At 45.1% G+C, this 576,716-nt stretch overlaps 1 protein-coding gene across 1 annotated transcript; it reads left to right on the top strand.

The window, feature by feature from the left end:
- The first annotated feature begins 55,187 nt into the window (after positions 1-55,187).
- LOC146788717 (vomeronasal type-2 receptor 26-like) lies at positions 55,188-381,983 on the top strand. Its single transcript, XM_085630107.1, has 5 exons — positions 55,188-55,286; positions 55,344-56,162; positions 236,559-236,786; positions 323,698-323,821; positions 381,076-381,983. The coding sequence occupies exons 1-5, from the start codon at positions 55,188-55,190 to the stop codon at positions 381,981-381,983; spliced, it is 2,178 nt and encodes a 725-aa protein (XP_085486233.1).
- The last annotated feature ends 194,733 nt before the right edge of the window (positions 381,984-576,716 follow it).

Here is a 576,716-nt window from a genome sequence, read left to right on the forward strand (position 1 = left end):
TATGATTGCTCTTCCCTGGTCTAATCATAGCGCAATCTATTTTAATATCAAATCTGGATTACCAATACCTCCACTTTGTCGAAAAGCCGGCAAAAGTAAAGATTAGACAATGGTCTAAGGTTTGTGCTGATAGGCTAATTACTGCACTTGGTCATTCTCATCCTGCTCTTAGTAAGGATAATTCGGAGGCGGTTCAGGTCTTCAACGAATGGCTGGCGACAGCAGTCGACGAAGTAGCACCTGAAAAGCTGCTATCCGTTAGGAGATCTAAGCCGTCTGCCCCCTGGTATAGTAGGGAACTTAAGGCCCTAAAGATTGACTGCAGAAGGGCTGAGCGCCTCTGGAGGTTGGACTACAGTGCCGAGAATAAAGCCAGCTATAATTGTGCCCTTTCACCATATAGAAATGCAATAATTGCAGCAAAGAGTCTATTCTATGCAACAAGGATTAGGGAAGCAGGGAATTTAACCAAAGAGCTTTTTAAAACAATAATGGCACTCTCAAAACCACCTCAGGATAAAACATTTGATAAATAGAAGTACGAGTCACCCTGGTCTAAAGAAATTTCCATCAATAATGAGAGAAGAAACTCGTAGACTGATTACCTTAACCAAATCAGGTTCCCCTAAAGACCCCTGCCCCCCTCAATATTGCACCTTGCTGCTGATGCAATCGCAGGTGAACTATAACCTTTAATTAATCAAGTATTGGAGTCTGGTAGCTACCCTTCAAGTTGGAAGATAGCCACGATTAGACCACTATTGAAGAAACTACAATGGATCCCCATGTACCGAGGAACTACCGCCCTATTGCTGCATTACCTATTGCAGCTAAAATTCTAGAGAGAGCAGTTAACAGATCTTTGATGGACTATTTAGACTCTCATAATCTGTTAGACTCTACTCAACAAACAGGACTATGGGTCACTAAGCCCGGGGGAGGGGTTCTTTTTCCGCAATTTTAATGTGTGTTTGTAAATGTGGCTATCAGCCTTTTAAATTGATGTTTTATTGTTCATAAGAGATGGCCAACTTTTTGTAATGGTGTTAAATAACTGCACAATAAACATACTACTTACCTTCCTTACCTCACTAACTATATCAGGCCTGAAACCTATGTTTTTTTCAGTGAATTTCAAAGGTTTTTTAAATGCTAATTCCTAACTATATCAGGTCTGAAACCTATGGTTTTTTCACTGAATTTCAAAGCTTTTTTAAATGCTAATTCCTAACTATATCAGGCCTGAAACCTATGGTTTTTTCAGTGAATTTCAAAGGTTTTGTAAATGACAATTTTTAATGTATTAATTGTTATTCTGATTTTTTGGATACTGATTTACTACATTGTTTAAACAGTTTTTTTAAATACATTATACATTACAATACAAAATATACTTTCTCAGAATGAATTACTTTAGTTTAAATACTTTGCAAATAGGCAATAGACTTTTAAGTACAGTAGTTACAGTTGTTGCAATGGGCAACACATTTTCAAACATAAAGCAACATTGAGCTCAATGTGAATTTCTAGTCAAATGCAATTAGTTACTTTATGGATTACTTTTCTAACCACAGGACTGGATCCTAGATTCAGTCCTTGGAGATCTCCTGTAAACAGTTGAGTAAAAGTGTTTTGGTTACAGTAGTGGTTTTTAAGGATTATTATTGTATTTTAAAAGTTGACACTTAGAACATTTTTCACATAGAATCACCAATGTTATCCTAGGGCAGAAAATTCACTTAGCAGGTAAGTAGTGTTATTGTTACTTTTTCTTACTCAGTGGTGGATCCTGGATCCAGCACAGGTCAATCTCCTGTAAACAGTTGAAAGAATGTGTTTAAGTCATACAGACGATTTTTTAGGAATATTTTTAGTTTGTGAAAATAGACACTTAGAAACTTTTCTGCTTAAAAGCACACAATGGATTCCTATCGAAGGAAATACAAGTTACTGTTAAGTACCTTAGAATTACTTTTCAGGGTCAGCGCTGGTCTAAAAGATGCAGCCCTGGGTTTTCCCCTGATAACAGGTGAGTAATCGGAATTCGTAGTTCGGCTGATTTTAGAGGAATATTTGTACGTTTCAAAAATGGACACAGACACTTTTCTGCTGAAAACCACACAATGGATTTCTATGGAAGGAAATATACGTTACTGGTAAGTACGCTTAGAATTACTGTTCAGGGTCAGTGCTGGTCTAATAGATGCAGCACTGGGTTCTCTCCTGATAACAGGTGAGTAAATCGGAATTCATAGTTCGGCTGATTTTAGAGGAATATTTGTACGTTTAAAAAAGGGACACTTAGAAACTTTTCTGCTGAAAACCACACAATGGATTCCTATGGAAGGAAATACAAGTTACTGGTAAGTACGCTTAGAATTACTTTTCAGGGTCAGTGCTGGTCTAAAAGTTGTAGCACTGGGTTCTCTCCTGATACCAGGTGAGTAAATCAGAATTTGTAGTTTGGCTGATTTTAAAGGAATATTTGTACAATGGTGAAGGAAGGGGGCGGGGCCTGAGGTGACTTGTGCAAACACACCCTGTGGTGTGTTTTAAATTGGGGAATTAATTCCTCTTCAATCCAGAGGTCCCCTGGGGGCCAACTAGCCCACCAGGTACCTCCAGTATGAGCCAGGGAGCTGCGTTGCAGAGAGGTGTTCAGAGGCCACGCCCCTTTTTACAACACTCTGCAACGCAGCTCCGTGGTGCTTACTGGAGGTACCTGGTGGGCTAGTTGGCCCCTAGGGGACCTCTGGATTGAAGAGGAATTTATTCCCCAACTTAAAACGCGCCACAGGCTGTGTTTGCACACTAATCACCTCAGGCCCCGCCCCGACCTTCACCACTGTGCAAACACGCCCCGTGGCATGTTTTAAGTTAGGGGATTAAGTCCCCTTGAATCCTGAGGTCCCCTGGCAGCCAACTAGCCCACCAGGTACCTCCAGTATGCGCCAGGGCGCTGCGTTGCAGAGAGGTGTTCAGAGGCCACGCCCCTTTTCACAACACTTTGCAACGCAGCTCCGTGGTGCTTAGTGGAGGTTTCTGGTGGGCTACTTGGCCCCTAGGGGACCTTTGGATTGAAGAGGGATGAATTCCCCAACTTAAAACACACCACAGGGCGTGTTTGCACAGTATCACCTCAGGCCCCCCCCTACCTTCATGACTGTGCAAACGGGCCCTGTGGCGTGTTTTAAGGTGGGGGATTAAGTCCCCTTGAATCCTGAGGTCCCCTGGTGGCAAACTAGCCCACCAGGTAGCTCCAGTAAGCGCCACGGAGCTGCGTTGCAGAGAGGTGTAAAAAGGGGTGTGGCCTCATTACACCTCTCTGCAACGCAGCCCCCTGGCGCATACTAGAGGTTGCTGGTGGGCTAGTTGGCCCCCACGGACCCCCAGTATTCAAGTGGAATTGGTTCCCCCTCTGCAAACACACCAGGAGGCGCGTTTGCAGAGTGGTGTAAGGAGGGGGCGTGTCCTCCGTCCCGATACGTCTTTTTTTTCCTTTTTGTGTACTGTGTACTGTGTAGCCACCCTTCTTTTTCTTATTTTTTTTCCCTGGGCACCCCATCCCCCAGGGACTGCCCCCAATTTTTATTGATAAAATAAAAAACGGGAAGGGGGCCGCGTGGCCCCCCTCCCGAGGCCATAATTTGCCCCGGGGACCCCATCCCCCGGGGCATGGCCCTTTTTAAAAAATTGTTGATGTTTTTTAAGGAATGGGGCTGCGTAGCCCCCCTTCTCTGGCCACTTATGGCCCTTGGGACCCCATCCCCTGGGGTCTGGCCTCTCGTTGGGGACCGTGGGGGTATCCCCAATCCCCCCACGGTCCGAGCCGGCTCCCCGCATCCTGCGGGAGCCGGCATTGCTTTTCCACATGGGGAGCCGCTAACATGCTGCTCCCCATGTGGAAAAGCAATCAGCTTTGCTTCATTGAAGCGAGAGCAGGTTTCCCTGGTCTCGCTTCAATGCAGCAAAGCAGTTTGAAATGACAGGTATGACCAGTAGGTAATATATATATATATTATCTACTGGTGGTCACCAGTAGATAGTTATAGTTAGGACCGTGTTTCCATAGGAAATCCGCAACATTCTATTTGGAATAACTTTGGCGCCGGTTGATAAATCCTCGAAAAATTTTCAAAATAGGTGGGGCGCTCCGCTCCGCTCATACCCTGAAAGTCTCGGTGGAATTCATAAAGTGGGGGCTGAGAAAAAAGGGGGGTCCCAAAACGCGTTTTCGCCATGCAATTTTCCATAGGAACCTTTAGTCGAAGGTACAGCCCGAATGGCTGAACAGAATTACTTGAAATTTGGCAAAGAGGTAGTCCACAGGTCAGGGATGTGCCTTTTGCATAAATGGAGTCAATCTGTTCAGTAGTTCCTGAGAAAATTGCAGTTAAAAGTACATCAATATCTATAGGCGCGCACGCTGCGCGCACGGTGCGCGCACCCTAACGTGCGCAAGCGTAATTCTGATTGGTGGTTACATGGCAGTCAACGTTCGAATCGGTCGAAATCAGAAAGTGTCGGCCGCCATTTTGTTTGTTTTCAGTGCGAGAGTGAAAAAGGAAGGTGGCGAACGTGAAAAGGGGGCAGGGTAGAGAGTTCCTGACCCCCTAGCCTTTGTCAGGGGGTCCCTGAAGGACCCCGAAGGCAGAAAAAAACATTTAATTATTTTTTTTTTTTTAAATCGCGGAGTGCACGGTGAAAAACCATTAAAAAAAAATGTGTTAAAAAAATATATAAAAAATATAATACATAACTTAGCATTTAAAAAACCGTACAAATTCACTGAAAAAACCATAGGTTTCACACACGTTATAGTTAGGAATTAGCATTTAAAAAACCTTGCAAATTCACTTAAAAAACCATAGGTTTCACACATGTTATAGTTAGATGGACATTTCACTCATAAAAAGCCTATGAAATTCCCCCGTTATAGTTAGTTCAGGTAACTATAACTCGCGCGATCGCAATCCACAATGTGTCATTTCAGATGTCATCATTGATGTCATGAGTGATGTCACTGACCATGTCATGAGTGATGTAATATGTGACGTCATCAGCAGTGCATTGTGGGCGCGCGAGTTATAGGCCATCCCGGGTCGCGAAGATACCCCCCTGCGGGAGAGCGGGTCCTACGCTGCCACGAGTGCGGCGTGAATGGAATGGAGAGCATTTTGGCAGGGAACAAAACAGCAGGAGAAACTACTCCGTGAGTTACACAGTGCTCACATTGAGATTTTAAAGCGAATGAAGGAGTGCATACAGCGGCTTGGGACTCTTAATACCAGAATGCACTAAGCATAGACACGCCTACAGGCGGGACTTTAAATTCAACATCGCAAGAACATCATCTGAGCTGCTGTTACCCCTAGTGAGCCATTCCAGTGAGAAAGGCGAGAGGATGCCTGAAACACGTAGGGAACTGTTGGCAGACTACAACTGTGTCCGCGAAGGTGTTTGAGAATGCTGCCCTGCCAATAAAGAAATTGAACACTCCATGTGTGGAATCTTCAATTTTGGGAGTTAGCGATTGGAATACATATATATATATATATATATATTACCTACTGGCAGTCGCCAGTAGGTAGTTATAGTTAGGACCTATTTTCCATAGGAAATCCGCAACATTCTATTTGAAATAACGTTGGCGCCGATTGACGAATCTTCGCGCAATTCTCCATACTTTTGGCCAGCTCCGATCCGCTCCTATCCTGAAATTTCACGGTGATTCGTCAAGCGGGGGCCGAGAAAAAAGGGGGGTCACAAAACGCATTTTCCCCATGCATTTTCCCATAGGACCTGTTGACGCAGCTACAGCCTGAACTGCTGAACGGAATTACACCAAATTTGGCAAAGAGGTAGTCCTCAGTTCAGACTCGTGCCTTTTGCTTACATGGTGTAAATCCGTTCAGTAGTTCCTGAGAAAATCAAAATCAAAATCACATATATCTGGGCGGAGCCTAACCACACATCTCATCGTGAGATCTGATTAGCTGTCAGTACTTCATCCAAGAAGTGTTGGCAGCCATCTTGGGACCTATATACATGATAGTACCTCATTAAAAAGCATTGCAGTTAATAGAAGTTTTTAAGACTTTAGTTACATTATAAATCATTTGTTGATGGTACCATACTCATTTTAGGAATTGTGTTGTGTTCTTAGGTGATTTTACCATGTGAAAAAGCCTTCTGCTGTGATATCATGAATCATGTTTGACAGAAAACTATATTCTCATGCTTTTCCCACAGAGGTTTGGAAGGTGATCTATAAGCTAAACTGAGAGCATATTTTCTGTAAATTCACATTATCTTTCTTAGTCATGTGAGAATGAAGTCTGACATTCTCAGTAAAACATGTACATCCAACAAGGGCAGAGACTGTCAGTTGATTCCTTTGTGTTCTACTGCAGCTTCCCAGAGTGTTCTAAAGAACAACTAGAGCGCTAACAGTCCTACTTATGACACGCACACCTGAAGCCATCTTGATTGGAATAAAGTGGTAACTCTTAAAACATTTAATATAAAATGGAACAAAATGAGGGGGTTCATTTTGCCATAGAAAGTATGATTAGTGCTGCAGAAAGAAAAATGAGGGCACATTTTGAGTGACTTCTCAAATCCTCTTCTATTTCATTAAAAAATTCTGACATGCAGACTGAATCATGCACTTTCAATACCAGCAGCAGACTTCCCTGGTGAGCAGTAGCTTTACTACAGTGATCTAATAAGCAACTAGAGTGCTAACATTCTGAATTTATGGCAAATGTGTGACACATCTGAATACCTTCATGATGGAATCAAAGTAAAAAACTCAAAGCATTTCCTACTGAGGAGACTTCAGTAAATGAGGAAATTAGGAAACTTCATAACAAATAAATCTCCCGAGATGGCCACCAGAGACAAAAGAGCCCAAATGCAGCACAAATATCACCCAGATGTAGCTCACATGTAGCCCAATGACAGAAGTGTGCAAAACAGTCCCCAACGTTGTATATAGTCCCCGGGGGATGGTGTCCCCGGGAAGAATAGAAATTAGTGATAGGTGCAAATTTTTTTGTTTACGGGCAAATTAGGAGTCTATCCACATTGCTGTGATCAGCGCGGCCCCCTGGTGTGCATGCACTGGATGAGCGACTCCTAATGCATTGAACACATATATGACATCACGCGCAAGCGTGCGTGCATCGCGTACAGTAATACGAACGTGTTGCGTATGCACCTGGAGGCGCGTACTGGTCACATAGCAATCGCACAGGAAAATATGCACCCATCGCATACCCTATGCGTATCCTACACAACAATCCTAAAATGGCGGCTAGGTTCCACGCAGCAATTGAGAAAGGTACACTTTGGGTCCGCGCGATTTATAGTTAGTAGAGCTAACTATAACGGAGAAATTTCAATGGTTTTGTACGAGTGAAATGCCCAGCTATTTATCACACCCTTAAACCTATGGTTTTTTCACTGAATATATAAATATTTATACATACATATACATACATATATACATACATACATATATATCCATATACATATATATATTCACTTACAAAATCATAGGTTTCACACACGTTATAGTTAGGAATTAGCATTTAAAAAACCTTGCAAATTCACTGAAAAAAACATAGGTTTCACAAATGTTATCGTTAGGAATTAGCATCTAAAACCCTTGCAAATTCACTGAAAAAACCATAGGTTTCACACATGTTATAGTTAGTTGGACATTTCACTCGTAAAAAACCATTGATATTCCCCCGTTATAGTTAGTTCAGCTAACTATAACTCGCGCGACCGCAATCCACTGCTGATGACGTCACATATTACATCACTCATGACATGATCAGTGACATCACTCATGACATCACTGATGACATCTCAAATGACATCACCGATGACATCACTGATGACATCATCCTTGTGTAAGAGTAGCAGACCTCCTCTTATCCGAATATAAACTTTGATACACACATTGAAAAATACAATCTAAGGCAAGATGGCGACCAGCACTCTGGCCGACTGAGCTGGTCCTTGGCGTTCTCTCACCCCCGATGGCCTGCTAACCCTGCTCTCTGTGTATAGCACGGGGGAGGATTAACTCGAGATGCTCTGGTGGATTAACTATTATTATCGCAAGTTACGGCAGTAGACCTTGATAACGCGACTTACCTTGACGGCTGGCTCGCTGCCTGCGCTCGGTTCTCACCACCTTGGATTTAACTACATCAACGGCAGCGCTGTGGGGATGCCTCCAAAGTCTAAGAACCCGCCACGGGTCTCGACTAAGTCTGCGACTCCGGCAGTAGCGGCATCAATTGCAGCAGAGGCGTTGTTTGTCCCAGCGCCTTCGGCGGAGCTCCCTAAGCGAGGCAAGGTGGGCAGCAGAGCAGGGAAAACACTGAAACTCACATCACCTACAGTGCCCGCAATGTTCAAAACCCGGGCAGCCGCGTATGTAAACAAAAGCTTACAGGGCTCTGTTTCCATTGAATCCTCCTCTCTTCCTTCTCCTCCCGTGACGCTTGTAAGTACTGCGGGCGGCGCGGTGACGGCGCTCTCTTTGGGGCATACAGCTGAAAGCTCACAGACTGCAAAATCCGCACTGTCTCCGGAGGTGCAGCCAAAAGGAATGCTGGGAGATGTGGTCCCGCCTGGCTTGTCATCTATTGCACAGTCAGCAGAGGCAGTTTATTCTCCTCAAACAAGTATCCTGCAAGTTTGTTTACCTTCTGGGCCTCTGAATAATGATGGTGATATCGACGGAGATAATTTTTTCTCCTTGTCTGACCACATGGGGTCCTCTGCTGATGATGATGGGTTAGACAAGGTTTGGTCCGACGAAGATGACGACAAGAGCAGCGAGGCGGGCGATTGGCGAACCAATGATGTCCTGAATCCATCTGACCCCTCGACTGCCCCCCCTACAGTTCGTAGGGTACCCCAGGATCTTGGAACAGAGGATGGCTCCCTAGCCTGGGACTATTCCTTTTCTGCACAGCCCGGCCTGCACGTCAACTCTAAAGATGAGGCCGTTAAGGTCTTTGACCCCAAGACGGACCCTACTACTGGTCCCATGACATTAGCCATAATCTACCAAACGATAATGGCGCATCGTGAGGAGACACGACAGGAGAGTGCCAGAGCACAGGGAGCATGTCGTAGGGTTCAGAATTTACTTCAAAGAGTGATTAAAACCTGCACAGACATAGCATCTAGAGTCGCAGAAGCTGAGACGTGGATTTCCACTTTGGAAGATGACCTAGGGACTCAAAAGATCACCATAGACGCAATACAATCTCAGCGAGAGGACATTCAATGGAAGCTTGTGGACATGGAAAATCGAGCTAGATGAAATAATCTAAGAATTTTGGGGGTTCCCGAGGGTTTGGAGGGTTCTGATACTAGGCAGTTTTTGGTCGATCTCTTCACTGAGGCATTTCCAGAGGTTAAGGAATGGGACTGGCAGCTGGAAATCCAGCGTGCTCACCGCTTTCCTTTTAAACTTAAACATCGTCCCGATCAAACACCTAATAGACCCCGTGCTATTTTAATTTCTCTGCACAATTTCTTAGCCAGGGAAAGGATCTATGATTTAGCCAGGCCAGATAAGCAACGGTCGTGGAAGGGCTGCCAATTTTTTGTAAGGCCGGACTTCTGTCCAGCTACTGTTGAACGGAGGTGGCTGCTCCGTCAACCTATTGCTCCTTTCCAGTCTAAAGGGGCACAGGTTTTTCTACTCTTCCTTGCCAAGCTTAAAGTTGTTCATCAGGCTCAGACTAAATTCTTTGAGTCCGAAATCTTGGCTAAAACATGTTTGGATTCAATCTAGTAAGTAGATGTATCCTGGATCTAAGTTTCTTTCATTTTTCTCTTTATAATCCCTATTGATAAAAGCTCTTCTGCGGGGGGAATCCCTAATTGTGGGGTCAATGCTCTTTTTAGTTTACTGTGATATGAAAGGTTTACTTTAGCATCTTCCCCTAGGGTATTCTTCAGTTAGCAGTGCCCTCAGGGGGTGGGCGCTTCGGCCATCACCAGCACTTCCATCACCCGGACTTCGGTCCGCATGCCTTGGACGGGGGGTTTGGGCCTGAGTGGGATGGGGTGGGTGAGGTGGGCCTTGGCTCAGGGGAGTCAAGGGTGGGTTGCTTCTTGGGAGGGGTGGGTGGGGGTGGGTAATTGGTGCACTCAAAAAAGGTAAAAAGCTTGATAAATTGAATAGTTTTCATCATGGTGTCGTTGGTATTATAATCATTATGGTCGTCTTGGGTATTGTATTGCTGTGTGAAGCATTTGATGGCAGTGGGTAAAATTCGTATAGCAACATGGAATGTCTGCGGCCTCAATGATGGGAAGAAGAGAGCATTATTCTCGAGGGTTGTTCAGGCTTTACAGTTAGAGATAGTATGTTTGCAGGAGACACACATTCCATGGAACAACCGTGATCAATTGAAAATTCCCGGGTTTGACCTAATTGGCTGCTCTCGGCAGTCTTCTATGATCAGAGGGGTGGCAATTTTGGCAAAGCGGGGGATAGGTTCATGTGTTAGAACTTCTCAAGACAATGGAGGGCGCTGGGTTATCTCTGAGTTTCTAATTACCGGTAGACCTCTGACCATTTGTACTGTATATGGCTCAAATGTTGATGACCCTGCAGTCCTGCATTATCTAAATGTAGAATTAGCTTCCTGGCCCCATCCTATCTGTCTTTGCGGTGATTTTAATATCAATCTTCCCGCGAATTTTAATCTTATGGGAGGCCAAATAAAATATGTGGGCAAGAAACCCAGAGTATTCAGAGCACTGCAAGCATTGGTTCAGGAGCATTCAATGAGTGATCTGTGGTCTTATCATAAGAAACACCTGGATGGCTACACATACTTTTCGGCCCCCCATAAAAAAATGGTCCGTTTGGATTATGTTTTCTTCTCTGATCAATTTGTAGACAATATTTCGATTTCAATTTCGCCTCGTATAATTTCTGATCATAACCCGCTGATCATTGATGTCGTATTGAACTCCTACTCGAAGCCTTTTAGAGCATGAACTTTCGAGAGAAAGCTCTTGTCCGAACAACTCTACTTAGATCATATGAGTCCATGGGTATCCGAGTTTTTAGACCTGAATAGGGGCTCGGCATCGAGCAATATTACCTGGGATACATTCAAGGCAGCAATTCGAGGTGAAACAAAAAGCTTCTCATAGTCCCGGCAGAGGCGAATGCAAGACCAGACTAATGTGCGGGTCGACGCATTAAGGTGCGCAGAGGTTCTTCTTATCGACGCAATAAGGGAGGGCCGCGATATAACGCATTTCCAAACTCAGGTTGCGCTTATCAAGACTTCTCTGCTTGAGTTTTTTGGACAGGACCTGGCTGACAAATATATTCAGTATCGCCAGATGATGTTCGAGTTTGGTGAACAAACTGGCAGGGTCCTTGCCAAACGTCTCCAGCAGCGGGCACACTCCAATCGTATTGTTAAGATCAAAGATACCCACGGCCACATTCAGGATACTCCTGAGGGAGTTTTGGCTGTTTTTTCTGAGTTCTATAGCTCCCTATACACTGAAGAACGTAATGATCATAATGCAGATAATGAGTTTGCCATCTTTGTTAACGATCTTTATACTCCAAAAGTAATAGACAAGCAGAATATTATTTTAGCAGCTCCAATAGAATGGGATGAAGTAGAACTGGCATTGAATTCGCTAGCTAAGGGTAAGGCGGCTGGTCCGGACTCCATTCCTCCGGAGTTTTACTCCACATTTCGCACCGAGATACGGGAGGATTTTTTAACAATCCTCAGAAATGCACAATTGGACTGTATCCCAGACTCTTGGCGTTCTACATCTATTATCCTCTTTAAAAAGAAGAATAAGCCAGAGTTGAATCCTGCATCGTTCGGCCAATATCACTGATTAATACCGATAATAAGATCTTCGCAAAAATCTTAGCTACAAGGTTAGCATCAGTGATATCACCTTTAGTATCTATCCGCCAACATGGTTTCATCCCTGGTAGAGACACGACGGACCATGTTCGCCGTGTTATAGCATTGCTGGACTGGGCGCAAGTCACGGGCTCTCCCCTGGGTGCAATCCTGTTAGACGCGGAAAAAGCGTTTGACAGGGTTGCCTGGGGGTTCCTCTGGCGAGTTCTGCACTGGAAGGGGTTCTGCCTGGAGTTTATCCTTGCCTTGCAGTCATTATATATCAAACCTTTCGCAATCCTATCTATATCAGGGCTAATATCAAGACCATTTGATATTAGCAGGGGCACTAGGCAGGGTTGTCCCTGCTCACCCCTCCTTTTTGCACTCTATATTGATCCGTTCTTATGCAAACTCAAACTTTCTTTAAATATTTCTCCGGTCAGGATCAATACGCATGAGTTTAAAATTTTGGCATATGCCGACGATATCTTGGTATTGACTAGCGATGTCTCCACTGCATTCCCCGCTATCAAGAATTTAGCACAACAGTTTGGCCAGTGCTCCGGCTATAAACTTAATCCCCAGAAAACGCAGGTGGTACAATCCACAGCAATGGCCCCCTCTGATGCTCCAGTGGTTCAAAGTGCTCTGTATTTAGGGATAATAATTACATCATCAGTCGATAAACTATCTGACATGAACATCTTGCCTATTATAGACACTGTTGGCCAGATCCTACAACGATTAGATAATCTACATCTATCAATCTTTGGAAGAAGGAATGTCTTAAAGATGTTAATCTTACCTAAATTTCTTTACTTATTCAGGACTATCCCATTAGAATTTGCTCAGTCTAGTCTCGTCCGTGCGGAGAGATGCTGTAAAATATTTCTGTGGGGATACCGCCACCCTCGTAGGGCAGCTAAATGGATGCAACTACCATTGCATAGGGGTGGGTGGTCTGTTCCTAATTTGTTGTTATATAGCTGGACAGCTTTACTGCAACATCTGGCTGTTCCACTGTTTGGTGATAGAGCAACACTTCCGCTATGGTGTACACCTTCCATATTCGAAATTGGATTAGGAGAGGAGGCCAAGGGAATTCTATTGTCAGTTCTCGAACCTAGCTACTACAGGAAAACTAAATTTAAAGTGATCATCTCAATGTATTCAGTGTGGAGGAAGGTACGGCGCAGATGGTCTATCGCTAATGTTAACTATTTCACCCCTCTGTCGGCGGCTAGACTACTACCCTCTATTTTCCAAGATCAAGTTACATTTCGGTGGAGGCAGCTTGGTATTACTATTTTGGGCGATTTAGCACATGAGGGCACTATGGCATCTTTTCTTTTATTAAAAATAAGTTTAGTTTGGATACGCACACATTTTTTAAGTACTTGCAGCTTCGGACCTATTTAGTTAAACTCTCATACAATACCCCTACTTTGTTTTCTAAGCACAATCTTATGGACATGATTCTGAAGAACTCGAGGATAGGGCCGCTTTATCAAAATTTATTGCTAGGCCTTCCTGATGATCTGTCCCTTTATAATATCAAATGGGGAATTAAGTTAGGTAAGGCTAGTATAGATATTACTCATTCATTAGAGCTGTCTAGTACGGTTTTAATTTCAGGGAGCTTATGCTCCCAAAGCTATATGACCATATTCGACCTTTACTACACCCCAGCTAAAATATCTAAATGGGGTGGTAGGGGTCTGCATAGCTGCCCGAGATGTGGTCTATCATCAGCTAATGATGTACACATGTTCTATACCTGCTCAAAATTGGTTCAGTTTCTCCAAGATGTTCAGATATTTTTGAATACAAGCCTTAAAATTCCTGTGGAGCTATCTCCCGAATTAGTTATATTAGGATGTGAGACAGACTCTTTGGTACCAAGAGCAAGCCATACTACAGCTCTAATATTTATCGCTATGTCTGTCACACGATTGTGTATTACATCGGAATGGGTTAGCTCTACTCCTCCTACCTTTCTGAATTGGAGAGCAAGGATGTTAGCTCTCCATAATTTAGAATTAGCTGTGTTTATGAGGGGTGGTAGGAGGAGACGCGAGAGGGGGGTAAGAATTTGGGCACCTGTAACGCAATGGTTGAATAGCTGAAGGAAATATTCAAGCCCCATTACTGAAGGATTGCATTCTTTTTTTCCCCTTTTTCTTTCCTTTTTCTCTGTCTCTCCCCTTTTTCCTTCTTCTTTTTTTTTCTTTATTTATTTTATCTATTTTACAAAGCAGCTAGCCGTGCCCTGTGATATGTATAATTTTTTTTTAATCTTTATCCACATTAATCGACACCTATGATGTATCAACATATCATGTATTACTGCATTACTTTCAAGCTGATCAATAAAAAAAATAATAAAAAAAAAGAAAAATACAAACTAAAGTTTTGAAAACTATAGAGATACCAATACCAGTTAGAACAACCAATTCAGTAATTCCAAAATCTACATACTCATCCACTCATTCATCAACACTTCTAAATAGTCACTCATAAATGTACTCAGTCATCATATGTACTCATACACCTATACATCCTGTTACACACCTACACTCATACATAGAGTTTCTCACACACATACTCACACATGCAAATAAACATCCATTTACTTGCATATACAGCTATACACACACCACTACACTTACTTCTACAGAAACGTACACATACTTACTCTCTTAAACAATCACTTATAGAAGCACATACTTATTTATACAGGAACTCTTCCAATCTCTCACATATCCTCACTTATATACATCAATACTCACATATACTAGTTCAAAACATATGGACTTACTCATAAAGACACTATTGAGACAGTCATTCACTCTCTTACTCACCCATACACACACTCATCCACCCATACTGTCCTGCTAACATACTGTCTTCAAAACACATACAAACAGTGAGTCACTCATTCATGCATCCATACGCTAAGTAACATCCCCCACTGAACCATACAGACACTCACACCGATATTCTAAAAACGAACTAATAACCCATATACACACTCATGTAGCTACTCACCAACCCATGCAGCCACTTATACACAAAGTGAGACACTGATACAGATATTTAAATATTTAAACATTACTCACTAATACTTGTATTCACTAAGATACTGTGAATAAGTCAGTTATACAATTAATTTTACCAAAAAAACATCAATTTAGACACTTATTTACCCATTTACTCTTCCATTAACCTTTAGATATACATATATAAAAAATATTTAATTTTCAGAAAGACACATATTCACTTGATGATGTCATCAGTGATGTCATTTGAGATGTCATCAGAGATGTCATGAGTGATGTCACTGACCATGTCATGAGTGATGTAATATGTGACGTCATCAGCAGTGGATTGCGGTTGCGCGAGTTATAGTTAGCTGAACTAACTATAACGGGGGAATTTCAATGGTTTTTTACGAGTGAAATGACCAGCTAACTATAACATGTGTGAAACCTATGGTTTTTTCAGTGAATTTGCAAGGTTTTTTAAATGCTCACTTCACTTCTCCAAGAAGAGCTATATTCCTAGCATACTGTGTTGTAATTTTATTGAATTAATGTGTAGTGTATACATGAATGATTGAAATGATTGAAATGACTGAGTGAAGAGGAGGAAAGGACAGACAGAATGAGTGAGAAAACAAAAGTATGATCAGTCATGAAAGGGAAGTGAAAGACTGACTGCAACAAAAGGACTAAGGGTAGAGGATACAGGTAAGAAGAGTGAACGAGTAAGGGAATGGCAGTGAGTAATGGAGAATGATGGAGGGGGAGTGAGAAAAGGGGAGTAAGGGACAATGGTTCAGTACTTGAACTATGCTTCCTTTCTCCTAAGAACACATTACAAAAGTTATTTTTTTTCACTACTCTTTTCCTTTTGCTTTTTGACTTCATTACATTGACTATTTTATCTAATGTACGGATCCTGTTCAAAATTAAAATGAATATTTTTCTTATTAATTACAAAGCCTTTGCAACAATTGATTCAATATGTTTCTTTTTCTTATAAAATATTGCTTTCTTGCTATTTTTTTTCACATCCTTTAGCAAATTGAACACCACTCTTCTCTAAAACATTTTTTTACGAATGTTTTGAAATTCTGTTTTTCTTTTTGAGTCATTCTTTCTTGCTTCTGATTCTACATTAGCATGTAGTATTTCCTTTCTATTGTCTTATTGTTTTCTTCTTGAAACATTTTTTGCAGAGGATATACTTTCTACATTTTTTCTATGTTTGAGGATATTTTAAAAAAAATCCTTAGTCTGCTTACCAGAAGACTTTTTCTTTTTTCCAACATGAGGTTCTTCAACTAATTTTTGTTGTCCAGTTGTCTTCACATATAGATGTTTTTGCTGTTCTTTTCTCTTTCTTGATCTTATGGCATGTTTAATTTATTTCAGTGTTGTTCAGCAATACCTAAAGGAAACAAAAAAAAAATACCTTTATGTAATTTAAATATATTACTATATTTTTTGGACTGCTTTTCAAATCTTATCATATGAGCTGCCCCTTTCCTACGACTGCAAGTCTTACAGAACCAGATCAACACAAATTAAATCTCTGACAACAATTCCTGTGTGCACACAGACTCATGGTGTGATTCTAGGCACAAAACAGTATTCCTGGGTGATACCAGTACACCTTAACTTATGGTGAAGCCATACTCTTACAAGTTCAACGCAGTTAAATACCTTCCAAAACATAAAATGTAAAACACAACTTAAAAAGAAACACATTTCTCTCATTTATATCAAAATACACCACATACATCCCCTCTCAAATTCATAACTCACCTTTAAAAGTAGTTAGTTGAGAAAGAAATGTGCCACTCACACAGCAGATTATCAGAGCCAGAATCTCTGAGCTGTACTCCTCTCACCAGAACCTCTAAATGGCAACATTTCCCTTTCTTTTTTCACACATATACATGTTAACTTCAAATCACATTGCTTCCCACATTTTTTTAAATGGAAACACACATTTCTATTGGTTGCAAATTTCAGCCCTTTCCAAATGATTCCTACCCCCAACATGACTTCTGCCTGCTACCATAGCAACAGATCATGGAACACTGGTGTGAGCAGAGAGGTCAGAAGTTCAGCACACAATGTTTCTAATCCAAAGAGCAAGAGTGCTTGACTTTTCAAACCTAACAGCATATCCAAAGTAATCTTCTGTGGGAACACATTTTTCTGAACCAATACAAAACATGCTTTTAAAAATGTAAACATACAGCCTAGTTTTTAGTGTTGAATGGTCTGAAACAGCCAATGAGTTCTTTTTATTAAAAAAAAAGTATGTAAGCCTCCATTTTACAACTATCTTTCTTTTCATATTGCCATTCTACTGAAAGACACCTTCTGAGTGCATCCAGATCTCTGTGAACGATGTTCACAGTGTGGATTGTAGGTCATATCTATGTCTACTGGAGTGAAAAGTATGCAGAAAAAAGAGGTATTGTGAAAGACCTTGCTTTGCCAAATGTAGACATTAAATGGATTGGTCAGAGAGGGTTAAAGTGGCACCAATTAATGCCTTTGGTGAAATTCTTTCTACATCTCCCACAGCCTGACCTTATAATTGTGCACTGTGGTGGAAATGACCTAGGCACTTTAACTGGGGTAGGTCTGGAAATGCTTGTTAAGGACACCTTTGTGCAATTTATGTCACTTTTTCCACAAACTACCTTTGTATATTCTAATATATGCCAAAGGCAAAAGTGGAACTGGTCCAACCAATATCGTCCGCAGATTGAGAAAGCAAAATAGCACGTCAATAAGTCTGTTTCTGCTTTCCTCAGAGACTATGGTATGGGTTCTATATACCACAACAACTTGCGTTACAACATGCAAGGCATTTATAGAGGAGACAGTGTACATTTCACAGATGAAGGGAACAGAGTCTTCCGCTTGAACTTTAGACTCTGCATCGGTACTTACTTGTAGGTACAGAAAAACACTCAATGAACACAACAGCTCTTTTTAGAGCCAACCAACATCTAAACACTTAAACTTGATTTTTAATTCTATTTTCTTTATGAAATTATTGCCGCCGTGTGCACCCCGCAATATTTATAAAAAAAATTGGGTTTTTTTGGACCTAAGGGGTCTTTCATGGTCCCCCTGAGAAGGCCTAGGGGGTCAGGAACTCTCTACCCTGCCCCCTTTTCACGTTCTCCACCTTTCTTTTTCACTGCCACACACAAAATGGCGTCCGACACTTCCTGATTTTGACCGATTCGAATGTAGACTGACATCTAACCACCAATCAGAATTACGCTCGCGCACGGCACCGTGCGCGCATATAGATATTTATGTACATTTAACTGCAATTTTCTCAGGAACTATTGAAGAGATTGACACCATATATGCAAAAGACACAGGCCTGATCTGAGGACTACCTCTTTGCCAAATTTCAAGTAATTCTGTTCAGCCGTTCGGGCTTTACCTTCGACTAAAGGTCCTACGGGAAAATGCATGGGGAAAACGCGTTTTGGGACCCCCCTTTTTTCTCAGCCCCCGCTTGACTAATCACCCCGAGACTTTCAGGGTAGGAGCTGAGCGGAGCGCCCCATTAGTTTTGAAAATTTCACGAGGGTTCGTCAACTGGCGCCAAAGTTATTCAAAATAGAATTTTCAGATTTCCTGTGGGAACTCGGTCCTAACTATAACTATCTACTGGCGACCGCCAGTAGATAATATCTATATACATATCTATATACAGTATCCCGGTAGTTATAGTTAGGACCTAGTTTCCGTAGGAAAAGCATTTTTTGATGTTCTTATAACTTTGACATCGTTTGACGAATCTTTATGAAATTTTCCCCCCAAAAATATTTTTTCAGATCAGCTCCTATCTTGAAAGTTTGGGGGTGATTCATCAAGGGGGGTGCTGTGAAAAAAAGGGGGGTCCCAAAACGTATTTTCTCCATGCAATTTCCATAGGAAATTTTAGACAAGGCTACAGGTCCAACTGCTGAATTGAATTATGCCAAATTTGGTAGGGAGAAAGGTCTTGGTCCACAAAGCAAGCTGATTTTTAAATGTGGTAAATTGGTTTACTAGTTTTTGAGAAATATCACATTTTATAGATATTGATATTTGAGAATTCTGACATCTGATTGGATGAGGCATTATGAGCACGAGCTTGCGGCACATTGTCTGTGAACGGTTGAAACTAGGAAGTGTTGGCAGCCATTTTGTGACTCAGTTGAAAGGAGTAGGGGGAAAAAAAGAGAAACATTGCATAATAGTGTATAGAATGAACACTGTGGACTTAGTTTAAGCAGCCTGTAGGGTGCAGAGGCAGGGAGTTTGAATGTTGTGTAGGGCATGGAAATCACGTCCGCAGAACAACGGTGCACAGTATTGCGGCAAGGTTGTTTAGGCTCTAGAAAGCCTGTCAGGAAAACAATGCACCGTATTGCGGCAAGCAGTGTGTAGGGTGCACACACAGGTATTGTGAATGTTTCGTAGGCTGTGGAAATCACGTCCGCAAAACAGCGATGGAAATGATATCGGGAAAACAACAAAGCGCCGTATTGCGGCCTTCCTTGAATACAATGCGCATTAATGTTTACTTAAAATGCGGTGTTCAATTTTATCACGGATAGTGTCACTTTGTTAGAGGAAATGTAATATTATGTGGGAGGGCGTGTTCTGTCCCTGTGCGTGGACAAAATTAATGTTTAATTGGCTGAGATATGTGAGAAGTTGGCCTGGTATGTGCTGTCCACTAGTTATAGTGGGCACCCTGTATCAGTCCAAACAACCCCTTATTGTTTATAGGTTAAAGACAACCTTTATTGAAAGCTATCCTAGTGGTAGCTATGGAGAGCAGCTTTCAGGCTAAGTCTTGAAGGAATGTAAAGCAGCATGTTTTACCAGTCTATAATCTCTTGAGTGTCTAAATGAAAGATATCCACACCAGGTATATATATAAAATATATGTATTTATTACTAAACACACCCTTCTAGTCTCTTCATGAGACTAGAGGTCAAAACACATAAGTTACACTTCAATAATCACAGTAAAATGGCACAAATACATGTCAGGCCCCAGGGGTGAGCCAAACCATATACTAAAATAGTGGTATAAGAACATCGACTTATTTAGACACAAGGCCTGGAGCCTGTAGAATTGCTGGGACCACAACGAACCACCCAAGGTGGTGACACAGGGGACCCACGGAGGCCGTGTGCAGTGTGAGAACACAGCCGCGAGCTCCCATTAGCTTCTATGGGGAAAGTCGCAGTTAGATTTTTAAAGATTAGGGACACATTGAAATGAGTCAGGACCAAACCCTTTTGGACTTAGGAAGTTCTAGGGCTAGCATCCACGGGAGCAACAGAGTACTCATGTTACCTCACCCAGGGAAGCCGGGTGCATAGGTGTCTTTTGGTGTTGGGTAGCATCGTTGATTTCAATGAGAGCTGGTAAAGACGTGCTGCTGCCGTGAAGATGCGAAGTGTCTGAAGAGATCCAAGCCTGTTTTACAGATGAGAAGAACCTGAAAGCAGAGGGGACAGAGTCTGGGTCACTAGCCAGTGACCAAGAAGGTGATAGGCTGATGCCCCCGATGATGGGTGATTTCAGGTGAAGGAGGTGAAGCTTAACTCTTCAGCCAGGAGGTGTCAAGGATGACCAGGAAATAGATTTGAGCTGTCACAAAAAGGATGTCAAGTACTGCAGCGTCAGTGTTCAGATTGGACACAACAAGCCTTGGCAACAGCAACCCACGCAGAAAGAGAAGAAATTCTTCGGTGCAGACCAGCAATATCTGAGGGACTCACCGCTTGGTTGGGATTCAGGGCACGTTTGGAGCAACCAGGGAAGCCCAAGGAAAATCAAAGTTACCCCCTCAAAGACCCACCAGTCAACAGACCAGAGATCGGGAAGGGACCTCAAGACAAAACACAAAATGGCTGCCCACGGGTCACTTGGGGTGACTAGGCCAACAATCTTCAGTGGATTCAGTGCTTGAGGTGGGGGCTACAAGTAAGCCCAAGCATGACTTCAAGATATGTTGCGAAGTAAGCCAATGCACTTGCAGAAATGCACGGTGACCAGGAGATCTGGTTCCACACTACTCAAGAGGGCTGCGGGTCTCAGCTTTGCTGGGGACTTTGGTCGGCCTTTGAGATATCTGGAAATCCTCTTCCTGGGCTGCAAATTCTTCAGAGTCCGGCAGGAGCTTTGATAATGTGGACCGGCAAAATGCTATGTTGGTGCCTGCCAATCAGGAGAGTCACTCCTTGACCCCAATGGAGATTTCTTCAGGCCCCTGGTCTTGAACAGAGCATTTAAGGTCCAGGATTCAGCTTCAGAGTTTCATCCAGGGTAATATAAAGTTCTGGTTACAGAGGTTCCTTACTTATACCTAAGGAAGGGGTTGGACTAGCTGTGTGGACCCACCTATGGGAGGGTTTGGAAAGAGGGGTGGCTACACCCATTTCCTTTGTCCAATTTTGTGCCAGAGCAGGGTCTGGAAGCCCCTGAACCGGTTTGACCTGGACTATGCACAGGGACACCTAGTGTGACCCCAGTTCAGGACTTCAAAGCACTCTGAGAGTGCTCCCACCAAGCCCCAATACGCATAAGCCTGTCTGGGAGGTGGTTACACCTCCCTGTGATGGGAAACCTATTGTCCAGGCCTCCCCTGCCGGAGTTCTGGTCATCAGCAGGAGGCCAGACTCATGTCTGTGACTGCAGCATCCCTTTTGTGATGCCAGGGCTCTATTAGGTTTCTACTGGGTAGACCATGACAGTCATGTCTCTCCCTCTAGGAGGGTGGTATCATACTCATACACCAGTTACTGGTGTGGGGGTATGACTCTAAGGTGTTTGACACCAAACACGACATGTTTCCGTGCAGCCAGTACAAAGTTAGCATTTACCGTTTTGTTATAATGCACTTAGAAGTATAAGGTCAGGCAGCACTAAAAACAGCATCAGAGAAGGGTCTGTCGCAGTGCTTAGAGGTCGCTCACTGCTCTGCTAAGAGATCACGCACTCTTTAAGAACATATAGGATAGTAATAGAATATACACTACTATTCCTGTATATTCTATAGGGAGAAGGCGACTAGGAACCACAAAAGAGAAAAAGAGAAATACCAAAATATAATTCAGAAATGTAGGATTTATCAAAGGCATTCAGTAAGAAAGCATCTATGCAAACAATCTTTTTTTAAAGTGCAATTCCAGAACATATTCTCACTGTAAAAATATCGGATCAAGTAAGTTGTAAAAGTCAGTAAGCTGTATTTCAGATGGCTTACTCCTGGTGCCAACAAATCTCCAACTCTTGTTGTCTGAAAAAATGCCAGTGTCACTGATGCCAGACAATAGGAAAAGGAAAATAAAGTCATGAACACAAAACAAGATGAATAACAAAATATTTTCCAGCGGGGAATATGTTCAAAGCTTCTTTTCTCCGGGACTTCAAAATCTTTCATCTTCACGTCGACGGGTCATAAACTCCTCTGAGATCGTAATGACTGTGAATATTACAATATACATACTCAGACTATATGATCTCAGGGGGGAACAGAGTAAGAACCAGGAGCTGCTGATGTCACCAACACGTCTAAGGTCAAGCATAGTATCACTAATATAATATACACTATATGAGCTCAAAGGAGCCAGAAAAGGAACAGTGTTTCCTCTATTCTGTCTGTTTCTGAATACAAGATGCTAATGTTACATATAAATGGCAAAAACAACCAATACCACTTTTTTCTAAATACGAATCTTTAAATATTCACAAATAGCTACGTATTATAAATATCTGTGGCATGATGGCTGCCAAGTAGAAGCTCTTCCCCAGAGCTCCCGACTTGGGTATTACCTATCGTTAGATATCCCCGCAATAGCTGGCCATCCAGCATCAATGATCACTCCCTTACTATAATCAACACACAGCGCACAGAAAGTACGATTTTGCTGCCACTTACCGCAAGAAACGATCTCCCAGGATCCATTGGCGCTCTCAGCAAGATTGGGCCCACGGGATCGACTAAACCTCTCCCCTTGCTGGCCTTACAGATGGAATCCTCCGACGTGCCTGCCTACTCGACTCGCACAGACATTCTCTACCGATGCTGATGAGCACTCTTCCAGCATAAGGAGAGACGGCCCCAGGTTTGTTGAAGCTGACCCTCCTTCCACAGACGCCTCATGCTGCCGTTACTGAATCCCGCCAGATTGGTCTCCCAATAGACCGGGATCCTGGGCAGTAGTCATCAGGGCTCGGGCTGCCTCCATCTTGACTGGACATAATGACTTGGTCTTGACAACATCGGACTGCCGACCATGAGCAAATCTCTGGCCCTCGTCCATAGCACCACACTAACGGAAATCAATAGGGGGTGACTGCTGCCCTTCGGTCCTGCCTCAGCTCCTCGCCCCTCTCCCAACTACCACGAGCCTTACACATTCCAAAATTAGACCGTCTCACATCGCTCAGAGTTAAACTCTGACTTGCTCTACACTGCGGGCTATATCCGCCGGCCGTACCTCCCACGAGTCTACGTCCTGTGCCTTGGCATTTGCTTGACTCCGTACAACTCATTGGTGCTGCTTCTATTTGTGCAGAGTTAATCCCCAACTTTCTCTACACTTTGGGCAATATCCAACGGCCGGACCTCCCATGAGACTTTGTTCTGTGCCTTGGGGATCACTTGTCTTCGAACTACTCATTGTTGCTGCTACGTGGCCACTCCTGCCTTCTTCCCAAGAGCAGATGGCCTCTGGCTCTCCGGGTGTATCTACACCAGTTTACCGCTGCTTGTATCTTCGTCTGTCAACATCTGAGCCTTCCTTCCCCCGTCTCCGACCGACACTGAGAAGGACTTCGACACACGGGCTTTGGCCCCTGCCACTCCTGTCTTCCTCCTGAGCGCGGATGGTCTCTTCTACGCTCCAGGCACCTCTAATCCCGCTCTCCTCATTCAGGCAAATCTCCCTTGGGGTAAGTGCCCAAACCTGGCTGACTACCCGATCCAGCTCCTCTACAAACTAAACACATTCTACATTTGAACTGACTAAAATGGCCGCTCCCATTTGCTGAGGGAGCTAGTACAGAACTACGGGGGTTACTCTATAATTCATATAAGACTAGCTAAGCTGACCAATCTGGTCTGCAGAAGGACTCCTGAATGCTATTGGGCTTACTGTAAGAGCGCGCTTGATGGGCCCCTGATTTCTACTGAGATTACGGTATAAACTGCATATGAATGTCTAAAATTGCAGCTCCGGTTGGCTGTGCGACAACTGATTAGGCTCACTATAAGATCGCGCCTGGCGCTTCAATTGCTCTGATCCCGCTCTAAGCCGAACGACCCAACAATTGAACGTATTGCCTTTTCACCTATAATATGTATATGATTGTCTAAAATTGCCTCTCCAGACTGCGAATCAGAATGACCCAACAGCTGATAGTATCACTCTCCATCAAGCCTATTTTATTTTGTTTGTTTTGTATATGATGTCTAAAATGGCTGCTCTGGACAGTTGATAGGCTCCTGACTGTTATTGAGCCTACTCTATGACCTCGTCTTGCGCATCAACTGCCCTGATCTCGATCTACTCAGTGATCAACTCTCCCTGGGCTACCTATATTAGTGCTAGCCACTTCCACTACCCGGGCTCCTTATAATAGTGCTAGGCACTACCACTACCCTAATCCTCTCCCACACACTAAGCAGATACTACCTAGCATGTTTCTCCTAATGTCGGACTCTGATTTGGCCAAAATTGGCCGCTCCTGATTGCTGATAGGGTTTCCCTTTCTGTCAAACCAGGAGCCTCAAGTGAGCCGCAAGTGAACATCAAGTGGCTTGTCCTCAATTCACTCATATCCGGCAAGACTAACACCCCACACTTTAACACCATATCTTGCAATACTCAACATCACTTTGGATCATACACTTGAAACTTTATTCTCCCACCTCTCATTTACTACTCACGACATATCACTTTCCCAGCATGGCCCCCTCCGCTCAGCTCAGACTTGACTTCAGACTCGAGAAATTAGGTACTAATAGCTACATAATCAATTTCCTGAGCAACCTCTCCAGAAATGCGACTAAGTCTCTAAAACATAGAATACTCAAAGCCAACCCTTATCTCTGACCCCTACTTCTGTCTCAAAAAAGGTGGGATTACTAGCGACCTGATCTTCCATACTAAAAGAAGAGCGCAGTGGAGAATGGCGCTCCATTCTTTACTCAGAATCGCCTCGGCCAAGAAATTTCCTCACGGTATGAGATTATTAGCAGTGTCCTCACCCACTTTTAGAGCAAATGCTATTATTTCCATCTATAACAATGGTACTATACCAATTCAGGCCACAGATTGCAACCTGGCCATCTTTGATGAAAGATTTGACGTCATCAAAAAATCACTAGACCCTAGTGACTCATCTATCCACCTGATGAACAACACTCCACTAACTCCAACTCAGGATCAACTTGATCCGTCTCTTTTGTCCCACAACCACCAGTCAACTGCCCCGGTTACCTCACCCATCTCACCCACTCTACTGTCCCAAAACCACCGATCCACTGCCCTCTAACCTCGATCAACTCTCATATAGCTCTAGCCGCACCATATCTTGGCTCTGCATACCCATCCACCATGCCCGACTACCCATAATGGCACAACTCCACTCATGATTTGTTGAAGAGTTTGCTTTCCATAGCCCCATTCACCTCTCCCACACACACCACTCCCCCTCTCCCCTGAACTCTCTCCTGCCTAACTCCCTTTCCCCACAGCTGACTGACTCACTCTCCACCAGGATAGCAATGCCCCCTAACCCCCCCACGAGCGTCCACTCACCCTGCTCTCCTAGCCTTCTGAGACAGAATTCCTCCACCGTGCCCCGACCACCCATAATGACCCAACTCCACTCACGTTTGGTTGAAGAGTTTGCTTTCCCTAGCCCCGTTCACCCCACCCCCACCCCCACTCCCTGTCTCCTCTGACATTTCTTCTGCCTAACTCCCTTCCCCTCAGCTGACTGGCCCACTCTCCACCATGATAGTAATGCCCCCAAACCCCCTCACTAGCTTCCACTCACGATGCGTTCCTAGCCTTCGGAGACAGAATTCCTCCTCGGAGGCTTTCGCCCTCCCCCTTGTCCACCCTTGGGGATTTCACCTATGCTCCCAACACAGTGAATTTCACCCCTCCTCCCAGCCACGTTAAGAGACAGATTCACTCTTCGGAGGCTTTCTCTCTCCCCCTTGCTCCCTCGCGGTGAACTCTCCTACACCCACAACAGTGAACCTTACCCCTCCTACCAGACATGTTAACCGCGAACAACAGATGGATCCGGCTGCTAAGCTCTTTGAAATAAACCAGGAACTTCTCAATCTCCAAGCTGCCATTCAAAATCTCATTAACACCACCGCCGACTTGGCCCTGGATCTATCTTCCCACAAAATCTTGCAGCACTGCCTGCATATGATCCAGCACCACCATATCCCATCATTCCCTGACACAATGGCACCGTCTGACCCAGGACTGAAACCACCAGGCCAGAACTGGAATACCACCCCCTACCCTAACGCCCCATCTAGACCCGCCCCGCCAGGCCCATGAATTATCTATCCGAATCAGATATCCTCTCCCTCCTCTGAGAGTACAATGCCCCCTCTGGATCTTCTCAAACCAACCCTTTAAACCCCCATGAAACGAAAAACCCCAAATAAGCCAACGTGGAGTCCAAACATTGCATCACACCTAACCCACAAAGAGCCCCCAGACTCAACACCAATACTGTAAATTCAAGCAACCTCATGCAGATCTCTATTACGCAGCCTTCGCTCGGTGAGCACAAAGCTCACCTGAAATGCCTACTACTTAACTGCAGATCAGCGATGAAACATGCCACGGACCTTGCAGATCTCATCCTGGCTCAGGAACTTGACCTTCTCATCCTCACCGAAACTTGGCTCACTGACTCCTCAGGCCCCATCCTTGACATTCTAGTCCCACCCAGCCACAACATCATCAGACTTGATCGTGGTAAGAAAACGGGTGGTGGCATAGCCTGTATCTACCACAGCTCTCTCTCAGCAAAACAATCTAGCTCAGCTAATCTCTCATCCTGTGAATATTTAAGTGAGCCTTGACACTACCAGGTAGGTCGCTCCCCCGCCGCACCGCACTGCCTGTTTGTCCCTGCCCCAGCTGCCGCTGCTGAGGAAGTTCTAGGCCCTCCTCCACCCACAGGCTACCACCTGCGCCTCATCCCTGGTGGCCAGTGGTAGGCCGTAGGTTTGTTCATCTCATTGTTTTCACTGTATTTCCTGTATTGCCGTTGTCTTCATTACAGTGCCTGTGACTGCTGTTCCCCGTCTTTCCCCGCTGCCTGTGCTTGATCTGTGCTGTTTTTCCCTCTGTTCCCCTCGCTGCCCCGTGCCTCTCTGCCCGTTTTTGCCTTCTGCCTCCTAGCTGTCCCTGTATTTCAGTGCCCTCTTGCCTTCTGTTCCACTCGTGTACCCATCGTTTTTTGAGACCTTTTGCCACTCGCTCCCCCTGTATTTCTGTGCCCTTTTGCCTTCTGTAACACCCGTTTTTTGAGACCTTTTGCCTTCTGTACCACTCGTTCCCCTGCATTTCTGTGCCCTTTTGCCTTTTGTAACACCTGTTTTTTTGAGCCCTTTTGCCTTCTGTACCACTCACTTTCCCCTTGTTGCCTGTGCCCTTTGCCTTCTGTAACACCCGTTTTCTCCCTCGTTTTTTGAGCCTTGTTGCCTTCTGTACCACTCACTTCCCTCTTGTTTCCTGTGCCCTTCGCCTTCTGTAACACCCATTTTCCCCCTCGTTTTTTTGAGCCCTTTTCCTTCTGTGCCACTCACTTTCCCCTTGTTTTCTGTGCCCTTTGCCTTCTGTAACACCCGTTTTTACACTTGATCTTGTCCCCTTCCCTCTGTTCCATTCGTCATCCCTCTCCTCCCCCGCCGCTGTGTCCCCTGTGGCCCTGCCCCCTGACTGCCCATTCACTGCCCCCACCTCCCTCCTCCCAGCTACTCCTCCCTCCCACCTCCCCATATATGCCGACTGCTGCGTGGCTGCGCTGCTGGCGCGCCTAACGCGAGCCCATCTGTGCCCGTCTGTGCCTGGACCGTGCCCAACGCCAGAACCCCTGGCCCCCGCTCCCACCACAACGACCGCCGCCACAATGATGCCAGCACACTCCACCCTCTCAACCCTGGACAGAGCCTCACCTGCTTCAAGGCCACCCTGAAAACGCACACACGGTCCCTTCACCTGCTGGAACTGCAGCTACACCAGCCTCAGAGCTGACGAACCACTCGCCAAGAAAGACCGCACCCACCTGTGATGCATACTACTGAACACCCGCTCCGCACGCAAACACACCATCGAGCTCTGGGACTTGCTCGACACAACATCCCCGGACGTCACCTTCCTGGCAGAGACCTGGTTGAACGACTCCTCCACACCCGGCATCGCCATAGCCATCCCAAACGGCTACAGGATCACCTGCAGAGACCGCACCAACGGAGTCAGAGGAAGAATCGCCATCATCCACAAGAACAGCATCAGGGTCGTGACTAGCACCGACGACATGCTCAGCACCGCCGAACACATGTTCTTCCAATTCCACACAGACCCCTACGCCACCCTCAGAGGCACCCTCATCTACCAACCCCCCAGACCCTGCCCCCAGTTCAGCGACTCCATCGCCAACTTCATCAGCAAGCACGCCCTGACCTCCATCGACTACATACTCCTCAGAGACCTGAACTTCCACCTTGAGAACAACAACAACAACAACTCCACAACCTTAATCCATAACCTCGCCATCCTCGGACTGGAGCAACTCGTAACAACGCCCACCCACTCCGCCGGCCACACGCTCGACCCCGTCTTCTCCTCAAGACCGTATGACTCCGTCAGTTACACCACCGAACTCCTCTGGACCGACCACCACTGCATCCATTTCACCTTCCCTCCCACCACACACCACTGCACCCAACAGATCCCCCGCCACTGCTGGAGCAAAATCACCGAAGACCAACTACATACAAACCTCGCTCTCAGCCCACCCACCGAACCCTCCAACACCAACAACGCTGCCCACAGCCTCAAACTCTGGATCGAGGACTGTGCCAACACCCACGCCCTGCTGAAGAAACCCCCCACAGAGACACCAGCAAGAAGGCCAGCTGGTTCACCCCAAAACTCCTAGCCTCCAAGGAAGCCTGCTGGAAACTAGAGAAGAAATGGCACAGCGAGCAAACTCCGGACAACCGCGCAGCACACAAGGACTCCATCCGCAACCACCACCACCTCATCAGGGCTGCCAAGAGAACCTCGGTCAAAGACCACCTCGACAACAACGCACACAATAGCAAGGAGCTCTTCAACATCGTGAAGGAACTCTCCAACCCCAGCTCCAACACAAACGACATCCCAAGCCCTGTGCAACTCCCTTGCCACCTTCTTCCACCGCAAGATAGCATACATCCACGACAGCTTCAACACCCAGACAGCCCCAACAGACAGCAACACAACAGACCCTCCGCACACCATCGACCACGACCCCCTGCTAGCCTGGGCCAGCGTGTGCGTCGATGACACCATCAAGACTATGAGCACAATCCACTCCGGCTCCCTGTCAGATCCCTTCCAGCACCACGTCTTCAACAAAGCAAGCAGCTCCATCGCTCCACACCTGCGCAATGTCATCAATCTCTCCCTCGAGACCGCAACCTTCCCAGAGAGCTGGAAACACGCCGAGATCAACGCCCTACTAAAAAAGACCAAGGCAGCCCCAAGAGAACTCAAGAACTTCTGGCCCATCTCTCTGCTCCCCTTACCGGCCAAGGTCATTGAGAAAATCGTAAATAGACAGCTAACCCTATACCTCGAAGAAAACAGAAACCTGGACCCTTCCCAGTCAGTGTTCCGCAGCAAGCACGACACCGAGACTGCCCTCATCGCCGCCACTGATGACATCAGGACCCAGCTTTACAATGGCGAGACCACAGCACTCATCCTTCTAGACCTCTCCGTCACCTTCGACACCGTCTGCCACCGCACACTACGTGCACGCCTCCACGCCGCAGGGATCCGAGACAAGGCTCTGGAATGGACCACCTCCTTCCTTTCCGGCAGAACCCAGAGCGTCCACCTCCCCCCTTCCGGTCCAAAGCCTCTGAGATCTTCTGCAGGGTACCCCAAGGATCCTTCCTCAGCCCAACACTGTTCAACATTTACATGGTGCCGCTCGCACATGTCGCCCAACAGCACAACCGTAACATAATCTCCTACGCCGACGACACTCAACTGATCCTTTCCCTCACCAAGGACCCTATCACCGCCAAAGCCAACCTCCACAAGGAATGAAGGCCGATGCTGACTGGATGAAGACCAGCCATCTAAAGCTGAACTCGGACATGACGGAGATCCTCGTCCTCGGCACCAACCCTTCAGCCCGGGACGACTCCTGGTGGCCGACGGCATTGGGAGCAACCCCGACACCCACCGACCATGCATGCAACCTGGGAATCATCCTCGACTCAATGCTCTCAATGGCAGTGCAGGTCAACGCCACCTCCTCCTCATGCTTCAACACCCTTCGTATGCTCCCAAAGATCTACAGATGGATCCCGACAGACACAAGAAAGACAGTCACCCAGGCCCTAGTCAGCAGCAGACTCGACTACGGAAACGCTCTCTACACGGGAGCCCCAACCTAGCTCATCAAACGACTACAACGCATCCAAAACGCCTTGGCACAACTGATCCTCGACGTAACACGCCATGGCCACATCACCCCCTCCTGAGGGACCTGCACTGGCTCCCCATCAGCAAGAGGATATCCTTCAAGCTCCTCATCCATGCACACAAGGCACTCCACAAGACCGGCCCAGCCTACCTCAACAGACGGCTCTCCTTCTACATCCCCAATCTCCAGTTGCGCTCCGCCGACCTCTCACTAGCCATCGTCCCACGCATCCGAAGAACAACCACCAGCGGGAAATCCTATTCCCACCTCACCGCCAAGACATGGATCACCCTCCCACTGAGCCTACGACAGACCCAAGACCTGCTGACCTTCAGAAGGATGCTCAAGACCTGGCTGTTCGATCAGTAGCACCCCCCCCAGCACCTTGAGACCCTCCCGGGTATGTAGTGCGCTTTACACATGATTGATTGATTGATTGATTGATTGATTGATTGATTGATTGATTGATGCATCAATATAACTAGCAAGCACAGACCCATATATAGCCTCCACATCTTCTACCACCCCCCGGGAGACAACCTCCAGTTCATTGATCAAACTATGGAATCCATCTCCTCTAACCTGGGTCGACACTCCCCCAGATCTTCCTTGGAGACTTCAACCTCCACTGGAATGATCCGCATGATCAGGCATTTAACACACTCAAAAACTTCCTATCTGACCTCTCCCTGACCCAATTCTGTGACAGTCCCATACACAAACTTGGCTCGACCCTAGAGCTTATCATGGCCAATCCCAACTCCATTCAACTCGACTCTATTCTCCCTTGTGACTAGTCAGACCATCACTATATAACCATCCGTACCTTTGAAAGTTTGAACTCCACAAGATCCCAGCCACAAAAACAAAAACAGTGGAAAAGACTGCTCCATAATACCAATATTAACCCTTTCGCTGCGGCGGGAATTCCGCCGCAGCGCTGGGGGGTGCGGGGGGCAGCGCGGTGGCGCTGTGCTCATGACGGAGCCGCTCCGTCATGAGCCACGGTTGAGCTGTGCTCATGACAGAACGGTTCCGTCATGACTCCGCCCATTTGCGTTGTCCCCCCGCACAGGCGGGGAAACAGCGCCGCGTAGGCGGAGCGGCCGCCAACGGCCGTGACATGACGGAACCGTTCCGTCATGAGCACACGGCAACCGTGGCTCATGACGGAGCGGCTCCATCATGAGCGTGCAAGGGGTTAATGAGCTCATATCTCAGTGCCATATCTCCCTTCTGCCCCCTGCCAACATGGACAACGTTCACGATCTCACTGAGCACTATAACAACACCGTGTTGTCTGCCCTGAATGCAACTGCCCCACTTCAACTAAAAAGCAAATCCATCAAAGACTCGAATCCTTGGTTTAATGACAGCCAAAAGATGGACAAACGCAGCCTTAGATTATCAGAACCTGCTTGGAAATCAGCTCCTTCCACGGATCTACTAAAAACTCTTAGACAAAAAAGGAGCAGATACAATAAACTCATTAGAAAGGCAAAAGCAACCTTTTTGAAAACCCATCTTGACAAAGCCAAAGATCGCCCGAAAAGACTTTTTGAGCTGATTAAGTCATCTACGGCCCTCAGCCGAACTGCGATGCCGTTGCTGACTTCTTCCTCGATAAAGCGAATAAAATCGATGCTGACCTCAACTCTGCTTTCTCCAAACTCCCACCCTATCCTAACTCCTCTCCATTATGCGGAGCTGTCTCTCCCCCAAAAACAACACCTCTTGGAGCCAATTTACGCCCCTCAACGACACTACCGTCCTCAGCATTCTATCGATCCTGAAACTGAGGTTCTGGACTTTTTAAGAGTCCAGAGGTGTCAGGGAAACAACACCCAAAGACCCCTGAGTTCCTTCCTGTCTTGGTGCACAAATAAACAGAGACGCGGGTATCTCGATGGTGGCGTCAGAGACCAAGATTTATTTACTGCAGGGACACAGAAGTCATAGGAACCATACAAAGGCAGGATCTACGAGACTGTTCGAATTGCAAGAAGTGGGTTGCTCCTTAAATACACGAAATATGTCTTTAGGCAACATTACACGAATGTTTCCCATGCCCAACCCGGTATCCCAAACAGACCATAAACAGACATCAAACAATAATTAGTCGTAGGTTTTCGGTATTCGATCAAGTCTCCTTGTCAGTTTTCCATTCTTTGCCCGATCCTCCCCATCATAAAAATCGTAACCTCCCCATTGTAAAAGCCCAGAAGGAGAGGAGCAGAGCCAGGTGCAAGGGATAGAAAAATAGGATAAGAGGTGTTTATGGATCGTAAACGGGCATGGCTACCGTATTCGGCCTCTCAGTCAGGACAATGGACACGAGAACCAGTATAGCAAGATTGGCCTCAGGCAGGGGTGGCAGCTTGATTCTGCCTAGTCACGCAGCATCAGCTTTCTCGGGGCTTGAGCTTACGTGTCCTTAACAAGGTGATTCTGCCGGGGTCATCGCTCGTCCATTGACTATGTGAGGGCAAGAAACAAAATGGATGCCGTATCTAAAATGGATGCCATGATTAGCAACAGAAATGCCCTATTTCTCAGTGAATTCATGCTCGTTGCGCAGCGAAAACACTGTCATGCATATAATGGATCATTTGCGGTTCATTGGTACCAAAATCGTGTCAGTACTATGATACCGAATACACGGGTTCGGATCGCTACAGAACCTCAGACCGTCCTTTTGCCCTTTCATAGGCAATAACTCACTCTATATCAGAGTCCATCTCTATGTTCATCAGGTCACTGACATGTTGCTGGAGCATTATTCTATCTCGTGGCGTATCTCCAAAAGCGGGTGGTCTTCTTACGCATGTTGAAACACAAAGGCCACACAAGGCAGGACCACACTGAACAATGAGACAGCATGAGAATAAAAATACCAATGCAACACCAGTGACTATCAGAACCTTCCATCCCCATGCAGATAACAGACTCCAGAACCATCCCATTAGTGACCAGTTACCTTCCTCTACATGAATAGAGTCAGAGATTTTGTGTAACTTAGAAATAGCCTTATATACCGTTGGCGCATTATCTGGGATAAAAACACAGCAACTCGATTGGATCACCTTACATACCCCACCTCGATGTGCAAGTAATACATCAAGGACCATACGGTTCTGTAACGTCATGAGGCGATCCGCTTGAGGCTCAGCTGTCAGGTTACTAAGGGCACCCGCAGTTTCGGTAATAGTGGATTCAACTACCCGTGTTAGTTGACGTAAGTTTCTACTGTTGGCCATAGGCCCCCAGAACGGAAGGAAACCTTTGAAGAAGTCTCCTGCCTCTTGGCCAGCAGTATCTTCCTTGTTGAAAACACCTCTCACAACTCTAGTTTTGTGATAATCCGGTGCAGCAGTGTATGTCGGAGGCAACAGTTGAGCGATATAACATGAGCCTGAAAAATCAGCAGGCAGCCATGTATATGCTCTGTCTTGGCAGACGAAATAGGTGCCCTTAGCAGCTAAAAATGCAGGGGAAGACTGTGACGTGAAAACGTATGTTTCGGTACAGTCACTCTTCCCTAGTCGAGCTTCCGGATTCCTCCCATTTCCTTGCAAACAGACCTGACCTTGGTGGGGTACGACCCAGATCGGAGTCGAGCTTTTACGTTTGTTCTCACCCAAAGTAATGCCGTATTCCGTAACATTCCAACCCATGTAAACTCACAATTCATCCTTGGGAATAAACGGAGTGTTATTGACATCTCTAACCATGTCAGTAATTCCCTTTACCAAGGCTCTATTAGCGGAGTTATACCTAGTGGAACGCGGAGGTCGTGGGGGATAGGTCTCTAGGGCATAGGCGAACATGGTCTGAAATGCCCAGAATGATCCATTATAACTAAAGGGCAGAACCAGATAAGGGATACCCTTGTCCATGGTATGTGGTATCAAGCCACATACCCAGCAGTTCGTTGTGTTTACCACTAGTTGGTGTTGGTGCAAGAGCTGAATGAAAGTGTTATTTATAAACTCAGAGCGTCGAGCTTGCTCATGTGCAGGAAAAGGATGGAAAGAATGAAAAGAAACAACAGTCGGAGCAACAGAAACATGGGGAGATACTGTAGATGTAACGGGTGCAAAGATCAGTTGAATACCAAAAATAATTCCGCCCACCAGAGTTATTAAAACGATCAGAAGTGTCAGAGCACATTGCATTAGAAAACATTTGCTATACAATATTTCATATAGTTTTGTCTTGCGAGCATTTATGGCGTTAGCCCGTCGTAGTTCAGGAAGCTCCATCTTCTACAACCGTTCGCAACGGATGGTTTGTACCTGTTAAAAATTGCCTCTGTCTACCCTGGGAGTTCCCAAAATAAACAGAAGAAACCGACCTTGTGTCTGGTTCCCTGCAAGTTAAAACAAGGCACACGTTACGACCCTACGGTAACCCAGATGGCAAGGTGAGAGAACAACAAAAACAAAAAGGATAAAAATTATAGAGCAAACTTCCTGAGTGAATGGAATGCGATGAGATCAAAATAGTTTTCAAATAGAAAGGTAATTATGCAATGTCATTAGTTCATAGAATGAGAACGTAGGTTATATCTGTATTTTCCGGGTCTTGTCTGATCTTGAAACAATTGTTCTACAGGTACAGTAATGTTCGAGTCCACAGGTGACGAATCTTCGCCTTGTATGACACTCTGTTCAGGGTTCGAAGGCACAGTTCCTGGTGGGGTATCAGAGTTCTGTGTTTCAGTTCGTTTGTCCGTTATGTACTCTGCATCACTGAAGGGAATGAGCCTAGGAACAGGTTCTGTCTCGGATGCACCAAATCCCTGTCTAACCCAGTTGTCGTAGGGGAGTGGGAGAGGGACACGCTTCGTATGGCTAGCGTGCACCCAATTCTTCCTTCCAGCTAGGCGTACAGCAGTTCTTGTGGCCAGGAGCACCTGGAACGGGCCCACGAATCTTGGCTGGAGGTTCCGGGTTCGTTCAAAATTCCGCACCACAACTTGATCACCGGGTTTCAATGTGTGGCCTGGACTCTCTGGCAGTTTAGGCAAGGATTCGAATACCTGTTGATGAATAAGGCTCAATTTAGCAGTCAGGTCAAAAAGGTAATCAATCAACATTGGATATTCGATCTGTTTGAATTCCTTTGGTCTAGGGACTCCCCAAACATTAGCAGGACGACCGAACACAATCTCATATGGGCTAAGCCCTACTCGAGAGTGTACAGTCGCTCTGGTGGACAGTAAAGCTAAAGGCAGTGCGTCTGGCCAAGATAGACCAGTGGAAGCTTGAATTTTAGCAAGTTTCAGCTTCAAGGTACCATTGTACCCTTCAACCAAACCTGCTGACTGTGGGTGATTCGCACTGTGGAATTTCTGGATGATTCCCAGACACACACTCTTCATAACTTTACCTACAAACTCACTTCCATTGTCCGACCAAACAATCCGTGGCATACCATATCTGGGGAAGTATTCTTTGAGGAGGATTTTGGCAGTGGACATAGCAGTGTTATCCTTTAATGGATATGCCTCAATCCATCTTGAAAAAGCACAGACTACCACTAGGACGTATTTAAGATTGTTACACCTGTCCATGTGGATAAAATCCAACTGAATCACTTCAAAGGGACAAGAAGGGGGAGCAAAGTGACCAACTGGGGTTGGGGTTCCCTTGCCAGGAATATGCATCAGGCATATCATGCAATTTTTCACCACTCTTTCCGCACACTTAGTAATTCCATCGTTCTTCCATACTGGAGCTAACAGTTTACAGATCCCTTTCGAACTAATGTGCGCCACTCCATGCGCCATCGTGATTACCGCAAGCACATACGCATCAGGTAGCATCCAACGTTGATGCTCAGACAAATCAACCCAACATCCACTCGAATCCATTTTACCCGTTTTCTCCCTCCATGCATTCTTCTCATTTTCAGTTGCTTCATTCTGGATTGCCTTCACACTCTCAATCGTATTCTCACACATTCCTGATTCAGCAATCCATCTTGCAGACGTTGCAACGTACATTCGGCTCATCATGTTCTTGGCCGTCTCTTTGGCGACCTCATCAGCAAACGCATTCCCACGGCCAACATCATCCGTAATCTTTCGATGTGCACTGCACTTCACAATCGCAACTTCATTAAGTAGGGTCAGAGATTCCAACAGGTCGTTGACTAACTGTCCATGTTGGATCTTAGTCCCATGGGACGTGAGAAAACCTCTTTCTTTCCACAGACGTCCAAAGCTATGTGCTACGCCAAAGGCGTATTGGCTATCAGTAAACACATTCACTCTCTTTCCCTCAGCTAAAACACACGCTCTTGTTAATGCAATTAACTCTGCAGCTTGGGCAGAATTCTGACTCACTCTTGCGGTCTCCACAATCGTACTCAAAGTCGTAACTGCATACGCGGCCGTCACATCACCATTCTGTAGTTTAAAACATGACCCATCGATGTACAAGGTGCCATCTGGATCTAGTAACGGAGTATCTTTTAAATCAATCCTACCTTTTGTCTCTTCCTCAGTTCTAAAACAACAATCATGAGGCTCTGAATCACTCGACTCTTGAGTAGTCGGCAACAGCGTTGCTGGATTCAATATGTTGCATCGTTTGATCTTAATGTGACTTGCCAAAAGTGTCAGCTCATAGCCTGATAGTCTAGCACTGGTGAGGTGCTGAGTTTTCGTTCGATTCATGAGTGTATCCACAGCATGTGGAACCATGACTACTAACATGTTGTTCATGACCAATCCAGCAGACTGTCGAATAGACACTGCGGCTGCTGCTGTAGCTCTCAAACAACTTGGCAATGCTCTGGCTACCGGATCTAATGTGGATGAGAAATACGCACAAGGTCGCTGTTTGTCACCAAATTGTTGCGTTAATACACTCAATGCACAACCTTCTCTTTCATGGACATATAGTGTAAACGGCTTACTGTAGTCAGGAGTACCCAACACAGGAGCTGAACACAGCGCATCACGTAAGTCGGAGAAGCTCTGTTGACATTCATCAGACCATGGCAAAGGGCTCGGAACACCTTTTCCAGTCAGGGCTACCAATGGTTTTGCCATGAGAGAAAAATTTGGGATCCATTGCCTGCAGTATGACGTAATACCCAAAAACGCACGCACTTCTCTCTGTGTGCTTGGTACAGTCATCTGTGAAATTGCTTTGATTCTCTCTGGGGTCAACCTTCATCCCTCCTTTGACAAAAGATGACCTAAGTAGGTCACTTCTTGGCAACAATATTACAGTTTAGAAGGGGAAACCTTGTGATGTAAGTCTGACAAATGGCATAATAAAGAAATTGTAGCTGTTTTGCAAGTTTCCTTGTCATCGGCGGCCAGTAAAAGATCATCTACGTATTGGATCAGAGCAACACCAGGAGGAAGTACAAGAGCATCTAATTGACTTTTCAATGCTTGGCTGTAAATTGAAGGGCTCTCACAATAACCTTGTGGAGCGCGCTTGAACCTGAAACTGCGACCTCCTAAGGAGAAAAACCAAAAATGTCTCTACTTTCCTCGGCTATCGGAATGCTGAAAAAGGCATTCTTCAAGTCGATCACCGTAAACCATGAGGCTGAGGCAGGAATCAACGTTAATAATGCAGTGATATCTCGTACCACAGGAAACTGCGGAATCACTATTTTGTTAACCTCTCTGAGGTCAATCACAAATCTGTAGATTGGAGGTTTGGAAGGGTCAGTGCGTTTCAAAATCGGTAGAACAAGACTATTGCAGACATTTCCTTTAGTTTCCTCTATCACATCTTTCTGTATTAAGTCTTTCACGATCAGTTAAAGTGCACGTTCACCTTCATTTGAAATCCGATACTGTGGGATTCGTGGGAATCTAACATTCGCTTTCAGACTTACCACATAAGGTGGAATTTCTAAAAGACCTACATCGTTAGGACCAGTCGCCCAAAGAGTATCAGGGAGAGAACGCAGCTCCGGTGGGAGCTTATTCATTGACATGTACATTGGAGAAATGACTCTCTTGCCCAATGTGAGCTGTACTCCCGAAGGAGAACAGTACAGTGTCGCATGCAGGCGTTTCAACAGATCTAAACCAAGCAGATTCTCATTACAACCGGTTGTTAGAATAAGCGGTGCTTCTAGTTCGCATGGCCCAACAGAGATTGACAAAGGACTAGAAACAGGATTGTGAACAGGGGCGCCTGAGAAACCTACTGAAGTGTTTGTTAAGCCAGACAAAGGTGCGCCAGGGAGTTTCGCATGCATAATTGAACTTTTTGCCGCACCAGTATCCAACAGAAACGGTTCGACCACGCCTGATGTAACTACTGCGACATAAGGTCCACTCTGATCAACTGGAACTGATACTACTCCCTCTCTTTGCCTGTGGCTGTCCTAGTAATCACTTCTCTGAATTTCTTCATTATTTTCATAGTAATCCTCAACATGATACTGTGAAGATCTACCTAGTTGCGTAGGTTGTACATTTCGCTGATCGAAATAATTTGATGGGCGATCAACTTGTGGAGTCATTGTACCACGTCCTCTACCTCTAGGAGCTTGCATAAACCCACCATTTCCTCTTTGAGCTGGGACACCACTGGTCTGTGCAGTACTGGACACTCGTTCTTATAATGGCCCTCTTTTTCACAATAGGCACACTGATTCCATGCTAACTGTTGTCGAGGAAATCCATAATTAAATCTTTGGGACGTCCCTTGTTGGAATTGTGGCTGGTGCTGAAACTGGGGTCGCTGCTGTGAATCTGACTGATTCAAGCGAGGCGGATACGCCTGTTGCAATAGTACTTTAGTCTTCAAATCTTTTGTTTTCTTTTCTGACTTTTCCTTCTCTTCTTTCTCTCTATTCTCGTAATACTGAGCAGTTGCGAGTATCTGTGCTGTCGTCGACACTGCCCATGCACTCTCAGAATCCTTTAACTTGTTACTAAGCTCAGGCAGTAAATTAAACACAAACTTGTCGACAAACAACCTCTGACCTCCCTCAGTACTCATATCTTGCCCACTGTGGTCTACGAAGGTCTCTTCAAATCTAGTGAAGAAGTCAGAGACGCTTTCGTCCTTCTTTTGCTTGCATGCTGATAGTTTATCCCAATTGACCCGTAACGCTGGCATCAGAGTTTTCATCAGATTAATTATTCTGCCAGGTAAAGCAGCAATCAGAGGCTCAGGTTTAGCACCGCCAACTTGTTGCGCGTCTGCCGCTATAATAGCTGGCCAATCACCCCCTAGGGCGACTGGGTGGTTCTCTTGCCGAATCTTGGCCCATATAGGTTGTGGCACTACATTGCCAAATAGCATTTCAATGTCTGCCAAATTCATGACACACGCTTGAACTGTCTGCGTTAACTCTTTATAATAACCAGCAGGATTTTTACACGGGTCCGGCAACGCTTGTTTTACTGCTAATACTTCGGCCCGTTTCCAAGGGATGTGTATCCACACTCTATGAAAATGTGCTGGAGCAGCTGCAATACCATTAACCGCATCAGCTTGAACTGCTTTGCGCCATATGGGTGGAACTTCCCTCATCGGATATTGACCTCGTCTTTTCCTAGTAATCGGTGAACCATCAGAGTCCCTTGATGCTCGAAGAGGAGAATCATCCCTATAAGCTAAAATCAGTTCTATCGCTTCTCTTACTTCTGAACCTATCACCATTCCTGCGGCAAACTTTTGCTGAACATTTATCAAATCAGAGGGGACGGAATCTAAGTCATCATCATCCCATTTCTCACGCACGCACAAGAGAACACATCACGTCAAAAACATAACGTTGAGTTGGTTCATTCCATTGCATAAAGGTATCTAACACTCTTCGTGCATCATACTTCGCGGCTTCCGACATCCACCTAAGAGCTGTCGAATCTAACATTTCTTGTTCCTGGGGACCAGGAAGCTGGCTACGTTTCTGTATAGAGTCAGAAACGGGGGTCCCAATTAAAGACCTGTAGAGAGGAGTTAAGATATTAGTTACAGAGTCGGTTATTTTCCGACGAACAGAAAGCGGAGTCAGAATGTTTACAGGGTTCGGGAACAGAGCAGCTGGAGCAGATGAAATGGTAAGGGTGGGAGTAGCAGGTAAAGCAGTTTGCGAAACGACAGGCAAAGGCGGAATAGGTGACCCAGGAAGAGGGGGTGCCGAGGGGACATTAACCACAAGAAGGACAGGAGCTGGAATCAAAGGAAGTGGAGCAACTATTCCAGGCTGACCAGCAGCTGGCTGTACAACAGGTAGTAACTGTGGTGCTGTAATACCCTGTGCATACGGTGGAGGTGATCTCAACAGGTAAGACAACAAAGGATCCTTTTCATGGTCCTCTATCGGCTTAGCAGGACAAGATGGCAATACAGGGTAACATTTATCGATCGCCAAATTATGTTTTCTATTCGCCATCTCCATTGCTTTCTCAGACTCCATTAAAGTCAACCCTTTCTCTTTCTGTTCCTTCTTCGTCTTCCTAATTTCTCTCTGTTTGGCTTCTTTACGCCATACGCGGAAAGAATCAAACATTACCGGCCGGGCTTTCTTTTTAAACAACTTCATTTCTAGATTGTATAGAATTTCTATTTCAAAACTACCATGCGGTGGCCAACTAAGGACACCATCTTTTCTGGTATAACGGACCCATACTTCATTATAAGCAATAGGACCTACACCATGTTTACAATAGAGCTCATATGTAGGAGTTCCAATCGGAGGAACCGAACATGAATCCTCCAACCGGGAATCCCCGTTGCAACTTAACCAGGACAGGAAACAATTACTACTGCTAGTCATTATAAACTAAGGACAAATTCCAACCAAAATGCGCAAAGAACTTAGGCCTACCAAATGAACCAATACCAAGACAAAGATTATTTTAACAAGAGCAACCACTGATAATCTACGAATTCAAAAACAAACGTATCCAGAGAAAAACGAGAGCAACAAAGAACAACCAAACTAAGCGCAACCCACTTAATACTTAACTGAGATGTGGAAGACGTCACCAAGGAGAACCCGTCTACGTCTCGCCGTACTAAGGTCTGCACCTCGGGTCCAAGACAGGGCGACAGTCAGGGCAGCGGTCCTCTGTAGCCGTCTGGGAATGGGAACCCTCGTGGAAGAGATCGTCGGGCCACTTTTACGACATACAGGGATCGATGAAGCGGGGTACCTCCCTCCGGAATCTTCACACGAAGCTCCTCGAACTTTTCAGGCTTTGGACCGGTACCGGATGACGTCGCCCCACGTTGGGTACCAATTTGAGGTTCTGGACTTTTTAAGAGTCCAGAGGTGTCAGGGAAACAACACCCAAAGACCCCTGAGTTCCTTCCTGTCTCGGTGCACAAATAAACAGAGACGCTGGTATCTCGATGGTGGCGTCAGAGACCAAGATTTATTTACTGCAGGGACACAGAAGTCATAGGAACCACACAAAGGCAGGATTTACGAGACTGTTCGAATTGCAAGAAGTGGGTTGCTCCTTAAATACATGAAATATGTCTTTAGGCAACATTACACGAATGTTTCCCATGCCCAACCCGGTATCCCAAACAGACCATAAACAGACATCAAACAATAATTAGTCGTAGGTTTTCGGTATTCGATCAAGTCTCCTTGTTAGTTTTCCATTCTTTGCCCGATCCTCCCCATCATAAAAATCGTAACCTCCCCATTGTAAAAGCCCAGAAGGAGAGGAGCAGAGCCAGGTGCAAGGGATAGAAAAATAGGATAAGAGGTGTTTATGGATCGTAAACGGGCATGGCTACCGTATTCGGCCTCTCAGTCAGGACAATGGACACGAGAACCAGTATAGCAAGATTGGCCTCAGGCAGGGGTGGCAGCTTGATTCTGCCTAGTCACGCAGCATCAGCTTTCTCGGGGCTTGAGCTTACGTGTCCTTAACAAGGTGATTCTGCCGGGGTCATCGCTCGTCCATTGACTATGTGAGGGCAAGAAACAAAATGGATGCCGTATCTAAAATGGATGTCATGATTAGCAACAGAAATGCCCTATTTCTCAGTGAATTCATGCTCGTTGCGCAGCGAAAACACTGTCATGCATATAATGCATCATTTGCGGTTCATTGGTACCAAAATCTTGTCAGTACTATGATACCGAATACACGGGTTCGGATCGCTACAGAACCTCAAAACCCTCAAATCAATTCAATGATCCCCTCCCCCCTACTTCTTTACAGAAGTGATAAGAACATTATTTCCGCTCCGGTCCAAGATCATCAATGCTTTGTTTCTCCTAGGGGAGTTCTCGGATTGCCTGAAGGCCAGCCTAGTTCTCCCTATTCTATAAAAAAACACAGCTGACACTGAAGACTTTAATAAATATCGACCAAATACAAACATCCCTACCCTGGCAAAACTCCTCGACAAGAACAACTGCGCAATCACATTGACCAATTCCTACTCCTCGACCAATTCCAGTCGGGCTTCCGGAGAGCTGAAAACACGCGACATAAACGCCCTTCTCAAGAAACCCAAGGCAGACCCAAACGACCTCAAGAACTTCCAACCCATCTCCCTGCTCCCATTGCTGGTGAAAGTCATCGAGAAGACGGCCAACAGACAATCGACACACTTCCTGGAGGAGAACAACGTTCTGGACCCCTCCCAATCCGGCTTCCACAGCAATCACAGCACCGAAACTGCCCTCATCGCCACCACTGACAACATCAGGACCATACTAGACAACAGCAAAACCGCGGAACTAATCCTCCTGGACCTCTTGGCCAACTTCGACACCATCTACCACCACACCCTGCACACACGCCTCCAGGACACAGGGATCCGAGACAAAGCCCTGTACTGGATGACCTCCTTCCTCATCGGCAGAATCCAGAGAGTCCGCCTTACCCCTTTCAGATCAGAAGCCACCACGATCACCTGCGGCATACCCCAAGTATCATCCCCCAGTCCGACCTTTTTCAACATCTACATGGCACCGCTCGCCCATGTCGCCCGACTACATGACCTCAACATCATCTCCTACGCTAACGACACCCAGCTGACCCTCTCCCTCACCAAGGATCCCCACACCACCAAAACCAACCTCCACGAAAGAATCAAGGCTGTCGCCGACTGGATGAGGAACAGCCGACTGAAGCTGATCTCGGACAAGATGGAGGTCCTCATCTTTGAATCCACCCCCTCTGCCTGGGACGACTCCTGGTGGCCGACTTCACTAGGAAAACCCCCAACACCCACCAACCATGCACACAAGCTAGGAGTCACCCTCGACTCTATCCTCTCCATGACGAAGCAGGTCAATGCCATCTCCCCCTCCTTCTTCAACCCCCTCCGCATATTTCGCAGGATCTTCAAGTGGATCCCCACTGAAACAAGAAGGACGGTCACCCAGGTTCTCATCAGCAGTAGACTGGACTACGGAAACGCACTCTACGTAGGAGCCCCGGCCAAACTCCTGAAACGGCATCAACGCATCCAGAACGCCTCCGCACGACTCATCCTCGACATCCCTCGCCGCAGCCACATCACACCCCACCTGAAAGACCTACACTGGCTCCCGGTCAACAAGAGGATAACCTTCATACTCCTCACCCACGCACAAAGGCACTCCACAACATCGGACCAATGTACCTCAACAGCCGACTCAGCCTCTACACCCCCACCCGCCAGCTCCGCAGACCGTACCCTCGCCACCATCCCTCGCATCCGAGGAGTGACCGCAGGTGGCAGATCATTCTCCCACCTCGCCGCCAAGACATGGAACAACCTCCCCATCCACCTGCGTCAGACCAAAGACCTTCTGACCTTCAGAGGACTTCTCATGACCTGGGTCTTCGAACAGTAGGAGCTTCCCCCATCCCTCCCAGCGCCTTGAGACCCTCGCGGGTATGTGGTGCGCTTTACAAATGCCGTGATTGATTGATTGATTGAATGTTAGCCCTCACTTTATCAGAAAACCTGTAGATTTATGTTTTCACACGTGGGCTATCTCAAGTGTCAATATCATGGGTGCACCATGCAGTGAGCATTGGGGTAAGTGAGAAGAGAGAGGCAAACTGCCCCAAGAACTGGAGGCAGTCTCTCTGTTTATCTAGGGCCAGTGTAGGGCAGAGTCTAACATGGTCCACTGACCCATCCGGCTCTTTGGAAGATAGGAGGTCGGGAAAGTCTCACTTTCCTCTTTCACCCCCTCATCAGTTACCAAGAGCATGTTAACCTGAGACCTCTCGGAGTGGCACTTGAGGCGAATACCATGCAGGCCACTCAAAGGGTTCCTAGGAGTTTGGAGGTCCACCAGGTAGGTGACATCGCTCTTATGAGGCTCTTTCACAGGATGACCGTACAGAAGTGAAAAGTGAGTAAAACCAACCCCTTTTTGCAGTACCTCCATGTATGCAAACAAAAGGCACAGCAGGAGGATGTCCCACTTATGCCTCATGGTGTCTGATAGACCCATAATCATTCCTTTCAGGGTTTGGTTGAACATCTCAACCAACCCTTTGGTTTGAGGGTGCTAAGGAGTGGGGACCTACAACATGAAGTTGGTACCCCCAAACAGATACCACCTCCTTAGGGAAACCCACAGGGGTAAAGATCCCCAATAGTGCACCGGCCAAGACAGATGCAGTCACCATCCTCAGGGGAAAAGCTTCCAGGTACCAGGTGACATGCTCCACCAAGATCAGAATGAATTTGTTGTCCATGACTGTCTTTGGGTCCAGAAGTGCAGTGATGTTGATTCCCACCCTGTCAAAGGGGATGCTAAAAGCATGAAAATGTTGTCAGGCCTTGCACTTACCCCCTGGTCTTGCCACTTGCCTGCCAGGTAGGACAGAACCATCAGTATATATCTGAGGCCTTCCTCATTTGAGGCCAATTTAAGTGGGTGATAAGACTGTCAAAGGTCTTGTCTTGCCCCAAATGACCTGACAGTGTCACATCATGAGCTAGACTTAGTAGGAAAGTCCTGTAATACTAGGAGGCTACCAACGCACATGTTTCACCAGGCTCACAAACTTTAGGCTCACTTTGCAGGAGACCATTCTCCCAGTAAATCAGGTGCTTGCAAGGCCTGGGTGGTGAACTCCGCTCAGTTTGGGGAGTTTGCAGAGTTTTCCGCACTCAGCGCTCCGTGGAGCTCACGGTGTGCAGAATACTCCGCTCCATGTAGAGCAGTGGAGTTTTATCCCCGCTTGCCAATAGTAAATTGGCGAGCTGCCACTCAGGTTGAATTACTACTTAAGTGTCAGGAAAATCAGTGTGAACGGCAGTTCACACTACACTTGCAGAACTCAGAGTTTTATGTCACTTTGTGAAGTTTCGCGTAGCGGAACTCATTGAACTCTACCCAGGCCTAGTGCTTGCCAGAGGTGTCACCAGCTACCTGGGTATTAGCCTGCTACCACAGACCCTCAGGAGAAGGGGATTTCATTTGCGCCCTGCAAAACTCCTCCCTGGTGGGACCTCCTTTTTGCTGCCAATTGGTCATCTCAAGCAGGTTCCCCAGTTCTTCCCTTGTAGGTACTGTGGCTTCCCCCTCAGGTTTTAGCATCCACCTGAGCCATGGGAATTTTAGCAGTGGGGTTCCTGTGCCCCATTATCTCTTACTTTTTGGCAGGTGCCTGGTCAGTTATTCCAGGCTTGCGGGCCTTTTGACCACCCTCTCGGGCTGCCATGGACTGTGTGGTCAGACACACCCACTCATTCAACCCTAACAGCTTGACATGGAAGCTAGACCTCCTTCCAGGCATTATGCTTCAGGTGAAGAATGAATATGGAATCAACCTAGATCTGTGACTGGGGTGACTGGGGTGAGTGTCTGGAAAGGTTCAGTGCTCTATCCATCATTTCCTTGTGTTTTCTTTGTCCGTTCTAAGTTGACAGGGTATGCCCAGACATGGGTCCCTTGCCCACTTTGCCACTGGATTCAAGCTAGCCTGGCTGACGAGGGGTCTTACAAAATTGGTCCCACAATGCTTGTTTCTAGTCCAGGGAATACCTGGCTTGGCATTTCAGGCTGGACTGTTCCCATGAGGAACAGGGTCAAGACTGATTTGCATATGGCTGAGTCTAAACTGGGGTGGCAAAGTGACCTAAAGAACGGTGATGGATTCTACCCAGATCTATGACTGGGGGTGAGTGTCTAAAAAGTTTCAGTGCTACGTCCATCATCTCCTTGTGTTTTCTTTTGTTCGCCCTAATTTGGCAGGGTATGCCCATCATGGGTCCCTTGCTCACCTTGCCACTGGATTCAAGCTAGCCTGGCTGGTGAGGGTTGTTAACTTAAACCCGGTCCCAGGATTCTTGTTTCCAGTCCAGGGAATACCTGGCTTGGCAGTTTTGGCTGTACTGTTCCCATGAGGAACAGAGTCAAGACTGATTTGCATATGGCTGGGTCTCACCTGGGGCAGCAAAATGATCCAAAGAACGATGATGGATTCAACCCGATCTGTGACTGAGGGTGAGTGGCTAAAATGTCTCAACTCTCTGCCCATCATCTCCTTGTGTTTGCTCAGGTCATTACCCAGCAGACAATCCACAGGTCTAGACAGACTGATAGCTATCTTAAGCAGACTTGAGAGCCCCCCATTTAAATGGAACTAGAGCCTCTGGATGGTGGCTCTCACGGTTGTCAGCTGAAATCACTTGAACAAATTAGGAACCACCTGCTCTGAACAGTTGTCATGCTGGCTTCTGTGTCTCACAGAGCCTCCACCCTCTGCCCATTAGTGGTGACCCACTGACTATACTAGGAAACAGCGCTTCCAACGCTGTCTCCACAATGTGCTACCTTTACAACACGGTTGTTACAATGACCGAGTTGTTACCATGCGTACATTATATCTCAAGTTGTTCAAACGACTTGCTGTAGGGAGTGCGCTGGTGTTGGATTTACAACCTAACACCTTCCCTGCTGTTGCACAAACTGAAGTAGGAATAGTAAATAATACTATTCCTAAGCCCAGCGCACCCCCTACAGCAAGTCATTGTAACGACTTGTATGTAATGGTATGCGTGGTAACAACGCAGTCATTTTAACAACCGCGGTGTAAAGACATGCAATGTATTTGCATGCATTGTAAAGAGACATATTCATTATACTTTCTAGTATTGTCAGGCATGTAGGTCTTTCTGTTACCCAGGGACACTAGGGTAACCTCTGCACTATCACCCAGACTATCGGGGACCATCTCCTCCACAAGCTAAACACTAATCAACTCCAGTGACTGCCCACCATTGGGCGGCTTGCCCGCTTGGGACACTTGACATTTCCCTTGAACTACCCTTCCTGCTGACACTCAAAGCACTTCAAGGGTTCCTTCCCTCAGACTTACTATTGGGGAAGCACTTCTTCTTTTAAGTAAGGAAATGAGAACCCTGACAAACATAACTTGTTTGTGGCCCTTTAGTGAACTCCTTGTTTTTGTGTTTGTCCTCCCCCTCCTTCTGGTGAGGACCCTGCCCCCCCTTGCAGTGATCCCCTCAGATACCTTCTTATAGACCCTGTTTCTCTCCCATCACTATGCCTCCTTAGCAAGCTCTGTCGGGTCAGTGAGTTTACCATCCACAAGGTGTTCGCACAGATCTGGGAAACAATGGCTGAACAGATGCGCTTGTGCAATCACATTGTACAACACCTGTTTAACCTTCACATCACTGTCCTTCACCCAAATATCCAGTGCCTTGAAAAGGGAATCCACACAATCCTCCTAGGTCTGTTGTGAACGGTTCTAACTGTCCCTTAATTTCTGTCTGTACTTTTTGTGAGGCCAGGACAAACTTCTTGATTAGGGTATCCTTCATGATGGGAAAACTCATCCTCTCACCCCTCTAGGGCCAGAAGGGTGACCCTCCCCTGACCAGGAAAGAACCTCCAGACACTAGCTCCCCAATTATTCCCAGGGGCCGTGTGCATCTGCAGAGTAATCTCATAGCCCTCAAATCATCTATCTATGTTGCCTCCCACCACAAAATCAGAAACAATATCCTTGGGAATGTGGACCCTTCTCTAAGTAGACACTACAGTATTGGAGCCACAACTGGACTTTAGTCGCTTAGCTTTGAAGTCCAGTTCCTTTAGGCTCCTCTCATGAGTCAATCACTCTAGTATAAGCTTCTCCTCCATGGCCAGTTTGTGCTGCTCCATTGCCAACTTTTTCATTTTCTCGTCCTCCTCCATAGCCAATTGCATTTGCGTTTCCTCTAAATTGAGCTTTGCTTACTCCAACCTGAAATTATTCTCCTCACTCTGTCTTCCAGATCCTCTGGGGCCAGGCCTTTAATATATACACTACCCCCTGCTCTGTGGGAACCTCCACTCCATTGACTCCCTGCCCCACAGGCAGATCCAGATTCACCAGTGAATATATGATGTTATAACACATGCAATTACAACGCATGCTTTACATCACAACTACTGTTACATTTCATGATTTTACAACACATGCCATTACAACACATTTTTTAAATCTACCATTACAACTCATTCCATTACAATGCACACCATTGCAACACATACCATCACAATGCATAATACTTTTAGGCAACAGTAGGGTACGTGTTGGATAGTGTAGGGGTCAAAATTACTATTCCGACTCCAGTGAGTGCAACAGTAGGGTAGGTGTGGGATAGTGTAGGGGTAAAAAATACTATTTCCACTCCAGTGAGTGCAACAGTAGGGAAAGTGTTGGATAGTGTGACGGTAAAAATTACTATGCCCATGTACCCCGAAATCAATACCACCCTAATACTAAAATCTCCATTACTTACCTTATAATGCGTTGTAATGGTATATGTAGTAATGGTATGCATTGTAATGGCATGCATTGTAGTGACATGCGTTGTAATGGCATGCATTTTAATGGCATGCGATGTAAAGGCATTTGTGTTGTAACAGTTTCGTTGTAAAGGTAGGTTGTTGTTGTAATGACTGCGTTGTAATGGATGTTTCCCTTCACCAGTGAATCCAGCTCTATGTCATAATCCTCTGTAACCACATCCTCTTCCTCTGGGGTCACAGAGAAATCCTGGGCCCTCTAAACAAGCCCTCATTGACCTTTCTAGCTCCACCTTCTTGGTGAAGCCCCTCATGGAAACCCTAAACTACTTGCAGAAGGTTTTGAGCTGGGGGGCAGTCTAACTCTCCAACTGGGCCATCTCACACTCCATGATTGCAGGTGCAGATACAGGAACTCGAGTTGGAGACATTATTTTAGGGAAAAAATGCCAATCAGTGAGATTTGAAAAATTAAAAATCAGAAAGAGTAGGGAAAAATTACCAATGATGATCAGAGACTATTGATTCAGATGGTAGTGCGGGACAAATTACTGTAAGAAACTGCATAAAAAGAAGTCCTATCCTCACCGCTGAACATCAATGTTGTAAATTGAATTTCTGGTGGGTAGAAGTATGCAACCTGTCCAAGCAGGTAACACAATCCTAGTCAGGGTAAGTCAGATACACACCCTAAATTAACCTGTGTACACCCCCTGATAGCTTGACACACCCTAAATTAACCTGTGTACACCCCCTGATAGCTTGCCACAGAACATTCAAGCTTAACTTAAGAGGCAATGTGTAAAGTATTTCTGCAACATATCAAACAGTAAAACAGTGTAAGGCCCATAAAAAAAATCCACAGCAGTTTTATAAACATAGAGCTTAATTTGATGAACAAAACAAGACCAAAACAACAAAAATCCAATAAGTGGAACTAAATTTATGAATTTTTTAAAAATATCTTGATTTATAGTACTTAGAGTCATAAAGCGCCAACCGGGGCTGTCTGGTCGCATTGATCCAGGTCAAATCTGAAAACTCAAGCAGACCGCAATGGAGCGCAGGTCAGATACAGGAGCCAATCAGAGCCCTTGCAAACACTACCTTCACGGAGAAAGCGTCAATGTCAAGGAGCAGCTGTGAGGAGTGGTCAGAAGCAATATATTGGTATCAATCCAAAGGATTGTAGGAGATGTGTCAGTTCTGAGTTGCACAGTTTGGGGATGCATCGGTGTCGAACCCCGGGCCATGAAGGTAATGCCTTGTTGTCAAGCTATGCTTTCAGCATTGTAGAGTTCTTGAAGCAGAGATGCGTTAAAGGCAAATTCTTCTGTTCCAACCGGCGCAAAGCAGATGGCACTTGGATACTTGCATAAATATCTAGCAGGTAGCAGGGCAGGCACAGAACTTCCAGCAAGCAAGAGGGCAGGCACAGAAGAAAAGGAGAATTTGAAGTGCACAAGGTCCCTGTCCTTCTTGCTCTGGCTTCAGACTTACTATAGTAGGGCATGCCATTATTTGTGTGTGGACTATTCAGATGCAAGTGTCAGCTCCTCCCTCCATTCTAGATCAGAAAGACCCATCTACCTGATGAAGGGCCAAACGAATGTGAATGACACACCTCAGCTCCCTTTGTGTGTGATTGTCTAGACGGAATGTACAAATCCCAATTGTCACCCACCCTGACATGTATTTAGAGACAGGCAGAGGCACAGAATGGTTAAAGTATAAAAATGGCAACCTTCTAAAAGTAGCACTTTCAGACTAACAAGTTAAATTCCAACTTTATCATAAGTTGTGATTTTAAATTGTCGGTCCAAAGAAACCAAACGCAAAATATCCATCTTGTTCAAATTGGAAACTACACTTATAAGATGTAATGAGGTAATCGCTAATCGCAATGGTAACCTAAGGAAAAGAAAGGCCTTGCAGAAAATGTTAAAAAAATGTAATCGTTTTTCACAACCAGGACATATAAAACTTAGAAGTATATATATCTTAGTTTTTTAAATACACTACACCCTGCCCATGTGGCTGTTTAGGGCCACCCTTAGGGGGGACTTATATGTATCAAAAAAGAAGGTTTAGGCCTGGAATGTGGATTATCTTGCCAGGTCAACATGGCAGTTTAAACTGCACTCCCCGGCTCTGCAACAACAGGCCTTACACATGCTTAAAGGACTACTGAAGTGATTGGTACTATCGGTGCTGCAGGCTCACTAGTAGCATTTAGTTTTCAGACTCAGGGCAAATGTAGTGCACTTTACCAGGGATTTATAAGTAGATTAAATTTGCCAATTGTGGATAAGCCAATGTTACCTTGTTTTAGGAAAACAGCACAAGCAATTTAGCACTAGTCAACAGTGTTAAAGTGCCCAGAATCCTAAAGCCAGCAAAAATGAAGTCAGCAAAACAGGAGGTCAGAAAGCAAAAAAGTCAAGGGAACCCATCGCAAGGGTGCCAGATCAAACAAGTATTTAAACAGAATGATACCAAAACTAATGGTGTTACTTCTGTTTTGCATATGATATTGATATTAGCAAACACCAAATGCAGAGTATGACCAGTCCTATGTGTAGGACCCTGTATGTGTTTATTAAGCCCTATTGTTTCCATAAAATCTAATCAAATCAGATGTTTGTTAAGCGCGGCTACTCACCCGTAAGGGTCTCAAGGTGCTGGGGGATTGTGGGGGTGTTCACAGGTTCCAGTCCATCAAGGAGGGGGTCTGTCGAAGAGCCAGGTTTTGAAGTTTCTTGTGAAGATGGGGAGCGATGTTATCTGTCTGAGGAGGAGCGGAAGGTCGTTCCAAGCTCTGGCCGCATGGAAGGAGAATGAGAGACCTCTGATCTGGTCTTTTTGGTGCGGGGGACCACGGCATAGGAGACTGGGCTGATCATAGGGTCATTTGGGGTGTGTGGAATTTGAGTCAGGTATTCAGGTATGCTGGTCCGGTGTCGTGGAGGGCCTTGTGAGCGTGGGTTAGCATCTTGAAGGTGACTCTAGCTTCGATGGGGAGTCAGTGGAGTGTGCGCAGGTGCTGGGAGATGTGGCAGTGTCTTGGCAGGTTGAGGACCAGTCTTGCGGCCGCGTTTTGAATGTTCTGTAGCTTGCGGTGAGGTTTTTGTTTATTCCGGCAGAGAGTGCATTGCCATAGTCGACCAGGGCGTGAGTGACGGTCTTTCTGTGTTCGACGGGGGCTCCATTTGAAGGTCTTACGTAGGAGGCGGAGGGTGTGGAAGCAGGAGGACGAGACAGAGTTGATCTGGTGATCTATTTTGAGCTCTGAGTCCAGGATGATTCCCAGGTTGCGTGCATGGTCTGTGGGGGTGGGCGGGCTTCCAAGGGCAGGGGGCCACCAGGTGTCATTCCAGGCATCTGGGTTTGGGCCCATGATGAGTGCTTCCGTTCTGTTGGTGTTTAGTTGTAGGCACCTTTTTTTCATCCATTTGGCGACGGCTTCCATGCCTTCTCGAAAGTTGTGTCTGGCGGTGTTGGGTTTGTTGGATAGGAAGAGGATGAGTTGGGTTTCGTCTGCGTATGTCACAATGTTGAGTCCGTAGGTTCTGATGATGGGGGCGAGCGGAGCCATGTAGACATTGATGTATACCACAGAGGTAAGTAATTCAGCTGCTTTTTTGTCATCCCTGTTGTGAACTCTGAAGTTAAAGTTTTCAAGCCCGATCAAATTGGAGTGTGTGATAAGTAGTGGGCTGAGAAAGTTCACTAAGTTGTGATCAAAATTAGAATCAGGTTAGCATGATATCACTAGGATATGTTTATCTAAGCTAAGCTTAGCTGCCGGTCACAACTCTATACACATGTGAGGAGACTCAGAATGGACTTATCAAGGTCCGATTGATTTTATTAGCAACAAAAAGATTGAAGTGGTCCTTGTATCTGTGGGCTACGCACGGTAAAGGATCAAGCAGTTTGCAAGCAGATAAACGTCTTATTACGGAGGCCAATATATACAAAGCAGGTTCGAGAAAAATCGGACCTGACTACTTTTGAATTAGAGCCTTGATAAAGCCCAGGGGGAGAAACGTGCATCGGTTGCTGTTGTTCTGCGTATTTTGAAAAGTGGAAATAAAAATGAACGGAAATACCTGATTCAAGATTGTGCCTGGCTCTCAATTGAAAGGTCATTTGATTATTGGCATAACTGAAATGTTTTGTGTGGGAATTTTTTTTTTCTTTTTCTCTATTCTCCTTTGACTTCTGTGTTGGATTAGAGATATAATGATCGGGTGTGCTCTGGTGTATTGTGGTTCAATATTTTTCTAGGAGTGTGTTTCTAGGAAAGATATACCCTGGTGGGTGGGTATAGTAACATCATATGAGCACCTCAAACAAATACTGTTGAATTGAATTATTTAGACTGATTTTCATCAATAGATGTGCAGATCATCAAGCAAACCCACAAAGCTCTGGAAATAAATTACCTTTATAGCATGTCTGAAGATCGCCACTGTCCCACCTCCTAAACTTCCCTTACTGGGTATCTGTATCCAATATCCCTTGGGGCAAGACTTCCCAAATTCTGGATTTATGTCCGATGAGGCCATTGTTTCCATAATGATTTGAATATCTGTTCCTGTGTCCTTAAGTAGGAATTTAACTTCTATTGTGTCTTTATGGATGGATTTAGACTTAGTGAGTCCATAGTGGAAGACTCCCTTCCCTTAATATATATTGGCGCTATCTATATTGTAGGTTCTGTGGAAATGATCTCATTGGTGGTTTGCCCTCCTGGATCGTGGCATTGTAACTAAGAAAAAGGGGGCCTCAGGGCAAGAAGTTCTCGTGTACCTTCTCCACTTTACCTGAGTGCTAAGGTCATGGAGAGCTCTATGTTCTGAGGGAAAACCAGCATAGGGGCGGACACTGTGTGCGGTTGATGTGCCAACACGTGAGGACAGATCTGCCTTTATGGCACGCCCACTGGGTGCCCTTACATATGTGCCCATATAATCTCCCAATTCATAGGGTGGGATATGCAGTGTGCAAAATAAACTATACCTACCAAGATTGTATCTAGTGGGAGTGCTTCTGGTGGGGGGTAAAATAGGTTGCCCTGTCGCAAAGGCCTCACTTCAGTCAAATGTGCAAAAGCGCGATCAAGCAACAGCGCAACAGTCTATCAGCAGCTGGTTATTCTAAACAGGAATTGATTTTTAAATGAAAGTGGACTTGTTCTGGCTTGTAATTTCCAAGTGCAGATTTTTAGTGCAGAGCGTAAGAATTCCAGCAATTCACTTAGCAGGGAATTTTAAGGCTGTTCCATTAAAACAACTAAAAACAGCATACATCACAATCAAACAAAAATGTTAAAAGGAAACGAAACATAATGTGGCTTAGTTTCTGCAGGGCGTCCACAGCCCATCTCCCATTAAATAGGATGGGACGTGCAGTGTGCAAAATAAACTAGAACTCCTACCAAGATGCCATCTAGCGGGAGTGCTTCTGAAGGGGGGGTAGAAACTCATAGGTTGAGTCCATATAGATTAAAGCAAAGGGTATGAACATATTTGATCCATTTAACTGTGAAGAGGTAGCAGACTTCCTGGAATGAGAAAGCACTTTGGAACTGAAGGGATGTGTTACAGTTAAGCAAACTACAGCACTTCTGTGAAAAACATCTTGAAACACCCATAGCTTTGTAAAGTGTCCAATAGCTCAAGTCCATATCTTTGTGAGGTCAGCTATGGTACCATGGATCCAGTCTTCAATGACAGAAATCAGTTCTCATCCTTTTACCGCACTGTCCCGAATGAGATCCAGATCCACAAGCCACGCACCATCGGCAGTAATGTGTGTTCATGGAGGTTGTTGCAATATGTCTAATAGCTAATATTATGTCTTCCTCAGGTCAGCTATGGTGCCATGGATCCAATGTTCAGTGACAGACATCGCTTCCCATCCTTTTACCGCACTGTCCCCAATGAGATACACGAGGCACGCGCCATCTCCCGGCTGCTCCAGCACTTTGGCTGGACCTGGGTTGGGATCCTTATTTCAGATGATGAGAGCGGAAGGAGGGCTGGTGAGGAGCTGGAGAGAGAGATCACCAGGAGTGGAGGCTGTGTGGCCTTCCTACAAAGAGTCGGCAAGTCCTGGGACATTGAGCAGGATCAGATTTCTAAAACAATCCGTGTTTCTTCTGTCAATGTTTTGATAGTTCACTGTTCATTTGCTTACATGAATTCAGGCCTCCTAGACCACTTGCAAGGTCTGCCTACTATAGTTTGGATCACTTCTGCAGTCACATCACATCTGAAAGATTTTATACATTTCTCCGGAATGAATATTTTCAGTGGTGCACTGGAATTTTCTATTCCTAAGGGACAGATTCCTGGACTGACAGATTTCTTGTACAGTGTGAACCCTTTAAATTTCTCAGACAATAACATGTTTGTGTGGCTTTGGGTGCTAGAATTCTATTGTTCTCCTGATTTACTGGATAGGACTTTTGCCTATGAATCCTACTTCCCTCATTGTACAGGGAAGGAGACAATGAGAGATGTGGACCCCTTTATGTACGATGCTTATAATTTCTACATCACTTACAGTGTTTACACTGCGGTCTACGCAGCTGCTCATGCCTTACACAACATGATCTCATCCAAGGCGCACTCACGACATCCCTCAGAGAGTGAAAGTTTAGAGAAGAACTTCCAACCATGGCAGGTAGGAGAGTCACTTTCTAATTCTAAATATATATGTCAATCAAATATAATATGACACACATAGTGCACATTTAATGTCATTCCCCAAGAGATAAACACATTTTCCAAATTAGGCATTTTGTACAGTGTTGTTTGTCAGTATGAAGTCACTTCTGAGCCCCTGTCCCAACTATTACAGATAAGTTTATAATTTAAAGACAGTTTGCAGCTATTCATCAAGACTTTGATGCAAACAAGTCCAAAGGCTTGATTTGGGATTGTGTTTTTAAATAGTAGTAAAGTAATGAATGCAAGTGCTTTGAGCTACTTTGCGCCTCTTTGTTCGAATGAGGCAGCCCACCAATCCATGGATTTTGATGCAAATCACAATTTTTTTTAGAAAAATAAACAAACCTTTTAACCCAAAATGCATGCCTGCTCGAAGAAGGAATAAAGATTAGGGAAACTTTTCTTTTCATAGATCTCTTTCAACTTTGCACGTGTGATGAACTGTACAAATAGAAACTTCAAAAAGTGTTCAAATTGGCAAAAGCACAGTGTTTTTTACAGGAAGAGTCTCCTTCCAATAAACACTATGCTTAACATTAAGTACACACCCTCACTAGTGCAAGAGTGTTTATATTGGCACAAGGCATCCTAAATTGTGGTACCACATGGGAAGAGAGGAACAGCACCAATCTGTGTGCATTTGGTACAGTTCTGCCCCCTACATTTAGCACAATGCAATGTTGGTTGCTAAGAATACGCCTATAACATTCTATTCCTCAATATTGTTTATATTCTTTATATTATTTTAATAATGTTGATAATTTAGAGTCTTCTTTGGAACAGGAGAAGGGCATTGGTGCAAGCTCAACTCAGACAAGACTTAGGTTGTCATCTTCAGGAACAAGCCATCCCGTGGAGTTACACTTGGCAGTCCACCAAACTCAGCCCTACACCCACCCCCTCCAACCACTCATCCAACCTCTGAATCATCCTAGACACCCAGCTAACCATAAGGCAACACATCACCCAACACCGTCCCCTCCGCTTGTTAACACGCCCTCTGATGGATACCTGTCTCAACCAGGAAGATGGTAATCAAGGCCCTCATCACTAGGCCTGGGCTAAAATTCCATTCCACTCGCGGAAATTGCGATAATTTGACAATGCACTCTACACTGGAACCACCAAACAGCTCCTAAACCACCTACAGACAGGCCAGAACTTGCCAGCATCACCCCCACCTCAGCACCCTCCGCAGGCTGCCCATCCAGAAAAGATGCATCTTCAAACTCTTCACACACATCTACAGCGCCCACCTCAAGTCCAGACCCTCATACATCAAAAACAGCCTGACATGCCACAAACCGACCATAGAGCTCTGATCCTCCTCTCTCGCCTTGGCCCACATACCCCACATCCGTTGGAGATGCTGCGGTTGCTACTCCTTCTCCTATCTCACCACAAAGTCCCTGAACAGCCTCCCACTCCACCTGCAAGCCTCCTCAACTTTGGAGGACTTCAGGAAAAAGCTCAAGACCTGGCTCTTCAAATGCCACCACACTCCAACCAAGGCTCACAGAACCCCAGTGCCTGGAGACCCCCCAGGGTAACAAGACACGCTCTACAAGACCCTCTGATTGATTTTTCGATTGATTGATTGATTGAGGCTCCTGACTCCTAATATGCTTCTGCATGTGGAGAAGTGTGGCTCAATGGTTAGAGCGGCAGACCCTGATGCAGAGGTCTGGCCCGGACCAGGGTTCAATTCCCACCTCAGCGGGTCTTGGGCTCAATTTCCCCGGATCTGATAATTCTCGCCTCGGTGCCTATTCTAATCATGAGTCCCACTCTGCAACTCTGGGCAATAGCTTGCTTAATCTCCACAACGGCCCCAACAGCGCTAGGATGCCTGGCTTTACCTTGGGGGTGCCCAGGAGTGGGCACTTCACAGGAAAGGCCAGGAAGGGTTCCACAGCGGTATGTGCACAGCGCCTGAGAGACCCTTTCGGGGGTGTGCGGAGCGCTATATAAATGCACTATATTTACATTTACATTGCTGGATGAAATGTGACGTTGTGAGCTGTAGATTTGTTTAAAGAAGGAGTAAGATGCTGACCTTGGCAGGTATCCCAGGCCTTTGTTCTAGTAGATAATATAATAAAATATATTATTTTCTGAAATAGATATTTATTCTGCCAATGATTGGCTTTCAAAGCTTCTTTCTTGTGATCTTGGTCCTGAAGGTTCAGGCATTCTAGGAACTTGATTTACACAGTTCTGAGGTTGGTCAATGAGCAGTTTAAATAGACACAGGAGAAAAAACGTTTTCCGAAACATGGATCCTTGCATGTTGACATCTGAGAACACAATGTTGATGTGAGGATGACATGAGCTACAAAGCAGCAATCTGCTTTGTAAGTGCTTCCTAAGCTCTTATCTTTCTGTGACGTCGCAGGTGGAATTCCCATTTAAACATGTGCTATAGATTATATAGAAATAGCCAAACTCACTCATCTATTCACTGCAGTGGACAGCTAAAGGGAGCTTGAGGTTAGCTGAGATGTTGCCTCCACATCCCTAGTGGAGTACCATCTGCCTGATTTGTCAATCCTGCCCACCTACCTGGCTGGTATCTCTAAGCCTACAGTAGAGGGAGCCCATCAGCAGCTTCTTTGTAGGCTCAGTGAATTATTAAACAGGTGCTATCTTGTTTCGGATCCTGCTCAGCATGGCAGTCTATATTAGATAAACAACCCAAAAGTGGGAGTTTGAGTAAAACAAACAATCAACGACTCTAATACAGAGTGAGAATTCTTCCTGCACTTTGGGGTTAGTTGATGGATTTCCTACCTGGGATCATCATGCTTCCCATGGAAACCAGAGGAAAGGAAATCTAATGCTTATAGACTCAACCTAATGAACGGTTCAAGCACATATATGAAAAGTCTAGAGGAGCCAGCTGAAGCTCCTCTAGTAGAAACTCAGATGTTCGCTCACCCCTATTCATGGTACCGAAACAGTGAACTTGACAGATGGGTGAACTGGCAACCTATGGCTATTCATTTGCTTCTCCAAACTTTAAATGGCACCCCTAGCTCACAAATATACTCATCAACGTGTTAGCTCACTCACCAGGCTACTCATTTTACTACCTTCTACCCTTCCACACTGATTCACTCACTCTCATCTTCTCAATCATCTGATCACTCACTCACTTTCTACTCACTGACTCACTTTGCTCACTTGATTTGATACCCACAATATGTCTAGAAATGAACCCTTCAGTGGGATCAAATCAACTTATACTATGCGTGCAGCATTTGAAACTTTGGATGTCTAAAGCAGAGGAGACTTTCAAGCTATATTTCATCAGCATACTAGGAATCTTGATGTTATCTGTGAGAACAGTGCCAAGCTGTTCCACGTAACATTTGAAGATAACATTGGCCTGCATGGTACACCATGTGTGATTGGGATCTTTTAAGAAATGGAGGTACCCATGAGAACAACTCTGTGTTGGGTGGAAAAATAGGAGGAGAACCAATGAAGGATGTTGCTGCTGAATCCCATTCAACATTTCAGGATGTCAAAGGCAGCTAAGAACTCTAACAATATCAGAAGGAAAGGTCATCTTCAACTTATGTTAATAGGGCACTGGCTCAATGTGTAAAGGAGCAGTGTTGGTGCTGCCATGTGATTTGAAACCAGGCTGGCACTCATGGTTGGCAATCCTGCCCTCCCTCTTCTAAGGCTTTTACATAATTCCAGACATTGTCCTTCTGCCTGGTTTCTCCCATTTCTTTTAAACTAATGCTGCTGATTTTTAACACTGCACACTAAGGCAGTTATGTCCAGTCCCCAGTGTATGTGCCATTACCCTTAAAACATGATAAATTGTCTAAATTCTAATTGACATATGTAGCTCCCCAATATACCAATGGCACAGGAAAGGTAAAATATTGTTCGCGGGCTGCAGCACAGTTTGTTCCATACACTAATTTGCACCCTTTAAATATGTAGGTGAATTTGACTGGTGGAAACCTTACTTTTGAAAATTAAATGTCTCTTCTAAGTAGGCCATTTAGCCCACAAGGCAGAGTATCTGGTATTTAAAAGTGCAACAAGCAAGGGCTTAACAATTGCATCTTCCTACACTGAATAGCCCCAAAACCTATTTCCACTATTAGGGCTGTACCTTTCCTATAAGAAAATACCAAAGCTAAAATAAAGGCATAATGCTAATAAGTTCGAATGGGGGGAAGCTACAGAGCTGCTTAAACAGCTATTTTTAATTTTGAATAAATATTTAGGAAATGTGATTTTCAAAATGTTACCTTTAACCTGCCCACATCTTTAGTAGGTTAATTAGCATTACCCTACTGGCAGATGGCTTGCCCATGCCTTCCTTTAATAAGATCTGAAAACAGCTCCCACAGAGCACACAAAAGCTTTGGCTTTGTTGAGAGGATATATTGTGATGAGGAAGGTGACTCAGGTAGTTCAGCCAGAAGGATCTAAGAACTTAATTAATTTGAAATGGTGCAGATCAGCGAGTTTGGCAGATGGGTCAGCCACCAAATGTATGGCTGTTCATTAGCTTTTCCAAACTCTAAATAACCCCCACATCACACACTTAGCAACTTGGTAACTCACTTACCTGACATCTCAAGTATTACCCTCCAGCCTACCTCACTGACTCACCCACCCTCTTATATGCTCAATAATTTGATCACTCATTCACTTTCCACTCACTGACTCAATTTCTTGCTTGATGTTTTACCCTCAACATGTCTTGAAAATTAGCCCTTCAGTTGGATAAAACAAACTCAGTTTTGCACAAAGAGTAGAGTTCAGTGATAATCATCAAAGGAGTTTCCTTCTATCCAGCGCCACGAAGGGATCTTTCAAACCTGCATGGGCAGTGTGTCATAAAGAAAAGTGCTTACAGTATCTTCCATGACATCAGTCCCTGCTCACACTAAGCCCAAGTGGACCTAATGGATGCCAAAGTTGTCAATGTTCTGGCTGGGGGAATTATTTCATACATGGCCTCCATAGTAACTTTATAGACTAGCCCAGAGAAGAGCAGAAACAGGTTAAATAATGGCCACTGCAGATGTCCAACATGTACCCCATTTAGAACATAACTCCCCAGTGTGAGACCAAAATCAAAAAGTATGGCTTAATCAAAAGAGAAAGAGAGAGCAGGAGAAAGAGAGAGAGTACATTGAAGTTGAACAATTGTAGTTGTAATTCTTTCACAACAACCTCTGATTAAAGTAAAATATATCAAGCAACATATTATTTTGCTACTGGGGAGTCATACTAAGGAGTTAGTGATTAATAAATCTTGTCAGCAACTATTACTTTGCTTTCACCAAGAAAAGCACACAGATTGAAGTTAAAATAGTGTCATGGCCCCAGGTGTGCTTCGATCCACCAGAGATTGTGTCAGATGCACTAACCCGAGCTATCCTAAACCCAGCAGGAGCGATGTTTGTAATTATTCTACCACGCCCCTCACTGTTATGTGGACTGCATTTCTGATGGCCTGTGTCACAATGAAGGGAATGGGGGAATGGGACAAAATAATAAAGAAACAAGATCACATCCTTTGGTTCAATGGACACCCTTGTCTGTGGTTACCAAGTAGGCATCGTCCTTGATGTAATAAAAGGTGAGCGATGAGGATGTGGAGTACACTATGATATAAAGTTAAACATAAACAGAATTACCCACAGATCTTCACACCCAATGCAAGCACTCCACTGTGCATCCCAGCCCACTCATTCCAGTATCTGTATCATGTGTTCATGCAACCACATCAACAGGTAGCAGAGGATCTTTGCTCAGGAAGATGACAGTTTGTTGCACTCAGTTAAGTCACTGAATAATCGCATGAAGGAGTGGAGCTCTTCTCCAATCCAAAAGTGCTGTGGGGCAGCTCTCACACGTGTTCCACAATAATGAACTGGCCAGGCCTGGACATTGTAGAAAGCTGGGCATGAGATGCTGAGGGCAGTGTGATATGTGCTAGCAGTTACAGTCCTGTATATACAGGCTTGTTACATTTGCCTAAAACTGCTGCAGCAAGATTCTATTATAAGGCATTAAAGATGCCCCCTTGGGGTTGTGTGACTGGTAGTGTGACTTACTGTACAGTTTTATATGCACCGATTTTCACTACAGGTCCGTTACAAAGGATGACATGCATACATCCACTGCAGACTCGTGAAACAGGATGACGACGTACACTGCAGACTTGAGAAACATAATGATTTGCTAATGTCCTCTGCAGAATCGTGACTCAGTATCAACTATATGCCATTATCATGAAGCTGCTCTGAAGACGCAACCGAGGCTGCACCGATTCCTGATTGCCTAGCATCTTCGTTCTGTCGGGGAATGCCTTTATAGTCCCGGTCCAACTAGGATGGCTGCTCAGTGGGGGACTCATTTTCTAGTTGTATAAACACAAGGCTAATACCATATCATGTTCTCAGTGACTCATTTGCTGATTGTATAGTCATCAGGTCCAGTCTGGTTGACTCATTTCCTGATTGTATAATCACCAGGCTCACTCCATAACTGGTGTCTCATTTCCTGATTGTATAATCATCAGGCACAGTCTGGGTGACTCATTTCCTGATTGTATATTTATCAGACCCAGCCCATAATGCAATGCTGTCACTATAAGAACTACACACAAACTATATGAGGTGAGAGCACATACACAATCCGAAGCATAAGTGGAAAGCCCACAGATACTCGACACAGATGCATATGGGTTATAAATGTGAGTTTATGGAGAGCACAGCCATCAAGATCATACAGCTCCTGTCTAGGGATGCACATCACAATAACAAGCGTCATATTTGGTGGTGTATGTCCCCATGACAGCTTGTCTGCACGATAAGTGTGGTGCTGTTTGTGATAGCTATGTAAATGATGGAGCTGGTTTTCATGAGTAGGTGGGCAGCCAAAGGGTACAGGTGGAGTTTCATCATGATTGGGTGATGTTATCATATTTCTAAAGACCATGGATAAGGCATGATGCATCTTATTGAATGCCCTTACTGGGTGTCAGTGTGGAGTCTAGAAGGTCATGGAGTAGGGCATTACCACTATCAATATGTGAGAGTGTGTGGGCTTGTACAGCAGTTCTGAAGTCACATTCTGGAAGACATGGTTTGACTTACTTTAGAAGAGAGAGCTGGTAGCAGGTCAGGATTCGATGTGTGAGGCATTGGCCCTTCTCTTTGGTTCTTTCAAATGTCTTTGGTAGTGATTGAGGGCTGTCTTGAAGGCGGTCTTGCCAGTCATGCCGTTTCTGGTGTGCCATCTCCTTTCCAGTTGTTTCAGTGTACCAGATAGCCTTCTTGGTGGATCTTCTGTGGTTGTTGTTGCTGATGGGAGAGATGCTGTTGGAGCACTTGGTGATTGATTGTTAAAGTTTCTGACTTTTTGGTCTAGGTTGTTGGAGGAGATGGAATGGGTGGTGTTGAAGGCATTGCTCCATGTGTCCCTTAAGAATTTGCTTCAGCTGTAGTGTGGGGGTGTTAGGTAGACTGGGGCGAAGGTCAGTGAGATGGTGATGCTGAAGTGGATGGTGGAGTAATCGGTCCAAGTGAGTTTCATGGTGTGGTTGTACCTGATGCAGTCACTGATAGTGAAGATGGGGTCTAGCATGGGGTCTGCAGTGTGCATGGAGTCCTGGTTGAGTTCATTACTATCTCCGGGTCCGTATGTATGTGGATGCCAAGGTACCGCACTGAGTCAGATTTCCATAGCAAGGGAAATTCAAATGTCGAAGGACTCGTGGATGGAATAATATTGATTTCTCCCAGATAATGCACAAACCAGAAAGGCCATCAAAAGAGTCTCCTCTCTGAGAACAGGAGTAAGATTCATCTCTGATTTGTGAATATACAACAAAGTGTCTTCCGCATAATCCTATATGATGAGGTGGTAACCAGGAAAATGCAGCCCCCTATGGCCATGATATTCTCTCAAAGCACAGGCCAGTAGCTCTGAAATATTCACATATAGCAAAGGTGATAATGGGCAGCCCTATCGGGTATTTATAGTAATCATAAGGGGTCTGTAACCAAATTACCAAAGCAAACCTGAGCCAAAGGAGCCATATTTAACACATTGACTAATTGCTAAAATACTTCCCTAACTTCAATGTGGCGCAGAACAGTGCTCATAAAGGCCCATTCCACGAAGTCAAATGCCTTTTTGGCGTCTAAAAAACATGATAGCTGCCTTTACCTCAGGGTCAACACGTTGTATTAAAAAGAATAGGGTTCTAAGATTAACCTTTATGCTATGGCCTAGCATGAAGCCTGTTCAGGGCTGACTATAAATGGGACCAATGAAGCTAGTCTATTTGACAAGAATTTAGCAAAAATGTATAGGAGGAACATAGGTTGAATTGCTTACATGGTTCAAAAGAGTGAAAATCAATGCTTCCCGCATTGAAGATGGCATACCGTTAGCATCACCCATCTCCTCGTATAATGTAAATAAGTGGAGTAGGAGCAATTCCTGATATGTCTTGTAAAAAAAGACAGTGAGGCCATCCATACCAGGGGCATCTGCAGCTCGCATGTTCTTTAATACCTCAAGGATCTCAGCAGACTCCGGGGGGGTCATAAGGTGCTCTCTGTTATCTGCGGTGAGCCACGACATGAATATGTGCTCCAAGTAATGAAGTATAGCCTCATAGTTGGCAGTAATTCCTGAAGTGTACAAAGCGGCATAGTATCTGCAAAATCTATCTGCTATTCATAGAGGGACTGTCCAGTTTTGTCTAGTATTTCTGTGATTGTTCCGACGTCTCTCCTAGACCGCATCAGTCCTGCCAGAGTATCTCCAGGTCTTTCACCTTCCCCATACATCCTAGCAGTTGAGTATTACCCATGTGTTTAATTTCACTGTCCACCATGTCATCACTCTCCTTAAGCCGCGTCTGGATGTCATGCAGGGTTTGGGGATCACTGTAACCTTGATGTTTCCTCTCTAACTGTGCATTTTTTACTTCCAATTTCATGAGTCTACCTCTCAAAGACCTGAGAACCCATACGTGCTTTGCAATGGTGACTCCCTGATAGAGACTTTAAATGTCACTCAAACTGTCGCAAACTTGCCTATGTTATTAGAAAGGTCTGCCTTAAAACGGGGTCTAATAAGGAATAGGGCTGGAAGCACCAGGCGAATAGCTCAAATTTTCAAGGAGGAAGTGCTAAATCTAAAATTATTGGTGAGTGGTCATAGTAGGTCCTCAGAAGAGGATCACATTTAATTACTCGGGAAGCTAAGGTTTTGGACACTTACCAAAACTCAATGCGGGTGTAAATGTTGTGTACAGCCAAATAATGTATATACCCAGTGGTTTCTGAGAACTTATGTCTCCATATGTCGAAGTACAGTTGCTCCATTAAAACCAGGATCCCCTTAGCCTTACTATTGCAATCACTGAGAAAAGTAGATGCAATAACCTATTCCTGCACAGCGTCGACTGTGTCCCTCTCCAATGACAGCAGCACCCACCACAATGTTGAAAATGCATGTTGTGCATTACAGTGCCTTAGGTGGCAGGCACCACACGGTGCCTTCCACTTAGTGTACTCAAATGTAGGCGGGTACCCATGCACATAAACCTCCCCCCATTGGGGGCCTGCAATGGGCTGCCGAACAAGATCTCCACCAGCCTTTTCATGACGGTGTCGCCGTCATGGAAAGGCTGGCTCGCAGTCTGCATTATAATATGGTGGACGTGCTTGCTAGGCATCGCCACCATTTTATGCATGCAGACCGCTCGGCCAGGCATTCGGTCCGATTGCCTGTGGTTCCGTGGTGGACGGTCTTTCCGTCCGCCATGGTCGCAGTCTAGATCCCCCACCATCGTAATGTGGCGGGGGAAATTCACGGTCCGATGGCGGAAGGACTGCTTCCGCAAGGCTGGCGGTGGCGGTCCTTCCGCCATCGTAATGAGCCCCTTAGTCTCTGGTCCGGTGTCTGTACCTGAATTTAGTCACTAGTTGTTACTGCCGCCAGACACTCTAGATGATTTTAGCAAACTATTGTGACTTCTGTTGTGCTGTCTAGTAGAGTCAGAGCCCACTCTCTTCTGAAGCAGAGTCCTCAATATGTGTGGCATGTCTTTTATCTCAGCCATCTTCTTATTTTCAAATTGAGGTTTTTACTGTGGAAATTGTTCTTCCTGTTTTATTATGAAGTCAGAAGAGCATTGGGGCTCCTTCATCTGTTTCACATACTCCTCCAATCTGCGCACTGATCGCCCTCCTCTCTCCGAGCATTTTTTGGATGGCTCCTAAAAGGAACGAGAAGGATGTGTATCAGTGGCCTTATACCTTTAAAGGTGTTTAATTGTTTCATGGTTATGGAAATTGTAGCTCATCTCAGAAGACTCCTGTGGAGGAGATTCACCTTGTAATTTAATCTTGTCTTTATTTTTCTTATTATCCCAGCATTCTTTTAAAGACTCTGGTGCCTGTTTTGGAGTTATCCTTTTCAGAATTACACTTAATTTGTGGTTTGTTAGGTCTGGCTCCCAAATTATCCCAACCTCTAGATGTATAGGCTTGAGCAATAATAATTTTTGGCAGTTCTCACTCCTGATTCACTAATGGTATCTGGGTGAGACATTGCTATACCGCCAAATGCTGCTGCTTCCGCTTTAATAAAACTAGAAATAATTCAGGAGACTGTAGCATAATTGATAATAAGTTTCATTCCCTGATCCAGAGCATGGGCTGCCCAGTATCCATTTTGAAATCTGTGTAATCACCCCTAGCAAAACAGCTATTGATTTTGTATAAATAGCAGCAATTACTGTGCCCCACGTGGTGCAGTTTTCTACCGGGGGAACCATCTCCAAAGGAGGGCACGTTGTGAGAATTCTATGTTTATCTTGGGGTCCTGTATGGGGAAACACTGCTTCAAGCTGATTTTATTTGTGCAATCCAGAACGGAATCTGCTCTGGTCTAAGGGGAACCTTACCTATAACTGCATTAACAGTCACTGGACTTATTGTGGGCATCTCCAATTGTGGTTGTGCAGATTGAACAGCCCTTGCTGGGGTTGATGTTATGGCTCTCATAACGAATTGTATTAGTTGTCTGTATAGTGTAATTATAGTTGCATAAAATCTACAAATTTCTGCTGCTGTGAAAACTCCTTTTTGTGGATATGGTCTATACCCGGCTAGGACTGGCCGTGTTACCTCCTCATTACTGAGGTGACCCAGTCTGACATTTTCTATTGCATGTGGTAGGGTACCTTGGATGAATGTGAAGGAATCAAAGGCAACTCAAAATAGTTTTTAAAAAGACATACTTTTACTATGTTTTTTATAATATCAAGGGCTCACAATAACACGAGTGCAGGGTGAATATCATACAAATATTTCAATTATAATTAACCCCTTCGACGCGCATGACGGAGCGGTTCCGTCATGCGCGTCGGTTGCGCTGTGCGCATGACCGAACCGCTCCGTCATGGCCCCGGCCGCGCACAGAACCTTCAGCACGGCGCGGAAATCCGCACCGCGCTGAAGGGGTTAATAAGGTTTTAAAAACACATATTATTCCTTATCATTGTTGTATAAATGCCTTTTGTTGGAACTGGCCCTTTTTGCAGGTTCACCCCTAAACGTTTTGCATTTATCCTGCCCTTATTCCCTATGTAGTGTTAGTAGTTTTAGGCCTCTAGGCCCTTTAGCACTGTATCCCAGTGTAAAGTGTGTGTGCTCTGTGTTACCTTTAGTGAGACTGGCCTGCCCTCCCATAGGAATGCATGGGGGATATGTGTGTCCATGGTAGTTCCTGATGTGAGAAGAGTGCAGGGTCGAGTTTGGTATGTGCGAACTCGTGAGAATAAATGCTGCGCAATGGTGTGCGCAGATTTATTGTGACTGGTGGAGACGTGCCACTTCTAGAAGTTGGCATGTCTGTCTGCTGTGTGATGTGAATTGCCTGTCTGGCTTGTGATTGACAGGAGCTGAGAGGGCTGGGGAATTCCAGGAGCCAGGGTGAGTCTGCCCGGTGGTGAATGGAGAGATCTGCATGTAGATGGGAGGGAGAAGTTGCACCTGGGACCTGAATGGGGCTGGGCCTTCCCTTCACGATGCTGGCTCCACCTCCTGTGGTGCGTCTGATGTCCCTGGCCTGTCCGGTGAATAGAGAGGGGAGCTGAGCAAAACAAAGTGCTCCTAAACCAGTTGTATCTGGTTCTCCCCTTGCCCTACAGTTGCAGAACAAAGGAAAAGGCTGTATAAAAGAAGGGGCTGTGACCCCATGAAAATGTTCTTGTTTTTGACTTGAAACTACCAGGGTCGTGCTGCCATCTGGGGCCCAGGGGAAGGCTTGACTCCCTGGGCCCTACCCAGCGCCTGGATGCCTGGAGGACTTCTTCCTGGGACCCTTCTGCTTTGCCTTTTTTTTTTTATTCCCAGGACCCTACAAAGACTTTGCCTACACTTTGGCGCCCTAGGACTTATTCTGTCTTCCAGGACCCAGGACCTCTTTCTGCCTCCAGCTCCCCGTGAGCGCTTTATTTTTATTTCCCCCATGAAAAGGGGGAATGCATGGGTTCTGGGCAGTGCTGATCTTCCGTCTTTATCCCCAGAGGGACTCCCCAGCGTAGGGATTACCCCATCCTGCCTGTAGTGGGAGCCCACTGCGCTTGTCTTCATCTTTCGGTGCCAGGTGCCCACCCTGCATCTTCATTTTTGTCTTTTGATTAATGCGGGGGCCCACCCTGCTTGTTTGAGGCCCAACACGGGTGCCCACCCCACTTCTATATTTGGTTTCGGTCTCGAGGGAGCCTACCCCTTATTGGCCACTGTTAGAATCACCACGGCGGCCCGAGTCGCGGACCGGGCAGAAGTCAGGCAACGATATCCTTGACGGCAGGCGAGACTTCCGGTTTTGAGACCGAAGTCCCGTGCACGCAGCCGCCGCCGCCGGAGAAGCTGCCCAGGAGGATAAGGATGGTGCCTGCCCATGTGGGCTTCCCGTTGCTGAGGGAGAGCCCCGGGGGCACCAGCCTGTAGGAATGGAAGGCGGAGGGGGCACGAGGCACATTGCCGGTGCCTGCCCCTGCCGCAGGTGAAGAGGAGCGGAGTCCCCCTTGAGCAGCCCAGTAAGTTAAGAAGGGCTGGGGGGCTCCATAGGTGCTTTGTTAGTGCTGACAACGGCACTGTATGGACAGCAGTAGGGCATTGATCTAAGCATGATTCCAGCTCTCCGGGAAGGTCGCTGTTTTGAAGGAGATGTTGATTGCTTTCCAGGGCCATCAAGGGCTCCTGGAGGGGGGCCACGCTTCCCCCTCCCTCCTTTTCATTGCCCCAGGGTCCCGGGGTCTGGGTGTTCACAATGGACCCCTGTATTTAAATATTATCTGCCCCGGGGAGGTGTTGGTCCCCGGAGTAGTATGGGGGTATTCCCCCCACACTCATTTATTTGTTTTTTCCCCAGGGAGGTGGCGGTCCCCGGGGCTGCAGGGGCCCCCATAGGCTCCCGCTTATTAATTTGCAAGTGCCCCCGGGACATGGCCCACCCGGGAGCTTTGTGAAAATGACAGTCCATGCTTCTTTTTAAAAAAAAAATCTCTGCAGGAGTGGCAACCCCAAAGCGACTTCTACCGTTTTTTAGAAAAAATATAAAAACATTTTTTGTCCCTAGGGGTCTGTGTGGGACCCCCTAAGCAGCCCTAGGAGGTCAGGGTGTTTTTACCCTGCCCCCTTTTCTTCGTTTTTCGATTCTACTGAGTCAAAGATGGCTGCCAACCGTTCCTGGTTTAGAGTGATGGCAGCCAATTCGAATGTAGCTCGTGATCAGGAGGGTCCGCAAACCCACTGCTGCCCTAGATATCGATATTTGTTATTTTTCTAATTTCACAGGAATTACTGAACGGAATTGCACCATTTAACAAAAAGGGCTCTTTCTGAACAAAGGGCTTCCTTTTTGCCAAATTTGGTGTAATTCCATTCAGCAGTTCGGGCTGTAGCTTTGTCTAAAGTTTCCTATGGAAAATTACATGGGGAAAATGCATTTTGGGACCCCCCTTTTTTCTCAGCTCCCACTTGACTAATCACCCAGAAACTTTCAAGACAGGACCTGACCGGAGCACCCCACTAGTTTTGAAAATTTGGCAAAGATTCGTCAACCAAGTTATTGGGAAAACAAAAAACGCTTTTCCTATGGAAACTAGGTTCCAACTATAACTACCTACTGGCGACCGCATATAACCTGCTGGCAGTCGCCAGTAGGTGGTTATAGTTACAACCTTGTTTCCATAGAAAAAGCATCTTTTGATTTGCTAATAACTTTGGCGTAGTTTGACGAATCTTTGCAAAATTCTAAAAAAAAAAAAGTCTATCCAATTCAAATTCAGCTGCTTTCCTGAAAGTTTGGGGGTGATTCATCAAGCAGAGGCTGAAAAAAAGGTGGGTCCCAAAACGCGTTTTCCCCATGTTATTTCCATGGGAAATTTTGCTACAGCCGAACTGCTGAACGGAATTTCCCCAAATTTGGCAAAACGTTAGAGCTTGGTTCAGAAAGCGATCGTTTTTTAAATGGTGTAAATCCGTTCAGTTGTTTTTGAGAAATTCAAAAAATAATAGTCAAAAAATCAATTTCCCATAGGAAACTTTGTGCAAAGCTACAGCCGAAACTACTGAACGGAATTACCCCAAATTTGGAAAAAAGGTAGTGCTTGGATCAGAAAGCACCCTTTTTTTTAAATGGTGTAAATCCATTCAGTAGTTGCTGAGAAATTAGAAAAATAAAAGTTTTGATATCTGGGCGGAGCCTAAGTCCCGAGCACGAGCTTCACTGTGATTGGCTGCCAACACTCTGAACCAGGAAGTGTTGGCAGCCATCTTGTGACTCGGTAGAAGCGAGTCACCAGAAAACAGAGAAACAAACTTATAAAACAAGAGAAGGGGGCAGGGTAGAAACACCCTGACCCCCTAGGCCTGCTCAGGGGGTTCCAGAAGGACTCCCAGGGCCAAAGAAAGCATTTTTATAAATAATAAAAAAAATTCAGCGCAATTCGCGCTGGCGTCACAGGTTCCCACATTTTATTTGCTGGGGTCCCCGCAGTCCCGGGGCTTCACTTATGTTGGGAGGGGGGGTTGCTCAGGCCCCCTCCTGGAGCCCTCCATGTGCTTATAACTTTGGGGTTGTTTGATGAATCTTTACGAAATTTTCCAAAAAGTTTCTCTTTTATGATCAGCTCCTATCTTGAAAGTTTAGCGGTGATTGATCAAGGGGCTGAGAAAAAAGGGGAATCTCAAAACATGTTTTCTCAATGTATTTTCCATAGGAAACTTTAGACAAGGCTACAGGTCAAACTGCTGAACGGAATTACACCAAATTTGGCAGGGAAAAAGGTATTGGTTGAGAAAGCGCGTTTTTGTTGAAATGGTGTAAATCCGTTCAGTAGTGTTTGAGATACTAAAGGAACATTTTTTATATATATCTGGACGGTGCCTAACTCCCAAGCACGAGCTTGCCTCTGATTGGCTGCTAACACTTCAAACCACGAAGTATCCTCTGATTGGCTGCTAACACTTAAAACCAGGAAGTGTTAGCAGCCATCTTGTGCCTCTCATCGAGTGAAAATGTAAAAGAAAGGTCCCAGGTTCAATTTAATATACCGAAGCTCTGTCTGTGCGAGATAACCCTTTCACAGCTCTCTACCTTTGTGAGCTAGTATGCTGCTGTGCCTCTACCTCTGTGAGCTACTACGCTGCTGTTCCTTTGGGAGCGGACGGCCCATAGTTTTCCCCCTGAGAGTCGAGCCCACGGGCCGCAGTTGTCCCATTGCGAGCCTGGGTGTGAACTGTTCATAAGTCACACTATATGAGCATTGAAAAGCCATTTTGTGACTCAGTCCTTCAGCTGGCATCTGTCCGAGGCATCTCTTAAAACATACCGGAGCTCTGTCTGTGCTTGATACCCCTTTCAAGCTGCATCTCCCCACATCAGCAGGTAAAGCACCCTCTTCCCACATCACCAGCGTACCCCCAACAACCTTCTTGGGCCCGCAAGTCTCCCTCTGTGAACCACTTGTTGGCTCGCAGCTCTTTGGGTGTGACTTCTCAGGCCCGCAGTTGTATCTGTGAAGCCAAGACTGGAAATATACTTCAGGTCTCTCTCTGCGATATGCACCTTTCCCTATACCAGTCGTCCCGCAGGTGTTTCTCTGTGAGCTGGCCCACAGCTCTCCCTCTGTGAACTAATGGCCCGCGGTTCTCCCTCTATGAGCCAGCCAGTCGGCTCGCAGCTCTTCATCTATGAGCCAGCCCGCTGACTTGTAAGTTTCTGAGAACAGATGCAATGGAGGCAACTATCATGCAGGTCAGACACCCAACACTTCTCCGACATCCCCCAGCAGGAGCTCCTTGTCCACCATCCCCCCTCACCCTCATCCCCCACAAATAAATGTGACAGTCACGTTAGGGAATCTGGAATGTTAAAAATTGGGTAATGTCGTACAATTATTAATAAGAAGACGCTTGTGAGGTTGGACAAATAAGGATCTTAGTCATGTAAGGATTTACATATAAATCATTTTATTAAAACAAAACAACAACAAATAAAACTATGTACAGCCATGGTGTGCAATCGCTGGACCATTTGTGAAGAAAGATAAGATGGTGCGTCATGCGTCCTGCAAAGGACAAAGAGAAAGAGAGAAAGAGTGAGAGAGCAGAAGAGAGAGAGAAAGAGCGAGAGAGAGAGGAAGACAGAGAAGGAGAGACAGAGAAAGAGTGAGATGCATAAAAGAAAGAAAGAGAGAAGCAGTGTGAGAGTAAGGAAGTGAGAGAAAGAAAGAGTGAGAGAGAGGAAGACAGAGAAAGAGTAAAAGAGTGAGAGAGAGAAAGTGTGAGAGAAAAGAAAGACAGAAAGAAGGAAACAGTAAGAGAGAGAGAGAAACAGTGTGAGAGAGAGGAAGAGAGAGAGAAAAAGAGTGAGAGAGAGGAAGAGGAAGAGAGAGAAAGAAAGAATGACAGAGAGAGGAAGAGACAGAGAAAGAGAGAAAGTGTGAGAGAGAGAACGGAAGTAATGGAAAGGGAGTGTTGATACTGGAGAAAATCTTCCAAGCTCACCTTTTTGCCACTGGTGTGTCTCCAACCACGTGCCAGGACATAGTGCACCCTCAAGTTTAGTCATCTAAAAGATAGTATAGAATTAGTCATTGCAGAGTACATACAACTGCACACGCGTAATTCTGTTTCGCCGCTGCGCACTCAGGCTGCTGTACCCCATCCACTCCCACTGCTCGGAGGTGTCTGTGCACTCTTGTGCACTCAGGCTGATGCACACTGTCCACTCTCACACCCCCAGAGGTGACTGCCCGCTGCTGCAGAAAGAAGCCTCTCTGCTCACCTTCCGCCACCGGCGTGTGTGTAAGAGTGTCCACCACATGCTGAAGCAACCTTCTCAGATGTTGCGTACTTGCGGTAAAGCAGAGTGCACAATTCAGAGTGGGTGTTGATTGTCAGGATGGCCACGCATCATCGCAGGATCCACACGCATTAAGCTCTGGTGGCACTGAGTAGCGGGAGTTCCATGTTGGGAGGACGTCAATTCGTGAATCACAGCCTGTTAGATAAAAAGCAAGATAAGATTGTGCATCATGCGTTCATCAAAGGAGAGAGGAAGAGAGAGATAAAGAAAGAGTGAGAAGAAGACGGAGAGAAGAAGAAAGAAAGAGTGAGAGGAAGACAGAGAGAAAGAGAGAAACAGTGAGGGAGACAAAGAGAGAAACAGTGAAAGAGAGGAAGAGAGAGAGAAAGAGACAAAGAATATGAGAAAGAGGAAGAGAGAAAGGAAGGAAGAGTGAAAGAGAGAGAGAAGAGTGAGAGAGGAAGAGAGAGAGAAAGGGAGAAACAGTGTGAGAGAGAGGACGAGAGAGAGAAAAAGAAAGAAAGGGTGAGAATAAGAGAGAGAAAGAGAGAAGCAGTGAGTGTGAGAGGACGAGAGAGAGAAAAAGAAAGAAAGTGAGAGGAAGACAGAGAGAAAGACGAAGAGAGAGAGAAACAATGAGAGAGAGGAAGAGAGAGAGAAATAGCAAAAGAGTGTGAGAAAGAGGAAGAGAGAAACAGAGGAAAAGTAAGAGAGAGATAGTGTGAGAGGAAGAGAGAGAGAAAGAGGAAGAGAAAGGAAGAGAAAGGAAGAGATGAGGAGGGACAGTGAGTTCCCACACTGTGGAAAACACCCTCACAGCTCACCTTCACATCACCGCTGTATCTCCCATGACGTGCCGGGACCTAGTAGAGCCCTCAAGCCCCCACATCTGAAACATTGTACAGAATTATTAATGGCAGAGTATATATGACTGTGTACTCCTAAATCACTGTGTACTCCTAAATCGCTGTGCCGCCTTTGTCCATCCAGGCTGCTGCACCCCATCCACTCCCACCGCCCAGAGGTATTTGCCCACTGCTGTGCATCCAGGCCTCACTGCTTACCTTTTCACGGACATGGCACCCTCCACATCATGCAGCCCCTCTCCGCAATCCAACAAGTCTGACATTTGGTGCTGCGTCTTGATTTTGCCATGGCAGTGGACAAACTAGTGCACCCATCATCATCACAGGTTGAGCACCCACTCAGTCCTTGCAGTGCCACTGACTCAGTGACCAGTGAGACCATGCACGTGGCAGTAGGCCACCGCTGTTCCTTGGCTCAGGCCTACACTGCGGTCCGGCAGGACATCCAAAACATGAGGTGTTCAGACCACCGGGATGGGCCATCACTGTGGCAGTGTGCCTCTGCCGGCCACAGTGCATGCGGTGAGAGCAACTCTAAAATGGCATAGAGTACGTGCGCCCGGTCTTTTTTATTGGTAAGGTTACGTGTCCTGTGACACCTGTGGTGGATGGGTGTGGTGTGGGTGTATACCAGCTATGAGGGAGTGGCTCTGGCATACTGACAACTAGACATGTGACCAGCAGATTAAAACAATGAAATTCTGGGCCATGTAGCATTGTTGTCCTTCCCTGTAAGTGTAAGCGGGGTGGGCTGGCCTGGTATATGCCAGTCCTGCATGAGGCTGTGAATAATGACTCTGGAGCTATGGGTGAGGCTCCGTCATGAGCTGTATGAGGAATCAACTGATGCAGCCTGGTGTCCGTGTTGTAGTGCTGCCGTCACCCGGGTCTGTGAGCCAAGTCCCACAACATGGCCAACATGGAAGGTACGAGGAAACCCTGACCCTACATTCATCCATAGTTCCACACAAGAAAGATTGTGGACATGATACATCTGTGTGGATATGAATTTTAATTGCACATTCACTGGAGTGTTGTAGCTGTAGCAATACAGGGCCATGGAAAGTTCAAGTTTCAGTTTTTGGCACATGGAGGGCAGCCAATTAGAGACAAGCTTGTTTTCGGAATTAGGCTGCTCCAACATGTGTACTTACACAATCACTCCGCCAATCCCCATGCACTTATAAATTCACTATACACTCTCCTTGCAGTACTCTTATCATCCAGTCTCTACGTACGTACTTGTAAAATGACCCATACAAAGTTACATAAGCAAAGTTTTCCCCGCTGTAAAAGGTAAGATGGTTGCATATGCTGTCCAAAACACAATGTAATATGGTAGGGCCCATGGGCAGCATGTTGCATACATAATGAACACATGGATACAGATAGATGGTGGAACGGGATAAGGGCAGGTGTGCTTGACTCCTTTTTATTAACAGGGTCACATGTCCAGTGACGTCTGTGCTGGATGTGTGTGGGGTGAGTGTAAGCCAGCCCTCCGGGAATGGTTGGTGCTGACAACAAGTACAACATTAATCATTGGATCAGACACAGAGATTCAATCAGAAAGGGTCAATGATTTGTGCTGCAGTAAGGTAGGGGCACCAGATGTGAAATAATACACAAAAGATTCTATCTTAAAGGGTCTATGACTTGTGGTACACTGAGGTAGGGGCAGCAGATGTGAAATTATTCACAAAATATTGTATCACAAAGGTCCATGAGTTGTGCTGCACTGAGATAGGGGCATCAGAAGTATTTAGCATCTGCGCAGCCAGCGATGATGTGTGGTGCGGGCGAGCCGCACTGGGAGCAATGTCTGTTGCCTACTGGACTGCGTTATCTGCAATTGCGACTTGATGTGAATTGTGAACCCTGCTATCCACAGTGTGGATCGAAGGCAGTAGTCAGCACAGACATCGTGAAATGATTTTAGCCACTTCCTCTTGACAAACTTTGAGGACATAGAGTACAATTCTCTCTGCAATAAATAAATTAAAACTGAATTATAATTGTGAGCTCTGCTGTCCGCAGTGTAGATGTATGAAACAAAAGATGAAACATTTATGGAATACACTGTCGAAATATGTAGGTTTCAGAGACGTTATAGTTAGTTGCGTACGGGACTCTGAAATTAATGAATGAAGACTGAATTTGAATTGTGAGCCCTGCTGAGCAAAGTGTAGGCCGGAGTCAGTGGTCAGGAAGGGCCCATAGCCTCGTGGCGTTGACTTGAGCTGCATAGAGTTAGTGGTAGGTATGGCGCTCAGCGTATGCGCAGCCAGCAATGATGCAATGTCTCTTGCCTACTGGACTGCGTCATCTGTAATCGCCACTCGATCTGAATTGTGATCCCTGCTGACTGCAGTGTAGGCCGAAGGCAGTGGTCAGGAAGGGCCCACAGCCATGTGGCATTGAGTTAAGCTGTATAGACTTAGTGGTAGGTGTGGCGCTCAGCTTCTGCACAGCCAGCGATGATGCAATGTCTCTTGCCTACTAGACTGTGTCATCTGCAATAGCGACTCAATCTGAATTGTGAGCCCTGCTGTCCATAGTGTAGACTGCCATTCAGTGTTCGTTTAGACTTGCAAGATGATTTTGGTCATTGTAGTAAAGCTATAACTGATATAAAACAAGTTCTTGAAGCAAGGATGCTAAAAGGACATTGTGTAGATTTGAGGGACGTTATACTTAGTTGCCTACTTCACTCTGTAATTAATGAATGAACACTCAATTTTAATTGTGAGCCCTGATGACCGCAGTGTAGGAAGGAGGCTGCAGTCAGCCAGGGCCGACAGCCAAGTGGCGTTGAGTTGAGCTGCATAGCTATTGGCAATTCAGCGTGTGTGCAGCCAGCAATGATAAGTGGTGCACTGAGTTAGTGGCACCTGAAGCACTCAGCGTGTGCGCACCCTGGGATGATGTGTGGTCTGGGCGGGCCGAACTGGGAGCAATGTCTTTTGTCTAATAAATTCTGCCTAAATAAGGACACGTGGTGATGACTTATGGTCAGGTGAGTTAGTGGCACCTGAAGCACTAAGGGAGTGCGCACCCTGCGATGATGCGTGGTCTGGGCGGGCCACACTGGGAGCAATGTCTTTTGCCTACTGAATTATGCCTTATTAAGTGCACGTGGCGATGACTTATGGTGCAGTGAATTAGTGGCACCTGAAGCACTCAGAGTGTGCACACCCTGCGATGATGCGTGGTCAGGGCGGGCCGCACGGGGAGCACTGTCTTTTGTCTAATTAATTCTGCCTTAATAAGGCCACGTGACATTGACTTCTGGTGCACTGAGTTAGTGGTACCTTTGGCGCTCAGCGTGTGCGCAGTCTGCGATGATGCATGGTCCGGGGGGGCACACTGAGAGCAATGTCTCTTGCCTACTGGATCGCATCATCTGCAATCGCCACTCCATCTGAATTGTTTGCCCTGCTGTCCACAGTGTAGATCGAAGGCAGTAGTCTGGACAGACATAAATCTGCGGTGCTGTGCCGCTGGGTTCACAGGGGGCCTCTCACGCATAGTCATTTAGATACTCCAACTCTCACATGCACCGTGTTTTACATATGTATTTACTTGGACATGTAGCACTAAGATATCCATTCACTTACCAACACACCAATACACACACTCACCCACCCATACAGCTGTTTCCACATACACTCTTGAACCCATACACCCAGTGAATGAAGCACTCAAAACTCTATGCACAGTCACACACCTCCCACCCACCCACACACATACTCAGGCACCCATACAAATACTCAGGCAACCAATCAATAACCCATATAGACACTCATGTAGCTACTCACCAACCAATGCAGAAGCGTACACAGCAATAGACAGACTGATACAGACATTCACACAGTTTAGTCACTAACCCATGCATTCAATAAGACACATTTAATCACTCACTTATTCAGTCAATAACGCACCTACTAAATCCTCCATCCAGACACTTATACACCAACTCATTCTTCAATACACCTTGGCCAATATATATTTAATTAATTTTGCATCACCCACTGGAGGGTATTTATTGTTTGGGACTGTGAATGAACTACAGGAACCATAATGCTTGAAGTAAGGTCTACCGTGACGCCCACCAGGGGGCAAACACTTTAAATACAGCAATCAGGTTCTGAGAGTTTTTCCAGCATCTTGGATGTTTCTGGCTTCCCCTTCGATAAAGTTCTGTGTCAGACCGAAATGCATCAGGGACTAAGACTTGCCAGTGCCTTTTAAACAAGTAAATTAATCTGCCTAATTATCGTGTTTGTGTGCGGCTCATTCCTTCTCGTCGAGAGGGGTTTGTCTCATATATATATATATATAAATATATTGTTCATTCGTTTCCCCGTAGGGCTGGGTTCTCGCGCACTCCCGGAAGAAACAGATCGTCACCAATTCATATCGCCAAGTTTCTTTCTTTATTTACAGCATGCCAGTTAGAAAAACTCTACGCGTTTCAGTCCCACCAGAGACCTTGTTCACGAGACTGGTCTTTGCTAAAACTTTTTTTGTTTGTTTTAAATCCACCTCTACAATCAACAGTGACATCACTTCCTTTTCCGGAGCTAGGCATTCTGGTAAATGAAGTCCAAACAATTTTAACTTAAAAGTTTGTGCTGTTCACGGTTAAGTTAAACAAAAACTGGGATTATTACCCTTGAGTAAAGAGGCAAAGTGGTTATAACAATATACACAATGCGACAACCTTCGTAAACAATGCATAGATATACCTGAATTGCTATTCATTTTGCATTGAATATGGCCCTCTGGTGGGTTATCTTTTTTTGATCAAAGTAATACACTCATGGTTAATATTAGGTCCCAATTGAGTGTCGAGTTTGCCCTCTAGTGGGCCCTCATTTGTCAAACAATGTTTTGTGATTAGATTTCCTCCCAGTCTATTTTTCATTTCGATTCTTATTCTCATTAAGATTAATACTATTCTGCCCAGTGCTCCCGAGTCCACCCAAACTGTGATGAAATGAAAAAATATAAGAAAATCAAATTTAAAACAGCTCAATTTGCTGACAGTTACAGAAAATGTCACTCATAATGAAAGATAGTTCTGCAGTTTATAGATGGTAATGGAGTTCCTCGTCTTGATTTAGACCATCGGGGGTCAAAGTTCTAAAATTAAGGATATGCTTCGATTCTTTTTGCCTCATTACTCTTTCACGATCTCCTCCTCTGGGATGTGTCCCCACTGCTTCGATGGCATAGAATTTAAGATCTTTCCAGTTTCCTTTATGTGCCTTCTCCATATGTTTGGCCACCGCATTGCTCCTATCGATGTTGATTGTGGCCCTTACGTGTTCCAAGATGCGTTTTTTCAATTCGCATTTTGCACTCCCCACATATTTCATTGAGCAGGGACATTCAATAATGTAGATTACAAATTGGGTCTTGCAATTGATCAACTGTTGGATTTGCCACATACGTTTGTTTGCCATGGGTACTTCCTTGGTGTTTTGTGCAATTGTACATACTTTGCAACTTGTGCATTTAAAAAATCCTTTGGGTTTGGGCCAAGTGTCTTGTTTCTTAGGATTCCTGAAATGACTGTGAACCAATTGATCTCTTAAGTTTTTTGCCCTTCTGTACGTTATGTTTGGGTGATCCCCCATTATTGCAGCTGTCGTAGCATCCATATGAAGGATTTGCCAATTTTTGCGAAGTATTTGCATCACTTTTGAATTTTCCGTGGAGTGAGTAGTTATAAATCTTATTTTATTTTCTTCGTTTGTTTCTTTGGGTTTTTCTTTCAACAGGTCCTGTCTGTTGATGGTCGTCGTTTTTTGCAATGAGGTTTGAATCGTCTTTGAGCTATAGTTTCTTTGTTTGAATCTAGTTATAGCTTGATTTCGATGTTTTACCCACTCCTCCTCTTTAGAACAAATTCTTTTGATCCTCAGGAATTCGCCGTAAGGAATATTGTCAATTAGACTTTTTTGATGAAAACTCCCAGCGTGAAGAACTGCATTGGTCGCTGTATTTTTGCGGTGCAAGGTAGTGTGGACAGTGTTTTCCAAGATATAGATTTCAGTGTCTAGGAATACCACTCTCTGGTCACTGATGTTATATGTGAATTTTAAATTGAAATATGAGTTGTTCAATATTTCAAAGTAATCCCCAAATTCCTGCTCTGTTCCTTCCCATACAATCAACAAGTTGTCGATATATCTGAACCAGGCTATGGTTTTGTTGACAAAGATATCATTTTCCATGCTCCATGCCCAGGTTTTCTCCCATTGACCCATTGTTAGGCAGGCGTACGATGGACTGAAGGAAAATCCCATAGCTGTACCCTTGCGTTGGCGAAAGATTTCCTCTCCAAACATGAACGAATTCTGTTCCAAGCACATCTGGATCATTTCTAACAACATCTTGTTGTGGTTGGTAAATTGGATGTTTCTCTCCGAAAGGAAGTGTTTGCAAGCGTTGAGTCCAATGTCATTCTGGATGTTAGAGTATAGTGATATGACATCCATAGTTATAAGTTTGTATGTCGAGTGCCATGGGGTGTCTAGTAGGTGTCTCAATAGGTCTCCTGTATCTTGAAGATATGAGGGGAGACCCTTGACAAATGGTAAAAGGAACACATCTAAAAAGTTGGCCATTGGTTCCAATAAGGCATCTTTGGCTGAAATTATTGGTCTACCGGGTGGGTGTTTAGAGTTCTTATGTATTTTCGGCAGAAAATAAATTGTGGCCATTTTGGGATATTCCGTTTTAAGATATTTCACTTCATCCTTATCAAGTAATCTTTGCTTGCTCCATGTGTCCAATTTCATGTCAAGTTCTTCTTTCCATTTCTTAGTAGGATTGGTTTTCAATTTTTCATAATATTCTTCATTTCTGAGTTGTGAGTATGCTTCTTTCATATATGCCTCTTTGTCTAAAACAATGACGTTCCCTCCCTTGTCTGCCATTTTTATTTCGATGGTATCATCATTTTTTAGAACGGACAACGCTTTTCGTTCTTCATGTGTCAAATTATCTCGTTTTTTTGAGTGGTTGAGTTGGTAAAGATCCCGTATCACACATTCATGAAACAAATCAATTTTGTTTCCGTGTGGCAATTGCGGATAGAATTTAGATTGTGATTTCTTCCGGCTGCTTCCTGCTCCCAATTGGTCACAATAAGCTTGTAGGTCCCCTCTCTCTTCTTCCGGATTTTTATCCAATTCCATTAGGGTGATGAAGTGTTCTGCATCTTGTGCAATTAGATCCATGTTCGGTGTTGTGGTAGTTCTGCTGAATTTAGCCATTTTGGGGTTTTCAGTGAACAATTTCGCCAGTTTGATTTTTCTAATAAACTTGTAAAGATCTATTCTTGTTTCCGCTAGGTCCAGGCCACTAGTGGGACAGAAATTTAGGCCACGTTTAAGAAGTTCCATTTCAGTTTCCGTGAGGACTTTCTTTGAGAGGTTGATGACTTGTAGTTCATTTGTGTCTTTTGTGACAGTATTATCCAGATTTTTTAAGTCCATTTCTGTCGCATGCTCCCTGTCATCGTTCCCACTCGGTTTGCGCTGAAACTTTGTTTTGTACTGTCGTTTGCCTCTCCTTGTTGGTTTCGGCGGGCGTTGCCACGTCCCCTGCCTCTTCCTCGATTGCTGGAGGGTAGTCCTCCCGTGGTCTTTTCCCAATTCTTTTGTTGCAGGGCCAGTCTCATTTCCCCTAAAAAAGAACGCTTTGTTCTTGCTTCAGTTGGATCCCCCTCTAGGTCACTTAAATCCGCCACTTAATTGGGACCTAATATTAACCATGAGTGTATTACTTTGATCAAAAAAAGATAACCCACCAGAGGGCCATATTCAATGCAAAATGAATAGCAATTCAGGTATATCTATGCATTGTTTACGAAGGTTGTCGCATTGTGTATATTGTTATAACCACTTTGCCTCTTTACTCAAGGGTAATAATCCCAGTTTTTGTTTAACTTAACCGTGAACAGCACAAACTTTTAAGTTAAAATTGTTTGGACTTCATTTACCAGAATGCCTAGCTCCGGAAAAGGAAGTGATGTCACTGTTGATTGTAGAGGTGGATTTAAAACAAACAAAAAAAGTTTTAGCAAAGACCAGTCTTGTGAACAAGGTCTCTGGTGGGACTGAAACGCGTAGAGTTTTTCTAACTGGCATGCTGTAAATAAAGAAAGAAACTTGGCGATATGAATTGGTGACGATCTGTTTCTTCCGGGAGTGCGCGAGAACCCAGCCCTACGGGGAAACGAATGAACAATTTGACTACGGCCTGACCCTGCCGTCTCTGAACGCACCGCCTGAGAGCGCCCTGTGATTTCCGAAGTGGGTCGCTTTATATATAAATATATATATATATATTCACTGAAAAAAACATAGGTTTCAGGGGTGTTATAGTTAGCTGGACTTTTCACTCGTACAAAACCATTGAAATTCCTCTGTTATAGTTAGTTCAGCTAACTATAACTCGCGCGCCTGCAATGCACTGCTGATGACGTCACATATTACATCACTCATGACCTGGTCAGTGACATCACTCATGACATCCCTGTTGACATCTCAAATGACATCACTGATGACATCATCCAGTGAATGTGTGTTTTTCTGAAAATTAAGTATGTTTTATATATGTATATCTCAAGGTTGATGGAAGAATAAATGGGTATTTAAGTGTCTAAATGGATGATTTGTTTTTGAAAAATTGATTGTATAACTGACTGATTAAGTGTATCTTAGTGAATACATGGCTTAGTGGGTGATGTTTAAATATGTAAATATCTGTATCAGTCTCTCACTTTGTGTATAAGTGACTGCATGGGTTGGTGAGTAGCTACATGAGTGTCTATATAGGCTATTAGTTGGTTTTTTGAGTATCAGTATGAGTGTCTGACTGTCTGTATGGTTCGGTGGGGGGATTATGTAGTGCATAGGTGCATGAATGAGTGACTCACTGTTTGTATGTGTTGAAGACAGCATGTGTGCAGGACTGTATGGGTGGGTGAGTGTGTGTATGGGTGTGTTAGTGAGTGAATGACTGTCTCAATAGTGTCTTTATGAGTAACTACATATGTTTTAAACGAGTATATGTGACTGTTGGAGTATATAAGTGAGTATATGTGAGGGTATATGTGAGAGTGAGAGATTGGAAGGTTTTTTAAATGCTAATTTCTAACTATGCCTACAGAGATAGGACATGTGAAGAAAGAAGAAAAAATGCACAGAAAGAAAAAAAATGCAGAAAGAAGCAACAGAAGTCCTCAAAGACGAAGAAAGTGCAGGAAGAAGGATAACGTGCAGAAAGAACAAATAGAAGAGCAGAAAGAAGTCTTGTTGCAAAATACTCCTGTACCCTCAACTTTTTCAGACGGATACTGGTGGTAACTGAGTCTGACTAACCAGTCCAAGAGCCAGTGCTATGTTAAAAGACACTTAGAATACAGTGAAAACACCTACCTACACTAGGGAATACTATGCGTTAGGGTCCCCCTGTGATTAGCATGACCTCCTCTGTAAGCCCCTAGTATATGATAGGGCACGGGAATAAAACTACCTCTGAAAATGTACCACAGGTCGTGTTTGCACACGTCACCTCAGGCCTCGTCCCCTCCCTTCCCCATAGTGTAAACACGCCCTGTGGCCATTTTAAATTGGGAGATTAAGTCCCCTTGAATTCTGAGGGTCCCTAGGGTCCAACTTGACCACTAGGTACCTCCAGTAAGTGCCACAGAGCTGCGTTGCAGAGAGATATAAAAAGGGGCACGGCCTAGACCACCTGTCTGCAACGCAGCGCAGTGGCACTTACTGGAAGCACCTGGTGGGCTAGTTGGCCCCCAGGGTCCCTCAGGATTGAAGGTGAATTATTTCCCCTACTTAAAACGTGCCACAGGGCGTGTTTGCACATGTTAACTAAGGCCCCATCCCATCCCTTCACCACTGTGGCTGTCTTTACTTGGAAAATTAAGTTTATTTGAATTCTGAGGGGCCCTAGGGTCCAACTAGCCCACTAGGTACCTCCAGTAAGCCCCACAGAGCTGCGTTCCAGAGAGGTGTAAAAAGTGGCACGGCCTCTCAATTGGGTATAACCCTGTTGTTTGCTTGCTATGTTATAACGCACAGCGCTATGCCATACATATTACAAACTGGGATCCATATCTTTGTCACAGTGCATATTCAATGTTACACTCCCCAGCACATATTTTATATTACAACTTTAGAGACTAGTTAGGTTACACAACACTGCTCTGTGCATATTACACTCCAAGGTGCATATCGCATAGCACGCACTAGTGCATGTGATATCTCGCACTCTCCAATGAATCTGTCATTGCGTACAATGTATTGCATATTATATTTCACACCGGTTCATTTTATATCACACTTTTTGGTGCGTAGTTTATACCATACACTATATCTAGTTTTCATTTTCAAACGTGCTCTCAGGACTATGTTCCATATAACACTGCGTTCACCTACCCTTTTCATGGGCATTACATTTTGCGATGGGGGGTGGGGGGCCAGGGGGTGTTACTGCCAAGTGAGCCCGGAGTCACAGTCACAAACATCCTCATCTTCCTGAATAAAAGTGAGATTATGCTTCATACTTGTTCATATTTTAAGTTGTTCGCACAGACACATATTTTAAAAACAATAAAGTTCCTAATACCCACCTTCTCTGAACAGTTACCTTGTTGCCCCATCCCCATCCCCCTCCTCCCTATCCTCTGTTGTCTGAATCCATGGACTAGCCTCCTCCCTCCTGCCATGTATGGTCTGATGTGCTGCCACTGCCCTCAATTTAGTATGATGTACCAGTCCACTCCTCCTGCCCTCCATTGCCCAATTCTATGCCCCCTCATTGACCTCCTGCTTAGCCTCTGTGCTTAGCTTGCTGCACCTATTCTCCTTCCCCCTGCCCTCCCATGTCTTTGTGCATGCCCCTGCTCCATCCTAATTGCCCACCATGTTCCATGGACCTGCCACACCTATCTAGTCTGAGTGTTCTGTTGAGCTGCCACTCCCCTCCCACCTGCCTAACATTGTCAGATGACTGTAACCTGTCCCTGCCACCTTCACCTTGACTGTCCACATGCGATGCCCCTATCCCCTTCCTCCTGTCCTCCATGTCCATTTTACTGCCACACCCTTCTGCCCTCCCTGGTCTGTTGTGCTGCAACTGCTCCTCCTGCCTGCCCCGCGCGGTCTGTTGTGGGGCCTTTCCCCTGAACTCTCTTGTCTGTGCCCAGGTCCTGACCCTCCCTGCTATCCTCCATGGTCCTTTGTGCATGCCCCTGCACCCTCCTTCTTGCCCATCATAGCCATTGTGCTGCCACTAACCCTCCTGCTTGCCATGCATGGTCTTCTGTGTTGCCACAGCCCCTGCCACCTTCCGTGTGTGATCAGCTAGCTGCCCCTGACCCCCTCCCACCTTCCCTCCATGGTCTGTGTGTATGTCATCATAGTCTCACTGTTGCTCTCCATGGTGTGTCTTGCTTCTAGTGCCCATCCTGCCTGACCTCCATGGTCATCTTGCTGCTCCTGCCCTGCCCCCTTGACCCCAGCCCTCTGTTTCCATGTGCAGACCCCTATTCCCTCCCTCCTGGCTTGTCTGTTCCATTGTAATGCCCCTGATCCGTCCCTCCTGCCCTTTATGGTCTATTATGCTGCAGCTTTCTCTCCTGTCTGTCCATTATGGTCAGCTAGCTACCATTGCCTCTTTCACCTTTGTTCTCTGTTGTCCATGTGCCTGATCCTGTCCCCTTCCTATTGCTTTCTATGGATTGTTGTGCAGCTCTCCCGTCCCGCATGCCCTGTGTGGTGTATTGTGCTGCTGCAAACCCTAATGCCTACCCTGCAGGGTCAGTTTGGTGCACCTCTCCATGTTCCTCCTGTCCTCTGTTATCCAAGTCCATGTCCCTACCCCAATTCCTCCTGCCTCCCATGATCCAATGTACCATACTTGCGAACATTTTGAACTTGGTAAGAGGGAAATTTTGAAAAAAACTGGGGTATTGATTTTCCCCTTTGAGTTACATTAAAAAAGAGGAGACTGTAGACAGGAGACAGATCAAATAAAGCCCATTTGAGCTTAAAAACATTTGACGTTTCCTGGCTGAATCGGGTCTGTTGGCATGCATGGTTGTACTACTACTGCCTCTTCCTTCTGTCCACAATGGTCTATTATATTGCCACAGCCTCTCTTGCCAGTCCTGTATTGTTGGTTTGTTGCCCCTGCCCACCTTTCCACTGCCCTCCATAGTCTGTTGTGCTGCCACGGCCCTTCCTGCTGCCCAGTGTGCTCAAATTGTTGCCTCTGCACCCTCCTACCTGCCTTCAATTTTCACAGTCCGTGCCCCTGGCCTCTGCCTCTCAACAGTATCCTAATGAACAACTAGATTGCTAACATTCTATATTTATTACAAAAGTGTGGAACGCCTGACGTCATCTTGATGTAATCAAAACTGTAATACCTAGAGCATTTCCTTTAGAAATTACATATATGAGATGGTCTTATTTGCATCAAAATTATGGTTAGTGCTCTAAAAGACTAAAATGAGAACATATTTTCTAAGTTTTCAAATAGCGACAAAGCCGTTTTAAATTATTTGTTATCTTTATATTTTTTTATCCAGTTGACCAGTTCATTAAATATTGCACTTAGGGGAGAGGATGTGGTGTTACTTCCAGAGCTGCAGACTTTGCAACTGGGGAACCAGGTTAGAGTTTCTGCTTCAGCTCGACAATTCTGTGATTCTGGTCAAATCACTTAATCTCCCCATGCCTACAACCAAAATGAATTTGTTCTTGTGTGATGTAAACAATGCTCATGTAAAGCACTCCAATACCTGACAAGTCTGCACTATATAAAACTGCAAAACCCCCAAAAATAAGTGTTTTGCACACTTCTGTCATTGGGCTATACTTGGGCTATATCTGGGTGATATTGGGTCTACATTTGGGCTCTTATGTCTCTGGTGGCCATCTTGGGAGATTTATTTGTTATGAAGTTTCCTAATTTCCTCATTTACTGCAGCCTCCTCAGTAGGAAATGCTTTCAGTTTTTTCCTTTGATTCCATCAAGAAGGTATTCAGATATGCCACACATTTGCCATAAATTCTGAATGTTAGCACTCTAGTTGCTCATTAGATCATTGTAGTAAAGCTACTGCTCACCACAGAAGTCTGCTGCTGGTATTAAATGGGCATGTTTCAGTCTTCATGTCAGAATGTTTAATGAAATAGAAGATGATTTGAGAAGTCACTCAAAATGTGCCCTAATTTTTCTTTCTTCAGCACTAATCATAATTTCTATGGTAAAATTAACCCCCTCATTTTGTTCCTTTTTAAATTAAATGTTTTAAGTGTTACCAGTTTATTCCAATCAAGATGGCTTCAGGTGTGCCATACTTTTGTCATAAGTAAGACAGTAAACGCTCTAGTTGTTCTTAAGAACTCTCTGGGACATTCTGTCATTGGGCTATACTTGGGCTACATCTGGGTGATATTTGGGCTACATTTGGGCTCTTTTGTCTCTGGTGGCCATCTTGGGAGCCTTATTTGTTATGAAGTTTCCTAATTTCCTCATTTACTGCAGTCTCCTCAGCAGGAAATACTTTCAATTTTTTACTTTAGTTCCATCAAGAAGGCATTCAGATGTGTCACACATTTGCCATAAATTCTGAATGTTAGCACTCTGGTTCCTCATTAGCTCACTGTAGTAAAGCTACTGCTCACCAGGGAAGTCTGCTGCTGGTATTCAAAGTGCATAGTTCAGTCTGCATGTAAGAATTTTTTAATGAAATAGAAGAGGATTTGAGAAGTCAAAATGTGCCCTAATTTGTCTTTCTGCACCACTAATCATAATTTCTATGGCAAAATAAACCCCCTCATTTTGTTCCTTTGCAAATTGCATGTTTTAAGTGTTACCACTTTATTCCAATCAAGATGGCTTCAGGTGTGCCATACTTTTGTCATGGGTAAGACTGTTAGCGCTCTAGTTGTTCTTTAAAACACTCTGGGACATTCAGTCATTGGGCTATACCTGGGCTACATCTGGGTGATATTTGTGCTACATTTGGGCTCTTTTGTCTCTGGTGGCCATCTTGGGAGACGTATTTGTTAAGAAGTTTCCTAATTTCCTCATTTACCACAATCTCCTCAGTAGAAATACTTTCAGTTTTTTACTTTGATTCCATCAAGAAGGCATTCAGACGTATCACACATTTGCCATTAATTCAGTATGTTAGCACTCTAGTTGCTCATTATATCACTGTAGTAAAGCTACTGCTCACCAGGGAAGTCTGCTGCTGGTATTGAAAGTGCATGTTTCAGTGTGCATGTCAGAATGTTTTAATGAAATAGAAGATGATTTGAGAAGTCACTGAAAATGTGCCCTAATTTTTCTTTCTGCAGCACTAATCATACTTTCTATGGAAAAAAGAATCACCTCATTTTGTTCCTTTTTAAATTAAATGTTTTAAGCGTTACCACTTTATTCCAATCAAGATGGCTTCAGGTGTGCCATACGTTTATCATAAGTAGGACTGTTAGCACTCTAGTTGTTCTTTGGAACACTCTGGGAAGCTGCAGTAGAACACAAAGGAATCAACTGACAGTCTCTGCCCTTGTTGGATGTACATGTTTTACTGAGAATGTCAGACTTCATTCTCACATGACTGAGAAAGATAATGTGAATTTACAGAAAATATGCTCTCAGTTTAGCTTATAGATCACCTTCCAAACCTCTGTGGGAAAAGCATGAGAAAATAGTTTTCTTTCAAACATGATTCATGATATCCCAGCAGAAGGCTTTTTCACATGGTAAAATCACCTTAGAACACACCACAATTCCTAAAATGAGTATGGTACCATCAACAAATGATTTATAATGTAACTAAAGTCTTAAAACCTTCTATTAACTGCAATGCTTTTTAATGAGGTGCTATCATGTATATTGGTCCCAAGATGGCTGCCAACACTTCTTGGATGAAGTGCTGACAGCCAATCAGATCTCACGATGAGATGTGTGGTTAGGCTCCGCCCAGATATATATGTGATTTTACTTTTCATTTTCTCAGGAACTACTGAACGGATTTATGCCATTTAAGCAAACTCTGAAACAAGATCTACCTTTCTACCAAATTTGATGTAATTCCGTTCAGCAGTTCGGGCTGTAGCTGCGGCTAAAGGTCCTATGGGAATTGCATCGGGAAAACACGTTTTGGGACCCCCCTTTTTTCTCAGCCGCCACTACACAAATGATCCCGAGACTTTCAGGATAGGAGCGGACCAGAGCTGTCCAAAAGTTTTGAAAATTTCGCGAAGATTCTTCAACAGGCGCCAAAGTTATTCCAAATAGAATGTTGCGGATTTCCTATGGAAAATATATCCTAACTATAACTACCTACTGGCGACCGCCAGTAGGTAATATATATATATACATATATAAATATATATATATATATATGAAAAGACAAAGATTCTCTGCACCTCCACCCAAATGGCGAACAGAGACGTGAACCCAGCGAAATGAGGTCAAAATTGAAGTTTATTGCCTAAACCTCGAACCTGACGCGTTTCGGGCTTCTGGAGCCCTTGCTCACAAGTCAAATTGGAACACATACGTCACCATTTTTAAATGCATTTCAGTGAAAGAAGTGTCGACACCACGTGGTGAATGAACAGAGAAGAAATATTTCAAAAGACTAGTGCTCAGGTAGGTCTGTTTTTCCCAACCACTAACAATGCTTTGTGTGATACAAACCCAACATTAGGACTTAAAAGATGTCTGCTTAAATGCATATGGATTGTCATGTTGACTTGTTACTGTAACCAAACAATGCCAATAATTGAGTGTATTCTAAAAGCATATAAATATACTAATAAATAGAATCATATATAGAAGAATATATAAAACATATTTAAACTTTACAGAAACCCATAGTCAAAGGATGATGTCATTTGAGATGTCATCAGTGATGTCATCAGTGATGTCACTGACCATGTCATGAATGATGTAATATGTGACGTCATCAGCCGTGCATTGCGGGGGCACGAGTTATACTTAGCTGAACTAACTATAGCGCCGGAATTTCTATGGTTTTGTACGAGTGAAATGTCCAACTAACTATAAGGTTCCTGAAACCTATGGTTTTTTCAGGGAATTTTAAAGGTTTTTTAAATGGTAATTTCTAAATATAACTTGTCTGAAACCTATGGTTTTTTCAGTGATATAGATATATATGATTTCCAAGGTGATTTGGGGAAAAAAAGTCAATGAGAAAGGAAAATGAGAGAGGTAATTCCCTCTCTGGCAACTCTGCATTCCAGCAATTCCAAGAGCGTGGTAAACAGAACTATATGCACTTCGCAATTTTTATTTTTATTTTTCACAGTTTGCACTTTGAAAATATGGCATTTACTCTCAGTGACATTTGGTGTTTGAATAACACTATTGAAGCAAGATGAAATATTGCGCCATGCCACTTGCTGAAAGATTCATTGTAGTGCACCCTTGGGACTATAGTCGAGCACTATGGGCCATGTGACCAATTGAAATATAAAGGACACTCACCTGTGACCAAGTTAAAATGCTGAAACGCGTAAGGAGGAATGAGTGTTTTTCCTGTCTGCCACGCATTGAAGAATAAAGTCAGCTGTATTTCAGTCGGTGTTGGGCTCTACTTGTTCTTCGTAGCATCCCTACATCAGCAGGATTCTCCATTCCTGTTCACTGAGCCCACCCTGCAGGGTCGGGCCCCTGGTAAAAGAGAGCTCTTGTGTAAACACTTAATGGAAGGGGGCATGACCCGCTCTTCTGATGAACCAGCCACTGGATTTCCAATGCGATTTGGGGGAAAAAAATTCAGTTAGAAAAGGAGATGAGAGAGGTAATCCTCTCTCTGGCAACTCTGCAGTCCAGCAATTACAAGAGCGTGGTAAACAGAACTATATGCACTTCGCAATTTTCTTTTTTTTTTTCACAGTTTGCAATTTGAAATTATGGCATTTACTCTCAGTGACATTTGGTGTTTGAATTATGCGATTGAAACAAGATGAAACATTGCGCCATGCCACTTGCGGGAAGATTTATTGTAGTGCATCCTGGGGCCTGTAGTCGAGCACTATGGGCCATGTGACCACTTGGAATATAAAGGACACTCACCTGTGACCAAGGCAAAATGCTGAAACGCGTAAGGAGGAATCAGTGTTTTCCCTGTCTGCCATGCATTGACAAATAAAGTCAGCTGTATTTCAGTCGGCGTTGGGCTCTGCTTGTTCTTCATAGCATCCCTACATCAGCAGGATTCTCTATTCCTGTACACTGAGCCCGGCCTGCAGGGTCAGCGCCCTCAGTAAAATGGAGCCCATGTGTAAATATATATGTATATATATATATATATATATATATATATATATATATATATATATATATATATATATATATCCATCTATCTATCTATCTATCTATCTATCTATCTATCTATCTATCTATCTATCTATCTATCTATCTATCTATCTATCTATCTATCTATCTATCTATCTATCTATCTATCTATCTATCTATCTATCTATCTATCTATATATATATGTGTCTATATATATATTCACTGAAAAAACCATAGGTTTCACACACGTTATAGTTAGGAATTAGCATTTAAAAAACCTTGCAAATTCACTGAAAAAACCATAGGTTTCACACATGTTATAGTTAGCTGTACATTTCACTCGTAAAAAACCAATGAAATTCCCCCGTTATAGTTAGTGCAGGCAACTATAACTCACGCGACCGCAATCCTCTGCTGATGCTAATACTGTATTTAGACACTTATTTGCCCATGTCTTCTTCCATTAAATTTTAGCTATACATATATTACAAATAATTTTTTTTCATAAAGACACATATGTCATCAGCAGAAGATTGCGGTCGCGTGAGTTATAGTTGCCTGCACTAACTATAACGGGGGAATTTCATTGGTTTTTTACGAGTGAAATGTGCAGCTAACTATAACATGTGTGAAGCCTATGGTTTTTTCAGTGAATTTGCAAGGTTTTTTAAATGCTAATTCCTAACTATAACGTGTGTGAAACCTATGGTTTTTTCAGTGAATTTGTAGGTTTTTTAAATGCTAAGTTACTTTACGCCATTCGTGGCGTGCGCGCCCAGTTAACGCAGTTCGTTCCGTGCGCGCACTTTACACAGTTAGTGCCGTGCACGCACGATGGTCACGCGGTGCGCTGCGCGCACCGCGTGCCCACGTTATGCGGGATGGGCCATGTACGCACGATGCGCTTTGCGCACCGTGCGCACATGGGGGACATATTATGCGCATCTTTGTGAAATGTATTTTTTGTTAATTTCCAAGTAAATATATGCCATGCACAAATGGTGCCCATCGGGCACCGTTTTCACACGGGGTGGGGAGAATGTGGATAATTTTTTTTTAAAATTTTTTTTACAGTACGCGTACGGTAAGCATAATCAGCGATTTTCCGAAAAAAAAAATATTTTTTTTTTTGGGCTTGGGGGTTGTTTGGGGACCCCTATATCAATGCTGGGTGGTTAGGATCTCAAGAAACTGCCTCTTTACACATTTTTGGCCTTCGTTTTTGCTGCCCAACTCAGAGAGCGAGAGAGAAAATGGCGGCCGCCGCTTCCTGGTTTCGACCGATTCGAATGTTTACTAAGATCTAAGAGCCAATCAAAATCGCGCTCGCGCACGCCACCGTACGCGTACGGTAAGCTTACGGTAAGCGCTTACGGTGCGCTTACCGTAAGCTGCCACAGATATATATATATTGATTTAAAGGCTATTTTCTCTGAATCTACTGAACAGATTTACACCAAACCTGTTCAGCCGTTCGGGCTGTAGCTGTGTCTAAAGGTCCTATGGAAAAATGCATGGGAAAAACGCGTTTTGGGACCCCCCTTTTATCTCAGCCCCCGCTTGACGAATCCCCCCGAGACTTTCAGGGTAGGAGCGGAGCGTAGCGCCCCACCTATTTTGAAAAATTAGCGAGAATTCGTCTACCGGCGCCAAAGTTATTCAAAATAGAATGTTGCGGATTTCCTATGGAAACGTGGTCCTAACTATAACTACCTACTGGCGACCGCCAGTAGGTAATATATATATATATATATATATATATATAAATATATATATACATGTTGCAAACCAATACCTCTTCTGTTGAAGGAGACACGGGGACACAGCGGGGCTTTTCAGGAACCGTTTATTTCAGACACTGGCATGAATCGTTTCGGGGAAGCCTTTCTCAAATGCCAAGGGTGCTACGAGTTCCCTAGTTTCACTCTTGTGGATTTCCTCCTCCTAAAGTAGGGTGAGTCACACCTGCGCCAAATTAATTTAGAGTCCATTCAGTTAATTTAAAATGGTAAAGACTGCAATTCCCAGCATGCAGTTTGTTCTGTATCTGAATGAATGTCTCTCTCAGCCGGATTATCGTTTGCTTTCAAGTAAGCGGCTGATCAAAAATTGGTTCAGGTGGAAAATCGTAGCGCTGTGCAGGGCAATAAACAGTTCCTGTGCTCTCACTCCCAGCCACACATTCTCGCTGATCGCAAGCTCGGAGATGCCAGTTAAGTAACTGCATCACTCCATGCAGTCATGGACTGTCATTCGACAGCAAAGCCTTTGCTTCCTCGAGAAGGATGGCGGTTCCGGCCCGGGTAAATGCCACTGATCCCGTGAACACTTATGGAAGGGTCCCCACTGCGTGTCAACGGCAACACGCCAAACATTGCAAACCAATACCTCTTCTGTTGAAGGAGACGCGGGGACACAGCGGGGCTTTTCAGGAACCGTTTATTTCAGACACTGGCATGACGCGTTTCGGCGAAGCCTTTCTCAAATGCCACGGGTTGTTGTAAATTGGCAGCGATTGGATTAGCATTAGCGGAATCCATCTGGTATTTAGAGGCTATCTTGTCCATGTTGTAGAATCCATTTTGTATTTCTGGCAGCCATTTTGTTTGCCATGTGCTCACCATGTGCTTTGTCCTCCCTTAGTGTTAACTGCTCTTGTAATCTGTCTAGCAACAAACTATATTTAGTATCCTCTACTTCCGCACATGCCCAGTTGAGTTTGCAGCTGCTAGTATCATGTAACTGTCAGGATATGTTTACCAGTGTTAGCAAACTGTCAACTCCTCCCACTTGTCGACTGTGCAGTTTCTGTATGACCCTATCTGTACATAACTCCACTCAAGTATATTTGTACCGTCTTCTTTTAGCCCCTGAGTGGGTATAAAAGGACCATGGCCCTGCTGTTCAGTGTGCTACTTCATTCAATACCGAAGGGTGCTGTCTGAATGTAGTTCCACCTCATGAGGTCTATTAAACTCTGTATTTTCTATTTCAGTTTCTGTGCCAACTTCTTTCCAATAGTCTGAGGACTCTGTGCAGAGAAGGGCGAACCCCTTGCACTGGTAGGCCTAGCTGAGGCCTATTTTCTACAAATTGGTGCCCAACTCGGGGCTCATCGAGAACTCGGATGCCCGTAGGATTGGTTGCGACGAAGGATTGGAATCTCGCTCTGGACATGATCACTGCCCGATAAGACCCGAGTCTTGGCATCCGCAGCGGCTTTTCCTTTCTTTCTGATCTGACCATCCAGGTGGCGCCGGTCCTCGACTGAGATCTCTTCTGTTGATTCGCCGTGCAGTGACCATTTGGTCGATTTTAGAACTTGGCAGGATGAATCTGGACACCAAGTGATTGGTAAGTGCCCTTCTGTGGCGCTTGCTGTTGGCTTTGATGCCTGTGATTGGTAAGGTAGTTTAGTAACGCTTACTGTGGCTTTGAGATTGTATATTTGTGTTGGCCAACTTGGTTTGTTTTGACATATGTGACTTGCAATTCACATAGGCAGGTAATGAGGAGAATTTTCTCTAACTGAATTGATTTGAACGGCACATCGTACTAAAGGTACCTTAAGTGCTACTTTGATTATAATACTGCGTATTCTGCACTATTTTTGGCATGCCTGTCTTTAGCACACTTCGTAGGATGTGTTGCTTTTGTAATGGTACCACTTTGAGTCTTAATGAAGCACAACCAGCCCCCCCGGAGGGGACGCCTAATAGGGATATGTACATTAAGTATGGTCTTTCTTCTATAATGTACAGCACATTATGGAATAAATATACGCGTAAGGATCCTGAATTGCGTTGGCCTATGTATGGGTCATTTGATTTACGAAAGATTGAGTATGTGGAGCAATGTATGTTTAAACGAAAGACTAGGCATGATATGTTTGATTGTGTACGAATGTGGGAGAAAGAAGTGCGTGAACGGATGAAACGTGAGCAAGCCTTGATTGAAAAAGAACAGCAGAAAACCGTTTATGTGAAAGCATTAGAGTTAAAGAACAAAGAAATGAAAGAGTTGAAGGAGAGAGAAGATAGGAAGCGCGCTTTACAGGTAACTGGCCAATACCCTGTTCGAAGGCCCCTTTATCCTATACTTAATAAACCACAAGATGATTCCTTATTATTAGATCGTCCTCCACCTCCGTATACTGTTCCTTCTGCCCCCCATGAGTTAGATGAGGACTCTAGTTTGGAGGAAGATAAGACGCGAGAAACTCGTTCTATGTTAACTGCTGCACGCTCGTCTCAGCTCCGATCTGCTGCTCGTAAAGCAGCTCATGGAACTGCCACCGCCCCTGAAATTCTTGAAAGTATGAGAGGGTGGTATGAAAGGGAGCATCTGTATTTTACTGAGGTGTTTGCCGGTGAGGTCCTTGAGTTGTTTAGGAAATATTCTGAGGAGTTAGAGCCTAAGGATATAACAGATGATTATAAGCAAATGCGTGATGGTCTTTTTGTTTTCTCCCAGGTGGCTGATACAATCAGGCGTTTGGTTAAACTTCGTGTTGATGCAGTCCGCTTGCGAGAGGAGAAAAAGACTGCAGACGGGGCTGTGCAGACCTCTCAGACCGGCATGGCACAAGCTTCTACCTCCGGAACAGATAAGATTATGATAGTCCATGCGAAACCTATGCGGGAGGCCGCGCCCTTGTATGTTCCTCCTAAAGGACAGGGTACAAGCGATGATAAGGCCTCTCTTGATGCAAAGGGTTATTTTATTTATAATTGGGTTTACACTCCTTGGAATAGGACGGATGTTATGGCACTTAAAACTGCATTGCCTGATCCGCGGAAAAATCCAGCCGCTTTTTATGAGGAAGTTGATGGTGCTATTAGCTCTTGCACTATGACTTTGCCTGATATTGATTTATTTTTCGGATTGATATTACCACCTGATATGTGGAGAACTGTTCGTAAAATTGATGATCAGGCAGCTTTTGGGGCATTATGGAAAGACTTAGAACGAATGGATGCCGAAAGGGAACCCACACAGAAGCCATGTCAGTTAATTTTAGATCTCCCTGCAGCTATATTAGTCAAGTTAAAAACGATTATTCCTCCTAAAAAGATAGATTGGACTGTTTTAGCATCTTGTAAGCAAAAGGCAGATGAATCGGTCTCCGATTTCTTTACACGCTTTGAAGAAGCATTCCACGATTTTAGTGGCCAGTCTTTGACAGATGACACAGGCAGACATCTGTTTGTCGATAAATATGTCGCAAACCTGTTGCCAGGAATAGCTAGTCGCCTAAAGGCCAGTGAGAGTTCCTGGACCACGTCTTCCCCGGTCTCCCTTTTGACTATGACCCACTATTATGAGCGCCAGGAATTAGAGGCAAAGGGTAATGAGGACAAAAGGACTAAAGAATTGAAAATGAAGATTATGTTGGCTCAGGCTTATGGTCCATCTTTCAGAGGTAGCGATAGGGGTGGACGTGGGTCTTATGGTTCATCCTTCACTTCTTATACTCGTTCGAATTTGTCTGCTGACCAGTGTGCATACTGTAAGAAATTTGGCCACTGGGCTTCGGATTGCCCAGCACTACGTGCTCCGCAGTATACACGTGGTCGGGGACAAATGAGAACTCGACCAGGATATTCAGGGCCTAGAGGAAACACAGGTGATCGTGCTAGGTTTGATACTAATATACGTGGGCAGGATGGGTTTAACACTTTTGATAGAAGGAACCAATATCAAATGTCTGATTATGTGCCATCTGATTCTCAAGATTCTGCTCATGCATAGGATTGCCTAAGATGGGGTAAGGAATCAGTTGAAGTTCCAGTAGATCAGAGGGGTCCCTATGTTACAGCAAATGTTCTGGGCTCCACTGATCAGTTTCTGGTTGATACAGTAGCTACTCGTAGTGCCTTGTCTAAACAATTGGTCCCAAGGGCTCCCCTGTCTGGCTTAACCATTACATCAATAGGTTTCAATGGAACCCTTCCCTTAGCCCATTGTCGCAACCACTTGCATTCCATGTGGATAAATTTACTGCTCCATGTCCATTTTTGCTTTTCCCGAATACACCAGACAATATTGTGGGTCTTGATATGCTTAAGTATTTCAGGGCTACGATACGCTGTTCTCCAGAAGGTGTCCGTGTTATCTTGAATGACAACCATCCTGTGGCGGAGAGAGCTTGTCTTGTTAAAGAGGATATTGCATTAGCTTCACTCCCTAGTACTTTGTGGGCTACTTCAGATACTGATGTAGGGCAAATGGTTATTCCACCAGTACACATTAGTGTCAAGGAGGGCGCTGTATTGCCACGTTTGCCTCAATACAAAATTTCACAGGAAGGTGAAGAAGCACTCACATGTATTGTCCGTGATCTTATAGCAGTGGGGGTTGTTGAGGAAGTTCCCTACAATATTTGTAACAGTCCGATTCTTCCTATTCTGAAAAAAGATACTGACACTAAGGTCTACAGATTCATTATTGATTTGGGAGAAGTTAACAAGATTGTAGTACCACAATACCCCGTGGTTTCTGACATAACAACACTTCTTACTTTGGTCCCCCCAACTGCGACTACATTTTCTGTGATAGATTTGAAGAATGCTTTCTTTTCGATCCCTATTCATCCTGATAGCCGATATTTGTTCGATTTCACTTTGAATAATCGATCGTATAGATTCTGTAGAGTTCCTCAAGGCTATACTGAGAGTCCTAGTATTTACAGTCAAGCATTGAAAAGACAACTTGATTCTTTTGTTTTGTCTGAAGGAGTGGCTCTCATACAATATGTCGATGACATCTTGTTGGCAGCTGACACCCCTGAACAGTGTGAAAAATGTACTTTGTCCTTGCTGTCCTTTCTTGCTTCCCATCATCACAAAGTATCACGAAAGAAATTGCAATATTGTAGACCGAAGGTAACCTACTTAGGTCACCTTCTGTCTAAGGAGGGACGTGCACTTACACCAGATCGCATTCAAGCCATTTTAGACACACCAGTGCCCCGTACTCAGAAAGATGTCCGTGCATTCATTGGCCTTACTTCTTTTTGTAGGCAATGGATATTAGGATTTTCACATATTGTTAAACCCTTGTTGGCACTTTTAACCAAAGACACCCCAATGCCCCTTCCATGGACAGATGAGTGTGAGACTGCTTTCCGACAGTTACAACAAGCTCTTTGTTCAGCACCAGTGTTAGGAACTCCAGATTATACGAAGTCTTTTTCATTATATGTACACGAGAAAGATGGATGCGCATTGTCAGTTTTAGTGCAGACACACGGCGACAAACAGCGTCCCTGTGCATATTTTTCAGCAGTTCTTGATCCTGTTGCTCGTGCGTTACCTGGGTGTTTCCGTTCAGTTGCAGCAACAGCTGTGTCAATACGTCAGAGTGAAGGACTGGTTTTGTCACATAAGCTGTTGGTGCTAGTACCCCATGCGGTTGATGCCCTTTTAAATCAGACGAAGACGCAACATTTAACTAGCGCTCGTCTGACAGGATATGAATTGACATTGTTGGCCCCTCACATTACACTAAAGAGATGTGCGACATTAAACCCAGCCACTTTGTTGCCATACCCGGTGACTCAGTCTCAGTCACAGGAGTCTCATGATTGTATATTCCTTACTGAGGAACAGACAAAGGGTCGTGTTGATTTACAAGACACGCCCCTTTTAAGTGTCGATGGGGAGCTATGGGTTGATGGGTCCTGTTTGAAGTTACCAGATGGTACAACGTCAGCTGCATATGCAATTACAACACTTCAGACGGTAGTTGGGACAGCTCGTATCCCACAGAAGTCAGCTCAGGCAGCTGAGCTAATAGCATTGACACGAGTGTGTGAACTCAGTACTGACTTATCTGTGAACATTTATACAGACAGTCGCTATGCCTTCGGAGTGGCTCATGATTTTGGGCTACTCTGGAAGGAGAGGGGTTTTCTTACATCCCATGGGGTGCAGATAATGCATGGAGAATTAGTGCATAATCTCTTGACTGCTTTAACATACCCAAAGAGAATAGCGATTGTTAAATGTAGCGCACATAAGAAAATAGTTGATAAGATAGGGCGAGGCAATGCTTTTGCAGACCAAACAGCCCGTGAAACTGCCATGCAGCGAAGCACCTCGTCCATGTATGTAGTAAAGTCACAAGCTGAACGCTGGCATGATACCAGGCAGGAAGTGCTAGATATGCAGAAATCTGCTTCTGCAGAAGAAATTGAGCAATGGACCAAGGAAGGAACATTGGATGATGAGGGCTGTTGGAGGAATAAAGAGATGAGTAAGTGGAGATTGCCGACAGCTTATTTACAACCTATGATTCATATGGCACATGGGCCGGCACATGTTGGAGCCTCCTCGATAACGAAATTGCTTACGCAAGTTTGGGAGCATCCAGAAATTGCCGGCACAGCTAAAAAGATGGTACAGTCCTGTCTGATTTGTCTTCAGCATAACCCTGGAAAAGGGACACAAACTCCAACAGGAGGGTTTGCTACGCCAACTGCACCTTTTGAAGTCTTGCAAATGGATTACATCCAGCTCGAGCGCTGTAATAACTTAAAGTATGTCCTAGTAGTGGTATGCGCCTTCAGTAAGTGGATTGAGGCATACCCTACGAAGGACAATACAGCTCTCACCACTGCAAAGGTGCTTTTGAAGGAATTTTTTCCTAGATTTGGTGTTTGTAAATTTTTATGGAGTGCTAACGGTCCCCATTTCATTTGGCAAGTTGTCGAATATGTCTTGAAGGGGTTAGGAATAAAACAAAAGTTCCACGCCGCCTTTCATCCACAATCAGCAGGGTTAGTGGAGAGGTATAACGCCACACTTAAATTAAAATTGGCGAAAATACTAGCCTCCACATCCCTGAAATGGCCATACGCGTTACCTTTGGCACTGTTGTCCATTAGATCAGTGCCACATTCGCGGTCTGGCCTTACTCTATCACTATCACTATCAAGAAAGCTTTATTCGATTTTCAAAGTGAAATCATAAAAGCATACATTAAAAAACATACATTAAAAAGTACATACATATATATACAGATAAAAATATTAAGAAGATTTTGTTTTTATATAATCAAAGTCAATCAGAACAATCCCCTGTTAATGAAAAATTGCAGAAAATGCATATTAAAATAATTACATAGAGCTCCGAAACTTAACAGCCAGCTTTAAAAAACTTGTTACTGCAATGATAGTACATTCATTTTCCAGCTGTAATAACCTAAACATGGCCAGTCTACAAGTACGGATCCCCCAGGACTTTAAAAGTGGTTTCAAAAAAGCCCCCCTGGGCAGCTGGTAGAATTTACAAAAAAGAACACAATGAATATTAGATTGGGCAGAGGTATCATCACATGGGCATGGTGGGAGTTCATTTGACCAAGAATTGCAGAGAGGGAAAGCAATCATACGAAAAAAAATTCCAAATCTGAGGCGAGTCAGAAGCATTCGGGCATAACAAGTATGCTGAGTTAGCAGGTAATTTTGGAGGCCTTCTTGCATGGTTATTTTTTGGAAGTTGATGACTGTATTTTTTGTTTTTTCCAGGTTCCATCTGTTAGTTGTTAAATGGTTTAAGGCCAACTCTCTTAGGGTGTTCCTGGAAACCATTTCCATGGTAGAAGGCCTTGTGAAGAACTCAGGATGGCCAAGGTCAGTCATCATGTTTCTTACGTAGGTGAGCCATTTGATATTGGTTAATCAATCGAGTTTGAGACAGTCAGTAATCAAGTCTCTATTCAATTGAGTCTCAGGAGTAACGCAAATCTTATGCCACAAGAGTATAGGCGCAATTTTAATAAGATCTGAAATGTACAGCATACCCAGTTCGATATGTATAAAAAAAGTCGATGTTGATTTAGAAACTCCTAAAAGATAACACAAAAACTGATTTTCTGTTTTTTGTAGTAATTGTGAATTTTCAATTCCCCAAAGACCAGCTCCGTAGGTGGCAGTAGAAATGCATTTAGCCTTGTAAAGGACAATCAGCTCTTTCACTGGTCTGCCACCTAGTTTAGCTGAAAACTGTTTAAGGGCGCCAATTGCTCGGACGAAGGCCAAATTTCTGGCATTTACAGCTGTATGCCAATTTCCCCTCCTATCAAAATGTATTCCAAGGTAGGAGAAATGGTCTGTGGTCTCAATCCTCTTGCTATCTAAAAAGATTGAGCAGGGCACTTTCTTTGTTCCACAGGCCATTGTATATGTTTTTGTAATGTTAATTTTTAACCCTCGTTCTTTCATATAAGTTGCAAACTTCAAGACAGCCCTCTGGAGACCTATCTTATTCCGAGACATAATGGCGGCATCATCAGCATAAAGGAGTATTGGGGTCGGAGCTCCCAAAATTTTTGGGTAATCATGCTGTGATTCCATTAAATATTGGCCAATGGAGTTTATGTATAGGGTAAAGAGGAGGGGGGCTAGGATGCACCCCTGACGTACCCCTCTCTTGATAGGAAATTTATCAGAGCACTCGCCTTTATTTCCATAGCGTACTCTAGCACCTGCGTCACTATACAGAGTTTTTATAAATTGTAGAATGTTAAAATCTAAGCCCATTTCAGATAGTATGGACCATAATAACTCATGGCTCACGCAATCAAATGCGGAACTCAGGTCCACAAATGTAACGAAAAGATTTCCCTTTTTTGCCTGCGTGTATTTTGATAAGACTAAGGCCAAATTTAAACTCTGTTCTATAGTCCCTTTTCCTGGGCTAAAACCATACTGCAAGTGAGATAATACATTTTTTCCCTCTGCCCAGAGTTGAATTCTGTTTAAAATTGCCCGTGCTGTTACCTTCATTAGAGCATCTAAGAGTGAAATTGGCCGGTAGCAGGTGGGGTCATTTCTGTCTCCTTTTTTAAAAATAGGGACGACTATGGCTTCAGACCAAGATGGTGGGAGCCCATGCCGATTAAATTTATTTAAAACATTTGTTAACAGGGGAGCCCACAGATCGATTTCTGCTTTGTAGACATCAATCAGGACTCCATCAGGGCCAGGGGCTTTGCCTGAAGGACTGTCTTTGATTGCTTTTGTAATCTCCATACAATTGAAAGAAATGCCTATAGGGAATGTATTTGGTAGAATTATGGATGGTCGGATGGTTACCCCGTCAATCAGGGAGTTACCATAATCGGGGGTTTCTACTTTATCATATAGGTTTTTAAAGTGGTTTGCCCAAGTTTCACCGTTAATAGCCATATCGATAATATCTGTCTGATTTTTCTGTAAATAGGGAGCATTGACCACTTTCCAAAAGGCTAAGTTGTCCTTAGATTTGGAGGCTTCAATTAAGGCCGACCAAGCCTCTTTCTTTAAAGTGTGTTTCCTTGTTTTTATGGCCAATTTGTACAGTTTTCTGGCTTTACTAATCTCAGCAGGTGATTTGATAGTTTCATGCAAAGCCCTTTTTAGAGCTTGAAGAGCTTTAGTGCAGTTTTTATCAAACCAACCGTGGCCAATTTTAGGGTTAGATTGATGCTCTCTAGTTAGTAATTTTTTAAGTTCAAATTGAATTTTTAACAAAGGGGTCAGGAGTACTGATGACTCCTCTTTTTCTGTCAGACAGGCAAGTATGTCAGGTTGGCTGGATCCCATTAGAGTATGTAGAAAAACGGCAGGGTTAACCCTATCCCATTTTATGGAATAGCCGTTTTTTGTAGCTAAATTTATATTAGGATGGTATTTAAGCTTGTCAACGGGGATCTCGTGGGTCTTTCTAATTTTAAGATTAAAGGCTATTGGGTAGTGATCACTGAAAAAAACGTTGAGTGTTTCCCAGGCGATAACTAGTCCTTCATTGGATGGAGATATAAGGGTAAAAACAATGGTCGAGTTGCATCCCCGCCCGTGAAAGGTTGGTTTAAAGGGAATATTTGGGATGCAGAGTTCGTTAATAAAACACAAATTAAAATGAAAAAGCATGTAGTTAAAGGTATCGCCCAGTGTTGAGTGAACAAAATGAGTTGGGTTGTCATCCTTATGTTTACCAAGGCCGCAAATGCCATTGGAAGCATGTGGGCAAATAGTGCAATTAAAGTCGCCCAGCCAGATCAACACCAGCTCGTCTTTTTTCTGGGTCTTGATAGCATTAACACTCGACATAAGATTATAGATTTGGCTTTCTAGATTATTGCTGGGAATATTGTTATAAAAATTTATGAGGGTCAGATATTTTACCTGCCCTAAACTAACATGTAAAATCTGATAGTACTCAGTAAATATATATCTTAGTACCTTTATGCCCTGCGTTATAGAGACGTATATAGCCAAACCTCCTTTATTTCTCCCCTGTGTGCTTATTTGTGCAGGGGCATGGAAGGTCTGATATCCTGGAATATGGAGTTCGTCTGCGGCCCATGTTTCCTGGAGACAGATAATACTATAGGAAGTAACTATATCTAGCCAGGGTTGGTGCGATATTTTGTTTGACAGGCCTGCGACGTTCCATGAGATGATAGTTTCAGCATCCCATATTTCCCTCTTTAAAGGAGCATTTTTATTTTTAGCTCTAGATGTTATGTTATGTTATGTTATGTTATGTTATTCTTCATTTATAAGGCGCACAGATGCCACAGCCAAGCGGCGTCCTGGCGCTACAAAGGACAAGCAACACAACCAACACATGTAACAAGCTAACCAAGATCGCTAGACCAAAGGAAACAAGAATATTTTGACCGCTTTCCGAAAGGGAAGCAAGTCCGGAATGGATCGAACACTGAACGGCAGTGTGTTCCAAAGGCTGGCCGCCAAGACACCAAATGAGCGTCCGCCCATTCTGGCTTTTTTAAAGCGAGGGACTGTGGCCAAAAATTGACCGGTTGAACGAAGTGTTCTAGCCGGTGTGTAGTAGGAGATGGTCTGAGACAGAATAGGAGGGGAGGCCAGTTTCAGAATCTTAAAAACCAGACACAGTACTTTAAATGTTATCCTCTGCCTAACGGGCAGCCAGTGAAGATCTAAAATGGCGCTCCTAACTGAGCAAAATTTAGGCAAGCCTATCAGCAAACGGGCAGCCGCGTTTTGTACGCGCTGAAGGCGTGTGAGTTCTGCTTGATTGGTGCCCAATAAGAGTGCACTGGCATAATCCAGTCTGGAAAGGATCATGGCCTGCACTATAAGTTGCCTGGTAGAGGCGTCAAAAAATTTAAGGATAGGCCTGAGGCTCTGAAGAACGCCATAGCAGGTGCCCGCAACTTTCTTTGTGTGGGGGGTGAATGAAAGATTAGCATCAAGCAGAATTCCAAGATTCTTCACCTGAGTGACTGGTGTGGGAGTTGGGCCGAGCTCTAAAGGCCACCAGTCGTCTCCCCAAAGATGGATTTCCTTGCCAAGCACTAAGACTTCTGTTTTTGTGGCGTTAAGTTGGAGACGATTGTCGGTCATCCAACTTGCCACCTCTCTAAGAGCTTGTTGAAAATTAGAGGAATTCAGCGTGGTAGAGCCATTAAGAGCCACAGCTAGTTGGGTGTCATCGGCGTAAGATACCATAGTGAGACCCCATTTATTGGCAACTTCCGTCAACGGTCTCACGTACAAATTGAACAGGGTCGGACTGAGTGCCGAACCCTGCGGAACTCCTTGGGAAATCGGGCGAGGGGAAGACTCGTAAGGGGGAATACAAACCTTGAACGTACGCTCGGCCAAAAAAGAGCGAAACCAACCCAAGGCAGTGCCATTTATACCCGCTTCTCTCAGTCTCTGGAGCAGGATCGGGTGGGAGACTGTGTCAAAGGCGGCACTGAGATCTAGCAGAATCAGTGCCGCCGTCTGACCAGAGTCTAACATAGTACGAAGATGTTCAACCATAGCCACCAGGGCTGTCTCAGTACTATGACCTGCTCTAAAGCCATTCTGGGAAGGATGAAGGATACCTGTATTTAAAAGATGGCCAGATAGGATGTTATTGACGTGAGCCTCAGCAATCTTGGAGACCCATGGGAGCAAAGAGATGGGCCGGTAGTGCTCTGGCTTCGCAGGATCTAATGTAGCCTTTTTCAGTACCGGCATCACCATAGCTTGCTTCCATTTTACAGGTACCGACCCAGTACTGAGAGATAGCTTAATGAGACTGAGAAGAGACGGAAGGCACAGCACTGGCAGATCCCTGAATTGTGCGGGTCTCAGAGGGTCCATTGGAGAGCCCGACTTGACCCTCATCACCAGGGAGTCAAATTCTTCCTGAGAAGGCGCAGGAAGCACCAGTAGTGGGCTAGAAGAGTCATTCATTGACGTAACAAGGTAGGAAGAAGAAACAGGGGAGGGGAAAGATCTATAAATCGCCTCCACTTTTTCAACAAAAAATGACGCTAGTTCATCACAATGAGCCTGAGAACCGTTACCCAATGTAACAGCTTTTCTGCTAGTTAGCTCTTTAAAAACTTTAAAGATTAACTTAGTTGGATTAGCACTATTCCTGATTTCTAAGGAATAGAAGGAGGCACGTGCTTTGCAGATGGCTCGATGGTATACCTTAATACTGGCTCGATAAACCTGCTTAAGAGTGACGTCATATGCCTTACGCCAAGCTCTTTCAGCCCTTTTACAGGCAACCTTGAGGAGCCTGAGAGATTCGTCGTACCAAGGGCTAGAATGGCCAGGTCTGGTCTTACTCCAGCCCGCTGGAATTAAGGTGTCAAGGGCCTGGATAAGCCAGCTACAAAAATGGTCATATCCAGAGGTGACATCACTGGGAGGGTCAGGTATGTGTTGCAACAGCAACAGCTGAAAAGCCTCCAGGTTCAACTTCCGCCAAGGGCGTCTGAAACAGACAGATGTAGTGTTTCTAGGAGAAGAAGCTGCCAAAGTAATCCGAATGTCAATAAGAAAATGGTCTGTCCAGACAATTGGTTTCGGTGGCAGTGCTTCGACACAATCCAAATTCGTCAGGAAGGGGTCCAAGGTGTGACCCCCGACATGCGTGGGCCCATGGATTAGCTGATGTAGCCTAAGAGCTTCCAGGTCTGTGGGAAAACTACTCACCACCGAGGATAGAGGAGCATCCATGTGAATATTAAGATCTCCAATAACACTGAAATTGGCGGATCTAAGGGCTAAGGCAGAGACCACTTCTAGGAGGGCTGACCGAAAGGCGTCGTCGGGACCAGGGGGTCTATAAATAACCAAGCCCGAAAACGTAAACTGGGGAGTCAGCGAGATAGCGAAGTGGGCACTTTCACAGCCCGCAATGCTCACTGCGTTCCATAAGCAAGGATAGCATGTTCTTACGACCGCTGCGATCCCACCACCTCTCGAGTTACGGTGTAAGGTGTGCATAAAGTAGTCTGCAGGCAAGGCAAGGTTAATAGCCGCCGTGGCATTATCATGCAGCCAGGTCTCTGTTAGAAACATGATATCCGGCTTTTCATCCGTGAGCACAGTAAAAATATCTAGATGATGACAGACTAGGGATCTTACGTTAAGGTGAAGTATTTTGAAGGTGGACGAGCGAGGGGGGACGAGAGGGCGGGTGGCAGAGTTACTAACAGAGACAAGGGGCTCAGGCACCCTAACGGGCATGGGCAAAGGGAGTACAAAACTGCACCCAGGGCACTGGTAAGGGCCCGAAAGGGGGTCCACAGGACCATGCATACAATCACTCACCCTGTTTCTAAGGCTGCGCAGATTAGCAGCCGTAAACATGGTCGTCCCCCTGCGTAGCCTGCCGAGTCCTGCCGAGGGGCGGACGAGCGCAGACGGGCAGGACTCTGGCGCGACTCCGGCGCAGGGAGGGCGCCCACCACTGCGCGTCACCGCTGCGCGTGTGAATGGCTGGTTTAAATGCGCCGCCCTTGCCTGGATAGCCCGCCTACTCCTCCAATATGTCACCCAAGAATGCCCTAGCAGTTCCCAAACCAAAATGGCGTCTGCAGGTCATCCACACTTCCCCAATGACGAGGACCCGCAAAACAGCGGTGAAGGTAACTTTTAGAGTGCAAGTGTGAGGAGCATGATATGATAAAATCAGGGAGAACAAAAATAAGAACCAAAGCAAATACAAAACGGGAGTTTTTAAAAGCGAGTAGCGATTAGCGCTAGCGTTGTTGTCAGGTAGAGGCACAGTCACCCAGTCCAGCTGACGCGAGCGAGTGCCCGGTTTAAATGCGCCGCCCTTGCCTGGATAGCCCGCCTACTCCTCCAATATGTCACCCAAGAATGCCCTAGCAGTTCCCAAACCAAAATGGCGTCTGCAGGTCATCCACACTTCCCCAATGACGAGGACCCGCAAAACAGCGGTGAAGGTAACTTTTAGAGTGCAAGTGTGAGGAGCATGATATGATAAAATCAGGGAGAACAAAAATAAGAACCAAAGCAAATACAAAACGGGAGTTTTTAAAAGCGAGTAGCGATTAGCGCTAGCGTTGTTGTCAGGTAGAGGCACAGTCACCCAGTCCAGCTGACGCGAGCGAGTGCCCGGTTTAAATGCGCCGCCCTTGCCTGGATAGCCCGCCTACTCCTCCAATATGTCACCCAAGAATGCCCTAGCAGTTCCCAAACCAAAATGGCGTCTGCAGGTCATCCACATTTCCCCAGTGACGAGGACCCGCAAAACAGTGGTGAAGGTAACTTTTAGAGTGCAAGTGTGAGGAGCATGATATGATAAAATCAGGGAGAACAAAAATAAGAACCAAAGCAAATACAAAACAGGAGTTTTTAAAAGCGAGTAGCGATTAGCGCTAGCGTTGTTGTCAGGTAGAGGCACAGTCACCCAGTCCAGCTGACGCGAGCGAGTGCCCGGTTTAAATGCGCCGCCCTTGCCTGGATAGCCCGCCTACTCCTAATTAGTACTACTACTAATAGTGTGGTAAAGAGGGGGACTAGGATAGAGTGGGCAATCAGAGTTGGAGGTGGTACCCAGGTATAATTTATCGCTACTAATTTGTGGCTGATCAATAGGTGCCTCGCAATTTAGAGTTCCCTTATTAGAAATATTAACAATATCCGTTCCAGGATAAGAAGTATCAACATGGGTGTTAAGTGGCATAGTAAGCGCTCCACATGGATAAACCTCCAAGCTAGGTTCCATCTGTCAGTCAGGATCTTCTAAGTCTGTCAGTGCCTCAAAACGGTTTGTGACTGGTACAGTCCAAGTTGGGTACTGAGGTAAATGTGCTGGTGTTGATAGAAGTGAGGTCTATCTGGAAGAGGTGAAAAGGAGGGGGAAGCAGTCCAGAGACTGGAATTTCTAGGATGTTGAAGCAAAGGGACAGATTTAATAGATCTTGGGTGTTTGGGCGCTAGGACTGTTCTGGTATTTCTGAGTGGCTTACAGATGGATGTGTTACCATGGGGGGTGAGAAGGGATTGAGGGTAGAAGTAACTCAGAACACGAGTTGATATTCCTTCCACTCCTCTTTCTAAAAACCAATCCGCTATGTAAGTAACTACTTTCTGATCTTTAAAATTTATAGTTACGATATCACCCTCTATGTCTTTAGGCCTACACCCAAGCCAGGTCAGCCTTCGTACGAATAAAATCTCGCCGTTAAGATTTGGGGGCAGAGGTCTATTCTTGCTTAACCAATATATTACTTTATTTTTAAGTTCCACAAACCCCTCTTTCTTCCCTGGGCTTAATTTTGGAACACCCGTAAGTATGGTAACATAGGGGGCAGACTCAGGTGGTAAGTCAATATGCTCATCCATTCTTTGAATAGACTTATGTAAATTTGGCGCCCTGGGGGTGCTACTATTTTGCCCTCCTAGTGTGTTTTGCGGGGCTAATTTTTTCCCGGCTCCTGAAGATGTGGGCACATTTTCAGAATCGGCTAAGATAGCTGGGGGCTGTGTGTTTGCTTTATTAGGCAGTGAGACATCTCTTGTAAGAGTCATATCTGGTGATTTCCTCTGGCCATCGGTAGATTGAGAAATGGCCAGATCTTTCAATAAAGAACTGTTCGAAGAAGATATGGCTGTTATAGTGTCTAGTTGTTCGTTTAGCCTTTTTATTCTCTCAGAGAGAGGTAGTAAAAGCGATTTCACAAGATGTTCGAGTCTCTGGATTAGTCCATCATTAGGATCAGGCACAATGGGCAACGCGTTGTCTTTACATTTTAAGGGGCTGGGGAGTAATCTCGGTGCTTTAGAACGGCTGCCTGTCGCTCCAGCACCGCCCCTCTTTCTTTTCAGGGTTGCCACAGCTCTGGGTTTTTTAGAGGGATTCGTTTTTCTGATAGGCCTTGATTTTGCTTTTGGAGACGTATTTGGTGGAACCCCTTCCAAGGTGGAGTATGGGGAAGGGTCCATGTTAGTATTAATAATGATTAGATCCCTTGAAGAATCTGCTGTTGGCGGCAGATCTTGAAGAAGTAGAGGAATACCCGGGTCCTTGGTTGAAACGGAAGTATTGGCCAAATTATGTGTTCTAGGTGTAGGAGAAGGAATCGTTTGGATAGTGCCCAGAGAGGAGCGTTTATTAGGGGGTAAACCCTGGGACAGACGGCGTTCCGTATCCGCTATTTCGTTATCCAACTTAGAGACAGCTTTGGCCAGAAAATGATCTAGTGTCCCTTTCCGTGAACCTCCCACTAGTGTTGTCTTGCCTTTAGATGGTTGTATAGGCGGTGTTACAGGCATGCTTTAAATATGGGCACAACAAATAAAGGCCACAGATATACGAGTACTATGAACAGATAAAATTACAGGTTGCAATGGTGTTTGCCACACAGTACGTAACAAGTCTTATGGTAGGTCTTACTTGCAGGAACCAAGGGGGGTGGCCCGGCCTCTTCCGGCCCCGGACGGCCACAGACGGCCCGCCCTCTGCCCGGGCTCAGCCCGGCGACGCCCGCGTGCGTCCCGTGACGCGAAGGAAGCGCCGGGTTTTGAAGCGCCTCCTGGCACGGGAAAGGTTGTGGGCGGGTCTCTAGCCGCACAGGCTGCAGGGTAGCGTAGTTTGTCCCCACTCAGCGACCGCTGTTGGTGCTTGCGGCGGCGGGGGACAAGGAGTTCAGCAGGGCAGGGTGCTCGGCGCTCAGGGCACACAGAGTGGAGCAAGCGGCAGGAGTCAGCGATTCGCCCTCAGGTCTGTAAAGGAGCAACCCGCTCTGCCAAGGAAGCGCCGGGTTTTGAAGCGCCTCCTGGCGCGGGAAAGGTTGTGGGCGGGTCTCTAGCCGCACAGGCTGCAGGGTAGCGTAGTTTGTCCCCACTCAGCGACCGCTGTTGGTGCTTGCGGCGGCGGGGGACAAGGAGTTCAGCAGGGCAGGGTGCTCGGCGCTCAGGGCACACAGAGTGGAGCAAGCGGCAGGAGTCAGCGATTCGCCCTCAGGTCTGTAAAGGAGCAACCCGCTCTGCCAAGGAAGCGCCGGGTTTTGAAGCGCCTCCTGGCGCGGGAAAGGTTGTGGGCGGGTCTCTAGCTGCACAGGCTACAGGGTAGCGTAGTTTGTCCCCACTCAGTGACCGCTGTTGGTGCTTGCGGCGGCGGGGGACAAGGAGTTCAGCAGGGCAGGGTGCTCGGCGCTCAGGGCACACAGAGTGGAGCAAGCGGCAGGAGTCAGCGATTCGCCCTCAGGTCTGTAAAGGAGCAACCCGCTCTGCCAAGGAAGCGCCGGGTTTTGAAGCGCCTCCTGGCGCGGGAAAGGTTGTGGGCGGGTCTCTAGCCGCACAGGCTGCAGGGTAGCGTAGTTTGTCCCCACTCAGCGACCGCTGTTGGTGCTTGCGGCGGCGGGGGACAAGGAGTTCAGCAGGGCAGGGTGCTCGGCGCTCAGGGCACACAGAGTGGAGCAAGCGGCAGGAGTCAGCGATTCGCCCTCAGGTCTGTAAAGGAGCAACCACAGACAGCAGTCTGCAAACTCGGGCCTCAGCGAACCTCTCAGCAGACTCTCTAGGCCTTACTCCCTATGAGGTGGTGTTCGGCAGGCCTATGAACATTTGGGGAATTCCTAAGCCACGTCCCCTACACGATATACCGTGTGTATTGATGAGTGACTATTTAGCACAATTGACTGACAGTTTGGTCTCTATTCATCAACAGGTTCGAGAAGCTCTTCCGGACAGGTCTGCAGGTGAAGGCCATGGACTCCGGCCTGGAGATCAGGTGATGATCAAATCGTTCCAGAGGTCGAGCAGCTTGGAACCGAGGTGGCGCGGCCCGGAGCAGGTGCTCCTATCGAAGAGAACTGCGGTTCGAGTAACGAATAGGAGGAATTGGGTGCACTCCACCCACTGCAAGAAAGTGCCGTCTAACTTGGTGGATCCTGTTGCTTTGATCGACCATCGGGACATCTTGGATACAGAGAAAGGCCAGGCCATATCACCTGACGAACCTGAGGAAGTCTTCCCGGACCACACGATTCCTGGAGTATCCCAATACCAACTGAGACCACGGAAAGAGCCTGCATCATCGAAAAAGACTGGTTGAGCAACCTCCCTGGGTTAGTGAAACGGAATGCCGATGTGGCAAGGGGGGGAATCAGTTCTGTGTAGTGTAGCGACACCCGTCTTGACCCTCGGTGAAGAAATCAACGGCTGCCCAGGGATAAGAGCTCCAACGGTTGTTTTGACAAATAAGCTGATTATGTCCACAATGAGATCCACTGTTTCTAAGAGGAAGATCATTTGTACTATGGGGTTTGCTGTTGCTATGGTGGCTGTAGCACTGATAACCTGGTTCGTTGAGAAGGTGGCTCCTGCCCGAGAACTTTTGATTGCCACTACTCCGGTACCAGTTGAACACCACTACTGCACGCTTCCCTATCATGAGCAGAAGCATCGACAATCCTACTTGAATAATACCTTCATTCAGATGTTGCATCATACTCACAATGCCACAAATACTACCAACTGTTGGGTGTGTGGGATGATACCTGCATATCAGAAGAAAGGAGGAACACCTTATATTCCCCTCCCCTTTTCTCATAATGGTTCTTGCCAAGCTTGGTATGCGCTTTTGTTTGCATCTGGGAAACGTACAGTAGGTGGGCTTCTTTTTCGCCTCAATAAAGTATGCTACCAAGACAACGATGGTTATCCTCAAGCCAACGGGAGTAAATGGGAATGGGAAGAGTATCAACCGGACAATATTTCAACGCCATATATTTTCACAAATATGAGAACTTTTCCTAGTAATAAACAATTTGTGATTTCTGTTACTAGAGCTAAAGCAGATTTATGTGTAAGTAGTGTTGGAAGAATTCCAGTGGGGAAAAGTGAATGTACTGTGATTCTGCCTATTGAGGGTACAAATAATAGCACTTTCATAGCCTCACCCAATACTTACTTTATCTGTGGTAGCCACGGATATTAACACCTACCTGTTGGATGGTCAGGCGTATGCTATGTATCTTTTCTATTGCCCCCTGTGTTTCTGGCACCTGCATCCTACCACCGAGACTTTAAGTTATTTACTGATATCTCTAAAAACAGATATAAAAGGACAATAAGTGTTGACGAAGTAGACCAAACAGATACCACTCTACAACAGTATGTTGATTTTAATCTGGGTTTGTTCTTCTTTGTGGGAGCTGCATTAAACAGTAGGAAAATTAGACGATTGACTAGAGTTGTGGAAGCTGTTACCAATCAGACAGCCTTGGCGCTTGGAAATATTACAGAGGAGCTGCAAATTGCAAGGATTGTAGCTCTCCAGAATCGAATGGTTCTAGATGTTGTTCTGGCTGATCGAGGTGGTGCATGTCACATCATTGGTAGCAGCTGTTGTGTATTCATACCGGATCACTCACCTTCAGTATATGACGCAATATCAAAACTACATAAGATTGCTGCAGAAATTCATCCAGAGACTGGTACTTGGATTCTAGCTGGATGGTTCTGGACTCTCGTTTCTGCTTGGGGCTGGAAGCTATTAACTATCTTGTGTATAATTATTACTGTTTTATTTACATGCTGTGTATGCATCCAATGTGGTCTAATGCTTTGCTCCATTTGCATTTCTGCTTGTATACCTGTTAAAAGGAATACTGAAGAGATCAAGGCCCAACAAATGTTGAATAAAGAAGTGGCCGAAATAATGTTAATAGATGTAAGTGATACATTGTGAGGGATTGCGGGACGGCCTCCCGAGAATGACGTCGCGGAAGCGCTCTGGTCGTAACCTCCCGCACATCGTTCCTCTTAAAGAAAAGAGAGACTTACCGGAACTACAATATCCATGCTCCTCTCTGGTTTGTCCACAGATGGGAGCCAAAGACCCGGAAGAGGGCGGGGTTAAACCCGGAAGTACATACCAAACACCAATGAAAAGTGGAGGAGAAGAAACGTCGTCGTCGAGGACCAAACGCGAGAGAGAGGAAGGAACCCGGAATGAACCCCACAGAGAAGACGAAGTCGGAGAAAAGTCAGCGGAAAGAGTGGACCCCGAGGACGACAAGCAGGAAGAAGGCAGAGACGACGCGGAGCTAGAGGACCGCTGGTACGAAGATTGGTGGTGCCCGCCGGAGGACGCTGAGGAGCGGCCGTAACTCTGGAGAGTTACGGCGGGGGTCGGTGAGTGAAACCGTCACCGGGGTCTGAGCTGAGGGAGGCAGCGGGAGGCAGCTAGAGACCTGACGGGGAGATTGGGTAGAGAACGGGGAGGCCTGAGTTACCGTGTATACGTGGTAGCCGCGTTGAAATCGATACGATCTCTATCTTGATAAACTATCTGACCTCGCTACCTCTTCCCATAGCCAAACCTAACTATACTACAAGTCAAAACAAATACTCCCAATACTTAGCCGGACTACGTTTAAAGTGTACTATTTCCCTTCACGTCCCTATTTCCCTTCACGATCCTATGTCTGTTCGGGGTCCTACAACTGTTCCCGAACAACACTCGGTGGTGTGGTGACGGTATTAAGGAAGTGTAACGTATCAACAAATACCACCCTGACAAACCCTTTCTTTTCCCTCCTATGAGCCTCCGGGAAGACAGCCGCGCCACTGCCAAAGAAGTCCCCGATACATCCAACTTGAATCCTACAGATCCATCGGACCAGGGGGAAGAAAACTCTCAGGAGGGAAACCAGAAGAGCCAACATCATCCAGAACTCTATTGTCACAGAAACCCAATAAAATACCTTCCTTGGGCAAATATATACAGCCTCCTCGCCTGTTTATTAAGCCTGCCCTCCCACAAGTGGTGTCAGAAGTGGGATCTCAAGGCGTCATGGAGGCTGCCATAGCGAAAATGACTGAAAATCAGGAACATCTGGGCAAAGTGATGGAACGCTTCCTGACGGTTGTTGAAGAAGACCGAGGCAAGTTGCAACAAGTACTCAGTGGACAGAGCGATACACACGGGGCCGCTATGGATAAACTTACTGAGGCCCTCGGACACCAGAGAGGTCCCACCACGCTTCCATCCGTAGTACTACAACGATATGTACCAGGTGAAGATCCGGATTTCTTTTTTACGAACTTCGAACGGATGGCCGCAGCGGCTTCTTGGCCGGCCGATAAATGGGGCCAATATCTAGGGCCTCTCCTATCAGGAGACTTACAAGCCGTGTACCAGGCTGCTACCATACAGGGCGTAGTTCCGTACGCTGACATAAAACGCTGCATCATGGAAAGGTTGGGGGTAGATGATGAAACCTATCGAAAGCGACTAAGACAAATGAAAGAAGGCATCCAAGAAACCCCCCGAGCTCTCTACTTTAGGGTGAAAGACATGGCGGATCGATGGCTGAAACCCGCTACCACGGATAAGGATGGGATCATGGCAAAAATCTATTTAGAACAATATTTGTCCTCTCTTCATCCCCCTATCCAAAGGTGGGTACGCCAACAGCCTCACCTTACCCTTGAAACAGGAGTGGAAATAGCCAGTGCATACAGTAGGGCCCAAGAGGTCCAAAAGGGGCGTGACGAGTCCACAGCAAAACCCACCAGTTCCAGGTTACATCGTCCAATGAGACCCCCAGGGCCCAAAAGACCAGAGACTATAACCGTTGTCCCAGGAATACAACCTATACGTCCACAGGCAGTAGGTCCACAGTGTTTCCAGTGCGGAGCGATGGGACATATCGCCAGGTTCTGTCCACAGAAAGAAGAACCAATGGAAATAGGAGTGGCTCGTAACTACTATTGTTCACCCACTGAAAAAGAAAAACCACCCTACGGTTGTACTATCTCAGTGAACGGACAACCCATGACTGCCCTTGCCGATACCGGCTGTTTACATAGTGTAATAAGGCCACAAGAACTCGGGAATCGTGTCGGTCCTATCGACGGCACTGTCGCCATCCGGTGTGTACATGGAGATACCAAACCCTATCCCACAACACAAGTACGAATCCAGCACTCTCAAGATCCCGGAACATTCCTCACTGTGGGCCTGATTCCTCGCTTGCCGGAACAAGCCATAATAGGAAACGATTACCCCAAGTTGACTCAGTTGGTACGTGAGGCGGAGACCAAGGAAGGCGACTGGTGGTCTTCCACTCCTTTTTCCCAGGAGAAAGATAAGGAGTGGCCTCCAGCAAAACCAAGGAAAAGCCAGAAACAAAGGAGAGCAGACAAAGTCAGACATCCCGTGGCGCTACCAGTTCTTCTGGATGAAAACCCCTGGGAAACAGATAGGAATTTCCACGCCGCACAGCGAGAGGACCCACTACTACCAGAAGCCTGGTCTCAAGCCCTAGACACTGAAGATCCCCACCACGTATGTCCCTATTTCGTTACAAAGCAGGGTTTACTGTACAGAAAGGGATCCCCCACTCTACGTGCCCAGTTGTTGATCCCAGGCCCCTTCAGAGACAAAGTCCTTTTTCTAGCACATAGCCACTTGTTAGGAGGGCGTGGAGAAAACTGAAAAACAGATCACAGAACGGTTCTATTGGCCAGGGATATACCAACAGATCAAGAGATACTGCAGGGAATGTCTTGTATGTCAAAGGAATAGCAGGTATCAGCCCCCTAGAGCTCCATTAAGGCCTCTTCCCATAATAGACGAACCCTTCCAACATATCGGTATGGATATCATCGGTCCCTTGTTACCGTCCCGTAGCGGGTGTCGGTATGTGCTAGTTATAGTGGACTATGCCACCCGTTTTCCTGAGGCCATACCTTTACGTCGACCAGACGCCTCTAACATCTCCAAGGCTATGATTAACATCTTCTCACGAGTCGGATTTCCGAAGGAAATCCTGACCGAGCAAGGCACTCCTTTCATATCCCGCCTCATGCGACAGGTCTGCTCCCAGTTAGGGGTCAAACAGATTAGGACAGCGGCATACCATCCACAAACGGATGGATTGGTGGAAAGGTACAACGCCACCATTAAAACCACTCTCAAAAAGCTTTTGGCCCTAGAAACCCGGAATGGGGAGGATATCCTACCGCTGGCTTTATTCGCCATTCGATGCAAGGAACAGAAGAGTACTGGTTACTCGCCTTTTGAATTGCTTTATGGGCGTAAACCTCGTACTTTCCTAGACATGGCACAAGAAGGATGGGAAAAAGAACCCGACTTCTCCAAACCGCTAACCGACTATGTGGCCAATTTACGCACCCATCTAAGCCAGATTAGAACCATTATGCGGTCCAACCTGGAGAACGCCCAGACAGCTCAGAAAGGGCAATATGACAGAAGAGCCAAAGAGAGAAGCTTCCAAGTAGGGGATTTAGAACTGCTAATGATGCCTTCATCAGACCAGAAACTATTGGGACAATGGCAGGGACCCTTTTCAATAGTGGAGAAGGTAACTCCCGTGACTTATCGGATAGAAACAGATTCGGCGAGACACACATCCCAGATCTACCACGTAAACCTATTAAAGAAATGGGAGGGCCCTTTTCCTCTCGCAGTAAACATGGTGGATACCCCAGTTCCCTTGTTCGAACAATGTATTTCCTCTGATCTAGGACCCTCTTTTCGGGACAGTCTTTCCCAAATGTTAATCCCTCTGGCTGCCACCTTCTCCACCATTCTTGGTAGAACAACACTTATAGAACATGCTATAAAAACGCCTCCAGGAAAAAGGGTCCGTCAACGGCCGTACCGTATACCCGAAGCACGCCGTCAAGTCATTAAAGAGGAAATAAAAATGATGTTAAAAATGGATGTCATTGAGCCCTCCGTAAGTGAGTGGAACTCGCCGATCGTTCTCGTACCCAAGCCAGATGGATCGGTACGTTTTTGCATTGACTTCCGTGAAGTCAAAAAAATATCGGAATTCGACACCTACCCTCTTCCCAGAGTGGATGAGATGGTGGAAAGAATTGGGAAGGCCAAATACATTAGCACGTTAGATTTGTGTAAGGGTTACTGGCAAGTTCCACTCAGACAACAGGATAGGGAGAAAACAGCGTTTTCCACCCCGGACGGGTTGTATCAGTTCAACGTGTTGCCCTTTGGATTGCATGGAGCACCTGCCACTTTCCAAAGAGCTATGAATGTGTTGCTACAACCCCATGCATCATACGCAGGAGCGTACCTAGATGACATAGTCATCTACAGCAACACCTGGGAACAACACCTTACACATCTGTATCGCGTCATCCAGACCTTAGGCCAACACGGTCTGAAAATCAACCCCGCCAAGAGTCACCTAGCAGCCCAGACGGTACACTATCTCGGGTACTTGCTGGGTGAAGGCCTCATAAGACTCCAAACGTCTAAGCTGACCGCCATCTCACAAATTCCTCTCCCCAAAACCAAAAAAGATCTCAGGGCCTTCCTTGGGCTTCTGGGTTATTACCGCCGGTTTATACCTCTATTCTCCCAGGTGGCTGCTCCCCTAACAGACCTGCTCCAGAAGAATGTTAACACCGAAGAGATACTACGTCACCCTCCCCTTGCGGTCCTGCAAGCCTTCAATACCCTAAAAACAACTCTCACTTCGGACACAGTGTTAGTAAGTCCGGATTACTCCCTCCCCTTTGTCCTTCAAACGGGCGCGTCAGATCAAGGCCTCGGGGCAGTCTTATCCCAGGAAACCCCACAAGGAGAGAAACCGATTTTATATATTAGCCGCAAACTGTTCCCGAGAGAAAAGAACTATGCTACCATTGAAAAAGAAGCCTTGGCCATTAAATGGGCCATTGAGACCCTACGTTACTACCTGGACGGCCGGGAGTTCACCCTTTTTACGGACCATGCCCCATTAGAATGGCTCTCCCGAAACAAAGGACGTAACGAGAGAGTCCTTAGATGGTTCCTGGCCCTACAACCCTACAGGTTCACAACCAAACATAGAAAGGGGAGCGAACAAGGAAATGTGGATTATTTATCTAGATTTCCCCAAGAAGTCGGAGAAAGGTCAGCGGAAAGAGTGGACCCCGAGGACGACAAGCAGGAAGAAGGCAGAGACGACGCGGAGCTAGAGGACCGCTGGTACGAAGATTGGTGGTGCCCGCCGGAGGATGCTGAGGAGCGGCCGTAACTCTGGAGAGTTACGGCGGGGGTCGGTGAGTGAAACCGTCACCGGGGTCTGAGCTGAGGGAGGCAGCGGGAGGCAGCTAGAGACCTGACGGGGAGATTGGGTAGAGAACGGGGAGGCCTGAGTTACCGTGTATACGTGGTAGCCGCGTTGAAATCGATACGATCTCTATCTTGATAAACTATCTGACCTCGCTACCTCTTCCCATAGCCAAACCTAACTATACTACAAGTCAAAACAAATACTCCCAATACTTAGCCGGACTACGTTTAAAGTGTACTATTTCCCTTCACGTCCCTATTTCCCTTCACAATCCTATGTCTGTTCGGGGTCCTACAACTGTTCCCGAACAACACTCGGTGGTGTGGTGACGGTATTAAGGAAGTGTAACGTATCAACAAATACCACCCTGACAAACCCCTTTCTTTTCCCTCCTATGAGCCTCCGGGAAGACGGCCGCGCCACTGCCAAAGAAGTCCCCGATAGATCCAACTTGAATCCTACAGATCCATCGGACCAGGGGGAAGAAAGACTCTCAGGAGGGAAACCAGAAGAGCCAACATCATCCAGAACTCTATTGTCACAGAAACCCAATAAAACACCTTCCTTGGGCAAATATATATACAGCCTCCTCGCCTGTTTATTAAGCCTGCCCTCCCACATACATATTTAGATTACCCTAGAGGAACAGATGTCTTCAGCCGATGCTAAAAGGGTCGTCTGTTGTAAATTGGCAGCGATTGGATTAGCATTAGCGGAATCCATCTGGTATTTAGAGGCTATCTTGTCCATGTTGTAGAATCCATTTCGTATTTCTGGCAGCCATTTTGTTTGCCATGTGCTCACCATGTGCTTGTCCTCCCTTAGTGTTAACTGCTCTTGTAATCTGCCTAGCAACAAACTATATTTAGTATCCTCTACTTCCGCACATGCCCAGTTGAGTTTGCAGCTGCTAGTATCATGTAACTGCCAGGATATGTTTACCAGTGTTAGCAAACTGTCAACTCCTCCCACTTGTCGACTGTGCAGTTTCTGTATGACCATATCTGTGCATAACTCCACTCAAGTATATTTGTACCATCTTCTTTTAGCCCCTGAGTGGGTATAAAAGGACCATGGCCCTGCTGTTCAGTGTGCTACTTCATTCAATATCGAAGGGTGCTGTCTGAATGTAGTTCCACCTCATGAGGTCTATTAAACTCTGTATTTTCTATTTCAGTTTCTGTGCCAACTTCTTTCCAATAGTCTGAGGACTCTGTGCAGAGAAGGGCGAACCCCTTGCACTGGTAGGCCTAGCTGAGGCCTATTTTCTACAGGGTGCTACGAGTTCCCTAGTTTCACTCTTGTGGATTTCCTCCTCCTAAAGTAGGGTGAGTCACACCTGCGCCAAATTAATTTAGAGTCCATTCAGTTAATTCAAAATGGTAAAGACTGCAATTCCCAGCATGCAGTTTGTTCTTTATCTAAATGAATGTCTCCCTCAGCTGGATTATCGTTTGCTTTCAAGTAAGCGGCTGATCAAAAATTGATTCAGGTGGAAAATCGAGATGCCGGTTAAGTAACTGCGTCACTCCATGCAGTCATGGACTGTCATTCGACAGCAAAGCTTTTGCTTCCTCGAGAAGGATGGCGGTTCCGGCCCGGGTAAATGCCACTGATCCCGTGAACACTTATGGAAGGGTCCCCACTGCGTGTCAACGGCAACACGCCAAACATTGCAAACCAATACCTCTTCTGTTGAAGGAGACGCGGGGACACAGAGGGGCTTTTCAGGAACCGTTTATTTCCGACACTGGCATGACGCGTTTCGGCGAAGCCTTTCTCAAATGCCACGGGTGCTACGAGTTCCCTAGTTTCACTCTCGTGGATTTCCTCCTCCTAAAGTAGGGTGAGTCACACCTGCGCCAAATTAATTTAGAGTCCATTCAGTCAATTCAAAATGGTAAAGACTGCAATTCCCAGCATGCAGTTTGTTCTTTATCTGAATGAATGTCTCTCTCAGCCGGATTATCGTTTGCTTTCAAGTAGGCGGCTGATCAAAATTTGGTTCAGGCGGAAAATCACAGCGCTGTGCATGGCAATAAACAGTTCCTGTGCCCTCACTCCCAGCTACACATTCTCGCTGATCGCAAGCTCGGAGATGCCGTTTAAGTAACTGCATCACTCCATGCAGTCATGTATATATACATCCACAAATTGCCCTGAAGCATTGGGAGAGAACACGACCATGCTCCGCCATCCGGCTATACCATGCAACCTGCTTGTTACCTCCGTGTTATATTTATCAGTGCCGATGCATTTCAGAGCTCACACCCCTTCTTCTTGGGCAAACAAAAACCACGCCTGAGACCTGCATCTATCATTCTCCAACTTTATTAAATGCCATCCCCGCTTCCGGTGGGTGTGTTTTCATTGCACTATCCCTCGGTGCATTGTGGGGGATGGAGTTCATGATGCAAGTATAATCCCCTTTAAGTAAGTTCTGGCATGGTTTTCAGATGATGCGAGTTTCAGATGAAGGCCAGAGGTCGGGACGCTGACGAGTGCCTTGTCGGAGCTTTTGGGCACTTTGTTGATTAATATATATATGTTTTTTGCACATGAAGTATATATTTATATATTTATTTAAGTCTAAAGCATTAGCGCATATATTTATGTCAAATCTGTGATTTTTACTGGCAATGTGTAAACACCCAACTAGAAACTAAGTTGTACATTTGTAAAGGGCTTCACATAAGTCGCCATACAAAGCAAGTCTTTTTTCCATGGTAATCATCATGTGACACGGAGTGGTGAAAGTGGGTGGTCTCTAAGCAAACACATAAAAAAAGTAATGGCGATGTGTAAAACCGTATGTGATCAAGGGCTCTGGAAGCTCGAAAAGCGTCGTGCATGGGTTGTTAGTTCGAAGAATAAACATCTTGCCAGAAGTTCTGCGGGGTCTGAGTCTCCTTCTTCGCCGCCATTGTGTGGAGGTTGGAAGTAGCGGGAGTTGGAATCTTCCGATATCGTTATGGAGGTCGGTTGCCTCCGCTACCAGACCCCCTCCCCGGAAGTTGGTGGCCGCCCTCGAGCGAAACAAAGAGTGGATCCGTGGTGGAATTTTGGCGGCCGCCCCCTACTATTGCCGAAGAAAGCAAGCACTGGTTTGAGGACGTGTTCAGCAGGGTCAGAGGACTCGCATGAAAACGTTGTTCGCTGGTGAGTAATATTGGCAAATATTGTAGGTGGGGAGAGACATTACATAAGGCAGTGAAACGACAAGTTGTTAAAAAACTTGGAGAAGAAAATTAAATTGGAGACCACAAAGTGGTGGGAGCATAAGTCACTTTCAAAGTATGCTGAAGTGGGAAGGGTCCCACGGGGGTTGAGAATCCTCCTGGCACCCAGTTTTGACAAACCTAACCCCAACATGCTACGTGAGTGGGGAGAGAGCAACTTGGCTGCTTCTATGAATTTGGTTAACATTTTAATCAAATATGCAAACATCGATCGTCAGGAAATACTACGAGAAATTGACGAAATAAATAAGTAAAATGGAAAAACTGAATTAATTACCAAAACAAACGAGGCCATAAAAGAGAGAGTAAAAAAACATGAGGAAAAAATGTAAATTAGAAAGGCACATAAGTTTGCTCGAGATTTAGCGGACTACGAAAATGGACAAATCTTTACTTTTGCCCGCAAGTTTGATACAGCGAGAAGGCAACAATATAGTGAGAAAATAAAGCGCAATGTAACCAATGTACATACTCATGCGGATATTAATGATGACTCCTCCAGTGCAGAGACTGCATCATTGACAAGTGAATCGAGTGTAGAACTAAATTGATCGAACATAAGTAAACCTAAACTAAGCGTGGGGCAAGAGCTCGATTTTTTAGTGGAGGAAAGACTGCAAACACTGCGGCGGAGGCAGCAAAGGAAGGCAATAGAAAACGCAGAAACAAAAGAAGGAGTGATAGGCGCAAAAGGTGGAAACAAAAGCATGAAAAAGAGAACCCAATGGCAGAGAAAAAGGCGCTAAATGACAATAGCATTATCAATTTGTCCTCAGTGGAGCTAACAAAAGCTCGGGTTGAATTTCTGTACAGGAGAGGGTTTCAATTATGCGCGCACTCACATCGATGTATATTGTTTCATTGTAAAGCTCAAACTCAAGAAATTCTTTGCTTTAAAATCTTGCAAACAACAATCGGATAAGATTTTAGAATGAGAAGAAGAACAAGGTCCGACGTTAGTAGTCTCTGACATTCCAACTTTGCTCACATTGTATGATTTAAATGAACAAACAGATTCTCAAACATCTTATGATGACTCAGACCTGGCAACACAAGATAGACTAAGGACAATTAATCAAATGCAGAAGGGGGCTGGGATCAGTCCCTTTAAACCCAAATCGTGTTTTGTACCATTAATGCCAAAATATGCTATCGATACCTATCATGACATGGTTACTAATGATTTGAAAAAATTGAATTATAATGTCAATAAAACCAGAAAACAGAGAAATATATATTTAAAAAAACAAGAATATGAAAAACTAATGAAAAAGTTAAGTGAAAATCATGATGTTGTGATAAAGAAATCAGACATATGGGGCAACTGAGTATTGTGGCCAAAAAAGGATTATATTCAAGAAGCGCAAAGACAATTAAATGATGAAAGTTGCAATAACAAATATAGCATAAAGGAATGCAACATAGCCAAGGAAGCACTACAAAAACAATTGGCACAATGGAGAAGAGAAGGTCTCATATCCACTGAAGTGTATGAATGTATGTATAACGAGTTCCCAGTGTTACCTGTGTTATATTTAAGTCCCAAAATACATAAAAATGTTATGCCCGTTCCCGGTAGGCCCATTATATCGGCCATTAACAGTGTAGGCAAGAAGGTTGGCCAATATATTGACTACTTTCTACAGAATCTAGTTAAGGAACTACCCAGTTATGTCAGAGACACTGGTGATTTTTTAAAGAAAATTGAGGGTCTAATTTGGACCGATGATCTACATCTAATTACGCTCGATATAGAATCATTATACACCAGTATAGGTCACAACCAGGGACTAGGAGCGGTAAAATATTTTTTAGATACAAGAACTAGTGAATTTTATGAGCACAATAAAGCAATCTTGGAGCTCATCTTATGGTGCCTTAAGAATAACTTTTTTCTTTGTAACAAAGATGTTTTTAAACAACAAAGAGATGAGGTGATGGGGGCCTGTTTCTCCCCCAGCTATGTATGTTTGCATGTTGGCTGGTGGGAGGAACAGGTCCTCAAAAAGACACACCAAGCACCATTTGAATCACATGTAATCACATATCTTAGATACATAGATGATGTCTTCATGTTGTGGAAAGGGAGTGAGTCAGAAGCCCATCAGTTTATTGAAGATATTAATAAAAACTCTATGAATCTAGTTTTTACGTTCAACATCCACAAGACACAAATTGAATTTCTGGACGCTAAGGTGCACATTAAAGAAGGTAAACTTGCAACTACCTTATAGAGAAAGCCAACGTCTGGGAACATCACGCTACATGCAAAAAGTTCACATCCCAGGCATTTAATTGCAAGTATACCACATGGAAAAATCCTTAGACTCAAGCGCATCTGTAGTAATGAGGCAGATTTCAATAGGTGGTTGAATGAAATGTTGGAAAGATTAAAAGCGAGAGGATATAGTGACAAAATAATATGTGAAGCTATCAGAAAAGCTAGCACACGACCCAGACATAGCCTTTTCAAAAGTGATAATATCGGGACAGAACAAGAACCAGTTATTGGATTAAGTAAAGCGGAAACTCCAAGACTAATTACAACCTATTGTAAGGAGGAACGTAAAATTAGAGCCATTATTAAGAAACACTGGCCCATAGTGATGACAGACAGTGTGTTCCGTAATAGATTAGCGTAAACTCCAATGATCATATTCAGAAAAGGTAAAACGATGGGATCTATCCTTGACAAAACCTCCCCAGAGATCAGAAAAGCTGCCACATGGTTGCAACCAGTGAATGGTTTTAGAAAATTTGCCACATGCAGAGAATGTAAATTTGGCTGCAATACGACGCATTATTCAATTCCATTTAGTGATTCACCAATTCCAATTCACTGCAACGATAATTGTAAAACAGAATATGCTGTATATATTCTGATGTGCACCTGTGGCCTTAACTACATTGGGAGTACGAAGCTACAGGTGCATGTCAGAATATTGCAGAATATAAGGGCTATTCTCCACAGCGATCCCGCTTACCCACCCAGTTGCACAACATTTTAAGCAAGCCTATGCGAATGATATTAATTGTCTTACCTATTATGTGATTAATGCTATCCCGAAACCACGGAGGGGTGGTAATAGAGAACGCGAACTCAGACAATTAGAAACCAAAATCATTCTAGAGTTCGACAGCAAGTGGCCTACTGGGCTAAACAACACGGAGGACATGCACAACTTTTTATGAAAATCTATAGTATGAGGTGTTGTTTTGTATCTGTAGTGTGGAGATACTATATGAAATAGGTATAAATGAATATTTGTCATTACCCAAGATGTATACAGCTAATAACTAACAATAATAGTAAAAGGTACACAGATGATGCTTATCAATAATTCAAAATGTGGATTGGAAATGTAACATCGGTCGCCATCTAGAAAGACATTTTTCCAAAATCTAAACCTTTTTTAAGTATAATTAAGTTTTTAGCAAGCAATTTTATAAAATATGCCTTTTAATAGTATTTTTCATGAGTGGAATTTTACTGTTAACAATATTTATAGACCTTTGCATTTTTACTATACTGAAATTGGTCTCTTTTCCTGTATATTATATTGCACTTTATATTTACATATTTTGCACATCTTACACTAATTTGCACATCACCATTCAATTTTTTCTTTTTTGCTTATACACATATGCACTTTACTTCGTTTTTTTCACTGGATTCATCCAGAAATTAGCTCTTTTATCAATGATAATTAAGATTTGCTGCTACAACTTATGTATTGAATGTGGATTTATCCCGCAATGTTTTTTGCACGTGAAGTATATATTTATATATTTATTTAAGTCTAAAGCATTAGCGCATATATTTATGTCAAATCTGTGATTTTTACTGGCAATGTGTAAAACCCAACTAGAAACTAAGTTGTACATTTGTGAAGGGCTTCACATAAGTCACCATACAAAGCGAGTCTTTTTTCCATGGTAATCATCATGTGACACGGAGTGGTGAAAGTGGGTGGTCTCTAAGCAAACACATAAAAAAAGTAATGTCAATGTGTAAAACCGTATGTGATCAAGGGCTCTGGAAGCTCGAAACGTGTCGTGCGTGGGTTGTTGTTCGAAGAATAAGCATCTTGCCAGAAGTTCTGCGGGATTTGAGTCTCCTTCTTCGCCGCCGCCGTGTGGAGGTTGGAAGTAGCGGGAGTTGGAATCTTCCGATATATACATATATATATATATATTATCTACTGGCGGTTGGAGCTGAAGCAGAAACTCCAACCTGGTTCCCCAGTTGCAAAGTCTGCAGCTCTGGAAGTAACACCACATCCTCTCGCCAAGGTGCAACATTTAATCAAGTGGTCAACTGGATAAAAAAACATAAAGATTACAAATAATTTAAAAGTTCTTTGAAAACTTAGAAAATATGTCCTCATTTTATTTTTTTAGAGCACTAACCATAATTTTGATGCAAATAAGACCCTCTCATATATATAATTTCTAAAGGAAATAATCTAGGTATTCCAGTTTTGATTACATCAAGATGACGCCAGGCGTTCCACACTTTTGTAATAAATATAGAATGTTAGCAATCTAGTTGTTCATTGGGATACTGTTGAGAGGCAGAGGCCAGGGGCACGGACTCTGAAAATTGAAGGCAGGTAGGAGAGTGCAGAGGCAACAATTTGACCACACTGGGCAGGCAGGAAGGGCAGTGGCATCACAACAGACTATGGAGGGCAGTGGAAAGGAGGGCAGGGGCAACAAACCAACAATACAGGACTGGCAAGAGAGGCTGTGGCAATATAATAGACCATTGTGGGCAGAAGGAAGAGGCAGTGGTAGTACAACCATACATGCCAACAGACCCGTTTCAGCCAGGAAACGTCCAATGTTTTTAAGCTCAAATGGGCTTTATTTGATCTGTCTCCTGTCTACAATCTCCTCTTTTTCAATGTAACTCAAAGGGGAAAATCAATACCCCAGTTTTTTTTCAAAATCTCCCTCTTACCAAGTTCAAAATGTTTGCAAGTATGGTACATTGAATCATGGAAGGCAGGAGGAATTGGGGTAGGGACATGGACTCGGATAACAGAGGACAGGAGGGACATGGAGAGGTGCACCGAACTGACCCTACAGGGCAGGCATCAGGGTTTGCAGCAGCACAATACACCACACAGCGCATGCGGTACGGGAGTGCAGCACAACAATCCATAGAAAGCAATAGGGAGGGGACAGGACCATGCACATGGACAACAGAGAACAGATGGGAAAGAGGCAATGGTAGCTAGCTGACCATAATGGACAGACAGGAGAGAAAGCTGCAGCATAACAGACCATAAAGGGCAGGAGGGACGGATCAGGGGCATTACAATGGAACAGACAAGCCAGGAGGGAGGGAATAGGGGGTCTGCACATGGAAACAGAGGGCTGGGGGCAAGGTGGCAGGGCAGGAGCAGCAAGATGACCATGGAGGTCAGGCAGGATGGGCACTAGAAACAAGACACACCATGGAGAGCAACAATGAGACTATGGTGGCATACACACAGACCATGGAGGGAAGGTGGGAGGGGGTCAGGGGCAGCTAGCTGACCACACAGGGAAGGTGGGAGGGGCCGTGGCAGCACAGAAGACCATGCGTGGCAAGCAGGAGGGTTAGTGGCAGCACAATGGCTATGATGGGCAAGAAGGAGGGTGCAGGGGCATGCATAAAGGAACATGGAGGATAGAAGGGAGGGTCAGGACCTGGGCACAAACAAGAGAGTTCAGGGGAAGGGGTCTCACAACAGACTGTGCGGGGCAGGCAGGAGGAGCAGTTGCAGCACAACAGATCAGGGAGGGCAGAAGGGTGTGGCAGTAAAATGGACCATGGAGGACAGGAGGAAGGGGATAGGGGCATGGCATGTGGACAGGCAGGGTGGAGGTAGCAGGGACAGGTTACAGTCATCTGACAATGCTAGGCAGGTGGGAGGGGAGTGACAGCTCAACAGAACACTCAGAGTAGATAGGAGTGGCAGGTCCATGGAACATGGTGGGCAAAAAGGATGGAACAGGGGCATGCACAAAGACATCAGAGGGCAGGGGGAAGGAGGATAGGGGCAGCAAGCTAAGCACAGAGGCTGAGCAGGAGGTCAATGATGGGCCATAGAATTGGGCAATGGAGGGCAGGAGGAGTGGACTGGTACATCATGCTAAATGGAGGGCAGTGGCAGCACATCAGACCATGCATGGCAGGAGGGAGGAGGCTAGTCCATGGATTCAGACAACAGAGGTTAGGGAGGAGGTGGATGGGGCAGCAAGCTAACTGTTCAGAGAAGGTGGGTATTAGGAACTTTATTGTTTTTAAAATGTGTGTCTGTGTGAACTACTTAAAATATGAAAAAGTATGCAACATAATCTCACTTTTATTCAGGAAGAAGAGGACGTTTGTGACTGTGACTCCGGGCCTACTTGGCAGAAACACCCCCTGAACCTCCACCCCATCGCAAAATGTAATGCCCATGAAAAGGGTAGGTGGACTCAGTGTTATATAGAACATAGTCCTGAGAGCACGATTGAAAATGAAAACTAGATGTAGTATATGGTATAAACTATGCACCAAAAAGTGTGATATAAGATGAACCGGGCGTGAAATATAATATGCAATACATTGTGCGCAATGACAGATTCATTGGAGAGCGCGAGATAGCATAGGCACTAGCGCGTGCTATGCGATATGCGCCTTGGAGTGTAATATGCACAGGGCAGTGATGTGTAACATAACTAGTCTCTAAAGTTTTAATATAAAATATGTGCTGGGGAGTGTAACGTTGCATATGCACTGTGACAAAGATATGGATCCCAGATTGTAATATGTATGGCATAGCGCTCTTTGTTATAACATACACATCGAGGAAGGCACGTTAGATGGGGCAATATAACCCGTGCGAAGGCAAGTGTGGCATGACATATTCACGGGGTGGTGTTACAGTGCACATGGGCTAGAGAGTGTCATAGCATACGCACTAGCTGGTGGAATACAACACAGAGGTGTGAGGCAATCGGCGGGCACTGGGGGGTGCAACACAGCATTGGGCTCAGCCAGGAGCACGCTGTGACTCTCAAGTGAGGTTCGTCTCCTTTCCAGAGAGTAAAATAAAAAGTATTACACATCCGGCAGTGGATTTGTTTTTTATTAACCGTGAGGGGGGTTTCTTGCATAGTTTGGTCGAATTTTTGTCGAATCCCCCTTGAATGGCTTGGTGTGCATGTATATTAAATGTGCCCGTCAATAGCTACCCATGTTTGTATAAATAAACGACAAGGATGTTGTTGGACCCGGCCTCGTGGCGTGGTCCCGAACCCCCCTACCCGACCCGACGGGGGCAGCCCCCACCCTTCGGGGTCCCGCCAGATTGAACTTTGCCGCCCGCGCCAACCTACGTGACCCGGCTTGCCCTGGCATCAGCTCCAGCGAAGCCCCCGACATCGAGGCACCAAGATCCGGCCAGGGGGTACCAAGTGGCCACTCCACCGATCCCAGAGGAGGGGAGTTTCGATGGGACCCCCAACCGTCCCTCAACTACTGGGTTCAATCGCCCCCGGCCCTCCTGGGTGCTGGCGCCTCTCAAACTGGGTGTCTGGCCTCTCCAATCTCGGCCCCTCCGCCCCCCAGGCGCAAGGGTCCGGACATCAAAGGGGTCCAGACCTATATCTGGGGCAGCCTCCTGCCAGGACGGCAGTTGTATCCTTGAGTCAAGAGCCCTGCTGATCGGATCGCGGCTGACCCTACGGAGAAAGACTCATTACTTGGAACTTGGACCTCCGAGCCCTACTGACTGTGTCGCGGCTCCCCACTCTTGCTGAGAAGAAGACCCTCCCGGACCATCGGAGCCCTGCTGACCTCGTCGCGGCTCGACCTCGCAGGAGTAAAACCATCGGAGCCCTGCTGACCTCGTCGCGGCTCGACCTCGCAGAGAGAAACCATCGGAGCCCTGCTGACCTCGTCGCGGCTCGACCTCGCAGAGAGAAACCATCGGAGCCCTGCTGACTTCGTCGTGGCTCGACCTCACCGCAGCAATCCCCCTGAACCGCACGGAACCCCCCGGCTCGAGGATTGAGAGCTAGGCGCAGGGTGTCCAGTACCAGGCTAAGACTGAGACTGTCCCGCTACCTCATCCCAACCAGACTTTGAGACTCTTTTGGATCTCTCGATCCACCTGTAAATATTGCCACAGAAATCTGCCTTGCTTACCGATAAAAATGTATAAGAAGTGATACCCTGGTTGTGTTCCTTTGTGGTGGTGGGGTTGCTTGGCTGTTACGAACCTAGGAGGAGGACCTCACCCAGGAGGCTTCTCAGCGGCGCTCGGCTACTCGCCTACGGAACGGTGATCCTCGGGGTGGTCAGTCCGATACCCTCGGGCACCCGGAGGGCGCCCTTCTAACAGGTGTCTACTTGGAGAGTACCCACCGGCGGGGGCTCCGGGATTAGGCACGGTAGGGCGTCAGACACGTCAGAGCTTCACTAGCGGTGTAAATACATTCCATGTGGATTCATTCTATGCATAGTCGCCTTTTAATGAATATAACGTAAATCGTCATGGTGATAGGTACATACGGTTTGTCCAGCATGTCCTAGGTGTTTCTATAAATATATATATTTTTAAAATAATAAAAAACAAAGGCCGGCCCCGGGGATGGGGTCCCCGGAGCCATAAGTGGCCTGAGGAGGGGGGCAACGCAGCCCCCTCCTAAAGAATTTAAATTTAAAAAAGGCCATGACCCGGGGGTGGGGGTCCCCGGGGCCGATTAAGGCCTTGGGAGGGCCAAATTTATTTTTTTCAACAAAAAAAATTAGGGTGCAGGCTCTGGGGGATGGGGTCCCCAGGGCCAGTAAATTAGAAAAAGAAGGGGGGCCACACCGCCCTCCTTCTTAAAAAAATAAAATAAATAAAAGAACGGCATCGCGCTGGAGGCCACGCCCCCTCCTTGCAGCACTCTACAAACGTGCCCCCTGGCCAGTTGTAAGTTGGGGAATTAATTCCCCTTCAATACTCAGGGTCCCTGAGGGCCAACTAGCTCAACAGGTATCTCCAGTGTGCGCCAGGGAGCTGCGTTGCAGACAGGTGTTCTGAGGCCACGCCCCTTTTTACACCTCTATGCAACGCAGCTCTGTGGCGCTTACAGGAGGTACCTAGTGGGCTAGTTTGACCCTAGGGACCCTTAGGATTCAAGGGGACTTAATCTCTCAACTTAGAACGGCCACAGGGCGCGTTTACACAGTGGTGAAGGGAGGGGACGGGGCCTGAGGTGACGTGTGCAAACACGCCCTGTGGCGCGTTTCAAGTTGGGGAAATAATTCCCTTTCAATCCTGAGGGACCCTGGGGGCCAACTAGCCCACCAGGTGCTTCCAGTAAGTGCCACTGCTCTGCGTTGCAGAGAGGTGGTGCAGGCCGTGCCCCTTTATACACCTCTCTGCAATGGTGCTTACTGGACGTACCTAGTGGGCTATTTTGCCCCTAGGGATACTCAGGATTCAAGGGGACTTAATCTCCCAACTTAAAAAACGGCCACAGGGCATGTTTACACAGTGGGGAAGGAAGGGGACCGGGCCTGAGGTGACGTGTGCAAACGCGCCCTATGGCGCGTTTTAAGTTGGGGAAATAATTCCCCTTCAATCCTGAGGGCCCCTGGGGGCTAACTAGCCCACCAGGTGGTTCCAGTAAGCGCCACTGAGCTGCGTTGCAGAGAGGTGGTCCTGGCCGTGCCACTTTTTACACCTCTCTGCAACGCAGCTCTGTGGCGCATACTGGAGGTACCTAGTGGGCTAGTTGGACCCTAGGGACCCTCAGGATTCAAAGTAACTTAATCTCCCAACTAAAAACAGCCACAGGGCGTGTTTACACAGTGGTGAAGGGAGGGGACGGCCCTGAGTTAACGTGTGCAAACAAGCCCTGTGGCGCGTTTTAAGTTGGGGAAATAATTCCCCTTCAATCCTGAGGGACCCTGGGGGCCAACTAGCCCACCAGGTGCTTCCAGTAAGCACCACTCTGCTGCGTTGCAGAGAGGTGGTCTAGGCCGTGCCCCTTTTTACATCTCTCTGCAACGCAGCTCTGTGGCGCTTACTGGAGGTACCTAGTGGTCTAGTTGGACCCTAGGGACCCTCAGGATTCAAGGGGACTTAATCTCCCAACTTAAAACGGCCACAGGGCGTGTTTACACAGTGGGGAAGTGAGTGGACGGGGCCTGAGGTGACGTGTGCAAACACGCCCTGTGGCGCGTTTTAAGAGGTAGTTTTAATTAAGGGTGGGCGTAGTGGGCGTAGTGGGGCTACGTGAAGCAGCACGTAGTGTGCCCAAATCTACGCACACTACGCGCTTCGCGTAGCCCCACTACGTGCCACCCACCTCCCGCCCGCCCTCCTTGTAAATAATATCAGCAATGTAAAATAAATTAAAGTAAAGCGACTTACCGTAAGCGCAGCGTCTCCGGGGCTCCCTCTTCTTCGTTTCTAATTTCTTCTGACAAATGCGCATGCGCGGACGCCCGCGCAGGCGCATTTCTCACAAGAAATGCGCATGCGCGGGTGTCCGCGCATGCGCATTTGCCAGAAGAAATTAGAAACGAAGAAGAGGGAGCCCCGGAGACGCCGCGCTTACGGTAAGTCGCTTTACTTTAATTTATTTTACATTGCTGATATTATTAAAAGGAGGGCAGGCGGGAGGTGGGTGGCGGGTGGCAGGCAGCTACGCTTCGCCCTCGGCATGTGCGTAGCGCTGCCCTGCTTCGCCTACTTCGGAAAGTGTGAAGCAGGCAGCGCTACGTACACTACGTGGGCGAAGCGTAGTGCTACGCCCGGGGTTAGTTTTAATCCCCTGCCCTATTATATACTAGGGGCTTACAGAGGAGGTCATGCTGATCACAGGGGGACCCCCAACGCATAGTGTTCCCTAGTGTATGTAGGTGTTTTCACTGTATTCTGAGTGTCTTTTAACATAGCACTGGCTCTAGGACTGGTTAGTCAGACTCAGTTACCACCAGTATCCATCTGGAAAAGTTGAGGGTACAGGATGATTTTGCAACAAGGCTTCTTTCTGCTCTTCTGTTTGTTCTTTCTGCACGTTATCCTTCTTCCTGCACTTTCTTCGTCTTTGAGGACTTCTGTTGCTTCTTTCTGCATTTTTTTTTTCTTTCTGTGCGTTTTTTCTTCTTTCTTCACATGTCCTATCTCTGTAGGCATAGTTAGAAATTAGCATTTAAAAAAACCTTTGCAATTCACTGAAAAAACCATAGGTTTCAGGCACGTTATAGTTAGGAATTAGCATTTAAAAAACCTTAGAAATTCACTGAAAAAACCATAGGTTTCAGGGGCGTTATAGTTAGCTGGACTTTTCACTCGTACAAAACCATTGAAATTCCCCCGTTATAGTTAGTTCAGCTAACTATAACTCGCGCGCCCGCAATGCACTGCTGATGACGTCACATATTACATCACTCATGACATGGTCAGTGACATCACTCATGACATCACTGATGACATCTCAAATGACATCACTAATGACATCACTGATGACATCATCCTTGTGATAGAGTGGCAGACCTCCTCTTCCCCTAATATAACCTTTGATACACACATTCAAAAATAGAAACTACAATGTTCAAAACAATGGACATACCAATACCAGTTACAACAACCTATTCAGTAATTCTAAGATCCACATACACATCCACTCATTCACCAACAGTCCTATACAGTCACTCATACATGTACTCACTCATCATATGTACTCACACACCTATACATCCTGTTACACAACGCCACTCATCCATAGAGTTACTCACACACATAGTCACTCATGCTAATAAAGAATCAAACATCCATTTACTTGCATATACAGTTATACACACACCACCACACTTACTTCTACAGAAACTTACACATACTTAGGGCCCGATTCACAGAACTAACTTAAGACAAAATCCTAAACGTACTACTTTTGGTATTCACAGAAGTTAGGATTGTTTCTTAAGTTTGTCTTAAGCCAAACTTAAGACAGACTTAAGACAGTCTTAAGACAGACTTAAGACAGTCTTAAGACAGACTTAAGACAGTCTTAAGACAGACTTAAGACAGTCTTAAGACAGACTTAAGTTAGGATTTTGTCTTAGTTTGTCTTAAGTCTGCCTTAAGTCTGTCTTCAGTCTGTCTTAAGTCTATCTTAAGTTTGTCTTAAGTCTGTCTTCCTAACTTCTGTGAATACCAAAAGTAGTAAGTTTAGGATTTTGTCTTAAGTTAGTTCTGTGAATTGGCCCCTTAGTCTTTTAAACAATCACTTATAGAAACACATACTTATTCATACAGGAACTCTTTCAATCTCTCACTCTCACATATACTCACTTATATACACCAATAGTCACATATACTAGTTTAAAACATATGTAGTTACTCATAAAGACACTATTGAGACAGTCTATCACTCACTAACACACCCATGCACACACTCATCCACCCATACAGTCCTGCACACATGCTGTCTTCAACACATACAAACAGTGAGTCACTCATTCATGCACCTATGCACTACATAATACCCTCCACCGAACCATACAGCCACTCAGACACTCATACTGATACTCAAAAAAACAACTAATAACCTATATAGACACTCATGTAGCTACTCACCAACCCATGCAGCCACTTATACACAAAGTGAGAGACTGATACAGATATTTACACATTTAAACATAACTGACTAAGCCATGTATTCACTAAGTTACACTTAATCAGTCAGTTATACAATCAATTTTTCAAAAACATATCATCCATTTAGACACTTATATACCCATTTACTCTTCGATCGACCTTGAAGTATACATATATAAAACATATTTAATTTTCAGAAAAACACACATTTACTGGATGATGTCATCATTGATGTCATTTGAGATGTCATCAGTGATGTCATGAGTGATGTCACTGACCATGTCATGAGTGATGTAATATGTGACGTCATCAGCAGTGCATTGCTGGCGCGCAAGTTATAGTTAGCTGAACTAACTATAACGGGGGAATTTCAATGGTTTTGTACGAGTGAAAAGTCCAGCTAACTATAACACCCCTGAAACCTATGTTTTTTTCAGTGAATATATATATATATATATATATATATTACCTACTGGCAGTCGCCAGTAGGAATTTATAGTTAGGACCTAGTTACTATACGAAAATGGCAACATTCTATTTGCAATAACTGTGTCGCCGATTGATGAATCCTCGTGAAATTATCAAAACTAATTCTTTGTTGAGATCCGCTCCTATGTTGAAAGTTTGGGGGCGATTCATCAAGGGGGGGGTAGAGCAAAAAGGGGGTCCCAAAACGTGTTTTTTCAATGTTAATTTCCATAGGAAACTTTAGACAAGGCTGCAGGTCGAACAGGTGAACGGAATTACCCCACATTTGGCAGGGAGAAGGGTCTTGGTCTAGGAAAGCACGCTTTTGTTTATTTGTTGTAAATCCATTCAGTAGTTTTTGCGAAATATCGAAATTTACAGATATCGATATTTGAGAATTCTGCCATCTGATTGGCTGAGGCGTTAGGAGCACAAGCTTGCTGCTGACTGACTGCGAGCGCTGCGAGCGTTTGCAACTAGGAAGTGTTGGTCGCCATTTTGTGATTCCGTTGAAGTGAGTAAGGGGGAAAAAGGCCGAAAAATGTGGGAAAGAGGAGGGTAGGAGCACTGTAACCTTTGAGGGGTGTTTGGGGTGTGCTATAGAGAGGGTGCAAAGTGAACTAATCATACCTACCGGTGTGAAAGTGTTAAGCTACGAAAATCATGTGAGGTATTGCCTAGAGTGTGATGCTGGTAAAGGGAGGGGGTGCGGGACTCGGGGATTAGCGTGTGAGTCTAATTTGTGTGTCTTATGCTGTGAAGTCATGTGTCATGGCCGCTGCAGTACAGCTGTGGAAGTAGTGTCAGCATGTGTTTATAACTACTAGGACGAACTACTGACCCGTACTGGTCTGAAAGTTCTGGGATACGGAAAATATGTGAGGTAGTGTGTAGAGTCTCATGCTGCTAAGCTGCGCTACTGCCAGACTTGGGGATGAAAGCGTAAGCCCAGACTGTGTGTCATATGCTGTGGAGTCATGTGCTCTGGCCGCTGTGCCACATCTGTGCAAGTAGTGTCAGCATGTAGTTATAGCTACTTGGAGGAACTTTTGTTTTGAACATTGTAACTTCTGTTTGGTGCTTAGGGGGTGTTATATAGGGAGTGCAAAGGTTAATTTGTGTGTATGAAATGAATTTGGTATTTGGAAAGTGGAAAGCACTGACTCCTACGGGTCTGATGGCGGTGGGGGTGTAAGGTGAGGTGCTGCTGAAGTTGGGAATAAAGCTGATGAACTACTGACCACTATTATGAACTTTTAACATGCACGTACCGTTGAATGTTAGATAAAATGTTGCAAAAGTATAACATTAGGTTAAAAAAAAAAATTATGAACTTTTAATCTCCAGGTGTCGTAGAAGGTTCCAGAAAGTTTGGAGATAAAATAGGTTGAACGTGTGACCTGTATGTGGCACAGAATAATAAGTAGCTTTTCGGAAGGAAAATTCAAAATTAACCAATGGAGGTATGTTTTGGAATGTCGTTGAAGGAATGAAGTATTCTGATTTGTTCTTCACATTAGGGCTGGGCGTAGTTCGCGAAGTAGCACTTCGCGAAGCTACGCAAAGTGAAGTTCGCACTACGCGAGCTACGTGTAGCACTTCGCGAACTGCGTAGTACCTTGTTCACACTGTGCCAGATGTCGTTTTCAATGATTGCACAGTGCGGACAAGCAACCGGCACTGTGCAATCATTGAAAATGGCATCTTGCACAGTGCGAGCTGTAGTTTTCTGCTGCTCGAGTAGATTTTTACTCGAGCTTCAGCTTTCTCAACGCGAACTGGTAGTTTCTCATCGCGAGCGGTCGCGAGCATACGCGACCACTCGCAATGAGAAACCTGACCTCCTCGCGTTGGGAATCTCGCCGGGAGGTTTATTTTCCATGCTCGCGATCGCCAACTTGAAGTTGCTGATCGCGAAAAAGGAAAAAGTCTCGCCGGGATGACATTTTGCTTGCTCGCGGTCGCCAACTTGACGTTGAGGACCGCGAGCAAGCAAAAAATGACCGCAGCACTACGCAACACTACGCTACGCGTGTTCGCACTGTGCTACGTGCAGTTCGCGTAGTGCGAAGTAGTGCGAACTTCGCAAACTACGCGAGCGTAGCGTAGTGCTTTGCCCAGGCTTAGTATTTATGTTTGGAGTGACAGAGAAATTGTGCCATTCCTGGTTTAATTCATGATGAGGTCGGAGCTTTACATGTACTATGTGAGAAAGAGAGAATTGTATGCATGTGTCATTTGAAATCTGGATAACAACTACAAAGGTGAGTTAGAAATGAACAAGGTGTGTTATGTGTTTCATAGTATTGATTAAGTATTTGAGGTGATGTTTTTAATTTTGAAAGTATTTTTTATTTCAAAGTAATATAGTATTAATAAAGTGTGGTGTTTGATATTGGTTATGAAATATGCATAACATTTGAGCTTTTGTTAAAGAAGTATTTTATATATGTTTAGGAATTTTTCACAGAGAAGAAGTGTAGTTTGTCAACTTTATAGGACTGTATTGTTTTAAAAATGAGGTACAGCGTTAATTTGAGTTTGTAATGTATTTGGGGAGATAAAGAAAATGTCACACGTTTGCAACTGATACTTTCTTTGGGAAATAGTGGAGAGGGGGTGTGGTAGGAGACATATGTGTTATTAAGTTAAAAGCGATAAAACGAAATGCAGAAATGTTATGTGGGCAGGTTGTGGTAATATTTTTGACACTGAGAGGTAGGTTTGAATGTAAGTCAGGGTAGGTTGTTGTACAGTGGGGCTGTGTACAGTGTTTGGAGATTACATGGAGAGGAGATGGAGATAGGAAAAGTGATACGTTCCTTTTATGTGTACGCATAGTTTGAATCATGTGATCATAAGTTGAGATAAATATGAATATCGTTTCTGGTTTGCATTTGGGTATAGTGAATAGTTTTTGTAGTTTCTGACTAGTGAATAATAAAAAGGTAGATATACTAAAATATATGGTAGTAAACATATTAATTATTGTCTGTTTTTATGGAATAGAAGTAGTTGGGGAGTGCTTCTTTAGAAGAGATGTTTAATAAATTTGTGAGAGATAAAAAAATTTAAATGTGCGGTATATTTTCTGTATGACTTTGTTGACATTAGAGAACTACATGTGATTATAAGTGATACTATTTGTCAGGCTGTGTCGCTGTGCCAGATATATGTAGGTGTTGAAGTGGTTTGTGTATCACTGATGGTGAGCTTCACTATCCCTTTTGAGACACTCGTCAATTTATTCATTCCATTTAATATCTTTAATATAGATACAGTAAAGGGACTGTATATAAAAAGTTTGGGAATTAGAACTTTGTTTACTCTCCCCATGCCCTGCTATATAGGGGTGGGCGGAATTTGCGAAAGCGACTTTCACAAATTATCGCGAAAATGTTCAAAATTATCGCAAACAACCGGAAATATCGCGAAAATGCGGAAGTTCTTTTCCTGCCTGTTTGAGGTATTTTCTGCGTGGTCGCGGCTCGCCAACTTACCCATGCGGTTGCTCGCGGCGTGGCCATCTTGTTTTCACTCTTCTCGCGGTGCATGATCGCGAGAAGAAAGACGTGATCGCGCGACTAATTACATTGCTGCGGGCGCGAACTGTCGCGAGACAACGCAAATGGCTACCAACAATCCAACATCTTGTGGAGAACGCGACCGGATCGGGAAAACTTGTCGGCGAACGCGGGGATTCAGGTAAGGCGATCGCGCGCGTGCGAGAATGTATTATTTTACAGCGCGAACAAGAAACATATTATCGCTAAGCTACGGAATGCGGAAATTTTGACATTTTCGCACTCTCCGCGGAACGCGAAAATGTCAAATTATCGCAATTTGCGCGAGCGGAACGGAAATTTAGCCCAGGCCTACCGCTATACACTCTACAGAGTGTTTAAACGACTTTAGTAACATATAGATTTCTAGCTAGTAAAGGTGGTGTAGTTCGACTGGGTCAATTTATAAACCGTGCTATGGGATGGTTTATGTTTTACCCGCCAATTTGCATGTTGAATAATTTCTGCTGATAAGTGTTCCAGCAGACACCTGTTAAAATTAACGTTGTATATGGGTATAGTGGCGCTACTGAGAGTGGTGGGAGTTTCTGTTTGATTTCGTACGGTTAAGCAAGGGCAGAGGTGGGTGGGGGGTAGGTGGTTATGTTGCTGAGTGAAACATAGAATATAGTAACGTGCAGATGTCAAGCCACTAAAGGTGATCTAGTACCACTGGGAGCACTAATAAAGCGCCCTATGGCATTGTATATGTTTTACCCGCAAATTTGCATGTTTTAATACTGTTTTCTGATGAGTTTTTCAGAAGACATCTGTTGAAGTTAAGGCTGTGTATGGCTATAGTGGAGCTTCTACGTTTGCTTGGGCTCTTTCTTTTATTGCGTAAAGTTAAGCAAGGGAGGATGTTGAGGTGGTGTAGTGGTACTGAGACTATTTATAAACCGTCTTATGGTATGGTGTATGTTTGAGTTGCAAAATTGTAAGTTTAAATAGCTTTTGCTGATGAGAGTTCCGTCAGACACCTGTTGACATTAAGTCTATCTATGGCTATAGTGGCGGTAACGGGAGTGCAGGGGCTCGTTGTTTGATTTCGTAAGGTTAAGCATGGGTATGGGTGGGGCTGGGGGATGTGCGTATGTTGCTGATTATAAGACGGACATTTGTAACGTGGGCATGTGTAGTTAGTAAAGGTAATGTAGTTTGAGTGGGCCTATTTATTAACCATGCTATGGTATTGTTTATGTTTTTCCCGCAAATTTGCATGTTTGAATACTTTTTGTTGATAAGTGTTCTGGCACACGCCTGTTAAAATTAAGCCTGTGTATGGGTATAGTGGCGCCACTAGGAATGGTCAGGGTTTCTGCTTGATTTCGTACGGTCAAGGAAGGGCGGGGGTGGATGTCGGGGAGGTGGGTATGTTTCTGATTAAAACACAGAATTTAGCAACATGCATATGTTGAGCTACTGAAGGGGATGTAGTACCACTGGGAGCACTTATAAAGTGCCCTATGGCATGGTACATGTTTTACCCACAAATTTGTATGTTTTAATACGCTTTGCTCATGAGCGTTCCGGTAGACGGTTGTTGAAATTAAGTTCTTGTAATGGTATGGTGTGTTTACTAGGTTTGGTGTGGCTCTTTCTTTAATTTTCTAAAGTTAAGGAAGGATGGGGAAGAGGGTGGTGCAGTGGCAGTGTGCCAATTTATGAATCGCTTTATGGTATGGTATATGTTTTTCTGGCAAATTCCCAAGTTTTAATACTTTTTGGTGATGAGTGTTCCAGCAGACAGGTACAGAAATTACACAACATTTCTGTGGATAAGACATCTTCGTGCTGATAGACACTCTTGTACTGTGGTAGAAGGCTGATAACGTTGATGGGAAATTATGAAACTTGGTGCCATTGTAGATTTTATTGGAAGGTTACACTGTTTGTTTGTTACTATGGTGTAGTTAGGGTTCTAAGTGGGAGAAAAAAGTGGGGGTGCTCTAAAAGGGGGACAAAGCTCTTAAAGGGGTGTGGGCTATGCAAGTTGGGGCGTGTTCTAAATCAAGATAAGTATCATTGTGTGCTTTAGAAAACCCTCTCCAATTATCATAGGTTCGGAAAAAACATTGTTTAAAGGATTTCCCTTTCTTCTACAACATGGGTAACCTAGCGTGATGTCTCCAGTTCTCAGTAGTGAGGAAAGAGAGGGCCGAAAATAGAGCCTGGTAGAGAGTCGTTTGGAGGCAGCCTGAACATAAGTGCCGGTCCCCAGACCCGGCCCATTAAAAGCGCAGTATCCGTGCATCCAAAGCACTGCGCCATTCAACCATCTTTTAATTGATGGATATATTCCTACTTATATATATATTCATAAATCTGTTCATCTGCTTATCTTAAGCATCTATGAGCGCACTCGCCTATTGTAAGCACTGTGCCATTCATGCAGCGATATGCTTATATATGTATAGATATCACATAGAACTCCTCCAAAGAAAGAGAAGAGGCCGCAGTAGGGGAGACCAAAGGGGCTTCTTTTTTCAACAATGTACAGCAAACGGCGAATGCATTTCGGCTGGAATAGCCTTCTTCAGCGCCAACAATGTTCAGGGGGTATGTTTGCCATTGTGTTTTTCTATGTCCTGCTACAAACTGATTGGTTATGAACTGCTCCGCCCCAAAGCAAGTGCCTTTCGCTCACCTGATGCAGCTCACATGGTGCCTGTGAACCACAAATCCCAGAATGCTGTTGCTTGTCCAGGTAGGTATAGGGGGCATGATCCAATGATTCTGCGGAATGCAGGACTCCACGATGTCACCAAAACCAATTTCCTGTTTTTAAAGTACTGGAACTCAGGCGCCCCCTTGGGTCCCCAACCACATCAACCCCCAAAAGTCCAGAAATTCATCCGGCGGGGGCAAGGATGGCAATCCATCCCACCCAGAGTGGAGTAAAAGACTCCACCACCGCCCTGTCTCCTCCCGGACCTGGAGGTGGGCACTGGTTCATCCAATCGCTTGGATATAGATATATCTGTCCCAGAATCGATCCTAAGCATTTATCAGCCCACCCGTCTATCGTTAGTACTGGTCTTTGCATTCATTCATCCTTCCATCCATCCATACATTGATACATTGATCTATGTATCTATCCTTTGATTCATCTGGCAATGCATTCACTCGCCCTTTATTTAACTATACATTGTTATTTCCGTGCATCATTCGCCCCGATCTTAAATACAATGTATTATATTCATCCAGCTACCCTCTTAAGGCACTGAAAAGGCTTGCAAAAAGCATTGACAGGCAGATTTTTTAATAAAGAAAAACAAAGCTTTGAGTTACTCTTTGTGGAGCATACTTCAACACCCTTCTCTGGTGGTGTTTTAAACAAAGGTACATCTAGCGAAAGAAATGTAAAGGAGCTTTTTAGTGTAATACGTTAATTTAGAAACGTTTTGTCGAGTTGTTTATAGGTACACTGTTTGAAAGTGGCCATGACTGACAGATACTGAATACCTGTTCTTATATTTGAGAAAGTATACCAGAGAGCTAATTTGGGGTGGTGGGAACCTTGAGTTCTATATTTCCATGTGAAGTACAGTATAGGAATATAAAAGTAATTGGAAAGCTTTTATGTTCATATTAAAGAGGGGGTGTGAGAACTTGGGGGCATATCAACAACCACCGGCGATAATTATAGCAAAGTGCACTTAGCGCTAGGATAATTATCGCCTGCTAGCGTGGATTTTTATCGCTGAGATAGCGTGCTATCAGCAACGCTTATCTCAGTAGCGATAAAAATCCTCACGCTAACTGGCTGACGTGAGATTATCTCTGGAAACCCAGCGATAATCTCACGTTAGCTTGTTGATAGGGACTCACAAACTTAGCAATGATATCCTCCTTCCATAGGATATCATGGCTAAGTCAGTCCTGAAGCAGGTGTTAGGAAAGTAGCGATAACAGGTGTTATCGCTACTTTTCCTGACGCTATGCTTCATAGCGTGGGGCTTGATGATAGGAGAAATGTCGCTTAGCGACATTTCTCCTATCATGTCAGGTCAGGAACGCCCACTTTGCATCTCATTAGAGATGCAAAGCTGGGCGTTAGAAATCCCCACGCTAAAGCAAGGTTTCACACGTTAGCGTGACCTTGCTAAGATAGCGATAAAATTATCGTCGCTAAAGCGGTGATCATTTTTTATCTCCTCATTGTAAATATGCTCCTTGGGGGCATATCAGCAACACACGGCGATAATTATCGCTCAGCGCTCTTAGCGTGAGGATAATTATCGCTGGGTAACGTGGATTTTTATCGCTGAGACAGCGTGCTATTAGCAACGCTTATCTCCTCAGCGATAAAAATACTCACTCTAACTGCCTAACGTGAGATTATCGCTGGAAACCCAGCGATAATCTCACGCAATGTGGCGTTAGCTTGTTGATAGGGACTCACAAACTTAGCCATGATATCCACCCTCCATAGGATATCATGGCTAAGTCAGTCCTGAAGCAGGCATAAGGAAAGTAGCGATAACAGGGGTTATCGCTACTTTTCCTGATGCTAGGCTTCATAGCGTGGGGCTTCATGATAGGAGAAATGTCGCTTAGCGACATTTCTCCTGTCATGTTAGGTCAGGAACGGCCACTTTGCATCTCATTAGAGATGCAAAGCTGGGCGTAAAGAATCCCCACGCTAAAGCAAGGTTTCACGCGTTAGCGTGGCCTTGCTAATATAGCGATAAAATTATCGCCGCTTTTCGGCAGCAAAAGCGGCAATAATTTTTTATCGCCTGCTTATTAATATGCCCCTTAGTGAGGCAGACAAAGTGTATGTTTACGTAGCGCTAAAACAAGATCATGTGTAAGGTGAGTGCAGTTTCGTGTTAGAGTTCCTTGCTGTGGTCATTTGCAGAGGTGCAACCAGAGTGATATTTCGGGGGAGCCTAATTCTTTCAGCAATAGGCAGTGTGGGCATGTAGGGGTTGTAAAAAGGGGTGAAAAAGAACAGAGTCTCCTTTACAAAAAAATGATGTTTTGAAGACCGGTGAAGTACTGGGGTGCAGCTCTGTGTGTGCACCCGGGAAGCTGTGTCAGAGAGTCCGGGGCAATGGGCTTTGCACACCTGGTGGTCTGTCTTCTAATCACCCCACAATGATTTTGCTGGTGTGTTGCAAAAAGAGAAGGGAAATACTTAGAGAAAATGGCTCTCTTTAAGGGATTTCCCTTCTCCTACAATGCATATCACTTGCCATGATGTCTGAACCTGAAAGTAGTGAGCAATGTGCATGCTCTCACAGTGTCACTGCAGTGCAATAAAGAAAATAATAACGGATTACGTTTGTAAGGTCAGAAAATAGAGCCCTATAAAGACCCGTTTCGAGGCTCCCAAAAATAAAAATAAAGTGCTGGTGGTCACATCCCCACAGACACCCCCTCCAGTTAAATCCCTGGGTGCAGTGTTATGTTTGGTTGATAATATCATTCTAAGTACATAGATTAAAATTTAAAAAATACTATTTATAAAGTTATGTGCAGTGGGTTGCAGAGAAAGTGGTGTGGGGTGGTGGGGTGTGGCGGAGCGGTGAAAAGTATGAGGTAGTGCAGTATGTAAATAATTAAATAAATACTTGCCGTATGTTCTATAGTGGCAGTTTTGCAGTTGTATGTTATTATTTTAACATAGTGAAGAAATGTGAAAAATAATTGAATCTATTTTTTTTTGTTCAGAAAATTATTTTGTTTAGATTGAAATTTGGAAATGCCTACAAGAAGTGAAAAAAAAGAAAAGAGAAGAAAAATATATATTTGACGAAAAGGAAAGATCTTGAAGTAGAAAAAAATGTGAGTAGTAGAGAAAGTGTTTGTTTGAGTAAAAGCAAAAGACAATTTTTGAAAAAAATATTACGAACATTTAGGCGTCGATTCCGATCCGTTAAAAATATTTTGCGTACGACTCGCATCCGTATTTTTTTACGTACGAATCGTACAAGTACCGTACAAATGGCCAAGTACGATTCGTACGTGAAAAATACCTACGAATCGTTTCGGGAAAAGTGTACGAGAGGGCGTCGGAAATTTTAACGTCCGAATATCGTCGGGAAAAGTGTACGAGAGGGAGCCGGACATTTTTACGTGTAAATCGTAAAACAGAAGTCCGAGCGCGCAATTACGATCCGTACCGCCCGTCCGAATACACAATCTCATGTAAAATGCCCAGTACGGAGCCAACGCAGTAGCACACATGTACACGGGTAAACTTGTGCAAGTGTACGAGCCGTACAGCCCCCCCACCCCCCAATTTGCCAGCACCTTACACCCCCCTGTCCGCATTGTACCCCAGCCCGGCAACTGTACGCGCCGTACCCCCCCATGTACGTGCCGTATCCCCGCATGTACATGCCGTACCCCAGGCCCGCACCTGTATGTGCTGTACCCCCCATGTATGCGGAGTACCCCAGGCCCGCACCTGTACGCGCCGTACCCCCCATGTACGCGGCGTACTGTGGTAAATAATTTAATTACCGGGACTTAGTTTGATACGGAAAATTATTAAGAATAACTCAGTGAAATAAGAGGCAGAATCCGTGGTATTAGAGGTTCGGAACGGGCTTTATTCCAATGGCAATTCGAATTGGGGACTTCATATTCCATCACCACGGAGGTTCAGGAAGTGAAGAGCAATACATTATTGACAAGTAATCAGTTTTATAGAAGAAACATTACAGTGAAACAGATGCAGGAGGCGTAACAATTGATAACAGAGATAAAACTATACATGCGTAACTAAAATAGGTGTAACTGGGCGTAACAAAAAACGTCATTAGGTATGATGTCATAATGGGTGGTTCCATGAAAAGAATTTCACAATGTCAGCAGAAATATTTGGCAGAGATGCGCGCGCAGCAGCATGACGTGTAATTGACGTGCAACTAGGGGGTGAAGGGGACTTGACATTTAGCTCTACATGTGGAGACAAAAAGTCTGGGGGGTCAAGTCAACCTAATCCCAAATCATATCTAACATCCTATGTTTAAAGAACTCTGTTATCCAAAAGGAAAGGTTTCTCGAACGGAATCTATTCTATACTGTCTGTGAGTACGTGTACAAGCGTCTAAGTGTCTACATGAGATGCGAAGGGCAGAAATCTTCCATAGGAACAGGGCTATGAATTACTTGCATGAAGACAGCAAGGCCGGGCTCTTTGCTCGGTAGCTGGAAGAATGTTTACTTAAACTACTTAGACAGGAATGCATTGGATGGGGAGCGGAGCAGATAATCTTTGAAGGTGAAATACAGTTTTTGGCAGGCAGACAGGCCGAAGTCAGGCACCGTTAGCCGCGCAGGGAGTAGGACAAAGTTCATGGATACAGATGCGAGCTCAGACTGGAGCTGTCAGAGGAAGAAAACAGGGAAAGGCTTGATGGCAGCATTCAGGGCCTACTCGCCTGAACTGCAAAAATGGAGTAACTGAGCCATATAAAGTCGGTGGCCTTTCATACTTAGGAATAGAATATCCGGCCCATTCATGGCGGATCTGAAAGAGGACATGTTGACGGTGGACGCACATGTGTTTGCGTCTTCATAACTGGAACTGGAGGGAACATACATGTACTTGTAGCTTATACATGGAGCCGTTGGGGTCTAAGATAGGGGACATAACGGATCAGGAAAATTCATATTTCCACATTCCCTCCTTGTCCCCTACTGACCTCAGGAAATATCGATCTTCATCAATCCATCGATCTGTTCATATAGTATCATTTGTTCTTCTTTCTTTATCCGGGATCTTGAATGAAAACTTGAATGTGGGATACACGATGTGGCACACAGACCACAAATCGCTGGCCCACATTGTAGACATAAGCAGCAACTGAATAGTATGAGAAAGCCAATACCTAGGAAGGACAGTATTCTCCATCCCCAGGCTGACAACACGCTCCAAAACCAACTGGACCAAGTCCAGGTGCCTGGGTTCTGGTGTATCTGGCTTACAATCTTATGAAGGCGAGTTATAGCTTTATATACAGATGGCGAATTTTCTGGGATGAATATGCAGCAACTTGATCCGATGACCCTACAAGCTCCGCCCCTATCGGCCAGGATGACGTCAAGGACAAGACGATTTTGAAGAACAACAATCCTCATCGCAGACTGCTCCTCTGTCAAGTTGCCTAAGGCGGAAATAGTTTCATTCACTACGGCTTCAAGGGTCCTGGTTAATCTACGTATCAGTTTACTATTAGTGACTGTACCTATATAGGGAAAGAGACCTTTATTGAAATCTGTATATTTTTCCCATGCCGTCTCAGTGTAATCGACAATTGGGAGATCTCTCCGTTCTCTATTGTGTACTAAATGGATATTCCTATGATAATCAGGAGGGGCTAGGAAAACAGGTGGCAGGAGGAATGCTATGTAACAGGTACCATCCCAATCTAGAGGTAAGCGTATATATGCGGTGTGACCACATATAAAGTAGGAATGACGAGAAGCTCTAAATGTAGATTTGCCTTGATCACTGAATTTTATCACAGTGGCGCATTCACTATGGCCCATGTGTATGGAACCATTCTTTCTTACACATAATTCCCCTTTTACTGGGAATACTGACATGGCGGGCAAGATTGGTGTAGTTTCGGATTCGACGTTCAGGATCATGAGGTTAAGTGTAAAATTACCTAATCCATATACTTCATTTTCTAGATCAGTTCCTGTTCTTTGGGGAAGTCCCTCCTTGTTGGGGTAGCAGACTTTGAGTAAAACTAGGTTCAGGTTTCCCCATACCCAATTGTCTTGATAATTTGAATCTAGGGAATTGATCAAACTGAACCATGCTCCACAGGAGCCATTGTGTGTGAATGGATATGGGAAGAGAGGCAAAACTCCTTTATAATCCTGATAGGGGGGGAGTTGGCCACATATCCAACAATTGGTAGCATTGCTGGTCTGGTGGGAATGGTGTAACATACTAATGAAAGTGTTATTGCGCAGCGCAAATCTGTAGGACAATTCATGCGGTGGTAATTCGCTAAAAGAATGTTCAGCAGTAACCTTGTAAACATGTTTAGAAATAGGATGATATATGTGCAACAATATACTTGCAGTGATTATTATAAGACTTAAGAAAAACAGAATTAATAACGTCACTGTGCAATGACTACGCAGTGATTTACAATACGCATGTCGTTTCAACATTTTTCGGTTTTTTTTTTCTCTATTCAGGTCTAGGGGATACATGTCAGAGACAAATTCAACCGCTTCACCTTGGAGAGGACTTAAACAATCAAATTGTCTGACTTTCTGGACCTTAATTTTAATTTATAGAGTTCGGTTTCAGTCTTTTCAACCAAAGGGAGTTTTGAATCAGTCTGTAAGGGAATGCCGGGCACAATGTCTACATCAGAGGATAGTCCATGAAATTTCTTGATGTGGCTTGAATGTAACCACCCTTTTCTACCCTCGATCTTCACGGCTGTCCTCGTGGTGAGCAGTACTAGTTGCGGCGATTTCCACCTAGGATCCAGCTGAGTCTTCCGGTCAAAGTTCCTCACTAATACCAGATCTCCGGGAATTATGTCATGGGGTTTCACCTCAGTGTTGTCAGGAAAGGCTGCAGCTACCTGTGAACGACAAGATTGTAGTGCAGACATCAAGGAAGCCAGGTAATCTGTCAGCATATTACAGTCAACATCAGTTATTTTGCGAGGTATAGGCGTCCCCCACATATTTGGTGGTCTGCCAAAGATCACCTCATAAGGGGATAGCCCTGTTCGAGAATGCGCTACCATTCTCATGTAAAAGAGTGCAACTGGTAGGGCTACTACCCAATCAACACCTTTCTCTCTACATATTTTTGACAATCTAATTTTCAGAGTTTGATTATGTCGTTCCACGAGACCGGCTGCCTCGGGGTGTCGGACACAGTGAAACTTCCATTGATATCCTAACAAAAGTGAAACGTGTTTCATTAGTTCGGATGAGAACGGCTGGCCGTTATCTGAGTAGACGACACGTGGTAAACCGTACCGTGGGAAGAATTCTCGAACTAACTGTTTGGCAGTAGTCGGGGCAGTGTAATCTGAGACGGGATACGCCTCTGTCCAACGGGAAAGAGCGCATACAACTACGAGAACATATTTAAATCCTCGACAACGTTCCATCTGGATATAATCCATCTGGAGGACTTCAAAAGGGTGATCAGGGGGCTGAAATCCACCCTGCTCTACGGGGATGCTTTTACCTGGATTAAACTGACAACATATCATACAGGTACGGACTTTTTGTTTAGCTGCTGCTCGTAAATGTTTGTTGAACCAAATGTGTTGAATGCTGTCTAGCATAGCTTTCTCTCCTAGGTGCGCTGGACTATGTATTGTATTATTGATAACTTGAACCATTGAATCAGGAAGGAACCATACAGATTTTTCCTTCGTCATCCATCCCTGGTCCGTTTGGATCCCTCCTAATTCAGTCCATTTCTTTATTTCATCTGGTGTAGCATGTGTCTGTATGTCAATTACATCAAGAGCGGGATCCTTAACTGTCATGCAATGTGTTGGTGTCGGAACTATAGTCTTTGTCACGTCAGATGTGTGAATTTGAGCAGTCTGTTTAGCTGTTCTGTCAGCTAGATCATTGCCTTGAGAAATGATATCAGTAACTTTCGTATGAGCTTTGCATTTCATAATCGATATTGCAGTGGGTAGATGAATTGCGTCTAATAGGGCATGAATAAGGGGTCCGTGCTGAATGTGGGCACCGTGAGAAGTTAAATAACCTCTCTCTCGCCACAGCACGCCGAAGTCATGAACGACTCCGAATGCATAACGTGAATCCGTGTATATATTAACTTTCTTATTTGTGGCTTGAATACAGGCTTGTGTCAGAGCGATGAGCTCTGCTGCTTGAGCTGACAAAGTGCTAATACAATGTGTTTCACTAACTTCAGTTTCTGTTGTGACTGCATACGCGGCCACTAACTCTCCTGTACTTGTTCTCATACATGAACCATCTACATACAACGTTAGGTCTGGATCTGACAATGGGACATCTGTCAAGTCTTGTCTAGGTTTCGTCGTGATAGTAATAACATCAATACAATCATGTGCTAGTGGGTCTGTTCCGTTTACTGGCAGAAGTGTGGCAGGATTCAATGTATTACAACGTCTGATCTCTATATGTGGCTGAAACAAAGTTAATTCATAACCGGTAAGTCTTGCTATAGTCAAGTGTTGCGTTTGCGTTCGGTTCAGAAGAACCTCTACTGCATGTGGTACTTGTACTGTCAATTGATGTCCTAATACTATAGAATCGCTTTGTCTGATTGCTAAAGCTGTCGCTGCCACTGATTTCAGGCACGCAGGCAACGCCTGAGCTACGGGATCTAATGTACTGGAAAAATAGGCACATGGTTTGTGTGATCCTGCTTGTTCCTGTGTGAGTACTGATAAGGCAGTACCTTCGCGTTCTGTAACAAAGAGTGTAAAATGTTTACTGTAACATGGTGTTGCTAAAACAGGTGCTTGACATAAAGCTGTCTTTAAGCTTTCAAAAGCTTGTGTGTGTTCCTGGGTCCAAGGGAGGACAGTCGATGTGGCCGCCTCCTGTGCTGTCAGCTGAATGAGTGGTTTTGCTAGAAATGCATATTGAGGGATCCACTGCCTACAGTATGAAGTGAGGCCTATAAAAGCCCGCACCTCCTTTTGTGTCTTGGGTATTGGCATGTTAGCAATTAACTGGATGCGATCAGGTGTAAGCTGCATTCCCTCCTTGGACAGCGAGTGCCCAAGGTAAACAACTCGCTGGACACAGAATTGCAGCTTAGAAGGGGACACCTTGTGCCCCTTGTCGGCCAGAAATTGTAAAACCGTCAGTGATGCTTTTTCACATTCAGGTTCGCTTCGAGCGGTGATCAGCAGATCATCGACATACTGGAGCAGTGCAGTGTTTATTGGCATGTGTATACTGTCAAGTTCTCGTTTCAGTGCTTGGCTATAGATGCTGGGGCTTTCTGTAAATCCTTGAGGTGCGCGTGTGAATTTAAAACTTCGTCCATTTAAACTAAATCCGAACAAGTATTGGCTTTCCGGATCTATTGGGACGCTGAAAAAGGCATTCTTGAGATCAATTACAGTAAAGAACGTTGCTTTGGAGTCAATGGCTGTCAGTAATGAAGAGATATCTGGGACCACGGGGTATTGTGGTACAATGCATTTATTTAATTCGCGCAGATCAATAACTAATCGATATACTGGCGGAGCCTTTGGATCAGTTCGTTTAAGAATCGGAATTATCGGAGAATTACATACATTGGAGTCGGTTTCCACAACCACTCCTTGGGCAATAAGCTCGTCAATGATTTGCAGTAAAGCCACTACAGCATCTGGGGGTAACTTGTATTGTCGCATTCGTGGTAGTACTACTCCTGTCTTTAATGTGACTTGATATGGTGTAATGTTCATGCAACCAACATCAGTAGGGCCTTGTGCCCATAAATGTATAGGTAAATTCTGCAGTCGGGAATCCATGTCTCGAGACACATAGTGTCCTTTGAAATCACGTAAAAACAGTCGTACTCCTTCCGGAGAGCAGCATATTATAGCTCCTAGAGCTTTCAGTGTTTTTATACCTAACAAGTTTTCTGGACATGATTTAGTAAGCAATAAATCTGTAGTTCGTGTCAAGGGACCAATCGTAAGTGGAAGAGGCTGTGATACTTCGTTAATGATAGGTTTTCCTGAAAAACCAAGGGAAATATTCTGTGAGCCTGAGAGGGGTGCCCCTGGAACTTCACTACGTTTTATGGTTGTTCGGCTTGCCCCTGTATCAAGTAAAAATTTTCTATCTTGGCCTAATAGTTCACTGTGTACATAAGGTCCTTCTTGATCTACAGGAACCTCGATAAGGGGTAAGTCAACTTCCCTCTCTAGGCTGTTTCATGAGTATCGTTGATAATCAGGATAGTCATACTGTGCGGTCTGGTACATCTGTCGTGTCGTTGGTTGTGTGGCAGCAATAGGCTGCGGTGGTGTAGCTGGCATAGATTGTTGCGGAGCTGGCATGGATTGTGCATGCTGCGGGGCTCCTTGTTGGTTCTGATCCTGTCTAAGCGGACGTGGTCTTTCCTTTGTTGCACCTGTGGCGATATTGTGTTTTAAGACTGGACAATCGTGTACATAATGACCTGGTTGTTTACAATAGTTGCATGTCCCTTTCACAGGACCTGCTGAATCACTGGACTGTGTCATACCCTTTTTATGACCGTCAGCTGGAACTGTCTGGGAGACTAGCATTTTCATTTTCGTGTCTTTCATTCGTCTTTGTTCATGTTCTTGTTCCTCCCTAATTCTATTGTGATGGTACTGTAACATTTGTAACATTTGTGACGGAGTGTTACCTTGCCAGGTACTCTCAAATTTCAATACTCTATTCTTAACTTGGGGCAGGGAGTTTTCAACTAATTTTGTCACAAACAGATGTGGGTATGATTCGCTATTTGCTTTTATACCACTATTTATACCAAAACATTTTTCGAATCGGGCGTAGAAATCACTAGTGTCTTCATCTTGCTTTTGTTTACAGGCTGAGATTGCACCCCAGTCTTCCTTTTTCGTAGTTAATAAACGTGGCAATACCTGTACTAGTAAACCTGGTAGTGTTTTAGTCTTTGGCCCGAGCCCTGAACCTGGACCTCGGGCTCTTTCTTCGGTTTCTAATGCTGTCCAATCTATCTTTTGGTCTCCCACCTCCCAATCTTTTTCTTTGAGTTTCTCGTAAATGCCAGCTGGCATTAAAACCTTTAATATTTTCATAATGTCGGGATAGGTATACTCTCCCATGAGCAACATGTCTTTAATTTCCCGGTGGAAACCCGCTGGGTCTTTGTCATGACTGGGTACCACCTTCTTCATTTCTAATAATTCTATTTTAGATATGGGTGCGTATACAAATACACGTTTAAACGGATTGTCATCTCCCTTTATTGGGTGCACTTCGCGTAAAGGATTCTGTCTATCCATATGATACGTCATTCTTTCCTTGATGGGCAGTGAGACATGTTCTGGGCATACGAAAAGAATATACTGGTTTCTGAATTCTAATATTTCTCTAATTAAATCTGTACCTGAACCTCTCCATTTATTCGAGAGCAATTCAGTCAATATATCAGGTAAAGGACCAGGGTCGGAGTGTTGGCTTTTATATAATATAAGGAGATGTTGAATCATGTATAAACCAGCTAAACGCTGTTCGTCTGGGGTAAGGTTTAAAAACGTGTGTGCTAGTGTATCATCACTGTATTTTCCGGGACTGTCAGCCCATAGTACTGCTGATCTGGCTAATTCTTGTTCGTCCAATGAATCAAGTATATGATGTCCTCTTCGTTCTCGAAGTAGGTTGTCAGCGGCTTGGAATAAGTGTTCGGGAGATCTTATATTTATTATAGGGGTTTGGTAATGTCTGCTACTTTCTGGACGTGTCGGACGTATCGAATCATTACAGCATCTAGTATTATTAGAAAATCTTCCTCTACCTACATAAGCCACCGTGTCTACGTATCCTGTTGGCGGTCTTGATTCTTCCTCTTCCCTTCTGTCTTGTTCAGGCTCGTCTATCTCTAATCTCTCTTCGTGTATTCGTTCTATTTCTTTGCGGATCTTTCGGTACATAGCTACTATACATAACTGTCTATCATGTCTTCCTTCTGATATATTCTGTCCCCAAGTGACAAGTTTTTGCATCTCTTCCGCGTTTACCCCCGGTCGGTCTTGATTTCGGATTACACAGTTTATAAGGAAACGTAACAGTTGCCCTTGTACCTCTGCTTTCTGGTACTCCATGGCTCTGCTAATACTCTCAGGACCTCGTCCTGACTGGACAAAGTGATATATATTTTCTAAATGTGTAGTCATTCCTGGTAGCTTCGCTAAATATATTGCAGCTCGTCGGATACGTAATGATGACAGCAGCATTTCGTCCCGTTTACCGGGCACAGGATCATATCCACAATCTACTAGAAGTTCCTTAAGCATGTCGGGATTTGCTAGTTTGGGCGTACGTTGGTGTGCTAATTCTCTAAGCGTAAGTTTATTTCCTCTGGGGGGCGTAGAAAAAATGTCTGTCGTACCTCCTGTAGCACCATCTGAGGTGCTGGGCGTGAAAGGATTTGTTGGATGTACGACAGAAACCGTGGATGCGGGAAAAGCGGTAGAAACAGGTGTGCTTGTCGGGACGTGTGTCGGAGTTTGTTGTTGTGGAGGTACAGACGGAGGATCTTGGCGTTGTGTATCATCGGCAAACGGTCTATGTGGTGCAGTGTTAACATACTCGGGAGCTGCGTCATCTAAATAAGAGGAAAGAAAAACATCTTCTGCGGTTTTGGGATGCCCTTTGGGATGTACTTTTATCGGAAACAATGGGGGTGGCAAGTCTTTTGGTATTTCCGGAGTAGCCTTAGGTAACCCTTCGGCCAGAAGTGGATACATACCGTTCATAAGGGCATTTCTTTGTCTATCTACTTGTTCTGACTTTACTCGTGTACCTTCTTCAATTAATAGATTTTCTTGGGCTTTATTTGAATTTTCTTTACTTTTCTCTTCTAGTCTGAGTGCTTTTTCTGTACGTCTATAGGATTCTTTACGCCATAATTCAATGGCATCTTTCTGTGATTGTCTAGCTTTCTTTTTCCATAACTCTTCCTCTACTTTCATGATGCAATCTGCATCCCAGGTCCCAGCTGCGGGCCATCTCTGATTTTCTGGTAATTCCTTGGTATAGTCTACCCATAAATCAAGAAATAATACGGCATCTAGGCCATGTTTATGATACATGAAGTACCCTGGAGTGTCCCTAGGAGGAATGGGAACAGCTTCTTCGAGTACCCCATTTCTAGTTTTGATCTGTCTTAACTTTGAAAAGAGCGGCATGTTGAGAACTGATCTGATACTTAATCTTAAACACACTTAATACAACTAAACAAAATAATGAACAATAATGAACAGTCATTCACCCCACAATATGCAGAACGTATCTAAAACATTTAACATTTAACATTTAACATTTAACGAACAATAATGATGGCCATTAGAGAACTAGTCACTTAGCATACTTGACATACTAGATATACTGCTAAACAGTACAGATACACTGCTGAAACAGTGCAGACCGGATTTGTGTACCCAAACCCGTCTTGACCGGCACAACCTATGTGCACGTCAGAACGCCTCCCCGGCAATGGTACTCACCGGGTAGCTCGGAACGGAAGGCCTCGGAACGGAACTGAACTGAACTGGACCGGACTGGACTCGACTCGGAACTTCGGAACTTCGGGACTTCGGAACCTGGTGGGCCTCTGTATACCTCGGATCTTGCTCTCTCAGCTAGGCTCTGGTCGGGATACTTCGCACTTCTCACCGCCTCGTCTGGGTGTTGATCGCAGCCTCAGTCGCCCCCGCTTGACCGGAGGGAGATACAGGAAATCCTGCTGGTACGCGTTGTTGTCCGTCCAGCTGTGGCAGGAGACCGGGCCTGCAACGCACCTCCGGCGCGTGAGATGAGAAAGTGTCCCTATTCGGGCGCCAATCATGTGGTAAATAATTTAATTACCGGGACTTAGTTTGATACGGAAAATTATTAAGAATAACTCAGTGAAATAAGAGGCAGAATCCGTGGTATTAGAGGTTCGGAACGGGCTTTATTCCAATGGCAATTCGAATTGGGGACTTCATATTCCATCACCACGGAGGTTCAGGAAGTGAAGAGCAATACATTATTGACAAGTAATCAGTTTTATAGAAGAAACATTACAGTGAAACAGATGCAGGAGGCGTAACAATTGATAACAGAGATAAAACTATACATGCGTAACTAAAATAGGTGTAACTGGGCGTAACAAAAAACGTCATTAGGTATGATGTCATAATGGGTGGTTCCATGAAAAGAATTTCACAATGTCAGCAGAAATATTTGGCAGAGATGCGCGCGCAGCAGCATGACGTGTAATTGACGTGCAACTAGGGGGTGAAGGGGACTTGACATTTAGCTCTACATGTGGAGACAAAAAGTCTGGGGGGTCAAGTCAACCTAATCCCAAATCATATCTAACATCCTATGTTTAAAGAACTCTGTTATCCAAAAGGAAAGGTTTCTCGAACGGAATCTATTCTATACTGTCTGTGAGTACGTGTACAAGCGTCTAAGTGTCTACATGAGATGCGAAGGGCAGAAATCTTCCATAGGAACAGGGCTATGAATTACTTGCATGAAGACAGCAAGGCCGGGCTCTTTGCTCGGTAGCTGGAAGAATGTTTACTTAAACTACTTAGACAGGAATGCATTGGATGGGGAGCGAAGCAGATAATCTTTGAAGGTGAAATACAGTTTTTGGCAGGCAGACAGGCCGAAGTCAGGCACCGTTAGCCGCGCAGGGAGTAGGACAAAGTTCATGGATACAGATGCGAGCTCAGACTGGAGCTGTCAGAGGAAGAAAACAGGGAAAGGCTTGATGGCAGCATTCAGGGCCTACTCGCCTGAACTGCAAAAATGGAGTAACTGAGCCATATAAAGTCGGTGGCCTTTCATACTTAGGAATAGAATATCCGGCCCATTCATGGCGGATCTGAAAGAGGACATGTTGACGGTGGACGCACATGTGTTTGCGTCTTCATAACTGGAACTGGAGGGAACATACATGTACTTGTAGCTTATACATGGAGCCGTTGGGGTCTAAGATAGGGGACATAACGGATCAGGAAAATTCATATTTCCACAGTACCCCAGGCCCCCCACACCTGTATGCGCCGTACCCCCATGTAAGCGCCATACCCCCGCATGTACGTGCTGTACCCCAGGCCCACCCCTGTATGCGCCGTACCCCTCCACATGTACGTGACGTACCCCAGGCCCTCACCGGTATGCGCCATATCCCTCCATGTACGTGGCATTCCCCAGGCCCGCAACTGTAAGCGCCATACCCCCCATGTACGCGGCGTAACCCAGGCCCGCTCCTGTACGCGCCGTACCCCCCCGCGCATGTACGCGCCGTACCCCAGGCCCACACCTGTACGCGCCGTACCCCCACCGCATGTACGCGCCGCACCCCAATACCGTACCCCAGCACCCTCACCCAGCATCGCGTATGTATGGACCGTACCTACGCGAAAAAGACTCTTACAGAACCAGGACACTGTAAAACAGCACAAGGAGGGACAATTCAACTCACACAGCACCACAAATGACAAAATACATCTCAATGACTGACCTGGCACATCCAAACAGGCAAACAGAGGCCCAAAATCACAACCACCTCTTATAACACACCCACCAAAATTCAAACACAGCCACACCCAAAAATGGACCAATAAAAAGGGCCCACACACACAACAGACCCACTGCTGACAGATCCCACAGAGAAAAAACTCAACCTTACTTACACCTCAACTACACCTTAACTCACATACCTTCACACAACCTCCTTCACAAACATCCCCCTCTTCACATTCACACACACACCATCACATTCACATTCACATCCACACACCCACAACCATCCACACCCACACCCCACACCATGCCCACAGACAATAATCCAAAGTTCACAAGTGCGGAGCTGGACCTCCTTGTCAACAAAGTCATCAGAGTCGAGCCACAGCTGTTTGGAACATAGGTCAGACAGACCAGCATAGCTGAAAAATCTTCCATGTGGCAAAGGATCGTCGAAAAGGTGAATGCTGTTGCGCCCATCCGAAGGACCAGGCATGAATGCCAAGCCAGGTGGTACGATCTGCGCAGGGCAGTCAAGGGGAAAATGAACGAGGAATACGCCCAGAGTAACATCACTGGAGGTGGGCTGCCCCGCAGACCCGTACACTAACATCCCTGGGAGGAGAAGGTGATGGCCCTGCTACTGCCGGTGGGAGTACACGGAGTCGAAGGAGTCGCAGAGCCTGGTGAGTACACAAACAACTTACGTAACATGGGGGCAATTGGGTCCACACCACAAATACACCAAATGCACGCAAATTCCCCCAAGCACTCACCGCACACAACCACACTAAAAAAACACGCTCATGCCACTAACGTCTCCATGCACCATTCACAAATCAAAGCAATGCCATGTCCCAGGGTACACCAACCACAAACACAATCCTGGATGTCCGGGAGGCTGGGAGGGTGGGCCCCACACAACACATTGTGAAAATGAGACGCAGACACCAATGCCCTCAGCCCATATGGCATAGGTACATACCCATGCACAATGCACAGGGACTGGCAAAGTACTGACAAGGTAGCTGACACTTGGCCCTGCTGTATGCAGCACAAAGCCCTCCTGGGACCACTGTACATTCAAACACCAACTCAACAAGCACAGGTATCTAGCACAGGAACTCACACTCACTGTCATGCCAGCATGCACCATGAGTGGACAGACACATCACCTGGGAGACCAAATGCCATCTCACACTACACACAACAGCAGGCCCGGTCACACACCCCCTCCCTTACACAAGCACACACCCCCGGGGCAGGCAACGGATATACACACTGTCACAATGGACATGTGACACAACAAGACCAATCCATAGCCAAATAAGCATCCTAGCCAACATTCCACATGTCAAACACTCAGGAGAACATCTCAATCTGTCCCCGCAACATACCCATCCCCAAGTGTACATTGAGAGGAATGCTAGGCACATCCAACTACCTGGAGGAACTGTGACAACTTGAATATGTATGAAACATGGATGTCGCATGAAACACCATTAACATTGTCTCTCTCTCACACACAGGGCAACGTCGTGGATCTCCCCCCAACACTGGGGAGGAACGATCACAGTCCTAGTCTCTGTGTGAAGATGATCCCACTGGCAGCGAAGACTCTCACCACTCCGTGGATGACCCCGACCAACCTGGCCCCTCTGGTGCCCAATCCCCTGCAGCACCTGCGTCAGGTACATCTGTGCCAACCACCGCCTCCATTCCTGCCACATCCCAGGGGACACCCAGGAGCCCTGCTCGCACTGAACAGAGCCAGTCTGACCAGGAGGGACAAGGTTCTCCAGGCACCCAGGAGGAGGCAGGCAACCCTGCAAATGCCATCCCTCAGGGGTCCCGTGAACCCGATGTGCCCACAAGGGCAGGCCAGGCTCAAGTGGGCAGGGGTGGTGGGAGTGGAGGCAGGCGGAGGCGCGAACCTGACCAGCCAGCTGAGGGAACCGGTATGTCACACATACGCCACATCCTGGACACATACCGGCGTGACACCAGGGGCATCAGCCAGGTAGTGTCGAGACTCACTGAGATGCAGGGGACCCTCGACGAGATAAAGAACCAGCAGGCCGAGCAACATGCCAGTCAACAACAACACCAAGGACGGATGGAGGCAAGACTGGCTGAGCTCCTGGCGGTGCACACGGACATGAGCCGTTCACTCCGTCGGATCGCCGACAACATGGGCAACCTTCCCTGTGCCACCAGGCGAAGACCACCACCAGCCACAGGGAGGCAGGAGGAGGAGGATTCGTCCGACAGAGCATCACAAGCATCGTCAAGGCCTGCATCTGAGGGTCCTGCGAGGAAGGTGGGTCGTCCACGGAAAAGACCGTGAGAGTCAGCGGACCATCCACATCTCCCAGGTCCCCTGGCCTGGCACCTGGCCCTCTGGCGCAACAGCAGCACCTCATCCAATGACATTCTCTGCCACATGGACTTGCTGGTCACAGTCTGACCAATGATGACCAACACTGTGCTCTGGACTCTGATGACTTCCAATGCCAATGATACCATCTCCCCCTGTGAACTTTGGATTCTATTCCCCCGGTAGAGCACCTAATTTCATCTACCAAAACACGTACCCCACCGCAAATAAAAATATTATTTTGTTCATGAGACGTTGCTGTCATTTTGCATTATTCCACAACATATGTGTGTGTAAATGTCAAACTATGCCTGAGTGTTGAACTAACACCAGCCATCCATACCCTGGGATCTGAGTCTGGTACAGGACACACATGGGTCACAGGGTATTATTCAATGCAGGCATGGAGCACAACACTCACCTGTGATGGCCTCAAGCTGTTGAGGGGGGGCTTGCAATACTGTGCGGACAGACCTATTTGGAAGATTATCATTAAGGCGTAGATGTCATGGATCATGTGGAGGTTCCTGGGGAGGGAGTCCCAGGTATGTGTGGCCAGGTGGGAGAACTATGTCTTGCATGCTGGAGTACGGTGGATGTGATGAATGGTGGCCAGGGCAAGGTCGGATGCACGGAGATGGCCCAACGGGGTTCTCGGATGACAGCCGTACAAGGTTGGTTTTGTGTCAGGGTTGTGGACTGCCTCCTGAGTGTGGGTGGGGAGTGTGGAGGTCATCCTGCAGCAGACAGTGATCCATTGCAGCTATCTATGGTGGACGGTGATGTGGCTGGGGCGCAGGATGTTGAAGCTGAGGTGTGCAGTTGCACCCTGGATGTGGACAAGTTTCCCGGGAGTTTGGATGTACTTGCTCCGTAGAGGGCAGGGCAGTATTTGACACGGATGTTGTCATGGACCTTGGGGATGGTCTGTCTTTCCTTGGAGTGGATCTATCTGGGGATCATGTGCATAATGCAGAGGGCGTAGCAGCATGAGGTACAGATGCTGTGGACTAGCATGGCAAATGTGAGCGAGCAATACATGATACACACCATCTTGTGTGTGTGGCCACTGGGCGCTTGTGCAGGGCCCTTGCGGGTGGGACACAAGCACTTGACCCAGCTGTAAGGGACAATCCTCCGATGATCACCTCAGTCCTGTACAAGTCCAGCCTCAGGTGGCTCATGTTCATCCATTCATCAATGGATCTCAATGCATTCTTGAATAATGGGACAGGCAATGTCTGCGTCTTTGTTGAGGGTGAGGAGCACCTGGCTGTTAATGGCATATGAGCTGATGAGGTGCTGTGCGCATGTCATGGTGGAGAGGGGGGTCCTGGACACATTGTAGATTGACACACTGAGAGATGATACATGTGCCATGTGCCAGACGATGACACCATACTACATGCTGAAGCCGTGAGTCCCACTCCCATGGCCTTGCTGGGGTACTGAGCCGATGGGGAGTAGGAGGGACATGACCTAGTTGGTGTGACAGGGCCTGGAAGGCAGGGCAGCACTGTGTAGGCTGTTTGAGTTGCACACTCAGCATGCAAAGGTGTTGTGTGTGCGCTTAGGGTATGTCTGACAGCAGGCGGTAGATTTGCGGATGGACATTGCTTGGAGTGTGGCTGCTACATCAGACTGTAGTGTGATGTGGGTTATGCAAGGACAGGAGGGTCGTGCAATGTGCACGTTGCATGTGCTGATGGTCCAGCCTTTGCCACCTTGTGGCGGCAACAGTGGCATAGACAAGCTGATGACAGCCAAATGAATGGGTGGAGGGAGGAAGTGAGGAGCATCTTTGAGGCGTGTGTGTTGCCAAATCTGGATACTCTGTGGGCCCTTGCTGCAGGGTCCGCGGCAGCAGGCGGCATGTCCTGGAAAATATGCCACAATTTGCACACAAAGACGAGGATGTCAGAATGACAACTGCAACAGGCGTGTGTAAAGGAAGGAGTGTCCGGTTTTACATGGCACACACAGAGACAATGCATGCACAATCACCAAAGATGAATGACACTGGATCAGGAAACTGAAGGCCGAGCTGCGCACAGGACATACACCCTCAGCAGGTGTTGATGGCCCTTTGTGTGGACCAACATGCCAAAATACATACACAACCATGTACTTCATGTACAATAGGGATCATAATCCATGATGAACTGCATGCATGTTGCTAAACTACACATGGACTCCTATGCACAATCTTTCACAACTATGCCAGAGATGCCGCATGCAAAGTGGCAAGAGACCTGCATGGACAGATATGAGGCACCTTGGAGTGTGAGGAACACCTTTATTACTCAGGCTCACAATACGGGAAATGCATCAATTTGAACAGACTCACAGGTCATTTGTCTGACCATGTGGGACCTACATTGGACACCCCCTTCAACACACAGATGTGTAAAATCCTACTGAGCTGGCACACAAGTGAAGTGGGTGAGCCACACATCCCTTGCTGCACACGGAGAGTCTGCAATTCACCATTGAGACTCTTATGGGGATGTCCCACACTATGTCCACCATTAGCATCCCGTATGTTCCTGAGGGACGTTTTACACACATTGATGCCTTCATCAGAATCCACAAACCATTACAGATGATTGTCAGGAAGGGTGACTATCAATTCATGGGAGCCATGCTACATGTCATGTGCCCCATGGTGAGTCGACATGTATGCATGGTAACACAACATGCACAGGAGCAGTCCCCACATATCACAAACACGTACCACCCACAAAATGCCTTGCTGCACTCCTTACCCAAAAAGACTTTTCACCATGTACATGCATGGAACGCTGATTCAGAACACGTTGCAATACTCATGAGGAATAGCAGGAGGCCAACGATGACACGAGCAGACGACAGGCGCAAGAACCTGTGGATGACAGACACACAACAAGTCAGCGAAGAGCTAGTCATCCGCACACATGGACATGTACTCTACAGGAATGATGTTGTCACCATGCAATTTAAAAAATTAGTGTCCAAGCTAAAATGTGTGGAATGACATCATCACTTGAATGACACATCAGAACACACCTCCAAGTCACTTAGCACACAGTCAGCTGGACACACACATTGCAACACATGCCACACAAGGCTCAAAGTGTGCACACTCAAACACAGGGACTCACCATTATGAGAAGAAGTTGCGGATGAGCTGACTCCGGATGTCCTCCTCCTCCTCCTCCTCCTCACTTTCCTCATGCCCAAGGCCTTCATCCTCCACGGGTGGATGTTCCTGCTCATCCGGATCCAGGATGAGTGGCACTGCCTTCTCCACTGCCATGTTGTGCAGCATGCAGCACACAAGGAAGATTTTAGAGACCTTCACCGGGGCATATGGGAGGAACCCGTCGGTCTTGTGGAGGCACTGGAATCTGCTCTTCAGGAGTCCAAACGTCCTCTCAATCACGCGCCTGGTCTGCCCATGGGAGTCGTTGTAACGGTGTTCTGCGGCTGTTCTGGGGTTGCGGAGAGGCGTCATCAGCCATGGCATTTTGGGATAGCCAGAGTCCCCTACATGGAAACATCATGTGAAGACGTGGGTCAGGAGATGCCGTAAGATACAAAGATACCGCTAAACACAGGACAAACAGAGTATACCCACCAACAAGACATGCTCGTTCGTCGTGCAGCCGCAGCATCATTTTTGGCACCCTGCTATGCCTCATGATGTAGGCATCGTGTGCTGACCCTGGAAAACGGGCACAGACATCGGAAATTAGCATGTTTGGTAGACACACCACAAGGGTATTAATGGAGTGATAGTGTTTTCTGTTCCTATAGGCTACCTCCTGTGCCTGTGGTAGTACGAAAGCCACATGTGTCCCATCAATGGCCCCAATTACATGAGGCATCCCTCCCAGGGTATAGAACTCACCCTTGACACCTGTCAACTGCTCACGAGTGTGAAAATGGATGAATTCATCCAGGTGCTCCAACATGGCTTCTAAAACATCATGCAGGACACGGCTGAACATGCCACCAACATCAGCTATGGTGAATTGGAACGTACCGGTGGCAAAAAAATGTAGGGCTGCCATCACCTTCATCTTGGGGGTCAGAGCAGTAGGATACCTGTGTCGCGGTTGGAGGTGTGGTTCCAGCCGGGCGGTCAAGTTCTGTATCAACTCTTGCGAGAATCGGTATCTTCGGATGCAGTCATGTTCACGCATGGCACACATGTCTGGCATTGGTTGGGGGAGAGGCGGTGCCCTGCAGAGATTTGGAAGGAATAACGAAGAGTGAGTACATCACAACACCAATGTCAATGAACTGAGCACATGTTCAACAGCTAATCCACATCTGTTAAATACAGAGTCTGGCGTGTGCAATACATCCAGGACAGGTATGCCAGCCAGTTGATACTCCTACGAAGAGCCAGCTACAATAGTTGATTGGCAAGGTCGCCGTGACATGCCATTAAACGAGGTGTGGGCCAGTGTAAGTGAACAGCCAGACACATTTCAGGAGTGACAGATATCCACATATCTGAATTTGAAGGATGTCATCTCATACAGACATCTGGCGGGAAGCTAGACACACAGGTCACATGTCATTTAAAAAGGACAGATGACACACATTTCCATGAAGGGGTACATGTCAAAACCTGATAACACAGACATTGAGACAACGCAGATATGTCCTCATGTCGAAATACCATGTTCGATGCATACAGACACATGTTATGTGGGATTCCACATGTGGCATGGTGTGCGTAATTGTGCGCCATGCACACCTACACACAGGCACATGTTGGATGCAGCAACAGCAGATGCAGTTGACGGAACACCAACTGCAGGCTCATGGGAACACATGACACACACATGACATAGTCACATTGTGGCATGGTGGTAGTTACATGTCAGGTGTAATTATCCATGTACCTGGCATCAGGGGACAGTTGCGGGTGTTGGTGACTGTGCCATCCCAGTGATGCAGTGCTTGACACGTTTGTACTACATGCACACATGTGCAAAGTGTGAAGGGTAAATATGCCACGTAGTGCCCCATCACACATGACATGTGTACACAGGTCATCAGACATCCATTGTGCCACAACATGAGGAGACATGTGCCACATCACTGCCTGACACACCTAGGCCCTGCACATGTAGGACTGCACTGACAATGACTTGATGTACAGCCTTGTGCGAGTCTGACACCTCCATTACTTGCCTGTGCGCCTCATATCACCAGTGTAAGCTGTGAAACGCACCGTTTATCACTATATTGGGGTTGTGTAGGAGTACCCGTGTGTGTGCGGACTGTACAGACGTACGTGTACGACCAGTGTGTACACGTATGTGTACACAGTGGTGGTACACGTACGTGTACACACTGGCCGTCCACATACGTGTACACACTGTTCCTATCCCTATAGTGGCGTTGGCGTAGGTGTACGCCATAGTGGTTCGACCCGTACACGCGTGTGTAGGGGTTGTATCCCTATAGTGGTGTTGGCGTAAGTGTACGCCATAGTGGTACGGCCCGATCACGCGTGTGTAGGGGTCGTGTCCCAATAGTGGTGTTGGCGTAGGTGTACGCCATAGTGGTACGACCTGTACACGCGTGTGTACGGGTCGTACCACTATGGCATACACCTACGCCAACACCACTATAGGGATACGACCCGTACACCTGTGTATACGAGTCGTACCACTATGGCGTACACCTACGCCAACACCACTATAGGGATACGACCCCTACACACACGTGTACGGGTCGTACCACTATGGCGTACACTTACACCAACACCACTATAGGGATACGACCCCTACACACGCGTGTACGGGTCGTATCCCTATAGTGGTGTTGGCGTAGGTGTACGCCATAGTGGTACGACCCGTACACACGCGTGTACGGGCCGTATCACTATAGTAGTGGTGCCCTAGGGGTAAGTGTGAAACGCACCGTACCTGTGTGGGGATTAGAAAATTGCTATGGGGACACAGAAGATACAAGTAATATGGCCTAAATGCATGCTGGTTGTCATGGATACCGAGTTTCAAGTTCAAATTTTTCCATCATGTGGTCTGGAAAAAGCAGTTGGCCACATTATACATTGTTGCAAAGTGGTTGTTGACTTGAGATGCTGCTGCAAATTTGAAAGATGCTAATGCTGTCACTGGTGTATGTTTAAAGGGATTGGAGGAAACATAGGATGCAAATGAGTCTGACCAATCACCCTGTACTCCTGTAAATGAAATAGGCCAGCAAGTCAGATATAAGTCAGGCAGAACCCATGAGAGGGCACTTGCCTGCACAACCTCTGATTCGTGAACACTGCTGCTATCATTGCTTTCTCTGGCACCATGTCCAGGTCTGTGGAGAGGGCCCAGCCTTTCACCCAAGAGGAGAATGAGGCGTTGCTGGACGTGATCCTCCCACAGTACCCCAGCCTGTATGCAAGACCAGGGGAGCAGGTGAGTGCTGACTCCACTAACTTTGACTGTGCCCCTTTTTTTGTGACTGTCACTTCTGGCACTGTGTCCAGGTGTGACAGACATGCTATGTTGTTTAGAGTGGGTCCCAGGGGGGGGAATGGCTCATGTCTCTCATGCAGAGCATGATGTAGTTCATGTGTGCACTCCTCACTTGCATTGTGCTTACTGTGACATTCACTGCATGGTGCATGGCACATTCAGCCTGGCTAATCCTCTTGTGCATTCTTGTTCTATAGTCCTGAGGTGAATCAGTGGTCCCCCCTGTGTGACAGGTGACTGTACCCACAGATGTGTGTGAGTTAAGTGGAGCTGTGGTGAGAGTGTCCAAATGATGTGTACGCCCCATGGACATTGATGTGTGTGAATGCTCCTTGTCATGTGGGTGAGTGTCTATGTGGAGTGTTGCACCACAGCTGCATGGAGGAGGCAACAACTCTACCCATCTGATGTGAGAAGTAAGCCGTGCTGTGTGTCTGACTTGCTGAGCTAGCCCCACGCCTGTGACACCCCCCGGTAAAGTGGCACATGTGCAGAGTGAGGTTTGTATCCGCGGTTGCCAATGGCAGGTGATTGGTCTGTGCCTGTGTGTGTCTGTGTACATTGCTGAGGTTGCGTCAGTGGCCTGGGGCATGTGACTGCTTGGAGGTGCTCTCCATCAGCCTTTTGTTGCTTGTGATACACAGTGTGTGCCATGATCAGGGAGTGTTTCGAACCCCTCATGCCACCGGTGTACTTTCAATGCCATGTAGTGCATTGGGGTTTACACAGAGGAGAATGTCACTATGACAAAGGTGCTATTAGTTGGCAGCATACTATGCCCTGTTCACCAAATCAAAGATGTTCAAATGTGTGTCTCTGTGACATGCTGCAGGTGTAGTGATGTAGTCTCACTTTCTCATCCTCACAGGTGATCGCCTCCCAGAAGGAGAAGATTTGGAAGAAGGCCGTCAGGGCCGTGAATACGGTTGAGGGTCACAGTCGGCGCCTGCCACAAGTTAGGAAACGCTGGCAGGACATCCGGTGCTGGACCAGGAGGATCGCCCGGGTCCTGCTGGAGGACTCACCTCCCCAAAAGCACGGCAGGCGCCGGCGACTGACCCACCAAATGAAGCATGTACTGGTGGTGGTCTTCCCTGAGATGGATAGGCGGTTACAGGAGAGACAGCAGCAGGAAGGGGGTAGGTACATGTGTGTTTGGTGTGTGTCAGCAGCTTTTGGAAGTGCTCAGTCGCCTGGATACACTTCCAGGGTTTATTTGTGCAGTGCATATCCTGTTCCCCCAAGTCAACCGGTGCTGTTCTTCCTCCCTTCCCCTCCTTGACATGTGTTCCCTGGTCTGTGTGTAATCACTATTGCATATGGTCATCTAGGCTGCAAGTTAATCAAGGAGCACAATGCTTTCAGCATCATAGGGGGGGGTCTGTGACATGTGTTGGTACCTTGCCTGTGCCCTGTCCTGTTCACTCATGTTGGGGTCCATAATTATTGGCACTGTCCTGAGTCTCAACATAGGAGTGTGAGTGTTCAAATGAACAGACTTGCTGCATGCATGACCGATGTAGTGGCCTCAGACATGATGTGCATGAGTGGGAGATATGCATAGTGCCGGGACGGTTGCTCCTGTTACAGTCAGATCATTCCAGGACCATGGAGCAGTGTGCCCACTACAGTCCCCTGAGACACCTTTTCCTAGGAATCATGTGTGGCATCAAACACTGTGCCCATTCTCTGTGTGTTCAGCATAGGTTGGCCTCTGTGGCATTGTCCCATGGCATCATTTTTATTCACGTAAAGTGTGCTACATGTGTTCACTGTCCAAGGTGACCCCTTTAGGTTTGTGCATCCTCACACTGGGCAGTGCCTGTGTGTCTATGTACAACTATCTATTGATGGTTGTTTGTCATAAATATGTGTGGTCAGCCTCACGAGCTGATGTTGAGTACATATAGGATTTCGTGATGCACATATTGGTGAACCCTGATTAAGAGGTGTAACTACTTGCTCTGTCTCAATCACATTGTCTCAGGTAGGGGGGGTTTGTGAAGGAAAGGCCTACATGTCCAAACCTTATTGTCTCCTTGCCAGGTCTGACCTGTGTGTCATAATTGTCTGGACCGACACTCAACGGGCAGTGACCCAGGCATGTTGTGCAGGGTGTAATGTTTGTGCTTTGCAGCATGTGTCAAAAGTTAAAAGACATGTTTCCTGCTCATCCATTTTTGGCACCCGTGTGTGCTCCTGATGCTACTTAGTTTGGTCTGTATGTACTGACATCTTTGTGGACATTCTTGGTTCCCATGTGGCTTTTTCCTCAGTGCAGGTGCTCCTTATTCCAACACAATTGCAGGGCCATTAGCTAATGCATTGTCCTGTGTCTGGACATGTGTGCCACTCCACATGACAGGTAGTGGGTCAGATGTGTTGCCAACTGTGTCATCGTGGTACGGATGGCCATGTGACAGGTGGCATGATTCAAGTTGTTAGTCAAGATGTCTTGTGCCTTGGCACTCACTACACTTGTCAACATGTCCCAATGTTTTAATGCATGACTTTGATTTTTGGATCTGAAGGATAATAATGTGCCTGCATGACAGATGTCTCCAAAGGAAGTGCACAACAAACCGCCATTACACTGTTGGTGGACACGCAGCCACATTTCACACAAAGGCACAGTTCTGTACATGAAATTGATTTGAGATTATACATATACATGTTCCCACAGTGTGGTTGTATTTGTGTTATTCCTCGGTTGTTGCTGATACCAACTTACGGGTGTCAAGTCATCCAGACCACCATGGTGCCATGTATATGTACTTCCTGATACCACATTTCTTCTTAGTTGAAGAAAACAAGGACCCCCTGAACAGCAAATAGTTCTACTCCTAGGACAGGGTAATATACGTATAGTAAAAATAAACTCCTAGGCAATCTCCATATAATAAAAGACCATCTATCAAATTTTGTTATAGGGAAACGAGAAAAATGCTTAAAACATCAATTCAATACAGGCATAATAAATTTTATTTCTTCATGTTGTTCATTTTTTTAGAAAAAGAAATTTCATATCACATATTACATACAATATAAGTTAAAAGAAATAGATCATCAATAAAAAAAAATATACAATACAATACAATGTAAAATAGGTGGCAGCTTGTAATGAATAATCGTAATCGACGCGCGTTTCGGCGTTCACAACGCCTTCATCAGGAGTAGCCACAAAAGTATCTACAATAGTAAAAGACATATAATCAAAAAACAGACTAATATTTCTATTTATATCAATATCTTCTCTTAATCATTGTTGTAAATGCATTCTCAGGTTCCCTACATAAACAGTAAAATTTGTATTCTGATATAAGTTCTGTGATAATAGAATGCTAGAACAAACTAATTTACACATATTCAGAGCAGTCTTTTTCTCTGTTACGAATTGTGAAATAGAAAAAAGAAAAAAGAGATGAAAAGAAGAAAAATAGAACAAGACAAACTGTATTTGTAGAAATAGACTTACTTAAAATATCAAAAATCGATCATTTTTGGGGAAATCTGCATTACCGATGTTGTCTATCCGGTATAGATAATTGCTGAAAATACAACAATCACAATATGCGACTTGTTATATATAACCGTATATGTATTCACCTAATATTAGCATTGATGAAACCGAATGTTCCATGTTATATTTGAGAATTTAAGTATTATTCTATATTGATTTGATGTGACTTACTTTCAACAAGTCAGAGGATTAGCAAGTTCGTATAAGGAGCAATCCTATTTTTATGTGAATTTTGATACAGAATCTAAAATGAAAACACCATATTTGTATTTCGTATTGATCATAATTATAATGATAATGTAAATCGTTGAAATGCGAGTAGATGAACTACCTTTTATCTCTCTTCTGGTTAGGAGGAAATTACTAGTCCAAACTGAACATTAATCAGCATATTCACGTTGTTTAGTTATCTAAATAGAATTGATTGAAGAACGGATTCTAAAGAAAAACAGAGGAGTTATCCAAAATTGGAAAAATAATAAGCCTTCATGTGAATTACTGTTAAATAGAAGGGAAATTGACTAACCATAGCACACGTAGCTGTAAGGATAAACGTTGTTGTAGCGTTGTCATATAGTTTACGGGTAAGTTCCACAAATGATTTTTCTGGAACCTAAAGCAAACATATATAGAGTATAAAATCAATATACTATCTATACTCAATAGATCTAATATAGAGAATAACTACGAGGGGCTAAATTTACCTTGTTTTGTTCTAGTAGGGCTGAAAATGGCCTCCGGCGTCTCGCGTGCTCACAGAAGAAAACGGGATAGCGAGAGATACAAACTAACGACACTACTAAATACTCGTTGGTCGATCATGTGACGAGTCATGTGACACCTGTTTTTTCCTTTCTCCTTCCCCCTTTATTAGTAACAAAAACATGTGACGGGTCACGTGTGGTTCGTTGCCTTGCTATAATACTAAAAAGCAAGCAAAAACGAAAACGGACTATTCAGCTTGATCTGTCAGTGTTGACCCAACTTTATTGATATATACATATAATGGTAAAGCTCGTAAAGAGCCTTGACCTCAGGGCCAGTTCGATTGAGGAGTCCATCAATGAATTGTCATAATTACGGGAAAAAGTAAAAATAAAACAAGGTATTTGTACCCTGTATTTCAAAATATAAGATAATTGCTGAATCTGTCACACAATAGCATTCTCCCAGGGTATTTCATTGTTTAATCCTTTTTTAAAAGTGTTAAGTGAAAAAATCCAAAAAACCTCACGTTTTCTTCATATTTTCTCACCACCTTTATTGTTGGGGGTTCTGATTTTTTCCAGAATTCTCCATCGGAGATCTTCCGGTTTGTGATTCATTTCAATGAAATGCTTAACTAGAGGTGCAATGAGTTTAGCTGTCCTAATGGCAGAACTATGTTCAGTAATCCTGGTATGAATGGCTCGAGATGTTTCTCCAACATATCCAAGTTGACATGGACAGAGAATAAAATATACAATATTTTGTGTTCTACAATTCCACATTTCTGATGCTTGTATGGTGAACCCATTGTGGGTAAATGTTTCTCCACTTAAAATCGAGTCACAAGATTTGCATGAAGAACATTTAACTGTTCCTTTAATTGGCAAATTACCATCAATAGATTTCTGAATAAACGCAGGGTTTAATGTTTTTTTATCAAACCTAGAATGGACAATAAGGTCTTTGATGTTTTTATTGCGTCTATGAGCAAACAGAGGTTTTACCAATTTTTGCTGTTCAGGATTACTATTAAGAATATGCCAATTAGCATTAATGATTTGTTTTACTTTACAGTCCAGGGTAGAGTGTCTTGTGATACATACCAGTTGTGTTTTTTCAATAGTATCTCTTGATTTGAGGAGATGGTCATGGTCATAAAATCTAGCACGTTTGTAAGAGTCCCTTACTAAACGATGAGGATATCCTCTATCTAGGAATTTTTTTCTCATGTCAGCTGCCTGTCTATCAAAATCATTCAAATTAGTACAGTTTCTACGAACTCGCAGGAACTGCGAAAACTGAATACTTTGCTTTTGGTTTCGAGGATGAAAACTTTTAAAGTGTAGCAAAGTATTTCTTGCTGTTGGTTTTATAAAAAGGTCTACTTCTAACTTACCTTGTGCATGTCTTATTATAATATCCAAAAATTCTACTTTCTCAATACCACATTTCTTCTTAATAGTGGCGAATTTGCATTAGGCTGTCAGCTCATGCAATGACTGTGTAAATGTAGTTATTTGTGCACCTCCTTGTGTGACTTCTGTTATCCAGGTACATGTGTGTTCTGTTCCAAAAGTGGCACATTCACACATTCCAAACATGTCGATTGTGTAAAGTGTTGTAATTCCCAAGGGATCACAATGTATTTGTTTAGGGTTTCAAAAGTGCTCACAGGTCTCTGAGTGTCACCTTCAGCATTGGCGTCTGTTATTTTGCCTTGGGTGCACCAACACTGTTTATTTCCAGTGAAGAAGAGGTGGCATGCCTTCATAGTCTGGCTGTGCTCCACTGTTCACAGACACTAGCTTCTCAGTATAATTGGATCTCGAGTTAGTTGCTGTTGTGTCCTGATGTTAATTTTTTAAGGTGGCATGGTGGGTGGACCAACTGGGGAGTGCAGGGCTTACATATGTGCGCAGTATTCTAGATGTTACTCATGATGCATTTCATGATATTCACTGTGACCTATTTTGTTTGGACTCATGTGTCAGATGTACACAGGTGACTGATTATTTCATGTCTCTTCACCTTGCACACAACATCGTCGGGGGACAGTGAGGGAGACACCGGCACGGACCATAAGGAGGGATCGAGCACCGGTGCCACCACTGCTGAGGAGTCGGCGGAATCAAGTGGCACGGAGGGCGAGGGGAGTCAGGCGAAGGACCTGTCCACTACCAACAGTGACTACTACGCTGACGGGTCAGAAGCTGAGCTCCCTGAGGGGCGGAGGCTGCTCGAACAGCTGGCAGCAGCACTCCAACTGTCACCGCCCCCTCCATTCCCATCCCCGCCCTCCCAGTTGCTCGGGTCCCTTCTGTCCGTGCTAGGCAACAACGTGTCTCCTTCGTGCCAGGCACCGCACCCCCTGCCCCTGTCTCCCCTGCTGCCCTCACTGCCAAGTCTGTGGACATTCAGCGGAAGTTGCAAGTTGGGCAGACATCGATCCTGACTGTCCTCCATGGCCACACCAGACTGCTGACACAGATGGTGTCGTACATGGAGTGCATGTCATCAGCGATGTCTGACCAACGCATGTTGCTGAGGTCCATGGACTCGTCACTGACGGCAGCAGTGAGTCTCCTGCAGCGCTGCGTCCCCCCCACCCCAGCACCATCCACACTTCCCACTCCCATGCCTGTCCCAAGCACACACAGACATTCCCCGGCACGCACCCCACCAGACACAGGCAGCACACCAACAGGGAAGGGCAAGCGCACACCTCCTGTCACCCACACTCCGGGGGAAGAAGGCACACCCACTGGGTCTAGGGCACACAGGCAGACACGCAGGCAGAGTCCAAGTCCGCATGCCTCACTCCCCAGTCCCTCCGATGTGACTCCCCTCGGCTCCCCTGCCCCACAGTCCGAGAAGGGGGCCTACTTGGCTGGGCTGGGCCTCAGCCCCACTGCTTCACCAGCATGCAAACGGGCAAGGCAGTCCACGGGTAGGGGAGTTGAGTCCCCCCCTGTCCACCACCTCCCCCAGTAGCGCTGCAACTCATCCCTCCGACCCCCCCCTCCTTGGGGCCTGTGGTTCCTTCGGGTGCAGGGGAGATGCTTGAGGAACTTGCGGACGTGTGCAGCGCCATGCTGACCTCCACCTTTGGCGCTGCCCCACCCCCTGTGGTGGAATCGTCTGTCCCTGCACCCACAACACCTACCCTTCCCCCTCCTGTCCCTGCGGTGCCTGGTCCTTCCCCACATGATGCCCCCCAGTCACTGAACCAGAGGTGTAGTATGTGCAGGCAAGCTCGGGGAGATGCATTGACATGTGTCCCCCCCCAGGACTACGCATCTGAACTACGCATCTGGACTGGCCTATGGCCATTGTACATATTTTCCTTTTCCAAATCTTCATTTAATGCTGAATAAAGCATTTTGTTTTTCATTTGACCACTATAGTTTTTCAGGTATTGATGTTGGTGCTGATGCTCCATGATTTGGGGTGGTGATCATGTGTTAGGTGTCTGGGAAATGTTGTAGTCTGCTGCTCATGGGGTGGACCCTGGTATCTGCGTGCCATCACAAGGTCTCTGAAAGTAATCTTTGGTCGTGTATGCTCTTGATGTTTGGAGACATTGTCCCAAGGAGTGTTCCTTCCTCTGTGGCACCTAACAACTTCCCTGCAGGGAGTTGCACAATTGTTGTGCTGACCTGTGTCTACATTTCCTTGGTGGGAGACGGATCCCTTCAACTATGGCAATGCCTGCTCATCAATGTCTCCGGCTGCATCGTCTGTGCCATCCTTGGTAGTCACTGTACTTGTGTATAGAGTATGTTGCCATGCCTTCATGTAGAACTTGTCCCTTTTCCACACTATGCATGTGTGTCCTCCCAGCCTAGCACACATATGGTACTTGTTCTGCAGGGTATTTGTTCACCTGACTCACACTTGTGGGCATTGTATCTGTGGGAAGTCCAGCCTATTCCTTCCATGGGAGACAACAACTTTGTGGCTGTTCCAGCTCCTGTACATTCCTATCAGTCCTGGAATATGCGTGACAGCGTGCGTTACCATTGGCTCTCTTAGTTTAGTAGGCTTTAACATAACTATACAGTCTTGTGACTTGATCTCTGTGTGTATTATGCTGCATCCACCTGGGGTGGGTATGCATGTGTCATTTGTCCTCACACCCACATGTGGTGTGTGATGCAGTGGGGGAAAGACATGCATCCTCATGGGAGTGGGACACTGCTGTCAGTGATGTGTTGTTATGGCACTCTCAACATAGTCGCACATTGAGGATGCGTTCATACGCCCATGGAGTTGTGGTCATCTGAGGATGATGTACACACCCCCATGTCTCTGTCCACTGCTGGGAGTGATATGCACCCACCCCTCATATGTCTGGACACTGCTGGGAGTGATATGCACCCACCCCTCATATGTCTGGACACTGCTGGGAGTCCTTTGCACCCACACCTCATATGTCTGGACACTGCTGGGAGTGATATGCACCCACACCTCATATGTCTGGACACTGCTGGGAGTCCTCTGCACCCACACCTCATATGTCTGTCCACTGCTGGGAGTCCTCTGCACCCACACCTCATATGTCTGGACACTGCTGGGAGTCCTCTGCACCCACACCTCATATGTCTGTCCACTGCTGGGAGTCCTCTGCACCCACACCTCATATGTCTGGACACTGCTGGGAGTGATATGCAGCCAGCCCTCATAGGTCTGTCCACTGCTGGGAGAGATATGCAGCCAGCCCTCATAGGTCTGTCCACTGCTGGGAGTGATATGCACCCACCCCTCATAGGTCTGTCCACTGCTGGGAGTGATATGCACCCACACCTCATATGTCTGTCCACTGCTGGGAGTCCTCTGCACCCACACCTCATATGTCTGGACACTGCTGGGAGTGATATGCAGCAAGCCCTCATAGGTCTGTCCACTGCTGGGAGTGATATGCACTCACCCCGCATAGGTCTGTCCACTGCTGGGAGTGATATGCACCCACACCTCATATGTCTGTCCACTGCTGGGAGTGATATACTCCCACACCTCATATGTCTGGACACTGCTGGGAGTCCTCTGCACCCACACCTCATATGTCTGTCCACTGCTGGGAGTCCTCTGCACCCACACCTCATATGTCTGTCCACTGCTGGGAGTGATATGCACTCACACCTCATATGTCTGTCCACTGCTGGAAGTCCTCTCCACCCACACCTCATATGTCTGGACACTGCAGAGAGTCCTCTGCACCCACACCTCATATGTCTGTCCACTGCTGGGAGTGATATGCACCCACACCTCATATGTCTGTCCACTGCTGGGAGTGATATGCACCCACACCTCATATGTCTGGACACTGCTGGGAGTCCTCTGCACCCACACCTCATATGTCTGTCCACTGCTGGGAGTCCTCTGCACCCACACCTCATATGTCTTGACACTGCTGGGAGTGATATGCACCCACACCTCATATGTCTGTCCACTGCTGGGAGTGATATGCGCCCACACCTCATATGTCTGGACACTGCTGGGAGTCCTCTGCACCCACACCTCCAATGTCTGTCCACTGCTGGGAGTCCTCTGCACCCACACCTCATATGTCTGGACACTGCTGGGAGTGATATGCAGCCAGCCCTCACATGTCTGTCCACTGCTGGGAGTCCTCTGCACCCATCCCTCATATGTCTGTCCACTGCTGGGAGTGATATGCACCCACCCCTCATAGGTCTGTCCACTGCTGGGAGTGATATGCACCCACACCTCATATGTCTGTCCACTGCTGGGAGTGATATGCACCCACACCTCATAGGTCTGTCCACTGCTGGGAGTGATATGCACCCACACCTCATATGTCTGTCCACTGCTGGGAGTCATCTGCACCCACACCTCATATGTCTGGACACTGCTGGGAGTGATATGCAGCCACCCACCCACCCCCTTGGTGCAGTACACTGCTCTTCTGGGCATACACCCCCACCCAAATTTACTGCTAATATGCTGGTCCAGGCCGTAGTCAGACATTTGTATCCATAATGTACTGGTGCCGTAGGGGTACGCGTGGTACGGACCGTACCCACGCCCCCAGAGCGTGGGTACGGTCCGTACACGCGTACCCCTACATCACCACTACAATGGTGGTACGGGCCGTACCCACGCCCCCAGAGCGTGGGTACGGTCTGTACCACGCGTACCCCTACGTCAGCACTACAATGGTGGTACGGACCGTACCCACGCTCGGGGGGGCGTGGGTACAGCCCGTAACACCATTGTAGTGGTGATGTTGGGGTACGAGTGTACGGACCGTACCCACGCTCTGAGGGCGTGGGTACAGTCCGTACACGCGTACCCCTACGTCACCACTACAATGGAGGTACGGGCCGTACCCACGCCCCCAGAGCGTGGGTACGGTCCGTACACGTGTACCCCTACATCACCACTACAATGGTGGTACGGGCCGTACCCACGCCCCCCAGAGTGTGGGTACGGTCCATACCACGCGTACCCCTACGTCACCAATACAATGGTGGTACGGACCGTACCCACGCTCGGGGGGGCGTGGGTACGGCCCGTACCACCATTGTAGTGGTGATGTAGGGGTACGCGTGTACGGACCGTACCCATGCTCTGAGGGCATGGGTACGGTCCGTACCACACGTACCCCTACATCACCACTACAATGGTGGTATGGACCGTACCCACGCCCTGAGGGGCGTGGGTACGGGCCGTAACACCATTGTGGTGGTGATGGGTATGCGTCCACGTCCACTTCTGTTGTGGTGGTACGTGGGATTGGTGGACACGCCCCCCGAAGTGACAAGACCATGGAGGTAATTAATGTGCAGGAAATATATGATTTTGGTTGGGTGTGGATTATGTTTCCTGCCCCTCGCCCCCACCCCCTCCTTTGCCCCTGGGGGTTGTTCTGACCTTCTGCAGCGTCTGCGTCGGTTACTGTACACCAGGTCGTAGGCTATGAGGGCCGGGATGACACGTAGGATGGGGTCCATGGCTGTCTGTCGCGTACCGGTGCTCCTTCTTCGCGTCGTCCTCCTTTTCCCGGGAGTTTTTGGCTGCCGTAAAATATGAGCCGTGCGGAGTGACGTAGACACGGATCGTACTTGCTGGTCCGTAAAACGCTGCCTGACTCCGTCAGTACGTCACGTACGCGATGTCCCGGATCGGAATTGTGGGTATTTTTTTGTTGGTCGGTCTTTTGTATGACTCGTACGGAAATAGTATTTCTGTACGAATCGTACTTGCGGGTTTGTAAGGTGTTTTACCCGGTTACGAGTCGGACAGAGAATACGCTCCGTATGACCATTCGTACCCGGGTTTTACCGGATCGGAATTGGCACCTTAATGAGAAAAACCTCACACAAAGCAAAAATAAGAATTTTTCAAGTAAGGTGAAGCAGATTTCAATTTCAAATACGAGGAAAAGGAAAGATGATAAAGAAATAGTATCTGGTATTCGGAGACAAAAACATTTTCAAGAAATTCGTCAGACACTTTTTCGAACTAGAGTGATTCAGAATTGATTGAAAACATGATGCAAATATAAAAGAAGAATATTCCAATTCAAAGAGAAGCAGCATATTGAAAGTATAGTTGATACTGCTTTGAATTTGAAACAGAAGTTGTTCATTTAAAGAGAATAAAAGTATTGGATAAAATAGTGAAAGTATTGAAAGACAAAAGTAGAAAAAAAGACTTGTGAACAGAACCAACTTTTGTAACATCTTTAGTGGACATTGTAGACATATTTCTAGTACTGAGCCTTTATTTAATGAGGAAAGTTACTTCCAGGAAAATAGTTTATCATTTTCAGTTGATACTGGAGGTCGTTGCTACGAAGTTCAGGACAGTGTTCCTCTTCCAAAGGAGGAAATGGTTGGTAAAAGTGCAGAAGAGTTAATAGCTGAAGAAGTGCAAGGGAAATGTCCATGAGCTCCTGTGTATAAGTGGAGTTGTAGTAGCATTTGTAGTATTCAACAGGAATCCTATTGATATAATGCGAAATTTGCTTCGAGAATATACTCAGAAAAGTTTAAAACAGAAAATTAAGTTGTTTCAAGGACTAGATCCATGTAATGTAAGTAAATATACTGAGAAGAATGGGCATTCTCTGGCTTGTCTTTCCAGAAAAGTTTGTAAAAGTGTTTTTCATCATTTGAGGATGTTAGCAGTACACCATTCAGAAATGCAGAACTTTGTAAAGAAACTGTACTATGTAAAAAGTCCTGCATTAAGTTTAAGTGAACTGAATGGAAGTCTTTTATATGGTTCTTTTTCAGATGTTCAAAAAAATGTGATGATATTGAAATGCAATATTTTGGTTCAGAAGAGCAATTCATAGAAAGTGAAAGTTTGACAATTACAGATGTTGGAGGAGATGAGAAAGTGATTAGCACTGATCAGTTTGAAGAAGAAATTGGAAAGTATAATGTAGTGTGCTCTGAAATACCAAACTATGTTTGTGTTTGTTGTTGACGTACTCATTATAAAAGTCAAAGTAGGAATGTTGATTTGTATTTGAAAAGTGAAAAGGAGAGCAATGGTAAGTGGGAAGAATTTGCAACTTACTTGTTTGTTGAAGGTCCATTTGAGTTAGGTACTGATCAACGTATATGGAAATATTTTTACAACAAATTAGAAGAGAACAAAATGCCTGCTAGAGCAGTGCATAATAAGTTCGAGTTAGTAGCTATTCCGCAGGAGCTGGCCGAATTGAATAAATACGAGTCGGTTCTAATTCAATCTGTTCATCCTTTTCAAACTATAATTCAGATGGAGCATAAAACAGTTAAACTGCCACCAACAGACTTGCAAAGAGGGCTGAAAGGAAGAGTGGTGTACTTACCTTTGCATTTTAAGAATAACATTGAAACTATTGCTGGAGAGAAAAAGGAAGATGAGTCGGGTAGGTATTTTAGTAAATGGTGTACCCACAAAGAGTCGGAAAATATGGCAAGAATTTGTGGATGTTAATAAAGTTGAAAAGGCTACCTTATATCTTATAGAGAACAATATGTATTACAAAAATGTAAATGTGGATGAACAGGTAATAGAGAATAGAGAAAGTGGACAAGTCAAGGACTGGAGAGATTTATGAACATTATACAATATGTCCTTTGCATTCAAAAGAAATGATTGGAAGTAGCATTGAGTTATTTCAAATGAAAAAAGCACAGGGAACTCCAATGAGTGTATGGGAGAAAAGCTTGGAAGCTGGTTGTTTTCCACAGTTGTTTCCTACTGGAGAAGTTGGACGATATGATGACCGACCTGTACGGATTCCAGCTTCAGAATATCGGTCAACAAGATTATATTCTGAAGATCCTAGATTTCAACAGTGCATTCCATACATAATTCACCTTTTGTTTGAAAGTGATCTGTCTCCTCTCTTGTATGCAGTGAATCATATACTTAAAACTGGAGTTCATGAATCACTTCTTTCTGCAAAAGAATTTGTGGAGAAAGTTCAAGAAACAGATGAAAATTTAGAAGCACAGTTAATCAATTTTATGGCATGTCAACGTGGAACAAATGAGTATTGGTATCGTCGTCATGGAGAACTCAAGTGTATGTTACCCAACTTAGGTATACCAACATAGTTTGTCACACTTAGCTGTGCAGAGGATGCATGGGAAGTTTTGCTTGAGTTTTTAAGAGAAACAAATTCTAATATAAAAAAAATTGAAATAAAGACTCCTGGTGAACTGTATACGTTTGATCCTGTAAATGTGTTTAGATATTTTAATCATAGGTTTCAAGCTATGATGTCTTTTCTCTGTAATAAAAAGAATCCACCTCTTGGAGAAGTTACTGATTTATTTTGGAGAAAGGAGTATCAAGCAAGAGGTGCAGCTCATATACATATGCTAGTATGGATCAAGGATGCACCTAAATTTCGAAATGATTCTGATGAAACAGTATTGTCTTTCATCGAACAGTATGTGACATTTGAGATTCCAAGAGAAGGAGGAGATAGAAGCCTGAGACAGCAAGTTTTACATTTCCAAAGTCACTATTGTGGAAAGTATTGCAGAAGAAAATACAAGTCTAAAGGAAAATTTTACACCAAATGTCGGTTTGGTTTTCCCCGTCCAGTCATTTGTAAAGGAGGAGTAAATTCTTTTTTTTCTTCTGTGAGGCACACAATAACTCGGAAATCTCCAAAGAATACCTACAACTTAAAAAGAACAGAAGTGTCAAAGTATATCAATGACTACAATCCAGTCATTTTAAAAATGTGGAATACGGACATGGACATCCAGTATGTTGCGGGTAACTCAATTGCTGTTGCACGCTATGTTACATCGTACATAACAAAATCTGAAAAAACAGAGATGAAACAAATGTGGGAAGAAATTGCACAAGAGAATAGTCTTAGCAAAAAATTGTACTGCTTTAGTTTGAAAATGCTTTCCCATCGAGAGATTGGATCGTATGAATGTTCAGACCGCTTGTGTTCTTCAAGTTTATATTCAAAGTCACGAGGAATCATTTGGGTAAGTTTAGGTCTTGCCTGCAAATGAAATAGAGTGTTGAAATCAATGGAAGAAATTGAAAAATTAGCAGCAAATGAGCCAGATAGTACTGACATTCTTAAAACTAATATGTTGGACACATACTATCCGAAAAGGAGTCAACATCTGGAACAGCTAAGTCTGTACAAAGTACTTCAACATTACAGCTTCAAAAGAAATGTTAATGAGAAATTAAAAGAAGGAAAGTTTGCAGTAGTTGGATGTCATGGTTGTTTAGTAAAACATGCAAAGGGTAATCTTATAAACCACAAGAAACTTAATTGTGAAACTCCAGATAAGTGAGAATTTTACTATTTAGCACTTCTGCAGCTGTTTAAACTAGGGGTGGGCGGAATTTGCGAAATTCACTTTCGCAAATTATCGTGAAAATGTTAAAAATCTCCGCAAACACGTGGAAATATCGCGAAGATGCGGAAGTTTTTTTCCCGCCCGTTCGTGGTATTTTCTGCGTGGTCGTGGCTCGCCAATTTACCCATGCGGTTTCTCACGGGCGCGGCCATCTTGTTTTCACTTGTCACGCGATGCATGATCGCGAGAAGAAAGACGTGATCGCACGACAAATGACATTACTGCGGGCATGAACTGTCGTGAGACAGCACAAATGGCTACCAACAATCCAACATCTCGTGGAGAACGCGACCGGATCGGGAAAACTTGTCGGCGAACACGGGGATTCAGGTAAGGCGATCGCGCGCACGCGAGAATGTATTATTTTACAGCGCGAACAAGCAAAAAATTTCCGGTAAAATGCGGATTGCAGAAATTTTGACATTTTCGCGCACTCCGCAGAACGCGAAAATGTCAAATTATCGCAATTTCCGTGAGCGTAACGGAATTTTAGCCCAGGCCTAGTTTAAACCATGGCGTAGCGAAAGTGAATTACTTGGAGAGTTTGACTGCTACGAAGATTCTTTTAATGCTTGTAAAGATAGCATTTGATGTCCAATTTTCCCTACATATTTAAAAATGTTGAATGATGAAGTTGTACAGGAAAAGACTATTATAGCTGAAATAGCTCATAAAAGTTCTCTAGATAGTCAAAGTAGTGGTCCATGTAGTCAAGATCCTCTTGGAAAACCAATGCTGGAAAAGTCGAAATTGCAATGCAACAAGCACACAAGAAGAATATAACATTGGAAAGTTAGAAGAACAAGTAAATGTTGAGCAGAAAGAAATATATGTGCAAGTGAGAGAACGGATAGAACATGGTTTGTTGTATGAAAAAAAGAATGTCTGTGTTCACCTTTTAAACCTCTTCTGATGTACATCAGTGGTCAAGCTGGGACAGGTAAAAGTTTTTTAAGTAAAGTTTTGACCAGTTATCTTCAAAAAACTACTGGTTCACGTTTATGTTGTGTGGTATCAGCTCCAACTGGATTAGCTGCACACAATGTTAAAGGAGTTACTTTGCATAGATTATTGATGTTACCAGTGGACCATGATAATAAAATATAATATCAGAAGTTGTCTGGAGAAGCTTCATATGAAGTGTGAAGAGTGCTGAAGAAAATGAAACTTTTAAATATTGATGAGGTGAGCATGGTTTCAAACTTAATGCTTGCTTTTGTACACTTAAGAATGCAACAGGTATTAAAAACAGATTACGATGTTCTCTTTGGGGGAAAACATTTAATTGTATTTGGAGATCTGTTACAATTAACCCCTGTAAAAGGAGAACCAGTGTTTAAAACTCTTCTACATGAAGACACTAAGAAATCTTTGGGAAGTATTGGAAATGTGAATCTGTGGTTACATTTTGAATATAAAGAACTCACTCAGAATATGCGATAAGCAAGAGATGAAGGTTATGCAAATATTCTAAAAGATGTAAGAATTGGTGTTCTAAGCAAACATGGCAAACAATCTTTTCAAAGTCGTCTACTAAAGAACTTGTTTACAAATGAAAACACACCAGCAGAAGTAATGTACAAGAAAATGAAAAAAAAAAGTCTATAGTTTGCTTAATGACTACAGTGCAAGAGTGTTATAGAGTTAATAGAGAGCTTATGAAATTGGAAAATCAAGAAAAAGTTCACATTGAAGCTATTGATAACATAGAGCATCAAGGAATAACAATTGTTCTTTCAGAAAAAACTACAGACTAAATTGGATTCTTTGGAAAAGTCTGTATCAAAAACTGCTGGCTTAGAAAAAAATGAAGATGTATGTTTAAACTGTTGGGTAATTTTGTAGTGTAATCTTAGATTGCAGAAGTAAGACAGATTGCACGTTCTGCCACACATTTTTGGCTTGTAAAAGACTTGTATGTTCGTAGAAAACAGTTTCTCTTCTGTTTAGCATATGCAATAACTATTCACAAATCACAAGGTTTATGTGTAGATAATGCTTTGGTATATGTTGGAAAAACTGTGTTTAAAGAAGGAATGGTATATGTTGCATTATCTCGAGTTAGAACGTTGTCTGGTTTGTATTTAATTGATTTTGATGAGAACAAGGTTAGTGCTGATGTTAATTGTGTAAGAGAATATAATCATTTGAGAAGGCATTATGCTCCCCATTTAGGTGAATATCGTATTTATGAGAAACGTGCTGTGTGTTCAAAACGCAAATATGTTGAAGAGTGAACTATGGTTGAAAAGCAGAAAGAAAATCAACAGAAAAGAAAAGAAGTAAAGAAGCAGAAAATACAAACAAGTGATGATGTTGTTGGATACAAATTAGAAAAGGCTTCTGGTGTCAAGTGCTATGGTAATGTCATTCTAAATGTTATATTTTATATTGAAGATGTTTGTGGTGAAATTATGGAAAGTCAGGAAAAAAATTTATGTTCTGCACTCTACACTTTATTTTAAGGATTGAGAACTGATAGAAGTAAGATTCATTCTGTTTCTGGTATTCGCCAACTGTTGGATACATGTACTGGATCTTTAACGTTCAGTGCTAATGTACAGCATGATGCAAAAGAATTTCTGATGGTTATGCTTGGAGTACTAGAAGATGAAGGAATTCAGATTGAGAGTTTATTTGGACTCAGTTACAAAAGGGAACATAAATGTGAACAGAGTTTATTATCTTCAAGGACTATAGTTGACAGAGAACGATTTTTATATTTAACAATACCTGTCTGCAAATCTGTACCATTTTCCAAATTAGTAAAAGAAGCTGAACATGAGATGATGTGTTCTCGTTGTAAATCAAGAAAGCTATCTGCATTATGCCTACAAAGATATGGAAAATATTTTATTATAATGCTGCAACGCTGTCGACCAAATGGAAGAAAAGTGGAAACCAAAATTAAAAATGTTGTTGCTAATCAAGTATCTATTTCTGGGAGAACTTTTGCAACAGTTGCTATTTTTTCCATGCTGGAAGCACTACTACAAGTGGACATTCTACAGTTTATTTAAAGTGTAATAATGGTTTGAGTCACTGTAATGATACACACTTGGAAATAAAACCGAGATTGCCTTATGAATTACCCATCTCATGCTTAATTTTTCTGAAACAAAGATTTTAGATACACTATTTGGCTTTAATGGGAAGGTGTATAGATCATTAAGGAATTCATACTGGATGCTTTAAAGCAAAAGTTTTGATACATTATCTGGTGTATTGGGAAAATGTGCAGAGAAAGTACGTAAGATCTTGAAGGAATTCATACTGGATGCTTTCAAAGCGAAATTTTTGATACATTATCTAGCGTATTGGGTAAATTTGCAGACAATCTACAAAGTAAAGGTAAGCTTTCAACATTTGAAGTACTATTGGATGTGTTATTTGTGTTGATTTTGTATTATATTCGAGAGAATTAGCGTTTTGTTTTTTTAACAATGTAGTTCATTGTTTTTTTCCCCTGCTGTTTATGATGAAACTACACTGGCATCACTGTGAATAGTGAAGTTAAGTAGTAGCTGATGACAGCAAAAAAAGGGAGAAAATTTTTCATCTGAATGTTAAATAGCTTTGTATTATTTAAAAACTCATTGTAATTTGTGAAATGTAAAAAGTTACATAGTACTTTTGTAGTTTATTTTATGTAGTTGAAAAGTTAGAAAAAATAGTATTAATGACAAATATACAATATTAATTCGATATTCAAAAAACCTCTGAAATTCACTGAAAAAACCATAGGTTTTACAGACGTTATAGTTAGGAATTAGCATTTAAAAAACCTTAGAACTTCACTGACAAAAACCATAGGTTTCAGGGACGTTATAGTTAGTTGGACATTTGACTCATATAAAACCAGAGAAATTTGCCTGCTATAGTTAATTGATCTAACTATAACTCTCGTGCCCGCAATGCACTGCTGATGATGTCACATATTACATCATTCATGAGATGGTCAGTGACATCACTGATGACATCACTGATGACATCATCCATGTGATAATACGATGCATCTCCTGATACTCTAATATAACCTTTGATATACCCACTGTAAAATACAGACTATCATTCTCAAAACCATCGACACATCAATCAAAGGTTATTAGATACGCACTCACTGATTCCTAGGTCTACACTCACATCCACTCATTCACCCATACAATCATTCTTACATGTAGTCACTCATCAATACAACACTATCATAAGCACTCATACGCCTACACAAACACTCACACACAACCACTCATCCAGAGTTACTCACACACCTAGTCAGTCATGCAAAGAATCAATCACACTTCCATTTACTGACCTATACAGTTATACACACACCACATCACTTATTCAAACAGAAACAAATGCATACTTAATCTCTTCTACAATCACTGATACAAATACACACTCATCCATACAGCCACTCTCACAATGACTGACTCTTATGTATAGTCATTTATATACTTCAACTTTAACATACACTGCCTTTTATGGAGTTTCTTGGAGATGTACAATTGAGACATCCATTCACTCACCAACACACCCATACACAATCACCCATGCATACAGCTGTTTCCACATGCACTCATGAACCCATAAACTCAGTGAATCAACCACTCAAACATGTATGTACAGAGTGACACACTTCCCACACAGCATCACACACACTCAGGCACCCATAGAAATACTCTGGCAACCAATCAATAACCAAATAGACACTCATGTAGTTACTGACCAACACATGCAATAGCTTATACAAAAGCAAAGAGACTGATACAGACATTCACATAGTTTAGTCACTAACCAATGCATTCAATAAGACACATGAAATAACTCACACACTTAATAAATCCACAATCCAGACACTTATACACACGCTCATTCTTCAATACACCTTGCTATATATATAATACATATTTAAAATTTACGGAAAAACACATTCACTGGGTGATGTCATCAGTGTTGTCATCAGTGATGTTATTTGAGATGTCATCAGTGATGTCATCAGTGATGTCACTGACCATGTCATGAATGATGTAATATGTGGTGTCATCAGCAGTGCATTGCGAGGGTGCGCGTTATAGTTAGCTGAACTAACTATAACGGGGGAATTTCTATGGTTTTGAATGACTGGATATATATTATCTACTGGCGGTAGATAGTTATAGATAGGACCTATTTTCCATAGGAAATCCGCAACATTCTATTGGGAATATCTTTGGCGCCGATAGAAGAATCTTTGCAAAATTCTCCAAACTTTTGGCCAGCTCCGCTCCGCTCCTACCCTGAAAGTTTTGCAGTGATCCGTGAAGCGGGGGCCGAGAAAAAAGGGGGGTCCCAAAACACGTTTTCCCCATGCAATTTCTCATAGGATCTGTTGTCGCAGCTACAGCCCGAACCGCTGAACGGAATGACCCCAAATTTGGCAAAGAGGTAGTCCTCAGTTCGGACTCGTGCCTTTTGCATATTTGGTGTGAATCTGTTCAGTGTTTCCTGAGAAAATTAGGGTAAAAATGTTAGTGATATCTATGGCCGCGGAGGATCCGCAGACCGTACCCGCACCGTAAGCGCACCCTCTCCAAACGGAGCGCGCACCCTCCCGACCGCACGCTGAATGCTAATTGGCTGTCGAGCGTCTCTCTACATTCAAAACCAGGAACTGTTGGCGGCCATTTTCTGCCTCGGTAGAAGCGAGGCTGAAGATGGAAGGGGAATAAGTGTGTAAAAGATATAAAGGGGGCAGAGTGGAAATACTCTGACCCTCTAGATCTGCTTAGGGGGTCCCAGAAGGACCCTATGTGGCGCCCCCTTTTTTTTTTTAAAAAAGCGGCGAAATGCACGCACGGTGAGCGCATCCTATCGCGTTGGATGCACGGATTCTCTCGCGGTGGGTGCGCAGATCCACGGCAACGTTTTTTGAAAAACGACAAAAAATCATTGGTTGTATAACAACTTTCTACACTGAAAGGTAGGGTGTATATTTTTGTTTTTTAAAGGTATGATTGTTATTGGTTAACAAAAACAGATTGTAAGGAACATTATATATGATAAGCTGATATGTTGAAAAGTCAAGCACACTTCCTGTCTTGTGTAGGAACATTGTGTGCTGAACTTGTGACCTGTGAGCTCAGTGCAGTGTTCCATGACCTGTTTCTATGGTAACAGGCAGAAGGCAGATTGGGGGAAGGGTTGAAATGTATTTCAGTTGGAAAGGGTTGAAATGTTTAACCAACAGAAATGTGTGTTTGCTTTTGAGTTTATGTGCGAAGGATTGTGATTTGATGTTTACATGTATATGTGTGGAAAATGAAAGGGAAACTTTTCCATTTTTTGCTTATGCTTAGAGGTGCACAGTGCAGAGATTCTGTAAAAGAAAATATGGTGAGTGATTGATATACTCCCTAATCTACAAAAGAACTTGAAAGATGAGTTATTTAATTGTGAGGGGATGTATGTAGACTATTTGGATTTTAATCAGACTAATGTATTTTTCCTGCTAAAGTGTACGGAGTACTTTTTTTTCTCTACAATCTTATTGACAGTGTGTGTGCATGTGGAAACCATTTTGTGTGAAGGATTTGTTTTTTTTCATGTGTTTGTAGACAGATAACTATGCAGTTGTTATATTTTGGTAGAATTAGAAACCAGTCATTGTTTATGAATTTGTGAAATGAGTTATGTTTCTGCAGTAAAATTTAGTACTCCTTGTAGATGAAGAAATGTGTTTTGTTATAGTGCAAGGGATAGTGGTGCTTGTCTAGAATCACACTGTGAGTGTGTGTGCATTTGGGAACCACTGTGAGAGAAGGATTGGGTAACATTGTGTATTTTCTGACAGAGAGCTCTTTTAAAACCGGTCATGTTGTCAAGTTTTAGTTGCATTAGAAGCCAGTCTTTGCTTATGTGTTGATTAAATGAGTCAGGCATTGACACTAAAGTGCAGTCGTGAAATATGTAGATTGTGTGCAGTTCCCTTATCACTTTCAGTATAGTGAATGAGTTTTGGTAAACTCCTAGGGATAGTGGTGCTTGTCTAGAATCACACTGTGAGTCTGTGTGCATTTGGAAACCACTGTGAGGGAAGTGTTTGGTAACATCGTGTATTTGCTGAGAGAAAACTGTTTTGAAACCTGTCATGTTGTCAAATTTTAGTACCATTAGAATCCAGTCTTTGCTTATGTGTTGATTAAATGAGTGAGGCTTTGACACAAAAGTGCAGTCCTGAAATATGTAGATTGTGTGCAGTTCCCTTACCTCTTCCACAGTAGTGAATGATTTTTGGTAAACTCCTAGGTAGAGTGGTTGTTGTCTAGAATCACACTGTGAGTGTGTGTGCATTTGGGAACCACTGTGAGAGAAGGATTGGGTAACATTGTGTATTTTCTGACAGAAAGCTCTTTTAAAACCGGTCATGTTGTCAAGTTTTAGTAGCATTAGAAGCCAGTCTTTGCTTATGTGTTGATTAAATGAGTCAGGCATTGACACTAAAGTGCAGTCGTGAAATATGTAGATTGTGTGCAGTTCCCTTACCTCTTCCACTGTAGTGAATGAGTTTTGGTAAACTCCTAGGGATAGTGGTGCTTGTCTAAAATCACACTGTGAGTTTTTGTGCATTTGGGAACCACTGTGAAAGAAGCGTTTGGTAACATTGTGTATTTGCTGACAGAAAACTGTTTTAAAACTTGTCATGTTGTCAAGTTTTAGTAGCATTAGAATCCAGTCTTTGCTTACGCGTTGATTAAATTAGTCATGCTTTGACACTGATGTGGTGTACTTAAATATGTAGATTGTGTGCAGTACCATTAACTCTTCCAGAGTAGTGAATGAGTTTTGGTAAACTCATAGGGATAGTGGTGCTTGTGTAGAATCACACTGTGAGTTAGTGTGTATTTGGGATCAGTGTGAGAGAATCATTTGGTAACATCATGTATTTGTTGACAGATAACTGTTTTAAAATCTGTCATGTTGTGAAGTTTTAGGAACATTAGAATCCAGTCTTTGCTTATATGTCGATTAAATGAGTCATGACTTGACACTGATGTGCTGTACTTAAATATGTAGATTGTGTGCAGCCCCCTTACCCCTTCCACAGTAGTGAATGAGTTTTGGTAAAGTCCTAGGATAGTGTTGATTGTCTAAAATCACACTGTGAGTCTGTGTGCATTTGGGTAAGGATTGTGAGAGAAGCATTTGGTAACATCGTGTATTTACTGACAGATAACTGTTTTAAAACCTGTCATGTTGTCAAGTTTTAGTAGCATAGAAGCCAGTGTTTGCTTATGCGTTGATTAAGTTAGTCAGGCATTGACATTAAAGTGTAGTTGTGAAATATGTAGATTGTATGCAGTTCCTTTACCACTTTCACTGTAGTGAATGAGTTTTGGTAAACTCCTAGGGATAGTGGTGCTTGTCTAGAATCACACTGTGAGTCTTTGTGCAGTTGGGAACCACTGTGAAAGAAGCTTTTGGTAACATCGTGTATTTGCTGACAGAAAACCTTTTTAAAACTTGTCATGTTGTCAAGTTTTAGTAGCATTAGAATCCAGTCTTTGCTTATGCGTTGATTAAATGAGTCATGCTTTGACACTGATGTGGTGTACTTAAATATGTAGATTGTGTGCAGTACCATTAACTCTTCCAGAGTAGTGAATGAGTTTTCGTAAACTCATAGGGATAGTGGTGCTTGTCTAGAATCACACTGTGAGTTAGTGTGTATTTGGGATCAGTGTGAGAGAATCATTTGGTAACATCATGTATTTGTGGACAGATAACTGTTTTAAAATGTCATGTTGTGAGGTTTTAGTAGCATTAGAATCCAGTCTTTGCTTATATGTTGATTAAATGAGTCATGCCTTGACACTGAGGTGCTGTACTTAAATATGTAGTTTGTATGCAGTCCCCTTACCCCTTCCACAGTAGTGAATCAGTTTTGGTAAAGTCCTAGGATAGTGCTGATTGTCTAAAATCACATTGTGAGTCTGTGTGCATTTGGGTAAGGATTGTGAGAGAAGCATTTGGTAACATCGTGTATTTACTGACAGATAACTGTTTTAAAAGCAGTCATGTTGTGAAGTTTTAGTAGCATTAGAAGCCAGTCTTTGCTTATGCGTTGATTAAATTAGTCAGGCATTGACATTACAGTGTAGTTGTGAAATATGTAGATTGTATGCAGTTCCTTTACCACTTCCACTGTAGTGAATGAGTTTTGGTAAACTCCTAGGGATAGTGGTTTTTGTCTAGAATCACACTGTGAGTCTGTGTGCATTTGGGAACCACTGTGAGAGAAGTGTTTGGTAACATCGTGTATTTGCTGACAGATAAGTGTTGTAAAACATGTTATGTTGTCAAGTTTTAGTAGCATTGGAAGACAGTTTTGGTTTATGCTTTCATTATATGAGTCAGGCATTGACAGTAAATTGTAGTTGTGAAATATGTAGATTGTGTGCAGTTCCCTTACCACTTGCACTGTAGTGAATGAGTTTTGGTAAACTCATAGGGATAGGGGTGCTTGTCTAGAATCACACTGTGAGTTAGTGTGTATTTGGGATCACTGTGAGAGAAGCATTTGGTAACATCATGTATTTGCTGATAGATAACTGTTTTAAAACGTATCATGTTGTGAAGTTTCAGTAGAATTAGAATCCAGTCTATGCTTATGCGTTGATTAAATGAGTCATGCTTTGACACTGATGTGGTGTACTTAAATATGTAGATTGTGTGCAGTACCATTATCTCTTCCAGAGTAGTGAATGGGTTTTGGTAAACTCCTAGGATAGTGTTGCTTGTCTAAAATCACACTGTGAGTCTGTGTGCATTTGGGTAAGGATTGTGAGAGAAGCATTTGGTAACATCGTGTATTTGCTGACATATACCTGTTTTAAAAGCAGTCATGTTGTGAAGTTTTAGTAGCATTAGAAGCCAGTATTTGCTTATGCTTTGATTATATGAGTCAGGCTTTGACATAAAAGTGCAGTCCTGAAATATGAAGATTGTGCGCAGTTCGCTTACCACTTCCACTGTAGTGAATGAGTTTTGGTAAACTCCTAGGGATAGTGGTGCTTGTCTAGACTCACACTGTGAGTCTGTGTGCATTTGAGAACCACTGTGAAAGAATCGTTTGGTAACATCGTGTATTTGCTGACAGAAAACTGTTTTAAAACCTCTCATGTTGTCAAGTTTTAGTAGCATTAGAAGCTAGTCTTTGCTTATGCATTGATAACATGAGTCAGGGTTTGACACTAAGGTGCAGTACCATGTACTATTCTGTTTACTGTGGCAGAACTGAAAATGTAAAAGTTCTATCTAAGCACTGTCCTAGAAGTAGTCTGATTATTTAGTCAGTTTCTAAGTACCAAATAGACTGCTTCAAATGTCTATGCAGTATGCATGTAGTGTTCTAACATACTATACACTTGTCTTTTACACATTCAATTCCCTAGTTAGTATCCATACACTTCCAGGAAATATCCTGTCACTTCCTTTGCAGTCCTCTAGAGACCCATTCAACAGCATGTACTAATCCATTCACTGTGCCAAAACCCAAACACTTATACATTCACCAAGACACTCTCTTTCCAGTACTCTAATGATTCAGTCACTGCCTAAGTATTCATGCACAGAGCCAGGTCTTTGCATATTGACTTCTTCAAACCCCTATCCACAATGCATGCAGTCCTCTAAGCACCTACAGACTTGTCATTCACACCTTCAATTCCCCAGTCAGTATCCGCTCACTTCTAGCAAACACCCTGTCACTCCATTTGCACTCCTCTAGTGACCCATTCAGCATCATGTACTAATCCATTCACTGCGCCAAACCCTAATAAATTCACCCAGGCACTCTCCTTGCAGTACTCTAATCATTCAGTCAGTACCCAAGTACTCATCCAGTGACCCAGGCCTTAGTATATGGACTGCTTCAAACCCTTATCCACTATGCATGCAGTCCTCTAACCACCTACACAATTGTCTTTCTCACCTTCAATTCCCTAGTCAGTATCCATACACTTCCAGGAAATACCCTGTCACTCCCTTTGCAGTCCTCTAGTGACCCATTCAGCACCATGTACTAATCCATTCACTGTGCTAAAACCCAAACACTTATAAATTCACCAAAATACTATCTTTTCAGTACTCTAATCATTCAGTCAGTGCCTAAGTATTCATACACTGAGCCAGGCCTTAGCACATGGACTGCTTCAAACCCCTATGCACTATGCATGCAGTCTTCTAACCACCTAGACACTTGTCTTTCACACTTTCAATTTCCTAGTCAGTATCCATACAGTCCAGCACTTGTGACTGCCTTTGCACTCCTGTAGTGACTCATTCAGTACCAAGTACTAATCCATTCCCTGTGCGAAAATCCAAGCACTTATAAATTCGCCTACGCACTCTCCTTGCTGTACTCTAATCATTCAGTCAGTACCCAAGTAGTCATGCAGTGATCCAGGCCTTAGCACATGGACTGCTTTAATGGCTATGCAGTATTGATGCAGGCCTCTAATCACCCACACAGTTGTCTTTCACACCTTCAATTCTCTAGTTAGTATTCATACTCTTCTAGCAAACACCCTGTCACTCACCCAGTGTGTCTCCTTATAGTACTGTAATCATTTAGTCAGTTAGCATGTAGTCTTTTAGTGAGGTAGGCTTTAGGGCATGAACTGCTTCAAAGTAGTATGCACTATGCATGTAGTGTTTTAACGATCGTCACACTTGTGGTTCAGGGCGATAGTTTCTTAGTCAGTTGTTATATAAAACGTGTTTGTACAGTAATGGAATAGTATAAATTTTAAAGTTATTAATATACATTTATTTGTGATTCTTTTTTGCAGATACAGAACAGGAGTGTTTCTCATCTGTTTGCACTCCTCTCGTGCAAGATTGTTTGGATGAAGGGTCCTTAGGTATTTCATCATACTTGCTGTGCCGCACGAGTATTTTTTGTTAGGATCCCCTCGTAACAGAACTCTTTGGCAAATCTTGCGAATGAAGAAGGTGGCATTGGTCTTTGTTTGCCCCTTGGAAAAAATTTAAATTTCTTCACCACTGATGAAAAACGTTGTGGGCATGGTGCCTTCTGCAAAAAAAAATCCTCAGATTCGGTAAATATTTTAAAGCGGCAACATTTACAGTTTTTTAAGTTAAACTTATACAATTTTGTTAGCTGTATACATTTTATATATGTGTGATTTGTTTCTTGTGGTATTTTGTTAAGAATACCATGTTGTTGTTTTTTTAACAATCTTTTTTATTTTCCAGGTCTGTCGTCGACATCCGTGGTTCCCACAGGAGTTTTCTGCTTTGTTGTTTTGTATTATTGTTATTACATTTTGTTTATTAGTTTATTGTTTATATTTATGTTAATAAAAATATAAAGTTTGAAAATAGTTTATCGTTTATATATTTATTATGATAAAAAATAAAGTTTGAAAAAAAAATGTATAATGTTTTTGATTGTTCTCTTAACTGCTGTGTGACTCTTTCTTGTTCTTATTACTGTTATTTGATGGAGTCCACCATGGTGTTAAATTTTGGGGCACTTATCGCTGGAATACTAGTGATATCTGTAGTTTGCACCAACTTCTGAATAGTGTGTTAGATATATCTCAACTTTACTTCCGTTAAAGTGCTGATAATGAAATGGAGAGTAGCCCTTCCCGTGCAAAAAGACATGAGGTGCACCTTTGCGATTTATTCTAAATACTAAAATCCTGTATTGTATTGCACTGAGGTATTGGCTGCACTTACAGTGTACACACAAAATCTATTAAGAAATATCATTGTATTTATATTGATTGGGAATAGTGTGTCAGGTGCTGGATCTTGACGAGATACACTGCTCAGTTCGTATATTGTTCTGCATACGAAAAAAATCACATCACAACTTTCACACTAATTGCAATGCGAAACAAATTCCGGCGATAAGACACGTTAGCACCAGGGATTTTACACCTGCTTTCTGCTGGTGTTAAGCAGGACAACTACCTGCACCATAAAAGGGAACACAGCCAAGAGCCACACCAGAACACCCACAGGTGCCATAAAGTCAATGAGCATCATACAGGGATACCCATGAGGGCCAGAAGACTCATCTCAACAACTCCAGGACCGCCAATGCCCCCCTAACCCATATCTTAGTAAGTGTGTCCCTGTGGTCATTGTCTTAGCATGATAGGCACGAGCCCTGCAACATCACAGTGTGCTGTCACCTCAGCGTTGGCAGTGAGCCTGGATGTGTAGCTACGTACGCATCCTCCTGCATGCACAACTGGTGTGTGCTGGTCTGGGGTTCACAGGTCAGTGGTGGGGTGTGCCTATCCAGCAAGGGGAACGGGGTGTCACGGACATGTCCGTGTAGAGGAAGTGCGGTAAGTGTGTCTCTGTGTTCTGGTGTGGCCTGTTACAAGAGCCGCAGCAGTCGATGTTGTAAAGTGGCATGCACCACCTCCAAACGGCACTGTGATGTTGTAGTTGGAATGTAGCAGGACATGCGCAAATAGGCATTACAATGGCGTGCCGTACGAGTGCACGAGATACAACAGCTCACCGTACAAAAGTGTGGGGGCTTGTGGGAGGGAGGAGCAGCCGTTTGCAACATAACACACAGTGAACTCGACCATGTGCCACATGCTGGGCATCTCATCCATGATGACCACTGTCGCAGACATCCCATGACACCAACGACTGGCCATTGTACACATCCTGCATGAATGCAGTGTGGTTTTCACTTCTATGCTCATTCAGTGGTGTGATGTTGCCGGGTTGTGTGACTTGTGCTCCTTGTTGGTGTGTTTCATTTTGGCCATTGTTTGTCTATACTTGTGCTGTACTTAATTGTACATGTGTGCCATTCTGCCCATCTCCCCTCATCCCCCCACTCCCTGCTTCTTCCTCTTCCTGGTGCTGTTGTGTCTATAATTTTGTTGCTGCACACATAAATACATGTAAAGAATAAATTAGAATAGTTCCTTGATTCTTTTAGGTTTCAAAACTTCTCTATTGGTTTCTTTTTAATTTTCCATCTGAACCGTTTTTTTAATATTCAACAACACATAGAAGTCAGAAGTGCAACGTATTCTATCAACACACTTTCTAAAACATTCTACAACACGTGCAGGTTAAAAGTTCATCAATTTTTTAAAACTTTACGATATTTTTTTGTAACATTTTCTTGAACATTTAATGACACGTGCAGGTTAAAATTTGACGATTGTTTTAAGTTCGAACAGTGCCTTCTAAATGTAAGTAGCAGGTGTGGTTGAGCTGAGCAAATTTTATCCTATGATATGTACTCCACGTTGAAACTGCTTTTTCTTAACCAATCACAAAGATATTGTTCCGCAAAACTAATGTGCACCCTACTTTTAAAAAAGAATGCTTTTCATGATATCTTCAGAGATAAGTTATAGATAGGAATTAGCATTTAAAAAACCTTTGAAATTCACTGAAAAAACCAAAGGTTTCAGGGGCGTTATAGTTAGGAATTGGCATTTAAAAAACCTGAGAAATTCACTGAAAAAACCATTGGTTTCAGGGGTGTTATAGTTAGCTGGACATTTCCCTCGTACAAAACCATTGAAATTCCCCTGTTATAGTTAGTTCAGCTAACTATAACTCGTGCCCTCGCAATGCACTGATGATGACGTCACATATTACATCACTCATGACATGGTCAGTGACATCACTGATGTCATCACTGATGACATCTCAAATGACATCAATGATGACATCATCCAGTGACTGTGTGTTTCTGTCAATTTTAAATATGTTTTATATATTTATAGTGAAAGGCCTGTGGAAGAATGAGTGGCTGTACAAGTGTGTTAATGGATGATTTTCTAGGTGCGTAACTGACTCTATAAGCGAGTCATTAAATGTATCTTACTGCAGACTAGTGAATAAACTGTGTGAATGTCTGTATGTTTCTGTCTGTTGGTGTATAAGTGGCTGCATGGTTTTGTGAATAGCTATATGAGTGTCTATATGGGTTATCGATTGGTTGTCTGAGTATCTGTATGGGTGCCTGAGTGTTTGTGTGGGTAGGCTGTGAGTGACTCTGTGCATAGATGTGTGAGTGGGTGATTCTATGGGTGCATGGTTTTAAGAGTGCATCTGTGATGAACTGTATGGTTGAGTGAGTGTATGTATGGGTGTGTTAGGGATTGAATGTATATCTCAGTGGTACATTTGTGACTAACTACAGATGTGAAAGGCAGTATATATGCGTGTAAGAGTATATAAGTGGGTATATGTGAGAGTGTGTGATTGTGAGAGTGGCTGTATGGATGAGTGTGTTCTTGTATCAATCATTGTATAAGAGCGTAAGAATGTGGTACTATTTTTATGAGTAAGTGAACTTGAGTGTGTATAACTGCATAGGTGAGAAAATGGGAGTGTGATTAATTATTTGCATGACTGACTAGGTGTGACAGTACCTCTATGGATGATTGGTGGCGTGTGAGTGTCTATGTAGGTGTGTAAATGCATATCATAGTCTTGTACGGAGTGACTGTAAGTATGAGTGACTGTACATGTGAATGAGTGGAGGTGTATGTAGACCTATGTGGATAGAGGACTACATGCATAGTGGAAAGGGGTTTGAAGCAGTCCATGTGCTAAGGCCTGGCTCACTGCATGAGTACTTGGGTACTGACTAAATGATTAGAGTACTGCAAGGAGAGTCCCTGGGTGAATTTATAAGTGTTTGGGTCTTGGCACAGTGAATGGATTAGTATATGGTACTGAATGGGTCACTAGAGGAGTGCAAAGGGAGTGACAGGGTGTTTGCTTGAGTGTATGGAAACTGACTGGGGAATTGAAGGTGTGAAAGACAAGTGTGTAGATGGCTAGAGGACTGCATGAATAGTGGAGAGGCGTTTGAAGGTGTCCATCTGCTAAGGCCGGGCTCACTGCATGAGTACTTGGGTACTGACTGAATGATGATTAGAGTACTGCAAGGAGAGTGTCTGAGTGAATTTATAAGTGGTTGAGTTTTGGCGCAGAGAATGGATTAGTACATGGTGCTGAATGGGTCACTGGAGGAGTACAAGGGAAGTGACAGGGCGTTTGCTGGATTGTATGGATACTGTCAGGGGAATTGAAGGTGTGAAAGACAAGTGTGTAGGTGGTTAGATGACTGCATGCATAGTGAATAGGGGTTTGAAGCGCTCCATGTTCTAAGGCCACGATCACTGGATGAGTAGTTGGGTACTGACTGAATGATTAGAGTACTGCAAGGAGAGTGCCTGGGTGAATTTATAAGTGGTTGGGTTTTTGTGCAGTGAATGGATTAGTACATGGTGCTGAATGGGTCACTAGAGGAATGCAAGGGAAGTGACTGAGGGTTTGCTGGAAGGGTATTGATACTGACCGGGGAGTTGACTGTATGAAAGACAATTGTGTAGGTGGTTAGAGGACTTCATGCATAGTTGATAAGGGTTTGAAGCAGTCCATGTGCTAAGGCCTGGCTCATTGCAGGAGAACTTGGGTACTGACTGAATGATTAGAGTACTGCAAGGAGAGTGCTTGGATGAATTTATAAGTGTTTGGGTTTTGGCGCAGTGAATGGATTAGTACATGGTGCTGAATGGGTCACAGGAGGAGTGCAAGGGGAGTGACATGGTGTTTGCTGGAGTGTATGTATACTGACTAGGGAAATGAAGGAGTGAAAGACAAGTGTGTAGGTGGTTAGAGGACGGCATGCATAGTGGATAGGGGTTTGAAGCAGTCGATGTGCTAAGGCATGGCTCACTGCATGAATACCTGGGTACTGACTAGAATGATTAGAGTACTGCAAGGAGAGTGCCTGGGTGAATTTATAAGTGTTTGGGCTTTGGCGCACTGAATAGATTAGTACATGGTGCTGAGTGGGTCTTCTAGACGAGTGCAAGGGGAGTGACAGGGTGTTTGCTTGAATGTATGGAAACTGACTGGGGAATTGAAGGTGTGAAAGACAAGTGTGTAGATGGCTAGAGGACTGCATGCATAGTGGAGAGGCGTTTGAAGGTATCCATCTGCTAAGGCCGGGCTCACTGCATGAGTACTTGGGTACTGACTGAATGATTAGAGTACTGCAAGGAGAGTGTCTGGGTGAATTTATAAGTGGTTGAGTTTTGGCGCCGAGAATGGATTAGTACATGGTGCTGAATGGGTCACTGGAGGAGTACAAGGGAAGTGACAGGGTGTTTGCTGGAGTGTATGGATACTGACAGGGGAATTGAAGGTGTGAAAGACAAGTGTGTAGGTGGTTAGATGACTGCATGCATAGTGAATAGGGGTTTGAAGCAGTCCATGTTCTAAGGCCACGATCACTGCATGAGTAGTTGGGTACTGACTGAATGATTAGAGTACTGCAAGGAGAGTGCCTGTATGAATTTATAAATGTTTGGGTTTTGGCGCAGTGAATGGATTAGTACATGGTGCTGAATGGGTCACTATAGGAATGCAAGGGAAGTGACTGAGGGTTTGCTGGAAGAGTATGGATACTGACCGGGGAATTGACTGCATGAAAGATTGATTGATGATTGATTGATGTGGAACTTGTATAGCGCGGCTATCACCCTACGGTCATCCTGGCGCTTTAGACTGATGATCCATACCAAGGGGACAGAGGGAGGGATAGGGCAGCGACCTGGATTAAGCTTTGGGATATAGCCAAGTTTTAAGTACCTTACGGAATTCGAGTAGGGAATTGCACTGTCTCAAATTCAGAGGGAGCTTGTTCCACAAGCCGGAGGCTACTATGCTAAAGGCCCTTCCGCCTACCCTGGAGCGCTTGAATCTCGGGACTACAAGTAGGCCGGCTGTGGAGGAACGGAGTTGCCTGATTGGTAGGTGGCGAACGAACTTATCCTGCAAAGGGACTGGGCCTAGTCCATGCAGTGCTCTAAATGCCAAACACAGGGACTTGAAAGATACCCTTTCTTTAACAGGGAGCCAATGTAGGTCCCTCAGTGCTCCGGTGGCCGACGAGCTACGTCGCCTATCGAGCACCAATTTGGCTGCAGCTGACTGGATCCTTTGCAGTCCCTGGAAGATATACTGCGGGGCCCCCAGATATAGGGAGTTGCAGTAGTCAAGCCTCCTTCAACCAAGACAATTGTGTAGGTGGTTAGAGGACTTCATGCATAGTTGATAGGGGTTTGAAGCAGTCCATGTGCTAAGGCCTGGCTCACTGCATGAGAACTTGGGTACTGACTGAATGATTAGAGTACTGCAAGGAGAGTGCCTTGGTGAATTTATAAGTGGTTGAGTTTTGGCGCAGTGAATGGATATGTACATGGTGCTGAATGGGTCACCTAGAAGTGTAAGGGGAGTGACAGGGTATTTGCTGGAAGTGTGTTGATACTGACTGGGGAATTAAAGGTGTGAAAGACATGTGTGTAGGTGGTTAGAGGACTGCAAGCATAGTGGAGAGGGGTTTGACGCAGTCCATGTGCTAAGGCCTGGCTCACTACATGAGTACTTGGTTAACTACTGAATGATTAAAGTCCTGCAAGGAGAGTGCCTGGGTGAATCTATAAGTGCTTAGGATTTGGCGCAGTAAATGGATTAGTACATGGTGCTGAATGGATCAGTAGAGGAGTGCAAGGGGAGTGACAGAGTGTTTGCTGGAAGTGTATGATTACTGACTAGGGAATTGAAGGTGTGAAAGACAAGTGTGTATGTGGTTAGAGGTCTGCATGCATAGTGAATATGGGTTTGAAGCATTCCATGTGCTAAGTCCTGGGTCACTGGATGAGTACTTTGGTACAGACTGAATGATTAGAGTACTGCAAGGAGAGTGCCTTGGTGAATTTATAAGTGGTTGACTTTTGGCGCAGTGAATGGATTTGTACATGGTGCTGAATGGGCCAGCTAGAAGTGCAAGGGGAGTGACAGGGTGTTTGCTGGAAGTGTGTTGATAATGACTGGGGAATTAAAGGTGTGAAAGACATGTGTGTAGGTGGTTAGAGGACTGCATGCATAGTGGATAGGGGTTTGACGCAGTCCATGTGCTAAGGCCTGGCTCACTACATGAGTACTTGGGTAACTACTGAATGATTAGAGTCCTGCAAGGAGAGTGCCTGGGTGAATTTATAAGTACTTAGGATTTGGCGCAGTAAATGGATTAGTACATGGTGCTGAATGGATCAGTAGAGGAGTGCAAGGGGAGTGACAGGGTGTTTGCTGGAAGTGTATGGATACTGACTGGGGAAATAAAGGTGTGAAAGACATGTGTGTACGTGGTTAGAAGATTAAATGCATAGTGGATAGGGGTGTGACGCAGTCCATGTGCTAAGGCCTGTGTCACTGGATGAGTACTTGGGTACTGACTGAATGATTAGAGTACTGCAAGGAGAGTGCCTGGGTGAATTTATAAGTGGTTGAGTTTTGGCACAGTGAATGGATTAGTACATGGTGCTGAATGGGTCACTAGATGAATGCAAGGGAAGTGTCAGAGTGTTTGCTGGAAGTGCATGGATGCTGACTGGGGAATTGACTGTGTGAAAGACAATTGTGTAGGTGGTTAGAGGACTGCATGCATAGTGGATAGGGGTTTGATGCAGTCCATGTGCTAAGGCCTGGCTCACTGCATGAGTACTTGTGTACTGACTGAATGATTAGAGTACTGCAAGGAGAGTGTCTGGGTGAATTTATAAGTGGTTGAGGTTTGGCGCAGAGAATGGATTAGTACATGGTGCTGAATGGGTCACTGGAGGAGCAAAAGGGAAGTGACAGGGTGTTTGCTGGAGTGTATGGATACTGACAGGGGAAATGAAGGTGTGAAAGACAAGTGTGTACGTGGTTAGATGACTGCATGCATAGTGAATAGGGGTTTGAAGCAGTCCATGTTCTAAGGCCACGATCACCGGATGACTACTTGGGTACTGACTGAATGATTAGAGTACTGCAAGGAGATTGCCTGGGTGAATTTATTAGTGTTTGGGTTTTGGCACACTGAATAGATTAGTACATGGTGCTGCATGGGTCACTAGAGGAGTGCAAGGGGAGTGACAGGGTATTTGTTGTAAGTATATGGATACTGACTGGGGAAATGAATGTGTGAAAGACAAGTGGGTAAGTGGTTAGAGGACTGCATGCATAGTGGATAGGGGTTTGACGAAGTCCATGTGCTAAGGCCTGGGTCCCTGGATGAGTAGTTGGGTACTGACTGAATGATTAGAGTACTGCAAGGAGAGTGCCTGGGTGAATTTATAAGTGTTTGGGTTTTGGCACAGTGAATGGATTAGTACATGGTGCTGAATGGGTCACTAGAGGAATGCAAGGGAAGTAACTGAATGTTTTGCTGGAAGTGTATGGATACTGACTGGGGAATTAACTGTGTGAAAGACAATTGTGTAGGTGGTTAGAGGACTTCATGCATAGTGGATAGGGGTTTGAGGCAGTCCATGTGCTAAGGAAGGGCTCACTGCATGAGTACTTGGGTACTGACTGAATGATTACAGTACTGCAAGGAGAGTGCCTGGGTGAATTTATAAGTGTTTGGGTTTTGGCGCAGTGAATGGATTAGTATATGGTGCTGAATGGGTCATTAGAGGAATGCAAGGGAAGTGACTGAGGGTTTGCTGGAAGTGCATGGATACTGACTGGGGAATTGACTGTGTGAAAGACAATTGTGTAGGTGGTTAGAGGACTTCATGCATAGTGGATAGGGGTTTGAAGCAGTCCATTTGCTAAGGAATGGCTCACTGCATGAGTTCTTGGGTAATGACTGAATGATTACAGTACTGCAAGGAGAGTGCCTGGGTGAATTTATAAGTGCTTGGGTTTTGGCGCAGTAAATGGATTAGTTCATGGTGCTGAATGGATCAGTAGAGGGGTGCAAGGGGAGTGACAGGGTGTTTGGTGGAACTGTATGGATACTGACTAGGGAACTCTAGGTGTGAAAGACAAGAGTGTAGGTGTTAGCGGACTGCATCCATAGTGGATAGGCGTTTGAATCAGTCCATGTGCTAAGGCCTGGCTCACTGCATGAATCCTTGTGTACTGACTGAATGATTGGAGTTCTTCAAGGAGAGTGCCTGGTTGAATTTATAAGTGTGTGGGTTTTGGCGCACTGAATGGATTAGTACATGGTGCTGAATGGGTCACTAGAGGAATGCAAGGGGAGTGACTGGGTGTTTGCTGGAAGTGTATGGATACTGACTGGGGAATTGACTGTGTGAAAGACAATTGTTTAGGTGGTTAGAGGACTTCATGCATAGTGGATAGGGGTTTGAAGCAGACCATGTGCTAAGGAATGGCTCACTGCATGAGTACTTGGGTACTGTCTGAATGATTACCGTACTGCAAGGAGAGTGCCTGGGTGATTTTATAAGTTTTTGGGTTTTGGCGCAGTGAATGGATTAGTACATGGTGCTAAATGGGTCACTAGAGGAATGCAAGGGAAGTGACTGAGGGTTTGCTGGAAGTGTATGGATACTGACTGGGGAATTGACTGTGTGAAAGACAATTGTGTAGGTGGTTAGAGGACTTCAAGCATAGTGGATAGGGGTTTGAAGCAGTCCATGTGCTAAGGAATGGCTCACTGCAAGAGTACTTGGGCACTGACTCAATGATTACAGTACTGCAAGGAGAGTGCCTGGGTGAATTTATAAGTGCTTGGGTTTTGGCACAGCAAATGGATTAGTTCATGTTGCTGAATGGATCAGTAGAGGAGTGCAAGGGGAGTGACAGGGTGTTTTTTGGAAGTGTATGGATACTGACTAGGGAACTCTAGGTGTGAATGAAAAGAGTGTAGGTGTTAGAGGACTGCATCCATAGTGGATAGGTGTATGAAGCAGTCCATGTGCTAAGGCCTGGCTCACTGCATGAATTCTTGTGTACTGACTGAATGATTGGAGTTCTTCAAGGAGAGTGCCTGGTTAAATTTATAATTGTGTGAGTTTTGGCGCACTGAATGGATTAGTACATGGTGCTGAATGGGTCACCAGAGGAATGCAAGGGGAGTGACTGGGTGTTTGCTGGAAGTGTATGGATACTGACTGGGGAATTAAAGGTGTGAAAGATAAGTGTGTAGTTGGTTAAAGGACTCCTTGCATAGTGGATAGGGGTTTGAAGCAGTCCATGTGCTAAGGCCTGGCTCACTGCATGAGGACTTGGGTACTGACTGAATGATTAGAGTACTGCAAGGAGAGTGCCTGGGTGAGTTTATAAGTGGTTAAGGTTTGGCGCAGAGAAGGGGTTAGAACATGGTGCTGAATAGGTCACTGGAGTAGTGCAAGGGGAGTGACAGGTTGTTTGCTGGAGTGTTTGTATACTGACTGGGTAATTGAAGGTGTGAAAGACAAGTGTGTAGGTGGTTAGAGGACTGCATGCATAGTGGATAGGGGTTTGAAGCAGTCTATGTGCTAAGGCCTCTCTCACTGCATGAGTACTTGGGTACAGACTGAATGATTAGAGTAGTGCAAGGAGAGTGCCTGGGTGAATTTATAAGTGCTTGGGTTTTGGCGCAGTAAATAGATTAGTACATGGTGCTGAATGGATTAGTATAGGAGTGCCAGGGGAGTGACAGGGTGTTTGCTGGAAGTGTATGGATACTGACTAGGGAATTGAAGGTGTGAAAGACAAGTGTGTAAGTGGTTAGAGGACTGCATGCATAGTGGATAGGGGTTTGAAGCAGTCCATGTGCTAAGGCCAAGGTCACTGGATGAGTACTTGGGTACTGACTGAATGATTAGAGTACTGCAAGGAGAGTGCCTGTTTGAATTTATAAGTGTTTGGGTTTTGGGGAAATAAATGGATTACTACTTGGTGCTGAATGTGTCACAGAGGAGTGCAAGGGGAGTGATAGGATGTTTGCTGTAAGTGTATGGATACTGACTAGGGAATTGAAGGTGTGAAAGACAAGTGTGTAGGTGGTTAGAGGACTGAATGCATAGTGGATAGGGGTTTGAAGCAGTCCATGTGTTAAGGCCTGGCTCACTGCATGTGTACTTGGGTACTGACTGAATGATTAGATTACTGCAAGGAGAGTGCCTGGGTGAATTTATAAGTGCTTGGGTTTTGGCGCAGTAAATTGATTAGTTCATGGTGCTGAATGGATCAGTAGAGGAGTGCAAGGGGAGTCACAGGGTGTTTGTTGGAAGTGTATGGATACTGACTAGGGAACTCTAGGTGTGAAAGACAAGTGTGTAGGTGTTAGAGGACTGTATCCATTATGGATTGGCGTTTGAAGCAGTCCATGTGCAAAGGCCTAGCTCACTGCATGAATGCTTGGGTACTGACTGAATGATTGGAGTACTGCAAGGAGAGTGCCTGGTTGAATTTATAAGTGTGTGGGTTTTGGCGCGCTGAATGGATTAGTACATGGTGCTGAATGGGTCACTGGAGGAATGCAAGGGGAGTGACAGGGTGCTTGCTGGAAGTCTATGGATACTGACTGGGGAATTAAAGGTGTGAAAGACAAGTGTGTAGGTGGTTAGAGGACTGCTTGCATAGTGGATATGGGTTTGAAGCAGTCCATGTGCTTATGCCTGGCTCTCTGGATGAGTACTTGGGTACTTACTGAATGATTAGAGTACTGCAATGAGAGTGCCTGGGTGAATATATATGTGGTTGAGTTTTGTCGCAGAGAATGGATTAGTACATGGTTCACTGGAGGTGTGCAAGGGGAGTGACAGGGTGTTTGTTGGAGAGTATGTATACTGACTGGGGAACTGAAGGTGTGAAAGACAAGTGGGTAGGTGGTTAGAAGACTGCACGCATAGTGGATAAGGGTTTGAAGCAGTCCATGTGCCAAGGCCTGGGTCTCTGGATGAGTACTTGGGTACTGACTGATTGATTAAAGTACTGCACAGAGAGTGCTTGGGTGAATTTATATGTGTTGGGGTTTTGGCGCACTGAATGGATTAGTACATGGTGGTGAATGGGTCACCAGAGGAGTGAAAGGGGGCGTGACATGGTGTTTGCTGGAAGTGGATGGATATTGACTGGGGAATTAAAGGGGTGAAAGACAAGTGTTTAGGTGGTTAGAGGACTGCATGCATAGTGGATAGGGGTTTGAAGCAGTCCATGTGCTAAATCCTGGCTCACTGCATGAGTACTTGGGTACTGACTGAATGATTAGAGTACTGCAAGGAGAGTGCCTGGTTGAATTTATAAGTGCTTGGGTTTTGGCACAGTAAATGGATTAGTAAATGGTGCTGAATGGATCAGTAGAGGAGTGCAAGGGGTGTGACAGGGTGTTTGCTGGAGGTGTATGGATACTGACTAGGGAACTGTAGGTGTGAACGACAAGAGTGTTAGAGGACTGCATCCATAGTGGATAGGCGTTTGAAGCTGTCTATGTGCTAATGCCTGGCTTCCTGCATGAATACTTCGGCACTGACTGAATGATTGGAGTACTGCAAGGAGAGTTCCTGGTTGAATTTATAAGTGTGTGGGTTTTGGCGCACTGAATGGATTAGTACATGGTGCTGAATGGGTCACTAGAGGAATGCAAAGGGAGTGACAGAGTGTTTGCTGGAAGTGTATGGATACTGACTGGGGAATTGAAGGTGTGAAATACAAGTGTGTAGGTGTTAGAGGACTGCATGCATAGTGGATAGGGGTTTGAAGCAGTCCATGTGCTTAGGATTGGGTCACTGGATGAGTACTTTGGTACTGACTGAATGATTCGAGTACTGCAAGGAGAGTGCCTGGGTGAATTTATAAGTGTTTGGGTTGGCGCAGTGAATGGCTTAGTACATGTTGCTGAATGGGTCTCTAATGGAGCGCAAGGGGAGTGAGTCCTAGAGCCAGTGCTATGCTAAAAGACACTTAGAATACAGTAAAACACATATATACACTAGGGAACACTATGTGTTGGGGTTCCCTGTGATAAGAATGACCTCCTCTGTAAGCCCCTAGTACATAAGAGAGCAGTGGGATTAAAACTACCTCTTAACACACGCACTGGTGAACGGAGGGGGGGGCTAAGCTGACGTATGCAAGCACGCCCTGTGGCCGTTTTAATTTGGGGGATAAAGTCCCCTTGAATCCTGAATGTCCCTTCGGCCAACTAGCCCACCAGGTATCTCCAGTTAGCATCACAGAGCTGCGTTGCAGAGAGGTGTAAAAAGTGGCACGGCCTGGACCACCTCTCTGCAACGCAGTGCAGTGGCGCTTACTGGAAGCACCTGGTGGACTAGTTAGCCCCCAGGGTCCCTCAGGATTGAAGGGGAATTATTTCCCCAATCTAAAATCCTCCACAGGGCGTGTTTGTACACGTCACCTCAGGTCCCATCCCCTCCCTTCAACACTGGTAAATGTGCCCTGTGTTCGTTTTAATTTGGGAGATTAAGTCCCCTTGAATCCTGAGTGTCCCTAGGGTCCACGTAGCCCACTATGTACCTCCAGTAAGCGCCACAGACCTGCATTGCAGTGGTGTAAAAAGTGGAACAGCCTGGACAACCTCTCTGCAAACGCAGTGCAGTGGCACTTACTGGAAGCACCTGGTGGGCTAGTTAGCCTCAGGGTCCCTCAGGATTGAAGGGGAATTATTTCCCCAACTTAAAACGCTCTATAGGGCTTGTTTGCACACGTCACCTCAGGCCCCGTCCCCTCCCTTCCCCACTGTGTAAACATGCCCTGTGGTTGTTTTAAGTTGGGAGATTAAGTGTGAGTGGTTGATTCACTGGCTGTATGGGTTCAAGAGTGCATGTGGAAACAGATGTATGGGTGGGTGAGGGTGTGTAAGGGTGTGTTTGTGAGTGAATGGATGTCTCAGTGGTACATGTGCCAGTAACTATATATGTAAAAGGCAGTATATTTGAGTGATGGTGTATATAAATAACTATATGTGAGAGTGAGTGATTGTGAGATTGGCTGTATGGATGAGTGTGTACTTCTATCAGTGATGGTATAAGAGAGTAAGTATGCGTTAGTATCTGTATGAATAAGTGTGGTGGTGTGTATTTAACTGTATATGTGAGTAAATGGAAGTGTGATTGATTCTTGGCATGACTGACTAGGTTTGTGAGTAACTCCGGATGAGTGACAGTGAGTGTGTGTCTGTATAGGTGTATGAGTGCATATGATAGTGTTGTATTGATGAGTGACTGCTTGTATGAGTGACTGTATGGCTGAATGAGTGGATGTGTATGTAGACCTAGGAATCAGTGAGTGCATATGTAGTAACTGGTACTGGTGTGTCTATAGTTTCAAAAATGGTAGTCCGAATTTTAGAGTGGGTGTATCAAAGGTTATAGTAGGGTGTGGGGAGGTGCATCAGATTTTCACGTGGATGATGTCATCAGTGATGTCATCAGTGATGTCATTTGAGATGTCATCAGTGATGTCATCAGTAATGTCACTGACCATGTCATGAAGTAATATGTGACGTCATCAGCAGTGCATTGCCGGGGCGCGAGTTATAGTTAGCTGAACCAACTATAACGGCTGAATTTCTTTGGTTTTGAACGAGTGAAATGTCCACCTAACTATAATGTCCCTGAAACCTATGTTTTTTTCAGTGAATTTCAAAGGTTTTATAAATGCTAATTAATAACTATAAGTGCCTGAAATCTATGTTTTTATCAGTGAATTTCAAAGGTTTTTTAAATGCTAATTTCTAACTATAATATAGCAGTCGCCTTTTCAGAGTGGTGGAGAAAGGTGAGTGTGGCCTAGAAACACCTTTTAGCAATCTCACTGTGTGGGATTTACTGGAGGTAGTTTGCCCCCAATGTCAACCTTGGGGCCAACTACCCCTTTTATTACCTCCAGTAAGTCCCACACAGCAGGATTGCAAATTTGTTACATCAGGCCCACCTCCTCCCTGCACCACTCTGTCAAACGCGTCCCCAGGCACGTTTTAAGTTGGGGGATTAAGTCCCCTTGAATCCAAAGGGTCCCTGGGGGCCAACAAGCCCACCAGATACCTCCAGTAAGTGCCACAGAGCTGCGTTGCAGAGAGGTGTTCTGAGGCCATGCCCCTTTTTCAACCACGCTACAAATGCGGCTTATGGTGCACTACTCCTCGGAGGATTAAGTCCACTTGTGTCCTGAGTTTCTCAGACACAAGAGGACCTCATCACCCCACCACAGTGTGCCAAGAGGCGTGTTTGGAGAGTGGTGTAACAAAGAGGCGTAGCCTCGGACCACCTTTCTGCAATCCAACTGCGTGGTGCTTACTGGAGTTACCTGTGGGCTAGTTGGCCCCAAGGAACCCTCAGTATTCAAGGGGACTTAATTCCCCAATTTAGAACGTGCCAGTGAAATAGTGAGGAGAGAGGGGGTGATATCATATACTTACACCATTGGTGGGGTGTTAACTGTTAAAGTAATCAGACTTCATAAAATATTTAAAGGCACCCATGAGCATTTACGCAATAACCAATAGATGTCTCAGCCAGGTGGCTTTCTTCTGATTGAATTTGGATGAAAATTGAGGATGAGCCACATATAGTTGAAATAGGGGCGGGGGGGCTTTAGACAGAGAGTATGCACCTCTGCCCTTACTGTGTAAGGCAGTTCTGACACCAACCACAGGATGGCGCTGTGTACAGATGTTTGTGATGAAGTAGCTTGAGGGTGAGGTTTCTGGCTTTGTTATGCAGTCACATTGTTATGAAGCTGACTGACTCTTAACTTCTCTTGTGGTTTCTAGAGGTGCGTATGTTAAAATTCTTTGAAAGAAAAAAGTGTCCGAGCTGGCAGGCTCTATCAAAAGAACTATGTACCCGAGGAAGCTTTCAAAGGCAGAGTCGACAGGCAGTTTACTTCTAAGAACGTGCACCAAACGTGTTTTTCTCAGTGTGCTGTACCTTTTCTGAGACAACTGGCTGAGACAAATGGAGGATTAAAAGTTGATAAACTGAACACCTCATTTCGAATCTACACCTTTCTTAAGGTGCCTCTTGGCAAAAGCAGGTCCTTTAAGTGTTTCACACGGACCTGTAAAGATTACAAGATTGGAGAGAGGATGTGATGTTACTGCCAGAACTGCTGACTTTGAAACTGGGGAACCAGGCTCGAGTCCCGGCATCAGGTCCTGTTCTGTGATTCTAGGCAAAGCGAAAAAGTATATCTGACCATGTGTAATGTTATGTTACTAGTGCTCATGTAAAGTGCTCCTTTGCCCTTAGGCCGACTTTGTGCGATAATAAACTGCAGAAATACATACACATAGGGTTATTTCAAAGGCGGCTTGTAGCAAACACCGAGGTTTCAGTTCGAGTGTTGCACATGCAACACAGCCATGCATAGAACGTGTGGCCAAGTGCACTCCACTGGCACACTGTCTTCAGTGTTGAGCAAGGGGAGCTATGCGTCTTAAGAGTCCAGGTTTTGGCAAGTCTTAAAGTACCTCTCAACACCCATCTGTGACAATGAGTGCGGCACTACACTGCCAGCCAGAGAAAATATGATGCACGCATATTTTAAAGATGCTAGTCTGATTCATTGCAGCGCTTTATGATAACAAAGGGCCTCATTTATGAGGTTTTGCCGTAGGGAAGCGCAGCAGGCCTTCCTGCTGCCCTTCCCTACGGCAAAAGAGAAGGGCAGAAATGTGCCGTATCTATAATATACGGAGGCGTAAGGTTTTGGCTCTGCCTCCGATTTACGATTTCTCGTAAATCTGGGCCAGTGTCAAAAGGCCATGGCTGTTGCTGGAACGCCCCGAGCAACACCCATTGCACGCCCCTTTAACGCAGAACACTGCGTTAAAGGGACTGATATTTATCAGGCCGCATTAAGCAGAAAAAAGTGGCCTAGTGCTGCCACATAAATATCAAGCAGGCTTCTGCGCCACGGAACGTCACACAAAGTGACATTCCGGAGGCGCAAGGGGCCTCATAAATGAGGCCCAAAGTGTATTGTGGTACCATATGTCACATGCAGATTCAAATGCAGCAAAAAGACTCCTTTATTAGAAAATACTTTGTGTTCTTCTCCGCACGGGACGCTCTAGGGCACTTTACAACTACCAGCAACCCACTGCTCACATGTGGCGTGGACAATCAAATAATCAGCCCTGCGGGGAATATGCACACAAAGGGGCAGTCAGGGAAAGGTTAACCCAGAGAGTCGGTGTTGCATCTCTTTCAGGCTGTCCTAATGTAGCCAGGGCCTCTGGAATTATGCCATTGTGCGGCTCCAGCGATTTTTGCATAATTACATATTTGCTGCATTCGCAACATAATCTATTATCTGCTGCATAATCTGCCGATTTTATTTTTTTTTTAAAATGTTTCTAGCTCAAACGGTTCAAAAGTAAAAATATTTTTTACGGTGTGGCCATGCTATGGAAGGCTCTTAGCATAGTGGCGGCACTGGTCACCTCTCTGTTGCTTATTGCTATATTTGGGCATTAATGAGGTGCAACCAATGCCCAGAGAGTGTTATCAAGTTTAAAAATATCAAATTAATTAAATACTATATAAAAAAGTGCAGTATTATGCTGCATAATTTGTCTTTTCTTGCTACACAATATACTCATCCCTGCCACATAAATTGGCCCTCTCCTGCAGCATAATTCCAATGGTGATGACTATAGCTCAGTGCAGGATGAACCTATAGAGACATAGGTGTTCATAACCTGGACTACGAATCAGTGCCTCCATTTAGACTCACAACTAGTTCCAGATATATGAGATAGGATTTGACTTAAAGAGTGAAGTGGAAGACCGGGCAAATGGTTTTATTTTTTTTGATGTGGGGTTTTTAAGTGTTTTCCATGGATGCATTTGTGGGAGAGGCACTCTTGAATGCCCACCCCACCCTAAGTTGACAGGTCGATGATATCCTATTTAAGAATTATATTAAATCCAAAAATGTGTTGATGTATTTGCTAGCGACCATCTCAACATGGGCCTCTGTAGCACATTTGTGAACAATGTACTTGGAAAGTTAACTTCCCTCAGTGCACTTCTGTCGCAGACGTTTCTGACTCTCAAGCAATCTTGCTAACTCCTTTGCCTTCGTTGAGAAAGGGTGCTTATGAGTGAAGTTCACTATGAGGTATAGAGTCGTTTTGAGATGGGAGCCTCAGTGTTCAGTACTATGACATGGAGTACCACACACAACATGCAGTACCACACACGAGTGCTGAGGGGGCTCTGTGGGAGCCTCAGTGTTCAGTACTATGACCTGAAGTACCGCACACAACATGCAGTACCACACACGAGTGCTGATGGGGCTCTGTGGTAACCTCAATGTTCAGTACTATGTCATGGAGTACCACACACAACATGCAGTACCACACACGAGTGCTGATGGGGCTCTGTGGGAGCCTCAGTGTTCAGTACTATGACGTGGAGAGAGTCGACAGATTATTGTGGTGAGCAGGTAACAGGAAATGATGTCACCGCCATATACTTCTTCGGTGAAGGTTCCTTGCTTGAACCAGGAGTTGATTGTGCTGGTAAATTGTATGAACATGAGCCTTTTGTTTTCCCTGTAAATTGTATCTTTGAAAACGTTCGTTTGAATATCCTCGCAACTAAACCGTCATCAAGGATGAACTCAAACTTTTCAAACAGAGTTCTATCAAGCACGTCTCCGTCCTTCCCGTGAATCATAAAGCGCATGTTCTGCACCTTCGGCCCTGGCTTCAGTTAACCGATAACGTGCTTGAGGCAGAGAGAGTCGGGAATCCCTGCCTGTCACATTGTACACAATATGTGCTGCTAAGATAATGTGTTATCATTGTTTCAAGGGATAGTTCAGTTAGAGCATAATACAATTCACACGAGCCTGCCTCGGAACCCCGTTCAGCAGCAGACAACTCGGATACCACTTGTTTCCATCAGAAACTCAGCACAGAAATGCTGAAATAGACTGTAACAATGATGTTCACTGTATCAACTGTGCAGGTTAATACAAAATAGAAACCTCTTTCAGTGCAGTTTTAAGTTGCCATCATGCTTATGAAAATGCTGCTCAATTTATGCTAAAATTGCCCTGGACACCAAAACTTTGGAAACTTGAATAAGCTTGGAAGAAAAGGCCTAAATGTGTTCAATGTACAGGACTGCCAGGTGCCCATGTAAAAGGAAAAAAAGTGCCCGGAGCATGTGCTGTAAGAGGCTGCCTGTCTTTCCCCCAGTCAGCATTCACCCTGCCAAGCACTGTCAGTGTCACCAAATGCCAGTACCAGGGAGTGACGGGAAGGGACGAGCAGGCCATGGCGTCTCTGTCAGTGTCAGCAAACTCCAGTACCAGGGAGTGACGGGGAGGGGCGAGCAGGCCATGGCGTCTCTGTCAGTGTAAGTAAACTCCAGTACCAGGGAGTGATGGGGAGGGGCGAGCAATCCATGGCGTCTCTTTCAGTGTCAGCAAACTCCAGTTCCAGGGAGTGATGGGGAGGGGCGAGCAAGCCATGGCGTCTCTGTCAGTGTCAGCAAACTCCAGTACCAGGGAGTGACGGGGAGGGGCGAGCAGGCCATGGCATCTCTGTCAGTGTCACCAAATGCCAGTACCAGGGAGTGATGGGGAGGGGTGAGCAAGCCATGGCGTCTCTGTCAGTGTCAGCAAACACCAGTACCAGCGAGTGACGGGGAGGGGAGAGCAGGCCATGGCGTCTCTTTCAGTGTCAGCAAACTCCAGTACCAGGGAGTGACGGGGAGGGGAGAGCAGGCCATGGCGTCTCTTTCAGTGTCAGCAAACTCCAGTACCAGGGAGTGACGGGGAGGGGAGAGCAGGCCATGGCGTCTCTGTCAGTGTCAGCAAACTCCAGTACCAGGGAGTGATGGGGAGGGGCGAGCAAGCCATGGCGTCTCTTTCAGTGTCAGCAAACTCCAGTACCAGGGAGTGACGGGGAGCGGAGAGCAGGCCATGGCGTCTCTGTCAGTGACAGCAAACTCCAGTACCAGGGAGTGACGGGGAGGGGAGAGCAGCCCATGACGTCTCTGTCAGGTCATTAAACTCCAGTACCAGGGAGTGACGGGGAGGGGCGAGCAGGCCATGGCGTCTCTGTCAGTGTCAGCAAACTCCAGTACCAGGGAGTGACGGGGAGGGGAGAGCAGCCCATGGTGTCTCTGTCAGTGTCAGCAAACTCCAGTACCAGGGAGTGACGGGGAGGGGAGAGCAGCCCATGGTGTCTCTGTCAGTGTCAGCAAACTCCAGTACCAGGGAGTGACGGGGAGGGGCGATCAGGCCATGGCGTCTCTGTCAGTGTCAGCAAACTTTAGTATCAGGGTGTGACAGGGAGGGGAGAGCAGGCCATGGCGTCTCTGTCAGTGTCAGCAAACTCCAGAACCAGGGAGTGACGGGGAGGGGAGAGAAGCCCATGGCGTCTCTGTCAGTGTCAGCAAACTCCAGTACCAGGGAGTGACGGGGAGGGGAGAGCAGCCCATGGCATCTCTGTCAGTTTCAGCAAACTCCAGTACCAGGGAGTGACGGGGAGGGGCGAGCAGGCCATGGCATCTCTGTCAGTGTCAGCAAACTCCATTACCAGGGAGTGATGGGGAGGGGTTATCAGGCCATGGCGTCTCTGTCAGTGTCAGCAAACTCCAGTACCAGGGAGTGACGGGGAGGGGAGAGCAGGCCATGGCTTCTCTGACAGGTCAGCAAACTCCAGTACCAGGGAGTGACGGGGAGGGGCGAGCAGGCCATGGCGTCTCTGTCAGTGTCAGCAAACTCCAGTACCAGGGAGTGAAGGGGAGGGCGAGCAGGCCATGGCGTCTCTGTCAGGTCAGCAAACTCCAGTACCAGGGAGGGACGGGGAGGGGCAAGCAGGCCATGGCGTCTCTGTCAGTGTCAGCAAACTCCAGTACCAGGGAGTGACGGGGAGGGGCGAGCAGCCCATGGCGTCTCTGTCAGTGTCAGCAAACTCAAGTACCAGGGAGTGATGGGGAGGGGTGAGCAGGCCATGGCGTCTCTGTCAGTGTCAGCAAACTCCAGTACCAGGGAGTGGCGGGGAGGGGAGAGCAGGCCATGGCGTCTCTGTCAGTGTCAGCAAACTCCAGTACCAGGGAGTGACGGGGAGGGGCGAGCAGGCCATGGCGTCTCTGTCAGTGTCAGCAAACTCCAGTACCAGGGAGTGATGGGGAGGGGTGAGCAAGCCATGGCGTCTCTGTCAGTGTCAGCAAACTCCAGTACCAGGGAGTGACGGGGAGGGGCGAGCAGGCCATGGCGGCTCTGTCTGTGAGCTGGAGGTGTGCAGAAATCATTCAGGAGAAGAGACTGACAGCCTCGGAGCAGGCCTGCTGATAAGGCTGCTGGTGTTTAGCCTTGGCCCTTTTACCGGCAACTTCATTGTTACATTTACTTGTTTGCCCATCGCCAACCTTGAGTACATTTCCAGCTGCAGACATGCCAGTGACAGAGCTACTGCTGGAGCAGGATGACTGCGTTTGTTTGAGCAGCACTTGTGCAAGTCATAACATCAGTGCACGCTTTGCATGTCACGTGTTTCATGAACCAATTGCCTTTGTTGGAGACCAATAATTTCCTAATAAAAGTTTGGGGAGCGTCTTGCGTTTGAAGCATGCTTGTAAAGTAAAAGGCTGGATACACTCAGCATGGCAAAGTCCTCGTAGGCCAGAATACCACTTTGAGTCGAACAATGCGATGTGATTGTGCAGGTGGTTGGCGGAATCTTTTTTTAAGTACATTTGCCCAAGTGCTCATTGGAATGTTCATAAAATACAGACCTAATTATGCATAGAAAAAAAATAAGCCATTCACTTGATTCATTTCTTCTTTTTACATCCAAAAATGGAACAGAAAGGCCTTTATTTTCCAAACGAAATTGTTCACTTTTATTGAAGGGAAGTAGCAGCTTGTGGAAAACCAGAACTGTAACAATTTTAGATTCCAAAAGTTTTGTGTGTATTCGGTTAGTTACAGTAATTATACCCAATAACTGATAGCCAAAATGACGTGGGAGAAAGCAAAGGCTGTTTTCTCACACAGGTCCTGCTGCAGAACCTCTGCTGAGAGATTTGCATATTAATTAACCCATATTAACTCTAATTATTCTGGGAAATTATCGAGGCTGAGAGGACACACCGGGCTATATCACCTGGGCAGTGAGCACAGGGTCCTGCCCCCTCCCCTTTGGCTGCTTCATCGACCTGGGACAGCCTGGGGAGTTTTTGTGTGCCTGCTGCATTTTTGGCTTCTCTGCCTGCTGGGCCCTCAGTGTTTGCTGCGAGATGGCGCATGTGGGCACAGATGGCAGATTTATACAGGGGTGACCTCAGAACTGTTGAGCAAAGTTTTTTTTTAAAGCCTGTTGTTTAGGCCTGAGCAAATACATTGGAGTTTAATAGAATTAGAGCCTGGCTTTAGCCGCTGCCTCGTGACAGAAAATATTCAATACCCCCATCGCCCCCTCCTCTGTTGTTCGATTTACGCATCCCTAGCTCCCTTGCCTTTGTGCTTCGCTCAGAGTGGCCATAATGTGTTGAGCTTTTGAGTCTGCTGCCTCACCCTCCCTTTCGCTTCTGTCTGGTTTGGGCCATTGGGAGGTGCAACGTGGCTGTCTTGAAAACAGTCTAACAGAGGGATTACCGTGCCAGGAGAGATGCTGGTGTGTGAAAAAGGCAGACAAAGGGGTTACCGTGCCAGGAAAGACGCTGGTGTGTGAAAGAGGCAGACAAAGGGGTTACCGTGCCAGGAGACACACTGGTGTGTGAAAGAGGCAGACAAAGGGGTTACCGTGCTAGGAGAGACACTGGTGTGTGAAAGAGGCAGACAAAGGGATTACCGTGCCAGGAGAGACACTGGTGTGTGAAAGAGGCAGACAAAGGGGTTACCGTGCCAGGAGAGATGCTGGTGTGTGAAAGAGGCAGACAAAGGGGTTACCGTGCTAGGAGAGACACTGGTGTGTGAAAGAGGCAGACAAAGGGATTACCGTGCCAGGAGAGATGCTGGTGTGTGAAAAAGGCAGACAAATGGGTTACCGTGCGAGGAGAGATGCTGGTGTGTGAAAGAGGCAGACAAAGGGGTTACCGTGCTAGGAGAGACACTGGTGTGTGAAAGAGGCAGACAAAGGGATTACCGTGCCAGGAGAGATGCTGGTGTGTGAAAGAGGCAGACTAAGGGATTACCGTGCCAGGAGAGATGCTGGTGTGTGAAAGACGCAAACAAAGGGGTTACCGTGCCAGGAGAGACACTGGTGTATAAAAGAGGCAGACAAAGGGGCTACCGTGCCAGGAAAGACGCTGGTGTGTGAAAGGGGCAGACAGAGGGGTTACCGTGCCAGGAGACACACTAGTGTGTGAAAGAGACAGACAAATGGGTTACCGTGACAGGAGAGACACTGGTGTGTGAAAGAGGCAGACGAAGGGGTTACCGTGACAGGAGAGACACTGGTGTTTGAAAGAGGCAGACAAAGGGGTTACCATGCCAGGAGACACACTGGTGTGTGAAAGACGCAAACAAAGGGGTTACCGTGCCAGGAGTGACACTGGTGTGTGAAAGAGGCAGATGAAGGGGTTACCATGCCAGGAGAGACACTGGTGTGTGAAAGAGGCAGACAAAGGGGTTACCGTGCCAGGAGAGACACTGGTGTGTGAAAGAGGCAGACAAAGGGGTTACCGTGCCAGGAGAGACACTGGGGTGTGAAAAAGGCAGACAAAGGGGTTACCGTGCCAGGAGAAACACTGGTGTTTGAAAGAGGCAGACAAAGGGGTTACCGTGCCAGGAGAGACACTGGTGTGTGAAAGAGGAAGACAAAGGGGTTACCGTGCCAGGAGAGACACTGGTGTGTGAAAGAGGCAGACAAAGGAGTTACCGTGCCAGGAGAGACACTGGTGTGTGAAAGAGGCAGACAAAGAAGTTACCGTGCCAGGAGAGACACTGGTGTGGGAAAGAGGCAGACAAAGGGGTTACCGTGCCAGGAGAGACGCTGGTGTGTGAAAGAGGCAGACAAAGGTGTTACCGTGCCAGGAGAGATGCTGGTGTGTGAAAGAGGCAGACAAAGGGGTTACCATGACAGGAGAGACACTGGTGTGTGAAAAAGGCAGACAAAGGGGTTACCGTGCCAGGAGAGACACTGGTGTGTGAAAGAGGCAGACTAGGGGGTTACCGTGCAAGAAGAGACACTGGTGTGTGAAAGAGGCAGACAAAGAGGTTAACATGCCAGGAGACACACTGGTGTGTGAAAGAGGCAGACAAAGGGGTTACCGTACCAGGAGAGACACTGGTGTGTGAAAGAGGCAGACGAAAGGCTTAGTGTGCCAGGAGACACACTAGTGTGTGAAAGAGGCAGACAAAAGGGGTTACCATGCCAGGAGAGACACTGGTGTGTGAAAGATGCAAACAAAGGGGTTACCGTGCCAGGAGAGACACTGGTGTGTGAAACAGGCAGACAAAGGGGTTACCATGCCAGGAGAGATGCCGGTGTGTGAAAGAGGCAGACGAAGGGGTTACCGTGCCAGGAGAGAGACTGGTGTGTGAAAGAGGCAGGCAAAGGGGTTACCATGCCAGGAGACACACTGGTGTGTGAAAGAGGCAGACAAAGGGGTTACCGTGCCAGGAAAGACGCTGGTGTGTGAAAGAGGCAGACTAAGGGGTTACCTTGCCAGGAGAGACACTGGTGTGTGAAAGAGGCAGACAAAGGGGTTACCATGCCAGGAGAGACGCTGGTGTGTGATAGAGGCAGACGAAGGGATTACTGTGCCAGGAGAGATGCTGGTGTGTGAAAGACGCAAACAAATGGGTTACTGTGCCAGGAGAGACACTGGAGTGTGAAATAGGCAGACAAAGGGGTTACCGTGCCAGGAAAGATGCTGGTGTGTGAAAGAGGCAGACAAAGTAGTTACCGTGGCAGGAGACACACTGGTGTGTGAAAGAGGCAGACAAAGGGGTTACCGTGCCAGGAGAGACACTGGTGTGTGAAAGACGCAGACGAAGGGGTTACCGTGCCAGGAGATACACTGGTGTGTGAAAGAGGCAGACAAAGGGGTTACAGTGCCAGGAGAGACACTGGTGTGTGAAAGAGGCAGACAAAGGGGTTACCGTGCCAGGAGAGACACTGGTGTGTGAAAGAGGCAGACAAAGAGGTTACCGTGCCAGGAGAGACACTGGTGTGTGAAAGAGGCAGACAAAGGGGTTACCGTGCCAGGAGAGACGCTGGTGTGTGAAGGAGGCAGACAAAGGGGTTACCGTGCCAGGAGAGATGCTGGTGTGTGAAAGAGGCAGACAAAGGGGTTAGCGTGCCAGGAGATACACTGGTGTGTGAAAGAGGCATACGAAAGGCTTACTGTGCCAGGAGAGACACTGGTGTGTGAAGGAGGCAGAGGAAAGGGGTTACCGTGCCAGGAGAGACACTGGTGTGTGAAAGACGCAAACAAAGGGGTTAACATGCCAGGAAAGACACGGGTGTGTGAAAGAGGCAGACAAAGGGGTTAGCATGCCAGGAGAGACACTGGTGTGTGAAAGAGGCAGACAAAGGGTTACCGTGCCAAGAGAGACGCTGGTGTGTGAAAGAGGCAGACAAAGGGGTTACCATGCCAGGAGAGATGCTGGTGTATGAAAGAGGCAGAAATTCGGGGACCAGATCAGTAGCACTTGGGAAAAAATACATCTTCGACTGGTAAAATGTGTTTACATCGCACACACAGATATTGTGTGTATATTCAGAGATGCGTTCGGCATCACTCGAATGGAAAATGCGAGGATACGCTGAGCAGTCATTTGACACCACCAGGGCCTTGTAAACACGAAAGTATGGTTTGTGGAGTCCATGGGAGGGGTCTGGAGGGCTCATTTGAATATGAAAGCACTGCCCCTTCTGTGAAAACCAGCCCCCTGCTTGGAGTCGTGCAGGCCCTCATTTGCACCCTAATGGCCTCACCACATCATCATTGCTTGCTAATAAGGCAGGAAGGCACACATCACCCGACCTTCACACTCGCCCCCAGCGCCTGAGCAGGGGAGCCACCATCTGTGCAGGCTGGCAGACATGGATGCAATGTCACTGCAGTACCATCTGGCCTTGGGAATATGGGCCCTCATACCACGAGGAAGCCTCTTTCAAGAGGAAAAATCCAGGTGGAAAGCTGACTCCTACGGTGAATGAAAGATCCCCCAAATAGTGTTCCAAGGACTCCGTCACTACATTGATGTAAATCTGAAGACTCGCACTGACAAGTGGGTGCTACCCTCTACAGGTGCCATTAATGACTGTTAAGTGCCTGCCTTGAATAGAGCCTGTTCTGAAGGCACGTAATGTGTCCAAGGGCAGTTAGCATCTGCTAATGGGCAGCAGCACCTGAACAGTGAAGCCATTCGCCACAGTTACCTTGATCTCACACAACATTGGTAATTTCAAGTGATCACCGCCTCTGCCGCCTCGGCTGTGCCACAGATCCCTGAATTGGCAGTACCCTGGGACCTGGCCTACCTGGGGGCTTCTTTAAAACGAAGCGCGGGAACCCGCGCTTCATTCGTTTTTTTATTTTCGGCTGAAATTTACGCTAGGTGCGCGAATCTCGCCGACATTTTTTATTTTTTTTATTCATCTTTTGGCCCTGGGGGTCCTTGTGGGACACCCTGAGCAGGTCTAGGGGGTCAGGGTGTTTCTACCCTGCCCCTTTTTCTTGTTTTTCGACTTTGTTTCCCTGTTTTCTTGTGCCTCGGTTACCGAGGCACAAGATGGCTGCCAACACTCCCTGGTTTGGTGTGTTGACAGTCAATTAGCATAAAGCTTGTGAATCGTGAGGGTGCGCGGATCCTCCGTGCCTCTAAATATCAAAACATTTATTTTTGCTTTTCTCAGCAATTTCTAAACGGATTTACACCATTTAAAACAAAGGATGCTTTCAGAAGCAAGCACTACCTTTTTGCCAAATTTGGTGTAATTCCGTTCAGCAGTTCCAGCTGTAGCCGTGTCTAAAGTCTCCTATGGAAAATGCATTTTTAAACCTCTTTTTTTTAAACTTCTCAGGAACTAATGAACGGATTTACACCATTTAACAAAAAGAGTTCTTTCTGAAACAGGGGCTACCCTTTTTGCCAAATTTGGTGTAATTCCGTTCAGCAGTTCGGGCTGTAGCCGTGTCTAAAGTTTCCTATGGAAATTAACATGGAGAAAACACGTTTTTGGACCCCCCTTTTTCCTCATCCCCTGCTTGCCAAATCACCCCGAAACTTTCAAGATAGGAGCTGACCGGAACGCCCCGCAAGTATTAAAATTTTTGCGAAGATTCGTCAACCGGTGCCAAAGTTATTGGGAAAATAAAAAATGCTTTTTGAATAAAAACAAGGTCCTAACTATAACTACCTACTGTCGACCGCCAGTAGGTAATATATATATTTTTTATTTATATATATATATATATATATTCACTGAAAAAACCATAGGTTTCAGATATGTTATAGTTAGCGAAAATTTTACTGATAAAAAACCAATGAAATTCCCCCGTTATAGTTAGTGCAGGCAACTATAACTCACGCGACCGCAATCCTCTGCTGATGCTAATACTGTATTTAGACACTTATTTGCCCATGTCTTCTTCCATAAATTTTTAGCTATACATATATTACAAATATTTTTTTTTCATAAAGACACATATGTCATCAGCAGAAGATTGCGGTCGCGTGAGTTATAGTTGCCTGCACTAACTATAACGGGGGAATTTCATTGGTTTTTTATCAGTAAAATTTCCGCTAACTATAACATGTCTGAAACCTATGGTTTTTTCAGTGAATTTGCAAGGTGTTTTAAATGCTAATTCCTAACTATAACGTGTGTGAAACCTATGGTTTTTTCAGTGAATTTGTACGTTTTTTTAAATGCTAAGTTACTTTACGCCATTCGTCTCGTGCACGCCCACTTAACGCAGTTCGTTCCGTGCGCGCACGGTGCGCTTCGCGCACCGTGCGCGCACAGTGAGCACGCGGTGCGCTTCGAGCACCGCGCGCCCACTTAACGCAGTTAGTGCCGTACACGCAAGGTGGGCACGCAGTGCGCTACGCGCACCGCGTGCCCACGTTACGCACCGTGCGCACATGGAGGACATATTATGCGCTTCCTTGTGATAGGTAATCTGTTAAATTTAATTTGTAAGTGATGACAATAATATGCCATGCACAGAGAGTGTTTTTTTTTTATTAAAATTTTTAGCGTAAGCGCACCGTACGCGTACGGTAAGCGTAATCGGCGAAATTTTCAAAAAATAAAAATTTACCGTTTTTGGCCTTGGGGGATCTTTGAGGACTCAACTAACATGGCTATGTACATGGGCGCTGTCTAAACAGCCCCTTTATATGTTTTTTGCCTTTGTTTACAGCCCCCCCCTCAGAGTGCGAGAGAGAAAATGGCGGCCGCCGCTTCCTGGTTTCGACCAATTCGAATGTTTACTTAGATGTAACAGCCAATCAGAATCGCGCTCGCGCACGCCACCGTACGCGTACGGTAAGCTTACGGTAAGCGTACCGTAAGCTGGCTCAGATATATATATTGATTTAAAGGCTATTTTCTCAGAATCTACTGAACAGATTTACACCAAACCTACAAAAGGCACTTCCTTGACCTGAGGACTACCTCTCTGCCAAATTTCTAGTAATTCTGTTCAGCCGTTCGGGCTGTAGCCCTGTCTAAAGGTCCTATGGAAAAATGCATGGGAAAAACGCGTTTTGGGACCCCCCTTTTATCTCAGCCCCCGATTGACGAATCCCCCCGAGACTTTCAGGGTAGGAGCGGAGCGTAGCGCCCCACCTATTTTGAGAAATTCGCGAGGATTCGTCGACCGGCGCCAAAGTTATTCAAAATAGAATGTTGCGGATTTCCTATGGAAACAGGGTCCTAACTATAACTACCTACTGGCGACCGCCAGTAGGTAATACATATATATATATATATATATATATAATGAGCAATAATAATATCCTTATGAGGGGAACACTTTAGTGCTGGTGCCGGCGTCGAGGAAAGGACCCGTCCTCGTTTGAAATTCCAAAAGCAAATGAAGAAAAACGCCGCACTCGCTCCAGTGTAGTCTGTTGGTGTTTATTGACTACATAGCTCTTCACCTACGCGTTTCAAGCTGGACACAGCTCCTGATCACGGTAGTTTTACAAGTCTTTTTTCAATTTCCTTATTTTATACCAAGATGTCACATGAGCTGATGGTGGTGCATTGTGGACTTGGTAGTCCGTCTAATGTTATAATAACATTTATTTTGTTGTATGGGTTCATTTATGTAATGGTTCATAATCAATTGTGATGGATGGTTCCTTTATCAATTGAAAATTGAAAATTGATTAAATTAATTTAATTAAATTAATTAATTTAAATTGAATTAAATTAAATTAAATTAAATTAACTTGTTTGGCCTGAGTGGCCTAAAATGAGCAAAGGTTAGGTTTCCTAAATTACGGCATTTAGCATAGTTGCTTTTGTCTGCTCGTATTATTGCTCATAGTTTTGGGGGCTGAGTGCCCTGTTATTACATAAATCATTTTTTTTTTTTTTTTTTTTTTAAACCAATCAACAAAGAAATGTGTTATACCAATAACTTGACATGGACATCTAATCACTCTGAGAAAAAGAGAAATGAAAAAGAAGAAGGAGAGAAAGAATTATGAGGAAAAGATGGGAGTCAAAGATAAGAATAGAAAAGAGAGAAGGGAGAATAAGTAAGGAAACATGGTACGCAATGGAAGGGGAGAAGAGTTGAGATATGGCAGTCATTAAATTTCATTATGCTTATTTGTACAGAGATCTACAGATGTACATGCATCTCCTCATCCCCATTAAGTCCAAACGGATTCTTGGTTTTGAACCGTATTATAAGTTTGGATTCTAGTGGTCGTAGTTTTTGAGTTCTATTGCCTCCTCTTTCATGATTTGGTATTGATGCTAGACCTGAATATTTAATGTCTAACCAAGTTTTGCCCTCATGTTGCTGGATATGCTTTGCTATTGCGTAGGTGTTATCTTTATTTTGAATACCTCGAATATGTTCCAATATGCGTTTTTTCAATGGACAAATTGTTGATCCTATGTATCGTTGGCCACAGCAACATTCAATTAGATATATGACAAATTGGGATTCACAGGTGATGGTGCCCTTGATTTCAAAAGTTTGGCCTTTGGGGTCTTTGATCGTTCGTAGATTTCTTCCCACTTTGCAAGCCTTGCATTTGAGGCATTTGGTGAATCCTGGTTGTCTTTTTTGAAGCCAAGTCTCTGTTTTTTTGGTCTCAAAATGGCTGTGAACCAGTGTGTCCTGAATTGAAGGTGCTTTTCTATAAGAAATCAATGGTTGGTTTCCTATTTTTGTTCCAATATCAGGATCCTTTTTGATTATATTCCAATATTTCATTATTGTTTTACGAATTTTAAAACTCTCTTTGGAATATGTCAGGATGAGTCTTGGTGGATCATTATTCGATGCTTTTGTTTTGTTTTTGTCTTTGCAAGTTAAAGTTTGGGCTCTTGATTTCTTTCTAGCTTTGATTTCTCCATTTGTAATATCCTTATGTTTATATCCCCATTGAATAAAACGTTTTTTGGTGTCTTCAAATTTAGCCTCCATTTCTTACGGATCGGAACAATTTCTTTTCATTCTTAGAAATTCTCCGTAAGGAATACTTCTTTTTAAATTCTCTGGGTGGAAGCTATTTCCATGGAGGATACTATTCGTAGCTGTTTTTTTACGAAATAGAGTAGTGTGTATCTTGTTGCATTTTATATACACCTTGGTGTCCAAGAATTCAATTTCCTTCTGTTGGATGTTAAAAGTGAATGTTAGACCAACGTCGTTCTGATTTAGTATTGTACTCTATCAGTTTGTCTTTAGATCCCTTCCAAAGAAGGAAGAAATCATCAATGAAACGCAGCCATAATGCTATATTGGCAGTGTATAGGTCGTTTTCTTCTCTCCAAGCCACGTTTTTCTCCCACCAACCCATGGTGAGATTGGCGTAGCTTGGAGAGAAGGAAACTCCCATAGCAGTTCCGCGTTTCTGCGAGTACATGTGTTTATTGAACAAAAACACATTATTGGTTAGACATACTTCGATCATTTCTAGTAGCATAGTAGAATGCTGTAGGTCCCCAATAGGTCTCTGTTTCAGAAAGTAGGCAATGGCAGCTAGCCCAATATTGTGATTGATAGAAGTGTACAAAGACACAACATCAATGGTTACCAGCAAATATTCGGGGTGCCAATCTGTTTCCATCAGGATTCTCAAGAAGTCCCCAGTGTCTTTAATATAGGAACTTAATGTTGGAACTATGGGTGCCAAAAAGTGGTCCACATAGGATGCTATGTTTTCGTATAGGGATCCACAACTGGATATTATGGGGCGTGCTGGTGGTTTATTTAGTGTTTTATGCACTTTAGGCAGAAAGTATATAGTTGGTGTTACGGGATTGTTTGTGGTTAGGAAGGTCATTTCGTCAAAGCTTAATAGTCCCTTTTTGTGCCATTGCAGTAGCCGTTCTTGTATTTCTATGATCATTTTTGGAATGGGGTTGTTGGTCAATCTGGTGTAGTTGGTCTGATCATTGAGTTGGCGTGTGGCTTCATCAATATAATCCTGTTTGTTGAGGATGACAATGTTGCCACCTTTATCCGCTGGCTTAATTTCAATTAAATGATTATTTTTTAGCTTTATTAAGGCTTGACGTTCTTGTATTGATAGGTTTTCTTTTCTATTGCCATGTTTGGTATTTTCCATGGTCTCCAGTTCTGCCACAACCAGGTCATGGAAAGTCTCTATCCGATTGCCAGGATGGAGTATCGGACAAAATGATGATTTTATCTTGAAATTGGTCCTTGGATGATTATCTGTTGGAATTCCCAATTCTTCTAATAATTGTGTGTCTGTTAGGTCACCTTGGTCCACTTCATGAGACAATTTGTATGCTGTTATTAAACCATTGGTATCAGCTATGGTATATTCTTGCATGTTTGGAGTCACATTGGTGTCTTCAACTATTGCAATTTGGCCTGTATTGCAAGTAGTTTTTTCAAAGAATTTCTTCAATTTTAGTTTCCGAACGTATTTGTATACGTCTATCTTGGTTTCAACTATGTCTTGATGTTTTTCTGGACAAAAGGTTAACCCTTTATTCAGTACACTGTATTTGGCTGGTGACAGTTGATGATGAGATAAGTTGATTATTAGATTTGGTTCCTTTGTATCATTCATCAAGGTCTTCATTTTTTTGTTGTTGTTACTGTCCGATTGCGAAGCTGATATCTTTGTTTTTCTGCTTCATCTGGTTTTCCGGTGGTTTCTCGATAGGTATGTTGGGCTCGACCTCGTCCTCTGCTTCGTCCTCTCCCCCGTCCTCTTTCTCTTGTTTGTGGGGTTTGTTGATCTTGATAGAGGATTTTCATCTCCTCTAAAAAAGAGAACTTCTTTGTGGCTGCGCCTTGATATTCATTATCACTTATGTCTGAATATATATATATATATATATATATATATAATCTACTGGCGGTCGCCAGTAGATAGTTATAGTTAGGACCGTGTTTCCATAGGAAATCCGCAACATTCTATTTGGAATAACTTTGGCGCCGGTTGACGAATCCTCGCAAAATTTTCAAACTAGGTGGGGCGCTCCGCTCCGCTCCTACCCTGAAACTCTCGGGGTGATTCGTCAAGCGGGGGCCGAGAAAAAAGGGGGGTCCCAAAACGCGTTTTCCCCATGCATTTTTCCATAGGACCTTTAGTCGAAGGTACAGCCCGAACGGCTGAACAGAATTACTTGAAATTTGGCAGAGAGGTAGTCCTCAGGTCAGGGAAGTGCCTTTTGCAGGTCTGGTGTCAATCTGTTCAGTAGTTCCTGAGAAAATCAAAAGTAAAATCATATATATATGTGGGCGGAGCCTAACCACACATCTCATCCTGAGATCTGATTGGCTGTCGGCACTTCATCCAAGAAGTGTTGGCAGACATCTTGGGACCAATATACATGATAGCACCTCATTAAAAAGCATTGCAGTTAATAGAAGGTTTTAAGACTTTAGTTACATTGTAAATCATTTGTTGATGGTACCATACTCATTTTAGGAATTGTGGTATGTTCTAAGGTGATTTCACCATGTGAAAAAGCCTTCTGCTGGGATATCATGATTGAGAGAAAAATATTTTCTCATGCTTTTCCCACAGAGGTTTGGAAGGTGATCTATAAGCTAAACTGAGAGCTTATGTTCTGTAAATTCACATTATCTTTCTCAGTCATGTGAGAATGAAGTCTGACATTCTCAGTAAAGCATGTACATCCAACAAGGGCAGAGACTGTCAGTTGATTCCTTTGTGTTCTACTGCAGCTTCCCAGAGTGTTCCAAAGAACAACTAGAGCGCTAACAGTCCTACTTATGATAAACGTATGGCACACCTGAAGCCATCTTGCTTGGATTAAAGTGGTAACTCTTAAAACATTTAATTTAAAAAGGAACAAAATGAGGGGGTTAATTTTTCCATAAAAAGTATGATTAGTGCTGCAGAAAGAAAAATTAGGGCACATTTTGAGTGACTTCTCAAATCCTCTTCTATTTCATAAAAAAATTCTGACATGCAGACTGAAACATGCACTTTCAATACCAGCAGCAGTTTTCCCTGGTGAGCAGTAGCTTTACTACAGTGATCTAATGAGCAAAAAGAGTGCTAACATTCTGAATTTATGGCAAATGTGTGACACATCTGAATGCCTTCTTGATGGAATCAAAGTAAAAAACTGAAAGTATTTCCTACTGAGGAGACTGCAGTAAATGAGGAAATTAGGAAACTTCATAACAAATAAGTCTCCCAAGATGGCCACCAGAGACAAAAGAGCCCAAATGTAGCCCAAATATCACCAAGATGTACCCCAAGTATAGCCCAATGACAGAATGTCCCAGAGTGTTCTTAAAAACAACTAGAGCGCTTACTGTCTTCATTATGACAAACGTATGGCACACCTGAAGCCATCTTGATTGGAATAAACTGGTAACACTTAAAACATTTAATTTAAAAAGGAACACAATGAGGGGGTTCATTTTGCCATAGAAATTATGATTAATGCTGAAGAAAGAAAATGATGGCACATTTTGAGTGACTTCTCAAATCTTCTTCTATTTCATTAAAAAATTCTGACATGCAGACTGAAACATGCACTTTTAATACCAGGAGCAGACTTCCATGGTGAACAGTAGTTTTACTACAGTGATCTAATGAGCAACTAGAGTGCTAACATTCAGAATTTATGGCAAATGTGTGACATACCTGAATACCTTCATGATGGAATCAAAGTAAAAACTGAAAGCATTTCCTACTGAGGAGACTGCAGTACATGAGGAAATTAGGAAACTTCATAACAAATAAATCTCCCAAGATGGCCACCGGAGACAAAAGAGCCCAAATGTAGCCCAAAATCACCCAGATGTAGCCCAAATATAGCCCAATGACAGAAGTGTGCAAAACACTTATTATTTTGTGTTTTTGCAGTGTTATATAGTGCAGACTTGTCAGGTATTGGAGTGCTTTACATGAGCATTGGTTACATCACACAAGAACAAATTCATTTTGGTTGTAGACATGGGGAGACTAAGTGATTTGACCAGAATCACAGAATGTCGAGCTGAAGCAGAAACTCCAACCTGGTTCCCCAGTTGCAAAGTCTGCAGATCTGGAAGTCACACCACATCCTCTCCCCCTAAGTGCAACATTTAATCAAGTGGTCAACTGGATAAAAAAACATAAAGATAACAAATAATTTAAAAGTGCTTTGTCGCTATTTGAAAACTCAGAAAATATGTCCTTATTTTAGTCTTTTAGAGCACTAACCATAATTTTGATGCCAATAAAAGACGCTCTCATATATGTAATTTCTAAAGGAAATGCTCTAGGTATTACAGTTTTGATTACATCAAGATGACGTCAGGCGTTCCACACTTTTGTAAAAAATATAGAATGTTAGCAATCTAGTTGTTCATTAGGATACTGTTGAGAGGCAGAGGCCAGGGGCACGGACTCTGAAAATTGAAGGCAGGTAGGAGGGTGCAAAGGCAACAATTTAACCACACTGAGCAGGCAGGAAGGGCCGTGGCAGCACAACAGACTATGGAGGGCAGTGGAAAGGGGGGCAGGGGCAACAAACCAACAATACAGGACTTGCAAGAGAGGCTGTGGCAATGTAATAGACCATTGTGGGCAGAAGGAAGAGGCAATGGTAGTACAACCATACATGCCAACAGACCCGATTCAGCCAGGAAACGTCCAATGTTTTTAAGCTCATATGTTATTTGATCTGTCTCCTGTCTACAATCTCCTCTTTTTCAATGTAACTCAAAGGGGAAAATCAATACCCCAGTTTTTTTCAAAATCTCCCTCTTACCAAGTTCAAAATGTTCGCAAGTATGGTACATTGGATCATGGAAGGAAATGGGGTAGGGACATGGACTTGGATAACAGAGGACAGGAGGGACATGGAGAGGTGCACCAAACTGACCCTGCAGGGCAGGCATCAGGGTTTGCAGCAGCACAATACACCACACAGGGCATGCGGGACGGGAGTGCAGCACAACAATCCATAGAAAGCAAGAGGGAGGGGACAGGACCATGCACATGGACAACAGAGAACAGAGGGGCAAGAGGCAATGGTAGCTAGCTGACCATAATGGACAGACAGGAGAGAAAGCTGCAGTATAACAGACCATAAAGGGCAGGAGGGACGGATCAGGGGCATTACAATGGAACAGACAAGCCAGGAGGGAGGGTGTAGGGGTCTGCACATGTAAACAGAGGGCTGGGGCAAGGGGGCAGGGCAGGAGCAGCAAGATAGCCATGGAGGTCAGGCAGGATGGGCACTAGAAGCAAGACACACCTTGAAGAACAACAGTGAGACTGTGATGGAATACACACAGACCATGGAGGGAAGGTGGGAGGGGGTCAGGGGCAGCTAACTGACCACACAGGGAAGGTGGGAGGGGCCATGGCAGCACAGAAGACCATGCATGGCAAGTGGGAGGGTTAGTGGCAGCACAATGGCTATGATGGGCAAGAAGGAGGGTGCAGGGGCATGCACAAAGGACGATGGAGGATAGAAGGGAGGGTCAGGACCTGTGCACAGACAAGAAAGTTCAGGGGAAGGGGCCTCACAACAGACCGCACGGGGCAGGCTGGAGGAGCAGTTGCAGCACAACAGACCAGGGAGGGCAGAAGGGTGTGGCAGTACAATGGACCATGTAGGACAGGAGGAAGAGGATAGGGGCATGGCATGTGGACAGGCAGGGTGGAGGTGGCAGGGACAGGTTACAGTCATCTGACAATGCTAGGCAGATGGGAGGGGAGTGGCAGCTCAACAGAACACTCAGAGTAGATAGGAGTGGCAGGTCTATGGAACATGGTGGGCAAAAAGGATGGAGCAGGGGCATGCACAAAGACATCGGAGGGCAGGGGGAAGGAGAATAGGGGCAGCAAGCTAAGCACAGAGTTTAAGCAGGAGGTCAATGATGGGGCATAGAATTGGGCACTGGAGGGCAGGAGGAGTGGACTGGTACATCATACTAAATTGAGGGCAGTGTCAGCACATCAGACCATGCATGGCAGGAGGGAGGAGGCTAGTCCATGGATTCACACTACAGAGGATATGGAGGAGGGGGATGGGGCAGCAAGCTAACTGTTCAGAGAAGGCGGGTATTAGGAACTTTATTGTTTTTAAAACATGTGTCTGTGCGAACTACTTAAAATATGAACAAGTATACAGCATAATCTCACTTTTATTCAGGAAGAAGAGGACGTTTGTGACTGTGACTCCGGGCTCACTTGGCAGAAACACCCCCTGACCCTCCACCCTCTATCGCAAAATGTAATGCCCGTGAAAAGGGTAGGTGAACACAGTGTTATATAGAACATAGTCCTGAGAGCACGATTTAAAATGAAAACTAGATAAAGTATATGGTATAAACTATGCACCAAAAAGTGTGATATAAGATGAACCGGGCGTGAAATATAATATGCAATACATTGTGCGCAATGACAGATTCATTGCAGAGTGCGAGATAGCACAGGCACTAGCGCGTGCTATGCGATATGCGCCTTGGAGTGTAATATGCACAGGGCAGTGTTGTGTAACCTAACTACTCTCTAAAGTTGTAATATAAAATATGTGCTGGGGAGTGTAACGTTGCATATGCACTGTGACAAAGATATGGATCCCAGATTGTAATATGTATGGCATAGCACTGTGTGTTATAACATAGGCATCGAGGAAGGCACGTTAGATGGGGCAATATAACCCGTGCGAAGACAAGTGTGGCATGACATATTGACGGGGTAGTGTTACAGTGCACATGGGCTAGAGAGTGTCATAGCATATGCACTAGCTGGTGGAATTCAACACAGAGGTGTGTGGCACTCAGCAGGCAATGGTGGGTGTAACACAGCATTGGGCTCTGCCAGGAGCGCGCTGTGATTCTCAAGTGATGTTCGTCCCCTTTCCAGAGAGTAAAATAAAAAGTATTACACATCCGGCAGTGGATGTGTGTTTTATTAACCGTGAGGGGGGTTTCTTGCATAGTTTTGGTCGAATTTTTGTCGAATCCCCTTTGAATGGCTTGGTGTGCATGTGTATTAAATGTGCCCGTCAATAGCTACCCATGTATGTATAAATAAACGACAAGGGTGTCTACCGGGATTAGGCACGGTAGGGCATCAGACATGTCAGAGCTTCACTAGTGGTGTAAATACATTCCACGTGGATTCATTGTATGCATAGTCGCCTTTTAATGAATATCACACAAATCGTCATGGTGATAGGTACGTACGGTTTGTCCAGCATGTCCTAGGTGTGTCTATAAATATATATTTTTTTAAAATAATAAAAAAACAGTGGCCGGCCCTGGGGATTGGGGTCAAAAAAATATAATTAGGAGACAGGCCCTGGGGGATGGGGTCATCAGGGCCAATAAATTAGAATAAGAAGGGGAACCACACAGCCCCCCTTCTTAAAAAATTAAAATAAATAAAAGACTGGCATCGTGCCGGAGGCCACGCCCCCTCCTTGCAGCACTCTGCAAACGCACCCCCTGGCGAGTTGTAAGTTGGGGAATTAATTCCTCTTCAATACTGAGGGTCCCTGAGGGCCAACTAGCCCAACAGGCATCTCCAGTATGCGCCAGGGAGCTGCGCTGCAGACAGGAGTTCTGAGGCCAAGCCCCTTTTTACACCTCTCTGCAACGCAGCTCTGTGGCGCTTACTGGAGGTACCTAGTGGTCTAGTTTGACCCTAGGGACCCTTAGGATTCAAGGGGACTTAATCTCTCAACTTAGAACAGCCACAGGGCGCGTTTAAACAGTGGTGAAGGGAGGGGACGGGGCCTGAGGTGACGTGTGCAAACACGCACTATGGCACGTTTTAAATTGGGGATATAATTTCACTTCAATACTGAGGGCCCCTGGGGGCTAACTAGCCCACCAAGTGCTTCCAGTAAGCGCCACTGAGCTGCATTGCAGAGAGGTGGTCCAGGCCGTGCCACTTTTTACACCTCTCTGCAACGCAGCTCTGTGGCACTTACTGGAGGTACCTAGTGGGCTAGTTGGACCCTAGGGACCCTCAGGATTCAAATGAACTTAATCTCCCAACTAAAAACGGACACAGGGCGTGTTTACACAGTGGTGAAGGGAGGGGACGGGGCCTGAGTTAACGTGTGCAAAAACGCCCTGTGGCCTGTTTTAGGAGGTAGTTTTAATCCCCCTGCCCTATTATATACTAGGGGCTTACAGAGGAGGTCATGCTAATCACAGGGGGACCCCAACGCATAATGTTCCCTAGTGTATGTAGGTGTTTTCACTGTATTCTAAGTGTCTTTTAACATAGCACTGGCTCTAGGACTGGTTAGTCAGACTCAGTTACCACCAGTATCCGTCTGAAAAAGTTGAGGGTACAGGATGATTTTGCAACAAGGCTTCTTTCTGCTCTTCTTTTTGTTTTTTCTGCACGTTATCCTTCTTCCTGCACTTTTCTTCGTCTTTGAGGACTTCTGTTGCTTCTTTCTGCACTTCTTTTTTTTCTTTCTGTGCATTTTTTCTTCTTTCTTTTCATGTCCTATCTCTGTAGGCATAGTTAGAAATTAGCATTTAAAAAACCTTTGAAATTCACCGAAAAAACCATAGGTTTCAGGCACGTTATAGTTAGGAATTAGCATTTAAAAAACCTCAGAAATTCACTGAAAAAACCATAGGTTTCAGGGGTGTTATAGTTAGCTGGACTTTTCACTTGTACAAAACCATTGAAATTCCCCCGTTATAGTTAGTTCAGCTAACTATAACTCGCGCGCCCGCAATGCACTGCTGATGACGTCACATATTACATCACTCATGACATGGTCAGTGACATCACTCATGACATCACTGATGACATCTCAAATGACATCACTGATGACATCACTGATGACATCATCCTTGTGATAGAGTGGCAGACCTCCTCTCACCCTAATATAACCTTTGATACACACATTCAAAAATAGAGACTAAAATTTTCAAAACAATGGACATACCAATACCAGTTACAACAACCTCTTCAGTAATTCTAAGATCCACATACACATCCACTCATTCACCAACAGTCCTATACAGTCACTCATACATGTACTCATTCATCATATGTACTCATACACCTATACATCCTGTTACACAATGCCACTCATCCATAGAGTTACTCACACACATAGTCACTCATGCTAATAAAGAATCAAACATACATTTACTTGCATATACAGTTATACACACACCACCACACTTACTTCTACGGAAACTTACACATACTTAGTCTTTTAAACAATCACTTATAGAAAAACATACTTATTCATACAGGAACTCTTTCAATCTCTCACTCTCACATATACTCACTTATATACACCAATAGTCACATATACTAGTTTAAAACATATGTAGTTACTCATAAAGACACTATTGAGACAGTCATTCACTCACTAACACACCCATACACACACTCCTCCACCCATACAGTCCTGCACACATGCTGTCTTCAACACATATAAACAGTGAGTCACTCATTCATGCACCTATGCACTACGTAATACCCCCCACCGAACCATGCAGACACTCAGACTGATACTCAAAAAACCAACTAATAACCTATATAGACACCCATGTAGCTACTCACCAACCCATGCAGCCACTTATACACAAAGTGAGAGACTGATACAACTATTTACATATTTAAACATTACTCACTAAGCCATGTATTCACTATGATACACTTAATCAGTCAGTTTCACAATAAAGTTTTCAAAAACAAATCATCCATTTAGACACTTATATACCCATTTATTCTTCCATCGACCTTGAGATATACATATATAAAACATATTTAATTTTCAGAAAAAAACACATTCACTGGATCACGTCATCAGTGATGTCATCAGTGATGTCATTTGAGATGTCATCAGTGATGTCATGAGTGATGTCACTGACCATGTCATGAGTGATGTAATATGTGACGTCATCATCAGTGCATTGTGGGCGCGCGAGTTATAGTTAGCTGAACTAACTATAACGGGGGAATTTCAATGGTTTTGTACAAGTGAAAAGTCCAACTAACTATAACACCCCTGAAACCTATGGTTTTTTCAGTGAATTTCTGAGGTTTTTTAAATGCTAATTCCTAACTATAACGTGCCTAAAACCTATGGTTTTTTCGGTGAATATATATATACATGTATACATATGCATATATTTATGTAGGGTCCTCTAAAACACTGTAAATACTAAATCAGTCTCATATTTTATGAAGGCTGTTTCTATGTTAAACACACAAGATGATGGATGGAATGTTGCACATTGGCAAAACATTCACCCCCAGTCACAGATCTGGGATTAATCCATTGTTATTTTGCTCACCATGCCACCCCAGTTCAGACATGGTCATATGCAAATCAGTCTTGACCCTGTGCCTCATGGGAACAGTCCAGCCCGAACTACCAAGCCATGTCTTCCCTGGACTGGAATCAAGCATCCTAGGACCGGTTTCAGGGTTTCACCCTTCTTCAGCCAGGATAGCTTCACTCCAGTGGTGTAGTGAGCATGGGACCAATGTCTGGGCATACCCCTCCCAAATAGGGCGAACAGCAAAACACACCACATGGGGGACGGAATGTTGCACATTGGCAAAACATTCACCCCCAGTCACAGATCTGGGTTTATTCCATCTTTATTTTGCTCACCACGCCGCCCCAGTTCAGACATGGCCATATGCAAATCTGTCTTGACCCTGTGCCTCATGGGAAGAGTCCAGCCCGAACTGCCAAGCCATGTCTTCCCTGGACCGGAAACAAGCATCCTAGGACCGGTTCTGGGGTTTCCCCCCTCTTTAGCCAGGATAGCTTAACTCCAGTGGCGTAGTGAGCATGGGACCAATGTCTGGGCATACCCCTCCCACATAGAGCAAACAGCAAAACACACAAGATGATGGACAGAATGTTGCACATTGGCAAAACATTCACCCCCAGTCACAGATCCGGGTTTAATCCATCATTATTTTGCCCACCACTCCACCCCAGTTCAGACGTGGCCATATGTTTCTATGTTAATCCTTCTGAGTGGACTCTAACTTTCAATTTCTTCTTTACATTTTATTTTTTCTCTTTTCTGTCAGTCCTATGAACCATCGAAACAGGACTTAAGGCCAGATTTACTAACTTTAGGAATACAGATTTCCTTATTGCAATTACACCCAAATTGGAATTAGGAAATTGGTATTCCTAATGTCGCTATCTGAGTGAGTCGCAAATTGACTTACCTCATGAAATTTCAGTAAGAAAGGTGGAAATTTGTAACCTGTTAGGAACCAACACCATCACAGGGATGGTGGCCTGTTGTGTTCAGCAGAAAAACCATTTCTGTGATTCCTTTGAAAAAAAACAGTCTTTCTTTTTCTTCTTATGCAACCCATCTTCCTTAAAGGACAAATGGATGCATGTAATATGAAAAAAGGAAACAGTAGACAGTGGTCCGTGGAACCATTGCTTGCTCTTAAAAAATATTTTGTTTACATTCTCAAAGGAGAAGGTTCTCATTGTGGACCCATTCCTCTTTGTGGAAGTATTAAAGTTTTGTGACCAGAATTCATTTGCAAAACAGAAATAAATAAGATATTGATTCAGTATTTGAAAGTGATGTCCTAAACATGCCCCTTCCAAATACCGAATCACTAACACAAGTTGCGATTTGGTAACATATTACTGAATCTCAATTTGTGCTTTTGTACATTAAAAAACGTATTTTTGTGGTCTCTCTGGCCATTTCCAATGACTAAAATGCTTTGTACACCTTCTTTGTACATCTGGGCCTTGGTGTATCCCCACAAAACCACTACATTAATAAAATAAATACACTATTAAAGAACTCATTGTTGAAATATCACTGGGCAGATCTACCCAGATATTTTTTCAAACATCACTCTGTGATCAGGCGCTGCACTCAGTATCTCTGTGATTACTTCTGCATGATGAGAGCAGATTCAACCTTGCCCTGCCACACCTTCCTCTTCAACACATAGTGCATGACCACAGCCCTTGGATCTTTGTAACCATGCTCTGCCACACCTTCCTCTTCAACACATAGTGCATGACCACAGCCCTTGGCTCTTTGTCTCCATGCTCTGCCATGCCTTCCTCTTCAATAAGTAGAGCATGGCCACAGCCATTGGCTCTTTGTCACCATGCTCTGCCACACCTTCCTCTTCAACACATAGTGCATGACCACAGCCCTTGGCTCTTTGTCACCATGCTCTGCCACACCTTCCTCTTCAACACATAGTGCATGACCACAGCCCTTGGCTCTTTGTCTCCATGCTCTGCCATGCCTTCCTCTTCAATAAGTAGAGCATGGCCACAGCCATTGGCTCTTTGTCACCATGCTCTGCCATGCCTTCCTCTTCAATAAGTAGAGCATGGCCACAGCCATTGGCTCTTTATGACCAAGCCCTGACACACGTATCCTGGCACTGTCCACTGAATAGCTCCAGTTATTGCCTTCATGGCCTGCCATCATGACCAACTCCTGCAACACCTATCACTTCAATCTGACCTGTCTGCCCAGTGCCAGCATCCAACGCTCTTCAACAGGCATGGTGTGGTCTCTACCACTGAAGTCCATCTTGTATCAATAGCACATTCTTTGCCTCAAACCTAGTGCAGCAGCTCTTTCCCTACATGTTCTGTCTACATAACTAAACTGGACAATAAAGTTACCATGTGGTGCATTGATTTGGAACCTTTATGACCTGTGACCCACCAAAAAGGCTTTAATCACAACCGCCCATGCAACAATGAAAGTAGCAGCTCAGTCAGTACCCTATTCATTCTACTGTAGGTATTATTGCAATGTATGGTTATTTATTTGCTGTGTCCACTTTCTGTTTCTCTGTCTTCTTCCAGTTACATAATTACATGAGGGATCTTCATTTTAAAACTTCCTCTGGTGATGAAATCTACTTCGATGATCTCGGGGACCCGCCCACGCACTTTGACATTTTTAACTGGTTTTACCATGGTCTCGGTAACTCTTCTAGAATTAAAGTGGGAAGCTTCCATCTAAGCCCTTCTGGGGAGGAACAGCTCATCATTGATGACAGAGCCATTCATTGGCACCCCGACTTTAAACAGGTAATGGCTCCTGTCTGAATTGGGAACAAACTTGGAAAAAAAGGTGAGAATCACATGGATGTGCAAGAATAAGAATAATCAACAGAGAAGTAATTGTTGCCTCATTTTGAGGTTGTATCAGCGGGTGAACCACAATCTATCACAGTTCAGTTGCCCCACAGAACTCTCAGGGACATATTTACAAGCCATTAGCGCCACTGGAATGTCACTTTTTTTTATGCTCCGGTGGTGCTCTATGCAAGCCCATATTTATAAGGCTGAGCCAAGCCATTTTGTATGGCTTAACAGTGCCTTGCTAATCTGGACCTCTACAACACAGTTTTCTGCAGCAAAGGGACATGCAATTGCTGTTGCTGTGTGCGTTCCCAGCAACACCCATGGCTTGTTGACACTGCCCCAGATTTACAAGGATCTGTACATCTGAGGCAGCACTAAAAATGTGCCTTTCAAAAGGAGGACTTAATGTGGTGTAAGGAGTAGAAATACTTCTATTTCTCCAAATTTTTGCTATATAATATTTTGATGCACTGCAGCACGGCAAGCCTTCCTGCTGCACTACTGTGCATCGAAATAAAAAGGTAGGAATGTGCAATATCTATGAGGGTGCCTGCATTGATGCACGTCATCTCATTATGCACCAGGGCAGGGGAGAAGCACAGGAATCAGTATCTATGAGGGTGCCTGCGTTGATGCATGTCATCCCATTGTGCACCAGTGCAGGGGAGAAGGACAGGTATCAGTATCTATGAGGGTGCCTGCGTTGATGCACATCATCCCATTGTGCACCACTGCAGGGGAGAAGGACAGTTATCAATATCTATGAGGGTGCCTGCGTTGACGCATGTCATCCCATTGTGCACCAGCGCAGGGGAGAAGGACAGGTATCAGTATCTATGAGGGTGCCTGCGTTGATGCATGTCATCCCATTGTGCACCAGTGCAGGGGAGAAGGACAGGTATCAGTATCTATGAGGGTGCCTGCATTGATGCATGTCATCCCATTGTGCACCATAGCAGGAGAGAAGGGCAGGTATCAGTATCTATCAGGGTGTCTGAGTTGATGTACGTCATCCCATTGTGCACCAGTGCAGTGGAGAAGGACAGGTATCAGTATCTATGAGGGTGCCTGCATTGATGCACGTCATCCCATTGTGCACCAGTGCAGGAGAGAAGGACAGGAATCAGTATCTATGAGGGTGCCTCCGTTGATGCATGTCATCCCATTGTGCACCAGTGCAGGGGAGAAGGACAGGTATCAGTATCTATGAGGGTGCCTGTGTTAATGCATGTCATCCCATTGTGCACCAGTGCAGGGGAGAAGGACAGGTATCAATATCTATGAGGGTGCCTGCGTTGATGCATGTCATCCCATTGTGCGCAGGGGATAAGGAAAGGTATCAATATCTATGAGGGTGCCTGCGTTGATGCATGTCATCCCATTGTGCACCCGTGCAGGGGAGAAGGACAGGTATCAGTATCTATGAGGGTGCCTGCGTTAATGCATGTCATCCCATTGTGCACCAGTGCAGGGGAGAAGGACAGGTATCAATATCTATGAGGGTGCCTGCGTTGATGCATGTCATCCCATTGTGCACCAGTGCAGGGGAGAAGGAAAGGTATCAATATCTATGAGGGTGCCTGCGTTGATGCATGTCATCCCATTGTGCACCCGTGCAGGGGAGAAGGACAGGTATCAGTATCTATGAGGGTGCCTGCATTGATGCATGTCATCCCATTGTGCACTAGTGCAGGGGAGAAGGAGAGGTATCAATATCTATGTGAGTGCCTGCGTTGATGCATGTCATCCCATTGTGCACCAGTGCAGGGGAGAAGGACAGGTCTCAGTATCTATGAGGGTGCCTGCGTTGATGCATGTCATCCCATTGTGCACCAGCGCAGGGGAGAAGGACAGTATCAGTATCTATGAGGGTGCCTGCGTTGATGCATGTCATCCCATAGTGCACCAGTGCAGGGGAGAAAGACAGGTATCAGTATCTATGAGGGTGCCTGCGTTGATGCATGTCATCCCATTGTGCACCATTGCAGGAGAGAAGGGCAGGTATCAGTATCTATCAGGGTGTCTGAGTTGATGCACGTCATCCCATTGTGCACCAGTGCAGTGGAGAAGGACAGGTATCAGTATCTATGAGGGTGCCTGCGTTGATGCACGTCATCCCATTGTGCACCAGTGCAGGGGAGAAGGACAGGTATCAGTATCTATGAGGGTGCCTGCGTTAATGCATGTCATCCCATTGTGCACCAGTGCAGGGGAGAAGGACAGGTATCAATATCTATGAGGGTGCCTGCGTTGATGCATGTCATCCCATTGTGCACCAGTGCAGGGGAGAAGGACAGGTATCAGTATCTATGAGGGTGCCTGCGTTGATGCATGTCATCCCATTGTGCACTAGTGCAGGGCAGAAGGACAGGTATCAATATCTATGTGGGTGCCTGCGTTGATGCATGTCATCCCATTGTACACCAGTGCAGGGGAGAAGGACAGGTATCAGTATCTATGAGGGTGCCTGCGTTGATGCATGTCATCCCATTGTGCACCAGTGCAGGGGAGAAGGACAGGAATCAGTATCTATGAGGGTGCCTGCGTTGATGCATGTCATCCCATTGTGCACCAGTGCAGGGGAGAAGGACAGGAATCATTATCTATGAGGGTGCCTGCATTGATGCATGTCATCCCATTGTGCACCAGTGCAGGGGAGAAGGACAGGTATCAGTATCTATGAGGGTGCCTGCGTTGATGCACGTCATCCCATTGTGCACCAGTGCAGGGGAGAAGGACAGGAATCAGTATCTATGAGGGTGCCTGCGTTGATGCATGTCATCCCATTGTAAAATGTGTCCCTCTGTAACGCAACTGGTGCTCATGTAAAGTGCTCTGATATCTTCGGATCGAGCTCATGCTACATAAAATTCAAATATATAATAATAACTTTATATGAGACGCTGAACGATCTGTGGGCGCCTAGATAACACATACTGTTACCAGCACAGTCGGGCTCCTGCCCTCAGCATGGTTGAAATGCTGCATCTGCCTTGCTGAGGCTGCCAGCAGCTGGTGCTCATGCCAGCACCGAGGCGGTTGTGTTCTCTCTGAGGCCTAGGACTTGTGGAAACCCTGTCTAGATAGTTCTACATAACTAGGTGTGGAGTGCTTAAAAGCGACACGTGATAAGAACCTTACATTTAGGCTGCACATTGTAAACAAGAGAGGACCCTGGAACTGCTCTGGAGCTTTAAATAATCTAAAGTTGGGGGTGGAGGCACATGGGTGCCATCAATCCCGCAGCCTTACATGAATGTTCTGTGGCTACATTAGGAGGAGCTTCAGTGTTAGAGAGAATTATTTTCTTCGGATCTATGGACTACCCACACTGACATACAAGCAGTTACAGATGATGATCTTGAAACACTTTCATAGACCCTTGAACAAGAACCTGTGGAGCGCCATCATGGTTCCTGAGCACCTAGGGTGTGCCACAGATAGAGAGTACACTCATTTAAATTCCCTGGGTGATCTCTTGCCTTTAATGCAGAGATGCAGTGGTTCTGGGCCCAGTGCTGTACTTAATTTGTCCGCCCGTCAGCACTCGGCAATAGAACTGTGTGTGAAACAAGAGCAGCGAAAGCAGCAGTCAGTCCCCGTTGACGAGAGCCAGCCTCTGCCCAGGAGACTGGCAGTCCCCATAGCAAATCCCGCTCCTCCTGATAACAGTGCTCCTTTTTGAGTACAGCCCTGCCAATCTGATGCCAGCTGTGCCTCGCCTGCCCTCCCCCAAACTCCCCCCGAATCTACACTGCTCTGGAGGGCCGAGGTATCCTACTGTTTATTTACTACTGTGGAAAGCAACGTCCGAGGAAGTGCACCGAGGTTTAAAAAACGGTACTTTTTCTGAAACCTCTCTTATGACATACTATCCTGGTCTAGTGCAGCAGCCTATTAAATGAATCTGAGCCTAATAATCTCACTTTGCTTGCGTTGGAATGGAATGGAAAGAGAATTTGTAAAGCGCGATGGCTACCCAGGGGCATCCCAGCGCTGTGAAGAAGATTGGGTTGACTTGGAGAGGCTGAAGTGAGTGAAGCTAAGTGAAGATTAGACCGAGGTTTTACTGAAGAGCCAAGTTTTGAGGAGTTTTCGGAAAGTAGATAGATTGGATTCTGCTCTAATTGGGAGGGGGAGAGAATTCCAAATCTTGGCTAGATTGTAAGAAAGCGAGCGGCCTCCACATCTAGTTCTTCTGATACGTGGTACTGAGACGAGGTGGGAGGTCGCGGATCTGAGGGAACGAGAAAGCTGGTAAGCTTCCACCAGGGGGAAGTTGATGGGGGGGCCAGTTCCCCTGTAGCAGCGATGTGCAATGCACATGCTCTTGAATTCAATCCGGAATCTCACCGGGAGCCAGTGAAGGTCCCTTAATCTGGCTTTGACTGAGGTTCGGCGAGGAATGTCCAGAAGAATTCTTGCCGCGCAATTTTGAATTACTTGGAGTTTGTTAAGTGTAGACTGTGGGGCCCCAAGATATAGGGCGTTTCCGCAGTCCAGGCGAGAGAGGATTAGTCCTTGGACCATAATCCATCTTGAATGGAACGGGAGGAGAGGGAGAATCTTGCTAAGTAGTCTCATCAGCCCGAAACAGGTGGCAGCGAGCTTGGTAGCTTGATGGTTAAAGGTGAGACTTTGGTCAAGCCAGATACCAAGACTCTTAATTTGCTCCTTAGGTTGCGGGGGACTTCCTAAACAGAGGGGCCAGATGGAGTCAATGGATTTCGTGATGTTATTTCCCAGGAGCATTACCTCTGTTTTGTCCCCGTTAAGTTTTAAACAGGAGCATGACATCCAGGCGGCGACAGCTTCCAAGCATTTACGTAAGCTGTGGTGGGAGTTAAGGGGGGGGTCCAGTGCTACCACTAGCTGCGTGTCGTCCGCATAGGAGACAATTTTCACACCAAAGGGGCGGACAACATCAGCTAGAGGACTGAGGTAAATATTAAAAAGAGTGGGGCTCAGGGAGGAGCCCTGAGGTACTCCGCAATTGAGAGGTTTACTGGAAGAGATGAAATCTTTCTCAAATACTTGGAAAGATCTATCCGTAAGAAAGGACCTCATCCAAGAGAGTGCTGTGTCTGACACTCCTATTTTATCGAGGCGATGGAGTAAAGTATTATCATTAACCGTGTCGAAGGCGGCACTTAGGTCGAGTAGGACGATGGCCGTGGACCCGCCACCGTCCAAGATCCTTCGTGCCTCCTCCGTCACTGCAACCAGTGCGGTCTCTGTTCCATGGCGTGGCCTAAAGCCAGTCTGGGAAGGGTCCAGTATGTTATTGGCTTCCAGGAAGTCAGTGAGAACAACGTTGACATGCTTCTCGAGGAGTTTACTGAGCCAAGGAAGGAGGGAGATGGGTCGATAGTTAGCAGGGTTAGATTGATCAAGACAGGGTTTTTTCAGTAGCGCTTTGACCATTGCTTTTTTCCATGGGGGTGGGACAATACCCGTATGAAGGGAGGAATTGAGCAGGTCTAGGATGATAGGTGAGATCTGGTGAGTTATCTGGGTGAGAACCCTGGGGGGGGATGGGTCGATGGGTGATCCAGATTTAACCTGTCCCATGAGTTTTTCTAGGTTGGTAAGGTCTAATAAAGGAAAGTTATTGAGAGCATGAGGGGGGCCTATAGTGAGGTCTGTATTGGAAAAATCTGTGGGCAAAGTGACGGAATGGGAAAAAGAGGCATTGATGATTTCTATTTTCTGATGAAAGAACTTAGCTATTTCCTCACAGTGGGACTGAGTGTTGTTATAATCATTTGAGGCCTCAGGAAGTTGCGAGAGGGATTTTGCTATCCGGTAGATCTCCTTAGGTTTGGACGCTGCCTTTTCAATTTTATGTTCATAATATTTGGCCTGAGCTAGTTGAATATCTGCTTTATAGTTTTTAATAGCTGTTCTGTAACTCGTTTTATCTGCTGAGAGGTAATCAAGGCGCCATTTCCTCTCGAGTTGTTTACAGACACGTTTTGCCTCTCGTAGGTCAGTCGTATACCATGGGGCTGTTGCATTGCCCCGCTTGGGGTGAATGCTTTTTAGTGGTAGTACTAAATTTAAGGAGCTGGTAATCCATCTGTTATAGTTCTTGTTTCCTTGGGTGGAAACAGATGTATTAGAGGGTTTGGTGCGTTGTAAGAGATCCTGCCACTCAGTCAAAGGAATTTTTGACCAGTTGCGGGAGCGTTGTATCGTCGGGGGTTTGGGAGGGGGGTGGTGGGGCAAAGTCCAGGAGAACGGGATAAGGAAATTATCGGACCATGGTAGGGGGGAGGGGTTTCCAACGTGGAGGTCTTGACAATTACTAAAGATGGGGTCTAAGAGATGTCCTTTTAAGTGGGTGGGCCCACGGACGAGTTGATGAAGATCGAGGGCATTTAAACTGGAGGATAGTTCTCTGGCTATAGGATCGTTCAAATCATCCAGATGGATGTTAAGGTCACCTAGAATTGTGAAATTGGCAGAGCTGAGTGCAGGGTTTGCGGCTAATGAGACTAGATTGGAGGGAAACTGTTCTTGTGATCCTGGCGGGCGGTATATGAGCATACCAGAAAAGGTATGTGTGGCGCTAAATTTTATAAAAAAGGGAAGACATTCGCTGTCTGGGAGATTCACGGGAGTAGTGGTGACAGCATATTCGAATTTGTAGATTACTGCTAGGCCACCGCCAATACCTTTTTTGCGGTCAAGGCGGAGTATTTGGTAGCCTGGAGGAAGTGCTTTTACCAGATCAGGTTCGGAGTGTTCCTGTAACCATGTCTCTGTGACAAAGAGGATATCTGGGCTTAACTCCTCTAATATTAGGAAGATTTCCGTAGAGTGTTTGGGGAGTGAGCGGCAGTTAAGTAACAACATGGAGAATAATGTGGGTTTTTTTGCAACCTGGGGTGAAAAGAGAAATCCACACCGGTTACAGGCGGAGTGTTGTATAGCGGGGTCCCATGCGTGTAGGCAGGGTGATCCAACTGTCTGGTTTAGTTGATGTAGAATGTGCGCTTGGTAGGTTATGGTCTGGCATGGTGGCTGAACAGGGGGGGTGGCCCCTGGCCCCGGTCGGCCGCGGACGGGCGCAGATGGGCTTACCTTAGGCGCACCTTCGGCGCGCATACGTCGCGCCCGCTGCGCACGTCCGCTGCGCGTCCGGAATATGCACATGATTTATACTGTTCCGTGGGGGCGTGGCCTCAGAAGGGGGCGTGGCCCCCGTTCTTGGTGGGATGGCGCCAAGGGGTGCTGGAGTGAAAATGCCACCTCAGCGTTAGCTCCGCTGCTTTGGTGGGGCGGGAGGGTAAGTACTTAAAAACACACAAGAAAATAAGTGACAGTAAATGTTTAAAAAGATTGCTCGCTCCCGGCTTCCGCCTCAGGAGCCCAACTCAATGTTCTACCCGGCGCCGCTGATCGGCGTTCTACAAGTAGTGGTCGGCGGGGGGCGTGGCCTCAGAAGGGGGCGTGGCCTCCATTCTTGGCGGGATGGCGCCAAGGGGTGCTGGAGTGAAAATGCCGCCTCAGCGTTAGCTCCGCTGCCTCGGTGGGGCGGGAGGGTAAGTACTTAAAAACACACAAGAAAATAAGTGACAGTAAATGTTTAAAAAGATCGCTCGCTCCCGACTTCCGCCTCAGGAGCCCAACTCAATGTTCTACCCGGCGCCGCTGATCGGCGTTCTACAAGTAGTGGTCGGCGGGGGGCGTGGCCTCAGAAGGGGGCGTGGCCTCCGTTCTTGGCGGGATGGCGCCAAGGGGTGCTGGAGTGAAAATGCCGCCTCAGCGTTAGCTCCGCTGCTTCGGTGGGGCGGGAGGGTAAGTACTTAAAAACACAAAAGAAAATAAGTGACAGTAAATGTTTAAAAAGATCGCTCGCTCCCGGCTTCCGCCTCAGGAGCCCAACTCAATGTTCTACCCGGCGCCGCTGATCGGCGTTCTACAAGTAGTGGTCGGCGGGGGGCGTGGCCTCAGAAGGGGGCGTGGCCTCCGTTCTTGGCGGGATGGCGCCAAGGGGTGCTGGAGTGAAAATGCCGCCTCAGCGTTAGCTCCGCTGCTTCGGTGGGGCGGGAGGGTAAGTACTTAAAAACACACAAGAAAATAAGTGACAGTAAATGTTTAAAAAGATCGCTCGCTCCCGGCTTCCGCCTCAGGAGCCCAACTCAATTCATGCACTCTCATCATTACTGTACATTCATTTATTATTAGGTCAAGCTTTGATGACCTGTTATATCTCTTCTGTGGGGTTTGGCACACCCACCAATTGCCATTAGCTGTTATCTGGGTCATTTACAAATGCTGGCTTGTTAATGGTGCATTTCCTTAAATGTCCCTCCTTTGTGGGCTTAGCTCCCTCTCTGGCAATTTCACTAAGAGATTGGTTTTTTTGGCCATCACACTGTACAGCGTGTGATGGCCTCTCATCTCCACTCCCTCACGTATGATTTTTTTTTAAGTCGAGCATGAGCCAGCGCGCATCCGCTGCTCTGCGAGGCTTCTTGTAAGTACTCTAAACTACTCCGTGTGCATTTGACTCCTCCCACACGTAGGATTGGATTTTGCATGTGTCTTTCAATAATGAAAAATGCAAATGGCTAAAGGCAAGTGCATGTCTCACCTTCTTTTTTAAAGTTCACTCCCACTGCGTTTTGCTCTTGGGATCGAGCAGCGGTGAGCAGGCCATCCAAAGGCACAGATTGCTTCTCCATGCCCCGTGTCCAGCATGGCACACATCCCCTCTTTCAAGCCCGGTCACGTCCCGCACAGGGGTCAGGCTGGGCGGGTTCTTGAAGGAAGTGGCCCTTAGGGGCCACCCGGGTTACTTACTACCACCTGCTATGCCTTCCCAAGAATGAAGAATCAGTCAGACAGTAGAGAATACAAACTTACATCTTTATTAGCAATACTCTGCAGAGGAGTGCATCATGACCTGCACCCTAGGATGTCTTTTGAGGGTACTCATGTGACAATCATTTAACACTGGACAAGAAAGAAACACACTTAATATGAAAATACAACTAATACTCAAAGATGCCCTCATCTATAAGCATCAGATCTGCGGCGTTCCACAAGGATCTTCACTCAGTCCAACCCTCTTCAACGTCTACATGAACCCCCCCGCAGCCATCGCACGCCAACACAACCTCAACATCATCTCCTACGCCGACGACACCCAGCTGATCCTCTCCCTCACCAGCGACCCCTCCACCGCCAGAGCCAACCTACATGACGGGATGAAAGACGTCGCCGACTGGATTAGGAACAGCCGCCTTAAACTGAACTCAGACAAGAAGGAAGTCCTCATCCTGGGATCATCACCCTCCGCCTGGGACAACTCCTGGTGGCCCCCGGCCCTGGGCACCGCTCCCAAGCCAACGGCCCACGCACGCAACCTGGGCTTCATCCTGGACTCCTCCCTGTCGATGACCAGACAAGTCAACGCCGTCTCATCTTCGTGCTTCAACACCCTGCGCATGCTCCGCAAGATCTTCAGATGGATCCCCACTGAAACCAGGAAGACCGTCACCCAGGCACTCGTCACCAGCCGACTGGACTACGGGAACACCCTCTACTCCGGAACCACAGCCAAACTTCAAAAAAGACTCCAGCGCATCCAGAACGCCTCCGCACGACTCATCCTGGACATCCCCCGACACAGCCACATCACCGGACACCTGAAAGACCTACACTGGCTCCCCGTCAGCAAGAGAATCACGTTCAGACTCCTCACCCAAGCACACAAGGCTCTCCACGACCTGGGCCCCAAGTACCTCAACGACCGCATGACCTTCTACACGCCCACCCGCCAGCTACGTTCAACCAGCCACGCCCTCGCCACCGTACCACGCATCCGCAGAGCCACCGCCGGAGGAAGATCCTTCTCCTACCTGGCAGCCAAGACCTGCAACTCCCTCCCCACCCACCCTCGGCGAACCCAGGACCATCTCTCCTTCAGGAAGCAGCTCAAGACCTGGCTGTTCGTGCAGTAACATACCCCCTCCCCCAGCGCCTTAAGACTAGGGGTGGGCGGAATTTGCGGAATTAACCTTCGCAAATTATCGCGAGAATGTTTAAAATTATCGCAAACAAGCAGAAATATCGCGAAGATGCGGAAGGTTTTTTCCGGCATGTTCGCGCGATTTTCTGCATGGTTGCGGGTCGCCAACTTACCCATGTGGCTGCTTGCGGGCGCGGCCATCTTGTTTTGAGTTGTTCTCGCGGTGCATGATCGCGAGAAGAAAGACGTGATCGCGCGACGCATGACGTCACTGCGGGCGCGAACTGTCGCGAGACAGCGCAAATGGCTAAAAACAATACAACATCTCATGGAGAACGCGACCGGATCAAGAAAACTTGTCGGCGAACGCAGGGAATCAGGTAAGGCGATCGCGCGCGCGCGAGAATGTATCATTTTACAGCGCGAGCAAGAAACAAATTATCGCCAAGCTGCGGAAACCGGAATTTTTGACATCTTCGCGCTCTCCGCGGAACGCAAAAATGTCAAAATATCGCAATTTCCGCGAACGGAACGAAATTTTTGCCCAGGCCTACTTAAGACCCTCCCGGGTGAGTAGCGCGCTTTATAAATGCCGTGATTGATTGATTGATTGATTGATCCTGGACACCCTGTATCATCATAGTAGTGACTTTATTATCACGCCCTGAGAACCTAGGAGTAGGGGTGAGCTTGGTCACGCAGTAAGTGCAACATGTTGGAAGGCACTTAATACATAAGCAACATGTAAAGATGACACCTGCGATAGCTATTAGGACAATTAGTATCTTCCAACCCCATGATGTCATTAGACCCCAGAGCCACCCTGAGAGGGACCATGAACCGTTATCTTGGTGAATTTCTGAGGCAAGTCGGTGTAATTTCTGTATTGCAGAGTATACAGGAGGGGCGCTATCAGGAATGTATACGCAGCAACTGCTGCCAATGACACAACAGGCTCCACCCCTATCAGCCAGAATGAAATCTAAAGCCATCTGATTTTGAAGAGCAACAAGTCTCGTAGCATAAAGTTTGACTGTTATATTAGTCAGTATACCTGCAGTAGTAATAATGACTCCCTCAACTACTCTGGCAAGGCAACAAATATTACGGCTATTGAACATGGGATCCCAGAATGGCAGAATTCCTTTCATTATGTCATTGAATTGCTGTAAAGAGGTATCTGTCTGATTAATATTGTCTGTATTGTCTTCTCTCTTAAATCGGGGCTAGGACACTACTACGCTGTAGGCGATGAGTCTTGTGATAGCAGGGAGGGGCTATATAGACTGGGGGAAGGAGGTAGGAAAGGTAGCACCTTCCAGACCATCCCTGAGGGAGCCATACATAACCACGAGCACCACAAACAAAATAAACATTAGGTGGTGGAATCAAGGGTGGACATTTGGGCATCCTCAATATGGAAGTGGTGCATTTACTGCCACCCACCTCTATGTCTCCTGTCCCTTGAACACAAAAAGGAGCCAGTACATCTACCACTGCCAGGGGTATGGGATTATCTTTGGTGACATTGCGTGTTTGGAAGGATTGGTAATATTCTGATACATTGAATTGCGAAAATCTATCTCTATCCATCTGTGTTCTGTTTGCCTTTTTACCTTGATCTGTGGCCCTGAGGCAAGAATTTAAGAACACTCGATCAAACCATCCATCTCCAGGGGAAACAACAGGTGGGGACCTATGATTGAAATACACATTCATTTTCAAAGAGCGGTAACCAGTGTTTTTTTTTGTCCAAGGAGTCAACTTGGAAGAATGAGCGGATCAAACTAAGTAAGTTGAACCACCCCTCACAACTATTAACATAGGATAAGGGCATAGGCAGCAAGCTCTCACTTTGATGCGTGACAGAAGTTAGCAACCCACACACCCAAAATTTTGTTGCATTATAAACATCATGCGTTTGGTGCAACGTCTGAATAAAAATATTATCCTTATAGGACTTCCGGTGTTCCTCTTTGTGAGGTGCTAAGGTACCAAAAATATGCTCAGGAGGAGTTTGCGTGGTACTTATCCAAGCATGCACAGGATATTTCTCTTCTAAGAAGAACAGCACCCCAAATACGAATAGCAGAGAAAGCAAAATGATTACAACAAACACTATTTTACTCTTAGTGGACTAAGAGGACCAAACAGGCCCATCTGAAGTGGGACACGGAGCCGCAAAGGGCTGCTCCTCATCAGTGATAGGACGACCAAATGGATACATTTAGAAAACTTCATGGGCAACTTATATGTGTCATAAGGGAAAATAGATATTCACCGGCTAGGGCCACTATTGCAACAACAGTACCAGGGGGGCAAATGTCACCCAGCATCCATTTAGAGCCTAGCCGGTAGGCTCCTATTGTTCATCAATGACGGTGCTATGAAACATTACTACAGGGGAACTGCGCAATCACAGCCCTTGCTGAAAAAACAAATCCTCTTCTTTCAGGATAGGGCACCCTCCCTCCTGGGCAAGTGCCCTCAACTATCCTGTCCAGCATCCAGGGCAGTGCACCAGTGTTGTTCACTCTAGTCAAATACAGGTACCTTAGGCACAGCACCTGCGCCCTAAGCTCAAGTCCTTCCCTAACTCCTAGACTGTTCTACTGGTGCACCGTTCTTCTTTCGGGGCCTCAGATTATATTTTGTTACTTCAGGCACTGTTTCATCAACAAAAATTGCAGAATCTCAGGATCAGATGGGCATCAAGACTCAGAGTTGGGTGTATTGGAAACAGAGTTATCCGAGGCAGCCCTTATCTCTGGGGGAATCGCCTCAGACAGGGCTGCGTCATTCTCTTCGTCTGTCCGCACCCACCTCAATCGGGCATCAGAGAAGGGAATGAAGCATGGCACCCTCTCACATTCCTGATCAGCGATGTCATCATTGACCCAACAGTTATACGGGACCGGAAGGGGCACCCACTTCACATGAGATGCATGTATCCAGTGTTTTCTGACGTCTAAATTTACAGCTGTACAAGTGATGAGAAGAACGATGACAGTCCCCTTCCACCTCAGCTCCAAACAGCTTTTTCAATGAAATTGTTTAATTATTACATAATCTCCGGGATGTATTAGGTGCCCGGGACCCTCTGGTACTGGCTGCAACACGGCATGTATCTGTTGGTGAAGAGAACGAAGATCTTTAGACAATTCATACAAATAGTCTACAAACAGGGGGTACTCTATCTCAGAAAAGCGCGTTGGTCTTGGGACGCCCCAGACATTAGCAGGGCGTCCAAAGACCACTTCATGGTTGGACAACCCTGTCCTAGAATGCACAGTCACTCTGGTAGATAGTAAGGCCAAGGTTAACGCATCTGGCAATCGCAAACCAGTGCTTTCTTGAATCTTTAGTAGTTTCAGTTTGAGAGTACCATTGTACTTCTCAACCAGGCCTGTTGACTGAGGGTGGTTTGCTGCATGAAACTTCTGCTTAATATTCAAGCCGTTGCACACCAATTCAATGACCTTTGAATTGAAGTGACTTCCGTTGTCACTCCAAATCACGAGTGGCAATCCATAGCGCGGGAAGAACTCTTTTAAAAGTGCCTTGGCCGTCGCCATAGCTGTATTCTCTTTAGTGGGGTAAGCCTCAATCCATTTACTGAATGCTCAAATCACTGCCAGCACATACTTCAAGTTATTCACTCATTCCATTTTGATGAAATCCATCTGGTAAACCTCGAAAGGGAAGAAAGGCGGTGCAAAGTTGCCAGTGGGTGTAGGAGTGCCTTTTCCAGGATTATGATTTAAACAAATGATACAATGCTGCAGTAGGTGTGCTGCTGCCTTAGTGATATTATCATTCTGCCATGCTGGGTCTAGTAGCTTGCATATTACTTTGGCACAGATATGCGCTGGGCCATGAGCTATGGTAACAACAGGGAGCACGTAGGAATTAGGCAGTAACCATAGCTGTTTCCCAGACAAGTCAGTCCAACACCCATCCTCGTCCAAACGACCCGTTCTCTCCTCCCACATTGCCAATTCATCTAGAGTCGCCTCACCCTGGATTTCCCTGACATTTTCCAATGTGTCCACAAACATTCCATTGTGTGGGACCCACCTAGAGGGACCTTCAACAAACATCTTTTTCATCTTTGATCGAGCTGTCTCCTTAGCTGTCTGGTCTGCGAACACATTTCCCCTCCCCACATCATCTGTGAAGGCTTTATGAGCGCTACATTTTACTATTGCTAACTAATCAGGAAGTGTGAATGCGGACAGCAATCTGTGTATCAATGGGATGTTCTGTATTCGCAGTCCGTGCGAAGTTAAGAACCCTCTCTCTGCCCAGAGGCGCCCAAATTATGGGTCACCCCAAATGCGTACTGGCTGTTGGTGTAGATATTAACAGCCAGTCCCTCACTCAACTCACAAGCCCTGAGAAGGGCAACCAACTCTGCAGCTTGAGCCGATTGATGTGAGATACGGAATGCCTCAACTACAGTGTGTAACATTGTGATTGCATAGGCTGGAGTGGTGGTGCCATATGGTAGCTTGAAACAAGAGCCATCAACATATAATTCCCCTTGGGGGTCAGATAAAGCAACATCAGTCAGGTCTATCCGTCCTTTTGTTACTTCCTCAGTTCGAAATAAACAATCATTGTCCTTTTCTTCCGAAGGGAGGGGTAGTAACGTGGCTGGGTTCAGAGTGGCACATCTTTTGATGATAATGTGCGGAGCAAACAAGGTCAGGTCATATCCAATCAGTTGTGCACAAGTAAGGTGCTGAGTCTTTGTCTTGTTCAAAAGCGTATCCACAGCATGAGGTACCATTACTGTGAGATCAGTATCAAGGACAAGCCCTGCCGATTGTTTGATAGAAACTGATGTAGCAGCTCTCAGACAGCTCAGGAGAGTCTTGCGACGTGATCGAGCATGGCAGAGAAGTAGGAGGAGGGTCTCTGCTTACCACCGAAACCCTGTGTTAGAACAGAAAGCGTGCAATTGTCCGCCTCATGCATGTAGAGCACAAAAGGCTTCTGATAATCAGGAGTACCAAGCACAGGAGCAGAGCAAAGTGCAACCATTAATTGCTCGAAAGCTTCCTGGCATGAAGATGTCCAAGGCAGGGGTTCATGCACATCTTTGGTGGTCAGGTAAAGAAGGGGTTTTGTTAGTAGGGAGTAGATAGGGATCCAATGCTGAAAAAAACAAAGTTATCCCAATGAACGCGCGTACCTCGCGTTGGGTCTTAGTGACAGACATATTAGTAATAGCAGCTATGCGTTCAGGTGTTAGTCTGCGATGCTCCAACAGTAGGTGACCTAAGTAGGTGACCTCCTGTCGACAATATTGAAATTTCAAAAGTGACTCTTTGTGTCCATGATGAGCCAAATGCAACAATAATTTAACTGTGGCTTCTTTGCAACCAACCTCAGTGTCCGAAGCCACAAGGAGGTCGTCAATGTACTGCAACAGCACATTACGAGGGGGAAGCTCCAAAGAATCTAATTGAGCTTTCAAAGCTTGACTCTAAATACTAGGACTTTATGTATAGACTTGTGGAGCACAGCATAATCTAAAGCTCCGACCGGCTATTGCAAACCCAAACAGATATCTTCTATCCATATGGATGGGTATGCTGAAGAAAGCATTCTTTAGGCCCATGACAGAAAAGAATTGTGCAGATGGGGGAATCATTTTCAGGATCGTGATAATGTCTGGGACCACAGGGTACTGGGGAACCACAATCTTATTTACCTCTCTCAGGTCGATCACAAATCGGTAAACCTCAGGATGGGCATCAGAAGAGTCCAAGGGTGTCTTTTTAAGGATAGGAAGAATAGGGCTATCGCACACATTCACTACTGTCTCCTCAACCACACCAGACTTAATCAAATCCTGAATTATTTGTAATATGGCCATTTCTCCTGCCTGCGAGATCTTGTACTGGGGAATGCGTGGCAATTTGGCATTATCCTTTATCTGTATGGAGACCAGTGGGATCTGAAGCAACCCCACATCTGTGTTCCCTGTAGCCCACAATGTGGTTGGCACATCTTTCAACTCTGCAGGGAGGGGAACATCGTTTGCAAAGCATGCTTTGCACGGGTCACCTGTGATCCAATAGTCATGTATACACCATCAGGAGAACAAAATATTGTCACATGTAACCTTTTTAACAAATCCAGTCCCAGCAAATTCTCCCTACAATTGGACATCAATAAAAATGGTGAATCAACCGTGAAGGGACCAACAGTCAAGGCAAGAGGTTTGGAAATGGGGCTAACAACCGGCATAACTGGAAAATCCACCTAAACATTATTACAGACAGAGTTGCCCCTGGGACCAGTTAATGGGAAACAGAGCTATTCATAGCCCTTGTATCAACTTACCCCATTGTTTTGCTCCATTTTTAACACCGGTCATTTCCCGGCTTCCTGGAAAATAGCCTCCATTCTCCCTTTGCTCAAAAAACCTAACTTAGACCCAAAAGACCCGAGCAATTATAGACCCATCTCTCATCTCCCAATCCCGGGTAAGATGATTGAAAGGGCTACGAATGGTCAACTTAGCTTATTCCTTCAGACCAACTCACTTTTAGACACCACGCAGTTTGGATTTCGTGGTGAATATAGCACTGAATTGGCATTAATAAAATCCACGGATGAGATTAGGGAGGCTCTAGATCAGGGCAGCGCTGCCATACTTATCATGCTGGATCTCTCGGACGCATTTGATACGGTACATCACGAAGTGTTGATGGAATGTCTATCAGCGGTCGGGGTCCAAGGCAAGGCTTGGGACCTCCTGAAATCGCTCCTAGCTAATAGAATACAAACTGTGGACCTCGGTAGAGACAGTTCTAATCCCTTCTCTCTCCCATGTGGAGTCCCTCAGGGTCTTTGCTCAGCCCGACATTATTTAATATATGTGTCGCTCCGCTGGCAACCTTGAATAAATCTTTTGGATTCCAGTTGACCTCTTACGCCGATGAAACGCAATTTGTGTTGTCAATCCAATAAGGGTCAGAGGCTGAGACTGCCTCAAAATGTCATAACTGCATGCAGGCGATCGAAGCCTGGATGGCATCAAACTGCCTCAAACTTAATGCAGAGGTTATATTATTCGGCAACGCTGCCAACCTTTGGACACCGGACTGGTGGTCGACTACAATGGGTGGGCCTCCTGTTCCGGTGGAAAAGGCAAAAAATCTCGGAGTGCTTATTGACTCGAAACTTTCTCTTGATGATCAGGTTAGCAGGGTTGTTTCATCCTGCTTTTTTATGCTTAAAATTCTCCGTAAAATCAAATTTGTCCTCCCAGAAGACTGCCTGAAAACTGCAGTCACTGCGCTCATTCTGTAATGTTTGGATTATTGCAACAGTCTCTACATTAACATCCAGAAAAAACATCTGTCTAGACTCCAGATCGTACAGAATGTGGCAGCCAGGATGCTCACTGGTACACCCAGGTTTATTTCAGTAAGGGCGGGACTCAGAACTCTTCACTGGCTACCTGTGGCATTACGGATTCAGTTTAAGGCCATGTGCATAGTCTTCAAAGCCCTTAATGGCATGGGCCCCGATTTCCTGAAACACTCAATTCAGTGGTATGTTCCGGGGAAAGCCTTGCACTCCCTGCAAACTAAACTCGCTATTCTCCCCCGCTATAATAAAACCAGCTGGGGTGGTAGGAGTTTTTGCTACTGCGCCATTAATGCATGAAACAGCCTTCCTCTCCATCTCAGGAACTCAACAGAGCTTTTTGCCTTCAGGAAGGGATTAAAAACTTGGCTATTTACCTAAATGATCCTCCCAGCCAATTGTCATAGCTTCCTCTTTGTGTCCTTAAGACAAAATAAGATGCTTTAACGCAGGAAATTCTTGAAGTATATGCAGGTTTATTCCAAATAATAGGACCCATCCAATCCTACATCCAGCTCCTCAGGACAACAGTTATCTCTCTCCAACTGTCCCATGACCCAGCCCACACCTTCAAACTTACACATTCCTTAACCTAGGTAACAGCTAGAACATTCCTACATCATAATGAGAACCTAGAGAAACCAGATGACACAAGCTAGACATAGCTGTGACAACCAGAATCCCACACACCTCCCTCCGATAAAACACAACAAAAAAAAACACATATACAAAATAGTTTCAAGACATTACCCACCCAGAATCCCAACCATTAAGAAACATAGTCTTTTAAATATCCTGGTTTCTTTGAACCCTAGAAGTTTTGCGTGTGAACTCAGACAAACCAGTTTCCTTTTCCAAAGTATTTCCCACATACTCATTCAAATCAGAACTCACACAAATCCTTCCTAAATTCCAAATCTTATGATCACTAGTTCTAACAGCATTACTGAAAACCTTAACAACATGCAAAGGTTTGGAGAAACTTACTTTTGAACCTGGAAGCCTTACAACAACCACATCCCCAACCTTAACTTTTGTATGCTTGGTAGATTTCCTCATATCAAAGTTCTCCTTCCTGTAACAACACTTATTCTCCTCTCTTACTCTCCACTCCTCATTGTTCCTTACAGGAGAATAACCACACACAGAGTCTCCCAACCGTCGAACCCAAGAAGGTTCAACCTGAGTGCAAGGGGCCCTACCCCTAAAAAGAACAAAAGGAGACTGACCCGTAGAACTGTGTGGGGTCATTCTATACTCTTCGATTTTCCTCAAAACCTGTTCCTTCCAGTTCTTCCCAGAGCTTTTTGCTAACGAGATCGTCTCTTTAATCACTCTATTAAACCTTTCCACCATCCCATTAGTTTCTGGATGGTACAACGAACATTTCTTGTGTGTAATACCTCTATCCTTCAGAAACTTCTCCATCTCTCTAGAAACCAGTTGTACGCCATTATCCGTTAAAATTGACTCGGGAAATCCTTTTCTACCCAAAAGACTTTCAAGAAAACGAATCACATGCACAGTCTCTATCCCAGAAGTGAATTGTATTTCAGGCCACCTAGAGAATAAGTCTAATAAAACAAAAATATAACTCTGCTGACCACTAGAATGAATGGGACCCACAATATCCAGAGCCACCTCCTTCCACGGGCCACTTGGAAGCTCCCTTATGACCATGGGCTGAACTCTAACCACTTTTGATTTTTCACAAGTAGCACACACCGAACAATCTCTAATAACCCTCTCAATGTACAAATCCATTTCAGGCCACCAATAAGAAGTCCGAAGCCGCTCCTTGGTCCTAGACAGGCCAGAATGCAATTCATGTGTCAAATCAACCAACCTCTTCCTTAATGCTAATGGAGGTACCAACCGTGTTCCACGTACCAAAATTCCATCAAACACCCCCAATTTATCCTTCACACCCCAAAATTTTACAGCCTCAACCGAACCAGTCTTCTTTTTACACCACCCTCTCTGAATCAAACTCATCACTTCATTTAAAACAGGATCCTGAGTTAATTTCTCCCGCCATAAAGCCTCATCAATAATGCCAGTGTCAACAAAACACACATGCGAATCACCCTCAGCCCAATCATCAGTGTCATCCTCTTCATTACAAACATCCACCAACCTAGAAAGAGTATCTGCCACTGTGTTCTCTATACCAGGAATATACTTAACCTGAAAATCATACTCCTGAAGAGCTATGACCCACTTACTGATCCTTCCTGAAACCTGATCAATTCCCATCTTCTCAAAAATTTCACACATTGGCTTGTGATCCGACTTAACAATAAACTTCGTACCCCACAAAAACTTCTTCAGCTTCCTGACCGCCCAAAATACAGCCAGCGCTTCACGCTCAATTACAGAATAACGTGATTCTGTATCCTTATGACCTCTCGAAATAAAAGTACAAGTTTCCAAGCCATTCTCACCCTCCTGTTGTAACACTGCACCCAACCCTTTCATGCTTGCATCTGTAGTTACCACTGAATTTCTTGATGAACAAAACCCTTTTAGATTAGGCGCATTACAAAGTTTCCTTTTTATCTCTATAAACTCTTCATCACATTCCGAGACCAATGAAACTCCACACCTCTCTTCAACAGTGCTCTCATGCTCGAGCAATGTTCAGCAAAACCTTCTACAAACTTATTATAGTACTCCGCCATCCCAAAAAACTTCATCAATTCCTCCCTTGAAGCAGGAGGCGGCATGCGTGAAATCGTATCAACCAAATCAGGCTTCGGAGAGATGCCCTCACCAGAGATCGTGTGCCCCAAATAATGAATGGAAGAAGTATCAAAATGACATTTCTCAAGTTTTATAGTCAGGTTAGCATTCTCAAGTCTCCTCAACACATCAAAAAGTACCTTCCTATGCTCCTTAAGATCTTTCGCAAATATCAAAATATCGTCCTGATAGACACACACACCATCACAACCTTCTAGAAATTTTTCCATAGCGCGCTGAAAAACCGATGCCGCTGACACTAAACCAAACGGCATTCTAACAAACCTAAATGTACCAAAAGGAGTAACAAATGAAGTCAGATCCCTGGAGGACATATTCAACTCAATCTGGTGATATGCAGATGCCAAGTCAATAGTACTAAAAATTTTAGCACCCCCTAACAACATTAGTAATTCAGATATATTGGGCAGTGGATATCTATCAACAACCACACATTTATTTAGTTGTCTCAAATCCACACATAAACGAAGGGACCCATTGGCCTTGCGTGCAGCGACAACCGGAGCAAGCCACTCTGTACTAGAGACCTCCTCAATTATGCCCCCTTCTTTCAATTTTTCCAATTCCCTCTTCATCTCATCTCTCACAGCCAAAGGAACACCCCTAACTTTACATGTTGAAGGTTTAGAGTCAGGACGTAAGGGTATATTCAATTTAAAATCCTTTAGACAACCTAAACCTTCTCTAAACACTTTAGGAAATTTACTTTTAATGTCACACAGAACACCCCCTTCAGACTTCAGATGAACCATTTGAATGTTCTGTTTTAGAATAATAGGAGTGGAACTCCCTGGATCCAACATAACCCCCAGATCAGCCTGATGAAACCAGCTTATAATACTGTCACCCTTCTTGGAGACATACACCTTTCCTGATACATATCTACCACTATATTCAATCAGACCCATGAAATACCCACACAGTGGTATAGGTTCACCTCCATAAGCCAGAGGTTGTATGTCTGGTTTGAGCAACTTTACCTTCCCAGCAAGCCTCTCCTGATAAAAAGTTTGTGAGATAATGGTAATTTTTGCCCCAGAATCAAACAAAACTCTTGTTTTCTCTCCCTCAACTTGAATCATATCCAAAGGTGAAGATCTATGTTCTCCCAAGTTATTTTCCTGTAAATCAGCTTGAACTTGCACAACAATTTGACCACAAACAAAATCTTCCTCCTGAAGCCCAACACCCACAGTTCTGACATTACTAGTGGTATTTTTCATTTTGCACACCACAGCAAGATGGCCCTTGCGCTTGCACTTTGAACAAGTTGCATTTAGCGCCGGACATTTTCTATCATTTGCGTAATGACCAAGTTTATCACACCTAAAACATTTAGGAACAAATGTTTTTGTTTTACTTTTTGCTCCCTCAGTACTTTTAGACATGTCTTTAGTACCATTACCTTCCTTTACAACCTGAACAGAAATTTTCCCATCACTTTTTAAGGTATCTACACACTTTAAAGAATGTTCAATTCTTTTCGCAACTTGCAACACCTCATCTAAGGAGGGTTCATCTCTTAACCAGAGTTCATTACGAACCTTCTCCAAGTTGCATCCTAACATAAACTGGTCCCTTATCCTTTCCTCCAAAAGCTGTTCAAACCTACAGGAGGAAGCAAGCTTCCTTAGTTGGGTAAAATATACCTCTACATATTCTCCATCATTTTGCAGTCTCTTGGTAAACTGGTACTGCTGGAGCAGAGTTTTCTGTTGAAAATTTATTGAGTTTTAAGCTCCAGTTTTGTTTATATGTTATGATTAAAATTACTAATTTATAATCACTAATTATTTGTTTTGTTAAAAGTCTTGATTAACCAACATTACTAATGAGAGAAACTACACGTGGGAATGCATATATGTTGCTTAATAATATGTGCAATTTAATTAAATGAGTGTCGCAAAAGTGCTATTTGTTTCGAGTTTGCGCTTTTAAAATAACGTGTGCTAATGCTTCTTTGTGTTGCAGACGGCTAGGTAATTACATACACATAAGGGTATTAGTGGGAATTAACACTGTATAATCATTATGATGTGGTAACATTGTTTTGTGTTTCTTTTAATTAAGATGGTCCGTTTTGGCCTAAATCAAGATGGCTGCTATTTACAGCCTGCGCTCGAGTGATTGAATTTTGACGAGAGGCCTTGCTGAACATGGTTGAAAGTCACCTGACCACAGCTTCTGTCTGATTTAAAAGTTTCCGAGAGGACAGCAGCTCCGGGCATGCTTCCAATTGCCCTTGGAAAAGAATAAAGCCACAATGAACTACGATAAACCTGTGGTGGCTTCGCTATGGTACCAAGGAAGAGCATTCATAAATGTATCGCTTGCAAACTCGAGTTTCCTTCTTCCGTGTTTTTATTGTTGTGATTTTTTCTGAGCGGAGGTTTTCTAAATGTTACCAAGTGACATCCTTTCCTGCTCGCTCTGCTCAGCGGCTCAACGGATATTCAGAATTTATTTGTTACTTTTTTCCGCTAGTTTTATTATAAATAATGTTAGACTAGGGAGGGTCTAAGGCCACTTCTTCCTGAACCCATGCTCGTGAGGATCGATGCCGATCGTGAGGACGGCGACTCGGGAGACTTTACTGAGAGACCTGTCCTGACCCATTTAGCTAGAATAGTAAATTTTGAGAATAATGATCTTGCTATTGATTGACTTTCATTGAACTAATTTAGATAAAAATGATCTTTGTTTGAATATCAGTGTCGGGTGGTTATTTCTTTGTCATTTATTGAGTTTCAAATGTATTTCCTATGTTTAAAATCATGACTCAGGACGATATCTTTATGGTCGCATTGACCTCGCTTTAGATGCAGATTGGTTTAGGTTCCTCTCCTATATTCAGTGTGGATAGAGTAATAGTATGAATTTCAGTGTGATGGGCCCTAGCGTATGATGAGTGTATGTGCGTGCGACTGTGGATTAACTCTGTCCGTGGAAGTAGGGAGAATTTATATGCGCCGATCTGCAGCAGTTTCCTGGTAGCAGTATGATGGTTAGATTATTGTCTTGATCTGATCGATTGCTTGTACATAGGTTTTTGATTTATTGATTTATTGGTTGATGTTGGTATATGTACTAATACTATATGTTGAGGTCGTCGTATTGAGTTCTATGTAGTGTGTACGGCTTCTGGAACGTGGGGAGCTGGTGACGGTTCCGTAGTAGGGCAGAGGGAAGTGAGTGCTGCTCTCGGGAAAAACGGGATTGTTGGCCCTGTACGTATGCGGGGGAAAAACGTGTGACAATTGAAGTTGTGCGTCACATTGTCTGGGTTCGGAATCAGTGACATCGTCGTGTGATACTATTAGAGACATATTTTCGGTATAAAAGGAGTGCGTATGGTAGCGAAGGTTATCTGTGAAACTCTGGTCTTAAGTCCCAGGGATCCGTAAGGTTTGCCGTTAAAGCTTATCACTGGAGAAGTAATAGGTATTCTCTGAGCTTGTTTGAAGGACTGGGCAGAGGTAAGCGCTGCTTGGTTAACGTGTGTTATAATTCTGTAGTGGGACAGACTGTTCTCTGTTCTCGGGAAAGGCAGGATTCTGTGTGGTTGTGCTATATTTTTCTGGTGTGAAAGTGCGTGAATGTATGAGCATTTAGTTGATTGTAAGACTCTTTGGAGCAGTCCTAGAGTAAACAGTTAATGGATGCATGTTAGAAGGGCAGAGTAGAGGGACGTGCTACTGTGTCAACGAGAGTAGTTATTCCGTAGTGGAGCAGAGGTAAGCGCTGTTCTAGAGAAAAGCGGGATTCTTGTGAGAAAGAATTTTCTTTACTATTCTGTGGTTAACGAAGCAGACAATGGAGATGTTTATATGTTGTAACTAATAGATTTTGTAGAATTTGAAACGAAGTCTACTGAGAAGGCTTTGTCAAGGAGGGGTAGACGAGTGACAGGAGACAGAGCAGAAGCGACTGCAGCGACCACTGACGTCAGAGACAGACCGCGCTGTGATTGGGTAGTGGATCAGAACAGTGCTCGCGCTGGGATTGGTGCGTTAGTGTGAGCCGCGCAGGGATTGGAAGGAGTACAGGGTGACGTAGACGCTCCAGGATTGGTGCGTTGGTGTGAGTCGCGCTGTTATTGGACAAAAAGATTGTACAGTTGCGGAAGGGACTAGAGAATATTGGTAAACGTTAAAATGTATTACCAACCTGAGGAAAAGAAGAAGAAATCCTTGTTCGGTAAAATTAAAAGGTGGTTCGACAAGGATAAAAACATAATAACTAGAGAAGGTGAATTGCTACCTCCAACGAGAACTCCTGCATCCTTCATGGTTGCGAAATATGGGTATCATACCTGTATTTGGTTAGATAACTGGGCTAAGTATACTAAAGAGGATGGTGTCTTAGCGTTCCTGGAACAAGGTTCATTTAATTTGGCCGTGTTGAGAAATGTACGGGAAAAAATGATGTGTCTAGAGCCTAGACCAAGGCCGACACAGTTCGAGGCGTTGGTGGAATGGGAAGATGAGGTGCATGAGCGAGAAAAGCAGAGGAGTGGAGGCAATTATAGGTATATGTTCGGGAGGAAATATGATCGTGAAACTCATCATGATCGAATGAGGAGATGGCGAGATGCTAGTATGTCAGAGGGATTATATCCTATGAGGAGAGTTGACGAGAAGGAAGAGAGGAAGGGTACAGAAAGGGTGCCTGATGCAGAAGTGAGAAGGTATGGGGCTAATGATTACGAGGATGAGGTCTTGGATGACATGATTTACAAGAGACCACCTCCGTATAGACCAGAACCAGAAGAGAGCACGCCAGTTGCTACTCCAATAAGAGATACTTTGCGAATTGTGAAAACTGAGGTTATGACACCTGATCTGAAAAGTGATAGCTCTTTCACTGAAAGGGAAAGAGAGAGAGAGCGGGAGAGAGAGAATCGAGTTAGTGACGAGAAAACAAGAGAATTAGCCAGAACCACATCTGAGCTGACTGAGAAAATTAGAGAGCTGACGAAAAATCTGGAACCTGTTACAGTGCCTGTAACAATAGGTCCGGTTGTGCCTATTTTTGATAAACAGAGAATGGGTGAAAATGGTTTGACAGTTCCTTATGTTGGAAATGGTTTGGTTGGTACTTGCACTTTGGAGGAATCAGGAATGAGAACGGGAGGAAATAATTTGAGACAGTCAAGACATGACACATGTAGTGGAGGATCAGATGTACAGCCTAATTCAGGATTGAATACTGGTTGTTTGGGAGGAACGATTTTGGAACCACAGAAAATGGTGGAACAAGTGGGTGCAGTGAAAAAGTCTACTGAAATAACAGCTGAAGATTTGAATGATTGGTTGAAAGTTCTTCAAAAGAAGGATAAAGATTCACAGGCAATTGATGTAGCCAGGTTGCGCATAGAATTGGAGGAGCTTATTGCAGGAACAATTCCTACAGATATATTGAAAAACCATCACGATGTAGAGTTGTTATTCATGTGCAAGAGTATCACCTGGAGGGCAAAGAGTACACATGACAGGTTAAGAGCAATAGCGAGTGAACAAGGAGTTGACATGGATAAGGTGAAAGCTTTGCAGAAGCCTTACAGGGTGGATTTCTCCGACAAGGATATTGAGAATCTAAATGGTGCTGGCAGAACAGGACAGATTAAAGAAATGATTGCCTTATTACGAAAATGGGGTGATGTGGAAAAGTGGAAGGATAGATTGTACAAGAAAAGGGAAGATTCAGTGGATAGGACTTACTCAGCTTTTCCCATGAGAGAAAAAGAAAAAACAGTGGATGCTTATCCTATGAAAGAGATTCCTGGAGGAGGATATGTACATGTCCCATGGACTAGACAGGATATTTTGTCATTTACGAATGATTTTCCTCGACTGAGAGAAAAGCCCGTCGAGTGGTATAGGCAGGTAGACAGGTTTGTGAAATTGTCAAAAGTGCTGTGGATTGACCTGAATAGTCTGTTTGATATAAATGTTCCAGCAGACTTGTGGGCAGAGTGTAAAATAGTTGTAGATTGGCCTGCAAAGGAGTATCCAAGAGATCCGAAAACAGGAGCACCAGACCCAGAGGTTATGAAGAAATATGATCAGGTTATTGTGTTCCTGAAAAATAAAGTACCCCCGAAAGAGACAGACTGGGTTAAGATAGATCGAACACATCAGGAAGCAAAATAATCAGTTCATGCTTTTTACGAAAGGCTGATACTGGCTTTTAAACAGTTTGGTGGAGATGAACACCTGGGTGATAAGGATTTGAGTCATTTTGTATACAGATTTGTATATGGCTTGAGACCTGAAATCAGTGAAAGAATACGTGAGCATACAGTTGATTGGCAGAGTAAAAAGATTGATGAAATCTTGAGACATGCAAAGTACTTCAGTGATGAGATTGAAGCAAAACAAAGAAAGCTGAAAGAAAAGGCAATGTGGGCACAGGTGAAAGTTGCTGAAAGACAAGAAGCACAGTTGGTGGAACAGGCAAATAATCCAGGAAATAGGCCCAGATATGCAGGAAAAGGAAAGGAGAATCTAGAAGAAGCAAAGAAGAAGTTCCCTTGTCACAACTGTGGACAATTGTGGCATTGGAGATCCGAGTGTACCAATCCACCATTAGTGAGTAATGAGAATAAAACCTTGAATCAACAGGTGCAGAACGAGGGGTGTAATCATCAGCAGCAACAGCAGAAGGTTGTCAGACAGCAGAGTCAAGAGCCAAAACCGCCCTTGCCGCAGAATAGAGGGTCCCAAAAGTATAACCAGGACTCAGGATTCTACAATGATGAGCAGGTAAACAAACCGAGACGTTCAAACCCGGTACAGCAGTACTGGTTAAAGAATGAGGGGAGTGAGTCTGAAGGGGACTATTGACGGTGCCGAAGAGAGGAGGAAGAGTGCATACTTGGTGCAACTCTAGAAATAGACCAGGCAGGACCATTTGTAGATGGGAAAATAAATGGGGAAAGTGTTACTTTTTTGGTAGACACGGGAGCGCCGAGATCAACTGTCAGGTCAGCAGATATTAGAAATCTTCCTCTCTCGGACGAAGCAATCCAAGTGGTTGGTGTAGCCAATACACAGATTAAGACTCGTCTTACCGAACCAGTAAGGGTAAGAATAGGGACATTTTCAGACATGCACAGGTTTGTAGTCTGTGACACTAGTCCAGTGAACTTGTTAGGTAGGGACCTATTGTGCAAGATGAATTGTACAATTTTTTGTACTCCGGATGGAATAGCTTTTGAAACACCAGATGAGGATGTTTTGTACCGGATGACTCTAGAGATAATAGAGAGAGTGAGATTGTTGGTACATATGCAGTGTTTAACCCAGATGATTTGCCTCAGGAGTTGAGACACACAGTGAAAACAGCAGTTTGGGATTTTACTGGAGAAGATGTGGGATTGATGAATAATGTAGATCCAGTGAAGATTTCAGTGAAAGAGGGGATCGTTTATCCTAATATTCCTCAGTACAGATTGACACCAGAAATAATTGAGGGAATAACTCCTATAATTGACAAGATGATTCAACAGGGTGTTTTGAGTGAGTTACTGAGTAGCCCGTGTAATTCACCGATAATGGGGCTGAAGAAACCTAATGGAAAGTTCAGGATTGTACAAGATTTGAGAAAGGTTAACAAAATTGTGGTGGCATGTTGTCCCATTGTGACAAATCCGTCCGTGATTTTGTATCAGATTCCTCATGATGCTGAGTGGTACACAGTGATTGATTTGTGTCATGCTTTCTTTTCAATTCCATTGCATCATGATAGCCAGCCGATTTTTGCATTTCGGTTTGGACAGCGTATTTTAGCATGGTGTCGTATCCCACAGGGGTATACAGAGAGTCCTTCGATATTCAATCAGTTATTGAAGAAATCATTGGAGAGTTTGATCATGCCTGAAAGCTCAGTACTAGTGCAGTACATCGATGACCTACTTGTGGCATCGAAGACACGTGAAGCTTGTGAAGTAGATACCATAGCTTTACTGAATCATCTGGCAGATGGAGGATTAAAGGTATCTCCAGCCAAATTGCAATTTTGCAAGAAAGAGGTGCATTATCTTGGACATAATATTGAAAAGGGTCTGAGAAAGGTGACCGATGACAGGATCAAAATTATCAGAGGATTGAGAGCCCCAATGACCCAGAGAGAGGTGGGGATGTTTCTGGGGATGGTGGGTTATTGTCGTCAGTGGATAAGTAATTTCTCCCTGATAGCAAAGCCACTGATTAAATTGACTAAGAGTGAGGTGAGAGACCCATTGGAACTGGATGGAGAACAAATGGCAGCATTTGAGGAGTTGAAGAGCAGAATGTGTGAAGCCCCTGCTTTGGGAATGTCAGACTATGAGAAAGAGTTTGAGTTGTATTGCAGTGAGAGAAATGGATGTGCACTTTCAGTGTTAATTCAGAAGCATGGACAACTGAGAAGGCCAATTGTGTACTTCTCATCGACACTTGACCCCGTAGCTGTGGGTTTGCCAGGTTGTCTGAAAGCAGTAGCTGCTACATGTAGAAGTTTGGAACAGAGTGAGGGCATAATAATGGGATATCCTGTAAGGGTATTCGTACCTCATGATGTGGCTATTCTTTTGACAAGAAGCAGGACTCAGTACATGTAACATAGTCGATTGACTAAATATGAGAAAATTATTCTGGGAGCATCAAATGTGACTCTTGAGAGATGTGTGAATGTAAATCCAGCAACGTTGTTACCAGATGCCGACAATGTGAATGTGGGAGATGATGTTGATCATGATTGTTTGGATGTGCTTGACTACTGCACAAAACCAAGACCAGACATAAGAGATTTGCCGTTGCCTGAGAGTGATCATGTGTTGTTTGTGGATGGATCATGTTTGAGAACTGATGATGGTGTGCTAAGTGCAGCATATGCGGTGTGCAATGTTTCAGAAGTTATGGAAGCTTCGCCTTTGAAAGGAGTAAGATCTGCTCAAGTGGCTGAATTAGTGGCATTGACAAAAGCTTGCAAAATTGGGAAGAATCTGGGAGTGACTGTGATGACTGATAGTCAGTACGGATTTGGAGTCGTTCATGATTTTGGCCAACTTTGGCTACAGAGAGGTTTCTTGACGTCGAGTGGGATTCCAATAAAGAATGCTGAAGTGATTGGAAAGTTGCTTGAGGCGATACAGCTGCCTAAATAACTAGCAGTTGTGAAGTGTGCTGCTCATGGACAAGGAGATGATTTTGTTACTCTTGGTAATCGTTTTGCCAATGACATAGCACAGTATTGTGCAAAGAACAATCATTCGATTAATAGGGCACGAGAAAGGGAGATGTCTTTTTGTTCTGTGATGTTTACTAATGTCCTAGAAACGTGAGATGAAGTGAAACAGTTGCAGGATGAGGCAGGAGATGAGGAAATGAGAGATTGGATTAAGGCAGGTTGTGCCCCAAGAGAGATAGATCATGTTTGGATCTATAGAGATGGTAGACCAGTCATGCCCAATTCCATGTTGTCGACAATGGCAAGAATGTATCATGGCCAGGGACATCTGGGGAGGGATGCGATGATTAGGTCCTTTAAACAAACCTGGTACAATGCAAAGTTCAGGTTAATTGCAGAGAGCATCTGTCAGAGATGTTTGATTTGTCAGCAGTTCAATACTGGGAAAAAGACAGTGGTGAGCCTAGGAACAATAGGCAGAGAAGGAGGTCCTTTTACCAGAATGCAAATAGATTTTATTGAAATGCCCCAAGTGAACAGATTGAGGTTTGTTCTAGTGGTAGTCTGTTTGTTCTCAAGATGGGTGGAGGCCTATCCGACTAGGAGGAATGATGGAATAACAGTTGCAAAGTTACTGTTAAGAGAGTTGATTCCTAGGTAAGGGTTCCCAGTGACAATTGAGTCTGATAGAGGTGGACACTTCTACAATGAGCTCATGGGTTTAATTTGTGAAGCGTTAAGCATACAGCAGAAGCTACATTGTGCATACAGACCAGAGGCTTCTGGCGTCGTTGAACAGATGAACGGCACAATAAAAAACCGAATTGGTAAGATGTGTTTAGCCACTGGAATGAAATGGCCTGATGTCTTGCCTCTAGTGCTGATGACTATTAGGTCTACTCCAGATAGAACCACAGGGTTGAGTCCGCACGAAATATTAATGGGACGTGCGATGAGACATGCATTTGTGCCTGTCAACAAGTTGATGACAATAACTGATGACATGATTTTGGATTACTGTAAAGGCCTGGCTGACGCAGTTCATTCTGTGTTTCACCAGGTTGGAGAAGACGCTACTACACTTGAGAAGAAGCAAGCCCATGATCTGAGTCCAGGGGACTGGGTGAGGATTAAGGTGCACAGAAGAAGAAATTGCTTGGTTCCAAGGTGGGGAAGGCCAAGACAAGTTATTCTGACTACGACGACTGCAGTGAAGTGTGCTGGTGTGAAGAACTGGGTGCATGCAAGTCATACTCTGAGAGTTCCGAACCCAAAGGATGGGACTGGTAAAGAGTATTTTGAAGAGTCAGATTCCAGTGATGATGCAGAAACTGAACCAGTGAGAAGAAAAAAGAATCCTGAAAGGGGTAAAGGAGAAAGAGAGTCAGGTGATTCTTTTTTCTTTCCGAGAGAGGCTTCAAGAGAAACATTGGGAGTCTCGGAGGAGAGATCAGATTCTGTAAGAGTGCCTGAAGTTCCAACAAGCAGTGGAGAAGAAAGAAGAGAAAAGAGCAATTCCACAGAGACTACACCTGAATCAGTTGAAGAGGTTGAAAATCCACTTGAGATTACACCTGAAGAAGCAGGGTCAGAAGAAGTTAGAGAGGGACAGTTTGCGGAAGACCCCCGAGGAGGTGTAGGGAACACTCCTGATAAGCTAGGTGAAGGGACAAGTAGACAGCAAGAAGATTGCGTGTCGGGGACCCGAGGAGGGACAGAAATAGGGAAATCTCAATCAGTGGTGGAAAAGACTGTGGAGCGAAAGAAATCTGTTGAAGAACAAGAGGCAAATGAAACAGAATCAGATGAGAGTGAAAATGAGAAATCAGAGGGTCGAGTTCTGAGAAAGAGAACTTGGATTGGAGAAAGAAATAATAAAGAAGTGAGACCAAAGAGGGTTGTAAGAGGAGATCTTTGGCCTAACAGGATAAAGAGGCTGAGGTACAGACTGACACGAGCAAATTCATCGAAAGCTGAACAGGTGAACGAGGTGTCAAGTCAGAATCAAGCAAAAGGTGAAAAACAAAAGGTCTCAAAAGAACCAGAAGAGATCAAGAGAATCAGAAAACCTAACCAGAAGTATAGGTCACCGGAATGGACGTATGTGGCACTGTCTGAAGGTGAAGAGGCAGAAAGTCAAGGAAATCCAGAGGGGACCATACGTGAAGTGGTTGAGGAGAAAACTGTTGGAATCCTGAAAGTTATCTTGACTGACATTGGAGAAGAGTCGGATGCTCATCATGTTGTTGAAGATCTGATACAATTTGATGTTGCTGAAGAAGAAGTGAAAAGTGATGAAAATCCAAATTGAGTGAACTAAAGGAGTCACTTGGAGAAAAGTGAAAAGAAGAAAATCTGAAATTAGCTGTTTGAAATAATCTAGTGTTCTAGTGTTTCAGTAGTGGAGTAGAAGAGGCTAAGTCAAAAGACACAGCCAAAGTAGTAAAATGGCTAACACAGAGAATAATCAAAGTAGATGTGCCTTCTTGAAAAGATGGTGTAGAATGTGCTGCTGCTGTAGTGGATTATTAATGCTATTATGGGGTGTACTAGCTTTATTAGTTACTTTTAGAGTTACAGTAGGTACTTTTGGAATACATACTGAGAATGTGACTAATGTAGAGAAGAGTTCACAGAAAGTAGTTCCAACTAGAATTAGTAACATTTACATACAATAAGATAGGTCAATTAATGATTTTTCTAGCAATGTTTTTTCAAAGTTGTTATACGAATACGTAAAGACAATGGAAGTTAGGGATTGCTACGTTTGTATGCAATTACCTGCATCCGTTTCAGAAGGTGTTACTTATCACCATTTACCAGCTACGTATGGGATTTCATGTAGTGTGTTAAGTAGTGTTTTTTATTTGTTAGGGAAAATAGATTATGAGATGTCTAACAAGGATAACATTTTTGGGCAATTGCCTATGAACAAAAAGCTGAATCCAGCTAAAGAAGCTAACATTTTTGGTGAGATTTTTATTGAGAAAGAAGAATTAACATTAGATTACATTTTTAGAAAACATTTAACTTGCGGTTTAAAAGAAGAAGAAAAAGCTTTCCTGGACATGGTAGAGGAAAGGAGAATGAGCATGCATGAAAAGTCAGGGAAATATAAAATGAGTGAGACAATTTGGGATATTGAGATGGGAAAGGAATTGAGGAATGGGGCCAGTCCAACTTTGGCTTTAGATGCACCACAGAAGGGTAAACTATGCATTACCAGAAAGAAATCCCAATATGATAGGTATTTTGTTGGGACTAGTGAGTGTAATGATACATACTTCATTGCAACAGGATGGGGTTTTAAAGGTGGAGAAGATCCAGTTTTCCCAGGAGTGTATTATGTTTGTGGGAACAAGGCTTATTACAAGTTGCCTGACCATTGGTATGGCACGTGTTATGTGGGCCTGGTCTTTCCAAAGATTTTTCATATAGATAGGATAGAAGATGTAGAACACATTAATTTACTAACACGTTTTAAGAGAGAAACTTGGTCAGAAATCGTAGGTGATATTTTTGGAGCTTTAATTCCAGCAGTGGGAATTTCTTTAAATGCATATGGAATTCGGAAACTGTCAACAGTGGTGGATCGCTTATCGACAAGTACCGCTGGAGGGTTTCTTTTGGTAAATACGGAGATGATTGCCGTACGTGCCATGTCTATGCAAAATCGACTTGCCCTTGATATTCTATTGGCCAAGGAGGGTGGAGTTTGTGGAATGCTGAAAGTTCAACATTGTTGCACTTACATTCCTGACGAAAGTAAAGATCTGAAGGTTTATATCAAAAATATTACTGATTTGCATGAGGAATTAGTACCACTGGAAGCTGAAAGTATCTGGACTATAATAGCTAATAAGATAGTTGCTGTTAAGGGTTTTATTGCTAAGATAGGTAGTACAATTATTGGTAGAATATTATTTCCATTGACATGCGTAATTGTTGCTTTACTGATACTAAGATTGGGGTGTTTGTGTTGTAAAAACAGGGGAGGGAAAAAGATAATAATTAGAGGAAATGCTGAAAAGAAACAAAAGAGGTCAAGGAGAGACCCACAAGAAATAGAATTAGAAGAATTGAGGGAGAGTGTTTACTTGGAGTCGAAGAGTGATGATGTGAGGGAGTCTGGTGTTTAATGTTGTGACATAAAAGACATTTTCAATTTCTCCTAAACTTGGGACAAATTTTTTTTTTTTTTTTTTGGGTTGGTTTTTGTGGTGATAATATATCACCAAAGGAGGGATTGCTGGAGCAGAGTTTTCTGTTGAAAATTTATTGAGTTTTAAGCTCCAGTTTTGTTTATATGTTATGATTAAAATTTCTAATTTATAATCACTAATTATTTGTTTTGTTAAAAGTCTTGATTAACCAACATTACTAATGAGAGAAACTACACGTGGGAATGCATATATGTTGCTTAATAATATGTGCAATTTAATTGAATGAGTGTCGCAAAAGTGCTATTTGTTTCGAGTTTGCGCTTTTAAAATAACGTGTGCTAATGCTTCTTTGTGTTGCAGACGGCTAAGTAATTACATACACATAAGGGTATTAGTGGGAATTAACACTGTATAATCATTATGATGTGGTAACATTGTTTTGTGTTTCTTTTAATTAAGATGGTCCGTTTTGGCCTAAATCAAGATGGCTGCTATTTACAGCCTGCGCTCGAGTGATTGAATTTTGACGAGAGGCCTTGCTGAACATGGTTGAAAGTCACCTGACCACAGCTTCTGTCTGATTTAAAAGTTTCCGAGAGGACAGCAGCTCCGGGCATGCTTCCAATTGCCCTTGGAAAAGAATAAAGCCACAATGAACTACGATAAACCTGTGGTGGCTTCGCTATGGTACCAAGGAAGAGCATTCATAAATGTATCGCTTGCAAACTCGAGTTTCCTTCTTCCGTGTTTTTATTTTTGTGATTTTTTCTGAGCGGAGGTTTTCTAAATGTTACCAAGTGACATCCTTTCCTGCTTGCTCCGCTCAGCGGCTCAACGGACATTCAGAATTTATTTGTTACTTTTTTCCGCTAGTTTTATTATTAATAATGTTAGACTAGGGAGGGTCTAAGGCCACTTCTTCCTGAACCCATGCTCGTGAGGATCGATGCCGATCGTGAGGACGGCGACTCGGGAGACTTTACTGAGAGACCTGTCCTGACCCATTTAGCTAGAATAGGTAATTATGAGAATAATGATCTTGCTATTGATTGACTTTCATTGAACTAATTTAGATAAAAATGATCTTTGTTTGAATATCAGTGTCGGTGGTTATTTCTTTGTCATGTATTGAGTTTCAAATGTATTTCCTATGTTTAAAATCATGACTCAGGACAATATCTTTATGGTCGCATTGACCTCGCTTTAGATGCAGATTGGTTTAGGTTCCTCTCCTATATTCAGTGTGGATAGAGTAATAGTATTAATTTCAGTGTGATGGGCCCTAGCGTATGATCAGTGTATGTGCGTGCGACTGTGGATTTACTCTGTCCGTGGAAGTAGGGAGAATTTATATGCGCCGATCTGCAGCAGTACCGCTCCAATATTGTACTCACTTTAGGGAGGTAATGATTGTCTAATTTTTTTATACAGACTTCATATTCATTTAACCCCCTGCTTTCAACAGCCAAGAGATCAGCTAAATGATCAAAAACATCTTGCCCCTCCGAACCAAGACAGTGTAAGAGAAGAGCAGTTTTCCTCTCCGTCCCAAGATTATTACCACAGACTTTAGCATAACGCTCAAAAACCTTCTTCCACTTCTTCCACCTGATAGTGGGTTCACCAGGCTCTGACAAAAAGAAGGGAGGAGCAGTCACATTCTGCATGGTTATTGCCTGTTAAAGAATATTTACAAGCAAAACTTAACACAGGATTGTGTATTAGTATACCTCCCACACCAACTGCAAAATTAAGCTCAGTTAACTAATATATAACACTAAAGCAGTATGTTCACTAAGGGTGGGCGTAGTTCGCGAAGTAGCACTTCGCGAAGCTACGCAAAGTGAAGTTCGCACTACGCGAGCTACGCGTAGCACTTCGCGAACTGCGAAGTAACATGTTCGCACTGTGCAAGATGTTGTTTTCAATGATTGCACAGTGTGGACAAGCAACCGGCACTGTGCAATCATTGAAAATGGCATCTTGCACAGTGCGAGCTGTAGTTTTCTGCTGTTCGAGTAGATGTTTCCTCGAGCTTCAGCTTTCTCAACGCGAACTGGTAGTTTCTCATCGCGAGCGGTCGCGAGCATACTCGACCCCTCGCAATGAGAAACCTGACCTTCTCGCGTTGGGAATCTCGCCGGGAGGTTTATTTTCCATGCTCGCGATCGCGAACAAGGAAAAAGTCTCGCCAGGATGTCATTTTGCTTGCTCGCGGTCGCCAACTTGACGTTGAGGACCGCGAGCAAGCAAAAAATGACCGCAGCACTACGCAACACTACGCTACGCGTGTTCGCACTGTGCTACGTGCAGTTCGCGTAGCGCGAAGTAGCGCGAACTTCGCAAACTACGCGAGCGTAGCGTAGTGCTTCGCCCAGGCCTAATGTTCACCCAGTCACTGAGAAATAAAACATTTAACCCCTTCGCTGCTAGGCCTTTTCCCCTCCTGTGCTAAGCCTTTTTTGGGCTATTTGGGGTAGTGCGCGCTTATGCCCCTGTAACTTTTTGACCACATTAGGTATCCACGCCAAATTTGCGTCCTTTTCTTCCAACATCATGGGGATTCTAAAGGTACCCAGGGTTTGTGGATTCTCCTAGAGGGTTCCCAGAAATTAGCCAAAATACTGGGTTTTTCTCTGCAAATGATATCAAAAAAGGGTTTGTGGGGCTGAAATCACAATTTCTCTAGCTTTTAGGGAATGACAGTTTTTTGTCAGAAATCCAACAGAAATCCAACATTTTTTACACAGTTTTGACATTTTTCTGGGACATAGCCTATTTTTGCTATTTTTTGTGCTTTGAACCTCCTTCCAGATAATGGTAGAAATGGGTAGAAAAGCAATAATGGATCCTGGAAAGCTATACATTTTTGAAAAGTAGACAAAATTCTGAATTCAGCAAGGGGTCATTTGTGTAGATCCATCAAGGTTTCTTTATAGAAACTTACAGGTAAATATAGGAAACATTAGGAAGCAGCCTTTTGAGTCAACGTTTTCACCTGTAACTTCTTCGAATTATGACATCTCTTTGAAAGAAATGTACCGTTACATCCGGTGGACCTTCCTGGTTGTGGGGATTTATAGGACTTGTAGGTTCACCAAGAGTCCAACGAACCCAGAGTAAAAAATTGAGCAGCATTTTGTAATATTTTTTTTTTTGTTCCGGGTATATAGCAATTATTGTGGGAAAATGTATACATGGAAAAATCGGTATGAAAGACACCTATGTATTTCTGAAATGGGAACAAATTACAGAGTTTAGAAACAGTGCATATTTGCACATTTTCGAAATTGGGAATACTCATACTTGCATGACAATTATTGGTCATTTTTCAAAATGACTTTTTTTTTACACAATGTCTTTCATTTGGAAGGGAGACATGCATCAAAAATCAATAGGTAATAACAGTTGCTTTACAAATCTGAACTACCCTAAGTATCCCGATAAAAATGGTACCTCACTTGTGTGGGTAGGCATAGTGCCCACGACAGGAAGTGGCTCAAAACCTAAGGTGAACGCACCACATTTTCACACTGAAAATTTACACTTTTTTTGCGAAGAGTCTAGCTGTAGTTTTTGAACCCTAGCCCTGCCGGCACCTAGGGAAACCTAGCAAACCTATACATTTTTGTAAACTAGACACCCAGGGGAATCCAGGATGGGGTGACTTGACTGCCTCCCACCATGGTCTGTTACCCAGAATCCCTTGCAAACGTAAAAAAATAACAAAAAAAACACATTTTCCCCACATTTCTGGGATGGAAAGTTCTGGAATCTGCGTGGATCCACAAATTTCCACCCACCCCGCGTTCCCCAAAGTCCTACGAGAAAAATGGTACCTCACTTGTGCGGGTCGGCCTAGTGCCCGCGACAGGAAACGGCACAAAACACAACGTGGTCACACCTCAATTTTGCAGTGAAAAATGACCCCTTTTTGGCAAAGTGACTAGCTGTAGTTTTTGAACCCTAGCCCTGCCGGCACCTAGGGAAACCTACCAAACCTATACATGTTTGAAAACTAGACACCCAGGGGAATCCAGGATGGGGTGACTTGACTGCCTCCCATCAAGGTCTGTTACCCAGAATCCCTTGCAAACGTAAAAAAATGACAAAAAAAACACATTTTCCCCACATTTCTGGGATGGAAAGTTCTGGAATCTGCGTGGATCCACAAATTTCCACCCACCCCGCGTTCCCCAAAGTCCTACAAGAAAAATGGTACCTCACTTGTGCGGGTCGGCCTAGTGCCCGCGACAGGAAATGGCGCAAAACGCAACGTGGTCACACCTATATTTTTCAGTGAAAAATGACCCTTTTTTGGCAAAGTGACTAGCTGTAGTTTTTGAACCCTAGCCCTGCCGGCACCTTGGGAAACCTAGCAAACCTATACATTTTTGAAAACTAGACACCCAGGGGAATCCAGGATGGGGTGACTTGACTGCCTCCCACCATGGTCTGTTACCCAGAGTCCCTTGCAAACATAAAAAAATGACAAAAAAAACACATTTTCCCCACATTTCTGGGCTGGAAAGTTCTGGAATCTGCGTGGATCCACAAATTTCCATGCACCCCGCGTTCCCCAAATTCCTACGAGAAAAATGTTATCTCACTTGTGCGGGTCGGCCTAGTGCCCGCGACAGGAAACGGCGCAAAACGCAACGTGGTCACACCTCAATTTTGCAGTGAAAAATGACCCTTTTTTGGCAAAGTGACTAGCTGTAGTTTTTGAACCCTAGCCCTGCCGGCACCTTGGGAAACCTAGCAAACCTATACATTTTTGAAAACTAGACACCCAGGGGAATTCAGGATGGGGTGACTTGACTGCCTCCCACCATGGTCTGTTACCCAGAATCCCTTGCAAACGTAAAAAAATGACAAAAAAACCACATTTTCCCCACATTTCTGGGATGGAAAGTTCTGGAATCTGCGTGGATCCACAAATTTCCACCCACCCCGCGTTCCCCAAAGTCCTACGAGAAAAATGGTACCTCACTTGTGCGGGTCGGCCTAGTGCCCGTGACAGGAAACGGCGCAAAACGCAACGTGGTCACACCTCAATGTTGCAGTGAAAAATTACCCTTTTTTGGCAAAGTGACTAGCTGTAGTTTTTGAACCCTAGCCCTGCCGGCACCTTGGGAAACCTAGCAAACCTATACATTTTTTAAAACTAGACACCCAGGGGAATTCAGGATGGGGTGACTTGACTGCCTCCCACCATGGTCTGTTACCCAGAATCCCTTGCACACGTAAAAAAATGACAAAAAAAACACATTTTCCCCACATTTCTGGGATGGAAAGTTCTGGAATCTGCGTGGATCCACAAATTTCCACCCACCCCGCGTTCCCCAAAGTCCTACGAGAAAAATGGTACCTCACTTGTGCGGGTCGGCCTAGTGCCCGTGACAGGAAACGGCGCAAAACGCAACGTGGTCAAACCTCAATTTTGCAGTGAAAAATGACCCTTTTTTGGCAAAGTGACTAGCTGTAGTTTTTGAACCCTAGCCCTGCCTGCACCTAGGGAAACCTAGCAAACCTATACATTTTTTAAAACTAGACACCCAGGGGAATCCAGGAAGGGGTGACTTGACTGCCTCCCACCATGGTCTGTTACCCAGAATCCCTTGCAAACTTAAAAAAATGACAAAAAAAACACATTTTCCCCACATTTCTGGGATGGAAAGTTCTGGAATCTGCGTGGATCCACAAATTTCCACCCACCCCGCGTTCCCCAAAGTCCTACGAGAAAAATGGTACCTCACTTGTGCGGGTCGGCCTAGTGCCTGGGACAGGACACGGCGCAAAACGCAACGTGGTCAAACCTCAATTTTGCAGTGAAAAATGACCCTTTTTTGGCATAGTGACTAGCTGTAGTTTTTGAACCCTAGCCCTGCCGGCACCTAGGGAAACCTAGAAAACCTATACATTTTTGAAAACTAGACAACCAGGGGAATCCAGGATGGGGTGACTTGACTGCCTCTCACCATGGTCTGTTACCCAGAATCCCTTGCAAAAGTAAAAAAATCACAAAAAAAAAACACATTTTCCCCACATTTCTGGGATGGAAAGTTCTGGAATCTGCGTGGATCCACAAATTTCCACCCACCCCGCGTTACCCAAAGTCCTACGAGAAAAATGGTACCTCACTTGTGCGGGTCGGCCTAGTGCCTGGGACAGGACACGGCGCAAAACGCAACGTGGTCAAACCTCAATTTTGCAGTGAAAAATGACCCTTTTTTGGCATAGTGACTAGCTGTAGTTTTTGAACCCTAGCCCTGCCGGCACCTAGGGAAACCTAGAAAACCTATACATTTTTGAAAACTAGACACCCAGGGGAATCCAGGATGGGGTGACTTGACTGCCTCTCACCATGGTCTGTTACCCAGAATCCCTTGCAAAAGTAAAAAAATCACAAAAAAAAAACACATTTTCCCCACATTTCTGGGATGGGAAGTTCTGGAATCTGCGTGGATCCACAAATGTCCACCCACCCCGCGTTCCCCAAAGTCCTACGAGAAAAATGGTACCTCACTTGTGCGGGTCGGCCTAGTGCCCGCGACAGGAAACGGCGCAAAACGCAACGTGGTCACACCTCAATTTTGAAGTGAAAAATGACCCTTTTTTGGCAAAGTGACTAGCTGTAGTTTTTGAACCCTAGCCCTGCCGGCACCTAAGGAAACCTAGCAAACCTATACATTTTTTTGAAAACTAGACACCCAGGGAAATCCAGGATGGGGTGACTTGACTGCCTCCTACCATGGTCTGTTACCCAGAATCCCTTGCAAACGTAAAAAAATCACAAAAAAACACATTTTCCCCACATTTCTGGAATGGAAAGTTCTGGAATCTGCGTGGATCCACAAATTTCCACCCACCCCGCGTTCCCCAAAGTCCTACGAGAAAAATGGTACCTCACTTGTGCGGGTCGGCCTAGTGCCCGAGACAGGAAACGGCGCAAAACGCAACGTGGTCACACCTCAATTTTGCAGTGAAAAATGACGCTTTTTTGGCAAAGTGACTAGCTGTAGTTTTTGAACCCTAGTTCTGCCGGCACATAGGGAAACCTACCAAACCCACACATTTCTGAAAATTAGACACCCGGCGGCTTCCAGGGAGGTATGGCTTGCGTGGATCCCCCAACGTTTCCTTACCCAGAATCCCCTGCAAACCTCAATTTTTATTGAAAACATCACAATGTCGCCTCACTACGTTTGGGGCCCTTGCCTGCCGCGGGTACTTGGGCCTCCCACACAAGTGAGGCACCATTTTTACCGGGAGACCTGGGGGAACGCTGGGTGGTGGTAAATTTGTGTGAGCCCGGTGATGCCACAACTTTCCCACCCCAAAATGTGTGAAAAAAAGTGATTTTTTCAGCAAAAATTGAGGTTTGCAGGGGATTCTGGGTAAAGAAACGTTGGGGGATCCATGCAAGCCATACCTCCCTGGAAGCCGCTGGGTGTCTAGTTTTCAGAAATGATTGGGTTTGGTAGGTTTCCCTAGATGGCCGCCGAGCACCGGGTCAAAAACCAAAGTGACCCCCCTTGCAAAACCAGGTGGTTTTGCGATAGGCCATTTTGATGTCGCCTCACTACGTTTTGGGCCCTTGCCTGCCGCGGGTACTTGGGCCTCCCACACAAGTGAGGCACCATTTTTACCGGGAGACCAGGGGGAACGCTGGGTGGTGGTAAATTTGTGTGAGCCCGGTGATGCCACAACTTTCCCACCCCAAAATGTGTGAAAAAAGTGATTTTTTCAGCAAAAATTGAGGTTTGCAGGGGATTCTGGGTAAGGAAACGTTGGGGGATCCACGCAAGCCATACCTCCCTGGAAGCCGCCGGGTGTCTAGTTTTCAGAAATGTGTGGGTTTGGTAGGTTTCCCTAGATGGCCGCCGAGCACCGGGCCAAAAACCAAAGTGACCCCCCTTGCAAAACCAGATTAACTATTGTTACTACAGCGTGAGAATTTTGGAATAATATTGCAAAGAAAATGTGGCAGACATTTTGAGGTTTACAGGACATTGGGGATAAAAAATCTTTTTCAATTCACAAGAGAGACATCACCATGAACTCCCATGGGTTTTCGACAATATCTACAGTTGGTGGGTTATTCTTGCATGAAAAGTGTACCTTGGTAGAGAAACTAAAGACAAAGATTCCTGCACAACCATCTATTCCTCAAACACACACACATACTGGTTGGATTTGGCACGAGGGCGGGTCATGGTTCAGTGTATTAAATTTTATTAACAAGAGATTTCACAAAAATGAAATGCACTGTCAATAATTAAATTCACAAAAAACCAAACCAATGACTCGCAGCTCGTGAGCTGTAAAGATACGTCAAGGCACCAACCACTTTACAGGCCATTCACACACCTTTCATACGTGATTCAAACAAGACCATTCGCACCACCAGGCACAAAAGCAACACATTTCATAATTCACCAAAAAGGGACAAGGTACACCCTGCTTCAGAAAGACAAATATTACTGCACAGCCATCTAATCCGCAAGCACACACACATACTGGTTGGAGTTGGCACGAGGGTGAGTGATGGTTCAGTAGATACAATTGTATTAGCAAGTGATTTCACAGAAATGAAATGCACTGGCAATAATTGAAAGGGCGAGAAACTGAACTATTGACTCACAGCTCGTGAGCTGTAAAGCCACGACAAGGCACCAACCTCTTTACAGGCCATTCATACACCTTTCATACGTGTCATGCAAAACCATTCACACCGCCAGCAGCGGGCCCATCACATAACAAAACTCACACCAGCACACAGCGCCATTCAATGGCCCATCACTTTTACACGCCCACAATCCAGACACAGCAACTACACAGGCTGATGGATTGCGTGGAGTGGCACTCAGCTAGCAGTGTGTGTAGTGTCCAGCAGAAAGTCACTACTCACACACAGCCAGCTGAGCATCAGTCCACACACACTGCTAGCCAAGCGCCAGTCCACGCACACCGCTAGCCAAGCGCCAGTCCAGGCACACCGCCAGACAAGCTCCAGTCCACGCACACCACCAGCCAAGCTCCAGTCCACGGACACCACCAGCCAAACACCAGTCCGCACACACCACCAGTCCACGCACACCGCCAGCCAAGTACCAGTCCACGAACACCGCCAGCCAAGCACCATTCCACGCACACCGCCAGCCAAGCTCCAGTCCACGCACACCACCAGCCACGCACCAGTCCACGCACACTGCCAGTCCATGCACACCGCCAGTCCACGCACACCGCCAGCCAAGCACCATTCCACGCACACCACCAACCAAGTGCCAGTCCAAACACACCAACAGCCAAGCGCAAGCCTACACACACCGCCATCACATTTAGGATTTTTTTAGAAAAAAATAAAAACACAAACAAATTGCAAATAGATACAAATCTTCTAACAGAAAATCAGCAACTAAATACATTGCACTAACACCAACCTTGAAACAGAATCAAATTTTCCAAAGAATACAGACCAGGCAGTTCACTTTACCACTCATGAATGCTCCCAAAAATTATTTCGCGTGTCGTACGCTCTGAAACAAGCAGGGAGACACAGTGCAGGATGAGAGGGACAGTCGGGGCAGTACATACGACTCTCCTTCCGCGAACCTCTTCGCCAACAGACTCTACATCTCCTACTGGGAAAATCTTTTGCGGGTGTGGGAGGAATGTGATCTGGAAAGTGGCGTTCTTTCAATCTAGCAACATCCTCCACCACTCCAACTCTAGGAACACTTGCCTGTTCCACTACAACAAGGCTGCCTATTACAGACTCCTGAAACTTAGCAAAAGTCATCTTTGACTCAGGGCAAGAATCCTGGAACACAACAAAAGCATTAAACATTGCCAAGTGGAAAAGATGGATAGCCAACTTCTTGTACCAAATGTAAGCCTTACGAAGAGCAGTGTAAGGTTCCAACCTCTGATCTACTCTGTCAACACCACCCATGTGCCTATTATAGTCTAAAATGCACACAGGTTTGCGCGCTTCAGCGACCTTACCCCAAACAGTCACAGGTGCAGTGCTTTCATCATGGATGGTAGTCAGCATGTAGACAGCTCTCCTGTCTGTAAACTTCACAGCAAGAAGCTCCTGGAAACGCAACACACTGCACTGTCCCCGCACAAGCTTTTGACAAACAAGTTCTTTCGGGAAACCTTTACGGTTAGAGCGGATTGTGCCACAAGCAACAGTGTCCACTTTGGCCAATTCCCTGAACAACCGCACACCAGTGTAGAAGTTATCTACATATAAATGGTGGCCTTTGTTAAAAAATCCTCTACCAAGTTCCCAAACAATTTTCTCAGTCACTCCAAAAGTGGACGGACAACCAGGGAGGTTAAACCTAGATTCCTTACCGGTGTACACCCTGAAATTAGAGACATATCGAGTCCTACTGTCACACAGCATATACAGCTTTATTCCATAGCGTGCCCTCTTACTAGGAATGTATTGCCTAAAAACCAAGCAGCCCTTGAACAACACCAAAGACTCATCCACTGCAATTTCTCTACCAGGGGCAAAAATCTCAGAAAATCGATCAACAAAGTGATAAAGGACAGGCCTAATCTTAAAAAGAGGGTCACAGTCAGGGTGATCTCGTAGCAACGCTAAACCATTATCAACAAAGTGCATCATTCGAAGCAGAAGCAAATACCTGTCACGACTCATGACTGCCGGAAAAATAGACGTTGCCATCAAGGGACTGCTAGACCAATATGAAGACATTGATGGATTCCTTAGCAAGCCCTCAAAAAAGTTAAACCCAAGAACTTCTTCATCTCTTCAACATTTGTGGGAGTCCACCGGGTAGCTCTAGAGTATGGCTTAAGACTGGCACTGTTGTCCCTCAAAAACTGTTCGGCATACAAATTAGTCTGCTCAACAATCTCTGCCAAAAACACATCGTCCATAAACAACTGAAAAAAATTTACCGGCAAAAAGTTTTCAGTATTCACTCTAGACCCTGGAACACCAGTAAACTCTGGCAATGCCAGCTGCACCATGCCAGGGGCAACCCAGAGGTCATCACTTTCAAAGGGAAGCCTTGCAGCCCCAGCCTGCAGCCCAAATGCCTCTTGCCGCACTACACCAATGGGAAGCCTTGCAGCCGCAGGCTGCAGCCCAGAAGCCTCTTGCCGCACTACACCAACGGGAAGCCTTGCAGCCCCAGGCGGCAGCCCAGATGCCTCTTGCCGCACTATCGGCACATCAGTCTCCTCCTCTAACACAGGCACTTCATCCGCACTAAGAGTATCTTCATGATCTGATGACTCCATACGGAGAGACAACTCACTGCCAGAATCGTCTCCTGCCTCCTCTCCCTCAGATGCAGAGTCAGTCTCTGAACCATGGTCAGAGGAAGACTCAAACAGCAAACCAACAACCTGCTGAGCAGTAATCCTGCGGCTAGCCATTATACTTACTAAGATAGAAGACTGCACAAACAAGTCAACAACAACCAACAATGTGCAAACCAAGTAAGTAAAGAAATGTGTACCTTTATCACAAAGATCAATGTACTCAAAAACTATAAAATCCAATTACAAGAGACAGCTGCACTCACCAGAAACCAACTCTGCAGTGACACAGCAAAATCCAACGATATCAAACTAGAAAGAAGAAAAAAAAACAAATTACTCACAAGACAACAAAATACACATCGAGCACCAATGCAAAAAGTTTTTGACACTCAAAAAACAAACATACTGCTATTATTACACCATTTGCAAAAAAAATTCATGCAGAGAAATCAAACACATTTACATTGTACAAAAAAGAGTCTCTTGCCAAACTACACAAACAGCAGAACCACCAGTAACAACATGGCAAACTGAAAAGAGCAAAAGCCTTCACCTAGAACAAAAAAGTAAAAAAAAACACATTACTATTGCAATTCACAAAAAATATAACAATAAACATTACAACATGCTATGTAACTACCCAAATGGTCAATCGGGTTATGTGCCAGGTGGGGCAGAAAACAGCAGGAAAAAAAAGGCTACTCTGTCCCGGGGCGGGTGGGCCAAATACATATTATAAAAATTGCCCCCTGGAAGCGACACTTGCAAAAGGGGTCACTTCCATTTTTATTTACACTACTTCCCTGGTGTCTAGTGGGCATTTCTGCCCCCCCCGGGGCCAGAAACGGACCGAAAGTGGACCGATCTGCCCCCAGGGGGGGCAGAAAAGTCTGTGCAAAAATTATTCCCCAAGGGAAGCGACCCTTGCCCAAGGGGTCGCTTCCCATATCAATATAACGACATCCCTGGTGTCTAGTGGGCTTTTCTGGGGGCAGAAACGGACCGAAAGTGGACCGATCTGCCCCCAGGGGGGGCAGAAAATTCTGTGCAAAAATTATCCCCCAGGGAAGCGACCCTTGCCCAAGGGGTCATTTCCCATATCACAATAAATAAATCCCTGGTGGCTAGTGGGCTTTTCTGCCCCCCCTGGGGGCAGAAACGGACCGAAAGTGGACCAATCTGCCCCCAGGGGGGGCAGAAAAGTCAAAGCAAAAAATATCCCCCAGGGAAGCGACCCTTGCCCAAGGGGTCGCTTCCCATACAACAATAAATAAATCCCTGGTGGCTAGTGGGCGTTTCTGCCCCCCTGGGGGCAGAAACGGACCAAAAGTGGACCGATCTGCCCCAGGGGGGGCAGAAAAGTCTGAGCAGAAAATATCCCCCAGGGAAGCGACCCTTGCCCAAGGGGTCGCTTCCCATACAACAATAACTAAATCCCTGGTGGCTAGTGGGCTTTTCTGCCCCCCCCTGGGGGCAGAAACGGACCGAAAGTGGACCGATCTGCCCCCAGGGGGGGCAGAAAAGTCTGTTCAAAAAATATCCCCCAGGGAAGCGACCCTTGCCCAAGGGGTGGCTTCCCATACAACAATAAATAAATCCCTGGTGGCTAGTGGGTTTTTCTGCCCCCCCTGGGGGCAGAAACGGACCGAAAGTGGACCGATCTGCCCCCAGGGGGGGCAGAAAAGTCTGTTCAAAAAATATCCCCCAGGGAAGCGACCCTTGCCCAAGGGGTCACTTCCCAAATGCCGAAATACAAATCCCTGGCGTCTAGTGGGGCATCCCTGCTCCACGATCGCGACGCTGTGCGCGATCGTGGGACAGGAATGCCCAGCATTGAGACATCAGGGGAGAGGAAATACTCTTTCCTCTCCCCCGATGCCTCAAGGCACTGGAATTTGCCCCCCCCCCCCGCAACACCGCAAGAAAACACTCACCCTCCCCGTTGGACGCGCTGGAAGAAATGAATTCCAGCGCGTCCAACGCTTCCTGATGACGCCGGCGCACGCTGTGCGCGCTGCCGTCATCAGGAAGCGTGGGGGGCTCGGGGGTGGCAGCGGAAACTCTTCCGCTGCCATCCCCCTCTGTGGGGGCACGATTGATGCCCCAGGGGGGGAGCGCCAGCGCTTCCCCCAGGGGTTGTGCTCATGACGGAGCGGTTCCGTCATGAGCACAGCTCAGCCGATGCTCATGACGGAACCGCTCCGTCATGAGCATCGAAGGGGTTAAAATTCCCCAGTACTAATAATAAGACCTTAAAAATATAATGAAAAACAATTACAGCACATGAACAGTAGATGTCAGCATCACACACCAAAATGATGCACACCTCTAAGTTTAAGCAAACACTTTACATGGAAAGCAACAGAGAGTCCGATATTACAGGACTAAAACCATCCAATTCTGCTCATAAACCGCACAAATGTAGACCTTGCTGAAAATGTTACCATTAAGTCACTGAAATGTACTTGCTGCTTGGCTTCATTAAATTGATACCAAAAACCACTCACTGTCCCGATCCTTCGCAGCAGGCTTGAAAAAAAAAACTCGAAGACTCCACTTCCTCACGCCCGTAACGAAACTGCTTCTTCAAAGTCACAGATATTTCCTCAAGACTCCGTTACCAAGGCTCCCGCAGACACACTAATGACGACGCTGGTCTTCACCGAATCCCTTTGCGGGATTCTACCACGTCATCATTAACAGTAGACAGGCAACAAGTGAGGAGCTCCTCCGGAGGCAGTATGGATCACGTCGTTACTCAGAAGCCTCAGCCGCAACTTCAAGTACAAGACATGATACACCACCACAGCACCACGAAGCCCCCGCCACTCAAATCAAACGTGAACAAGGTATGCCACGTTGCGCAATACAGTTCGAGAATATTTTAAAACTGTTTTGCCTTGCTTGGACAGCAAACACCAATTTCCGTTTGTTAAAAAAAACAAAAATGAAAAGGGCGAGCCCGTGACGAATTATTTATACCAATTTATACTTTCACGGCGAAAGCTCCCAGCCACACCATCTTAGAACAATGTACTTTAGCTCCAAAGTCAGAAAATGACAGATTTTCCAATACAAAAGGGCGAGCCCGTGACGAATATTTGACCCCAAATAATACCTTCACGGCGAAAGCTCCCAGCCCAAAAATGTAAAAACAGAGTACCTTAAGTAAATTGCAAGACAGAGCGTCGTGGTTGTTGGGTCCTTCCTTGGTCCAGCTGCCAACTACGCCAATGTAGGAATCTCCTTAAGACAAAATAAGATGCTTTGACGCAGGAAATTCTTGAAGTATATGCAGGTTTATTCCAAATAATAGGACCCATCCAATCCTACATCCAGCTCCTCAGGACAACAGTTATCTCTCTCCAACTGTCCCATGACCCAGCCCACACCTTCAAACGTACACATTCCTTAACCTAGGTAACAGCTAGAACATTCCTACATCATAATGAGAACCTAGAGAAACCAGATGACACAAGCTAGACATAGCTGTGACAACCAGAATCCCACAGGTATGTTCCGGGGAGAGCCTTGCGCTCCCTGTAAACTAAACTCGCTATTCTCCCCCGCTATAATAAATCCAGCTGGGGTGGTAGGAGGTTTTGCTACTGCGCCATTAAGTCATGGAACAGCCTTCCTCTCCATCTCAGGAACTCAACAGAGCTTTTTGCCTTCAGAAAGGGATTAAAAACTTGGCTATTTACCTAAATGATCCTCCCAGCCAATTGTCATAGCTTCCTCTTTTGGTAGGTAGCGCATAGCGCCAGGACACCTCAGGGTAACAGAGCGCTTTAAAAATGTCAGTAACATCAGTAACATAACTAGAATTGTTTTTTGTGGTGCCATGTAAATCAGCAGTGATGTAGGGTCGGCGCTGATCTAGAGGCACCGGAACTGGTCCCTTACCCTGTCCCTGGCTGTCCTAGCTGTGAGACAACCCAGTCACCTTGTCCATGTCATAGTCATCATGGGAGTACTGTCGGATTCGAGGGTCGTCAAAATAGTTCCCGCTTTGCCTATTGTATGAGGTATCCTCTAACTGCGTTCCCCTTCGGCCTCCTCCTCCTCTTCCACATCCTCTAAACCCTCAACCTCTCATCTCTGCAACAACTCCGGACACTCATTCTGTCAATGTCCCTCCTGCTTACAATATGCACATTGGTTGAGCCCAAGGAGCGCACTTGAAGCACCACCCCTATTAGATCTGGGTAACCGCTGAGCCGAACGCGAACCTCTGCCTCTCCCCCTTGCAACCTGCTGCATCAACACTCTCGTCTTCAAATCCGTTGACTTTTTCTCCACCTTCCCTTTGTCCTCATTCTCTCTATGCTCGTAGTACTGTGCCATACTCAAAATCATGGACGGGGATGATGTTGTCCAGGTACTTTCTGAAGCCTGCAACCTGGTTGCAATCTCTGGAAGCAAATTAGTGACAAATCTGTTAACAAACGAACACCACCCTCCTGTGACAGGTCCTGATCATTAAAATCTAGAAACACCCCTTCAAATCTAGTAAAGAAATCCAAAAATCTTTCATCCTTTTTCTGACGACATGGAGTCAACTTATCCCAAGCCACTCTTTTAGGCAGGATAAGGGAGTGCATGTAAGTGATAATTCGACCCGGTAAAGCTAGGAGCTCTGCTTTCGGCTTATTGCCGGGCTTACACTCCTTATTCCACACCTTGATCTCATCCCATGTACCACCTAACTCCAATGCATGATCCTGTGTATGTACCTGTCTCCATATGTCCACCGCTACCAATAGATCAGAGAACAATTCAATATCAGCTAACGTCATTACTGTGGAGGAGGCCTCCTCCGTCAATTCCTTATAATATGCAGTGGGATTTTTCCAGGGGTCTGGCAGCTGACTCTTTAGGGATAGGACCTCACTCCTCTTCCAAGGAGCATAGATCCATTGCTCCTGGAACCGAGCATCAACCTGTGGTCTAATTACAGTGTCCATGGAGTCACGCATTTCTGGTATTTCAGGATGGTAAATGGGATGGACCTCCCTCATAGGGTGCTGTAGCCCCTATTGTCGGAACCTTTTGGAGCAGTCTGCCACGGTACCCCACCAGTGTTGTTACATTGGCAAAGACCTCATTAGGAGCCATACCTGTAGCATATACCCTGTCCTGTATGCCATAGATGATCTGCGGTGCAGCACACTGAAAACACTGTTTCCACAGTCCTATTAGCGTGGCTGACATGTGCTTAAGAGCATGCTGCTGTACAAAGGGTTTATAATCTCTTATCACACTCCACACATCTCCCGCGCTATAGATCATGTTCCGAGCCCACTGAGCTGCTTGATTTGCCACCATTTGCTTTTCTTCATCACCCACAGCAAAACTTTCTCCATGCGGTCTCGCTCTGCTGCCCAATTTTCTTCATGCATCCCACGTACAGGCGTCTCAACGTTTGACAGTATTTGGGGGTTTACACCCAAGGGGGAAAGAGCTGATGCAGAGACAGGTACCATCATGTAGGGAGACAGGGTTGTAGGGGTGAAAGGGGGCGTAGCAGTTGAACCGGAACTAATAGACAGGACAGGAGAGCTTACAGGCTCCCGCCCCTGTGACTGGCATGGGTGGAGGAGAAGCGAATGGGGCCGGGGCTAAAGCAGTAGTGCCAGAAACAGAAACACTAGAAAGAGCGGCACTAGAGGCCGAAGACTGGGAAGTCAGGACTATCAGGTATGTCCATTCATGGGCATAAGGAGGTGGGGGGCGAGAATCCAATAGCTCTTCTACGAAATCATCACCTTCCTCTCTAGCAACATAATATTTATCAGTCTGTAGTTGGAGCTTTCTATCTACACATTCTATACCTTTCTCTACCCTTTCCCCCTCATAGGCCACTGCTTTCTGTATTATAGTTTCCGTGTGTCTCTTTAGGACCTCTTTCTCTGCACTCATACTGCGCTGCTTTGCTTCTTTCTGCCACTCTCTTAGAGAATCAAACATCGACTGACTGCTCTTTTTGGTGAACAATTTATCCTACAAGAAATTCAATCTCTGTTCATCAAAGGAGCCAGTAAGTGGCCACTGTAACTCACTGTAACTCAGCATTGTCCCTCGTATATCTATGCCACAACTTGCTAAACATAATAGGGTCAATACCGTGTTTGACATATACGTCAAAATTTGGAGAACCCTCCGGAGGAGCAGGCTGGCTCTCTTCCAATCGAGCATCAGTAGAACAACATCAACATACAAAACATCCAAGCTTACTTAGACAAGGCATCTTAATATTAGACACATACACCGTTCCCAACGAACAAATACAACATCAACAAAAATAATAAAAGGAAAATAAAAAGAGAACAATTGTTCAAGAACCAAAACAAAATGGTGTGCAAACCGCCCACTGCAGTCCGGAGACTGTACCAAGTTCAAGAAGACAGGCGCTAGCCCCAGACCTTTTGCAATGATAAAGAAACCAAATTACCGGTTGGTCTGGCTGACTGTTCGCAAACACACTGTATCTTTAAAAAAAAGGGTCCGCAAACCCACCAAGTTCAAACCAAAACAGCCCAAAAGACCGTACCAAGACACAGCCCGTTCAAGCAAGACAGTCAGTCAGGAGACTGTATCAAGACTAACCGTGGGCGAAGAACTCCGCTTCGCCCACAGAGTGTGTGGAGTTTTGACTGCTCTGCGCTCCACGAATTAGGTGGAGTAGGCAAAACTCTGCACACTCGCGGTGGAGCTGAGTTGGCCTCCCACCCGCCTCCCACCCGCTCTATTAACAAGTATGTGTAACTATTTAAAGACTTTGAAAACTCCTTACCTTATCTGCGGCGTCCCCAGGCTGCCCTCTTCCTCCATCGCGACTTCTTTGTGAAAACTAGAGCCCTGCGAACATCCAAAGAAGAGGTAACATGGGATCCCCCTCCGTTGGCAAATCAGGAAGGATCACCTCCTGTTGCAAATGGAACTGGGAAGAAACCTTAGATGGAAAAGCCGGATCAATCCTCAAAACAACTCAAGCCTGCAGGAACTGTAAATAAGGGAAAAAAATGAGCAAGACACCCAATGTCCCCAACCGACAAGCGGAGGTGATGGCCAACAAAAACGCCACCTTAGCTCTCAATCACAACAAGTCCGCATCCAACAAGGGCTAAAAAGAGGGCAACTGCAGACCCCGCAAAACAGTAGGCAAATCCCAGGAAGGCACCATCACAGGAGAAACCGCCCGACGAAGCCTACAGCTCCAAAGAAGCCCACTCACCAAAGGGGCAACAGCCTCCAAGGAGGCCCCAGGACTTCTTCAAGCATGAACCGCCGCCAACTGAGCAGACAAAGTGGAAGGGGAAAGGCCCTTCAAAAAACCATCCCAGAGAAAATCCAACACAGATGCAGGATCAACCAGCACAGGATCCACCCCATGGGAAGAACAGCAAGAGACAAAAGAGACCCGATGATGAGCATGGCATTAAGGGTCGAAGGCCGACACGACAACTGGATGTCACGAGCCACCACAGAAGTCAACCGCTCAAGAGCCAGGCTGTCAACTGCAAACAGCAAAGACAAGGCAGAGACAGGAGCGGAAACTGAAGAGGAGCCGGAACCAAAGAAAGCCAGACAAACCGACCCCCCGCCAGCCGCACCAGGAGAGGAAGCCAAAGGCTGTGAGGCCAGCGGGGAGCAATAAACAGGACTGACACCCTCTCCCCCAAATCTTCTGCAGCACCCTCGGGAGGAGGGGAATATGAGGGAAGGCATACAGAAGGCCAGGGAATCGAAAGAGCATCCATCATCCAAGCCTGAGGACAGATCACCTCAGAACAAAACCGGGGGAGAAGAGCGTTGTGAGGAGAGGCAAAGAGATATACCCAGGGAGAACCCGAACCAAAGACAAAGAACTGGAACAGAGGAAGGGAGATATTGCACAGAACAGAGGATGGAAGGTTGCGGCCTCAAACCGTCCGCATGAAAATTCAACTGTCCCAGAATGTATATCGCCCTCCAGGCCAACAGGTGAGACTCCGCCCAATCACAAATAATTGAGGCCAACAGATTCAGAGATGCGCACTTGGTCCCCGCCTGACGGTTCAAGTAACAATGAGCCACCTGATTGTCGGTACAAACCAACAGATTTGCCCCGGGGAGATGAAAATGAAAGAACTGCACCACCTCCCAGTTAGCCGTCAACTTCCGCCAGTTCGAGGAACGGGCGCTGTCCCTCTGAGACCACTGACCTTTGGCCTCTAAGGACCCCAATGTGGCCCACAATGCCAAAGACTGGCATTCGTGGTTAACAAAAGGGGAGGAGGAAGACAACACCACACCCCCTTCTCCAGATTGGGAGTGCAAAGCCACCAGTCCAAGTCCTGAACCAGAGCAGAAACGAGAGGAACCAGAGTCTCGTAATGCACCCAGGAGGAGTCCCAACGAGCCAACAGATGAGTCACCAAGGGCTTGAGATGTAGACAAGCCCAAGGAACCACAGCAGTGGTGGCAGCCATCAACCCCTGGACCTGCAACCAAACACGAGCCGGGCAGAAGGACAACTCAACAGATCCCACAACAGAGTCTGCAAGGAAAGGATCCGAACAGGAGGGAAAAACACCACTCCCAATGAGGTGTCGAACAGACCCCCGATGAACTGAAGTCTCTGAACAGGATTCAGATGAGACTTGGCCAAATTCATCTTGAACCCCAGATCCTGGAACAAGGTCAACGTAGCCTCCACCGCAAGAAGAGCTTTAGGAAAGGAGGAAGTAGAGATCAAACAATCATCAATATAGGGAAACACAGAGAAACCCCAATGCTGCAAACCCCCCACAGCAGGAGCCAATACCTTTGTAAAAGCTCTGGGAGTAGTGGAGAGGCCGAACGGCAAAACCTGAAATTGGAAATGCATCCCTTGAACTGCAAACATCAGGAACCGCTGACTGGCTGGATGGACCGGAACGTGAAAATAGGCAACTTCTAAGTCCAGAGAAGCCAAAAATTGACCTCCTGGATGAGGGGAATGACGGACTGCAAGGTGACCATCAATCAATCAATCAAATAGGGGTTTATATAGCGTGTTACTCACCCGTGTGGGTCCTAAGGTGCTGGGGGGAACGGTTCCGGATCAGTCGAAGAGCCAGGTCTTGAGGTCCTTCTTGAACGTGTGCAGGGTCAGGGAATTCTGATGTTCACAGGGAGGTCGTTCCAGGTCTTGGCTGCAATGTAGGAGAAAGCTCCCCCGCCGGTTCTATGTCTGTGGATGCGGGGGACCTCTGCCAGGGCGAGATCGGCGGAGCGGAGGTTCCTCTTGGGTACGTGGAAGGATACTCTCTCATTAAGGTATTTGGGTCCGATGTTGTTGAGGGATTTGTAGGCATGGGTGAGGAGTTTGAAGGTGACCCTCTTCTCAACGGGGAGCCAGTGGAGGCCTCATAGGTGTTGGATCATGTGTTCGTGACATAGTGTCCCGAGGATGAGTCTGGCTACAGCGTTCTGGATGGTTTGGGGTTTGTGTAGAAGAGTCCTGTTGATTTCGACATACTGGGCATTGCCATCGTCCAGTCTGCTGGTTATGAGTGCGTGGGTGATGGTCCTTCTGCATTTGGGGTGAATCCATTTGAAGGTCTAACAGAGGATGCCATGGCAGTTGAAACTAGTGGAAGCAACGGCGTTGATCTGGCGGATCATGGAGAGGGAGGGGTCAAGGATGATGCCAAGCCGACCATCCGAAAATGATCCAATCGCACCAACTTGTTCAAAGCCCGGAGATTAGGAATCGGGCGGAAGGAACCATCTGGTTTTGGGACCAGAAACAGATGGGAATAGAACCCCAGGCCCACTTCTTCCACTGGAACCGGCACAACAGCCCCCTTCGACAACAAGAGAAATGCGAATGCACGGGCGTCTGCGCATGCGCATTTGTGAAAAGAAGTTATCGGCAACGAGGAAGAGGGAGCTCCGGGACGCCGCGCTGCAGGTAAGGCATTATATTTAATTTTTCTATTATAGTTTACATTATTTTAAAAGGAGGCCGGCGGGAGGCTGGTGGCGGGCGGAAGGCAGCTCTGCTTCGCCCTGGCGTGTGCCTGCTTTGCCTACTTCGAAAACCGCGAAGCAGGCAACGCTACGTACACTCCGTGGGCGAAGCGGAGTACTACGCTCGGGGTTACTTTAACATCAGGCAACTGAATTATTACCCGGTGGCCGTTTTGATAGACCTTACCTTTAAATGCGCATACATGTTTTGCGGTACCTTCCTTGACATTAGACGATTGTGGCTCACCCTTGTCGAGGTGAGATGGGGACGCTGCCTCCGTGGGATCTCCGAGTAGAGCATATGAGACTGAGGTTCCTAGAGCAGGTGTAATTGTAATAAACAGTAAGTGGTGCGTAATAGCGTAAAAACGTAGTACATGCAGTGTCAGGGGCAGTCCAAATATAGTGATTTAGCAGGCGAGAGGATGGTCCTGAGACAGAGCTGGGAGCTCACATGCTAAGAGGGAAAGAGGCAGGAGGCTGAAGCTGTGTCCATGGCAGAGGAGCGAGACTCAGTGTGTGGGAAGGAAGACTGATGACGTGTGCATCCACAAGAGAACATGCGGAGCACTGAGGTCGGAGCCAGGAGATGCTCCGGAAACTTGTTCTTAGCACCAGCCCTGTGCTTCTCTCAGTTCTATAAGCGAGTTAGGTCCTTTCCAGTGTCCCCACAAGTATTTCTTTTTCTAAAATGGGTCAAGGAATTCATTTTTCGGACAGTTTTCCTTTCTAAAAAGGCGAGGGTCTCGCAGGCCTTTTTGAAGAGACGCGCAAATCATCGCAAAGCATTTTCCAAGACTCCAGAGCAGTACTTCTCTGTGACACCAAATCACCCATGTGAGTGAATGGCGACTTTCACTCAATGAGGATGCTTCAGCTCTATGTGCCCTAAAAACAACCAGTCGAAACCCGCCCAGGTAAGGCGAAGCTGGACCCAATGGAGGCCCGGGACCACCACCACCAGTACGACAGCCCCGAAAAGGGAGAAACCAGGATTGGTCATCCCAGGGCGGTAGACGGCCCTCCCAATCCAAGGGCACGATAGTAAGCAGCGAGGGGGTTTAGGAAGGGGGCGAAAGGCCACCCTATGCACATACTCCCCCCTCGCTGAAGAGAAGTAGACGTGAATCCCACCTACCCACTCCAGATGAAAGGTGGGCATCGCAGCCGCAGGGATAGAGGCGAGGCGGAGAAAACCCTAGAATGATAGAAAAAGGAGATAAATTGCTAGAGGTAGATGGAAGGGATGTATGATGTAACAACGCGAGTTATTACAACGCGTGCTGTTACATCGCGGCTGTTACAACGACTGCGATGTTACCACGCTATCCCATTACAACGCAAGTCTTTACATCGACTTGCACTAGATGGCGTGCTAACATTACAAAAGTGTAATTTACTATTCCAACTCCAGTCCACTTAACAGTAGGGAAGGTGTTGGGATAGTGATCTACACTATTTTTAATGTTAGCACGCCATCTAGCGCAAGTCGATGTAAAGACTTGCGTTGTGATGGCATAGCGTGGTTACATCGCGTTCGTTGTAACGATTGCGATGTAACCGCATCGCGGTGTAATAACCACGTTGTAAAGGTTGTTCCCCGATGGAAGACTCACACAGCGTCCTTGGCATGCCTCAAGGCAAGGGCACTGAGGGAGCCAGTGGAGGCAATGAGCTACAGACAGAGTAGATGTGATGCTCCCGCTGTGCCCTTGGGATGCCTCACGGCAGGGGTACTACAGGAGTGAGAGGTCAGAAATCAGCACCAGGCTGAAGTGCTCACACGGAGTCCTTGGGATGCCGCATGGCAGGCTCTTGGAGGAGCGGGGAGGGGCCAAGAAGGATTCAAAGGCAAGCGGGACGGCACTTGCAGCCCGGTCTGGTCCTGACAGACACCCACCAAATAGGCAGCAAGTTGAAGCCTAAACCGTGGAAACAGTGGCTTAGGTTGTTGGGCCCCTTCCTAGAGATTGGCCTGCTTGAGGGCAGACATTAAAAAAAGAATGGACTAAAAGGACTAGATTTACAAGCCACCTGCGCCACCACTACATCACTTTTTGTGACGTACTGGTGGCGCAGGGGGCTCCTCCATATTTACAAGGAGAGGAAAAGCCACCCTGTGTGACTTTTCCTCTCCTCGTAAATATGGCCCCTTCACTCGCAGCACTGTGCGTTGAAGGGGCGTTCCATGGGCGGTGCTGTGGGTGTTCCCACCTAACACCCATGGAACAAGACACATCTCCAGATTTACGAGAAATCGTAAATCTGGAGTTGCGTGTGAATGCTACGCCACCCAAGAGGTGGCGTAGCGAGGCGCAACGGGGAGAAATATTTTAATTTCTCCTCGTTTTTTCCTCTTTCAAAGCTTGCTGCATTCTACAGCATACATTGAAAGAGGAAAAAGCCTCTTGTGATTGTTTTTGTGCAGGAAGCTGTCCCTTCCTGCACAAAAACAATCTCCCCACGACACAGGCATCCTTGCACCATGGTGCAAGGGTGCCTGCGCCGGCGCATGTCTGCAGTTTCTGCGTCAGTGCAGGGAAAGCACAGAGATGCAACATATTCTTGTAAATATGTCTCATCTCTGTGCTTTCCAAACTAATGCAGCACAGCGCAGCAAAATGACTTGCTGCACCGTGCTGCGTTACTTTGTTGTAAATCTGCCCCTATAACTTCAAACACAATATAAGTGGCAACAGAATGTTTTACATGAACATGAAATTGTCAATATGGATAAATGTTATGTTATAATAAACTACAACCTTTTAAGGCACCAAGCACGTGGTCACGGTTGTCTGTCAGAGATTAAGAGGCATACACATGGAAGGGTGGGGGAGGTGACTCGCCGCCTGGGAGGGGTTTTCATCGAGCTTTCCTCGGACCTTCCATATGTCCTCTACAGCGACGACAAGCCTTTGCCTAATTCGGAGGAAGATGAAAAGTGACGTAACGTGTGTTCTAGGTGCTCACTGGAGGTTAGACCGTTCTCTTTTCCCTGTGGAAAGGATGAGTCCACCCTAGTGTCCACAGGCTGCATAAGAAAAATAAGCAACAACTATCTCCTTGTTGTATAGAATATTGAAAAGGCTCCTCAGGCTTGTGGCAGAAGACGAGAGCAGCTGAGCTGGGAAAGCAGATTCGATCCTCGCCTTGGCTCAGTCAACATCCTGTCATTCAAAAAATGAAAAGTTTGCTGCTGTAGAAAACTAAAAAATGAGTCTCTCAACTTACTTCAAAGGCAGTGACGAGTTGTACTATTGCAAAGTTATGGTTTTTTTTCACCCTGAGGGTAAAAATGGGGAGCCCGACAGGGACCCGTTTTGGCACCTGCTTTTAAAAGCTTCCGGTACAGAGCACCAGCAGGACCCGGCCCACTGAAAGCCCAGGGCTGATCCTTTGCTACTAAAGGCAATTTGCCTCTGATGCATTGTTGATGCCAAAATGCACTAGTCTTTATCACAGGTAGTCTGACTCACTCCATGACACTTTCTTGGCTAATGATAGATTTAGGGCAACAGTCAACTGAAGCACGCCAGGCGCCCTGACACACAGTCCAGGCTTACCGAGAACTAGCTTTAGAAAGTATTGAATCTTACAATCTCCATTTGTCAGGAAAGGGACAACACAGGTGAACTTCTGTCAACCCACGAGCGCTACAAAGTACCTCCTAATCACGAGAAAGCGCAATAAAACAAATAAATACATTCTAAAGGAACAATGCGTGAAATCAATAAAAGTATCACAAATTTCCCAAAATCCGTTATGAGAATGGGCAGTACATTCCATGATGGACTGTTACTTAAAGTAGGCCCTAATTTCCTCTGCCACATTCTCCCGGGAAAGGTTTTCAAACTCTTGACTGTGCTTACACTAAAGGTATCTAAAACCCAGTAACCCTACTACTTAAATGCAAGGCTTTACGTGAGTCGGGTCCACCTCAGTCTCAAAACCAGGCAGATATTAAAAACAGTAATTACAAGGTGTCCCTATCGGGCGTTGTTGTAATAATATCCTTAACTCTTCAGAAACAAGCACCAATCGTGAGAATAATAACTGTGAAAACTATTAAGGTTATGCAGTACTACTCCCCAAGGCATCAATACAGAACATGCACACCGCGGCCCCGGTGTCTCTGGTGCAGGTGTGCCGCAGCCTGGCGCTCTCAGCATGGCTGCACTCGTATGTTTTGAGGTGGGTTCACTTTAAGTTCCAAACTTACTCTATTTGTTTTTATGTTATTTTTTTAACACGTGCAGTGTTTTGAACAATGCAGTTCTTTCCAGTACACCTTTCCCAGAAAGAGCAGCCCAGAGTTACTGTAGCAGTGACAACGCAGCCACCGCGCATGTAGTAAAGCTGTACTGGATTTGTTGTTAACATGCGCCCATCTTCCACGTATACATACAATCCCTTCCAGAGCAGACCACAGGACACATGCTTGCTTTATAAATACCAGCTGCACTTTTAGTATATTTCGTATGGACACCTGTGTGGGTGGGGCAAGGGCATGTGGCTGTGAAGAGCCTAAAACATAGGGATTAAGAATGTTATATACAGATATCCCGGCACTCAGAAGTAGCAACTATTAATCATATTGGTATGTAACCAAAACAGAAACCATTGGATGTTATCACAGTATCACTGGCAACCAAACAGATATGGATTCATACAAAATGCGTACAATTTGTTTTTTTTTTATTTAGAAAAGCATTGTACAAAAAACATCACAATTCTAAAACAAGACCACGAAAAAACAAATGTTCCCTAAGTGAGTATACTCTATACCATTCACTTACCAGTACTTTGAGAGACGGTTCATAAAAAGATAATTGTAGTTTCAAGGTCTTGATCCAAATGAGCAACAGCCGACACGTGTTTCGTCACGTCTTGTGACTTCTTCAGGGCTGTGAAGATAATAGCATGATCTTATTCACACTGAGCACATATATACAAAAAGTATACCCCAATTTGTTGGGAAATCTTTTCCTCAAGTCAGAAAAAAGGTGAAAAAGAAAAAAAGGGAAAAATAGGACCAGAAAAAGAAGGTACCGTAGAAAGATATACAGAAAGGAAAAAAAACGAAAAAAATGAAAAAAGGGAGGAAAGAGTTTTTTTTTCCTCCCTTTTTATTTTCCAACCAAAATTAACCTCGAAATGTGAGAATATAAAAAAATGCGAGAAAGACCCATTACCAAACCGTGCGCCAAGTTAATATCGGTCAAAGGTGATGGCCAAGCATGATCATGCTCCCCTAATCATAATCGTATCACTAACCTCTTTCGACTGTTTTAAGGTTCCTATGTTATTTTGACAATTGATTTCCGATATTTTCTTCAATAATAGGCAAGTGTTTCCAAAAGGTCTATAAGGAAAAGATATATATAGACTGTGTCTTATTATCAAAATTCCATAATATTACTGATTCAGACATCAGAGTGTTTATTTATTGATAGTAGAAAATATCAGCACTTATTACCAGGTTTCTATAGACATCGTCCACCTATTTCTTACAGTTCAGTTTTTGAGGGAACTGTCAGCACAGCTAGTTCGCGAAATGTATCTCAAAAGAATGTTCAAAAATGACACGTGTTGTATATTCAAATAGTTATGTCGGCAAAACCTAATCGCGACTTTTCGTTTGAATATCCTCCATTTCTTGTGGGGACACTACAAACGGCTCCAAAAAATGATCTTACTTGATCAATAAGCCAATTTACGTTTTACACAATATTAAAAACATCTATCCACACACGAGACTAGCAGACCGAACATTTTGCTTACCTCACAGTATTATGTAAAGTGTCAAAAGCGTGGGCCCTGCGAGATACGTCCGGCAAGAGACCATGTTTGAGTTGGCGGTCTCGTTTTTAACACAGATCGAGAAACTGACGAGACCGGAAGTAACAATGTACGTCAGAAAATAGTCACCTTATCAGTTTCTATCACCCCATATTCAAAGCTAGTGTTACTAGACCACCGAAGACGGCGGCCATATTAGGAGAGTGTTATAATGTGTTTATACATGGAAGTCAACCAAGTAAAACTGGATTATCAATTTTTTGAGATTCGTTCTCTATATATTTTTAATGATATCCATATTCCGTTTCAATATTAAGTAAGAGAACAGCATTGAAAAGAGTATGTGTCATGTGGAGTATTTTTATGAAAATGCTAAACGCGTACAGGACATGTCTGGAAAGTTTTTTACTCCTGCATCTAGAAAGCCATTCCCTCCACCTGTGTCATTATTTTAGAAATTAGAAAAAGAGTCAGAAAGAGAAAAACATATCTAAAGTGTGTGAATCCGAAAAGAAGGAAAAGAAATTGGTGACATTTGTTATCCATCATTTTTCATTACATCTGTAATTTTTTCATTGGAATACATTTGTTGTGACCACATGGTGTCATTACTGATTTTCACAAAACAAATACATTTATTGTGATCGCAATCATATCTAAAAGTAAAGAGATTTGCTTTTAACATTGAATTCTTTATGTCCCCCACAAGGACACAGAGTTGGTACCTATAGAATCTTCATTATCACTGGGCCCCTCATTTCTATTGTACAACAGATAGACCAATAATTCATTGGGCTAAAAACACATGCAATTCTTTAGCAAAATTGTGCCCCATTTCTACCGCTCGCAATTTAATAATCCACTGTGTCTCTGTCCTTCTCAGTGTCAGTATTCTGTCGCCAACCCTTGGCCCACTTGCAGTGTGTGAAATCCCATGGAATCTGATTTTTTCTATTTCCTCCATTGTGTGTTTCTGATTAAAGTGTACCGCACATGGATAGCTACAATTGTTGTTTCGCACTGCCCTGACATGTTCTTGTATCCTTTCCCTTAGGGGTCGTATGGTACTTCCCGCATAAATTAGTCCGCAACAACAGATCATACAATATACCACATAGTTGGTATTACAATTAATGAATTATTTGATGGCATATCTTATTGGTGTGTTGTATTGAAATTCAATAGTTTTATTTGCTGCGAACTGGCAGATGTTGCAGTTGGAACATTTAAAAAAAACAGCTGGTTTAGATGGTAACCAAGTGGCTGCCTTCTTTTTGGGAGGCAAATAGCTTGGACAGAGAAGTTCTCTCAAAATTGTACCCCTTCTGTGTACTACAGTGGGATTATTGGCAATGTGTCTTTCTATTGATTTGTCTAATCTCAAGATATGCCAATGTTTTCGAAAAATGTTATAGATGTGGTGACTATGTGTATTGAAATCAGTCACCAATGAGATCTTACGTTCCCTCTTCTTATTTTTGTCATTCTTTCCTGTTTTTAATAGGCATGACCAAGACTTTTTCTGTATTTTATTTTTGGCACAATCTAATATTGCCTTCTAGTATCCTCTGTTTTGGAGTCTTGACTCCAATTTTTGCAATTCAGTTAAGAACACTGAGTCTTCACTACAGTTCCTTTTGAGTCTAGTCATTTCCCCCATAGGGATTGAGTTTAATTGGGACTTAGGATGACCGCTACTAGCATGCAGCACTGCATTGCAAGCTGTGGGCTTTCTGAACAGTCTTGAGACGATTTTATTGTCTTTTGTATATAGAATTACATCTAAAAATTATATTTCCCGTTTGCTAATCTTGTGGGTGAATCTGATGTTGTAAGTGTTATCATTTAGATGAGTCAGCAAATCTAGGAGGCATTGGTCGCTACCTGACCAGAGAATAAAGATGTCGTCAATGTAGCGACCCCAATAGACAATGTGTTCTGTGAGTTGAGTATTTGACATTTTCCACAAGTGTTGTTGTTCAAAATGACCCATGTAAAGGTTAGCATAGGACGGAGAAAATTTCAAACCCATGGCTACTCCTATCATTTGTTTGTACCAAATGTCCTGATGTAAAAAAACATTGGTTTCCAGAGTAAGGCATGTTAGATCTAATAACATCTGTGTATGTTCAAAAAAAGTTGCATCTCTGTATGATAGACATTCTGCTAGAGCTTGTAAGCCATTATCCAGGGGTATGCAAGTATAAAGAGAGCAGACGTCCATTGTAACAAATGAGAGATCATTGGTCCATTCTACATCCTCTAATTTACTCAGGAGGTCCCCCGTATCCCTTATGTAGGAGGGGAGATCTGGGAACATTATGGAAAGTCCAAAAACGTCTTCATCTCATCCAGATTTGTGGGAGACCACCGGGTATCTCTAGAGCGGGGCCTCAGTCTGGCACTGTTGTCCCTCAAAACTGTTCAGCATACAAATTAGTCTGCTCAACAATCTCACCCAAAAATACATCATCCATGAACAACTGAAAAAACTGTATAGGTAAAAATGTTTCACAATCCACTCTACACCCTGCATCACCACTAAAGGCAGGCAACACTGGCTGCATCATGTTTGGATCAACCCAGAGTCCAACACTTCCAATTGGAAGCCTTAAAGCCCCAGGCTGCAATCCAGATTCCTCTTGCACCATTGTCTCATCAGTGTCCTCCTCTAAAACAGTCAATATATCCGCACTGAGAGAAGCTTCGTCCGCACTGAGAGTAACTTCATCATCCGATGATTCCATGGGGAGAGAAAACTCACTGCCTGAATCTTCTACTCCATCCTCTCCCTCAGACGCACTGTCAGTCTCATTATCCTGCTCAGAGGAAGATTCAAGAAGCATACCAACCACCTGCTGAGCAGTCAATCTAGGGCTAGCCATAATGCTTACTAATAAAGGTAACTTGTCAAACAAGTCATAAAACAACAAACCCTTTGTAAGAAAGAAATAAACGAAATGTAGCTTTATCACAAAGACCTATATACTCCAACACTACACCACTCACTTGCCAGAAGCAGCTAGACTCACCACCACCTACTCTGCACAGACACAGTAAGGACCAACAGTATCCCACTAAAAAAGAAAGAAAAAAGAAAATTACACATAAGACACCACAAAACACGCTAACAGAAAAAGGACAAATGGCAGACCAAGGTCAAGCACATCCAGACCACATGTATAATACATTTGAAAAAATGATGCAATCACTCCCCACACCCGCCGTCCGGAGGTGTCAGAAATTGCCAAGTTTTCAGGAAAAGAATGGAAGGTGCACTCTTTGTGAAGTCAATACACATGGATATTAATCTGTTCAAAGGGTACTTCTTGTTATTCAAATTGATCTTTAAAAACTGGCACACAGCCAACGCGTTTCGTTCCCGATTATTTTTCCAGAGGGAACTTCATCAGGGCTCTTCTGTGTGTAGCTGGTCTGTAGCAGTAGCAAGTAGTTAAAGTAGATTTGAATCTTTTTTTTTATTTTTTTAAAGTTTTGTTAAAATCAGCATTGATAATTTCATAATTACATTCAAAGAAGTTTTAGTCAATACATAATCAATACATAAAGAATACCTCAATCAGACCCAATTGATTATTGGCGCCCATAGTGCTAACCCAAATTTCTTTTTTCTTCTGTCTTTAAGTTTATACAAAGCAATTTCCAAATTATACAAAGCTAACAGTTTAGCCTTCCAAATAGAGAAAGACGGTGAATCCGAACTTAGCCATTTGGAGGTGATACATAAACGGAAGACAGCCATACATAAAAGCAGAAACCCCTTCTCAGGTGTTGAACGCTTTCTGATATTTACCCCAAACTCATTTCCAAATAACACTAATTGAGGTGTAATATCAACAAGCACTCCCAGAGCTGAGTTCAGAAAACATTTTACCTCCTTCAGCAAAGGGGCCAGTATAGGACATTCATAAAACATATGCACCGAATCAGCTGCCCTCAAGGCACATCGAGGACACACGTCCCCCCGACTAGTCTCCCATTTAGCTTTCTTCGCTGGGGAATAGTATAAATCAAACATAGCCATATAACATTGACTTTTGAAACTACCTGATAAAAGAACGGCATCCACCAGGCCCAATACAAGCTGTAAATCAATGCCTACTACCCCCAACCTTCTATCCCAGCGTTGCTCAAAGTGTACAAGGTCATCCTGCTGGGTTGCCATTATAAGTTTAAATAGTTGAGAAATCTTACATCTCCCCTCTATAGACTCCAATATCGAGTTCTTTTCCAGACTAATACGCCCTCTTAAATTAAGTTTATCTAAAAAACTTCAAATTTGAAGATATTTAAAGGAGTCCGAGCGTTGCAGCCCAAACTTCTCCGGAAGTTCACAAAACAACATCATTTTATTATTTAAAAAGAGGTCCCCAATATTCCTAATCCCCTGAGTATTCCATCTCAGAATAGTTGAGTCGCAAAAGATTACAGGGAGCTTCCCTGTTGTTCCTATAGGCATATAGCTATTATTTTCCTTTAAAATAAACTGTTTACAAACTTTGCGCCAGACTGCAGCAGCAGCCCCAAAAATCTTAAAAACTGGTTCTTTTATAATAACTTGGCTCAGAGAACTTAGAAAATAAATACCTAGCTTCAGGCCCCATGATGAGCTCATATATAGAAGGAAAAACAGCTGGGTCTTTATACATCTGAGTACCAAAAAACCATATCCCCATATGCTGAAGCATCGCAGCCCAATAATAATAACGAAATTGGGGAATATCCAACCCCCCCTTGCCCTTGGTAGATTGAGCCATTTAAAAGCTCTCCTTGTCCTCTTATAACCCCATATAAAACGAGAGCACATTCTTTCTATCTTTATAAAGATTGAATTGGGTAACAAAAGTGGAATTGTACGAAATAGATAAAGAAATTTAGGGAAAACAACCATCTTAATAACATTGCACCTGCCATAGAGAGACAGGTGCAAATAATCCAAATTCTCTAACATTTTATTGGACGAGGCTAACATTGGGTCAAAATTTAGATTAACAATAGTTTGTACCTTTGAGGCAATTTTGATGCCCAAATAAACAGCCTCTGTCACTGTGTTAACACCTGTCAAAACCTCTGTACCCGTAAAAAGGACTTGTGTCTTTTGTAAGTTCAATTTGTAGCCTGAAACGGCACCGAACTCCAACGTCAAAATTTCAATACCTCTCATCATTTTGACCACGTCCCCTGTAACAACAGCCACGTCATCTGCGTAAGCTAATACTTTAACAGATTCCTGCATAGGTTTAACTGACTTAATCTCTGGGTCTTGCTCAATTTTGATCAACAGAGGCTCAATATAAAGAGCAAAAAGAAGGGGAGAGCAGGGGCAGCCCTGAAGAGTGCCCCTGTAAATCTTAAACTCCTCAGAACACTTCCCGGATATACGAACTGTCGCAGCAGGACGGATATAAAGAGCTTGCGCTGCCTTGATAAAGGATAATGGGAAACCTTTCCATATGAGAACCGCCCATAAAAAATCCCAGGAGACCCTGTTGAATGCCTTCTCGGCATCCAACAGGGCCACCCCGATTGAAGCTTCAGAGACCTGAGCCCAATCCAAAAGAGATATTATTCGGCGGACATGATCAGTAGTGCCTCTCCCCGCTATAAACCCGTGCTGACGTTGTGAGACTAGGGGTGCAATAACCTTCCCTAACCTTCTAGCAAGAAGCTTAGAAAAGATCTTGCTGTCTGAATTAATTAATGTAATTGGGCGATAGGAAGCCGGTTCAAGCGCATCCTTCCCTTTCTTTTTAAAAACTATTATGGTTGTCTTAGATCATGAATCCGGTATTATACCATTAAATGCCTGCCGAAATAGAGAGAGTAACACCTTGCGCAATTTAACCTGAAAAATACTGTAAAACTCCAAGGGGATCATATCCGGCCCCATCGCTTTCCCCTGAGGTAAAGATGCCATCGCCAACTCAGTTTCCTCCCAGATTATTGAAGTAGAGTGCATATCCTTCTGGACCGACCCTAAACATAAAGAAGGGATTTCCCCCAGATACTCCCCCGAGTCCATAGTTTTTTCATTTTCATACAGCTTTTGATAGAAGTTTTTAAACACCTCCCGGACCCCAACCTCCGTTTCTTGTATTGAACCATCTCTATCCTTGATTTTATCAATCTTAGTTTGCATCTGTTTTTGACGTAATCTATTGGCCAACACCTTCCCCATCTGCTCCCCATACTCATAACATTCCCTTCGGAAAGTCTGATATTTAACGGCTGCTTCATCAGCATAATGCTGAAAAATTAGAGACCTCCGTATAGCCACGTTATTTTGGGATACAGAAGCGTCCGACCTGTCCTTAATCTTTTGAGCTAGCTCGCATTCCGCCATACTTAGATCTAGAATGCGTTGTTCCAATATATGCTTCATAGTTTTATGCTTCTGTACCACAAATCTCAAGGTTTCCCCCCTTACACCGGCCTTAAATGTGTCCCAAACCACTGTGTCTGGGGCCGAATTTTTATTAACTAAAAAAAACCTTGCAGCCAGAACTTGATATGATCCCGGTACTCCTGATCGAATAATAGTTTCCTATCAAAGGTCCAATTGGACATCGGAGAAGGCGCAACAGAAATTTCTAATTTTAACACAAGGGGATTATGGTCCGAGATTAGTCTCGGCAGCAGGGTAATTGTGGCTTTTTCCAATATCACAGATGAGACCCATATATAGTTGAGCCGAAACAGTTTATGGTGGGGAGCTGAGTAAAAAGTATAGCCTAGCTGTCCTTTATTAAGCCTGCTCAAGGCGTCGTATAGACCCTGATTCCTAGCTAAGTTATACAGAGTCCTATAAACTCTTGGCTTTCTCCCCACATACGATAAACCTGAATTAATATTGATTGACTCATCCAAATGTATATTTAGATCCCTACATAGTATGACAGGTTGGGCCCACATAGAAAGTTCCAGATTAAGGAGGTCATATATTTCAGGTTCGTCCAAGTTTGGCCCATAAACTGAACAAATAGTTAATACCTCCATATTTCCAAACATTGCCTCAATGATCACCCACCTATCCACTTATCCTCCTTATATTTCTTACAGGACAGTACCCCCATCTTGCAAAGAATTGCCATGCCCCTAGTATTAGTAGATTGTTTTGAGCACGCAATCAGCTCCATCCCCAGTTTTTTAAGCCACGCCCTATTGGCCCAAGCAATGTGCGTCTCCTGGAGACAGAGAATATCCCAAGAAAGTCCTCTAGCTATCTTTGCCAAAACCTGCCTTTTTTAAAAATAGTTCAGTCCACAGATATTTAAAGTACATAATGATATTGTTTTCATTTTGTTGTTTCAAATTTGAACATTTACCCCCAGCTACATATATGGACCCGGCCCCAGGTCCCTTACACCTATCTTAAAAAGTACAAACATAGCTATGTTGCTAATTATTTTATAAATAAAAACCTCTTGTCTCAAACAAAATAACATCAAAAAATATATCAATGCTGATTTTTTTTTACACCCCCCGTCACCACCCCCTGCACGAACCCCCAACACCGCCCATACCCCCACCCCATCCAACTTCCCCCCTCCCATCCCACCCCTACCCATCCCATGAAGCACTAGGACAATAGTCCCAGTAGATGAAGAGTCGGGCCACCCACCTCCCCCCCCGCGGCCCCCCAATATCCAAAACATTAAAGATGCTTAAATTATAGCCAAATACAATATATATTTCGAAAAGTCCTAAGTCCGTGAAAGAAATAACTATAAATTCTGCAGACATTCCTTAGCAGAACATTCTTCCGTGAACACTGACAACCGTCCCTTGACGACGACTTTAAGCTTCGCCGGATTTTGTAAGAAAACCTGCGCTCCTTTTCCTTGGAACTTCGGGATGAGCTGTCGGAGTCTCCACCAGAGGTCCACAGTTGCCTGACAAAAGTCCGGACGTACAAAGAATTCGAACCCCCTGGCCTGGGCTTTCTTAGTGGGCCGGGCCATATCATAAAGAGCTTCTCGTGCCAGGAAATGATTTAATGAAATTAAAATAGCTCTTGGGAGGAGGTTTTCTTGACCCACCGGTTTCCTCTGATGGAATGGGAACCTCTGCCTTCCAGTCCCAGCTAGTGACCTCCGGAAAGGCCTCAGAAAAAAGTTTGACTACAAACTTCCGGGGGTCTGAACCCTCCTTCCCCTCAGGAACCCCAAGAATTCTAAGATTATTACGCCTTAGCCTATTTTCAATGTCCGTGATTTTCCATAGGTAGTCATCCCTATGAACATTCAAAGCTGCAATCTCTTTTTTTTGAGACACCACATCGTCCTCTAGTGTTGAAAGCCGTGTCTCGGCTTCTCCAATTCTTATGGCAGTATCTGCACATGACTTAGCAACCCTACGAAGGGAGTTCTGCACTTTCCTTAAAACATTCTGGGTGTGGAGACTTTCTGCCTGCGCCTCTGCTCTATGCGCCAAATAACATCATAGATAGTGTCCAGTGTAACTTTCCGATGCTCTCGGCCGATAGGATCAGCAGTACCGGATAGTGGAGGCAATGTAAAAGGCTGAGTATTAATTTGGGGGTTAGACGAGTTTAAATAGGCCCCGTTAGAGGAATCATCGGACCCTTGTAAACTCCCCAAGGCGGATAACTTTCCTCGAACATCATCCTCAGACATTTGCTTAGCTGCTAAACCATTGCCTGTCTCCTCTGCCCCTGAACTTCCCCCGTTTAACCAATCTTTCACCATGCTTTCGACCGAAGAGCGGTCGGACAGAGAATAGAAGTCTTCTCCAATAGAGACTTTATCCAGAACTTCAATGCCGCATCCCCCGGCTTGCGCGGCACCTAATGTTGGTCCAGAGTTCCCTAGCGACTCACCGTGTTCTCTATCCTTCACTCGCTCAGTGACCTTCGCGCCCATAGAGATCTGATGTCCATCACCGGGATCCCCTTCACTTTGCAAGTTTATAGGAATCATGCTTGGAGCCATCTGAGCCTGCGACAGAACTACAGCTCCCAAAATGCCTTTTTCTGGGTTCTCAACAACAGGCTCCGTGCTCCAACAGCTAGCCTCAGTTCCCGGTAACACTCACGTTAGTGCGACTGGCACTGCACCCACAGTCTCGAGAACAGATCACACACAGCTAAGGGCGTCCGAGACCAATACCGAGGCAGGGGGTTGCGAGCTGCTGAGGTGAATTTCCGATACTTTAGCTTCATCCTCCTGTACAAGCTTCTTATTCACCCGGACTTTAAATAAAGCCGGGACTTTGGGCCGTACATCAGACGCTGGGGTTTCTTGCCCCCCCCGGGCACCTTGACCGGCATCCATATGACATGAGACCCCCTCTTGAGCCGCTGCGGGAGTCTTTCCAGCTCAAGCGCCTCCAGTTGATACAGGACGCGTCTTCACCTGTGAGCCGGACGGCTTAGGGCGGAGAGCCCGACTCGATCCCTTAGATGCCATGGAGCTCTGTAACCGGAGCTTCGACTCGGAAGGGGTCCCAAACTTTCCGGCCACACGGACACAACAACGATGAAAAAAGGTCACTTTGAGGGCAAGCGGTAGTCGCCAGAGCATCCTTCAACATTGCCCACGTTCACGGAAACCAGAATCACTGCTTCTCAGGTACGCATAGCATAGCACTCGGAGGCCGAGAGGAAGAGCGGCCCGCTCAAGCGGCCAAACATTTAGCCGCCATCTTGCTTCTCTGACAAAGTAGATTTGAATCTTAAACGGCAAAATTGGCCTCAGTAACATTATGTATTGTAGTGTCTAATACCTCAGGTATATAATGTAATCAAGAGAATATAGAAGATCCAGTAAACGCTGTACCGTCCAAGGAATTCATTAAAGTGACAGCATACTGTATGTTCTATTAGAGCAACGTTATCTCCAGGAGCAGCATAATAACCGGCAGGTCAATTTGAATAAAAATAAGTACCCTTTGAACAGTCCCTGTGGTGAAAAGTCTAGGTATTAAAATATACTCTGATCTCACCATGGCTAGGCAAGTTACATCGGTTGTGGGGACATGCATTGGCCTCCTGAGGCAATTACGTAAACTTGTGCCCCTCCTGTCAACGACCTCATTGCAGATGATTGTGTCTGCTACCATTATTTCAAGGCTGGATTATGGCAACGCTTTGTACATTGGCCTGCCATTAAACTTGATCAGTAAATTGCAGGTGGTGCAGAATGATGCAGCCCGTCTGATTTTTGGCCTGCCCAGAAGGGCGCATGCCTCTGACTTCCTTACCAAACTGCACTGGCTGATAATGAAGCAAAGGACCATCTTCAAAGGCCTCTGCATCACTCATAAAGCCCTATACGGCCAGGCCCCTGCATACATTAAGGAGCGCTTTCAAATATATACCCCGAGACGTATTCTGCGGTCCTCGGAGGCGGGTCTTTTAGTCCCCCCTCGGTTTAAACTCACCTCCAAGGGGGGCAGGGCTTGTTCCATATCTCTGGAATAACCTGCCAGAACACCTGCGCAAGGAGCCCGTTCTTTTGAAATTCGTGAAACTTCTTAAAACTATCCTGTTTAGAGAGTCATGAGAATAACACCTCACTTTTTCTTATGTAATTGCACGGTACTAGGACGCTATCTTCCTCTCCAAAGCGCGAAGAGACCAGTTGGTGAATCTGCGCTATATAAAAGTTCTTTAACATAACATAACATTATCCGTGTGTATTGACTTCACAATGAGTGCACCTTTTGTTTTTTCCTGAAAACAACGCAAAACACATCACAAAGAATTTCATGCACAAAACACTAACTAAATATGCTTCTATTATGACACCACTTACAAAAAATTCATTCAATTTGAGTAAACACAACTAAAAGGTTTTTCTTACCAAAAAAAATGCAACTACGCAAAACTGCAGATCAACCCCTGCCAAAACCGCTAACAAGAATCAAAAGCTTTGCACTAGAATAAAAAGGAGAAAAAACACATTAGACAATCACAAATGCAAATAATGCACTAGTCCACACACTATCCACCAGCCAAGCAGAGGTGGTAGGTGGGCCTAAAATCATAAGGCCGATCTGCCCCCACAGGGAGCAGAAACAGCCAAAAAATTCACCCTCATAAAGGGAGAGCGACCCTTGCCCACAGGGTCACTCCCCTACACCAACATTTAAAAAGGCCTGGTGTCTAGTGGCTTCTGCCCTCCTAGGGGACAGATGGGCCTGAAAACATATGCCGATCTGTCCCCAGAAATGACCATAATAAATACCCCATAAAGGGGAGCAACCCTTGCCCAAGGTGCTGCTCCCAAACAACTCAAACAATCCCTCATGTCTAATGGCTTCTGCCCCCCTTGGGGACAGATGGGCCTAGAAAAACAAGGCCGATCTGCCAACAAGGGGGGCAGAAATGGCCACAATAAATGATTCCCTTGTCTAAGGGGCCACTCCCCAAAAACATATTTAAAAAAAATATCATAATCCCTGGTGGCCTAGTGGGCTCACAGGGACTTCTTTATATATAAATATTAATTCGATCTGCCCCCCCCAGGGGCCCAGACAACTAAAAAAAAATGGCAGCCCCCAAGGGGAGCAACCTTTGCTCAAGGGGCCGCTCCCCGATACAAAGGCTCTTTTTAAATAAAAAACTAAATACCCTGGTGGCCTAGTGGTCACATAATGTCTTTTTTATTTTTTTTATAGATGTGCCCCCCGCAAGGAGGGCAGACCTAACCACAAAATGTTCTCTCCCAAGGGGAGCGACCCTTGCTCAAGGGGCCGCTCCCCGACACAAAGGCACAAAGGCACTTTTAAATAAAAAAAATAATTCCCTTGTGGCCTAGTGGTCACATAATGTCTTTTGTTTAAATTTTTTTTTTATAGATCTGCCTCCCCCAATGGGAGCTGACACATCCATAAAATGTTTCCCCCAAGGGGCCGCTCCCCAACACAAAAGGCCCTTTAAAAAAAAAAAAAAGCATTCCTGCTGCACGATTGCACCGCATGCGCGATCGTGCAGCAGGAATGCTTGAAAAAGACATTGGAGAAAAGGAAAACACTTTCTTTTCCTCCAATGCCTTTTATAAATCACCCCCCACCCTCCCCGAGGACAAACTCACCTCTGCTCTGCCAGACGCACAGGAAGCAAATGGCTTCCTGCGCGACCAGTTTCTTATAATGATGTCAGCGTGTGAGGCACGGCGACATCATTACATGATGTGATGGGGGTCCGGGGGGGGTAAAGCGGAAGGGCCTCCCCTTCGATTGCGGGTGGGGGCAGGTTTAGGGGCGGCCCATGGAGGGAGCGCCAGCGCTTCCCCCGTGGGTGGGTGCTAGGACGGCCGGGAGCCATCCAATGCACACGCCCATCGTGACGTCAGACAGCTCGCAGCCGTTCGACGCATTGAAAGGGTCAAAATTCATTCTATCATCCAGCATAATTTCTAAGTATTTATACTGCTTTACTGATTCAATCAATACCCCATTGGTTTCCCATAATTCCTTGTCCAATTTATTTGATCCTATCGCCATCTTTTTCATTTTTTTAATATACATGTGAAGACCATTTGTCATCTGCATATTGTAAATATTTTACAGCAAGGCCTCCAAATTTGGAGAGTGCGCAATACCATTTTGCTGAGAGTATGGCAAACCGGAGATAACAAGATTAAAAAGACATGGGACAAGTACACAGCCCTGTTTGAGGCCACCAGGTGTTTCCAAAGAGCGTGTGGTACAACCTCCATCACCCAATCTGACCTGCAGCCATGTATTTGAGTAAAGAAATATGATCATATCTCACAGCTGCTTGGGTACGCCCCATGCTGATAGCTTTGCCCTAAGCAGGTTACGAGGATCAGAGTCAAAGGCAGCTTTTAGGTCCGCTGCTTGGGTGCGCCCCATGCTGATAGCTTTGCCCAAAGTAAGTTACGAGGATCAGAGTCAAAGGCAGCTTTTAGGTCCGCTGCTTCGGGGCGCCCCATGCTGATAGCTTTGCCCTAAGTAGGTTACGAGGATCAGAGTCAAAGGCAGCTTTTAGGTCCGCTGCTTGGGTGCGCCCCATGCTGATAGCTTTGCCCAAAGTAAGTTACGAGGATCAGAGTCAAAGGCAGCTTTTAGGTCCGCTGCTTGGGTGCGCCCCATGCTGATAGCTTTGCCCTAAGTAGGTTATGAGGATCAGAGTCAAAGGCAGCTTTAGGTCCGCTGCTTGGGTGCGCCCCATGCTGATAGCTTTGCCCTAAGTAGGTTACGAGGATCAGAGTCAAAGGCAGCTTTAGGTCCGCTGCTTGGGTGCGCCCCATGCTGATAGCTTTGCCCTAAGTAGGTTACGAGGATCAGACTCAAAGGCAGCTTTAGGTCCGCTGCTTCGGGACGCCCCATGCTGATAGCTTTGCCCTAAGTAGGTTACGAGGATCAGAGTCAAAGGCCGCTTTAGATCCGCTGCTTCGGGACGCCCCATGCTGATAGCTTTGCCCTAAGTAGGTTACGAGGATCAGAGTCAAAGGCCGCTTTTAGATCCAGAAAACAAAGATAGAGCTTTTGTTTTTTAGATTTTGTTCTCTCTACCAGCAAAGTGAGTAGTAACAAGTTAGTAATAGTTGACTGCCCCCTGCAAAATCCGGTTTGGGAGATTGGAATTACTTTCCTTTTCATCACCCATTCTCCCAAGTCACTAAGTAGACCTGTGTAGTAATCACTCCACGCAGGTAGATGAAGTTCAGGAGGATTTATTCATGTTAGTTACAAGATCAGAAATACAGCAGTAATTCAGCTCCACCAGGCCTTCTCCAACTGTCTAATTCATACACCAACATTCTATGTTACGTCATCTCTAGAGCGTTCCACTGGTGGAACAGTGGATGACATGTAAAGCATAACAACCAAGATACTACATATCCTCCTTTCTTCCAGAAGGAAAACAGAAAAGAGGACAATATATCAGATGTAGAAGCTAAAAGAAATAAATAGAGAGGAGAGTACTAGAGAGAAACAAGGCAGAGGTAGAGAGAAAGAAAGCAACAACAAATTTAAAGAAACAGATAAACATAACTCAACTCAATTCTTTATTCGATAAAAAAAATTCATCATAAAAGAAAACAATAAGCAATACAATAAAATGTGAAGCAAGGAAACATCAAAACAAGGAGTACAATGACAACAGGGTAGGGTCATCCAAACCAAAGCCTTTCGCTGTTAGGTGACAAGGGGCAGGGCCTTGATGCACCTCATGCGTGACCGCCAAGCACTTCCCAAAAATGTGGCTACTCCGCAAACCATAGCAATAGAAGACGTGTCGGTGCAGAGTATTCGCAAAGCCATTTTGTGGCATCTAAGACCCAGCCCCTTACATAGTGGCTTTAACCAAGTCCTCCTTGCTACCCTATATGCTGGGCAGGCAAAAAAAAGATGTGCCACAGACTCAGTAGGTGCTACGCAACCAGGGCAAGAGTTCAGTGAACCATCCTGTTTTTTCCACCCCGAAGTAAAATCATTAACCGGAAGGATCCCGAACCTAACCTTTAGATAAAGTGCTCTATCCCAGGGTATCTCAATGTAGTCCAAAAATGGTTCAAAGCACCTTACCCATTTGAACGACAAAAATCGCTCAGATAAAGATCCCCCTGAGCTACTAGTAATGGACTCTATCTGGACTAGATCCCAGTACAGCTGTTTAATCACTAGCTTAGGCGGTGGGGTTTGACTTTCCCAAATATCACTCAAACCCAAAAGGACAACCAACTGCCTCAGATTGCTCAACCACTTAATTCTGTTATTAGAGTTAAGCAAAATTAGTTCGTCTAGGGCAGCGGCGTACTTGTGGAGCTCCCTAGTCCTTCGCAAACGGATCCAAAAGAGTAACGGGCACAGGCGTACCAAATCTCTGAGCGGACGCCTGCCCAAATCTGCCCTCAAGGGAATTAACGGGGTAGAGGCAGGAAGGGCAACCGCGTCTCTCAAGAACTTGTTTTCACACCTGACTAGCTCAGAAGTATTTTCGAACCCCCATAGTTCGGAGCCGTAGAGGGCAGATGGTAGAACTTGGCCCTCATAGATTGCAAGGAGCGGTGCAACTGGCTTACTCTTGGACTCCCGGTACTCACGCAAGACCGCCCCTGAGACTCTTTTGTGGTTTAGCAACATCTTGGCCAGGTGGTCTTTCCAGCTCATCCGATTGTTGACCCTGATGCCCAAATAATCAAAAGAGTCCAGCAATTCCAGGGGCTCACCATTGAGCAAAAGATTATTCCTAAATCTAGTAGATGGTGCTAAGGCCATGAGCTTTGTTTTTGTGGTGTTGATAATAAGACCTCTGTCAGTACAAAATGTGCTAAAACGATTCAGGAGCTTTTGGAGACCAGACGGGGACTTGGAGATCAGGATGGTGTCATCCGCGAAGAGTAGTGTAGGGATTTTTTCACCTGCCAGGGATGGAGCATCAGCCGGATCCTCTCTCAGATGGTCCACCACTCCGTTCACGAAGAGAGAAAACAGCGTTGGCGCCATAACACATCCCTGGCGTACACCCCTCCTCACGGGAATCCTCTCGGTCAGTTGACCTTGGGTACCCCATCTGATCCTCGCATAGTTCCCCTCATGAAGTTGCACAATAAAGCCCAAGAGGGAACCTGGGAAGCCCATCTTTTCTAGAACTTCCCACAGCCTATCACGAGGGACCAGGTCAAACGCCATCCTGAGGTCTATGAAAGCTAGGTATAAACTACCTTTGTTGATGGTAACTGTCTTCCAGTAGATCTCAAAGAAGCGGAAGACCTGGTCCATCGTGCCCACCTATTGCCGGAACCCAGCTTTTAAATGGGACAAAATTTGCCTCTCCTCCATCCAGATGCCTACCCTCATAATGATAACCCTGCCAACCACCTTCTGTAAAACATCGATCAAACTGATCGGTCTGTAGTTGGCAGGATCATCTCTGGCACCCTTCTTGAAGACAGTAATTACCTCCGCACCCTTCCATGACTCTGGGACGGGGAATCCCTTGGAAATCAAGTTCATTATTTGGGCAATAAGTTTGGCCCAAAGTTCCGGGTCTTCCACTAGGAGGTCTCCTGGTATCCCATCTGGGCCAGCAGCTTTCTTCGGGGACAGGTGCCTGATAGCCAGCATCACCTCGGAGGACAGAAAGGGATCCTCAACCGGCTGTAAGGGGGGGACTCTAGCGGCGGGGACAGGGGAAGAGGGGGCCGCTTCTGTCCCACCATACAACGCTGAGAAGTGGGAATGCCATTGCTGGCTAGTTATGTGATTGACTAGTGGGGGAGAACTATTCGACCTTGCTTTATTAATCAGGTCCCAAAACCGCAATGGGTTCTTCCTTTTGGAAGCAGCTTTGAGGTCCTGCCAATATTGTTCCTCCCACTCACGCTTAGCCTGCTCCAAAGCCTTTGCGTATTCTTTCCTGGCTGCACTGACTAATGGTTGACTCTTTTTACGCAGGGCAACTCTAATCTCGTTTCTTTTTGCCTTGCAATGGGCCGAGTACCAAGGCTTCCTTGGTTTAGTCATATTGTTTTTTTTATTTTCCCCACTACCCTTTTTATTTTGGATTAAAAAGAAATTCCCAACTTCCTCTACTGTGTTTTTATAAGCCTGTACAAAAGACGTACCCTGGGCAAACCCAGAACCCTGATCGTGGGCCGCCAATTCTACAGTCAGATCTACTACTAACGCCCTAATCCTTACCAATTTCTCAACCTGTGGGCGAACTTTGTCCCATTTCAACCTACGGTTACCCTGGAATGGAACCACCTCATTGGTGGACCGCAGGTGGGTTAGTCTCCTGTCATCAATACGCTTCCCCCATCTTAGCTTCATACATTGAGAATTGTGATCGCTATCTTGTGAGAGGACCACCTCCATGTCTATTAAGTCACACCATAGTGTCACATCTATTAAAATATAATCAATTCTTGATGGGCTACTGAGCCTATTAAAGGTCATCGCACCGTCGGGATCAGAGGGAGTCCTGCCATTGAGAGCTCTAAGGTTATGTTCCACGGTGAGGGCGTTGAGCTGTATTACCTTTGAAGACCATTTTTTTATTGGAGCCAAGGACAGAGCCGGGATAGACCATCTGGAGTCTGTCTCCTCTATACCCAAGGGGTCATCACCACTCAGGGGCTCAAAAGTACAGTTAAATTCCCCCTTCACAATAATTTTAGAGGAGGGGGAACAATTGGCTAATGCCTGGTCTAAAATAGATACTGTGCTTGAGGTGGTATTCCCCGTGATCCCTCTTGAGTAGATGTTAAATAAATCTATCCTGCTGCCCTTGGTTGGTCCCTCAAACGAGATATGTTGGATGTCCCAACACCCAGAGTCGTGGTTAGTAACAACCCAGTTCAATGAAATTTTTATCCAGACATGTAAACCTCCAGCTGGTCTACCTCTACCACAGCCTTGAGCTGGTTGAAAAAAGGTGGTATATCCAGATTTATGTATTGGGACTATACTCCAGGTTTCTTGGAACATGCAAACATCAAACTTTTCAATAAGAGAATTCCACTCAGGGAGAGCCAGCTTTCTTTGCAACCCAGCCACATTCCACGAGATCAAGTGGATAACCTTGTTGTCTACTGCATGTAGATCAGAAAGGACCCCCAAGTTCTCGACTAGTGCGAGTGGAGTAAGGGTTCTTATAGGGTCTGTTTGGTGTAGTGGGCTTAGCGGTGGGAAACCTACAGCGCTGTTGCCCGGGAACACGGGTAAAGTGGGGGACACAGTCCTTCCAGTGGCAGATCCAATTACCGAGGTTAAGCCCATGGACCCGGGATCAGAACCAGTGGCCTCTGTATACAACTCACGAGTGCTGGCCTCAGGGCTGGCTATGCCTACTCGTCCCTCCATGCCCTGAGGAACCTGTAATCTTCAGTCGCAGTCTTCCATACTAGTGAGCACCTCAAACCGGTTCACTGCCTCCAAGGGAGTAAAGGGCCTCGGGTGTACCCAATTCCTCATATAGTTTCTATTAGAAATAGGGGGAACAAGGTTCCACCTTGAGGAGTCGGCTGCAAGAGATAAATAGTGGTCATGTGCCGGATGACTAGAGATGGGTGCTCCCAGGGAGTTTGGGTAAGATAAAACCTGCTTGTTTATAAAAGGAGAAGGGAACACCAAGGATCTGGGGTAAAAATATGTTAATGCTCGTGGAATAATGCAGTTGTTACCCTCCCCTGGGTGCCCATTCAGGATATGATCAACCGCTCGAGGGTCTCAATTGGTCTGTAAATACTAAGCCAATGCATGGTTTTATTTTTCAGCTGGCTATACTCTTCTCTTTTGTTATTGGCCAAAGGCGGCACCCCCGTCAAGACAACCACCAAAGGCACTGCTTCAGGGGGTAGATCAACTTGCGGTATATTATTTAATTGGGGCCTTCTATTACAGGAACTTTCCCTCTCTTCCCACAAGGACCCTTTGAGTGCGTTTACTTGCCCCCCCCTAAATCGCTAGTAGTAGTCTCACCCAGAATACTCGCAGTTGTGTGGGGCAATAACCCATGTCGGTTGGAAACTGTCTGGTTAGTGGGCTGGGTTGTAACCGTAGTAGAATGGGGAATGGGATTAGGTAATACCGTAGTAGGTACTGAGGCAGTGGGGGAGGCCCTGTTCGTATAGCCTGTAATCGGGTCCATTATCCTACTTATAGCGGAATCTAAGTCAGCAATTCTTTTCTCAACTCTCAATAAACTTTCAATGATGGGTGAGATGAGAGACTTAATCAAAAGGCCCAAGACGTCAACTTGGATAACAGGGGGAGCAGCTGATAATGCAGGTTCAGCAGGAATAGAAGATAACACAGTGGGGTACACCTCGGGTTCTAAGATAGTAGTTGAAGAGGGGAGGGGCAAATTAAGCATGGAAATCTCTACAGCTCCTTCCCCTTGTGCAGAACCAGCAGTCTTCAATGAATGCTTCCCAAAATCAATGTGGCTAAACTTGTGTTTAGATGGAACACCCCCTTTCTTGCGTCTTCTTTTACTCGGTGGAGGACCTTGGGTCGTGGCCAGTTTAATGGACTTAGTATGCTTCTTAACATGTTTACCTTGTGAGGGAGTGGGTTTATTTAAAACCTGAGGAGTACTGGGGAGACTAAGGGGGGAAATTTCAAGAATATCCTGAGCCATAAGGGCACTGGATGTTGGGGCGCACTCCCCTAACTGTCGGGAGTCACTCACCTGAGAGGGAGGATCGAGCAAGCCATTGGGATTAGCGCCGTCGCAATAAGAATCCTGGGAAATAAAACCGTCAGGAGCCCTAAGCTTTAAACTTTCCACTGAGCGACGACACTCTGTTCTTCTTTTGGCTAGAATATTATCCTTTTCCTCATCGGGTAATACCCTTTTAAAATAGATGTCCAACGGTCCAGATGACATCCCCCCCGACAAATCATTAACAGTTTTAATAGAACTTTGGGACATGGTGACAATGTAACCCGGGGTATTCAATACTAGTGACGCTAACTGACAATAACCCGTTAATAACCAGGCCCTGCCCTGCCTCACTCGGCCTCTGAGGGCCTAAGAGGGCCCACCCTTTGCCCGGGCTTCGCCCCGGACTGCGCCCCGCTCGCGTCCCGCTCGCGCAGGGAGGAGGCGTGACTTAAATAAACAGGGGACGGGTTAGGAAGAGGTCTCCAGGTGCGGGCGATAGAGATGGAGCAGTGCGCCCTGGGCCTCGCAGTCCTGACCAGAATCCCCAGAGTCCATAGTCCGCTGTAGAAGAAACGCCTCAGCAGGGCACACCACACGCGTGGACACAGGAGTCAGCAACGGTGACGGTAACAAGAGCCTACGAGCGGCTCCCGCGAAGCGGGGGCCGTGAGGCTTAAAATAGTCTAGGGAGGCGGAGTTAGAAAGAGGTCTCCAGGTGCGGGCGATAGAGATGGAGCAGTGCGCCCTGGGCATCGCAGTCCTGACCAGAATCCCCAGAGTCCGTAGTCCGCTGTAGAAGAAACGCCTCAGCAGGGCACACCACACGCGTGGACACAGGAGTCAGCAACGGTGACGGTAACAAGAGCCTACGAGCGGCACCCTGTTTCTCATCCTCCCTTCGATAAATGAGAGAAAGAAATAAAGAAAGAAAGAGAAACTATCAATGAGTACTCTCTGTACATTAGCTGGCCAGGTAAGTATGCGAGAGAGCAATCCACATCAGGAGAAAAGTAGAAGAAGACAGAGAAGAAGAGAATTAACTTATACAGCTCTTCCTCCCCGTTGCCATAACATTGTAGTAATCACTCCACGCAGGTAGATGAAGTTCAGGAGGATTTATTGATGTTAGTTACAAGATCATTAATACAGCTGTAATTCAGCCCCACCAGGAGCAGCCAGCAAGGCGCTCAGCCCTTCTCCAGCTGCCTAATTCATACAACAACATTCTATGTTACATCATCTCTAGAGCGTTCCACTGGTGGAGCAGTGGATGACATGTTAAGCATAATAACCAAGATACTACATATCCTCCTTTCCTTCAGAAGGAAAACAGAAAAGAGGAAAATATATCAGATGTAGAAGCTAAAAGAACAAATTAGAGAGGAGAGTACTAGAGAGAAACAAGGCAGAGGTAGAGAGAAAGAAAGCAACAACAAATTTAAACATAACCTGTTTCTCATCCTCCCTTCTATAAATGAGAGAAAGAAATAAAGAAAGAAAGAGAAACTATCAATGAGAACTCTCTGTACACCAACTGGCCTGGTAAGTATGCGAGAGAGCAATCCACATCAGGCGAAAAGTAGAAGAAGACAGAGAAGAAGAGAATTAACTTATACAACTCTTCCTCCCCGTTGCCATAACATTGTAGTAATCACTCCACGCAGGTAGATGAAGTTCAGGAGGATTTATTCATGGTAGTTACAAGATCAGTAATACAGCAGTAATTCCGCCGCACTAGGACAGGCCAGGAAGGCGCTCAGGCCTTCTCCAGCTGCCTAATTCATACACCAACATTCTATGTTACTTCATCTCTAGAGCGTTCCACTGGTGGAGCAGTGGATGACATGTAAAGCATAACAACCACAATACTACAACCTGTTGCAAAGATTTCCCCCCTACGTTGGCTAGTGCAATCAACTTGTAATTGGCTAGATTGTCAGGTAGGCTACTTTTGTAAATTGGCTGCATTATGCTGTCGTGCCAGGATTTCGGGACCAAATTACATTTTACAATGTCTTTAAATAATTGTGATAAAAGTCTTGACCATAAGTCAACCTTGGCTTTAAACGCGGCTTTCGGGATCCCATTTGGGCCTGGCGCCCCGTTTGATTTAATCTTACTTATCAATATTTTTACCATATCCTTCTGCGATGACTCAGACACTAGCATTTGATTGCCACAAGGATTTTCTTTTTCATCATCCTCGCTGCTTAAATTAGTTGGTGAAGCAGACGGATGACGTCATAATCTGAGCCTAGGGCATTTACAGGAGAAGCCCCATACAGGGTGGAAATGAAAGACTCCCAATCTGACACAGTAATGTTAGCACTATTATTTCTCCTGTTGCCATAGTCAAGGTCATTAATTGTGCCCCAAAATGCTCTCAAGTTAATGAATGTACTAGCATGGTGTAATTTAGCCCATAGACCTTTGTGATGTGCCCTGTTTGCCTTCCAGATCTCGCTTCTTTAAGCTTTTCCTAGGCGCTTTAATGTGCATAATTTAATGGATTTGATGACGCTATTTGGTTGACTGCAGATTGCCTGGGAAGCTTTATTAAGTGCATCCTTTTGTAGATATAGCCTATATGAATACCAGATGATTCTTTTTGGCTTAATAGTATTCCCCCTAGACGTTGTTTTTGCTAGAAAGTGGTCCACAAATAAAGAACAAAGACACGTCCAAATTTCAACTATTGATTTTTCATGTAATGCCCATTCAGTGTTAGTTGTATCGTTGGATCTATATAGGCGAAAATCTCTTCTTGTTTTGCTGAGGGCCATGTCAGCCTTTTCAAATTATAAGCAATATGCTCTGAGTCAAGAGTTCTTGGTTTTGATAAATGAGCCACTGCGAGTGATAATGTAATGGATTGGGGATTATGGTCACTTTCACTCTTGGGACCACTTGAAACCCTATAAGGTTGGTCAACAATTCATTTGAAATAATGGTATAAGCAATGATGGAATGTTTTTGTGAGTTTTTAAATGCTAGAATAAGATAACATTTTTGTAACTGGGAATAAAACATCTTAGATAGAACTGTGTCTACATTCTTTGAATTCCCAGTAAACATGTGCATATTAAAATCTCCCAACATCAACCTTGATGCATAATAGCAAATCCAATTGGATATCAAATACATTATAGCTGACATCCAGATCCAATGACACATAAATAGAACGCCCACCTTTTGCATGGCCATAAGCAGATGATCAACAAGGGGCTCATAGCACATTTTCCAAGTTACGTGGAGCATTAAGATTTTAAAGTTCTGAATAAAATGTATTGTCTCTTGGTCTCATAACAACATTGTTAGGCCATGAACATTCCATGAGCAAATGGTAATATTTGCCTGTTCTTCTATTTATCCAGGCTGCCCAACCTTCACCCTATCACATCAAGATTCTTATCAAGATTCCCTTTGCTGAGTGCTTTTGGGAGCCAGGCCCAGTCATCTCTTGGGGCTGAATATTTATTACATTCTTTACAAATTTGTGATCCCGACCTGCAGCGTGTGATCTCAATGCAAGAAGAGAACTCAGGGTTGCATATCTGACCTATTGCTCCTTTCAGAATATGATTGTTTCCCTCATGATATCCATTTGACATCAAGTTGTTGGGGATATATCTCTTTTCCACCGCCTTGGGAAGGAGCAGAGTTGGATATTGGCTATCTGTGCATCTTCTAATTATCAAATTGTGGAGCATATTCAAGAATTCTGTTAGTCATCTGCTCATTACGCCATATGGTTCAAGTTGCCTCAAATATGGGAGTTTTAGCGTCCTGTTTGAATTCGACTGATTCTAAGGCATCTGATGTTAAGTTGCTTAACTCTGGGATTGAGGATAAGAGCTTCAGTATTTTGCTGCAATTTAAAATATCGTGTAGGCCCCTTGAGTCATACAGTGGAATAAAGAGTAGCTTTGCAGGAGAGTCGGTACAACTGTCCCCCGTTGGTTTCTTCATAGATCGATGATTGAAAAGTGATGTGATTGTAATTTGACTTGTAGCTTGTGACCTCGAGTCTCTGACTGTCTTCTACAGAAGCGACTTGACTGGGTTCCCAGTTTCTTTCAGATTTAACTTCATATCATTGCACCGAGTTTTTACCAGTCGGTGAAGAAAACAATGAATATGTAGTTTTATTTTCATGTATGGCTCTTAAACTGCTTTGTTGTTTTTGTCCACCGCCAGTAACTGAATGGCTCAATTTACTGATAGAACCCTTTGCACAGAGCCATGTCCAATCTCACAACTATTTGAAACTTTTTCATTTTGGGGAAGTACTGGCTTGACCGGGGCATCCTTAAGAGAAACCAACATATCCAAAGTTCACACATTTACGGTTCCTTTGTCCCCTACTTCTACTGTGCAAGGCTTTTGTTCAGATGATTGAAAAATCTGATCATTTTCCTTTGGGATATGAGCTGTACTTAGGTTAGTTGGCATGAGTTTTTATTGATTCTATTGAGAGCTTTTCTTTGTTTTTTCCTTGATCTTTCAGAGAGAACAAGTGTTTTTGTGCTAGAGAATGATTCTGAATTATTTATAACAGGATCAGCCTCACCGATGTGCATTGCATTTTGTTGATTAGCTTTGCTTTCATTAGGAGCAGCCAGAGAGACTTGGACGCTGTTGAAATCACTTCCTTGCCCTATTGTGGGGATGTTACTTCTTTTTTCCTCTTTAATAAATTGTACTCCTGGATGCTGAATGTGCTCTCGAGATTCATTGATATTAATGCCCTCATTTCCATCCATCTCCTTACTTGCTTTTCTTGAGAGGCTTGTTTGTATGTTTGGGCATTCGATGCTTTGATGACACGGCTGTGGCTATGATTAATTACATTTACTATCTCTGGTTTATTCTCAACTGACATTCGTTTGACTTTATCTAATAAAGAATCAACCATATTCAGTAAATTGGATATTTTATCTATGATGTGAGCACAGGTACAGGTGATCATTTAATTGTCTCTATCGGATTGAGCCCTTACCACTAAATTTGTTAAGTTGAGTAATTTAGAATCGATCCCGGCAACATAAAGGGCCAGATTATTCAATAGATCCACCTGGATATTCAATTTATCTGGGCTGTGGCTATAGTGTCCAGGGTTTTAAGCAAACTGTTCCATATTTCTGAATGAAAGTTTATAGAGTCCTCTTCTTGTCTTGTTCTCACAGAGAAAAGGGTGTCATATTTAGCTAATAATGATAAATCAGCAGAATTTAAAGGATTATTCATAGAGTCGGCGTTCTCTGGTTTGTACGGCATATGAGCACATTCAAGGTCTATTACCTCAGGGATCAGAGCAGGTTTGAAGTCAAGGTTTGTTCTTCCCGTTGTAGGTGTCGGACTGAAGGGATCTATTTTAATTCCACTTTTCAGACTTGAGGACGCTTCTGGTCTTGTAATTTGACAGTTTAGGTCCCTATTATGATTGGATTAGACTGATTTGCCTGGTGACAATATAAGGGAAGGCAGGAATACATCATCACCTGTGGTTGTCTCAGTGCCAGATGTAATATTAATCACTAGACTTAAGTCCAATTACGCTCTATCTGAGAATACACCCTCATTATCAACATTTTCAGACCTTTTTACTGATCCGTTGCTATTATTAGTGGTTGCCATTGTCCAATTCCTGGTCCTACTGTCGATATTTCTAGACTTAAATGTTACACCTGAGGTACAGGGAGCATGAACCTGGGCTTTTACAACCTGAGTAGAGGCTGCGTTGCTTACTTTAGATGGCTTTTGTGGGCTTGTTCCAACACCTGTATATTTTTTCGTTGAGACTCCCCCAAAATGTTGTTGGAAAACAGGTGTTGTTAGAACTGATTTTACACAGCTTAGTTCTTTTGGTGTTGTACCTCTGTTCATTTTTGTTTGAATCCCGTGGACAATTTTACTATCCTTGATCTTCTTTGATGATTTAAAATAATCAGTGAGGGATGAAAGAAAGGCCCCAGTACGATCAATTGGAAGATTCTCTTCACTAATATTTGGGTGCTGACCCACTAGAGGGCAGGTCACAGTTGGACATAGCAGATTTATACTTTCCCCAGTTAGTATGCCTGGCCCTCCACAAATTGTCTCAGGATCAACTTTTCCCAATCTTCTTTCCTGCTGCTTTGTATGCTGCTGTAACGCTGCCCCACACAGGCGGGCGGCCCTCATAGTCCTGCAATTGTACTACTTTCGAGGCCTGGATACTTCTATGTTTTACAGTCAAACTCAACAGTGAATTTCTGGCGTATGCTATATTTATTTCTGGATCTCCCACACTAACATTATCACATCTGCCCTGCCTCTCTTCCCATCGGATTCCTCACACTGAGTTATCACATCTTCCTCACATCTCAATCTCTTTGGACCCTCACACTGATAGTATCACAACTGCCCAGCATCTCTCACTCCCTGGATCCCTCACACTGATATTATTATGACATGTACCACACATCTCTCACTACCTGGATCCCCGACACTGATGCTATCACATCTGCCCTGCATCTCTTCCTCCCTTAAACCCTTGTACTGATCCAATCACAGCTGCCCTGCATCTCCTCCTCCATGGATCCCTCACACTGATGCTATCACATCTGCCCTGCATCTCCTCCTCCATGGATTCCTCACACTGATGCTATCACATGTGCCCTGCATCTCCTCCTCCATGGATCCCTCACACTGATGCTATCACATCTGCCCTGCATCTCCTCCTCCATGGATTCCTCACACTGATTCTATCACATGTGCCTCACAGCTATACCACCCTGGTTCACTAACAGTGTTGTTATCATATGTGCCCTACATCTCTCACTCCCTGGACTCTTCAAACTGATGCTGTCACATGTGCCCACATCTCTTTCTCCCTAGGATCCCTCACACTGATGTCATCACATCTTCTCTGCATCTCCTAATCCCTGGATTCCCTCACACTGATGCAATTACATTCTCGCATTTTTCACTCCCTGAATACCTCTCACTGAACCTATGACATCAGCCCCTTATTTCTTCCTTCTCTGATCTCTCACATGACAAACAATACCAATTCTTTCTCAGTCCTCAAGATGTGTGATAATTCCACATGTGCCCTTTGTTTCTTCCCTGTTGATGTCTCACACAACTCCATCTCTTGCTCTCCAGGTCCCTTCCTCAGTGTGCAGTGAGAGTTGTCCTCCTGGATACAGGAAAGTCCCTGTAAAAGGGAAACCTGTCTGCTGCTATGACTGCACCCTCTGCTCAGAAGGAGAGATTACCAACAAGAGCGGTAGGTGATAAAGCACTGTGTGCCAACCAATGATCCTTTTCAAAGACCCAAATGAGAAGTTGTGTAATTTGCTCATCAGTGTAAGCTACTTTGGCAAATAACCCTCTTCATTTGAAATATTCACTTTACATATGTTCACCATGTCAGTCACATGGAAATAAAGTTATGAGAACAGAATGATAATATAATTTCAGGATCTGCCAAAGCTAGAATTAGTCCATGGTCATCAATTAAACCACATCTCTTTTTCTATTATTCCCTCTCTCCCTCCATTCTCCCAAGCCAGTGCTTGCTTTGAGCTGCTGCGACTGGTACAATCACACTAGGTGCCAATGTCAAGGAGGTGCCCTCTGCATGGCAGGCTGAACTGAGATAAGAGCATCCTGCAGAGATATTTGTGTGAGCAGCATTTTCAGGGGGTATTTACAACAGCATGATAACTCTGGTGATTAATGCACTTGGAGTGATCTAAGATTTATCTTTCAGAATTTTGACCCATGAAATAGTAGCATAGAGAGTTAATGTTCCTGCTGCAAAGCACAACATGTGACATGCAGATCACAGATTAATATTTTATGTAGATAGTGTATTGGATTATTTTTTTTATCACATTGATCGTTCTGATACTTGGAGTTCAAAAGTGACAATCCTTAAGATATGACGCATTGAGCTATGAACCGGCCTCAACGTCTTACATGAGAATTGAAAGGCAGAGATTTAGAACCTAATTGTTTTCTTGCTCTCAATCCTTTGTTACTCCACCATTGCTTAAAAGGCATCCTGTGGGGAGCAATGCAATTTTATTAGCTTGACTCCTCAATCATACGTTACATTTATGGGCAGATTTAAAATGACTTTGTGCCTGGTTTTCATCACAAACTTGTTGTGAACCTGATGCAAACTATTGTTTTGGGGCTAACTTTCCAGCACAAATACTAATTTGCACTGGACAGTAACCCTAAGTAACACAAAGAAGCACTCTGCATTAGGAAAGGAGGCATACCATGGGTAGCACATGAACTTTCCCATGCACTCACCCATATATTTTGATTTCTATCTACTAACGTTGATATGAAAGAATTGACATAAATAAATTACGCATCCATGAGGCAGATGTAAAGTTTAAAAAAAGATTTCTTTTCTCCGAACCTTTCGAACTTTACATACGTGCTGCACAGTGCAACACACATACAAAGCTGTAAAGGGTCATACTTTGTCAAATATAGAATTTTGTGCTGGAATGGAACCCTTCCAGTATAAAACCTAAGTTTGGCATCACCTGAACTCCCTTGCATATTGGTGCAAGTGTGTTTGCATTGGTGCAAGGCAGCCTAAGGTATGCAAACACTGGAGGAGAGGTCAACAACATCATATATTTGGGCCCCTTCGTTTCTCCATGGAAATGACTATAAAATGTAATGCCTACCTGTGAGAAAGTCATCCTTTTTATCCCGGTCACCCCCATTGTTTGATTGATACTGGTGGTAACTCACTCTGATTGTGCCCTGGGCCATGCGAACCAGACCCAGGGCCAGTAGTCTGTGTAAAATGTACATGGTAATTAGGTGAAAATGCAATTAATATGAAAAACAACCTGAAAGCCCCTAGTATATAGTAGGGCATGTAGGTTTAGAGGCCCAGCAGAGCTGATGCACTTGAGTGTGCTTTGCTGTGTTGTCTGCTGTCATTTTAAAGGCAGCTCTGCTTTATGGGCTGCCTTTAAAAGTAAATTATATGCAAATTCGACTTTGGAATTAAAGGTATTTCTAAAGTCTCAAACTGGCTTACTTTTACATATGTTACCCCAAAAGTCACCCATAGGTGCCCCAGGGGTAGGGTGCCCCAGGGGTAGGGTGCCTGACAACTATAAGCAGGAACATTATATAAGGGATGTTTTATATGCCCAGGTGAGGAAAAAACTGCTAATTTCATGTATTCCCATTGTAGCCCATGGGCTCCAACTGCTATTGATAGAAGCAAGTTAAAAATGTACTTCAAAATATTAAAATGATTGCTAGAATAAATCCAACAACTTGCCATGGTTAGATTTATTATAACTATCACAGAAAATAAGTTATAGAACTATGTTTTCCGATGTAATAAAAACCTGCCTTCCAGCAGTCTCTCCTGATTGACCATCCTTTGACAGGCTAAGCCAAGCTTCTCTGATTAAGTGTGAAGTAGCCGACATCGAGACATAGGTAATCTGGTAGGAGGAGATCTGCAAGCTGCAGAGCAAAAGGCAGGGTGGCCATTGAGTAGCTAAAGTGGTCTTCAAAGAGGGAATGACAGTTAGGACAGGGCACAAGCTCAGACCCACTCCCTGTACTCCGAGCCAGACAGGAGCCCCACTAATTTATTTAGCAGAGGGACTTGAAGGGAAGTGTTAAGGAAACTTAGCCATGCCAGTGGGTTGGCTTAGCCAGATTTTAACCTCCAGTGGATAATTTCTCCATTTTGGATTTTAAAGGAATAGTGTTTCTGGGTCAAGAATATGCCACACTTTGGAGGAAGTGGTCATACCTGAGGGTGGCACTCTGCCATCCATTGATTAGGGGTGACCCCGGCTTATCACCCAAGAACACAACATGTTAAAAGAGATCCACTTGCATCATCTCCAGCAAGAAGAAACCAGTTGACTACCTTCAGCTGGACTTTAAAGGATTTGGCCAGGTGCATTGTGGGAAACATAGTAACAACATCCCAAGGAGCAACTCAGAGCTTCTGTAACCTTGGATTTGTGTTTTTACCCTTCAGAACCCAAATGGTCATTCTGGAAGAAGATCCAGATGTTTGGAGAAGATTAGAGAATTTTGGAAAAAATCTCCATTAAGGTGACCAACCCATTGACGGTAGTCAAGCCGGAGACGTCAAATTACGACCCGGCCTGAGATTCACAATTGCCCCACTGAAGCTCAGGAGCTTTTTGTCCTTGACAGGACTTCCAGGAGATGACCTATAGATCACGCTGAGCCAAACATCTGTCAAACCCGGCCTGACAAGGTTCCTTGCTCGATGTCGAGAGAAAAAGCTCCTAAAAAGTAAGGTAGTCAGAAGGTAAAAACTTGCCAGGGCACTACCGCTAAGTGTATACAGGCGATCGTGGTTGGCCTGAAACTTTGACTTTGTCCCGGTTAAGCACAACCGGAACTCCCAAAATGGTGCTTTTAGCTTTTAGGCATTAGAAAGTGTTTATTCTTTAAAGATCAATGTCTCTGGTTTCCTACATTGTATTTTTCTTTTTTTTTGTGTCATTTTAATCATAAAAGTATTTCCTATATTTATAAATTGGTGTTGGATTTTTATTGTGTGATGTCGCTTACTTATTTAACATATTGGTGTTTTTAAATACTGTACACTCCTGTCTCCTAAGTTAGGCCTCCATGCTCGTAGCCAGCTTACAAGGGTTGATCAAGGGGATCATCTTTTCAGACCTTGACTGGACATTACATTGTGATTGTGGAATTATTACTAGTGGTAGGGACCCACCTACACCTACTGATAAACTACATTCCAACACTACCACTGAGGATGACATGTGACTCCTACATCTTTTAGTCATTATTGTTCTAAGTAACATTGCCTATTCATAGATTTACACACTTTTAAGGCTCTCTGTATGTAATTTAAAGCACTAGGACAGTCTTCTTTGGGATGATTAGCGCTATAAAATAAATACATGTCAGTTGGGGGCTAAGGTGAGATGGGGGCACCATTGGCAGGTGGCAGAGAGGGAATGAAGAAGAAGTTATGATGGAGCCAAGCAACAATTGTTGCACTGGGCGACAATAATGATGGTGACGGCCCTCTCTCTACCCCTCAGTGAAAGGCCTTCTCTTCCTTTCTTTCAGTTTTCAGGATCATGGATCACTTACTAGACCATCTTCCCCTGTCAGCACAGAGCACTCTCTGTACCTTTATGTTTGCTCTGTGCAGTGTGGTCTCTCTTCTTCCTTCTGTCCCCTCCTTGCAAATCATCTTTTTTATGTGTGTCTTTGTCAGTCTGTCGGCCAATCTCTCTCTCTCTGTCTCTCTACTCCTTCATACTCTGTCCTTCCTACTCTCTTTCTCTTTCCCCTAGTTCTCTCTGTCTGAATCCATCCATCTGCATGTTTTCATTCCTTTTACTCTCTCTCTTCCTACACTGCTTTGTCTCCATTTGGCTCTTTTGTTTCCTCTATCCAATGTTGTCTTCCCTTTCTTCTCCCAATTCTCCCTGTTTCTCTTACATTCTGCTACTCTGTCTCTATATTTTGTGCTCTCCTACTCTCTACATTGTCTGCCTTTCTCTACATTTATGTTTTATCTCTTCTGTCTCCCATCCATAACCACCTATGCCACTATACTCCCCATTAGATCATCTATACATGTGAGCATGAGACAGAGGTGAAGTTAAAAAAATACAGAGGTTTGAATTAGAGGGGGAGAAGCAAACACCTATAGTATCAAACAAACAGGAGAGATAAACTAAGAGAGACAGAAGGGGCCGAGGAGGGGCTTAGGAAAATATCAAAGTTCAGGCAAAGATGTTGATACTCAGGTAAATTTAGGCAAATTCACAAGCTGTATTTTGTAGCACAAACAATAGTGCTGCTCACATAATACAAAGCACTATTCACCAACCTACATGCAGAGGCCTACGTCTCGGTCGCTCCCATTATTGAAATACCGAGACCTCTATCTCGTTAGAGGGGATCTCCATAAACATACATCTATGTTTTTGTTGTAAATGTGGATTAGGGGCAGGGAGCAGTTACTGGAAAATGGGGAATACTTACTACAAACTGAGAGGGGACTAGAGAGGGTTAAGGAGGAGTTAAGGGAGGCTCAAGGCTGGGTTTAGGGAGGGACAAGCATTAACCCACAAAAGAGTAAGGCCATTGCTATTCACAGACCTAGAGTAAACCCAACACCACGCACAGCCAACTACTGGCACTGCAACACTCCTATAGAAAAAATAGAGGCAGGGGCGTAAAAGAACACTATACAGCAAATACTGTTAAAATAAATTCATGTATTTTTAATTTTTATAATTATATATGTAATTTCACAATACAAACCATTTTCCCATGTGTTGTACACATAAGTGGTCCCACAAACACCCTGTATACCACCTATTGGGTCAGGGTACTTGTACCCTGACCCCTTCTATCACTCTCATTGTTTAATTTCAGCTTCCAGGGACCGTGTCCTGTTACATAACATGGTGGCCGGAACTTTCTATACAGGTTGCGGCCAGCCAATCACAGCATTCCTGTTGGTACGTGAATTTGCGACTCATTGCAAAATAGGCCAGAAGGATTTGTGCCTCTGGATACACAAATTTGTTTTTACATCAATATCTCAAAGACTACTGAATGGATTTACACCAAATAACAAAAAGGGCTCTTTCTGGACCTAGAGCTACCTTTCTGGCAAATTTGGTGTAATTCCGTCCAGCGGCTTGGGCTGTAGTCATGTTCAATATCCCTATTGGAATTATCACGGGAAACACACTTTTTTGCCACCCTTTTTCTTAGCCCCTGCTTGACAGATCACCCCATAAATTTCCATGTACAATATAACCAAGGGGAACATTTTTGAGGGAACATTTTGTGAAGCTTTTTCAACCTGCGCCAGAGATTTAGACAGGTCAAAAAACACTTTTTCCATGGAAACTTTCTCCAGAAAAAGTCCTTTTGGTTATTTGGGGGCATATCAGCAACAACCGGCGATAATTATCGCTAAGCGCACTTAGCGCTAGGATAATTATCGCCGGCTAATGTGGATTTTTATCACTGAGATAGCGTGCTATTAGCAACGCTTATCTCAAAAGCGATAAAAATCCTAGCGCTAACTGCCAAACATGAGATTATCGCTGGAGACCCAGCGATAATCTCACGAAGTTTGGCGTTAACTTGATGATAGGGCCTCACATACTTAGCCATGATATCCACCTTCCATAGGATATCATGGCTAAGTCAGTCCTGAAGCAGGCGTAAGGAAAGTAGCGATAACAGACATTTCTCCAGTCATGTCAGGTCAGGAACGCCCACTTTGCATCTCATTAGAGATGCAAAGCTGGGCGTTAAGAATATGGGCGCTAATGCAAGGTTTCACGTGATAGCGTGACCTTGCTAATTAGGCGATAAAATTATCACCGCTTTTCGTCTGAAAACGGACGCAAAAGCGGAGATCATTTTATATCGCCTCGTTGCTAATATGCCCCTTGGTGTCAATTTCTTCAGTAGTTTTTGAGATATTACAGAAAAAACTATATCAAAGGTGCACAATTTATTTTGTATTAATATAAAATAGTTTAACATTTGTTTAAATGTAATAATACATGTAACTTTAGGTGTTTAAAAAATGAATATATTTATATTAATTTTGTATATAATTTTGGGTAATATTTAACTACATAATAAATAAATATAAACATGTCACTTTAGGTAGGATTTTTAAAAATTAAATCTATGAAAATAAATCTATGTTATATTTAATATATTTCAATTATTATATATTTAGTTAAAAATTATCCTATTTGTGCTGTAGTATTACTTTATGTTGTTCTACTGAGAAAATTCATATTTAATTTTAAGTTACCTTAACAGTTACCATGGAAATATGTTTTAGATGTTTTTTAAAGTTGAATATATTTTTTTTAAATTTCACTCTACTTTACCATGGGGAAATATCCACCCAGTGGTGAAGATTTCCGCCTATATGTGAAAAATTATTAGTTGTAACTTTCTACTTTAAAAAATGAGGCTCTTCCTCCATGCTTCATGGAGTGGGGAAACATAACTCTACACTATGGGGCCGATCGGTCAGAGCCTTTACAAGCCTCATCGTAATGGAAAGCTCGGTTTTGGTTCTAGGTGGTCAGATAGTAATCCAGCTGCTCATTCTGGCTGGCTTTCGACGGCTAGTCTGAATCCCACCAGGAATCTCAAAAGCGGGCCTTTCCACCCTTGAGATAATGATGCACAGTTTTCAGCATGGTTTCCATGCCGGCCTCTCTGACATGGAAACCATGTCAGAAAGTGTTTTGGAGGCCCACTACAGGGCCCCCTTGGGTGTGCAGCCTCTGGTTGAGGGCCTTGTTGATCCCTGCACCCCATACAGGGATCAACAATGGTGCAGGGATGAAGCACACCCCTCATTTACCCTTGGGAGCATGCATTAGAGACGGTTTACAGCCATTATGCATGCACCTATAGTTAAATGTAGGAATGTGACTGAACAGTGTTCAGTCGCACACTAATTAGGGGGGTGGGACCACTGACCGGGTGTTGGTCGGTCCCAGGACCAAGTCGGGCGGAAGGAAGACTTACCGACATCGCAATAAGGCCCTATATAGTAAACATACACTCGGAAATGGTGAAAAGCCAAAAAGAGAAATTTGCTACAATGAGTTAACTTGAACATGTGGATTTTCTCATTTGTGAATTTCCTACATTTGGTTATTCACCATTTCCAAATGTAATATTAATAAATATTAATTTTTAACAAACATTAAAGAAAAGAAACAAACTAGCAATTTTATTTTCAGTTACTATTTAGTAAAATTAATCACAAATACGGTTTAATTAATGTTTTTTTTTAAAATGTTGAATATTTTTTTTTAAATTACTGTTATTTGTTCAACTAATTACAAATGTAATTATTGATTGTGTATACTTTTTAAGACACATACACACATATGAACATAATTTAAAAGTAAACATAATGTAATTATTTTAAAATTCTTTTTCTACTGGGTGTTTTATTGCGTCTCTGCTCACATTATTTTCTATGGGAGTGTATTGCACAACTGTGAGAGGCCTTGTGTGGAGCTAAACTTATTACAAGGCTTGGCTGGAGTTTGTTTGCTACTGTTGTTTATGTTTTTTGTACTTTTGAAAGTATCTTTTTTTTATTTTTATACAACTGGGTGGAAAGCAGACACCCTACCACAACAAAGGCAACATGAACTTGAGGGTTTATTACATCACTTGATGCAGTATCACTCCCTAATATCTTCAAGTCAGTCGTAAAGGGCCCAATGGTAAAAAGAAACAGATACTTCAGAGAGTAACAGTACATTGTACTATAAATGCAATTTTGATGCAGCCCAGACTCGCCCTGCGTACCTGACCACCTTCCTCATCAGAGCATGTTATCCATGACTTGTCTCCAAACTCCCTACACTTTGTTGAATTTCTTAGGACATCCCCGGCTTTGTACACAATTTTTTTGTAGCTCATACACCAATCCACATTGGTCACGAAACTTCTCGTCTTCAGGACCTCACTACTAGGGTGGGTGATAAATTCTGCAAGGCTGGAGAATTTGCAGAGTTTTTCTCACAGCACATTCCACATGGAACGTGGAGTTCAGACAAAACTCTGTCAACTGCAGTGTGGTGGAGGTTTTTCTCATCCGCAGCTCCTCAACTTTAGGTTTTCAAGAGGGTGAGGGAATTTGCATCCCCTAGTGAAATTTTGTCAACAGAGGCAGTAGCAACAGGTTCACACTGAGAAAAGTGCCATCCCTCAACAAGCCCACATGAAGCTCACCCTCATTAACTGTAGATCACTCGCTAAACATAAGACAGAAATCTATGACTATCTCACAGACCACCAGCCTGAGGCCCTGTTTCTCACAGAAACCTGGCTCAACCAAGACTCTGCCCCTGACATACTTGAGGCACTACCTAACAACTATTGCATGCTGAGACAAGACCGCACCCTAAAACGCGGAGGCGGAATAGCTATAATTTTCCATCCATTTATCAAGTGCACACTCGATAAAGCTCTACTAGTCAACATGGAGGCAGCCCTCTTTAGCTTAACCCGTTGACCGTGGCATAAAATCCGCCGCGGTGCGGGTGTTTAATTATGGGCGGGGCCGCTCGGCCAACGGACGTGCGCAGCACTACAGAGGTAGTGCTCGCAACAGCCGTTACCCGACGGGCGAATGGAAAGGTTAAGCAGAGCCAATGGGACCATAACGAATGGTCTCCTAATCTATTGCCCACCAGAACCACCCAATGATTTCATAAATAATCTTATGGATCTGGTAACCCAGTTGGCGCTGAAATACAATAATCTCATAGTTCTAGGTGATCTCAATCTCTACATTGTTGACCACCTCAAGACCGAGGCACAAACCTTATGCAAGGAACTTACCAGCATACAGCTCGAATTCAAATCTGCCGCGCCAACACACCACGCAGGCCACCTGCTTGACCCTATTTTCTCGAACCACACGGGGCTTGTAGTAAAACAACCTGTCCCTGTCCCATGGTCCGATTATCACCTCATTGAATTCTGTATACCTTTACCTAAACAACGCCCTATGGAAAACGCTGAACCCACTCGCCCATGCAGAAACTGGTCCATGTTTAACCACAAGAGCTTCTCCAAAGAACTTCAGAAAACACCACCGCTATTGCATAATTATGCCAATTTGGCAAATACTGCAATTAACAAATGAATAACAGAGGCGCTCCATGATGCAGCCCTATGGACCACTAAGACTCCTGAGAGAGGGTCTAAATCAGCACCCTGGTTTAACGAGGAGCTTAGAACCACCAAACAGGGTTGCAAGCACATAGAACGGAAATGGAGAATTGGCTTCTCCAAAGAAGTGAAAGAAGCTTACAAAACAGCTCAGAACAAATACCATTCCCTCCTCAAAAAGAGGCGCTCCATGTACTACAGAGAGAGAATTGATATGGCAAAAAACTCCTCCATGGAATTATACGCCACGCTTCAAGAGCTCTCATCCCTGGTGAGAACACTCACAACACCTCACAGCTCTGTTGAGAGATGCAACGTTATTGCAGACTACTTCCACCAAAAAATATTCACTACATATAACACCTTCCCTGAGGAAGCCCGCAAGGACCTTAATGAAACTAATGAGGAAGCTACTGAGACAAGCGCGCCATTCTTACTCGAGTTTTTCACCCCCCCCTGGCGCTCAAGGAAACGGCCTTTCAAATAAAAATGGGAAAAACGGAAAGCAAATGAAAGCGTGTGGGTTTTTCTCTGCAAATGGTATCAAAAAAGGGTTTATGGGGCTGAAATCACCATTTTCACAGCTTTTAGGGAATGACAGACTTTTGTCAGAAAACCAACATTTTTTACACAATTTTGGCATTTTTCTTGGACATAGCCTATTTTTGCTATTTTTTGTGCTTTGAACCTCCTTCTAGTTAATGGTAGAAATGGGTCTGAAAGCAATAATGGATCCTGCAAAGCTATACATTTTTGAAAAGTAGACAATTCAGCAAGGGGTCATTTGTGTAGTTCCATCAAGGTTTCTTTATAGAAACTAACAGTTAAATATAGGAAAAAATTAAAATTAGCTGAAAAAAACCAGCCTTTTGGGTCAACATTTTTACCTGTAACTTCTTCTAATTGAGACAGCTCTTTGAAAGCAATATACTGTTACATCCGCTGGACCTTCCTGGTTGTGGGGATATATAGGACTTGTAGGTTCACCAAGAACCCGACGATCCCAGAGTCAAAAGCTGAGCAGCAATTTGGAATGGTTTTTTATTATGTTCCGGGTATATAGCAATTATTGTGGGAAAATGTGTACATGGAAAAATCGATATGAAAGACACCTATGTATTTCTGAAATGGGAACAAATTAAGGAGTTTAGAAACAGTACATATTTGCACATTTTCGAAATTGGGAATACTCATACTAGCATGAGAATTATCGGTCATTTTTCAAAATGACTTATTTTTTACACAAAGTCCTTCATTTGGGTGGCAGAAATGCATAAAAAATCAATAGGTAATAACAGTTGCTTTACAAATCTGAATTACCCCAAGTCTCCCAATAAAAATGGTACCTCACTTGTGTGGGTAGGCATAGTGCTCATGAAAGGAAATGGCTCAAAACCCAACATGAACACAACATATTTTCACAATGAAAATGTACCCTTTTTTTGCGAAGTGTCTAGCTGTAGTTTTTGAACACTAGCTTTGCCAGCACCTAGTGAAATGTTGCAAACCTATACATTTTTGAAAACTAGACACCCAGGGGACCAGGATGGGGTGACTTGACTGCCTCCCACCAGGTTCTGTTACCCAAAATCCCTTGCAAACCTAAAAAATTGTCCAAAAAAACACATTTTACCCACATTTCTGTGGTGGAAAGTTCTGGAATCTGCGTGGATCCACAAATTTCCACCCACCTCGCGTTCCCCAAAGTCTTACGAGAAAAATGGTACCTCACTTGTGTGGGTCGGCCTAGTGCCCGCGACAGGAAACGGCACAAAACGCAACGTGGTCACACCTCAATTTCGCAGTGAAAAATGACACTTTTTTGGCAAAGTGTCTAGCTGTAGTTTTTGAACCCTAGCTCTGTGGGCCCCTTAGGAAACCTAGAAAACCTATACATTTTTGAAAACTACACACCAGGGGGAATCCAGGATGGGGTGACTTGACTGCCTCCCACCAGGGTCTGTAAACCAGAATCCCTTGCAAACCTAAATAATTATAAAAAAAACATATTTTTTCCATATTTCTGTGGTGGAAAGTTCTGGAATCTGCATGGATCCACAAATTTCCACCCACCCCGCGTTCCCCAAAGTCTTACGAGAAAAATGGTACCTCACTTGTGCGGGTCGGCCTAGTGCCCGTGACAGTAAACGGCACAAAACGCAACGTGGTCACACCTCAATATCGTAGTGAAAAATGACCCTTTTTTGGCAAATTGCCTAGCTCTAGTTTTTGAACCCTAGCTCTGCGGGCACCTTGGGAAACCTAGCAAACCAATAAATTTTTTATAACTAGACACCCAGGGGAATCCAGGATGGGGAGACTTGACTACCTCCCACCAGAGTCTGTTACCCAGAATCCCTTGCAAACTTAAAAAATTGTAAAAACAAACACATTTTCCCCACATTTCTCTGGTGGAAAGTTCCGGAATCTGCGTTGATCCACAAATTTCCACACACCCCGCATTCCCCAAAGTCTTACGAGAAAAAAGGTACCTCACTTGTGCGGGTCGGCCTAGTGCCCGTGACAGGAAACGGCGCAAAACGCAACATGGTCACACCTCATTTTCGCAGTGGAAAATGACCCTTTTTTGGCAAAGTCCCTAGCTGTAGTTTTTGAACCCTAGCTCTGCGGGTACCTTGGGAAACCTAGCAAACCTATACATTTTTGAAAACTAGAAACCCAGGGGAATCCAGGATGGGGTGACTTGACTGTCTCCCACCAGGGTCTGTTACCCAGAATCCCTTGCAAACAAAACAAATTGTCAAAAAAAACACATTTTCCCCACATTTCTGTGGTGGAAAGATCCGGAATCTGCGTGGATCCACAAATTTCCATCCACCCAGCATTCCCCAAAGTCTTACAAGAAAAATGGTACCTCACTTGTGCGGGTCGGCCTAGTGCCCGTGACAGGGAACGGCACAAAACTCAACGTGGTCACACCTCAATATCGCAGTGAAAAATTACCCTTTTTTGGCAAAGTGCCTAGCACTAGTTTTTGAACCCTAGCTCTGCGGGCACCTTGGGAAACCTAGTAATGCTATACATTTTTGAAAACTAGACACCCAGGGGAATCCAGGATGGGGTGACTTGACTGCCTCCCACCATGGTCTGTTATCCAGAATCCCTTGCAAACGTAAACAATTGTCAAAAAAACCACATTTTCCCCACATTTCGGTAGTGGAAAGTTCCGGAATCTGTGTGGATCCACAAATTTCCACCCACCCCGCGTTCCCCAAAGTCTGACGAGAAAAACAGTACCTCACTTGTCCAGGTCAGCCTAATGCCCGCGACAGGAAACGGCACAAAACGCAACGTGGTCACACCTCAATATCGCAGTGAAAAATTACCCTTTTTTGGCAAAGTGCCTAGCTCTAGTTTTTTAACCCTAGCTCTGCGGGCACCTTGGGAAACCTAGCAAACTTATACATTTCTAAAAGCTAGATACCCGGGGGCTTCCTGGGGGGTATGGCTTGTGTGGATCCCCCAATGTTTCCTTACCCAGAAACCCCTGCAAACCTCAATTTTAGCTGAAAAAATCACTTTTTTCACACATTTTTGTGTGGGAAAGTTGTCGCATCACCGGGCTCACTCAAATTTCCTACCACCCAGCGTTCCCCCGGGTCTCCCGGTAAAAATGGTGCCTCACTTGTGTGGGAGGCCCAAGTACCCACGACAGGCAAGGGCCCAAAATGTAGTGTCTAGTTTTCAGAAATGTGTGGGTTTGGTAGGTTTCCCTAGATGGCCACCGAGCACGGGGCCAAAAACCCAAGTAAACCCCCTTGCAAAACCAGGTAGTTTAGAGATAGGCAATTTTGATGTCGCCTCACTACATTCTGAGCCCTTGCCTTTCGCAGGTACTTGGGCCTCCCACACAAGTGAGGCACCATTTTTACCGGGAGACCAGGTCAACTTTGATGCAGGAGAACACTCCTTGAACACAACAAAAGCATTGAAAGTTGCTAAATTAAAGAGATGGATGGCCAACTTCTTCTACCAAACGTAAGCCTTATGAATAGCAGTGTAAGGTTCCAACCTCTGATCTACTCTATCAACACCACCCATGTGCTTATTGTAGTCTAGAATGCACACAGGTTTGCGCACTTCAGAAATCTGACCCCAAACAGCCACAGGTGAAGTACTCTCATCATGGATGGTAGTCAGCATGTACACATCCTTCCTGTCCACAAATTTCACAGCTAGTAGTTCATCACTACACAAGGAACTGCACTGTCCCCTCAGACATTTCTGCAAACAAGCTGTTTTGGATAACCTTTACTGTTAGAGCGGATTGTGCCACAAGCAAAAGTGTCCACTTTGAACAATTCCTTAAACAATTGCACAGCAGTGTAGAGGTTATCAAGGTACAAATAGTGGCCTCTGTTAAACAGTCCTCTTGCAAGATCCCACACAATTTTCTCAGAAACTCCAAAAGTGGACGGACAACCAGGGGGGTCGATAGTGGAATCTCTACCAGTGTACACACGGAAATTAAAAACATATCCTGTCCTACTCTCAGACAACATATACAGCTTAATTCCATAGCATGCCCTCTTGCTAGGGATGTACTGCCTAAAAAACAAACGACCCTTGAACAAGACCAAAGACTCATCAATAGATATTTCTTTCCCTGGAGTATAGATCTCTGAAAATCGATCTACAAAGTTATCAAGAACAGGCCGAATCTTAAAAAGATGGTCACAGTCAGGGTGATCTTGTGGTAACGCCAAAGAATTATCAACAAAATGCAGCATCCGTAGCAAAAGCAAATACCGATCACGAGTCATAACTGCAGGAAATATGGCCGTTGCCATCAGGGGACTGGTAGACCAATATGAAGCCATAGACGGCTTCCTTATCAAACCCATCAATAAAGTCAAACCCAAAAACTTCATTTCTGACAAATTTGTGGGAGTCCACCGGGTAGCTTTAGAGTGGGGCCTAAGTTTGTCACTGTTGTCCCTCAAAAACTGTTCAGCATACAAATTAGTCTGCTCAACAATTTCACCCAAAAATACATCATCCATAAACAACTGAAAAAACCAGTGTGGCATTCTGGTCGTACCACGGCTTCATCTCCTCCTGGCTGGCTTCCATATTCGCTTCAGCGAGTTGCCTGAAACGCCTAGTCTGGTTCCTGAAGGCCAGCATGTAGCTATATACATCCTGGGGACGTTTCCTGGGAGATTGCTCCCAGCCTTCCTTGTCCAGACTCAGAGGTCCTCTCACCGGGTGACCATAGAAAAGCTCAAAGGGACTGAACCCTAGAGATTTCTGTGGCACCTCACGGTACGCAAAGAGAAGGCATGGTAAGAGGACGTCCCACTTACGACTTATGGGTCCCTCAAGGCCCATAATCATGCCTTTTAGGGTTCGGTTGAATCTCTCAACCAACCCGTTTCCTTGGGGATGGTAAGGTGTGGTGAACTTGTATGTCACACCACACTCTTGCCAAAGGGATTTCATATATTTCGATATGAAATTGGTCCCCCTGTCAGACACCACCTCTAGAGGGAATCCTACTCGTGAGAAAATTCCCATCAGTGCCCGTCCCACCACGGGGGCCGTCACTGTCCTCAGAGGGATGGCTTCAGGGTACCGGGTGGCATGGTCCACCAAGACCAGGATAAACCTGTTGCCCATACTGTCTTGGGGTCCAGTGGCCCCACAATGTCAATCCCCACTCGCAGGAATGGGGTACTGACCACAGGGAAAGGTTGGAGTGGAGCTTTCAGCTTCCTTCCACTCTTGCCACTTGCCTGGCAAGTCTGGCATGTCCTGCAGTGAGTGTCAGAACTCCTGCGCATTTGAGGCCAATAGAAGTGGGTGACAAGCCTTTCAAAGGTCTTTTCCTGCCCCAAATGCCCTGCTAACGGAACGTCGTGAGCCAGCCCCAGTAGGAAGGCTCTGAACTTCTGGGGTACCACCAGCGCACGGGCTGACCCAGGTTCAGCAACCTTAGGCTCTGAGTATAGGAGGTCGTTCTCCCAGTAGATCAAGTGAGTACCGGACTGATCACCATTGGCCTGGGCTGCAGCCTGCTGCCGCATACCCACTAGAGAGGGGCACTCCTTCTGCTCCCTGCAGAATTCCTCCCTGGTGGGGCCCCCTTCTTGCTGCCAATTGGTCAGCTCAGGCAGGTCCCCCAGTTCGGCTATCTGTTCCCCGGTAGGCTCCAGGGCATCCCCCTCAAGGTCTGCTTCCTCCTGGGCCGTGGGAACTTCAGGAGCCGGATTCCCATGCCTCCTGTGCCCTCTCCCTAAGGCCGGTTCCTGGGCCTCTCCCTCAGGCTCCAGGGTCCCTTCAACACCCCTACTGGCTGCCATTGACCGGGTGGTCACGCACGCCCAATCAGGCAAACCCACCATCCGCAGGTGAGTTGTCTTCTCCACCTTTTCCCAAGGGGAGCTCTCCAAATCATTTCCTAGGAGACAATCAACAGGCATGGCAGTTCTCACAGCGACTTGCAGAGTACCAGAGACCCCCCCCCACTCAAAGGGAACTTGAGCCATTGGACACTGACTCTCGGTGTTGTCAGCGTTGACAACACGGCAGAATGCGTGTGGGTCCACCTGCTCTTGAGACACCAGGTGTTGCTTGACAGCAGTCACACTGGCTCCTGTATCTCTAAGAGCCCCCACCCTCTTGCCATTTATGGTCACCCACTGCCCATACTTTTGAGTATTGGGGGGCAGTTGGGCCTCAGCGACCATTTCACTGTCTCCTAATGAGACTAGGGTCATCTGTACGGGAACGCCCTCCCTTTGGACATCTACCTCCCTCCCAAAGGCTACACTAGCTACCTGCTTGGGGGGTGGAGCACCAGAGGGTGCTGGTTTACCATACATGGGGCACTTGGAATCCATGGAATAGTGCCCCAGGTTGTTACACTTGTAACATCTGGGGGGCCCTCTTTGAACAGGGTTACCTGTCGGGGCCCCGGCCTGCTTCGGGGGTGGGGGTGGCTGAGAACCTTTCCCTTGGTTCCCTTGGGAATTACTTTGGGGCCCTCTGTAGAACTCCCTCTGTTTACCCCTGTCCCCCCCACTCTTCTGCTGGGGACCCTGACCACCTTTGGCGAGGCCTCCCACGGGACGCTTGTGGACCCTGGTGCTGATCCAGCGGTCCACCTCCTCTGCAAGCTTCCTAGGGTTAGTCAGCTTGCTATCGATCAGGTGCTGGCGTAGCTCAGGAAAACAATTATCCGACAAGTGCTCCCATGCAATTAAATCAAACAGCCCTTGGTAATCATTCACTTTGCTACCCTTCACCCAACCATCTAGCGCTCTGGAAAAAAAAGTCACATATTCTACATAAGTGGTACCAGGTTTCTTGGTGCAATCCCTAAACCTCTGCCTATACAATTCAGGAGTTAACGCATACCTTGTCATCAGAGCTTCCTTCATGTGTGGATAGGATGTGTTGATATCAGAAGGGAGATCCAGCAGTGTGTCCCCCCCTCACTCAGGAACCTTCCCCACAACCCCGCTCCCCAATCTTTCTCAGGGACCCGGTGGGAGGACATGGCTACTCCATAGGCCCTGAACCACTGCCCAATATCATCCTATTTATAATACTCTTTCACTACAACTTTAGGAATGTGCACCCTTGACTCTGTTAAATTGCTGCCACCAGAGGGAGAGCGGTCTAAACTCTTGGCTTTGAGATCCAACTCCCTCATTTTTACCTCATGCTCCATGGCCAGCCGTTGCCTTTCCATTTCCATTTGAATTTTTGCCATCTCCACTTCGTGTGCTCTTGCAGCACTCCTGTCGGCCATCTCTTCTGGGGACAGGCCCCTGTCAGGCTCAGAAGCACCTTCTGGGGGTATCACCTCCCGTGCATTCTCTGGGAACTTTGATTCATGCCAGGCCCTCAGCGCCTTGATGTACTGGTCCTTGTTGGCTAATCCAGCTTGTTTAATTCTGTACTTGGAGAGATATCCTTTCAAGACTTCATTTGTGCACTTCCTCAGTGCCTCCTGTTCCCAATCTATGTCATCAATTCCAGACAGTATAGAGGATGCTCCTCCTCCATTGACTGAGCTAGGCATGGCTTCTTAACGTGGAGATTCTTCTTTTAGCAACAACTGTTAATCAACCTGTGGCTACGTTACTGGTCTGCTCTCACTACGTGGTGATCAGTGATTCACTCTATGCAAACCACAACTGCAAATCCGTTAATTCCCACCGCTGCCACCAATGTTAGAAATCAGGGGGCTCTGGTTGGCGCAGGTATGTACCCACAACAAGCAGGGACCCTTTACTTCTTGTCAGGGCGAAGGATGACTACCCAGAATAACCCCTGCTCACCCTCTAGGTGCGTGGCGCGAGCAGTCTAGGCTAAGTCTCAGGCGTACACGGTTAAGCAATCGCAATTTAGACATACAGTAAACCCCCTGCATGCACCACAAACGGACACCAGTCAGGAAGTATATAAAAAAATAAGCTTTTATGTAGATTCAGCAGATTCAAGACAAGGCCCAGTAACGTTAAACTGATGGGGCCACAATTCTCATAAGTACGGCAAACTTCTCTTGGTTATGGAAAGTTCTTAAGCGGGCACAAGGTGACTGTGGGCCTCAGCGAAATCCGTGCTGAGGCGGCGACCGGGAAGCGCACGGCAGACGACAGGGAAATCAGAACGTTGCGGACCCTGGATCCGATGCGAGCTCGCGGCCGAGTTTGTAAGTACAGTACCTTGTTTCTTGACGCGAAGGTGGGTGCGGGATTTCAGCGGCTCTTCGACAGAAGGGCGGGGCGGCGTCCGGGGCTCCCACACTTCACGATGGGGGTCTGATCTTCAGGCTCACGGCAAGAGCGGGGTGTTGCAGGTGGCGAGTGAACAAAGCGGGGCAGCCGGGCACGCAGGTTGCGTCCGGGCCGTCCGGGGCTTGGAGATGCTCACAACACCGATTCCGGCGGGAGGGTGAAGGTGCGCAGCGGGCCTCCGGCGAGCGAGGTGACAGAGGGCAGCCCAGCACAGCGTAGGGGGAGCGGCTCAGAGCGAGCGAGGCTCTTCCCAAGGCGGGGGCGGCTAAGCAGTCCTGGTCACGGCTCAAGGAGGGGCTGGGGCACGAGGGTCACAGCTCCGGCGAGGGAAAGGACACCACAGTCCAGCGGTAGGCGAGTGGAGATCAGGTAGAGCCCAATGGTCCTGGGGCTCAGTTCAGGGGGCAAGCTCTTCTTCCAAGCCCTTGGAGATAGTTGAAAAACAAAATGCAAAAGTCTCTTTCAGTCTTTTCCTCTCCTTTCTCAGCAAGGCACCAACTGCAGGCCAATCCCCCAGGTCAGGGAAAGTCACTCCTCCTTCAGCTTCTTCCAGGTCCTTCTGGTCAGGCAGAGTTTCGTCGTAGTTCAATCAGGATCTGATTTCTTAGGAGCAAGGCTCCTACATTTATACCAAGTTTCTTTTGTCTTTACAGGCCAGGGGGGCCTTTGCCTAATCCCAGTCCAGTTCTATTCAGTCAGGAGCACTTTGTTGTGGTGACTCTGCTCTTTCCTTTCAGCAGCAGGGCAGAGACATCAGCCGCTCCACAGGGGGCGGAGCCAGCTTTGTGGTGGCAGAGCACAGGTCTATTCAAGAGTCAAGGTGTGCTCCTCCCACCCATCCTGGTGTAATCTCTCTACCCACCACCTGACAGCCAGCCTGTCTCCTGGAATTCCCCAGCCCTGCTCCTTACTGTCGCTAGGCAGAACACACACATCGTGCAGAGGTGGACTGAGATGGTTAGGCACGCAAAGGCTAACTTTCTAAAAGTAGCATTTGCAAACCCAGGATATTAAAATAACCTTTCCTAAAAGATGTACTTTATTATCCTGAGTTCAGGCATACTAAACATGAATTTCTACCATGCTCTATGAGTCCACTGGGATTACAGCGTGTAGCAATCCCAGCAGCCCATTCTGGCCTATGGAGAGCAGGTAGCCTTCAATAGTGAAAAACTAAACTGGCTGTAATTCACTATTAGGTCATGCCACACACATCAGGGCATGTCCAACCTTATGCCTACAATGCACCCTGCCCTTGGGCCTACCAGAGGGGTGACTAATATGTAGTTAAGGGAAGGTTTAGAGACTGGCAAGTGGGTGCACTTGCGCAGTCAGCGCAACAGTACCGGACTGCACGCAGGTTCTGCAGTGGCAGACCTTAGACACATTTTACCCCGCCGCTTCTGTGGGTGGCACAACCAGTGCTGCAAGCCCACTAGCAGGATTTGGATATACAAGCCCTTGGCACCCCTGGTGCACTCTACTAGGGACTGATAGTAAACCAAATAAGCCAAACATGGAAGTCAATTCACATAATACATTTTCCCATAGGGAGCACTTGCACCGTGGCTCTGTATGGCAGTGGCACAGTGCCCTGAGCAGCTAACACCAGCACAAAAACACATTGAGGCACAGACAAAAATGGAAGGGTGACCCATGCCAACGGTGCCAGGTCTAACACGTGTCCCCTCCAGCTGAAATGTGGGGAGAACTACCCTACCCCATGGAGATCTTCATCACTAAGGCGGAAAAATCTGGAAAGACCATCAGCGTTGGCGTGGTCTGTACCGGGGAGATGTTCCACCGTGAAATCCATCCCCTGTAGGGAAATGGACCACATCAACAACTTAGGATTCTCACCCCTCATCTGCATCAACCATCTGAGGGGCCTGTGGTCCGTTTGAACCCGGAAGTGAGACCCAAACAAGTAGGGTCTTAGCTTCTTCAATGCCCAGACCACAGCAAATGCTTCTCGCTCAATCGCACTCCACTTTTGTTCCCGGGGAAGTAACCTCCTACTTATGAAGGCTACAGGTTGGTCCCAGCCCTCCTCAGTCATCTGTGAGAGAACAGCCCCTACACCATGCTCTGATGCGTCTGTCTGCACTAGGAATTCTTTGGAGAAGTCAGGGGCCAGGAGCACGGACGCCGTGCACATGGCAGTTTTCAGGGTGTCAAAAGCCTTCTGACAGGTGTCAGTCCATATCACTTTTCTGGGCTGCTTCTTCGAAGTCAGCTCTGTCAAGGGGGCAACAATGCTGCCATACCCCTTGACAAACCTCCTGTAGTATCCGGTGAGTCCTAAAAAGGCCCTCACCTCCGTCTGGGTCCTTGGGGGCTCACAAGCCAGGATGGTTTCAATCTTGGGTAGGAGGGGCACCACCTGGCTGCTCCCCACTTGGTGTCCCAAGTACACCACGGAACCCTGCCCGATCTGACACCTGCTTGCCTTGATCGTGAGGCCTGCCTTGCGCAGTACCATCAACACTTCCTAGAGATGTTGCAGGTGTTCTTTCCATGTGCCACTGAACACTGCGATGTCATCCAGGTAGGCGGCGCTGAACTCGGTCAGTCCAGCCAACACCTGGTTGACCAACCTCTGGAAGGTGGCAGGGGCATTCTTCATCCAAAATGGCATAACCCGGAACTGGAAATGACCATCTGGTGTGGAGAATGCGGACCTCTCTTTGGCCCCATCAGTCAAGGCGATCTGCCAGTACCCAGACGTTAAATCAAACGTGCTGAGGTACCGTGCAGCCCCTAACCGATCGATGAGCTCATCAGCTCTGGGGATGGGGTGCGCGTCAGTCTTCGTGACTGAATTGAGTCCTCGGTAGTCCACACAGAACCGGAGTTCGGGCGTGGCACCCGGCGCTGCAGCCTTTGGGACCAAGACCACTGGGCTGGCCCAAGGACTGCTGGAGGACTCAACCACCCCTAGAGCAAGCATCTTTGAGACCTCCTCTTTGATGCAGGCTCTGACCCTGTCAGTTACCCTGTAAGCCTTGTGCTTCACAGGTAAGCTGTCTCCTGTGTCCACATCATGGACGCACCATTCTGTGATACCAGGAATCAGGGAGAACAGGTCAGGAAACTGCCCCAGCAGTTGGCGGCAGTCATCCTGTTGCTCAGGGGTCAGGGTGGGTGAGAGGCTAACTCCATCCACTGACCCGTCCAGCTCGGAGGCTACCAGGAGGTCAGGCAGAGGCTCGGACTCCTCCGTTCCATCATCTGTGGCCAAGAGCATGCCCACTTCGAACCTCTCCAAGTGGGGCTTTAGTCGATTGACATGTAGGACCCTTAAGGGGTTCCCAGGAGACTGTAAGTCCACCAAGTAGGTGACAGAACTCTTGCGCTCCACAATCTCAAAGGGTCCTGTCCACTTGTCCTTGAGTGCACAAGGCTCCACAGGGGCCAGGAAACATACTTTTTGGCCAGGTTTAAGCTCAACCAGAGTGGCATTCTGATCGTACCACCGCTTCATTTCCTCCTGGCTGGCTTCCAGATTTGCCTCAGCAAGTTGCCTGAAACGCCTAGTCTGGTTCCGAAAGGCCAGCATGTAACTGTATACATTCTGGGGAGGTTTCCTGGGAGATTGCTCCCAGTCTTCCTTGACCAGACTAAGAGGTCCTCGTACTGGGTGGCCATACAGAAGCTCAAAGGGACTGAACCCCAGAGACTTCTGTGGCACCTCACGGTACGCAAAGAGAAGGCATGGTAAGAGGACGTCCCACTTACGCCTCATGGGTCCCTCAAGGCCCATAATCATGCATTTTAGGGTTCGGTTGAATCTCTCAACCAACCCGTTTCCTTGGGGATGGTAATGTGTGGTGAACTTGTATGTCACACCACACTCTTGCCAAAGGGATTTCATATATTTCGATATGAAATTGGTCCCACTTTCAGACACCACCTCTAGAGGGAATCCTACTAGTGAGAAAATTCCCATCAGTGCCCGTCCCACCACGGGGGCCGTCACTGTCCTCAGAGGGATGGCTTCAGGGTACCGGGTGGCATGGTCCACCAAGACCAGGATAAACCTGTTGCCCATACTGTCTTGGGGTCCAGTGGCCCCACAATGTCAATCCCCACTCGCTGGAATGGGGTACTGACCACAGGGAAAGGTTGGAGTGGAGCTTTCAGCTTCCTTCCACTCTTGCCACTTGCCTGGCAAGTCTGGCATGTCCTGCAGTGAGTGTCAGAACTCCTGCGCATTTGAGGCCAATAGAAGTGGGTGACAAGCCTTTCAAAGGTCTTGTCCTGCCCCAAATGCCCTGCTAACGGAACGTCGTGAGCCAGCCCCAGTAGGAAGGCTCTGAACTTCTGGGGTACCACCAGCGCACGGGCTGACCCAGGTTCAGCAACCTTAGGCTCTGAGTATAGGAGGTCGTTCTCCCAGTAGATCAAGTGAGTACCGGACTGATCACCATTGGCCTGGGCTGCAGCCTGCTGCCGCATACCCAGTAGAGAGGGGCACTCCTTCTGCTCCCTGCAGAATTCCTCCCTGGTGGGGCCCCCTTCTTGCTGCCAATGGGTCAGCTCAGGCAGGTCCCCCAGTTCGGCTATCTGTTCCCCGGTAGGCTCCAGGGCATCCCCCTCAAGGTCTGCTTCCTCCTGGGCCGTGGGAACTTCAGGAGCCGGATTCCCATGCCTCCTGTGCCCTCTCCCTAAGGCCGGTTCCTGGGCCTCTCCCTCAGGCTCCAGGGTCCCTTCAACACCACTACTGGCTGCCATCGACCGGGTGGTCACGCACGCCCAATCAGGCAAACCCACCATCCGCAGGTGAGTTGTCTTCTCCACCTTTTCCCAAGGGGAGCTCTCCAAATCATTTCCTAGGAGACAATCAACAGGCATGGCAGTTCTCACAGCGACTTGCAGAGTACCAGAGACCCCTCCCCCACTCAAAGGGAACTTGAGCCATTGGACACTGACTCTCGGTGTTGTCAGCGTTGACAACACGGCAGAGTGCGTGTGGGACCACCTGCTCTTGAGACACCAGGTGTTGCTTGACAGCAGTCACACTGGCTCCTGTATCTCTAAGAGCCCCCACCCTCTTGCCATTTATGGTCACCCACTGCCCATACTTTTGAGTATTGGGGGCAGTTGGGCCTCAGCGACCATCTCACTGTCTCCTAATGAGACTAGGGTCATCTGTACGGGAACCCCCTCCCTTTGGACATCTACCTCCCTCCCAAAGGCTACACTAGCTACCTGCTTGGGGGGTGCAGCACCAGAGGGTGCTGGTTTACCATACATGGGGCACTTGGGATCCATGGAATAGTGCCCCAGGTTGTTACACTTGTAACATCTGGGGGGCCCTCTTTGAACAGGGTTACCTGTCGGGGCCCCGGCCTGCTTCGGGGTGGGGGTGGCTGAGAACCTTTCCCTTGGTTCCCTTGGGAATTACTTTGGGGCCCTCTGTAGAACTCCCTCTGTTTACCCCTGTCCCCCCCACTCTTCTGCTGGGGACCCTGACCACCTTTGGCGGGGCCTCCCACGGGACCCTTGTGGACCCTGGTGCTGATCCAGCAGTCCGCCTCCTCAGCAAGCTTCCTAGGGTTAGTCAGCTTCTATCGATCAGGTGCTGGCGTAGCTCAGGAAAACAATTATCCGACAAGTGCTCCCATGCAATTAAATCAAACAGCCCTTGGTAATCATTCACTTTGTTACCCTTCACCCAACCATCTAGCGCTCTGGAAAAAAAAGTCACATATTCTACATAAGTGGTACCAGGTTTCTTGGTGCAATCCCTAAACCTCTGCCTGTACAATTCAGGAGTTAACCCATACCTTGTCATCAGAGCTTCCTTCATGTGTGGATAGGATGTGTTGATATCAGAAGGGAGATCCAGCAGTGTGTCCCGCCCCTCACTCAGGAACCTTCCCCACAACCCCGCTCCCCAATCTTTCTCAGGGACCCGGTGGGAGGACATGGCTACTTCATAGGCCCTGAACCACTGCCCAATATCATCCTATTTATAATACTCTTTCACTACATCTTTAGGAATGTGCACCCTTGACTCTGTTAAATTGCTGCCACCAGAGGGAGAGCGGTCTAAACTCTTGGCTTTGAGATCCAACTCCCTCATTTTTACCTCATGCTCCATGGCAAGCCGTTGTCTTTCCATTTCCATTTGAATTTTGGCATCTCCACTTCGTGTGCTCTTGCAGCACTCCTGTCGGCCATCTCTTCTGGGGACAGGCCCCTGCCAGGCTCAGAAGCACCTTCTGGGGGTATCACCTCCCGTGCATTCTCTGGGAACTTTGATTCATGCCAGGCCCTCAGCGCCTTGATGTACTGGTCCTTGTTGGTTAATCCAGCTTGTTTAATTCTGTATTTGGAGAGATATCCTTTCAAGACTTCATTTGTGCACTTCCTCAGTGCCTCCTTTTCCCAATCTATTTCATCAATTCCAGACAGTATAGAGGATGCTCCTCCTCCATTGACTGAGCTAGGCATGGCTTCTTAGCGTGGAGATTCTTCTTTTAGCAACAACTGTTAATCAATCTGTGGCTACGTTACTGGTCTGCTCTCACTACGTGGTGATCAGTGATTCATTCTATGCAAACCACAACTGCAAATCCGGTAATTCCCATTGCTGCCACCAATGTTAGAAATGAGGGGGCTCTGGTTGGCGCAGGTATGTACCCACAACAAGCATGGACCCTTTACTTCTTGTCAGGGCGAAGGATGACTACCCAGAATAACCCCTGCTCACCCTCTAGGTGCGTGGCACGAGCATTCTAGGCTAAGTCTCAGGCGTACACGGTTAAGCAATCACAATTTAGACATACAGTAAACCCCCTGCATGCACCACAAATGGACACCAGTCAGGAAGTATAATAAAAAATTAGCTTTTATGTAGATTCAGCAGATTCAAGACAAGGCCCAGTAACGTTAAACTGATGGGGCCACAATTCTCATAAGTACAGCAAAGTTCTCTTGGTTATGGAAAGTTCTTAAGCAGGCACAAGGTGACTGTGGGCCTCAGCGCACTCCGTGCTGAGGCGGCGACCGGGAAGCGCACGGCAGATGACAGGGAAATCAGAACGTTGCGGACCCTGGATCCGATGCGAACTCGCGGTCGAGTTTGTAAGTACAGTACATTGATTCTTGACGCGAAGGTGGGTGCGGGATTTCAGCGGCTCTTCGACAGAAGGGCGGGGCGGCGTCCGGGGCTCCCACACTTCACGATGGGGGTCTGATCTTCAGGCTCACGGCAAGAGCGGGGTGTTGCAGGTGGCGAGTGAACAAAGCGGGGCAGCCGGGCACGCAGGTTGCGTCCGGGCCGTCCGGGGCTTGGAGATGCTCACAACGCCGATTCCGGCGGGAGGGTGAAGGTGCGCAGCGGGCCTCCGGCGAGCGAGGTGACAGAGGGCAGCCCAGCACAGCGTAGGGGGAGCGGCTCAGAGCGAGCGAGGCTCTTCCCAAGGCGGGGGCGGCTAAGCAGTCCTGGTCACGGCTCAAGGAGGGACTGGGGCACGAGGGTCAGAGCTCCGGCGAGGTAAAGGACACCACAGTCCAGCGGTAGGCGAGTGGAGATCAGGTAGAGCCCAATGGTCCTGGGGCTCAGTTCAGGGGGCAAGCTCTTCTTCCAAGCCCTTGGAGATAGTTGAAAAACAAAGTGCAAAAGTCTCTTTCAGTCTTTTCCTCTCCTTTCTCAGCAAGGCACCAACTGCAGGCCAATCCCCCAGGTCAGGGAAAGTCACTCCTCCTTCAGCTTCTTCCAGGTCCTTCTGGTCAGGCAGAGTTTCGTCGTAGTTCAACCAGGATCTGATTTCTTAGGAGCAAGGCTCCTACATTTATACCAAGTTTCTTTTGTCTTTACAGGCCAGGGGGGCCTTTGCCTAATCCCAGTCCAGTTCTATTCAGTCAGGAGCACTTTGTTGTGGTGACTCTCCTCTTTCCTTTCAGCAGCAGGGCAGAGACATCAGCCGCTCCACAGGGGGCGGAGCCAGCTTTGTGGTGGCAGAGCACAGGTCTATTCAAGAGTCAAGGTGTACTCCTCCCACCCATCCTGGTGTAATCTCTCTACCCACCACCTGGCAGCCAGCCTGTCTCCTGGAATTCCCCAGCCCTGCTCCTTACTGTCGCTAGGCAGAACACACACATCGCGCAGAGGTGGACTGAGATGGTTAGGCAAGCAAAGGCTAACTTTCTAAAAGTAGCATTTGCAAACGCAGGATATTAAAATACCTTTCCTAAAAGATGTACTTTATTATCCTGAGTTCAGGCATACTAAACATGAATTTCTACCATGCTCTATGAGTCCACTGGGATTACAGCGTGTAGCAATCCCAGCAGCCCATTCTGGCCTATGGAGAGCAGGTAGCCTTCAATAGTGAAAAACCAAAATGGCTGTAATTCACTATTAGGTCATGCCACACACATCAGGGCATGTCCTACCTTATGCCTACAATGCACCCTGCCCTTGGGCCTACCAGAGGGGTGACTAATATGTAGTTAAGGGAAGGTTTAGGCACTGGCAAGTGGGTGCACTTGCGCAGTCAGCGCGACAGTACCGGACTGCACGCAGGTTCTGCAGTGGCAGACCTTAGACACATTTTACCCCGCCGCTTCTGTGGGTGGCACAACCAGTGCTGCAAGCCCACTAGCAGCATTTGGATATACAAGCCCTTGGCACCCCTGGTGCACTCTACTAGGGACTGATAGTAAACCAAATAAGCCAAACATGGAAGTCAATTCACCTAATACATTTTCCCATAGGGAGCACTTGCACCGTGGAACTGGATGGCAGTGGCACAGTGCCCTGAGCAGCTAACACCAGCACAAAAACACATTGAGGCACAGACAAAAATGGAAGGGTGACCCACTCCAACGGTGCCAGGTCTAACAATACAGAAGGCAGAGCCAGTGCCAGGCATTGGCAGGGCACAAAGACCACAGGACCATACCCCCTTCCTCCACACACTAGCATACCCCATGAAAGCACATGCACCACACAACAAACAATCATGGAGACAGACACTGCAGGAGTGGCTGCACAGGAACACACAACACACAGTACACTAGCACAGGGCCAGGGAAACATACACACCACCACAACACCACACTCAGGGAAACAAAAATCAGGACAAGCACCAAATGAACACATACCAGGAATTAACATCCAAATGGACACACAGTCTGCATAGTCACACATACATAACACAGACTGACACACAGACACATACACACCCCACATGCCAACAGCAATGGAGCACAACAAATAGGGAAACCAAAGTGGGCTGCACACAAATGGAAGGCCATGGAGACACACAACAAGCATGTGTACATCACATGCAAGACAAGGAACAGAGAACAACACCCTCCGACCATCAAAGCACACATGGCTGGTACAGTCAGTGAGGTCAAACCACACAAACACAGGGAGACAGCAAGGCAAACCATGAATAGGCACAGGGATGAAAGGAAGGCCCTGAAGTCAAACTGAGAACAGCCACACATCTATACAACTACTTCACAGGAGTACACAAGCAGCACTACTCACAGGGCCCATTGACACACACCATGACTGAAAAACACCAGTAGGAATCTACACACATATCCCCCCTCACACCAGCACCACACAACACCAGTGACAAACACACTGCAGGCTGGCAATACTTGCCAGTCAATACACACACAAACAATCACACACCCTGGGGGTAGCCACAAACATCACACACACAATGGGATGCCACAAAAATGTCTTCACAAAAACAACAGACACAACAAGAGTGCACAACCTCATCATTCAGGAACAATGCACAGACAACATAACACAACACACACAAGAAGTGCACCATCACAGACCAACACAGCCACATCAAACAAACAACAGATGCACAGGCACAAAAATCACATAGCAAACACAGCAAGACATCAGGGGATGCACACCAGGCACTGCATGCACAACAAGCAGTGTATGCACACCAAGCATACCAGCCACACACAGACATCAGTCACAGAACAGCAACCCACACAACACCATACAGCACAGCACAAAGACAACAGCACATCCAGGAAGTGAAGCAAGAACACAGCCAACACACATACATCAACAGATGCACAAGTCTTTACCAGAGGACTGTGCAGCACATACATTTGAGCTGCATAGGAGCAACCATGTCTGACAAACAGCACCAGAACATCACATACAACCCATGGGTGAGATGCCCTGAGTGACACATTGACCCTGGCCAAGCGACTGCACCACAAAGCACAGTGTCACAAATTAAGTGATGGGGAGGCACACAAACATGTAAACCAAGGGGATAGCTGATACCAAAGAGAAGTGTACTGCATGTCAGTAGGGCACATGGCAGGAGTGTACCATACACAAAGAGAGGGATTGCAGACCCACAATGGGTAGGCATCTGAAGCACAGATAGGGGATGGTATGACAATACACACAACATGCCACACTGGAGGCAAGAAGGCACCATGTGACAGCAATGCATGAGAAAACACAACCACAATGGCAGTGTGGAACAGCAGGTCTGCACAGTCTCCACAAACAGCAACAAGACACATGGATGTGCAACAAAACACAACACTGATTTGCCAGTCACACACTCTGCATAATCAAAAGTGACAAAAACAACAAGTAGGAGTCATACAGAACTGCAAGGACACACCAACACACTGTACAGTGCACAACATACAACTCACACATGTGCATACAACCACATCCACAGGGCTGAACAATCAAAACAACAGGCATACAACTCCTGGGTGACACATGTGTGTAGTTGACAATGCAGGGGCATGCACACATCAACACTCCCGACAAACTCACCCCCTTCACACTGCACACTACCTGACCATCCACGAGCACAAATGGAAAGTAAGCCATGGGACTAGGATGACTGGACATCACAAAATGACCACACACATACACCACTGGGCACACATAAAGGAATAACACACATACATGATGACCCTGGCCAGCCTGCCTACAATACTGTGTGCAGAAACCCACTCTGTGCTGGCAGTGCTCCCCAACCTGACATGTGTACATTATAGCCAACATGAACAAATTAAGTAAATGACAACTGCTAACCATTGTAGATTGACACCATTGCCCCCACAGGTATCTGGGTCAGGAAGAACTGAATACCCTGTCACCCCTGAAAAAAGAGAGTAAGTGAGCCCAAACATTGACTATGTTGAAGTGGCACACGGACCATGTGGCACAGTAAACCATATACACACAGCAAAAGAACTTTATTCAATAAGTACACTGATAAAATAGACAACTGGAGCAACTGTCTTTAGTCACATATTGCACAGATAGGCACCATGAGAAGAGAAGAGCAAGGCACAAAATGGAGAGCATGTCCATGAGAAGCTGCACAGGGAATGTGTGCGACTGTACCTTTCCATGGTCAGCAACACAGTCAGTGGGTAGCAATGTGCAGTACAGGCCTGTGTGTGTGAGAGACAGGTGTGTGAGGGTGACTAACACTCAGACTGGGAGCTGGCTGTGTCTCGGGGACTGTCGGGGCACTTGACTGGGGAGAGAGTGGAACAGCTGAGGTAGAGCTATCAGTATCTTGGCAAGCCGGAGGGCTCCTTGGACCAGGTGGCGTGATGGCACGTGGAGGTAGAGCCACGGTGTGGCTGGGAGATTGTGATGGGGTGCCTTTCCACTTCTTAGGGATCCTAATTGGCTTGACTGACTCTGGATCAATGGGAAGTGGTGTGGACACAACAGGAACACTCACCACCAAAGCTACATGAGGTGCAGATGCTGGCAGCCCCTCTGGTGAGGTGCTGGACCCAGCCGAACGCTTTGCCTCTGCCCCCCTTCCCCTGTTTACTAAGTGTCACCCCTACGGTGATCTCCTTCCCCTGCTTCACTGGGCTTGGAATGGAAGTCAAGGTGGTGGGTGAATCTGCCTTGGAGCCCTTCCTAGGTGTACCCTTTGCATGCACCACCTCCTTGGTGGGCACAGACACTGTATGCTTCTCTTTGCGAGATGCTTTAGGGTCAGGAGAGTCCTTGGATGGGGATGCCTCTAAAGCATGTGCGCCTGAGGTCTGCTGCTTTGCTTTTTGTCCCCTGGTGTCGCCTGACAGGCTTTTCTCTCTGCGCTCTGGGGTGGCTTTGGTCTTCTGTAGGGGTGGTGTCTGCGCCCAGGACTGCTTGGGTTGCTGCTGCTGTGTGCTTCGTGTGCCATATTGTGACTTTGATGTATGTGGATTGTGGTCACTATCGTCAGACATGGTCACTGCCAGGAGGGCGGACAAAGGGACCGGAGCTGGACTGTGAGTATGTGCCTGTTGAAGGGCAGATGTCACTGTTGAGGACAAAGCCTGGACAGTCCAGTGCAGTGAATCCACATCAGAATGTATGCCCTCCATGAAAGCAACCACCTGGGCCAATTTTTTGTCGTGGTCAATGAAGGCATTGAGGAGAGCTGTTTGGCCTACACACAGCTGGCACAAAATTCCCACAGACTCAGCACTGATGGCAGCAGGGGGGACAGGGGCAGGGGCAGCGGTGCCAGGGGTGAAGGACACTCTTCCCCTCTTACTGAGGTGGACACGGGCAGCACCAGAGGAAGTGGCTGGGAGGGTGGACACTGGCCGCTGTGTGGTGGAAGACGATGCAGAGTCCCCATTCCCTGTGCCTGCCAACATAGATGCATCCCCACTGGCATCAGATGATGTGGTGCTTTGATGACCAAATCTACATGTTGCACACCACCCTGTGCAATCACATTGTGCCAATTCACTATATAGACTCAAGCAGTGCGTGGAAACTGGAACCTCAGGCATGAGTGAGCCATGTGATGACCACACAGCACAACACCCTACTTGTGGCTCTATTCAACCACACACCTAACTAGCTCTGAGCACACCTAGGGACATGATGGGAGCACACTACTTGTTGCCAATGATAGATCTGGATGGAACAGGAGGGGACAACACAGACACAGACTTCAGCATGACAGCCCACAATGGCCATTAGCCCATGCCACCCACCATGTTGTACTTTGGTGACAAAAGACTGGTCCACATTGTTGTCAGATGTCTAGGCCTCCCCAATCTGGGTGCATGCAATGGACGAATTGATGAAGGTACAGTCAGATCAGGCACACTGCCGTTCCCTCCCATGGGATTCCCAAGACTACCCCAATGCAGAAGAAACCTGAAGAGCACAACTCAGAATGCAATGTGAATGCACAGCATCCAAATCATCTTTGTAAGTACAGGTAGGGCAAATGCATGACACCGGCACCCAGCCCAGCAGCCACTTACATGCCACTGCATCACACTACCAACATCTCATAGGCCAGCACTGGCACAGGCTCTGTACACATGCAGCCACTACCAACCAAAGTCACCCTCCCCAAATGCTCATCCCTGGCTTGCTGCTGATGTTCCTTCAAACATGCACCCCATTAGTGGTTTCATGCTGTGCCATGTCAAATGCCCAGTGCGAGGAAGCAGCCCCAAGGTCATCTCCGCCACGTTCTTTGCCAGCCGGCTGATGTCGTCCCATCTCTTGTGGCAGTGGGTGCACCATCGGTTTGAGACCACCAGAGCTCACACCTTTGCTGCAGTGTCCCTCCACACGGCCTTACGCTGGGGTACCATGAGCTGCAGGCGTGGGAGATGAGAGGGGGAAATTATCAGTGACACAGTGTCATGTACCGACATCTATCAGTATAGCAGCAAGATACAAACTCATCACATATCCAACGATATGTCTACCAGAGACTAGAGTACATCTCACATGGTACATCTGCATGGGAAAAGCTGATGCAAAAGCATGCAGGTGTGAGGGGGAACACAGTCCCTGCACATCTCACACACATGCAGGATGCCTGCACTGAAACATCTATGTAGCCTGCCCACATCTCCAGTCCATTGTTGGCTTGAGCAACACATACATCACAAATCAACCTGTGTTTGGGGGTAGACTCACTGTGTCCAAGACTGCGCAGCCCTCAATGTCCCTGCCATGTGAATAGATGACTGTGTCATGGATGTCACATTAAGGGACATGATCTCACAAATCCAAAATCCTCTTCACAGGGCCGGTTATGTGCAATCCACAGTGCTGAGATGGCCCATAGCTGGAGTGCAATGTGAAAAGACTGATGTAATACTCTGTAAGTGAAGTGATGTGTCCTTGTCTTTGTGGGCGGGGACTGTGCTGGACAGCTGGGCACACACTGAGATGGACTACAGGGCCACACACAGCCATTCAGCCAAGCAATCACAGTCCTGAGTCCTGCATGAACAACCTTCTGCGTCACTGTATGGCTGACAACACGACATAGGTCACTCATACATACATGTGCAGGCAGGCAAACCTGTGGCATTGGGTACACACACCTTCCCCCTGGAGACAGCATGTCAGGCAGTGCACACTCCCAGGCACGTAATGCATCAGTCCAACTATATGTGTGCCACCCTGACCTATACCCCCACTGTTGAGGACTTTTGGGGCACCATATAGCCTTGGGTACTGTACGAGCACCTCGTCCACCAGGACCTCCAGCTCCTCGCTCATGAAGGTACTGGCACGGATCATCTCTGGCCTTGCCATCACTGTGGACATGAGACAACAGCAGAGGAATTGGTTGGTGAGGGGTCTCAGGACACAGTCCCTGGATGCAGCAGCAGGTGAGGGGTCTGAGGCAGCAGTCCCTAGAGGCAGCAGCAGGTGAGGGGTGGCAGCAGTCCCTGGAGGCAGCAGCAGGTGAGGGGTCAATGGTAGCAGGCTCTGGGAGCAGTGGAAATGTGAGGCTCACTCCCACACATATATAGCCCCCTGGGGTCATTTAAAAGGTGCCAAGCTGCAGCAATTGGTGGTCCAGGTCTGCCTCTTTCAAATGCATCCAATGACCGCCTCTGCGGTGGCGGAGCACGCCCACCGCGATCTTCAAAATTGCATCATGCCATCACTACCAAGGTTCCCATTGGCTCTAGGACAAGCTCCATGGCGGTGACACACCGCAGGGGCATGGTGTGTGCTGGCGCAATGGTGCATCTTTCAAATGCATCCAATGACCGCCTCCGCGGTGGTGTAGCATGCCTACAGCGATCTTCAAAATTGCATCATGCCACTGCTATCAAGGTTCCCATTGGCTTTAGGGCAAGATTCATGGCGGTGACACACCGCAGGGTCCCGGTGTGCGCTAGCGCGATGGTGCATCTTTCAAATGCATCAAATGACCGCCTCCGCGGTGGCGGAGCACGCCTACTGCGATCTTCAAAGTTGCATCATGCCACCACTTCCAAGGTTCCCATTGGCTCTAGGACAAGCTCCATGGCGGTGACTCACCGCAGGGGCATGGTGTTTGCTGGCGCAATGGTGCATCTTTCAAATGCATCCAATGACCACCTCCGCAGTTGGCGGAGCATGCCTACAGCGATCTTCAAAATTGCATCATGCCACCACTATCAAGGTTTCCATTGGCTCTAGGGCAAGCTCCATGGCAGTGACACACCGCAGGGGCCAGGTGTGCGCTACCGCAATTTTGGCACTGGAGCATGTCAACCACCATTTCCCCATGTCTCCATGATTATCACTACTGCACTTGTGGGAAAAGGGGGTGCTGGTGACACACCGCCTGTGCCAGGTGGTAGCTACCGCGATATGGGTGCCATACATTGACATGGGGCACCGCTATTCAGGCGGCGGAGCATGCCAACCGCCATTTCCCCATGTCTCCATGCCTATCACTACCGCACTTGTGTGAATGGGGGTGCTGGTGACACACCGCGGGGCCAGGCGGGAGCTACCACAAAATGAGTGCCATACATTGACATGAGGCACTGCGATTCAGGCGGTGGAGCATGCCAACCGCCATTTCCCCATGTCTCCATGCCTATCACTACCGCACTTGTGTGTATGGGGTTGCTGGTGACACACCACCGGGGAAAGGCGGTAGCTACTGCGATATGGATGCCATACATTGACACTAGGCACCGTGATTCAGGTGGCAGAGCATGCCAACCACCATTTCATCATGTCTCCATGCCTATCACTACCGCACTTGTTTGAATGGGGGTGCTGATGACACACTGCCGGGGCCAGGCGGTAGCTACCGGGATATGGGTGTCATACATTGACACGAGGCACCACGATTCAGGCGGCAGAGCATGCCAACCACCATTTCCCCAATGTCTCCATGCTTATCACAACCGCAATTGTGTGTATGGGGGTGCTGGTGACACACCGCCAGGGCCAGGCGGTAGCTACCACGATATGGGTACCATACATTGACACGAGGCACCGCGATTCAGGTGGCGAAGCATGCCAACCTCCATTTCCCCATGTCTCCATGCCTATCACTACCGCACTTGTGTGAACGGGGGTGCTGGTGACACACTGTCGGGGCCAGGCAGTAGCTACCGCAATGAGTGCCATACAATGACAATGGCCATCAGGCAAACATCAACAGTGCACAGTACCCACATGGTCAATGGCACATCATTTTGCACACAATGCCAATGTTCCATTTACAATGAATGGAAAACCACGCACATCAGACAAAGGAATTTGACAACTAAAGATAAAGCACTTCTTCAGAATATGGCCAATAATCTAGACCTTACATTCCTTAATGCCGACAAAGGTGGCGCATTGGTCGTTATGGATTCTAGTCATTACAGATGCAAACTGGAAGAACATGTTCAAGATTGTACAACTTATTCTGAAATTGACAAGGATCCTACCAGTGAAATACAGTTAACTCTACAAGAGATCGTGGAGAAAGCAGTCCGTTGTGGCACCATTGGTGAGAAAGAACAAAAATTTTTCACTCAAAATTTTGCGACTCGACCTTCCTTAAGAATGTTGCCTAAAATACACAAAAATCTCATTGATCCACCCATGAGACCTATCGTCAACACCCGTGGTTCAGTACATGAACCCGTAGGTAAATATCTTGATCGACATTTTCAACCTTTTGTACTTAACATGTCAACCTACGTAAGAGACACCACTCATTTTTTGAACATCATTCAAGAAAGTAACATTAAATGGGACACCAACACTTTGTTCTGCACCATTGATGTAACTTCACTATACACTTCCATTCCACACGACCTTGGCATGGAAGCCATCGAATTTTTTCTGTTACAATCTTCTATCCCTGAAGACCATAAAGTATTTTTACTTGAATTACTACACTTTACACTTTATCACAGCTATTTTTGTTACAATCACAGGTACTATCTTCAATTGAATGGCACATCGATGGGCAATTGTGCAGCTCCTAGCTACGCGCAGTTGTTCATGCACAAGTTTGAGCTTGACCACATTCTCAACAACACAGAGTGGAAACCACACATGTTATTATTCTTACGTTATATTGATGACATTTTTTTAATTTGGAAAGGTTCTGAACATCTGCTAAAAACTGCTATTGAGGTTCTCAATGGGATCAATGATCGTTTGAAATTTACGTATAACATTCATAGTGATACTATCAACTATTTGGATGTACTGCTGTACATCAAGGAGGGTCGAATTGAGACTACTTTATATAGGAAGAGCACTGATAGGAACAATTTGTTACATTTCTCAAGCTTCCATCAGCCCTCTCTGAAGCAACACTTACCTTATTATCAATTTCTGAGAGTTAAAAGAATCATTTCTGAACCGACACAATTGTCACAAGAAAATTTGAATATGGAAAAACGTTTCATCGATCGAGGATATCCAAAAGAAACTTTCATTTCCACTTTGGAAAGGGTTCAAATCAAATCTAGATCTCAATTGCTAAAGATTCGTGACACCAAGAAGTCTACGTCACGTTCAGTCATAGTCACTAAATTTTCCACAGAGAGTTTCAACATCAAGAAAATCATTTTGAAACATTGGCCAATGTTACAGATAGAACCAGACTTCAAAGACATATTTCTGGAGAAACCTCTCTTTGCATATGAGAGGAGTAAGAATTTGTTGGAACTTTTGCATCCTCCACTCACCATTGATTCAGTTTCATCTCACAAAGGTACCATACCTTGTCATAACTGTGGGCATTGCAATAGTATCATCAAAGGAAATTCAACTCAACATCCCACACAAGGTTTTAACATTAAGCTACATGTCACAGCGACATGTGACTCAAAGAATCTTGTATACATGCTAAAATGCCCATGCGGCCTCGTATACATAGGCAAAACCGAGAGGAAAATAAAAGTGCGTCTAACAGAACATAAAAGCAACATTCGCAACAAAAACATCAAATCAACGGTAGCGATGCACTTTTTATCCAAGAGTCACAACATCAGCCAATTGAGATTTCTGGTTTGTGAAATGGTTCCAATCAGAGAAAACAGAGACAACCGTAAATATCTTTTACAGAGAGAAACAGCATGGATTTATAAAATGAATGCCTTGGTCCCACACGGACTCAATGACCGCGTTGAACTTAGTTGCTTTTTGTAACTTTTGCTCTGTGCATTCTGGTTTCGTGAATTTATTTTGATCTTTGTGTCTATTTGACTTCATCTGATCATCTGTATTTATTAATGTTATTTTATGCAACTTTTCACAACTTCTCTTTGTTCATTATTATCTTACGTTTCTCTTTGGTTCTTTTTTTATTTTTTCAGTTTTTTTCAGCCTTCCATAATAAGAAATCTCCTCTTTTTTTTTTTTTTTTTTCTCAAATAACTTTATTTGTCTCTAACTCAGTTAAACCGTCTCTTTTAATTTGGTTGTTTATCTTCTCTTTATCTTTTATTTTTTGAAACACTTTTACCTTTTGTTATTACTTTGTACATCAGTATCCATTAATCTCCGTAGATACAGCATTAATGTCATTCCATGAACACCATCACAAGATGGCTGACCTTTTTTCCAAAGTTATTCAGTCCTTTCTTACTTTTTATTACCTGGCTTGTGATATTTGAAGGCATGTCCTTACTCACTTTCACTAACTGACCCACCCGTTGGAGCAGGATTGTAAGCACACACGCTGACTTTCACTGCATGTTGTAACCTCGGTTACTCAGAGTTTCTAATCTACCAGGTATGTTTTGTTACCACATGGTTTTATCTTCTTTACGCACCGGGGAATAGTACCGCTCCGTGGCTTAAGGTTCAATTAGTCATGTTTCACATGCTTGACTTTACAGCACTTTTTTCTTCAAATCCTTGTGGCACTGTTGTTTTTAATTATGTGAGTTCTTGTTTTGTTTTCCATAACAATTGCACACTTGATTTAACATCAAGTTGTCTTGGTCCTCGTGGCACCGTTGTTTTTAATCACACTTCCTTGTCTTATCCTTTTCACAACAAACCGCCACCCTATAAGGTTTCGTTTTTGAATGGTTACTTCTGTTATCTCACGTTTTTTGATTAGTTTCCAACTCACCAAACACTAATTTAATTATGTACATGACGCAACAGGTCGACACATCTCTCCTTTTTGTGTTCTTCTTAGGACTACTCCTGATGAAGGGTTATGTAAAACCCGAAATGCATTGAGTATACTTCACGAGTCCTTGGCTTGATTTCTTTGATTAATTTCATATCCCGTGAATAAAACGAGGAATATGACAACAATGAACAACTTGTCAGTTTACTTTTGAGTTTGAACAGTGTTTATTCTGCAACTTCGTTGCAATTTCGGCTGTGCTTAGAGGGACACTACTCAACTGGAATAGTGCATTCTTCAATGTTCAATTTACTCCATTGGTGACTACACATGCCATGTTTGTGTGTGTGATTTTGTAGATTGGCCTGTACTCACTCACAAGTTACTTATGAATTTGATGGTCGTGTAGGCAGGACAGTGCTGTTCTGGACTCTACAGTGTATACATGTCAATGTGTTGAGGTGCAGTGACAATCACAGCAATGCTCGCCTCAATGAATGATGATCTATTGTGCATGGCCTCTCATGTCTGCTCATGGGCACATTCGTCATTCCTGCGCTGACTGTGGTCATTTTGTGGCAGATGTGTGCCAAGTTGAAATGACGCATGAAGGTGTGATAGGTACAGCATCTAGGTAGGAGACAGTGGGGTTGATTTGTTACACATATGCTAGATGCTATACTCCCAGGTGTGCCCATGTGAAATGTGACCATATCCCTATGTGCATTCACATTGACCAAGGTGGTGTTTGAGGTTTTTGTTTTGTGTAAGTTGACAGGTGTGCCCTTTGTGTAGCTGAAGGTGTCCCTACATGTAAGCTTGTCTGTCACTCAATATTGATAACAGTCTTTGTTGTCTTTGTGTCATCCAGACCGTGAGATGCTGTGCCCATCTCATGATGTATTGCATTGACATGTGTCCAGTTTCATCTCAAATAGGAGGAGGCCAAATCTGATTTGTCACTTGACGGTGCTGGAGGACATGGAGGATGTGGCGATCATCCAGAAATGCCATCTGGATAGAGCCACCCTAAAAACCCTTTGTGATCTGTTGGAGTCCCACCTGCAGCCTCACCGGACATATCCAACAGCTTTCACCCCTACTTATAAGGTGATGGCGGCCCTGCATTTTTTGCCACTGGATCGTTCCACGAGACAGTGGCCAGCGCTGGTGGGATGTCACAACCGATGTTCATTATGGTTCTGCGTGATGTACTGTCCACCATGATGATATACAAGGACAGATACATCCATTTCCCCAGGGGTGCTGAATTGCCAGCTGTGAAGGGAGACTTCTATCCCCTTGGACACATCCCTAATGTTGTTGGTGCCATTGATTGCACCCATGTTGGGCTTGTGCCACCACAGGAAAGTGAGCACATTTGCAAGAATCGCAAACCTTACCACTCCATAAATGTGCAAGTGGTGTGCCTGGCAGATATGATCTTCTCCCACGTGTGTGCCAAATTCCCAGGCTCTGCCCATGACTCCTACATCCTGCGGAACAACATTGTGGCCCTCCTGATGGCTAATCTGCTTCCCGAGCATGCATGGATTGTGGGTGAGTATGCCTAGTCGTATGGCGTGCTGGGTGTGTGACCTGCTGCCGTCTGCCTCAGCGACACTGCAATGTATATTTGTGTTTGTCATACCTAGGTGACTCTGCATATTCCAACCGTCCCTGGTTGCTGAGCCCACTGCGGAATCCCAGGACCCCAGCTGAAGGCCGCTACAATGAGGCACATGGGAGGACATGTCGTGTGGTGGAGCGTACATTTGGTCTGCTCAAGTCACGTTTCCGCTGCCTGGACAAGACCAGAGGTGCAGTGGCATACTCGCCCAGGAAGGTGTGTCAGATTGTAGTGGCATGCTGCATGCTCCACAAACTAGCCATTTGCAAGTAGATTCCCCTGCTCCTGGATGATGGTGAGGACCCTAGGCCCCAGCCTGCAGACCAACCCGTGTCCAGTGATGAGGACAGTGGAGAGGAGGAAGGTGTTGACCTGCATGAACAGCTCATCACCTGCTACTTCACTTGAAGGTGGATGACAATGTACAACATATCCATTGTCTGTTGATATTGCTGTTGTTGTGAAGGGTATGTGAAAATTGTAACAGCAGCCAGTTGTACACTCAGCAGCGGATGGCAATGTTTCTGGGACAGGTCATTTGGGAACATCTACAGGACGTGTATGTTGACACGTGTTGCCCATTGTGATGTGTGCATGTTGGGTTATCCTGATAGTAGGTGTTGTGTGATGTCTGTGATGCCACACCCAGACCAGTGAATGTTGTTCTGTTGTGTTTCCCTAGGTGCCTTCAACTTCTCCTTACCTACATACAGCCCATACTCCTGGTACATTGTGATCATGTTGAAGACTGTACATCCTGCAATAAAGACGGAGCAGACAAATGTTTGATTGATTGACACGACAACATGTGTGTAAGGATATATTATTTGCAATGGTGACAAGTGAGGGGGTGTACATTTCCATTGAGGTGGTGGTGGAGCAGTGAGCTGACAGTTATGGTAAATGAGTAGTCACCACATTGATGTGGTGACCCAGTCCAAAAGACAGATGCCATTCACAAGGCAGTGTGGGGAAGGACAGTCCAAAAAGTCAATGCAGTTGTGAAGATGGTTGCCATCATGGCTGGCTCCGTGACTGGTGTCTGGCAGGTGCTTTGCCTCCAGATATTCCCAGGATCTTCTTAGGACGGCCCCTTTGTCGTTTGGCAGGGGGGGCCTGCTTCAGGGCCAGTGGGGTCTGAGGACTCACCCCTCTCTGTGGGCACAGGGTAGGATGGTGAACTGTCATCCTGCGGCCCACCAGAGGGAGGTAAAGGTGTTGATTGTGGTGCGGGCTTGTCCCTCAGTACCGCCACTTGCTGGCCCAAGAGGTCCACAATTTGTCTCATGCTGGTGTTGATGGACTTCATCAGCAGGAAGAGCTCGTGCAACAGTTTGTCCGACCGGCCCGTTCGTCCCTGGGCCTGTTTGTATGTGCCAAGGACTCTGGTGATCTGTTCCAGGGATTGGGTCCCAGCCTCCTGGTGTCTGTGGTTGACCATTCCCCTCCCACCTACCCTGCTGCCACGGACCTGTTGCCTCACCACTGTGTGCACCCATATCCTCTCCCTGCCCACTTCTGTCGGTGGTGTGGGATAGTCATCCTCTGGGACAGGGAGGGTGTTGCAGGCAGCACTGTTGGTGGTGGTGGTGGATGTGGTGGTGGCAGTGGCCACACAGGCCATAACAGCAGGGGTCTGCAGTGAAGTTATTATTACCGCAGATGTGGTGGGGGTATGATAGGGTCCTGGGACCTGTTGCTCCCTGGCACACCAGATGGTCCGGCTTCGAGCTCATCATCCAGGGAATCCTGGGAGTCAACTTACGAGAGTCCATGTACCGGGGGAAGACTGGCTTTGCAGGTTGCTGGTGTAGTCCTCTGCAGTGAGTTCTTGGTCACCTGTGGATCAGATAGGAAATGGTCATTGTAGTGCACCCCACAAGCTTTGTGTTAGCTGTGTATCATTCACTTTTTGTACACTGCACAATTGACTGATCATCACATTGTTTACTATGTGCACTACTGTGATTCCTGACAAGATGCAGTGGTACATGCATTACTTGTCCATGGTTTGAGGTGTCAAGGCATACCATGCGACCCGTGCATAATTCATGATTACAGGGACCTGTTGCCATCTAGGGACTGGCACAACATGTTTTTCATTGAGGACTCTTTGTTGATTTTTCTGACCTGGCAGGCGTCACATGGTCTTGATTTGTACCACTACACATGCTTTCGTATTTTTTGAATGGTCCTTGTTGCACTTGCCCCATGGTGATGCACATGTCAATAGGTGCCCAGACTTCTTCTACATGTCTATTGGTGTGTCACACTTTGGTAGCTGTCACAGTTTCCTTAGCTTACCTGTGTGCACACTGTGAGTGGCAATGGGGTAGGTGAGCATATTTGTGCAATGAGAGATCTGGTTTTGTCATATGGCACCATTTATTTTGTGGCGAATGTGTGGGTGCACATACTGGCTACTTACCTGTAATGTGCTCACATTTGGCTTTGTTTTGTGACACATCTGTGTGTGCATGGTGGAGGCCTACATCCTGCTCAGTGGGGTCACAAGACAGAATAATATGTCTACCTACCTGTAAGTTTGTTTGGTGTACTGCAATGGCTTCCAACTGCTTCTGGGCGGAGGGAGGGCTCCATCCTGCTGAGGTGTGGGACAGGGGGCATGGTGGGAGTGGGAGTGCAGGCCTCCTAACCCCAGACACCCTCCCAGGGAAGATGACTACCTACCTGTTAGTTAGTTTGGTGTACTGCAATGGCTTCCAACTGCTTCTGGGTGGGGAGTGCTCCATCCTGCTCAGGTGTGGGAGAGGGTGCATGGTGGGAGTAGTGGTACAGACCTCCCACACACAAATACCCTCACTGTGAATTTGGCTACCTACCTGTTAGTTTGATGAGGTTAATGTACTGGCTGACACTTGCTTCTCTGTGGGGTGGGGGAGGGCTCCATCCTGCTCAGGTGTGGGCCAGGGGGCATGGTGGGTGTAGTGGTACAGGCCTCCTACCCACAAACACCCTCACTGTGAAGTTGGCTACCTGCCTGTAAGTTTGACGAGGGTAATGTAATGGCTGACACTTGCATCTGGGTGGGGTGAGGGGAGGGCTCCATCTTGCTGATGCTGTGGGACAAGGGGGCCTGGTGAGAGTTGTAGTGCTGTCTGCCTGTACACATGCCCACATGGTAATGTTGGTAGCTACATTTGGGGGAATGTGAGTGGGTGAATGTTGGTTCCGTGAAACATGTTTTTGTGAGTGTATGGTGCAGATGGATGGAATTTGTCCTAGGTGGTGTAGCTTTGTAGTTGTGCAAGGCAGTACATATCAGTGCGGTGGTAGTCATTTGTTTGTACTTACCAGCCTCCACTCCCCCGGCTACTCCTGTGAGACTCTCTGGATGCAGTATGGCAAGCACCTTCTCCTCCCATGATGTGAATGGTTTTGGTGGAATGGGAGGGCCACCGCCAGTCCTCTGAGCCAGCTCAAGGTTCTTGCTTCTCCTCTCTTTGACAACCCTCTTCAGATCATGCCACCGCTTCATGATCTCCTTTTTGGATCTTGGGGTGGTCTCTACTGCATTGACGCTGTGGACTATCCTTGCCCACATTTGTGTCCTTGTGACTAATGGTTTCTGCTGGACCAGGCTACCAAACAGTTGTGGTTCTACTTTGACTATCTCATTTACCATGACTGTCCACTCACTCTGAGTGAATTTGGGCATTTTATGTGTTACCATGGTGTGTGGTGTGCAAAGTGGTTGTGGGTGCAGGAGTATGAGTGGTGGGTATGGTTGTGATGTGTATGGTGTGTGATGTGCAGGGGTTAGTGGTGCAGGTGTGGAAGTGGTGGTGGTGCAGTGTGAGGTGTGACTAGTGATGTTGTGTTATTTGCCTCTCCTTTAAGCTGGTGTGTGTGTCCCTTCCCTGCTGGAGTATTGCAATGGATTGTGGTCAGGGAAGGGGCTGGTTTTATACTCAGCTATGTGGGTGTGTCCAAATGGAGTATTGCTGTCAGGTGTGGTGTGGGTGTTGTCCTGGGAAATTTATTTTTCTTTTTGCCATGTGATTGTGTCATTGGGGTGTATTTTGTGTATTTGGGCGGCATGGCTAGTTTGCTGTGTGCACTTTTTAGCCTTATTGTGGGTTTTTTGCTTCATCCGCCATCATTTTCACGGATCGTCCACAGCGGTGGCTGTGCTGCAGCTCCTCAGCTGGCTCTCCCATTCATTCCAGTGTGCGACCGAGGTGGTCGGAAACAGCAGTACGTAACGTGACCCGTCGGGTTATCCTAATTTCCCATGCGGTGTCTCCGCTATGCTTGCAGCGGGTTGGTGTTTTTCCAACACGTATCTGACCGCCGCAGATGATTTTGGCAATCACTACCCGCTATGGGTGTTTTTTCTTTGCCCTGTTCCGCCACAGTCATTGTTGTTTGGCGGATCATCCTAATTTGGCCACCGGTTTTTCCACGGTGCCTGGGGGGCGGTTGTTTTCTGCTTCCATGGTGGTCAGGGGGGTTTTCCGACCACCATCCTAATAGGCCTCTTAGTCTGAACACCACTTGCACGGGCAAACAACAATGTCCCTTGTTATTTTTTCAGGTGAGACACTAACACCTAGACATTGCATGAGAATGCCATTGTTGTTTGTCAGTAAGCATGTCTAGTCATCTAGATGAGCACTGGAGTCCAAAAACACACCTGGGGCAAGAGTTCTGAGACAAGAGCATTGCAGCAATTGAGATGTTGAATAGATGTGATAGAATATCGAGGAACAAATTTCGACTCACCATAATATCAAGTGAAAAATATCATGGAATGGAAATATCAAGTGCAAGAATATCGATTTGAAGGTAAGTAATATCAATTTTTAAAATATAGTCATTAATATCATATCCATAAATATAGTCGTTAAAATTATTGTTTTTAAATAGTTATGTTTTAGAGTAGATATTTTAAATTTATGTGACATAATTATTTGGTTTATCATTGTTTTATTTTCTTACTATATCAGTTACATTTTTATTAGCTATGAAATTTAATTTAATTATATTTTGTATTTTTTTGTTCTGTAGCGGGTTGTGGGTTTATAGGGTTATAGATTGGGAAGTAATTAAATGATAATAAATTAATGTTTTTTTAATTAATGTTAGTTACTTCATTGATATTTAAGTTTCTTAATTGTGTTATTATTTTTTTATGTAAATGTGTTTGCAGGTTGTGGCATTTATATAGGGGTAAAGGGTGCATAGTAATTTCTTTTTACTAAATTATTAATTCATTGTAAATTAATATTATTTAATTAATTGATCATTAATTATGTTAATTGTGTTTTTTAGGTGCTGATTGTGGGATTATAGAGGTAAAGGGTGGGAAGAAATTTGTTAATTAATAATCATTACGCGTGCATCGTACTGGCTTGGTCGTAAATCGCATCCATTGTACGCCACGGTTAGCTTACAGCCGAGACGTGGTTCGGACCCTGAAACGACTCGGTCGGTGAATTTCACGTAGCTCGCATCGCACTTGCTCGCTCGTACAGCTCTACGAGTCGGGTGGAAAACACGCGTACGGCTCATAGTTTTTCCGTCCGGATCGCGTTCGGTGCCCTTCCGACCCGGATCTGAATCGGCCCCTTTGTGTTTGCCCATAATGAGTGCAGACAGGATTTATACAAACAAAAGAGGTACCAAAGCTGTTCCTTAGAGCTAATGAGACGGACCAAAAAGTGTACAGGTGACCGATGTGAGTAGCACTAAGTCGGATATAGGAGCCCTCATACAACCGTCTTGGTGTCGTGAATCACGCACCCATCGGGATGTAAAGCGTCATCATCGGGCTGCTCCTACGTAGAATGTAGATAGAATATAATAGGTCCTGATGAATCGCCAGAGTAATTCTCAGACAGGGCGAGAAACATGTTGACCCTAGATGAGGCAGTGTTGACAACCTAGCACATAATTCTAGGCATCCACACTCCACCTCACACAATTTTAATTAGGTAAGGAGGCCTCATAATAAACTGATTGAGATGGCACTCCCCTACCTATTTTAACATTTTCATACTACACATTTTTTTCATCTACATTACAATAGAGCCCTCTACCCTCAATCACCTAACGGCTGTCCGGATAAAAAGATCTCCACAAGAGCGCTCCTTAAAAGAGCCCGTCGAGTATTGCACCAGCCGGCTCGACGTAGGAGCAGCCCGATGATGACGCTTTACATCCCGATGGGTGCGTGATTCACGACACCAAGACGGTTGTATGAGGGCTCCTATATCCGACTTAGTGCTACTCACATCGGTCACCTGTACACTTTTTGGTCCGTCTCATTAGCTCTAAGGAACAGCTTTGGTACCTCTTTTGTTTGTATATTACAGGGCTCACCTAGCTGGACCTTCTTTCCAAAAGCCCTTTTCGCCCCCCTCTTTTTTCGTTGAACAGACAGGATTTATCTCAAAACTGTCTTGTATGTCTCTCACAGGGTGAACTACTAGGCTGTTGTCCCCAAGTTATCCTGGTAGTATTGGGGGCTAATCTCCATCATGAGTTTCTTATTTTACCAGACTGCTAGGTCCCAGGGGTCCAATTTCCAACTCCCCCCTTGATCTCTTCATGCCTGTCTTCAGAAGTACTGTCAGTGGTGAATGGTTAGATATTCCCTGTGAATGTATCGCTGGGTGTCCAAATCATCCTACTTGGTGTTTTATGGCAAGGGAGTAGTAGAAGGTGTCTAATTGGAGTTATAGGTGTTTTGGTGGGTTTCTGGATGTTTCTCTCAGCACAGGTGTACCAATCCCATGGTCTTCAGGAAAATCTCTAGGAGTGGGTCGTGACTTGGTCTTGGTAGATCGCCTGATTTTGTCATTCTGTCTCTTTCCCCATGATGTATTAAATTTAGGTCATCTCAATCAGCGGGACCGAGTCCGCCACTTCCGCTAGTTACACTCACATTTTGACTAGTCCCATTGTTTGTAAACCTGCTGGAAGGACCAAGTGGCCAGTGTGAGGGCGAGTCCATTACACTGGCCACTCACTGTTGCTTGGCATCCCAACTTGTCTATCCATGTGTGTGTTACCATGAGGGGTAGGGATCAGTGAACTAGAATGTCTACCCCTCTTGATCTTGGTGAGTATCTATCATGTACTAGTGGAGTGTCTTGCCATGGTGTAGTATACTACTAGCGTTTCCTGTGAGATGCATCTCTTGGAGAAGAATATTTGGATTCATTTGTGTTAAGTATTTCCACATTACCCCCACTTCCATTCACATCCCAGCCAACTTATGTTACAGGATAACACCTTAAGCGGAAGACTATGTTGTGTTAGGCAATATGTGACCATTTTGTAGGTATCTCAGTGTGCCTCTAATCATCCCCTGAATGGCCCCCACCCAAACGCCTCACGCTGTGGTTTCAAAATGTCCCATGCTCCCAATGCCCGAGGTATCTGTAGCCCCCCAACAACAATAACAACATTGCATTTTTGAATTACAAGTCTGCTCTCAGGAATCTAAATCCAGAACTATAGAGGTACCGGGCAAGCTGTAGTCACCCCTCTTGTCACCCTTGCTGTAGTCTCCCTTCTTGTCTAACCAGCCCAGCATCTGGAATAAGTTGTAGGCCACTCAACAGTCTCCCATCGGCCTGTATGAGCCATCGCTAACGTCAAATTATTGTGTACACTGTCATTGAAGTGACTACTGACCTGTCAGTTTCTCCTGAGCATTCCCTTAAGCACCCCTAGTAGCTTTCATTTTCTTCTGAGTTCTTCACCAAGGCTTCCTTTATGTTGCTTGACACCCAAAATCTGCAGCTCTGGATGTCTGCAACCAACTTGACTCGTTCCGCCCTTTGCCTGGGATCTTATTGGAGCCAGCACTGCCCCCCCCAGTCTTCTCTGCCTCTGTTTCTGCCTCCTCCACTTTTGATTAGTAGATTGTTTGCCTCAATCCAGGAGGGGGAAGCAACCCCACTCCCAGGCATCCCCAGTCGCATGGAAAAGTTGTATTCAAGGTTGTGTGGAGGTGTTGCTTTACCCCACAGAAATTTTTTCTTTGTTTTTGGATGGCATTGGCATAGTTGGGATACATGGTCTGTGTGTCCGTGACACCTGCAGGATATGGTCCCTGTTGTGGAAGTTGCACGGCAATGCCACTATCGGTTGAGGTGGTTTGTGATTGTTTAATCATCAGCATTTTAGATGCTTTGCCTTTGAGAACCTCCCTGGGGAGCCAGTCCTCCAGAAACAGAGACATGATTGGCCCCTCCTTTAACTCTGGGACTTCCACTATTCTCACATTGGTCCGTCTTGAACACCCTTCTGCGTCTTCGACATTTTCCTAAAGTTGGGCAACTGTTTGTAGAAGGGCCTGGAATTCCACATTGCTGCCCCTAACCCGGGACCCCAGATCTCCCCAGATTTGCTCTGTTCCATCCACTCTCTCCACCAGTTTCTTGTTGTCTGTCCTCAGGAGACCAACATCCAAGGCTAATGCATTTTTCTTGTTTTCTGGGGCTAGTTTGTTGTCCTTAATTACTGGATACTGACTGTGTAATTCTTCAGTCCATTCTCAGGTGGACTACATCCATCCCTGCTATATGGGAGTCTTGGAGGGTCTGACATGGGACCCATATTCCTTGGCTGTGGGGGACATCCTCCCTAGGTCTCGGGGGGCACCCCTTGGTCCTCCATCATTCAGGGTGGGTTGCAGTGTATGGTCTGATGTCTGGTCAGACTCCGTCTTTAGGGCCACCTTCCACAAGGGAAGTGTGGGTCTTCTGCCCCCACCAGGGCCCATTGGGGCCAACCATGTAGCTGCAATGTTTACAGTGCATGCCCCAGCAGGAGTCAACTCACATCCCCTCCCACAGGCACGAGCACCCTCCACCTACCTCTTAGCTCCACATCCCGTCACTGCGTCAGCCTCATCTCCAGCTCTCATGATACCCAGTGTCTCCCCTCTTTTGCATCTCACCTCCTGCTCACAGGCAAGAGGGATACATATGTTGCAGGGGGCTGCTCTGCACTCCCACCAGGTCCCTCAGTACCCCCATGTAGACACCACCTGAGCGGGCCTCATCACAGTGCTCAGAGGTGCCTCTTTATGGTCATCGTTTCTTGTCAACCTCTCTTGGGGTCATTCTTCAGCTGGTCGCACTACAGTGGGGGACCTTCCATGACTTCCCAGAGTCTACTGGGATCCAGCTGGCCCCAACTATTCCTCCTATTGTCTGCATCAAATCCAGGGCCCCACAGGCCCTCAAGCCACCTGGATGTCATTGCACTGTACGCTCAGTCAAAGCCCCAAATCTCAGGGTCCCCCCAGCATCCACTGTCCCGCTAGACCAATCAGGATTCTCTAAGTGGCACCCCACACTTTGTACATTGGTCACCCCCTTTTGTCTTGGTATCTCTCCTGGCTATGTTGGATCCTACTTTTGCTCGTTTCAGCGGCCCCCTCAACTGTGCTTACAGATGCCAGCCACTCTGGGGGCACATTGTGGAGGGGAGCTTGTATATCCAGGATGATGGACCAGGCCATGAACAGAGCTCCTCAAAATGCCTCCTTCTTGACCGCCATCTTAGCAATGCCCCCATTTGCTACTGTTTTGTCACCTTTAGGGCAGTAGTAACCATAGACATGTAATTTGTGAATAACAATGGTCTTATTTATTTGTGGGTGGTTGCTGGTATTAGCATGTTCATTAATAAACTACTCCTTACCTCATCCTTTACCCCTCCTTGCTACTCCCTAAACTACTTCCATTTACCTGCAGCTATTCCCTATTTTTGCACCACTCCCAGATTCCCTGTTACATTAATTACTAAGGGCCAAATTCCGATGTCGGACAGGCTGGAGTCCATCCTACATCGGTTGGGAACTGGAACCGAATGACCTCCTGTCTTCGGTTCCGGTTCCACAAGTAGGGTCGGTCTCAATGCTATTCTTTACAATGGGAACATGCATTCCGAACGGAATTCATGCTTTCATTGCAAAGAGCAGAGGTGCAGTTCATAACTGCACCCCGTGGCAGGCACCTCAAAGTGCCCAACACCGGGTTCAGGGGTCAACATGGGGGCCCCATAAGTGCCCCCTGAGCTGCCATTCGGTGGTCTTGCACCCATGGGGGCCCTGCTGGAGGCCCCCAAAGACAGATTCCCAAAGCCTTTCTGTGTCCAAAAGGCCGGCACAGAAAGGCTGTGGTTATCAGCCATCGTAATCCCTCGTCCGTAAAGAGCTGGCCGAGGGATTACCGAAGGCTTCCGAATGGCAAACGGGCTCTCCGAGTCTATCGGAGGCCATTCGGAAATCCGATTTGAATTCCCTTCCGACCGACCCCATCAAAATGGGTTGGTCGGAAAGGAATCCAACCAGCCGATTATGATGCGATCTGAAGGGCTCCAACCAATGGTTGGAGTCGTTTCAGCCTGCATCATAATTGGGCCCTGTTAGAAATGGGATTTCTGGTTGGCTAGGGCTTGCGCCAAAGCCAGACAGAAACCACCACTCTAGTCAGGGCTGGGGAGTTACACGCCAAAGATAACCCCTGCTCACCCCCCTTGGTAGCTTGGCACGAGCAGTCAGGCTTATCCCTGAGGCGATGTGTAAAGCGTTTGCGCGCGCACCCAGCAACAACACCCAAGGCCCACCACAAAGGAAACTCCACACAAGGTATTCTATAAAAATAGCCTTTGTATTATACACAACACATTAGACAAAAACACACACTCTACAATGTGCCAACAGGCACGGGCAGAATTTACAAGGGATTATATATACAGGGGACAGGGCCACCTGGACCACTGTCAGGAAGTAGCACTTTTTAGAACATAGGAATAATACTGTAGTATAAAATAACATATGTAGCACACAACCAGTAATTACTGGTATCAGGTAAGTACCACCTACGCAACCCTAACCACCTTAGGAAAATATTGCGCAGGGAATCAGGACCTCACTAGCACCACCTGTACTAGGGAGAAAACAACCACCTAAGTATCACAATACCTGTAGGGGTCTAAGCACATAAACACATGATGCATAACATTCAGAGGTGTAAAGCAAAGCACATGACGCATAAACACATTCAGAGGTGCAGGAAAGGAACAATGGCGCAAAAACTCACATTAGCCACTATCTGTGGCAGTCCCTAGGCCAACTGGCCATGAAGGGGCAAAGGCGCCCTGTGTCCAGCCAAGTCAGGGTGCGCCTGCGCAGGCTGCGCCAACCAAGGTGCACAAAGCACAACCTACACGTAGCAGTTGCCCACTAAGTGCTGGGCAACTGGAGAGATGCTGGGGCACCACTGTGCCTTCCTAAATAAATATGGCAGGGGTTGGAGCCTCTCCTGGGCTCTAAGAAAACACTTGTGGCCCCCTGAGCCTCGCAGGCTCTGATCAATATTGTGGGGCAAGGTGGGAGTGGCCCGCTGCCATCTGGGGCCACTCAATCGCCAAGGAAATGCCCCCGTATGCGTTTGGAGCGTGCACTGCGCTCTCCACAACCAATGCGCTGCCGTTGGAGTCCCTCTGGACTCTGAACATAAATATGCCCTCTGCGTTGGAGCCTCGTGGGCTCGACAAAACACAATCCCCACGTTGGAGCGCCTCGCGCTCAAAGACAATCGCTGCCACAGTCGGTGGAGCCTCGGGGCTCTAGTGACCCCAGAAATAATGCCCCCGTTGTGGGAGGGGCCGAGCAACAGGACCAGCGCTGGGCGCTGCCGGGGAGGACCGAACCCAGGGCCCCGTCACACCCCCAGTAGCGGACACTCACCGGGTGAACGCGCAGGTCCCGGCCGACGGCAGCGCTTCGTGGAGTCCCGCTCAGGGACTCGGGAATCCTTCGCCAGCACCGATCCCCGGATCCGCTGGCTTCCTCCGGCGACGCGGGACTCTCCTTTGCAGGCGGAGGCGGGGTAGGCTCCCGCCCTCGTCTTCTGGGTCTCCGTCACAGGAGCGCGGGGTAGGCTCCCGTCCGCTTCCTGTTTGAGGCGAGGCCCCGCCTACGTCCCTCACAGTTTTGCCTGACTTCCTGTGCGTCCCGAACCGGGCTGCAGCGGTGATTTTTCCCGTCACAAGAGGGGTAGGCTCCCTCGTTACAGTGGATGTACGGCGGGGTGGGCACCCGCCGTAAAATAAACAAATAAGCGGGGTGGGCACCCGCCAACGAGCACGGCAAGGTCCCTGGCAGGGTGGGCACCTGCCAGGGGATTTCAGGATTGGCACCGCACGGGGGAAATGCCGGGTGGGCACCGGCTCGCAGCAATAAAGCGCTCCTGGCGCTAGGACAAATAAAAAGCGCTTCCAAGCGCTAAAGGAGAATAAAAGCGCTTCCAAGCGCTTAGGCCTAACAAGCACCACAAAGTCCAGCAAAAGTTCTTCCCTGCAGGCAGCAGGGCAGGGGTGGGGGGCAAGGCTGGACCCAGAGCCAGCTCACTGGGCCTCCAGGCAGGGAGGTAGTCCAAGTGGCGGTCCTCTGGTCCAGCAGCAGCAGCAGCCCCCCTCAGGTAAGATCCTGGCAGAGAACAGTTTCTGTGGGGACACAGCCCCATTTTTATACAGGCAAACCCTTTGTTCTGGGTTCAGGGTGAGGGGGAAAACCAGTCGCAGCTGGTTGGGGAGCACCCTTGATGTGCTCAGCCCCTCACTCTATTCACTGGCAGGGCTAGGGTCGTCAGTCGCACCACAGGGGGCGGGGCCAGCATTGTGTGTGGAAAACCCTGTCCTATTCAGGACCCAGGTATACTCCTCCCACCCATCTAGCTGCTGATCTCCCCATTCACCACTGGGTGACTCATCCTGACTCTGGGGAATCCCTAGCCCGTCACATGACATGACCAGCCAATCACGCGACAGACACACTGCACACAGAAGTGCCCACTTCTAGAAGTGGCACTTCCACACTAGGTACATGCACGCCGCACACATCATCTCGCAGCATTCACTCCCACGAGTCCGCACATACCAAACTCGGGCCTGCACACCCCACGCATCAGGAACTACTAGGGACACATACACTCCTCATGCATTCCTATGGGAGGGCAGGCCTATCTCACCACATGCACTCAGAGCACGCACGCACTTTACCCTGGGACACAGGGAAAGTGCGCAGAGACCAAACAATTACCACACCAAGTCACCAATAAAAAGCCAAAAAGTCCAGGGGTGAACCTGTCAGAAGGGCCAAGTCCAACAGGCCCTTAGTAGGAAACACATGCATGTAAAATATACAACAGTTGGTGGTGGAGATTTTGAACCATAGGTTTTTGACCTGCAATAAGTAGGAAAAAAGGAGTACTACAGTAGTACTATGTTATGTACTACAATGTGCAGTTTATGAATTAGACCACTTGAGAGCCCTTCTCTTTATTTAAATGGGAGCATCATGCTTGAAGAAGGAAGATGGAGGAAGAGTATGACCTGCACAAATTCTTTGCCCCAGGATATTCAGGATGGTACCCCTTTTTTACCGCACACACTCAGGGCACGGACCTAATTTTCTGCAGTGCGGTACAGTACCTTGCACACTCAGGGCTCATACCTCGGTTTCTTCAGTACAGTAAAATATCTTACTCACTCAGGCCAAAGATCTCAGTTTCTGCAGAACTCTACACTACTGTAGACACTCAGGCATAGAACAGTACAGTGCATTGTACACTGAGAGCACAGATGTTAGTGTCTGCAGCACAGTATGCTACTGTGCTCACTCAGGGCACAGGTATTCAATTTACAGATCAAAGGTGCAGACATGTTACTGGAAAGTCATGTATGGAACATATTAAATGGCAATCAAAGACCTCTTTGCATATGTGGTCCGGCTGCATTAAACTTCAGGTCTAAAGATAGACTTGAGATCAAAACTTAGGGGCATATTTACAATGCCCCTGTGGCACATTTACTGAGCTTCACTTTTGTGATACTACTGAGGCGCAGTGTGCCGGCCTATAGCTACAAGGACAAGCAAAGCCACTCTGTGTGGCTTTTCATGGCCATGTCAATATGCATTAAGGCAATGACTTACTCTGCCTGAAAGGGACATTCCATGGGTGTTGTTGTGGGTGTTCCCACGCAACACCCATGGGTTTTGACACTGCCTCAGATTAACAAAATCGCGTAAATCTGGGTCAGTGTCAAAGCTAATGCCTTCCCAAACAGACGTAACGAGGAGAAATGTGTTCATTCTCTTTTTCCCTCTTTCTATGTGTGCTGCAATCCGAAGTATACCTAGAACGAGGGAAATGTCCCCTATGATGTCCCTTCGTGCCCAAAAATATTCATGCCAACAACACAGACATCCTTGCACAATTGTGAAAGGGTGCATGCTTTGGCACTCGGCTGCAGTGTGTGTGCCAGCGCTGACAGAAAGGACAGGAATGCGCTACATCTTGCGGATACAGTGCATTCCTGCTCTTTTCTTTTGATGTGGAGAAGCACAGCTGGAAGTCTTGTGGCGCTGCCCTATGCCACAATATTGTAAATATGTGCCTCAGACTTAGGGTCTTAAGTTAGAATTCAAATGTAAACTTAGACTTAAGGTCTGAACGTAGAATTGAGGTCTAACCTTTGATGTCAGGTCTAAAGATAGACTTCATGTCTAAACTTAGACATCAGGTCAGGTTGAGAATCTGGCCCTCTTCCTCTTTAGTTTACACGAGACTTGTTCCATGCTACTTCAGTAAACCATATCACCATTAGAAGAATAAATTCAGAAAATGCCTCAAGCACCCCCTTCTGAAGAAAAGCTTTCGTGTGCACCAGTCAGAACAGAGTATCCCACCTGTGTGGCAAAGGGACAGTCAACTCACAACATGTGTCAATCCACGATCTTCTGCACTATGGCATTCACACATTATGGGAAGAATTGGTTCTAATTCGACTAGGATAACATATGCTTCCTCAAAAAAGCGGTACAAGCAAGCCTGGCTGAAGACGGCTGAAATGCCAGAAACCGGTCCTAGGAAGCTTGTTGCCGGTCCAGGGAAGACATAGCTTGGCAGTTCGGACTGAACTGTTCCTATGAGGCATAGGGTCAGAGTGATTTGCATATGGCCATGTCTGAATTGGGGTGGCAGAGTGGGCTAGAGAACAGTGATGGATCAAACCCAGATCTGTTGACTGGGTGTGAGTGTTTGATTGGTTCTGATGCTCCGTCCATCACCACCCCCTTTTGTACCGCTTTGTTCGACATAAGTTAGCAGGTTATGCTCAGACGTTGAGTCCCTTGCTCACTTTGCTACTGGATTCAAGCAAGCCTGGCTGAAGACGGCTGAAATGCCAGAAACCGGTCCTAGGATCCTTGTTTCTGGTACAGGGAAGACATGGCTTGGCAGTTCGGGCTGGACTGTTCCCATGAGGCACAGGGTCAGACTGATTTGTATATGGCCATGTCTGAACTGGGGTGGCAGAGTGGGCTAGAGAACGGTGATGGATCAAACCCAGATCTGTTGATTGGGTGTGAGTGTTTGATTGGTTCTGATGCTCCGTCCATCACCACCCCCTTTTGTACAGCTTTGTTCGCCATAAGTTGGCAGGGTATGCTCAGACATTGAGTCCCTTGCTCACTTTGCCACTGGATTCAAGCAAGCCTGGCTGAAGACAGCTGAAATGCCAGAAACCGGTCCTAGGAAGATTGTTTCCGGTCCAGGGAAAGACATGGCTTGGCAGTTCGGGCTGGACTGTTCCCATGAGGCACAGGGTCAGACTGATTTGCATATGGCCATGTCTGAACTGGGGTGGCAGAGTGGGCTAGAGAACGGTGATGGATCAAATCCAGATCTGTTGACTGGGTGTGAGTGTTTTATTGGTTCTGATGCTCCGTCCATCACCACCCCCTTTTGTACCGCTTTGTTCGCCATAAGTTGGCAGGGTATGCTCAGACGTTGAGTCCCTTGCTCACTTTGCCTCTGGATTCAAGCAAGCCTGCCTGAAGATGGGTGAAATGCCAGAAACCGGTCCTAGGAAGCTTGTTTCCGGTCCAGGGAAGACATGGCTTGGCAGTTTGGGCTGTACTGTTCCCATGAAGCACAGGGTCAGACTGATTTGCATATGGCCATGTCTGAACTCGGGTGGTAGAGTGGGCTGGAGAACGGTGATGGTTCAAACCCAGATCTGTTGACTGGGTGTGAGTGTTTGATTGGTTCTGATGCTCCGTCCATCACAACCCACTTTTGTACCGCTTTGTTCGACATAAGTTGGCAGGTTATGCTCAGACGTTTAGTCCCTTGCTCACTTTGCCACTAGATTCAAGCAAGCCTGGCTGAAGATGGCTGAAATGCCTGAAACCGGTCCTAGGAAGCTTGTTTCTGGTACAGGGAAGACATGGCTTGGCAGTTCGGGCTGGACTGTTCCTATGAGGCACAGGGTCAGACTGATTTGTATATGGCCATGTCTGAACTGGGGTGGCAGAGTGGGCTAGAGAACGGTGATGGATCAAACCCAGATCTGTTGGCTGGGTGTGAGTGTTTGATTGGTTCTGATGCTCTGTCCATCACCACCCCCTTTTGTACCGCTTTCTCAAAAAAGCGGCACTTTTTATTCTGAAAAATACTTAATAGGACTGATTCAAATTAGATTTCATCAAGCAACCATGGGGAATATTTACAAGGGGATTGTGCCACTGCAATGTCACTTTTACCAATGTTCTAGTGGTGCATTGCCCTGCATCAGATTTATAAAGTGCTGTTAAGCATTGGCATTGTAAATATGGTACCCTTTTATGCAGGTATCTGCATGAAAGGGGTGTGCAATGGTTGTTGCTGTGGGGTTCCACCGCAACACCCATCTTTTTTTGACGCTGCCCCAGATTTACATGGAGGCGGCGCCATGCAGCAGCAGGCATTAAAATAGCGCAACGAGGAGAAATACTTTTATTTCTCCTTAGCTTTTGCATCCTGCAGCACACATAGAAAGAACAAAATTGCATTATTGATTGCTTATGTCAGAATGTATCAGAGGAAAACTTTGAGGGTGTGATAATTATCCCACAACTCATCATTCCAGGATCGGAATTTAGACCTACACCTGCAATCAGGGTCTACACGAGAGTAGTGGACTCCCGAATCTGAGGTCAAAGCTGCCCAGCTAACCAAGATTCCCACCTCTCTGTAACATTCGCCGAAGACGCTCCCCCGACTTAGGACCAGTGCAAGAGATCTGACAGCAACAGAAGAAAAATAAGAATAACACAAGTCAGTCAAATTACAATCCTGCTAAGGGTTAGAAAGTCCACTTGTGTTTGAGAAGAAAATATTCTCGCAAAAAATCTATGGATTTCATGTGTACATTTCCTCACAGCCTTTTGTTGTTTACAGTATGATATTTATCTATTTCTAGTTCAAAATCTGACAGAGGAAACCTTAATTAGAGAACAGAAGAGCTGTGCGTAGAGGTGTTGGGACGTCAAGATCGTGTCCACACTGCAGAGGAGGGGCCTTGATGTGAATGAGGATTATGTAAAATCAGGAGATTGGATTAAAACATTGAGCAATTCACATAATGTAGCCTAAGGGGCTGCATTTCCAACCCAGCAGCACCAGGGTACATACAATAGGGAGTCTTTTTCCAAGTAGGGGCAAGACTCTGACATTACAGGTGCTGCTAGATGATCCCTTCTCTAAAGATATTCTTTTATTGGCTCCAGACATGCCTCTGTGAACAGGAGCATCTTCCTGTTGCCTATGTGCATGACCCATTGCAGACTAATACATGCATGTATGTAGACAGGATGAGTGTTTCCACACCCTACAGTCAATCACTTGAAAAATATGTTGATATTACTCCTAGGTTTGTGATGGATTTTATAAGATACTCAAGTGCTGTGGGGTGACTCCTGCAAGCTGACAGCTGCTCCTATGTGTGTCCTTCTTGACACCTCAATGGAGATGCCGGGTCAATATGCTTTTTTACTAATGACTTGCAAGGCCCAGTGTGCATGTTCCACAGACAGTACACACGCACACAGGTACACAGAATGACTCTACTGTGTCACATTCCACTCATCTCTCCCTACTTGAAAGCATCTACTGTAATACTGAAAAATGTTCTTTTCCTGCAGATATGGCAAACTGCTTAGCATGCCCTGAAGACCAATGGTCCAATCAGAAGAGAGATGCCTGCATTCCACGCGGTATAGAGTTCCTGGCCTATGGGGATCAACTGGGAGTTGTCTTGACCTCCATTACATGTTTCTTTTCCCTCTTCACTGCTGGAGTGCTGGGAATCTTTATCAAATACAGGAACACACCTCTGGTTAAAGCCAATAACAGGGACCTTAGTTACATCCTCCTCCTCTCCCTCCTGCTGTCCTTCCTCTGCTGTCTTCTGTTCATTGGACGTCCTTCAAAGACTTCCTGTCTCCTCCGGCAAACGGCCTTTGGGATCATTTTCACTATAGCTGTTTCTTCGGTTTTAGCTAAAACTATCACAGTGATCATTGCCTTCAACGCCACAAAGCCGGGCAGCAAGCTCAGAAAGTATGTGGACCCACGAGTTTCCAGCTTTTTGGTGCTCTTCTGCTCACTGGGGGAGGTGGTGATCTGTGTTTTGTGGCTCTTCCTCTCTACCCCATTCCCAGACATTGACACCAGATCAGAAACTGGGAAGATGATCTTACAGTGCAACGAGGGTTCTGTTGTTGCCTTCTATGCTGCGGTTGGTTATATGGGATTCTTGGCTCTTCTGAGTTTTGTAGTTGCCTCCATAGCAAGAAAGTTACCGGCTACTTTCAACGAGGCCCAGTTTATCACCTTCAGCATGCTGGTGTTCTGCAGCGTCTGGGTCTCCTTCATCCCAGCGTACCTGAGCACCAAGGGCAGGTACATGGTGGCCGTGGAGATCTTTGCCATCCTGACTTCCAGTGCTGGACTGCTGGGCTGTATCTTCATCCCCAAAGTCTACATCATCCTCCTTAGGCCTGAGCTCAACACCAAGGAATATCTAATGGGGAGACAAGCGACCCCCTGAGACTTACAGGACTGGGACAGTTGTATCTCACAATACTGAGTGACAAATTATCGTTCTGCAACAATATCAAGTGCAGAATATTGGATAGCACTATATCGTCAAGGTGGGCATATATGTGTGTATTTAGATTTACTATTCTTAACTTCACCTCTATGGGCCTGATTAGGATGGCGGACGGACTCATGTGTAACCCATCCCTGTACTACGTGACAGGCACCATGCACTGCCAGTCACTTGGTACATGGATCTATTGGGGGGCAGCTACATAGGTGCCCCCCACACCCAAAGAAAAGGGCCAGGGGAGTAGGGGGGCCGGCTACAGGCCCACAATGTCCATCCCATCCAGCCTTTCCAGCCATGGATGAACTGTCATGGAAAGGCTGGTGGGGAGGGACCCTCCTAATCCCTACGGCGGTGTCTGGTAGGCAACACCACCATTTTAGGGATTGGGAGGCCCTCCACCGACCGGTGGCCTCAAGGAGCCTGTCGGATGCATGGCAGTTGGTCTTTCTGCCTGCCTGCACCCCTCCCGCCATCAAAATATGGTGGGTGGAAAAGCCACATAGGATGGGGGGGAAACTGCCACCAACAGCCTGTCGTTGGCAGTGTCCCCGCCATCCTAATCAGCCCCTAAGTATCATGACAACATATATATGATCATGGCACATCGGTGTGGAGGTAAAACTATTAAGGGGATTTAAATCACCCTTGCGCCACTCAAGTGGTTGCAAGGGCCACGCAAACCATAGCGAGGATTCATCAAGCCATGCAAGTCCACCTTACATGGCCCTGAATGGCAAGATATATCCAGAGGAACGCATCACAACTCAAATTGATGCACTGCATTTCTCTGCCCTGGGAAGGGGTTCCATGGGTGCATGTGTGGTTGTTCCCAAGTATCCACCCATGGATTCTGAAGCATTCCCAGATTTACAAATACTAGTAGACCTGGGAATATATCAGAACTGCTATTCCTTCCCAGGTGAGGCGTAAGAAGAAGAAATATTTGTATATCTCCCTGTTGCTTCATCTTTAATGCGTGTTGTACTCTGCAGCACACATAGAAAGAGGAAAATGCCTTAGGAGAATGTTTTTGTGCAGGAAGAGTCCCTTCTTGCACAAAAAGAACCTGCTCAACACACAGGCACCCTTGCACCATCAAGCAAGGGCCCCTGCATTGGTGCTAGCCAGAGCATTGTATGCCAGCGCAGGGAAATGACAGGAATGCATCATATATTGTTAAGTATGGCACATTCATGCCCTTTCTCCATCGCACAGTGCAGTGCAGCACTGATATCTTGGCTTACCAATGTACCTACCTTGACATTACAGCTGCAGACGCCGCCCTGACTTGATATTTTTGCAGGCCAATATTCTGCACTCAGTTTTGTGGTAGAAAATCCACTAGAGCGCAACGTACAATGATCAAATAGGTGTCATGTTGTACTGTATTGTCACAGTTCATAATTTACACACAAATAGTTTTATGTTGTACACAGCAACGTTTTACTGACTCGACAGTGTGATCCTTAGTGAATACTTTATCAGCTTGTTATTCTAGTGATCAAAGCTTTACTGTTGAGAGCGTTGATCTTGATTTAATTAAATGTGTGCCTAACATTATATTTTTGAACTAAAAGAAAGACACTGCACTTTGCAAAACTGTATTTTCCTGTGCTTGTCAGAACTAGGTGCAAACTAGGCATAAATTCCATCCTGAATTCTAAAGCAGCCATGATTTGTGTTTTCATTTCTTCTCTCGTCGCATGTGACAAAATGTGCATCATGCGTTGACATGCTATTCTTGAGGAATGCCGGAGGAAGAATTTACTACATTTCAAGGCTCCTACTGTCTGTACTCCTGCAGTGCCCTTTACGGTTTGAGATTGTAAGTGTGTAAGTGGAACTTGATTTGTACTGAGACATCTGGTTGCATTAGGGAATATTCAATTAGGGGTTGTTGTTGGTATAGTGTTAAATGATACAGCCTTAAATTTTGTGTTCTATTTCTCACCTTATGCTGACAGTGTGATTTTCATTGTGAAATTTATTCCACAAATAGTTGTTTTGGATGTGAGCTGTGTCTGGTTTGCCATGACTCTAGAGAGCGGACTCACGTTAGTCTGTCTCCTGATTATGACGTAGAGTAGTTTACTCTAAGATTCGACTTCATGTCCTTCTCTTTGCTGCATTTGACTCAGCCTCATGCTAATTGCCTGTATTGATTTGCCATGCATTTTGACTAACTATTAATTGTGGCTTCTGTATCGCACTTTATTATTGGATAAATCTTCATGGGTTCAAAGGCTTGTAGCAGGTTTATTCAATCAACAATGCTGATTTATTTGCTGCCACACTGGTATCTGTTGGGGACATTGACTCATATGTTCTTTAGATTAACACCATCTCCAATCCTGCACAGCTGCTGTATCTTAGATGATCTGATAAGATGGTGTCAACACTTTCTTGAACATGAGCTCCATTCAAGACTACCTTAACTGCATAGTGTTGCAAGAGGATGGCGTGGGTTGTATCTGGAAGTTGAGGTTCAATTATGCTACGAAAGCATGAGACACAGCTGTCCAAGGGGATGTACCATCTGTGGTGCTTCATAAACCCAATAGAAGCTCTTTCATCTAAGCCTGTCTTAGGGGCTCATTACGATGGCGGGCGGACATCAGTCCGCCCGCTATTGTTGCATGCTGGGGACCGACCGCCGGTAAGGCGGCGGTCACGCTAAGTGAATTAAGATGTGCCCTGTTAGCTGCAGCACCGTTAGCAATGCGAAAATGCCACATAGTGCATTTCCCTGCACTACGTGGCAGGCACCACACGGTGCCTGCCACTTTGTGCAGGGTAATTTGCAGAGGGGTCAGTGCACAACCACCCTCCCCCCAAACAGAGGGGGCCTGTAACGGGCCCCCAAACCCAATCCCCGCCAGCCTTTCCATTGTGGCACAGCCACCATGGAAAGGCCGGTTTAAACACACATCATTTTAGGCACCCTGCAACATCCGCCAGGCAATCAGACTGATTGTCTTTGACGGTGAAGTGGCGGACGGACTTTGCATCTGCCACGGTACCCACCGTCATCCCAATTGGGCGGTGGGAAAATCCTGTGCGATGGCGGAAGGACTGCCATCGAAGCCCGGCATTAGCGGTCCTTCCGCCATCGTAATTACCCCCTTAGTGAGGTGCTGAGTTGGCCAGCCTTAGTGAAGCACAGTTACCGCTTGATGATACTGTAGACCCACGAGGACATTGATATCACTGCCTCCTCCGCTCTTTCCTGATGACATTGGGCTGAACATCAAAACTAGTGACAAGTCAACTCATCGAGGCTGCAGTGTGTGACAACTATTGTCCAGGTATTGTGTATTCTTGCGCTTCAGTGTCACAGCACCTGCTAACTATACTGCAGCTCAGCAACAATGAAAAAATGGTCTATCCAAAGAGCAACTTGGCTAGTGCTACATGATGCTGTTCACTTGCCACACTCAACCAAGCGCTGTAAGCGATATATCCTGCAGTAACTCCCAACTACAGTGCCTACTCACAGCATTGATTACACACACTAAACATGTGAAGTCACTGGGTTTGTAATGAAAGCGGACTTACAATGGGTGGACCAGCAGACTCCCCACCTGGCTACCACCAGCGGTATTTGAAACAGTGGCACTGCTCATGTTGAGAGCCACTCAAAAAAGAGAGTAGCACTCTCTTTCCCTCTCTCCATCCCTCTTTTCTTTCTCTCTGTCCATCCCTCTTTTCATTCTCTCTCTCATCCCTCTTTTCATTCTCTCTCTCTCCATCCCTCTTTTCATTCTCTCTCTCCATCTCTATTTTCTTTCTCTCTCCATCTCTCTCTCTCTCTCTCTCTCTCTCTCTTTTCTCTACCTATCTCTATCTCTCTTTCTCTCTCCCTCTCTCCCTCTCTCTGTGTCTCTTTTTCTCCATCTCGCTCCCTTTCTCTGTCCCTCTCTATCCCTCCCCCTCTCCTTCTGGCACTGAATGGATCACAAACAAGTGTAATTGTTCTTTGCAAAGGAACCCTATCTACTCATATTTGGATTAATCGATAAAGTGCATAGTGAATTAAAACCATTACACCAAAATGTATTTTAAAAACATCACAATGAGATATTTCCATGCTAAAAATGATAAATGCTTTCAGAACAGCAATTTTTCATATGAGATCAGTAAGGAAAGTCTTTCCAATGGGGTAGCTGCTTAATTTCCTGTGTCGCTTTTACCTGGAATTGTTTTGCACTCACCAACTGGCCCTTTGCCGTCATCATAGACAAATGTGCAAACTTCACAACCCTTATTTTCAAAGCGGTATTTTCAGGGTTGAGGGCCTGTATGAGTGCGTTTCTACAAGTTCTAACTCCGACTTGGTTAAAATAACCTCTTAAGAGTTTTTTTCCTTTAGGCAGGTAACCCCGGGAAATAGTTAACAGGTGAACAATCAGCTCTGTACTCCCCCCCCCACAGCCTGAATGTGTCCCCTTATTTTGTCCTGGACCAGACAGGGATCTGATCCCGGGAGGACTGGTCACCAAAGTGCAGCCACATAAATGACAACTTTAAATGGAAAGGGTATGCTTGGGTGTAGCAAGACTGAGGTTTTAAAACTTTGTAGGAGTTAATAACTTGTCAGGTGTGCCGCTTCATGGCCAGAGTGCTTTCTTGTCCTAGAAGGAAAGTGCATTGGTGTTAGAATTGATATTTCTCTTAAATTATTTAGATGTTCAAGTTCCATATGATTTTTGCTTGGAGAGATTATATTACATTGTTTAGATAAACATATAGCCCCTCTTCTGAGTTGACTGAATTTATATCCTGCCAGGCCCGAGTTGTCACAGTGTTGTTATCAGCCTGGTGGAAGGAGTGACAGATTTTCAAGAAGGTTTTTTTAATAGACTAGTAATGCTTTGTGAGGCCAAATTCAAGGCAAAACTGGGCCTGTGAGGTGTAGTCCGGCAATATAACAACTGAGCAGCAGGTCTTAACTGGTAGTAGATCTAAAAAAAAAAAAACATTTTTTCCTCCCACAATTTTGAAGCCATATGCTAAGGTGGACAGAAGTTTGGCTACCATCACCTTATGCGGAGGACCAAGGATGGGATCATGCAAGGTTTTGCCAGCTGCCGAAATCCTGATGTTAAAGGCGCAGACTTTAGCTCCATGCTCTCCCTGTGTGGAATAGAGGACCTTCCAGAATCAAATCTCTCAAATATATATTTATAGTGGGAGGTGCACTCAAGGCGGGATTTGCCTGTGGACCAGGCCCCTGGAAGTAGACATTTCTTTGTGAAATGTACTACTTTAGTTTTAGAGAGGGTCCCTTCTGTGTTCAAAATATTTTTGGTTCAGTTTTTGATAACAGAAAACATACCAAAAACAACTACGAAAAGGTACAAACGTTAATCCAATAAAACAATATTTAAGTAGATAAACATTATAATTTATAAATAAGCATCAAGAATATTTTTTAAAAGTACCTATAACACAAAAATCATATCACTGTAAACAAAATTAAAAGGACAACATCATAATTCTATATCTGCAGCTTTATAGAGCTACTAAGTTAAGAGTTAAGCCTAACCATAGAATGTTATGCTATACTAACACTTACAAAAGATTCAAATTCAAATAATCATCAATTGGTTTCCAAACATTTTGATAATTCAGAGTATTATGAATGGTACCATATAATGTCAAATTAGCACCTCTTCTAGTACAAGCCCACCACCTATGAACTGATATTAATAAGTTATGTTTCTAATTAGTAGTAATTGACTTTAAAGCTGTGGAAATTAAGAAATCAAAAAGTTTGTTGTTCAGCAGAGACATTTTAGTGGAGAGAGAAGAGAATTTACAAATAATTATTGTATATGATAACGTATCTGTAACATGCAATATGTGAGTAATTATCTGCCAAACTTCATCACAGAACTTCTTAACAATGTGACAATCATATAACATACGTCTTAACAAACCTATTTTTAAAGAACAGTTTTAAACTGTGGAATTTTTTTTTAAATTGTGCATGTAATTTTAAGGGGGCCATAGACAATTAAAAATTATAAAGGAATTAGTTTGATATGAAGTTACAGGCAACCATTCCAAGACAAAATTCAACCAAATCTTCCTTCATAAACCTAAAGATAAAGACAAATTTAATTCTTTATTCCAAAAAACAGAAACAAAATTGATATTACCTCACCAGAATTATTAATTTTTTTATATAACAATGACACCATGTGGGTTGAAGATGCAATTGTTTGGAGATAGACTTCTAAATCGGAAGAAACTATTGAAGGAAAGTAATTCAGGAATGAATGAAGAATAGAGTTACAGAGCAGTTCATATATAACAATATCTGACGGTTGCAAATGAAATCTTTGTTGTAATTCATCAAAATTCATGAAAACCTAAAAAGGCATTATTATAGTAAATATCTTTAAAATAAAAAATACCAGCTCTTTTCATGAAATCCCAAAATTTGTGCAGTGAGCTCATTTAAATGACGGATTATGCCACAACGTTAAATTCAATGTATGTGAAATAGAACACTGGAAAATATAATCTACATTATGTAAAATCAGTTTAGTAGATTTCAACATTAATAATTTCTTTAACAAAGCAGAAGAATTTGAAATTGTAATTAAAGCTGGTAAAAGAAATGGTGATACTAAATTTTGTTCAATACAAAGCCATGAAGGTGAATTATTATGTTCTAAATGCTGTAACTATAAAATACTTTGTTTTAAAATAAAAGCTTTATGATACACAAGTAAATCTGGTAAAGCAAACCCACTATTGTTTTTAGACAATTTCAGTTTTGTATAACTTAGCCGAGGAGATTTGTTATTCCAAATAATTTAGAGAAATATTTGTCAATGGTCCCATAACAATTCAGAGGGGGTTGAATAGGTATCATTGAAAAAAGATACAAAAGTTTAGGAGCCACAATCATTTTAATTGCATCCAATCTTCCCCACAAAGATAAACACAAGGAGGACCTTTTTTGTCTATACAATTTCAAATAGCAGTTAATAGGGGTGGAAATGAGCAAGAAGAAAAAGTAAGGGAGATAATGGCCAACCTTTCCTAGTTTTCCTAAAGAGGAAAAATTTATGGGAGAGTCGTCCATTAATAAAAAGTTTGGCAGACGGACTAGAGTAGAGAGTAGGGGTGGGCGGAATTTGCGGAATTAACCTTCGCAAATTATCGCGAGAATGTTTAAAATTATCGCAAACAAGCAGAAATATCGCAAAGATGCGGAAGTTTTTTTCCGGCATGTTCGCGAGATTTTCTGCATGGTTGCGGGTCGCCAACTTACCCATGTGGTTGCTTGCGGGCGCGGCCATCTTGTTTTGAGTTGTTCTCGCGGTGCATGATCGCGAGAAGAAAGACGTGATCGCGCGACGCATGACGTCACTGCGGGCGCGAACTGTCGCGAGACAGCGCAAATGGCTAAAAACAATACAACATCTCATGGAGAACGCGACCGGATCAAGAAAACTTGTCGGCGAACGCAGGGATTCAGGTAAGGCGATCGCGCGCGCGCGAGAATGTATCATTTTACAGCGCGAGCAAGAAACAAATTATCGCCAAGCTGCGGAAACCGGAATTTTTGACATTTTCGCGCTCTCCGCGGAACGCAAAAATGTCAAATTATCGCAATTTCCGCGAACGGAACGAAATTTTTGCCCAGGCCTAGTAGAGAGCTGAAATCATACGAACAAACAATGAACCAAAATGGAAAACAGACAAGGTGCAAAAAAGGTGTGCCAATGAATTTTATCAAAAGCCTTTTCCACATCTAATGCTAGAACTCCTGCTGGAAACGGAAATAATGATCCAGCATCAATTGCATGAATTATTAATTTAGTATTATTTGTTGAATGTCTATTTTTCATAAAGCAAAAACCAAAGGAAATGATGGACGGAGTGTTGAACATTGCAAGCACTCACCCCCAGTCAACTGATCTGGGTTTAATCCATCACCGTTCTTTAGCCCACTCTGCCACCCCAGTTCAGACATGGCCATATGCAAATCAGTCTGACCCTGTGCCTCATGGGAACAGTCCAGCCCGAACTGCCAAGCCATGTCTTCCCTGGACCGGAAACAAGCTTCCTAGGACCGGTTTCTGGCATTTCAGCCGTCTTCAGCCAGGCTTGCTTGAATCCAGTGGCAAAGTGAGCAAGGGACTCACGTCTGAGCATACCCTGCCAACTTATGGCGAACAAAGCAAAAACCAAAGGAAAGGGGTGAGTGCAATGTTCAACACTCCGTCCATCATTTCTTCTTTTGGTTTTTGCTTTGTTCGCCATAAGTTGGCAGGGTATGCTCAGACGTGAGTCCCTTGCTCACTTTGCCACTGGATTCAAGCAAGCCTGTCTGAAATGCCAGAAACCGGTCCTAGGAAGCTTGTTTCCAGTCCAGGGAAGACTTGGCTTGGCAGTTCGGGCTGGACTGTTCCCATGAGGCACAGGGTCAGACTGATTTGCATATGGCCATGTCTGAACTGGGGTGGCAGAGTGGGCTAAAGAATGGTGATGGATTAAACCCAGATCAGTTGACTGGGGGTGAGTGCTTGCAATGTTCAACACTCCGTCCATCATTTCCTTTGGTTTTTGCTTTATTTTTCATAAAGCCATACTAGTACACATGTATAATATGAGGAAGAACAATAGCTAATCAAGTCACAATCTTTTTAGCATAGAGTTTACAATCTTGATTTATTAAAGAAAAAGGGCAATCATTTGTAACCAGAGAAGAATCTCTATCCAGTTTCGAGAGGACTATAATTAGCGCATCTGAGAACAACCCCGAAGTAGACCCGGTATTACTAGGATAGGAAAACAAAGAAAGCAGATGCGATGAAAGCTGAGGTGAAAACTCTTTATAAAAGTCTGCAGGAATACAACCTGGACCTGGAGATTTGTTTAACTTCAGAAATGTAATTGCTGAAAATATTTCATCTAAAGTAATAGGAAGATCCAATTTAGTTCCATCTACTTGAGAAATTGTAGGTAAACCACAGACTTTTAAAAAATTATGACTATGCACTATATCATTAGATATTGGTTTGTTATCTAAATCTGAATAATATTGCATAAATTCATTAATTATGTAACTGTGAGATGAAGCAAATGAACCATTTGCATTTTTTAATATGTTGATAGTTAGCAAGAGGTATTTCAGATCTATTGGCACTAAAGCAAAATTGACCTTTGTTTTTAGAGATTTGAATGCCTGCTCTTTTGCTTAAAACAGAGTTCAATTCATAACAACATTTCTGCAATTGTACCTTATATTTGATGTTATTAGAGGTAATGTATAGACGTTCATATTTGGCTATTTGTTTATCTAAATCTTTAATTTTAGTATTAAATAATTTATTTTCATGTGCCATAATGGATGTAGTTTATGCTCTGATATATGCATTAAATGCATCCCATTGATTATTGATGGATGTCAAACCTTCAGGGTTGAATGAAAAATACTCATCAATTGAAGATTTTGGCTTATTTTTGTCATTAAGAACAATATTGGTATTCATGCACCAACGACCATGACCATGTTGACGGAAGTTGCAAGATAAAATGTATGATATCAGAACATGGTGAGAAATATTTACATTCTGAACAGTGGGATTAGAAATTGAGGATATTAGACTATGAGAAATTAAAAAATAATCAAGTCAAGAATAAGAATTATGTAGATTAGAAAATAAAGTAAACATCTACCATATTAGTAGTTTTAAAGAAGGATTTGAGAGTGAAAAAATCTTTTGTTGGACTGAGTTTGGTTTGGGAGATTCTCTCCAGTAAAGGTTCAGAAATATGATTAAAATCCCCTCCAATTATCAGAGGATAATTACCCAATTTTAGAACTTCTGAGGTAAATCTGGAACAAAAATCAGGATCATCATTTGTCGGCCCATATACATTAATTAGGTGTAAAATCTTATTGTCAATTTTATTATTGACTATAATGAAATGACCATCAGAATCAGAACGTTTATGCAAAATCTGAACATGTTATTTTTTTACTAAAAGAATCGCAACTCCATTTTTCCTATTAAGAGCCGGATACGAAATATTAGAACCCACCCTTTTTTTATTCACGTAAGATAAAACTGTATCATCTACATGAGTCTCTTGAAGTAAACATATATCTGCTTTATACCTAGCTAAATAATCTAAAACCTAAGTGCATTTAACAGGGTGCTGTAAACCTTTAACATTATATGAAACAATTGTAATACCGTTCACGCAAGACATTATGAAAAAAATAACAAAGATAGATAGAATGAAAAAAGAAATGTAGCTCTAAATCCAATAAAGAGAAGAAATGAAGGACTCAGACTGACACAAAAAATTAACATTAGACAACATGGTAACATAAATAGTCCTCTTGAAATGCACACGTGCATGCCAAGAATACACATACTTAACATGCCCTTATAAAATACTCTAATCAAAAGGCTAGCAAAAGAGAAATTCAAATGTCATTGAGGTCAGGTATCCATCTCATTTGTTTCCATGGAGGACTGCGACTGTTGATCCAAAAAGCGACGAAGATCATCTGGTTGCTGAAAAGACTTAGAAGACCCATCTTTCCATATTTGCATAGTAGACAGATCAAATAAACCATATTTATAACCAGCATTTCTCAGTCTGGGTTGAAGATCAGTGAATTCCTTGTGAATGTTGACAGTTTCCTTAGAAAAATCTTGATGAATAAAAATGTTATTCCCACTGACCATAAAAGAAGGAATGTCTCTGGCATCCTTTTGTATCAAAACTAAATGGTGATGATGCAAAACTTTGCAAATCATTTGACAAGGCTTCTCTTGTCTTGAATTACGATGAGAGGGAATTCTATGTGCCTTATCAATCTAACATTTTTCAGGAAAAGTTATGCGTAAAAGACCAGGTAATACGTTTTCTAAATATAACCTGCAGTCATTGCCTACTACATCCTCTGGTAAATAAACAATTTGCAGATTATATTGCCAATTGCGGTTTTCTAAGTCCAGTAATAATTTATTAATTGGTACTATTTTAGCTGCAATAGGTAGAAGATGGTACATTTTAGAAGTATTAACCTGAATTGTAATAGCATTGTCAGAAATTTTCATGGAAAGACCAGCCATATCTTTTCGCAGATTTTTAATTTCAGCTGTTATCTGTGGTGGAACGCACAGCTTGCAATTCCTCTAGTAAAGTAGATAATGAAGGCTCATTAATATCCTAAATAAGGACTGTGCAGCAGCTACAACCAGCTGTGGGAGTGGCCATGCCACAGCTGTGCCCTTTCCTGAAAGTCACCCCACCCTCCTGACAGGAAGATTCAGCAGCACCAGCATACACGACACCGTAGGGCAGCTCACCTCATGTTGTTCCTCCTAATCATCAGGAAAAGGCACAATAAGGTAATAGCCAGAGAGTGCTTACCAAAAGAAACCTCCTCATTTTTTTCAAATTGGTAAAGCAAGCCTTATTATTCAGCGAATCGTCGATAACAGGCACACTACACTGCAGCTCAGCGGGAGGCGGCCATCTTGATCGGCACGCTCGCACAACTGCTGAGACGTTCACTTCTAATTTCTTCTGCTGTGTGTAAGAGAAAATGATGTTTAAAAGGTGCTGTAAGCCTACTGGGGTTACACTCGTTAGTAGCAAGTCATTCGCGAGCAAGATGTGCGTCGAGGGTGAACCACCAAGTTTTGGGGGGGTAACCTTTTAAGGTGTTTAGAGCATCTGGTAGGTCTGAAATGTATATGTCGAACAACACTGGGGTAAGAACACACCCTGCTTCAAGTCCTTTGTTGTCTGTATCTTCTGTGAAGGTTTGGTACCATCTCCCAATTTCACCGTGAACCAGGTTCAATTTACAAAAGTTGACATGCTTTTAGAATATTGGTTTGGGTTCCTGCTTGCTCTAATCACTGTCATGATAAGTCACATGGGACCTATGAAACGCGGCTTTAAGTCCACAAAACAATTGAAAAACGTGGCTTTGGTGGTAAGGGTGGATATCATATAAATATTGAGGGCAGTTACATTTGAAAAAGTGTCCTGCCATGTGTGGAAACCGGAATTGATTCCACAGAATAAGGTCTAGGAAGTTGGCCCACGCTGCTAGGTCATGAAAAACTAGACTTGCAAACCATATGGCTTCAAGATATAAGATCAAGATCAAGATTGCTCATCCCTCCACCCTAATAAATTGGATGCATTATTGGTCCATGCCATGACTCAGGTGTCAACTGGTTCACCAGCACTGAGTTATATAAAAGATGAAGCGTTTTTACCCCAGTATTCTATGCTGGATTTAAAGAGTGCCGTGGGCAAACCATTGGGGTCCGGAGCCTCGTCGTCCTTGCTCCCCCTAATGATATCTTCAAGGGTTCTTAAATTTTGTTCAGTTGGCTTTGTGGGCCCGGTGTCAACATTAGCCAATGCTGGCAACATGTTTGTTTGATTACATGCTTATTCTTTAAACTCATTGTGAGCTGAAAATGTGAGTCCTGTGCTTTTCCTGTAGTGCTGTATGAATGTAAATCGAGTACCTTATTGTTATCTTGTAATAATTCACTGATCGGGTTGTGGTTTCTCAGGTACTGATCCCATAACTCCTCAGTGACATTAAAGTTGCTGGATAATGATTTATTGATATCATTTATGATTTCCCAAACGGCTTTGTTTTTTTTTTACTTGCATGGATGCTGGACCTGGGCCATCTTTTTGGCTCTCTACACAGCACACTTATAATTCTGGTATATAGTTCTTAATTTCTCCAGATGCATTGTATTCATGGTATACTCTGTTAAGTGACTTCCTTACTGAGATTAGCTGTTTGGTTACCCAAGGGTGAAGTTTCCCTTCGATAGTCACCCTGTTCCCTTGGACTTACAATACTTCTTAAGCAGCGTTAGTCTGGACTATTCCAGACTAAGGGCCTAATTTAGATTGTGGCAGATGGGTTACTTTGTCACATGCAGATAGTGAATTGTCATCCAGCCTTAGTTCTAAGAGGTGGCTACGTTTCGACCTGACACAATCGAGGGGACCACTGAATGCCTCAAACACGGGCCTTCATCAGGACTAGAGAAGTGGGTGATGAGAATATTGCGACCTGGATGTAGGCTTCAACCAAGTTTGACAACAAATGCAGAAAAATATGAGTTGAAACAGGCCACTAGGCTCCATATCAACAGGTGTTAACAATCCAACTGGATAACAAAATCATCCAAGTCTGCCCAACACAAATCATTTCTGTGGCCAATGCGAAATGAGACACAGATGCTGGATAAGATAATTGAATTATCGCATAAAGACCACATATGGAACAATTTTGAATGGCTCTAACCTACAAGGTGGACACTCATCACCAAGAAGTAACCAAAAAACCCATTGGCCACAGAAGTGATTTTTTGAACATTTACTACTATATGTGTATATGTCTTTTTTTCCGAATTCAATAGTTTTTTGCTGCCTTTTCCAACAAGTGTTTTTTTGCACATTGTGAAAATGTTCATTTCTACAATTACCCCTCTTTGTGGTGTTCGCCTCCCATGATTGGACCATTGTTTGTTTGTATCATGTATGAATGTACACAAGATGCACCGATCTTCATACATACTCCACCCTCCATTGTGGTCATCAAGTCCAATGGCTCTCAGTTCTTGCTTGATGGATTGCATTAAGGCCGAGCACAGTTTTGTTCATCATTTTGAGCATTTCCCACCAAGTTATTTGCAACCAGCAGTCATTCACTTTTGTGTGCATGGTGAAGACGGATATGGACCCTGCCACTGATACTAGGGCACCAGTGAACAGTCTGAATTCCTCTGGAATGTCCTTGTACTGTGCCCAGCCCAAAAAATCAGCATGCTCTTTTCTATAGAGCCTGATGCAACAGAGTTGTCTTCTTCCTTAGCAGGTGTTGGCACAGTTCTGACAGATCTTCTCGAGGGATGACCAGGATTGAGGTGTGGATGGTGACAAGGAAGCAGAGGCCATGCCATACAGGGAGGAGCTGAGTGTTTGCAAACACGCTGCATTGCAATCAGCATTGAAGTGCCTCATTGCATGTCCGGAATGTGCAGGATTGTGCCACAGTTTTTGATCGTACCCTGTGGAATTGTTCCTTTGCCTCTGAAACATAAGCATAACAGTGTTAGTTTCCGTTCAATTATGGGTTGTCCCTCCCCTTCTATGAAGGTGTACTGATCTATCTCAGTGTCCTGACACCGGGTATCTAGGCTGTTTTTCATCCCTCCCCTATCAGACACATTTCCCTTGAGATCATTGAGGTGGATGGCGCTGCAATGAAGCTCTATGGCCGGAGTCCACTTGTTGTTAACAAAGACAACCCTAGATATTCTAAGGGCCGCCCTGGGACCACAGATGGAAATGGAAGTAGACATGTTTGTGCACTGGGTTGTGGTTAAGCTCCCTCAAAGAATCTCTTCTCTGGAAAATGTCCGGCCAAACAGTATTTTCCCATATAGCTCCCTTTTTGTGCATCCTGTCTGGCTCAGTTTGGATATTGCTAGGCTCAGTAAGAAGATACAGTGCTGTCGGGCATGGTGTTTCAGTGGGTCAGATTTACTACTACCCTATCGGGCTCCAATCTCTGAGGCTGTATTATGGCCCTAATTCGACATAAGTAGAGATGGAGAAGGCATTTTCTTTTTCAGGGGTTACCTCTTGGGATAAGTAAAGCCTATCCGCGCCTACTGCATGTGGTATCAGAGAACAGATGTAACATTACCATGTAGTGTAAAAGGGTGCTGTGTAATGCATGTGGAATGCTAGTGTTGGCTGCGGTGTAATTATAGGTGACATGGGAGAGGTCCCTGCACAACCGTGAGGACATTTTCTGAATAGAGTCCATTAGACTAGGCCACTCTTTGTAAATGCAAGGATGTAGTAACACCCCTAGTACACAGAGGGTGTATAAATGTATACAAACACACAACTTCCAAAACATTGTCGGTCTTGAGTTGATTCCAGCGGAGGTGTCCTTGGTCTTCTATTGATGGGAGTTTCGTGGTTGTGAACAATTCGGAAAAAGTCTTTGGATCAGTTTATAGTTCGGGGGTATTGGTGCTGAAAGTTCTTGGAGCAGTTGGTGGCTCTTGATCCTGTTGCGGGTACTGGTACAGCCGTTGAGAAAGCGATGGTCCACTGCAGAGGTGGTGCACTTAGCGCCTCAACTGCAGACCTGTTGGACAAAAGCTAGGCTTGGTTGTAATAAAAAAAAAAACATTACATCCTTTCATGTCACCAATTATTCCTTCGAAATTCTTACATTTTCAATGATTTTTGGAAGGCACGGGAAGGTGGCCCCATTTGAGATACCTAGTTTGGAAAAAAAATAGGTTATTGTTTATGAACGTACTTAATTGTATCGGTTGCTGGGCCTCCCTCCTCTCTATGCCTGACTAAGTATACATTTGTAAGTGTGTTTTCATAGGGTGATTATTGTGAACATGTGGGTGATTTAAAATTTTCAACAGGTGCTCTGTCGACGTCGCCAGCCCTATAGTTACCTAGTATGTGCATGGGGGTCCATCGGTGTGGTTGGTGTTTTTGACCTGCTCATGCATAGGGATGGATAAAGAAGGTGTGCTAGACTGAATAATGACCAGCGATCGCAACATGCCCCGAGATCACGTGTGTACCCTCAGGTCCTGCATGTGGCATGCAATGTGAACCTCCCAAGTGGTGCCAGGTTTCTTGATCAATCCCTTTTCTAGAGGCTTCCATTAGGTTAGCTTTGTGCTTTTTTAATTTGTCACTTTCTTAGATCCATGCATGAACTGTTATCTTAATTTTCGGGAACCAGAAGGGGTTAGAGAGTTGTTCTGCAGCCTCGTGCCTCTGCTTTGCAGTGTTATAAAATTGTGATCACTTCTCCCTTCATATGGTGTGTGTGAGGCGTTGAGTGTTAGCTGATTGCTTGGCGTGATGTTGGGGTGAGCATACATCTGTGTTCTATTCTGCGTAGAGCTATGATGGAACTGTCAGACTCCCTTTTTACCTGGCACCCTCCTCTCCCTTGGACCATTTCTTATTTGGCAGTTACTTAGAAAGCTTTTAGGGAAAGGAGAAGGCAAAATATCTCAACATGGAGATCCTGGAATAGGCTAAAAGCTTGTCAAAGTTTGCCCGAACTATGGGAATGAACTGGGACGGCTGGAGGCTCTAGTGAACCCCCTGTACTGACTGGGTGCTATGTTGTGCATCGCCATCTGTCGGACCTCAAGCATGTGCTGTGGAGGCTATGGGGTATTCACTATACCAAGCGTACAGGAAGCCTGACTCCTAACACTGGAGGACAGCTCTGTGTTCTAAATAAAAGGGGGCATCTATTTGGCAGGAGGCCGCTAACATTTGGGGGCAGTATTGTTCTAGGGACTAAGGGTGGGCGTAGTGGGCGTAGTGGGGCTACGTGAAGCAGCACGTAGTGTGCCCAAATCTACGCACACTACGCGCTTCGCGTAGCCCCACTACGTGCCACCCACCTCCCGCCCGCCCTTCTTTTAAATAATATAAGCAATGAAAAATAAATTAAAGTAAGTCGACTTACCCATAAGCGCGGCGTCTCCGGGGCTCCCTCTTTCTGTTTCTGATTTCTTCTGGCAAATGCGCATGCGCGGACGCTCGCGCATGCGCATTTCTCGCGAGAAATGCGCATGCGCGGGTGTCCGCGCATGCGCATTTGCCAGAAGAAATCAGAAACAGAAAGAGGGAGCCCCGGAGACGCCGCGCTTATGGGTAAGTCGACTTACTTTAATTTATTTTTCAATGCTTATATTATTAAAAGGAGGGCAGGCGGGAGGTGGGTGGCGGGTGGCAAGCAGCTACGCTTCGCCCTCGGCGTGTGCGTAGCGCTGCCCTGCTTCGCCTACTTCGGAAAGTGCGAAGCAGGCAGCGCTACGTACACTACGTGGGCGAAGCGTAGTGCTACGCCCGGGGTTACTAGGGACTACACAGCAAAGGCATTCCAGTCCCGGCCGTGTTTCTGAGAATGGGGACCTTTGTACTCGGCCATCCCATTTGACTTATGGATGTGGGGATTTTGGTTCCCACATTTAAACAGTAGTCAGGGAGCCGTCATGCCCCCCTCATCAGACTGCCCTCCCCTTGGAGTGTGTCTGACTAACCCTGCCCTGGGTGATGCACAGCAGAGTGGGGCCTAGGCTTGAGTAGGCACCCTGAATGGCAAACTCTTGTGAGAATACCCGATCGACAGCACATATACCGCAGCCCTGAGTTTCCTGAATGCAAGTAAAGGCTTGAATCTCTAATGTTGTCCCATTTGCCTTTCTTTTGAGTTTTAGTACAACAAATGTTAAGGTGTATGCGAAAAGGATGCTTGCATTGGGGGTGTTACACTACTTCACATTTGGGTTCTACATCAGTGCGAAGGCATTGCTTCCCCAAGCAGTTACCCCTCCCTCCTGCGGTTGTGGTAATGGTCCTTGTTGGACCGTGTCCCTGTCTGTGGCTTTTGATGCCATATGTTAGTCCAACTAACTGACCCTTGTTGTGGTGGTGAGGAAGTAGACTGACTTCCCTGCAGCTAAAGGTGCATTCAGGTTTTCTCGTTTTGTGGATGGAAATTCTGCTGGGACAGACCCCAGATCACCAACTTCCGCTTCTGATATGCCCTTAGCCTGCATCTGTTGGCCATGTGGCCCATTCGGTGGAAATAGTGACATTCTATAGGTCTGGCTGCTGTCAACCTCCCTGATTTCTATAGTTATTGGTATATTAAAAGTCTCTGGATTATTGGGGTGGAGCCCCCTTATGAGCTTGTGATTTTGCCATATGCTTCCATGGGTTTTATGTTCTCCATGCCTTTTTACTTGTTGTTAATTGTTGACCATGTGGCTGCTGTCCATTTTGTGTAGCTAGCCAGAGTGCTTTTGCTGTAGACTATTGTTGTTTGACAAGATAGCAGGCAGCCATTTTGTGCAGCCAGCCAGTGTGCTTTTTCCACAGGCTTGCATGTGTTCATTGCTCTCCATGCCTCATTTTGCAGGGATTCTTCACAAAGACAGAACTATGCCCAGGATTATAGGACGTTGGTGTAGAGGGACTGGGTCTTTCTACCACCTTAGTACCTAGGTGCCCAGGACCAACTTGCTATAGTGTCTCACTTGTTTTCCTACTCACTCACAGAGAAATAAATGATTACACATCCCAGAACACAACGCTGTCAGATCTCTCAGGAATCATGGTAACAAGACCCGACCTTTCACTCACACTCTTGTACTTGTCCACAATAAAATCTGACAGAGACATTAAATAGTTAAAATATTTATTTTAACTAACGTGCCATAACATGCAGTATACGTGCCACAACAAGCAGCAAAATGCATAGTGCAAATATAGTCAGCAAAGCAGCTAGTCCATAAATCATGAACGGAGATGTCATCATGGAAAGACAATAGAGCCTAACCTCCCTCCCCTTGCCACGGAGCAATATTATTATATGTTAGAAGATCTCTGGGCTTTGTCAGCAGACCCTATACCTTAGCGTATCGATGGTAGATCTACATCATAGGTGCTGTCTCGCTCTTATCCCTGGAAAGTCCCTCTCCATGCATGTGCTACCTATTCGTGCATCCCATGACAAAAAACAAAGTACGTTGTCCAAACAACAGCTGCATCAGTATGTTTTGTCTAAAAGCTACAGTCTGGCTGGAACAAAATAACAAGGGGCAATGGTGTTCGACCTTGCACATAATGTTCAGTCAAAATCACAGGAACATGCAGAGAGCAAACACAGCGATGAGTTCTCATGTGAAAGCAACCGAATAAAATATTGCAAAAAATAAAAATAAAGACATGTAGCAACATGCGCAAAGCAGCAGGCAGGCTGCAATGTGCTCATGCTAACTTAGTGAAGACTACAATGTCCCAATGGGCGACGTGACACTCATTGGTCACTAATGTTGTTTGACGATGTGGCCTGAGGCCATTTTGTGCAATCAGTCAATGTGCTTTTGTCATAGGCTTCCATATATTCTTTGTTCTCCATGCCCCTTTGTTCACTGCTGTTGTTTGACCATGTGGCCGGCAGCCATTTTGTACAGCCATCCAGTGTGCTTTTTCCATAGGTTTGCAGGTGTTCTTTGTTCTTCATGCCTCATTGGTCGCTTTTCTTTGACAATGTGCAGCCAGCCAGTGTGCTTTTATCATAGGCTTACATATATATTCTTTGTTCTCAATGCCTCCTTGCTCACTGTTGTTGTTTGACAGTGTGGCTGATGGCCAATTTGTGTAATCAGCCAGTGCGCTTTTGATAAGCCTGCATGTGTTCTTTGCTCTCCATGCCTCCTTTGCTTGCTGTTGTTTTTTGACCATGTTGCCGGTGGCCATTTTGTGCAGCCAGCCAGTGTGCTTTTTCCATAGGCTTTAATGTGTTTTTTGATCTCCATGCCTCTTTACTTGCTGTTGTTGGTTTGAACATATGGCCAGAGGCCATTTTGTATACTCAGCCAGTTGTGCTTTCGCAATAAGCTTCATGTGTTCTTTGTTCTCCTTGCATCCGTGCTCACTGCTGCAGTTTGACCATGTGGCCAGCAGCCATTTTTTACAGGTAGCCAGTGTCTTTTTAACATAGGCATGCTTGTGGTATAAGTTTAATAGTATGCTTGAGGATCATTGCAGTATATGTATATTACGAATTTGATTATGGTGAACAGTGCTTTATATTATATGTTGTTTTTTAAAAAATTGCACCTGCACCTTGTTGACTCCCAAAAGGTTTCTCCTACTCCCTTAGTACAAACATTACTAATTCATTTTTCATCCGTTGTATTTTAATTTTTACTTATTTTTTATTTTTGTTTTTTTATGCTTTTTTGTATTTAATTTCAATTATTGTAATTTTTTCACTGATTTTGTTGTTGTTGCATTTTGCTTCCATTCATGATCCAGCCACCCGTTGGCTGCCATAGGCTTATAGCCACACAACAGCATTCATATTTTTAGGTATTATTCTATTTCCCCCGGGACCCTCTACCTGCTGGAGGGTAGGTGTACTACACAGACACTAGCATCATTCATTTTTTAATGATTATTCCTTTTCCCTGGACCTCATTGCTTGCTATTCGCACACTAGCCTTCATTGTTTAAGGATTATTTCATTTACCCATGTACCTCCCTGACTGCCACGAGTGTCTCCTTTACAATAGATGCACATAAAGCAAAGAGCTATATCTGTCTGTTCTGTTTTAACCTGATTGAAAATGAAATGATATGTTATGGTTGTGTGGTTTGACTTTAACATGGTTGAATATATTATTAGTAACCAACCTCACTAAATGATATTGTCTTTATGTATACCAATTCAAACTGCAACAATGCCATGCTTCACTAAATATTTTTCTTGCATGTAGGCTTTTAGGTGCACAAGAGAAGAAACATCACCCACAGTACTGCCAAACAGAAGGCCTGCCCGAAACATGTGACCACACAACACGTGACGTCAGTCCTCCATCCTCTTCTACCTGTGCAGTCAGTGCCACTACCAACTGGCAGCTTTAAGATGGCTACAAAGAAAGGTTATGCCAAGAAAGTGGCCAGTGAGAAGAAGCAGCATTCAACCACTGGTGTGGCAACCACAACGTTTTTTAGGAGATGTGTGCCTGCTGCACCGTCCTCTGAGGAAAATGCCAATGAACAGTGGCGTTAAATTGGATTTATCCCTTTCGCAAAGTAGTACCCAATCATTTCAGGAAACAGCCACAGCCAGCAATAGTAGATCTTCCTGAAGTTGGAGCAGAACAGGAGAATGAGCTTCCTGCCAAGCAAGAACCTCCTCTTCTAGAATCATTGGCTCCCAGTTGTTAGCAAGAAAAAGGAAGGGTACACCACCATCTCCTCCAAGCACCACTTCTGATGATGATGATCTGAACATGGACATGGCAGACCCTGAGAGACACCAGGAGAGGCACGGGAAAAGGAAAGTTCCTAAAAGCCCTAGAATTATGGAAGGGGATGTGGAGGAGGTTGATGACAAGACAGTCATTGTTATGGAAGCTGGCACAAAGGAGTTCGACATTACCCCTCCTATTCATTCTGCTCCAAGGGATGTGGCACAGGTACCATTGCTAGCTCCCATATTTCTATAGCACCTGCTGAGACCTGCACCAATGCCTACATTAGTAGAAGCATGCACAGCAGAGAGGCAATTGATGACACCCCCACCTACCTCCAGTTCTTCTTCAGGGATTGGCACTGGCACACTAAGAATGTACTCTACCCCAGTTTGTGACTTTTTGTTCACTTAGCAAGCAGGAGTACATTGTAACATGCTCCATTTGCCATGTGAGTGTTTGTCAAGGTAAGCCTGCTACATACAATAGTACTGGAGACCAAACTACCCATATGAACAAACATCACAAAATCCAGTGGGAGGAGCACCTTAAAATATTTGTGGGATGTCATGAGGAGGATGAGGGTGACAATTTTACACAAATCAGCCCTGTCCCCAGAAGTGCAACAGACTCACCCGCCTCAGTAACCTCAAAAATGGCACAAGACTCAGAGTCAGATGGAGGCACCATAGCGTACACAGACTACCCCAAGACGGACATTGAGTCTACAACCTCCTACTTCTCTAAAGTTGTTTGCATCAGTGGCCCCAGAAAAGAAGAAAATCCAGGCCATTATCATGGGATAGTTTGGACAGGAGGGTCCCTACGACCACAACCACCCAACCACACATATGTGCAGTGGAAAACTGCAGAAATGTTAGTGCAGCATCTCCTCTCTTTTTTTGTGGAAAGAGTGGGATTTTAAGAATTTGTGGCAGCCATCTGCCTCAAATGGAGGGTTCCAAGTGGGACCTTATTTTTGGCACAGTTGCTGTTTCATCACTCCATCATGATGTGCTGCAATTGGTTGCACAACCTTTGCAGCAAAGTGATGTTCACACTGTCCACCTGATGACAGATCTGTAGACCAGTTGTCAAGCAACCGATTATATGTATTTCACTGCACACTGGATCTTTTAAGGGCATTCAATGTCATGCAAGAAGTCTCAGGACTGGATTTGTTGCCACAGGCAATGGCAGTAATCTAGTCAAGGCCATGTCAGATAGCGGCTATTTCAGGGTCCTGTACCTAGCGCATTACATCAACCTGGTTGTGCAGGATTTTTTCAAAATGAAGACAGGGCCTGATTTAGATCTTGATGTGACTTCTGTCATCCCTCCATGGTAGTGGTTTCAAGTACTGAGTCAAGCTGGTGGATTACCGCCATCATATTTAGATGTATTGGGGCTGAACCTCCGTCCGCAGTGACAGAGTGTTTTCCGTTGCATAAGAGGTACACTACTGACTGCGCTGTGGACTCCTATGATGGCTAACATTAATCAGTCACCTCCAGGCTGGCAGATTACCGCCGAGCATGTTAGGATTTCACAGCTGTGCTGGCGCTGTTAAAATGGATTCTAGCAGCACCTACCTGATGAACTGTGGCTACATGTGTCCACCTGCATATCACATGATTTTTTGCCGTACCACCACAAAACAACATTTTCCTGCAGAAAAAACTCACAGTAACACAATGAAACACACATCATACACACACTATTGACAACTATTGACAATATACCCACATACGCCACAACCACAGCAACCACCACAATAAAACAATCATCTAAACCAACACACTGACACAAAGGCACACCTACACACATGACAACACCAAGCAGAACCAAATAACCACACTCACCTGAATATTACATACCAGCACAAAAGCACACAACCAAATATTCACAACAAATACCCGACCAACATGCAACTGCCAAACATACAGACACAACCACATCACTCACTCCAGCTCCTTCTATCTCAACCAGCCAACCCACTCCCACCTCTCCTATCCTCACTCCTCCTTCCCAGTTCTTAAACTACCTTGTGTTGACCTCTGCCACACCTATTCCCACAACTCCAAAGAAAAAGCCTTGAGGTGCCTTTATGTGGCCATTAGATGCCCCTTCCGGAGGAGTTTACCCCTGGACTATATGCAGGAGACAAGTCAAGGCAACAAAAGCAAGGAAAAAAAGCCAGGAAAACATTTATTTTCCAAACATATATGTTATATGTTACATTGCCAAAATATTGTACATGAGAGATATATTACAAGATTGATTTTTTGAGTTTAACTTCCACAAAGTTTGTCCCACATTGATTAATTCTGTATAATCCAGTGAGTTAATGGAATGGAACTCATGTAATAGTGAGGTGCATATTCTGACTCACATACATAACTGGAAATGCAATATTTCTCTGACATGTCCCATTGTAAAGTTTAAACATTGTCAGTGCGTCCAATTGTGATGGGCTTTGAAAATGTTGTGCAAACATTAATTTTGGAAATTTATAAAAATACTTTTGTTTTTATTTAAAATTAGGTGATGATACAGGTCTGTTCCATCTCATTTCTGACACAACTAGATGAAAAACATATGCATTTCACAAGTAAATTTAAAAAAAATGAATAGGATTTTTCAGTCAACGCATGGGCCCAGAGCAAATGTTAAGTGACAATTCAATGTACAAAAGTAATGCGGATTGCTCACATTCGATTCGGTGATCAATTTGCAGGAGCAAAGGCATGACTTGCACGATTGGGTTCACAAAGGAAACGAAAGAGTAGAAGGGAAAAAGATAAGTTTTTACCTTATATGCCTTCCAATCTGCCAGCCGGGTGTGGAGGTTACCCAGCCACAATTGCCTTCGCAGGAAGGCACATCCTGATTAGCCTGGCTGTAAAACTTGCTGAGTTCCTGCTGCAGCCTCTGTTTCCTATAGCGCCATTGACGCAGATGTAAAGTGCTGGTGGAGAAGGCTGGACTCGGGCAGTTTTTTGTCTAACGACCCACCAGCATCTAAATTGAGTGGGTGGACCGCCTAGACAGCAGATGGATTGTCTGTTGAAAAAGCAATGGTTGTACCAATTGCACCAAAATCTAAATCTCGCCCATAGTCAGTAACATACTGACCACCTGCAGAAGAATCTGCACAAATTTTAGCCATTCTTTTAAAGCCTGGAAGAAGTTGCGCATTATTCATAAAGTACCAGTTAAAACCCTCATACAGGAGGTGCTACCACATTGGAACTTGGCCTAGTATATGTTTCAATGTCTGTTTGAGCAATACAGACAGATCAATGACTATGTCATTCAAAGAGGAGGGGACTCTATTGGGAAAAGTATAACCCTGGGTGGAGTTCACGGAGTTGCACTATGCGAAGCTACACGAAGTGCAAAAAATCTCTGCCGCACTACGTGGAGCTCTGCGAGTGGCAGAGTACGGTAGAAAAATGCTGTTTGCAGTGATTGCACAGTGCTGGATGATTGTCCGCACTGTGCAATCATTGCGAACAGCACCATGCGCAGCACAAGCCTACCATTTCTTCCGCTCGAATAGATTTTTACTCAAGCGCAAGCTTTCTCAATGCGAACTAGCAGTTTCTCAACGCGAGAGGTTGCAAGCATACGCGACCAGTCGCAATGAGAAACCTGACCCTCCCCGCATTAAGAAATCTTGCCGGGAGGTTTATTTTCCAATCTCGCGCTCACCAACTCGATGTCGGCGATCGCGAATGAGGAAAAATCTCACCTGCGTTGGATTTTCCTCGCTCGCACTCACCAACTTGATGTTGGTGATTGCGAGCACGGAAAAAAACTCTGCTCCGCTGTGCGAAACAGAGTTTTTCAGAACTCCACGAGCTCTGCGTAAGGCGGAGTGTGTGAAACTCCGTAAACTCCGCGAGTGGAGCGGAGTTCACCCCCCAGGGTTAGAAAAGTAGGACCATGGATGTGGAAAAATGGGTCCTAGTCAAATGCCTGTCAAAGATGCTACTCCCTTTTGAGGTTTTCACACAGGAAGTTAGCAAGGAGGACAGTATTATGGGCCAAGATATCCCGCTGTTGCATCTGCTACAGGACCAATTAAAGAAGGTGTCTGAAAGGTTCGCACTTGCAGGTGTGAATGAAAACACATAGGTGCATACTTTGGGTGAGGGCTTAGTCCTTTGCTTGGCTGTTAATACAAGACTGCAAAATGACATCACCTCATCCAAAGAGTACTTCTGCGCCACACTACTTTATCCATGCTTCAAAAACATATTCTGGAAACTTTCATTCCTTTTTCTGAAGGGAATGTGTCAAAAAACAAGAGGTGGTTTGTTGAGCAAGCCAGAGACTTGGAAGAAGAATGGCTGAAAATTACTAAATACGCATTGCTAGGCAAAAGCTCTGGGTTGCCGTCTTCAACTTTCAGAGATGACAGACTTGTCTCACAGAAGCCAAAACCAGCAACAAGTGGCAAGTTTTACGTCCAGTGCAGAGGCAGAGGTAAACGAGGTTGAGCAAGTAACAGCACTAATCACCACTAAGAGGATGATCCAGGAGTTTCTGGATGACCCAAAAGAGGTCTATGTGGATCAAAGCCCATTGGTGTATTGGTATGTGAAGATGCACCAATGGCCAGTGCTCAGTAGGCATAGTATCTGGCTTGTCTGGTAGCCAGTATATCTGCTGAGCATGTGCTCAGTAAAGCTTACACAATGCAGCTGACACAGTTTTTACAATGAGAAGGACGAGTTTCTTGCCTCAAAACATGGAGTGATTGGCCTTGATCAAAATGAACCAATATTTCATACCACACAATTGCACCACTCCTAAAACAGCACAGAAGGAGGAAGATGATTAGTCAGACTCAGTGTGTTAGCTGAACAAATTCTGGTTGAACCACCTGAGTATGAGGACAGACTCTACTTCATTGACTGAGTATTCCACCATAGTACTTTGTAAAAACAACAGTTAAAGGACAGACTGCAGAACAATGTCATACATTCACCCCAGTACAGAGATCTGGTCCTAAATCCATTGTTTGTTTGCTCACCATGCCATTCCAGTTTGAACCCAGCCATATGCAAATCAGTCTTGACCCTGTGCCTCATGGGAACAGTCCAGCCCGAACTGCTAAGCCAGATCCTCCCTGGACTAGAAACAAGCATCCTAGTACCAGTTTTGGGGTTTCACCCCTCTTCAGCCAGGATAGCTTAATTCCAGTGGCATGGAGAGCACGGAACCCATGTCTGGGCATACCCGTCCCACTCGGGGTGACAAATGCAAAACCAACAGCTGATGGACAGAATGCAGAACAATGTCATACATTCACCCCAGTACAGAGATCTGGGCATAAATCCATCATTTTTTTGCTCACCATGCAATTCCAGTTTGAACCCAGCCATATGCAAATCAGTCTTGACCCTGTGCCTCATGGGAACAGTCCAGCCCGAACTGCTAAGCCAGGTCCTCCCTGGACTGGATACAAGCATCCTAGGACCGGTTTTGGGGTTTCACCCCTCTTCAGCCAGGATAGCCTAATTCCAGTGGCCTGGAGAGCACGGAACCCACGTCTGGGCATACCCATCCCACTCGGGATGACAAATGCAAAAACAACACTTGATGGACAGAATGCAGAACAATGTCATATATTCACCCCAGTACAGAGATCTGGGCCTAAATCCTTCATTTTTTTGCTCACCATATGTTGGAAAGTGCCATCTTTCTTGCATGGTGTGCCCCCACTTTTTGCTGAATTGCTGATGTACTTTGACTGAGTGTACCCTGGGCTCATGCCAATCAGGTGCCCAGGGCCTGTGTTCCTTCCCTAAAACTGCATTGAAGCCTAAACCCAATTGACATCTCTGGCCTAGGCCTGGGCGTAGTTCGCGAAGTAGCACTTCGCGAAGCTACGCAAAGTGAAGTTCGCACTACGCGAGCTACGCGTAGCACTTCGCGAACTGCGTGATACCTTGTTCGCACTGTGCCAGATGTCGTTTTCAATGATTGCACAGTGCGGACAAGCAACCGGCACTGTGCAATCATTGAAAATGGCATCTTGCACAGTGCGAGCTGTAGTTTTCTGCTGCTCGAGTAGATTTTAACTCGAGCTTCAGCTTTCTCAACGCGAACTGGTAGTTTCTCATCGCGAGCGGTCGCGAGCATACGCGACCACTCGCAATGAGAAACCTGACCTCCTCGCGTTGGGAATCTCGCCGGGAGGTTTATTTTCCATGCTCGCGATCGCCAACTTGAAGTTGCTGATCGCGAACAAGGAAAAAGTCTCGCCGGGATGTCATTTTGCTTGCTTGCGGTCGCCAACTTGACGTTGAGGACCGCGAGCAAGCAAAAAATGACCGCGGCACTACGCAACACTACGCTACGCGTGTTCGCACTGTGCTACGTGCAGTTCGCGTAGTGCGAAGTAGCGCGAACTTCGCAAACTACGCGAGCGTAGCGTAGTGCTTTACCCAGGCTTACTCTGGCCACATGTCAGCCCCTGGTAAATGGTACCCTAGGTACCTAGGGCCCTGTGACCAGAGAAGGCCCCTAAGGGCTGCAGCACTTATTATGCCACCCTTAGAGGCCCTGTACCCTGACACACACACACACTGCCTTTGCAGGCTGAGTGTCCTGGTGCAGAACAAAACAGAGAGTCCACATGGCACACATCCCTGTGTGCCATGCCCACAAACACAGTGCCCTGGCATACCTCAGTCACCCCTCTAGCTGGGTGCCTTATGCCAGTGGTGTACCCCTACAGTACCCAGGTCCATTCCTGGGCACTGTAAGTGCAGTGCTGCCATTAAGAGTATGTGGTGCTGCGTACACTGAAGACTGAGAAGTTTGATATCAAACTTCTCAGCACATTAAATCCACACTGATGGCACTGTGGGATTTAACATAAAATGCACTACAGAGGGCATCTTAGACATGCCCCTTGAAACTAACCAACAACCAGCGTCCTGACTGAGAGGCTACCTAGGCTGCCGCCCAGCAGGTATGTTGCTGGACCCCTGGGTAGAGAGCCATCCGCTCTCATGGGCCCGCAACAGTGCACATCCTGGGCGAGGTGCTAGGTCTCCTCTCCCAGGATGGGCAGGGGAGCTTTAAAGGCATCCCACCTTTGTGAGCTTCTCCTGGCCACTTGCTGTACTCAGCAACTGGCCCCCACCGGTTCTGACCCCCACTCTGGTGGGAAAATCGGCGGGAAAACCCAAGTGAGGAAAGGGGGAGTGACAGCCTCTGCCAACCCCACCCCTCAGTTGGGGGAGGCGAGGTGAGGCACAACTCCGGGCTCTCACCATATTGAGGATGGGGAGCCCTACCCAATCAGGACTAGGCACCTGCCTCCCTTCCACTGGAGAGTGGCAGGATAGGGGTTGTACCCACCTCGGGGAAGGGACCCTTTGGTCCCTGACCTTTCCCTACCTGTAACACCCCTACATTTAGTATTTAGAGACACCCTGAACCTTCCTTCCTTGGATCCCGAATCTGAAACAAGAAGAAGAACAAGAAGAAAGAGGACCTGCTGTGCAGCTGCTAACAAGAGGACGACTCCAACTGACTTGGCCCCAGCCCTATAGGCCTGTCGACCCTCGAACCTGCTTCTGCTAAATTTTGGCATCTCCAGTGGTCAGCAACCTCGAAAACCCTAGAGGACCTGACTGCTTTGCTCATCTAAAAGACTGGGACTCCCACGAGCAGTGGTTCTGCTCAAAACAAGCAACAACCCCTGGTGCCAGCCAGGATCCGTGAATCCAGCACACTCTGCACCCGCCGAGCCCGGTCTGTGCCTGAGTGAACAAAGACCACAAGGACGTCCCCCCGGTGACTGTGACCAAGAATCCAGCACCCAAGGACCCTCCTCGACGCTCCTGACGACGCCTGCAGCCTCAATACCAGAGACCCCCTCCAACTGCGACCAGCAGAGGGTAAGATTTCCCGATGCCAAAATACACCCCTGCACCCGGTGCCCTGAGGCCCCCTGTGCCCAGCTCCTGGGTGCCTACCTAACCTACAGCTTCCCAACTTACCTCTCGAAGTGGTGGTCGCACCTGAAGAATCCCTGTCCCAGAGCTTGCAGCCTTTGCTCATCTTGCAGCTTCTCCATTGAAATACATTGAGTGCCCGAAGGCTCAAAAGCACCCTGCACCCAGCCGCCCGAGTGCCCCTGGAAGTGCAGCATCTATCCTATTCTACTTCCCCACTTGCCCTGTGTAGGTGACCAGGAGCCCAGCTCCCACAGCCGTGTGGCCTGCCTGCTAGCAGCCACCAACCAAAGGCCCCCTTCCCGCCATAGGATAACATTGGGCCTACTCTCTCTGCACCCGGCTGCCCCTGTGCCACTGAGGGTGTAGCAACTGTACCTACCTGACCCTGGGAGACCCCTGAGTCTATGCCGAGAACCTTAACTCTGCCAGTCAAGTACTTACCTGAAAGCCGATAACCTACATTTTCTCCAAAGGGTAATATTGATTGGTTTCACTTGGAAATTCTTCTGTGTCGAGTTTTGAAACTTTAAAATATTCACTAAAAATTGCCCAATCAACGAAAACAAAATTACTCACCTGTTATCAGGAGAGATCCCAGGGCTGGATCTTTGTGCCCAGCACTGACCCTACAAAGCAATTACAACTGTGATTTTCCAATGACCAAACTTTCCTTCAAAGTGTCGATTTTTGAAACATACAAATATTCCTTAAAAATCGCCTGTGTAACCAAAACGATTTCTTTCAACTGTTTACAGGAGATGCACCAGTGCTGAATTCAGGATCCAGCCCTGAGTAAGAAAAACCGATGCAAAGTAATTAATATAGCGTTTACTTTAAAATCCCCCTTGAGCTCAATGTTATAATTGTGTTTAACTTGTGCTGCCTACTGCAAAAACTGTAACTATTGCTTTTAAAAGTCTATTGCTTATTGAAAGTATTTAACTAAAGCACCTCATCCTGAGAAAGTATTGTGATACATACTTGTGGTTCTAAAATAAAAATACTATATATTTTTATATATAAAACATTGGCCTAGAGTTCAGTTCTTGAGTGTGTGAGACCATTTGCTGACTGAGTGTGAACATCAAATGCTTAACACTGACCTCTGATACTGCCTTACTGCTCGACCAAGCTACCACTTTAGAGAGTAAGGTTATATCTAACTTTAGCCTCTGCCAGACCTCTGGGGACTGTGGACTCTGTGCACACTGAACCTTACGTTGGTGCAGTGTATACAGAGCCACTTTCTTACACCATGCCATTCCAGTTTGAACTCAGCCATATGCAAATCAGTCTTAATTCCAGTGGCATGGAGAGCACGGGACCCACGTCTGGGCATACCCGTCCATCATCTCCTTGTGTTTGCTTTGTTCGTTGGCAGGGTATGCACAGACGTGGTCCCTTGCTCATTTTGCCACTGGATTCAAGCTAGCCTGGCTGATGAAGGGTGTTACCCAAAAACCGGTCCCAGGATGCTTGTTTCTGGTCCAGGGAAGACCTGGCTTGGCAGTTCGGTCTGGACTGTTCCCATGTGGCAAAGGGTCAAGACTGATTTGCATATAGCTGGGTCTGAACTGAGATGGCCAAGTGAGCTAAAGAATGATGATGTGTTCAACCCAGGTCTGTTGCTGTGGGTGAGTGTCTGAAAAGTTTCAGTGCTCCGTCCATCATCTCCTTGTGTTTGCTTTGTTCGCCATAGTACTTTGTGCCAGGATTTATGCGGCCACATCATTTTTAGTCACATGTATGGCTGGATTAGAGTTGGACCAGTATGCAGAGAAGAAGCCTCCCCATTCCCCTCAGGACATTGGAGACAATGCCTGCCTCCCTCACGTGCATATCCTTTTTTTGCATCACTGAACAGGGCTGCCCCAGAAGATCATTGATTTACAAGACTGCCGAATTCCAATGTGTTGATTACATCAAAGAGGAAATACAGTTTCATGCCTACGACCATGCTTGCATTGGAAGAAGCAACTATTAACTATCTCATCAATAAGTGTTGATATATTATTGAGTGATTGTGGCTTATTATTGATGATTTATGTGGTGGCAGACAGTGAGAGAGGGTGTTCAACTAATTAGTAAACTTGATTTAGATGATTTGTAATGTTTATGGCCTGAAGGGTGATCATTTTTCCTGACGGTGATTGGCCTTTTGAAACTTAGCAAAAATGTACCTGTAGGGTATACTTCTTTTTTCTGGTTCTTCAGAGACCAACCCAGTCACTTTAGTTAACAAACACAAATCTATACAAAATACTGCAATTCTGCTTCTCTACTTGTTCTTCAACAGCAGTGCACTACAGGTCTATCTCGCTTGGGTCGGGACTGGTATGAAGTTACTTGGAGTCAGGAGGAGGATGAAGGGCTCAGGGCAGGACAACCTCAACAGCTAGTAAAAGGAAACTGTCAACTTCAAAGAGAAACCATGATGATAAGGACTCCGATGCCTAGTACTCAGCTCTGTGGAATGGAAAGAAGTGCTTTGATTTGGGAAATGCTGCCGGGTGAGTGTGCTGCAGTGCTGGCAGACATGAAACTCCTCTTGTGTTTGCTCTGCCTCTAAGTCTTCTTGGTACACTACTCATGAAGGTTACCTTCCTTTTGTCCTTCTCCTTAATTCTACAATTAGTTTCTGTTTTACGATACTCAGGCATTTTCCTCTCCTGTATTATTGAAAGGCGAAAGTTGAGCTTAACACTCCTGCTTACCTATGAGAACAGTCCAGACGGACATCCAAGAGAGAAGTACATTCTGAGAAGAATGCCGGTGACCGCCTAATTTTGCAATACATTATCATTTTTCCTTTCACAATCATATTTTTTAGAACTTGGTGAGTTCACTTCACTCCTCGATAATTTGTAATACATTTTTAAACCTAGATGATAGAACATGTCTAATAATAACCTGGGTCTCTGGGGCAGAAGGAAAGTTTGTAATGCACTAGACTGAACTGCGCCAAACCCATTCATTCATTTCCTTCCACAACAGATTTCTGATGTTGTGCTGCTCATTGCCCTGATGAATATTGGTGCTGTGTTGTGTAGTGTTTGTCTTTATCACACCTTTACCCAAATCCCCAGCCCATCCATTCATTGATACCCTAAACCTCTCCCCCCAGGCTGTGTGATTTATTAATTAATTTACACCAAATGGATCACACGTTTGGTGGGGGGATGTGGTTAAATGCGACACCAACTACTGAGAGATATTTTTTACCTGAGTAATAGCTCAAACCAGCACCACTTTCCCAACCATACACAAAAAAACATAATTTGTCAACTTCAACATCATCATTTAGGCCTTTATTATGTGTAAATGCTGAATCTTGTCCACTCCAGACTTTGAGTATACTTTCCCTGACTTGAGGATTTCATAACTTTGGTTTTCAGTAAATTCCATGCTCCCCATTGCTCAGAATAATTTGCTGCTGCTATTTGTTTTTATAATACCTGATATTCTTTGTTGTGTCATGGTGGTAGTAGTCTGGTCTCATTCTTCGAAAGTTATTAATTAAAAGTATAATCTATTAACTGTGTTTTTCTTTTGATTGAGTTGCCTGTGATGGATAATCCTTATGATTAATGTTACAGTTGGAGCTCATAAAGATGGCAGTGGGACCTCTCTTGTGAAGTCTTCCCTGTTAACTCACTACCACTACAATTAGGAAGGCACTTTGGGAAAACTTTCAGTAAGGTGTTGGAAGATTGAGAGAGGTAAAAGCCATCATCTATTCAAAAAAGTTTTTTCTGGCATAAAGTATAATAGAAAAGTTTTCCTTTACAATAAAATGTCCAAAACTAAACCCACCCTATCAACCCGCAAGAGGCTCACCCTTCCTTCAAAACAACATCTCCCCAACCAATATCCGAAATGTAAATGTCAATAAAGGTCTAAAGCAAAGTCCAAAAGAAATTATCTGCCAAATTCCCACCCTTTCCATCCACAACAAAACTCCCTCCCACAAAACAAAAAATTCAAAAGAGCTAAAAAGATGGCATTCCTCAGGAGGGTCTGCATTTCTTTGAGCCTGGCCTGGGAGGCTTGCCCTTCATTGGCCAGCTCACGCAACATGCAGCGATGTAGTAGGCAGTCCAAAGTGTGGGCTGCAATGGTAATATGGGCAGCTGCCAGCAGGGCTCGCATTGATGTGGTCTGGGGGCTGGAGGTGCAGCTGGCTGGCTGGCAGAACTGGTGACCAGGGCAGCGGCATGTGCGTCACCCTCCTCCTCCAATAGCCATTGATACTCCCCCCGGATGGCCTCCAACCTCTGCACCCGGAGCCTGGCTGCAATCTCCTGCCAGGTCAATGGTGAACCAGCAGGAATAGCTATATCAAGAAAGGAAAAAAAGAAAAAGGTACATTTTAAGCAATACTCTGTGCAAAACCATTTTTAGATTATATGTTATAGCCCAGTAGCAGTACATTGCTGATCCCCTTGGACTATCAGAGTTTTTGATGCGATTAGGAGAGTCCTAGGGGCATTATTTTACCTACACATACCTCACAAAAAAGCACTGACTGGCTAAAAGGAATTAAGACAGCGTAACCCCAGATTAAAATAAAAAGTAAATTGTTCTTGTGAATGATTTGATAAAAGCCACAGAAAAACTTTGTATGGAAAAAGAAAAATAACTCTCATTAATGAGTAAGGCATCATCTACAATGGAGTTTAATTATTCTATTCTTGTTGTGGTGAATGAATGATGGAGGCATGCTAGCTAGCTCCTCGCGTACTAATTTGCTACTCTCTACAGTCTGCAGCCGGGCAGCTGCAATGTAATTCTAATGGCCATGCTCTTCTCCAAATGTCCTTCAATTCTACCCTGACTTCAAAGAGGCACATGAATAATATGTGTCGCACACATCACGTATAACATGCGGATGATAGATATCCTGTCTGCCATAAGTAGACGGTGGGAATACCAATACACTGCAGTACAGGGAAAGGAACAGGATATGTAGATTTTATTGGACACCTTCATCACAGAGTATCCCATCCTCAAAACATGAAATCACAGGCACTTAATCCCAATTTACTTCCTTGCCTCACCTTCAACATAAATTATTTCAAACAAACACATTTGCTTGGAAGTAAGGAAAGGAAACTTGACTAACTCTACTGCGGGATAATTTAGAGGGGAATGGCCTGGTAGGTAGAGGTTTTGCTACAGAATAGTGGGGTGTCACTGATCATCATGTGCGTAAGCTTTGGCTTAGTCAGTCACTATAGTTGAAAATGAAAGTTGACAAGTGTCAAAAGAGAAACATTTGAGCAGATGTAAATCCATTATGGAAGTTATTAAATAAATAAATGAACCACTACTATAAACGTGGCACATGCCAATAATGTACTATTTAAACATATTAGTAGGCTGGGAGAGATCTAAGGAACTAATAAAGGAGGGAAGTACTAGGAGGTGACTGAGTGGGCACTACGAGGGAATAGAAAATCACCTGTTTTTTGTTTCAGTTTGCAATCCATTGAAAACTTTGCAAATGTTGCATTAACTGAAGCGGACATCTCATAGCCAACACTGCTGTGCCAAATTGAACCATGCTGCTGTTAGGTCATGGCCCATGGGTCACAAAATGCCATGGGTATGGAGGTCATGATTAATGATGAGTGGGATCTGCCTTGCTTAACAAATAGAGTGGTATACTAGTAATTATCAATAACTAAGCAATGTGACTTACCAATGCCCATTCCTGCTGACGCAGGAACACTTCTTTAGTCACTGCATCATCTGGCGCACTGGTGCTGATCCCAGTACTGGCGGTCTATGCAGCTAGAAAAAAACATTACACATTTTAGATGCAGAAACACCTCCCCCTTTTATTTTTTTAAACAAAATACACCCACAATACCTCACTACAGTTCAGTTTTCAGTATCTTCTCCTGTATCTAAAATATTACTTTGGGTATTTTGTTGTTGACAATGTTAGAAAAGCCAGGTAGTCAAGCCAAGCAGCACCTTTTCGTAAGGAAGGGTCAGAGATATGATAGTGACTGTGAGTCATGTGAAATGCAATGAGGGGGTATAAAAAATTGGTCAATGAACGACAAAGGGTTTTGGTTGACATATGCAGTGAGACAATCCTAACACTACTTTCCAGCCATGCTGCACTGTCACTGAGACTGCTGGGATACTGAATAATACATACAGCACAACATTGGGGGTGTCACCATAACCATGGCCACTCTCGTTCTTTTACTGTTTGAGCAAGAAAAAGAAAGCCTTCTCAACAAACAAGCATAGAATTGCTTGCTTGGTTCTGCAAACTGCAATCTTCACACTAGAGTACCTAATATATTATCTCAGTCTTAAAGCACCTATCCATAGGGTGAATTAAGTAGGGGATGGGTAAAGCTTAATAACCGATCAGTAGGAAGCTATCGAGGAGTACAGACAGTAGGAAATCAGAAACATGAAATATAGAAAAAGAAAATCTGCCCAGTGGTACACCAAAAGCAGCTGGGTGTGCCGAACTCCAGTTCACCTCCACACACATGGGCGCACCCTTCCCCATAGCAGCCGACGCTCCTGCAGGTCATACTCACTCTCAGACCTGCTGCCTGCAGTCACCATTGAAGACAGAAGGATGCTGCACAAAAAAGACTAGTGTGGCCACTTCCAACTCAGAAAAAAAGGCACAGGACTGCACCCTTTGGCAGCACTGACAACTGCAAGGTGGCGCGGGTAGCCCCTGAACTGGCTCTCCCTTGTCCATGCTGTGTCATGGCACTGGGTGGGAGAAAAAAAAGAATAGGAAATAGAATGACTAGAAAGGAGGAAATCAAGGAAAGAAAAGGGAAAAATGTAAAATACACAAACACAAATACACACATTAATATAATAAAGGTAAAACAGGGGTGGATAAGTGGGATGGGGTGAGGATTACAGAGATTAAGGGTAGATTAAAAATTAGGCCCAGTACCATGCACAGCACAGGAAAAAAAATGGCTGTGTATGCATGTGACCGCGTGGTGCCGTTTGTGCTCGCTTTGTAACAGAGCATGATACTTGCACCAATCAGCACGCACGAGCAACCGAGCACAACTCCACCCATTCGCGGAGTAAGGCGGAGTTCTTGAGGAGTTTTTTTAGTCACTCCAGGGGATTCCGCATGGCCGAACTCTGCGAGTTCAGCCTAGGCCTACTTTCCACTAAATATTCCAGAAATACTCAGAACTCTTTTTCTGAACAAGACGTTGACGTACACTCTTCTCGACAGCGCAGCAGAAGAAGCAATACTTAGCCAGACTCTTCAAGGGTTTTTGGTCGTGAGACCGCCAAATTACTATGCACAGGTTGGAAATCCATATCAGTGGCTACGCCCTGCTGATATGAATCGGACATACAAATTGAGGGTGAAATACCACATACGATTAAAGTCATAGTCTGGCCAAATTTAGCTAACGAATATGACATTCTCTTTGCTGAGGTAGATTGGCTGCCTGAGCTTGCTAGAAAAGTCCCACGAGGGAAGATGTGATACTACCTTCCTTTTCTGTTCTTGTTCTAGAGGAAGTTAAATAAGCATATGCTGCAGAACAGGCTCTTGAGCAGGCCCCAGCATTACATCACAATTAGGCAGGTTGGGATAAAGACTCCCCTTATTATGTTGTACCTTTAAGGTCCAGCCATCAGGTGAAACCATAATTTCTTATTAAACATGAAGCCAAATACCCTGCAAGGAAGATTCTATCACTATTAGAATATCGATGTGTGATTGAGTCTTGTGTCGTATCTATGAATAATCCATTATTTTCTGTGATTAAACCTGATCATTCCTATCATATTGTCTTAGACTATAAACATATAAATAGTCACACACTGACCTTTGTTGTATAAAATTTGCACAGCCTTAATAAATAACATTGTTTATAAAAAATACAAAACTATATTGGACGATTCCAATGGCTTTTTCTGTCAAATATAGCACCCGACAGTTGCAATTTGATGGTGTTCACAGCACTAGGAACTCAGCAAAGATTGTGTAGGCTTCCACAAGGGTTTAAGAATATTCCTGGTTTGTTTGCAACCCAAGTGACGTCCATTTTACAAGAAATGGACTCATGAGCATTGTCTTATGCTGATGACATTTACCTCACAGATAATGATTTAAACTCACATTTTGTGGTAAATAAAATATACCGGACTGAATTTCATACGGGATCTTAAATAAAGTAAAATAGCTCAAAATAACAAGAGGCAGAATCCGTGGTATAAGAGGTTTTCTAATGGGCTTTATTCCATTCAAAATGGCCGACTCGAGTCGCGGCCTTCAGGTTCCGTCACCACGAGGGTTCAGGAAGTGAAGTACAATAATTTATTGACAGACATGTATTTTTATAATAAGTGCATTACAATGAAACGAATGTAAAAGGCGTAACATTTGATAAGAAAAATGACGTGACAGTGACATAATCGAAACTAGGCGTAACAAGGAATAAAAGAAACATGATTGGTTAAGATTATCAGACATAGGTGGATCTATAAGATAATACTTGGCATAGATGCGCGCGCAGCAGCATGACGTGTAATTGACGTGCAACTAGGGGGTGAAGGGGACTTGACATTTAGCTCTACATGTGGAGACGAGAAGTCTGGGGGGTCAAGTCAACCTAATCCCAAATCATATCTACCATCCTATGTTTGGAGAACTATGTTATCCACAAGGAAGGACTCTCGGACAGAATCTATTCTATACTAACTGTGTGTGCGTGTACAAGCGTCTAAGTGTCTATATGAGATGCGAGGGGCAGAAAACTTTCCATGGCAGCAGGACTATGAATCACTTGCAGGAGGACGGAAAGGCTGAGTCCTTGCTTGTGAGCTAAAGGAAATGTTTACCTAAATCACTAGACAGGAATGCATCGGCTGAAGAGCAAAATAGATAATTCGAAGGTGAAATACAACTTCTTGGCAGGCAGGCGAAAACTGGCCGAGGCAGACATCGTTAGCTGCACAGGGAGTAGGACAAAGTTCATGGATACAGATGCGAGCTCAAGCTGAAGCTGTCAGAGACAGAGAGCAGGGAAAGGCTTTGAGGACAGAATCGGGCCTACTTGCCTGAACTGTAAAAATGGAGTAACTTAGCCATATAAAGTCGGTGGCCTTTCATACCTAGGAATCGAATATCCAGCCCATCGATGGCGGATCTGACAGAGAACATGTTGACGGTAGACACACATATGTTTGCGTCTTAGAAACTGGAACTGGAGGGAACATACATGTATTTGTAACATGCACATAGAACCGTTGGGGTCCAAGATAGGGGACATAACTGGTCAGGAGAATCCACATTTCCACATTCCCTCCTTGTCCCCTACTTGCCCTTCAAGAGATATCAATCTTCATCAATCCATTGATCTGTTCATATAGCATCATTTGTTCTTCTTTCTTCTTCCGTGATCTTGAATGAAATCTTGGTGGTGGAATACACGATGTGGCACACAGACCACAGATCGCTGGTCCACATTGTAGACATAGACAGCAACTGAATAGTATGAGAAGGCCAATACCTAGGAAGGATAGGACCCTCCATCCAAAGGTAGATAATACACTCCAAAACCAACCGGACCAAGTCCAGGTGCCTGGATTCTGGTGTATCTGGCTTACAATCTTATGAAGGCGAATTATGGCTTTATATACAGATGGCGAATTTTCTGGTATGAAAAATGCAATAGCTTGATCCGATGACCCTACAAGCTCCGCCCCTATCGGCCAGGATAACGTCAAGGACAAGACTATTTTGAAGCACAACAATCCGCATAGCAGACTGCTCTTCTGTTAAATTGCCTAAGGCGGAAATAGTTTCGTTCACTACTGCTTCAAGGGTTCTGGTTAGTCTGCGTATCAGCTTACTATTTGATATAGTACCTATATAGGGAAAGATACCTTTATTGAAATCTACATATTTGTCCCATGCTGTCTCAGTATAATCGACAACTGGGAGATCTCTTCGCTCTCTATTGTGTACTAAATGAACATTTCGATAATAATCAGGGGGAGCTAGGAAAACAGGTGGCAAAAGGAATGCTATGTAACAGGTACCATCCCAATCTAGAGGCAGACGCATATATGCCGTCTGGCCACATATGAAGTAAGAATGGCGAGAAGCTCTAAATGAAGATTTACCTTGATCACTATATTCTACTATAGTAACGCATTGGCTATGGCCCATATGTATGGAACCAACTTTTCTCACACATAATTCACCCTTAACTGGAAATACTGACATAGTGGGCAGAATTAGTTCAACTTCGGATTTGACATTCAAAATCATAAGATTAGGCGTAAAATTACCTAATTTATACACTTCATTTTCTAAATCAGTTCCTGTTCTACTGGGGTGACCCTCCTTATTAGGGTGACAGACTTTGAATAAAACTATATTCAGATTTCCCCATATCCAATGTTGTTGATAAACTGCTGTGTCTGGGTCTATGGAATTTAATAAACTAAACCATGCTCCACAGGAGCCATTGTGTGTGAACGGATGTGGAAAGAAAGGCAGAACTCCTTTGTTATTCTGATAGGGAGGAAGTCGGCCACACACCCAACAATTTGTGGCATTACTAGTCTTATGGAAATGATGTAACATACTAATGAATGTGTTACTACGCAGCGCAAGTCTATAGGACAACTCATGCGGGGGTAAGTCACTAAAAGAATGTTCATCAGTTATATTGAAAGCACGTTTAGAAACAGGATAATACATATGCAACAATATACTTGCAGTAACTATTAAAAAACTCAAGAAAAACAAAATTAATAAAGTCACAATACAGTGGCTACGCAGTGATTTACAATAAGCATGTCGTTTCATTATGATTCTGGACTCTACATCATTCAGACCTAAGGGATACATGTCGGGACAGATTCAACCGCTTCACCTTGGAGAGGACTTAAACAATCAAATCGTCCGACAGTTTAGATCTGGACCTGAGTTTCTGTTTATAGAGTTCGGTGCTACTGGCCTCAGCCAAAGGTAGCTTTGAGTCAATGGGGGAAGACACACGGGAAGTACTGTTTGTGTCAGGAGGAAGTCCATTAAATTTTTTTATATGGGTGGAATGCACCCATCCTTTTCTTCCTTTGATCTTCACAGCTGTTCTGGTCGTCAGCAGGACCAACTTAGGAAGCCTCCACCTTGGCTCCAGTTGGGTTTTCCGATCAAAATTCCTGACGAGAACATAATCGCCGGGAATTACGTCATGAGGTTTCACCTCGGTGTTGTCAGGAAAAGCTGCGACTACCTGTGAACGACAAGATTGTAGTGCAGACATCAAGGAAGCCAGGTAATCTGTCAGCATATTACAGTCAACATCAGTTATTTTACGGGGTATAGGCGTCCCCCACATATTCGGTGGTCTACCAAAGATCACCTCATAAGGGGATAGCCCTGTTCGAGAGTGTGCTACCATTCTCATGTAGAATAGCGCAACTGGTAAGGCTACTATCCAGTCCACACCTTTTTCCTGACATATTTTAGACAATCTGATTTTTAAAAGTTGATTATGTCGTTCCACGAGACCTGCTGCCTCGGGGTGTCGGACACAGTGGAATTTCCACTGATATCCCAACAAGAGTGAGACATGTTTCATTAATTCGGATGAGAAAGGCTGACCGTTATCTGAATATACAACACGTGGTAAACCGTACCGTGGGAAGAATTCTCGAACTAGCTGCTTGGCAGTAGTCGAGGCAGTGTAATCTGATACGGGATACGCCTCTGTCCAACGGGAGAGAGCGCAGACAACTACGAGGACATATTTGAATCCTCGACAACGTTCCATCTGAATATAATCCATCTGGAGGACTTCAAAAGGATGGTCAGGAGGCTGAAATCCACCCTGCTCTACGGGAACACTCTTTCCTGGATTAAACTGACAACATATCATACAGGTACGAACTTTTTGTTTAGCTGCTGCTCGTAAATGTTTATTGAACCAAATGTGCTGAATGCTGTCTAGCATAGCCTTCTCTCCTAAATGTGCTGGACTGTGAACTGTAGCTATAATGGCTTGAACCATGGAATCAGGGAGAAACCATACAGATTTCTCCTTCGTCATCCATCCTTGATCTGTCTGGATCCCTCCTAGTTCAGTCCACTTCTTTATTTCTTCTGCTGTGGCATGTGTCTGTATGTCAATTACGTCAAGTGCGGGATCCTTAATTGTCATACACTGTGTTGGTGTCTGAACTATTGGCTTTGTCATGTCTAATGTGCGATTCTGAGCAGTCTGTTTAGCTGTTTTGTCAGCTAAATCATTGCCTTGAGAAATGGTATCAGTAACCTTCGTGTGTGCTTTACATTTCATAATCGATATAGCAGTGGGTAGATGTATTGCGTCTAACAAAGCATGAATGAGGGGTCCGTGCTGAATGTGGGCACCATGGGAGGTTAAATAACCTCTCTCTCGCCACAGCACGCCGAAGTCGTGTACAACTCCGAATGCATAACGTGAGTCAGTGTATACATTAACTTTCTTATTTGTGGCTTGAATACAGGCTTGTGTTAGAGCAATAAGTTCTGCTGCTTGGGCTGACAAAGTATCTATACAATTTGTTTCAATAACTTCAGTGTCTGTTGTGACTGCATACGCGGCCACTAAATCTCCTGTACTTGTTCTCATGCACGATCCGTCTACATACAACGTCAGGTCTGGATCTAACAATGGAACGTCTGTCAAGTCTTGTCTAGGTTTCGTCTTTATTTCAATGATTTCAACACAATCATGAGCTAGTGGGTCTGTTCCAATTACAGGTAATAGTGTAGCAGGATTCAATGTATTACACCGTCGGATCTCTATGTGTGGTTGAAACAATGTCAGTTCATAACCGGTAAGTCTTGCTATGGTCAAGTGTTGTGTTTGTGTTCGGTTCACAAGAACCTCTACTGCATGTGGTACTTGTACTGTCAATGGGTGTCCTAATACTATGGCATCGCTTTGTCTGATTGCTAAAGCTGTCGCTGCCACTGATTTCAGGCATGCAGGCAAAGCCTGAGCTACGGGATCTAATGTACTGGAAAAATAAGCACATGGCTTGCGTGATCCTGCTTGATCCTGAGTGAGTACTGACAAGGCAGTACCTTCGCGTTCTGTAACAAAAAGTGTAAAATGTTTGCTATAACATGGCGTTGCTAAAACAGGTGCTTGACATAAAGCTTTCTTTAGGCTTTCAAAAGCTTGTGTATGTTCCTGAGTCCAAGGGAGAACAGTCGATATGGCTGCCTCCTGTGTGGTTAACTGAATGAGTGGTTTTGCTAGAAATGCGTACTGAGGGATCCACTGCCTACAATATGAAGTGAGGCCTATGAAAGCCCGCACCTCCTTCTGTGTCTGGGGTATTGACATGTTAGCAATTAACTGGATGCGATCTGGTGTAAGCTGCCTTCCCTCCTTGGACAGCGAGTGACCAAGATAAATAACTCGCTGAACACAGAATTGCAGCTTAGAAGGGGACACCTTGTGCCCCTTGTCGGCTAGGAAATGTAAAACTGTCAGAGAAGCCTTTTCACATTCTGGCTCGTTTCTTGCGGTGATCAGCAGATCATCGACATATTGAAGCAGTGCAGTATTGACTGGCATGTGGATACTGTCAAGTTCTCGTTTCAGTGCTTGGCTGTAGATGCTGGGGCTTTCTGTAAATCCTTGGGGAGCGCGTGAGAATTTAAAGCTGCGCCCATTTAAACTGAATCCGAACAAGTATTGGCTTTCCGGATCTATTGGGACGCTGAAAAAAGCATTCTTGAGATCAATTACAGTAAAAAATGTTGCTTCGGAATCAATTGCTGTCAACAATGATGATATATCAGGGACCACAGGGAATTGTGGTACAATACACTTGTTTAGTTCACGCAAATCAATAACCAATCGGTATACTGGTGCGGCAGTAGGGTCAGTTCGTTTAAGAATCGGAATTATCGGTGAATTACATATATTGGAGTCTGTTTCTATAACTACTCCCTGGGCAATCAGCTCATCAATGATTTTCAGCAAAGCCACTACAGCATCATGCGGTAACTTGTATTGTCGCATTCGTGGTAGTACCACTCCTGCTTTCAATGTAACTCGATAGGGTGTAATGTTCATGCAGCCAACATCCGTAGGGCCTTGTGCCCATAGATGTACTGGTAAAGTCTGTAGTCGGGGATCCATGTCTCTAGACACATAGTGACCTTTAAAATCCCGCAAAAACAACCTTACTCCTTCCGGAGAACAACATATTATGGCTCCTAGTGCTTTCAGAGTTTTAATTCCTAACAGATTTTCTGGGCATGATTTAGTAAGCAATAAATCTGTAGTTCGTGTCAAAGGTCCTATCGTAAGTGGTAGAGGCTGTGATACTTCATTAACAATAGGTTTTCCCGAAAAACCAAGGGAAACATTTTGAGAGCCTGAGAGGGGTGCCCCTGGAACTTCACTACGTTTTATAGTTGTTCGACTTGCCCCTGTATCGAGTAAGAATTTTCTATCTTGACCTAATAATTCACTATGTACATAAGGTCCTTCTTGATCTACAGGAATCTCGATAAGCGGTAAGTCGACTTCCCTCTCTAGGCTGGTTCATGCGTAGCGCTGATATTCAGGGTATTCATACTGTGCAGTCTGATACATTTGTCGTGTTGTGGTTTGTGTGGCAGTAGCAGGCAACGGTGGTGCAGCTGGCACAAACTGTATGGGTTGCTGTGAGGCTGGCATGGACTGTTGCTGAACTGGCATGGACTGTCCATGCTGCATAGCTCCTTGTTCATTCTGATCTTGTCTAACTAATCGTGGTCTCTCTTTTGCAATACCTGTAGCTATATTACGTTTCAGGACTGGACAATCATGTACATAATGGCCTAGTTGTTTACAGTAATTGCAGGTTCCTTTTACAGGAACTGCAGAATCACCAGAATGTGTCACACCCTTTTTGTGACCATCTGCTGGTACTGTCTGAGAAACTAGCATTTTCATTTTTGTATCCTTCATGCGTCTATGCTCGTGTTCTTGTTCATCCCTAATTCTATTGTGATGATACTGTAACATTTGTAGCATTTGCGACGGAGTGTTACTTTGCCAGGTACTCTCGAATTTCAATATTCTATTCTTCACTGGAGGCAATGCATTTTCCACCAATTTTGTCACAAATAAATGTGGATATGAGTCACTACTTGCTTTTATACCACTATTTATACCAAAACATTTTTCAAATCGAGCATAATAATCGCTTGTGTCTTCATCTTGCTTTTGTTTGCAGGCTGTGATTGCACCCCAATCTTCCTTTTTTGTAGTTAATAAACGTGGCAGTACCTGTACTAGTAAACCTGGTAACAGTTTAACTTTATCCCCGAGCCCCGAACCTGCAGTTCGGCCCCTTTCTTCTTCTGCTAATGCTGTCCAGTCTATCTTTTGGTCTCCTACTTCCCACTCTTTTTCTTTCAGTTTTTCATAAATGCCAGCAGGCAAAAGCACCTTTAATATCGTCATAATATCAGGAAAGGTGTACTCTCCCATCAGTAACATGTCTTTAATTTCTCGGTGGAAACCCGCTGGGTCTTTGTCATGACTAGGTACTACTTTCTTCATTTCTAATAATTCCATTTTTGATATGGGTGTGTAAACAAATACACGGTGAAACTCATTGTCTTCGCCTTTTATTGGGTGCACTTCTCGTAAAGGATTTTGTCTATCCATATAGTACGGCGTTCTTTCTCTGTGGGGCAGCGAGAGAGAATCCGGACTTACAAAAAGGACATACTGTTTACGTGACACTAATATCTCTTTAATTAGCTTATTACTAGAACCTCTCCACCTGTTTGTGAGTAGTTCCGTTAATATATCAGGTAAAGGACCAGGGTCAGCATGTTGGCACTTATATAATATGAGGAGTTGCTGAATCATATAGATTCCAGCTAAGCGTTGTTCATCTGTACTGAGATTGAGAAACGTGTGTGCTACGGTCTCATCACCGTATTTTTCAGGACTGTCAATCCAGTGAACGGCTGATCTGGCTAATTCTTGCTCATCCATGGAATCGAGGAGGTGGTAACCCCTTCGTTCTCGTAGTATCTTATCTGCGGCTTGAAACGAATGTTCAGGAGACTTCAGATTTATTACAGGCGTCGGATACGTTCTGCTGTTTTTTGGGCATACAGAATGTATTGGATCAGGAAAACATCTAGTATTTTCACAGGATCTTCCTCTGCCTACATAGGCTATGGTCTCTGACTGTCTTGCGGAATTCCCTGATTCGGACACTTCATCTTGCTCAAACTCGTCTGTTCCCAATCTTTCTTCATGAATACGCTCTATTTCTTTACGGATTTTTCGGCACATGGCTATTATACAATTTTGCTTATCGTGTCTCCCTTCTGATATATTCTGACTCCATCTTGTAAGAATAAGCATTGCATTCGGGTCTACCCCCGGACGATCTTGATTTCTGATTATACAGTTTATGAGGAAACGTAACAGTTCCCCCTGTATCTCTACTTTCTGGAATTCCATAGCTCTGTTAATACATCCTGGATCTCGTCCTGTTTGAACAAAATGATATATGTTGTCTAGATGCGTAGTCATCCCTGGTAACCTCGCTAAATACTCTGCGGCTCGCCTGATACGTAATGATGCCAGGACCATTTCGTCCTCTTTACCAACCACCGGGTCATATCTACAATTTACAAGGAGTTCTTTAAGCGTACGTTCACTTACGAATTTAGGTGTACGTGAATGTGCTGACTCTTGAAAGACAAGTTTATTTATTCTAGGTGGTGTAAAAGTACTGCTAGCACCTCCCGTGGCCCTATCTGGGGCGTCGGGTGTGAATGGGTTCGTTGAACGTGACACAGCAACTATGGGTGTCGATACCTCTGTAGAGTCGACTGCGGAGACAGATGCGGAAACAGATGTGCTTGCCGACGCTTGTGTCGGAACTTGCTGTTGCACGGGGACAGATACCTGATCCTGACGTTGAACCCCTCCGCCAGTCGGTCTATGTGGTGCGGCGTTAGCATACTCGGGAGCTGCGTCATCTAGATATGAGGAAAGAAAAACATCTTCTGCGGTTCTGGGAAGCCCCTTTGGATGTACCTTAATTGGAAATAATGGGGGTGGCAAGTCTTTTGGTATCTCTGGAGCAGCCTTAGGTAATCCTTCGGCTAGTAGGGGATACATACCATTCATAAGAGCATTTCTTTGTCTATTTACTTGTTCTGATCTCACTCGGATACCTTCCTCAATTAATAGATTTTCTTGAACTTTATTTGAACTTTCTTTACTCCTCTCTTCTTGTCTACGTGCTTTTTCTGTTCGTCTATGAGATTCTTTACGCCATAACTCAACAGCGTCTTTCTGTGACTGTCTGACCTTTCTTTTCCATAACTCTTCCTCCACTTTCATGATGCACTCTGCATCCCAGGTTCCCGCTATGGGCCACCTTTGACTTTCCGGTAATCCCTTGGTATAATCTACCCATAGATCAAGAAATAATATGGCATCTAAGCCATGTTTATGGTACATAAAATGCCCTGGAGTGTCCCTAGGAGGAATAGGAACTGCTTCTTCAAGCACCCCTTTTCTGGTAGTAATCTGTCTTAACTTTGAGAAGAGCGGCATATTTACAACTGATCTGATACTTACTCTTGAATTTACTTAATATGAAAAACACAATAATGAACGGTGAACAATGAACAGTCATTCATACCACAATATGCAAGACATTTCTGAATACTTTAAACATTAAACATTAAACATTATAACAATGATCGACAATGATGACAGTCTGCCTAACTAATCACCACGCTGAATTCTTGACAATAACTGAATACTTCGGAATACTTGATATACTGCTAAACAGTACATATACACTGCTAAACAGTGCAGACCGGATTTGTGTACCCAAATCCGTCTTGACCGGCACAACCTATGTGCGCGTCAACACGCCTCCCCGGCGATGGTACTCACCGAGTAGCTCCTTGAAACGGAAGGCCTCAGAGAATGGACAGGACTCGATAACTGCGGACAGCGGACCCTCTCGACATCGGGATTTCGGAAAACCTGGTGGGCCTCTGTATACCTCGGATCTTGCTCTCTCAGCTAGGCTCTGGTCGGGATACTTCGCACTTCTCACCGCCTCGTCTGGGTTGATCGCAGCCTCAGTCGCCCCCGCTTGACCGGAGGGAGCTTACAGGAAATCCTGCTGGTACGCGTTTATGGTCCGTCCAGCTGTGGCAGGAGACCGGGCCTGCAACGCACCGCCGGCGCGTGAGATGAGAAAGTGTCCCTATTCGGGCGCCATTCTGTGGTAAATAAAATATACCGGACTGAATTTCATACGGGATCTTAAATAAAGTAAAATAGCTCAAAATAACAAGAGGCAGAATCCGTGGTATAAGAGGTTTTCTAATGGGCTTTATTCCATTCAAAATGGCCGACTCGAGTCGCGGCCTTCAGGTTCCGTCACCACGAGGGTTCAGGAAGTGAAGTACAATAATTTATTGACAGACATGTATTTTTATAATAAGTGCATTACAATGAAACGAATGTAAAAGGCGTAACATTTGATAAGAAAAATGACGTGACAGTGACATAATCGAAACTAGGCGTAACAAGGAATAAAAGAAACATGATTGGTTAAGATTATCAGACATAGGTGGATCTATAAGATAATACTTGGCATAGATGCGCGCGCAGCAGCATGACGTGTAATTGACGTGCAACTAGGGGGTGAAGGGGACTTGACATTTAGCTCTACATGTGGAGACGAGAAGTCTGGGGGGTCAAGTCAACCTAATCCCAAATCATATCTACCATCCTATGTTTGGAGAACTATGTTATCCACAAGGAAGGACTCTCGGACAGAATCTATTCTATACTAACTGTGTGTGCGTGTACAAGCGTCTAAGTGTCTATATGAGATGCGAGGGGCAGAAAACTTTCCATGGCAGCAGGACTATGAATCACTTGCAGGAGGACGGAAAGGCTGAGTCCTTGCTTGTGAGCTAAAGGAAATGTTTACCTAAATCACTAGACAGGAATGCATCGGCTGAAGAGCAAAATAGATAATTCGAAGGTGAAATACAACTTCTTGGCAGGCAGGCGAAAACTGGCCGAGGCAGACATCGTTAGCTGCACAGGGAGTAGGACAAAGTTCATGGATACAGATGCGAGCTCAAGCTGAAGCTGTCAGAGACAGAGAGCAGGGAAAGGCTTTGAGGACAGAATCGGGCCTACTTGCCTGAACTGTAAAAATGGAGTAACTTAGCCATATAAAGTCGGTGGCCTTTCATACCTAGGAATCGAATATCCAGCCCATCGATGGCGGATCTGACAGAGAACATGTTGACGGTAGACACACATATGTTTGCGTCTTAGAAACTGGAACTGGAGGGAACATACATGTATTTGTAACATGCACATAGAACCGTTGGGGTCCAAGATAGGGGACATAACTGGTCAGGAGAATCCACATTTCCACAATTTGGCCAGAGCAGATCCCATAACTCTGCGATTTGTTGACCGTGGCTATAAATCTAATTCTTCAAAATCGAAAATTGCTTTTCTCAGTGTCTTTTCTTGGGATATGAATTATCAAATGAAGTCCAAAGCCTAGCACCACATTTCTAAAGAAATCTCTTTTGCTACCACCACATACCTTGAAATAGCTTCAATCACTTTTGGTCTTTCTAAATGTTAATAGAAGATACATACCAGATTAAGCATCAATGGGTAAAACAGTTGTACAATTTAATGCATTCTGACATTCTACTATTCCCGCAAAATCACAAACAGACATGTTTGAGTCTAAATACTTACAAACTTGTATTAACACTACTAATTTCGTGATCCACATAATTGTGATTCCAGTAGTTACACATATGTTTCAGTCAATGAAGTTGAAACAGTGCTGATTGCTTATAAATTGCATTTATAGTCCAATACGTAAATGCGTTTTGCAACACTGGCCGATTTTTTGACTGAAGTTCAAACAACTGTTCTGAAGGAACATCCGTGGCTCAGAGGAAAACATAATTGAGTCTTAGAGGCTGTAACCAAGGACAGTGGTCCACTCCTAACATGAAAGCATTATAGCCAAGATGGATCCAATGGGCCACTTCCTTAACAGCTACTGATGTATAGTAGGTTTTTGACCCTATTTTGAGAACATTTAAAACACCTTTAGTATGAACAATCATACCCCGTGCCTAGTGAAACTTACCTCTAGGTCAGTATGCTTACATACTATGTATTGGTCATTCAGCCCAGACCGTGGTTGGTAATAAGTATAAGTAATTGGCTGCATGCTGTGAGGTAAAAGATGTCTTGAAAGAATTATGTATTTCAGGCACAGAAATTATTTACAGAAACCTTGGGTTACTGTACCACTCAGCTGGCTGGATTGTGATTTGAATAGTCTTTTTTTTGGCAGCAGTATCAGCCATACAAGATACAAGACAGAAATATTTAAAACAAACATTTCATTCAAATGCAGCACGTCAAAATGTGTGCAAAATCACAAAGTCCTAGCAACCCTCAGTCACATCTGGAGTTTCCGCATCTTAATGCTGCTCTTAGAAAAATCATTACTATAAAAAGCGTGCAAACATTAGGCAGAAGCTACAGATACAGTAAAGCAACACAAGCATTCCTAAATCTCAAGTCTTTTAACAGCAGGTTTTAGAAACAGTCTCCTAGGATGAGTAAAATATTTGCATAAAAGAACGAAATGTAAGGTAACCTGTGGAAACCTATTGTCGCATCCACAGGGACCTCTATCCTCTGCATGTAAAACAAAACCAGCCGGAGATGCCAACCGATGGTGGAGCAAATTTGATCTAAAACAGGTTATTAAAAATCTATCAGCGGTACTATATAAAATAGAGAGATATTTCTCCATACCCTGAACTGATTGAACTAAAACATGCCCTATTACCATGGGTTTGCTAAACTCGTTCCCCTCACGGTAGGCCATGGCATTTTTTTAAAACAACTCTTTTACTATTTTCATGTCCTAGGGCTTCACTGTATTGATTTCAAAAAAATGTCTGCTCTTCCGAAGGCCTTTAGGGTCTCCTTGACATATTGCAAACATGGGATTTTAAATGCATGGTCTTTTGAGAGGCAGCCCAGAATAACTGAGTGATTGAAAGCTGTCTCATCACTAGACCAGATCTTCACACCACACAACAAAGGCTTAACTGCCACCAGGTCCGTTATATACTTAATGCCTAAATATTTGTGCACGGAAAATTAGGGGGTACCCTGGGGGACTTTCAAAATTTGTCTCAAATGTTTGTTTTGTGCAGTCTGTAGTTTGTTGTCCGCCGTATACCCCCAGACCTCACTACCATACAAGACCTTAGAGATGCAGAAAGACTGATATAATTTTAAAATCACCCCCGGTGACCAAGTGCCTAATCTGTGGGTGTAGTTTGCAATAGCGCCCATTGATTTTTTCATGTCCATTAGCTTCCCCTCCTGCATGTGTTTCCAGTTTAGTACTGCATCAAATAAGATTGCCAGGTATGAAAAGGCAGGGACCTTGCCTAAACTGTGGAATCCTGCCTCAAAGATCTTTGATCTAATTGCTTGAGTTCCTATTTCCATGACAATTTGTGAAATTAGGAGACAGGTTCAACCCATTCATAAAAGAAACAAACCCATCTATTAGGGTCTGTAGGCCCATTGGTGTGTGCGCCATCGATACCATGTCATCCTCGCACAGAATGTTAGGGGTGTCAGTCTGTAATTATATCAAGGAGGATTCTAAACCCTTAATAATTAACATAAATAAAAAAGGGACTAATATGCAGCTTTGACGAACCCCCCCTTGTACAATTAAAATGATCAGTGAGACCCCCTTCTTGAGAGTGTCTGACTGCAGCAGTGAAAAAATAAAAATGGTTATTAAATAATACTCTATTTTGTTTAAATTCTCAATCAATCCACTATGGTTGGCAGGAGAGAACTTGTATAAGTCTTTGTTAAAAGTAATATAGGTCCTGATAGAGGTTTTTCAGATTACTTCTTTGGTTTTTTTTCCCCCCTCCTCTTGGACCTTTAATTATCTCTAGGGGGGGCCTATTTTTCAGATTTATTTCTTTCCTCGGTCTTTACCGAAGGCATTCTCATCATTCATTGGTCCTTATTGACTTCATGTCCTTGTGTAATCCCAGCCATTTTCAGTTTTGTTATTAATATTGTACAAGTATTACCACTAACTGTTTGTTCTGTTTTTCCCTTCTTAATTTTCTCTTTTTCCTTGATCAAGACTCACGGGTGTTCTTTGCATTACAATATGGAGGGCTTTAAAACCTTTGGCTTTTCTGATGAACTCTTCTCTACCCTCATTGGACAGATATCAGGTACTAATGGAGGCGCTAGGGATAAAATAGGTGACAACAGTGAATGGATGAAGTTACAGAATTTGCGAAAGAAGGCAAAGAGAATGGAATCGCATGCCCATTTTATGTTGGAGTACCTCAAACCCGGAGCTATTCCATCAGGCTTGAGAGTGAGAAATGTCCCAGCCCTGTTCGTTGAGGTACGCCAGTTCCTGGAGCGGTGGTCACACATCGCCAATCGCTGCTCCAGGGACTGGATGATTCTCATCATAGAGACGGTTAAGGAAATGATTCAGATCCTCAACCAAGAAATCTTGGAACTTGAGGAAAAATTGAAAAAGAACAATAGTGTAGAAGAAGCTAAAGATAAATTAGACAATATTAATCACGAACTTTTGGAGTTTGAAGAATACCTTATTAAGAAAAAAACAGATAAGTTGAAGAAAGACCTTCGTTGGTTTACTCAAGAAAAAGCATACCCTTACCTGCATAGCTCGTTCTATCAAGGAGATATCTCTGACTATGGAACATACAACCCACAGAATAATAGAAGACCAAAGATTGTGACCTTTTCTGACACTAATTCGTCAGATTCAGATTTTGAAGGTCCTAATACTAGCGAGTCAAATCATAGACAATATACAGGACAATCCCGTAATCAATACCCACAAGGTCAGTCTCCTTTTTTACGGTCAGGGAGAGGCAGAGGACGAGTAAGATTTCAGAGACAAGAAAGGAATCACTATCCTCAAACAGAGCCAGCACATCCGCAACAATACATGAGGACACGGAATCATCAATACTGGAAATCATAGATAAAAAAGACCACAAACATGATAATATTCCGATCTTTAATCTGTTTAGACACTTACTCTCCTCAGAAGAGATAAATATCTTGAGTAAAGGGCTGTCGTTTGTGCCCAGCACCCAACCTGACATTTTCAAACTTCATAAAGATCTTTTTTCTTTCTTTCGGAAAATTAGGTTGAAAAAATTCATGATGGACGTTAATCGTTAATCCATCAGAACAAAAGTTGAACTATTCGGGCTGCAAGCCACCATCGAAATTCACCCCATCATTAGATATGGTAGGGCCAGAGGTGGCAATCTTTGAAAAATCAGTCCTTAAAGAAATTGAAAGAATTCTCAAATATGTTCCCTCTCCTCATTCCAACTTGACGTCCTCTGAGAAGATGGCTCTTAATAACCTACAAAATAACTGCTCTATTACAATCAAACCCTGCGACAAAGCAGGAGGAATAGTTATTATGGATAGTGACAATTACACAGAAAAAATGGAATCTATGTTATCGATATCAGATCACTATCGTAAGGTGCACAGATCTGTTCTGTCAGATTTAAAAACCCTCATTGACAATTGCACTGCTAAAGCCTTCAGAGATGGCTTTATCTGTCAAAAAGAGCTGGACATTTTAACCCAGACACACACAGTTGTTCCCGTTTTATATGGAGTCCCTAAAACACACAAAAATGTCAATAATCCACCAATGAGACCCATTGTCTCTTCTATTAATTCCTGCACAGAACCACTTTCGAAATATGTGGACTCATTCCTCTGCCCACTCACTAAACTCTATGCCTCTTACATCAAAGACACTGGACACATGATAACGACTGTAGAACACCTACCCTTCAATCATAAGACACAATATCTGGTCACTCTAGATATTGAATCATTATATACAAACATTCCCCAAGATCTAGCCTTAGAAGCAGTGGCAGCACTTCTGGCTAGAACCCCGGGTGACAGACCAAATGAATTCATTCTGGAGTGTCTTGACATTGTACTACATAACAACTTTTTTGAATTTGGAGATGATCTCTTCCATCAGATCAAAGGTACCAGTATGGGGGCTTCATGTGGTCCTAGTGTAGCGAATACATACATGGGCGAATTTGAATTAAAACACATCTTTAACGAAATAGCCCCTTTCTATGAGAACATACAGGCATGGCGTAGATTTATAGATGATATTTTTTTCATCTGGTCAGGGAATGAACAAGATCTTCTACAATTCATTGAGTGGCTTAACCTCAGTGATGTGAATTTAAAGTTTACGGCCAAATACTCAGCAGAGAAAGTGGAGTTCCTAGACATTTGGATTATTGACGGCAAAGGTAACATCGAAGTAAGTCTTTTCAGAAAACCGACTGCGAAAAACACCATTTTGCAACATAGCAGCTTTCATCCAAGTTGTCAGAAGGACTCCATCCCCTTTGGGGAATTTTTGAGGATTAGGCGTAACTGTACCAGCCTAAGTGAGTTCACTTTCCATGCTGAAGAACTCCAGAAGAGACTCCTTCACAGAGGATACCCCAGACGATTAGTGAGACACTCCATGAAACGCGCCAAATATTACAACAGAGACGCCCTGATTTCTGGGAGGGAAAAACCCTCACTTGATAAGATCGTCTGTGTAGTTAACCACTCTAGTCTTAACAACAAAATTCAGAAGGTACTACACAGGAATTGGAAAATCCTTAATGCCTCTGAAGAAGATAGTGCTCTAGCTCCCCCCATTGTAGCATTTAGGAGAAATTCCAATTTGAGAGACAAACTGGTTCACAGTAGACCACGCCTACGCAAAGAACATCAGATGACTATTGATGGACTCCCTCCTATCTTAGGGAACCACAAATGTGGCAACTGCCATGCGTGCCCTTCAGCTATTACCTCCCAAACCTGCACATATGGCCTTAAAACAGCCAAACTGAAAAGTCACACAAACTGCAGAAGCAATAACTTGGTCTATTTAATACTCTGTCCTTGTGGACTAGGGTATATAGGAGAGACAGGCAGAGAGTTTAGAACTAGACTGTCTGAACACAAATCTGCGATCAGAACTGGTGAAAGACAAGCCCCAATGGTAAGTCATTTTTTGGATCTGCACTACACCGAGAAAGAACTTCGGTGGTTGATATTGGAGAAAATTATTCCGAAAGCTGGACGAGATACAGACAAAGTAAGAAAAGAAAGAGAATCCTATTGGATTTTCTATTTTGATACAGTCCGTAAAGGTTTGAATGAAGAAATTGTGTGGCTGGTCACATAATTCCCTCATCACATTCTAGGTCGACCTATTGGATATATTATCATCAGAAGTAAAACTTTGCATCCATCTTATATGCTTTTGTATCTCAGTTAAACCAGCATATGAGCACACAATTAGAAACACTCCATTTTCTTGTGTGGTTAATACTGCTCTTATGATCTTTTGTGACAAACTTTCTATTCACCTTCTGATATTGTTGGTCTTGGGTATTTACTTCGCGAGTAGTGTCTAGCTCATTAGTTGAGAGGCATTTTGAATGGATCTGTCACGTACCTCCCTGCGAGTACATTTTCATTCTCTCATCAATTGTTCCTATTCGAACACCCTGGCAGCGGTTTCGCGATTTTATAAATACTTCGCTCGCCTTTGTCAATACACTTTGACTTTTCTGGGCTTTCACCTATGTATTTGCCAAGAGTATCCCTTTTTTTAACAATGGAATACTAGTATAAACATGTACAGTTATACTAAAAACTGAATTCTGTCTGTAACTTTACAGCGGCCTCGTATGAGATCTGCTATTACTACCATGTACTTTCGACCTGTACAGTCAGTATTCTTATCAGGGTTAGACATCAGGGCACGTTTGGACTGTGCAAACTATTGGATTCTCTGGGATAGCCCCACATTACAATATGGCGCCCGCATTTCCATGTGCATCTCAATGGATCACAAGTACTTCCCTCGTGACCCCGTGGGACACCTCGTTACTTTACTCTGACCAATCACAACACAGAGTGAGATTTAAAATCCGCGTTAGCACTACGAGTTCCGACGAACTTCCTTATGGTGATGTATGATCCAGATCGACACTCTGCAGTAATCGGGTAAGCTTCGCTAGTAGCTGTCGGAGATGGAAGGAATCTTGTTTCAGACTAAGCACTTGCTTCTTGTGACTGTGTTGCATTAGCTAATTACGAGTGGCGAATGCATATATTCTAGCATCCTTGCATCACACTCTGTAAGTTGAGATTAGCATGCCCGTAAAGATATGAGATACATCTTAGCGAACATAAAAGAATAAAGCCTCTCGTTTTCTGCTCTCCGTCATTTTTGACGGTTTATCTAACTCCACATCGAGCATTTATAAGAACCTCTTTGTAAAAACTCCGTATAGGCCGCGTTTAATTATTGCAAGACAGCAGGTATATGACAGCTCTCTCTGATAGAATGAATGATAGGTACATTCTTATATATACATATTATGAAGACCTGCCTGCACCGCCCCTAAGGCAGTCTCTTTGCAGACTCTGTATAGGCCGTGTTTAGTCTCTGCGTAACGGTAGACATATGACGGCACATTTGATAGAATGATTGTCAGGCATAATACTACATATATATTTTTAAATACTGTTGTCATTTCCCCAGAGGTAATCCCCAGCAGCATTGAGATCTGACCGCCCTGTCTGTAGCCATACAGCGGACTGCGCGGAACTAAATATTTGATTGAAGAGGTCCTCACACGCATTTGGATTATTAAATTCATTACTTTCGTAAATACGAAAGGGTAAGCACTCCTGTATGTCCTATACGTAGGTGGTAAATACAAACCTTACTGCTTTATACAATGCAATGCATTTCAAGTAATTGTTACTTTTTTGCTCAGACGCAGATTGACCTTGGGTCGACCAGACAGACAAGATTGCTTCTGAACATCACTATTGTGACTAGCATTTTAACTGTTTACTTTGTTATTCAGGTAGCCTGTTTAAGAATTATCTTCTTTGCCTTTTTATGCCTCATTTCCGTTAACCTTTAGGTGAAGGTCTCACACTTTTCTATTTACTTTTAAGGTTTTCTTTATCATCTTTCTTACATTGTGGTAATATGTTGGGTTTGTAGCACGTTTGAGGTGATGTTAGATGTATTGACTGTGGATTTACTTAGGATTTATGAAGTCTAAACGTATTGTTCAAAGTGTTTCCTGCCTTTTTCTAAAATTGGTATATTTAATTTTCTACAGAAAACCCCGATCCATTTTAGGGCTTGTTGCCCCTCCTGTTGGTGGCCCTGAAGAAGGTGGCTCTCCACCGAAACGCACGTAGGCCTACCCTATCCATCTAGAGGAGAGGTCCCAAGAGACCCAGCACCATCAGAAAAGAACTGTGCTAATTACTGTCTCTCTCCCTTTATAATCTTGGGGGACCGTGCTAAGCTTCTAAATGTTCGTTGCTATTTTAATAGTATGAGTATGACTGACATATGATTGAGAGTATGATGAGAGATTTTTTTGTGCTATATTAGTGGCGGGGTTATGTACATTTAAAAATAAGTGTTTTCTGTTTTGTATATCACCAAAGAATATGTATGTGAAGTGTTTATAAAATAATGGATGTTATTTTCTAAATAGATCTTACTTAATTGACAAAAAGTGAAAAAATAAAAATGGTTATTAAATAATACTCTATTTTGTTTAAATTCTCAATCAATCCACTATGGTTGGCAGGAGAGAACTTGTATAAGTCTTTGGTAAAAGTAATATAGGTCCTGATAGAGGTTTTTCAGATTACTTCTTTGGTTTTTTTTCCCCCCTCCTCTTGGACCTTTAATTATCTCTAGGGGGGGCCTATTTTTCAGATTTATTGCAGCAGTGGTATTGGCATGAAGAGTCATTAATACATTTATAATCGACGGCTCAACCCCTAAGGCACCAAAATCCACAATTTCTTACTGTTCACCCGGTCGAATGCGGATGTGAGATCCATGAAGCTCAAAAAGAGGGCTCCAGGTTGGGTGATCGTATATTTAGAAATTAAAAGATGAAGATTTAAGCACTGTTCTATAGTTGATTTTCTTGTGCGAAATCCATATTGCACCTCCATGATAATTTGATGTGAGTCAGCCCAGGTGGAGAGCCTATGTAATGAAATCCGGCCCAGAACCTTGACTGTGGAGTCAATAAGGGATTTTGGGCCAAATGTTCCACCTGACAAATAGCGCCTCGCAAATTGTGTAGCATTTGAGATTCGCAATTCCCGAGGTGATATTTGCCATTGCCATTTAACACAGTTTGCGATTCCCAATGGAGTCGCAAATTGCGAGGCTCATGAATATTAACAAGCATGTCACAATTTGCAACCCCATTGGAAATGGCTGGCCCTCCCAGGGATGGTGGCCTGCTGGGCTCACCAGACCTCCATGTCTGGGATTGCCTTTCAATAAAGTTTTTTTTTTTTTTTAATGCAGCCCGTTTTCCTTAAACGGAATGCATTTAAAAAAAATAATGAAACGTTTTTGTTTCATTTTTTTAACAGCAGGTCGTGGTCCCTGAAATCTTTCCAATTTGTGACTGCATTACCACCCTCTTGAAGAGGGTGGTAATTTGCAAGTGTTTTGCGTGCGACCGCAAAACATTCAAACATGGGGTTGCGGTCGCTATTAGGAAGAGAAGGCCCCTTCCTAATAGAGACTCACAATTCCTAAATAACGAGTCGCAAATAAATTGCTACTCGCTGTTTAGGAATTTTTCATATTGCTTTCACATTTTGCATGCGCAAACCGGTCGCAAACCCGTTTTAGCATGCAAAATCTGGTCGTGCATCTGGCCCATAGGGTGGTAACAGTGAGGGTTGTCCCTGTCACCCTTCTTAAAATTCGGGACAATTGCAGTGGTAGAACATGAGGGTGACATCATGTTCCTTACTGCAGTGTTTAGCAACCTGGTCAAAAACGGATCACATACATTGATGTTGTCCAGGAAAAGATCCGGAGGAATCCCAACGGGTACTGGGGCCTTATTCCCGGACAATCCCTCAATTCCCAGCCTCACTTCATCCAGAAGAAAGGTAAGTCGGTAGTAGATCCCTCACTTTGTCTGAAGTTGTAGACTTCCTCAAAATGGGCATTCCATTGTTCCGAGGTAATATGGTGACGTAAGAATGGTCTTGAAGGCTCTGAGAAGCAGGGGCTGTTTATAACATGCCAGAAAAGAGTACAGTCCCTCTGTTCACTTGCTTCTATTAACTCCTCCCATGCTTGTTTTTGTAGCAAGCGCCTCCATTTCTTAAGGGCCCCATTATAATTACCACGACAACTTGAGACCAAAGTTCTATCACATGGGGTCTGATTCATGGCCTTTTTAAGGAGCTTGAGAGCCTGGGAGCAATCTGTTTCAAACCATTTTGGGTATTCAGAGGTAGGAGTGACTACAGGGACTGTTAACAAACTGGCAACTGACTGGGCGATGGCAATAAATGAGTGTATTGTTTCTTCTCCAGGGGCTAAATGACATAAGCACGTTAAAATCCCAGTTGTTGCATTTTAAAAAGAGAATGATTAAAAATCTTGGTATCTACCTGTGACCACTGTAAATGCTTACCCTGATCGGTTAAGGATAATGTGCCCACATTTGTACTACGGGGTGCTGTCTGGTTACCCAACTCTTTGAGCACCAGAATCAGGGGATGGTGGTCACTGAATGGGTTGTGTTGAATGTTAAAAGAAGATATGAGCCACCGCAAGGAGACCAGGACAAAGATATAATCAATGATCTTGCGCATCTTCTACATTTATAAGTTGGAGGAAAATAAAAGTTAGTGGGATAAGACGTCTTGTCTAAGGTGAATGATGGACCATAAGTATTTAAAAGATCATTCATATTTTAGATCTTCTGGGGAGTGTTCCATATGCAATCCCTCCATAATTAAGCTTTATTATAATGGACAGCATGCTTTCAACTCTGATTACTGTGTATCTAGAATCTGACATCACTTTGGTAATTTTGTCCCAGAACTGAGTCGACAATTCAGTCAATAAATCAGTAATGTTTTGCTTTAGGGGGTCCCAGAGTTCCTCTATGTCCATCAGGTTAGTTCTTATGAGTTCCTCTCCCACCCCGCTCCAGGGAGCAGATTTACGAGCCCACTGCGCCACCAGTACGTCACTTTTTGTGCTGTACTGGAGGTGCATTTCACATATTTACAAGGAGAGGAAAAGCCACCCTGCGTGACCTTTCCTCTCCTTGTAAATATGGCCCCTTCGCACACAGCACTTTGCGTGGAAGGGGCGTTCCATGGGTGTTGCTGTGAGTGTTCCCACGCATCACCCATGGAACGAGACACATTTTCAGATTCAGAAGGAATCGTAAATCTGGGAATGCATGTCAAATGTACACCTCCCTGGGGGAGGCGTAGCAAGGCTCAAAAAGGAGAAATATTTTCATTTCTTCCCGTTTTTTCCTCTTTCAAAGCATGCTGCATTTTACATCATGCAATTAAAGAGGAAAATGCCTGTAGTGATTGTTTTCATGCAGGAAGGTGCCCCGTCCTGCACAAAAACAATCTCCCCATGACACAGGCATCCTTGCACCATGGTGCAAGGGAGCCTGCGCCAGCTCATGGTTGCAGTTTGTGCGCCAGCGCAGGGGAGAGCACAGGAATGCAACATATTATCGTAAATATGTCGCATTCCTGCGCTTTGGATGTGCTGCAGTGTTGCACAGAAAAAGGGCTTGTGTTGCCAAGCTGTGGCACTTCCTTGTAGATCTGCCCCCAGGTATTTAGTGCCCCATCCAGCTTTTTGGCTCTATGTTTCCTCTTCAGTGCTGGGGGATCCCGAATCCGCACCTTGTGATGACACTAGGATTTCCCTGCTGTTGTCGGGCCAGAAGACAAAATGATGGGGCTAGAGGCCTCTGAAACTGTCGGTGCAGCCCTCAAGATGGGTTCCTGTGAGCTTGGGTCAACCATGTATAAGGCTTTGCTAGGCAATAACATAGAGAGGCCACCAGATCCTATAGATAGCCTCCTCTCTGCCCTGTCTAAGTAATTTGAGATGTCCCTACTGCTTTTGCTAGAAAGGAGTCAATAGTTGCCCACTTAGGGCCAATAGGGGTAACAACGGTTGCTGTCTTCCTCTTCCCCATTATGCCCAGGTGCAGAAAGCCCGCGATGAACAAAAAAAGCAGGGTGCAGACCAAACCACACACTGAACAGATTACTCACTGTGGAAGCTTCTGTTAATTTCCTGTGGCCAGAAAGACAACCAATGTTGAAGTTAGGTCCCCTCAACAGGTTTTGACTAGCAAGAGGCTGCCCGGCTACCAGCCTATGCAAGCCAGGAGGCGGGCCTGTTCTTGGTTAGGTCTTCACATGGACACGCACCTGGGAGCATCCCACACAGCAGGAGCCCTCAGCTCAATTTGTGGATTGCGGTCCTGACCGCAGCAGTAGCGGTATGCAGCTCCTGCTGCATTGCTACCTGGGGTATGTAGTCTGCCCCAAATGCCTCTCAACACGAGTCTTACGCAGTGGGAGCCCACAGACCAATTTGTGGAGCGCTTCCTGGTGTGCTCATGTTTTCAATGTTGGAGATGATAGTGTGCAGCCCCGACTGCTCTGCTACATTGGGTATGTAGTCTGCCCCCAAACGCCACTCAATAGGTCTCCCCTGGCTGAATTGAAAGCTTTGGCTCTGGTATGGCAGAATATAGATCTAGAATACCCCACACTTATGGTGTGTGCTTCCTATTACGGTGTCCAGTCATTTAACAACAATTTACCTTGTTGACGCTTTAATGAATTCAGAGATTCTAAAGGAAATCTATTATCATCAGCTTTTCTGGTGGGAAGGTGGCAGCACTAAAATATGCTTTGCCACAGGCTCAAGTGATTCACATATTTAGACTTCAGCGTGTTGATGTGCATGTTACAGGGAATTTGTGACTCATGAAGTTGCCAAGGCAGCTGTTCAGACTGTGTTAGTATCTGTGTTTACTCTTTCACATACAATGATAGATGTTGACATAATGGCTGCGGTCACTGCTTCGGCCAGTGGCAAGCCTCTACCTAAAGGCTATTCAGCAAATCACATCTATCTATTGAGTACTCAAAATATTCTCTTTGTACTGCATTACTGGGGAGGGTGATCAAACCCTACTAGGACCGTAGGTTAGACTTAAGAATAGCTTCTCATGCGGAATTAGTATCTGTCCATACTGGTGTGGCAGCTACAGTTTCTTTATTACAGAAACAAAACTGGTGGCAGGGCCTTTATGTAGAGACTAAGAAATGTGTCCTTTGCTGTGATGTTTGTCAACAAATTAAAAGTTCCACCATTGCACACACACCGCTGACACTACTATTAGTTTCAAATGAGCTATTACACTGTGTCTATTTAGGTAATTGCGGACCACTTCATATGAATGGTGACTTTAAATTTGGCTGTTGATGCTTGTTCTCAAATTCTATGGGTGTGGCCACAGAGATAAGCTGATGCTTGAACTGTTATTAAAGATGTTCAAGTCTTTCTCAGTATATATGCAGTGGCAGCATTCCATTCAGACTAGGGGCAGGCTTGCACCTCTAAGGCTTACCAACATACTATGGACACCTAGGGTGTTGGTGTGCATTAGTCCACCCACTATAATTCTTAGGGAAATCTGATGGTGAAACGGAAGAATCAGCTAGAGTTTTAGGCTCAAGTTGTAGTTGGATCGGATCCATCACATGTATGGAATACACAAAGCATTAAAAAGTCTGTCTAGACAGTCGCTCGGTGGTCGGACTCCTGAGCTGTTATTTGGGATCCAAATGTCTGTAACATATCATGATAACTCTGGCACAGTGGCGGTAGATACTCCCTTTGAGATCAATGAATGTTTTGCTCTCCTATAGAAATTCTAAGACATCCAAGAAGAGCACTCAAATTTAACTTTTAAACATTCTGACAAAGCAAAGGAGAAACCAGTGGTTTCTAACTGGATTCCTAAAGTTGGGAATTAGTCCAAGAGAAGATTGGAGACAAAAAAAATTAGGCCCATTCTATCATGCGTCAGTGCCTGTTCTTGCAGTCCAAGATCCTTGAACTGTGATTTTGCCACCACTTGCTTGTAGTAAACAGAAACAACAACTTTCCATTGATTCAATCACATTGCATCATGTGTCCAGTTCTCCACAGTAGGCCAAAAGGGTATTTTGGTAGTTCCTTGTCTCCTCTTCCTAACCTGCTTGAAATACATGTACATGCACTAAGTAGTCCTGATCTTTCTTCTCCCTGGCTGGGGACGTCCGATGCTTATATAGGATATACACTATCAACTGCCTTTAGAGGTGCCTACCTACTCTTCTTTGCCTGAGGAGGTCCCTGTTTTTACTCAGACTGCTCTGGTTACTTTGTCATTTACTTTGAATGCATTACAGTTTTCTTCCTGCTGTTGGATGGACATAATCTCTCAGTTCGATCTTCTCCAGAACTAGTAGCTGATGTGCTTTCACCCCATTCTTCTTCACATAGAATTAAAGAGACTTGTCCCTTATGAACATTAGTTCATGTCCTTTCTATGATGGTATACTTTGGGATAAAGTCCTATATGGCATTTTTGGTCCTACGGAGACATTGCAAATTTCCTATGTGGAAAAATATCTATGGATGACATTATTATCCAAGCTCCATTTTTTGATGAAAGGGATCTTGTGAATGTTTCCAATATACTATCTTTATTAGAATTCTACTCAGTATTTGACAATGGGGATTTGTATTTAAATTCTTCAAAATATGGTGTAATGTTTTCCTATCATCATTATGCACATCTCTCTTTACACAGAGCTAGTACTGCACATGTTGTTTTAAATTATACCCAGTGGTAACAATGTCGAACACTACATGCAGGTAGTTCTAAACCATTTTAAAAACATTCACTTGTTTCTGAAAATGTTTCTACAGACCCAGTTTCATATCATTATAAGCTAACAACTTCCACAGCAAAGAAAAATATGCTCATACAAATTAAATGTATTTATTCTGGCTCATTTATTTCACAGCTACCCCTGAAGGGTTATGAGTACTGGAAGGACAATATTGAACCTAAATCTGTTTGGGGTACATAACACTGGAAGGTCCAGGGAACTCATGCTTTATGTAGAGGTTCTCTGATGACTCACAAAATAATCATTTGAAACAAAACAGTACAACAATATGTCTTGGTTTGGCTAATTCTTAAAACCTGAAATACACCTACAATTTCCACTAAAGCATGGTTTGCTAATTGGCAACAGTACATTAATTTCATGGAAGATTAGCTTAATGAAATTCTACAGAATGGAAAATACAAGTCTTCAGTTTCTGGCCAGGTGATACCAATGGCTGTAATTTCCATTTTTTAAATTCTTCCAAGTGGTTTAAAGCAAGAAGGCCAGACCCCTGATATATTCAGTCACAGCACTTGAGGATGCTCACAGGTTACTGGCTTGCCGTCCCTGACATACAGCAGCCCACTGCAATAGGTAAGCCTCGTTGCACCTGCAATTGGTACAGTCCCACCCACCTTGATCTCACCCTTCTTAATTGCCCACTCTCCTTCATTTAGGTCACTCTGATTTTGAGACTGCTCCGCGGCTCAAACATTTCAAACGCCTCCTTTAAGCTTTTAGTAACTTTATTAGGTAAGCTCCTTTCCTCCTTCGGCATCCTGCCAATCTCTACGATCTTCTCTTAGATCCACATCACTTGTCATTTTTCATGTAGGTAGACTCTGACCCAGCATCCAACTGCACAGACCTTTGCTGTCTGCATCCTTTACTCTCCTTGTACTTGGCCTGGACTTCTACTCAGTCTTCGCCTGAAAAAAACCTCTTCCAAGTCACTCTGACCTAAATCTAGGTATTACTATCTTTCGCTAGCAGCCCTCAAGCACTCTACCCACTGGCACTGTTTTCACAAGCGCATCACCAGTGGATGCGATTGCCACTTTTTAAATTATTCCTTGTTTCTCTTACACAATCCCATGCCCATTTTGCTTTCAACACCAGCACTTTACTGGCACTAGTTTCGTGGGTTTTTCACCTCTCACCAAGCTCTCTACCGCATTGCGCGTTTTATCACCACACATGTATGACTATGACTTTTAGCAAATATTGCTTGTTATTGCGTAATTCTTTTACTCTTGCTTCACAATTTTATACGTTCTGCTCGCTTCTCCGATATCATTGTACTCACGTGCAATCCTCTTACGTTGGTCTGACATACACTGCCCTCATCAGCACCCACGTTGGTTTCAAATTGTTTTCCACCCAAGCTAACTTTCATATGTCTCTTTTTCTTTTTTCATCCTTTATTCCCTCCTACGGTTTTATTTATTAGAGGCAAAATATATACAGGCATACCATTGTTAATGTCCTGATGATGGTCCTATATCTTTTGTAAGGATTAAAACGCCGTTGGCTTGTTGTACACCATATACTAGGGGTGGGAGGAATATTCAAAATTCACTTTCGCAAACTATCGCGAAAATGCTGAAAATCTCCGCAAACACGCCGGAAATATCGCGAAGACGCGGAAGCCTTTTTCCCGCCTGTTCACGGTATTTTTTGCGTGATCGCGGCTCGCCAACCTACCCATGCGGTTGCACACGGGCGCGGCCATCTTGTTTTCACTTGTCCCGCCCTCTCACGATGCTTACTTCCTGTTCCGGGTCGCGCAATGCATGTTCGCGCCCGTTCGCGGTAGATATTTCCTGTTCGCGAACGCTTTTACTTGATCGCGTTGCTTTTTGCTTGCTCGGGGAGAAAATATCGCGCAAACTTGCGCACGTGGTCGCAATGGGCGCGGCCATCTTGCTTTTCACTCTATTGCATGGTTCTGGGGCCTGATTTTGAATCCTCCCTGCATCTTTTCAATCCTTTGTTTAAAGCCACTTTTTTTTTTTATCTTTCTTATTTATTATTTCTCTAACTATTTTCCTGCTTCTATATTTTTGATTTTTGTCTACTTTTTTTGTTTTTAGCTACTTTTTCACTCTTTCTATTGCCTGCTATTTATTTCCTTTACTTCTTTAATTTTATTACATTTTCTTTCCCGCCCTGTCCCAGAACCATGTCAAAGGGTAGTAGGGCTCGCCGTCGCAGCCAGAGCCGCGACCGCCTTCCTTGCAGAAGGCGGCGCCCACAAGGGGTGCAGGCACGGGCCTTATTTGGGGAGGTGGAGTTGGCTGCACTAATTTTCTTTGTGCAGCGCCACCTCCCCTCAACCCTGGCAGCAGGTGGCAGGCCTGGGTCCGGGTACGGCCTCCGGGAGCTTCGGCAGCGGTGGGGGAAGGTGCGCCCCGGGCAGTGTTGCGCTGCTCTGGGGTCCGGCACACCCAGACGCAGTTGATGCACCGGTGGTGCGACATCCTGGACCGTGAGCAGGACCTGCTGGACCTGCTAGGAGTGGAGGTCCCGGTGCTTGGTGAGTAACTATTTAATTATTACTACTTTGTGTCTGTTCTTCTGCTCTGTGTTATATATTGCGAATATCTTTTTTTTATTCCAACCAGCTAGAATGTTGCTGCTTACATTTCAGGTTAATTACATTTAAAGTCTTCTGTGATTATGACACATGTGCTCCTCTGCGCTACTACTAATCTTACTTGTTTGCAAATTTGCGTTTGCGCTCGCTTAGCGTGATTCTGTTAGAGTTTATTTTAGAGAAATTAAGTTACGTAATGCTACAGTGACTCTAGTCCACTCCTTACTTTGTCCTGTCACTAAGAGATAGGGCGGATTGATACTTAGGTTTAGGTACTTTGTATGAGTTTCTAATTTGTTAGTGGTATGCGTGATGCCCCCTCAGTTACGTGACATGCTGCTAGTACGCCAGTCTTTATTAGAACCTTTTCTAGTTTGTTCAATGAGTGGTGGTAATTGGCTTAGCACTAGCAGAACATCAGCATCAATCAATCAACCCAAAATTTGGTGTATACAAAAAATGTAGTCATGTGACCTCCATTTGACCATATGCATTGTTGAGGAATAAAAGAAGTGGAAATGCATACTTAATGTACAATTGGCATGCCTGGAATAGGTGGGCTAGTTCGGGTGGTACGTCGTACTTAGGCTTAGTTGTAACTTAGTATTCTGGAATCAGAATGGAAGACTTGATTACTGTTGATAAATAGTAACTTAAGTCGTCGATCCGCGAATCCCCCGATACTACTTGTTGACCAGATGAGATCGGTCAATTTAGTTATTGCAATTGTTGTTTACATAAGTGATTTTTGACCGTTCTTTAAAAATATTGTATTTGTTTGACACCATCCATCAATGTTTGTCTCTTTCTTATATCTTTCCTGTTCATCAGTACCCAGAGGCAGACAGACAGGGAGTGGGGAGTCAGCGGGACAACAGTCCGAACAGCACCAGGAGGACACCAATGAGGGCTCCTCTGCTGTCCCCAGTAAGTCTTCTTGTTTTTAAGAATATTTCTTATTCCATAACTTTTACTGCACCATATTTTTCACAAACTATTGTTTCAGTTTCCCAATGCTCTTTTTTACCAACAATTATCCTTCGATCTGTACGGTTTCAAAAATCTTGTTATCCTGCCTCTGCTATGATGACTCTCAGTACTACTACTACTACTATCAGTCTGTCTGTACTGTAGTAGCTAAGCTTGCCCAGTTGGCCATTCTTTATTTGAAAGGGTGAAAATAAAACTCAGATTCACCAGTAGCTCTAGCCATTGAGTCCAGTCCTTTGGGTCGTCCTCTTGTACTACTTCTAGTCTTATTGATCTTGAGTCTTTGTTAATCTTGAGGCTTTGACAATTCACAGCAACAAATGCCCAACCAGATTTATTACTATTTTGATATGATAGCCTATAGGACATACTACTACTGTTGTAGGGATCTTGCACATACAGACCTTTGCACAAGAAAATAGGATGTTGCTGATGGTAGGTTGGACCTTCCTCACACACCTCAATCAGAAATTCAGAACCCACCACATTCCCCTGCTCGACTATAGTACTGTCTTGTCATAACTATTAGGTCTCCGAACCCTCCCCCCAAGATACCCAACAAGTAGACAACCCAGAACATAACACACCCAACCTCTCAGTCGTGGAAGCAATGCACATGCACACCCTTACTTTAATTTGCTCACTCGTGTAAGTTAGTCCGCACCAAATACCACCAAGTCTATGTAAGTTCAAAATGTTTATTTTGAATTGAGAAGCTCTGTACATTGTTCTATTATTTAATGCAGCACCAACCGGAAAATCAATAACATTAAAACAATAAACATTGTTACACTTACTTACAGTTGGGAATTAAATTATGATAACTGAACAGTGGTGGAAGGCAGCACCACCATCCCCTAGGAATTTAGTTTATATAAATGTATAAATGAAGATCTCTGAGTGAAGGGACCCCTCACCTTAGAAGAACCTAGTACTGGTAGTTGTTGCATCATTCATAAGCTCTGCAAAGCTCCGGTTCATAGAAGGGAATCTTCCGTCTGTAATGCGAAAAATGAAATGGTGCGCGTTAGTATATTGCAAGCATTTCTCAGCCATGCCAAAAAGTGTAGCATTTATGGATAAGCAATATGGACTAACAGTACACCAGTACTTCATAAAAAAGTGGCTTGTTAATGTTTTTGTTGACCGCTTGTACGCAGCGCGTAGACAGTAGCAGTGTGAGGCAGGTCATGTGGGCTCAAAGGTGTCTTATACAAAAAGCTGCAAGGTAACGTCACATGCGCAAAAATAAAAAACACAAAGGTAAAATGGTTGCATCGCTCGGGCTAACTAAGCAAAGGCTAGAATGACCCTAGGGGGGGCCATATATAACTATTAGTGTCTACTCTACTACTACTTGATTTGTACTAGTGATGTATGTTAGTATTAACTCATTTTTCAACCTTGCTACTGATCAATAGGGTGAGGTGTATATGATGCCTAATAAATGTGTAATGTTTTCTAGGCGCACTACCGACCACCATTGCCGGGGCCAGCGAAGGCGACGCGGAGGGAGAGGATGCAGCAGTTGCTGCAGATACCGACGATGGAGCAGTAGGGGGAGTGGCAGCACCAGTGGCGGGCGGTGGTAAGTTAGATTCATAATCCTTAACTATTGTTGAACTTGACAGTACACTCACTGCAAGGGTGTACTGTATGTATACTGTACTGTTGTTGAGACTTAGGGCCCCATTAGGATGGCGGGTGTATTGCCCCCGCCGGGCCGGCGGTATTCACCGCCGACACCGCAGGTGCAATCCTCCCGCCATCCCTGTAGAAAAGAGTCAGACCCCCCACATGTCGACCAGGGGGAAAAGGGTTCAATATGGTGGTGGTGTCTCTCTGAACACACCGCCAGCCATATAATCTGCATTTTGGAATGCCTACCCTTTGCGTGGCGGCATTGCCGTCCACCAAGGAAAGGCATGCAGACATTGCAGAGTATGCTTGGGGGCCCCCATGGAGGGTACCTATGCTATGGTACCCCCCCTGCCTTTCAAAGCAAAACGTGACAGGCTCCGCGCGGGGCCTGTCATGTTGTGCTTGGAAAAGCAGCACAACATGTATTTTTAGCATTGCTTTCAACACCGCCAACCAGAATGTAAAAAAAACAGGGTGCGCCGGCCACTGTGCCGGGCGCATCCTCCTAATTGTCCCAACGGGACCCCCACCCTTTTTAGCGTGAGGATGGCAGGCGGACAAAGTCCACCCGCCATCCGATGTCCTAAGTAAGTATGAGTTGTTGTGAACGTTTGAAGAGTGAACTAGAAGACTAGAATCCCTTTAATTGGCATAGGAGCAGGAGTATTGAGTAACCAATGGCCTCATCTATCTGATTTCAACTCCGCTTTGAAAGTTTGATGGAGAAGAGCACCTGGTGCACTGTTCAGCTAAAAAGTGAAAGACGGGTGGAAGGAAGAAGGACGGGCGAGATTTAAAATGTTATGTACTACTGTGCTTTATAGTGCTACTCTACCATGCCACTATGTGTATAAATAATTAACTTGTCTTTCTGTTTATCTAAGAGTATATTTTACAATTGTCTTGTTTTTTTGTTTTTGATACACAGCTACTCCTAAACTCAATCGTAATGAGTTGGCCGCCAAGAAACAGCACCGGAAGCTGGAGGCAATCCAGCATGAATACCGGCGGCTGGTGGTCTTGGCAGAGGAGGAGGAGGAGACTGCAGCAGCACTTGAAGCCTCCTCCAGTGCCCCGGGCCCCAGCCACAGCCCTCCAGCGGTACGGCGCCACCGTCTGGCAGCTGCTCGCCGCCACTGCAATGCCATCGCTGGTGCCCCCCCACTGTGGCTGCAACTGCTGCGCCCTCAGACGCCGCGCCGCCCGTTTAGAGGAGCAGATGCGTGTCCTCCTTCAGTCCCGCCCCACACCTTAGTCCCTGTCTTCAAGTTCTGCCCCATTTTTAATTCTTGTTTGGGTGGGTGGGAACTGGTTTGGGCGTTGGGTTTTTGCTTTTTGGACTACTATTTTCTCCTGGACTTTCCAACGGACATTGGTTGGTGTTAGGGAGAGGGGTGGGTCAGCTTTTGTGGGTTTTTAGTTTATTTTTGTTAGGGTAAATTAAATATATGCAATGTTGTTAATGTTTTGTAGGTGGGGTTATTGTTTTACATCACACTGTTTCCTTGCTGGTGCAGGGCCGCCCCTAGCCAGTGTTTGATTTAAATAATTGGCTGACTGTGTAAGACACAAACAGATAGATGCGACACACCTCACTGATTGACTTGTCCTACTAGTACTTTCAGTCTCTCCTCTAGGCTATGCATTCTTTATCTGGACTCAAAGGGGTGTGTGAAATGGAATTCATCGAAAACATGTCCATTATTAATTCTGCCTCCCCAAACTACTCTCTTACCTGTGCTTGATGTTTAACTTAGGCACAGCAATGGCTGCATGGTGAACACGGTTTCCTTTTTCTAACATGCCATGATTGGGGTGGTGGTGGTAGTATAGTAGTAGTAGTAGACACTGGCAGGGCGGCAGCCTTTGCAAAAAAAGAAAAGGAGATAGTCAATCGCCTTTGAGAGACTGTTAGAGACTGTTAGAGGAGTAGTAGAATGAAGTACAGTACAGAACTTACCGAGCAACAATAATATGCTAAAATATTTTACAACAAAACATAATGGTGGTTGGGATAGCCTACTAGACAGAGTTACAAATTATAGTTGTGACGAGTCACTTGACTAGGCCTACAGCCTAACAGTTAGTGCTGTGTATGAGGAATGACAACAAACAAATACAATCAATGCCGGCAATTAATGCTGAGGTATATGTTCCTTTGTTAAATAAAATAACCTCTAAAATATCCTACTCATGGGTGGGCAAGCAAAAGAAGATCATCGCTCTGCCTTGAAATTGAAGTACTGTTGCTTTCGCCACATCCGTCCCAGCAAGCGTGTGATTAAGTATTGGTGTTCAAAATTTAGTCACACCTCGACAATAAGTCACACGGCCGGGGGAAGAGGGTTAGGGTTTGTTGAATGGATGGGAAGGGGGTTTTGGGAAAGGTTTGACATTGATAAACAGTATGCATGGACAAACAAACGACAATCTTTGAAGACTACCATATCCATATGTTAAGGGAGAAAAAGGAAATGCATGCATGATGATGAGAGACCCGGGTTACATACACTTCTTGTTCTGTTGTTCCGGCCTTAATACTTTTACAGATAGCAAATAGAAATTTTAAATATTAGTAGGGAAGAATCGTAAACGGAGAGCAAACCTAATGATGATAATAACAACAACAAGAACACACTGTTGTAAAGATTGTATAAAAAAAAATTATTCAAATTATTTAAAAGAAGATGAAAGTTGATACTGTTACTGTGTTATCCTGGTAAAAAATCTGGACTGGATTTGCATCTCGGCATTCCTCTTGGTCCTCTCATCCATCAATCTTGGGTGTGTCGCCACTCGCCACTGCCCGGCTGGAAAAAAAAATTCGATTTATTGGTAAGGTAAGTGTGCATTGTAATGTTTTCCCAAGTATAAGGCAAGGCCCGGCCTGTAATTGTAGATGGAAAACCAAAGGGAATATTGAGAAACAAAGTTGAAACAAATGCACAAGTTATGGTGTAGTGCAACAAGAACACTTTCCGAGGCGGCATGTATGCATCATCTCTACTCTAGTCTGTTTCCAGCATTGACCTTCAACAATAACAGGAGAGAGCAGGCCCACAGTGACAGGCCTGATGGCACGTTGCTTAGCAGTAGCACATCCTACGTTTAAACTTTAGAGTACTTTTTTTAGAGTTGGACAAAGGCAAAGCACATTATCCATTCCAAACATAGCATTTTACAGTTTAAGTTAGTAAATCAATGCACCGCAGTCATCCCACCGCTACACTCCATTCGACTTCTACACAGACATTTGGGTCTGCTGTGGTTCTTGTTGATGTATTTACCTTTAGGCTTTTAAGTTTTATGCCACTCATGAAACGTCCTTCTGACTTCATCATCATCTCCGATACTTTTACTGACTGACTGTGAAGATCGGCCTGCAGTAGAAGTAAAATTGTTATTACACAACAAGAGTAGAAATATTATTGACTTGAGTCAGTCTTTAGTGTGTACAGAAAGATAGATTACTAGTATACTTTGACTTCACTTTGTGCACAACAAACAAACAAGGAAAACACAAGACCAATCGCTCAGAGTCAGGTGTTTAATGCATCCCATTAATTGTCATTACCTGTTCCTTCTCATCTTAAGTTACCGGGCCGTCTATTTCGCCACCATCATCATGGACGGTGCTGTTGTGTCAATCACACTCATTGCGCAGATTGAGTGAGTCCCCTTCCTGTATTGAATTAAAAGCAATGTATCACCAAGCTGCAGGAGAAGTACAAATTTCTTATTTGCAAGAAGGGGAAAATTCACCTTGAGTTAAGTTTAGTGTGTACTGTAGAAAGATGATTAGTGCACAATTACATAACTTCATGCACAACAAACACAACAAAATCATTCAGTCTGCGACTCTGCGTCCAATGCATGGCATCAATCATTACCTGTTCCATCTTATTTTCAGTTAATGGGCAGTCTCTCTCGGCTCTTAAAGGAGGATAGGTATAGTAGTCATCTGATTCATGCTCCACTTCTTTTGGCGGGACTAGGAAAGTTTACATTTGTTCTTCTATTTACCATCATCCAATCATCATTCTTGGCATGAGGGCAATGGATTTGGGCGGGAGATTCAGCATGATGGAGCGGAGGAGCTTGATTCGGAGGACTGTACTGTCAAATTGCAGACACCTGAAACTTGTATATTAAATAAGAAGAGTAGAAGACGGTGGTAATGCATTCGTTGTGATACACAAGTTTGTAACCGGAACGACAGACACACAAATAAAGGGGGAAAAAAGGGAGGAAGACAGTAAGTGCAAGCCTAATTGTCAGGGAAGTATAGCACGTCCTCAAACTCTGGGGGGTCAGCCAGTAGTAGGTAATCATGTGACACACTACTTCCGTCACCTGAGCCGCTGTCCTCATCTTCCTCCATTGCTTCATGTATTGTGTAATTCGGTGGTATGAAGTGCTGATTCATTTTGATCATTGTTAACCTCTCCATGTTTTTGGGCGAGAGACTGGTCCTTGCTCAATGTTACAATGGAACCAGCAGCACTAAAAACACGTTCGGAAGAGACACTTGCGACAGGGCAAGCCAGATAGCTTTTCGCCAGCCTGCTGAGCAGTGGCCATTCAGACCTTTTCCTATACCAATACTGCAATGGGTTTTGATCAATGTACACCTCTGTTGGGGCGTCCAGATAGGCCTGGACCATCCGCTCAATGTTCAGGGGTGCTGCTGGTAAGCTTTCGGGCTCTTTTCTCTGTGCATCAGCACTGTGCTTATTAATGCCTAACTGTACATACCAATTGTCTAACGATTGTACTGGGCCTAATGATCCAGTTATTGTTGCTGTTGTCGATAGTGATGGTGAGTGTTGTGATCCAAACGCACTGCCCTCAGACGACGAAGTTGCACGTGATCCTGCAGTACTTCTTGTGGGTTGATCTTGCGGGCTTTTAATTAGCAGCCGTTTGTTTTCCAACTTACTGGCTGCTTCAGCTATACACGTTTTGTAGCGGGCAACATCAATCTCTGAAAAAGCAAAGAATGTCTTCAGTCCAAATTTTGCACGTGGATCCAGAATTGTGGAACAAATGTAATGTTCTTGTGACAAAAATTTACGGGCTAAGCTCTCCACCAAGTCATAGGCTTCCCTTTTGTCCTCTACACATTTGTATGATTCAGACACCTTCTTCAGCTGATGCTCTAGCATTTGCAATAATTGGATAGCCTGGCCCATTGTACAGTCCTCCTTGCTGACTTCACGTGTGAAGACCTCAAAAGGACAAAGCATCTCAGTCAGGCATTTAATTAGGCTCCATTGCTCCATCTCAAGGTTCATGCCTTTAACAGTTGCAGCCCCTCTTCTTTTCCAGACATATTCATGGAGTGACCTGTACTGCTCATACAGACGATCAAGCATGTAATACGTTGAGTTCCAACGTGTTGCCACGATGAGCCCCATGTGTGCAGATGGGGCATGTCTCAGCTCTCCCGAAGCGGCAGATCGAGTTTCTTCTCCGCGTCTCCCGCAGCCTTCAATCTCCCCGGAGCCTCTGCAGGCTGTTACAAGCTTGCGGCGCTGGAGTCTAGCCGCCCTGGAGCTGCAACGGGGGCGAAGGACCCGCAGCCTCATCCGCGGTTCCCGTGGTGCAGCCGCCAGCTCCCGTGTTAGTGCATTGAGTGCGGTAGGAGAAATTGCTAACGCAGCAACATCGCTGGTAGGAGGTTCCAGGGGGGCAGACAACATCACTGCAGCTTGCCTTGAACCTACGGGTAATAGAGCCCTCGTGGAAGTTTCAGGGCAAACAAGGGGTAAGCGCGGATTAATTTGCAAGGGGATTAAGAAGAGCAAAAAAATAGAGGCTGCAAGTGGTAAGAATGACCCTGGTTCTGATTTTAGAAAAGAACCCAAGCAATCGTTCTCTGTGTTAAACTCCGCGAGTCCATCAAACAGAAGAAAAATGTCATCTTTTTTGACTGGACAGGTTAAAGCTAAGAGAGCGTATACAAGCAAAGTAGTCAAGGCCTCCAAAGGTCCCAAACCCATTATCAACGCTGGGTCAAAGATAACCCCGTCTCTACGTTCCTACTTCAAGGTAGTTCCACAGGTTTTACATCTTGCGGAGCAGTACCCTGGGAAAGAGTCTTCAGGAAATACGCTGATCTCTATGGCATTGTTAGACCCCAATGAGGTGACTCATGTGAATTCTGTAGCTACATCTGGCAGCATGTCAGCGGTTTTGGAAACTAGCATAGTCGCTGTAGATGTGGGTACTTTAGATGGTGCAGGTGAGTTGGTGGGAAAGGTGGACGTAATGGCAGATGGAGCTTTAAAAATATGTGTGTCTCCTACTTGCACCCCAGAAGTTCCAGAGCCTTTGTATCTTCCTTCTCCTCCTGCCTTAGAGTTAGAACCATCACCCTTAGTGGTTCCACCAAATTCTTTATTGGGGTCATCTAGTAGTGAGGTACTACATCATGAAGTTCTGCAAGACTGCGTGTCTGCTCTCTCCGGCCCTCTGGCTGAGGGTTATGATAGCACATCATTAATTAATTTCCTACAGGTTATGTTTACATCTTTGTCTGCAGATATTAAAAAAGGGTTCGAAACATCAGCAGCGAACCAGTCTGAAATAACATGCTTCTGCGAGTCTCTCGACAGCAAAATCAGTGGTCTGTCTACAAGAACAGAAGTACTGGAAAATACTGTAACAGAACTGTCCTTATATTTAGACGAAGCAAGGGCAGACATTGTTAAGCTTAAAAAAGAGGATATGATGTTGGCTGAGAGAATGGAGACTTTAGAAAATCATGCTCGACGCAACATCCTCCGTATTCTGAATGTCCCGGGAGATAGTGAAGGCTTAGATATTAAGAACTATATCATCTCACTGTTGAAATAATCCCTGGGATTAGATCAATCAGTGGAAGAGTTAACCTTAGACATTCAGCGTATTCATAGGGATCCTTTCAGGAAAAATCCCCAAAGAACTAAGCCAAGGAAGATCTTTGTGAATTTTCATACATATTCTCTTAAGGAGGCTATTCTCAATCTGGCCCTTAAGCAGAAATCTGTAAGTGGGAAGGGGTATAATTTTCAGATCCGGTCTGATCTCTCCAGGACCACCCTAGATAAGCAATGGGAGTTTGGAAGGAGGCTCGAAGCTTTCAGAGGCTATGGTGCAGTGGCCCAATTAGTTTTTCCTGCTGCACTAAAAATCATGTATAAAAATAAAATGCATACTATTAGATAGGTGCTGGCAGCAGATGAGCTACTAATGTTTATGGGGAAAGATAAGGGGGTTTCAGGGCAAGCGTAGCATGAGTGTATGAGAAACTAGTACGAGAATAGACACTTAGTAATATATGGTTATATAAGTACGGGCGTATACATCATAGTACGCAGTAAGTAGTTGGCTATCCTGCATAGGGAGTTGTAGGACGGGAACTCAGTGAGGGGCACTACCTTCTGGAATTTCCAGATAGATAGGGTAAGGGTTTCCCATGGGAGGGTGAGGGGTAGAGCAGGGTACGGGGATGGGTTGCATTAGGTAAAAAACCCCAAATAATTCCTCATTATCGTCCTTGTTTTTGTTTATGTTTTGAAGAGTTGCCATTGTTTTAGTGTTGTATGGTCATCTTTCTATTTTCTAATGAAGATGGCTATTGGGTTTGTTTTGTTTTTGCTTTTAAAATGTTGGGTAACTGGTATGGGGATGGTGATGTTAATGGTGGGAGGATTTCTATGTTATGAGTAAGTTGAAGATTATCTCTTGGAATATTAATGGCCTGCGCACTAGTCCTAGGAAAAATAAGATAATGCAATATCTTCGTGACTCAGACGCACAGGTGATTATACTCCAGGAGACTCATCTAACGGAATGTGAGTTGCTTTCTGTGGTTAAAAAGAATAGATGGATTGACTTTTGCGTAATGACCTCGCAAACAACACACATTAGGGGTGTAGCAATCTTTTTTAAGAAATCTGTTAACGCAAGCTTAGTTTCTAAGATGGTAGATTCAGGGGGTAGATGGGTTATTGTATCTGCAATTATAGCTGGATCCCCTATTACTATAGTAGGATATTATGGCCCTAATTGCGATGATCCTTCAGTCCTGAAAACCATTTTCTCCCACCTGCTCTCATTCCCAGAGCCAGTCATCATAGCAGGAGATTTTAATATTGTTTTAGATCCTATATTGGATAAGTCCCCGACCAGTCGAGCTATAACTTTGTCTAAGACTAGGAGTTTTTTTGCTTGATAATATGAAACAGTTAGGTTATGTAGACATCTGGAGGGTAAAATCAGGGCAACAAAGAGGTGTTTCATTCGGTAACCATAAGTACCATCATCAGTCGAGAATTGACTATATCTTGATCAGTCAAAAATTGGTTAATTTGGTGGAAACTATCTCTTATCTCCCATTTCCTCTTTCGGACCATGCGGCCGTTTATTTAGAATTGGAGGGCTTTTCTAAAAAAAACACGAGAAGCTGGGCCTTTGATCGCTCTTTGCTTTTGTCATCGGAGGTTATTAATTTTCTTAAAATAGAAGTTCAGAATTTTATGGATAACAACATTGGTTCAGCTTCCCCTGAGTGGGTATGGGATGCATTTAAGGCATTTTTAAGGGGCATGATAACGAACAAGGCCACATATAAGAAAAAGATCTATAGAGAATTGGTTGCTCTTTGGAGGCTGAGATGGCTAGAGTGCAAGCAGAAATAGTTTCGCATCCGGACGTCCCTGCTAACACTTTACAGGAGTGGCAGAACAAGTTAGTTGTCCTGAAAGGGGAACTGGGTTCAGTCTTGAATTCACGGGTCCTCGAGAGGTGGGAGGCGAGCAAATTAGCTCATTTCCAATATGGAGAGGGGGCAGGGAAGTTGTTAGCTTGGAAGGCAAAAACCGACCAGGTTAGAAATAATATAGATTCAATTATTTCTGGGGGTGTAACATACTCTTCCGATGAAGATATTAGAGGAGCGTTTCGGGATTTCTTTAGCAACATATATCACAAAGATAAAGATATTGAGGAAGTGCAAGTGGAAGACTGGCTGAAGGGAATATCCCTTCCTGAACTGACGCCTGAACAAAGTATTTCTCTGGATCGGGAGATTGCGCAGGAAGAAGTTAGACGTGCTATCTTAAACTGCAAGAAGGGTAAGGCAACCGGCCCAGACGGTTTGCCATCTGAAATCTATACTGCACTGGTGACAATAATTCTCCCTTTTCTTACGGCTTTGTTTAACCAGATTCTTCGGGAAGGATTGTCTCCTCCTATTTCATGGAATAATGCTTCCATAACTCTAATATTGAAACCAGGAACGCCAGCTACATGTTGCAGCTCATATAGACCGATTTCCATCCTAAACTCTGACTACAAGATTTTTGCATCAGTTTTGGCTTTTAGACTGGGAGCAGTAGCAACGGGGGTTTTGCATTTAGATCAGAAGGGTTTTGTGAGGGGTCGACAACTGTATGAGTTGACATATGATCTTATAGCAGCCATTGAAATGGCAGCTATGGAGTCTCTCCCATTGGCTGTACTTACATTGGACGCCACCAAGGCCTTCGATAGGGTGAACTGGGTGTACCTGTCGAGGGTCTTGGGTAGGTTTAACATCGGGGAGAGATTCCGACGAGCTGTGAGACTCCTATATCAGAATCCTTCGGCTTCTTTGTTGGTAAACGGAGAGTTGTGTAAGTCATTTAACATTACGCGTGGTACACGTCAGGGCTGCCCTCTTTTCCCCCTCCTATTTGATTTATACATTGAGCCCTTCGCTCAACGGCTGAGAGATGAGCATAACATTAAGCCTTTCACTTATGGGGGGTGGGGAAAGAAGGTAGCCCTATACGCGGATGATATTCTTGTTTTTTCCTCAGAATTACGTACGGTTTTCCCCTCAGTGATTGCCTTGGCTCTCGATTTTGGTAAAGTATCAGGTTACAAGATTCATGCCTCTAAAACTGACATCATGGTTTGGAATGATCCTGAACCTGTGGCAGGGGCTCAGTTGAGCTCTAGCTTGCTGTATCTAGGCCTTAATATTGTCAAGGATATAAATAAAATTGTACCATTACATTTTTCTAATGTTGCCAAGGAATGTCGAAGACTTATGCGATCTTGGTCTTCGCTTCCTATATCAATTTTGGGCAGAGTAAACTTAATAAAAATGTCTATTTTGCCAAAATGTTCATTTTTGTTTAACACCATTCCCTTATTTTTTTAACACTCTTTGATAACTAAACTTCAGAGTAATATTAGTTCTTTCATGGAATGACCACACACCCAGGATTGCCTGGAAAAAACTTAGGCGGCATAGAGCGAAGGGGGGCTTAGCGGCACCTGATATACAACTATATGCATGGGCATTTCAACTTTCCCATGCTAGGATGCTGCTAAAAATGCCCATAAATTCTGGAATTGGATGTATGTTTGCAGCATTACTTAGAGGAGAGGGTGTGACCCAGCAGGGTTTTTTGTTTAAATTTGGTGATCCGAAACTTTAAAAAAAGGTGAAATTGAAGATGTTGCGAGACATCGCAAAAACATGGGGTAAACTTAGGTGTTTTATAAAGATTGGTTATTTTTCAAGCAGGTCACCATTGTGGAACTCACCGGGTAGCCCGGACTGGCTCTTGGATAGTCTTGCAATACCATTGAGAGAGGCAGGTTTGGAGGTCTGGGGGACTTATTTGTGGAAGGCTGTTTGCTTCCATGGGAAGCTTTGCTATCTAAAATAGGGCCGGAAGTCTCCAGGTTTAAGTTCCTTCAGATTGCAAGTTGGGCACACTCACAGATTTCTGCTAAGGGCAGATGCGTGTTAGGAGGAGATAGTAATCTAGTGACATATTTATTGGATAAGCCACCAGCCAGAAAGGAGGTTTCACTATGGTATGAACTACTACTAGAAGAAGTGGATGGCGAATTCCAACTGCCAGAGCTGTTGTGGGCTTCTTCCATTACTGACCAAAACATCGAGAATTTGTGGTTTACATATTTTAAGATCATGTGGGATATAGTGAAACCTGCTTGGCTCCGTAGGAACCACCTTTTTACCCTACATACTACTCGCCACAGAGACTTTCAAAATGTTCTAAAGACTCTTTAGTGGCATGTCCTAAATGTGGGCTAATAGCTGCCTCAGATATACATATGTTCTTTGAGCCTTCTTTTCTGCTCCCTTATTGGAATGCGATAAGACTATCACTTTCAACTGCTTTGGGTTTTGAAGTCTTGATAACCTCTTCTCTGGTAATTTTTGGAGTTTCACCTGAGATTCGGGGCCCAGCGAAAAATCTCCTCTTCCACTGCATATTGCTGGCCAGAAGAGAAATTTGTAGAAAATGGAATGACCCGACTCCACCTACTTTGCTGGACTGGCGCACTTCAGTTCTACAAACCTCTAAAGTTGATTTAACAAGAGATGGTAATCCTGACAAGAGAAGTTTCTGGCTTCTGTTGAACTGGGCGTAATCGGAACATCGGGCTTTGGGTTTTTTGTTTTTTTTTTTCCCCATGGTCCAATGATTAAGCTGCTTGGGAACTCCATGTGTTGGTATACCCATCAGGGCGTTCTCGACATTAGCAATGGGTATTTGACTGTACCAATACCACTCTTTCTCTTTTATTGGTTGCCTTAAGGAGGTGCTATGGGAGTATTGAGACAATACTGGGATGCGATATCCTACAAACAGGTTTGCGCCTCCACCAGTTTCTCTGCGACAGTATGTCTCTCTTCTTGCGCCTCTATTGGTAACCAAGGGCGAAAAATGAGGACCAAAAGAAAAAAAAAAAAACATCACCCCACTCTTCTACATCTACCTCCATAACTCTAAGTTTTTCTGGGACCTTCCTTTTCAGAAGCATTGTCTTGTGGCGTATATCACTCTCAGACTGAGCTGGTGGGTGCCAAGTGGCATCACGATCATCAGAAGCGGGGCTTGAAGAAGAAGATGATGGACTAAGCCTCCTTTTCCTTGCTGGTGGTCTGGAAGACAATAGATCTTCTGAAACAGTGGTTTGACTTTGCTCCACTTTGTCTGCAGGAAGCGAAATTTCATGAAATGCCCCTACGTCAGGAGCAACAACTACTATGGTGGGCTGTTGCGGCAGCTGCTGCTGTTCTTGTTGCGGCCGCTGCTGTTCTTGTTGCGGCAGCTCCTGTTCTTGTTGCAGCCGCTGTTGTTCTTGTTGCGGCCGCTGCTGTTCTTGTTGCGGCTGCTGCTGTTCTTGTTGCGGCTACACACTTATCTGCTGAGTTTGCGCCTGCGTTGATTGTGTACTACTTTGCGATAATGACATTTCTTCAACATCGCTGCTCGTTAGTAGACTGGCTACCTCTGCGACACTAAAGCCCTTGGGCCTAGGTTGGTGGGGTTGAACCGCTGGTGCTGAGGTGCTGCTCCCAGCTTGGTTCCCGGACAACGCTGCTGCAAGCGTAACTTTTTTGGTGCCAAAAAAAACATTGGCCGGCACACCACCAGTCGTGGTTAATGGCACTTCCTTTTTCTGTTCCTTCTTCTCACCGGCAACTTTCTTGGTACTGGACCTGGTACCTTTCTTTGGGGCCATCTTTTTCAGATGTCAGGCAGGATGCAGATGCACAACAAGTTCTGGTCACACGTGGACGTGATGCGCAGCAGGACTTCTGTCTGGCTGGCAGTACAACGGGTAGCCGGGTGATGCTGATGACACCTCCTCCTCTGGCATTTTGTGCACCTAAAAGCAAATAAGCCAGGAGAAGAACATCAGTGAAATGTTGCATTTGTTGTTGTGGTTCAGTTACTTACTACTGTACTAGTGCAAACAAAAGATATAGTCTAGCCATTTATGACTTTTTTTGAACAAGGGCTATGTTATACTACTGTGTACAGTCACACACTACACTCTCAGGAAGGATAGGAAAGTTAATAAGAACCACCAAAATAAAAATGTAATGGAATGGGGTGGACCATATTTGCCATTAAATTATTTGAGCATCTCAGCATCCATGGAGCTGCTGCTGGCAAAGGGGGTGGATGGATGGAAGCAGTAAGCCAATAGGAAAACCATGCAGGCCTATATGGCAAAAGCAGGACACTAATAACTCCCAACACAAAAAAAGGCCACCAGCCACATGGACACTCACAAATCACAAACAAGCAGGGGGCCTGGGAAACACCAGGAGCTGACAAAAGGCCTATAAAAGCCAGGTAAAGGATGCATGCTAAAGCACACTGCTCTGCCTTTTTAATGCAACATAATGCAAATACGAACATTCACAGGCCCCAAAAAAGGTCTGTAGGGTGCATGCATTGCACACCAACACACACCAGACACACACAACAAAAGCATGTCTTTAAGACAACCAACATCAGAAAGCCCACCCCAAAAAAACACACTTCCCCAACTCAATCCAATGCCATCCATGCCTTAAATGATGTCTAAATTCAACAGACCACACAGAAAACACTTGATTAATAAAGCTGGGGCTACATGCTCTGATGCTACTGGATGAAAGCAGGCCTGTTGGCAGACAAGGCCAGGCAAACTTGCAGACCTAGGCTACAAAATGGCCACCAGCCACATGGCCAGGCCCAACAACATCAGAAAGCCCACCCCAAAAAAAACACACTTCCCCAACTCAATCCAATGCCATCCATGCCCTAAATGATGTCTAAATTCAACAGACCACACAGAAAACACTTGATTAATAAAGCTGTGGCTACCTGCTCTGATCCTACTGGATGAAAGCAGGCCTGTTGGCAGACAAGGCCAGGCAAACTTGCAGGCCTAGGCTTCAAAATGGCCACCAGCCACATGGCCAGGCCCAACAACATCCGAAAGCCCACCCCAAAAAAACACATTTCCCAACTAATTCCAATGCCATCCAGGCCCTAAATGATGCTTGAAAATGAAATACATTCAAAAAACACCAAAGGAACAGTTGCTTTATCATGCACACACCCATGAGGCCATGACTAGCTCGGGCCTACTACTGACTACTACTACCCACAACATTTAAAAAAAAGGAATGATGATAGTTACCAAAAATAAATTGTAGTTACAATGCCCCCCATCGAACAGACACATCAACCACTTACTAGGCCTGGGCAAAGCACTACGCTACGCTCGCGTAGTTTGCGAAGTTCGCGCTACTTCGCACTACACGAATTGCAAGTAGCACAGTGCGAACACGCGTAGCGTAGTCTTGCGTAGTGCTGCGATCATTTTTTGCTTGCTCGCGGTCCTTAACGTCAAGTTGGCGACCGCGAGCAAGCAAAATGACATCCCGGCGAGACTTTTTCCTTGTTCGCGATCAGCAACATCAAGTTTGCGATCGCGAGCATGGAAAATAAACCTCCCGGCGAGTTTCCCAACGCGAGGAGGTCAGGTTTCTCATTGCGAGGGGTCGCGTATGCTCGCGACCGCTCGCGATGAGAAACTACCAGTTCGCGTTGAGAAAGCTGCAGCTCGAGTAAAAATCTACTCGAGCAGCAGAAAACTACAGCTCGCTCTGTGCAAGATGCCATTTTCAATGATTGCACAGTGCCGGTTGCTTGTCCGCACAGTGCGAACATGTTACTACGCAGTTCGCGAAGTGCTACGCGTAGCTCGCGTAGTGCAAACTGCACTTTGCGTAGCTTCGCGAAGTGCTACTTTGCGAACTACGCCCACCCTTACCACTTACTTGTAAAATATCCAAATGAAAAATCCTCAAATCCAATTGCAATGATGCAGCAGACAAAAAGAGTGATCTTTCCAGCTCAAAATCCAAAGGCAGAATGAGCAGGAGATGGACAAAGCACTGGAAGGAGCCTGCTGGACAGGAACAGGAAGTTGGAGATTCTGTGGCACTTCCTCCCTCTCCCCACCTTTTTAAAAAAGGACTCCTTGCACAAAAAAGGACAGCCAAATGTCAATCTGAGGAGTTGTTTTCATCCAAAATCATCATTTGCAGAAGGTTTCATGCTGCTAGAGCTGATATTCTTCTCCAAATTGAAAATTTTACATGTTCGAGTTCTCGAGCTTCACATTACTTCCCTCGGATGTCGATGGCGTGTCCAAAATGGCTTGATTGTGTTCTCTCGCTCCCTGTCGCGTTGGATATGACGTGTTCGGGGTCTCTTTCTCGTTTTTGCGTTCGATTAGATGTCCCCGCGTCCTCACGCTCTCGCTCGCGGTGGAGAATGACGTGTTCGAGATCTCAATCTTCTCATACTCTCGCGGTGCATGATCGCGAGAAGAAAGACGTGATCGCACGACAAATGACGTGATCGCGTGACAAATGACGTTAATGCGGGCGCGAACTGTCGCGAGACTGCGCAAAATGGCTACCAACAATCCAACATCTCGTGGAGAACGCGACCGGGTCGGGAAAACTTGCCGGCGAACGCGGGGATTCAGGTAAGGCGATCGCGCGCACGCGAGAATGTATTTTTTTACAGCATGAGCAAGAAACAAATTACCGCTAAGATGCGGATTGTCGAAATTTTGACATTTTTGCGCTTTCCGCGGAACGCGAAAATGCCAAATATCGCAATTTCCGCGAGCGGAACGGAATTTTGGCCCAGGCCTACCATATACACCTCTTTATTTAATACTTATTATGTGTGATGGTGTCTCCACTATAATTTGTTTGTCCTACCAAAATGTGTCTCATACAAACAATTTGCTCTGCCTGAGCTTTTTTGTTTCATGTTCTACGTCCTTCCCACTAAGTTGGATACAGGCGTGTGTCCCACTTTATTTGTTTCTTGCTGAATTTTGTGTATATTTAAGCAACTATATATTAAAAACACCTGTCCGGCTGGACAATATAGTACTGATTGGGTCTATATTTATTGCTTGCTCTCATTAATCCTTGTCTAGGGAACACTGTCTTTTGAAGCAATTGATTATCCAAGGTCCCTGACCAACCTTATTTGGGTTCCCTTGTTCTTCATAACATACTATCTACAGTGTATGAAAATTATGTCCAGCAATGTTTACAGCATCCCTCCTTCTCAGCAGTAAAAGACCACGTATCTCTTTTCCATAAAATGATATGGATTTACTAGAATTTCTGTTGGGTTCAAGATCTCATTTCAGGGTTTCTTTTCACATCATGTCTCAGACATTTTCAAGTAGGCAGATATGAAGCTGTAGGTGCACGTTTTTTACACAAGACTTGAATACAGATGTACAAATGAGAACAAAGAGGGTTTTTTGTGTACATGAGTTTGGAACCTCTTTAGGTGATGCCTTCATCGCTAAAGCGATAACAGTCCATGGAGTTTGTAATGCGTCCATGGCTAACCTTGCGTGTTATTTGAAGGGTGTTCCCGTACCATTGATAAAGTCAGAATTTGTGTTGTTTTCTAATACAAGGTACTTCATTTAAATGATCAGAGTTGATGTGGCATGAAATTGGGTGTCCCCTATGTAGTCACAAGACCAAAGTTGTGACCTGTTGTATGAATATCCTATATCCTCCCACACATTCAACCTGGGAAGTTCCTTTGTGGCCAAAGGTCACTGTTTCTCCAGTAAACTTTGATAAATTAAGCAGACTAAAAGCCTTATTGTTTCAAAACGATATGGCACTATTATCTGCCTGAGAAAAGTTTGATCTCCACGTAGCCCATTATTCATCTATGCGGTATAATTGCTTTTATGCCCTCCATTGCCACAGCATTTTGGTTGAGCTTGTTCAACGTATTTTTAATGCTTCTAACATGGCTGGAGTGGCACACCTTTTTCAGATGCTTGGGTCTAGACTAGTTTCTATGTTCCAGTGTGTACTTCCTTTCTTCAATCCTTGTTTTCAAGCACTTTTGGAGGCATTCTGATTGAGTTGTTGTTCCTTGTTGCTATTTTGGTTTTATTTTTGTTTTGCTCCCCAATGGATATCCCACAACGAGGCCTAATGGCGAAGGAACTACCACACGCCCTTCTGTGTCATGAATGCATGATACAGTATTTTGGAGTATCTTTCCTGTCTGAACTAAACAAGAACTTGTCTCTGTCCTTCCAGCCCATGTAGTTTCAGAGAGTACAGCCTGTATTTTGCTGTCTATGATTATCTTTTGAGTGTTTATATAATGTTTGCCTCGCTTTGCAATTGCTATAGTCTATGAATATGAATCTGCTTGTGCGCTCTTTGTGGTTGGATTGTCTGTGTTGTCCTGTGATGATTTTTCCGTTGTTGCAAGATGCTTACTATGAGTAAGCCTGGGCAGAGTTTGCGGATTATCACTTCATGGAACACTGCGAAGTGCCAGATAAACTATGCAGCACTCCGCGGAGTTCCACCAGAAGTGGAGTCTGGTAAGTCATGCTGCTCGCACAGTTTTTTAGTGCTGGGAGTTGCAGCACTCGTTAATGATATTGTCCAGTTCCTTTTCAGAATGCGCAGCCTCTTTTTGCCTTCTTTCTCACTTGTTTGGCTGGCCATCTTGATGCACTGTTCTCTCTTTGGCTATCAGTGTTCTAATGAGCTGCTGCACCATGCCATGTGCATTTAATTTTATTAAGGATTCTCAAGGGACACCACTTCCTGGTTTGGGGTCCTTCTGCTCTACCAGGAAGTGTTTTTTTTTCAATTTCTGTTCACACTCGCTATTTGGCCATGCAAAATGCATGCTTTCAGCCGTGAGCGCTAATTGCACATGCAAAATGCATGCTTTCCACTGCATGCGCTATCTGTGAGCATTTAGCATGTCGCAATTAGCATCATCGCTATTTAGAATTGCAAGCCATTTGCGAATCGCTATTTGGGGAATGGTTGTGTCTGTACATGGAATTTAGAGACTCGCAATTTGTGAGTTGCAATTTGGTGTGAATTGCGAGTCACTTAGGGGCATATTATCAAGACAGGCGATAAAATGATCGCAGTTTTAGCGGCAGAATGTGAAGGACATCTAATCTGGGCTTCAATTGGAATTCCATAGAGCATATTATCAAGCCCATTATCGCCGTTTTAGCGGCAGTTTTCTGACGCTAAAAGGGCGATAATTTTATCGCCTGGCTTGATAATCTGCCCCTAAATCTTGCTGTCGTACATCTGGCCCCAGGTTCTGTATGGCAGGTTTAACACGGTTGCCGGGCAAAATTGCAAAAATTATTTTGATTGAGTGACCGAAAATAACAGTAAAAGCAACTGCAGCAAAAGCCTGTTCCTTGCCATCTACTACCGGCCCCCACCCCCAAAATGCAGAGCCTGGAAAGCAGTTCAGAGTTTTGATCCAATCTGAAATGAAGTGAACAGAGTAGAACACAACACTGCTTTCAGATCCACCACAGCCATGACCCCGCTCTTATCAGTTGCTTGGCCTCCGGGATGCTATCAGCACTCTGTCCTGAACAAGACCCCCAAGATATAACGCCTCCATTCTTGATTTAAGGATTCAACATGCTTTTATGTAGGCCCTCTGCATACATATTCACAAGCGTGCACTTCAGTTTGTCGCATTAACCCTTCAAAATGGTGACATGAATTTGATCAACCTTCAAAACAAGAATGGCTCGCCGATGACGGAGATGATGATCCACGCCCGGACCCTGGCTGGTTATCATTGTCTGAGGAGCGGGATGCATTTTAATAGCTGTGCACAGCGTAAATGTAATCTTCCCAATGTCATCGTAAGTTAGGAATATCCGAGCAGCCTAATGCACCTTACTAGCCATGAAATGTGAAAATGTAATCCGATTATGGTTGTGTTTTTTTTAATAATTTAGCATGTGGACTGATGTATAATCTTTTTACTGTACTTTAGCATGCTTTTGTCTCCTGTGTTATACGGAGCATTTTTCAAATTTCAGATTCAACATATTTCAGGTCTGAGGCTAAATGTTCATAAACCATCTTTCTGGCAACCTACAGGGTGGCATAACATTATGTTTTAGAAAAAAAAGTGTTGTTTAAAAGATTGTGGTATTCAAAGCATTCATATTAACCTTCAATAGCTTACATTATGCCTTTAATACCAGCAAGGTTATCTTCTTGTGAAAAGGAGAAGCGATAAAACAATCTCAGAAAACACCCAGAGATAGTGGAAAGAGGGTAGCACACCTGCAGAAACTGATCGGGTGGACAATGGAGGCAAACATTTGTCAAAACGGACGACTAATGGCCAGCAAAATAGGAATTCAGGTCTGACATCTTAAAGTCCACATGCTGTCTCTTGGACAAAATAGGAGTTCAGTTCTGACATCTTAAAGTCAACATGCTGTCTTTTGGACACAATAGGAGTTCAGGTCTGGCATTTTGAACTCTACAGAATCTTCACACAGGCACACAACAGCAAAGAACTCTTCAACATCATCAAGGAGTTCGCCAAACCCACCAGCGAGTTGACTGACATCCCTCCCTCACAAGACCTCTGCGACAAACTCAGCACCTTCTTTCACAACAAAATCAAGAGCATCTACAACAACTTCGACAAAGACAACCAACACATGGAACCCCCACCAACCAGCCCTGACACCCCAAAGCCAACAATTGATAGCTGGACAGCCCGCACCACCAAAGACACACTGAAGACGATGAAGTCAATCCACTCAGGAGCCCCCACGGACCCCTGCCCCCACCACATTTTCAACAGATCCGCCAACACCATCGCACCCATGCTCTGCCACACCATAAACCGCTCCCTGGCAACTGCCTTGTTCCCTGATGACTGGAAGCATGCCGAGGTAAACCTCCTCCTGAAGAAACCCTCGGCAGACCCCACCAACCTCAAAAACTACAGACCCATCTCCCTGCTCCCGTTCCCTGCAAAAGTTATAGAGAAAGCCATCAACAGCCAACTCGCCACATTCATCGAAGAGCACAACATCCTCTACTCCTCCCAATCCCGCTTCAGGAAAAACCATAGTACGGAAACTGCACTCCTCGCCGCAACAGACGACATACGCACCCTACTGGACAAAGGGAAAACAGTAGCCCTCATGCTCCTCAACCTCTCAGTGGCATTCGATGCAGTCTCCCACCACGACCTAATACGCAGACTCCAGGACGCAAGGGTCCAGGACAAGGCCCTCGACTGGATCAGCTCCTTCCTCTCCTGCAGATCGCAGCGGGTCAGACACCCCCCTTTCCTCTTGGACCCTACGCCAACAACCTGCGGAGTCCCCCAGGGGTCCTTCTTCAGCCCGACGCTCTTCAACGTCTTCATGGCTCCGCTCGTCCCTATTGTCAGAACCCAGGGACTCAATATTGTGTCATACGCAGAGAACACCCAACTCATCCTCTCCCTATCCTACGAACCCAACACCGCCAGAAGCAACGTTCTAGAAGGCATGGAAGCCGTCGCCAAATGGATAAAAAACCACTGTCTACACCTTAACGCCAACAAGAAGGAAGAATTCATCATGGGCCCAAACCCCGATACCTGGAACGACACCTGGAGCCCCCCGCCCTCAGAAACCCGCCCACCCCCACGGACCACGCACACAACCTGGGAATCATCCTGGACTCCGAGCTCAAAATGGCCCGCCAGATCAACTCAGTCTCGTCCTCCTGCTTCCATACCCTCCGCCTCCTATGAAAGACCTTCAAATGGATGCCCCTTGAACACAGAAAGACCGTCACTCATGCCCTGGTCACCACGTGACTCGACTACGGCAAAGCACTCTATGCTGGAATTAACAAAAACCTTACCCACAAGCTACAGAATGTTCAGAATGCCACCGCAAGACTGGTCCTCAACCTGTCAAAACACTGCCACATCTCCCAGCACCGGCGCACACTCCACTGGCTCCCCATCACCTTGAACATGCTCACCCACGCACACAAGGCCCTCCACGACACCGGACCAGAATACCTGAATAGCCGACTCAAATTCCACGCACCCCAAAGGACCCTACGATCAGCCCAGCTCTCCTACGTCATGGTCCCACACACCCAAAAAACCAGATCGGGAGGCCGCTTCTTCTCCTTCCGCGCGGCCAAGGCCTGGAACACCCTTCCGCTCCAACTCAGACAACATCGCTCCCCATCTTCATAAGAGATCTCAAGACCTGCTCTTCAACAGACCCGCTCCTTGATGGACCGGAACCTGCACCTCCCCTCCCCCAGCACCTTGAGACCCTTACGGGTGAGTAGTCATGCTTAAAAAACACTTCATTGATTGATTGATTGATTGATTGAATTCAGGTCTGACATCTTAAAGCCTACATGCTGTCTCTTGGACACGAAAGGAGTTCAGGTCTGACATCTTGAAGTCTGCATACTGTCACTTGGACACCATAGGAGTTCATTTTTGACATCTTAAAGTATGCATGCTGTCTCTTACACACAATAGGAGCTCAGGTCTGATATCTTGAAGTCTGCATGCTGTCTCTTGGACACAATAGGAGTTCAGGTCTGACATCTTGAAGTCTGCATGCTGTCACTTAGACATGATAGGAGTTCAGGTCTGACATCTTAAAGTCTGCATGCTGTCTCCTGGACTCAATAGGAGTTCAGGTCTGACATCTTAAAGTCTACATTCTGTCTCATGGATTCAATAGGAGTTCAGGTCTGACATCTTAAAGTCTGCATGCTGTGTCCTGGACACAATAGGAGTTCAGGTCAAAAAACAAAAACATACATAAAAGCTCAAACACATGTAAATGCGAGATCTATTGCATTGCAAATGCTTGTTTTTAAAATGTGTTATGGGTGCCCCATATATCATATATTACCTCCACTTTGCCAGGATCAGCATTTTGTCATTGGTGCCCAAGCAAATGCCTTTGGTGTCTTCTGTGCTAAAAAATGGCAAATAGATACCAGTAACAGACATTTTGCCCTGAATTGTCCTCGATTATTTCAAGGCCAGCATCTTGTCATGGCTGACTCCCTCCCTGGGGCTGCGGGTGTCCTCTCTTATGCCAAGCATTGCTCCATTGTGCAAGCAGCAGCATTTTCCCGCAAACAATCTATGCAAGTGTTTCCTCAAGTCTGCTAGCAGCAGAAGTGCTACCTTTAATATGTCAGTACCACTATTGTCAAAGGTGTCTGTCATGCCAAGAGGTACTTTCAGTATGCTTGTGTCAGATTTTTGCCATGAGTGCCTCTGAAAGATAATAATTACCAATGGTATGTCAGGGCAAATGGCAGACTCACAGGTTCAACACTGCATTGTCACTTACACTCCCTTACATTCACTCACTCACTCACTCACTCACTCACTCACTCACTCACATGCGTTCTCACTCACTCTCAATCAGCCATTCTCACTCACACTCATTCATTCTCATTCAGTCACTTGCCCTGACTCTTTCTCATTTTCACACATTCTCACTCATCCTTATTCTGACTCATACTCTCTAATTCATGCAGACTTATTTCCATTCACTCTTACTCTCAATCTCTCATCCTCACTCTCTCTCTCTCATTCATTTTCACTCACTCTGACTCATTCACAATCACTCACTTTCACATTCACTTGTACAGTCACTCACTCACTAACTTATACTTATACTCACTCTTATCCTTACACATTTTTACTTATTTCGCTCAATCACAGTCACTCATTCTCACTCTGTTAGAATGAATCAATTTCACTCTCTGATTCATTCTATTCACTCTAATATTTTCCCACACTCCTTCTTATTCACTCACTCACCCATCACTCACCCATGGCACCTCACTTGCAGTCACTCTTACGCAAACTCATCAATTCTCACTCTCTCAGACTCACTAACACATACTGACACTCACACTGTCGTATTCCCATTCACTAATAGACCTGGGCAGAATTTAAATATGCCTGGTAATTTGTGCAATTACTGAACTTTTTGTTACTCTTCCTGACACCGCTTTGCATAATTACATGCACCATCTGCTTTACAATTCACTGCAAAGGATTGGAACTACAGAACACAACTGGCTTTTGTTTGCAGTGCTATTACTTTTTTGCACTTCTTTTTAGCATCTAATGTGACGCATTCCATTCTAAAATGCAGCACTAAATGACTCTTGAATTACATGTAATTCAAAGTAAGTTTGCTGAAATGTCACGTAATTCCACAAAAACAAAAAATGCAAATGCGCCTACCCTTGCCTGTCACTGACTTTTGCTCACACACATCTGCTTACACATTGACACACGACCACACACATACATGTTCACTCTCACATGAACATACTGTCAACCACAAGCATGGCACGCACACAAGTTATATTTAAAAGCATTTGTTTTACTTACCTCAGATGCCAAAAAAGGTCCTGTTTCAGTTAATTGTTTTCCATTTTTTATTACATTAATAGTGAATAACAAAGTATTATTCATTACTGGTGTAATACAAATGGGCAGAATGCAAGGAGTGTGCAACCTGAAGCCCACAATGGCCACAGTGATTACAGGTTTTACACTGAGTTCACCAACAGGCAGTCAAGTCTTCACTTTTTGTTATTAAGGCTCAGAAGGAAAAAGTTTAGACGTGGGACAGGCGTGTAGCAGGTAATTGGAGTTGGGGGGCTAACGGTTTGAGGGGGCACCTTTCCTTTTATCATGCACTTGTGGCCCTGCAACAAGCACTAAGGAATCCATGTGGCCTTTGAACATCGGAAGGCTAGTAGCAAGAAGTTCTGGAATGCAATATTATATATCTTGAATAAATTACTAAACACTGTGAGAAAAATTACACCCGCTTAAAAAAAACCTTCTAAAAATAACACCCACTAAAAAAAAACCTGCTAAAAATAACACAAGCTGAAAAACCACCTGCTAAAAATAACACCCGCTTAAAAACACCTGCTAAAAATAACACCTGCTGAACGCCCCACAAATGATATAATGTTGGCTAGTTCAGATTATCATTGGTTTACTCCAGATTGTAACCTCAGTGGGTGCAGTTGAATGGTAAAGTTATTCACTTCCGGTAAAAATCACAACCTCTTGTGCTGAATGTTCTTCCAAAGGGCACTAAATCACCTATCGTGTTTCAAAGCGCCACATGGAAAGCAGTCACAGAACAGAATTCTCTGAAGAGCCACTAAGGGACTCATTTACAATAGAATGACGCAGCGAGGCACCGCAAGCCAATTTTCCTGCACTGAGCTGTGTCATTTACAAAGTACATTGATGCATCATATTAACAACAATATGACACATCCGTGTGCTTTCCCTGCACTGGAGCACAATCGGCTGCCATGTGCCAGCTCAGGCATCCTTGTGTCATTTTGCAAGGGTGCCTGCATTGCGAGGATGAATGTTTTGTGCAGGAAGGGACATTTTCCTTCACAAAAACAATAATTGATGGCATTTTTCTCTTTCTGCACGCATAGAAAGAGGAAAGAAACAAAGAGAAATAAAAAAAACTTTCCTCGTTGCACTCTTACCACACTTCCCTTGGGGAGGTGTAGGATTTAGATGCATTCCCAGCTTTACAAAAAATTGTAACTCTAGGAATGTGTCAGGTTCCATGGACGTTGCTTGTGAACACCCACAGCTACACCCATGGAATGCCAAGGGAACGCCCCTTTCACACAGAGTAATGCTTGAATCGGGCCCATATTTACAAGAATAGTCACGTAGGTTGACCTCACATGGCCATATGAATATGGGCAAGCCCATTCCGCCACAAGTGCATCTAAAAAAGTGATGCACCGGTGGCGCAATGGGCTTGTAAATGAGGCCCTAAATACGTAACACTGCACTCACAAAGCACCTGAGCATGTTACACACATTTTTTCCAATCATTTCAACTAGAGTAATTGGCCACGGTGTGCTTCAGATCTCTCAGTGCAATACTGCCCTCTAGTGGAGACTGCACATTACAGCAGGTGGAAGAACCCCGTCCAGAAGAAATAGTATTATGAAAGAAACAAACCATTGTAATACATGGCACTCTATAATCCTTGTATAACACCAGTATCTCATTCATTTAGAATACATGGCTCTGTGTAATACCTGTATAAACGCCAGTCTGTCATTTTTTTATAAAACATCGGATTCTGTAATCCCTGTTTAAACACCAGTCTCTAATTTCTTTATATTCAGCAACTTGTGACACCCTCAGTCGTCGATTATAAAGAAAAGACATCAGAACTAATATTACATTATTAAAGTCGAGTTCTGATGCAACACTGCCTGCTGCCACAGCCGAGGTGAAAGGCAAATCAGGCCACCGAGCAGCTGTTTAAAGCAAGGAAAAGGGGAAAGTTGCTTTTCCTACGCCTTGTTTATCTAGTTCACAATGAGCATGTTTATTTTTTGTACTCCTTGGATAGTTAGAGAAAAGGTAGAATCTATCTGCATGCACCCATTTTGTGCTACAGCACCATCTATTTATTTTTTAAAAACTGACTTGCGTTGAAGTGTTTTTAATGTCTGTAAGCAAAAAACATCTAACAGGTTTTGATGTGTTTAGTTTTGCACTAGAGGTTTTATTTTTATTCTTCATGCTTGCCAACATGCTCAATCTTTCATAAGAAATAGCTGTGCACCAAGATTTGAAGTGGTTTGTGGGAAAGGTGATGGTATGATCAAGTATTTTATGGGATAAATGACCGCCTGGTGTATACGATAAGGATATTGCAAGTCACCTCAGAGTTCCAAAACTTTCTAAAGGAACTCGGCCTTCAGCTCGGTTTCTTTGTATGATTATGGAACTTCTAGGTGACCTGAAATATCCTTATAGTGTACAGCAGGAGGTACTTTATCCTTGATATTCCTTATGTCATGTGTAATAAGGCGGGTGAATATCTATATTTTTTGTGACCGAGTAACCTGCCCGCTAAACTCAAAACCAGGCCCTTAGTCTGTGCATGAGAAGGTAAAAAGCTAATGAATTTACATGTGGCAAATGGCATTCTCTGTCACAAATAGCATTGACATATGGTGAGTTGGGATAAAATCCTTCATGGGGAGCTAGGCGTGTTGGGGTATCGGGTACACATTGTAACGGTCCAAAAGTACTTTTGAAGGTGGGCATCTCTGCCCCCCTTAGAAGTTCAGGCAGGTGCCGCTTCCACTGTGAAAGGTGACAGGCTGCTCCTATTACCCGGTATAGCACAAATCCCTGAACCCAGGGCAAGAGGTGGATGGTACCTGCCCTGGGAGCAGTGAGATATCAGTAATAGAGTGCACTGTTCCTGTTTGCACCCTGCACACCAATATGAAGGTGCACCAAGGCGCACACAGGCACAGTGTGTGCTGTTAGTGTAACGGCTCATGGTGCCTGAAAGCAGATTAGCTATAATTTGTGTACACAAGTCATTTGAAGGAGGCGGAGACAACAAGAGCATGTCAGTATAAGTAATCCCGCACATTTCATTTTATCCCAAGTGGGTTTGCTGAAACCAAACATGAAATTAAAACACAATTCATCACCCTCCAGTGGGCAAATTCAAAGTAACATTACCAGGTTTGCTGGAAATCTCCTGCACCTGTTGCTCCTAATGTTACAAAATATAAAGTCACAAGCAACTACTTATACCAACATCCACTTGTTGTGATACTCAAGAGGCCCACTTCAGGGTAGAACTTGGTGAGCATGTGCTTGCAATAATCTCCTGAATTGTCATGCAGTTGGCCTGTGAGCACGGACTGTGGAATTCTGAAACGAGTTAGGCCTCTGAAAATAAGAATTCTCTGTATGTTGCTGGCTTTGCTGCATTCCAGAATAAATCATTGGAATCTGTTTGGAAGTGCACCTTTGTCTAAGGGCAAACTTTCTTTTGCATATATAGGTAGGTAGATATAGTTAGGACTTAGTTTCCACCAGAAAATCGTATTTTGGTTTGCCAATAACTTTGGTGCTATTTGATGAAATTTCACAAACTTTTCAAAATGAAAACAACGCTCACTTGTGCTGCTATTTTGAAAGTTATGGGGTGATCTGTCAAGGAGGGTCCCAATATGAGGGGGTGCTTAAAAGTGTATTTTCCCATGGCAATTCCCATGGGACCTTTAGACACAGCTACAGCCCAAACTGCTGCACAGAATGATACAAAATTTGGCAGGAAAGTAGATGTTGGTTCAAGGAAGTGCCTTTTTGTGATTTGGTGTAAATCCGTTCAGTACTTCCTAAGAAAGAAAACAAAAAAATCGCAATTGTATATATAGGGACGCTGTGCATCTGCGACCCCTCCCGATCTCGTGCTGACATCTGATTGACTGCCAACAGTTTAAACCAGGAAGTGTTGGCAGACATCTTGTGACTCAAAAGAACCGAGTCACAAGAAAAAACAATTAAAAAAAGAAAAGGGGAAGGGTAGAAACACCCTGCTCCCCTAGGCCTCTTGGGGAGATGGATAACACAGGGACCTCCCAGGGCCAAACAAGATTTAAAAAATATATATTTGGCAGGAGTCACGCTGGATTCACGACTCCTGCCGAAATAAAAAATAAACAATTAAGCGCTGGCTGGTGCTTTGTTAGAAATCAGCTCCTGGGTGGGCCAAGTCCTGGCGCATTATGAAAATATAGGAGTGATGCACAGGGCCTCTCTCCTAGGATGGTTTAAGCCCCGGGACCACCACCTCCCCCTGGCACATATATTCTTTAAAAAAATGTGGAGGAGGCACTACAGACAACCCCACAGTCCGAGGGACATTCACCTATCCGGGGCACAAAAACACAACAATGAAAGGGGTTGTTGCAGACTCCTCCCTGCCCCTGGGGACCACCACCACCCCAGTCTGGCACCAGCAATGTCCCGGGGTGCCCGACCTCGGGACATTACAGTTTGATATAGCTTGTCAGGAGCTGTAGCAAATTCAGTTCTGCTTTGAACAAAGTGAGAAAACAAAATGCTCTCGCTTGCTGAAAGTAGAGCATGTGTCTGTTTCCCTGCCCACTGTGAAGCAAGCAGTGAAACAGACATTGCTTTGGGGTTCAGGGAGCTGCATGTTAGCAGCTCCCTGGATCTCAAAGCAGTGCTGGCTCCCGCAATAGGTGGAAGGGACAGGCACCGGGGAATGGGGTCTCTGGGGCCCAAAAGGGCATAGAGAAGAGGAGCCACATGGCCCCCCCTTCCTAAAAAAAGACACGGGAAACACAAAAGCTGGCAACTCGCCGGAGACCACACCCCCTTTCTCCACTACTTTGCAAATGAGCCTTCTGGTGCACTGCTGGTTGGGGGCTGAAGCCCCCTTTGCTGCTGAGGGTGTGTAGAGACCAACAAGGTCTCCTGTTACCTCTAGTAAGTTTTACACAATGGGATTGGTCAGAGGCCATGCCCCCTTTCTCCACCACTTTGCAAATGCGCCTCCCTCTGCATTGATGGTGGGGAGATGAGGTCCGCTTGTCCCCTGAGGACTAAAGTGGAATTCTTCCCCCAACAAGGAGTGTGCCAGGAGGCTCCTTTGTAGAGCAGTGGAGGAAGGAGGTATGGCCTGTGACAAACTCTCTGCAATCCAGCTGTGTGGGTCTTACTGGAGGTAACAGGAGGACTAGTTGGCCCCCAAGGACCATCAAGAGCCAAGAGGATTTCATCCCACAGCTAGTAGTGCAACAGGTGTGTTTATAGAGTGGTGGAGAAAGGCTGTGTGGCCTCTTACCAAGTCTCAGCAATTCAGCTGTGTGGGACTTACTCGAGGCAACAGGAGGAGTAGTTGGCCCCTAAGGAAATCCTTAGGGGCCAAATACCCCTCCTGTTATCTCCAGTATGTCCTACACAGCAGAATTGCTCAGAGATCTTTGGAGGCCATTTCACCTTTTTCCACCACTCTGCAAATACAGCTCGGGTCAACTACTTGTTGGGGCCTGAAGTCCACTTTACTCCTGAGGGACCTTGGGGGCCAAAAAGCCCTCCTGGTACCTCCTGTAAGTCCTACACAGCTAGAATCCTGAGAGCTGGTCGGAGGTCCAGACCCCTTTCTCCACTACTCTGAAAACTTGACTACTATATAAAAAAACGTAGAAATTCACCCAAAACACAAAGGTTACAGGGATGTTATAGTTATCAAATAGGATTTGATCAATCTTAGTAATTCACTGAAAAAATCAAATAGTTAGGGTCAGAATTCACTCGTACAAAACCAGTAAAATTCGGCAGTTATAGTTACCAGAGCTAACTATAACTTACGACCCCGCAATGCACTGCCAGTGACATCACTCGTAACGTGCTTTGCAAGGCTCCTTAGAAAAGCCCGTTCTGGATCGTGGTGCCTATGAATACCGTAGCAGCGCTCTGCGTAGGCATCTGCCGAGCAGGGATTAAGGAGGACAGATAAGGACAGTTTGAAAAACACCAGCGCAATATATTTTTTATTTGGATCTATCCGTGTTGATTGCAGCCTGAGTAATATTTAGAAAAACCTTTTAAATACTTGCAGTGGAACCAATGATATTTTAAGATGAATTACGTGTATTATGACAAACATGGTTTGTTACTACAAACTATGAGTATTTTTTCCATGTTTATTGAAGGGGATGAGCTTAAAAAGTACATTCGACATGGCGATTTTAAGAACTGAGCAAGATTGATGAATGTATCAAGTGCTGAAACAAGTCTCTTGATTGTGCCAAATAAAGCCTTAATGTCCTACCTGCATAGTGCATGGTCTCTTTTGGAAGAAAGGAGCAAGTGTTTATATTAGAGCACTTTGCGGAACTGCTCCTCGGTACACCACCTGTGGTTAGGCGCTCACCAGTACCAGTCACCATCAGCCCCACAAACTGCACCCATCAAACAGAGATAGAATTATGCGATTTTATGTATTGTGATGGATTGAGTCTGCTCTAGCAGGTGACGATATCGCACTTCAATGGGCCAAAATGTGTTTATTATTATATGGTTCATCTCTCGTGAGATGTGCTAAAGATCTGAGAATCATTGTGAACAGGAGAGATTCATGCTCTTGATGCATGGAGCTATGGCCAGCTTCTGCTTCTGATCCGGTCTACAACTGAAGGACCAAGGAAGGTTCCCAATCAGATGTGATGCAAGAATATCCACTTAGACCATTAATTACATAGATCATATTGAAAAACCCTGGCAGAATGCCCTATTGCATCTGCCTTAAGGTAACCTTGAACCCCAACTTGCTATCTATTTGGCCAATCCTAGAATGTATTCTACCTGAACAAAAATATGTTTGATATAGAAATGCCAAAAGCTCACGATAGACTTGAAAAAACATTTGAACAGGGCTTTTCACAATTTGGTAACACACTGTGCTGCAGACACACAGTCCTGGCCTAACATCACACAACACTGGCTCTGTTGTGAATTAGACATTTTACAACAAAGGACCCTGCAAGAGGTTTTAAGCAATGTATGAGACACTGAATTTCTTTGAGTGACCCTTTCCTTCTGTTATTACTTCATTGCATGTCACCTCGCAAAGTTCTGATGTCTAAGTCTAAAGCAAAGTCTGAAATAGGGCTATAAATGGATGTTCCAGTCCACGATTTTCTCTGGGACACCATTCCAGCTAATCCCTTGCATCTTGAGAAAGGAAAGCTGATGCTGAGTTAGGAAGGTCTTTACACAGGCGGACAGCTGTCAATGGCTGAGGTTCCCTGTAGTAAAGAGGAGTGTGGATGATTGCTTAAGTTGATGTATTAAGTTGTGTAGAGACTCGCAACTGCATAGGAGAGCCGATCTCCCCTGAGCTCCTCCACCACTGGGGATATGTCACAGCTTCTGTCACCTTATGTCTCGGCCCTTTCAGACTATTGAGCCTCATCCTCATTCCCTGGAGCACACCTTGACCTGGTCTGGGGGCACTGCTCTCCCACCCTTGCTGTACCATTGAGTCCCAAGGCTGCCTTGCCATGCTCTATGCCCCTGGTGGGGTGGCCTTCCTCCTCAGCATTCAGTGGCCCTTTCCAGCAACCTCAATGCAGGGCCCTCACGATGACCACTGACATGTCGCCGGACCCCACCACTCTGTTCGGGCCAATCGGACATTGCAGAACTATGTGGGTCCTTTGCCGGCATTCCCTCCTGCCGGCCCAAGAGGTTAACTCCAACCCTATACCTAGGAGCTGCCACCCACACGTGGGGCTGCCATCTCCCCCTTGGCCGCTGATATTTCATTCCAGTGGCCTCCACTGATCATGCTAGATCCGACAGTCAGTGGTTGTGTGAAGCTGGGTTTCTGTTGCAGTAACCCCCCACTTATTGCCAGACTACTGATGCACTTTGACTTGATGTGACCTGGGTCCCTGCCAATCAGGTTCCCCGGGCCTGTGTTCTTGCTCCAAAACTGCACTTTCTACACCCAATTGGCACTCTCAGGCCACAGGTCAGCCCCTGTTAAATGGTACCACAGGTACCCAGGGCACTGTGACCAGGGAAGGCCACTAAGGGCTGCAGCACTTATTGTGCCGCCCTTAGAGGTTCTGTACCTTTACACTCACACACTGCTTTTGCAGGCTGAGTGTTGTGGTTCAGAACAAAGTGAAGAGTCGGCATAGCACATATTCCTGTGTGCAATGCCTACAACCCACTGACCTGGCATAGATAAGTCGCCCCTTTAGCTGGGTGCTCTATACCAGTGGTGAGGGTACAGGTGCATGAGCCCTGTACCCCTACAGTGTCTATGTCCTTTTCCATATGGGAAAAATCCAGCCCAAACTACAAAGCCCAGTCTTCCCTGAACCAGGAACAATCATCCTGGGACCGGTTTGATACCCTCCCAACTTGGGGAGAACAAAGTAAACAGAAGGAGTAATTGGACGGAGCACTGAAACTTTTCAGACACTCAAACTCAGTCACAGATCTGGGTTGAATCCATTATCATTCTGTAGTGAAAACAGGAACCATTCGAAGTTGAAGGTACGTTTATTGTAAATCAAAGTCAATATCCCACAGATATCGCACAGCAAGCGTGCGAGAGTGTTGCAGACATCGCACCAGCTGTCCTATCACATTGTCAAACTGTCAACATTCGATCAGCAACGGGCAGTGCGAGACAGTTATCTAAAGAGTGTCCACGTGCGAGGGGTGCACGTGGACAGCACACTACACATATCTCTTTCCCTTGGAGAACGGAAGGGAAAAGGGAGGGAAAAGAAAGGAAGAGAGAGAGAGAGAAGGTGAATGAGAGATAACGGGAAGAAAACTACCTAAACCTGACAGGTAATCTAGCATCAATGCAACTCCTCCTGGAGGAAACAAGAGGGTTATTAACAACATCCAATGCACTGTGAGTTGGAACAGAAGAATGCATTGAGACCGTATCAAAACATGGGACCGATCTCTCACCAAACATATCATTGACTTTAACAATCTTGTTCATATTCCGCCAGTTATACTTATTGACACGTACAGCACTCCGACAGATTTTATCAATGGTAACAGGTTTGCTGAACCTGGAGTTACCTTTCTTAACAAAGCCTTGTTTCTTTATTCTCACTATGTCACCTACTGCAAACTTACTGTTGGAGACATGTTTCCTAGAGTCAAAATATATATTTTGTGTAGATTGTACGTTGCTTATTTTGTTTCTAAACAAAGCATCAAGCTTGTGGGCAGGGGTGCTATGTTTGAACCACTTAGACATCCATGTGGGTCTTAAATCAGTGCTGGCCTTTCTGCCTTTAAGCAGTTCGAAGGGAGACACTCCCATGAATGAGTGGGGCATGGTCCTGTAGAACCACAGCATGGTTCTTACAGCCATGGGTATCACTTTGTTGTGATCAATGGCCCACCATATACAGTCCCCAATGACTCTGTTAAGTCTCTCTAAAAGCCTGTTGGTTTGGGGATGATAGGGAGAGCTTTTGAGGTAGATGATAGAAGATTCTTTGAAGAATTCTTCAATATCAGCAGATATAAACTGTACCCCGTTGTCAGAAATGACTGTCTTAGGAAATCCATCCTGCATGAAAATATCTTTCATGAAGTCGAGAATTTCTTTCGAGTCAACTTTGGCTACAAATTTGACTTCTGTCCATTTTGAGAAATAGTCAACTAAGACTATGACAAACTGCGTCTGATGGGGGTAAGGGGTGCGAGGGTCCCAACACATTGATTCCCAGTTTTTCCCAGGGATTGACAGGAAGGGGAATGGGAGTAAGTGGTGGGTTAGAAATATGTAAAGTCTTGTCACTACCAGCACGAATGGTGCATTCTTGGACCAAGGCGTCAATGTCTCTGTCCATCTGGGGCCACCAGAAGTATTCACAAACTCTTTGTTTGGTGAGTGAAACACCCAGATGACCATGGTGAGCTTTGGTCTAAAGAGTTTTGCTGAGGTCAGAAGCAGGTACAATTTTATCTAGCCTGAAAATAACCCCATCTTCAACATATAATTCATCACAGATTTTTACATAAGGTTGTGCATCAACATTTAAACTCTTCTCTTTGGGCCTGCCTTCAGTAATGTATTTTTTTACACATTTCAATACTTCATCACTGTCCATGGCAGAGTACCAATCATTTACATTAACAGAACAAACGTGTTGTAGTTCTATGTCTGCAACTATGCAGTCCTCAAGCTCTTCATCGCCATTGGGTTTCTTGCTAAACTCTGACATGTTAGGAATGGGAGGCAAGCTTGAAAGTGCATCTACACGTATGTTCTTCCCCCCGGGATGTGTACAATTTCGAAGTTCATTTGGAGGAGTTTAGAGGCAAGACGGGCAATATGTGGCATAGTGTTGCGATAGCTGGTGTTGCCTAAGATGGCCACTAGAGGTTTGTGGTCCATTTGAAGGGTAACATTACTGCCCCATAGGTAACATTTAAATTTTTCGATGGCCCACCAACATGCAAGTAGTTCTTTTTCGATTACTGAGTAGTGTGATTCGGAGTCTCTCAAAACCCTAGATGCAAACCCTATTGTGTGTTCTTGAGTCCCTAGTTGCTGGGTCAGGACAGCACCAAGACCGTAACAGCTGGCGTCGACAGTTAAGATGCAATGTATTGAAGGATCAAAAGGTTTCAACACTTTGACCATTGTGAGTTTAGTTTTGAGCCACTCAAAAGCATGCCTACATTCATTATCACACACAAAAACAGTTTGATGTTTAACAAGTTGGAGATGGGGGCGTACTTTGGTTGCATAATCGGGAATGAAGTGAGAATAGAACTCAGTCAGCCCAAGTAATGACTTCACTCCTGTTTTGTCTTTGGGAGGAGAAGCATCCAAGATGGCTTGAACAATACTGGGTTTGGGTGTTACACTAGCACTCGAGATTGTGTGACCAATGTATTCTACAGAGTCTTTTGAGAACACACATTTGTCTCGTTTGAGGATAACCCCATGTTCTTGAAATGTGACAGAACTTGACACAATGTTTCATTATGTGTTGACTGGTCAGCGGCGTGTATACGGACATCATCTTGAAAGATGGTGACGTTCTTAATCTCTTTAAGAAGATTGACCATGAGGCGCTGAAAAACTGAAGCTGCCGAAGCCAGACCAATTGGCATTCAACAGAATTGGTACATGCCTGATAGTGAATTGAACGCGGTGAGATGGCGTGAGTTTCTGTCGAGTTCAACCTGGTGATTATCAGAAGCAAGGTCGAGTTTAGAAAAAATCCTTGCTCTAACCACCATGTCCAGCATTTCAGAGATGTTAAAATCCATAGTTGTAAAGCGCGAACTACTCACCCTTACGGGTCTCAAGGTGCTGGGGGCCATCGTGGAAATTAAGTGAGCCATTGCCCAGAGTCACATGGTGCTGAACTGAGCTGCCGCCGGAGCCGGGGCTCGAACCGTGAACCCTGTGCTCTGAAGTCAGCTGCCCTGGCCGCTGCACCCCACCTCTCTACCCAGATGTTGGGCAGAGGGTGAGAGTCTACCCATATTTCTTTATTTAGCCTGCGCAAGTCAATGCATATTCTGAGATCGTTGTTCTTTTTATGCGCTATGACTAAAGGAGATAACTAATCCGAGGATTCGATAGGTTCAATCACACCTCTTTTACACAATGTTAAGAGTTATTTCTCCAGATCTTCTCTGATGCTATACGGTACACTTCACAGTTTGTGTTTTATTGGAATCGCACCATCTCTCACTTTTATTCTATGTTTGAAACCTTTTATTTTACCTGAGTCACCTGGGAATACTTTAGGAAACTTGTTCAATAGATCTTCTACTTGTGTGGAATCACGAATGGCTAAAACCTGTTCCTTTGCACCAGGACACAACATCACGTTGAACAACCCTTGGTGGAACTACCCTAGGATATTCAAACCTTATATGGCTACATAGAATTTACCTTGAATGTGCCTACCTTTAAACTCCATGATGTCTTTAAAATATCCTAGGATATCGATCTTACACCCTTCGTAGGATACAGGAGCATGATCAGTGGGCAGTAACTGTCTTTCGCCCCAATTGGCTGTAAAAAGTGACTCAGAAATCATGGTGATGCGTGCAGCTGAATCCACAAGGAGACGTAGCTTCTTTTCACCAACAATTATGTTTGCATGGGAGTCAACACAATCTGAGGGATCCCCGTTCCTGATTTCACTGTCCGTGACTACAAGAATCATGTCTATCATTTCGGACAAAGGCTCTTCATTGTCACTGTCACTAGTGTCTTTGACACACCCTATTCTGACATGTTCTCTTTTGTGTCCCTGACACACTTTATCAAAATGGCCAACTTTACCAAAAGACCTGCAAACCACATTATTTGCTGGACATGGTCTGCCATTTTTTTTAATGAACAGTATTACCACACCTAAACCATATGTCTGTTCTTCTCAAAAAAACTGTTCTGAGAGATATCTCTCTTTTTTGTTGTTAGTAATGGGTAACAACCTCAAGTGTCTTGTTTTAAAGTTCCTTCACTGAGAGCTGTGAAGTTTCTATGCTTTTGGCAATACGAATGGACTCTTCAAGAGAGGGGTTCTCTAGTGACCGGAGCTTCTGTCTAATTGTTCTGTCAGAACATTGACTTATAAATTGGTCTTGTACCAACTGCTCACTAAAGTTTTCGAATTCACAATCAGCAATCATTTTTCTATGGGGAAGTGATTTATGTGTCTACATCCTCGTCATTCTTCTGCACACGTTTGAAGAATTTGTGCCTTAATGCAACAATACTAGGCTGGACATCATATCTTTTGGCTAATTTTCTAATAGTGCTCTGATATTCATCGAGTTCTTCATTTTCTTCACCCACAACATCAGGTAAGTGTGTGAGAGTAGCCCTCCCTTCAAATCCGAAGGAATGTAATAGTAAGAACTTTTTACTTTAAGGTCTAAACCTGTGTGCACCTATAGCGCCTAAATAGGTTTCAAAGGCATCAAGCCAATGATGCCATTTAATGGGCGGTTAACCGGGTGAGTCTAGAAATGGTGGTGGTGGGTGAACTGCTTGCATGGTGGTAAGGTCAAGGGAGGATGACAGCTAAAACTTTAGAAGCAGGCTTTTTGTAGCCAGAAAAAAAAACAACATGGGAAAATACTATAAATAACACCTGGTGTGAGAGAAACTATCAGCATAAAAATGTAATATGAAAATTCTAGGTAGAATACTATTTATTCCATGAAAGTATACATAAAGGTAATTAGCAGGAGAAAGATGAGGTGTGTGTGTCACTGAGTAAATAAGTGCACACACAATATCATTACATAGGTTAACAAAGATGTGAGAGTCACTGTGTTAAATTGAAGTATTTTTTCACAAGTGTGTGGGTCTCCGACAGTTGAATGCACATGCCGTTGACTTGATTTGCCAAGAAAGGTGTGCATATCACCGTGTAGCTATGCGCACAAATTGTACCAAATCCTTCAGTGGAACAAGGTGTGCGTGTCACCGTGAGGAGATGTGCACAGTGTAGAGTGCGAACTTGGGAATTATACAAAAGAAAATCTTTACCTGAAAGAGTAGAAAACTGTTTAGATGGTGTGCAGGGCAAAGAAGAGTGTAAAGGTAGAGAGGCTGTAAGCAAACAGCACCTCAGAAGAGACGGCAAGACAAAATTCAGTGCGACTACAAATGTGCTCTGCTGTCGCTGCTGGGAGACGTCCCAAAAGGGTTAAGCGATGACAGGAGGCGTTCATTTCCTTTGGTTTTGCTTTGTTCGCCATAAGTTGGCAGGGTATGCTCAGACGTGAGTCCCTTGCTCACTTTGCCACTGGATTCAAGCAAGCCTGGCTGAAGACGGCTGAAATGCCAGAAACCGGTCCTAGGAAGCTTGTTTCCGGTCCAGGGAAGACATGGCTTGGCAGTTCGGTCTGGACTGTTCCCATGAGGCACAGGGTCAGACTGATTTGCATATGGCCATGTCTGAACTGGGGTGGCAGAGTGGGCTAAAGAACGGTGATGGATTAAACCCAGATCAGTCGACTGGGGGTGAGTGCTTGCAATGTTCAACACTCCGTACATCATTTCCTTTGGTTTTGCTTTGTTCGCCATAAGTTGGCAGGGTATGCTCAGACGTGAGTCCCTTGCTCACTTTGCCACTGGATTCAAGCAAGCCTGCCTGAAGACGGCTGAAATGCCAGAAACCGGTCCTAGGAAGTTTGTTTCCGGTCCAGGGAAGACATGGCTTGGCAGTTCGGGCTGGACTGTTCCCATGAGGCACAGGGTCAGACTGATTTCCATATGGCCATGTCTGACTGGGGTGGCAGAGTGGTCTAAAGAACGGTGATGGATTAAACCCAGATCAGTTGACTGGGGGTGAGTGCTTGCAATGTTCAACACTCCGTCCATCATTTCCTTTGGTTTTGCAGGAGGTGTTGGTTGCCAGGAAGATGTCAGCATACGATGTTGAGTGAGGAAGGTGTTCCTCTCATGGAAGGCATTTCCTAATGACGTGTCACGTGCAGTGTTGTCTTCCACTGGCATAGGATCTGTCAACTGGCAGGCGGAGCTCATAAACAGGAGTTCCGAGAAAATCTCTTCACGGAAGTGAAACATTGAGCTGATGACAGGGCTGACTTGAACTTTAAGTAATCCACTCACTGAGCTACCTCACATATATGACACGCAGAGACACAAGGGTCCCGCAGGGTAGTTGTGGCTCAGGCCAGACGAAGGTGTAAGCCTTACACTTGATATAGACAACACACCAGCTTCAGGAGTGTTTATGAATCTGCCAGTTGTCATCCATTAATTTTTCTGTGATAAAGAAATGTCCTTGACCACGGCGTGGGTGCTGTGTGGGATCTTTCTTCTTCTTGCTCGTTGCCACAAAGAATGTAGTGAAAACAGGAAGCATCCTAAGTTGAAGGTACGTTTAATCTAAATCAAAGTCAAGATCCCACAAACATCGCACAGCAAGCGTGCAAGCTCGTCGCAGACTTCGCACCAACTGTCCTACCACATAGTCAAACTGTCAACATTTGATCAGCTCACGTACCAACTGGCAGCGCAAGACATTTATCTAAAGATTGTCCATGCGCGAGGGGCGCACGTGGACAGCACACTACACATTCTTTAAATCAATTCACCACCCCAGATCAGACCCAATTATATGAAAATCAATCTTGACCCTGTGCCTCATGGAACCAGGCCAGCCTGAACTGCCAAGCCAGGTCTTCCCTGGACCTAAAAAAAAGCCTCATGGGACCTGTTTCAGGGTAACACTCCTCATCAGCCAGGCTAGCTTGAATCCAGTGGCAACGTGACCCATGTCTGGGCACACCCTGCCAACTTTGGTGAACAAAGAAAGCACAAGGAGATGATGGAAAGGCGCTGCAACGTTTCAGACACTCAACCCCAGTCACAGATCTGTGTTGAATCCATCATTGTTCTTCATTTCACTTTGTTATCCCAGTTCAGGCCCAGCTATATGCAAATCAGTCTTGACCCTCTTCTATATGGGAACTTTCTAGCCCAAACTACTAAGACAGGTCTTACCTGGACCACAAACAAGCATCCTGGGACCGGTTTTGGGGTAACACCCCTCATCAGTCAGGCTAGCTTGCATCCAGTGAACAGAGAGCAAGGGACCCATGACTGGGCTTACCCTGCCAACTTGGGATGAACAAAGCAAACACAAGATGATGGAAGGAGCGCTGCAACTTTTCAGACACTCACCCACAGTCACAGATCTGGGTTGAATCCATCATCATTATTTAGCTCACTTCGCTACCCTAGTTCAGATTTAGCCATATGCAAATCAGTCTTGACCCTATTCCCCATAGGAATAGTTCAGCCTGAACTGTCAAGCCAGGTCTTCCTTCGACCGGAAACCATCATCCTGTTACCGGTTTCAGGGTAACACCCCTGCTCAGCCAGGCTAGCTTGAATCCAGTGGCAAAGCGAGCAGGTACCCACATCTGGGCATACCCTGCCAACGTAGGAAATCAAAGCAAACACAAGGAGATGATGAACGGAGCACTGAAACTTTTCAGACACTCACCCCCAGTCACAGATCTGGGTTGAATCCATCATCGTTCTTTAGCTCACTTTGTAACCCCAGTTCAGAACCAGCCATATGCAAATCAGTCTTGACCCTCTTCCTTATGGGAACAGTGTAGACCAAACTGCCAAGCCAGGTCTTCCCTGGACTGGAAACAAGCATGCTGGCACCGGTTGCAGGCTAACACCCCTCACCCCTCAGAGCAGGTTCAAGAATTAAGTTTGTGGCTATGTTCGGTATGCGAAGGCGAGAGATTACATACTGTCAATATGGAGTTAGATGGACATCTATGCATCAGTTGCTGTAATGTAAACACAGGGAGACATACTGTTGATATTATGTTGCTGCATGAAGCTTTTATTAGTTGGTGCAATGCAAATACAGTGAGACATATGGATAACACTATGTTACTGTATTAAGCAGGAATGTTGATGTCAATGGTTTTATAAATATTCATTTTGTATTCTAGATACCCCTGACGAAGGGATTGTATCCCGAAATGCATTGGGTCATTTTAATAAAGAAGTGACATGTGGATAACAAAAACGCCTCCTACGTTGTGATTGGAATGAGTAAAATGAATTGAATAATTTATATGAAAAAGATTTTGAGTAACTGACGGATAAAAGGATAAGTAAAGAATAAGGAACTTTTGATTGATCGGATTCATTCTTAAACAGCTGTGCATCGTGGAGTGGCACCGAAAAAGGAGTCAATGAGTTTTGTTTAACACCCCTCACCAGCCAGGCTAGCTTGAATTCAGTGCAAATGTCAGCAAGGGACCCACGGCTGGGCTTACCCTACCAACTTAGGATGAATAAAGCAAACAAAAGATGATGAAAGGAGCACTGCAACATTTCAGACACTCACCCACAGTCACAGATCATGATGGAATCCATCATCGTTCTTTAGCTCACTTTGTTACCACAGTTCAGACACAGCTATATGCAAATCAGTCTTGACCCTGTTCTATATGGGAACTGTCTAGCCCAAACTACCAAGCCAGGTCTTCCCTGGACCGGAAACAATCATCCTGGGACAGGTTTTGTGGTAAAACCCCTCATCAGCCAGGCTATCTTGAATACAGTGGCAAAGTGTGCATGGGGCCTATATCTGGGAATACCCTGCAGACTCAGGGTAAACAAAGCAAACACAAGGAGATGATGGATGGAGCGCTGAAACTTTTCAGACACTCACCCCCTGTCACAGATCTGGGTTGAATCCATCATCGTTCCTTATCTTGTGTTTGCTATGTTACTAAAATCAGCATAATTAGAACGGTGATGATTACAAACAGTTCAACCTTGTTAATTGTTGCTAAAGTTACCTCAATGCTATTTGTTACTAATACTATACTGCCAGATCAATGGGGATAAGCTAACCTCCATAGCTTGGTCTTATGTGTCTGGAAGTCAGTCTAAATGTGCAGGCTACCGTCCATTGCAGGATAAAGGTAGGAGTCAGCTGGGCTGCATCTCACTCACAGTTCACAGGGGTTCCATGAGAATCCCTGCATGAAGTGCCCCTCTCACCAAATATATCATGGATGTCTTTTATATAATAAAACACTGTCCTCATAGCACTGTCACAGAGGTGCAGAGTAGCATAAACAGGTTGTCTCCCAACAAGCACAGAAAGAGAAAACAAGGGCATCGTATTCTGATTGTCTTCTCCAACCCTGGATCAAACGTGTAGACTATAGTGCGACAATGCCTACCAAGAATAAATGCGTGTGCTTCACATTCTTGCGTTAGTGGAAAAATGTGTAAACAAATGTGTAAAAAGTCACTATAAGAAAAAGATGTCAGAATAAAGCTGCAATCTAAAAAGGAAACTAAGTGCAGGCCCTATTCCTTCAAATGCCTTGACCTCCAAGGGCACTTCTTCTGTCAGCTGCTCCCATCCCATATGACGACCTGGACTATTGAGGAAGCTAAACTCGCTGCTGACAGTTTAGATCTCTCGGCTCATCCTGGTTTCATCTTGACTACTGTGCTTGGGCCTTGTATCCCCCTCTTCTTTTTCTTTAAAGCCCCTGTCATACCTTTCATTCCTCTCTCCTCCTCCCCCATGCTCCCCCCAATCTACTCCAGGCTCCCTTCCCTCCCTGGACTCCTGCATTGAGCAGCATTTCAGCTCCTTTGCATTTCCATTTTCCATCCAGATGGTGCCCATTTGACCGTTCCCCATTTGCTTTGATTCCTCAGATCATCACCATATTTTTCTCTCGTCCCCCATCACCATGATGTCTCGCCCATATACCACTATTTCTGCCAATGCAAACAGGATGACCAATTACACAAAACACAAAAAGACACTATTCTTCCTTGTTTTCCTAAAAATGTACATTGCCCTCTGTCAAGAAATCCTCCTTTCCCTCAGGGGCAGAAAGACTTAGGGTGGGCTGGGTGGGAACGACTGCACTTATGTCCTTACTCCCTCTCAATCTGGACCTCACACTTCATTGATACCCTCTATAAGGAGTGGGGTTGCTATCCTTATCCGCAGAGCCCTCCCCAGTTCTTCATACGTGGACCGATGACAGTGGGAGCTATACTTTTGCATAGCTTAGGATTGCTTCTGCACTTCTTGGGAGCAGATACGTATATGACCCTATATGAACCATGAAAAGGCAGTGCCATGGGACCGCCACAGTGCTTCCAATCATGGCATGGACTGTGAATTCCATACTGTGCTGGAACTGGGAGAGCATTCACACGAAGGCACAACATGTGCCTCCCTGCATGCACCCTCATGCATGGGGCAAAAGGAACCCTTTATGGTCACATTTGTTTCATGACTACCAGCAGTATCATGGAGTAAGGACCTTCATGACTCCTCCGGCGGTCCTGAAAATTGTAATATGTATGGCAGTGTGGCAATGGCACCACTAGCATATTGTGAGGCTCAGACCACTGGGTCACCACCAGGGAACATGGTTCCCTGGCAATTGCGACAATCCAGTGGTGGTCCAAATGCTAGACCACTGACACATTGTCAGTGAAATTGCTCTCCCTCCCTCGCAGCTCCACCATTAAGTGACACCTTCCCCTGAGCCCCTGCCCTTTTGAGTGTTGGTGTTCGAGGCCCTCCTCCACCTGCATGTTTTACATGCTCCTCATCCCTGGTGGTCCAGTGGACCTCTGTCTCCTTTCTCTCGCTCCACTTTTTCTCTCCTTTTTCACTTATTTTTTCCCTCATCTCTATCTCCCCCTTTCACTCTCCTTCTGTGTCTTTCCTCTTTTTTCACTCATTTTTCCCTCATTTCAAGCTCCCCTTCACTCTCCTTCTCTGTCTTTCCTCCATTTTTCACTCATTTTTTACCCTCATCTCAATCTCCCCCTTCCACTGTCCTCTGTGTCCTCTGTGCCTTTCCTCCACTCTGCTTGCACTTTTGCTGCCTTATTTGCTCTTTCCCCTCTCTTTTTGACTTTTTCCTTTGCCTTTTTCCACCCATGTTTTCCCTGCCGCTGATGCCCACGTGCCCCCTCAGCACAACCAGCGCGACTGGCCCAATCCAGCTCCTCTTCCCGCTCCCGCCTCCCAGCTGTCCAGCCCTCCCCGGCCCCTACTTAGTGGGGGCCACTGTGCGGCCGTGCCGCTGGCACGCCGAAGTCGTGCTAAAGGCAAGCCCTTCTGCGCCTGTCCGTGACCCAACCGCGACCAGCGCCAGGAACCCTGGATCTCTGCACCGCCAATGCTATGACCCAACAGCACTCTATGCACTCAACCCAGGCCGCAACAACAACTGCAAGCTAGCATCACCGGCCAACACACACGGATCCTTCAGCTGTCACTGTTGCCGGTACACCTGCAGCACCACCAAGACCGAGGACCCAGAGCAACCAGCCCGCATCACACAACCGAACCGAAGACCCTGCAATGCATCCTCCTCAACGTTTGATCCATCCACAAACACGCCACCGAAATCTGAGACCTCCTCGACAGCACCACCCGTACTTAGCATTCTTCACCGAATCCTGGACCAACATCACCTCCGGACCGGACATCGTCATTGCTATTTCCCGAGGATACAAGATCTCCAAGAAGGACTGCCCCACCCGCCCAGGAGGGGGAATCGCCATTGTCCAAAAGTCCACCCTCCGCCTGAGCACACTCCCGGACAAGCCCACAGACCTGACAGAACACCTTCACTTCAAGATACTGGCCAGCCCCACCTCCACCTTCTGAGGAACCCTCATCTACTGACCCCCTGGACCCGGCGGAATTTTCACCATCATGGACATCATCTTGCGTCCACCAACTACACCCTACTGGGAGACCTCAACTTCCACCTCGACAACCAACTGTACCCCAGCATCACATCCCTCCTGCACAAACTCCACAACATTGGACTCTGCCAAATCGTGACCGAACCCACGCAGTCAGCAGGACACACCCTCGAGCCCCTCTTCACAACAGGAAACTTCATAACCTTAAGCCACACCACCGAACTCCCATGGACTGACCATTGATGCGTCCACTTCACCTTCAGAACACCCTCCATCCACAAACACCAGCACCTGCTCCCACGAAGAAACTGGACCAGAATCACAATGACCAGCTAACGTCATCACTCAGCAAGTCCACTCCAACCATCACGGAAAACGATGACCCCAACACCGCAGCCAGAACCCTGCACAGATGGATCTCCGACAGCGCCAACCCCATAGCCCCCTCAAGAAAAACAACAACACCCACACCAAGAAAGCTAGATAGTTTACCACCGAACTTCGTGAGTCCAGACGCACCTGCCACCGCCTCGAAAAGGTCTGGAGGAACACCAAATCCACAGAAGCCCACAACAACTTCAGAGCCACCACCAACGCTCACCACAAACTCATCAGAAAAACGAGGAAAAAGCTATTGAAGATAGAATCTCCACTCAACAGAAAAGAACTCTTCAACATCAAGGAGTTTGCCCAACCCACCTGCGAGTCCACAGACATCCCTCCCGCACAAGACCTCTGAGACAAACTCAGCACCTTTTTCCACCACAAAATCAAGAGAATTTACGACAGCTTCGATGAAGACAACCAACACACTGAACCCTCACCAACCACCCCTGATGAATACAGGCCCCAGCTAGGCCCGCAGGACACAAGGGTTCGCTCTCCTGTAATGGAATCTATAAGGAAGTTGGCACGGAAACTGCAAAGTACAAAAACAGCATTTATTAACCCTTAAGGGTGGTCCTACAATCCACACAACACTCTTCAGTATTGCATGGAGTAGCACAAAGAACTTTCGTACATGGTCCCCTTTTATACACAACAGAGGGGCTCATAAGTGGGTGGATACAACATGAGGCTGAAGAACATTACCATTTATGGTCATTTTCGATACTGAATCAATATGTGGGCGGAGCTAACACACTCCTTAAGCCCGCGAAAACATGGTCAAGCAAGGCTAACTGATAACAGATGTGGTCAAATCTGGACATGCGCCAGATGGACAAAGGAGCTATTTATAGACTGTTACTAGGCAGATTACAAGGGCAACTAACACAGAGGTTGGACTCTTCTCGTGGGGAACACGTGGAAGCATGACAATACAAAATGGAGTCCGAACTTCGGTCAACATAACAGAGAAAACATGATCTATAAAAGGGGAATTAATGTCTTTAGTAAATGCTTAATCACATCGTTGTTTCAATTTACAACAGACGACCCTTTCAGCATTTACTGAAGACATCCGGTTTGACAGGATAATCATCATATATATCAATTATCATCATCTCTTCTACTTCCTTAGCTAAACGTTTCTGATAAGTGACATTGGCAATAGCTTTCTTATCGGGGATACAAAATGATACACATAATGAACAGAGTAAAGGACCACACTGAACGCAGATACAGCATGAAAACAGAACCGCTACAATAATGCAGAGACCAGTTAGAACCTTCCATCCCCAGGCAGTAATTAACGCCCAAAACCATCCAGAAAAGGACCAAGTGCCGTTTTCTGTATGGATTTCAGCTGCAATTTTGTGCAATTTGTTTATAGCGTTATAAACTGATGGCGTATGATCAGGGATAAACACACAACAGCTACTTCCAATAATTTTACATGCTCCTCCTCTGTCAGCTAGCATAACATCTAATACCATACGATTCTGCAATGCAACAATTCTAGTAATCTGTAATTCCTCCGTAAGATTCCCAAGAGCAGCAGCAGTCTGATTTGTCACAGCTTCTACCACTCTTGTTAACCTTCGGATCTTCCTACTGTTCAGGGCAGCTCCAACAAAGAAAAACAATCCTAAGTTAAAATCAATATACTGTTGCAGACTGGTATCAGTCTGATCTACATCATCAATTGATAAAGTACGTTTATACCTATTTACAGTCACATTATTCAATAATTTCAGATCTTTATGATAAGATGCAGGTGCTAGGAATACAGGGGGTAATAGAAATGATACATAGCATACCCCAGACCACCCAGCCGGCAAACGGTAATAACCTTTATTTCCACACACAAAGTAGGTATTATGGGACGCTAGGAAGGTACTATTGTTCAACCCATCAATATTCAGGACGGTGATACAATCACTGACACCAACAGGAATAGAACCCACACTCTGGACACACAGGTCCGCTTGAGCTTGTGCTACTTGAATCACAAATTTGTCCTTTCCCACAGTGTCTCTTGTGTTCGTGAAGATGTAGGGAATAGATTCATTGTCTGGTCGGTACTCTTCCCATTCCCAAATTGTCCCATTCGCTTGTGGATACCCATTTTTGTCTTGATGGCATTCTTTATTGAGTCTGAAGAGCAATCGTCCCACTGTTGGTTTCCGAGTAGCAAAAAGCAAAGTGTACCATGCTCTACAAGAGCCATTGTGAGAGAAAGGAAGTGGTATGAATGGCGTACCTCCTTTCTTCTGATGGGCTGGCATCATCCCACATATCCAACAGTTTGTAGCATTTGTAGCAACGTGGGTATGATGCAGCATCTGGATGAAAGTGTTATTCAAGTAAGATTGTCGATGCTTCAACTCTTGATACGGTAATGTATAAAAGTAGTGCTCCTCAGGCACCGGAGTTGTCAACACAAGAATTTTCCGAGCGGGAGTTACATCCTCCACGAACCATGTGGTTATCCCAACAATGGCTACTGTCAACATGAACCCTAATGCACAAAGGATTTTCTTTTTCTCCATGTCAAGGTAAAAATAAAGAATAAAACCAATATCTTCCTGAAACTAAAAGTCTGTCAGAGCTCTTCCCCTTGGGCAGCGGTTGATTTCTTCACCAGCGGGCCAAGACGGGTGTCGCTACACTAATGCAGGGCTGATCCCCCCCCCCTTGCCTCATCGGCTCTCCGTTTCACTAACCCAAGGGCCGTTCTGACAGCATGTCCCGGTACTAGAAAACTCACTTCCTTGGTCGAAGATGATATCGCCTTCCTCCAGGAGTCACGTGGTCCGGAAAGAGCTCCTCAGTGACATTTGGCTCCGCAGCACGGCCTGTCTCTGCAGCCAAGATTTCTCGTTGATCGGTCAGCACGGCAGGTTCCACCAATCCGGGCGGCACCTTCCTACAGTGCAGGCAATGGATCCAATTCTTTCTGTTGGAGACTCGCACAGCCGTCCTCGTTGCGAGGAGGACCTGCTCAGGGCCCACCCATCTCGGTTCCAAGCTGTTTGTTCTGTCAAATATTTTCACCATCACGTGGTCCCCAGGTCGGAGACCATGTCCTTCTCCGGTAGACCGATCAGGGAGCGCCTCTCGGACCTGTTGATGAATAGAAACCAAGTTATCCGTTAACTGTGCCAGATAATCGCTCATCATTACACAAGGTACATCATACACAGCCTTAGGCTTTGGTGGACCCCAAATATTCATTGGGCGTCCGAAGACAATCTCGTACGGTGTAAGGCCAGTTCGAGAGTGCGGTACCGATCTAATTGACAATAATGCCAGTGGTAGAGCGTCTGGCCAAGTCAAAGACGTCGAAGCTTGAATTTTAGCGATCTTAAGCTTCAGTGTACCATTATACTTCTCGACTAGCCCTGCAGACTGAGGGTGAAACACGGCGTGAAACTTCTGAGTGATGCCTAGGCCCTTCAAGACATACTTTATAACATCCGCTACAAAGTGAGGGCCATTATCACTCCACAGAAGTCTACAAACGCCATATCGAGGGAAGAACTCTTTCAGCAGCAGCTTCGCAGTAGTCATTGCAGTATTGTCTTTCGTAGGGTACGCTTCAACCCATTTACTGAAGGCGCAAACCACTACTAGAACATACTTTAAATTGTTACAGCGTTCAAGCTGGATATAATCCATCTGCAAAACCTCGAAGGGTGCAGTGGGTGTCACAAATCCTCCTGCTGGAGTTCGAGTACCCTTTCCTGGGTTATACCTCAGGCAGATCATACAGGTCTGCACCACCCTCTTTGCTGTGCTAGCAATCTCTGGATGCTCCCAGACTTGGGTAAGCAATTTCACAATTGCGGAAGCTCCAACATGTGCTAGCCCATGTGCCATCTGAACCATAGGCTGTACAAAAGCCGTAGGTAATTTCCATCTATCCATCTGCTTATTTCTCCAGCAACCCTCATCATCCAATTCTCCCTCACTAGCCCATTGTTCCCGCTCTTTGTCAGAAGCGGTCCTTTGCATTTCTCGCACTTCCTCCTTCGCATCATGCCATCTTTCCACCTGTGACTTTACTACATACACGGCAGTAGTACCGGGCTGCATCGCAGTTTCCCGTGCTACTCGATCTGCCAACGCATTCCCTTCTCCAACTTTGTCAACTACTTTCCTATGGGCGCTACACTTAACGATAGCAATTTTCTTTGGGTATGTCAATGCGGTTAAAAGATTGTGAACTAACTCTCCATGCATTATCTGTACTCCATGTGACGTTAAAAACCCTCTCTCCTTCCAGAGTAGGCCGAAGTCGTGCGCTACTCCGAAGGCATAGCGGCTATCTGTATAAACATTCACACACAATCCTGTACTGAGCTCACATGCTCGTGTTAATGCTATCAGTTCCGCTGCTTGAGCTGATTTCTGTGGTATGCGTGCTGTCTCCACTATCGTTTGTAATGTGGTAATTGCATACGCTGCTGAAGTCGTACCATCTGGTAGCTTCAGGCATGATCCGTCCACCCACAGTTCTCCATCTACATCTGGAAAGGGCGTATCCTGGAGATCAATACGACCCTTTGTTTGTTCCTCAGTCACGAGAATACAATCATGTGCTTTCCGCGCCTCAGGCTGGGTCTCGGGGTATGGCAACAATGTTGCCGGGTTTAACGTTACGCACCTTTTTAACGTAATATGAGGAGCCAAAAGCGTCAACTCATATCCCGTTAAACGGGCACTGGTCAAATGCTGCGTCTTTGTTTGATTAAGCAGGGCATCGACAGCATGGGTGACTAATACCAACAGCTTATGAGATAACACAATTCCCTCACTTTGGCGTATTGACACAGCTGTCGCCGCAACCGAGCGAAAACACCCCGGTAATGCTCGGGCGACAGGATCAAGTACAGCCGAAAAATATGCACAAGGGCGCTGCTTATCGCCGTGCATCTGCACTAAAACTGACAATGCACATCCATCTTTCTCATGCACATACAACGAAAAGGGTTTTGCATAATCAGGGGTCCCTAACACTGGTGCTGAACAGAGGGCTTGTCGCAATTGCCGAAAAGCAGCCTCACACTCATCTGACCAAGGGATCGGGATAGGCGTATCCTTTGTCAAAAGGGCTAACAATGGCTTAGCTATGTGTGAAAACCCCACTATCCACTGCCTACAGAAGGAGACAAGACCCAAAAATGCACGCACATCCTTCTGCGTGGATGGTGTCGGTGTGTCCAGAATTACTTGGATACGATCTGGTGGGAGTGCACGCCCCTCCTTAGACAAAAGGTGACCCAAATAAGTCACCTTTGGTCTACAGAATTGCAATTTCTTCCGAGATACCTTATGATTGTGGGATGCTAAAAAGGAAAGCAAGGATAACGTACTTTTTTCACACAACTCCAGGGTGTCAGCCGCCAGCAAGATGTCATCGACATATTGAATGAGGGCGACCCCCTCGAGCAGAACAAAGGAATCCAATTGTCGTTTCAAAGCCTGACTGTAAATGCTAGGGCTTTCTGTATAGCCCTGGGGAATCCTACAGAAACGATAAGATCTATTATTCAATGTAAACCCAAAAAGATATCGGCTATCGGGGTGAATGGGAATGGAAAAGAAGGCATTCTTCAAATCGATCACTGAGAACATAGTCGCCGTAGGCGGGACCAAGGTAAGCAACGTCGTGATATCGGAAACCACTGGGTACTGAGGTATCACGATCTTGTTTACTTCTCTCAAATCAATTATAAACCGATAGACTCTGGCATCCGTATCCTTTTTCAGTATAGGAAGAATCGGACTATTACAGATGTTGTAGGGAACTTCCTCCACTACCCCTACCGCAATCAAATCCTGCACTATCTGTATGAGAGCCTCCTCGCCCTCCTGGGAAATACGGTACTGTGGGAGGCGAGGTAACACCGCCCCCTCCTGGACACTAATGTGGACCGGTGGAATCACCATTTGTCCCACATCAGTATCCGAAGTTGCCCACAAAGCACGAGGGAGGGTAGCTAACAGCGCATCCTCTGACATCACACACATCCGCTCAGACCGGGGGTAGTTGTCATTCAATATCACCCGCACACCAGCAGGGGAGCAGCGGATCGTAGCCCTAAAATGCTTTAACATATCAAGGCCCATAATGTTGTCTGGTGTGTACGGGGCAAGCAGAAACGGACAGGGTGCAGAAAAAGAATCAACCTTGAACATGAGGGGCTGTGAAAGAGGGCTTCGGGAGAGTGTACCGTCAAACCCTACCGATGTAACCATTAAGCCGGATGGGGGAGCCCCCGGAACCAATTGCTTAGACAGCGCACTACGTGTCGCTCCTGTATCCACTAGGAACTGATCGGTAGAGCCCAAAACCTCAGCCGATACATAAGGACCCTTCTGATCGACCGGCACCTCAACTGATTCCAACCCCCATCCAACGCATTCCTATGCATGCTGAGAATCATGGTACCCTGATCGGTCAATCCCCGCAACTTGATACTGATGCTGGCGATCGAAAACATTTGATCTATCTCGTTGCTGCCCAACAGAGTCGAAACGAGCCCGTTCGTTAGAATTCCCTCTAAAGTTCGAGAAACCCCATCTACCTCGCGGGCCACCCTGAGTATGCCCCTGACGCGAAGCATGCAACACCGGGCAATCCCTAGCCCAATGACCCGATTGCTTACAATACGCACATTGGTTCCTATTTAAATCAGATCGGCCCGAGGGAGGACCATAAGATCCTCCCCTACCTCTATTACTACCCCGCCGGGGCGGGCCATAGACTTGTGCCAACATCACCTTTGTTTTCAGATCTTTCGATTTCTTTTCCTCCTGGCCCTTTGCTTCTTGCTCCTGACGCTCATAATACTGGGCGATAGTCAGGAGGGCCGTCGGTGTAGCGGAGGACCAAGAACTCTCGCTCGCTTTTAAACGGGCCGCAACTGCCGGCAGCAGATTAGCTACATATTTATCCGCAAAAAGATGGCGGCCCGTGTCATCAGTAAGCGACTGGCCACTAAAATCATGAAACGTCTCCTCAAAGCGCGTAAAGAAGTCCGCAACTGACTCGTCAACTTTCTGTTTACATGCAGCTAACATATTCCAGTCAATCTTTTTAGGGGGGATAATTGTCTTCAACTTAGCCACAATAGCAGCAGGGAGATCTAAAATACTCTGGGGCGGTTTCTGCGCGGGCTTCCGTTCCCTATCCTCATCCTCAAGGTCAGACCACCGGGCCTTGAAGGCAACTGTATCATCTACCTTTCGGACAGATCGCCACATATCCGGTGGTAGAATAAGGCCAAAGAACAAATCGATATCTGCTAAAGTCATAACGCAAGAATTCAAGGCCCCCTCGACTTCTTCGTAGAAGGCCGCTGGATTCTTGCGGGGGTCAGGCAGCGCATTCTTTAATGCCATCACATCAGCTCTATGCCACGGAGTATAAACCCAATTATACACAAAATATCCCTTAGCATCGGCGGAGGTAACGTCCGAGCTAGTCCCCGCTCCTTTAGGAGGAACATACAAAGGCGCCGCCTCTCGCATTGGTTTAACATGCACTATGACATCCTTATCTGACTGGGAGGTTGATGGGTGGTCTTCTGCGGTACACGAATCCGACTGCTTCTCCTCCCCTGCTCGTTGGCGCGCTTTTTCTTTATGGGCCAGCACCGCGTCCCGCAAGGCGAACAGCCGCCGGGCCGTATCAGGAGCCTTAGGGGGAGAGAAAACACCATCATGCAATGCTTTAGCATCCGATGTCACTTCTTCAGGCTCAAAGACACTAGAATATTTCCGAAAAGCAGCAATCACTTCCTCAGCGAAATGACTCAGAAAATACAATCTCTCTCTATCCTGCCACGACCCCCAAGTATGGAACAAGTCATCCACGGACACCTTGCCCTTGAGTGCGCGGAAGGAAAGTTGCCGAAGCTCAGCCATATGCTCAGCCGATAACATGGACCGCGTATCCACCTTACCCGGACCCGGGACAGAATCTTGTGGCCTCGGAGCAGATGCGCCGACATAAGGGGGCGGAGAGCGATCTAGTAAATAAAAATCATCATCAAGATTATTAAGGACAGGATAAAGTGGCTGCCGAACAGCATATTGACCCGAGACTTGCAGCCTACGCTCTTTCTCTTGTCTCTCTGTCTGTTCTTTGTCTTCCCGACGCTTCGCTTCCTGGGCTCGCACATGATCATTCTTCCGCTGTTCTTTATCAAACAGCGCTTTCTCACGCTTCTCTCGCTCACGCACCTCCTTCACCCACAACCGCACACACTCAAACATATCCTGACGAGCACGTCGCTTACACATACACTGTTCCACATACTCAATCTTACGTATATCAAACGATCCATACAAAGGCCATCGCAACTCAGGATCTTTTTTAGTATATTTCCTCCATACTGTGCTGTACATTATGGAAGAAAGACCATGCTTCACATACATATCCCTATTAGGAGTCCCCTCCGGGGGAGCTGGAGCAGATTCCTCGAGGTTCAACCGGTTTCCAAAGCAGCAACACCACTTACGGAGTGCGCTAAAAGCAGGCATGCTCAGAAATAATGCAAAATATGCAATATTATAAAGAAAATGGCACTTAATCGTTGCGCCGTTCAAAGTTACACAGCTCCGGAGAAATCTCTCCACATTACCTGCCTATATGTGTTGCAACGCATATATGTTCACAAAGACAAATACAGAATATGACTAGTCATCACAAATCAAACTCAAATAGCCAGATCAGGCTTCAAAACTCGGAGCAAGTACCGTACACCGGTTCTTACCAATCAAGAGTCCAGATTCCAACTGCCAAGCTCCAAAATCGCCCAAACGGCTTTCACGGCAGAACCGACAGAAGAGGTCTCAGTCGATGACCGGCGCCACCCAGACGGTCAGTTCGGAAGGGAAGGAAGAAAAACCTCGGGATGCCAGGGCTAAGACGCCGCTGGCAGTGATCACGTCCCCGGCCAAATTCCTCACCTTCGTCGCGACCAGTCCTTCGAGCATCCGAGTCGCCGATGAGCCCCACGTGACGGGCGCCAATTGATGAATACAGGCCCCAGCTAGGCCCGCAGGACACAAGGGTTCGCTCTCCTGTAATGGAATCTATAAGGAAGTTGGCACGGAAACTGCAAAGTACAAAAACAGCATTTATTAACCCTTAAGGGTGGTCCTACAATCCACACAACACTCTTCAGTATTGCATGGAGTAGCACAAAGAACTTTCGTACATGGTCCCCTTTTATACACAACAGAGGGGCTCATAAGTGGGTGGATACAACATGAGGCTGAAGAACATTACCATTTATGGTCATTTTCGATACTGAATCAATATGTGGGCGGAGCTAACACACTCCTTAAGCCCGCGAAAACATGGTCAAGCAAGGCTAACTGATAACAGATGTGGTCAAATCTGGACATGCGCCAGATGGACAAAGGAGCTATTTATAGACTGTTACTAGGCAGATTACAAGGGCAACTAACACAGAGGTTGGACTCTTCTCGTGGGGAACACGTGGAAGCATGACAATACAAAATGGAGTCCGAACTTCGGTCAACATAACAGAGAAAACATGATCTATAAAAGGGGAATTAATGTCTTTAGTAAATGCTTAATCACATCGTTGTTTCAATTTACAACACCCCGACACCCTGAAGCCAGTGATCTACAACTGGACAGTCCTCACAACCAAAGACACACTGAAGACGATGAAGTCAATCCACTCCAGGGCCCCCACGGACCCCTGCCCTCACCACATTTACAACAGAGCCGCTAACACCATCGCACCCATGCTCTGACACACCATCAACCGCTCCCTGGCAGCCACCTCGTTCCCCGATGACTGGAAACACATGAAGATCATCCTCCTCCTGAAGAAACCCTTGGCAGACCCCACCAACCTCAAAAACTACAGACCAATCTCCCTGCTCCCGTTCCCAGCGAAAGTCATCAAGAAAGTCATCAACAGCCAACTCACCACATTCATCGAAGAGCACAACATCCTCGACTCCTCCCAATCCGGCTTCAGAAGAGACCACAGTACGGAAACCGCCCTCTTCGCTGCAACAGATGACATCCGCACCCTACTGGACAAAGAAGTAACAGCAGCACTCATACTCCTCAACTTCTCAGCGGCGTTAGACACAGTCTCTCACTGCACCCTAATACGCAGACTCCACAACGCAGGGATCCAAGACAAGGTCCTCGAATGGATCCGCTCCTTCCTCTCCGGCAGAATGCAGAGGGTCAGACTTCCCCCTTTCCTCTCAGACCCCACACCAATCACCTGCGGAGTCCACCAGGGATCCACCCTCAGCCCTATGCTCTTCAACATCTACATGGCTCCGCTTACCCCCATCATCAGAACCTATGGACTCAATATTGTTTCATACGCAGACGACACTCAACTCATCCTCTTCATATCCAACGAACACATCACTGCCAGACACAACTTTCAGGAAGGCATGGAATCCGTCGTCAAATGGATGAAAAAGATTTGCCTATAACTAAACACCAACAAAACGGAAGTTCTCATAATGGGCCCAAACCCCAACGCTTGGAACGACACCTGGTGGCCCCCCGCCCTCAGAAGCCTGCCCACCCCCATAGACCACATACGCAACCTGGGATTCATCCTGGACTCAGAGAACTAAATCGACTGCCAGATCAACTTTGTCTCATCCTCCTGCTTCCACACCCTCCGCCTCCTACGTAAGACATTCAAATGGATCCCCCTCAAAGACAGAAAGATTGTCACTCACGCCCTGGTCATCAGGAGACTCGACTACGGCAACGCACTCTATGCCAGAATAAACAAAAAACACACCCACAAGCTACAGAACATCCAAAACACCGCCACAAGATTGGTCTTCAACCTGCCAAGACACTGCCACATCTCCCAACACCCACGTACACTCCACTGGCTCCCCATTGAAGTTAGAATCACCTTCAAGATGCTCACCCACGCTCACAAGGCCCTCCACGACACCGGACCAGCATACCTGAACAGCTGACTCAAATTCCACACACCCCAATGGACCCTACGATCAGCCCAGCTCTCCTATGCCGCAGTCCCCTGCACCAGAAAGACCAGATCGAGAGGCCGCTCCTTCTCCTTCCTCGCGGCCAGAGCCTGGAACGACCTTCTGATCCACCTCAGACAGACAACATTGCTCCACATGTTCGCAAGAAACCTCAAAACCTGGCTGTTCGACAGACCCCCCTCTTTGATAGACTGGAACCTGCAAAACCCCCCCAGCACCTTGAGACGGGTGAGTAGTCGCGCTTAACAAACACCTTGATTGATTGATTGATTGAAATGCTAAAGTTGTAATACGGCTGTCAGACAGCCGGTGCAGCGGTGACTTGACCTCCTCTACTGCGACATGAGTTTGGCAGTCCTCCAACCACCAAACTTATAATCAGCCCCTTTATGTTATTGTGGCAGCCATCTTTAAATGTTTTTTGTAAACTTTCTGAAACCTCATTCAAATATGACTGCTCTGGATTGTTCATATTCCAGCAGACTTCTAGGGTGGAAAAAGATTGCCAAAAACAATAGGTTTCACAGCAGAGACCTATTGGCTTTTCAAATGCTTCTTTTTTCTCTGTTTGCTAATGTGTTTCCTGGAACCTTCACTTTCTCTCCTGTATACATGTTTGTGTGGAGTGAACACAGAGCTTTGCTGTTTGATTTGGTGTGTTTTAATTGAGGCAAAGCAATGCACTTCACACGGGTGGCAGAGCAGGCAGAGTAGATCATAACCATTTGCCAATAGAAATCTGCCCCAGCTGAATCCTGACAAGGCTGGAGAGGAAAGATTGAAGTGCTATAGGGAGACAATACCAACTCTAGAAAGTGAGCACATCCATACTCACAGACAGACAGACAACGAGGCCATGCCAACACCAAAATACCGAAACCCCACAGGTTCTCATCAAATACAACTGCAGCATTGGTGGCTTCATAGACAACTGTGGGGTCCAGATTTAGGACTGGCTTTTCCAGATATGAATTTAAAGATGCTGTGCAACCCATGTTCCATGATATGATGTTAGTTTATTATGCAAGAAGTTAAGGCTGTGCTAGTACACTTGTCTTCCTATTAATCAGTGAAGAAGTTGGTCTAAAACACAGCAACTCAACCGGCTCTGGACAGATTTCCCAAATAACCAGCATTGGGCATCAGGAAAGCTGAAAGGAGTACACTGTAGACACAGGAACTCAAATGTTTCGGCCACGCAATGCTGCATACCAGGACTTCAACAGAGCATGCATTCCCATGAATGTACACAAAGAAGTAGGGATTAGTATCTAAGAGGGAGGCTTTTCACCAGATGAACAGCACTATTGATGATATGTTACAATATTTACAAATGGTAGTGGTGGTCTTATTGCTAGCAAATCATTCTCTATGTGCATTATGCATTATTTCACAGTATTGGTGCCCCTCAAGGTAAGAGATCCACACCCCACTACCTGAGGTGTGAGCCCACTGTGGCCCAAATGGACCCAGTGGTAATGTCAAAACATATACATAAACCTCGGCACTTTAATCAATTTGATATTGATTCATACAAAAATGTTTTTAAATATGGGTCAATTTGAAACACCAGCAAACAAAAAAGTTTTTTACTTACTGCTCAATTTAATTTACATATGGAACCTACAGATTTATGCCATATATTTGGAAGCAATAACATTTTACCAAGATGATGAAAAGCTTTATACAATGATCCTTCTGTCAGACGTTGGACCGGAAGCCGACACGTGTTTCATTTCAAAGAAACTTTTTCAAGGCTGCAATTAATGCCATAAAAAGAAATCAAATATTTACAACAAGAAAATTGTAATTTGAAAAAACAACAAGGGAAACAGGAATATGAGTTTTCTCAGAAATAACGAGAAAGAAGGAATACATTTATATATAAAAAAGAAGCTATATTTCACAGTCAAAGTGTTTTAGGAAAGGGCAAAAAAGTTGATTTTTATAAAGGCTTGTAAGAATAGACCAAAAACAACCAATGGTAAAATCACATAATTTATGCAGCGCTCGTCTGCCAAGATATAAGTGGTTAGTGGAATGGACCCAAAGTAACCAGTGGTGAAATCACATATTTCATGCAGTGCTCGTACACCAGGATGCATGTGATTAATAGATCCTATGATTTGCGAATAAGCATAACAGGTGATGAGAACTATTATAAACTAATCCATTTATCATACCTTCAGTGGATAATAAATAAGTTCTCAATGTATTCCATAAATATTTTTTCTGGTCTTCCAGCGGTGATATTCAGTCCCTAGCAAATAATAATGAGAGCAATGCAAAGAAGTCTGGAAAAGAAATCCGAGTCCAAGAGTGGATATAGATATTATTTTTATCCGTAACGAAAGTAGTGCCCCATAATTTCAAATGAATCATGTAATGAGCATCTGTAAAAGAAAGAAAAAGACAAGTAGTTTTCCTCATGGGTATGATATAAGAAATCTTCACAATTCCAAAGATTAAAAGATGCACTATGTAATAGTTTGGTTGATGTCTGCCTAATCCCTTGAGATCTACTTAAAATAGCCATAATTGACCATAGAGTAAAAGATTTATTTGGATACAACTTAAGGATTCCTATAGTTTGTGTACTCCAAACTATCATTTAGGAAATAGTAAAGTGGTTCTATTTTCTCCAAAATATTATTACATATTCATATTCATGTCTGCCAAAAGCCGAAAGACATATATATCAGTTCATCATAGACCAAATCATAACATTCATTGTAGGTAAATAGGAAAGCAAGACACCTATATATACACTCTAATTCTAATCCATTATATTAACAATTTATACAAAGGATAACTTACAAATTAGTCAGCAAAGAATGTCGGGCTATGATATGTCCCTAAAAATATAGGAGAAACAATAGTATATACATTAAACAGGGATATGAAGTATGTTATTTGCATACAGAGACTTATTTTTGTACTAAAAGAACATACTCCCGTTAGACATGACGTCTATTTAAGTTTCAAATCGGGTGCAGCAACATAAATACTGCTAGTTATCCCATATTCACAATCAGAATAATATAGTGAACCCCAACCTATTGTTTAATTAAAATTTTATGTAGTAATCGCGTCCTTAATATTTCTATAATGGTCCGGGGAAATGCAAATGAGTGTGCTATTACAACCAGTGACTCATAAAATGTTAACCATATATATATAGTATTCAGTTAGTAAACAGAGACCCCCAAAAAGTTTTTGGTTTAAGAAAAGGGTCTGTTTTGCAGTTCCAAGTAACAGCGTTCTAGAGCCCCTGGTACGTAAACACGAACCTGTCTTTATGTATTACGCCGTGCACCGAGGCCGTTCCGAGTAGGTCAACAAACATTTCTTCAACTCATTGACACTCCTTTTAAGCACCTTCCTGTCCATTACGTACGATGTATTGTCGAGTAGGTTGCCACTTCCATTCATTTAATTGAAATGGAAGATGGACTAATGCAACCAAATTCATTGTATTCTATTAAGCCGACGGCGGCCATTACCAGATGGTGTTTATTCGAGTGTTGTATATCGAGTTAAGCACCTATATCTAATGCTTACTTCAGATTAAAAGCAAGTTAATAAAAGTTTGCACAAGAGCTTATTAGGTTGACCATATCCATTAGTAAAATTAGTAAAGAAAAATGAAGAATTCAAATAATCATTAATAGGTGAGTATTGTTTGTAATGGCTTAAGTAACCATTATTGGGTCGATGATTATATGGTGCCTTTTAGATTCTAGTTCAAATGTTAGTATATGAAGAAAATTAGATAGAAAAGGTTTTTCCTCCAAACCTTATAAAACATTCTGATCAAGGGTATTTAGATGACCATATGTAGCAATTCTAACACATATTCTTCAATCCTTAGATATCTAACAGCCATTCATCACAGTTGCATCTGTATTAAGTACTACATGACATACCCATGTGCACCAAAATAAGTACATACTTAATTAACGGAAGTGCCGATCATATGGTGCAGTTGTTAACATATAATTTGATATATTCATATTCTTAAAAGAGAAAACTAAAAGAACAGTAAAGTCTCAACATATATTGGACAGTATGAGCATCTATATAATAAGCATTTCCATGAATTCTCAGCTTATGAAACAGATATGTTGCTAATCTGTTATACGTTTGCTCAGAAAGTAATAGATTCTCAGAACACCTGTCTAATCCTTCAGGAAAACATATAATTCTTTATCAATGTTAATGCCTCTTTCTACTGCGCGAAGGCGGATAATCCATTGTGCTTCGGCTTTTCTTGGCCTTAGAGTCCTGTCTCCTCCTCTGGCATCAGATTGAATTTCAACGATGCCATGGAAAACTCAGACGTGTTAGGGTTCTATTTGGATGGTCGGAGTTCAAATTTACAGCTAGAGGGTAACTAGAATCGTTTTTTCTGATGGCCCTCATATGCTCTTGGATTATCTCCTTCAACGGTCGTGTTTTGCTGCCTATATATATTAAGACACACATGCAGCGTATGCAATAGATGACATATCTAGTATCACAATTGACAAATTGACAAATCTGATATATTGTATTTGTATTGTATTTGAATTCCTTTAGTTTGTTACAAGCAAATTGGCACATATTACAATGTGCACAATTGTAAAAACCATCTGGTTTATTGAATAACCAAGTATTGTCAGTATGTTTAGGGGGTAAATAACTTGAACACAAGAAATCCCTTAGTGTTTTACCTCTTCTATAGACAATACTAGGATTAGGTGTAACAAACTTCTTCATTGCGTTATCTAGATTTAGAAGGTGGCAATGTTTCTTCATGATTCTATAAATCTGGTGACCGTGCACATTGTAATTAGTGACAAGAATAATCTTGTCTCCACTTTTCTTTTTTTGTATGACATTTGACTTTTTCAATATAGAATGTCCGGTCTTCTGTAAGACTCTCTTTCTAGATTCTTTTAGTACCTATGAAGAATTTCCTCTGTTGAGAAAACGTGTCTCAAGATTTGTCAATTCCTGATTGAATATGTTTTCCTCATTATAATTTGTCTTAAGTCTGGTCATTTCACCAAAGGCTCCTCTGCACCAACACAGGCCCCCTTGCACCAATGCAGGCTCCCTTGTACCAATGCAGGCTCCCTTGCAACAATGCAGGCCCCCTTGCACCAATGCAGGCTCCCTTGCACCAATGCAGGCTACCCTGCACCAATGAAGCTTTCTATGCACCAATGCAGGCTCCCTTGCACCAATGCAGGCCCCCTTGCACCAATGCAGGCCCCCTTGCACCAATGCAGGCCCCCTTGCACCAATGCAGGCCCCCTTGCACCAATGCAGGCTCCCCTGCACCAATGCAGACTCCCTTGCACCATATGCAGGCTCCCCTGCACCAAATGCAGGCTACCCTGCACCAATGAAGCTTCCTATGCACCAATGCAGGCTCCCTTGCACCAAGGCAGGCCCCCTTGCACCAATGCAGGCTCGATTTACTGAGTTCATTTGCTTTTGTGTGGAACTTTTTTTCTGTTAACTTCTCCTGGCTGCACGCTTTTACGATACTTCTACTAAAACTGTTCACACTGTTTAAGTGCCATTCACTGTCAAGATAAGATCTCTTCCCACAGAAAAGACAGACAGCTGCTGGAATGCTTGATTTGCATTACTTAGTTGTGTAAAGCAGATGCTTTAGCCTTAGAATGTTTGTGGCATTTCCTATTCACGCCTCAGTACCTTTCTTTGCACTTGGTAGGCATGATAACATTTTTTTTTTTCATCTTAATCCATTTGGTCATTATAATCAAATCCTAAATGTTATAACAAACATTGCACATAAAAAACTAAAGTTAATATACAAGAGTTATTCTATATTTCCCTATTAAACAGGCAACCACAAGTGCAGTTCCCAGGCAGACAACAGGGTCATGATTTGAGTGGTGCAGCAGGTGCAGTAGCACCGGGCTAAACTAAAGTGCAGGTACCGTTCAGACAAGGGTCATGATTTCAATGGAACAGCACGTGCAGTGACACCAGGACCTTAGGCTCTAGGCACCCCACTAAACACTGATTATTGCTATATTTTACAACTAAACAGGCAGTCAAAAGTGCTGGCATCTTTTAGGCACCATGGTCAGGGTTTGAATGGTGAAGCAGGTGCAGTGGCACCGGGTGTAGGAGAGTAGGATCTGCTTACTATGGTTATCCCCACTTTTTGCTGGTGTTTCACTGTTTCTCGACTTTAGTCTGGCTGGGGCCCTGTTATCCAGGACCCCAGCCTAGCTGCATCCTCTCTAAATTGATTGCATATACTTTAGGTACACCCCAGATTGGTTACTGGGTTACTCTTGTGAGTCCCTAGTATATGGTACCCTAGGAACTAAGGGCATCAGTACCCCAGAGGCCTACCAGGGGTGAAGCATGTATTATGCCACCCCTGGGAAGCCTTCCAAAATGGCACCACAGAACTGCTACTGCAGCCTGGGCAAGGTGGTGTATGCACCCCTTACTAAGATATAGGTTACCTATATCTACCTTTAAACGCCGACACATATAAACCTGTCACTCCTATGGCAGGCCTTATCAATCCTGAAGGCAGAGTGCTTCGTTTTGTGTGAGACGGTGCCTATGCATGAGCAGAACCCCTCTGCAGCTTTCGGAATCTATTCTCTGAGGCTGTTCTGTGATGCAGCCAGACCGTATAGTCTTAAGTGCAATATAACCTTGTGGTAAATGCTAACTTTGGAATGGCTGCATGGAAACATGTTGTGTTCGGTGTCAAACACTTTGGAATCCTACCCCACCCCGCCAGTCCTGGTGGTGGGGGTAGAATTCCACTCTTCTAGAGGGAGAAGACATGTACACACTGGACTAACCAGTAATAGTTTAAAGGAGCCCTAGCATCACAAAGTGGATGCCACAGCCGCAGACACGGGTCTGACCTCCTGCTGCTGGACGAAACTCCGGCAGGGGAGGCCTGGACAATAGGGTTCCTGTCACAGGGAGGTGTAACCACCCCCCAGATAGGCTTTAGTGTATTGGGGCTGGGTGGGTGCATTCAGAGAATACTTTTCAGACAGTGCTGGGGGCACACTTGGTGTCCCTGTGCATACCCCAGTTCAAACCAGTTGCAGGGGCGCTCAGCCCCTGCTCTGGTGCGAAACTGGACAAAGGGAATGGGTGTAACCACCCCTCTTCCCAGACCCTCAAATAGGTGGCTCCCTAGAGTATGTCCAACCCCCTATCTTAGTATAAGTATGGGACCCCAGTCCTTAGGACCTCAGATTACACCTGGACGAATCTCTGCAACATATATCCTGGAACTTCGACATTCTACACGACTAGAAGACTGAAGAATCTCCCTTGCCGGTTTGCATTTCTGAGGCTCCCACTGGACCCTGAAGTATTTGCGACTCAGGACATGGACTTTCAGACTTCGAAGAGGCCAACATTAGATCCCAGCAAAGCTGAGACCCGCAGCCCTCACGAGTGACGTGGAGCCGGAACTAATGGACACCGTGCACATTTGCAAGTGCATTCACTTCCGGAGTTTTCCCAAAGTTGTGCATTGGGCTACGTGTATCGAAGCCCCGAGCACCATCTGCACCGAATATAGTGGGCCTACACTCCACAAGTGTTCCGTGAGCCCGCTTCTAGCATTTCCGCTCGAGGACCCATTGCAATCCCTGGTCCGTTGACTGGTGGGTCCCCACGAAGGTAACTCTTCTTTCCTTTGGGCTTTCCTGGTTGCTCCAGATGTGCCCTGACTCCCCACCGAGTAGTGAGTCCCTCAGACCTTGCTGGTCTGCACCAAATCCAATCTTTGCTTTCTGCATGGGTTGATGTTGCCAAGGCTTGTTGGGTCTAATCCGTAAAACCAGCACTGCAGCACTCGACATCCTTTGTGGTACAGCTCAAATCCAGCATCTGGTCATCGTCAACATCTCCTGGTCCTCATGGCTGAAGAGTCAAGTTTCTCCTTCTTCACCTGAAATCACCCGACATCGGTGGGCATCCGCTCATCGCCTTCCTGGTCACTGGCTAGTGACCCAGACTCTGTCCCCTCTGCTTTCAGGTTCTTCTCATCCTTGATCCAGGCTTGGATCCACCCGGACACTTTCGACTTGGTCGCCAACAGCACTTTGCAGCAGATCGCCATTAAAATCGACACCAAAAGACACCTATGCACCCGGCTTCCCTGGGTGAGGTAAATCAAGTACTCCGGTGCTCCCGTGTGTATTGACTCTAGAACTGCATAGTTCTAAAGGGATTTACTCGAAGGCCTCTTCCAAGTGTTCTTTAACTTTAAAATTTCAACCTCGACTTTCCCCGTAGAAGTTAATGGTGATACGCGGCTGTGCTTAGACACCGCACGCGTCTCCCTTGGGTCCCATGTGTCACTACCTTGGGTGGCTCCTGGCGGCCCAAGCGGTTCTAAAGGCTCTAGGCCTTGTATCTATGGCAGTCGTGGTTCTTATACCACTTATTTAATATATGGTTTGGTACGCCCCTAGGGCTCAATGTATATTGTGCTAATTTACTGTGTGCTAAATGGTGCTTAGTCAGAATATCGAAAAAAAAATATCGAATGGACATATTCTCGAGTCTAAAATATAGAATGGACATCATATCGAATGGACATAATATAGTTGTTAAAAATATCGAATTGCAGGTAAGTAATATCGAAGTACATAATATAGGCATTAAAAAATATCGAATTTACATTAATATCGATTTTTTTAAGTGTTTTGCATGTTAGTATATGTGTTAAAAGTGTATATTAGTTTTTGTTATGTATGTTTAATTATTTTTAAAGTAATGAATTTTATGTTATTTAATTTTTGTGTAATTTAATTCCGTAGCGGGTTGTGGGTTTATAGGGGATTAGGGTGTGAAGTAATGTAATTATAGTACATTAAATAATAATTTTTCGGAATTTCGGAATTATTTTAAATTTAATTTTGCATTTTACTTCTGTAGCGGGTTGTGGGTTTATAGGGGAATAGGGTGGGAAGTAATTTAATTGTTATTAAGTAATTATTAATTGGTGTTGATAATTAATGTATTGTAATTAATTATTAATTGGCAATTAAATATTAATAATTGGTAAAAATTCTTTTTTTATTAATTTGTATTAATTGGTTAATTGATAATTATATTAATTGTATTAATTTATTATTCGGTGCGGGTTGTGGGTTTATAGGGTAATATGCTGGGAAGTAATTTAATTATAATGAAGTCATTATTGAAAATATTTTTGTGTATTGATATTTAATTTACTGTTAATTATTAATAGGTATTTTTAAATTATTTATTAATTTTTGATATTGAAAATTAATTGGTTGTTAATTAATTATTAATTGGTAATTAATTAGTATTAATTGGTATTTTAATTGTATTCATTTTTTATTTGATAATCATGTTAATTGTATAAATTTTTTATTTGTAGCGGGTTGTGGGTTTATAAGGGAATATGGTGGGAATTAATTTAATTGTAAATAATTAACTTTTGAAAATATTTTTGAATATTGATAATTAATTTCTTATTAATTAATTATTAATTGGTATTATTTGTATTTATTAATTTTTGGTATTGGAAATTAATTGGTTGTTAATTAATTATTAATAGGTCGTTAATTAAAATAAATATTTATTGGTATTTATAATTAATTAATTATTAAATATTCTGTGATTGGTAATTAATTTTAATACATTTTTTATTGGTATTAATAATTAATGTATTTTTAATAAAATATTAAATTATTATTTTCCCTAGTATTGCACTCACTGGAGTGGGAATAGTAAATGTTACCCCCACGCTATCCAACGCTTTCCCTACTATTGCACTCACTGGAGTGGGAATAGTAATTTTTACCCCTATGCTATCCAACGCTTTTGCTACTGTTGCACTCTTTGGAGTGGGAATAGTAAATTTTAGTCTTATGCTATCCAACGCTTTCCTTACTATTGCACTCACTGGAGTGGGAACAGTAAATTGTACCCTCCCGCTATCCAACGCTTTCCCTACTGTTGCACTCTCTGGAGTGGGAATAGTAATTTTTACCCCTATGCTATCCAATGCTTTCCCTACTGTTGCACTGTTTGGAGTGGGAATAGTAATTTTTACCCTTACGTCATCTGACGTTTTCCCTACTGTTACACCCACTGGAGTGGGAATAGTACATTTTGCTCTCACGCTATCCAACGCTTTCCCTACTGTTGCACTCTCTGGAGTGGAAATAGTAATTTTTACCCCTCCGCTATCCAACGCTTTCCTTACTATTGTACTCACTGGAGTGGGAATAGTAATTTTTACTCCTATGCTATCCAAAGCTTTCCCTACTGTTGCACTTTTTGGAGTGGGAATAGTAATTTTTATCCCTATGTTATCCAACGCTTTCCCTACTATTGCACTCATTGGAGTGGGAATAGTACATTTTACCCTCTCGCTATCCAACGCTTTCCCTACTGTTGCACTCACTGGAGTGGGAATAGTAAATTTTACCCTTCCGCTTGAAATGAAATGAAATGAAATGAAAAATTATATTTATATAGTGCGTAACTACCCGGAGGCCTCGTCGCGCTTCTGCAGATTACTATGATGAGCTCCAAGGTACATTAACACGCTTTCGCAAACAAATGAGTTTTTAGGACTTTCTTGAATGCCAGCCTATTGTTGATCTGTCTAATACTCAAAGGAAGGGAATTCCATAGTTTGGCGGCAGAGTGTGACCGCCCCAACGAGCTTTGATAACCTTTGTTGAAGTTGCTAAGTGCAGTGAGCTTCCAACGCTTTCCCTACTGTTGCACTCTCTGTAGTGGGAATAGTAATGTTTACCCCTACGCTATTCAATGCTTTCCCTACTGTTGCACTCTTTGGAGTGGGAATAGTAATTTTTACCCTCCCGCTATCCAACAGTTTCCCTACTGTTGCACTCTCTGGAGTGGGAATAGTAATTTTTACCCTCCCGCTATCCAACGCTTTCCCTACTGTTGCACTTACTAGAGTGGTAATAGTCAATTTTACCCACTCGCTATCCTACGCTAAAAATATTGAATATTTTTTATTATTATTACGTCAATATATATATGTATTTAAGAAAATATTTTTTTACTTACATTAATTATTTATTCATTTTAAAGTTAAGTTTTTTTAAGTATGTTTTAGTTTATTATATTTATTATTTCATTAATTTTACACTACTTTTAAGACATTTAAAAAATTTGATATTTTTGACCAACTATATTTTTTACAATGATATTTTGGAATCGATATTTTTGTACTTACCTGTTTGGAGATAGGGATTCGATATTTTGGCATACTATATTTTATCCTCGATATTTTTGTAGGTCGATATTCTCATCGTCGATATTCTGTCAGTGATTCATGCTAAATAAGTTTACTGAATGTACTTTTGCCTCTAGCCTCATAAAGAGACTAGAAGGATGTGTTTAGAATAAATACATACATTTTGGTGTCGATTCCGATCGGGTAAAACCCGGGTACGAACCGTTGGACGGAGCGTTTTCTCCATCCGACTCGTACCCGGGAAAACCACCTTACAAATCCGCTAGTACGATTCGTACAGAAACACCATTTCCGTACGAATCGTAAAAAACACCGACCCACAAAAAAATACCCACAATTATGATCTGGGAAACCACGGACGTGACGTCCGGACGGAGTCAGGCAGCGATTCACGAACCAGCAAGTACGATTCGTGCCCACGTCACTCCGCACGGACAATATTTTACGGCACCCAAAAACTGCCGGGAAATCAGGACGACGCGCAGAAGGAGCACCTGTATGCGACGGACAGCCATGGACCCCAACCTACGTGTCATCCTGGCCCTCATAGCAGTCCACCTAGTGTACAGGAACCGACGCAGGTGCCGCAGAAGATCAGAACAACACCAAGGGGCAAAGGGGGGGCATGGGCATGAAACATAACCCCCACCCAAGTTCAAACTCATACATGCCCTGTACATACCTGACCCCCAGGGCCTGGTCACTTCGGGGGTGGGGGCGTGTCCACCAAGGCCTGCGTCCACAACAACGGAAGTGGACATGGACGTGAACCGTCAACACAACACAACAATTGTGGTATGCACCGTACCAACGCCTGAAGAGCGTGGCTACAGGTCGTACCACGCCCACCCATACGTCACCCCAACAATGGCGATACGGCCCGTACCCAGGCCTTTGGGACGTGGGTACGGGCCACGGGCCGTACCCCCATTGTTGGGGTGACATAGGGGTACGGCCCGTACCCACGTCCCAAAGGCCTGGGTGAGGGTGCTGGTGTAGGGGCCTGGGGTAGGGTGCGTACAGGCACGGGCAGGGTGTAGGGGCCCTGGGGGTACACACCGTACATACGGGAAACGAGGGTACGGCGTGTACATCCGGGGGGGCTGGGGGTATGGCGCATGCATACGGGGTGCTGGGGGTACGGTGCGTACCCCCACCCCGTAGGTGTGGGGCGTACTCCCACCCCCGTACGCGCTGGTGGTACGCACTGTACATACAGGGGGGTGGGGGTACGCACCGTACATACGGGGGGTGGGGGTACGGTGCGGATATGGGGGGCATGGGGGTAGGGTGTGGACATGGGGGGGTGGGCTGAGGGGGCGTTCGGCGCGTATGCGGGCACATGTTTGGACGTCTCCATGGTTGCTATGGGAGTTCGGTCCGTACGGTGTTTTTTCCATACGGTTGTGCCTTCGGACGGACAGGACGGATCGTACTTGCGCGCTCGGACTTCAGTTTCCCGATTCGTACGTGAAACTGTCCGGGGACGTGTCGGACACTTTTTCCGACCCGAGGACGTGTCGGGGAATTTTCCCAATGCGATTCGTATGGATTTTTTAACATACGAATCGTACTTGCCAGTTTGTACGGGACTTGTACGATTCGTACGGGAAAAAATCCGGATACGAGTCGTACGGGGAATATTTTTCACGGATCGGAATCGTCACCTTTATATGTATATATATACCTGGTGTGGTTCTCATTTCATTTGGTCATTCATGAGATTATAGAGCGGTAAAACAATCTGCTTTACATTCCTTCAAGACTTAGCCTGAAGGCTGCTCTCCACAACTACCACTAGGATAGCTTTCTATATAGGTTGTCTTTAAACCTCCCATCAATAAGGGTTGTTTGGACTGGTGCAAGGTGCCCACTAGAATAGTGGACAGCATATGCCAGGCCAACTTCTCACATTGGTGGCAGCGGTCGGATTCCAGCTTGCCATTGTTTTACCAGATAATCTCAAGTGATTGATCATTTGAAAACCACTAAAGGTACCAGAGGTACATATAATACAAGCTTACATACAGGAAGTTCTACTGAACTTAGAGTTGTGTGTTAAGGGCTAAGCACACCATTTCTACAACTCAAGAAAGTTTAGTAGGTAACAACTAGAGTAGGTAGTGCATACACCACACCTCACTAGTAATGTCTTAAGAGCCAGGAACCAGTGTGTCCCTGCAAGATGTCAGCACATTGCAGACATCCAAGTATGACACATTCTTTTTTTTTTTTAAATACTTTATTTCGGTTCTTTTACAAACCATAAAAGTGCATATACAATATACAATACTTTGTCACAAAGGAAAAAAACGTACATTTCACCAAGTGCCAGTTCAAAGGAGAAAATACATTGATGGTATAGGCACATAAGAAGGACAGAGTTTCACAATTTAAACATTACTGGTCCAGACAATTTCACAGTCTGACAGATAATTTTAAAAACTCCTTGATTTGGAGGATACTATCACTGTGCAAAAGCTGCAAATACAAAAGTGCCGGCCTGATTTGTTTAAAACCAAGTTTTTTTAAAAGAGTTACTAAGTATCGCTTGCGTGGAAATTCATAAAATTTACATAAAAAGATAAAATGCAGCATATCCTGCGGAGACTTTCCGTCGCAGCTGCAAGGCGCTGCTGATTTATTAAAAATATCAGTCTTAGGTCCAATAAGCAGATGATGGAACAGATTAAACCTGAATCTGGTCAGTAAGAATTTTTCATGTGTGGTCAGTGAACCTGCCAGGTATGGTTCAAGAGCCTCAGTGGTCTTTAACATAACAAACTTCCTCACACTATGTTTCTGAAGCTCCACTTCTTCTCTCAGGATCCTCCTGTCCATCAGGAATGCCTGTTTAACGAACTCCATATCTCCCTTTGAAATTAGGCATGGATTGGCAAAAAGCTCAGATCGTCCAAGTTTTGCAAAGTTTAACTTTAAATAGTTTAGCCAAGGGGAACACATTGCCTTGTCCAGGCCCATAAAGTCCTTCACGAATAGATGTGTTAGGGGTATGTCCTCATTTAGCCATAATTTGAGCCAGCAGGTCAAGGGACGTAGAGAAAGCAGATCAGATAAATATTGTGTCCCAACTCCTCATGTACAACAAGGTTAGACGTACCAATGGGGACACACAATATGCGCTTCATAAAAGAATTTTCCACGATTTGTAATTGCTCCCCGCCAATATACCCCCAAATTTCGCTGCCATAAGATGCAGTTGCCACGGACTTGGCATTATACAATTTCAGCATGGCTCAAATGGGTTTTTTCCCCAGATTGGCAGCAAGGTTGAAAATAGATGCATTCACCCTCACCATTTCTCCTTTCTTTTTTACAAGATGAGGTTCCCAATTTAATTTTGCGTCAAAAAGAACTCCTAGATAGGAGAAAGTTTTAGATAAGGGAATTACTTCTTCACCAATTTTAAATGAGAAGGACCTTTTTGGTTGCTGACCAACTTGTAAAACAAACGATTTTGTATTATTTACCAGAAGGTCTCTGTCCGTCATAAACAAATTAAAAACATTTAACAAGGATTGAAGCCCCTTCTCTGTTCTTGAAATTAAAACCGCATCATCTGCATAAAGAAGTATTGGAATTCCACGCCTGCCTACTCTTGGGCAATCAGCACAAACATCCTGTAACACACCATCTAACTCATTAATATAAAAGTTAAAAAGAAAGGGGGCCAGAATACAGCCCTGCCGGACACCCTTTCCAAAGTTAAAATTATTTGTTACTCTCAGATCTTGGTAGTATCTCACGTTGGCTCTGGTATTACGATGTAAATCAACCAGAAAATCAACCAAACCGCTATCTACCCCCTTCGACCTCATGGACTGCCACAGCTTTCCCCTGTTTACACAGTCGAAAGCGGAAGACAAGTCCATAAAGGCGAGATGGATGGTGCCTTTTTGTATTACGGTGTATTTGCTTAATATCAGAAAGAGGTTGAGGCATTGGGTTATTGTCGAGCGGCCTTTACAAAACCCATACTACGAGGGGGACATAATATTCTTTTCCTCAACCCAATCTGTAAGTCTTTGCAGTACAATTCTTCCAACAATCTTGACCATAGAGTCTATCAGTGAAATGGGTCAGTAACAGTGTGGGCTACCCTTGTCCCCCTTCTTAAAAACCGGGACAATTGTAGAAACACCCCACGATTGTGGACAGCCTTCTTTCACAGCAGCATTAAAGACAGACTCTAAGATGGGTGCCCAAAAATTAGGTTCAGACTTAAATAAGTCAGGGGGAATCCCATCAGGTCCAGGGGCTTTCCCACCTGTGAGCCCCAAAATACCCTCAAAAACTTCACCTCTATTAAAAACAATTTGCTCACCAGTATCAATACAGGCAGAAGTCGTAATCGCATCCACTTTACAACAATATAACTTCTTAAAATACGCTTCCCAATCCTCCTTGGATATATAACTTTCTAGGCCGTCTCCCGGCACCTGGGCCAGGAACGATTTCCTCACCAAGGCCCAAAATCTAGTACTACTCCGAAGGGTGGCAGGATCTAGAATCTCTGACCACGCCTCTTCCCTAAGGGCTTCCTTATGTTTAGCAATAATATTTTTATAGGTCTTTCGACACAAATGAACATCAGCTTTAATCCTAGGTTTTGACGCCAGTGCTGCTCTTAGATTTCTGGCGGCTTTTGAGCAGTTGTGGTTAAACCACCTAGGTCCTTTAAAATCCGACTTCTTTACAGGTGCTGACAATAGCTGAGACACCTTATCCGCTAGACATTGGAAAGCATTTAAGACAGTATTTGGGGGTGCACCCTCTTGTGTACAAACCGTAATTTCATCTGCACATGTAACTTTAATTTCATTATACAGCAGATCGGGGGTAACCGTGGACCATCTCAACCGGCGTCTGCCGTCTGTGGTATTCACCCTACCAATAGAGGAGTCTTCTCTTTCTTTAGCTATAAGTGGACCCCTCAAGAAAACAGTGAGAGGGTTATGGTCACTGAATTCATTAGCTTCAATGGAGAAGGATCCCACAAAAGACTGCATTACTGATGTTAACAGAACAAAGTCTATAAAGGTTCCCCTCCCATTCCCCTTAAATGTCGGGGTATCAAAGCACTTGGTAGGGGCCATCAAAGCCATCATAGTTGTTAGGTCCAACTCATTAAGCATGTCATTTAAATGTTCCCCCTCAGTTGTATGCTCAAAATGGAAATCCTCACAACGTGAGCAATTAAGTTCTGTAATCATTTTAAAAAGGGGATCTCCACAGGGATGCACGTTAAAATCCCCCATCACCATGAGGTTGTGAATGCAATCCTTCATAGAGTTACTAATGAAGGTGTTCAGTGCTACTATCTGACTGGAAACAGTACTTAAATTGATAGCATTATAAAAATTGACCAGGCCGGCCCTACAGTTATCCCCTGTTAAAACTAGCCCAATAATACCAGTATGATTTGTTGTGATTCTCCGCACCTTACAGCACAGTGCTATAGAGATAAACATAACCATTCCCCCTTTGAGTCTGCCCCTAGTGGTCGCCACTGCAGGGACATAATAAGCCTTATACCCTTCCAGAAAATGATTGCAGTCAATTGACCAGGTTTCTTGCAAACAGATAATTTGGTACTTCTTAATGTACCCAATCCAGTTGCGGTCCACAATTTTTATACCTAAACCCGCAATATTCCAGGAGAATATGTTATTTGAATTTGTTACTGCCAAAGTACTCTCCATACATCCCAGGTCCTCTGATCTTCGAGTTACCTGCCCAGCAGATACCTCATGTCAGTCACATGACTCTAATCCCGAGAGAGCATCAAATCTATTATGTGTTACAATATTGATACCATTCCCACTCTGGCTAGCAGCATTGTACAAATAAGCTCCATTGGGGGTCAATGGCTGTAAATATATACATGATCTAAGAGGCCCAGGGGTCGGTGGATTTTTAATCAGGTGGGAGTAAAAATGCCCCAGAGTGCGTATGCAAATGCTAATAGAAGTATAAACCATTGATGCTGCTCTTAATAAAACCGTGGCAACATGTTGAGGATGCCTGAAGTTAACAATAATACAGTCACCATTTGTTAACTTACTAGATGGTCCAATCCAACTCACCCTTCTTGTTGTTATTATTTGGTCAGCAAATTTAACAGGAAACCCACAATTTTTATAGAGCCAAGAGACCGTTTTATTCTTTAAAGAATCGTTAGTTTCCTCATGGGCCTGATATGCATGGGACTCAATGGGAGGGACATTTGTAAGTACAACCACATAAGATGCACAGTCAGGTGGAAGATTGACATGGCGAGTTTTCTTTACATAACTGTGGACTGACATGCCATCAGGAACTCCCGTAGCCCGTATGTTCTGCATAATTGGTGGGTTGGGATCAAATGGGGCAGGCTCAGCAGCAGATGTATACTGCCTAGTAATTTTTAAATTAACTCTGCCTGTACCCAGACCCTCAACAGTTGATTTATTATTCTCTACATTTGAGTTTCCTGTTGCTAAAGCCAAATGCGATGTTAACAGCCCACCTAGTCTTTCCTCTTCCAGAGCCATTATATCTAATTTAAATAACAGGGGTTGCATCAGGTCAGTAATTTTTGCCACTATTTTTTCTTCCAGAGAATGAATTAGAAGAGCAAACGGTTCCAAATCTATATTAATACTGGTGCCACCCATACCACTGCCATCCTCTGGGTCCTTTCGAGCTACCACACTACTAGGGACTAGATTGCTCTTTCCTACTCTAGGTTTACAATTCTTCCCCCCACGTTTAAATTGTACCTTCCTGCACAATCTTACTAGCCTAAGGAGGGGTGATAAGGGTGGTGTCTCTTTTTCTGACAAGTCAGGTACTGTTTCTGGGTGGTCATCAGTCTGATCTGCATGTACCTGCGCCACAGTAATTGCGATAGCCCCATTACCCCCTTCCTGTCTATCTGTAGCCACTAGATCCACCAAAGGGGGGGGGGCAACTCTGCTAATAAGACAGAATCATTACCTCGCCCTAGAGACGCTCTGCGGGTATTATTAATTTGATTAACCTTTTGTACAAGATAATTTTCCATGGAACCTGCCCCAATTACGGGTTTATTAGCCTTAACCTTATCCATTTTGCCAGGCTTGACAATAATCCTTAGCACGACACAAGTTACCGGCGAATAAAGAACAAGCTACTAACTTCTGGTGACAAACAAATAAAAACTCACACTTTAGTGAGTAAAACAAGACCAAAAGGTCAGAGTACAGGGTCCATGGCCCAGCTCAGCCTCTTCTGGCCCGCCTTTACCCGGGCTTAGCACGGGCAGTCAGGTAAGATTATGCTCCTCCTGGTGCACCTTTACCTTTGCCGTACAAATACCTCCTGAATAGCACAGACCACTTGTGTCCGGGCGAATGACAGTACCACAAGTCTGAGTGTCTTTACTCCGGTGAAAGGGGGGTGGCCCAGCCCAGCCTCAATCTGCCTCGGACGGCCTCAGACAGCCCGCCCTTTGCCCAGGCGTAGCCCGGCGCTGCCCGCGTGCGTCCCGCGGGACGAGGATCCGCACTGACCTTTATGGACCTTTATGGGCCTCCTGGCTCCCGGTTTCCGCGAATGCGTAGTCCTGGGAGAGGGCAGCGGGGCTAGCACACCACAGAGAAAGTCAATGAGGCAAGGGTGCGGCGGAGCAAAGCCCGGCCAAAAATAAAAAAGATATTGCCAACAGCGTCCCTTTCTCTGGGTTAAGGAATCTGTGTACTATGAGGAAACGGAAAACAGGCAAAGGTGCCACCATCCAATGCCTCAGAGAGGTTAGATGACCTGAGCAAGGTTTCAGAGCCTGAAAGGGTAGGCAGTGGGGTGGGAGCAGCAGATAAGGAAGATCCCAGTGGTCCAATCCCACAAGAATCAGACTCTGATGCTGATCAGGAAGGTGACAATAACCTTGACCTTGATAGAGCAGCTCCGACTGGAGATGGAGATGGAGGCCCAGTGGGTCCCTTCTTTGTCCCCCCAGGAAGAGTTGGAGGTGTGCCTAGAAGGCCAAGATCTCCTTCACAGGAATCTAACCATTCTGACACATCTGTAGGGACTTCTGTTTCTTCTCATAGGAGGGACACCTCCCAGGAGAAGAGAGAAAATCAGATGAGACTACAAGAGGCTCAACTGAGGATAAGGAGAAAGAAAGTAGCCTTAGAAAGGGAGACCCTAGAGCTTGAAAAAGCTAGAAAAAAGATGGGACTAGAGTCCCATGGTGGCAGCAACGTTCCTAGTGGTAGAGAAAGGTCTCATGACCACAGGAATTTAAACTAGATTGTCCCTCCCTACCAGAGTGTGAGGATGACATTCACAAATGGATAACTGCATTGGAAAGGGCCTGCAAACTAAAGAAGGTCCCCCAGGAGCAGTGGACAGCAATCTTGTGGCTCTCCTTTGAAGACAAAGGTAGAGACAAGCTCCTCACTGTCAGAGAAGAGGATGCTGATGATTACAAAGTCCTGAAGAGTGCACTGATAGATGGGTTTGGGCTAACCACTGAGCAGTACAGAATACAGTTCAGAGATACCCAAAAGACACAGACTAAGGACTGGGTGGACTTTGTTGATTGTGCTACTAGGGCTCTGGAGGGCTGTTACTGGGCAGTAAAGTGTGTGATTATACAGGATTATACAACTTTATAATGAGGGAGCAGATCCTTAATAACTGTCAGAATCAGCTGTTGCATCAGCACCTGATAGACTCTGATCTGACCTCTCCCCAAGAATTAGGAAAGAAGGCAGACAAATGGGTCAGAACCAGGGTGAGGCAGAAGGTACAGAACCAAGGTGGTGACCAGAAGAAGCAAATCATAATAAGGGTGGGGAGAAGGGTAAAGACCAGAAGCCTTCACAAGGCCCCCAAAAATCTTCTAATGGTGGGGATTCCCAATCTTCGAAAAAGAAAGGCCAAAAGAAACCATGGTGTAAAATCTGTAAGCAGAACAGCTATTGGACTAGTGATTGCGTTAAGAAAGATTCAACTCCAGCCACCATTGACCCTAAGGCAACTGTTCCCCCTAGTTCAGCTCCAAGTGGTGGTACTCAGCAGAAGGGTGTAGTAGGGTTAACCCCGGGTACTGAGATGGGCTCTGGCCTAGTCAGAGTGCCAACTCAGGCTGTCTTGATCTGTGATGGAGGCATGGATATGTCATCCAGTGTGAGTCTTAGTAACCTGGGCAAATAAAGACAACAGCCTTTGATGAATGGAAAAGAGGCTTTAGCCTATAGGGAAACAGGAGCAAGTGTCACAATGGTGATACAAGACCTTGTGGACACTGGACAAACCATACTTGGTGAACTTTACCAAGTGACCAATGCTAGCAATGTCAGGACCAACCATTCCCTGGCAGTTGTTAATTTCTCCTGGGGAGGGGTAACTGGCCTCAAGAAAGTTGTGGTAAGTGCAGACCTCCCTGTAGACTGCTTGCTTGGAAATGATTTAGAGACTTAAGCCTGGTCTGAAGTGGAGTTAAGAACCCATGCAGAAATGTTAGGGATCTCCGCACATGTCTTTGCTGTGACTAGGTCACAGGTCATAAAGTCTAACACTGAACAGGCCCTGGATTCTGAAATAATGGACCAGGTGCCTTCCAAAAAAAAGGAGCAGTAGGGTAAAGTCAATGCCTTCCCCCTGACTCAGAGTGAGGATCAGTCTCTTGAGGGGGATGATTGTGCTCCTGAAGAAGGAACTGTACCAGATGAGCTTGAGCCTGATCAGGTTGAGTTCTTGGGGACAGGGAGCCCTTCCAGGGCATATCTGAGCCAGGAGCAGCTGAGCTGCCCTTCTCTTGAGCCCCTCAGATGGCAGGCTGCTGCTGAGGCTGCTGGGAATGCTAGTGGCACCCATAAGATTTGTTGGTATGATGGACTCCTGTACTCAGAGGATAGAGACCCCAAGCCTGGTGCAGCCAGGAGATTGGTTTATACCTGTGAAATTCAGGGGCTTCCTATTGACACTAGCCCATGATATTCCTTTAGCAGGACACCTGGGCCAAAATAAGACTTGGGAAAGAATTGTACCTTACTTTCACTGGCACCACATGTCTGTAGACACAAAGGAGTTTGTCGCTTCTGTGTCACCTGTCAAGACAGTGGTAAGGCAGTTGGCACCACAAAGGCCCCCCTGATACCACTACCTGTGGTGGGAGTTCCATTTGAAAGAGTCGGGATTGACATTGTTGGACCAATGGATACTCAGACAGCATCTGGGCACAGGTTTATCCTAGTGGCGGTGGACCATGCCACTAGGTACCCAAAGGCAATACCCCTTAGGACCACTACAGCACCTGTTGTGGCAAGAGCCCTCTTGGGAGTGTTCTAAAGATTGGGTTTCCCTAAGGAGGTAGTATCTGACAGAGATGCAAACTTTATGTCTAGCTACTTGACTGCAATGTGGAAGGAGTGTGGAGTGAACAACAAATTTACCACACCCTATCACCCACAATGCAATGATTTAGTTGAAAGATTCAACAAAACTTTAAAGGGTATGATCAAGGGTCTCCCAGAAAAGCTTAGGCAGAGATGGGACATCCCTCTACCCTACCTTTTATTTGCATACAGGGAGGTCCCTCAGAAGGGGGTTGGCTACAGCCCTTTTAAACTTCTGTTTGGGCATCCTGTAAGAGGCCCATTGTGTCTGGTGAAGGAGGGATGGGAGTTACCTCTAAAACCCCCTAAACAGGACATAGTGGACTATGTACTTGGTCTCTGCTGCAGGATGGCTGAATACATGAAAAAGGCAACTAAAATCCTTGAGGCTAGCCAAGAACTGCAAAAAGCCTGGCATGACCAAAAGGCTGTACTGACTGTTTACCAGCCAGGACAGAAAGTGTGGGTGTTGGAGCCTGTGGCCTCAGCAGCTCTCCAAGAAAAGTGGAGTGGACCCCACACTATTGTTGAACAGAAGGGAGAGGTTACCTATTTGGTAGATCTAGGAACTCCCAGGAGCCCCCATAGGGTGCTTTATGTCAAAAGACTTAAACCATATGTTGACAGGGCAGACATGGGCTTGCTCATGGCTACTGATGAGGGACAGGAGGAAGAGAGTGATCCATTCCCTGACCTGCTCTCACAGAACCCTGGTGATGCGTCAGTAGATGGTGTAGCCTTGGCAGCCAGCCTCACTGACCAGCAGCAAACTGATTGCAGACAGGTTCTCAATCAATTCAGACATATGTTTTCCCTGACTCCTAGTCAGACTACCTGGTGCACTCATGAAGTGGACACTGGAGACAGTCTGCCTGTTAAAAATAAGATTTACAGGCAACCTGATCATGTCATGGACTGTATCAGGACTAAAGTCCAGAAAAAATTGGACTTGGGAGTTATTGAACCCTCAGATAGTCCTTGGTCTAGTCCAGTGGTCTTGGTACCTAAACCTCACACCCAGGGTGGTAAGAGAGAGATGAGGTTTTGTGTTGACTACAGGGGTCTCAATGCAGTCACTAGGACTGATGCCCATCCAATCCCAAGAGCAGATGAGGGTATAGATATGTTGGCCTCAGTCACATTTCTGAGCACATTTGATCTTACAGCTGGCTACTGGCAGATCAGATTAGCTGATGATGCAAAGCCAAAGACAGCATTCTCAACCCGTAGTGGGCACTATCAACTTGTGGTAATGGCCTTTGGTCTGAAGAATGCACCTGACACTTTTCAAAGGTTGGTGAACAAAGTCCTAACAGGCCTGGAAGACTATAGTGCAGCCTATCTAGATGATATTGCTGTCTTTAGCTCCACCTGGGAGGATCACCTGGTCCACCTGAGAAATGTTTTGGAGGCCCTGCAAAAGGCAGGCCTACCTATCAAGGCTACTAAGTGCCAGATAGGGAAGAGTCAGGTTGCGTACCTGGGCCACCTTGTAGGTGGAGTCCAGGTTCAACCATTACAGAGCAAAATCCAGACCTTCATGGAATGGGTTGGTCCAACTACCCAGACTCAGGTCAGAGCTTTCTTGGGCCTGACTGGGTACTACATAAGATTTGTCAAGGGGTATGGTTCCATTGTGACAGCCCTGAATGACTTAACTTCTAAAAGAATGCCAAAGAAAATTCAGTGGACAGTCAGCTGTCAAAAGGCATTTGATGGCCCGAAGCAGGCCATGTGCACTGCACCAATTCTGCAAAGTCTGAACTACTCCAAAGAATTCATTGTCCAAACAGATGTATCTGAGTTGGGTGTAGGGGCTGTGCTGTCACAATTGAATGATGAAGGTCAGGACCAGCCAGTAGCTTTTATTAGCAGGAGGCTGACCCCTAGTGAGAAGCGTTGGTCAGCTATTGAGAGGGAAGCCTTTGCCGTGGTTTGGGCTCTGATGAAGCTGAGGCCATACTTGTGTAGCACGCACTTTACTGTTCAGACTGACCATAAGCCCCTCTTATGGCTAAAACAGATGAAGGGTGAAAACCCCAAACTTTTGAGGTGGTCCATTTCGCTACAGGGGATGGACTATACAGTGGAACATAGACCTGGGAGTAACCATGCCAATGCAGATGGACTCTCCAGATATTTCCACTTAAAACATGAAGACTCAACTGGTCAAGGTTAGTTTAATGTCCCTGCGTTTGGCAGGGGTTGAGTAGGAGAGTTGGATCTGCTTACTACGGTTACCCCCACTTTTTGCTGATGTTTCACTGTTTCTCGACTTTAGTCTGGCTGGGGACCCAGCCTAGCTGCTTCCTCTCTAAATTGATTGCATGTACTTTAGGTACACCCCATATTGGTTACTGGGTTACCCTTGTGAGTCCCTAGTATATGGTACCCTAGGTACTAAGGGCATAGGAACCCCAGAGGTCTACCAGGGGCTGAAGCATGTATTATGCCACCCCTGGGAAGAATCCAAAATTGCACCACAGGACTGCTACTGCAGCTTGGGGAAGGTGGTGCATGTACCCCTTACTAAGATATAGGTTACCTATATCTACCTTTAACCACTGACACATATAAACCTATCAGTCCCTCCTATGGCAGGCCTTATCAATCCTGAAGGCAGAGTGCTTGGTTTTGTGTGAGAGGGTGCCCATGTATGAACAGGACCCCTCTGCAGCTTTTGGAATCTATTCTCTGAGGCTGTTCTGTGATGCAGCCAGACCATATACTCTTAAGTGCATTATAACCTCACGGTAAATGCTAACTTTGGAATGGCTGCATGGAAACATGTCGTGTTTGGTGTCAAACACTTTGGAATCCTACCCCCCTGCCAGTCCTGGCAGCGGCGGTAGAATTCCACTCTTCTAGAGGGAGAAGACATGTACACACTGGACTAACCGGTAACAGTTAAAAAGTGCCCTGGCATCACAAAATGGATGCCACAGACACGGGTCTGACCTCCTGCTGATGGACGAAACTCCGGCAGGAGAGGCCTGGAAAATAGGTTATCTGTCACAGGGAGGTGTAACCATCTCCCAGACAGGCTTTAGTGTATTGGGGCTGGGTGGGTGCATTCAGAGAATGCTTTTCAGACAGTGCGGGGGCACACTTGGTGTCCCTGTGCATACCCCAGTTCAAACCGGTTGCAGGGGTGCTCAGCCCCTGCTCTGCCGTGAAACTGGTCAAAGGGAATGGTTGTAACCACCCCTCTTCCCAGACCCTCCCATAGGTGGGTTCCCAGAGTATGTCCAACCCTCTATCTTAGTATAAGTATGGGATCCCAGTCCTTAGGACTTCAGGTTACACCAGGACGAAACTCTGCAACATATATCCTGGAACTTCAACATTCTACACGACTAGAAGATGGAAGAATCTCCCTTGGGGGCATGGAGTGACTCCCCTGTTCAAACAGGCACCAAAGAAGCATCTTGCCGGTCTGCATTTCCGAGGCTCCCGCCAGACCCCAAAGTATTTGTGACTCAGGACATGGACTTCCAGACGTCTTAGAGGCCAACACGAGATCCGAGCAAAGCTGAGACCCGCAGCCCTCACAAGTGATGTGGAACCTGAACTCCTGGACACCGTGCACATTTGCAAGTGTATCAACTTCCCGAGCTTTCCCGAAGTTGTGCATTGGTCTACTTGTAGTCCAATCCTGAGCACCATCTGCATCAAAGATAGTGGGCCTACACTCCACGAGTGTTCCGTGAGCCCGCTTCTAGCATTTCCGCTCGAGGCCCCACCGCGATCCCTGCTCCGTCGACTGGTGGGTCCCCATGAAGGTAACTCTTCTTTCCTTTGGGCTTTCCTGGTTGCTCCAGACATGCCCTGGCTTCCTACTGTGTGGTGAGGCCTTCAGACCTTGCTGGTCTGAACAAAGCCAATCTTTGCTTTCTGCGTGGGTTGCTGTTGCCTAGACTTGTTGTGTCCAATCTGGAAACCGACACCGCAGCACTCGACATCCTTCATGGGACAGCTCGAATACAGCATCTGGTCATTGTCGACTCCTCCTGGTCCTCGTGGCTGAAGAGTCAAGTTTCTCCTTCACCTGAAATCACCCGACATCGGTGGGCATCCGCGCATCATCTTCCTGGTCACTGGCTAGTGACCCAGACTCTGTCCCCTCTGCTTTCAGGTTCTTCTCATCCTTGATCCAGGCTTGGATCCACCCGGACACTTTCGACTTGGTCGCCAGCAGCACTTTGCAGCAGTTCGCCATTGAAATCAACGACGAAACTCGACACCAAAAGACACCTATGCACCCGGCTTCCCTGGGTGAGGTATCTCGAGTACTCTGGTGCTCCCGTGGGAATTGACTATAGAACTGCCTAGTTCCAAGTCCTCTTCCAAGTGTCCTTTAACTTTAAAATTCCAACCGCGACTTTCCCCTTAGAAGTTAATGGTGATTCGCGGCTGTGTTTAGACACTGTACGCGTCCCCCGTGGGTCCCCTGTGTCACTACCTTGGGTGATTCCTGGTGGCCCCAGCGGTTCTAAAAGCTCCAGGCCTTGTATCTATGTCAGTCGTGGTTCTTATACCAATTTCTTAATATATGGTTTTCTACGCCCCTAGGGCTCAACGTATATTGTGATGATTTACTGTGTGCTAAATAAGTTTACTGAATGTACTTTTGCCTCTAGCCTAAAGAGACTAGAGGGATGTTTTTCGAATATATACATATATTTTATATATATACCTGGTGTGGTTCTCCTTTCATTTGGTCATTCATGAGATTATAGACTGGTAAAACAAGCTGCCTTACATTCCTTCAAGACTTAGCCTGAAGGCTGCTCTCCACAGCTGCCACTAGGATAGCTTTCTTTATAGGTTGTCTTTAAACCTACCATCAATAAGGGCCATTTGGACTGGTGCAAGGTGCCCACTAGAATAGTGGACAGCATATGCCAGACTAACTTCTCACACCTGGCACGAACGTTGTCAGAACTTCTCCAAACACCTAATATTACTATATCTTACTACTATACAGGCAGTCACAATTGCAGTTACCTTGCAGTTGAAAGCGGCTTGATTTAAATGGTGCAGCAGGTGCAGTGGCACCAGGGCTAAAGGATGTCATAAGTCCTTTAAACACCTAATATTGCTATATTTTGCAGATAAACAGACAGTCCCAAGTGCATGTATCCAGCAAGCACTAGGGTCATGATTTCAATAGTACAGCAGGTGCAGTGACATCAGAACCAAAAGCTCCAGGCACCCCACTAAACACCGATTATTGTTATATTTCACCACTAAACAGGCGGTGACAAGAGCAGTCACCTTACAAACAACAGAGTCATGATTTGAATGGTGCAGCAGGTGTAGTGGTACTGGGCCCAAAATATGTCATGACACCCTCCAAACACCTAATATTGTTATATTTTACTAATATACAGGCAAATACAATTGCAGTTACATTTATTTAAAAAAGTTTATATAGCGCTATCTTGACCCGTGTGTATCAGAGCGCTTTACATACACACAGGCGAGAAAAAAAATTGCATTACATAGTAGGACCTAAGGAAACAAAAAGACATAAGTAAAACATAATAATTAGTCAAACAGTGAAGGGGAGGAAGAAAAACGCATTCAAGTAACCACCTATCCTTGATGGTCAAGTGAGAGGGGAGTCAGCTAGGATATAGAAGTCTAGGTAAGTTGACGTTGGTCTGGAAAGTATTTGTTGAGGAGATGGAGTTTCAGTTCCCTTTTGAAGCAGGTGAAAGAGGGGTTGCATCTGAGGTCTCTTGGGAGTGTGTTCCACATCCTGGGTACGTTACCCGAGAAGGAACGGCACTGAGTGGTTTTCCTTTTCAATTTTGGAGGGAAGAGAAGGAGTGAGTTGGAGCTTCTCATAGTTCTGGATTTTTCTGCTTTTACCAGTTTGCTGTTTAGGTAGTTGGGAAAAGGTGAGTGAAGAATTTTGTGTGTGATGCAAGCAAGTTTGTAAATACATCTCCCTTCCATAGGAAGCCAGTTGAGGGAGTTGAGGGTTGGTGTGATGTGTTCGAAGCTTTTTACACCAGTTATGAGTCTAGCGGCCATGTTAAGGACTGACCTTAGTGGGGCTAGGTGAGCTTTTGGTGTCCCTGTTAAGATGGTGTTCCCATAGTCCAGTTTAGAGAGGACTAGGGATTGTACTATTGTCTTGAGATTATCTTGGGGAATGAAAGGTTGAATTTTCTTGAGGTGTTTCAGTGAGTAAAGTTCACATTTTGCAGAGTTTTTTGATGTGGGTCTTCATTGATAAGTTCTTGTCCATGGTAAGGCCTAGGGACCTAACTGAGTCGGATAGGATGAGGGGGCAGTTTAGGGCATCAAGATTTTTGAGCCAGTCTTGAATTGATCGGTGGTTACTTTTCAGACAGAACATTATTAATTCCATTTTTTCCGGATTCTGCTTTAAGTGGTTTGCATTGAACCAAGTTTGGATTTTGGTTAGTGTGACATGGAGGTGTCGGATGTCGCTAGGTGATTTGATTTTGTGGTAGATTTGTGTGTCATCTGCATATAGGTGTGTAGGAAGGTGGAATCTGACTGCATGGTTGCCCCCAATTTTCTTCCTGGTGTTTGGATGGTTTTTGACTAGTCTGGCTGGGATCCTGCTATCCAGGACCCAAGCCTATCTGCTTACTCCCTTAAATGACATGGAGTGCATATTAGATGCACTAGTGATTGGATACTGTGGTACATTATGAGCTCATAGAATATGGTACCTTAAGTAACAAGGGCATAGGTACTTCAGAGGCCTACCAGGGGCTGAAGCATGTATTATGCCACCCCTGGGAAGCAGATTAAATCTGACACCACAGGCCTGGTACTGCAGCCTGGGTGAGGTAGTGTTAGCACTCACTGAGGTATAGCTTCCCTATATCTCATCTTACACACACATATAAAGCTATCAGTCACCCCTAAGGCAGGCCCTATCAATCCTGAGGGCAGGGGGCTTGGTTTCCATGTGAGGGGGTGCCTCTGCCTGAGCAGGGCCCCTCTGCAGCTCTCAGAGTCCATTCTCTGTAGCTGTTTGTGGATGCGGTTAAACCATATACTCTTAAGTGCATTATAACCTAGCGGTAAATGCTAACTTTGGGATGGCTGCATCAAAACATGTCGTGTTAGTGTCAAACACTTTGGAATCATACCCCCATACCAGTAACTGGTATGAGAGTATGATCCCATCCTTCTAGAGGGATAGACATGTACCCACTGTGGAAACACGGTAGAATCCTGACGAGCCCTGGCATCACAAAATGGATGCCACCAGCACAGTCACTGGTCTGCCCTCCTGCTGCTGACCAAAACTCGCAGTGGAGGAGGCCCAACAATAGGCATCGTGTCACAGGGAGGTGTAACCACCTTCCAGACAGGATTTAGCGTATTGGGGCTGGCTGGGTGCACTCCTAGAGTGCTTTGAAGTCCTGCACTGGGGGAGCAGTAGGCTCCTCTGTGCATATGCCAGCTCAAACAGGTTCAGAGGCTACCAGCCCCTGCTCTGGCACGAAACTGGACAAAGGGAAGTGGATGTAGCCACCCACTCCCCTGACCCTCCCATAAGAGTGGTCATAGAGCTAGTCCCTCCCGTCTTTGTACTATAAGTTAGGGAACCCTTGACATTGCAAACTAGATATCCCTGGACGATGCTCTGAAGAAGAATCCTGGACCTTTGACGTTCCACTACCTTTGGAAGACTGAAGAATCTCCCTTGGAGTCAAGGAGTGACTCCCCTGCTTGGCAGGCACCAAAACTTTGCATCAATGGTCACAAACTTTCCTGCTCACACCAGAGTCCAAAGTCCCTGCAGCCCCAGAAGTGGATTTCCTGACTTCTATATGGACATCGTGAGTCCCCAGTGAAGCTGAGGCAAGTGAACCCCATGAGTGACGAGGAACCGCAATACCCGGGAACTGTGCACTACTGGCGAGTGCAACCCCTTCACGATGTTCTACAAACCTGTGCATTAGACCACGCATGGTTCAAGCAGCAGGATTTCCACTGAAGATCAGAGGCCTACCTCGTCCCGAGTGACCGTGGGCTCCTGTTGAGTGAATCCTCATGAGGCATTTTGTGATCCCTTGCCGACTGGCTTGTGGGTGCCCAGAAGACTTTTCTACAGAACCAAAGGGCTTCCCTCGTTGCTCCAAGCCTGCCCTGACGTACCCTTGCTGGGTGAGTCCCTCAGACCTTGCTGGTCTGCACCGCTGACTTTCTTCGTTTTCCACAAGACTTGCCGTTGCCAAGGCTTGTTGGCTCCAATTTGGTTGCCGACACCTCAGTAAGCTGCATACTTCATGGGACACACCAAATCCAGCTCCTGGTTGTCATTAACACCTCCTGGACCTCATGGCTGAAGAGTCAAGACACCTATGATCACCTGAAATCACCAGACTACAGTGGGCATCTAGCTTCCTGGCCCCGGGTCACTGGCAAGTGACTTTGAACACTGTCTCCTCTGCTTTCAGGTCTTCCCTCTTCTGAATCCAGCCTTGGATTCCACCGGACACTTCTTCTGTCTTCACAAGCAGCAAGTCTTCTTTGGCTCCCATTGAAAACGACGCGGCGACCCGTCACCAAAAGACACCTATGCACCCGGCTTCCCTGGGAGAGGTAACTCTAGCACTACGGTGCTCCTGTGTGTGTTGGCTCTAGAACTACTTACCCTGTAAGTGACTTGCTTGTAGAGTCTCCCGAAGTATCCTGAAACTTTAAAATTCCAACCGCGACTTGCTCCATTGAAGTCTTTTGGGATCCGCGGCTGTGTTCTCACACTGCATGCGTCTCCCGTGGGTCCTTTACTTACCTGCCGTGGGTGGATTAGTGAGGCCCCAGTGCTTCTGAAGGCCCTAGGCCTTGTCTCCTCGCAAATTGATATTCTTATACCTCTTTTTTAGTTTATGGTCCGGTACGACCCTAGGGCCCCAGCCATATAAGTGCTTAAATTGTTGTGAAACGTTGATTTGTGCATATGTTCCTGACTTCTAATCTCATAAAGAGATTAGTAGAGTGTGTCTAGTAATAAATACATATATTTTATATATATATACCTGTCTGGTGTCCTTTTATTTGGTAATTCAAGAGATTATAAGGTAAAACAAGCTGCTTTACATTCCTCAGAGACTTAGCCTGAAGGCTGCTCTCCACAGCTACCACTAGGATAGCTTTCTTAAAAAGGTTGTCTTCAACCTATCTACCATAAGAGTCGAATTGTACTGTTGCAAGGTGGCCACTTTAACTAGTGACCAGTATATACCAGGCCAACTTCTCACATTGGTGGGCAGCGTGTGGGATTACAGCTTGCCATTGTTTTACCAGAAAATCTCTATTTGAATTACTAACTGAAAACCACTAAAGGTACTCAAGGTACATATAAAGTCAAGCTTAGTATCAATAAGTTCTACTGAACTTAGAGTTGTGTGTCAAGGGGTAGCACACCCTTTCTACAGCTCAGGCTAGGATCAGTAGGCCACAAACTAGTGTAGGTAGCACAACACTACACGACACTAGAATGTCCTTAAGGGTTGGAACCAGTGGGTTCACCCAGCCTCAGTATAAGGACATGACTTTCTATGACTTGAAAGCCATATGTGCTGCAAGGCACCTGAGAATAGGACAGAGTCCCTCCACACTTCACCTGATATATCTGCTGACAGCAGATGATCTTAGATTAGCTCTAGGAGCTAAGGTGTCTGAATCAGGGGGTGGGTCAACTATAGTCTCTGGGTCAGATGATGAAAATAAAGATGACCTTGACTCTGTGGTTGAAGGGCCAGACCCACAAGTGTCTGAAAAGGACAGAGGAATTCTCCCTAAGAGAGCTGACAGAGTGGAAGAGAGGCCTAGGTCCCCTTCAAGGGAATCTGACCACTCCTATCACTCTGGCAGAGAATCTGTCCAACAGAGGAACTCATACTTTAATAGAAGAGAGACCTCCTCTGAAAGAATGTACAAACTGCTGCGGTATGAGGAAACAAGAGTTGCCCTCAAGGCCAAGCAGTTGGCATTACACAAAGAAGTGTTTGAGCTCCAGAGAGCTTCTAAAAGAGATGGGTTAGAACCCCCTGGTGGCAGGAACTGTGTCCCTAGAGTCAGAGAATACATTCCAGACCATAGGAACCTGTCCAAGGTTGTTCTTCCCTACCAGAGTGGGGATGATATTCACAAATGGATAACTGCTATGGAGAGGGTCTGTAGAGTACAACAGGTCCCCCAGAAACAGTGGGCAGAAATCTTGTGGCTCTCCTTTTCAGATAAAGGCAGAGACCATCTCCTCACTGTTAGAGAAGAGGCTGCTGATGACTATGAAGTCCTGAAGAGTGCATTAAAAGACGGGTTTGGCTTAACCACTGAACGGTACAGGTTGAAGTTCAGAGACACCCAGAAAGCACAGAATCAGGACTGGACTGTCTTTGAAGATTGTGCTAGCAAGGCTCTGGAGGGTTGGATAATTGGCAGTAGAGCAACTGACTTTAAGGGATTGTATAATCTAATGATGAGAGAGCATATCCTTAACAATTGTCAAAACCAGCTCTTACACCAGTACCTGGTGGACTCTGATCTGACCTCTCCCCAAGAATTGGGAAAGAAGGCAGTCAAATGGGTCAGAACCAGGGTGAGGCCCAAGAACCAAGGTGGTGACCAGAAGAAAGATTCCACTAAGCCCAAAGAGAAAGGTGGGGATAATACAAATACAGAAAAGTCCTTTGAAGGGCCCCAAAAATCCAGTTCTGTGGGTGAGTCCCAAAATCCTTTCTCTTCCAATAAGAAACCATATTGCCATGTGTGCAAGCAACCTGGCCACTGGAAAACTGACTCCAGCTGTCCAAAGAATGTCAATAAAGAAAATGTTCCTCCCACTGCAGCTCCAACACCTCCTGTTACTACCAGTAGTAATCCCCCAGGTGGTGGGAGTGCACCCACACACTTAGTTGGGTTTTCTTGGGGAACTCAGGTGGACTCTGGCCTAACCAGGTCCCCTACACAAGCAACTATTGTCTGTGATGGTGGCATAGGGTTTGCCAACTTTACTATGAGTCCCAATACTTTGGGCAGGTACAGACAAGAGCCCATGATCAATGGTCAGAAGGCTGTGGCCTACAGGGACACAGGATCTAGTGTCACCATGGTGACAAAGAGACTAGTATCCCTAGAACAGCATTTACCCGAGTTTAGGTACCAGGTGAACAATATTGATGAAATTAGGACAGATCATCCCATAGCAGTGGTAAATCTCAGCTGGGGAGGGGTCACTGGCCCAAAGAGAGTGGCAGTGACCCCAACCTTACCTGTAAATTGTTTAATGGGGTATGATCTGGGAATCTCAGCCTGGGTTGAGGTGGATCACTATGCCCAGTTAAGAATGTTAGGCATCCCTGAAAGAGTGGGTGAGACCCTGAGGGCCTCCCCTCCACCCCAGGAGAAATAAAGGGGAGTGAAGCCTGAAACAATGGATCACTCTACACAAACAGAGAGCATAGGGGTGAGGAACAGTCCTCCCCCACCAGACTAAAGGTAAGGGTCAGATTTCTAAGGGAACTGATCCCGCCCCTTGTGAAGTAACTGTCCCAGAGGTGGTCAGGCCTGTCCTGGCCACATCTCTGATGGCACGGGACCCTTCCAAGGTGGTACCCAGTCTGGAGCAGGTATCCTGCCCCTCTCTACGCTGCCTCAGTCAGCCCAGGGCTGCAGAGGTCAGGGAGGTCAGTGGAACCTTAGTGGGCCCCTGTCCAGAGGAACCCCCTCATCAACAGATTAGGGACACCCAGCAGAGTAGTTCTAGCCAGGTGAATATTCCTCTCCATACTGAGGGATCCCCCTTACCCCTAGGCATAGGTATCCCACAGATGGACTCTGTTGGGCACAGGGAGACCTGGGACATAGTTGCCCCAAACATTCCAATGCCCTCCACTATTCCAACCAGAGGGACCCAACCCCCAGCTGTAGGCAGCCAGAGGTTGACCCTTAGGGCCAGATATGACACAGTCATGGACAGAAAGGCTTCCTTGGTGACCAGTGCCCTGAGGAAGTTGAGACCACCCCAAATAGGGCCTCACTTCCAGACTCAGACACCCCACCAGCCTGCTTCTGTACCAAAACACAATACAGGTAATTTCCCTAGACTTTGGAGAAACTCCAGAACCCCTTGGGGTAGGATTTCCCAAGTGGACCATGAGACAGGGAGCAACCATGCTAGTGCAGGTTCTTCCTTATATTGCCACTCAGGAAATAAAGGCTTATCTGGACAAGATTAGCCTTATATCCTTTCGTTTGGGAGGGGGGGTTATGTAGGAAGGTGGAATCTGACTGCATGGTTGCCCCCAATTTTTTCTTGGTGTTTGGATGTTTTTTGACTAGTATGGCTGGGATCCTGCTATCCAGGACCCCAGCCTATCTACTCACTCCCTTAAATGACATGGAGTGCATATTATATGCACTAGGGATTGGATACTGTGGTACCTTATGAGCTCCTAGTATATGGTACATTAGGTACCAAGGGCATAGGTACTTCACAGGCCTACCAGGGGCTGAAGCATGTATTATGCCATCCCTGGGAAGCAGACTAAATCTGACACCACAGGCCTGCTACTGCAGCCTGGGTGAGGTAGTGTCAACACTCTTCACCGAGGTATAGCTTCCCTATATCTCACCTTACACACACATATAAAGCAATTAGTCACCCCTAATGCAGGCCCTATCAATACTGAGGAGAGGGTGCTTGGTTTCCATGTGAGGGGGGGCCTCTGCCTGAGCAGGGCCCCTCTGCAGCTCTCAGAGTCCATTCTCTGTAGCTTATTGTGGATGCGGTTAAACCATATACTCTTAAGTGCATTATAACCTAGCGGTAAATGCTAACTTTGGGATGGCTGCATCAAAACATGTTGTGTTTGTTGTCAAACGCTTTGGAATCATACCCCCACACCAGTAACTGGTGCAGGAGTATGATCCCACCCTTCTAGAGGGATAGACATGCACCCACTGTGGAAACACAGTAGAACCCTGAAGAGCCCTGGCATCACAAAATGGATGCCACTAGCACAGACACTGGGCTGCCCTCCTGCTGCTGACCGAAACTCGCAGTGGAGGAGGCCCAACAATAAGCATCATGTCACAGGGAGGTGTAACCACCTTCCAGACAGGATTTATTGTATTGGGGCTGGGTGGGTGCACTCCTAGAGTGCTTTAAAGTCCTGCACTGGGGGAGCAGTAGGCTCCTCTGTGCATGGGCCAGCTCAAACCGGTTCAGGGGCTATCAGCCCCTGCTCTGGCGTAAAACTGGACAAAGGGAAGTGGGTGTAGCCACCCACTCCCCTGACCCTCCCATAGGAGTGGTCATAGAGCTAGTGTTAAAGATTGCATTATTCTCTTAGCATGAGCTGAAAGCCATTTTGTACTTGGCAGCCATTTTAGTTATCTATGTGCTGGCAACTTGCTGTTTCCCTCTCTCAGAGTCTTGCACATGCTCAGAAGGGTCCACCTAGTAGAATGCACCTGTTCCTAGTATAGAACTGTCAGGCTGTTCTAACTGATGTCAGCAACGTATTACTCCTCCAACTTGTTGACTGTGCATTTACTGTATGACCATCTATGTGTGTAACTCTTCTCATGTGTACTTGTACCGCCTTTTTTTGAGCCCCTGTGTGGGTATATAAGGCCCCTGTTCTCTGTACTCCTTAGAAATGTCTCCTACAGTAATTTGAGAATAATGTATGACACATTTTTCCCTCTTCTGAGGTTAATAAAAAGATGTATTTTATATTACAGCTTCTGTGCCAATCTCTTCTTTGTTGGTTTAAAAGGACCAGGTATATCAGTGTAGCCCCTGGGAAGGTTTTGATTTCTTCAATTGGTGCCATCTGTGAGGCTCATCAGAGAAGTGGCAATCCAAGGGAGTGATCTTGATGGGAGACAGGAATCTACTGAGGAGGACAAAACAGGACTCTAGTAAGAAGGTACCCTAAAACTGAGATTCTGTCTTTGCAGCCCAGAATATTTCTGGTCTTCCTGATTGGACTCCTCCAACTGCTTACCACTCCTGACTGAGAACATTTTTGGCGTGATTATTCTAAAAATGACCGTTTGGTCACTCAGAACTCGGCACTGAAGTTGGAGATTTTTGTGCTTGGTAAGGTCGTTTGTTGAGACGCTTTTTGGACTTGTATGGAAATTGGCCAATATTTGGAATTTGGAAATACATAAAATGCAATTTATGTAGGCAGGTAATGAGAAACTTTTGTAAACTTGAACGGCACACTTTGACTTAAGTGCTACTTTGTGTACAATATTGTATATGCTGCAATATTCTTGGCATGCCTGTTCTTAGCACACATCGTAGAATGTGTTGCTTTCTTGGAGGTACCATTTTGGAACTTGTATAGAATTAGCCGGCTCCCCTAGAGCGGATACCTAACTAGGTTTAGGTACAAAAACGTATTTCTTCCTTGGTGACTAGTTCCCTGAGGAACTAAATATGTACATAGAAAGGATCCTGGTCTGTGCACTTAGTAACATTCATAAGTGGTGATATGCAGAGCATTTTTTCCTGGTGTTCTGCCAGTAAAATCTAGTGAATATGACTTACAACTAATATTTACAAATGGTTTTGTTTAAGTACAGTCTGTGGGCTGTCTTTTGTTTCTGTCCTTAGTGTTGATCTGTGGGTTGAATGTGTGTTTAAAAGTCTGTGGTTTGTAATTAGTGGTACTTGTGTGAGTAAGTAGCGATTGCGCTCTTGGTACAAGAATGGCTAGCCTTAAGTGCCCTGTATTATGTGTATGACACCGTTTTGAAAATGTCTGGAATGAGCTCAATGTTTTTTTTGTCATCATTCTGTTATGCAAAATATCATTAAAATAAAATATATTTTAAAATAATCCAGCAATGAATTATATAATATATGCTAAATAGCTGCACGCTATCATTAAATTGACAGAGTAAGACACTATACATGTGTGCAAATCACCATGATGTTAAAGATAAAATTAGAATTCACATTGAATAGGAATAAAAATAAGCTTCAAAAAACGAAATTGTGTGTTTTGCAATAAATAAATTAAGATACAAAATGTCACAGCATTTATCCTTCTGTATTAGGTAATAAAAGGCATTCACATTATGTGAGTGAGTTGGTTGTTGCTGAACTAAATACACATTACAGAACGACAGATTTGTGCTGGCTTGAAAGGCTGGCTTGAAATGCGTGTGAATTTGACGCCTTCACGTGTCAAGCAGCTGTGTTAGCACGTGGGTATTTCTGACCCCAGGCTACAGAAAGAAAACAGCTGAAGTCGACTACCCCTTAAGTCAGTGCAAACACGGTGTAAAACCCTGCATTTCAGACTGCTGTTTTAAAAGTTAGAAATATAGTTTCATTATTTTTGAGAAACAGAGGACAGATTGACAGTAGGGATTTCTTTTCTTAATGCCTTTTTAAATAAGGATAAGAGTGTTTTTTGATGTTAAATAATAATGACTCTCTTTTAAAAGTGGCGCAGATTTTCAAGTTAGGTTTCTGTGCTTAGGGTTATGAATGAATGCATCTAAATATGATAGGCAAAGGGATGCAGCTTGCTTTTCATATGTGGACTCATCCAAATGATTAGATTTATTAAAAAAATAAAATTAAAAATTTTTGATTTTATAAAAAAAATAATCTTATTTAAGAAAGGTGCATTAAATTTGTTTTGTAATATTTATAATGCCTAAAAATGATGCTGTGACCTCCTAGCATCCAAATTGAATTTAAGCAGTACTGTACAGCAATAGGGGGTCACTTACATGTGAAATGTGACTTTACCAAGGCGTACAAAACTCATTTTTTATAAGGATATACATTATACATTTCTGATGCCACATCTCTGGGATATTTACAGGACATTCTGGGGATGACTATTATGCAAAAACATTGTAGGATATTCATTTTTAAGTGCCCCAAACGTTAAAGTCGAAATTGGGTAAAATTCCCTATTTAAATGAGGTTATTCCAGTCAGAACAGCTTTTAAACTGCCTTAGGCTCCAGTAAATGCACATATGTAAGTATAGAATGAAAAGCAGACATCTATACTGCTAGACAAGCACTCAGCACACTGCTTACAAATATCAATATGTACAAAAAACTGGCAGAAGTTATTAAGCTTACCTCTGAATTGCTAATAGACAGGAATGGAGTGGGTTTGCTCTTGAGCTCTCAGTCTCCAGGATCACTTTGAATTGGTAAAACTGCATGAAAACCTTGCACACAAGATGGAACAGCTGCGAATAGGTTAAAGGTCGAAGTTCTACATTCAGAAGCCTAGCAGGGCTCAGAGCAAGGTTTGCTTTGATATCGACATTTGAAACTTTTTGAAAGACGAGATGTCAGGGCTGGGAGTGAAAGAGAGGTTTTGCTTACTTGTTTGGGCAAAAGCAAGCTTTTGTGCACTGATATGAACAAAAGGCAATATAATGGTATATGTGAGCCTTGATTAAGAGAATGGCTCTGCCATATATATAGCACTAATGCTTTTAGGGCTGAGTTAAGGAAGCAATGGGATTTAGTTTGAATTCATGCACCCTCATGTTCCACTTTTACATTTGCTAAAGGAATTGGGGGGTGGTTATTCATGTTCTTTGGCTAGCTCAATGTGTTATTTACCTCCTTAGACTTTGTTTATGCCCAGTTGCTCCTAATAGGGGTTGATAGTGTTGACAGATGTGAAACCTGTTATATGTTTCCTACTGTCAAAATGGAGGAAGGAGGCTAGCTCCTCTACAAATTAAGGGTAGGCAAATGTATGTTTAATCTCTCTTTTTCTCACTTTTTTTTTTGAGCCTGTCTAAACTGCCTGTGAAATAGCCATGAGACATTTAATTGGCTATTCAGTAATACTGTTTTAAACATTGTTAGCATATGATAAAATCAATAAATAAATATGCTATGTTACTGCCTATCCAGTCTGATGAAATTATGAAAGGATAAGCTGTCTTGATTGCTGTTTTCTTATTTGATCTTTAAGGGGAACTAGATGTGGAAAGTTTTTGTTCTAAACTTCTCAGGTGATAACTCCATTATTGTTTGTGTTATTCTCACGCTACATACAGTTTTGCAAGGGCATTGCTAGTTTTTATTAGCTAGTCTGTGCAAATAAACTGACAGTCCTTACTAGAGCCGATGTTGCATTGTTTTATAAGAGTCTGTCACAAGATGTTCTGCTAGAGAAAATGAACCCATTTTGTTTAAGTTTTTAGTTCTTTATGTAATAGGAATCCCTGTTAAATTAGCAGTTTTAGATTTTCCTGTTGCTCCTATAACATGAGAGCATGGTCCTAAGCGTACAATGTAGGTGCTTTTATTAAGATAAGTCATTTTAGAAGTGTCTGCAGTCCTGTGCAAGTAATGCAAGGTCTATGAGTAAAAGTGTAGAACATTTCCTTTTTTCTTTAGGGTCTTCAGATGAATAATATAGGAATACACAGATGTAAGGATTTGGAGTATGTCTGTACTGTTTTATCTCTTTTCTTCAGAATTTAGTAAATGAACACAGACTTCCTTGGCTGCTTGGGATTGGGTGACGTATTACGCTTGTCAGTTCACCAAAGAGTTCCTTTTATACTTGCCAATAGGTTCAGGCTGTTGTTTTTTATACTCTCGCATAGATGAAAGTGGTTCTTGGGTGCCTTGCTAATATATGGGGCGTCCCAAGACTAGGAAGTATTCTGAGAATATCCTCACTGTTGATAGATTATGTCTGTGCCTTGTCTAAAGACCTTTTGTTCTGTCCACCAATAGATATTTGCTGCCTTACAACCATTGCCAGAGGGGCGCGGACGTCAGATCTAGCTTGGGGAGTCAGCACCAGTCCAGCTTGAAGTCAAAGTGAAGGTAACCAGCACAGGCATTGCTGGCAACCAGGACCTCAGTGAAGGTAGAAGGCCGGAAGCACTGGGATGTGAAGTGTGTACCCCTGCCACTGTCTTGGGTGAAAGACGGGGTCACAAATCAGAAAGGAGAAATTGTGGATCAAGTTTTTGATGCCCAGCTGAGAGTCACAGACCAACCAGAACGGCAAGGTTGTTTTTACTTGAGGTAACCTCCTTTGAAACAAGGGTTGCTTCAGGCACTTCAGCATCATGCTCCTGAATGCTGGCTGTAAAGTCTTCACCTTTGTTGGTCAAGAGATACCTGGGCACACTAGATGCAATGTGTGGCCCCAACGAAAGAGCAGTGTGCCAGCAGAGCACTACAGGAGTTAGGGAAGGACTTGAGTTCAGGGTGCAGGTGCTGTGTCTCTGGTGCCTGTTAGATTGAAGTGAAGAAAACTGGTGCACTGCCTGAGACACTGGACAGGATCGCTGAGGGCATTTTCCCCGGAAGGTTATTGCCCTTTTCCCTTGAAACTGGGCTGTGATTCCTGAGTTGCGAGTTGTGCAGCTCCACTGTGGGAACAACAAGAGCCTGCCTGTGAGGCTAAAAACGGACACAGGGAGAAGCCTCCTCTCTGGCTTGTTGTACAGCGGCTTCAATTTCCCAAGGACTTCTTCTTTTTTATTAAAAATGTACCCCTTTGGTTGTCCCATTTTTGAGGAGGAGCAGCCCTTTTGCAGCTCGTCGTCCTAATTCTCATGGCCCTGTGTGGTCTGTTCTGCTTTCTTGTGCGTGGTGGCCCCTTGTGGGGGTTCATGTTTTTTTCCTGGTGGCTTGGACTTGGTCCTGGTCCCTTCTGATCTTAGGCCTCCATGGGGTTTCGGCCGGCTGGATTCTGTGGGTGGCCGGGTCGCTTCTATGTCATTTGCTGCGGCCTCCTGGGTCGGTTTTGCCTTGTACCTGCCTGGCTTCTCTCATTGGTGTCGGGCTCCCTTCCAGGGGGCCTTTTGTGTGGCTGGGGTCCGGGTTCCACCTGTTCTCTCCTTGCTGGTGGGATTTGGGTGCCCTTTGTTTTTGTTGTTCGGTTGGGGTGCTGGGTTCCTTTCTGCGCCTACTTCCGTTCTTCTGGCTCCTTCCGGTCTGGGTTGTTACCGTCTGGTTCCTCTGCTTCGGCTCGGTTGCCCCCAGGCCTGGTGGGTTTTTGTTTCCGTCTTCCCCTCCGGATGTTGGTTTTGGGGTAGTTCGATGGCTGGTTTTCAGTCAGACTGTGTCTCTTACCGCTGTGGCTTCTTGTGATGTCGCTGTGGTGGGGGTGCCCTCTGTTTTCTTCGGTTCCGAAGTCTGGGTTTCTGCTTCCTTCTCACTATTGAATGTCCGTCGGTCGGTCTTGGTGTGTTGGGGCCTGCTACCTATTCTCTGTTCTGGGGCCTGTTGTTGATTCCTTTGGCTCTGTTCAGTTTGCTCCCGGTCCTTCTCTGTCCACTTCTGTCATTGGTTTTGGGCCTGCTTCTGGCTGGCCTACAGGTCTCAGGGGTCTGGGGTCTCGGCTCTTCCGATGTCGCTGTTTCCCATCCTGGTTCTTCCTGCTTGTGGTTACCTCCCTCTTGGGTGTTTTTTTCTACTCGTATTTGTTTTTGGCTTTGCCCTCTTTTGTGGGCATCCCATTCTGATCCGTTGGTTTCTTGTGAGTTTCCATGAAGCCTCTTGGTTTTGGTATGTGCTCACTTTGTTAGTCATGTGGCGAGGAAGACTAACAAGGAGGTAATGCCCCGGTTACTTACCGGTAATCTTCATTACTCTATAGTATAGTCTTCCTCGCCACATGAGTTCCCATCCCTACCTCCCTGTCTGGCTATCGGCTTCATGTTTATGCTTGGTAGTTTCGGGCTGTAGGGTTGGGCCGGCCTGCCTCTTTTAGAGGTCAAGGGTGTAATGGGTTGGCCATATTGGGAAGGGATGGGAGGCATGGGAGGCTGACTTTTTTGCTTTGGCGGGTTCTGGTGTGGAGCTGAAGCTCACTTTGTTGCGAGGAAGACTATACTCAGAGTAATGAAGATTACCGGTAAGTAACCGGGGCATTTATACTTTTTTTGGGCAGAGATAGATGTGTCAAGATTCCAAGTATGCTGTGACGAGGTAGTGATTCAATCCTGGGGGGTCCCATTTTGCATTGCTGGTGGGTGTAGTCACTAAGCCACTTCCTGTGAAAGCTCGGCTCGTTTTGGACCCAAGATTTCAAGCAGTACTCAAGCTGAGCCAGAGCCAGCCACCAGACTTGAGCTTTCAGCGGCTTGCTAACCTCTATTCAAAATACGAGTTAATGTACCCTAATACCAAGTCTCAGCTTGGCGCTTAATACAGCTTTATTTAATAAAGAGATACAATTTCTGCTTTTGCCTCCTCATGATTCTCAAGATGATTCTTTCAAGCTCGAATTTCCTGTGAAATTTCTGATGGACGATAAAAAAAGCTGCTCCTAAAGTGATGCCACGTTATCAGGAGGAGTGCAGCAAATGATAGTCACATACGCTCTGCACAGTACACAGCGCTTTCAGGGCAGCAGTCATGAGTTAAAAACAGTTAAATTAACTCACTTTAAAAAAATAACTGGAAAAGAAAGATAGTTAGACAAAGAGAAGTGTTGCAGTCACTAGCATCAGAAACACACAATATAGATTTTTTTAAAAATGTACACTTAACTAACTGCTTAATTCACACAGCACTTCTTACTCCTTCCGAGGCTGTGAAGTGCTCCAATTCACACCAGGCTCCTGGGCAACACCAGTTCAAAGTGTACGGTTCACAGGGCGAGGCGTAAAGTTAGGCCTATAGGTGGAAGGATATAAAACATGCTCTAATAATCGTACAGCAGAACTGGTAGGAACGCATGGAAAGATATGTTGTAGAAAAGTGCAAGAATAGGCGTAGTTGCTCATTCAGATACCAAAGGAATATGAAAGTGTAAGATTAACAGTGACTGCGGCAGGGGCTGCGTGCACTTGGGGAAGGGTTGAGGGATTATCACGGGATTAGAGCGTTGAAGCAGAAGCGGAATGAAAACAGCGTGGGGAAAAGCATGAAAACAATAAAGAAAAAAACTCTCTGATACAGAAGATAAGAAGGCAAGTAAAGGTGCACTGTACTTTACCAGCGCTCCTGAGCCTTGGAAGGAAGTGAGCTTCCAGCTGCGGGAATCAGACAGGAAGCAGGAAAGAAGAACAACGCTGGAATGGACCAATTCTAAGCAGGAAGCGGGAATGAAGAGTTTTTATCCATTACAGCAGGTCTTGCAGACAGCGCAGGCTCAACCTAAAAAAACTAACGTGGTCCAGTCTGACCCCAAAAATGTTCACCCAATTTTCAACATCCCAACTCTAGCAAAGCTTCTGAAGAAATTGAGCAATTCCAACTTCTATACCAGTATGATTCGGACTTCAGGACCGGTCATACCACTGAAATGGATCTGACACATATAGTTGACGATACCCTGAGATTGCTTGATCAGAATGAACCCTGTCTACTTATATTTCTTGATCTTTTCTCTGTGTTAGATACGGTAAAAAGTGACAGCATGATTGACAGCATGATTGACTTCCTTGAGTCAAAACTATGATGGGGCTATTGGTCCAGTGTTAAACTGGTTTGCTTTGTTCCTTCATAATAGAACTCAGAGAATCACATTCAATCATCTGATATTACACCGGTAAAAATTGGAGTACCTCAAGGCTCCACGCTCTCACTTATCATATTCAACTTGTCCATGGAAACGATTGGAAGCTCTCAAATATTCATTACCACATGTGCCCTATCTTGGCGTGTTGTAGGTCAGGGGCTCCACAGGGACTCGGAGTCCCAGGCTACATCGCAGCCTGGGAGGAGGGGCTTGACACAGCATTCCCACACCTCTAAAGCGCTAATAGCACTATGCCTCATCCCGCGGATTGGGACGTGCGTGGGCTGCGCTCGGACCTACGATGGGCCCAATATGCAGGCTTCAGCAACAGGAGGAGGTAGGGCAGAGCTCCCTGGCTCTTTGGCCCCTTGTTCTGATCAATCACCTTCTTGAAGTACCCTGGACCTCATCCACCCTTCAGGAGCTTAAGTATACACTATGAGGAAGCAAAAGGCTCGGGAGCCCATAAAAGGGCCAGGATACAAATCTAAGTCTGTCAAAAAACATTTTGAATAAAACTGCACACTAGCTGACATAGATAACTCGACTGGAGAGTTGGGAGACCTATTAAAAAATGCAGAGAGCGAAGAAAGAAAGGGACGGAAATCTAAAATAACAATTTTTAAAGTAATGAGCCCAAAATGGGTGCATCAATTGGTAGTAGCCGTTCTCTTTTGGATCTGGTTGAAACTGAAAGAACTGAGTCTGACTGTTGTACAAGTGCAACGCTAGCCCTGCTGTTCACAGGTCAAGACTCGCTGCTCCCACCTGAAGCTCAAGTCAGTCAAGGAAGTCCCTCTAGCATCATGTGCAGTAATGGTTCATCTCTCCTAGCTTATCTAACAAAGCGATGAACAAACACAACATATGTTCTCCAATCATTTTTAAACATCATGTAGAATATGGAGGAACTTATTAATAATCTAAGGAAAGAAATTATTGATCTCAAACTATCTCGCAAAACGTTGAACAGGAAAACCTGAGATTTGTCTTAGCTGTCTAGGCCACAGGCCTTCTATGGACAAGACGGGGAAGACATTGTTAGGAATAAGGCCTACACCAACTTATGTGAAGTCTCCCCATGTTGGCCTGTCAGCTTATGCACCAAAATTAGTGCACTGTGCTCCTAGAAAGGACCAGAGGCCCCATAATTCCTTTAACATACAATGCACCCAAATACATTATGAAACATTTCCTTTCCCATCACTTGGCTGTTCTGAGCCTTACTCTATGAATGCCACTAACAACATCTATTGCAGCACCCGCCACAGACAGTATAGCATGAATGGGGACTGCACCCATGTGGCTGTCAATCAGCAGGCCTGTGGGGGAGCAATATCAAGGCACAAAGTGACATGTTAGATTAGAACACAAAGGAAGTGTCTTTAATTAGTGCACTTGGACATTAATTATGCCCAATGTATACCCAATCCTAGCTAATCTTGGGACAGTATCAAGCTGCGAATGAGGGGCACATCACTAGTTGACGGTTTATTAGCCCTGAAAGCTCATACTTACCCTCCAGGAGGATCTATGACCCAATTTCAAAAATATGTAAGTCAACAACATCTTACAATCCCCCACACCCTTCCTTGAGTGTTGGGCAAACTCCGCAAACTTTGGAGAAGAGCGGAAATAGAATTATGATTGAATCTGCTCAGAGGAATATATTTGCCTCCAGACAGAGATCTTGAGACCTCTCCATTGAGAAAGATCGACTAATTGAAAAGTCGTTCTCTGTTATGTTATGTTATGTTAATAATTACTTATAGAGCGCTCGTTCACCGGAAAGTTTCATGGCGCTAGCTCTAGTGTGTGCCGGGACAAAGCAGGCGTTAGCTATGGGCCTGAGTGAAAAGCCATGTTTTAAGCATTTTCCTGAAGCTTAGGAGGTTATTGCAGGAGCGGATTTCCAATGGAAGCGAATTCCATAATCTGGGAGCCAGAGTCGCAAACCTGCGTCCGCCCTGACGGTGAAGCATAAAAGATGGGATGGCTAGGAGTTGAAGGTTGGCAGAGCGGAGGTTGCGGGAGGGGATATACCCCGGAAGAAGGCAATTGATGAATTTAGGGCTGCGGCCATGAAGGGACTTGAAGATGATGCAGGCCTTCTTAAACGCAATGCGTTGGGGGATGGGGAGCCAGTGTAGGTTTTTTAGCAGAGGCCTGGCAAATTGCTATCGCGGTTGCTGATGGATCAATCTGGCTGCCTGGTTTTGGACCAATTGGAGGCGATTGCTGAGGAAGAGCGGAAGGCCCAGGTATATAGAGTTGGCATAGTCCAGGCGTGACAGTACCAGGGCTATTACAACCTGGATCAGGGCCGAGTGGGTGAACATGCGCCTGATCTTCCTGATCCTGTGAAGCTGGAAAAAGCAGGAGGACACAACCGTGCCTACCTGGGTCTTCAGAGATAGATCATTGTTGATGATCACCCCTAGGCTTTTGACCGAGGAGGATGGGATGCGGGGAGCGCCAAGTTCTGTAGGCCAGTAGTGTGGGCCCCAGAGGATTTGGCTGTGCCCATTCAGGACTAGCTCGGTCTTTCTGGGGGACAGCTTCAGATGGTTATGATCCATCCACTGCTCAATGTGAAGCATGGTGCCCTGGAAATCCCAAATTGATTCAGGGGAGTTGTCTATTGTGAAGATCAACTGGAGATCATCCGCATAGTTACGTTCCTTCAAGGACTGAATCAGGGGTATCAGATATAAGTTGAACAGTAAAGGGCACAGAGAGGAGCCCTGAGGGACCCCGCATTTTATGGGAAGCTTAGGGGCAGTGAAGGGGGCCAAACGTACTGCTTGGGTGCGGTTGCTGAGGAAGGACCTGATCCAACTGTGGGTTGAGTCGCGGATGGCAGCCTGTTTGACACGGTCCATTAATATGGCATGGTCGACCGTGTCAAACGCTGCCGAGAGATCTAGAAGGACCAGGGCCTGAGGGATTCTTTTATCAGCATTTTCACGTAGGGCATCCAGTACTGCAAGGATTACTGTCTCGGTGGAGTGAGCAGGGCGAAACCCTGCTTGATGGGGGTCTGACTGCTCAACAAAGTTAGACAGGCATGTTGCAACATGAGTTTCAAGGACCTTTGCCAGATAGGGAAGCAGAGAGATGGGCCTGTAATTGGAGAGATTTTGGGGGTCAGGCCCTGTTTTTTTTAGCAGGGGGACTACGACAGCATCCTTGAAGGCTTTGGGGACCCTGCCCTGGGATAAGGATTCATTTAGGAAGGTCAGGATGTGTGGGGGACAGCAGTCCCTAGGTGAGCCAGATTTCAGTCTAGCCAATAAAGCCTGCAAGGACTGAGCATCTATGAGTGGGAAGTGGTCAAGGGATATAGTGACCGGGGGGTCCATCTTGGAACAGGAGGTAGAGATACTGGCTTTGATATTGACAATTTTTTCCAGAAAGTATTTGTTCAAGGAGTCACACAGGTCTTGGGTGGCCACGGGCTTGGGGAGGATTCTCTGAGCGTTAGATAACTTGTTCACTATGGTGAAAATGTCCTTGGATTTATTATTCGGCTCAGTGATTTTTGCCGAGAAGTAGGCGGCTTTGGCAGAGAGAATGGCGTTTTTATAGTTTTTGTGGGCAGTTGAGTATAAAAGTTTTCCTTCCGGGGTGTACGTTAGTTTCCATATCCTCTCTTTTTGGCGGAGGTCTAGTTTTTGGGCCCTGAGCTCAGGCTAAAATCCTTTTCTGGGCTTCAGAGCGGCGAGCGATTTTGAGTTTTTTGAGTGGGATGTATTTATTGCTGGCTACCAGTAGCCAGGCAGAAATGTTAGCTTCAGCGATATCCACATCTGGGTCGGCTACGGGGGTGGAGCTAGCAAGACTGTCTAAAAAGACCTGTATATTAACAGAGCTCCATTTCCTAATCATGCCTCCCTCAGTGACAGGGGGCTTGTAACAGATGGGAATGGAGACGGTAAATTTTATTAAGTGGTGATTGGACCAGATGCACGGTGATATTGAGGGGGTGGAGACCGTGACATGGGTTGTCCACACCTGGTCTAGAGTGTGACCTTTAATGTGTGTGGCTGAGATGATATGATGGATGAAATTGAGGTTAGAGAGGAGTTCCATCAGTTCGGTGGCATGGGGACCGCCGGAATCATCGTTGCACCAGTAGTTAAGGTCGCCTAATAGAAGTATATTTGAATAGTCCATGACCAGGTTTGCCATCTGCTCACTCAGTGAGAGGGGGAATGATGGCATGTGCTGTGGAGGTCTGTATATCAGGACACAGAGTAGTGGCCCTGCGCTGGAGTCAAGTTTGATAATCATGTTATCCGCAGCGGGGAGATTAAGGGGGAACATAGAAGTGAACGTATAGTCTTTATGGATGATGGCAGCTACTCCACCACCTGCTTTTCCCGGGGTTCGATTAACATGTAAGATGTAATAATCGTCGGGAAGAGCAGCATAGAATGTCGGGAGTAGAGTCAAGGTTTAGCCATGTCTCGGTGATAAAAAGGATATCAGGGTTATCCAATAAAAGGAGCAGGAAGATATCTATCTGATGTTTGATGAGGGAGCGGATGTTAAGATAGTGTATCTATAGAGTGGTATTCTTCCCCTGCATAGGGGTAGATGTGTGGCCCTGGCAATGGGTGGTGTACGGGAGCCCTTGGGGTTTGCTCTGCCTTTGGAGGATTCCTGTATGTTTGAGACGTACGTGGATGGCAGGGCAGAGTGCAAAGTCCCCCTGATGTAATATTCTTAGTTCCTCTGAGGAGTAGGGGATAATTTGAGCAGAAGGGCTGGCCCCTGGGCCCGTCCTAATGCGGACGGGTGCAGACGGGAGTGCTTTCGGCGTGCCCTTGGCACGCCCGCTGCACACGTCCACTGTGCTCCCTCGCTGTGTGGGACATTTAAAGCCCTTTCATATCTCTAACTCCTCCCCCACCCGGCGTGATTGGCTAAGGCCGAGGGGTGTGCTAGGAGGGAGCGAGCGAGCCGAGCGATGCATGCGAGGTGAGGTTTCTAAGTTGTAATCACTTAAAAAGTAGCAACAGCAAACTTTTTACAATACAATTTTTAAAAACAGTTTTAAAAAGAATCCGGGCACAGTGTTTCAGCGCTTCACTGGGTAGCGGCACCGAAGCTAGAGTGCTCGCTCCTACGCTGTGTGGGACAGTTAGAGCCCTACCCGCCTCTAACTCCTCCCCCACCTCTCTATCCATTAATCTTAATAAATTGAGCACCCACCTTAGTCTGGTTGTTGGTGTTAATGCACTTGTATGTCAGAGTGTTACTCTCGCCCCTTCTACTTGTAAGAACATACAAGTATTGAAGAAGTGCCCATCTTACCCCAGATGTGAACTTTAACGCTGAGGTCATCTATCCATCATACCTATGAAGACAAATTTCCAGAAGATAATCTTGAGCTAAGCAATGACCATGATATTACTAACAAGCCATCTGTATTTATTTATTTGAAAAGTTTTATAAAGAAGAAACATGACCCGGCAGGGTTTCAGAGCGCTGTACATCGTCACCCGCTAGTAAAGCTTGAACGGAAAAGGATAATCGAAAACCCTGCGTATACACAGTAGAACCAGACACAATTTCCTCGTTTGTAGAGCCCCAGACCCACGCAGGGCGGCTTCGTCAAACAGGAACGAAGAATCCTGTTATTTATCCAAACTTATTTCCTCACAGAATACACAGTAGAAGCAGATTACAGACAAATGAAAATAGACAGCAGCATTTTGAGCAATAAATAGATTGCAATGAAGGTCAGGTAGGTCAAAGTTGTGAGGTCATTTCAAATGGTATGTGAGGTTCCAGAACAAGCGACTCACATGTCTATTCATGATCGAGCCTTAGATTATTGACCCAGAAGGTAACAGAGCAATGTACAACTTCGTCTGTTGGTTGGAGTTGAGCAGGCAGAAAACCAGCAAAAACACTAAAAGCATAATAAAGGCATATGGAAATAAAAATCAGCCTCATGAACAGTAAGCTGATTGCATCGCAGGTTTGGGAGGTCAAGGAAGTAGGGTCGTTTCAAAACGTTTAAGGAGTTACAGAACTATTGTCTCCAGTGGTTCTTCCTGAGCAGGAATTTGACTTATTTATTAACAGAGGCGGATGAAGGGATTGTTCTGATTTCTTATGGGAGAGCGTTCCGTATTCTCAGAGAAAGATCGGAGAAGGCACCGTTGTAAGTACTCTTCCTTTTGGACTTTGGGGGTTTCAGCCATAGAGTGTTTGAACCTCTTGCGCCCGATTGCCACACAATAGTTCAAGTTTACTTGCCAGGTATGAGGGCGTGTTCTGATGCAGTGCGTTGTGAGTCAACCAAGCTATCTTATACTTGATACTTGCGTCAATGGAAAGCCAGTTCAGTTGGCATAGATCTGCTGTGATGTGGTCATGCTTTCTTGAGCCGGTGAGGAGTCTGGCAGCAGAGTTCAGAGTGGCTCTTAAAGGGGCCAGGTTAGTTTTGGGGAGTCAAGCCAAGTGTAGGAAGGTGGAATCTGACTGCATGGTTGCCCCCACTTTTTTCCTGGTGTTTGAATGGTTTTTGACTAGTGCATATTAGATGCACTAGTGATTGCATACTGTGGTACCTTATGAGCCCCTAGTATAGGTACCTTAGGTACCAAGGGCATAGGTACTTCACAGGCCTACCAGGGGCTGAAGCATGTATGATGCCACCCCTGGGAAGCAGACTAAATCTGACACCACAGGCCTGCTACTGCAGCCTGGGTGAGGTAGTGTTAGCACTCCTCACTGAGGTATAGGTTCCCTATATCTCACCATACACACACATATAAACCTATCGGTCACCCCTAAGGCAGGCCCTATCAATTCTGAGGGCAGGGTGCTTGGTTAACAATGTGAGAGGGTGCCTCTGCATGAGCAGGGCCCCTCTGAAGCTGGCAGAGTCTATTCTCTGTGGCTGTTTGTAAATGCAGTTAAACCATATACTCTTAAGTGCATTATAACCTCCCGGGTAAATGCCAACTTTGGAATGACTGCATCAAAACATGTTGTGTTTGGTGTCAAACAACTTGGAATCATACCCCCACACCAGTAACTGGTGTGAGAGTATGATCCCACCCTTCTAGAGGGGACGACATGCACCTACTGTGGTGATACGGTAGAAATCTGAAAGAGCCCTGGCATCACAAAATGGATGCCACCAGCACAGACACTGGGCTGCCCTCCTGCTGCTGACCGAAGCTCACAGTGGAGGAGCCCAACAATAAGGCATCCTGTCACAGGGAGGTGTCACCACCTTCCAGACAGGATTTAGTGTATTAGTGCTGGGTGGGTGCACTTCTAAAGTGCTTTGAAGTCCTGCACTGGGGGAGCAGTAGGCTCCTCTGTGCATATGCCAGCTCAAACCGGTTCAGGGGCTACCGGCCCCTGCTCTGGCATGAAACTGGACAAAGGGAGGTGGGTGTAACCACCCCCTACCCTGACCATCCCAGAGGAGTGGTCATAGAGCTAGTCCCTCCCCTACCTTTAGTATAAGATAGGGAAACTTTGCCATTGCAAATTCGATATCCCTGTATGATGGTCTACAAGAAGAATCCTGGCCCTTCAATGTTCCACTACCTTTGGAAGACAGAAGAATCTCCCTTGGAGTCAAGGAGTGACTCCCCTGTTTGGCAGGCACCAGAAACTCTAATCAATGGTCGCAAACTTTCCCGCTCCTGCCAGAATCCGAAGTCCCTGCAGCCCCAAAAGTAAATTTCCTGACTTTTCGACAACCATTGTGAGTCCCCAGCAAAGCTGTGGTGAGTGGATCCCACGAGTGACGAGGAACAGCAATACCCGGGTAACGTGCACTATTGTCAAGTGCAACCCCTTCACGATGTTCTACGAACTTGTGCATTGGACCATTTGTGGCCCATGCCTCCAGCAGGTTTTGCAGTGAAAATCAGAGGCCTTCCCCATCCCGAGTGACTGTGGGCTCCTGTAAAGCATTTCCTCATGAGGCGTCTTTGCAATCCCTTGCCCGTTGGCTTGTGGGTCCCTCGAAGACTTTCTTATCAAACCAAAGGGCTCCCCTGGTTGAACCAGGCATGCCCTGCCTCATCCTTGCTGAGTGAGTCCCTCAGACCCTGCTGGTCTGCACCGCTGACTTTATTCACTTTCCACAAGATTTGCTGTTGCCAAGGCTTGTTGGCTCCAATTCAGTTGCCAACACGTCAGTAAGCTGCAGAAGTCACCGGACACTCCAAATCCAGCTGCTGGTCATTGTCAATCTCTCCTGGACCTCGTGAGCAAAGAGTGAAAACACCCTTGATCACCTGAAATCACCCGATTTCCATGGGCATCCACCTTCCTGGCCCCGAGTCACTGACAAGTGACTGTGAACACTGTCCCTTCTGCTTTCAGGTCATCTTCATCCTGAATCCAGCCTTGGATTCCACCGGACACTTCTTCAGTCTTCGCAAGCAGCTCATCTCCTTTGGCTTCCATAAAAAACCAAAAGACACCTATGCACCCGGCTTCCCAGGGTGAGGTAACTCGTGCACTCCAGTGCCCTAGTGTGTGTTGGCCCTCGAATTACTTGCCTTGTAAGTGGCTTGCTTGTAGACTTCCTCAAAGTACCCTTAAACTTTAAAAATCCAACCGCAACTTGCTCCATTGAAATCAATAGGGAACCCGCGGCTGTGTTCGCACACTGCACGCGTCTCCCGTGGGTCTCTTACTTACCTGCCTTGGGTGGATTAGTGAAGCCCCAGCGATTCTACAGGCCCTAGGCCTTGTCCCCTTGCAAGTCGACTTTCCTAAACCTCTTTTTAAGTATATGGTCTGGTACGACCCTAGGGCCTCAGCCATATTTGTGCTTAACCTATTGTGAAACGTTGATATTTGAATGTGTTCCTGACTTCTCATCTCATAAAGAGATTAGTAGAGTGTGTCTAGAAATAAATACATATATATTTGATATATATATACCTGTGTCGGTCTAGGGGTGGGCGGAATTTGCGATATTAACTTTCGCAATTTATCGCGAAAATGTTAAAAATCTCTGCAAACACGCCGGAAATATCGCGAAGACACGGAAGTTTTTTTCCCGCCTGTTCTCGGTATTTTTTGCGTGATTGCGGGTCGCCAACTTACCCATGCGGTTGCTCACGGGCGCAGCCATCTTGTTTTCACTTGTCCCGCCCTCTCGCGATGCTTACTTCCTGTTCCGGGTCGCACAATGCATGTTCGCGCCCGTTCGCGGTCGATATTTCCAGTTCGCCACCGCTTTTACTTGATCACGTTGCTTTTTGCTTGCTCGGGGAGGAAATATCGTGCGAACGTGCGCACTTGGTCGCAATGGGCGCGGCCATCTTGTTTTTCACTCTATTGCATGGTTCTGGGGCCTGTTTTTCTATCCTCTCCAAATCTTTTCAATCCTTGGTTTAAACCCACTTTGTTTTTATCTTTCTTATTTATTATTTATCTTACTATTTTCCAGCTTCTATATTTTTGGCTTTTGTCTCCTTTTTTTGTTTTTTAGCTACTTTTTCTCTTTCTATTGCCTGCTAATATTTATTTCCTTTACTTCTTTAATTTTGTTACCTTTTCTTACCCCAGTCCCAGAACCATGTCTAAGGGTAGGGCTGGTGGACGACGCAGTCAGAGCCGCGACCGCCTTCCTTGCGGAAGGCGGCGCCCCCAAGGGGTGCAGGCACGGGCCTTATTTGGGGAGGTGGAGTTGGCTGCACTAATTTTCTTTGTGCAGCGCCACCTCCCCTTAACCCTGGCAGCAGGTGGCAGGCCTGGGTCTGGGTACGGCCTCCGGGAGCGTCGGCAGCGGTGGGGGAAGGTGCGCCGGGCAGGGTCGCGCTTCTCTGGGGTCCGGCGCACCCAGGCGCAGCTCATGCACCGGAGGTCCGACATCCTGGACCGTGAGCAGGACCTGCTGGACCTGCTAGGAGTGGAGGTCCCGGGGCTTGGTGAGTACCTATTTAATTATTACAACTTTGTGTCTGTTCTTCTGCTCTGTGTTATATATTGCGAATATCTTTTTTTTCTTCCAACCAGCGAGAATGTTGCTGCTTACATTCCAGGTTAATTACGTTTAAAAGTCTTCTGTGATTATGACACAGGTGCTCTTCTGTGCTACTACTAATCTTACTTGTTTGCAACTTTGCGTTTGCTTAGCGTGATTCTTTACGAGTTTATTTTAGACAAATTAAGTTACGTAATGCTACAGTGACTCTAGTCCACTCCTTACTTTGTCCTGTCACTAATAGATAGGGGCGGAGTGATACTTAGGTTTAGGTACTTTGTATGAGCTTCTAATTTGTTAGTGGTATGCGTGATGCCCCCTCAGTTACGTGACGTACTGCTAGTACGGCTGTCTTTATTAGAAGTTTAGAACCTTTTCTAGTTTGTTCAATGAGTGGTGGTAATTGGCTTAGCACTAGCAGAACATCAGCATCAATCAATCAACCCAAAATTTGGTGTATACAAAAAATGTAGTCATGTGTCCTCCATGATTTGACCATATGCATTGATGAGGAATAAAGTGGAAATGCATACTTAATGTACAATTGGCATGCCTGGAATAGGTTGGCTAGGTTGGGTGGTACGTCGTACTTAGGCTTAGTTGTGACTTAGTATTCTGGAATCAGAATGGAAGACTGGATTACTGTTGATAAATAGTAACTTAAGTAGTCGATCTGCGAATCCCCCGATATTACTTGTTGACCAGATGAGATTGGTCAATTTAGTTATTGCAATTGTTGTTTACATAAGTGTTTTTTTACACCAATGAGGACTCCTCTGCTGGCCCCAGTAAGTCTTCTTGTTTTTAATAATATTTCTTATTCCATAACTTTTACTGCCCCATATTTTTCACCAACTATTGTTTGTTTCCAAATGCTATTTTTTTACCAACAATTATCCTTCGATCTGTACGGTTTCAAAAATGTTATCCCTGCCTCCGCTATGATGACTCTCAGTACTACTACTACTAATACTATCAGTCTGTCTGTACTGTAGTAGCTGGTCTTGCCCAGTTGGCCAGTGCCACTCTTTATGTGAAAGGTTGTAATATAAAATTCATATTCACCAGTAGCTCGAGCCATTGAGTCCAATCCTTTGGGTCGTCGTCTTGTACTACTTCTACTCTTATTGATCTTGAGTCTTTGTTAATCTTGAGGCTTTGAAAATTCACAGCAACAAAAGCCCAACCAGATGTATTACTATTTTGATATGATAGCCTGTAGGACATACTACTACTGTTGTAGGGATCTTGCACATACACAGACATTTGCACCAGAAAATAGGATGTTGGTGATGGTAGGTTGGACCTTCCTCACACACCTCAATCAGAAATTCCGCACCCACCACAATTCCACTGCTTGACTATAGTACTGTCTTGTCATAACTATTAGGTCTCCAAACCCTCCCCCAAGATACCCAACAAGTAGACAACCCAGAACATAACACACCCAACCTCTCAGTCGTGGAAGCAATTCACATGCACACCCTTACTTTAATTTGCTCACTCGTGTAAGTTAGTCCACACCAAATACCACCAAGTCTATGTAAGTTCAAAATGTTTATTTTGAATTGAGAACGAATCTCTGTACATTGTTTTATTATAAAATGCAGCACCAACCGTAAAATCAATAACATTAAAACAATCTACATTGTTACACTTATACAGTTGGGAATTAAAACATGATAACTGAACAGTGGTGGAAGGCAGCACCACCATCCAATAGGAATTTAGTTTATATCAATTTTTAAATGAAGATGTGAGTGAAGGGACCCCTCACCTTAGAAGAACCTAGTACTGGTAGTTGTTGCATCATTCAGAAGCTCTGGTTCATAGAAGGGAATCTTCCGTCTGTAATGCGAAAAATGAAATGGTGTGCGTTAGTATATTGCAACTTGCAAGCATTTCTCAGCTGTGTCAAAAAGTGTAGCATTTATGGATAAGCAATATGGACTAAGAGTACACCAGTACTTCCTAAAAAAGTGGCTTGTTAATGTTTTTGTTGACCGCTTGTACGCAGCGCGTAGACTAGACAGTAGCAGTGTGAGGCAGGTCATGTGGGCTCAAAAGGGTCTTATACAAGAAGCTGCAAGGTAACGTCACATGTGCAAAGATAAAAGACAGAAAGGTAAAATGGTAGCATGGCTAGGGCTAATTAAGCAAAGGCTACAATGCTCATATATAACTATTAGTGTCTACTCTACTACTACCTGATTTGTACTAGTGATGTATGTTAGTATTAACTCATTTTTCACCCTTGCTACTGATCAATAGGGGGAGGTGTATATTACGCCTAATAAATGTGTAATGTTTTCTAGGTGCACTACCGACCACCATTGCCGGGGCCAGCGAAGGCGACGCGGAGGGCGAGGATGCGGCAGTTGCTGCAGATAGCAACGGAGCGGTAGGGGGAGTGGCAGCACCAGTGGCGGGCGGTGGTAAGTTAGATTAATAATCCTTAACTATTGTTGAAATTGACAGTACACTCACTGCAAGGGTGTACTGTATGTATATGTGTACTGTACAGTTGCGACCTAGGGCCCCATTAGGATGGCGGGCGTATTGCCCCCGCCGGGCTGGCGTTATTCATTGCCGACACCGCAGGGGCAAACCTCCCGCCATCCCTGTAGAAAATATTCAGACCCCCCACATGTCGACCAGGCGGAAAAGGGTTCAATATGGCGGTGGTGTCTCTCTCAACACACCGCCAGCCATATAATCTGCATTTTGGAATGCCTATGCGTGGCGGCATTGCCGTCCGCCACGGAAAGGCATGCAGACATTGCAGAGTATGCTTGGGGGCCCCCATGGAGGGTACTACCTACCTATGCTATGGTACCCCCCTGCCTTTCAAAGCAAAACATGACAGGCTCCGTGCGGGGCCCGTCATGTTGTGCTTGGAAAAGTAGCACAACATGTATTTTTAGCATTGCTTTTGGCAACGCCAACCAGAATGTAAATAAAACAGGATGCGCCCGCCACTGTGCCGGGTGCATCATCCTAATTAATTGTCCCCACAGGACCCCACCCTTTTTAGTGCGAGGTTGGCGGGCGGACAAAGTATGCCCGCAATCCGATGTCGTAAGTAAGTATGAGTTGTTGGGGACATTTGAAGAGTGAACTAGAAGACTAGAATTCCCTTTAATTGGCATAGGAGCGGGAGTATTGAGTAACCAATGGCCTCATCTATCTGATTTCAACTCCGCTTTGAAAGTTTTATGGAGAAGAGCACCTGGTGCACTCACTGTTCAACTAAAAAGTGAAAGACGGGTGGAAGGAAGAAGGACGGGCGAGATTTAAAATGTTATGTACTACTGTGCTTCATAGACAGTGCTACTCTACCATGCCACTATGTGTATAAATAATTAACTTGTCTTACTGTTTTTCTAAGAGTATATTTTACAATTGTCTTGTTTTTTTCTTTTTGATACACAGCTACTCCAAAAATAAATCGTAAGGAGTTGGCCGCCAAGGCACGCCGCCGGAAGCTGGAGGCAATCCAGCGGGAATACCGGCGGCTGGTGGTCTTAGCCGAGGAGGAGGAGGAGACTGCGACAGCAATTGTTGAAGCCTCATCCAGTGCCCCGGGCCCCAGCCACCACCCTCCAGCGGTACGGCGCCACCGTCTGGCGGCTGCCCGCCGCCACCGTAGTGCCATCTCCGGTGCCCCCCCCACTGTGGCTGCAACTGCCGCGCACTCAGACGCCGCGTCGCCCGTTTAGAGGGCCAGATGGGTGTCCTCCTTGAGTCCCGCCCCACACCTTAGTCCCTGTCATCTTGTTCTGCCCCTTTTTTAATTCTTGTTTGGGTGGGTGGGTGGGAACTTGTTTGGGCGTTTCTCCTATGGACATTGGTTGGGGTTAGGGAGGGGGGTGGGTCAGCTTTTGTGGGTTTAGTTTATTTTTGTTAGGGTAAATTAAATATATTTTTCTATGTTACATGCAATGTTGTTAATGTTTTGTAGGTGGGGTAACTGTTTTACATCATACTGTTTCCTTGCTGGTGCTTGGCCGCCCATAGCCTGTGTTTGATTTAAACAATTGGCTGACTGTATAAGACACAAACAGATAGATGCGACACACTTCACTCATTGGCTTGTCCTTCTAGTACTTTCAGTCTGTCCTCTAGTCTATGCATTCTTTATCTGGACTGGTGTGTGAAAATGAAATCATTGACAACATGTCCATTATTAATTCTGCCTACCCCAAACTTCTCTCTTACCGGTGCTTGATGTTTATGTCCAACTGTGGCACAGCAATGGCTGCATGGTGAAGATGGTTTCCTTTTTCATACATGCCATGATTAGGGTGGTGGTGGTGGTAGTATAGTAGAAGTAGTAGAAACTGGCAGGGTGGCAGCATTTGCAAAAAAAGAAAAGGAGACAGTCAATCGCCTTTCAGAGACTGTTAGAGGAGTAGTAGAATGAAGTACAGTACAGAACTTACCGAGCAACAATAATATGCTCACATTTTGGACAACAAAATATAATGGTGGTTGGGATAGCCTACTAGACAGAGTTACAAACTATAGTTGTGTCGAGTCACTTGACTAGGCCTACAGCCTAACAGTTAGTGCTGTATATGAGGAATGACAACAAACAAATCCAATCAATGGCGGCAATTTATGCATAGGTATATGTTCCTTTGTTAAATAAAATAATCTCTGAAATATCCTACTCATGGGTGGGCAACTGAGCAAGCAGAAGAAGATCATCGCTCTGCCTTGAAATTGAAGTAGTGTTGCTTTCGCCACATCCGCCCCAGCAAGTCTGTGATTAAGTATTGGTGTACATTTAATTTAGTCACACCTCGACAATAAGTCACACAGCCCGGGGGAAGAGGGTTAGGGTTTGTTGAATGGATGGGAAGGGGGTTTTTGGGAAAGGTTTGACATAGAAAAACAGTATGCATGGACAAACAAACGACAATCATTGAAGACTACCATATCCATATGTTAAGGGAGAAAAAGGCATGCATGATGATGAGAGACCCGGATTACATACACTTCTAGTTCTTGTTCTGTTGTTCCGGCCTTAATACTTTTACAGATAGCGAATAGGAATTTTAAATATTGGTAGGGAAGAATCTTAAACACAGAGCAAACCTAATGATGATAATAACAACTCCAAGAACACACTGTTGTAAAGATTGTATACAAAATATTAATCAAATTATTTAAAAGAAGATTAAAGTGGATACTGTTACTGTGTTATCCTGGTAAAAAAAGTGGACTGGATTTGCATCTCGGCATTCCTCTTGCTCCTCTCGTCCATCAATCTTGGGTGTGTCGCCTCGCCACTCACCACTGCCCGGCTGGAAAAAAAATGTTGATTTATTGGTAAGGTAAGTGTGCATTGTAATGTATTCCAAAGTATAGGGCAAGGCCCGGCCTGTAATTGTAGATGGAAAACCAAAGGGGATATTGAGAAACAAAGTTGAAACAAATGCACAAGTTATGGTGTAGTGCAACAAGAACACTTTCCGAGGTGGCATGTATGCATCATCTCTACTCTGGTCTGTTTCCAGCATTGACTTTCAACAATAACAGGAGAGAGCAGACCCACAGTACTTAGCAGTAGCACATCCTACGTTAACACTATAGAGTCCTTTTTTTTTTTTTTCAAAAGAGTTGGACAAACGCAAAGCACATTATCCATTCCAAACACAGCATTTTACAGTTTAAGTTAGTAAAATCAATGCACTGCAGTCATCCCACCGCTACACTCTATTCCACTTCTACACAGACATTTGGGTCTGCTGTGGTTGTTGTTGACGTGTCAACCTTTAGGCTTTTCCATTTTATGCCACTCATGAAACGTCCTCCTGACTTCATCATCATCTCCGATACTTTTACTGACTGACTGTGAAGATCGGCCTGCAGTATAAGCAAAATTTTTATGACACAACAAGAGTAGAAATATTACTGACTTGATTCATTCTTTAGTGTGTACAGAAAAATAAATTACTAGTACACATTGACTTCACTTTGTGCACAACAAACAAACAACGAAAACACAAAGACCAATCACTCAGAGTCAGGTGTCCAATGCATGCCATTAGTTGTCATTACCTGTTCCTTCTCATCTTAAGTTAACGGGCCGTCTATTTCGCCATCATCATGATGGACGGTGCTGTTGTGTCAATCATACTCATTGCGCATATTGAGTGAGTCCCCTTCCTGTATTGAATTAAAAGCAATGTATCACCTAGCTGTAGGAGAAGTACACATTTAATATTTGCAAGAAGGGGAAAATTGAATTTACCTTGAGTTAAGTTTAGTGTGTTCTGTAGAAAGTTGATTAGTGTGGCAGTGCACAATTACATAAATTCATGCACAACAAACACAACAAAATCTAAATCATTCAGTCTGCGACTCTGCGTCCAATGCATGGCATCAATCATTACCTGTTCCATCTTATTTTCAGTTAATGGCCAGTCTCTCTCTGCTCTGAAAGGAGGATAGCTATAGTAGTCATCTGATTCATGCTCCACTTCTTTTGGAATGACTAGGAAAGTTTGAATGTGTTGTTGTATTATTTACCATCATCCAATCGTCATTCATGAGGGAAATGGAATTGAGCAGGAGATTCAGTATGATGGAGCGGAGGAGCTGGATTTGGAGGACTGTACTTTCAAATTGAATACACCTGAAACTTGTATATTAAATTAGAAGAGTAGAAGACGGTGGTAATGGATTTGTTGCGATTCACAAGTTTGTAACCGGAGCGACAGACACACAAACAAAGGGGGAAAAAAGGGAGGAAGACAGTAAGTGCAAGCCTAATTGTCAGGGAAGTATAGCTCGTCCTCAAACTCTGGGGGTTCAGCCAGTAGTAGGTAATCATGTGACACAATACTTCCATCACCTGAGCCGCTGTCCTCATCTTCCTCCATTACTTCATGTATTGTGTAATTCGGTGGTATGAAGTGCTGATTAATTTTGATCATTGTTAACCTCTCCACGTTTTTGTGCTATAGACTGGTCCTTCTCAATGTTACAATGGAACCAGCAGCACTGAAAACACGTTTGGAAGAGACACTTGTGACAGGGCAAGCCAGATAGCTTATCGCCAGCCTGCTGAGCTGTGGCCATTCAGACCTTTTCCTATACCAATACTGCAATGGGTTTTGATCAATGTACACCTCTGTTGGGTCGTCCAGATATGCCTGGACCATCCGCTCAATGTTCAGGGTTGCTGCTGGTAAGCTTTCGTGCTGTTTTTTCTGTGCATCAGCACTGTGCTTATTAAGGCCTAACTTTACATACCAATCCTGCAATGATAATGATTGTACTCGGCCTAATGATCCAGTTTTTGTTTCTGTGGTCGATAGTGATGGTGAGTGGTGTGATTGTGATCCAAACGCACTGCCCTCAGCCGACGAAGTTGCACTTGATCCTGCATGACCTGCTTCAGTACTTCTTGTGGGTTGATCTTGCGGGCGTTTAATTAGCAGCCGTTCGTTTTTCAACTTACTGGCTGCTTCAGCTATACAACTTTTGTAGCGGGCAACATCAATCTCGGAAAAAGCAAAGAATGTCTTCAGTCCTAATTTTGCACGTGGATCCAGAATTATGGCACAAACGTAATGTTCTTGTGACAAAATTTTATTTTGTATCTTTACATTTTCAGCTAAGCGCCGGGATAAGCTCTCCACCAAGTCATGGGCTTGCCTTTTGTCCTCTACACCTTTGTATGATTTAGACACATTATTCAGCTCATGCTCTAGCATTTGCAATAATGGGATAGCTTGGCCCATTGTACAGTCCTCCTTGCTGACTTCACGTGTGAAGACCTCAAAAGGACACAGCATCTCAGTCAGGCATTTAATTAGGGTCCATTGATCCATCTCAAGGTTCATGCCTTTAACACTAGCATCCCCGCTTCTGTTCCAGACATATTCATGGAGTGACCTGTACTGTTCATACAGACGATCAAGCATGTAATACGTTGAGTTCCAACGTGTTGCCACCTCCTGGATGAGTGCCTTGACTGGCATCCTTTGTTCACGTTGGATGATCCTCAGCTGCTTCCGAGCTTTAAAAGAATGGCTGAAATGAGTGCATATTCTTCGGCAGATGGCCAGTAAATTGCTGACTATGGGTGCTTTTTTCAGAAAGTCTTGAACTATAATATTTATGCAGTGCACCAAACACGGAACCCTGAAATAGGAACCATGGCCTTAAGTACATTACTGCCATTGTCTGTGGCAACAAAACCAATACCAAGCCCTCTGGGCCGCAGCCATTCCAAAACCTTGCTGCGAAACTCGTGTAAAATGTTTTCAGCCGTATGAGATTTCTCCATGGCGAACATGGCTACAGTTGCATGTTTCCGAGTCAAAAATCGCAGCTGTGTCAACAACACCTCGTGCAGATAGCTTATCTCTAACCCCCACAAAAGAGATCCAGTGTGCAGTGATGCACATGTAATCTGTGGCTTGGCAACTGGTCCACATGTCTGTTGTCAGGTGGCTATTGTGCACAGCACTCTGTTGCAAAGCTTGTCCAACCAATTCCAGCACATCATGATGTAGTGCCGGAACAGCAATTCTTGCGAAATAGGACCGGCTGGGAACCTTCCATTTAGGGCAGATTGCAGACACAAATTCAAGGAAACCCACCCCTTCCACATATGAAAAAGGAAGAAGGTCCAGCGCTAACATTTTAGCCAGCTTCGCATTGTACAATCGTGCCATTGGGTGGTTGCGTTGGAACTGCCCCTCCAACCTAAACATGCTCTCAATGGTAGGCTGGATTACTTTCCTTTGTGGTGCTGTTTTCATTAACCCACTAAGGCTCAACGACACAGATTGTCTCATTGAGGTACTCGGTCGCCTTGGTGTCTCAGCCTGACTCTGAGTATGGCTCTTACTGCGGTGCCACTCTGATGTTACTGAGGAGGATATGGGCGTCAACACTGCACTACTGGGGACAGGGCTAGAAATGCCTCCCTCTTCTTCACCTGCCACCGCAATAATATCGCTCCCTGATTCATCCTGACCAACTTCAATGGGTTGAGTTTTTCTACTTTCTTTTAACTTAAGTAGGTGATCCTCCCACACGCTAGTGTGGTGTATTCTTAGATGACTTGCTTGTCCTCCGGTACCATAGTTTGTACCAAGCTTACCACACCGAACACCTTGCCGACAAATTGAGCATATAGCAACGTTCTCCTCCTTGGCGCTAACAGAAATGAAGTCCCAAACTGGGGAGGAGAACTTTCTGGCACTGCTGGATGTGCCACTTTCAATACCAGATGAACTGGAGGGGGTGCTTGAAATGTGACCCTGTGCACCTAGACTGTGACTTTTACTACCACTACCTACTGAGATGTTTGAGCTGGATGTAGGTCCCTGCCGGGCCTTGGAAAATATGGCAGCTGGAGGTAGTGGTGGTGTAACCTGTGTTGGTGATATCCGTGCTACATCCCGCTCAGTAGCAGCCTTTCTGGATAGGGTGAGAATGTTGGTCTCCAATCCCTTTGGGGTGGAAGTAATGTGCGTGATGACTGGCTCGTCTTAATCAACATCATCACCCCCCTCTTCTACATCTTCCTCCATAACTCTAAGTTTTTCTGGGACCTTCCTTTTCAGAAGCATTGTCTTGTGGCGTATATCACTCTCAGACTGAGCTGGTGGCAGCCAAGTGGCATCACGATCATCAAAAGCGGGGCTTGAAGAAGAAGATGATGGACTAAGCCTCCTTTTCCTTGCTGGTGGTCTGGAAGACAATAGATCTTCTGAAACAGTGGTTTGACTTTGCTCCACTTTGTCTGCAGGAAGCTCGATTTCCTGAACTGCCCCTACGTCAGGACCAACAACTACTAAGGTGGGCTGTTGCGGCCGCTGCTGTTCTTGTTGCGGCGGCTGCTGCTGTTCTTGTTGCTGCAGCTGCTGCTGTTCTTGTTGCGGCGGCTGCTGCTGTTCTTGTTGCGGTGGCTGCTGCTGTTCTTGTTGCTGCGGCTGCTGCTGTTCTTGTTGCGGCGGCTGCTGCTGTTCTTGTTGCGGCTGCTGCTGCTGTTCTTGTTGCGGCTGCTGCTGTTCTTGTTGCAGCTGCTGCTGTTCTTGTTGCGGCTGCTGCTGTTCTTTTTGCGGCTGCTGCTGTTCTTGTTGCGGCTGCACACTGATCTGCTGAGATTGCGCCTGCGTTGGACCTGATTGTGCACTACTTTGCGGTAATGACATTTCTTCAACATCGCTGCTCGTTAGTAGACTGGCTACCTCTGCGACACTAAAGGCCTTGGGCCTAGGTTGGTGGGGTTGGACCGCTGTGCTGCTCCCATCTTGGTTCCCGGACAACGCTGCTGCAGGCGTAACTTTTTTGGTGCCAAAAAAAACATTGGCCGGCACACCACCAGTCGTGGTTAATGGCACTTCCTTTTTCTGTTCCTTCTTCTCACCGGCAACTTTCTTGGTACTGGACCTGGTACCTTTCTTTGGGGCCATCTTCTTCAGATGTCAGGCAGGATGCAGATGCACAACAAGTTCTGGTCACATGTGGACGTGATGCGCAGCAGGACTTCTGACTGGCTGGCAGTACAACGGGTAGCCGGGTGATGCAGATGACACCTCCTACTCTGTCTTTTGTGCACCTAAAAGCAAATAAGCCAGGAGAAGAACATCAGTGAAATGTTGCATTTGTTTTTGTGGTTCAGTTACTTAGTACTGTACTAGTGCAAACAAAAGATAGTCTAGCCATTTATGACTTTTTTTTTTAACTAGGGCTATGTTATACCACTGTGTACAGTCACACAGGGAAGATAGGAAAGTTAATAATAACCACCAAAATAAAAATGTAATGGAAGTGGGGTGGACCCTATTTGCCATTAAATTATTTGAGCATCTCAGCATCCATGGAGCTGCTGCTGGCAAAGGGGGTGGATGGATGGAAGCAGTAAGCCAAATAGCCAATAGGAAAACCATGCAGGCCTATGGCAAAAGCAGGACACTAATAACTCCCAGTCTAAACACAAAAAAAGGCCACCACCCACATGGACACTCACAAATCACAAACAAGCCGGTGTCCTGGGAAACACCAGGAGCTGACAAAAGTCCTATAAAAGCCAGGTAAAGGATGCATGCTAAAGCACACTGCTCTGCCTTTTTAATGCAACAAAATGTAAATACGAACATTCACAGGCCCCAAAAAGGTCTGCAGGGTGCATGCATTGCACACCAACACACCAGACACATACAACAAAAGCATGTCTTTAAGACAACCAACATCAGAAAGGCCACCACAAAAAAGCACACTTCCCCAACTCAATCCAATGCCATCCATGCCCTAAATGATGTCTAAATTCAACATACCACACAGAAAACACTTGATTAATAAAGCTGTGGCTACTTGCTCTGATCCTAGTGGATGAAATCAGGCCTGTAGGCAGACAAGGCCAGGCAAGCTTGCAGGCCTAGGCTTCAAAATGGCCACCAGCCACATTGCCAGGCCCAACAACATCAGAAAGCCCACCCCAAAAAAGCACACTTCCCCAACTCAATCCAATGCCATCCATGCCCTAAATGATGTCTAAATTCAACAGATCACACAGAAAACACTTGATTAATAAAGCTGTGGCTACCTGCTCTGATCCTAGTGGATGAAAGCAGGCCTGTTGGCAGACAAGGCCGGGCAAGCTTGCAGGCCTAGGCTTCAAAATGGCCACCAGCCACATGGCCAGGCCCAACAACATCAGAAAGGCCACCCCCAAAAATCACACTTTCCCAACTCAATCCAATGCCATCCATGCCCTAAATGATGTCTAAAATAAATTCAACAGACCACACAGAAAACACTTGATTAATAAAGCTGTGGCTACCTGCTCTGATCCTAGTGGATGAAAGCAGGCCTGTTGGCAGACAAGGCCGGGCAAGCTTGCAGGCCTAGGCTTCAAAATGGCCACCAGCCTCATGGCCAGGCCCAACAACATCAGAAAGGCCACCCCAAAAAACACACTTCCCCAACTCAATCCAATGCCATTCATGCCCTAAATGATGTATAAATTCAACAGACCACACAGAAAACACTTGATTAATAAAGCTGTGGCTAGCTGCTCTGATCCTAGTGGATGAAAGCAGGCCTGTTGGCAGACAAGGCCAGGCAAGTTTGCAGGCCTAGGCTTCAAAATGGCCACCAGCCACATGGCCAGGCACAACAACATCTGAAAGGCCACCCCAAAAAAACACACTTCCCCAACTCAATCCAATGCCATCCATGCCCTAAATGATGCTTGAAAATGAAATACATTCAAAAAACACCAAAGGAACAGTTGCTTCATCATGCACACACACATGAGGCCATGCCCATGACTAGCTCGGGCCTACTACTACTACCCACAACATTTTTAAAAAAAGGAATGATGATAGTTATCAAAAATAAATTGTAGTTACAACAACTGCAATGCCCACAATCAAACAGACACAACAACCACTTACTTGTAAAATATCCTATTAAAAAAATCCTCAAATCCAATTGCAATGATGCAGCAGACAAAAAGAGTGATCTTTCCAGCTCAAAATCCAAAGGCAGAATGAGCAGGAGATGGACAAAGCACTGGGAGGAGCCTGCTGGACAGGAACAGGAAGTTGGAGATTCTGTGGCACTTCCTCCCTCTCCCCACCTTTTTAAAAAAGGACTCCTTGCACAAAAAAGGACAGCCAAATGTCAATCTGAGGAGTCATCCAAAATCAGCATTTGCAGAAGGTTTCATGCTGCTAGAGCTGATATTCCTCTCCAAATTGAACATTTTACATGTTCGAGTTCTCGAGCTCCACATTACTTCCACCGGATGTCGACGGCGTGTCGAATATGACATGATCGCGTTCTCTTTCTCCCTGTCGCGTTGGATATGACGTGTCCCGGGTCTCTTTCTCCTTTTCGCGTTCGATTAGCCGTGCCCGCGTCCTCACCCTCTCGCTCGCGGTGTAGAATGACGTGTTCGAGATCTCAATCTTCTCATACTCGCGCGGTGCATGATCGCGAGAAGAATGACGTGATCGCGCGACAATGCGAGCACAAACTGTTGCGAGACAGCGCAAAATGGCTACCAACAAACCAATATCTCATGGAGAACGCGACCGGGTCGGTAAAACTTGTCAGCGAACGTGGGGATTCAGCACGAGCAAGCTAAGCTGCGGAATGCGGAATTTTTGACATTTTCGCGCTTTCCGCGGAACGCAATGCAAACGGAACGGAATTTTGGCCCAGGCCTAGTGGTGTCCTTTCATTTGGTAATTCAAGAGATTATTAGGTAAAACAAGCTGCTTTACATTCCTCTGAGACTTAGCCTGAAGGCTGCTCTCCACAGCTACCACTAGGATAGCTTTCTTTAAAAGGTTGTCTTAAACCTATCTACCATAAGAGTCGAATTGGACTGGTGCAAGGTGGCCACTATAACTAGTGACCAGCATATGCCAGGCCAACTTCTTACACCAAGGGCTTAATTTTGTAGTCTAAAGGGGAGATCACAAGGGACTGGACAGCTTGGTGCAGGGCGGAGGGCGGCAGGAACTTTTTGATTATCCTTAATGTGCAGAGTTGGTAATTGGCTCCTCTTGAAGCACTGATGTGATCCTGCATATTTAGGCATTTTTCCAGAATTAGGCCTAGTGATCCAGTGGAGTTAACTAAATATGGCGTGTAGTTGAGGGCTGTTAGCTGTTTGAGCCAGTCCTCAATGGGCGCAGTATGATTGTGAGGGGCGAGCAAGGGGAATTCTGTTTTGAGAGAATTTAGCAGAAGGTAGTTGTGCGATATCCATTGTTGGGTTTTTAAGAGTGCAAGGTTGAGAATAGCAATGTCTTCAGGAAAAGAAATCTTCATATACAGTTGGGTATCATCAGCATTCATATGGTATTGAATGTTAGATAATTTCAGAATGTTAGTGAGGGACTCCAGATACAGGTTGAAAAGAGTAGTTGATAGTGCCGATCCATGTGGGACTCCAATTGAGGCAGGAATTCTATTGGAAAGGTCATTGTTTACTTCAAGTCTGTGAGTTCTCCCTTGAAGGAATGAGATAAACCAATTTAACACTGTACCTGAAATCCCCATCCTTGTTTGAAGTAGGTCAATTGGTTTGTCGTGTTTGACCGTATCAAACGCTGAGGAGAGATCCAACAGTCTAAGTAGGCATGGTTCATTCTGGTCGAGAAGTCTTAGGGCATCGTCTACAATGTGTGTTAAGGCGGTTTCTGTACTGTGACCCGATCTGAAGCCAGACTGGTATCGGTCGAGGAGTTGAAAATGATCAGTGTGATTACAGAGCTGAGTAAGTACATATTTCTTGAGAAGTTTGGGTAGAGTCATGATATTGAGAAATAGGTCTGTAGTTGTTGGAATCAGATAAATCTACCTTCGGTTTCTTGTGATAGAGATGACGTGACCAATCTTGAGGCAATCTGGAATTAGGCCTTGCGCGAGGGATTCATGTACAATCTTCAACCACAGCGGGAATATGGATGAGGTAAACTATTTTAAACACTTAGTGGGCATCGAACCGTTGAAGTGATTTGATGGTTTTAATATTGTTAATATGTTAAGCAGGTCAAGATCATCCAGAAGTCTAAAGGTATTCCACAAGGAATCATTTTTGGCAGCCGCATCAATCATAGGACAGCTCATCCATGGTAAATTGGAGGCCTGGGAGCTTGATTCTGTAAGTCTAGTAAGGAAAATTGTAGATCTAATTTGATCTTTCTTTTTTTCAGTGAAATCGGCTGAGAACTCCTCACTGCTAGGGATAAAGTCTTAAGTGTCAAGAGTTGGTTAAAGGGTTGGTTTAATTGTTGTTTAATAATTTTGAAACTACATTTAGATCTATTTCTTTCCTTCTCAAGTTGCGATCTAAAGTGATCAGATTTAGAGCTGCGTAGATGTTTGTTATACGAATTTTGAATCTTCCTTAGTAGTTTGAGGTTATCTAGGGAAGGAGAAGATCTCCATGATCTTTCAGCGAGCCTTAGACTATGTTGTTATTCGTTAAGGGAGCTGTTGAAACAAGGTTGAGAACGCTTGCTAGGGATTCCTTTGCGTTGATGAGGAGCAAGTGCATTGGAAATATCCCTCATGGACAGAGCGTAGTGCTTAGTGAGATCTTCCAAATTTGTCATGTTGTGGGCGACTGAAGAAAAATATTGCTCATAATAGTAAGATCATTTACGTTGATTTTTCTCAGATTTCTAGACCATTGTTTGTTGTCAGGTTGACCTTATCCGATCAGTATTTTTTCCATGATGCAAGCTGAAATTAAGAGGTGATCTGACCAGTCGCAAAGTACTATATTGTCAAGTTGAATGAGGTTATCTTTGGCTAGGATAAGATCTGGGGTGGGACCTTTGATATGCGTGGGCTTGTTGCAGAATTGGGTAAGATTAATTTTGAATAGGAAGGTCTTGAAGGTGGCTACTAATGGATCCTTTTCATTGTTCCAATGCAAGTTGAATTCCCCAAGGAAGATATGGTTGTGAGATTGGTCCACTTTCACTGAAATGGTCTCCATCATTTGTTCAGTGAACTCAGGATTATCTCCAGGAGGATGGTAGATAGTGTGGAGTGTATATATTATTTTGTCATTGTTCCAGATTTTGAGTTCCAGGTGTTCATAAGAGGACCTCGGAGCCAAATGACTCTGTCTCAAACAGAGACTAGATCGATTGATGCAAGTAACTCCACTTCCATTTTTAACCAATCTGTCCATTCTAATAATATTTTAGTCTGTGGAAACTAGAATGTCCAGAGGTTTCCTTGAGCCAAGTTTCCGGTAGGATCAGGAGGTCAAGAGCAAGTGAGAGGATCATGTCTGCAATATCAGCTGCGTGTCTTGCCACTAATCTGCAATTAATTAGCATTGATTTGATGTGAGATTTAGTGGCAACGTTTTTCAGGTGTTATTTGAGATTCATCTTGGGGCAGAGGAGTTAAAATTATAGCCATCAAATTTTTAATTCTCATAAAGATTTTGTCAAATTGTTCTTGGTTTTGAATCGATGATTAATTAAGAGTGATCCCATTGTTGTATAAAGAAATGGAGAGGTCAGCATTGAAGATTGTAGAGTGAATCATGGATAATCTAAAAACATGAGGTGTTCTCTTTATTTATTTGGCACTGAGCATGGATGTAAACGCTTTTCTCCATTGTGCTCTTCAGTTTGTGAAAAAGATTAGGTCATTAACAATGATGTCTTTAGATGAGCATATGTATGCATCAGATATAAGTGTTTCCGGGTGCCTCTAGAGAAGGTTGTGTTTGTAGTTCTTAGGAATTTAGACCCACCAGTGAGAGTTGGACCTCAATAGGGCTGGTGATAGTTGGCACCATGGTGAAAGGGAGACCAAAGAGTGAGTTAAAACTGTGTATGATATGTGCAGTAATCAAGAGGCATTATGAATTTAAGGGATAACAGGCATCAACTTCTGCTGTAGAATTTATATTGACGAATAGTGCGCAGAAAAATCCTGGCCTCAATGGTGAAAAGTGCATCCGTGCGCGAGATGGGAGGTGGGGAGAGATCTGAGTACGACTTGCCTGTGAATAATAGAGACACACTTCTGAGATGGCTGCTCCCAGGTATAGCTGGATATGAGTCCTATTTTACTTTCCTGTAAGTCAAAAATGCTCATAGTCCTCCTTTGACTTCCATTACTATCTTGTGCTGGAGTCCTACATTTCTTTCAGTGGAATTTAGCTGGGCCAGAGTCCTCTTTGACTTTTAGGTACTTTCTTGGGACATGATATTCAATCTGGTGGGATGGGCATCTTGCCACTGGGAAGGCAGAATGAGCTGGAAAGTGGGCTAACCAAACTGATAAACATAGACAATGAGCATGGCAATTACAGCCAAGAGTCCTGCAAACCCCATTCTACTCAGCTTTGACTTCTTCTTCTGCAAACTTCGCTTCCTGGCACTGGAATGTGGGGGGGCAATCCATAAGCAAGCATGAGAGTCAGAACAGAGCAAGCCCGAGCAGGACCTCACTCCACTCCACTTTGCCTTGCCCCTCTGCAAGATCTGCTTCTTGGTACTCAAGTGAGTGTGTGGGGGATCAGGCCACAAGCTAGCATTATATTCACAGCAGAGCAAGCCCGAGCAGGACTCAGCATAAGTCCACATTCCAGCGTGGCCGGCAGCATGTGACAGGCTGCCACGCTGAAAACTGAGGCGCTACACCGCCACCTAGTGGCCATGGGTAGTACTGCAGCCAAACCACCCAACACGCGAGGGAGAAAGAGCTGGCTGTGCAAAAACCAACAGGACAATAAATTCCTCATAGCAGGGAGATCCATGCCCATGCACCCACAGAACTGCTGCGACCAGTAGTCCCCCAGCTTAGGCTGAGCAGTAAGGAATGCCTCGGACCCCAACACGAGTATGAGGGGCAGCTCACGTCACCTTGGCACCAAGTGAACCACACGGCGTTCCCAACTCCCACATTGTGGCCACTGACACTGTAACGGCACAGAGCCCTACACCAGTCCCTCCTGCACTCAAAATCTGAAGCAATCAAAGCGAGCCACTGCAACAACTGCAACTCCACCTGGCAGCTCCCAGACGCGACACGCTAAAGGATGGACGGACTGCCTGGCCAGAGCGGTTAGCCAGCTGTGCCCCACAACCGTTAGCCCAGGCAGCACCACGGACCGGAGGAGAGACCCGGACACCCCACTACCCTGCCAGAAATGCAAGATCAGCAAAAGGAGATTCCAACATCCTCCTAGCAGGAAGATCCACACTGGCGCATCCACAAGGCGGACGAGCACACTGACTGCCCACCGCGACCGACATCAGGGTAGCTGCACTGCGCCCCACAGACCAGCTGTACTAGAGCATAGCATCCTGCTAACCAACCGGCAATAGGAGTCAACAGATCGAAGAGAGCGCACTGCCACCACCAGGAAGACTGCCTGCTCACACCCAGTATCTGAGACGGACTGTGCCAGGCACAGCAAGATGTGCCCTCAGAGGAGAATGATGATAAAGCAGCCCTCCATACCCCGCAAACGAGAACAGCCAGGACGCCTTTGAAGACAGTGGAGCCTCCACGTAGCTGCCACACTCAAGAGGCCTCAAGATGCCCCAAGCTGCACCAGCGCAAACCGGCATCATATAGGCATAAGCACTGCCTGCCACCTCTGCAATGTACAAGGAGAGACTGACAAACCCCGCAAAGAGCTGCAAGAAACTCAGAGCTATGCACGGACAGCCACCACAGACAAGAGTGGACAACCAGCCAGAGCAGCAACGTCTCAAGGTCGCTGTCCCCACTAACAGCTCAAGAGAGGCTTGTGCAGAGCGAGCGTCACATGTGGCTGCCCTACGCCACTGCCGAGGAGAGATCGCATCACTCGCCCCTCCTAGTACACAGACCTAATAGCAAGCTACGCTACAGGCACACGAAGCACCAGAAGAAAGTGTCCAGACAGAAGACAAAGCATGCAAAGTCCGAGGCGCGCTGACGGTACGCAGCGGACGTCTCCAAGCCAGCGGCCATGTCCTGAGCCCCTCAGGTTAAACTACGAGTGTGCGCCGCGAAGGTCCTGCTGCAAGCCAAGTTACCAGCCCATGTCTGATGTCGTCCTGCCACCTGACTCGAGAGACTGATGGACCCTGT

Source organism: Triturus cristatus, chromosome 10 (assembly GCF_964204655.1).
Source record: "Triturus cristatus chromosome 10, aTriCri1.1, whole genome shotgun sequence".
Taxonomy (NCBI): Eukaryota; Metazoa; Chordata; class Amphibia; order Caudata; family Salamandridae; genus Triturus; species Triturus cristatus.

What these genes read in the sequence shown, in the direction of transcription:
- LOC146788717 (XM_085630107.1), top strand. Translation starts at nt 55,188, where the DNA reads ATGGATCCAGTCTTCAATGACAGAAATCAGTTCTCATCCTTTTACCGC. An exon ending in AGAACTTCCAACCATGGCAG is followed by an intron (nt 56,163 to 236,558) that starts GTAGGAGAGTCA and finishes GTCTTCTTCCAG; the next exon opens with TTACATAATTACATGAGGGA. An exon ending in GGCACCCCGACTTTAAACAG is followed by an intron (nt 236,787 to 323,697) that starts GTAATGGCTCCT and finishes CTTGCTCTCCAG; the next exon opens with GTCCCTTCCTCAGTGTGCAG.